This window comes from Thamnophis sirtalis, unplaced genomic scaffold, assembly GCF_051295495.1.
Source record: "Thamnophis sirtalis isolate CommonGarterSnake01/CBP01778 unplaced genomic scaffold, rThaSir2_p1.2 scaffold_2, whole genome shotgun sequence".
Lineage (NCBI taxonomy): Eukaryota > Metazoa > Chordata > Lepidosauria > Squamata > Natricidae > Thamnophis > Thamnophis sirtalis.
The window spans coordinates 93,761,793-94,276,792 of record NW_028261382.1 but is presented as its reverse complement, the minus strand read 5'-3'; the positions used below and the strand labels follow the sequence as shown (position 1 = coordinate 94,276,792).

General features: G+C 44.4%; 7 protein-coding genes across 10 annotated transcripts; 3 read left to right on the top strand and 4 right to left on the bottom strand.

Annotated features, from left to right (window-relative positions):
* Positions 1 to 242,674: 242,674 nt before the first annotated feature.
* B3GAT1 (beta-1,3-glucuronyltransferase 1) lies at positions 242,675 to 305,674 on the top strand. Of its 3 annotated transcripts, none has more exons than XM_087706390.1 (7): positions 242,676 to 243,262; positions 282,595 to 282,723; positions 282,843 to 282,989; positions 291,018 to 291,526; positions 298,945 to 299,241; positions 302,407 to 302,523; positions 305,432 to 305,674. In XM_087706390.1, the coding sequence occupies exons 2-6, from the start codon at positions 282,720 to 282,722 to the stop codon at positions 302,491 to 302,493; spliced, it is 1,044 nt and encodes a 347-aa protein (XP_087562516.1). In that variant the 5' UTR covers positions 242,676 to 243,262; positions 282,595 to 282,719; the 3' UTR covers positions 302,494 to 302,523; positions 305,432 to 305,674. The 3 variants fall into 3 exon arrangements, with proteins under 3 accessions (XP_087562515.1, XP_087562516.1, XP_087562517.1); XM_087706391.1 differs by having other exon boundaries at positions 282,595 to 282,740; XM_087706389.1 differs by having other exon boundaries at positions 242,675 to 243,262; positions 282,595 to 282,989.
* A 2,005-nt stretch (positions 305,675 to 307,679) lies between these two features.
* GLB1L2 (galactosidase beta 1 like 2) lies at positions 307,680 to 355,900 on the bottom strand. Its single transcript, XM_087706388.1, has 19 exons — positions 355,772 to 355,900; positions 344,211 to 344,408; positions 342,768 to 342,836; positions 341,646 to 341,741; positions 334,593 to 334,701; positions 333,499 to 333,591; positions 330,516 to 330,597; positions 324,729 to 324,793; positions 323,113 to 323,197; positions 322,062 to 322,199; positions 321,212 to 321,292; positions 320,192 to 320,295; positions 318,649 to 318,795; positions 317,104 to 317,175; positions 316,186 to 316,264; positions 314,603 to 314,690; positions 313,291 to 313,405; positions 311,309 to 311,425; positions 307,680 to 310,138 (listed from the first exon to the last, which is right to left on the bottom strand). The coding sequence occupies exons 1-19, from the start codon at positions 355,852 to 355,854 to the stop codon at positions 310,052 to 310,054; spliced, it is 1,908 nt and encodes a 635-aa protein (XP_087562514.1). The 5' UTR covers positions 355,855 to 355,900; the 3' UTR covers positions 307,680 to 310,051.
* Positions 355,901 to 358,095: 2,195 nt separating this feature from the next.
* Positions 358,096 to 373,157, bottom strand: ACAD8 (acyl-CoA dehydrogenase family member 8). The gene is made up of 11 exons (XM_087706387.1): positions 373,018 to 373,157; positions 371,287 to 371,387; positions 369,681 to 369,850; positions 368,362 to 368,471; positions 367,027 to 367,103; positions 364,941 to 365,078; positions 364,719 to 364,854; positions 363,908 to 364,005; positions 363,363 to 363,515; positions 361,109 to 361,211; positions 358,096 to 359,143 (listed from the first exon to the last, which is right to left on the bottom strand). Exons 1-11 carry the CDS (start codon positions 373,112 to 373,114, stop codon positions 359,091 to 359,093), a joined length of 1,236 nt encoding a protein of 411 aa, XP_087562513.1. The 5' UTR covers positions 373,115 to 373,157; the 3' UTR covers positions 358,096 to 359,090.
* Positions 373,158 to 373,355: 198 nt separating this feature from the next.
* THYN1 (thymocyte nuclear protein 1) lies at positions 373,356 to 384,178 on the top strand. Of its 2 annotated transcripts, XM_087706385.1 has the most exons (8): positions 373,356 to 373,505; positions 375,084 to 375,156; positions 376,377 to 376,573; positions 377,868 to 377,936; positions 378,384 to 378,476; positions 380,535 to 380,630; positions 381,831 to 381,981; positions 383,990 to 384,177. In XM_087706385.1, the coding sequence occupies exons 2-8, from the start codon at positions 375,114 to 375,116 to the stop codon at positions 384,046 to 384,048; spliced, it is 708 nt and encodes a 235-aa protein (XP_087562511.1). In that variant the 5' UTR covers positions 373,356 to 373,505; positions 375,084 to 375,113; the 3' UTR covers positions 384,049 to 384,177. The 2 variants fall into 2 exon arrangements, with proteins under 2 accessions (XP_087562511.1, XP_087562512.1); XM_087706386.1 differs by lacking the exon at positions 377,868 to 377,936 and having other exon boundaries at positions 383,990 to 384,178.
* A 1,832-nt stretch (positions 384,179 to 386,010) lies between these two features.
* On the bottom strand, positions 386,011 to 399,232 carry VPS26B (VPS26 retromer complex component B). Its single transcript, XM_087706384.1, has 6 exons — positions 398,113 to 399,232; positions 393,811 to 393,967; positions 393,540 to 393,704; positions 392,117 to 392,292; positions 390,502 to 390,644; positions 386,011 to 389,008 (listed from the first exon to the last, which is right to left on the bottom strand). The coding sequence occupies exons 1-6, from the start codon at positions 398,333 to 398,335 to the stop codon at positions 388,862 to 388,864; spliced, it is 1,011 nt and encodes a 336-aa protein (XP_087562510.1). The 5' UTR covers positions 398,336 to 399,232; the 3' UTR covers positions 386,011 to 388,861.
* Positions 399,233 to 399,471: 239 nt separating this feature from the next.
* On the top strand, positions 399,472 to 454,475 carry NCAPD3 (non-SMC condensin II complex subunit D3). The gene is made up of 35 exons (XM_087706383.1): positions 399,472 to 399,579; positions 404,907 to 405,061; positions 406,224 to 406,386; positions 407,749 to 407,921; positions 408,695 to 408,862; positions 409,880 to 409,941; positions 410,123 to 410,210; positions 412,823 to 412,950; positions 413,918 to 413,990; positions 415,931 to 416,056; positions 416,199 to 416,451; positions 417,825 to 417,887; positions 418,916 to 418,999; positions 419,425 to 419,498; positions 421,835 to 421,969; positions 424,084 to 424,304; positions 428,920 to 429,111; positions 430,508 to 430,605; positions 430,744 to 430,859; positions 431,240 to 431,347; positions 432,101 to 432,215; positions 432,316 to 432,423; positions 433,804 to 434,042; positions 435,589 to 435,668; positions 440,592 to 440,729; positions 443,061 to 443,194; positions 445,117 to 445,316; positions 447,139 to 447,249; positions 448,475 to 448,651; positions 449,791 to 449,945; positions 450,124 to 450,251; positions 451,345 to 451,422; positions 451,992 to 452,066; positions 452,173 to 452,233; positions 453,975 to 454,475. The coding sequence occupies exons 1-35, from the start codon at positions 399,501 to 399,503 to the stop codon at positions 454,081 to 454,083; spliced, it is 4,467 nt and encodes a 1,488-aa protein (XP_087562509.1). The 5' UTR covers positions 399,472 to 399,500; the 3' UTR covers positions 454,084 to 454,475.
* A 12,533-nt stretch (positions 454,476 to 467,008) lies between these two features.
* On the bottom strand, positions 467,009 to 507,429 carry JAM3 (junctional adhesion molecule 3). The gene is made up of 9 exons (XM_087706382.1): positions 507,311 to 507,429; positions 484,406 to 484,471; positions 483,003 to 483,116; positions 482,015 to 482,167; positions 477,025 to 477,227; positions 475,818 to 475,917; positions 473,854 to 473,983; positions 471,814 to 471,868; positions 467,009 to 469,620 (listed from the first exon to the last, which is right to left on the bottom strand). Exons 1-9 carry the CDS (start codon positions 507,348 to 507,350, stop codon positions 469,585 to 469,587), a joined length of 897 nt encoding a protein of 298 aa, XP_087562508.1. The 5' UTR covers positions 507,351 to 507,429; the 3' UTR covers positions 467,009 to 469,584.
* Positions 507,430 to 515,000: the final 7,571 nt, after the last annotated feature.

The window sequence follows — 515,000 nt, the reverse complement described above, 5'->3', positions numbered from 1 at the left end:
TTGTATAGAATGGAATGGAAATAAAAATTTAAAATTCAAAAAAAAAAGAATCATAAGGTACAACAATGATAGTCATAGGGTACAAATAAGAAAACAATCAATGTAAATTGTAAGGATACAAGCAACAAAGTTACTGTCCTGCAGTCATAAGTGGGAGGATCTAGGTGATAGGAAAGGTGAGAAGACTAATAGTAATAGTAATGCAGCCTTAATGAATAGTTTGACAGTGGTGAGGGAATTATTTGTTTAACAGAGGGATGGTGTTTGGGAAAACTGTCCTTGTGTCTAATTGTCTTGGTGTGCAGTGCTCTATAGCATCATTTTAAGCATAGGAGTTGAAGTAATTTATGTCCAGGATGCGAAGGGGCTGTAGATATTTTGACAGCCCTCTTTTTGACTCTCAATGGAAGGCAGGTTGGTAGTAATTGTTTTTTCTGCATGCATGCAATTTAGGGATTAACTGCACAGCAGAACCCAAGTGAGGGCATTGGTAGCAAAATCAATCTAGGGAAGAGATCTACATTGCTTGTTTTCAAGATACTTCCCCCGCCTTTAATGGGGTTCTTAAGTTGGATTTTGAACCAGTTATCTTCAAGAGAAAACACTTACTCCCTCTTGTAATCAGATTATAAGACTGAGTTGCAACGGTTTCTGTGGTGCCCTTAATCAGATGCAAATGTGTGTAACTCATTTAGACATTTGCATAATAAAATGTTTCTGTGCGATGCCTTTACTGGCAATTCCCAAATGTTTTGTTATTAATTTTGTTTACAGAATTAAAGGGGAAAAAAGGTCGCCGGGATTAAAAACAAAAAAAGAGCAGCTTTGAATGTTTCCCGTTCTAGGTAATGAAAAAGGAAATCTGATCTGATTTTCACCTGTGATTTGGCATTGTTTTTTGTGTTCAAATGTTTTATTTTCATTTTTCATTTTCATTTCATACAGTCACATATATACTGTGCATGATTGGGGCCATATAACATTGGGCAATAAACACAGCCATCCTTGTACTCCCCAAAATACAAAACCAATATACCACTTCAGTCCTCCATACACCCTTTCTTTCTCCCCCCTCCAACTTTCCTTTCTCCCCTCCAACATTCCCCTCTCCTACTTCCCCTCCCCCTCTATCACTCCTTTCTCCCCCTCCCTTCCATCTCACCCTCCTTCCAATCCTGTCTCCCACCCTCTCTACCCCTCCCTCTTCTTTCCCTCTGCTCCTCACTTCGGTGTATTTCTACTATCTATCGATATATTCAGCTTCTTATTTTTATACTAAAATTTTTAAAAAGCAACAGTATACAAGTGCAATCATGTTACTTTAAAATCTGGCACATACTATATTTCCCCCCTCCCCCCTGTGACCCCACCTCCCTTCCCCCCTCCCGACTTCCCAGAGCCTGATTTGGAATTGTTGAAGGTGAGGGAAGGGAGACTCAAAGGGAAAAGAATTGTCCAAGTTTTCCAAATCTTCCTGGCATGGGAGACACAAACCATGGAGAGTTTTTATTTTATTTTATTTTTGGAAAAGGCCACAGCAATCACATGCATTTCAGCTGAGAGTCTGTAGAGATTCTCAGTCATCCAGGTCAAGGTTGTCCCAAAGGTGGTTTTTTCAGGAGGATTTACAGTCACAGACCTGATCTGGTTTGGAGAGCTGCCAGGTTGATATCTGCAAAACCTGGCAAGGAGTCTCGGAGAGTCACCAACCAATTAAGCAAAGCAATTGTCTCCTGCAAACTCCACTCCCCTTTCGCTCCTCTTTTATTCCCACTGGGAGGGGCCATTCATCGTCCACCTGTGGCCTTACTTCCCTTCGTCTGGCAACTCTGCACATGCGCACACCGGGAACAGGCTCCAGCTGTTCTTCTGCCTCACTGATGTCTACTCTGAAGGCAGCTGATAACTGGCATACGGCACTGGCCCCCTCTCTGCCTCTGACACAGAGCCCTCACCAGAGCCTTCCCCAGACTCCAGGACTGGCCCAGGTTCCTCCCCAACCTCCTCACTGTCCGAATCTGCTGGCCGCTGGTGGGCCACAACAGGAGGCAACTGGACCCTGTTTTTTCTTTTGAAGACGTTTTAAGTCTCAGATTAAAGCTAAGACTTAAGTTATATGTTATTTACCAGATTTTGCTTTCATGGGAAAGAATTTAGTTTAAGGGAATAAAACTAAGGTGCTGCTAAGAAATTAGCCTCTATTTTTTAAAAATTTCTCCCACTTCTTGAGTCTGATGAAAAGAAGGCTACTTTAAGAAGTTCAACTGTCCTGGGACAGAGTGTGGCTTTTAGTTATTAGATGTCCAAGGGGCATGTGTGAATGTCCTATCATTCACTTTATGCTTCATTCTCTAATCCACAGCTTCCTTGAGATATCATCCAGCCTCAAGGGGAAGCATCTTGACACAACTCTTTTTATGTATCTGTGTGTATTTTCCACTACTAAGAGGTAGAGGTGAGAAACAGTGGAAGGGTGTCTCTTTCACTTAGGAAAAAATGCAAAAAGAAAATCCATCCATTTTAGCCATCTATTTTTACTCAGCTATAAAAGGTAGCCAATTGCCCACATAACAGAATAACAGAAGAAGGGACTTTGGAGGTCTTCTAGTCCAACCTCCTGCTCAGGCAGGAAACCCTGTACCATTTCAGACCAAATGGTTGTTGAATATCTTCTAAAAAAAAAAGTGCAACTTCTGGAGGCCAATCATCATACTGATTAATTATTCTCACTGTCAGGAAATTTCGCCTTATTTCCAGATTGAATCTCTCTTTGAGATTAGTTTCCACCCATTGCTTCTTGTCCTGCCTTCAGGTGCTTTGGAAAATAGCTTCAACCCCTCCTCTCTGTGGCAGCCCCTCAAATATTGGGAAACTGCTATCATGCCTTCCTTGGTTCCCCTCTTTTTTGTGGCTATCATGTCAGTGCTTGTCCTTCTTTTCATTCAGCTAAAGGTAAAGGTTCCCTTGCGTATAAGTGCTAATAATTCCTGACTCTAGGAGGTGGTGCTCATCTCCGTTTCTAAGCCGAAGAGCCAGCGGTGTCCGAAGACGTCTCCATGGTCATGTGGCTGGCATGACTCAATGCCGAAGGTGCACGAAAGGCTGTTACCGTCCCACTAAAGGTGGTTCCTATTTTTTCTACGTGCATTTTTATGTGCTTTCGAACTGCTAGGTTGGCAGGGGCTGGGACAAGTAACAGAAGCTCACTCTGTTACGTGGCACTAGGGATTCGAACCGCTGAACTGCTGATCTTTCTGATCAACAAGCTCAACGTCTTAACCACTGGGTCACCGCGCCCCTATTCATTCAGCTGGACATTCCCAATTCCAGCAACTGTCCTTTGTTCCTTTATTCTTTATTTATTTAATTGTTCATGCACGATTGGTTTTTCTGAACTTTTCAGAAATAGCAGACTCACAAACTTGTTAGTAGCAAAAAAAAAAATCAGCAGAGTAGTTATGAAAGGTCCTTGGTGCTCACTGAGCTTGCGTGTTTTCTGGCGGATGTTTCATTAGCCAACTAGGTTACATCATCAGTGCTGGTTGAGTGGTAGCACAGTAAGTTTTCGTCCATGTTTCTGCATGCACAGAAAAGCTTTGGTTCCCTACAGAGGTGGGTTCCTACCAGTTCGCACCTATTCGGTAGAACCGGTTCATCAAATCTACCGAACCGGTTAGAAGAGGTTCCACCAGTGGACCCGGAAAGCAGGCCACACCTACAGAAGAGGTTCCAAATTTTTTTGAAACCCACCACTGGTCCTTGGATATGATTATTCTACACTATCATGCTCATATTTATAAAACTGAGTGCCTCTGTGAAAGGTAAGGATGACTACTGCGTTTGTGGTGCAATCAGAACATTGCGTGTGTTGAAGTTGTTTTAACACAAACCAAAGATGCCTTTTAAAAAACAAGTTTACATCCTATTCTTATGCATGCCAGTGCTGTGTGTGAGGGAATTTAAGGTGGTTCTGACAAGTGTCATCGGCATCTTCATATCCAGTCACATGGGCGGCAAGCCCCTCCCATCTGGTCACATGGGCGGAAAGCCACTCCCACAAAGGAGACCACACCCACAGAGTAGGTTCGAACAATTTTTGAAACCCACCACTGGTTCCCTTGTCAACCATCCGCTTTGTGTGGCGTTTGGAACTGACTGACTCATTGTACAAACCAAATTCCACCGTGATTAACCATCCTCTGTTTCCTCATAAAATTGCTCCCTTCGTTTTGGGCATTTTTAAAAAATTATTATTAGAGCAATTTTGTCGATTAGTGGAAATATTCACTTCTTCCCTGCTTTTCCTGGATCTTGCTAAAACCTGTGTTTCTGCAAGAAATAACTCACAGAAGGACGTGACTTCTAACTCTGTTGCGGGTGGAAGACGCCATCAATAACATTTGTGTATTTATTTTTTTAATCTCCTCGGCCGGGCAGATTGCCAAATCTACCCTCTTGCAGACCTACCTATATTTGAAGTACACCAGGGTCCCTAAATTTATCCTCTGTTTCGCCAGTTTAATTCCGATCATCTTTAAAACTTTTCCACCCAAAGGAAAGTGCGGGCAAAGAACGTTGCAAGCCTTCTCTTCATTTGCATCTATCTTTTCAACATGTTTGTGCTGCCTCCGCTCCTGAACTGCCCCTGAGGACAAAAGGTGAGAAGGTATTAAATATGAATTATCTTCCACCGGCTTATTTGCTTGACATAAAACTCTGGAATTCAGCCAGCTGTTCTCGGAGAGGCAATGCAAAAAGGAAGGGGGAAAAAATATCTGCTATCTGGAGAATAAACCAAAGGAATGAGAAGTTTTCACTTGCTCCCTCTCCATCAGAGGCAGGCAAGATTTTGGCAAGAGAAAGCCATGGATCCAGCGCCATAAAAATTAATGGGCTTAACTGCAGCTGTCCATAAAATTCCAGAATCTGGCTATTATTTCATTATTTCAAAATGTTAAGGAAGGGGTTTCATAAAATTGTGACTTATTAACTCTAGGAAGTTTCAGGTAATCCAGGATCAAAAAAGAACCTTCTGTTGTACTCATGAAGTCCGACAGATTTCATATTTTTCTCCCTGTTCATTTTTTTTAATTATTATTATTAAACATTGTCCGGTAGAATAATGTATGATGAAAAATCAATGGATTTAGGAGGCGTTTTCATTCCATATGCAAATAGAAGATAGGGAAGAAATGGAACGTCGTAATTAGCTGGATTTATACTCTGGGGGAAGAGAGAGAGAATGGAAGATCTGTAGCAGAACCGTAGATTTTTCCATTTGTAATGGTTGACTTCGATTCCACGTTTCACCACCATACCTTCGCCTCATTTTATGTAATGGGAATTGAATTACTCGGCAGTAAAACTGGTCTTAGAGAGGTCGATCAGTGAAGTCCTGGGCCATTTTATTTTTCACAGTGAGATGGATCTGTAATTGTTTTTGAACTTAATGGTCCCCAATCCAGAAATGGTGGGTGACAATTTCACTACAGCACAGAGGAAAGCCCTGATTCATATGCTCATTTACTGTGTGGTGTGTGTGTGTGTGTGTGTGTGTGTGTGTGTGTGTGTGTGTGTGTGTGTGTGTGTGTGAGAGAGAGAGAGAGAGAGAGAGAGAGAGAGAGTGCGTGTGTGTGTGTGTGTTTACACAGATGGTGAAGGAGCATATGAACCGGTGTATATATATATCCATCCATTCCTCCATCCATTCACTTATCCATCCATCCTTCCACCCACCCAGCCACCCACCCACCTATCCATCCATCCATTCACCTACCCACATATCCACCTACCCACCCACCCATCCATCCATCTACCCATCCATCCATCCATCCATCTACCCATCCATGCATCCATTCATCCATCCACCTACCCATTCATCCACCCACCCACCCACCCATCCATCTACCCATCCATCCATCCATCCATCTACCCATCCATCCATCCATCCATCCATCCATCCAGTTATACATACATACATACATACATACATACATACATACATACATACATACATACATACATGCATGCTGTACATACATACATCATCATTCTGGGTAATGTATAACTACATTAGATGTGCATAAAGCATACTCATCAGCTGAGATTTATATATCACTCTATGTCCATTTTTCTTATGAGTAAAATGTTTCACAAATGAATCTAAAATGTTTGGAATACCTTTACCTTGAAAAAGGGTGATTGGGGTTAGAAGAGTTTGAACAAAAAGGATAGGGAGGGAGGGAGGGAGGGAGGGAGGGAGGGAGGAAGGAAGGAAGGAAGGAAGGAAGGAAGGAAGGAAGGAAGGAAGGAAGGAAGGAAGGAAGGAAGGGGAAGGGGAAGGGAATACTAGTAAGAGTTAAAACCAACCAAGCATTGCTGGCATAACAATGCAAGCAAGATAAGTGAATAATTGGCTGAAATGATCTTATATCTTCATAGTTCAAAACTGGATTCTTATAAACATGAATTGTTGACAAAATATCATGATTGTTCACTTCTTGAACGATGGAAGGAAGGAAAGGAGTGAGTGAGTGAGTGAGTGAGTGAGTGAGTGAGCGAGCGAGCGAGCGAGCGAGGGAAGGAAGGAAGGAAGGAAGGAAGGAAGGAAGGAAGGAAGGAAGGAAGGAAGGAAGGAAGGAAGGAATTACAAGCTATCATGTAGAAAGAGAGTATATATATATTCATGGAAGATCAATCCATCAAATAATAACAACATGCCCTAAAATGGAACTATAATGGGGGAGGGAGAACTCAGATTGTGCTTGTGAGCATGCCATGTGTATCCAATTGTCTTTTATAAGCACCAAAGCAAAGATGGACCTTGGACTACTTTGGCAGCATCCATATCAAGTCCACCAGCCTTTCACCATCAGTCAACTTCATCAATGTTCTCCACCATTCTCCACCAATTAATAATAGAAAGCAGCCAGGGATGAATTCATTCTGGAACTTATCTTCCCATAATATACCCCTTTTGTCATTTGGACAGCTGTAAAATGCTAATGTCTGGGGAAATACTGAACTTACTCTGAAGTCTAACCTTGTGCTAAGGAATAATTCAGAGAGATAGATGCAAACAGGGAACATTCTAATTCATAAGCAGAAGAAGACAAGTTAAGAATGGAAAATGGGTATATATCCTATGTGTGTCTGGTGATGGTGTAAATTTTTTTGCCTCTCTAAATGGATACGATTCCTACAAATCATTTTCCATCCTGTGGTCTTTCAAAATCTTGGGTGTAGCTTAACACTCTTCCCCAGGATGATCTAAAAGATGCCACCCAGTTGCGGAGTAGAATTGCATTAATCATAGGAATCCTACTCATGAATATTTAAAATTTTTAATGAAGGAGGGAAGGAAAGGTTAAGCCATGAAACTATAATCAAGGCTCCCCCTGTTTTTATATGCATGATGAGTGCAACACATTAAAAAATTAGCAGAACTTTGATGGGGCCAGGGCCACTGTCTTGGCTTGTCTTGCCATATGCTGTGAAGAAGGAAGGAAGGAAGGAAGGAAGGAAGGAAGGAAGGAAAAGAAGTATAGAAGGAAGGAAAAGGAGGATGGAAGGAAGGAAAAGAAGGAAGGAAAGTGGGAAGGAAGAGGGAGGAAGGAAGGAAAATGTAAGAATGAAAGAACAAAAGAACAAAAGGAGGGAAGGGAGAAAAGAAGAAAGGAAGGAGAGGGGAGGCAAGGGGAGGAGAAAACAAATACATTTGCTATGGCTACTTCATATTTCTTCAATGTGAGGACAGTCAATGCAGGCCACTAATAAACATGACTATTTACGCAAAACGTATTATTGAGCCATGCATATTTAAAACTGTTTATTTAATTATTTATAAATATGTTTAAAACATATTTATTCCAACACTGATTGAGTCAGCAGCCTGGTGCATTTCCTTAAGTGTGCTCATCCCCGTGTACCAGAGCTGGGTTGCGAATTTCTTTACTACTGGTGTGGGCGGAGTCCTGCATGCATGCAAGAAGCGTCCGGGCGAGTGGACGGAACCTCCCACCCACCGCTACTATCGAACCAGCAGCAACCCATCTCTGCCATGTTCACAACAATTGTGAACCAAAATGCAACTTTCTTCCGCAGTTCTCATCAAGGAACCCCTTAATGTATGGGAATCTGACTCCTAACACCTCCGCGGAATTCACTGCAAAATGCTTACACCATACACAGAGGTGAGTTCCTACCAGTTCGCACCTATTCGGTAGAACCGGTTCTCAAATCTACCGAACTGGTTAGAAGAGGTTCCACCAGTGGACCCGGAAAGCAGGCCACACCTACAGAAGGGGTTCCAAAATTGTTTGAAACCCACCACTGGCAAGGATCTTGTAACTTGACAGCTTTAAGACTTGCATGCTTCAATGCCAGAGTTTCTGAATAGCTACTTGGACCGACCTAAGTATTAATTCATAATTTCATATCCGGTCACATGGTTGGCAAGCCACTCCCATCCGGTCACATGGGTGGCAAGCCACTCCCACAAAGGAGGCCACTCCCACAGAATAGGTTCCAACAATTTTTGAAACCCACCACTGACCCTACATCAGTAAACAGTGAAAATAAGGCTATAAAAAGAATGAACCAGTGGGTGAGAGCCCGTGACTGGATCTATATTTTTTTTAAAAAAAGAAATGGGCAATAGTGAAAAACAAAAAACTACAATACCAAGATCATTAATAAGAAAAGATAAATAGTGTTTATATGGTTGGAAATAAAAAACCTTTAGACCTATTATGCTAATGAAAATGTGATTTAAAAGAGTAATTAACAAGAAGAGAGGGAGAAAAGATCCATATAATGTCTATTAGTATCGATGGAACATTAATTCAGTCCATATATTTATCATTATATCTACTCCATATCAAAATATTTTTTCCTCATATTTAAAACAGAAAGACAGGATTTCTTTTTTTGTCACCCTCCAGCACTTAAGTTTGTTAAAGCATTGTTATGAATGAATGAATAAATGAATGAATGAATGAATGAATATTAAAAGGTTAGGGTTATTTTCAAAGACAAATAATTCACTTTTTTTATAAGTCACATATAATCTTATGTGCCTTCTAGCAGAGCAACAAATTAAAGTCTGTTATCCCTTGTTTTCTACTATTTGTGTAAATTATGGACCAGTGGTGGGATTCACTTACCTTCCCTAAAAGATAAAGGTTCCCCTTGCACATGTATGCTAGTCATTCCCGACTCTAGAGGGCAGTGCTCATCTCTGTTTCAAAGCCGAAGAGCCAGCGCTGTCCGAAGATGTCTCCGTGGTCATGTGGCTGGCATGACTCAATGCCAAAGGTGCATGGAATGCTGTTACCTTCCCACCAAAAGTAATTCCTATTTTTCTATTTGCATTTTTACGTGCTTTCGAACTGCTAGGTTGGCAGAAGCTGGGACAGGTCACAGGAGCTCACTCCATTACGCAGCGCTAGGGATTCAAACTGAACTGCCAACCTTTTTGATCGACAATCTCAGCCTCTGAGTCACCGAGCCACCATGCCCACTACCTCCCCTACCAGTTCATAAATGTGAGTGCATGCGCAGAATGCCATGCATTATGTCAGGGCGGGTGTGGGGAGCCTCCCTCAGCCGCCACTAATGGTTCACCCAAACCGAAGGGAACCGGCTGAATCCCACCTTTGTTAGGGATCCTCTCTTTTCACTGGTACTTTAAAGATAACCAGAGAGGACTAGGAAAACTCACCAACGTCAACTCGTTATGGCCAATTTGACCCAGGACAACTCACCATGGGATAAGAGTTACACTAATTAGTTTACTTTAGTTTACTTTATTGTTCATTGCACCTCAGACAAAGAACTTAAATGCCATCTTCGGTGTACATTATAACTATAAAGATAAAATAAGAACAGAGATCCTTCACATTCTATACAAATGAATTGAAAAACCCCTGATATTGCATTAATATTGCACTATACATTAGAGTTCAATATAATTACTGATCTGGGATAGAAGCTGTTTTTCAGCCTCTTTGTCCTTGTTTTTATTCTCCTGTACCGTCTGCCAGATGGTAATAGTTCAAAAAATAAAAAAGGGTGCCCACGATGAGATGGATCTTTAAGAATGTTTTGAACTTTCTTAAAGCAGTGGGAGCTATAGAGCTCTTTCAAGGATGAGAGAGCGCAACCAATGATCCTCTGGGCAATAATGTTAACCCTCTGGAGCACTGTCCTATCTGCCATTGTGCAATTGGCAAGCCAGACAAAGGTGCAGTAAGTTAAAATACTCTCGATGGTACAGCGGTAGTAATATCAAAGAAATGGTGCAATAGAATCATTTTTATCCTGATTGCTTATTTGTACCCTATGACTATCAGAGGTGGGTTCCTACCAGTTCGCACCAGTTCGGTAGAACCGGTTCGTCAAATCTACCGAACCGGTTAGAAGAGGTTCCACCAGTGGACCCGGAAAGCAGGCCACACCTACAGAAGAGGCTCCAACATTTTTTTGAAACCCACCGCTGGTCCTTGGATATGATTATTCTACACTATCATGCTCATATTTATAAAACTCAGTGCCTCTGTGAAAGGTAAGGATGGCTACTGCGTTTGTGGTGCAATCAGAACATTGCGTGTGTTGAAGTTGTTTTAACGCAAACCAAAGATGCCTTTTAAAAAACAAGTTTACATCCTATTCTTATGCATGCCAGTGCTGTGTGTGAGGTAATTTAAGGTGGTTCTGACAAGTGTCGTCGGCATCTTCATATCCGGTCACATGGGCGGCAAGCCACTCCCATCCGGTCACATGGGTGGCAAGCCACTCCCATCTGGTCACATGGGCAGCAAGCCACTCCCACAAAGGAGGCCACACCCACAGAGTAGGTTCGAACAATTCTTGAAACCCACCACTGCCTATGACTATCATGAAGTGTTGTACCTGATGATTCTTGACGAATGTATCTTGTCTTTTTATGCACACTGAGAGCATCTTCACCAAAGAGAAAATTCCCTGTGTGTGTCCAATCACACTTGGCCAATAAAGAATTCTATTTTTAAAAGAAGGGACAAAATGAAACGTGAATTCATCATTTTAAATTGAATGGTTGAATTGTCCCGGCGATTGTCCCGTGGTGAGTTGGCCACGGCGAATTGTGCCATTCCAAGCCAGAGAGCATATAAAATGCTGTCTTACACATTTTGTATTGTATTGTATTGTATTGTATACTTTATTTGTATGCCGCCCTTTTCCCTGAGGGGACTCAGGGCGGCTCACAGTTCAGGGGGAGGGGAAGACAAACAAGTTACAAACATGAAGACAGACATTATTAAAAAAGCACAACAGTCATACCATTCGGGTGGGGTTAAAGTCATTAGCCCCAGGCCTGCTGGGACAGCCAGATTTTGAGGGCAGCGCGGAAGGTCTGGAGGGTGGTGAGGGTCTGGATCTCCATGGGGAGTTCGTTCCAGAGGGTCGGAGCAGCCACCGAGAAGGCTCTCCTCCGGGTAGTTGCCAGTCGACATTGGCTGGCTGATGGAATTCGGAGAAGGCCTAATCTATGCGATCTTATTGGTCTAGTGGAGGTAATTGGCAGTAAGCGGTCTCTCAAGTACCCAGATCCAATACCATGAAGGGCTTTGTAGGTGACAACCAGCACCTTGAAGCGCACCCGGAGATCAACAGGCAGCCAGTGCAGCTCGCGGAGGATAGGTGTTACGTGGGTGAAACGAGGTGCACCCACGATCGCTCACGCGGCCGCATTCTGGACCAGCTGAAGTCGCCGAATGCTGTTCAAGGGCAGCCCCATGTAGAGCACGTTGCAGTACTCCAGCTTAGAGGTCACAAGGGCACGTATTTTGTATTTTGCTTGAAACACTGTACTGAACCTTCTTCCCATCTCACACAATATAACCGCGTTATTTATTTATTTATTCCCCTGCTCCCCCAGGGCTCGTGATAGTGCACGATTAAAATAAAAAGCTATTGCAACAAATCGATAAGCCAATAATTTAAAAAAACTAATAAAATGACAGTTCAGCAAGAGGAGGAGGATTTAGAAAGAAATCAAGTGGAAGGGCATTTCCTCCTATTCCGTTGATTACCAGGAAGGTCCTACTGAGACCTTTTGGGGGGATGAAGGGGAAAAAAATAAGAATGTAGTTATTAACGCAGGCAACTGTACATCCATCATGATTCCATGGATGAAATTCCTGTGGGAAACAGAAATTAAAAGTGGTCCTGAAAATATAGTCTTTGGAAGGTGCTTTCTTACACTGCAATCCATGGTGGCGCAGTGGTTAGAAAGCAGGGTTGCAGGCGAATTCTGCTGACTGATAGCAGTTCGATTCTCACTGGCTCAAGGTTGACTCAGCCTTCCATCCTTCCGAGGTGGGTAAAATGAGGACCCAGATTGTTGGAGGCAAATAGGCTGACTCCGTAAACTGCTTAGAGAGGGCTGCAAAGTACTGTAAGGCGGTATATAAGTCCTATTGCTATTGCAAAGGCGAGACAGGTAAACTTCCAGGTGGCCTCAATGACCCTCTAAAAGGATGCAAATGACCAGCCGCCTGGAAGGAGTATAAATCCTTCCATTCCCCTCCATCCAGTCAGAGCTGAAGAAGCTTCTTGGATGAGATGCGAAACACCTTCAAAGAAAAACCAGAAAGTCCAGTTGCCTCTTGAAAAGCACCATTGGATGTTCACCTAGAACCACCAAGAATTACTGTCATGTGAATTCGGTGTTTAGGGCTACATGTGGTTTGTTTCCCATGATAATCCCCAATAGTTTGCATCACTGAAAACACAAGGTACAGCAGTTGAGTTACCCTACGCAAAAGCCAGCAAACCACGTTATGATATTTTGCTAGGCCAACCCATCCAATGAAACTTTGAAGCAACTTTTTTATTTTCAAACAAACATGCATGGCATATTTCTAGTATTTTCATATGCTATGAAAAAAGTTGGACTATAAGAAAGGCTGAGTGCCAAAGAATGGAGGGCTTTGAACTCTGGTGCTGGAGAAGACTCCCGTGAGTCCCTTGGACTGCAAGGCCATCCAACCGTTCAGTCCTAGAGGAGATCAACCCTGACTGCTCTTTAGAAGGCCAGATCCTGAAGAGGAAACTCAAGTACTTTGGCCACCTGATGAGAAGGAAGGGCCTAATGCTGAGAACGATTGCGGTCAAAAGAAGAAGGGGACAACAGAGAAGGAGGTGGCTGGATGGAGTCACCGAAGCAGTTGGCGTGAGCTTAAATGGACTCCCGGGGATGGTAGAGGACAGGAAGGCCTGGAGGAATGTTGTCCAAGGGGTCGCGATGGGTCAGACATGACTTCGCAACTAACAACAACAACAACATGAAAAAAGTAAATAAACAACTTGGAATGTTGTCCCTTCTATATTCCATAAACCTCTAAGATTTTGGCCCATATAGCTAAAAGGAATAAATTAAAATAAATCTATCTTATCTCTAAACACCTTTGGAAGTACACGTTGCAAACAAGCTGAGGGAATCATTTGCAGGTCTCCCTGAGGTCACAGATCAAATGTTTTTTCTTGTACCACTGACAGATAACATGGGAGAAGAGCATGAACCAAGAAAGGGGACAAGTAGATCTTTTGAAAACTGAGCACCACTCTCCTCCCCTCAATTATATGGTTTTTATTGCTATTACTTCCTACTTTTTTAGGAACTATGGCCTTTAAGTAATTTGATATACTCTACATTTTCTTTGATTTTGCAGTGCTTATATGAAATTAGAATGCATTTTTAAATTTAAGGGGGGGGGGAACTACCAACATGAGATAAATCTTCAGCTAGTCCAGAATGCGGCCGTGCGAGTGATTGTGGGTGCTCCTCGGTTCGCCCACATAACACCTATCCTCCGCGAGCTGCGCTGGCTACCTGTTGATCTCCGGGTGCGCTTCAAGGTGCTACTTACCACCCATAAAGCCCTTCATGGTAGTGGATCTGGGTACTTGAGAGACCGCCTCCTGCCAATTACCTCCTCACAACCTATTAGATCACACAGATTAGGCCTCCTCCAAGTTCCATCTGCAAGCCAGTGCCGACTGGCACCTATGCGGAGGAGAGCCTTTTCAGTAGTAGCTCCGACCCTTTGGAACGACCTCCCCGTAGAGATTCGTACCCTCACCACCCTCCAGACCTTCCGCACAGCCCTTAAGATCTGGCTATCCCGCCAGGCCTGGGGTTAAAGATTGGGATCCGTCCCCACCCGAATGATGAATGAATGTTGCTTCTATTTTTTAATTGTGTATTGTCTGTATATGTCATTACGTGTATCCCCTCCCTATAGGTTGTAAGCCGCCCTGAGTCCCCTCAGGGAAAAGGGCGGCCTATAAATAAAAGCAATCTAAATTTAAATCTAAATCTAATCTAAAATCATTTTCTTGATGCTTTTAGCATTTTTTTTAAACTGTTGCTCCTCTTATTTATTACTGAATGTTCTGGAAATTCAAAAAGTATTTGCTTCTTTCTCTTTCTTCTTCTTCTGGTTAATGATCGTAATAAAGTTATTTGAATTTGAATCATTTTCCAGCATATTTAGATAAAAACAATGAGAGGAAAGGTGATTTAACTGAGTGTTAAATCACTTTTAAACCACTTTTTTATGGATTTTGTTCAGTTCTTCCTATACTTTACAAAATAAATCCACTATTCTTTATATATATACACACACATACATACGTACATATGTACATAAATGTCTGTGTGTGTGTGTGTGTGTGTGTGTGTGTGTGTATGTGTATGTGTTCCAGCATAATTCTGGAACGCCTCGAGCAATTTCAACCAACTTGGTACAGTGAAGACAATTTGCCTTCAGAAATCGTGGGAGCTTCCTCACTGGAGGTTTTTAAGAAGAGACTAGGCAGTCACTTGTCTGAGATGGTATAGGTTCTCCCGCTTGAACAGGAGGCTGGACTAGAAGACCTCCAAGGTCCTTTCCAGCTCTATTCCATTCTATTTCTAACAAGGAAATAGGTCCAGTTGTCATGACTCAACCTTCAGAATAATGTGGCCATTGCACAGTTGAAATCAACTGGTTCTCCTCTCCAAATTCTCCACATTTGATGCTCAACAATCACTAAATATTTACTCGGTATTGAAAGCGTTGCCCCATTTTTGCCAACTGAGTTTCACATCCAGGAACTGTGGGAAGACCAAATGATCAAATACTAAACCCGGAAAGGAATTTGTGATAGTTGATCATTAATTTGGCAGCGGTTTAATAGCTGACATTTGAATCTGCTGAGAACTGCAAAGGATGGTAAAATGATTTGCACAATTGTCAGAGGAGGAAAAAATCCTTCCCAGATCTCTGTTCTTAACAGCATTTCCTTTTATTATTACAGGTACAAAACAGCCTTCCCAAAAGTTAACTATAATGTAGTAATATTAAGAAGAGATTGGATAACCATTTGTCTGAAGTGGTGTAGGATTTCCTGCCTAAGCAGGGGTTGGACTGGAAGACCTCCAAGGTCCCTTCCAACTCTGTTATTCTACTCTAGTCCATTTCATTAATCCTTTTCATTCTTTCTTCAATTCAATTCTGTTCTGTTCTATTCTACTCTACTCTATATTCTCTTCTATTTTCTCTTATCTAATCTATTCTATTCTATTCCATTCCATTCCACTCTTCACGCTACTTTACTCTACTCTATATTCTCTTCTATATTCTCTTCTTTTCCATTCCATTCCATTATTCTTTTTCATTCTATTCTATTCTATTCTACTCTACTCTATTTTCTCTTCTCTTCTCTCTTCCATACCTATTCCTATTCTATTCCATTATTCCTTTTCAGTCTAGTCTAGTCTATTAACAATACATTATAAACTACAACAATAAAGTGGAAATAACAATATGCCCACCAGTAGATGGATGGATGTATCTTTATATCCATTAAAGACTCAAAAATACCCCATCTTTCCCTGTTGCCAAAAACATATATTTATTTATTATAAAAGTTAGCAAAAAAAAAAAAGATCACTGAACATTTTTCCTTGCAGGCTTTCTTTGCACAAAACTTTTCTCAAGCCTCCTTCCTTTAACTAGGAAAAGTGTTTGATCTTAAAAGTTAACCAATCATCAAAAAGAGCCAGAACCTGGTGTTTCTTGTAAAACTATGTGACACCATGTGGGGAGAGAATTTTGTTGCTCCTGTACAATAGAAGGAATAGACTTCTGTTTAGACATCTAGCTTACATGCTAAATAATTCAGTGGGAACAGGAATCATTGATCCTTCTCTCTTTGGGTACATATCGGGGCGGGGGGGGGGGAGGGAGGTGAAACCTGAGGTTGTAATGCCACAACTATGTATTTGAAAATAAAGGCTATTGACTCAATGCACATTTTTTAAAAGATGTGATACATAATATTATGGTTTTAACTCCCACTTCTCTGCAACTGATTCCCTTCAGCATACTGCTAATTTTTTTAACAAAGGTATAACTCAAGGGGCCCAGTGGTTCAGTGGCTAAGATGCTGAGCTTGTCGATCAGAAAGGCTGGTGGTTCGGCGGTTCGAATCCCTCCCAACACGTAACGGAGTGAGCCCCCGTCACTTGTCCCAGCTTCTGCCAACGTAGCAGTTCGAAAGCACGTAAAAATGCAAGTAGAAAAAAATAAGAACCACCTCTGGTGGGAAGGTAACAGCATTTTGTTGCTGTTTATAGGTCGCTTCTGACCTATAACTTTTCATAGACTACAGATAATTGAACAAACCTTGTTGCATTGCATTCATTCTTGATTAAATTATCTTTCCATTCATTTATAATTTTATGGTACTACTCCAAAAAAAGTGTGCCATTAGCCATCAAACCTCAAAATTACACACACACCCAAATGGTTTGTACAATTTTGGCCACTACTGTATGTACACTGAAAGCATATGCACCAAAGACATATTCCTTGTGTGTCCAATCACACTTGGCCAATAAATAATTCTATTCTATTCTATTCTATTCTCTATTCTATTTTATTCTATTCCAGTGTTTCTCAACCTTGGCCACTTGAAGATATCTGGACTTCAACTCCTAGAATTCCCCAGCCAGCATTTGCTGGCTGGGGAATTCTGGGAGTTGAAGTCCAGATATCTTCAAGTAGCCAAGGTTGAGAAACACTGTTCTATTCTATTCTGTTCTGTTCTTCCTTCCTATTTCTATTCCATTCTATTCTATTCTATTCTATTCTATTCACAAGAGACTATGGCTGCCTGCACATAACAGGTTGTTAGCTAAGTTCCCAACTTCTTGTGGTTTCCCAAAACTTTTGTATACAGCTTTCAGAGCCCTTCCCTGAATTATAATGTCCTAACTTGGCAGAAAGGATATATTAAACGCTTGGAGATGAAATGTATTCGTTCTAGCCCATGCATCTAATTTAAATGAAAATTTAGGTTCCCTTCTGACCTTGGCAATTTCTTTATCATAAGTTATATTGGTAGATTTTCTTTTGCACACTAAAAGGATTAAAATACAGAAGAATAGAGAAAGCACACACACACATGTGTGCACACACACACACACACACACTCTTCAGCTCCTGCCCCAGTTTTGCATGCAAGCAGGAAAGCCAACTTGAACAAGATAAATTTAATTACAATGATTAAATTTTTGGGGGGAAACTAATAAGGAACAGTACACACAGCCAAAGATTTAATGAATTCATTAACTATCCATAAATATTCAAGGGAAAACCTTATGCCATTGTAGGAAGGGGAAGCAGCAGATGGAAACTGCTTTGCTCCTTGAGGCAAACATCTCTATCTTGATATCTTGTTTGTATTTCCTCCCTCCACCCCACCCCACCCCAATCCCAGTGAAGATGTCACAGCCGAGGGATCAATCCACCGTACCCATCAAAGAAGGATAACGTTTCAACAATCACCCCATTTAAGTACCGCGGACAGCTCCTTTCTTTCAGCTGGTGTTGTTCTGGAGATCCCCAAGGTAAGATCCCTGCCACGTTGTGAGACAACAATTGATCATTAATCTCAACTCCGTTGTCAGACCCCGTTACAAATCCTCTCCTTTGCTTCTTGTAATCAAACAACTAATTGCATTGTTTGCTTTAGGAGCAAGGGAGCGCAATGACAAATGGATGGGGCTAAGTTGTGTGTCTAGAGCAGTGTTTTTCAACCTTGGCAACTTGAAGATGTCTGGACTTCAACTCCCAGAATTCCCCAGCCAGCATTCGCTGGCTGGGGAATTCTGGGAGTTGTAGTCCAGACATCTTCAAGTTGCCAAGGTTGAAAAACACTGGTCTAGAGCACGTACATTTGCAAACTCTGTGGACCCATTAAAACCGAACCAAGATTTCAACCCTAATGGCTTAAACAAGCCATAATGGCCTGCTTTATATATTATGCTAAGTCGTAAACCGCAGTTAGGAAACCATAGGAGCTAAGTCCAAATAATGGGGCAGATTAAACCTTTCTCCAATGTTTTATGCTTAGGGCAATGCCAGTATGAGTTTGGAGAATATTGGAGTAAGGAAAAACAAATGGCTCCAAATTCTGAATGTTCGCCTTTTGGTTTGTTCCTCTTGAAATGGTTAAGCTCGCCTTTAGAGGTTCTTTTTTGAGTGACTTCATCTTGAAAGTCAGAGTATTATATGAAGAACAGAACTTGTTCAGTAAAAAGAGAGAGTGCAGAGAAGAGCAACAAAGAGGATTAGGGGACTGGAGGTTCAAACAAATGAACAACGGTTGCAGGAACTGGGTATGTCTAGTTTAAGGAAAAGAAGGACTAGGGGAGACATGATAGCAGTCTTCCGATATCTCAGGGGTTGCCACAAAGAAGAAGGCGTCAAACTATTCTCCAAAGCACCTGAGAATTGTACTAGAAGTAATGAGTGGAAACTAATCAAGGAGAGAAGCAACCTAGAACTAAGGAGGAATTTCCTGACAGTGAGAACAACTAATCAGTGGAACAACTTGCCTCCAGAAGTTGTGAATTCTCTAACACTGGAAGTTTTAAAGAAGAGATTGGAGAACCATTGGCCGGCAGATGGAATCCGGAGGAGGCCTAGTCTGTGGGATCTAATAGGTCTTTGGGAGGTGATTGGCAGGAAGCGGTCTCTCAGGTAACCAGGTCCGATACCATGTAGGGCTTTAAAAGTAACGACTACCACCTTGAAGCGTGTCCGGAGACCAATGAGCAGCCAGTGCAGCTCGCGGAGGATAGGTGTAACGTGGGTGTACCGAGGTGCACCCACAATCACTTGCGCGGCTGCATTCTGGACTAGCTGAAGTCTTCGAACACTCTTCAAGGGCAGCCCCATGTAGAGGGTTTTTTTCCCCCTGTTACCTTTCTCCTGCAGCGAAGCTCAGATGTTAATGTTTAAAAAGATAGCTTACCCACCCACGCACCCACACGCTTCCTGAAACGTGAGCAAATGTTCTCTGCAAGACTGCAACTTTTACTCAATAGCATGTCTTTCTTAGTCAGACCTGTTGCAGCATTCCTGAAGGGTCTAGGACATGGGTCGTCAACCTGGTCCCTACCACCCACTAGTGGGCGTTTCAGGATTCCAGGTGGGCGGTAGGGACTTCGGAGGTTGAAACCTCCTTTTGAGCGAGTGGGCAGGCATGAGCGCACACATCAATAAACCAAAGTGCGTGTGCACGCAAACAAGCAAACACGTGGGAAGAGGAAGGGGAGGAGTGGAAACTGATAGCAGGGACAGGCAGAAGCTACCAGATATCTTGTAGAATCAGGCTTTGGTGCTGTTAATCATATTATGAGCAAACAGAGAAACCGTCTGAATATCACCGAAAGGGGAGACCTTCGTTTGTTCCTTACGAAAATCGAACCAGATATCAAATATTTAGTCTCGCAGCATCAGCCTCAAAGATCTCATTAATCACTAGTAAAGCTAATTTCAATTTACTTTATTGCTTTCTAATTAAACTTTATAAAGTTAAAAACATTATAAACACGCATAAAGTAGAAATAAAAAGATAAATGTACGTACATTTTTAAAAAAAAACAACAACAACACCCTCCTTTCTAAAAAATATTCTGCACTTGCGCAAAAACTGGTGGGCGGTAAGGAAATTTTTCCATCAGGAAAGATCCATTAGTGGGCGCTAGTTAGAAAAAGGTTGACTCCCACTGGTCTAGGACTTCAGGCTCGTACCCTTGGCTGCACCTCCTTTTCCAGGCTGTGCCCTGTGGCCAAAGGCCTGAGGATACGACCTCATAGATGACCCTCACTCAGTCAAAGACCTAGCAATACTCATCTGAAACGATCTAAGCCCGAGAGCTCACTGTAACAGTATGTCTCATCTCTCTCTCTCTCCCTCTCTCTCTCTCTCTCTCTCTCTCTCTCTCTCTCTCTCTCTCTCTCACACACACACACACACACACACACACACACCTTCTGACAACTTGACATGAAAGGGCAGGGAAGAATCATGTCGAATTTGCAATGGGACTAGGAAACTAAGCAACATTCAAAATAGTTGCTGCTCTATTATTTGGGTCTCTTATTTCCATCTCCTGGCCTTTCACCTTAATTACTCTTCTTTTCTTCAGACAACTACCCTCCTTCTGATGCGTCACGTTGCACTCAAATCAAGCTTTATTTATTTATTTATTTATTTATTTATTTATTTATTTATTTATTTATTTATTTATTTGACTTCTATACCGCTTAATAGGGCTTTCAGCTCTCTCTAAAGCGGTTTACAATTTTTTTAGCAAATTGAGTCAGCAACTTGCCCCCACAGTCTGGGTCCTCATTTCACCCACCTCGGAAGGATGGAAGGCTGAGTCGAACTTGAGCCGGTGAGATTTGAACCGCTGAACTGCAGATCACAGTCAGCTGAAGTGACCTGCAGTACTTGCACCCTAACCACTGCACCACCTCGGCTCTTAACTTTCACTAAAGTTGGCAATCAGTTATCCCAGTCAGCTGCAACTCCATGACTTTAGAGCGTGCTAATTTCCACGAACATCAATCGGAGAATTAGATTGAAAAGATTCGTGACTTTACCTGCTTGTTTGGTTTGAAACCATTTAGGATTAGCTGTCAGAGCTACGTCAACATGTTTACGTCTTCCCCTTTTCCTTTTAAAGTACTGGATGGGAAACCAGCAAAGGAAGCAATTAGATGACAAGAACCTTTGAAGGATGCCAAACCGGCATATGAATATTGAGGAATGAATTGATTGCTTCTGTCTCTCTGTAGAAGATATGTGTCCATGTACGTAAGCATAGATTCATCTTTTTAAAAAGGCAATCTGAAGAATTGAAGCAAACAGCTGTTATCTACACCTTGTCAACAAGTTAAAAATTAACAAATCGTTATGATTTGATCGGATTCATTAACAGCCATTGAAAAAGTTCAGTATGATAGCTTACCTAACCTAAATTGTTGGTTAAAGTTTATTAAAGCAGGATCTTCAACCACAAATATAAATAAAAGTTGTCTTCAATTGAGCCAGGTTACCATTTGCCTAGGGCAGAGGTCAGCAACCTTTTAACACTCAATAAGCCACAAAAGTCCTAACCGGAACCTCCCCCCCCCCCCATTCAATTCTGAAGCCAGTTGGAAGTCCGGTTCCCCCACCATAGAGTCTCCTCCTAGCGTGGCATCCTCTTTCCTCTACTTGTCCTAACCGCAAGCCCTATCAATTGTGGGGCCGACCGGCAACAGGGAGCCACAGCAGAGGAATGGAAGAACCATATGCGGCTCCAGAGCCGCAGGTTGCTGACCCCTGGCCTAGGGGGAAAATCTATATTTTTTACTACGAAAATTTTTACAACTTTACTACTCAAATTTGAATTTAATTGAAATTTCAGTAATTGAATTTAATGAAATGTGATTGCAGAAAATATGAGTTCAATAACAGAATTGTCAATGCCTGGAATACACTACCAGACAATGTGGGGGTTTTTCCCCCAACCCCCAAAACTTTAACCTTAGACTGTCTCCTGTTGACCTCCCCCCATTCCTAAGAGGTCTGTAAGGGGCGTGCATAAATGCACCAGCGTGCCTACCGTCCCAGTCCTAATGTTCCCTTGTATTTGTATCCATTTGATGTATTCATAATCATGTCTATACTTGTATCTGTTAACTAATTCATGCTTGATGAAATTAATTAATTAATTAATTAATTAATTAAATGTCTATTCTGCAATCTGAAGGAATCAAAGCAAGCTCTCACTCAAATCAGCTTCCTGCCTTAACTGGGTCTGGTTTCGATTTTATGTCCATGTTTAACAATTGTTAGGCATTTTGCTTAATGAAGTTCCATAACATTAGGAGGACTCCTCATTTATTTAAGGTGGGGGGGGGGAATATTTGGCAATTTATTTCTTGAGATATGTACGTATTTACACTATATTGCCAAAAGTATTCGCTCACCTGACTTTCCTCGCGTATGAATTTACTGTAAGTCCCATTCCTAATCCATAGGGTTCAATATGACGTCGGTCCACCCTTTGCAGCTATAACAGCTTCAACTCTTCTGGGAAGGCTGTCCACAAGGTTCAGGAGTGTGTTTGTGGGAATTTGTGACCATTCTTCCAGAAGCGCATTTGTGAGCTCACACACTGAGGTTGGATGAGTTTACATGGCCTACCACTTTGTGGATGAGTTGCTGTCATTCCCAAACACTTCCATGTTCTTGTAATATAGCTGATAGTTGACTGTGGAATATTTGGGAGCGAGGAAATTTCACGACTGGATTTGTTGCACAGGTGGCATCCTATCAACAGTTCCACGCTGGAATTCACTGAGCTCCTTGGAGCAACCCCTTCTTTCACAAATGTTTGTAAAAACAGTCTGCATGCCTAGGTGCTTGATTTTATACACCTGTGGCCACGGAAGTGATTGGAACACCTGATTCTGATTATTTGGGCGGGTGAGCGAATACTTTTGGCAATATAGTGTATTTTAGAAGGGTATGTAGCATTTCTTCTACCTGGAAAAGTATCACAGGATAGAAGCCCCCTGAATTTAATAGCCAATGCCAGAGGGGATTTTGCAATTGTTTGGGGGTCTGCATGTGGCCAATAAAAATAGGGGCTGCTACTCTAAGACTAATGGGTGCTGTCAGAGCTAACAAACTAAACCTATAATGAAGTCATTTGCATTTAATTAAAATTAAGTACAGTCGACAAGTTTCATCGTCTTCCGCACCTGTCACATTAAAAAGTTATAATTTAGTCACAAACTTCAGACAAACTCTTGAGGCTGTACTCAAGAGTTATCAGGAGCTTCACTTTCTATATCTGTCACAAACACAAATCAAATTAATATTTAAAAAAGAGGACTGTGAAACGAAGAGTCTTTAAATCACGGCAAAGGCAGGAGCACAGACCCAAAGATCAGACATTCGGCAATGTGCAAGTCTGTTTATGTTGTGGCCCAGGATATTAAAGTTTCACACCTTCTAATTTGTAGAAGATGGGAAGAAAACAAAACTATCTGAAAAAGGAAAAGGTGGCGCAGTGGTGAGAATGCAGTACTGCAGGCTACTTCTGCTGACTTCCAGCTGAATCTCATCAGGCTCAAGGTTGACTCAGACTTCCCAAGTGGGTAAAATGAGGACCTAGATTGTTGGGGGCAATATGCATCTTTCTTTCTTTCTTTCTTTCTTTCTTTCTTTCTTTCTTTCTTTCTTTCTTTTTCTCTCTCTCTCTCTATCTATCTATCTATCTATCTATCTGTCTATCATCTATCTATCTATCTATCTATCTATCTATCTATCTACTATCTATCTATCTACTATCTATCATCTATCTATCTATCATCTCATCTATCTATATATATTATCTTATCTATCTATCTATCTATCTATCTATCTATCTATCTATCTATCTATCTATCTGTCTATCATCTATCTATCTATCTATCTATCTATCTATCTACTATCTATCTATCTACTATCTTTCTATCATCTATCTATCTATCATCTCATCTATCTATATATATTATCTTATCTATCTATCTATCTATCTATCTATCTATCTATCTATCTATCTATCATCTATCTATCTATCCATCCAGCATCTGTAAACCATTTAGAGAGGGCTGTAAAGCACTGTGAAGCGGTATATAAGTCTAAGTGCTATTGTTAAGTGCTAAAGAAGGAAGGGAGAAAGAGGAAGGAAGGAAGGAAGGAAGGAAGGAAGGAAGGAAGGAAGGAAGGAAGGAAGGAAGGAAGGAAGGAAGGAAGGACTGTGGCAGCAGAGTGGTTAGAATGCAGTATTGCAGGCTAACTCTGCCAACTGCCAGCAGTTTGATCCTGACCAATTCAAGGTTTACTCAGCCTTCCATCTTTCTGAGGTGAATTAAATGAGGACCCAGATTGTTGGGGATAATATGCTGAATCTGTAAACCATTTAGAAAGGACTGTAAAGCACTGTGAAGCGGTATATAAGTCTAAGTGCTATTGTTATTTTGCTTGCAAGCCTATTTTGGATCACTCTGAAATTTTTCAAAAATAATTATAAGTAAATGATGTAAGAAATATATTACAAAGAAGCCATTATTAGTGTTTTAAGCATGGTTGTTATTATTAATATTACTCTCACTGTGAGTTTATTAATACTTTGTATGAACAAATGGATCCATACAATACACTGCTCATTAGGCACTTACGTAACTTAAAGAAGAAAAATGTAGAAATAAACATTTTTTTAAAAAAGAAGTTCATTTAAAATTATATTCACCATCTTAAATATCCAAATGTTGATCGCTTTTATAGTTGTAAGCAGTGGTGGGATTCAGCCAATTTGTACCTGTTCAGGAGAACTGGTTGTTAACTTTCTAAGCAGCTCGGAGAACCAGTTGTTGGAAGAAATCTCATTTTGTTCTTCCCCACTTTACAGGGCTAATCCTGTAAGGAAGGCAGGAAGGAAACATTCTGGTGTTGTTTCTAGCCTAATCTTTGTTGTCCTGCTTACAGAAACTGCCTCTCCGGTTAACCCTTATTACATTGTAACAGCTAAGGTGAAGAATGAGTGACATTAAGTTGGCCACGCCCGCCCAGTCACATGACCACCAACCACCGCCTACCCAGCTGGTCATTAGGGCAGAGAACCAGTTGTTAAATTATTTGAATCCCACCACTGGAGTGACTCATCAAAGCAAAGCTGAGCATAGAAAAGTCATATAATAATAATTTCTTTTCCTGAGTTTCTTTTCCTCTTTTCTACATAGAATCTAACATTTTAGGGAATTTTAAGAAGAGGACATAAGGGTCCAAAAAGCCACAGCTACTGTGAGTGAGATTGGCAGGATCTAAATTCAACAAATAAATAAATGAAAAATAAACACAAATTAATTATACCAACAAAGCTTGTTTTGACATAACACAATAGTCCATTCAAAGTGGATAAATCATGTTTTCCCTCCCTTTTGGGGCAGTTTCTATATTGATTCAGCCATTTCTATTATTTCCCCATTTTACATAAATATTTTCTCCTCTTTTTTGGCAAAATCCAATTTCTCAGTGAATTCAAACTTAGATAACACATTCCCAGTGGTGGGATTCAGCCAGTTCGCACCACTTTGGAAGATTCGGTTATTAACTTTCTAAGCAGTTTAGAGAACCGGTTGTTGGAAGAAATATTTTGTTTTCTTCCACTTACAGGGCTAATCCTGTAAGGAAGGCAGGAAGGAAACATTCTGGTATTGTTTCTAGCCTAATCTTTGTTGCCCTGCTTACAGAAACTGCCTCTCCGGTTAACCCTTATTACATTGTAACAGCTAACGCAAAGCGCCCATCAACATGAGTGATATTGAGTTGACCACGCCCACGCAGTCACAAGACCACCAAGCCACACCTCCCCAGCCGGTCATTAGGGCAGAGAACCAGTTGTTAAATTATTTGAATCCCACCACTGCTTGTAAGCACAATGCAAGTGGTATAAAAATAGCAATACAGCAAATGTGTCATTATATCTGTTCATGTGAAAACTTCCCCAACCAATGGAAAGAAAAATGTTGAACCCCCTGAGGGAATACAATACTCTTATTTTTCCTTTTTATTTAAGAACAGCCTAGACTTTAAAAGTGGGTAGTGAGTTAACACCAGTCTGTTGCTATCATGACAATTCTTAACATTTCTTCTATTCATAACACATTTTCTTCATGTTAACTTCCACTGTGGGAGACTTCTCAAATGTCACACTGCTACTTTGGAAATACTGTGAATTCTTCCAACTTGACTTTCTGCATGTACAATTAGGATTACTGTCTTGGCGGGAAAGCATCTAAATTGACCACTAGGTGGCGGGAAAGAGTTTGAATCAACTGTGTCTCTTTGCTGACATCTAGTGGGGATATGAATTTGGGCAAGCTAGAGATAGTTACCATAGGATAACATCTTTTTGAATGTACAGCCAGCAGGGATAATGGCGGCCAAATTTTCAGTGATTTATTGTCTAATAAATTGAGATGCAAAGGTGGGTCTAAATAATCCCTGCAACATTTAGATGAGTCTCAACCATACTAAACTAAAATATACGAAGAATGGTTGCAGGAATTGGCAATGGCTAGTCTAATGAAGAGAAGGAGAGACATGATAGCAGCGTTCCAATATTTGCAGGGCTGCCACAGAGAGGAGGGGGTTGAGCTATTTTCCAAGGCACCCGAAGGCCAGACAAGGAACAATGGATGGAAACTGAACAAAGAGAGATTCAACCTGGAAATGAGGAGAAATTTTCTGACAGTGAGAGCATTCAACCCATGGAACAGAAGTTGCCTTCAGAGGTAATGGGAGCTTCATCCCTGGAAGCTTTCAAGAGGAGACTGGACTGCCATCTGTCAGAAATGGTGTATGGTCTCCTGCTTGGGCGGGGGGTTGGACTAGATGACCTACAAAGTCCATGTGTGTTTGTGTGTGTGCGCGCGCGCACGCACACATGCATGTGTGCATGCATGCATGCTTGCATACACACACACACACACACACACACCACTTATGTAAATATATACCCTGACAATGCACTGTATTCAAAATATTTATGAATAAAATAATAAAACGGGGGGGGGACTTTGCAGTGTTTATCTACTAATTGTAAAGTGGGTGCCTTAGTGCAGTGAGATTCCTGTCTATTGGCGAGCAGCCATAAAAACTCCATCCTGATCAGCTCTTGTGTTGTTTCTGGTTTCTCTTATCTGACAACTCTGAGAATTCTTTGGGAAGAGCTGCCTTCACTCTCATCCACCCAACCAAACAATCTAAACTCTCTCTCTCTTGCACCTCCTGGGAATCCAGGCTACATTCCACCACACCTGGACACACTTCTTTGGAGCTTTATTGGTCTCAGCTCCCTTCTGGGTAAGTAGGCGCAACATCTGGAATGTGGTGTCAAGCTCTTAAAGGTTGTTGCCACAGCGGCTTTCAATTCTGAGTCATGACACACAGAGGAATGCAATCCTGCTTAAATGTACACAGGAGAACCAGCTGCACATCGGAGGACTCTTCTCCGCAAGCCGTAGAAAACAACCAATCATTGGGCAGTTGACTTTCACATGAATCACGCTGAGAGAAGTCTTGGAAGATCAACATTTTCCTTTCTTGCCTACAGCAGGATTTCCTGATATAGCAAGAAAAATCTATAAGAAGGGAAAGGGGGGGTGAGAAGAGCCTCAACCCCCACCAACACACGACTGATCCTCAATTGTTTAATCACAGCTGCTGCTCTCCCCCTCCCCATCTGTAACTGTGCTAATGTTGTCATGGTAACCACAGCTCCTTTTGTTCGAGTCAATGGGTAGCGTAAGGCCCAAGAGATGTTAGCTGGCTAATTGAGCCTTGTAAGTGAGGGGTCAGACAGAAAAGGGAGGGGACTGGGAAGGAGGTCATAAGGTATTGGACGTTTGGGGTTAGGTATTGTATTTATCCATTCTGAGGGAAGCTGGGAGGTCTTAGATTTCTGGAAAATAGGAAGGGATTAATGAATTAGCTGCTCTTTCTTCCCCATTCCGATTGAGTTTTGCCAGCACTGAAGACCAAGAACATGGAAGGGTTTACATGTTCTTCAGTGTCATATGTTTGGAGCTGCAGACCACTATAAGGCAGGGCAGTAGTCAGAGACTTCCTCTTCTGTTGTGGCCCACCAGCAGCCAGTAGATCTGGCAGCAGATTCGGACAGTGAGGAGGTTGGGGAGGAACATGGGCTAGTCCTGGAGTCTGGGGAAGACTCCGATGAGGGCTCTGCGTCGGAGGCTGTCTGACAATTTTCAGCTGCCTTTGGAATCAGATATCAGCGGGGCAGAAGAACAGTAGGAGCCTATTACCGATGTGTGCATGAGCAGAGCTACCAGGAGAAGGGAACAGCTAAGGAACAAGGGCCAACTTAAAGGCACAGGTGAATGGTGAATGCCCTACCCATAGGAATAAAGAAGAGCGAAAGGGGAGTGGAGTTTGCAGGAGACAATCTGTTCAATTCATTAGGGTGAAGATCTGTTCCTGACTTCTTGCCAAGTAATTGCTACTACAGCGTGGCGTTTGGAAGATATCGGCCTGGCAGCTCTCCAAGCCTGATCAAGGTCTGTAGTTGTGAAATCTCTTGAAAGACAGCTGGCCAGGACTTTGCTGGAGTGGAATTCACTTTAGCCTAAATAAAAGGTGTTTTATCAGGATGAGGAGTCAACTTTGTGCTTTTAGGAAGCCTAGATCAGACCATCCTCCTCCTCTCTCCATGCAGCCCGAGGTACCAAATTCTACCAATCTATGGCAGTGCCAAGGATTTCCCCTCCAATCTCAACACACTAGCTGAGATTTTAGCTCACCTAACATATTTCACACACCCTGGATGGATCATTGTTAACATTCTTCCTCCTCTGTTGCCAAAGAGCTAGTTTGGGGTGATGGTGAAAGCCTCAGGGTAGAAACCACCAAGCACAAAAACCAGGCCGGTAATTTTAAGCCAGTCATGCCGTCTCAGCCCTGGGAAAGAGGCAATGGCAAAGCACTTCCAAAAAGGATGGCAACCTAAATGCAGGGGACCGTTGCTGGACTTGATGAAAGGATTATGCATTTTCCACTCGATAGATTGCCTCCACCACAAACCCTAACCTGATCCTTCAAGGCTTCCAACACTGCATTTTTCACCACCGTATCCATCCACCTTGCTGTCAGTCATGCATGCCCTTCTATTGCCTTCCACCTATCCAAGCATTAGGGTTGTGATGGTGAACCTATGGCACGTCTGCCAGAGATGGGCTGCAGAGTCCTCTCTGAGGGTACGTGCAGCATCGCCAGCTGATCTTCTGGTTTCCGGCGCGCATACGTGCCAGCCAGCTGGTCTTCGCAGGCACTGGAGTGCCGGAAAATGGCCTCACCCTCCTGGTGGGGCCTCCTGGTGGCCAACCAGCCTCTCTGTGCCCTGCTTGGAGTTGGAACCCTCTCCAGGGTCCTCCACATCCTCCAGAGCCGACTCATAGGGCCCCTTGCTGTCAGGGTCTGGTGGTAGCTCCAACGGCTCCTGCTGGACCACAACAGGGACTGAAGAACAAGAATGGACTCACCTCTGCCCAGGGATGGGTTGCTGCCAAAATACCGACTTTTGGCTGTTTTTAGGGCCAAAAACAGTCTGAAAAACTGCCTGAAAAACTGCCAAAAACAGGCATGCACAGATGTTCCAGTTTGGTCACTTGGTGCCAAAAAGGTTCGCCATCACTGCATTAGAGTCTTCTCCAGATCGATCTTCACCTAATGTGTCAGAAGTAGGATAATTTGAGCCTGGTTATTTGCGCTTTGACTGAGAACGCCAAGTTGATTTGTTTGATGATCCATCACTTTTGTTTTACTTGGCTGTCCACGATAGTCTCCGGAGTCTTCTCCGACACAGGAGTTCAAAAACATCAATACTCAAAAATCCAAAACTAGCTTGAAGGCACATATTTTTCTTTCCCCGGTACCTACCGACAGCCAGCAGCTGATGGGCATATTGGCAGCATCAACCTGATTCTACACTTGCTTATAGCTTCCTCGCCTTCTTTGCCAACCCCTCTCGTTATTGTCTGCACCTAGGATGGAGGCTGTTTCCAAACTGTGGTGTTGGAGAAGACTCTTGGGAGTCCCTTGGACCACAAGGAGATCCAGTTGGTCAACCCTAAAGGGAATCAGCTGTGACTGATGCTGGAGCAGAAGTTCACGTACTTTGGCCACCAAATGGGAAGACAGGACTCATTGGAAAAGACCGTGAGGTTGGGAGAGATGGGAAGGCAAAAGGAGAAGGGGACGGCAGAGGGTGAGATGGTTAGATGGTGTCATTCAATTAAATGGACATGGATTTGAGCAAACTCCAAGAGACACTGGGGGACAGGGGGAGGGGGTGTCCATGGGGTTACAAAGAATTGGACACAGCAGAGTGATGAAGAACGGAGTGGTGTGGTGGCCTAGAGGGGGAGCTCATGCCTCACAATCAGGAGGCTGTGAGTTCGATCCTAGGTAGAGGCAGCTATTTCTGTATTTGGGCACACTGAGAATAGATCTGCGGAACAAAATTCCACATTGGCAACATGAAGGGCATCCGGACATTAAAACACTCTGCTAGATCCACCCCTGAGGGATTATGGGGTCATTAAAAGATGATGATGATCCTACACCAAAGCACGCCGAGACAAAGATACTTCAAGGATTTATTAACAGACAGACAGGACCTTGGCAGCAATCCAGCACAGTCCAGGCCTTGGCAGCAATCCAGCACAGACAAGACATTGGCAGCAATCCAGCACAAACTAACCTTGGCAGCAATCCAGCCTGCTAAGCTAGCCATGAAAGTTCTCCAACTTTAGTGAATACATTGACTCCTGCAAAGGGGCGTGTGCACAATCATTCCTTTTATAGTCTTGAGAGGAGCCTAATTACCACCAGCTGAGTGCAATTATCTCCTGTAACTGTGTAACTGTTCTTTAAGCCTATTAGCTCTTCGTTGCCAGGCATCCAGGACCAACTCCCTAGTCTCCTCCCCACTGCTCCAATGCATGACATCCGGATCACATTCCCTTGTCTCCTCCCCACGGGTCCAAGGCTCAGGCGCCTCCTGGTGGCCAACCAGCCTCTCTGCGCCCTGCTCAGAGTCGGAACCCTGTCCAGGGTCCTCCACATCCTCCAGAGCCGAGTCATAGGGCCTCTCGTTGTTGGAGTCTAGTGGCAGCTCCAATGGCTCCTGCTGGGCCACAACAGTGACTGAAGAACAAGAATGGACTCACTTCTGCCCAGGGGTGGGTTGCTGCCAATATTACAGCCAGTTCATTTTCCCATGCATGCCAGCTGCACATTGCCTGTGCATGCACGGTTTCCTGTACATTGTTCTGTGCATGCACAAAACATTAAAAATGACTAAAAAAACATGCCAACAATGGCATGGATGATGGGGAACCAGTTTGGGGGTGTGCCCAGCCTGCCGTCCCTACTGGTTCAGCCACCTAGTCGCAATTTCCACTATCGGTTTTCCCCAAACCAGTGTAAACATGTAGCAACCCACCTCTGCCCCATCCTGGGTATAGACAATTCCCAGGGTTTCCTTTGAAAACTAGAATTAATCAGTGTCCAAAATGCCATTCTTGGCAAAATACAGTCAGCACATTTCTAGCTCAGGTTTTTAATCCAGTCTCTTTCTTTTCTTTTCTTTTTTTCCCCTTCACGGTTAACTTTTGTCTTCCAATTTTAATTTGTTCTTTGACATTTTTTTTTCTTTTTCATCCCTCACTGGCATGTTCTGCCAATGATAAATATATAAATAATGGCAAGGCAGCCAGAATGAAAATTATCCCGAACTGCACGTCTGATGGAGCATTGGAGCTGATGGAGGATTTTTTAAAAAGGAAAGGATGAAAGAAAGAAGGGAGGATCGTGCCATCTGTTTTGCAAAGCAGATCCTCCTTGGGTACGCAGCTTTCAAGGAGGAAATAGTAAAGAACGTGACACCTGCAGTATTGTGCGGCCTAGCAGCAGGAACCAAAGTGAAGGTCGAAGGTTGGGGTCAAACCATGAATAGAATAGAATAGAATAGGATGGAATAGGATGGAATAGGATGGAATAGGATGGAATAGGATGGAATAGGATGGAATAGGATGGAGTAGAGTAGAGTAGAGTAGAGTGGGATGGGGTAGGATAGGGTAAGGTAGAGTAGAGTAGAGTGGGGTGGGATGGGATGGACTAGAGTAGAGTAGGGCAGGGTAGGGTAGGGTGGGTGGGGTGGGGTGGGGTGGGGTGGGGTAGGGTTGGGTAGGGTAGGGAAGGGTAGGGTAGGGTAGGGTAAAATAGAGTAGAGTAGAATAGAATAGAATAGAATGGAATAGGATGGAATAGGATGGAATAGGACGGAGTAGAGTAGAGTGGAGTAGAGTAGAGTAGAGTGGGATGGGGTAGGGTAGGGTAAGGTAGAGTAGAGTAGAGTAGAGTAGAGTGGGGTGGGATGGGATGGGATGGACTAGAGTAGAGTAGGGCAGGGTAGGGTAGGGTAGGGTGGGTGGGGTGGGGTTGGTAGGGTAGGGTAGGGTAGGGTAGGGTAGGGTAGGGTAGGGTAGGCTAAAGTAGAGTAGAGTAGAGTAGAGTAGAATAGAATAGAATAGAATAGAATAGAATAGAATAGAATAGAATAGAATAGAATAGAATAGAATAGAATAGAATAGAATAGAATAGAATAGAATAGAACAGAACTCTTTATTGGCCAAGTGTTATTGGACACACAAGGGATTTGTCCTTGGTGCATAAACTCTCAGTGTGCATAAAAAGATGCATTCGTCAAGAATCATAAGATGCAACTCTTAATGATAGTCACAGGGTACAAATAAGCAATCAGGAAACAATCAATAGCAATATAAATCGTAAGGATACAAGCAACAAAGTTACAGTCCTGCAGTCATAAGTGGGAGGAGATGGGTGATAGGAGCGATGAGAAGACTAATACTAATAGTAATGCAGCCTCAGTGAATAGTTTGACAGCGTTGAGGGAAATATTTGTTTAGCAGAGTGATGGCATTTGGGAAAAAACTGTCCTTGTGTCTAGTTGTCTTGGTGTGCAGTGCTCTATAGCAGCGTTTTGAGGGTAGGAGTTTAAATAATTTATGCCCAAGATGCGAGGGGTTTGTAAATATTTTCGCAGCCCTCTTTTTGACTTGTGCAGTGTACAGATCCTCAATGGAAAGCAGGTTGGTAGTAACTGATTTTTCTGCAGTTGAAAGCAACTGACACAGCTGCACCTTAAGTTCCAACGTGTTTCTACATGCGTCGTGAAACCACACCCATGTACAAAAGGAGGGGAGTTTGTAGCATGATTTCATTGATTCGATTTTTATCCTGTCTTTATTATTCAATATTCCAAGAACGTGAAGTGTTGGGTTATCAGTGTTAGAAGGGACTAAGCCTCAACTCCTTTCCAGCACTCATGATGTTACCGAGTTGGATAATGAAACGTCTGCAAGAAAACAACCAAGTACAGAGAGCACCAAGAAACCTCACAGACCTCCTCTGCTTCTTCCTCCTCCTCCCCACTGCAAACCCTGCTCCCTTCTAGCACTGACGATGGCACCTAGTTGGGTAATGAAACAACGGCAAAGAAACAACCAAGCTCAGAGAACACCAAGAAGCCGACAGTGTAGAATCTCTCAGGGTATATCTATTAGGTTAGAAGGTTATAACTTCAATCTGGCAAGAGTGATGCCAGGCACAAATCCAAAGGCAACACCGAGAAATCCAATTCTTTATTTGCTTATACCTAATGGACAGAATTTTGCCGGCTTCCTAGGCTAACTTGATCCCGTTACCTTACTAGATTGAAAGCAGCCAGATGGAATGAGCTTTCATTTTATATATATATATATATTCCTAAAAAAAGTTAAATTGTCACAGGCAGGGGCTGCAGAAGGGAAGAGGGGGTTGTTTTTAGAGCTAGGCAGCCGATCTAGGTTGTTCTTGTTTAATCATCTTCTTATTGAGCCATCTGCCCACCACTTAATAAAATCTTCTGGCTCTTTCTTTCTCATCTAATTGGCCACACACAGAGACACACAGACACACAGACACACACACAGAGGCACCCAGAGACACATTTTCTTTTTCCAAAGTCAAAGAGCTAGGCGATACCAGCTCCACAAAATTCTACTCTTCTAAAGGTGGGGAAAACAGAAATTGTCTGATATTGCGAATGACCTCAATGAAATATACATAGCTGGGAGTGATGACATGTTTTTGCTACAAACACAAGTGCTGGCACTTAGGACACATTTTCTCAGCGGGAGGAATTGCTCTCCGCTGACTACAAAATACAAAAAGGGACGGATTTTAAACGGCTTTGTTTTAGATGTCCCTCTGCACCCTGATGGGAAGATTGAAGGGATGGTAATTTAAGCCAAGGATGGGGAACATGGTACTCTGGAGTCACAGGCCTCCCAAATCTTCTTTATTCTGCCCCTGGCGCCTCCTCGGAGTACAGTTGTTGAACATTGGTGCCATGCAGTGGTGGGTTCCAGATCCTGTTGCAACCGGTATGGTGCAACGGGGCCGGGTGTCCATTGCAGCCATGCGTGCAGCATGCGCATGCATACTTACCACCCATGACGCTATGCAACGCTCCAGCTGCTCAGCATCACGCAGCCGCTGTACTCTCCATGCGCATGAGCCCTGATCAGCTCAAATACAGGTAAGGAGGGTGGGCAGGCAGGTGGGCCCTCCAGAGCACTGTACTGGAACGGTACTTGATGCTCCCAGCAGGCACCAGTATGCCCGTACCAGGGCGTACCAGTTGTATCCTACCACTGGTGCCATAGTTTGCTGTGATGTGGAGATGGGGAAACACTTGGAATCCTGCATCCTGCATAATGTTGCCATGATGTAAAAAAAGATGTGGAGACTCTAGAAAGAGTGCAGAGAAGATGAAGAGGATTCGGGGACTGGAGGCTAAAACATACGATGAACAGTTGCAGGAACTGGGCATGGCTAGTCTAGTGAAGAGAAGGACCAGGGGAGACAGGATAGCAATCTTCCAATATTTGACGGGTTGCCACACAGAGAGGAGGGAAACAAGCTATTCTGCAAAGCATCTGAAGGCCAGACAAAGAATACATGGATGGAAACTGATCAAGGAGAGAAGCAACTTAGAACTAAGGAGAAATTTCCTGACAGTTAGAACAATTAATCAGTGGAACAACTTTCCTCCAGAAGTTGTGAATGCTCAAACATTGGAAGTTTTAAAGAAGAGATTAGACAACCATTTGTCTGAAGTGGTGTAGGGTTTCCTGCCTAAGCAGGGGATTGGACTAGAAGACCACTGTGCCACCGCGGCTCATAGCCTTTCAAAAGGCCCTCAAGACAGGGTTTTTGCCATGTACAAGGTATTTGGCCATGCCTTTGTTCCATACTTGTACAGGGAAGTTGTGCTTTCCAAAATTTTGGCAAGACTTTTGCTCTGTTACTCTGTTCTGCACAAAATGTACTCATTCTAACAATAGTTGGAGCAGTCCTGGAGATGAAATATCAGAGTGTACAGATGCCAAGAGAAATGGTTTTGTTTTTTTTAAAGAAAGCTTAGAAAACAATAACACCATTTCTCCTGTGGCTCAGCTAGTAAAAAGATGTATTTATCTCATAATATAGTATTGCTCAGAATAAGTGTCCACGTTACAGAAATTGCAAAGGTCTTGAATATTTATGGATTGAATTGAATAGGGGCATGAAAAGCTGCCATGCCTCTCGTTTGGCGCTGTTGTTCCTTTAACTCAGTATGGACTCCTGGAGACTGCATAGATGAGTCCAGGGATCAGCAAGCTGTGGCTCTGGAGCTGCATGTGGCTCTGGAGCTGCACATGGCTCTGGAGCCGCATGTGGCTCTTTCATCCCTCTGCTGCAACTCCCTGTCGCTGGTCGGCTCCACAATTGATAGGGCTTTCGGTTAGGACAGGAAGAGGAAAAAGGACGCTGCGCTAGGAGGAGACTCTATGGTGGGGGAGCGAGACTTCCAGTCGGCAGAGGAAAGAGGACACTGCGCTTGAAGGAGACTACATTGTGGGGAAGCGGACTTCCTGTCAACTTCAGAATTGAATGCGAGGCTTCCTGTTAGGACCTTTGAGTGACTAAGGTTGCTGACCCCAGGACTAGTCCATGAGGTTTTTTTTGGCAAAGTTGTTTTGGAAGTGGCTTGCTATTGGTCTCCTTCCCAGGGCTGTGAGAAAGTAACCAGCTCACAGTCTGTTGGCTTTCATGCCTGTGGAGTAGAACTCACCATCTTCTGATGATTGGTCCAGTCCCCCATTCATGCCTAATGTAAGAGATGACCTTGACACCCAAGGAGAGACTAACACTCACTGTCTCCTGGTGATTGGCCTAAAACTAGCCAGCCAGTTTTCATTCTTAAGGTGGGACACTGGTTTTCTGCCTAAGGTAGGCTTCCAGTTTCTAGCTGGTGCCTTCACCACTTCATCAAACTGACTTTTCTAATATTTATTTTAAAGTTGGGCATTTTTGATTTTCATTGACACCCCCTGAGGTTTTTATTTTCTGCCAGCCCACCTGGAGTTGAAGAGGATAAACAGTTACTTTATAAAAAAAAAACACCTTCCATCAAAGGGACAAACAGAAGACTCATGTCAGGCCACTGGCAAAACTCACAGAAGACACTTTGAAATGAATTTCAAACACTATGGTTTGTTTTTCTTTCTTCCTTCCTTCTTTCTCTCTCTCCTCTTTCTTTCTCTCTCACTTTCTTTCTTTCTTACTTCCTTTGTTCTTTCCCTTTCTCATTCTCATTCTCTTTCTCTTTCTTTCTTTCTTTCTTTCTTTCTTTCCCTTTCTTTCTCTTTTTCTTTTCCTTTCTTTTTCCTTTCTTTCTTTCTGTCCCTTTTTCTCTCTCTCTCTTTTCCTTTCTTTCTTTTTCCTTCCTTCCTGCTTTCTTTTTCTTTCCCTTTCTTTCCTTCCTTCTTTCTTTTTCTTTCCCTTTCTTTCCTTCTTTCTTTCCTTTTCTCTCTCTTTCTCTCTCTCTCTCCCTCTTTCCTTCTTTCTTTCCTTTCCTTCTTTCCTTCTCTTTCTTTCCTTCTTTCTTTCTTTCTCTTTCTTTCTCTTTCTTTCTCTTTCTCTCTTTCTCTTTCTCTCTCTCTTCTCTCTCTCTCTCTCTCTCTCTCTCTCTCTCTTTCTTTCTTTCTTTCTTTCTTTCTTTCTTTCTTTCTTCAACTAGCACTTAAAACCAAGCAGCCCTTGGGGTGTGTGGACCTGCTGAATTGGTAGTTTAAGAGAGAAGGTATTGAGGATTTTCAAAATATGTTGTCCAGGGAGAAGGGAAACCGCTCCACTGCTGTTACTTCCAGGTGGTCTGCCCTCCCTTTCTCCTCTGAAGAGCCTTTAGTAGGACGAAAGAGGGACATTTGTGGTTAAGCTTGATGGATTATGCTGCCCGAGTGGGCCATCTGGCTAGTGTTCCTCCTTTTCTTCTTTAAGACCTGGAACTCTACTTTTGTCTTAAACTATTCTGCTCACACAAACATTTATAAGGAGATATTTACCCTGTCCTGCTGGATGTTGAGCTTCCTTCAATGAGAGGAGAGGGAAACCGGTGATGAGCTCTTTATGTACAGAAAAAGAACCATGAATCTCACAATTGTACTGTATCTACTTCTACATCTATATCTACATCTATCTATCTATCTATCTATCTATCTATCTATCTATCTATCTATCTATCTATCTATCTATCTATGTCTGTGTGTGTGCCTGTGTGTGTGTTCCAGCATAACTCTGGAACACCTCAAGCAATTTCAACCAATCTTGGTACACAGATGACTTACTCTCTGGAAAAAATACCGTGGGGGTAAGACACCCAAAAAAAACCTGGGGGGGGGGTGTGAGATGTTCTGTTAAGATACAATCTGTTGTGCCTTAAAATGGCTTCTACTGTATAGTGCAGTAGAGTTGCCATGGATAACGGCTTCACAGTACTCCACAAGGGGGCTCCCTCTGGTAAGGGAGAAACCCAACATTAGAAATTGTGGCGATGTTCATGGAAGGAGGGATGAGATAAATAAATACATGGGCTGTGCTGGGTTATCAGCTAGTAATACATAATAATCCCGCTTTCTCTCCAATATTGCTCTGTAAAATAAAATTTCCACAAACTGGCACGTGACTCTGGGATGGGAACCGAAAGTCTCAGATTTTAACAGGATCTCAGTCCTGCAGGTTGTAGTTGTCCCAAAGGTGCTTTTTTCCCCAAGAGCCAACTGGACTGTCTGGTTTTTCTTCGAAGACATTTCACTTCTCATCCAAGAAGCTTCTTCACCTCTAGATCCTTTCAGAGAGTCTTAGAGGTGGTCCCGAGGGCACAGATAAAGCTCCAGGTGGCCTCAACGACTCTCTAAAAGGATGCAAACGTCCAGCTGTCTGCAAAAAGTATAAATCCTTCCATTCCCCACCATCCAATCAGAGTTGAAGAAGCTTCTTGGAGAAACCTCTTCAAAGGAAAACCAGAAAGTCCAGTTCCCTCTTGAAATGAAGCACCTCTGGGAGATTTTAACAGGTTTGCAGCTAGGTGAAGACACCCTTCCTCCCTTCTTCTTAATTCAGCAAAGATGACTGGAAAACATGCAGGTTAGCTCAGAATGAGTTCTAAACTTTTAGACCTTTCTTAACATGAAAAGAAATCAAAACTTGTCACTCCTTGAATAACAATGGCCTTCCACGTTGCCACTACAGTCTCCAACTCATTGGAAGGCAGTACAAGAAGACATCCTGATAGCCCCCCACTTATGACTACGATCCGTAGCTCTGCTTTCCCGGCAGTTGGTTTGCCGTATAAGAGGGTCCTTTTTACAACTGCTCCTGCCTATTTCTTGGACAGCAAAGGTGACTAACAAGCAAATGCTGTAGCGCATAACACCAGACATGTCACTAGAAGTCAAAATCACGAAAAATGTGTCTTACTTACTTTGGCCATGTCATGCGAGGGAATTCACCAGAGAAAGCAATTACGTTTGGATGAGTTAGCAGTAAAAGGAAACCAGGTCACCACAGCACACGGTGGCTGGGCACCCTCAAAGCTGTCACCAGCCAGAGCGTAGAAGAACTCCAAAAGTAGCAGTGCAGGATCAGAAGATGTGGAGAGACCTGGCCTTCGGCATGGCCAAAATTTAGACACAACTGAATGGAGAACAGCACCATCATTTTACAATTGAACCCATTGTGGAAACAGAGACGTGGATTGCAGGAGGTGATGTATTCCTTTTCTGAAACAAACCCCAAAGTGCTTTTTCCAGAAGCAACTGGACAGTCTTGTTTTTCCTTGAAGACATTTTGCTTCTCATCCAAGAAGCTTCTTCAGCTCCATGTCAACTCGCAAAGGATCCCTGGCCTGCTCTCGAGTTGCCATAGGAAAGGGGGGGATGGGGAACTGAAGAAACGGTACAGACAGATGCACATTCCAGATTTATCTCTCTCAAGGCTGTTTCCCAAGGTTACTTAAAGCGGCTGGAAGGGAGTGGTATCTACAACATGCAAAATCGCCCCATTGGTGAATGTGATTGATGACACATCCTGGGGGGAGGGCGGGAAACAGGATCATGATTGGGACAGTAAATTAAGTGGGGTCAGAGCTGGCTTCACTTGGATACGTGTCGACATGAAGCTCCTTATAAATCACTGGATTTTTTTGAAGCTTGGCTCAAGGCTCATGATTTAATTAGGGCATCTGTCGGAACCCTGACATTCTGACTGGATGGTGGGGAATGGAAGGATTTATATTCTTTGCAGACAGCTGGTCATTTGCATTCTTTGAGAGTGTCCTTGAGGCCACTTGGAGGTTTATCTGTGTCCTCATGGTCAGCTGAGGAGCGCAATTAGGTGTGGGACCTTCTTGGAACTGCTAGAAAGTATAAGATGAAAGTCTAGATGCCTCTTGAAAAAGCAACTTTTGGACAACCTGGATGGCTGAGAATCTCTGTAGACTTTTATAAAACAACTTTCTCATTTCCCAACGAGCATTGTTTGAAAATCCTCCACCTGTACATGGTTCCATTTGAAGACAAAATTAAGAGTGCAAGGTGCATCAGCATGCTTCATATGATGCGTCTGGTAATAGCAACCTACTTTCTGATTTCAAGAGGCAGAGAATTACAGGTACAATTTCATATCCCCCTCCCCCCAAATGCTTTAAGGGAGTTGGTTTTGCTATCAAATGTAGAAAATGCCTACATTTCAAAAGCCTTCCTCTTTCCTTCTCCCCATACACACACACAAACACACACACCTTTCCCGCAAACTAAACTGACGGAAAGAAGAAGGGATCCGCTCCAGCCCTCCTTTGCATGGAAGAAACAAATGCAGAGATATTTTCCGTTTTCAGCATCTGCGCGGAGTGTGACTGACAGAATGGGAACACAATTCCATATGGAAAAAAAAAAGGTTTGGGGCCATGCAGGAGGCGGTTGGCTGAAGAAAGGGAGGAAAATTCCTTAATATGGGGCAAAAACGGAGATTGCTTGCAACCTCCTGACCTGTATCTGTGGACAAGGAAGTTTTGAGTCTGTTTTCTTTTTTTTTTTAAGAAACAAAAAACAAAATCTAAGTTTTATTTCCCGTGCTTTGAGTCAAGTTATAAATTCAGGCACAATAAATAATAATAATAATAAATAGTGAGCTCCAGCTATAAATCGGTGTTTGTTCCTCATTTGCTATTGTTATGAGGTGTAATCAGGGTCCTCTCCCTCCCCTCCCTTTTTTAACCTGAAAATTCTCTGTTTTACAAGCCTTCATTTTGCAATAATGGGCCCATAAAATACAAGGGCAGCACAGTGTGGAGAGGGCTAAATTAAAACTTAATGGCCCCTGCCACTGTCTGGCTATGGAAAAGACAGGCGGAAGTGTTTCTGATGTCCATGGTGAAGAATACAGCAACACGAGATCTGATAGGAATTCACATGACAGCCTCCATTCAAATGTTGTTCAGAATAACGATTGGAAGGGACCTTGGAAGCAGTGGTGGGATTCAAATTTTTTTTACTACTGGTTCTGTGGGCGTGGCATTGTGGGTGTAGCATTGCTTGGTGGGCGTGGCTCGGTGGGCATGGCAGTGGAAGGATACTGTAAAATCTCCATTCCCTCCCACTCCAGGGGAAGGATACTGCAAAATCTCCCTTTCCTCCAGATCAGCTGTGACTTGGGAGGCAGAGAAGAGAAGGGGGCAGGGCCAGCCAGAAGTGGTATTTACCGGTTGTCTGAGCTACTCAAAATTTCTGTTACCAGTTCTCCGAACTACTCAAAATTTCTGCTACCGGTTTTCTGAACAACTCAAAATTTCTGTTACCAGTTCTCCGAACTACTCAAAATTTCTGCTACCGGTTCTCCAGAACTGGTCAGAACCTGCTGAATACCTCTGCTCATGAGGTTAGAACAGAGGTGGTATTCAGCAGCTTCTGACCACCTCTGGCTGGCCCCGCCCTGTCTATTCTCTGCCTCCCGAGTCTCAGCTGATCTGGAGGGAATGGGGATTTTGCAGTATCCTTCCTTTGCCACACCCACCAAGCCACACCCACCAAGCCATGCCCACAGAACCAGAAGTAAAAAAAATTGAATCTTACCACTGTTCATGAACCTCCATTCTTCTTAATTTAATTAATAATAAATAGACATGGAAGTTAGGGGCGCTTTTGAGAAAGACAAATAGATAGTTCCTCTTGAGATAAATGGTGGGATTTTAATATTTTTTTCCTGAAGGAAAGAACAGCTCATTTAAGGAGATGGCTCTACTAATGGTGACTCCTTATCCTTGGGGAACCATTCTTATAAATGGACGCGAATTCTTCATTCATTAAGAGCAATACATTCTTATGAATGAACCAACCCTTTAACTAGTAACTAGTTGAGCTAGATTTTCCTGGTTATCATGTATGAGATGTGCAAAATCCTCTGTGAATTGGGTTTTTTTTTTGTCTCTATTTCATCTCCTTGACACAATTGTGGAAGCTTTCAGTAAAGAAGGCGCTTCAGCCATTGAAGATAATTAAATATTATTGCCTTTGATTAGCCACAGGATGGAGGTGCAATGGCAATTATCATTGTTGTGTCAAAAAATTCTGATGAGCAAACAACAGGGAGTTTTGTTTATAAGCTGATGGGAAGAATATTTTTGCTTATTTGTTTTCACAGTAGACATGGCAAAATTGCAGATTAGCATGTTTACTCCTGAATAACTTTCAAAGGGACGTGAAGAGCTGCTGGAAATTGTCCATTCTGATTTGCCCTAATGGCATTTTACAACAATGTTTTGTCCAAGGTTTTGCATTCAAACATAATTTGAACATTAGACTGCATATGTGTCACTTGTCATGTATGTCACCAAATATTCGGTGACATATATGACAAGGGAAGACCGGTTTCAGGAACTGGGCATGTCTACTTTGGTGAAAAGAAACTTTGACCCCCACAGTATTTGTTTCCAGAGGGTAAGTCATCTGTGTACCAAGTTTGGTTGAAATTGCTCAAGGCATTCCAGAGTTATGCTGGAACACACACACACAAACACACTTTTGTATATATAGATATATTCTTATAAATTTTGTTGGGGGGGGGGGAATTGTCAATGCCCCAACGAGCAACATTGTACATTCAACTCAAGTTTGCCAATGCTTGCAATTATTTTGTTTTAGAAACTGTGAGTTTCAAGAAAACGCCACTTTCGATGTCTTTGTGTTTTCCCCCCTCCTTATCTCCACAATATTTTTACCAGCTTTATTTCATTTTTTTAAAAAAAGTAGATTTCTTTTCTTTCTGCAACTGCTGAGCAGTTTATTATTGCTGTGTACTTGTTGTTAGCAGTATGTGACAGGTTTCCTGGTATTTCTGTAAGCCCCCGCTGATAGCTATATAATGCTGACTGTCACAATCAGCCCTATAGACTGCAGCGTTTCAAACTGGAATCTGTATGTGAAAAGGTGAAGGATAGAAAAGACTTCCTTGGATATTGCTAGTTGAACATCGGTTCTGTTTTTCGACATACCACAACAATGGATATAGAATGTGGGAAGGAAAATGCATTCGGGTGTTGAGTAATTTACTTTAAAAAAAAAAGTTTCCAAAAAAAATTCCAACTTCTCCAATTCAGGTTTTTGTGTGTATTTATTTTCCTTACGGCTAACAGATGATGAGAGAAGGGAACAAGTAAACAACATCGAACCAAAACATAGCAATCTGCTCAGTGATTGTAAATTGTAAGACTCAACTGATGAGAGGAGGGAGGGAGAGAAGGTGGCAGAAGGAGGAGGAGGAGGAGGAGGAGGAGGAGGAGGAGGAGGAGGAGGAGAAGGAGAAGAAGAAGAAGAAGAAGAAGAAGAAGAAGAAGAAGAAGATGATGATGATATACAAGAATATTCCCTTGTATTTGTATTCATTTCATGTATTCATAATCATGTCTATACTTGTATCTCTAATCTAATTCATACTTGATGAAATAAATAAATTTAAAACATAAAGAGTTCTACCTACAAGACAGACACAGACTTCAGAGGATAATTAGAACTGCAGAAAAAACAATTACCACCAACCTGCCTTCCATTGAAGACCTGTACACTGCATGAGTCAAAAAGAAGGCTGTGAAAATATCTACAGACCCCTCGCATCCTGGACATAAATTGTTTCAACTCCCACCCTCAAAACGACGCTATAGAGCACTGCACCCCAAGACAACTAGACACAAGGACAGTTATTCCTGCATGCCATCACTCTGCTAAACAATTAATTCCCATAACACTGTCAAACTATTTACTAAGTCTGCATTAATATTACTATTTAATCCTCTCATCATTCCTATCACCCATCTCCTCCCACTTATGACTGCAGGACTGTAACTTTGCTGCTTGTATCCTTACAATTTATATTGATATTGTTTCCTGATTGCTTATGTCAGACCCTCTGACTATCATTAAGTGTTGTACCTTATGATTCTTGGCGAATGCATCTTTTCTTTTATGTACACTGAGAGCTTATGCACCAAAGACAAATTCCTTGTGTGTCCAATCACACTTGGCCAATAAAGAGTTCTATTTTTTCTGTTCTGTTCTGTTTCTATTCTAGTCTAGTCTAGTCTAGTCTACAACAGCTAATTTCCTGCCCTTCTGTGAATAAATAGGATGTTAGTGAAGAGGGACATCTGTAGGATGGAGGAGAGATATGGATGGCTGAAATTCTGTCTTCACCAGGACTATTAAAAAGCTGTTTTCTTCCTGAGCACCTGGTCACCTTGTTAATAATGCAGTATTCTTCATTTTTCTCATGTTCAGCGGGCCACCCCGAAGGCCTAATCAAATGAGAGCATTGAGACACCTTCTCGCGCACTGTCAGGCCTGGCTTCAGCTCTCATTATTATCTTAATACATTATAGATTAGAGAATGATTTAATTGGGTTCCGTGTGACAGATTGGAGAGGGGGGGGGTGGGTGCCAGGAGACAAGGAGCGAGGGAAAGTCGTGCAGATAATGGGACCATATCAGCACTCTTCACAAAAGCGTCTGCAGGTTTTGAAGAGTTACAGGGCAAGCACTTTGTGTTCAAATCACCCATCGGGTATGCAACTTGCGGCTTCGTTCTCCAGCAAACAGGGACGTCACAGCATTGAGGAGAAAACTGCATTCTAAGCCGTGCACTGAATCATGACGTGCAATTTAAGTTTGTTGACTTTTAAAAGTAGACAGGGTGTTTTTTTTTTAAGAAGATCACTTTGCCTGAAATGCTAGGTTGCCTCTTTTATTTCCTAGAGCATGATTGCAAATTAGATCCACTGAGCAAATTCACATATCACCCTGAGCCATAGGAAAAGGGAAGTGGTTATCCATGGATTACTTGGACGGTACAAAACTATTGCTTCCGTGATGTGTCGATCCCAGAGCAAATCTGTTAGAGGTTGCAGCAATCCAACCAGCACACAAGTAAATAATTCAGCAGGATTCATTTATGGAAGAAACCTGAGTATATACAATAATATAAAACATGATGCATGTATACAATACCCATGCAGCTCTTGTAACGTGATAGCAAGGACACGGACAAGAAGCAGAACAACCAGAACCCAGAATCAACGAAGCCAAATGCAAGGTGTGTGTGTGTGTGTGTGTGTGTGTGTGTGTGTGTGTGTGTGTGTAAAAGAAGAAACAGACATTGTGATCTCCGGAACTTTAAACTATATTGCTCACTTAGCATTCATTAGCCACTGCTAACATTGTCAGACTATAAAAACCATTAAAGAGATATCTGCCTTTATACACTATTAATCAATTTGGCCATTGCCCGCATAATAGGCCCATCCACCCGCCTCCCACCTGTAATTAGCTTTATTGTTTTTACATCAGGCATGTTAATCGATGCTCCTATTCCTTCCTCCCCTATGGAATACAGCTTGGGCTTCTCCTCCCCAGGAAATGTGTGTATATACACATACAGACCACTTAAGTTAAGCCATGCTCAGGTTCCGAGCCATCTCACATGGCTCACAAAAGATCCTGTTTCCCATTGGCTGACTTGTTGTTATGGCTATCCCAGCTCATAATTTCTTACGCACTGACAAATTTTTTGTCTGTGGTTACAGCAACCCAGACACAACCATCACATTTGATTTGAAAGAATAATTTTGTAGCTTGTCTCTTCAAAGAAACAAAAGGTTCCCACTGAATGTTTTCTAGAGCTTTGTGTGACACATGAATGCAACATTGGACAAAAAGTTTACAAGACATGGTTGAAGCAATATACCATATTTTTTGGAGTATAAGATGCACCACGATTTTGAAGAGGTAAATTTTTAAAAAAAGGTTTTGCAAGCCTCCCAAACTCTCGGCACACCTTGTTTTTTGCCACAAAAAAAAAGGCAGAGTTTTGGGAGGCTTGTAGAGTGCTCCTGGGGGCTGGGGGCAAAAACAGCCCTTTTGTGTTGTTGTTTTTTTTTGCCCTCCCCAGCCCTCAGGAGCACTTTGCATGCCTCCCAAACCCTCTGCACATCCATTTTTGCAAAGGGGGTGGGGTTTCAGTAGGCTAAAAATGCTGTATTCAGTGTAAAAGACGCACCCAGATTTTCACAATCTTTTTTGAGGGAAAAGGGTATGTCTTATACTCCAAAAAATATGGTAAGTAGTACGTTCACCTATGACCTATGGCACGCATGCTGGAAGTGGCACACAGAGCCATCATCCATTGCTCTTCTGGGTTCCATTGGTCGCCGCGTGTGCGGGAGTGGCAGAAACCGGAAGAGAAGCTCAGAAACCAGAAAAGCTGAGCTTCCGGTTTCTGCCATGCCAGTTGCTGTTCACTTGCACATACGCTCCAGAACCGCAAGACCAGGTGACCAGTGCACATGTGCACACAGGAAACCGCTGCTCTTTCAGTTTCTGGTGCTCCCCGTGCGCATGCACACACTCCCATTTCAGCATTCAGCATTCAGTGCCAAAAAGGTTCGCCAGCACTGACCTACTCCAAAGCCGACCTATGTGATGGTGTTTCATTGGCCAACAGGTTTCTTCACAGAAAATCTGGAAAGAAAACATCCATCAATATATCTTCTTCTTGTGCCATGTCCTTCATTGGATGTTGGCGATCATGTTGGCGATCCTATTTTTATCGACAGCCACACAACAAAGTGCTGCTAAGTTTTGTCCAAACCCAGTCCCTTAGATTTTGAAGCCATGATGTTCTTACAATACAATGGCAGAGTTGGAAGGAACCTTGGAGGTCTTCTAGTCCAACCCTTGGCCTAGGCAGGAAACCCTATACCATTTCAGACAGATGGTTATCCAACATCTTCTTAAAGACTTCCAGTGTTGGAACATTCACAACTTCTGTTCAACTGATTATTTGTTCAGGAAATTTCTACTCAGTTCTAAGTTGCTTCTCTCCTTGATTAGTTTCTACCCATTGCTTCTTGTCCTGTCCTCATGTGCTTTGGCGAATAGCTTGACTGCCTCTTCTTTGTGCAACCCCTGTGATATCGGAACACTGCTATCATGTCTCCCCTAGTTCTTATTTTCATTAAACTAGACATCCCCAATTCCTGCAACCGTTCTTCTTCTGTTTTCGCTTCCAGTCCCCTAATCATATTTGTTGCTCTTCTCTGCACTCTTTCTAGAGTCTCCACATCTTTTTCACATCGCGGTGACCAAAACTAGATGCCGTATTCGAAGCGTGGCCTTATCAAGGTGTTATAAAGTGGTATTAACCATTCACATGATCTTGATTCTATCCCTCTGTTTATATAGCCTAGAACTGTGTTGGCTTTTTTGTCAGCTGCTGCACACAACTGGCTCCTATTTAAATGGTTGTCCACTAGGATTCCAAGATCCCTTTCACAGTTACTACTATTGAGCAAGTTACCACCTATACTGTACTGTAGGTCTTATGCCTGGACCTCATTTGCCTTCAATTTTTCTCTGGAGGATTAAGTGAAGTATGGCGTATTTTTCCGGGTGTTGTATCCTATGTCCGAAATATTCTAACCATCAATTTATACAAGGAAGAATTCTGAGAATTCCACTAAGTGAAGCACATTTTGTTCAGCCTTTGAATGCTGCATTGTGTAACAGAATTTCACATTCTGTTCTGTGCTTCAAAGATTAAATAAAAGAGAAGCATCACTGCACTATCATTCATGGTTGCAACTGACATATATAGCCTAACTCAGCTAAAAATATCCCTTTTTCAATAAAGAATGGCATTTTTAACTCCGTAAGGATCATGCATAGCCGATAATTGGAACCAATGTTCCTTGCCACATCATAAAGTGATCTGTATTACTTGATAACAATTAGGCATTTTCCAAAAAAAAGAAAAGAAAACTAAAATGGCAGATGAATTTCAAAGCTATTTTTCTATACAATGAGTTGCTATTTGTGGAGATGCTTTCCTTTTCGGCAAGATATTTCTAATGGATAAATTAATGCTTTTCACTGATCCCTTGCTTAGCTGAAAAGGCCATTTTCCAAGAATTTATAAATAGTCCTTCCTTCATGAAGTCTGAAATAGTGTTATTCCATTCATAGCAGATCACAAAAGTGTAATGGAGAGTGGTAGGGTGGTGAAGAGAGAAGATGGCTGAGAGGCATTGATTCCTATTTATGCTAAGGCACAGATGCAACAGTACTGATAATAAAAGATAATAAAAGAACATTTGCTCCCCATGCTAAAGAGCATGAAGCTTCTAAGCCATGAAATGGGCATGTCTAGTTTAATGAAGAGAAAGACCAGAGATGGCACAATGGCAGACTTTCAATATCCGCGATGGGGCTACTTCTGCTGTCTGTTGGCTGCCTACAATTTGGCAGTTCAATCCTCACTGGCTCAAGGTTATAAATACAATCGAACGAGTCCAGAGATATTTCACGAGAAGAGTCCTCCACTCCTCTGCTCGCAACAGAATCCCTTATACCACCAGACTTGAAATTTTGGGCTTAAACATCTCAGAACTATTGACGCCTTCGGTTTGACCTAAGCGTAGTACATAAAAATATCTCCTACCTGTCAATGACTACTTCAGCTTCAACCACAACAACACACAAGCTCACAATAGATACAAACTTATGGTAAACCTCTCCAAACATGATTGCAGAAAATACGACTTCAGTAACAGAGTGGTCAGTGCCTGGAATGCTCTACCTGACACTGTGGTGTCTTCCCCAAATCCCCAAACCTTTAACCTTAGACTGTCTACTGTCCACCTCATCCCATTCCTAAGAGATCTTTAAGGGGCATGCATAAGGAGACCAACGTGCCTACCATCCCTGCCCTAATATTGTCCTGTGGAACTTCCCTACAATGCCCACCAGAAGTCATGAAGTTGGTAAGTATAAATGGGGAAAGATGACCTCTCCTACTATAGTTCCTCGTATGGTGGCGCAGTGGTTAAAATGCAGCACTGCAGATTACTTCTGCTGACTGCCGGCTGTCTGCAATTTAGCAGATCGAATCTCACCAGGCTTAAGGTTGACTCAGCTTTCCATCCTTCAGAGGTGGATAAAATGAGGACCCAGAATGTTGAGGGGCAAATATGCTGACGCTGTAAACTACTTAGAGAGAGCTGTAAAGCACTGGGAAGCATTATATGTCTAAGTGCTATTGCTGAGTGGGAAGGAAGGAAGGAAGGAAGGAAGGAAGGAAGGAAGGAAGGAAGGAAGGAAGGAAGGAAGGAAGGAAGGAAGGAAGGAAGGAAGGAAGGAAGGAAGGGACTGTGGTGGCACAGTGGTTAGAATGCAGAATTGCAGGCTAACTCTGCCAACTGCCAGCAGTTTGATCCTGACTGACTCAAGGTTGACTCAGCCTTCCATCCTTCTGAGGTGGGTAAAATGAGGACCCAAATTGTTGGGGGCAAAAGGCTGACTCTGTACACTGCTTAGAGAGGGCTGTGAAGCACTGTAAAGCAATATATAAGTCTAAGTGCTATTGCTACTGTAGAAAGCTTTTCTTTAGTAGTCCTTCCACATCAGCAACCCTTTTGGTGAAAAAGCTGATTATTTCAGTCCTAGTTTCTGATTTTTCCAATGAATGTAGCAAGACACCAGTAAGTTTCCATTCTCTTAATAACTTTCCTTTATTGAACTGTTTGGCTTTAAATTAAATTTCTCAAGTGGAACCATCTGAGTACTTGGAATAAAGGACCTTATTCGGCTGATTATTAAGCTAAAAGTTATGCCTTTATATTGAGGCTATGATCTGAATAATTGGTGCTTTATCAGTTTGTTCTCTGTGTCTCTGGTAAATCAGCATATTTTTCCCCTTTCCAATCCTCTCCTGTGCAGCTTAGCTTTTATCAAACCACTGGGCCTGGATTTTTATATCCGTGTGTAATCAGCCAAACTGAAAACAAAAGACAATGCTAATTAATTTTTAAAAATTCAGATTTATTTGTGCCTCTGTGTCATTACTTGTTCTGACCGAGGCTTCCCAAGAGCATGAAGCAAACTCCTTGTCCCAACAAAAAACCCTTTTATTAATTTACTATGAATTCGGCTCATTCACATCCAGCAAAGTCTTTCAATTGAGGATTTACAGTCACAGACCTCATCTGGCTTGGAGAGCTGCCAGGCCGAGATCTGCAAAACCTGGCAAGGAGTCTCGGAGAGTCACGAACCAATTCAGCGAACTAATTTAAGCTCATGCCAACTGCTTTGGTGACTCCATCCAGCGAACTCATTCTCTGCCATCCCCTTCTTCTTTTGCCTTCGGTCTTTCCCAGCATTAGGCTCTTCTCCAGTGAGTCCTTCCTTCTCATCAGGTGGCCAAAGTATTTGAGTTTCCTCTTCCGGATCTGGCCTTCTAAAAAGCAGTCAGGATTGATCTCCTCTAGGACTGACCAGTTGGATAGCCTTGTAGGGACTTGCAGGAGTCTTCTCCAGCACTCTGCCCTGTTCTGCGTTTCAAGCATTCAACAAAGTCAGCTTTTTTGTTTTGCTTGTCTAAGTGAACTAAATGTGCGATATCTGAACTAAACCATTGTGGTTTATAAACAGGGCCTGGAGTTTACAATGATGTATGTATAGTGAGAGCCATAATTGTTTGGTCAACAAGGAACAATTAAAACAATCCATGGTTTAGTGGGAACTGAAAGGTTTCCGGCATGAAGAACCAGGAATGGGATCAAGTTCCAGTTAAGATGATTTATTGCTCATGCCTATGCAAAAAATCTAGTCAATCACAGTTCATGACTAAATTGGCGTTAGATGAGAGTTAACACAATCCAAGAGAGATTGGATTTAGACTGTTTGTGGGAACCTAACGATGCTAGGCTTAATACTCTCTTGGCGCCTCTGCCTGCTCTTCTCCTATATATGGAAACTCTGCTATGTCCTTGTTTAACCAACAATTGTGTTCTTCTTCCCTAGTAAAACAGTACATATTTCATCTTTGTCAGCTAGGAATTTGGATCTCTTCCCATCCTCTCCCAGTTTACAGAAAGAGACAAATATACCTCCTTGTTCTTTCCCCTCGCTTTCCCTGTTGCATCGTTTTCCAAAAAAAAAGAGCGTGTGAGTGAAGAAAGAAAGGAAGTGATGGGATATTTCCATAATTCATGCAAACCGCAGGACCGATACTCTCCTTTTTTTTTCATTTTTAGCAGAATCTGGATCACCCGAGTGCAGTGTTTTAATTGAAATTTGAGTATGCAGTAGCCGCTGATCTGGAACCACCCCCTCTAACTGGCATCCATCAGTAATGCCTTGACATTGGCAGATGGCAATGGGGTGTTTTTTTATTTTTATTTTTACACCAAGGGCCAGTCTCTTCGCATTCCGCCTGCTGAAAACTGTTTTGGAGGAAAGCACACTAAAGAAAGCATTTTACCTGGCATTTTATTTTTTAAGTGCCAGGTAACCCACCTCCGTTCTGTATCATCGCCTCTGCATACAAGCCTTTTGCATAAGGATGCTGACAGGCAAATGGCCTGATCATTCATCTTGAGTTCAAACGCTTGTGTTGTTGTTGCCTTCCCAAATGGTGGGATTTCACATTTCGGGTGGCGCGGGCTCCAAAGCCATCCGTCCGTGCCACAGTGACGCAGAGCAGCCAGACAACTTGGCTGGAGAGAAAAGCCGAAAGGGAATAAAACATGAACCGTTTGCAAAGGAGGAAGGGGAGGGGGAGAGGGACTGGGGAGGGAAATAGGATCCCTGCAGGCTAAACCTTCAACCCTTTTTTAGCCTTTGGTAAGCCTCAGCGCTGAACTCCTTTGCTTTGGGGAGGATCAGTGGTCGATCTCCAGCAAATTGTTAACAGAGGAAAAATCTGGCTCCTTCTACAGAGATGGAGGAGGAGGAGGAGGAGAAGGAGGAAATGGGCTGGACCTGTCCCTTTGCTTTGCAATTGAGCAACTATTTGGAAATGTTTTGCTGAATGACATTTATTCCCTGCCCTCAGGTTACTCTCTCTCCCTCCCTCCCTCTCTCCCCCCCTCTCCTGTCTCTGTTTCCCTCCTTCCCTCTCCTTTCTCCGTCTCTTCTCTGTCGCTTTGTCTCTCTCTATCTCTCTCTCTCTCTCGTCTCTGTCTCTCACTCTGTCTCTCTCCTCTCTCTCCTATCACCCTCTCTCCTTTCTCTCTGCCTCTTTCTCTCTCTCTCCTCTGTCTCTCTCTCTCCTCTCTCTCTCTCCCCTCTCTCTTTCTCTCTCTCTCTCTCTCATCTCTGTCTGTCTCTCCCTCCCTCCCTCTCCTTTCTCCATCTCTCTCTGTCTCTTTGTGTCTCTCTCTCATCTCTCTCTCTCTCTCCTCTCTGTCTCTCTCCTGTCTTTCTTTGTTTCTGTCTCTCACTCTGTCTCTCTCTCTCATCTCTCTCTCCTATCTCTCTCCTATCTCTCTCTCTCTCCTGTTTCTCTCTGTCTCTTTCTCTCTCTCTCCTCTCTCCCTCTCTGTCTCTCTTTCTCCCTGTCTCTCCCCCCTTCTCTCTTTTCAATTAAATCGGACAAATCTCTGCTCTTTTTTTGAGTAAGGTTTTTCAGAAGTGGTTTGCCATTGCCTCCTTCTTGGGCCGATGAAAGCCATTGGCCCAAGGCCACCTAGCCAAGCTTTCACACCTAAGGGCAGGACTAGAACTCCCACTCCCACTTTGTAGCCTGCCTTCGCTACTACTTGTTCTCTCTCATTTGGGCTAGTACATTTTAGTTTTGCAGAAAGTTACCAACTCTTTCCTATAGCTCCAGTCCTTTCCCTAGGCCAGCAGGTAACATAGAGAATCTCTCTGAATGGAGGAGAGCGATATTCAATGTTCTGCCTGCCAATAATTGCATACCCCACAGCACAAAAGATGTGCCAGGAAAAAAAAGGCTAGCATTTAGCAAATGCAATTTATTGGTCACTTTATAATTGAACGCTTACTGTTAACTGCACCCGTATGCTAATTTAACCCAGGAAACTGAGCAAAAAGGGCCAGGGATAATGGCATTCCCAGAGGATCATGAAGGTGGCTTTAAATCTAATCTTTTGATCGGACTCTGATTTCAAAGAGCGAGGGGCTCTCATTTGTGGCGTCTGCGGGTCCCACAATGTAGGACTGCATCGGAATGGGGACGCCTGTCATTTCCATAAATTACACCCAACTTCTTTCCGCCTTCCTTTGACGTTTGATTCAAGGCACGCGACGGGCTTTAGGCGTTTCAAAGGGAGGATTCAATTGGAAAGTGACAGGATCAAATTAGGCCTTTGAATTCAACCTTCCAATCTGCTGGAGGTTGAATTCAATAAAGGGCCTTTGCACGGCTTCCCCAAGATGCGAAGGCAATTTCAGAGATGGGGGGTGGGAATCTCTAGGAAAGTCAACGGGAGTCTCAAAAATGGCCACCACTTTCTTTCCAGATGTGGGCGAAGCTAAAGGCGAAGGATGGAGTGAGATGATGGCTCACAAAGAGGGATAGATAGATAGATAGATAGATAGATAGATAGATAGATAGATAGATAGATAGATAGATAGATAGATAGATAGATAGATAGATAGATAGATAGATAGATAGATAGATAGATAGATAGATAGATAGATAGATAGATAGATAGATATAGACAGACAGACAGACAGACAGACAGATGTAGATAGATAGATAGATGTAAGTAGGTAGATATAGATGAGTGAGAATATAGAGATAGATAGATAGACAGATAGATAGATAGACAGACAGACAGACAGACAGACAGACAGATAGATAGATAGATGGATAGATTAGATAAGATAGATAGATAGATAGCCTATCTATCTATCTATCTATCTATCTATCTATCTATCTATCTATCTATCTATCTATCTATCATCTATATATAATCCATTTATCATTACCACCGAGTTCTGTTCCTATCAGTGGTCAGAGAAACAGTCTCTCAGTCTCCTATCGGAACTTGTTTAGGAATGTTGGAAGAAATATCCGTTTAGTTCACTTCCAAGCTGGGAGGAAGACACTGGAAACATGGAGGCTGATTGGAAAGAGGGTTTCATGCAGGGATGGGAGTGAATTTTTTTAGCAACTGGTTCTCTGCCTGGTTGCTGGGTGGGCATGGCCATAGGGGCATGGCCTAGTCGGTTTCCTGCACCACAGCGGGGGAGGGGGCTTTCCTTGAGCCTCCAGGAGGCCAAAAATGGCTTCCCCAGGCTCCAGAGGCCCTCCAGAGGCTGAAAACGGGCCTATTTCAGGACTTCTAGTACTTCCAGTGGGCCTGTTTTTCACCCTCCCAGAGCCTCCATGCAGGGCCTGCACTCACCTGGCATTCAAAACGGGCTGCGTGGAGACTCCTGGGAGAGGAGGGGCAGGGTGGGTGTCCTTGCAACTACCGGTTGGGTGAACCAGATTAAAATTAACATTGAGTTCGCCCGAACCGGTCTGAACTGGCTGAATCTCACCCATGGTTTCACGGTGAAGCAGAACCGCCAAGGGCATGAGTGGTTCTGGTTCAGATGACCACACGGAGTTGAGAGAGTGGGGGGTATTTATACCATCTCTTGGGCTTTGCACTTAAGCTTCCTGTTCCTGTGCAAGAATGTAACTTTCCAAAAGTTGTAAGAACAGGCTAAAGATTCTCGCGATGGGACTCATCCCCCCAGAGAGCTTAAAAGCAATAGTGACTTTACCTAGGCATTCCTAACTCCAGAAAACCATGGGACATATTTTTCCCCTCTTCATCTTATATTTCATAAGCGTGATTAACCTCCATCATCTCTAATAAATTGGCAGTTGCTTACAGCACTTTGCACCTAAGTGGAATAGTAGCTTTATGGATGCAAATAGTGTCAAAGCCCCGAATTAACATTAAACAGCTAATTAGCAGCCTAATCCTTGGGGTTTGTTTGTTCACTGTGATGTAACTTATTATAATGAAACTTGTGATGACTCAGTAATACATAATTTGAAAATAATTACATTCTAATTGGAAATTTGCCCCTAAATCAAATAAATATTTATTTTCCAGTTTGTAGTCGGGGTCAAAACAGTTTTAGAATATAAATTATTAAAACTAGTATGCATCTCAACTAAGGAATAGTTGTTTTTTCTCTGGGTTGAAGAAGTATTTATTCTTCCTAAAAGGGAAATGAACTTCTGGCTTTGAGGAAATGTTGAAAAATAAGATGGCAGGATTGTTTTCTCTCTCCCTCCTTCTCTCCCTCTCCCTCCCTTTCTCTGATTCATACTTTTATTTCCAGGATGTTGACTGAGAATGTGAATCGTGATGTAACATCAATTGAAAGACTATTCTTGATCAATATCCTGTTCCAGAGTTCACACAAGCCGAAAGGCTATTCACACAGTCTAAGATCAAAAGTCAGAATAGCTATATCAAGTCTCAATCAAAAGTTAACCCGGCTTCTATTCAACTTTCTACTCTTTTCCTAAAAAGAAGACAATAACTTGTCCAAGGGATTGTAGGACGACAAGAAAAGCTGCTACTCCTCCCACCACCAGAACTGAATTCTATAAACTCCTTATAATCATGTTACCATGATCATAAGAATTAGTGAATTAAAAAAAATCAAATCTACGAACTACGCTCAAGATCACGTGAAGTGTTACAACCACTTCATAATGCCCATCCAGTGTAGCTTTCCATAAGTATTTTATCCTCTAATATTTTATCTGCTAATCAATAAATGATTCAGTGTGTTTTCCCATGGCATAGATCTTAGGATGTTTGGTAATGTTGATTGATCTGATTCATTCTATGCCATCAAGTTGTTGTCAAATCGGTCTTAGCAGGAAAGAAAATAATTATTGATTATCTCACATTGCAAAGTTATGGAGAGATCATTATGGAAGAAAATCCATCTATGTGGTTCAGGTACAGTATATGTGGTACCTTGCTCAATAGTAGTAACTGTGAAAAGGATCTTGGAGTCTAGTGGAGAACTATTTAAATACAAGCCATCCATATGCAGCAGCTGCCAAAAAAGCCAACACAGTTCTAGGCTGCCTTAACAGAGGGATAGAATCAAGAGCACAGAAAGTGTTAATACCACTTTACAAGTCCTTGATAAGGCCACACTTGGAATACTGCATTCAGTTTTGGTTGCCACGATGTAGAAAAGATGTGGAGACTCTAGAAAGAGTGCAGAGAGGAGCAACAAAGAGGATTAGGGGACTGCAGGCTATAATATAAAAAACAGTTGCTGGAACTGGGTACGGGTAATTTGATGAAAAGAAGAACTAGGGGAGACATGATAGCAGTCTTCCAATATCTCAGGGGCTGCCACAAAGATGAGGGAGTCAAGCTATTCTCCAAAGCACCTGAAGGCAGAACAAGAAAAAATGGGTGAAAACTAATCAAGGAGAAAAGAAACTTAGAACTAAGGAGAACTTTCCTGACAGTTAGAACAATTAATCAGTGGAACAACTTGCCTCCAGAAGTTGTGAATGCTACAACACTGGAAGTTTTTAAGAAGATGTTAGATGCCCATTTGTCTGAAGTGGTGTAGGGTTTTCTGCCTAGGCAGGGGGATGAATTAGAAGACCTCCAAGGTCCCTTCCAACTCTGCTATTCTATTCTATTTCTTCTTAAAAGCCTCCAGTGATGGCACACCAACAACCTCTGAAGGGAAGCTGTTCCATTAGTTAACAGTTCTCACTGTTAGGAAATTTCTCCTTAGTTTTAGTTTAGTTCTTTCCTTGTTATTTTCCATCCATTGATCTTGTCTGCCTTCTGGTGCTTTGGCAAATAGGTTAACTCCCTCTCCTTTTTTACTAGACTAACCACTTCCAATTCCTGCAACGGTTCTTCATACGTTTTAGTCACCTGGTCTCATAGCCCCAAACAAACCACACAAAGCATTTCTGTTTTCAGATGATAAATACTCCAAAGTCCTCCTTACTCCCTTTCCACCCTTCTTCCATTTGTCTCTGACAGTGTCAGAGGTGGCACAAAGATTCCTGCTCCAATCAAAATCCTTGCTTTGCTCAAAGGAAGACCACACTGGGCTTCTGAAGATACGATACCATAAATCAAAGATAATTAAATGCTGGCTGCTGAGTGTGTTTTGGGTGAAGCCGCTGCTAGGAAAATAGAAGGGAGACGCTGATGCATAGAACAGTTTAGGAAGATGAAAGCCCTGACCTCTACTCACCCAAACTCTACATACACGATTACTAAAGGAGTATGTATTCAACCCGGAAGTCCCTTTGAGTTGTGTAACATTAAGGTAAAGGTAAAGGTTCCTCTCGCACACATGTGCTAATCGTTCCTGACTCTAGGGGGTGGTGCTCATCTCCATTTCAAAGCCGAAGAGCCGGCGCTATCTGAAGACGTCTCCATGGTCAAGTGGCCGGCATGACTAAATGCCAAAGGTGCATGGAACACTGTTCCCTTCCCACCAAAGGTGGTCCCTATTTTTCTATTTGCATTTTTATCTGCTTTCAAACCGCTAGGTTGGCGGAAGCTGGAACAAATAATGGGAGCTCACTCTGTTATGCGGCGCTAGGGATTCGAACCGCTGAACTGCCAACTTTTCTGATCAACAAGCTCAGTGTCTTAGTCACGGAGCCACCACGTCCCTATGTTACGCCATATGCTAATGTATGTTATGCTATATGCTAAATAAATAAATTTGTTCAACAAAGCTTTCATTGGTCACCAGTTCATCCCAGTGGTAATCATTCTTGACCAGAAATCCACATTATGAGGTCGGAATGCATATCTCACCCAACGTCCGTAACTGAATCTTATAAGGCAGAGGTTTCCAAACTTGGCAACTTGAAGACTTGTGGAGTTCAATTCCCAGAATTCCACAGCCCACAAGCCTTCAAATTGCCAAATTTGGAGACCCCTGTCATAAGGTCTCCAAAACCAGCCACCTGTTGTGGCCCGCCAGCAGCCAGCAGAGCTGGGGGCAAACTCAGACAGTGAGGAGGTTGGGGAGGAACATGGGCCAGTACTGGGGAAAGCTTTGATGAGGGCTCTGCATCGGAGGCAGAGATGGGTCCAGGGCCTTCCAACAGTTATCAGCTGCCTTCAGAGTCGGAGATCAGTGAGGCAGAAGAACAGCTGGAGCCTGTTCCCAATGTGTGCATGAGCAGAGCTGCCAGAAGGGAACAGCTAAAGAATAAGGGTCGACTCAGGAGTAAAGGCACAGGTGGACAGTAAATGGCCCCTCCCATGGGGAATAAAGAGGACCGAAAGGGAAGGGGAGTTTGCAAGAGGCAATTAGTTCAATTCATTAGGGTGAAGATCTGTTCCTGACTTCTTGCCAAGTAATTGCTGCTACAGAGTGGCGTTTGGAAGATATCAGCCTGGCAGCTCTCCAAGCATGATAAAGGTCTGTAGTGGTGAAATGCCTTGAAAGACTGTTTCCCGGACCTTTGCTGGAGAAGAATTCACTTTAAACTAAATAAAAGGGGTTTTAGTGGGACGAGGAATTGGCTTTGTGCTTTTGGGAAGCCTAGGTCAGAACACCACCAGGCTGTCAATTCTCACATGATGCTACACATGAGAGCATTAAATCAACTCATTGAAGTCTAATCATTTTTTTCCTTTAAAATGACAATGAAAGCAAATCAGGTTCCATTTCAGTTCTGGCTCTGCCTTCTTCTTCTTTGCTCTCCTCCAAATAGAGCAGTGTTTCTCAACGTTGGCAACTTGAAGATGTCCGGATTTCAACTCCCAGAATTCCCCAGCCAGCATTCGCTGGCTGGGGAATTCTGGGAGTTGAAGTCCGGACATCTTCAAGTTGCCAACGTTGAGAAACACTGAAATAGAGCCTTCAGCCACCTCCCTGCCCCAAGAAGTCCTTCTCCTCCTGTCCTTCACCAGAAGGTCTCCGTTTATGGCTCATCTCTCCTTGTGTTAATCTTTTGGCGTGGCTTTTTCTTTTTTTAAAAAAATTGCGCATTCCATTTCCCATCCCGGCTGCGCAATTTGCACGCACGATTTAGCCGTCAGACAAAATGGCACCCTTGCCCATTAGGGTCTATAAATCTATATTCCTCTCTGCTCTGCAAGCTGCTGGCACTATTTATTAGAGAGATGGAGAGGCCACCGAGCGCTTTGTTTCAAGGAGGCCAGGCAACGCACCTGAACCGAAGCAAACAGGCCTCGTATTTCTTCTTGATGAGGTGCTTCTCATCTCCTGAAGCCTTGGCCACTAATTCCCCAACCCCCCCAAAGAAGGCTGGGGCCGCTGTGTCTATGCAAAAGGCTCTATCTTCATTTCCACCAGCTGCCTGGAAGGTGGAAAAAAGGCACGGGAGCGTCTTCCGACACTTGGAACTGCTGGACCAGGTGGCTTGGCCTTTAAGAAGCGAACCAGATGGCATTCGTTCCTGACGTCACTTCATGTGGACTGTGGAAGCTTCACAAGAAGCTTCCACAAGGCAAAGCAGCCTTTTAAAGCTTTGTAGCCCAGAGACGTATGAATAATGAAGGCAGGAGAGATGGGGTGCCTTATCCCATGTTTTTAAAACTCCACTCCTGCCTTGCAGAAGGCCCTAACAGGAGCCATAACAGGAAGGGAGGGAGGGAGGAATAGACTTGAACAAGGAAGAAGAAAGGAGGGAAGGAGGGAGAGAGAAGGGTGGGAGGGAGGGAGGGAGGAGGGAAATAGAGCATGAACAAGGAAGGAGGAGGGAGGGAGGGAAAGAGGAATAGACATGAATAAGGAAGAAGAAGGGACGAAGGGTGGGAGGGAGGGAAGGAAGAATAGAGCATGAACTAGGAACAAGAAGGAAGGGAGGGAGGGATAGAGAAAGGCGGGAAGGAGGAAGGGAGGGAAGAAATAGAGCATGAACAAAGAAGAAAAGGGAGGGTGAGTGGGATAGGGGAGGGAGAGAGGGAGGGAGGGAGAGAGGGAGGGAGGGAGGGAGGAAGGAAGGAAGGAAGGAAGGAAGGAAGGAAGGAAGGAAGGAAGGAAGGAAGGAAGGAAGGACCACCATAATGCTATCCCTACCTACTCCTGTGCTGTTGTTGCCTCCAAGTCCCCTGTCATCTCAATCAGCAGCTGCCACCAATCTCTTTGTCATCTCCTCAGCCAAGGAATGAATACTGTGGGTGACCTTGTAGGGCTCAGGTCTTCTGATGGTGAGAGGGAGCCAAGGGAGATACCTTCTCCTCCCCTTGCCTCTCCTCTCTGAGAGATCGCAGCCCAGAGGAGGAGCTCGGTTTCTGGACTTCCTTCCCATCAGGAGACCTTATCTGGGAGATTTGCCTTGGGTCCCTCACAGCTTTACTTCCAGAATGGACTATAGTTCTATTCAATCCCCTGATGAAGGATGGTATGATAGAAAACCCTTGGGAAATATCCTTTAGGCTCAGTGACCAAAATGGTCATCTCTTTTGTGGACTTCTAAATCCAGCCACGGAGAAAGATGCCAAGGATTGTACAGAGCATAGAATAATAGCCAATAATGAAGAGCCAAGGTGGCGCAGTGGTTAAATGCAGCACTGCAGGCTACTGCTAGATCAGCAGGTCAGCGGTTCAAATCTCACCGGCTCAGGGTTGACTCAGCCTTCCATCCTTCCGAGGTGGGTAAAATGAGGACCCAGATTGTTGGGGGCAATATGCTGACTCTCTGTAAACCGCTTAGAGAGGCCTGAAAGGCCTATGAAGCGGTATATAAGTCTACTGCTATTGCTATTGCTATAATAGGCTTGGAAGTGACCTCAGAGGTCCTCTAATCCAACCCTCTGCTCAAGGCAGAAGAGCTTGTAGTATCTCAGTCAAATGGTTGTCTAATTCTATTTTGGAAAATCTCCAGTGATGGGAACACCCACAACTGTGGAAGGCAAGCTATTCCACTGATTAATTGTTCTCACTGCCAGAAAATTTCTCCTCCGTTCTAAGTTGCTTCTCTCCTTGATTAGTTTTCACCCATTGCTTCTTGTTTGGCCCTCAGGTGCTTTGGAGAATAAGTTGACTCCCTCTTCTTTGTGGCAACCCCTGAGATATTGGGACGCTGCTATCATGCCTCCATCCAACTAGACATACCCAATTCCTGTAACTGTTCTTTATATGTTTTAGCCTCCAGTCCCCTAATCCTTTTGGTTGCTCTTCTCTGCACTCTTTCTAGAGTCTCCACATCTTTTTTACATCATGGCGACCAAAACTGGATGCAGAATTCCAAGTGTGGCCTTACCAAGGCCTTATAAAGTGGTATTAACTGTGTTGGGTTTTTTGGCAGCTTATCATGTCTCCTCCCCTCCCCCCAATCCTTCTCTTCAATAATCTGGACATACCTATTTCCCTTATCATTTTTATTATTATTATTATTATCATATTTTTGGAGTATAAGATGCACCTTTTCCCTCAAAAAAGAGGGTGAAAATCTGGGTGTGTCTTTTACACCTAATACAGCACTTTTGGCCTCCCAAAACCCTTTGCCAAAATGGCTGTGCATAGCCTTTAGGCGGCTTCTGGAGTGCTCCTGGGTACTGGGGGGGGGGGGGCAAAAAGGAATGGAAAACGGGGTATTTGTTGCTCATTTTGCTCCCCCAGCCCCCAGGAGCACTCTACAAGCCTCCTAAAGGCTATGCATGCCCTTCTTTGTCAAAAAATGGGCCCGTTTTTGCAAAAAAAATGGGCCATTTTTGGGAGGTCTGCAAAGTGCAATTTTTTTTTTTTTAATTTGCCTCTTCAAAATCTTGGTGCGTCTTATACTCCGAAAAATACAGTATTTGAAGAACTGCTTTCAGGCTAAAAATTGTACACAGCCCATTGTAAAGGGTGTGATTTGCCACAGTTCACAATGAAGAGGCCTCCTGGATTAATTGATTATGGAGAGAGCTTTGAGATCACATCATTCCATCTCCCACACCATCTCATTAAGTGGAAACTTTTTATGCATTTATCTGCAAGCTATACATTGCGGAGTAATAAACATTTTAAAACCATGGCACATACCTGCAAGGTGTCTCCCATCATTTATCCCCTTCCCCTAAAGACAGGAATAATTAGGATGCTTACAGTGTTTTCTGCAATTACAGTTACCCATCTCTGAACAAAATGAAGTGAAGCTTTCTCGCTTTTGCAAAAGTTTTAAACATGCCCACATACACTGACACAAGCATACATTAAGCACACATTTTGGCAACAGTTCTCTAAAATTATTCATTTTTAATGCACATTTCTTAATGTACACTTGGCTCAAGCAATTTTCCTGCATAAAATATATTTTTCTACACACGCTCAGTCTGCTTAAAACATGTGAGGAGGGGAACATCACTTTTTTTTTACTGTAGGCATAAATTATATTATACATAGGCTATGGTTTTCCCAGTTGCAATGGATGGCTGTGAAAGTTGGACCATAAAAAAGGCTGAGCGCCAAAGAATGAACCCTGGTGCTGGAGAAGAGTCCCTTGGACTGCAAGGCCATCCAACCGGTCAGTCCTAGAGGAGATCAACCCTGACTGCTCTTTAGAAGGCCAGATCCTGAAGAGGAAACTCAAAGACTTTGGCCACCTAATGAGAAGGAAGGACTCCCTGGAGAAGAGCCTCATGCTGGGAAAGATGGAGGGCAAAAGAAGAAGGAGACGACAGAGTATGAGGTGGCTTGGATGGAGTCACCGAAGCAGCAGGCATGAGCTTAAATGGGCTCCAGAGGATGGTAGAGGACAGGAAGGCCTGGAGGAACGTTGTCCATGGGGTCGTGGTGGTTTGGGCATGACTTCACAACTAACAACAAAATAAATTATACTGCAAAACCCAAAGCAGAATTGACTTCAGAGGACTACAAATTCCGCTCTGCGTTGGGCTTGAGAAGCGGAAATTGGAAAAAGGTCCACATTAAAATACACACTCTATGTGCATTTCACACTGTATACCCATTCCTCAGGTAGGGGCCATTAGAAACCTGCAATTCCAAGTCCAACTGAAATAAATCGAAGTGGATTTATAGGTTGCCAAAAGAATGTTTATTCCATCCCATTTGAGAAACTCATTAGTAGAGAACTAATTTGATGACAATGCTCTTCACTCCGGAGCTGACTTGAGAAGTTGCAGCTCTAAAGCCGTCCATCATCTTCGCTCTGAGATTGCTGCAAAGCTCCCTAAACTGTTTGGCTTGACATCATTTGGAGGGCTGGCTATTTTGCCGGCAATAGATCTCTCCTCCAATTGAAAAACAGGGCATAAATTCTGCCACCGAAGCAAGCATCCTGTCAAAGTGATGTAATCTGCGCCCATAGGAAATATTTATTCGTAAACAAAAGTTCCTGATAGGCTGGAGGAAGATGGATGAAATCCCGGGCAGATAAAACAGGTTGCATTTCTTTCTATCAGTTCACGTTCAGCCGGAGGGAAGAGAATTTGCTTTAAAAAGTCTTTCCAAGGAGGAAGAATTTGGGGGGAACTTTCTCGTGGCTAGAATGCGGTGTCCATGGGAGAGTGACAATGCATGTTGTTCAGAGGTGGTACTCAGCTGGTTCTGACCATTTTGGAGAACAGGTAGCAGAAATTTTGAGTAGTTCAAAGAACCGGTAAATACCACCTCACAGCTGATCCGTGCGATCGTCGGAAGCTTCCCCCCCCCGCCACACTTTTTAAAGCATTTTTTCCTTGCTGGTTCGTGCAAATAAGCAGGAAAAAAAATGCTTTAAAAAGTGGGAGAGGGGGAAGCTTCTGACGATCGTGCAGATTAGCTGTGATCGTGGGAACCCCCCCCCCCCACACACACACAATTTTTAATGCATTTTTTTTCCTGCCTATTTGCCTGAACTTGCAGGGAAAAATGCTTTAAAAATTGAAAAAAAAAGTTGGCCATGCCCACCCAGTCTCATGACACCCCCCTCCCCCACCAAGCCAAAACCAGTGGCAAAAAAATTTAGATTTCACCACTGGTTCAAAGGCCTCCATTCTTTGGCGCTCAGCCTTTCTTATGGTCCAACCTTCACAGCCATTCATTGCAACTGGGAAAACCATCACCTTGACTATACACACTTTTGTTGGCAGGGGGATGGCTCTGCTTTTTAGGATGCTGTCGAGATTTGCCATAGCTTTTCTCCCCAGGAGCAAGCCTCTTTTCATTTCTTGGCTGCAGTCCCCATTATCTATCTGTCTGTCTGTCTGTCTGTCTGTCTGTCTGTCTGATTGTCTGTCTATCTATCTATCTATCTATCTATCTATCTATCTATCTATCTATCTATCCCCATCCCGAGGGATAAATAGATAAGATTAGATCTATCTATCTGTCTGTCTGTCTGTCTGTCTGTCTGTCTGTCTGTCTGTCTGTCTATCTATCATCTATCTATCTATCTATCTATCTATCTATCTATCTATCTATCCCCATCCCCAGGGATAGATAGATAAGATTATATCCATCCATCCATCCATCCATCCATCCATCCAATCTATGTTATCTATCTATCTATCTATCTATCTATCTATCTATCTATCTATCCATCCATCCATCCCCATCCCCAGGGTAGATAGATTAGATCCATCCATCCATCCATCCTATCTATGTTATCTATCTATCTATCTATCTATCTATCTATCTATCTATCTATCTATCTATCTATCTATCTATCCCATCCCCAGGGATAGATAGATAAGATTAGATCCATCCATCCATCCATCCATCCATCCATCCATCCATCCATCCATCCATCCATCCATCTATCTATCTATCTATCTATCTATCTATCTATCTATCTATCTATCTATCTATCTATCTATCTCCATGTTGACAGGCCAGACAAATGTATTGCTGAATGCCATCCCCAATGAACCTTTAATTTATTTTCTGACTGATAACCCACTAAGGGTTTGGGGATAGCGGGCTTGGCTGATTGCTTTCAAGAAGCCAAATGACACATTTTAACTGTGGTCGATTTTGTCAGCTTTTACCTTGAGGTTCTGATGGTAATTGCTCTTAATTGCTCCTGGAGAGAGCCAACCCTGACTATAAGTCTCAACGATGCGTGGTGGAGCAAATACCTTTGACTATTCTCCAAAGCCTGGTGCCCTGTGACCTCCTCAACTGCCCTGCGGGGATTTTTGGCCTCAGCATCCCATCCATTCTCCAAATTAGTTCAGAAATAACTCCTTCCCCTCTGCAGGGGGGTGGGGTGCTTGCCTGCCACTGAGCTTGGGCCGATGAACTAAAAACTTTGGAGTGGAGATGCAAAGATTGCATTGTCAAAGCCTTCAACCTGATTCTTGGCTTTGTCTACGTAAACATGGGTCATCCCTCAGAGACATCCCTGAATGACTCTGCAAGGAAATGTTAAAGGTAAAGGTTCCCCTCGCACATATGTGCTAGTCAGTCCCAACTCTAGGAGACAGTGCTCATCTCCGTTTCAAAGCCAAAGAGCCAGCGCAGTCCGAAGACGTCTCCGTGCTCATGTGGCCGGCATGACTAAGGCTCACGGAACGTTGTTCCCTTCCCACCAAAGGTGGTTTCTATTTTTCTACTTGCATTTTTACATGCTTTCAAACTGCTAGGTTGGCAGAAGCTGGGACAAGTAATGGGAGCTCACTCCATTATGCAGCGCTACTGATTCAAACCGCCAAACTGCCAACTTTTCTGATCGACAAGCTCAAAAAAAAATCACAATTCTGATATACCAACAAAAGTAAACAAAAGCCTGTCAAGTGAAACCCAACTTCTAATAACTTCATAATTGTGATCCCACAGGAGTTGAAAGGCCTTTGCACCAATAATTCAAGCTATCAAGCTCACATTTTGAGCTTGCTGAAATGCACTGTAAGTGGAGCTGCATTTGAAAAAAAAAAAAAAACTACATTTGGCCAAATGCAGAGGCTTGCAAATTAGCAAACCAAAGTCACCACAGTTATTCTTAAATTGTTATTGTTTTGCTGTTTATTATTATTTCTTCACAGGTTTCACAGAAAGGTTGCAAAGCACAAAAACAGAGAAGAGACGTACATGAAAAACTACAGAAACAATCAACCCAATAAAACAACAGAAAAGGGGAAAACTGTCAATATACAGCTGACGGTTGATTAATGAGTGTATACCTGTAGTAAATACCCATTAATCAAATGTCAAATAGATTTTTTAAATCTGTCTTAGCGGTAAAAAATAATTAATGATTATCTCACATTGCAAAGTTGGGGAGAGATCATTACAGAGGAAAAGCCATCTATGCGGTCACTATGATTTAGAATAGAATAGAATAGAATAGAATAGAATAGAATAGAATAGAATAGAATAGGACAGGACAGGACAGGACAGGACAGGACAGGACAGGATAGGATAGGATAGGATAATAAGAGTTGGAAGGGACCTTGGAGGTCTTCTAGTTTAACCCCCTGCCTAGGGGGTTAAGATAAAGGTTTCCCTTGCACATATGTGCTAGTCGTTTCTGACTCTAGGGGGCGGCGCTCATCTCCCTTTCAAAGCCGAAGAGCCAGCGCTGTCTGAAGACGTCTCCATGGTCATGTGGCCAGCATGACTAAATGGTGAAGGAGCACAGAATGCTGTTCCCTTCCCACCAAAGATGGTTCCTATTTTTCTACTTGCATTTTTTACGTGCTTTCAAACTGCTAGGTTGGCAGAAGCTGGGGCAAGTATCGGGAGCTCACTCTGTTAGGCGGCGCTAGGGATTTGAACCGCCGAACTGCCGACCTTTCTGGTTGACAAGCTCAGCGTCTTAACCACAGAGCCACTGCATCCCTTCTATTGTACTGAATTGAATTTGAATTTTAATGGATTTGTATGCCACCCAATCCCGAAGGACTCTGTATTGTATTGTGCAATATTAATGCAATATCAGGGGTTTTCAATTCAACTGCATAGAATGTGAAGGATGTATGTTTTTGTTTTATTTTTTATAGCTTTCATAGGTATAATGTACATTGAAGATGGCATTTAATTTCATTGTACGAGGTGCAATGACAATAAGTAAAGTAAAGTAAATCATTGAATAGATACAGGGGCACAAGAAGATCCAGACATATCCTGAACAAATAGGGCTATCCAGTTGTTACTGTTCTTTGTGATTGTGGTGATGACATGCAGACAACAACACATATGTACACCTGCCCTTTGTGCTCTGATCAATGTAGACACGAGAACCTCACAGCAGTGCACAGAACACAATGAATGTTGCCAGTATCTGGGAAAGATCTCTTTAATTTGTCCACATTTTAATCATATTTGATATTTTAAATTAATGACATATAGTATACCTTATTTTAATTGTGATGCTTCTGACACAAATAAATAAACCAGCAGACAAAACGAACTTTTCAAAATGGATGTCGCACATCTCTTAAATCCAGTGCCTAAGAACATTACTACTTTTTTCCAATTTCTCAACATAATTCTCTTACCCAGGCCCGATACAACAGTAACTCTTCGAAAATAGTACAATGTCTAAAGCTTTGGGGCATAATTTTAACAGATCATCATCTGTAACGCTAAACATTTTCTCCAGAAATGCATTAAAATATTATTCCCAAAAAGGATATTGTTATAGTTATATAATGCAATTGCCATATCTGTCACTTGTAAGTTTCTGAGTGTGATTCAAGATTTTGACCTGGTAGCAAGTAAAGTGAAAGATTTGAAAGAATCCCATGAATTTTGTAAATGAAAATGGTGACAGCGTAGGGTCTCCTGCTTGGGCAGGGGGGTTGGACTAGATGACCTCCAAGGTCCCTTCCAAGTCTGTTATTCTATTATTATTCTGTTATTCAGAAGTTGTGGGAGCTTCATCCCTGGAGGCTTTCAAGAAGAGACTGGACTGCCATCTGTCAGAAATGGTGTAGGGTTTTCTGCTTGACGGGGGTTGGACTAGATGACCTACAAGGTCCCTTCCAACTCTGTTAATCTGTATCTGTAAAGTCTAGCAAGCAATGATTCTCAGTAGTAGCCCTGGGTTACAGATCTCTTTCCTACTTGTGATTAGATTGACATCCTCACTGGGGGTCTTCCAGAAATTGTTAAAGATAACTGAATTGTTCCAAAGGGCCTCAGAGCAATGATTGGTCACCATTGCACTCCTTCTTCTTAATACTTTATATCTTTATTAGCTTGTAGGTCCTTCCTCCGCCTTTATGTTGTAAACTACAGGGAGTCATTTTTATTGAATCCAGTAGTATATGAAGACTATAAATAAATGAATACTCAAAGCCAAAAGCCAAATTTACCATGTTCTAAGCTGTTTGACTTCTCAGTTGTTAACATAGGGATTAGGAGGTGGGGGACAATCATATCCATGGCAACCGAACAGTTGTCACTTCTTAATATAGTTTAATAATAATATCAAGAGTAGAAGGGAGCTGGTACAACTGAGGTACTCCCTTCATAGGAAATCTCTTTTAGAAGATTGGTTTGGAGAAAATTTGCAACTACTTGACAGAGCTGTAAGATTTAGCCAAAGTTTTCATAGGTCTGGAATGTGGCACGGCAATTTATTTGGACCCATAGATGGAGAGTTTGCCACTCGATTCTCATGCTTTCACATCTGGTTTTTTTTTTTAAAAAAGTCAGATGAGTCAAGGAACTTGGTTGGTTGGCATCAAGGGTAGTTGTGTTATATCTGAGCTGTAGGGATTCGGATGACCGCTAGGTGGCAGCAAAACAGTTGCACTTTTCTACCTCTCTCTCTGCTGCCATCTAGTGACTATATGGAGCTCGGCAGCCTTAGTAAACTTTAATAGCCTTAGTGCTCTCTGAGCTTGGCTGTTTTCTTGCAGATTTTTCATTACCCAACTAGGTAACATCATCAGTGCTAATCCAGAAGCCTAGCAAGGATCAAGGAATGTACGAATGGGCAAACCACTATTCATAATCTTTGTCTTAGGACTCAGGATGCATATCATTAAAAAAAATTGGGGGGGGGAATATTCCTTACCTTCTAACTGCAAAGTCATTAGATCTCATTAACACTTTTTGGTTTCGTGGCAGTTTTCCAACATGTATACTTATCAAAGCAATTCTGTCCCAAGGCAAATAATCAACAATTGCTGCTACAGACATATGCCATGGGGTGGGAGGGGGGCTACCTTCGATTCACCCAGATATTTTCAGAGACAAACAAAACAGGAGGAGGTTGTGGATGACTCCTTGATCTGTAGCTGTCTTAATTTATCCCCATCTTAGAATACCTGCCAATTTGGCCAGCCAAAAGAAGAAGAAAGTCATATCTCAAGGTTACGATGTCGTCAGAGAGCTGTATATTTTATATCTTATAGTGGTCTGGCAATAAAGTAAGAAGTGGGGGGAGGGGTTGAGTGGGAAATTACTTTTACTTTCACACAATGTATCCTAGAAAGAATGACATGCTGCAGCGACGCAAATAAATTAACTCCGTCTCCATCATCCTGCCTTCATTCACAGGAACAAAAAAAAAATGGCTTTAGGACATTTGAACGGCGGCTTTTTCTACGGATTTGCGTGTGTGTGTGCCTGCCTCTGTGTTATCAGTTTCTTTTCAGAAATAAACAGATCATGCAAATCAAGGTGGAACCCAAAGAAATATCGAGTCACCGAGAAGATTACATGTCCGTGAAGCTCTCCAATTTTCCTTCTTGCAAGCAATCTTTTTTGGGGGGGTCTGCTTTCTGTTTTTTTTCTTCCTACCATGAAATCTGCCAAGGTTTCCTTTAAGCTCTGAGGCAGGGATATTCCAATCTTGGCCTTTTTAAAACCTGTGGATTTCAACTCCCACAATTCCCCAGCCAGCCACGGTTGGACACACCTGTCCTAAAAAGAAGTTCACCTGGGCGTGTTTCTGAGCTTCTCCTAGCAGACTCACATCTAGGTTTATTATCTTCTTTTTTAAAAAAAGCAAAGCTCTTGTAGATATCTTCAGAATGCATCACCTTGGTCAATCGGGAACTGTGCCACCTGCAGTCCGATCTAAGCATAGTACACAAAATTGTCTGCTACGACGTCCTACCTGTCAATGACGTCTTCAGCTTCAACCTCAATAATACATGGGCAAACAATCGATACACACTCAAGGTAAATGGCTCCAAATTCGATTGCAGAAAATACGACTTCAGCAACAGAACGGTCAACGCCTGGAATGCTCTACCCAACTCTGTTGTTACATCCTCAAACACCCCACAAGTTCAATTTAAATTGTCTACCGTGGACCTCATCCCATTCCTAAGAGGTCTGTAAAAGGGGGCATGTATAAGCGCACCTGTGTACCTACCATCCCTGTCCTACTGTCCCATCTATTTGTATTCATTTCTTTTGTCCATGCCCATCTTTATATTTATGCCTGCTATCTTGTACATGTTTGACAAACTAATGAATACAAATACCTATCTCTTAAAGCAGTGGTCTCCAACCTTGGCAACTTTAAGACCTGTGGACTTCAACTCCCAGAGTTCCTCAGCCAGCAAAGCTGGCTGAGGAACTCTGGAAGTTGAAGTCCACTGGTCTTAAAGTTGCCAAGGTTGGAGACCACTGTCTTAAAGCACACAATAAACCTGAGAGGGACTTACTGCTTTAAGAAAACTCACCACTTAGAAGCTCCGCCTGTTGAAACTTCAAGGGAGGAAATTCGGTTTTAAAGACACAGGAACAGCAATGACTTCTGGGTTGACTGCATTAGTCTGCAGGAAGAAGAGAGACAAGGAAAGCATGCTTCTACAATGTGTTTGTGTTCCATGATCTTCACAACTATAAACAAACTACACCGGCTGAGTTGACATAGCATACTACCCTAAAACAGGGTGGGCTAGTTATTGGAGCATCAATCTTGGAACATCTTAGACATAACAAACATATTGGAACATGTAGCATAATACAGAACAGATGCATTCAATATTATCAAGAAAGAAATTATTATCCTTACAGGTGAGATTAAGCACAAATCTCAAACGATCTAAGCCCCAGAGTTCACTGTAACAGCATTGCAAAAAACACATTAAGAGTTGTTAACCGAATATTGCGAAGCATCTTCTCCTGTAACATTGTACTGCTAACTAGGGCATACAAAACCTTTGCCAGACCAGTCCTTGAATACAGCTCATCTGCCTGGAATCCACACTGTTTATTGGACATTAATACAATTGAAGGAGTCTAGAGTCTTTCACAAGAAGAGTCCTCCACTCCTCCGCTCATAATAGAATCCCTTAAGCCACCAAGCTTGAAATTTTGGGCTTGGACAACCTGGAACTACACCTGCCTACAGTCTGACGTAAGCACAGTACACAAAATTGTCTGCTACAATGCCCTACCTGTCAATGACTACTTCAGCTTCAATTGCAATAATACACTGGCAAACAATAGATACAAACTCAAGGTAAATCGCTCCAAACTAGATTGCAGAAAATACGACTTCAGCAACAGAGTGGTCAACGCCTGGAATGCTCTTCCTGACTTCGTTGTTACATCCTCAACCCCCCCCCCCCAGTTTCATCCTTAAACTGTCTACCATGGACCTCACCCCTTTCCTAAGAGATCCTAAGAGATCTGTAGGGGGCGTGCATAAGCGCACCAGCATGCCTACCGTCCCTGTCCTACTGTCCCCATTTATTCGTACCCATTTCCTGTGTTCATGTCCATGTTTATGCTTATATCTGTTATCTTGTACATGTTTGAATAAATAAATGTTAACTGAGTCAAGTCAATTTATAAACCATGATTGTAAAACCAATGGTTCAGCCAATAACTGCTGAAATAAACAAGTGTGCAAAATCTGCTAAGGTGTGTTAATTGGAATTATTTGTCATAATGTGGTGGAATATAGTCTGGAGTCACAAGAGGGAGGGGTTGTTCCCCAGAAGGCAAAGATACAGCAGAACCTGGAATGTTTGGTAGGCAGGAAGAGAGCAGGACAGACCCTCCCTAGCAGTTCACAGAGTGTATCTATAATTATGCAGGAACTTACTTTAGTCTGGCAAGATTCTGTCTGTAGACAAATGATAAAGGAACTACTCAGAAGTAATTCTGTATGTTGTTCTTTGGGCCTGACACATATTTTTTCCCCATACATGGAAATAGCAATAGCAGTAGACTTATATACCGCTTCATAGGGCTTTCAGCCCTCTCTAAGCGGTTTACAGAGAGTCAGCATATTGCCCCCAACAATCTGGGTCCTCATTTTACCCACCTTGGAAGGATGGAAGGCTGAGTCAACCCTGAGCCGGTGAGATTTGAACCGCTGAACTGCTGATCTAGCAGTAGCCTGCAGTGCTGCATTTAACCACTGCGCCACCTTGGCTCTTAAAGCACTCTTTCTAGGACCCACTTCCAAAAGGGCATTTAAAAATTGTTAAAAGTTCTACGGCTCTTCTTTTTAATTTTGGAAATATATAGTTAGCCTATAATTAAAATGAGAAAAATCTGATTCGGCAAAATTATTTTTAGAAAGAAATATTCTGCAAGAGTGCAGTTCAGCTTCTGGAGGGAGGGGAAACCTCCCAACTTGTGTCCTTGTTCCAGTTTGAACCGTTGAAACTTTCAACTGGTGTGAAATATTCATGCTTCCCATGCCCATTCCCCCCAAAATGGTTTAAATCCTTTCCCAATACACACATTTTAAATTAGTTGATTAAGTTCTCTCTTCCTCTTTTCTTTCTAATACAGTTTGGTCAGTGGTGGGATTTAAATTTTTTTTACTACTGGTTCTGTGGGTGTGGCTTTGTGGGTGTGGCTTTGTGGGCGTGACAGGGGAAGGATACTGCAAAATCCCCATTCCCTCCCCACCCCACTAACCTGCTTTCCAGCTCCATTCTCCTGTTCAGGGCAACAAAAGAAGATCGCCTGGGAGGCAGCAGGGGCGTGGCCAGCCTATTTGCCGGTTCTCCAAACTACTCAAAATCTCCACTACTGGTTTTCCAGAACCTGTCAGAACTGGCTGAATACCACCTTTGAGATTGGTTCCTTCCTTCTTCTTTTCTTCCTAATACTCCTGTTGCATTATTCGCTTCTTCTACTCCATGGCAAATTTAAAACATGTTGAACCACTAACGAAGTAGAGAATGACTCATTCCTTTGATTTTTCTGAAAGCCATCCCATTATCAACCCTTCAGCTCCAACTCACCCATCCGATTGAAAGCTCGATCTGCAAAATAGCACTATTTTCCCCTGCACTATTTTCAGGCTGATAAAGAGTGACCACTTCTGGATAATTACAGCCTCACCTTTAATTAAACCCCCCTCTGTGCTGTGATGCCAGCAGAGCACTTGACACTGATTAAGAAACTCTTATTCTGTCATCTTTTATTTTGCTAAATGTAATGATTGCCTTTCTGTGATCTTTGTTTAATCTGGCTCTTAGCTAAAAATCTCGTTGGGTCACGGATGCTCTGGGCCTCATACATAATCTTCCCTGTCACTCCGGCTAGCAAAAAAATCTCTTGCACGTTTCTACAAAGGCATCTCTGAAGTACTAAGACCTGCCATTTATGGAGCACTTAAGTGGTTATTAATTAGCACTCTACCTTAATATTTCTCTTTTATTTTTAAACCGTTCTCGTTTAGTTCTATGAAAAGATATTCTTTTGATATTTTTCTTTGCTCTCCGAAGCAGAAGAATGGTTCTCTGAAATGTGTGTAGCTAATGTGTGGGTTCTTGCAGTTAGGAGTAAAGATACTCATAAATTGAGCTTGATTCCTCTTGACTGCAGCCATGCAATTTTCTTGGCGGCATCACAAAAGAATTTGCCATTGCTTTCTTTGGGGGACAGCTGGAGAGATTGACGGACAGAGGGCTTTTTAAAACATAAAATAAAACCTAGCTTTCCATAGACAGTCTAAATAAAAAGAGAAGTTTTCTGTAATTACCAAAACAGCGAATGCCTTTTGAAGATTAGCATAGAACATTCTGAGGATCAGGGGGAGTGGTGGGATTCAAATAATTTAACAACTGATTCTCTGCCCTAATAACCAGCTGGGGCTCAGTGGTCATGTGACCGTATGGGCATGGCCAACTCAATGTCACTCAGGTCAATGGGCGCTTTGCCTTAGCTGTTACAATGTCATCAAGTTTAACCGGAGAGGCAGTTTCTGTAAGCAGGGCAATAAAGATCAGGCTAGAAACAACACCCGAATGTTTCCTTCCTGCCTTCCTTACAGGATTAGCCCTGTAAAGTGGGAAAAAAAACCAAAAGGAGATTTCTTCCAACAATCATTTCTCCAAATTGCTTAGAAAGTTAACAACCGTTTCTCCCAAAAAGGTGCGAACTGGCTGAATCCCATCACTGATCAGGGGCCATCACTGACCAGACCAGTTGCAATGTAAGACTGTGAAAATTGGTCCATAAGGAAGGCTGAGTGCCCAAGCCCTTTGAACTCTGGTGCTGGAGAAGACTCCTACAAGTCCCTTAGACTGCAAGGTGATCCAACTGGTCAGTCCTAGAGGAGATCAACTCTGACTGCTCTTTAGAAGGCCAGATCCTGAAGAAGAAACTCAAAGACTTTGGCCACCTAATGAGAAGGAAGGACTCCCTGGAGAAGAGCCTCATGCTGGGAAAGATGGAGGCAAAAGAAGAAGGAGAGGACAGAGAATGAGGTGGCTTGGATGGAGTCACCGAAGCAGCAGGCATGAGCTTAAATGGGCTCCAGAGGATGGTAGAGGACAGGAAGGCCTGGAGGAATGTTGTCCATGGGGTCGTGATGGTTTGGGCATGACTTCACAACTAACAACAAAATAAATTATACTGCAAAACCCAGAGCAGAATCGACTTCAGAGGACTACAAATTCCACTCTGCGTTGGGCTTGAGAAGCGGAAATTGGAAAAAGGTCTTTTGCCTCCATCTTTCCCAGCATGAGGCTGTTCTCCAGGGAGTCCTTCCTTCTCATTAGGTGGCCAAAGTCTTTGAGTTTCCGAGGTGGGTAAAATGAGGACCCAGATTGTTGGGGGGCAAGAGGTTGACTCTGTAAACTGCTTAGAGAGGGCTGTAAAAGCACTATAAAGCTGTATATAAGTCTAAGTGCTATTGCTATTTGGAAAGGCAGGGGGGGAAGAGAGAGAGAAAAAAACCTTTAAAGAATTTTGAATCTATCTTCCTCCTACGCCGAACATCATGAGCAACCCATCGCATCATGTATCATGAGCAAAGGCACTTAACCCTATATGCAAATAAGTAAATAACGACGGGAATTTGGAACAAAGGCAAGTGAAAGGCAGGAAGCAAACACAGGCGGCTGGATGTGAAATAACCCAGCATTGTTGGAAGCCTATTAGCATTGGCTTCTCTTTATCTCAGTCTACCAACAATCCCAGGGAAATGACTGTTCAGAAGCTTCTGTTGGGAAAAAAAAGAAATTGAAATTGGCACAAGCGTTGCCTGCTTTCCGGTATCTGTTATTCACTGTCCAGAGGACAAAACCCAGTATCCACCATTAAATGAGTCTGACCTAAAGGGGATTCTTCAAGTTGAAATGCATCCTGACACTCCTTTGGAGAGAGAGGGGGGAGGGAGGGAGGGTGAGGGAGAGAGAGAGACAGAGGAGAGAGAGAGAGACAAAGAGACAGAGAGAAACAGGAGAGAAAGAGGAGAGAGAGAGAGAGACAGAGTGAGAGACAGAGACAAAGAGAGACAGGAGAGAGAGACAGAGAGACAGGAGAGAAACAGGAGAGAGAGACAGAGACAGAGAGACAGAGAGACAGAGAGACAGAGAGACAGAGAGAGACGGAGAAAGGACAGGGAGGGAGGGAGAGAGAGAGACAGAGACAAAGACACAGGAGAGAGAGACAGAGAGAGAGACAGGAGAGAGACAGGAGAGAACTGAATCTGAATCATCTGAATCATCCTTTTGTCCATGTTCTACCACTTCCCCAAAAAAATTTTTTAATGTTCCTTGTTTGAAAATTGAGGTAGACATCTGAGGGCAACTGCCACAGTTATGTGTAAGGTAAGATAAGGTAAAGGTTCCCCTCACACAAACGTGCTAGTCATCCCCGACTCTAGGGGGCGGTGCTCATCTCCGTTTCAAAGCCAAAGAGCTGTCCAAATATGTCTCCGTGGTCACGTGGCCGGCATGACTAAACGCTGAAACTTTCCCACCAAAGGTGGTCCTTATTTTTCTATTTGCATTTTTACGTGCTTTCGAACTGCTAGGTTGGCAGAAGCTGGGACAAGTAACAGGAGCTCACTCCATTATGTGGCGCTAGGGATTCGAACCGCCGAACTGCCAACCTTTCTGATTGACAAGCTCAGTGTCTTAGCCACTGAGCAACCATGTCTACTTGTGTGTAGAATCCCAGAAATGCAAATATCCTCCCAGGATGAACATTTTCATTTTCTTGCTACACAATCTGAGATTGTGTATAATATGCTGGCTGGGGAATTGTGGGAGTTGAAGTCCATACATTTTTAAATTGTCAAAGTTCTCAGAATACCAGAATAGAGCTGGAAAGACGTTGGAGGTCTTCAAGTCCAGCCCCCTGCTCAAGCAGGAGATCCTATACCATTTCATATTAACCATTAATCAGTGGACCAACTTGCCTCCGGAAGTTGTGAATTCTCCCACACTGAAAAGTTTTTAAGAAGAGCTTGACAACCATTGTCTGAAGCGGTGTTGGGTTTCCTGTCTGAGCAGGGGGTGGACTAGAAGATCTCCAAGATCCTTTCCAACTATTATTACAATAACAATTATTCTATTATATATACAGGTTAAGAAACACTGCTCTAGAAAATGCCAGTGAACCAAATCCTAAGGAGTCTTTAAGGTTCTGTAAGCTTGGTTATACATTTCATTACCCAACTGGGTAACATCATCAGTGGCAGCACATGATCATCCAGCACTAACCTAGTTTGGCTAATGAAACATCTGCAAGAAAACAACCAAGCTCAGAGAGCACCAAGGACCCCTTATTTCAACCCTGAGTTGCAAGTATTCTCCTTTATTGGAACCAAACTCTGCCCTCTTTGTTCTAAACATGTCCTGCTAAGAACTTTCCCCAATCAATTTACCAAAATCTAGCAGGGATTTTTATATATCCAAGGATTATGACCTATCCCATGCTCAAACTCTCAATTTAAGCACAAGGGAAGTAACTAAGCGTAGTACATAAACTTATCTGCTACAACGTCCTACCTCTCAATGACTACTTCAGCTTCAACCACAACAATTCCGCGAGCACACAATAGATACAAACTCAAGGTAAACTGCTCCAAACACGATTGCAGAAAATACGACTTCAGCAACAGAGTGGTCAACGCCTGGAATGCACTACCCGACTCTGTGGTTTCTTCCCAAAAACTCCCCAAACTTTAACCTTAAACTGTCCACTGTCAACCTCACCCCATTCCTAAGAGGCCTGTAAGGGGCCTGTCCTAATGTTCCCTTTCATTGGTATCCATTTCATGTATTCAAAATCATGTGTTATACTTATATATGTTACCTAATACTTGCTTGAAAAAATTAAATAAATAAATAAGTACAAAACAAATAAAGAATAAAATAAAGAATAAAATAAGATAAAAAATAAAACAAGATAAAATAAAACAAGATAAAATAAAATAAAGATAAATAAAGTAAATAAAAACAAACCCAAAACCCAAACCTAAACCAATACAATAAATAACATATAAATCAGAGCCTCCACCTCTACAAGGTCAAAGCTTTGGCTGTCATTTGTAAGTTTTAAAAACAGACTCCTAGAAACACACAAGGGCAAGTTCAAAGTGAGCGAAGCTTGATGGGAAGAGCCCGAGACCATTTGTACCTGTATTGCTTCCATCTTCCATTTCTCTTTTAAAGCTGAATCCAGTTTTTTTTTTTTAATCCAAAGGTCTAACTCAAAACCCTAACAGAAGATAGGAAAAATATTACAGTCCTTGTGCCTGGAGAGTACAAGCAGGAGTAATTCTTGAGTTTAATGTTGTATCCTACTTCATACACAAACTGAAGGGCTAAGGAGGTATGTTGGGTTAAACTTCAGTTGACTATCTTGGTAGACTATCTTCAGTTGACTATCTTGGGAATACAGGCATGGTTTCAGCTGGAAGATTGGCTTCAGCCTCAGCCAATAGCTGTAGCCCATTTCAGTTGACTATCTTGGGAATACAAGCATGGTTTCAGCTGGAAGATTGGCTCCAGCCTCAACCAATAGCTGTGGCCCTCAGAGAAATGAGAGTTTAGCAAAACTAGCATTTGGAGATTCATGGGAAAGCCTTTTTGTGTGTGTGTCTCCCAGATACTATAAAAGTACTTCCTGCCAGACAGGAAATGAGACTGTCTGCTGGAGAGCATTGCTGGTGAGTTTTCCTTTTTTTGGTGTAGGTTGTGTTTGCAGAAGAAGAAGAAAACCCTTTTTTGTAGGAAGATGCTTAATAGAACTGACAAGCATTAAGTAGAATACTAGGCTAAGGGTTATATCTTCCTCTGGAAAGATATTGATTGCAGCAGGGAAGTATGTAGCTATCAATAAAGGTTGCTCTTTTATAGCTTTATGGTATGTAAATTATGCCATTAGCTTGTACAGTCAATGGCAGCCGTTCTATAAAACTAATTGCAAAGAAGGCAACTACATGGTGTGCCTGTGTTTGTCTTCAAGAAGCTGGGGTGTTAATACCAGGCAAGCAAATGTGCTGATACAGCTGCCCTGGGGAAACTGAGGCCCATAATTCTTTTAGCTCTGCGGCTGAGTTCATGCATTCTACTAACTAAGCCATACTGTGGTTAAGCCTGCTTAGTGGGCTTGTCTGAACCCAGTTATGTTGGTTTATAAATGTTCTATACAATAGATCCCTAGTGGCATATAACAGAGCGAGCTCCTGTTACCTGTCCCAGCTTCTGCCAACCTAGCAGTTCAAAAGCATGTAAAAATGTAAGTAGAAAAATAGGGACCACCTTTGGTGGGAAGGGAACAGCGTTCCATGTGCCTTCGGCGTTGAGTCATGCTGGCCACATGACCACGGAGACGTCTTTGGACAGTGCTGGCTCTTTGGCTTAGAAACGGAGATGAGCATCGCCCCCTAGAATCAGGAGCGACTAGCACATATGTGCAAAAGGAACCTTTACCCTATACAATACAATGTTGGTCAAATTTATCCAACGGTAGAGTTTACTCAATAAATCGTGGACTCTTCAGCGACAATGATACAAATCATGAGGCAATATTAAACTAAGCCTTTCACTATGGTTAACTAAAAACGTTTAGCTAGTTTAGATGCTTTAATTTATTGCCTACCTAGGAAATATACAGGGAGCTGGAAGAGACTATTTTATCCTTCACCTCAAACTACAGAATGTCCTCCTATATTAACAAGATTAATCAAGTTGCTATATTGAAGCTGGTTTGCTGCCAGGGGATGTTGACTAAGCCAACACGAGAAAATGGAGATGGGTTTGGCTTCTGAATCCGGTTTTGGTGCCAAAGTTCAATTCTGGTCCTGTAAAACAGGCTTTGTACTTATTCTAGGGCAACTAGTCCACATAAAGCTAAATAGAGAAGGTATCTTCTAGATGGGACCATTGAAGTTCTATCATGGGGATAGAGTATCTGGTGCTCTCTAGCTATTTTGGAATATCTGCTCCTTTGTCTCTGATAATGTTGGCTTAAAGGTAAAGGTTCCCCTCGCACATATGTGCTATTCACTCCCAACTCTAGGGGGCAGTGCTCATCTCTGTTTCTAAGCCAAGAACCACTGTCCGAAGATGTCTCCGTGCTCATGTGGCCGGCATGACTAAATGCCAAAGGTGCATGGAATGCTGTTACCTTCCCACCAAAGGTGGTTCTTATTTTTCTACTTTCATTTTTTACATGCTTTCGAACTGCTAGGTTGGCAGAAGCTGGGGCAGGTAACGGGAGCTCACTCTGTTACAAGGCGCTAGGGATTTGAACTGCCAAACTGTCAACCTTTCTGAGCGATAAGCTCAGCCTCTTAGCCACTGAGCCACCATGTCCCAATGTTGGCTTAAGCTGGGAGAAAACATATTTAAAACATCAGGAGGTACCTGATTATTTGTCCCTGGTGTATTAGGGGTGAGCTGGTCAAAGTTTTTTTTTTTAATCTAGCCATCTTGGAGATCAGGAAACCTATCTTATCCTCTCTGTAACCTTGTGAACATATTTTAGGTATTCTCACAACGTAGCCGCAGAGGTGGCCTGATGTCACAAACACCAGTTTGTTGGGGGATATGAAATTGTTTGTTCCATCCATCCGAGCTTATTTTACTGGTATTTTTTTCTTCCTTCTTCCCCCTGAGAGAGAAATGCAGTTTGGATAAATTACTGGACTGCTTGCCTGTTATTTTCGTTTTCTAAGATTGCCCGCTGGGGCTATGATGCCACAGGCAGATGCTTTCTTTCTTTCTTTCTTTCGACCGCTGTGTATCTGGGAAGAAGAGATTAAGTGTCTGTTGTGTAGTTGATGCACCACAGGTGACTCTGGACCCATTTGTGTCCACCAACCAGTTTCCTGTTCCTGCACTATTGGCTGAAGGCCCTCTGATCCAACATTAGTAACCCTATCACGCTTCCTCTTGAAATCTAATGCCTCTTCTTTTGCACCTAGTAGTTTCAATGAGCAAATTTTTCATTACAGTCGTAATAAAATATCAATAACTCACTGTAGTGTTCTCATCCAGGTGATTTCTCGCTGCAACTTTGCTGCTGCTGCTGCTTGCCATCTCTGTAATAGATCAGTTCCTTGGCTTGTCGTGTCGCTGCCAATTGAGAGATGGGCAATAAGACGAGCAGGTGTGAGTACTCCAGTGTCCAAGAAGAAGGTTCTCGACCACACGGTGATGCTCCTGAAGCCATCCCTGAAGTTCCTCATCCAGAAGGAGGAGAGCTGAATCCTACAGCTGAAGTTCCAGTTGAAATGCCCTACCTAGAATCCGACTCCCCTATGGCCGAAGAAGGAAATGACGTAACGGAGACGGGTGAGGAAGTCAACGTTCCCCCTGAGGAGGATCTACCATCCAACGGACAGCCTCTGCTTCCACCAGCCTCCGGAAATGACCCTAACTAGTTTGCTCTAGATGGCTCTTCTGCCCCAGAAAGATATTAGATTTGCTAAAGAGTTCTTGAAACAACCATTTCCATGTTTATTCCAGACATGATATATTGAGCTTGACTTACTGATCAAGGGACTCTTTCTCCTGCTCCGCTGACTGCTAGAAATGACCACCTACTAGGGTGGATCAGTTTTTCATCTTGTGTTCCAGGAAGTCCTGAAATATATTCCCGGTCAAGTCGTAGGAGGCAAGCGAAGGGCTCCCAAAACACTGAAGTTGATCAGGACTGCTCTTAAATCTGCCTGTCATTCTGTAAAAAAAGTGTAATTTATATATCCTTGACCTTGTCTCTGCTTCGCTCTTCTCAAGTTACCATTGGGCCTAAAACTCTGATATTCCAACGTATGACTACTTCAATGAGTATTAATATTTTTTTCTAATTATTTACGGAGAGGTTTGCTGCATTGTCTGTCTTGATGAAACGTTTTGTGGTTTGCTGCCAATAAAGTGCCATTTTGTAACTGCAACTTGCGAGGTGTTGTTTTTTTTTTGTCTCCCTCAGCAAGAAATGTTCATGTTATTTAAGATGCATGAAGACATTGCTTCCCCACCCCCCACTCTCATAGGTTTAGTAACACTTCACAACACAAAAAGGTGCTGATTCAAAAACTCGGTTCAGAAACTTTGTCTAATTTTTTTTCCTCCAAAGGTGCCTGAACAGAATAGTTTAATAGTTACAACTGTCATTATAATAGAGAATGCAGGGATAGAGGATGAGGGAAGGTAAATTGAAATATTAGAAAGAAAGCCAACAAACAGACTAGATTGTTTTCTGAAAAATTGGTGTTTTGGGGAAACCAGGAAGAAAAATCTCAGACGTTTTTCATAATTCAGCTCAGCTTATCTATCTATCTATCTATCTATCTATCTATCTATCTATCTATCTATCTATCTATCTATCTATCTATCTATCTACCTACCTACCTACCTACCTACCTTCCTTCTATCTATCTATCTATCTATCCGGCCGTGTTTGTGTGTGTGTGTGTGTGTACCAGCATAACTCTGGAATGCCTTGAGCAATTTCAACCAAACTTGGTACTCAGATTACTTACCCTTTGGAAACAAATATTGTGGGGGTAAGACACCCTTGGCACCCCTGGGGGGGGGGGTATTCTATTAAGATATAGCCTGTTGTGTCTTCCAATGGATTCTACCGTACTGCCGTAAAATGGCTTCTACTGTGCAGCGCAGTGGAGTTGCCATGGTAACAGCTTCACTGTACTCCACAAGGGGGAACCCTCTGATAAGGGGGAAAATCCAACATTAGAAATTAAGGTGGTATCACTTTCCTCGATGTTTCTGGGGGCACAGGGATAACATAACTAATTGTCACCGAAATCAGGGCTTTTCCTGTCTAATACAGGATTAGGATAAATAAATACACAGGGCAAGGCCAGGTTATCAGCTAGTGCTGAAAAAAAGCACACGGTCATTTGAACAACAAGCTGCAAACAACTTAATATGTCCAACTCCTTTTAGCCATATTAAACAATAAAAGCAGATTGATTAAATTATCCTGGCAATGTTCCCTTCATTTGAAGGCAGCCACACTGGTAAGCAGTTTTGCTAAATATTCTCTAGGAAAGAGGACTAAATCAGTCTAGATTTTGGGGTGTCCCACCTGAGCAAACTGAAGACTCGTGGACTTCCACTCCCAGAATTCACCAGCCATGCATGCATGGCTGACTGGGGGAATTCTGAGAGTTAGAATAGAATTACAGAGTTGGAAGGGATCTTGGAGGTCTTCTAGTCCAACCCTCTGCTTAGGCAGAAAACCCTACACCTCTTCAGACCAATTGTTATCCAACATCTTCTTAAAACCTTCCAGTGTTGGAACATTCACAACTTCTGGAGGCAAGTTGTTCCACTGATTAATTGTTCTAACTGTCAGGAAATTCTTCCTTAGTTCTAGGTTAATGGGATGGAAGGGAAGGGAAGAGAAGAGTTGGAAGGGACCTTGGAGGTCTTCTAATCCAACCCCCTGTTTAGGCAGAAAACCCTACACCACTTCAGACAAATGGTTATCCAACACCTTCTTAAAACCTTCCAGTGTTGGAGCATTCACAACTTCTGGAAGCAAGTTGTTCCATTGATTAATTGTTGTAACTTGAAGTCAGCAAGTCTTAGAGTTGCCAAGATTGGATGCTCCTACTCTAGAGGTTTCTGCGGCCTTATCAGAGGACACCTGCATGCAAAGAAAATCGTCTGCAAGAAATATAAAAGCCAAGGCATTCATCCCGTTATTTGCTGAGGCAAAGGAGGGAGGGAAGCAAAACGCTTCTTAATTAGACAGAACATGATCGTTCATAATCAGGGTAGCTGGAGGAATTCTATTCCCCTATTAGATTAAAACCTCTGTCAGTGTGTAATGGTTGAGGCAACTGCAAACATGCTGGGACATTTTAAAACATATTTTTAATTGTCCTCCCGAGCACATTCTCCCCAGCAATTAAGGCCATCTCTGACCTTGTTGAAACCGGTACAGTAGAATGCGTAAAACAGCAATGAGTTGACAACTTGCAAATTCTCCCTTGCTGCTCCTCCTGCACTTCTTTGAATCTACGGTTTTTAAATTAAGGTCAACTCGAGTGAGATGTCCCTAAAGTCCTCTTTGGTCAAGGTGAGTAAAACCCATTCTTGAGCATCATGTTTCTTTCCTTTTCTTTCCTTTTTTTTTTTCCTTTTCTTCCTACTGGTTTCTCGAGGCTTCTGAACCGACCGAGCATTTTACACATAATCAAATCAAAGAAGCAAATTAAGTTTCCTTGGAAGCACGAGGGGGAAAACAAGCCAGCCAAATATCTCGGGGCCTATCTTCACTTTTACCATTTCCAATTGCTCATTTGCATGTCTCAGATGAACTGAAATTAATTCCGCAGGATGAGATGAACAATGGAAATCTTGAGCTGGCAATTACGACTCTTGTGTTCTAAACAGCAAACTCTGAAATCAACCCTATGATGAGAGGCTGGGGGATGGAGTACTGGATGGAGTGAGTGCCTTCAAGTCAGTGTCTGTAGATTCTCAGACCTCCAGGTCATGGTTGTCCCAAAGGTGCTTTTTCAGGAGGCAACCAGACTTTGGTGTACTATGGAGAGACCTGAAGGAGTCAGATTGGGGACAGACCTTCTGAGATGGGGTCTCTCTGGTTGGTCGCTAACAGTCACCGACTTGAAGGCTACTGGAACCAGGAGCACCACTCAGGTGACCCTGAGGACACAGATAAACCTCCAGGTGGCCTCAATGACCCTCTAAAAGGATGCAAAGGACCAGCTGTCTGCAAGGAATATAAATCCTTCCATTCCCCACCATCCTGTCAGAGCTGAAGAAGCTTCTTGGATGAGAAGAGAAATATCTTCAAGCGTAACTGCCTTTTGAAAAAGCACCTTTGGGACAACCATGACCTGGATGACTGGGAATCTCCATATATACTTCCTGGATTTCTTCTTGGTGAAGTAACACATAATTGGATTTTAAGTTAGGAATTACTCTTGGGTTGCTCAGGCTTTCTTTCCTAAGTAAACACAGAGTAGGAACAGGATACTAGACAGTTGCTTCATAAGACTGATGTACACAGAGACTGGTACCGTGCTGTAGTTACTGAGTCAAGTCCCACCAGTTTGTAAGTCTGCAACTAAGACTTAGTTGCAAAGGAAGGACATTTGAAGAAGTCTGTGGAACAGTCTCCTGCGTAGGTTGTGTATGTTGCAAAGGTGTCTTGGGAAACAACACAGTGTGACATAGAATTGTGTCAAAAGAAATAAATATACAGAGATAAACAAACCCAGCGACAGATGGAGATTTGATCATTTGTTTATGTTTCCACATCACATAAACTCAGCAGTTACTTATTAATTCCAATGGTGCCAGGGATGTGTTTTCTAAAACAAACCATGGGGGGAATTGCTTCCTTTGTCCTCCCAATATTGGGTCACGTAGAAATTGAAACTTTTGCTGGTTAGTGTCAGGCCTGGGAGCAATCTTTTGCATCGGGCCTTCCGACCTGCCACGTTTAATGCTGTGGAAAATGGGAGAGGGGATTGTAGGGAGTATGGGAGATACTTATATAGTCATAATAACATTTCTTTCTCAGAGAGTCAAGGACATCTTGCCCTACACCTGGAGGGGTGTGACTGGGTGGCATCTCCAGTTGGGATGGTGCCTGATTGTGCCATGTGACGGACATGTGCTGGGCTGGGACTTGAACTTTCATTTGGGTGGGGAAAACCTGGAAGCTTTCAGATTTGGGTTTTCCCAGATGTGCCAATTGGCATTGGCATCCATCAGTCTCAAAAGACGATGGTATCGTGCTCTGGAAAGAGGTCAAAGCTGGAGCATCCTCTCCAGAGCACGAGACCTGGGTAGATTAACATGGAGGATAGACTGTTACCCAAGCAGCAGATCCCCCTCTCCACACCGCTGAAATAGTCCAGTGGAACAGCAGAGCCGATATGATTGGTTCCAGCTGCATCGTAGGAGTTACCTTACTGTGATTGTACACAGTCACGATCTGCTTCCGGGACTTCGGCTACGGATTTTGCCTCGAGGTTGACTCCCGAAGCCTTTTCCAGTAGTGGACAGAACCACAAGGCAGTAGAGGTTTGTAATCAGAGTTTCCCTTCTCCTAGAAGATGGTTCTGGTACTTTATCTGCCGTTGGGGCATAGAGCCCTCTTCTGCCTTCAAAACCATTGACTGTCTTCTCCTGTAACCCTGGAAAGGGGTCCTTACGAGGAGCTCCCAGCCAGGCCAGCAGGACCAAGGTTTTTTTAAGGAGGTGTTACTCCTCCATCATTCACCATTCGTCCTGGCTTGTGACAGGCAGAACCTGCCTTCCCAAATTTTGAGCCCAGGATGGCGGGTTTCATGTGCCAATACATCTCTAATAAAATGGAACTTTGAGGAACTTCAAGCCTCTGAGTCTTCTTTCTTTGGGGGGGGGGGGGTGTTACTTGGAACCCTGATAGCTAGGATGTTAAACCTTAACTTGATTGGGTTTGCTTTGGCTTATCCATGGTGGCTTGCCAGCCGTGATTGATTGGTTGCGAACAACCAATGACCCCTGCTGGCATTCAGCAGTGTGAATGGCTGGATTTTGGCCCTCAACTATGCCAATTTTGTTTTCAAAATCGAAGGTCACCCTTGACCTTGTTTCCTCCTGCTTGCTTTCCAGTTTTTAAAAGTGACAAATCATTTTGATTCCAATCCTTAAAACTACCTCGAAAAGGAAAAGAAAAGGCTTGTAATTGGCTCCAAAGGCAATTTTCAGGATGTTGGGAGGTGAACTGGGACGATAAGCCACCGTCACCCTAAAAACAGGAGGGAAAGGTTAGGTTTAAAAATTTGGCCCAGCTAAACAATCCAAAACATCCTTTAAGGATAGCGATAAGGGACAAACACTTCTCTGCTGCCATCTACTGCGCATTGGTATTTCTGCAGTCCGTTTTCAGGGTTCCAAGTAATAGATCCATTGAAAGCAAAAACTCTGGCGCAGATAGATTGCTCAAGGAATAACCTATTTTTCGGACTATAAGATGCACCGGTGTATAAGATGCACCAAGATTACAAAGAGGTAAGTAAGGAAAAAAAACCTTTTTGCCTTCCCTCATCTCCCAGCAGCACTCTGCAGCCTTCAGCAGGACTGGGGCAAGGCAAAAACGCCTCAGTTTTTGCAAAAAAAAAATGGCCCATTTTTCACAAAAATGGGATGCGGGGGCATGGTTTCGGGTGGCCAAAAATGGCTGTATTCGGTGTATAAGACACACCAACATTTCCACGCTCTTTTAGGGGGGAAAGGTGCATCTTATACTCTGAAAAATATGGTAGCTTTATTGGAAGTATCATATTGGCACAGATTTGGGGAAAACCGACTCTGAAGGCTCCCTCAAGTTTTCACCTAATTAAAAGTAAAAGTTTTCCCTCAACCCCAAACAGTCTGTCACATGGTCCAATCAAGGCACCGTCTGGTTGCCTGGTAACCTCACTCCTCCTTCCTCCAGCCAGGTGTGAGAATGTCCTTGGTCCCCATTATTTTGAGATACACAACCCTGGTATCTCTAATCCCCCCCTCCCTATCCCTCAGTTCCAGTGAAGCTCCAAGATGGCTTCGGCCAGGCCAGCTTCAGGGTTGGCACATTTAATGATAGCAACGAGGTGCAAACACTTCTCTGCTGCCATCTACTGCACATTGGGATTTCTGCAATCCACATAGGGTTAGCCTTACGTGTCAGGCTTGCAGGCATCTTTTCTTTTGGATCTTTGGCCTGCCATATTTTCTATTATTCTATCATGCATTTTCTATTGTGGGAAAGTGGGAGGGGGGATTGTACCGAGCTAGATGATATGTAGCCATAACAAACTTTTTTTCTAGAAAGCCAAGGTCACCCCTTGTCTCTGCACCTCTGCACCTGACCGGAACTGGATGGGTGGAAATGCCAGCATGGCAGTGGGAGATTGGACCATGTGATGGACTTGTGGGTGTGAGAGCAAGATCTTGAAATTTCAACTGGGTGGGGAAACCCAGGAAGCTTTCAGATTTGGGTTTTCCCAGATGTGCCAGCATGGTTCTCTTAATAAATTTGAGGAATTCTTTGCCTCGAACTCTGATTTAATTTTGCATGCTATTTGGAACCCTGACATTATGCTTGCTATTGTAATGATAGTACCCAGTGGTGGTATTCAGCCGGTTTGGACCAGTTCAGGCAAACCGATTGTGGCGACCCGGTGGTAAAATTATGTTAAACCCATCTTTGATAGTACCATATCATCAGGTAGTTTTTTAAAAATACATATTATCAAAAGTTTTTCAAAGAACATAAAAACACACACCAATGAAGAGGAAAAGCAAGGAGCTAAGAAAGGAAAAAAGGCAAAAGTGTAGAAAGAAAGAATAAAAAGCAGCTTCTGATGTCCTTTGTGGCAAATAAAGGCACAATTTGCAAACTCATCTCTTACATTAGAATTACAAAAAAGCTGGGTGTCCCCCACTCATTATCCTTTTTTTTTTTCTTAATTAGGATAACCACAAACGTTAAGTGATTTTTTTCCCCTGTTTCATGGTACAGGTCTGTAAGTCAGGCAGACTTTTAAGGTCTGTAATCCCTGATCAAAAGTTAATTTAGCCACCTCTGCAAGTGCCGTCAGCTTCACCAACCATTTCTCCTTTGTGGGTAGAGGCCTTAACCTAATTTCCAATTTTAGGAAGCTTGACCTTCTTGCTAAACTTATTAAATAACTTTTTTTAAAAAAACACTCTTATTGATTTAGCAGACCTAAACGTTGAAAGTAATCTTTCTATAGGAAACACTTAAGGCTCTTGATATGTAAACCTATGATCACTTTAATAATATATGCCTGGCTTGTGGGAGATGAATTAAGGGAGGTCGTAATTCATTTTGAACTAATTTCTCCCAGGAAACTCTCTTATCTTGACGGATAACGAGACTGGAGCATATCTTATATATGGGAGCTGTGTTTCATAAGAGCCTGTTTGATTGGTTTTCCTTTGAAGTCTTGATCTGGGGAGCTCCTTGAACAATGTTGAACGGAATGGTGAGGCTCATAATAAAAAATCAAGGCAATTCAATTTTCCTCTAACAAGAACAGCCAACTGAACTCCTTAACCTCTGTCAACAGAGGGGATGACGGCTACAATCCTGAACGGAATTAAGCAGCTATAAACTTCTTGGCTTGAAGTGGGACCGTGAGGAGGATGAGGTTTTTCAGAGAGGCTCCAGGTTAGAGTAGAATAACAGCATTGGAAGGGACCTTGGAGGTCTTCTAGTCCAACCCCCTGCTTAGGCAGGAAACCCTACACCACTTCAGAAAAATGGTTACTCAACGTCTTCTTGAAAGCTTCCAGTGATGACTAAGTGACCGTTACTTTTTTCATCACTGAACTTCATTTTGTTAGATAGTGCCCAATGTTCAAGTCTCTTCAGATCCTTCTGTATCTTAAGCCTATCTTCTGGAGTGTTGGCTATTCCTGCCAGCTTGATGTCATCTGCAAATTTGATGAGTTCCACATTTACCCCCTCATCCAAATCATTGATGAAGATGTTGAAGTCTACTGGGCCTACAAAGTCTCCTCCCAAATGTTGGTTTATACGTTGTTGGAAGAAAATACACATCTAGTTCAGTTCCAAGAGGGGGGGAGAAAGACAGTGGAAACATGGAGGTTGGTTGGAAAGAAGGGTTTATTGATGAAGCAGAACCACATGTGATTCTAGTGTAGCTGACAAAATGGAGTTGAGAGTGGGTGGTTTTTTTATACCTTCTTTTGGGATTTGTGTATGAGCTTCCTGTTCCTGTGCAAGAACATGTCCTTTAAAATTCTGTTGGCCATTGTCAGATTCCTATGGGGTCATGTAGGGGTCATGGCTGGCTCTATAAGCAAACGTAAAAGGTAAAGGTTCCCATTACACATATGTGCTAGTCCTGACTCTAGGGAACTGTGCTCATCTCCATTTCAAAGCCGAAGAGCCAACGCTATCCGAAGACATCTTTGTGGTCCCTCCTTCCGAACACAGCTTCATCCTGCCAAAAGTCCCTTTTCTGCCCAGCTATGTAAAAAAAAAATAGAGATCTGGATCACTTGCTGTCTGATCACCTTAAACCTGATGGGATCCTTAGTATGTGGGACAGTGCCCCACAACCCCCTCTTGTTAGAGTTTATGAGAGCTGTAAGCATCCGAGGTCTAAACTCTCTGAAGAACATAAGGTTAGTTAGATTGATCCCAGACCAGCATAAATCTAGGGATTAAACATTTTCAACCATGTATTATGTTGTCATTTTAAAAGACATTCCTCATCAAAAGCTATTGGCCTTAATTACTAGAAAGTACTAGAGCAACATTCACCGAGCCAAAATGGATGTCAGCAATGTTTATCTAGAGTTGATATCTGCAGCCTGTCAGCATTTCAAGTAATGCACCCATTGAAAAAAAAGAAGTCTGAGGCAAGTAGATTCCTCAAAGAATGATTTATTAGATACATCATATTGGCACAACTGGTGAAAAACCGACTCTGAAAGTTCCTGCGGTTTTCATCTAATTAAAAAGTGAAAGTTCCCCCTTCTCCCCAGGTCATTGGTCGCATTGTCCAATAGTGGTGCTGGCAGGTTGTCTGGTTACTCCGCTCCTCCTCTTCTCAGCCACTGTTGTGGCCCGCCAGTGACAGTGAGGAGGTTGGGGAGGACCATGGGCCAGTCCGAGGGGCTGAGTAAAGCTCAGATAAGGGCTCTGTGTTGGAGGCAGAGAGGGAGTTAGACAGCAGTGAGGCAGAGGAACAGCTGGAGCCTATTGTGTGCATGTGCAGAGCTGCCAGAAGACAAGAACAACTAAGAAATCAGGGTCAACTTGGGAGTAAAGCCACACCTTGAAGGTGATTAGCCCCTCCCAGAGGAAACAAAAGAGGAGAGAATGTGGAGGGGGCTTTTGCAGAAAACAATTCATTCATTTCGGTGTGGAAAGTTCTGTTTGGGATTATAAGAGACTCTGTGCCAAGTTTTGCTTTGCTCTGAGTTTGGAAACTAGTTATCTGGCAGTGCTTCAAATGAGATAAGGTTCGTGTGGATAAATATTCCTCTGAAAGTCTGTTTGCTAAAGCTTTGCTGACTGTGAATGAAAGGAATTCACAGTTGTGTAAATAAAAGGGGTTTTGTCGGAACCAAGATTTTGCTTCTTGTTTTCTAAGGAAGCCTGGCTCAGAACAGCCACCTGTTGAACTTTGGTTCCCACAAGGAAACTTTATATTTTGACAGCAAAGCCGAGCTATCAAATTCCCCCCTCCCTTCTTCCCCCTCTGCCTTCTGGCAACCATGAAACTTCAAAGATGGCCTCAGCCAAGTTCGCTTCAGGGTTGACAAAGCCAACTCATTTTCTATCTTATCTGATATTGGGGTAACTTAATCTGATTTTGGCCCAGCGTGTTAACCACTATACCTGAAGTGAGTATAGCATGTGATAACTAGGGCATGGCTAGCAAACCATGCTTAAATCCAATCAAAATTGTGTGCAGACCAAGGTTTGAATCTCGCACTTAAGAGTGGTTCAGAAGTATCATTTTGCTGATAGCAATAGAAACTTTCTGGGTATTTTTTTCTTTAAAGAAATCCCAACATTTCACCCAGATCTACTTATGGAAGAAAGGTTTTGTCATGGTTACAGGGCTGAAAAAGTTCCTCAGCTGCATGGATGCAGAAAACGGAGCAAAGCAATGCGTCAAGGCCATTCCAAAAGGTGCCAATTGCTCGGTGATAAAATCAGCCTAACAATGTCAGGATCCCTGCTTTCGAAAGCAACAGAACTGAAAGACAAATTAGAAATTGGACAGGTAGAAATCCATGGTGTTTCTCTACTTAGAGAAAGGGAGTTTCTTCTCTGCAATCATTATAACGGTTTCCCTTTTAAGAGAAGCAAATTATTGACTCGTCTTCTGCGGCTTGGAAGAGACGTACAGCCAAAGAAAATCAACTGTATCACGATTATCACAGTCATCCAGGACAATGGATCTATGGCAGTTAGTTCCCAATTTACCAGGGAGTTTAAAGATTATTTAGAGGCCAGAACAAATTGCTGTGGGCAGGCAAGTTAATAGGTAAAAGTAAAGGTTCCCCTCGCACATATGTGCTAGTCGTTCCCGACTCTAGGGGGGTGGTGCTCCTCTCCATTTCAAAGCCGAAGAGCCAGCACTCTCCAAAGACATCTCTGTGGTCATATGGAGAGCATGACTAAACACCAAAGGTGCATGGAACACTGTTATCTTCCCACCAAAAGTGGTTCCTATTTTTCTATTTGCATTTTTACATGCTTTTGAACTGCTAGTTTGGCAGAAGCTGGGACAAGTAATGGGAGCTCACTCCATTACGCGGCGCCAGGGATTCAAACAGCCAAATTGCCGACCTTTCTGATCAACAAGCTCAGCATTTTAGCCACTGAGCCACCGTGTCCCCGAAGCAGTTAATAGCCTGGCTTTAATCTTGCACCAACCTGCAACTTCCTTAATCGTGGTTAATCAAATCATCCAGTAGCGACTGGGTTTGTATCATGAACAAAGCCATAAATTGTGGTTTATAAATCAGAAGGGGAAGGCTAATAAATGATGCTAGGCTACATTGTGGTTTTGGCTGAAGAGTAGCGTATGACTCAGAGAACAACACATCAAAAATATGCTATGTCTTGCAGAAAATAAGTAGTCTTGCTTTTAGATTTTCTAATCTCCCAAGCATCAGTCAAAGCCAGTATTTCAATATGATTGGTTTCTAAGCCTTTCTTGAGAGCTGTCTCCTTCCTTCCTTCCTTCCTTCCTTCCTTCCTTCCTTCCTTCCTTCCTTCCTTCCTTCCTTCCTTCCCAGTGGTTAGAATGCAATATTGCAAGCTAACTCTGACCTCAGCCAGCAGTTTGATCCTGACCAGCTCAAGGTTGACTCAAGGTTGACGCAGCCTTCCATCCTTCCGAGGTGGATAAAATGAGGACCCACATTGTTTGGAGGCAAATATGCTGACTTTGTAAACTGCTTAGAGAGGGCTGTAAAGTACTGTGAAGCGGTATATAAGTCTAAGTGCTATTGCCAGCTTCCTTCCTTCCTCTACCAGATTTTCGCTGAACTTGGATTGAACACATCATCCATAGCTCCTATTTTTTTCCTCCTTTGCAAGTCCTATTAACATCTGGGGAAAAATATTTCTTAGAATTGTTCCTTATCTGTATCTGGAACACTAATGGAGGCCATCCTACCTTCTTTCCTTAATTCCAAGATTATATTTCATCTATCAATTCTGATTATTCTAGTACTTTCCTGGAAGGTGAGTGGTAATAAATTCTCATTTTTCTTACTCTTTCCCAGTGCTGCATATTCCAGGCCCAGTTTCATTGGTTCCAATTAATTATCATTGATAAGTATCATCGAATCGACCCTGTTTTCTTAACTGTTCTTGCCTTTTGGCAGTTCTGCGCATGCGCACACTGGGAACAGGCTCCCGCTATTCTTCTGCCTCGCTGATGTCAGACTCCGGAGGCTCCAGAGGGAGCACATAACTATCCGATGACCCTGGACTCCTCTCTGCCTCCGACGCAGAGCCCTCGTCCGAGCCTTCTCCAGACTCCAGGACTAGCCCATGTTCCTCCACAACCTCCTCACTGTCTGACTCCGCAGGCTGTCAGTGATACTCATGTGCTGATTTCTCTTGCACAACAATGATACTCATGTGCTGATTTCTCATTTCCCCCAGTAGGTCCATTTTTCAGAATTAATCCAGTATGCCAGAAAAAGCTTCCAAACCAATTAACCTCACTCTGCCATTCATCAAAGGCTGCATAAATCACGACGGCTGAATCAAGTTCAATGGAGCTGGCGCTACCTGGAAAAGTGATCGTCTCATAGAAAGGGGAAAGAACACATCTCAGGTGGAACAAACCTATTGGAAGTTGGGAAAGATTTCGACTGAGCCCATTGCCTTTTACTTAATGAGAGACTGTATGAAATGGTACGGGACCCAGTGGCTCAGTGGCTAGGACACTGTGCTTGTCAATCAGAAAGGTCATCAGTTTGGCAGTTCGAATCCCTAGCACCGCGTAATGAAGTGAGCTCCCATTACTTTCCCAGCTTCTGGCAATCTAGCAGTTCGAAAGCATGTAGAAATGCAAGTAGAAAAAATAGGAACCACCTTTGGTGGGAAGGTAACACGTTCCGTGCGTCTTCGGTGTTTAGTCATGCTGGCCACATAACCACGGAGACATCTTTGGACAGCGCTGGCTTTTCAGCTTAGAAACAGAGATGAGCACCGCCCCCTAGAGTAGGGAATGATTAGCACGTATGTGCGAGGGGAACCTTTACCTTTAAGGAGGTTCAACAGAAGCAAGCTAACCATATACTGGCTTACTCTAAGTTTGGAAGGTGGGATTTCAAGGGCAGCTTCATCCTTTTTTCAGCAATAAAGGAGAATATTTGTAGCTCAGGCTTAGGAGTGGTGCAGTGGCCTAGGAATGGAGCTCTCACCTCACAATCAGGAGGCTGTGCATTCGATCGTAGGTAGATATTTCTGTCTCTGGCCACGTTGAGTATATATCTGTTGAACAAAACTCCACACTGGTGACAGGAAGAGCATCTGGCCATTAAAACACTGCTAGCTCCATTCAGTTGCCCAGACTCCACCCCACAAGGAGATTTTGGGGTCATTACATGAAGATGATGATTTGTAGCTCAGGGTTGAAATGAGGGGTCCTTGGTGATCCTTTGGCTTGGTGGTTTCCTTGCAGATGTTTCGTTATCCAAAGTAGGTATCTGATGCCATTTATCTGTGCATGCTTGTTTAATATGATGCAGTTTGTGATAGGCCTGGAAAATACATCTCTATCATCAGTTGAGTCAAGAAACACTTAGCATTGTACTCTCTTACGCTGCTGATAAATGGTTCTTAAATATAAATGTGCAGTTATGGCATAACATTTTTCTCTGCAGTCACTAAAACATTCCTTTGGAAGCTTGCAATGTCAGTTCTCACCCATTTCTACCTCGCACATCCAACAATGTAGGCGGATAACAATTGTGAATGCTAAAACGTAACATATTAGAATGTAGAAACATGCATTTTGAGAGTAAGCTAGCGAAAGCAATAAACTGCCTGCCTGCAGGGCTTAAGAAAAGCATGCTTTAAGCCACCACTAAGTAAGTCTAGAAATCACTAAACTGAGTTACAGGTTGCAAGAGCTGGGTTTGTGCAGGCTATTAGAGCCCCAAAAAATCGAACCGTGCTTTGGCTTAACAGGTTTTGCAAATTTAAACACAGTTGTTGAAGCTGGCATTTCAAACTGCCTAGAATTGTGTGGTTTCCCCCGAATAATATCTTTTCTTTCCTTCTGAAAAGCTGTTGAACAAACCCAAGTGAATACATTAAAAGTTAAAATGAGGTGATATTAACTCATACAGTTCTTACAATTCGAGAAAGTCCTTGAATAACAAGCTTCCATTATCAGTGGAAAATGTTCTGACCGAGGCTTCCCAAGAGCCTGAAACAAACGTCTTGTCCCGACAAAAAAACCCTTTTATTAATTTACTGTGAATTCTGCTCATTCACACCCAGCAAAGTCTTTCAAGGGAGGATTTACAGTCACAGACCTTATCTGGCTTGGAGAGCTGACAGGCCGGTATCTGCAAAACTTGGCAAGGAGCCTCGGAGAGTCATGAACCAATTAAGGGAACTAATTGTCTCCTGCAAATCCACTCCCCCTTCGCTCCTCTTTTATTTCCTCTGGGCGGGGCCATTCATCTTCCACCTGTGGCCTTCATCCCAAGTCAACCCCTGTTCTTTATCTGTTCCCTTTGTCTGGCAACTCTGCACATGCGCACACTGGGAACAGGCTCCAGCTGTCCTTCTGCCTCACTGATGTCTGACTCTGAAGGCAGCATAGCTGGCATAGGGCCCTGGCCCCCTCTCTGCCTCTGACACAGAGCCCTCCTCAGAGCCTTCCCCAGACTCCAGGACTGGCCCAAGTTCCTCCCCAACCTCCTCACTGTCCGAATCTGCTGTCAGCTCTACTGGCCACTGCCAGGCCACAACAGAAAAGGAAAGCTACATAAGAAGCAGAGAGTGGACATGAAAAACTGCAACTAGGTTTTGTGGCTGTAGAATTAAGATAAGATTATACAGGTTACAACTGTAATGGAGCCTGAGAATTACAGTTGTAAGTTATGACAGTTATAAGGCAAGTCATGGCATGACTCGGCCTGATTTTACAACATTTTTTTTCATGAGGGTCCTAAAGTGAATGCTGAGGTCATTAAGGGAGCACCTTGTTCATTACGGGCCAGTTTTTGGCAGAAACTGGGAGTATAAACCAGATTTTGGCAAAACAGTTGCAAGTCAATGTCACATGATTCAAGGGCACTGCAAAAGTCCATTATCCCATTAAAGGTAAAGGTTCCCCTCGCACATGTGTGCTAGTCATTCCTGACTCTAGGGGGCAGTTCTCATTTCCCTTTCAAAGCCAAAGAGCCAGCGCTGTCCAAAGACGTCTCCGTGGTCATGTAGCCAGCATGACTAAATGCCAAAGGCGCATGGAACGCTGTTACCTTCCCACCAAAGTGGTCCCTATTTTTCTAGATCAACTGGGAAGCTGGGAGGCAGCAGGGGCATGGCCAGCCTATTTGCCGGTTCTCCGAACTACTCATAATTTCCGCTACCGTTTCTCCAGAACTGATCAGGCCTGGCTGAATACCACCTCTGAAACAGAAGGAAGGAAACATAAGCCTATTTCTGGGGGTGGGTGGGAAATTCTCGAGAAATGATATTAGCTCTCATCAACTGGTCTTCTGTTGTGTCACTAGCCTGCATTTAATCTCCTTATGCCCGGGCTGCAGTGCTTGAAGTAAGATCTGAAGTTTCCTACTGTCTGAGCTTTGCCATCTTTGGGGAGAAGATGTCATTGAAATGATGGATGGCCAAAGCTTAAAATAGGCTGTTGTCAAATAAGCCGCATCCATCACGATTTTATGCTGACATCTCCTGGAGTTTGCAGCACCCATTAAAGAAACCCCCAAGATCTCTTAAAAGTAATCGCCAAACATCCTCACCGGTGGTGGACCGGAGATGTGCGCAAAACACCGGCAAATCCACAGCCAACTCGCCACACTACTCCAAGTGAAACGTCCCTATCAATAAATTCCAGCTGTCGGCTCTGATGAGTGAGACAAATTTCATCTCCAGCTGCCCACCCATTCAATTTATTATACTTTAAAATGCTTGGGTGTGTGGTACTGTAGATCATTGCAGGCTTCATCTCCTGGAAGAGAGAGCACAAAACCATATTCCAGGATCTTACCAGGAGGGGCTTTTGCTTCTTTGAGAAAAGGCCTGGAGGCCGTAGGTTCGAATTGATCCCCCTGGAAGTAAGTCAGAAAGGGCAAATGTAAACGTTGGCTTGATGTTCATCATCGGAAACATTGGAGTCTTTTTTTTCCAGCCCACCAGAGTGGTGAAATTCAATTTTTTTTTACAACCGGTTCTGTGGGTGTGGCTTGGTGGGCATGGCAGGGGAAGGATACTGCAAAATCCCCATTCCCTCCCCACTCCAGGGAAAGGATACTGCAAAATCTCCATTCCCTCCCCACTCCAGGGAAAGGATACTGCAAAATCTCCATTCCCTCCCCACTCCAGGGGAAGGATACTGCAAAATCTCCATTCCTCCCCACTCCAGGGGAAAGATATTGCAAAATCCCCATTCCCTCCCCACTCCAGGGAAAGGATACTGCAAAATCTCCATTCCCTCCCCACTCCAGGGGAAAGATATTGCAAAATCCCCATTCCCTCCCCACTCCAGGGGAAGGATACTGCAAAATATCCATTCCCATCCAACTCTTGGAGGAAGGATATTGCAAAATATCCATTCCCTCCCCACTCTGGGGCGAGCCAGAGGTGGTATTTGCCAGTTCTCCAAACTACTCAAAAATGTCCGCTACCGGTTCTCCAGAACCTGTCAGAACCAGCTGAATTTCATCCCTGGCCCACTAGCTATGGTGAGAAGCACCGTCTTCAGTTGGCTTTGGTGCTTAGTATAAATGAAGGGTAGATTGAGAGGCTCTTTCAGAAAGGTGAGTTCTTTCTGGCACTCTTTGGGGTAAACATAAATATTTAGATAAACACAAATATGTAAGAGATCATCTGGGGAAGGCAGTCAGCGTACGACAGCAATTGGGAGCAGAATCTCCATTGCTAAGTGAGTCTTGGTGGGTGGGTGTGGCTGACTGGGTGGGTGTGGCCAACTGGGTGGGCATGGCCAGCTTCACACCACTCATTGGGCATGGCCGACTGGATGAGTGTAGGCAGCTTGGCACCACTCCCCAAACCACTAGCATGTTTCCACTTTGCACTTTGTAGATCTGGCTGAAGCAACGCAGGTAGACTTGGCCGAAGTGAAACAGGCTGGGCCCTTACATTTTCCAGGATAACCCTGTGGGCCGGATCCAGGTTGCGAACCTTGTGTTTGACACACCTGCGGGAGGACCTGTGTATTGTTGATGTGTGCTGCTTGAGACAACCCAGGTGACAGCCTGCTGGCTTTTCCCAATGTGCAGCTGTCTTGCGCATCTCCACAGCTTCAAAGCGAGATGAAATTAAAGCTATCACTAATTAGCAGCCCCTGCAAATATCCTCTTCTGTTTTTCCCTTTCCTTCCCTTCTATCCACAAAGAGAGAAAAGGCCCTCTGCTCCATCATGCCCATTGTTTTAAATTTCAATCAAGGCATGTGTTTTTTTTTAAAGGGGGTCCACTTATGTCAAGGGACACGGTGGCTCGGTGGCTAAGATGCTGAGCTTGTCGATCAGAAAGGTCAGCAGTTTGGCAGTTTGAAACCCTAGCGTCGCGTAACAGAGTGAGCTCCCGTTATTTGTCCCAGTTTCTGCCAACCTGGCAGTTCAAAAGCATGTAAAAATGCAAGTAGAAAAATAGGAACCACCTTTGGTGGGAAGGTAACAGTGTTCCATGCACCTTTGACATTGAGTCATGCTGGGCACATGACCATGGAGACATCTTTGGACAGCACTGGCTCTTCAGCTTTGAAACAGAGATGAGCACCGCTCCCTAGTGTCGGGAATGACCAGCACATATGTGCGAGGGAAACCTTTACCTTTATCTATTGGAAGCGATTGACACAATACCGAAAAACAGAAAAGATCCATGAAACGTCTATTTTTTTCCCTGTGTTCCGCTAGGTTTTAAGCCCTCTTTAAAACAGGTATTTTCATATTCATGCCATGCCGAAACCTTTTTCCCCCCTCACTTTTGTGCCACTTGCAACAGATGTTTTCGTTATCAAAAGCTTGTGTTGGGAATAAATCTTGCACAACAACATGTTTGATGACAAACACACAGCCTCACTGCAAATCTGGGTTGTCGTTACTTGGTTTAATTATCCCATCCCGTTCTGGTATCAATCTACCTACTGTTCTACATTGATGACAGTAATCCCCTCACCCTGAAACAGAAGGTAGATCCCTGATACGAGAGAGAGAGACAGAGACCAAGAGAGAGAGAGAGAAAGAGAGACAGAGACAGACATACACACACAGAGACAGAGAGAGACAGAGAGAGACACTAGCCCAAAATCACCCAGCTGGCCTTTATGCTTAAGGTGGTACTAGAACTCCCAGTCTCCTAGTGATTGGCCCAGAATCACCCAGCCAGTTTTCATGATTAAGCAGGATTATAGCTTCCAATCTCCTGGTGATTGATCCAACGTTACCCAGCAGGCTTCCATGTCAAAGTGGGACTAGAACTCCCAGTATCCCCAGGGATTAGCTCAAAGTCACCCAACCGGTTTCCCAGCCAAGTTGAGACTAAAACTCACAGTCTCCTGGTTTCCAGCCTGGTGGCTTTAACACTTCACCCAACTGGTTGAATCCGCTTCAAGAGATGCACTGCTAGTAAGAGCCTTCTTGGTACAATTCAAGGTGCTGGTAAACATTTTAAAGACTCAGGACCTGGGTATCTTCCAGACCACTTCCTCTGAGTTGAATCTGCCTATTAGCTAAGATCTTGGAGAGAAGGCTTGCTATGCTTCCCAAACAATAGGAAATATTGCCAGTTGATTCCTCTGTAACTATCCTCTTCGGTGCTAGTGTAACCATTGAGGACTGTCAAACTCAAGGCCTGCGGGCCATGGGGTGCTTAAATCTGACCTGCAGGGCAGCCCTGGAAACAGGGAAGGATGAGCCCGTGATACCCCTGCCAATAAAAATGCCCCCCAGGGCCCCCATTTTCAACCGTGATGGCCTCCTGCAGCCGTCTGCTGGCTAGCAGAATGAACTAAAAACAAACGAAAAGGAGAAATGTTTTCCCCTTTTGCATTTGAGCAGGCAAGAAGAAGGGACAGGAAAGGAGAAAGGGAAAGAAGAAGGACAAAGAAAAAGAAGGGAAGATGGGAAGAGAGCAAGGAAGGCAAAAGAAGGAAAGGGGGGAAGGAAGAAGAAAGGAGAAGGAAGAGGAAAAGAAAGGAAAGGAGGAAGGAAGGAGATTATGACAGGGAGGGAGGGTTTGAGGGATGTCCTGCTTTAGCATTTGGCCACCACAGGTGCCCCCAACATGAGTGATGTTGATTTGGCCATGCCCTCCCCCCCCCCCCACACACACATCCTGAGGGCATTGTGGCCCTCAATGAAATCCAGTTTGACACCCCTGGCATAAAGGAAGCTCATCCTTACTAGCATTCCAGAAGATGATTAAAACCCGTCTCTTCCAGGAAATCCTTGGGGAGCTTGTAAATTTTGATTGCTCCTGAAGAACTGATGTTTGGACATCATTGGGGATTATGTGATTATGGCTAGTCATGTTGTTCTATAACCTACTGTATTTTAATCTTATTGCTACATTAATGCAGTTTAAGCTGCTCAGAGTTGCCTTCATGAATTAAGACATAAATAAATCTGTTAGTGCCAAATACTAAAGGACAAAGATTACTACGGCACTAATTCCACTATGAGCAATTCCCTCCAAGGTCTCTTCCAACCAGGTTATTCTGTTCATTGCCATAAGCATCCATTTGGACTAGTTCTCATACTCATCTCACCATTTTTTGTATCTGAGACCTTTTGCTCTTCTCTCTCTCTTTCATTTTTTTTTTCATTTTTAAAAAAATATTTTTATTGTTTTATATCATACATTTTCTTTTATGTGTTGAGAATTATGTTCTCTAGGCATCCAAGGTGTTAACATACAAACACCATCAACATTACTATATATATATAGAGTGGTTCGGCTGAACCGGAAGTGGAATTCAAGCCTGGGTCACAGAAACAGTAACAATCCCGGCCTGCCACACCCCGGAACCGATTCCCTCGCTGCCGTTTGATCACTGCCATTTTGGATTTTAGTGACTGTGAGTGCACATTCATTGTAAATTGTTCTGCGCATGCACACAGAACAATTTACATTAAACTCTGCATGCACACACAGTGGGCATCTGGCGCACATGCGCTTATTGCAGACGGGTTGAGAACTGGCAACCCATCTCTGACTTGAAGGCAGGACAAGAAGCAATGGGTGGAAACTAATCAAGGAGAGAAGCAACTTAGAACTAAGAAGAAATTTCCTGACAGTGAGAACAATTAATCAGTGGAACGACTTGCCTCCAGAAGTTGTGAATGCTGCAACACTGGAAGTCTTTAAGAAGATGTTGGATAACCATTTGTCTGAAGTGGTGTAGGGTTTCCTGACTAAGCAGGTGGTTGGACTAGAAGACCTCCAAGGTCCCTTCCCTTGTTATTCTATTCTAGATAAAGTCTCCTTGAGGGAAGCCAAGGCTAAAGGGTCATTGTTCTGGCTGTTTTACTTTGGATTCTTACACTGAGAAGAGCCTTATAACAAAGGGTCTTACTGCCCCCTCTTAATTCTTAATGCTACGATTCTATAATTTACGCTGGGCTGTAATCACCCTTCTATTCAGGAATTAAGCTTTTGAAGCATTGATTATTTCACAAAGTCTGACAAAAGCCTGCAGAAACTAATATAGGAGGACAATACCTATTTTGCATAACTTAATTCATTTTGATGTGGAACAGATGAACATGCAAATCTATGTTGCTACAAAGAACAAAGTTGAGTTTTGGAACTGTCAAATGACTATCTTGGACTGCCTCCAGAAAAGAAGACTCTATTATTCCTCGTTAAATCAAACCTGGCTGGTTTTTGTAAAATCTGGGATGAAGTCAAAGCAATAAGGTAAACAACTTGCTTTTGGGTAAAATATGTAATTCAATAATAAAAAATGTTCTGGCAGCTTGTGACTCTGCAAAGAGAGACGAAAGATGCAGGGAAAAGATAGGTAGCAAAGTTAGGATGACACAACTTCAGATTGAAATTCTACCTGGTTTTCTTTTTTTTTTATGTTTCTTGGTTATCTCTACTCCAGCTCCTGTTTTAGGGGAAAAAAATGAAATCGGGATATATATTTTTTACTCCTTGCTTGTTGTGTTCGCTGGCCATTTTTGGGGAAAAAAAAATCACCTTCAAAAAAATCTTACCAGAAAGAGAGAGCAGAAATGGCTAGTTTAACCCTAAAAAATCAAAGGAAAATAATATTCGGATTATTTCATAACATGGGAACTATTCTATAAATCAGTGTTTTTCAACCTTGGCAACTTGAAGATGTCTGGACTTCAACTCCCAGAATTCCCCAGCCAGCATTCGCTGGCTGGGGAATTCTGGGAGTTGAAGTCCAGACATCTTCAAGTTGCCAAGGTTGAAAAACACTGCTATAAATGGTTAAATGGCAGATATTGAGGTTAAGGTAAAGGTTTCCCACGCACATATGTGCTACTCGTTCCTGTCTCTAGGGGGCGGTGGTCATCTCCATTTCAAAGCCGAAGAGCCAGCACTGTCAGAAGACGTCTCCGTGGTCATGTGGCCGGCATGACTCAATGCTACAAGTGCCAGGAACGCTGTTACCTTCCCACCAAAAGTGGTTCCTATTTTTTCTACTTGCACTTTACATGCATTCAAAGTGCTCGGTTGGCAGAAGCTGGGAAAAATAATGGGAGCTCACTCCGTTACGTGGCACTAGAGATTCAAACTGCCAACCCTTCTGATTGACAAAGCTCAGCATCTTGGCCACTGAGCCATCCCTATATCTCGATTCTCTTGAAGAGTCCCTGGCTGGGTTCACACTATCTATTTAAGACTTTTTGCCACTAATGGATTTTTTTTAAACTTTATCGAAGTATAAGATACAAAGGGGGAAAAAACCATGGAAAAGTAAGAAGAGTTGAAGGGGAAAAGAGAGGATATAGTGTAATGGCAGAAAAAAAAGAAAAAGGCTGCAACTGCCAACTCTCATTGGCTCATTCAAAGGTAATAACATTAGACAACTTTTTGCTTTTCCACAATTGTATGTACAAGCCATTTCTGTAGCAATAAATAAGCCTGATTCATTTACAAAAACAGAATCAAGGTTTAATCCGGAAGTGTTTTCAAACCAGAGACCAAATTAAATATAATGTCTTATTTTTTGTGTTTCAACCACACACGGACCCATAAAGTTAGCAAATGGGAAAGATTTGCATAACAACAACCAGTTTGTCTAGTGCTTAAGGCCAGTAGGCTGGAAACCAGAAGACTGTAAATTCTAGTCCCACTTTAGGCATAAAAGATGGCTTGATGACTTCGAAGTCAATCATCATGTGAGAGGGATAGAATCAAGATCACGTGAAGCATTAATACCACTTTATAATGCCTTGGTAAGTCTACGCTTAGAATACTGCATCCAGTTTTGGTCACCACGATGTAGAAAAGATGTGAAGACTCTAGAAAGAGTGCAGAGAAGAGCAACAAAGATGATTAGGGGACTGGAGGCTAAAACATATGAAGAACGGTTGCAGGAACTGAGTATGTTTAGTTTAATGAAAAGAAGGCCCAGGGGAGACATGATAGCAGTGTTCCAATATCTCAGGGGCTGCCACAGAGAGGAGGGGGTCAATCTATTCTCCAAAGCACCTGAGGGCAGGACAAGGATTGAAACTAATCAAGGAGAGAAACAACCTAGAACTAAGGAGACAGTTAGAACAATTAATCAGTGGAACAACTTTCCATTTCCATTCCATTCCAAAGCACCTGAGGGCAGAACAAGAAGCAATGGGTGGAAACTAATCAAGGAGAGAAGCAACTTAGAACTGAGGAGAAATTTCCTGACAGTGAGAACAATGAATCAGTGGAAGAACTTGCCTCCAGAAGTTGTGAATGCTCCAACACTGGAAGTTTTTAAGAAGATGTTGGATAACCATTTGTCTGAAGTGGTGTAGGGTTTCCTACCTAAGCACGGGGTTGGACTAGAAGACCTCCAAGGTCCCTTCCAATTCTGCTATTCTATTCTATTCTATTCTATTCTATTCTATTCTATCAACAAGTCACAATGAAAACCTTGAGTCCTTGCCAATGCCATTACAGAAAGGATCACCAGGAAATAGGAGCAAAAAACCACAATTTAGCTAAAGGGGAGAAAAAATGATCTTTGTGAAGATTAAAATTGAGTTGTGCTTAGTTATGCCACAGGAGTGTCTTACCACCGATGATAAATCATTAACAATGAGATTATGAAATGCCATCCGTGATTGCTGACAGAGGCCCAGGATGCTGAGAATATATTAAACTTTGATGGCTTTAGATTTGCATTATCCCAATGTAGGGCAGCATATCTCTAGCAGTGATTATTCTCCAGACAGATATCCACCAACATGCTATTTTTTTTAATGTTTTATTTATTTTATTTATATTACTTTCCATTTCCACCAAACAGTGTGTGATCTGGGTACAGTTATTTACACAGTCATAACCCACATATTTGTTATTATATTTGTCACAATAATATTAATAATATAACTATATACAGTATCAATATAATTGCAATAATACATAGCATCTTCATTATCAAATTCTCTACACATTAAGATTTCCTCTTTTTTATATCTCCTCCTTTCTAAATTTGGTTTCTATTGTCTGACCATTGGTAAAATACATCCCACGTCACAAAATATTGTTTCCTTTTTATCCTTAATAATAAGTGTTAATCTGTGCATTTCTCTGCATTCACATGCAGCAAAGTTTTTCAGGGGGGTATTTACAGTCACAGACCTTATCTGGCTTGGAGAGCTGCCAGGCCAATATCTGCAAGGAGTCTCGGATAGTCACAAACCAATTAAGCGAACTAATTGTCTCCTGCAAATGCCACTCCCCTTTTGCTCCTCTTTGTGGCTTACTCCCAAGTCGACCCCTGTTCTTTAGCTGTTCCCTTCGTCTGGCAACTCTGTGCATGCGCACACTGGGAACAGGCTCCAGCTGCTCGTCTGCCTCACTGATGTCTGAAGGCAGCTGATAACTGTCAGACGGCCCTGGCCCCATCTCTGCTTCCGATGCAAAGCCCTCATCAGAGCCTTCGCCAGACTCCAGGACTGGCCCATGTTCCTCCCCAACCTCCTCACTGTTTGAATCTGCTGCCAGCTCTGCTGGCTGCTGGTGGGCCACAGCAGGACACTCGTTTTCAAAATTACAGGAGGGATAGAACTTCGCGCAAGCTGGATCGTCCCCACCGTCGGTGGCATTTCTACACAGAAGACATTTCCTTCAGCAAATGCTGAGGTGCTCAAAATTACATGAATAATGATTGCTCGTTATGGTTCCAACTCTCTCGTTTCAAGCCACTCAGCAGAACGATGCCTGGCTACTGACTAACCTATCTTTGCTCAGTTTTTCTTTTTTTAAAGAAATAGAGGTTTTCCCTTGCCAAGACCTTTTTTCTCTAGCATTTGCTCAGCTGCACTTCCTGATGCTTAAATAACATGACATTGTTGTTTTAAAGTTTAAAAAGTGCCTCTGCGTTCATCATTTTTTATAGCCATGGAAAGCCAGGCTTGATTGAATGATAATGAAAGCCTTTCTTTTTAAAATAATAATAATAGGACTGAAAATGCAAAAGAACCGGCTTAAGGCTTGTTCTCTTTTTTATTACCTGGACCTTTTGAAGTTCTAAATTTGCCAGAATACTCAATAAAAAGTGACGATATCTTTTGAGTTATAGAGCAACCAACCAACAATGAAACAGGAAATAATCACCATATAATGGGACCACCAAAACACTCCCAGCAATCCTGAAAGAGCAAGTCACATGTATATAAACAAACTCCACTCGCTTCTCTCCTAGTACTGATGAGGTTACATAGTTGGATAGTGAAATGTCTGCAAAAAAAACCCCACCTAGCTCAGAGAGCAACAAACACCCCCAAACTGTCCATCTATTTGTTCTGCCTGCCTTTCTGATGCTGACTTATGTAAAATACACATTTCATGGCCTCTGGTTCTAAAATTCCTCTCCACAACCTCCTATTTGAGAAAAACAAAGGAATAGACAGGAGAAGAGGCAAATAATTCATTAAGGGAAGTAGCCTCTTTTCCTGTATTCCAAGATAATAAGAACATGCTCAAGGTTAACATGCTCAAAAGAGATGTGGTGGCTCAGTGGCTAAGGCGCTGAGCTTATCTATTAGAAAGGTCGACAAGTCGGTGGTTTGAATCCCTAGTGCCATGTAACAGAGTGAGCTCCCGTAACTTGTCCCAGCTTCTGCCAACCTAGCAGTTCAAAAAGCACGTAAAAAATTCAATTAGAAAAATAGGAACCACCTTTGGTGGGAAGGTAATAATGTTCCATGTGCCTTCAGCGTTGAGTCATGCCGGACACGTGACCACGGAGACATCTTGGGACAATGCTGGCAGTTCAGCTTTGAAACAGAGATGAGCACCGCCTCCTAGAGTCGGGAACGACTGGCAAATATGTGCAAGGGAGACCTTTACCTTTACCTTAAGGTTGAGAAGAAGGAAATGGTTGGTTTTCAAGGGCCCACTGAGCAATGCCAACTTTCAAGAACTTTTTCTTTGACTTCTTCTGTTCCCCCACAGCAGACCTTTGAGGTGGGTAGAGTTGAGAGGGAGTGACTGGTTCAAAATCACCAAGCTAGCTTTTCTGACTGAGATAGGACCACAACTGAGAGAGTACAGGTGATTGGCCCCAAAGTCACCCAGCAGACTTTCACACCTAGGAAGGACTAGAACTCTCTGTTTCCTGGTTTCCGTCAGGATCTAGACCACCTTGCTCTTACTCTTAAAGTCCAGCAAAAATGTGACATCGGAAGCAGAATCTCAACAGCTAAGACAGAGGTACATTGCCTAAGAGACTAAGGATGTTTTGCAGTAGGGAAGACTGGTAAAATTGGGGTTTACGTGGGGAACTTAAACATGCAGATAAGGTAAACAGCCTGAATGTTGTCTTGCTGTTTTCTGGGGAGGGGGGAAGGGAGGGAGGAAAAGGAAGAAAAGAAAAGAAAATGGGAGGAAAAATGGGAGGGAGGGAGGAAAAAATGAGAGGAAGGGAGGGAGAACAAAGTATGAGGAAGGGAAGAAGGAAGGAAAACAAAAAGGAAAAGAAGAAAAGAAAATGGAAGGGAGGAAAAATAGGAGGGAGGGAGGAAAGTAATAACAAGAAAGAGCTTTGTGTCCCTCCCTCTACTTTTATTCTCACAATAGCTAGATATTTACCACAAAGGTATACTTCTAGAAGAGATAATATCAATAAGCAGGCCAAGAAAATAGCTGCAGTTATACAATTAATTCCCAGTTTAATGTTAAGATGCATTTTGATTGCAGGTGTTGATTGGTGGAATCTGAATGTGTCCTTTAATTGCTGCAAAATCAATATGAGTTTGCAGAGATATAAAGCCTGTCTTGAAATCAATGTCCTGCAGGCCTTAATTGTCCATTTAGACTTTACGAGTGTACTCAAGCCTCCTGGGGAAATTTGGCACTGTAGCCAATCTTTTCTTGAAGGTTCTTGGCAAAGGGACAATATAGGCTATGGTGCAATAAACACCAATTTGTGAGCAAAAAAGGGGGGGAGCAGATGAAAGGACCCTCATTTTGCAACGTTTTCTTGAGTATGATTACCCAGACATTCATTTAAAGTTTTTAAACCCATCATAGGTGATCAAGGGCATTGGGTCAAAATAGAAATGTACTGTACATACAGAAATAAATTGTACCAAACAAAGGAATATTTATAGCTCAGGTTCGAACTGTGAAGCTCTTGGTACTCTCTTGAGTATTTTCTTGCAGACATTTCATTATCGAACTAGGCACCACCATCAGCGCGAGGAGGGTGATGATGATGTTACTTAGGTGGATAATGAAACATCTGCAACAAATTCAAACAGACCTGGGAAAGTGGAAGAATCTGCAATTATCTTTGGTAGGAAGAGTAGCAACAATCAAAATGAATATATTGCCAAGATTATTGTATTTATTCCAAACAATTCCGATAAAACTGGAAAAAAATACTTTGAGGAACTTAATAAAATGATACATAATTATATATGTCAAGGGGGGGAGCAAGAATTGGCCTGAAAATGATGCTAGACACAAAAAGGAGAGGAGGCTTTGGGTTACCAAACTAGGAATTGTATTATCAGGCTTCCGTATTAACATGGATGAAAGAGTGGATTGTAATGAGGAATATCAGATTATTAACTCTGGAAGGACAAGATTTACAATTGGGGCAGCATTCCTTTTTGTGGCATGGGAAAAATAAGATGCATGCAACATCTGCAAGAAAGCAACCAAACTCTCATAGAGCACCACAGAAATACATGAATTGAATCCTTTAGATAAGACTAGATCTCATCCTAATTATGTGTGTAATTTTGAAGTCTTTCTTGACCCTGAACTCCCAGTCTTGGCACCCGCATCTGGCACGGGTGGGCAAAAGTTGAGTTCCTCCAACCTTGAGGCCTTAATAAGGCAATTAATGGCATCCATTAAAAATTCTGGCTAGAACGTTAATGAAAACTGCTGAGCGAAGCGGCCACCACAGCCAATAATCTCTTACTATTGGAAAATACGTGATGGGAAGAAGTTTGGTTGTTTAGCAGGAAAACGGCAAAGCCTAGAGCTGGGTTAACGCCAAAAAAGCTGTATTATTTTTGTTTAACCAGTTATCACTCATTTTAAGATTGAAAATATTTGAAGTCAAAATATTTACAGACCCCTCATATCCTGGACATAAATTGTTTGAACCCCTACCCTCCAAACAATACTATGGAGCATTGCACACCAAGACAACTAGACACAAGGACAGTTTTTTCCCCCAAACGCCATCACTCTGCTAAACAACTAATTTCCTCAACACTGTCATACCAAAGGCTTCATTACTATTACTATTAGTCTTCTCATCGGTCCTATCACCCATCTCCTCTCACTTATGACTTCAGGACCGTAACTTTGTTTCTTGTATCCTTACAATTTATATTGATTGTTACCTAGTATGATTTTATTGTTTATTTGTACCCTATGACTATCATTAAGTGTTATATCTTATGATTCGTGACAAATGTATCTTTTCTTTTATGTATACTGAGAGCATCTGCACCAAAGACAAATTCCTTGTTTGTTCAATCACACTTGGTCAATAAAGAATCCTATTTCTATTCTATTCTATTCTATTGAAAGAAAATTCTCTCCAAAGGGAAGGAGAATATCAGGGAAAGGTTTTGGGGGGTGAATGTGGTCTTGTGTTTGTCTAGTAGTGAGATAAGCAAAGTGTAGCTTGTGTGTAACCATCCCATTTCCCACCTCCTTGGCTTTCCATGCTTCTACTGAATTCCGTGGGAAGACACAAAAAGAGAAATCAGTCCATGGGGCTTTTTCAAAGTGGGGAAATGGGAAGCAGGCAAGGATACTTCAAAGAGAATGAAAGATACATTCCCTAACCAGTATTCTCTACTACCTCTAACCACCAAGCTCAGAAAACTTTCAAGTATCTTTGAGAGTTCCAAGTAACACCCCCAACAGAATTAAAACTCCAAGGCAGACATTTTCCATTTCATTAGAGATGTGTCATATCGGCACGTCTGGGAAACCCCGAATCTGAAAGTCCCCGGGGTTTTCCCCACCCAAAAGAAAGTCAAAGCCCCTTCCCCTGCACCCACATGTCCATCACGTGGCCCAATCAAACCACCGCCCCAACTGGAGATGTCTCCCAGTTACACATATTTAGGTGCAGACTGAACGTCCTTGACTCTCAGAGAAAAGAATGTTGTTATGGCTATATTAGGTGGCTCAGTGGCTAAGATGCTGAGCTTGTCGATCAGAAACGTCGGCAGTGGTTCAAATCCCTAGTGCCGCATAATAGAGTGAGCTCCCATTATTTGTCCCAGCTTCTGCCAAACTAGCAGTTCGAAAGCATGTAAAAATGCAAGTGGAAAAATAGGAACCACCTTGGGTGGGAAGGCAACAATGTTCTGTGCGGTTTCAGTGTTTAGTCATGTAGCCACATGACCACGGAGAAGTCTTTGGACAGCGCTGGCTCTTCGGCTTTGAAATGGAGATGAGCACTGCCCCCTAGAGGGTCAGGAACAACTAGCACATATGTGGGAGGGGAACCTTTACCTTTGGAAGATCCAAAGTAAAAAATATCTTCCAGGGCTGACAGTATCCTATATTTAATATTGCATGTATTAACAGCAGCAAGGATTGTATTTTGCACAGCATTGGAAAAATGAAGAAGTACTACTGGATGGAGAGATAATTAAGGAAATATTGGACTGTGCAGAAATGGGCAGATTTACCTTGAAGATTAAACAGAAAGAAGGTTATACAGAATGCTACCAAACATGGAATTTATTTTATCAATGGTTGAAAAAAAGGGGTAAAGATTCAGAAGATAATTTGTATTGTTAAGCAAACAAAATAATCCTGACAACACGATGTTTATTAAGCAGTAATTTAATGCCACAGTAGAAAATTAACAAAACTTTATTAAAAAAGAAAATACTCAAGTATCTTGAGAATGAAACAAAAAAGCAGGAGGCCCTTTCGCAAGAGAAGAAAACACCTGAGATTTCGGCAGGGAGAACATTTCCACTCAACCTTAACTATAGGTCAGTCTCTGCTGTTTTCCTTTGCTACTGAAGGACAGTAGAATGAGGGTTGGTCTTCTTCTTCTTCTTCTTCTTCTTCTTCTTCTTCTTCTTCTTCTTCTTCTTCTTCTTCTTCTTCTTCTTCTCCTCCTCCTCCTCCTCCTCCTCCTCCTCCTCCTTCTCCTTCTTCTTCCTCCTCATCCTCATCCTCCATGTCCTCCTCCTCCTCCTCCTCCCCCTTCTTCTTCTTCTTCTTCTTCTTCTTCTTCTTCTTCTTCTTCTTCTTCTTCTTCTTCTTCTTCTTCTTCTTCTTCCTCCTCCTCCTCCTCCTCTTCTTCTTCTTCTTCCTCCTCCCCCCTCCTCCTCCTCCTCTTCTTCTTCTTCTTCTTCCTCCTCCCCCCCTCCTCCTCCTTCTTCCTCCTCCTCCTCCTCCTCCACTTCCTCCTCTTCTATCTATTTATCACCATCTTCATCTTCTATCTTTTATCATCTGTCTGTCTGTCTTTCTATCTAAAAAGACTATATGTATGTACTGTATGTTCCAGCATAACTCTGGAACGCCTTGAGTAATTTCAACCAGACTTGGTATACAGATGACTTACCCTCTGGAAACAAATACTGTGGGGGTAAGACATCCCTGGTGTGTCTGTGTGTGTGCGCGCATGTGTGTGTGTTCCAGCATAATTCTGGAACACCCGGGCCATTAAGGAGAGCAAATGCGGTGTCCCAGAGCGGCAACTGTTTGTGATGTCATGGGATGGGGAAGGGAGAGCCTGGGGGATTAAGGAGAGTGAGCGCGGCGTCTAGAGCAGCAATTGTTTGTGATGTCAGTTCCTTTGCAGCTTCCTCTGGAAAGCCAGCCGTGACGTTCACCCTCCAATGGACCAATGGGGAAGAGCCTGATGGATTTAGGGCAAAGTGCCAGGATTGTAGACAGGGTGGGAAAGAAGAGCATGTGGGAGGGGGAAGGGAGAGGGCAGGGATGATGGGCATGGGAGTAGGGGGAAGAAAAGCCCTTCTCAATGGCTCCCTGTCAGACAAACGTTTTGACATCTATAAATACTCGGGCAATGCTGCGTTATCAGCTAGTGTTTGAATAAAAGTATTTTCAGCCCCTTGGAATCTGATGTCTCTCTAGAAATCCATTCCAGTGAAATCTCTCCCTTTTTTAAAATAAGAGGGCTTGAATGCTTGTTCAGTGACTCATGCTTTTATCTGCCTTTGTGTTTGTACTTGGTCTCTTGGATCCCATCCAACTCTTTAAATTGACCAATGTAGGCCATCTGGGATTATTCTTGAAAGCTTCTTAGCACGACTCCCTTTTTCTTAACTCCAGGTCGGCAAAATCCTACCCTTCCTTTCAGACTTGGAGTTTTGTGTCTTATTTCACCAGCTAAAGGCTTGGTCAGCTTGTGGTAGAGTTGGTAGTTGACATCACCTCCCTGGCTTCAGATTGGTTGCTGACTAAGCCAACCCGGAGGACTTTAGTCCAAAAAGAAGAACCTAGCAAAAGACCTGTGGGACCAAAATAAAACCTGTCTTGGTTCAATGTCTTGTGTCTTGCAATAGTCAAGTTTCTGAGTGTTTGCAAATAGGAGGTGGGAGAGAGAGAGAGAGACAGACAGACAGACAGACAGACAGACAGACAGACAGACAGACAGACAGACATGAAGAGAGAGACAGAGAGGGAGAAAGTGAGACATGAAGAGAGACAGAAAGAAAGAGAGAGGGAGAGAGAGAGAAAAGTGACATGGAGAGAGAGACATGAAGAGAGAAAGAGACACGGAGAGAGAGAGAGAAAGAGAGAGACAGGGATAAAGAGAAAGAGAGGAAGAAAGTGAGAGACATGAATAGAGACAGAAAAAGAGAGAAAGAGAAAGAGAGAGTGTGTGACATGGAGAGAGAGACAGAGAGCCAGAGAGAAAGAGACAGACAGAGAGAGAGAGAGATGAAGAGAGGGAGAGGGAGAGGGAGAGAGAGATACCTTTTCTTGTATTCTCCTTTGATGGCTCTCTTTTTTCCCCAAGCTAAGGACTCCTAAACTTTCTTAGCAAAACCGAAAGAAATATAAGTGTGTTTACCCCAGATATCCTGAATATGGCACACTCCAGATGAATTACAACTACCACTCCTTCCACAGTTACTCTTTCACTGGCCTACAGCTTTCACATGCTGTTGGAAAGTGGCCTCTTTAAAAGTGTGCTTCGAGGCAATCCTGGGAAACCAATCTAAGAATCTTTGATGGAATTACAGAGATGATGCTGTTTAGACACACACACTTCTTTCATTCAGAGGGCTTTCCAGGGTTCTTTTGAGAACCAGACCTTCCGGTGAAATATCCTATCAAACAACTCATAGTATTTATTACTCCAGGGACAGCCGAGGTGTTGCATTTTTCTCATAAAGCAATAACACAAGTGAATATATAACAACAAAGGCAATGGATTCTCTTTGGAGAGAAATGAAATGTGCACCTTTCATCTCTGATTGGTGCAGTTAATAAAGAATTGATTACTTTTTAATCAAAAAAAGTATCTAATCAAAAAAGAAATTCCTCTCCTCCCCTCCTTTGGCTGTATTTGGTCCTGTCAGACAGGAGTCCCCAACCACGGGTCTGTGGATGGGCACTGGGCTGCAGCAGGCCAGAAACTGGGCCACTCAAACAAGCGATGCCCCATCTGTGGGATGCAGGCAGCATGCAACACCATGCCCTTTCTGGTCCACGGGAAAAAACCTCTCTCCATGGAACCAGTCCTTGGTGCCAGTCCCGGGGACCACTGCTGTTGGATACCCAGTCCTTGGCACACCATTGGTAACCTGCTTTAGGTGTATCTTTGCATGGAGCATATGCTTAACAGTTGGAATATGTTGGCATACATTATACCAGATGATATATGGCAAGGGTGTCAAACTCAAGGACCGTGGTCTGTATATGGCCCGTGGGGTGCTTAGTTCTGGCCCACAGTGTCTCTGCCAATTTCGTTATATTTAAGTACAATGACAATAAAGATTACACTTATAAAAAGGAGCTCGTGGGGGCTCCGTGCGGCCCGGCTGAGCTCTGTTTTGTTCCGGCAAAGGTTTGCAAGAGCAGATGAAACAGGGCTCGGGAGCCCATTTTCACTGACAGAGCCCTCGGGCCAACCCAGGGACCCCTGACACAAGTCACGTCAAACTGGCCATGCTCAACCTGGCCACGCCCATCCCAGCCCCCCGAACCAGGTCAAACACAACCCTGATGCAGCTCTCAGTGAAATCGAGTTGGACACCCCTGCTGTATGAGGTTTTTTTTAAATGAAACACTTACCTACAGATAGATTTCTAGCCTATTAGAAGCAATTATCAAAAGAGCAACCGAGATAATTAAGAGATAGGAGACTAAAAAATATGATGAACAGTTGTACGGACTACGCATGGCTAGTCTAGTGAAGAGCAGGGAAGACATGAGAGAATATTCCAATATTTGGAGGGGCTGCCGCAGAGAGGAGGGGTTAAGCTATTTCCCAAAGCATCCGAAGGTCAGGCAAGGAATAATGGTTGGAAACTGAACAAGGAGAGATTCAACCTGGAAATAAGGAGAAAGTTTCTGACAGCAAGAGCAATCAATCAATGGAACAGAAGTTGCCTTTGGACATTGTGGGAGCTTCCAACCTGGAGGATTTCAAGAAGAGACTGGACGGCAATCTGTCAGGAAATGGTGTAGGGTTTCCTGCTTGGGCAGGAGGTTGGACTAGATGACCTACAAGGTCCCTTCCAACTCTGTTAATCTGTAAAGTAAAGAAATCAAATGGGAAGCTCAAACCGAGGGGAAAGTGGTAGAAAGAATCTTGCTTGATCTGCCACAATGGCTCAAACTAGACATCTAAGAGAAGATCATAAAAAGGATCTTACAAGCAATAACTATTCTCCACCCGTCTCTCTGCAGAGAGTGATAATTTAGAGGTATGCACTTCATGGCTCCATAAAGCTATCATGGCAAATTGCCAATAATGGATTTCTGTTCTGCCATGAATTTGTTTAAACTAGAGGTATTTTTTTCCATTTCAACTAAGCTCAATCGACTGAGCATCTGTGGCTGCGTTGGCTGGGGAAATAGATTTGGGGAGTCTTCGTTGGAGAAAAAAACAAGGTGTTGCTTCCTGGAGTAACTAGGTCCTTTAAGAGAGCAACATATCTCTAGCTATCAGGAGATCTTGACCCCCATAACTTTGGATTTCTCAAACATTTGTGATTTGGGGATCTGGTCCAAAGATAACAGGAACATGTAGAAAAGGTTGTCAGAGTTTGTTGCAGAAAAATCAAATCCAGAAAGCACACATAGATAACTGATTCAGCTGGATTCCTTAGCTTCTTTATATACCTAAAAACAGATGAATAAATGTACAATACCAATAGTAGATTATTTCAACGTGGTAGAAGTTACAAGCAGAACACAAGCAGGAGGGAACAGTTTCATCTTAGAGTTCAGAGCAGACAAATTATTTTCAGTTTTGATTCTCAGCACAGACTCAGATCTGTGTAAGCTCCCATTGGCTGACTTAGTTGCTATGCCTATTCATTGGCTGACCTTGTTACCATGTCTCTCCCAATCATGAATATTCTAACAAAGGTTACTGTATAGGAAAATTCCCATACCTCAAAAGGGGTCTACGATAGATACATTGTGGTTCCTATAAGTGAGCCATTTCAAGGCCCCCTGAAAAATGTACAGTTAGAATTAAAATTGTAATTCAATTTAGAATTGTAAGTTGTCAGAGTCACTCAGTTGAGTGGGTGGCTATAGAAATTGAATGAATGAATGAATGAATGAATGAATGAATGAATGAATGAATGAATGAATGAATGAATGAATATGTCAACTCATAAAGTTCCCATGGTGAGGAAATGAGGGGGGGGGTGATCATTCCACACATACCTTCGCTTAGAGTCAGATCTCAGATTACTACAGCAGGCTTGTGTGGGGGTATCTCATTGGAGAATGAGATTTATGACACAGACAAGACAAGGAACACGGGTAAAATTCAACCATAATTCAAATGAAGCTTAGATGTGACTGCATTAGAGTATTGCCGAAATGGTGCTTTTAATAAATGACTGGTTTTCTTTTGAAACTTGGCTCGAGGCTCATGAATCAGTTAGGGCATCTTTCGGAAACCTGACAGAATGAATGAACCAACCAATCAATCAATCATCAATCAATCAATCAATCAATCAATCATCAATCAATCAATGAAAAATTGGGCCTTCCTATTTGTAGATCAGCCATTAAACCTGGTTGTGTGTGTGTGTGTGTGTGTGTGTGTGTGTGTGTGCGCGCGCGCGTTTGAGAGAGAAAGAACTGTTGTGAGTCACCTCCAGTGTCAGTAGGAGCAGACTAGTTTCTGGTTAAAGTTACCTTATCCGGATGCAAGAACTTTGCAAACCACAAACAGCCATATAGAGTGATTTTTTTTTTCTAGCCCAAATGAGTCAGCCTGAAAATAAAGAACTGTTCTGGTGTTCATTCTAACTCTGACTCTGGGTTTACATCTTCATAAAACTGAAGACCAGGACATGCCTGATGCCAAGTTACATGTGCAAAGATCCTTTCGAAGTGGCATCTAGCCAATCTATCCTGCCATACTGAGCATTTTAATTATCTTCATTCCTGACCATCTCTGTTTGAAGTTAACATGGATTTCGCCCCCTTCTTCGGTTTAGAGAAATCTTCTGATCAAATGACTCTTTTTGCCTTCCCGAATGGGTTTCACAGTGTGAATGACACTTAACGCTGGATCATCTGAATTACACGGTCGCCATGGCAACCACCCATTTATGAAGCCTGGAGGTTGAGACACACAGGTGTAGATGGAGAATTTGATTTCATTCCGGCTTCGGTTTTATTTTATTTTTTTAGATCTTCCCCCCCACCCCAACAAATTGGGGGCCAGGCTAAAAGTCGACGCTGAATGACAGGTTCATTTTGCCATACCCTGTGGTGTCATGTTGCTGAGTGGGTAATTAACAAGCCTGCCCTGAATTCACAAATACCTACAATGGATTTGAGCTCTACTCAAAGATCAAGGGAAGCGAAAGGAAGCCGATTGATCGGCAAAGCCGAGAGCTGAGGTTTTGCACTATTTATTCCCTTTAAAAGCCCAGCGCTGGGTATCTGCAGGCACCGGAGAAAGAAGAAAAGCTGCTAAATGAAAGAGAGTCATCTGCCTAGGAAGAGGTCCACTCTGCCATCTCATTCCTTTGAATGGTAAACTTGGATGGGGGAAACCAGGAACCCAGAAATGAAAACGCAGGACAGGATTCTGGCATTGTCAGGCACAAAGGAACAGGACCATGAGTTAGCAAAAGCACTGAGACTTATAGTGCTTTTACAGCCCTCCCTAAGTGGTTTACAGAGTCAGCCTCTTGCCCCCAACAATCTGGGTCCTCCTTTTACCCACCTCAGAAAGATGGAAGGCTGAGTCAACCTTGAGCCTGGTGAGATTCGAACTGCCAAATTGCAGCTAGCAATCAGCTGAAGTAGCCTACAGTACTGCACTCTAACCAAGTGGTGGGATTCAAAAAATTTTTTACTATCGGTTCTGTGGGTGTCGTTTTGAGTGTGTGGTGTGGCTTTGTGGGCGGGAAAAGGATACTGCAAAATCCCCATTCCCTCCGCACTCCTGGGGCAAGGTTATTGCAAAATCCCCATTCCTGGGGGAAGGATACTGCAAAATCCCCATTCCTTCCCCACTCCTGGGGCAAGGTTATTGCAAAATCCCCATTCCCGCCCCACTCCTGGGGGAAGGTTATTGCAAAATCCCCATTCCTTCCCCACTCCTGGGGCAAGGTTACTGCAAAATCCCCATTCCCTCCCCACTCAAGGGAAGGATACTGTAAAATCTCCATTCCCTCTCAACTCCTGGGGGAAGGATACTGCAAAATCCCCATTCCTTCCCCACTCCTGGCGCAAGGTTATTGCAAAATCCCCATTCCCTCCCAACTCCTGGGGGAAGGATACTGCAAAATCCCCATTCCTTCCCCACCTGTCTAACCTGCTTTCCAGCTCCGTTCTCCTGTTCAGGGCAACAAAAGAAGATCAGCTGGGAGGCATAGGGGCAGGGCCAGCCTATTTGTCGATTCTCCGAACTACTCAAAATTTCCTCTACTGGTTCTCCATAACCTGTCAGAACTGGATGAATACCACCTCTGCTCTAACCACTGCGCCACCTCTGTGTGTGTGAGGGGGGGGGGGTAATTTAACAACCAGTACATCCAGGGTCAGGTTGGCCATTGCGGGAGAATTGTCCCACATGTGTGGTGGAACTGGAGGACAGTTGGATGGGCCACACTTCCTAAAATGGCCAACCTGACCCTGGACGAACCGGTTATTAAATTGTTTGAATCCCACCCTTGGGTTAATCTCTTCTTCAGAATAAAGGGGACAGTTCTGTGTGACTGTTCCCAATTAGCACATCCTCTTTTATGATTCCAACATATTGGATGATCTCAAGCATTTGCCCAGTGGGCAGAAGTGCCTACGGCTTGCACAAGTACTTTGAGAGATAGAAAAGAGCATGGCAGGCAGGTTCATGCACTTGTGAAGACCCTACGCATCTCCACCTTGCCTAACAATTCAGCTTAATTGCTTCCAATTATAAGCCAGAAAGATGCAAAATGTTAATTGAAAGTTTTGAGGTGTGTTGGGTAGAATTTGTGCACTCGTCTGGTTAATAGGGAAAGCACTGCATTTTCTAGACCATTGATTTACCATCATTAAGGAACCAAAAACAGCGTTCCAATAAACCAGGGACCAGGAATATATTTCTTCTCGCTCCCATCCATCGCCTCTGCAGTCTGCCCACAATTGCCTTTAGCGATGGAAGCGTTAAGCGGAATTGCTTTCCATTTTTTATGATATTTATCCCTCGCTTGGTCTTTGACCCCTTTTGTGACACCAGTAGAGGGAAAGGTTAGAGATTTTGTCTCCCAGTTCCCATCCAAATTAAATTGGTGGCTTTAATCATTTGCAGAGGGAGGGAAAGGAGGAGGAAGAAGGAGGAGGAGGAAGAGAAGAAGGAAAGAGGAGGGGGAGAAAGGAGGAAGAAGGAAGGAAAAGAAAGAGAAGGGAGGAACGAGGAGGAAGGAAGGAGAAAGGAAACAGGAGGAGGAGGAAGAAGAAGAAGAAAGGAGGAGGAGAGAGAAGAAGAAGGGAGGAGGAGGGAGAAAAGAGAAAGAAGGAGAAAGAAGGAAGAAGGGAGGAGGAGGGAGGGAGAAGGAAGGAGGAGGAGGGAGGGAGGTGGAGGAAGAAGGGAGGAAGAGGAGGAAGAGGAGGGAGAAGGAGGAGATGGAGGAGGAGGGAGAGAAGGAGGAGGGAGGAGAAGGAGGAGGGAGAAAGAGGGAGGAGGAAGAAGAAGAGGGAGGGAGGAGAAGGGAGTAAGAAGGAAATAGGAGGAGGTAAGAAAAGAAGGGAGGAAGAAGGAAATCGGAGGAGGAGAGGGCCTCCTCACAGATTGTCCTTTCTAAGCCATATTAGCACCAGCCCAGCTCTGATTAATGGCCTAGAGAGCATCTGTACTAATGATTGCAAAATCCCTTCCAGGGCAGAGCAGGCAAGAATTTAAGCATCTTCACTCATCTAAGGCCCTGTCACAAAATCCAGTGACAATCTACTCTTGGAGTCCTGTAGCTATAAAACAACCCTCTTCCTGCTTGACACTTCACTTCCTTGCGGTGAGCTCATTCGGGTAGTGTCACAGTTGCAACCCAGCGCAAAAGCTGAGACAAGAGTGCCAAAACGGGTGGATTTAGGAGCTCAAAAGAGTAGATCGCATGACATTTTCAAATGGATGATGGGAATTTGTATGATTGATAGACCTTTTATTCCGGAGAATAGGCTTAATGCTATATGATCAATTCCTCGCATAGCTCAATTTTATTCAGTGGCCTTCAACGAGCTACAATATTTTAAACTTGCTTTAATATTAGCCTCCATTCCATCTTAGGAGGCGCAGAAGGGTTTTAGATCGGGCTGAATAATAAATCTCAGCCATCATAGCTAAAAAGACCATCGGTGAAGGCTGGGCTCTACTTCACAAATTTCTAAAAAGGAACAGAATTTCTCTCTGTCCACCGACCCTTAGAAATAAAGATTAGAACTCTGTGAGTAAGGATCTGCTTCTTATGAGTTTGGCTAGTCTAGACAAAAGAAGAACTAGGGGCAGTGGTGGGATTCAAATTTTTTTACTACTGGTTCTGTGGGCGTGGCATGGTGGGCATGGCATAGTGGAGGTGGCGTGGTGGGCATGGCAGAAAAAAGATACTGCAAAAATCCCCACTCCCTCCCCACCCCACTAACCTGCTTTCCAGCTCCATTCTCCTGTGCAGGGCAACAAAAGAAGACCCAGCCTATCAGCAGCTGGGACTTGAGAGGCAGCAAATAGATTAGGGGCGGGGCCAGCCAGAGATGGTATTTGCCGGTTCTCCAAACTACTCAAAATTTGTGCTACCAATTCGCCAGAACCAGCTGAATACCATCTCTGACTAGGGGTGACATGATAGCAGTCTTCCAATATCTGAGGGGCTGCCATAAAGAAGAGGGGGGTCAAGCTATTTTCCAAAGCATTGAAGGCAGACAAGGAATAATGGATTCTGTGAGTTGAAGTCCACACAGCTTACAGTTGTCCAGGCTGAGAAAAAAAACAACACTTCTCTATAGTCCCATTTCCATTTAAAAGGTGTTTCATGTCCCCTGTTTTATGCTTATGTTCTGTTTTCCAATATTATTATTGCAGCACTAATAACATCCATCTCGCCACCTACCCCGCTATTAGGTTGATTTGAATTTTATTACTGCTTTACTTGATTTAATATATTATCTCCAGTGCCTATTAACCAACTAGACTGTTCATAAATATATTAAATTAACAACAAATCAATAACCACTCCCCCCCCCCCCGTTTTTTTGTGGTGGCAGAATAAAACTCTGTATTTCTCCCAAGCAATGTAAGTTGGTTCTGGTTGTTATTTATAATATGTTTAGGTTTTAATCCTTGTATGCCACCTAGAATCTCTGTATTGTGTGTTTGGGTGGCTATATAAATTGAATACATATATACATCTTAACCTGGGTTTAAAATTCAGTTATTATTGTTGTTGGTATTAGTTGTGAAGTCATGACCGACCATGGCAACCCCATGGACAACCTTCCTCCAGGGCTTCCTGTCCTCTACCATCCCCTGGAGTCCATTTAAGGTCACACTGACTGCTTCAGTGACTCCATCCAGCCACCTCCTTCTCTGTCGTCCCTTCTTCTTTTGCCCTCAATCTTTCCCAGCATGAGGCTCTTCTCACGTGAGTCCTTCCTTCTCATTAAGTGGCCAAAGTCTTTGAGTTTCCTCTTCAGGATCTGGCCTTCTGAAGAGCAGTCAGGGTTGATCTCCTCTAGGACTGACCGGTTGGATGGCCTTGCAGTCCAAGGGATTCGCAGGAGTCTTCTCCAGCACCAGAGTTCAAAGGCCTCCATTCTTTGGCGCTCAGTCTTCCTTATGGTCCAACCTTCAGGGGTGAAATGATAGCCATGTTCCAATATTGGAGAGGCTACCACAAAGAAGGGAGAGTCAATCTGTTCTCCAAAGCACTTGAGGGTAGGACAAGAAGCAATGGATGGAAACTAATCAAGGAGAAAAGCAACCTAGAATTAAGGAAAAGATTCCTGACAGTGGGAACAATCAATTAATGGAATGCCTTGCCTTTAAAAGTTGTGGGTGCTCCATCACTAGAGACATTTTTTTTAAAAAAAAGACTGGACAATCACTGACAGTTGCTTGAGCAGGGGGTTGGACTAGAAGACCTCCAAGGTCCCTTCCAACTCCATTATTCTGTTCTGTTACGCTGTCAAGTTGCCTCCTGAGGCCAACGCAAAATGCCAAACCTTATCCCGAAAAAGAGGAGCCATGCTTCTGACAGCCAGCCAGCAGATGGACTGGGATAATACACAAAAGCCCATTTGCTAAACACCACTTTAAAAATCATAGGCAGCATAATTGACTTTTCTGCAGCTCGGATAATGTAGGTCACTGCTTCAACGTAACAGGGAAATTAATGTATGTCACAATGAAAGGCAGAAGGGAACTAATTAACCAATAGTAATTGAACAATCATCAGATAACAAGTGTAAGAATAAGCATTGCTTTGGTGGATAGGAAAGAAAATGTGGAGGGGGGGGGAAGTAGTTATTTAAATGCGCTGTGGCACTTCTTGTTTTCAATATAGCCTTTTCATCCATCTGGAATGGATGGTCCGTCTGATGATGCTCTGCACACATAGCAACTTCCAGCAAGGAGCTGACTGAGTGGATAAAGGCTGCTGACTGGTTAACAGGCAGAAAACATTGTACAGGTAGTGGTCGCCTCACAAGCATTTTAGTGACCATTCAGACATAGGAAGAAATATAAATTATTCAGTAGGAAGTTGGACTAGATAACCTGGTAACGCTATACTGCTAACTAGGGCCTACAAAACCTTTGCCAGACCTATCCTTGAATACTGCTCACCTGCCTGGAACCCTCACTGCATTTTGGACATTCAAACCTTAGAGAGGGTCCAGAGGTATTTTACAAGAAGAGGACTCCACACCTCCGCTCGTAATAAAATTCCATATACCACCAGGGTTGAAATTTTAGGCCTGGATAATCTTGAACTACGCCGTCTACGTTCCGACCTGAGCTTAGTTGCACAAGATAATCTGCCATAATGCCCTACCTGTTAATGGCTACTTTGACTTCAACTGCAAGAACACAAGGGCTATCAGCAGACACAAATACATTCTAATCTTGATTGCAGGAAAAACGATGTCAGCAAGAGAGTAGTAAATGTGTGGAAGACCCTACCCGATCCTGTTGTTAGTTCCTCTAACCCCCATACCTTTGACCTTAAACTGGACTGTACGCATTTCTTAATAGGTCCATAAAGAAGGCATGCATAAGCGCACCAACATGCCTACCATCCCTGTCCTACTGTCCCCATTGATATGTACTCTTTTTATGTGTTTATGGCTATGTTTTGCTTATTTATTTCCATTTATTTGTGCCATTTTTTCATGTGTTTTCATACTTGTTTCCTTCTACTTGTTGACAAATATATATATATATAAATAAATAAATAAATAAATAAATAAATAAATCAATCAATCAATCAATCAATCTACAATGTCCCTTCCAACTCTTTTCTCTTCTCTTCTCTTCTTTTCTCTTCTACTCTACTCTACTCTACCCAACCCTACCCTATCCCACCCCACCCCACCCCACCCTACCCTACCCTACTCTACTCTTTCCTTCAGTATCTGATTTAAAATATATATATAAATGTTGTTGGGCTTCCATGATTAGATAGCCTTGACATTGCTTTTGAACAAAGATCTTTTTAACATGTGCATTTTATTGTGATCACTAATCTAGGTGAAATGTTCATACATGTTGCTCATCCATGTATGATATGCCATACACTAAATACATTAATGACCATCCAAAGTTATAATGACACTGAAAAAGGTGACATGACAATTCCTTGGACTTGCAACCAGCATCCCCACCATCATGGGATCAAAACTGGGGCAACTAGTATGTATTTATGATGGCTGCCATACCCAAGGGTCATGTGATTGCCGCTGTGATCTTTGTGGACAAGCAAAGTCAACAGGGCAAGCCAACTAGTCTCTCTCTCTCTCAGTTCAACCCACCTCAGTATTATGGGGGAAATAGGAGAAGGGAGGTGTGTTGGATATTTTTCTCATCTTATTTATAAAAATAATAAAGATGGGATGTAAATAGACAAGCAAACAAATACCCCTAGCTGCTTGGAGAGTGAGGAACGAGGAAAGAGGAACCACGCTGATGACATTGAGAAAGTTACTTGAAGATGCACGTAACAGTTGTGTGACAACAATGGCAACGATTCGCTTAACAACAATGGCAAGAAAAGGGAGCATCCAATCAGGCACGGCTCAGTTAAACAATTGCCTTGCATAGGAACCCAAATTCTGATTGTACGCTGAGGACTAGACATGTTCAATCGCTTTGACTCCTGAATCCGCTTGAAGATTCCCATTGATGATGCTGTTTGACTTTCCCATTCAGTTTGAAGCTCCAACCCATAATTGCTTTGGAAATCAAAGCTTTGCGGAGTCTAATAAGAAACCCTGTTGCATCTCCTGGGTCTGATCCCCCCCCCCCCAAAAAAGGCAATGACTAATCACTCTCGTTCAGCCCAACTCACCTCTAAGGAATATTGATGTGAGGATGAAATGGAGGATAGATTTGTACACTGCTCTAAGCTCTGGGGGAAATTCCTATAATGTACTAAGGCTATAACTATAACCTGCAAATCTTGATAAATACTCCAGGGATTGTAGGGCTAAGTAAATTCCATCCAGCTCAGCATGGTGATTATGAGTTTTCTCTGCAAGTGTTCTATGTAAAAAAATTATATATATTTTTTTTGCCCATCAGACTTCTCCCAGCTTGCATCCTTCCAAATCTATGCATGGATCACAGTGATGGACAGATGCTATATGGATGTACATTCTTAAAAGTCCTGAGAAATCGTCGGCAGGAAAAATGCCTTTTGCCCTGTCTATTTGTGAATTGCACTTCATTATCCCTATATATGGGGTCCAGTTTGGTCTAGTGGTTAAGATATCAGGCTAGAAACTAGGAGATTGTAAATTCTAGTCTCACCTCAAGCACGAATGCTAGCTGGGTAACTTTGAGCCAATCACCAAGAGACTGCGAGTTCTAGTCCCACTTTAGGCAGGAAAGCTAGCTGGGTGACTTAATTCTAGTCCCGCCTTAGGGATGTAAGCTGGCTGAGTAACTGTGGGCCAATCATCAAGAGACTGGGCGTTCTAGTCCCACTTTTAGGCCAGAAAACTGGCTGGGTAACTGTGAGCCAATCACCAGGAGACTGGAAGGTCTAGTCCCACTTTTGGCAGAAAATCCAGCTGGGTGACTTAGTTCTAGTCCCACCTTAGGCATGCAAGCTGGTTGGGTGACCTTGGGCCAATCATCAGGAGACTGGGAATTCTAGTCCTGTGTTAGATATGAAAACTGGCTAGGTAACTGAGCCAATCACCGTGAGACTGGGAGTTCTAGTCTCACCTTAGGCACAAAATCCAGCTGGGTACCTAGTTCTCGTCCCATCTTAGATATGAAAGCTGGCTGAATAAGTGTGAGTTGATCACCAGGAGACTGGGAGTTCTACTCCTGCCTTAGCTATGAAAGCTGGCTGGGTGACTTTGGCCCATTCCCCAGGAGACGGTGAGTTCTAGTTCCACCTTAGTCATGACAGCCAGCTGGGTGACTTTGAGCCAACCATTGTCTCTCTCAGCTCAACCCACTTCAGTGTTATTGTTGTGGGCAAAATAGGAGGAGGAAGAGGTGACATTTTTGCCATCTTGACTAATTTATAAAAATAATAAAGGTAAATAAACAAATTTCCCTAGCTGCTCTGAGAGTGAGGGACGAGAAAAGAGGAATCATGCTGATGACATTGAGAAAGCTACTGAAGATCTGGCTACTCTCCCAGTCCCTGGGGGTAGGTTGAGGGTTGAGTTTTTGTCGATAGGTTTGCTTCAGGATACTAATTAATCTTTTAGGGCTCTGCGCTCTCTTCTTTTTAACTATAAGTCATTGGAAAGATCAAGAATCAGCTGGCCTCCAAACAGCCTAAATAAATACATCAATGACCCTAAATTGGAGTACTCATCTCAAACAATCTAAGTGCCGGAGCTCATTGTAACAGCATTGCCAAAAAGGCATTAAGAGTTGTCAACTTAATCTTGTGAAGCTTCTTCTCCGGTAATATTGTACCGCAAACTAGGGCACACAAAACCTTTGCCAGACCAATTCTCGAATACAGCTCATCTGCCTGGAATCCATGCTGTATATCAGATATTAATAGAGTTGAGAGAGTCCAGAGGTATTTCATGAGAAGAGTACTCCACTCCTCTACTCACAACAGAATATCCTATGCCAACAGGCTTAAAATTTTGGGCTTGGAGAACCTAGAACTTTGGTCAGACCTAAGCATAATACACAAAACTATCCACTACAGCATCCTACCTGTCAATGACTACTTCAGCTTCAACCCCAATAATGCACAAGCAAATAATAGATACAAACTCAAGGTAAACCGCTCCAAACTTGACTACAGAAAATACAACTTCAGCAACAGAGCGGTCAATGCCTGGAATGCTCTACCTGACTCTGTGGTTTCTTCCCCAAACCCCCCTAACTTTAACCTTAGATTGTCTCCTGTTGACCTCACCCCATTCCTAAGAGGTCCGTAAAGGGGGCGTGCATAAGTGCACCAATGTGCCTATCATGCTACTTTCTCCATTTATTCGTATCCATTTCCTGTGTTTATGCCCATGTTCATACTTATACCTGTTAGCTTGTACATGTTTGACAGAACAAACAAACAAACAAATGTCAATTTAGTCAAGTCAATTTATAAAGCATGATTGTAAAACCAATGGTGCAACCAATATCTGCTGAAATAAGTAAGTCTGTGCAAAAGCTGCTAAGGTGTGTTATTTGGAATTTTTTGCCATATTATGGTGGAATTTAGTCTGGCGTCACAAGAGGGAGGGGCTGTTCCCCAAAAGGCAAAGGGACAGCAGAACTTGGAATGTCTGGTAGGCAGGAAGAGAGCAGGAAAGACCCTCCCTAGCAGTTCAGAGTGTATCTATAATCATGCAAAAAGTTGCTTTAGTCTGGCAAGATTCTGTCTATGGACAAATGATAAAGGAACTACTCAGAAGTAATTCATATTTTTTACTGTGTTCATATTTATGTTTATACTTACACCTGTTATCTTTTACATGTTTGACAAACTAAATAAATAAAATAAATCATAATGCAGCCCAAAGTGATGAAGCTTATATATGCGTCAAATCTGGGCATCACCAATTACAGCTGCATCAGTTGGCTTCAGCTATAACAGCAAAGAAAGGATGACTTGGGCAGATTGAAGAGCAAGATTTTGCCTCTTCTTTCCTTCCCTCACCTCTTGGTTACTTAAAATATTACCCCTAGATTCATTTGATCTATTCTCTCTTCTGTAATTGACCTGTTCAAAATCGGTCCCAAAAGCACAACCCTCTTAATTTTTGACGGATTCGGGTTATTTTGACCTTTCCAAATAGCTTAATTCTCCGATGTTCTTAAATCATCCTCTGAGCTGCCAGCTCTTTCATTGACGCTCTTTTGTTCTTTACACAATCAGCACAAAAGGCCTTTGTGCATATTTTCCACAGAGAGCTAAGCTTTCTTATTGGCCTGTAATCATGGCTTCTATTGTATGATATCGGAGGTCTTTGTGAATCTCAGAACTGGACTTGCTTTCCAGACATTTTCTCATATTCTTCTGGAAAAGAACTTTTCTTTGGGATGGCAGACAGGGGAATGAACCCATTCCACTAGCTAGGAACTTCTTGGGTACTTTATTCCATTATTTGAAATGTGTGTCTCCTACCCACTTTCAGAGTGCAGTAAGCACTCTATGCAGTAGCAGAGAAACTCAACAGCAGACACAGAAAGAACTAAAAATATCTAATATCTAAGAGGGAGGGAGGGAGGGAAGGAGGGAGGAAAAGAGGATGGGATGGATGGATGGATCTTGGTCTACACTTGCTTTAAGAACAATTCCAAAGTAGAGAAATTTATAAGCGTGATTAAGACAATGATGCTCATTCACTGTATTCAAATAGGACCTTAACATCTGGGATGTCCTTGCACGTGAATTGGATGAAAGGGAGGGAGAGGTGCGCAGAGTCAGCCTCAATCTCTCTTCCCAGATTCCATCTTGTTCCAATAGCAGGACAAGAGTTGAGACAGTTGGAGATGGGATGGGCGCAGTGGTTGACCAGGGCATTTTTTGTGTCTTGCTGTGTTCTTAGTGTACTACATCACTTGCTCCTGGGGAGGAAGGCTATGGGAAATCTAGACAGCATACTAAAAAGCAGAGACATCACCCTGACAACAAAAGGGGGTATACTCAAGGCTATGGTTTTTCCAGTGCAATGGATGGCTGTGAAGGTTGAACCATAAGGAAGACTGAGCGCCAAAGAATGGAGGCATTTGAACTCCCGTGCTGGAGAAGACTCCTCTGAGTCCCTTGGACTGCAAGGCAATCAAACCGGTCAATCCTAGAGATCAACCCTGCTCTTCAGAAGGCCAGATCCTGAAGAAGAAACTCAAATCCTTTGGCCACCTAATGAGAAGGAAGGACTTACTGGAGAAGAGCCTCATGCTGGGAAGGATGGAGGGCAGAAGAAGAAAGGGACGACAGAGAATGAGGTGGCTGGAAGGAGTCACTGAAGCAGTCAAGTGTGAGCTTAAATGGACCCCAGGGGATGGTAGAGGACAGGAAGGCCTGGAGGAATGTTGTCCACGGGGTCACGGTGTGTCGGACATGACTTCACAACTAACAACAACAACAAGATCCAAAACTCAGGAGATATATCGCCAAGGAGAGAATAGGTCCAGGAAAAAGATTAGCAGATCAAACCAGCTACAGCAGTCAATTAAAGGCTAATATGCCAACCAATCACAGATGAAATACCCTGCAATTAAATGCATCCACAAACGGGCAACATGCATTTGCATCCTATTAACAGGGCAGCATGCACAATGCTGGCATGAAAATTAAGTAATTAGACACAATTATCGTATCTGAAACTGGAACAGGGGACGGGGGGAGAAAGTGGGATTTTTCTTTTGGTACACTAAAACTCATTTTCTTCTTAATTAGTATTGTTAGAGACGGTTTGATGTTTTTAATGCTTTGTAGAAACTTCTGTAGGTGTAAGAAATAATTTGGGGGTACACCATTTTCTCTCTTCATTCCATTCCATTCCATTTGAATAAGAGCCAGGGTGGTGCAGTGGTTGGAGTGCAGTACTGCAGGCTACTTCTGCTGACTGCTGGGTGCCTGCAGTTTGGCAGTTCAAATTTCACCAGGCTCAAGGTTTACTCAGCCTCCCATCTTTCCGAGGTGGGTAAAATGAGGACCCAAATTGTTGGGGGCAAGAGGCTGACTTTGTAAACTGCTTAGAGAGGGCTTGAAAGCTCTGTGAAGTGGTATATAAGTCTAAGTGCTATAGCTGTTCCTTCCTTCCTTCCTTCCTTCCTTCCTTCCTTCCATCCATCCATCCATCCATCCATCCATCCATCCATCCATCCATCCATGGTGGCATAGTGGCTAGTATGCAGTATTGTGGGCTGACTTTGCCCACTGCCAGGAGTTCGATCCTGACCAGTCTTCCATCCTCCCGAGGTAGGTAAAATGATGACCCAGATTGTTGGGGGCAAGAAGCTGACTCTGCAAACCAGTTAGAATCTGGGTCCTCATTTGACCCACCTCGGAAGGATGGAAGGATGACTCAACCTCAGAATCTGACAATCTCTTACCATCGAGTACATCATAGACTCATAGAGCTGGAAGGGACTTGGAGATCTTCTAGTACAACCCCATGGCCAAGGCAGGAATCCTTAATCCATCCTGGATTCCACCCATTTCTTCTTGCCATACCCTCAGATATATGAAGAATAAATTGACCCCTTCTTCCCTGTGGCAGCCCTTCAAGTATTGGATGACTTCTATCATCAACTCATAAAAGTTTATGCATTAATTTGCTTGTGGGGAGAAAAGTAGGACCTTGCAATGTTTGATCAATGCATTAGAACCATGTTGGCGAACCTATGGCATGCGTGCCAGAGGTGGCATGCAGAGCCCTCTCTGTGGGCATGTGCATCGTTGCCAGATGCTCTTCTAGGTTCTGTTGCACGCATGCGCACTGGCCAGCTGCTCTCTTCCAGATTCCGGCATGCCAGCATGCCAGTTTCGGAATTCGGTGCCAAAAAGGTTAGCCATCACTGCATTAGAAGATCCCTGACTTCTTCTGATTGGTCTTGGCCTTTTTTCTTTAGCATCCATCAAGCTTCTTTCAACATCTTCCCACAAGCCAAGTAATATCTGGGCACTTACTTTGAGAGTCTCTGAGCAAGAACATTGGAGAATGAAGAGGATCAAGAATGACTTCGTTTCTTTGGCACCTATGCTCTCATTCAGTTGCCATATTATTCAGACAACTGTAAAGGTAATTGCCACATCTAAGGGTTGAGGGCAAAACTTTTCTCAGAGGTTGTCAGTAACAACCAATCATACAACCCTACAAAATAAAGAGAAGTGACAAGAAAGGAAATAATTTAGCCTTTCATTGACACGCTCTCCAGTTAAAATCCGTTTACCTTCTGCTGCTCCACATGTCATTGTTCATTTCTGTTTTGAAGTGACATAGTCTTGAATACTCTTAACAGGCTTGTTCTAAAGGGGAAAATGGAAAAAAAAATGTAGGGATCCAGAAGGTAGGAAGTTGATGAAGGGAACAAAATCTTTGTTTATGGCTTAGTGTGAAACTGGAATAAACTTTGTTTTAAGTGAAGAAACGCTTAAGTGGTATTCCCCATGATGGACTTTCCTAACATCCTTCCAATTCAGTTTTTAGTGTAGAATGTCCTTGCCGGAAATTGTGAACTTAGTTGGCAGGAAGCTGTAGTGTTATAATGTTTGTATCAATGTATACAAACATGTCAATGCATCAGTAATGTAGAGGGGGACAAACACAAATTATCTGGGGGGAAAAGAATTACATCCAATCCCAAGATTCATTTCAGAAATTGTCATGGTTGACTCATAACCAGACAACAATAATGGGAGGGGGAGGGGAAGGCATTGGTGTGTAAGGGAGGTTTGGGAAGGAACTTTGGAATTCAAGTGTGCCACCTCGGAAGCGTGAGAGAGAACGTCCGAGGCAGATAGGCTGTTTCCAAAGTAAAGCAAGTCCAACTGATTGATAGACAATGATTAATGGGGGGTCCAGTTCCTATGCTGTTTGCATGCAAAAATGTCAGACCTGGCTTTTCTACTACTGTACCCATATGGCTTTTCAGTAAAGTGATAGTCTTAGAGAGAGAGAGAGAAATGTCCCAGGAGTTTCTTTTGCTATTTAATACAGTGGGACGGTTGAAAGAAATGTTCTGGGTTAAATCCAGAGTGAAAAACAAAGCCAATACAAACAATGAATTTTTGTTTAGCCCTGCAACTTTCATTATCTTGAGACAAAAAGCATCTAGATCGTGGGAATAAATAGTATCACTACAGGCCACATTGATGAGTCCACATTTGGAATACTGTGTCCAGTTCTGGTCATTAAGATGAAAAAATAACAGATGCTAAGTCCCTAGAATAAGAGAGGTGGTGGCTCAATGGTTAAAACACTGAGCTTGTCTATTAGAAAGGTTGGCGGTTCGGCAGTTTGAATCCCTAGTGCTGCATAACGGAGTGAGCTCCCATTACTTGTCCCAGCTTCTGCCAACCTAGCAGTTCAAAATCATGTAAAAAATGCAAGTAGAAAAATAGGAACCACCTTTGGAGGGAAGGGAACAGTGTTCTGTGCGCCACATAACCACGGAGACGTCTTTGAACAGCGCTGGCTCTTCACCTTAGAAACGGAGATGAGCACTGCCTCCTAGAGTCGGGAACGACTAGCACATACGTGTAAGGGGAATCTTTACCTTTACCTTAAGTCTCTAGAAAGAGTGCTGAGAAGAGCAAGAAACATGATAAAGGGGCTAGAGGTTAACCCCTATGATGAATGGCTAAAGGAACTAGTTATATTTAGTCTAATTAACAGGAGGGTTAGGAGAGACGTAATAGCATCTTCCAATACTTCAAGGACTGTCACAGGGAAAGGTGGTGTTGATTTATTTTCCATAGCACCTGAGGGCAGGATAAGAAGCAATGGGTGGAAGTTTATCAGCAGGAGATCCAACCTGGAAATAAAGAGGAATTTCCTGATAGTGAGAACAATTAATTAATGGAACAGCTTGCCCCTCGGAGTTGTGGATGCTCCATCACTGGAGGTTTTCAAGAAAAAAAATTGGACAACCATTTGTCTGGGATGGTATAAATACACTTACTTTAGCAGGAAGTTGGACTGGAAGACCTCCAAGGTCCCTTCTAGCCCTGTGAGTCTATGATTCCACACAGGCTGTCAAAGCCACACTTCAAAATTGGGTACAACAAAGAACTCTTTTGCTAAAAGGGTTGAAAGTATTGAAGAGTTGCATCTTTTGGAGACAACCCGTTAAAGCATCCGCCAAGCTTAAGGCTGCCAACTCTGTTGTTCTGTTCTGTTCAAATTTCTAGATTCTATCATATCTCAAGATCTAAAATGGACACCTAACATCGAAAACGTCATCAAAAAAGCACAACAAAGAATGTTCTTTCTGCGCCAACTCAGGAAGCTCAAAATGCCCGAAGAGCCGCTGATTCTGTTCGACAGAGGAATTATTGAGTCTGTCATCTGCATCTCCATAACTGTCTGGTTTGGCTCTGCAACCCAACAAGAAAGACACAGACTTCAGAGGATAATTAGAACAGCAGAAATAACAATTACAGCCAACCTGCCTTCCACTGCGGACCTGGATACTGCATGAGTCAAAAAGAGGGCTGTCAAAATATCTACAGACCCCTCGCATCCTGGACATAAATTATTTCAATTTCTACTCTCAAACGACACTATAGAGCACTGCACACGAAGACAACTAGACACAAGGACAGTTTTCCCCCGAACGCCATCACTCTGCTAAACAAATAATTCCCTCAGCACTCTCAAACTATTTACTAAGTCTGCATTACTATTACTATTAGTCTTCTCATCCTTCCTATCACCCATCTCCTCCCACTTATGACTGCAGGAATGTAACTTTGTTGCTTGTAGCCTTATGATTTATATTGATGTTGATTGTTTCCTGATTGCTTATTTCTACCCAATGACTATCATTAAGTGTTGTACCTTATGATTCTTGATGAATGTATCTTGTCTTTTTATGTATACTGAGAGCATCTGCACCAAAGACAAATTCCTTGTGTGTCCAATCACACTTGGCCAATAAAGAATTCTATTCTATTCTATTCTATTCTATTCTATTCTATTCTATTCTATTCTATTCTACATTATTCTATTCTACTCTATTCTACATTATTCTATTCTACTCTACTCTACTCTACATTATTCTATTCTACTTCCCTATTAAAGCCTCCTTCCGCTTCCAGAGATGGAAACAAATTAAAGACCACTTCTTATTTTCAGCCATTCTGAATATCCCAAAAGAGAGCAAAGGCCAAAACTCATATAGTCCCCAACCACATTATATTGCCTATACTATAGGCCCTAGAGGAATAACAAAGTTCCAGAAACAATTGGTTCGCAGTGTCAAACTGAGAAATGAACGTGCAATCGCCATTCTGTGCCACCAACAACTACCTTTTCATCCCCCAGAAAGAAGAATATGATACATCCCAGTTAATTGAATTCAGAGTTGCCCTTTTCTCAGATCCATTGAGATGACAGATTAATTTGCATCTGTTGAATCTGCAGCCCGGCTAATAATGGAAAACAATATTTATGTTAATGAAAGGAACTGCAGAAGAGCTTTGCAAATGAAGCATTCTTTGTTAACTAGCCAAGATGTAGCTGATCAGGAAAGACCCGTTTGATTGATAGCTCGGTCCATTTGTTGGGGGGTGATCTCCCCAATTTCACTTTTCTTATGGCTTGCTTTCTCTTTTTCAACTTCTGCATTTAGGGAATGTCCTTCTTTGTATTGTATGGATGTTATGTCTTTTTTTTTAAAGTAGAGAAAACGTCCTCTTGAATATTACCCCATTGAGTGGAGAGGACATCACTTCCAGAAAAGGGGACAAGGCTTTAGCTGTGGTGGGTTTATTAGAATCTCATCAATGTAACTTTAATTTCCACCCAGCTGAGCATCCTGTTCCATCTCCCAGCCCCTATCTATATCTCAAGTTTGACCCACTATAATTTTGGGGGAGGGCAGTTGGTAGAAAGGGAAGTTTTACTCATGGGGCAAAAAAGTGAGGATGAACCAGAGAGCCATCAAGGACTCTTAATTTTCCAAATGAAAGGGGTTAGGTCCTCAATCAAAAATTTAAGTTTCTAAATTCCTCTTGTTTAATTCTGTCTTATACTTCCAGTTGGAAAGAAGAGATGAAGCCAAAGACCAGACACTTCAGAAAGTTTGTGAAGGACCAGGTTAGCCATCACGAAAGACAGAATGATGGAATGACATTGAAATTGGAGACTTGGAATTTAGAATAGAATAATAGAGCTGGAAGGGACCTTGGTGGGCTTCTAGTCCAGACTCCTGCTCAAGAGAGAAGAACCTATAATGTTTCAGACAGTTATACTGTCCAGTCTCCTCTTTAAAACCTCCAGTGATGAAGTATCCATGATTTCTGAAGGCAACTTCTGTTCCACTGGTTAATTGTCCTTATTGTCAGGAAGTATCTCCTTAATTCCACATTGCTTCTCTCCTTGATTAGGTTTCAGGTTGCTTCTCTCCTTGATTAGTTTCCATATATTGTTTTTTGTCCTGCCCTATGATACTTTGTAGAATAACTTGACCTCCTCTTCTTTGCGGCAGCCCCTCAAATACTGGAAGTAGGAATAAGGATGTCAATTATTCATTTGGGTTCAAACCACTTTGATCAGTATTCACCCAGCAGATCATCCAGAGTTTTCTCTATACTCTACTAATTCTTCATTTAAAAAAAAATCCACATAAATATTCAACGTGTGACTTCTTTCTTTGTAAATATGTGCATCCGTGTGCCCTGAGAAAGTATCACATAAAACATCTGAGAAATGCCAAAGCCAATTATTTCCCAGTTCACACGTCAGTCCGGGAAGTAATATCTAATTTATTTCATTTTGGCATTTGCAAAAGTTCATGTTTGCAGAAATTGTCCCTTGCCAACAGATTCTGTGTACCATCACATCGTTCAGTGAGCTTTTTGGTGTATAAGTAAGGCCTTGGCTAAACTCAGGGACTCCAGCTGAGAATCAGCACTAACACAGGCACAAGAGGGTCCCAGTAGCAAAAATCATGGCCTAAGATGGGACTACAACTCACAGTCTCCTGCTGATTGTTGTTGAGACTCTAGAAAGAGTGCAAAGAAGAGCAACCAGAATGATTAGGGGACCGGAGTCTAAAACATACAATGGATGGTTGCAAGAACTGGATATGTTTAGTTTGATGAAAAGAAGGACCAGGGGAGACATGATAGCAGTCTTCCAATATCTCAGGGGCTGCCACAAAGAGGAGGGAGTCAAACTATTCTCCAAAGCACCTGAGGGCAGGACAAGAAGCAATGGGTGGAAATTCATCAAGCAGAAACACAACTTAAAACTAAGGAGAAATTTCCTGACAGTTAGAACAATTAATCAGTGGAACATCTTGCCTCCAGAAGTTGTGAATGCTCCAACACTGGAAGCTTTTAAGATGATGTTGGATAACCATTTGTCTGAAGTGGTGTAGGGTTTCCTGCCTAGGCAGGAGTTGGACTAGAAGACCTCCAAGGTGCCTTCCAATTCTGTTATTCTATTCTATTCTATTCATTTCCTCCTCTCCTCTATATTCTATTCTATTCTATTTCTATTCTATTCTAAACGCATGGAGTCAGTGAAACAGGCTACGACTGACTATAAAAAGAAAATGCAGCTTTGCTTTAAATCCCTTCCTCCTTTGAGGCAGTTGCAGCTTTGCAAACTTTGGGTGTGATCCCTAGTTCTTATTCCCCCCAAATTTATGTCGTTGTAATCCATAACGTGGGAAATAACCATTTAAGCTGTAATTAATTAAAATGGAATCACATGTAGGCTTCCTCTCCCCCCCCCCCTAATACTTTGAATGTAGGTACCCCTTTTCTGACGGATCCTTGGCCTCACAAAAGTTGTGTGCTTCTGTTTTAGACAGAGTAAGTTCAAAAGTTAAAAAAAAGGAACACGGGAGAAATCACAGGCGTGTCAAATGTGTGGAGTGCAAAGCCAAGCCACAAATAGTGAATTCTGTCACATCACTGGAGGATCCAGCTGGATGTAAGCCAGTGGAGATGAGTGAGCACCAATCAGATCGATCACAAAATATACATTTAAAGATAATTCTTTGGGGTGGATGTCACAGAATAGATTCTAGAAGACAGACAGCGGGTACATTGTTAATGCCTTCAATAAAAGCTGGAAAAAGCATGCTATTAAGAGATTGGCCATAAGGGTGTTTATTTTTTTTTTTAAGTACAATAGTGTATTGCTCATTAGTGGCTTTCTAAAATTAACTCCATTACCGTGTTTGCTTTCATTGCAAACTTCCTATTTAATTCCAATTACTATTCAACTGCAAAGATAGACACCTGAGCTGAGCTACCAGAGGGTCTATGAGACATAAAGTGAATGTAGCTGAAAGCAGCAGATGCCGCTTCTAAATATTATCTCACTGGAGACCTAAATGCCTCATTCAGATGATTTTCCAGACCCCTTTCATCCAGGGTTTTCAGTTATTTGATAAAACACTGGGACTGTTTTGGTTGCCTTGGCAGATGACATAAACCAGAAGATTATACTTTGAAGGACGATTTGACCTTCTAATTTCTCCAGGTTTTCTTAGCAGTTTGGGATTTCGTAAACTTTCCTGGACTATTTGAGGGGACTGGTCTATGGCACACAGACCAGTGTGTGGTCTTTCCTCTTTCTCTTTTCCCTTTTCTGTCCCTTCTTCCATGCTCAAATGCAAAAGGGAAAACATTTCTCCTTTTGTTTTGTTTTTAGTTTGTTCTGATAGCCCTCTGCCAGCGAAAATGGAGCCCACACCCCGTTTTCGGTTGTGACGGCCTCCTGCAGCCCTCTGCCAGCAAAAATGGAGCTCCGTTTTGGTTGGCAAAAGGCACCGCGGGCTGGTCCTTTGCTGTTTCCAGACCAGCTCTGAGGGCCGGATCTAAGCACCTTGTGGGTTGGATTCGGCCCCTGGGCCTTGAGTTTGACACCCCTGCCCTAGACCGTTGCTATGTTGTGTCCCTCAAAAAAGGAAAGTTGGGACTGAATCCCTATAAAGATTTGGGAGATGCAGAGCTCTTAGGTGATGATAAGTGTCTGAGATGATATGTGGATGAGTAATAGTTGATAATGGCATAATACCAAAGTTATTATCTAAACAATCTTAGCCAATGTAGCTTTGAGGAAGTTCTCAGGGTCCTTTTGCAACCACATCCTCTCCAGCAAGATGAGACACCGAGTGCAAATTGCTGCTCTTGAGGAAATAGCATACCAAGTCTTTGGATTCTCCTCCTTTGTCTGATCTAACCAGCTTAATATGTTCCAACGTGTTTTGAAAAATGTCCTAGTTTTCATCTAATAGGCAATTTTCTCCCTTCTCCTGCATAATTTGCAGAACAAGCACATATATACACACACACACATAAATGCTATTATGTACCAGCTGCAATTTGCTCTCATTAGAAAGTGGAAGAGGCAGTTTCTTCCTCCTCTTCTCCTCCTCCTCAGATCTAGGATGAGTAGAGAGAGAGGGAGAGAGAGGAGAGTCTATGGTACTTGTATCTTTCCAGAAGGAGGAATATTAGCATAATCTGTATGTTTTTTCCCCTTGCTCCGGGATTCTGAACGGTATCTTAGATATCTTCCTTGACAGGCTGATAAAAAAGCTAAAAGACACAGATAAACCTCCAAGTGCTTCAATGACCCTCTAGGTGTCTCCAAGGAATATAAATCCTTCCATTCCCCACTATCCTGTCAGAAATGGCTTTCTTGTTTTGTTTTGTTTTTCATTTGAAGATGTTTAGCTTCTCATCCAAGAAGCTTCTTCAGCTCTGACAGGATTGTGGGGGGTGGTTAATCCTGTCAGAGCTGAAGGATCTCCTTGAATGAGAAGCGAAATGTCTTCAGAAAAAAACCAGAAAGTCCAGTTGCCTCCAGAAAAAGCCCTTTTGGGACAACTATGACCTGGACGACTGAGAATCTTTGCAGACTTTAAGTTGGGCTGTTGTTTACTCTTTAATTGTTTATCTGAGTTGTTAGTTCCTTGATTGGGGTACTGCTTACTGTTTGATTGTTGGCCAGGTATTAATCCTGGTCTAATCTCTGCTTATCTGGTTGCTGATTGCTGGCTAGGAGTTGTTTTGTCAGCCCAATCAAGGAACCAGCAAAAAGAAAACCACACCAATTCACCAATTCTGAACAGGGGAAGCCATTTTGTATAGAAGCCAAATATAAGCAAAGCAAACCTGACTTCTTTCTAGCATGGATGAGGTTACCTAGTTGGGTAATGAAATGTCTTCTTGACAGAGGGGCAATATAGGTTACAGTGCAATAAAATTTTTAAAAAGCAGATGGAAAGACCCTCATTTTGCAACACTTCCTTGGATCTGATTACCTGCAAATTCACTTAAATTCATCATAGGTGTTCAAGGGCATCAAATATCTTATCTACTGCATGACAGGAATGTATATAAAGGAATTAATGTTACCAATAGAAGAGAATATTTAAAGCACGTGGTCGAACGGGGTGTGGGTTCCTTGTTATTTTGCAAACCCCACTCCCTTCTAATATTGATGATACTACATAGTTGGATAATGAGACGTCTGCAAGTAAACAACCAAGTTTAGAGAGCACTCAGGACCCCACAGTTCAACAATGAGCTTTACATATTCTGTTGGTACAAGTCCTTTGTTAACCCATCAATCTCCACCAATAAGGATTGAGAGTGGGTATTTCAATTCATTGCTTCAACCGGTTTGTTTTCAGACAATAAGTCTATCAAGGACCTTGGAGTACTCGTCTCAAACCAATGGTGGGTTTCAAAAAATTTTGGAACCTCTTCTGTAGGTGTGGCCCGCTTTCTGGGTCCACTGGTGGAACCTCTTCTAACCTGTTCGGTAGATTTGACGAACCGGTTCTAACGAATAGGTGCGAACTGGTAGGAACCCACCTCTGTCTCAAATGATCTAAGCGCCAGAGCTGACTGTAACAGCATTGTCAAAAAGGCATTAAGAGTTGTTAACCTAATCTTGTGAAGCTTCTTCTCCGGTAATATTGTACTGCAAACTAGGACATACAAAACCTTTGCCAGACCAATTCTCGAATACAGCTCGTCCTCCTGGAATCCACACTGTATAATACGGGCATTAATACAATTGAGTAAGTCCAGAGATATTTCACGAGAAGAGTCCTCCACTCCTCTGCTCACAATAGAATCCTTTACGCCACCAGGCTCATAATTTTGGGCTTGGACAACCTGGAACTACGCTGCCTACGGGCTGACCTAAGCAAACAATAGATGCAAACTCAAGGTAAACCGCTCCAAACTCGATTGCAGAAAATATGACTTCAGCAACAGAGTGGTCAACGCCTGGAATGCTGACCTGACTCTGTTGTTATATCCTCAAACCCTCAGAGCTTCAACCTCAAACCGTCTACCGTGGACCCAGTGGTGAAATTCAATTTTTTTACTACTGGTTCTGTGGGCGTGGCCTGGTGGGCATGACATGGCTTGGTGGGCGTGGCTTGGTAGGCATGGCAGGGGAAGGATGCTGCAAAATCTCCATTCCCACCCTACTCTGGGGCCAGCCAGAGGTGGCATTTGCCGGTTCTGTGAACTACTCAAACTTTCCGCTACTGGTTTTCCAGAACCTGTCAGAACCTGCTGAATTTCACCGCTGCCTGGACCTCACCCCATTCCTAAGAGGTCCGTAAAGGGGGCGTGCATAAGCACACCAGCGTGCCTACCATTCCTGTCCTACTGTCCCCATTTATTTGTACTCATTTCCTTTCTCCATGTCCATGTTTATACATATACCTGCTATCTTGTACATGTTTGACAAACTAAATAAATAAATAAAGTAACAGTCCAAAGAAATCAGAAAGAAGGGAGGGATCTTGGCAAGAAAGATAAGGAAAAAAAAATTCCAGCTTGCAATTTTCCAAACGGAATTCAAACTCAAAGAACCATACGTTGTGTGCAGGGGTGAAATGCTACCGGTTCAGGCTGGTTCACAGAACCGGTAGTAAAAAATATTTTAAAAAGTTTTTCTTAAAAAGTTCCAACAATCGCACATCGCACAGCTGATCTTTGGAACTTTTTTTTTTACTTTTTACGTATTTTTTTACTACAGGTTCTCCAGAAACGCGGGGATGGGGGGGTCCTTTTTTTCCCCCAGCAGGCTTCCCTGGCCACGCCCACCCAGTCACATGACCCCCACCACTAAGCCTCGCCCACCAAGCCTCGCCCACAGAACCGGTAGTAAAATAATGAGATTTCACCACTGGTTGTGTGTCCCTCACAAAGACTTCATTAATCTGCCTGGAACAGACTGTTCTCAAGAGCCTCCATGATAACTGAGGAGACTACAAAACCTTTGGCAAAATAACTGAGGCGGGCTAGGCTTGAGTTAAAACCCAACCCACAGAATGCGCCAAAAGATGTGCTTTCTTTCCACCGCAAATGAATTAGCATCACAATGGGCCAGACTCTAGATCGGTAGCTAAGCCTTTTTGCTCCTCTTGGTAAGAGTCCTTGAAAATTAAGGAGACTTAGACTCCGAGAAACAGCGTCCCTTGTTCTAAAAGAGGTGAATGAGAAAGAAGGATGCCAGCTGCAAGATTTTGCATCACTAAAAAAGGTGGGCGGAGGGGGAGTACATGGGGAGAGATGATGCCCACAGAGGGAGAAGCTGCTGTGTTGGACTATGATGGAGCGACAAGTTTCCCAGGAAAGAGGGAACACATCCCAGAAAGGGAAAGCAGACAAGAGGCAGCACAGCCCGGAACTGGATAAGGGGCAGGGGAAGAGAGAAAGAAGAGCCAGTCCCAAGAATCTCCCAGGGTATATCCACAAGTTACGAGTAATAGGGGTTTAATTTGGCAGGTTTCTGTCTAGATCAGGGGTGTCAAACTCAAGGCCTGTGGGCCAGATCCGGCCCACGGAGTGCTTAAATCCGGGATGCAGGGCCTGGAAATATCAAAGAACCAGCCTGGGGTGCCTCTAGTGGCTAAAATGGGCTGCGTGCATTCCCCCCACCCCACCCCGCCCGCGTGCCTCATTTTCACCCTCCATGACCTCCTGCAGCACTCTAATAGAGCCGAGGTGGCGCAGTGGTTAAATGCAGCACTGCAGGCTACTTCAGCTGACTGCAGTTCAGCAGTTCGGCTGTTCAAATCTCACCGGCTCAGGGTTGACTCAGCCTTCCATCCTTCCAAGGTGGGTAAAATGAGGACCCGGATTGTTGTTGGGGGCAATATGCTGACTCTGTAAACCGCTTAGAGAGGGCTGAAAGCCCTATGAAGCGGTATATAAGTCTAACTGCTATTGCTATTGCTATTGCTATTGCTATTGCTAAAGTGGGCCCCAAAACAGCCAGCAGTGCTGTAGGAGACCACGGAGGGTGAAAATGAGGCACGGGGGGCCACACACGGACCCTCACTCCCCATTTTGGCTGACAGGGTGCTGCAGGAGGCATCTGTTCCGGCGCTGTTGCCCCCCACTGCCATTCCCCCACCAGCCCACAGAGGAAAACTACAATGCTGATCTGGCATTTAAAGAAATCCAGTTTGACACCCCTCGTCTGTACGAAACAGAGACATGTCTCAATGCTTAAGCGAAAATCCGTGAGTTCAAGTCCTGCTTTAGCCATAAAAGCTAATTGAGTGACCTTGGCCAAAGCACCAGGAGAATGTGAGTTCTAGTCCCGCCCTAGCCATGAATGCCACCTGGGGGACTTTGGGCCGGTCATTCTCAGCTCACCTCACCTCAGAGGGTCATTGTGGTGGGCAAAATTGGGTAGGATGTGTTCACCACCTAATCTTGAGTTATTTGTGACAATAACAAAGGCAGGCTATAAAAAAATTAAATAAAATAATAATATAAAATATAGAAAGAAAGAAAGAAAGAAAGAAAGAAAGAAAGAAAGAAAGAAAGAAAGAAAGAAAGAAAGAAAGAAAGAAGCAAGCAAGCAAGCAAGCAAACAAACAAACAAACAAACAGAGGGATAGAAAGAAAGAAGGGAAAAGAAGGAAGAAGAAAGGAAAGAAGGAAAGAGAAATGAAGGAAAAGAGAGAGGAAGGAAGGAAGGGAGGGAAAGGAAGAAGAATGGAAGGAAAGAGAAAGAGAGAAAGGAAGGAAAGGAAAGGAAAGGAAGAAAGGAAGAAAAAGAAAGAAGGAAGGAAGAAAAGAGAGAAAGGAAGGAAGGAAGAAGGAAAGAAAGGGGAATGAAGGAAGGGAGAAAGGGAAAGGAAGGAAGGAAGGAAGGAAGGAAGGAAGGAAGGAAGGAAGGAAGGAAGAAAGAAAGAAAGAAAGAAAGAAAGAAAGAAAGAAAGAAAGAAAGAAAGAAAGAAAGAAAGAAAGAAAGTGAACTGAGTGAATTGCTTTTTATCATCCCTGGTCTTAGCCTGCCAGAAATAGACTCAAAACTGGCTGCAACCCAGAATAATTTCTTTTTTGGCAGCCTGCATTCTATTGAACTTGAAGCATCTCCTAAAAACCTCACATTTTGCAAGTGACCCATCAGATTCACTCCCCCCCCCCCCGCTCTCTCTCTCTCTCTCACTAATGAGGCAGCACCGACTTCTGAACCTTCTCTCTTCTGGGCCCTGGAACAGGATCTCGTGAAGATACAGATTGCTCCCATCCTCAGTTCTTTTCGAAAACATGACTTTCTCCCACATCTCAGACTAGAGTGGTCACTGAACCCCAGCAATCCTTGCTGTGGTTTTGAGTATGTGGTGTGTGTGGTTTTTTTTCCTGAATATGAATGGTTCTTTTCTCTACTGTCTTTTTTTCCCTTGAGATGCAACACCCCTCCCAACCCCTAGAGCTAAGTAAAGCAGGCAACCTCCAAAGACAATGAAATGGTGTCCAAATTGCATCAAGGGGAGGAAAGGAGCCTAACCAGGGATGAGATTCAGCCGGTTCGGACCAGTTTGGGCGAACCAGATGCTCATTTTGCATCAGGTTTCCCGAACCGGTAGTTGGAAGGAGTGGCTGGCTCTGCCCAACTCGCACCCGTCCCTCCCAGGAGTCTCCATGCGGCCCATTCATCATGCCAAGTAAGGACCCACACGGAGGCTCTGGGAGGGCAAAAAATGGGCCTCCCGGAAGTTCTGAGTTTGGAAACGGGGCTGTTTCCGGCCTCTGGAGAGCCTCCAGAGCCATGGGAAGGCCGTTTTCAACCTCCCGGAGGCTTAAGAAAAGCCGCCAAAACCTGGGGAGGCTGAAAATGACCCCCCCAAAGGTACAGAAGGACAAGTTGGCCAGGCCCCCCATGGCCACATACACCGCCCCCCAGCAACCGGGCAGTGAACCGGTTGCTAATTTTTTTCAATCCCACCCCTGAGCCTAACCCAGACCCTAAATGGGACAAAAAGACCAGTGTATGTGCATGAGGACCACAGGAGGTGCTACTAGAAAATTCATAGAACCTGCCACAATTTTGGTTCAGCGCACACATTCCCTGGATTAACACACTAAAATCCTCCTGTAGTCCTTTTGGGTTACTCCAAAGGATTCTGTAAGAAATTTTGCAAAATGACTGCAGCGTGCATAGCGCACTGGGGAGGGGGTTGCAGGTGAATAGTGAGAAGAAGGGATAAATAATGTGACCGAATTTGGAGGGGCTTGGTGCCCCAATCTGATGCACTTTCTGTTTCTCCTGCATCCCCTCACAGATACGCCATTTTATTTTCCCTACAGCAAATGTTAATTATACATGAAGGTTTGCCACAGCAGAAGGGATTATAATTAATTTACATTTGAACTATAATAGATTTCACTACAAACTGCATTTCATTCCATCAAAGAGTATTATGGCTCTCACTTTGCTGCCAACTATTTACATAAGCCAACCACAAAATGTCCTGTCCATTAATCCTGCAGTATGGAAGAATACAAGGCAGTGCAGTCCATTTAGGGGAGGGAGGGAGGGAAGGAAGGAAGGAAGGAAGGAAGGAAGGAAGGAAGGAAGGAAGGAAGGAAGGAAGGAAGGAAGGAAGGAAGGAAGGAAGGAAGGAAGGAAGGAAAATGAGAGGAAGGACGGAAAAATGAGAAGAAGGAAGAAAGGAAAAATTAGAGGAAGGAGGGAAGGAAGGAAGGAAGGAGAGGAAGGAAAAATGAGAGGAAGGAAAATGAGAGGAAGGAAGGAAAAATGAGAGGGAGGAGGAAAGGAAGGAAGGAGAGGAAGGAAAAATGAGATGAAGGAAAATAAGAAGAAGGAAGGAAAGAAAATGAGAGGAAGGGTGGAAAAATGAGAGGAAGGAGAGAAGGAAGGAAGGAGAGGAAGGAAAAATGAGAGGAAGGAAGGAAGGAAGGAAGGAAGGAAGGAAGGAAGGAAGGAAGGAAGGAAGGAAGGAAGGAAGGAAAATGAGAGGAAGGACGGAAAAATGAGAAGAAGGAAGAAAGGAAAAATTAGAGGAAGGAGGGAAGGAAGGAAGGAAGGAGAGGAAGGAAAAATGAGAGGAAGGAAAATGAGAGGAAGGAAGGAAAAATGAGAGGGAGGAGGAAAGGAAGGAAGGAGAGGAAGGAAAAATGAGGAAGGAAAATAAGAAGAAGGAAGGAAAGAAAATGAGAGGAAGGGTGGAAAAATGAGAGGAAGGAGAGAAGGAAGGAAGGAGAGGAAGGAAAAATGAGAGGAAGGAAGGAAGGAAGGAAGGAAGGAAGGAAGGAAGGAAGGAAGGAAGGAAGGAAGGAAGGAAGGAAGGAAGGAAGGAAGGAAGGGACATTTCTCAATTACAGATCTGAGTTACCTGAAATTTATTGAACTTAGGTCTGCGAAGAAATTCATAATTCATAGAAGAAAACTAAATTGGAATTTTTAAAAAGGGGAGTGTAAATTAACATTTACAAAACTAATAGAAAGTTAGCCATTTTCTGCTTACGTATTTCCCATCTGAATGGTGAAAGGTGTTTTCAGGCACAATCTGCATTCATATCTATCCCATATTCTCCATATGGCATATCTGAAAAAAATGATATATTTTTTTTAAAAAAATCTACATTAACCTTAGCTTTGCCACTACCTAAATATCCATGCCACCCAAATCTCAAGTCATGTTCTTCTAGATCCCACGGCCTTCTATTTCTCAGCAATGTGTCCTCTTTCATCCAAACTAAACGGCAAGCTGCCAACCATAATTACAATTTAACTTTTCTCACCCTTCTCTTCCTTTCTCTTTCGTGTGCCAAATAACCCAGTAATCTCTTCAAAAGTTTGCAGGGAGAACATCTGTTACCAAGGCAGCAGTTTCAAGTAGAAATGTAGAAATGCTTCGTTTATAGGAAGAGTAGAGGAAGCCTGAACTTTTAGATCTATAAAGGGACAGTGTGGGTCAATTTCTCCCCCATAAGATCATGAAGACCACTGATTGCATCAATTTCAATTCCATAGAATACTAATGGATAACCCAGCGTCGCCTGGATATTTATTTATAGGGGGGGAAATGTCCTGACCAAATGTAGTTCCTAATGTTGGCTTTTCCCCCTTACCAGAGGGAGGCCCCTTGTGGAGTATTGTGAAGCCGTTACCATGGCAACTCCACAGCAAGCAGTGTATAGTAGAAGCCATTTTACGGCAGTACAGTAGAAGCCATTTTATGGCAGTACAGTAGAAGCCATTTTAAGGCACAACAGGCTGTATCCTAACGGAACACACACCCCGAGAGGTCTTAGGGGTGTCTTACCCCCACAGTATTTATGTCCAGAGGGTAAATCATCTGTGTTCCAAGTTTGATTGAAATTGCACGAGGCATTCCAGAGTTATGCTGGAACACACAAACACACAAAGCTATTTTTATATACATATATAGATAGAAGAAAAAGATGGAAAAGGAGAAAGTGATTTTGAATTCAAACTTGCCTCAAGGGGAATAAAGCCTCAGTAAGGTCAATGAGATACTGTCCATAGAAAATTGGGCATTCATGTGACTCCCGAGGGTGCTTTTCCAAAAGGAAAGTGGACTTTTTATTTCTTTGAAAATGCTTCGCTTCTTCATCCGAGACGCTTCTTCAGTTCTGAAGAACTGAACTGAAAAAACGAACTGAAGTATGTCTAGTTTCATGAAAAGAAGGACTAGGGGTGACATGATAGCAGCGTTCCAATATCTCAGGGCCTGCCACAAAGAAGAGGGAGTCAAGCTATTCTCCAAGCATCAGAAGGCAGGACAAGAAGAAACAAATGGAAACTAATCAAGGAGAGAAGCAACTTAGACCTAAGCAGAAATTTCCTGATAGTGAGAACAATTAATCAGTAGAACTGCTTGCCTCCAGAAGTTGTGAATGCTCCATCACTGAAGTTTTTTAAGAAGAGATTGGCCAAACATTTTTCTAAAATGGTATAAGGCCTCCTGCCCGAGCAGGGGGTTGGATTAGAAGACTTCCAAAGTCCTTTCTAACTCTGTTATTCTCCTATTCTGTTATTCATTGTCTTTTGGGAAAGCATTGGGACAACAATGACTTCGATGATGTCACCCATGTGAGTGAAGCCAGAGAGTCACCGTAGACATGTCCCTACTTAGGAAGTAATTATAGGCCATTGCTAGACTTTCTCTCTGATTTCCAACTTTTTATGAAGGAGACATCATCAGTCTGGACCTAACGCCAATCTCTTAGTAGCTTGTAGCCATATCTCCATCTATCATATTTATGGGTTAAAGAGTCAGAAGTCTTACAAATCAAGAAAATGAAAGAAGAGGAGGAGGAAACTCATCATGCAGGAGGAGAATGGGGACAAGCTTGAGGGGGTTGTGAGATTTTGATATTGATCATTTACTCTGGCAGTCCAGGCAAATGGAGAAAGTATTAAAGATATTTCATTTTTTTCCTATCATTTTTCTAAATTGATAAGTGGGAATTAAAAAGCCAGCTTTAAGCTGAAGCAGGAAGGCCTGTAGAAATCTCCTCCTTCTTCTTCTCCTCCTCCTCCTTTTTTTCTTCTTCTTTCTTTCTTCTTCTTCTTCTTCTTCTTCTTCTTCTTCTTCTTCTTCTTCTTCCTCCTCCTCTTCTTCTCCTCCTCCTCTTCCTCCTTTCTCTTCTTTCTCTTTTATTTTCTCTTCTTCTTTCTCTTCTTCTTCTTCTCCTCCTCCTCCTCCTCCTCCTCCTCCTCCTCCTCCTCTCCTCCAAACTCCCTCTCCCCTCTCCCTCTGCATAAAAAATAATAATCTGTGGACAGCATATTAAACATTTATTGCATTTACATCCTGCGATTTTGACTCAATAAACTTCAAGGTGGCTTCAGATTTAAAAAATCAATAGCAATATTGAGAAGCATATCCACAAAACCAGTTAATTAAACACCAGAATAAACAAAGGATCTGCTTTTCTTGCTCGCCAAAGCTTAACTTGCTAAAGAAAGGAAAGTTGACTGCTTGTCTAAAGCTTTAATGCAGGTCAATAGGCTTCTGCTATTTGAGGTATGAGTAACATAGTAGAGGGGTCCTTCTTCTACCATAGCTACAGGAGATGTGGGCTAGACAAAGAAGAACTTCTACATAGGCAGGAAGAGTAATTTGAAAATAGGTTATCCTGAGCACTTTTATAAAGGGAAGGCCAGAAATTACAAGCATCCTCTTTCAAGGATTATAACCCTCTCTCCAGTTGTGCGAAACTGAACCCCGGTGGTGCAGTAGTTAGAGTGCAGTACTGCAGGCTATGTCTGCTCACTGCTGGCTGACTGCAATTTGGCAGTTCAAATCTCACCAGGCTAAAGGTTGACTCAGCCTTCCATAGCAATAGCAATCGTACTTAGACTTATCTACCGCTTTACAGTAGTTTACAGTCCTCTCTCAGCAGTTTACAGAGTCAGGCTCAGCATTTTGCTCCCAACAATTTGGGTCCTCATTTTACCCACCTCGGAAGGATGGATGAGCCACGATGGTGCAGTGGTTAGAGTGCAGTACTGCAGGCTACTTCTATTGACTGCTGGCTGGCTGCAATTTGGCAGTTCAAATCTCACTTTTTAGGTTGTATATCTAACTTTGACCCATTCTTCCATCCTTCTAAGGTGGGTAAAATGAGGATACAGATTGTTGGGAGCAAGATGCTGACTCTGTAAACCGCTTAGAAAGGGCTGTAAAAGCACTGTGAAGTGGTATATAAGTCTAAGTGCTATTCCTTCCTTCCTTCTTTCCCTTCCTCTTTCTCCCTTCCTTCTTTAGCACTTAGTAATAGCACTTGCTTAAGAAGGATGGATGGATGGATGGATGGATGGATGGATGGATGGATGGATGGATGGGTGGGTGGGTGGGTGGATGGATGGAAGGAAGGAAGGAAGGAAGGAAGGAAGGAAGGAAGGAAGGAAGGAAGGAAGGAAGGAAGGACCGTGGTGACGCAGTGGTTACAATACACTATTGCAGACTAACTCATTGCCCGCTGCCTGCAGTTTGATTCTCACCAGCTCAAGGTTGACTCAGCCTTCCATCCTTCTGAGGTGGGTAAAATGAGGATCCAGGTTGTTGGGGGAAAGGTGCTGACTCTATAAACCGCTTAGAGAGGGCTGTAAAAGCACTGTAAAGCGGTATATAAGTCTAAGTGCTATTGCTAGTGCTGAACTGGTCTCATGACCATAGCAAGGCCATGAAGTTATGGTGCCAGGTTTTCATTAAAAAATGTGGTGGTGGTGGGGTTTGTTTGTTGGGTACTTCTGCATGGAATATTGGTAGCACTGGGCATTGTGGAAACTGGCCACAATAAGCTATTGTTATTGCTTGATTTTCCAGTTGAAAATGATCCTTTTTTAAAATCTAAAAGGTTTATGCTGCCACAGTCTTAAGTGTGACTGGTCCCCCCACCTTCTGAGTGCACGGAGCATCCCTTCCACTTTTTCACAAAGCCAAAGGATTATTTTAGTGAAATTACCAGAGACGTAGAAACTCTGCCTTTGCAGAAAAAAACAATTTCACAGAAGACTACACTGAATTAGAACATGAAGCAGAGATGCCAATGAGAAAAAGAAGAAGAGAAAGAAACAATTGATGCACCAAGAAGAAGAGGTGATTGAACCCAAGTATAAAGGAAACTGACCCCTGCGAGTCTCTTGGACCACAAGGCGATCCAACTGGTCAGTCCTAGAGGAGATCAACCCTGACTGCTCTTCAGAAGGCCAGATCCTGAAGAGGAAACTCAAGTACTTTGTCCACCTAATGCGAAGGAAGGACTCCCTGGAGAAGAGCCTCATGCTGGGAATGATGGAAGCAAAAGAAGAAGAAGGGAACGGCAGAGAATGAGGTGGCTGGATGGAGTCACTGAAGCGGTCAGTGTGAGCTTAAATGGACTCCAGGGGATGGTAGAGGACAGGAAGGCCTGGAGGAATGTTGTCCATGGGGTTGCGATGGGTTGGACACGACTTCGCAACTAACAACAACACAAAGGGGACTGCCCTCTGAAATATCCATTTTAGTTCAAAAAGGTTGATAAACCAGGCAGATTACAAAGCAAGATGGTTTTGTAGAGCTTCCTTTGTCAGTTTGATTCCCAGCAAGTTTTCAACTGCTCAGATTGGCTCCTGATGTTGCGCTTTAGGATCTCTGGGATAGACTGTAACACCATTAAGCAAGGGTCCTGCTGTCCACCATGAAATCCTGTCCCAGACATTAAAAAAACACCACAATAACAATTTTGACCTCTTTGTTGAAGTGAAAATCTTGGGCACTCCCACCTTCTTATGAAAAGTATCAAAAAGAGAGAAAGAAAAGATAGCAGGGGGTTGGACTAGAAGACCTCCAAGGACCCTCTCAACACTGTTACACCTGTTAATATTGAATTTACTGCACCAGAAAAAATGGAAGTCACTGCTTTTCCCTCTTTCATTCTTCCTTCCTTCCCTCCCTTTCCCTCTCTCTCTTTCTCTCACTCTTCCTTCCTTCCCTTGCTTTCTCTTTCTCTCTCTCACTTTCTCTTTTTTCTTTCTTCCCTCCCTTTCCCTTTCTCTCTCTCTCTTTCTCTCACTCTTCCTTCCTTCCCTTGCTTTCTCTTTCTCCCTCCCTCCCCCTCTCTCTCTCTGCCTCTTTCTTTCTACTTTTCCTTTTCCCTTTCCCTTTTTCCCCATTGTCTTTATTTTCATTTCTATGTTATAGTCAGATTTCTTTTTTTTAAAAAAGAAACCACTGAAAATTTGCTCTGCTTTGTCTTTGTAAAGTTAGAAATCTGTTTGTGGGGCCCATTTGTGAAGCCACCATATTAACTGCTTGTGCATTTGTGGCAAGAGAAAGCAGATTGCCATTTTAGCAACGGTAGCCCCCACGGAGCTAAGCCCGAAGCCCTGATGACTTGAAAGCAAGTTGCAAATGGAGAGAAATATATGATATCCAAAGAAGGCAGGGATTCCAGCTCCAAATTATATTTAGAAGATGAAATCGAAAACCCAATTGCAGGTGGCAATGTAATATTTAACGGCAACACAGGGAAAGTCTTATTTTGTTGAGTCTAGACGGGAATGTTTGTAATTTGTTTTCCACATTGTTTTGTTTCAATATTATGCGGCTTATCAGAGAAACTCACGGTTATTGAATAACGTTTTACATTAAGAATCTCAGAGTCTTATTGAATTCAGGCTGCAGGTGCAGTTCCACGTTGGTGTTTTGGTGCAACGTAGTTAAGATTCAGGTTGGCTTTGCAAAAAAACAACAATTCCACTTTTTTTCTGGTTTCAGAGCAAAAAGTGATGGTTTTAATCCCGCTTGATCAAGAATAATGCTGACAATGTGAAAACGGGGTGGGTAAACTGGGAGGGGGGATTATTTACTTATTAACTACCCTGCCTTTATTATTTTTAGAAATAACTCAAGGCAAGGAGCATACCTAACAATCTTTCCTCCCCACAGAAACAAGGTGGGTTGGGCTGAGAGAAACGGATTGGCCCCAAAGTCACACTTCTGTCTTTTATGCCTAGAACTCCCTGTCTCCTGGTGATTGGCCCAAAGTCACCAGCTGACTTTCATGTATGTATGTATGTATGTATGTATGTATGTATGTATGTATGTATGTATTCATGCATAAACTTTATTGTCATTGTACATATATACACAGTATACACATACAACAAAATTCACAGAGAGCAGGCCCAACACACATGACAATCCCCAAACACACACACACACCAAAAAAATCCCCATCCCTAAACTACCGAAGCATCCACACAACAGCTGCTCTGTCCAACAGCTCACTGATGGTGTCCCTTTAGTTCATTGTTGAGTGCAATTATAGCTCATGTCTAAGGCAGGACTAGAACTCACTGTCTCCTAGTGATTGATCCAAAGTCACCAGCTGACTTTCATGCTTATGGGAAAACTAGAACTCACTGTCTCCTGGCCCAAAGTCACCTGGCCGACTTTCATGCCTAAGGCAGGACTAGAACTCACTGTCTCCTGGTGATTGATCCAAAGTCACCAGCTGACTTTCATGCTTATGGGAAAACTAGAACTCACTGTCTCCTGGCCCAAAGTCACCTAGCCGACTTTCATTCCTAAGGCAAGACTAGAATTCACTGTCTCCTGATGATTGGCTCAAAGTCACCTAGCCAACTTTCATTCCTAAGGCAGGACTAGAACTCACTGTCTCCTGATGATTGACCCAAAGTCACCCAGCCGACTTTCATGCGTAAGGTGGTAAGGTTAGAACTCACTGTCTCCTAGTTTCTAGCCCGGTATTTTTAGGCCAGACTCTCAGAAAGGGAGATATTGCATCCCTCCACTTAAATTAGGTAATATTCATACTCGTTACATTCCTTTCAAACCTGGTGACTCTGCACTTCTTCTTAATAAAGGAGGAGAAACAGCCCCGCCAGGTCATTTCTTGAAAAAGCAAGAGAAGCTCTCCTGATGATAGGATGGATGTTGGAGAACTGAAATGACTCAGCAGTTCTTTTGCTCCTTCAACCGTTTCAGTTCTGCTTAATACCAAAGAAAACCTCCCGCGCAAGGAGTCACAAAGCATCAGGCAGCGATAAACAGCACTCTTTGTCTTTGCAAGGAGCTGCTTTATCAATACAGGTTGATGGCCTGAAGCTTCGACTAATAGGACCTTCCGGGGAAGAGGGAAGACGAAGTGCGGCTTTCATTCTGCAGGGTGGGACGTTTCCTAGAATAAACAGGTCTGTTAAGTCAGTGTTTCTCAACCTTGGCAACTTGAAGATGTCCGGACTTCAACTCCCAGAATTCCCCAGCCAGCGAATGCTGGCTGGGGAATTCTGGGAGTTGAAGTCCGGACATCTTCAAGTTGCCAAGGTTGAGAAACACTGTGTTAAGTTTCCTAGAAGAAGGAGGAGGACAAAACAAGAGAGACGGCTTTTGTAATAAGGGTTATATAGTTGTCTGGATAGGGACGTGGTGGCTCAGGGGCTAAGATACTGAGCTTTTCGATCAGAAAGGTCGGCAGTTTGGTGGTTCGAATCCCTAGCGCCGCGTAACAGAGTGAGCTCCCGTTACTTGTCCCAGCGTCTGCCAACCTAGCAGTTTGAAAGCATATAAAAAATGCAAGTAGAAGGTAACAACGTTCTGCGCGCCTTCAGCGTTGAGTCATGCCGGCCACATGACCACAGAGATGTCTTCGGAGAGTGCTGGATCTTCGGCTTTGAAAGGGAGATGAGCACTGCCCCCTAGAGCCAGGAACGACTAGCACATATTACCTTTAGTTGTCTGGAGTCCATTGAGCTTTGCAGAAGAATGGATATGAAGAAGATGGAGAAGGAGGGAGGGAGGGAGGGAGGGAGGGAGGAAGAGGGGGAATTATGGCCCATTCATTGGCTACACAACAGACAGTGAACAGAGTTATGTTGGTCTGTGATTGTAATAAACATTGAACGGTTAACTGAGAATATGGAGATTAATTAAGCATATAATTAAGGGTCCAATCTTCCCCAATGAAATCTGCCATCAACTTCCTGTTATTTATATAGCATTTCTTTTTTGTTTTTAACTATTTACTTATATATCCCACCTTTAGCACACTTGTGTGAGGGGAACCTTTATCTTTAACTTTACCCCTCACTTGAACCTTACAGTGGAAGTAGGTTTTGAAATAAAAAAAGTAGTGTAGCTAGGAAGTCACTCAGAAAGTTCTCAAATTCAAGGACGCTTGGAGTAACCTTATCCAGTTTGTTTTTGCACTTCTCTTAAATAGCACCGTTTTGATTGAGTATAATACTCACCATAATGTTAAAGTAAGCTACAGTATTCCCTTGTTAGGTTTTACTAAAAGAGCAGACTTTTTTTGAAAAATTGTTTTCTACCTGTCTGATGTGATTACTTATATAACATTCAGAGCCACCACATTTCTGCAGGGAGCCAAAGACTGAAATAATATTAAAATCTTTCCTCTTTTTTTGTTTAGGGGAGTTACTGGCTTGAATTCCCATAGAGTTTTCTAGCCCAAAGGCTAGATGGTAGCCAAGAATGAAAAGCACCATTCTTCTTGGTTGCCATCTAAGTCATCTGTAATCCCAACCTGGTGGGAAAACTCCTGTTTCAGACTGTATGACATATAACATCATACTATTCCAGTGAAAATGGTTAACGGACTGAGTAACAGGTGTCCTTGCTTCCTGGATGACCTCTGGAGACGCTGGTTAAAAGCAGAAAGAAGTAAGGATCGGGGGAGGATCAGAGGTGGGATTCAGCAGATTCTGACCAGTTCTGGAGAACCGGTAGTGGAAATTTTGGGTAGTTTGGAGAATTGGTAAATACCATCTCTGACTCACCCTGCCTCCATCTATTCTCTGCCTCCCGAGTCCCAGCTGATTGGGAGGGAACGGGGATTTTGCAGTAACCTTCCCCTGCCACACACACCAAGCAATGCCCACCAAGCCACGTCATGCCCACAGAACCGGTAGTAAAAAATTTTGAATCCCGCCACTGGAAGGGATCTCTGACTCATGCCTAAAACCTTGGTGGTAGAGAAAGACCTCCTTTTCCTCCTCCTCTTCTCCTCCTCCTCCCTCCTCCTTCTCTTCCTCCTCTTCTTCTTCTCCTCCTCCTCCTTTTCCTTTTCTTCCTCTTCTTCTTCTCCTCCTCCTCCTCCTTTTCCTTTTCCTTCTCTTCCTCCTCCTCTTCTCCTCCTCCTCCTCTTCTTCTCTTCCTCCTCCTTTTCCTTCTCCTCCTCCTCTTCTTCTCCTCTTCTTCTTCTCCTCCTCTTCTTCTCCTCCTCTCCTCCTCCCTCACCAGAACAAAAAGCTGACAATGATTAATTATATATTTGAGAACTTCCTATGTTCCTCTTGATTAAGTGCAGAACTGTGACATGGTTTTGTTCTTGTTGTCTAAATAGTTTGAAGTAGCAGGATCAATTGCTTTTAGAGCCACTTACAGACACTTTTAGGGTTTGGACTTGTTGTCGTATTGCCATATTTTGGACTAAAATCCAGAGAAGATCAATGCAACATTATAATGATTGGTGTTTTATGAGGCTTCACTATTTCAGTAGAATTTGAAATCTATCAAGACACCAAGAATTATAGATTCTTTGTGCTGGAAAGAAAAGATGTATTACCTAGAAACATTAGCCAGAAAGATTGAAATGACACACCTGATTTGCCGCCTTATGGACTGTTGATGTATATTGTCTCTCAACATTTAGATTACGATCTATTTGGTTTTTATTTTTACTTTTTTTTGACAATGGGACAACAACTAGAAATTTCCCATAATTTCGGAGCTCTTTTCAATAATTTCAAGCATGCACAAATGTGAGAGTTGGTTGAAGAAAGCACAAAAGCAGTTTACTGGTTGAGATTGGCTGCCAACTTTTATCCAAATAGCATAAAAATAGAATAGAATGAAATTAGGAAAGAATAGAATAGAATAGAATAGAATAGAATAGAATAGAATAGAATAGAATAGAATAGAATAGAATAGAATAGAATAGAATAGAATAGAATAGAATAGAATAGAATAGAATAGAATAGAATAGAATAATAAAGTTGGAAGGGACTTTGGAGATCTTTTAGTCCAACCGCCTGCACCACTTCAGACAAATGGTTATCCAATCTATTCTTTGTGTGAATAATTTCTTTATTTTTCTTTAAAAAAAAAAACACAAATATGTCATCATTTGTCAATCATTAAAACATTGAAGTACAATTTTTTTTTGTGTGTATACCCCTCCCTCCCTCCACCCCCCCACCTCCCCTCCTCCTTCCCCCCCCCCGACTTCCCAGAACCCGTACACGGTATAGAATTTTAACTAACACAGTCTAAAATCTATTGAGAAAAAAGAAATAAAGAAATTAATAACATTCTAGATTGACCTTAGCTTCTTCTTACTGAACTAACTTTAAACAATTTAAATCATTTCTGATCTTAAGCATAGGCTAACTGGAATTTCTTAGTCCCGTATTTATTTTGTATATAGTCAATCCATTTTTTCCAGTCTCGTTTATATCTCTCATTTGAATGATCTTTGAGATATGCCGATATTTTAGCCATTTCAGCTAAGTTTGTTACTTTCAATGTCCATTCTTGAATTGTAGGCAAGTCTTCCTTCTTCCAATATTGCGCCACCAACAGTCTTGCTGCAGTTATCAGGTGCAGAGTCAAATTGGTCTCTACCACTGTAAAGTCAGTACATATACCTAGTAAAAATAACTGAGGACTAAACTTTATCCTTCTTTTAAAAACATTTTGCATGACCCACCATATTTTTATCCAAAATGCTTTAACCTTTTGGCAGGTCCACCATATATGATAATATGTAGCATCGAGAGAACCACATCTCCAACATTTAGGCTGTACATTCGGATACATAGAAGCCAACTTTTTAGGATCTAAATGCCATCTATAGAACATCTTGTAAAAATTTTCTCTCAGATTTTGAGCTTGTGTAAATTTCACATTTCTTACCCAGATTCTTTCCCATGTATCCAACATTATTGGTTCCTCAATATTTTGAGCCCATTTTATCATACAATCTTTAACTAATTCTGTTTCCGAATCCATCTGTATTAATACATTATATATCCTCTTTATATGCATTAAGCTTTGATCTCTTATTTGTTTAAACAGATTATCCTCAACTTGAATAAAACCAATTTTTTGATCTATTTTCCACCTAGCCTGTAATTGCCCATACTGGAACCATGTTTGAATTACCTTCTCCTCTTTTAATACCTCTAAAGATTTTAATTGTAATACCCCCCTTTCCGAGGTAAGAAGCTGTCTGTAAGTAAATCTGTCCTGTTTTTGTGCTGTATTCATATTTTCAATTGCATGTCTAGGAATTGCCCACATGGGTATCTTGTCATTTAATTTATATTGGTATTTCTTCCAAACCCGCAATAAAGCATTTCTTAAAATATGACTTTTAAAGTTCTTATCCAATTTTTTGTTGAATAACAGGTAAGCGTGCCAACCAAATACCAGATCGTGTCCCTCAATGTTCAATATTCTATCATTGGTTAAATGAATCCAATCACTAATTACAGATAATACCACTGCATCATAATATAGTTTTAAATTAGGTAGTTTCAGTCCTCCTCTCTCACGTACATCTTGCATTATTTTCATCTTTACCCTCGGCTTCTTTCCTGCCCACACAAATTTGTTGATACCCTTCTGCCATTCTAAAAGGTTCGCATCTTTTTTAAGTATAGGTAACATTTGGAAAAGAAATAAAAATTTTGGTAAAATGTTCATTTTCACTGCCGCTATCCTGCCCAGCAAAGATAAGTGCAATTTCTCCCATTTTTTCATCTCTGTCTGTATGCTATGCCAAAGTGGTTCATAATTATGCTTATATAACTTCCCATTTGAAGTTAAAATGTTAACTCCAAGATATTTGACTTTTTTAACTACCTCACATCCTAGCATCACTCCTAATTCTTCCTTTTGTTTAATATTCATATTTATAGCTAATGTTTTGGTTTTTCCTAAGTTTATTTTAAAGCCAGACACTTGACCATATTGATTAATCGTATTCATTAAAACCCTACTGGATTCCTGCGGTTGTTCCAATATTATGACCAAATCATCCGCAAAAGCGCGGACTCTATATTCTTGCTGCCTAATCTTGATCCCTTTTAAACCATCCAAGCCCCGTATTTTATTCAACAATACTTCCAAAGTTATAATAAACAATAATGGGGACAAAGGACAACCCTGTCTTGTACCTTTTCCAATTTGAATAGAGTCTGTTAAACTTCCATTGACTATGATTTGTGCTGTTTGCTGTTGGTATATTGCTTTAATTGACTGTAAAAAATTATCTCCTATCTGCATTTTTTGCAATATCTTCAACAGAAATTGCCAGTTAACTCGATCAAAGGCCTTCTCAGCATCCAAAAATATAAACGCAGCAGGGATCTGGTTGTTCTTTCCCAAATATTCTAATGCATTAATAATTAATCTGACATTACTTTTCATCTGTCTCCCTTGTATAAAACCTGTTTGGTCCGTATGTATCAATTGTTGAATGACCAACATTAACCTATTTGCTAATATTTTAGTAAAAATTTTATAATCTACATTCAGTAATGAAATGGGTCTATAATTTTTGGGTTGAGTAGTATCTTGATCTTCTTTGGGTATCAAAGATATAAACGCTGTCTTCCAAGATGGAGGGACTTTACCTTCCGTTTGAATCATATTAAATAATTCTCTAAGAGGTTCTACCATTTCTAACTGTAAGTTTTTATAGTAAACCGCTGTCAAGCCATCTGTACCTGGTGCTTTCCCTGGCTTTAATTGCTTAATTACCTGCAGGATTTCCCCCGAGGTTATTGGTTGATTCAATTTTTGCCTGTGTTCTTCTCTAACTGAAGGTATTTTCTCCTTGTCTAAATATTTGTCTATGTCTAAACCATTAATTTTATCCCCTTTATACAGTTCTGTAAAAAATTCCCAGAAAGCCTTTTGAATCTCTTCCTGTTGGAACACCTCCTTCCCTCTGTAAATCATTTTAGATATATTTCGAGTTTTCCTTTTTTTCCTAATCTGATAAGCTAACCATCTGCCAGGTTTGTTTGCATTACAAAAAGTATTGTGTTTTGCATATAATAAATTAGTAGCTACCTGGTCAGAGATCAACATGTCAAATTGAGATTTTAATATGTTAATAGTTTCCTTAACCTTTGTATCGTCTGGTTTCCTTGTTAACTCCAGCTCTTTTCTCTTAATTTCCTCTTCCAGTTCTGTTCGTTTTAACCCTTGCTTATTTCTATGTGTTTTATTTATATTCATCAAAACTCCTCTCATATACGCTTTGCTTGCATCCCATACAAATTCCATAGATGTACCCTTATTCATATTCAAAACAAAATATTCAGATAGTAATTTTTTACAATCATTAATATAGTTTTCATATCTAAATAAATTTTCATTCAGTCTCCAAAACCTTCTTGCCTGCACTACCCTTCCCAACTCCATCCAAACTGGGTTATGGTCCGAAAGGACTCTAGCTGCAATCTTTGTTTTCTTGACCCTAGAAAGCAAATCATTAGTAGTTAGAATAAAATCAATCCTTGAAAGGGATTGATGCCTGTCCGAGAAGAAAGTGAAGTCATATTCCTCTGCATTTCTTTCTCGCCAGATATCTCTCAATTCAAAATCATCCATAATGTCAAAGAAGGATTTGGGTAACTTTGCTCGCATCTTGGTATTTAGGCGGGAAATCTTCTTATCTCTCTTAGTGTCTATCACTCCATTCCAGTCACCCAATAGTATACAGGAACTATAGTCCCACTGTACTAATTTAGCATGAAGATTTCTATAGAATCTATCTTGCTGTTGATTGGGTGCATAAATTCCCAAAAGTAATGTCTTTTTCCCTTCTAAGATCAAGTCTAAAGCAATATATCTTCCGAAGGGATCTGCTTCTATTAATTCAGCTTTCATATCTTTTCTTAAGTATACAACTATACCATTCTTCTTTTCCATAGCAGAAGCTGCAAAATGTTGACCAAGTTTTGAGTTGATCAGATATTTTTGATCAGTTGACTTGATATGAGTTTCTTGCAAACAAATTACATCGTTCTTAAACTGTTTAAGATAATGAAATATTTTCTTCCTCTTCTGTGGAGAGTTCAGTCCGTTGACATTCCATGTTAAAATCTTAGTTGTCATCTTTGGTTGGTTGAAGCATTTTTAGAGCTTCCTGCACGGCCTGTTTAACCTTAGGTTTAGCTCCTCCCACTGCTTCCAGATTTGTTGTTGTAGTTCCTTGATCGATGGCCGATAATTGTTGATACTGTTGCTTCTTAGCTTGTTTCTCCATACGTCTAGTAGTCATGCGGCTAGGTCTTGGTTCCATAGCACCTTGCACTTCTAGAGAAGAGAGATGCTCCATCTTGTCTGGTGGTTGTGTAGTTTGCTGTCTATCCTGTCCTTCTTGTGGTCTTTCTCTAGGTCCATATGGTGCAGGGTGTCCAGCCTTCAATATATTATAATAAAAATCTCGGGCTTTCCATACAGAGTTGAGGCGGTACCTTTGCTTATCAAATGTAAATATGATGCCGAATGGTGCATCCCATCTATACTGTATCTGACGGTTTCTGAGTTCTTCGACCAAAAAAGCGTAGTCTCTTCTGGCTCTTAACATTTGAGGTGGTATCTCTTTCAAAACAGCCAGGTCTTGACCGCCAATTTGAAGCTTAGTGTTATAAGACGCTTGCAGTACCATATTTCTGAACTCTCTTGTAGTAAAATATATAACGATGTCTCGAGGAAGCTGCTTCTGCTTTGCCAGCCAGGAGTTAACGCGGTAAGCTTTGTCAATTTGCCAGCCTTGGTTGGTCCCTGGTCTTCCCATCAGGCGGTCAAAAGCTTCCGATAGGATCTGTTTCAGGTTCTCCTGTTTCTCCTCACGCAGCCCCCTTACTCTTAATGCAAGCTCCATTTGTCGGTACTGTATCATAATAATTTCTTTTTCAGCATTTTCCACTTTTTGTTCCACCACCTCTGTTTTCAATGTCAAGTTAGCATTGGCATCATTAAGAACCTCTAGAGTATCTTCCACTCCAGAAATATGTTCTGTTAATACAGTTACAAGACTCAGCATGTCGTCTCTAATTTTATCAACCTTAGCCTCAAATTTCTCATACAACTCCTGTTTAAGTCCTTTTATTTCACTTTTAATTTCACTTTTAATTTCTTCTTTCATTTCTTTTATTTCCTCTTTTCTCTCCTCTCTATTATCTCTAAATTTATCTTCCATTTTAATTGTCTGTGCATTAAGAGCCTCGTTTAGATTACTCAGAAAAAATTCTTTCGTTAATACATCCCCAGCAGGGGGCGTAGGAAGCGGAGGCTGCAGCTTTGTGCCAGGCACTGAGGGTGTACCCCTGGAAGTAGAGGGTGAAGACTTCAAGTTAATATTTGGTTTTGAGGCCATTTCAAAATTTGTCTGCCTGCAGTTAATAAAGCTGTATCGCCTAAATATGCAGCTTTAAGTAAAGAGGCTTTTATTTTGAAGTTTTAGGCTTGGCAAAACTTTCAGTGAGTAAACATTGTAACAAGACCGTTCAACAGATTCATCACCATTTAACTTCCAAATAACAAAGTTAATGAAGGAGTAAAATTCTTCTATTGTGAAACCAAAACATTTGATAAGCTATCTCTTTTGTTTTGAATTCTTTTGAAGTCTTTTGAGGATTAGCAAAAAGTGTTCGTTATTACCGGAGAAACCAGCCTGCTCGGCGCCATTTTAAAAGCCTCTGAGTAAATAATTTTTCGGAGGAGAAAAAGAGAAGAAACTAAAATGTTGATAAGCAATTATTGTCCTCGCAGTAAACGGATTCAGCTCGTGATAAGATTAAATCAAACAAAACTTAGAGCAGAGTGGGAGAGACCTACTTTGTCCTGCACAAGGCAGTTTGAAATTCCCAGCACGGACAGCCGTTCTGCCTTGGGCTCGCCCCCCTTTCCTTGCAAGCACAAAAGCTGCAAAAATCGAAGAGCATTTGCCAGCAAAACAGTTTCTTCTTTCCCTCTTGCCTGAAGGATAAGAAAACCTGATAAGACGTCAGATGGAAGATCCTCTAAACAGGTACGTAGCCAGGAATTCGGAGGCAGCTGATTTTTTGCTGCCTTCACCAGTAGGCTCCTCCCAGGAAGTCCGTTATCCAATCTATTCTTACAAACGTCCACTGTTGGAGAATTCACAACTTCTAAAGGCAAGTCATTCCATTGGTTAATTGTTCTCTGTCATGAAATTCCTCCTTAGTTCTAGGTTGGTTCTCTCCTTGATGAGTTTTCATCCATTGCTTCTTGTCCTTCCCTCAGGTGCTTTGGAGAATAGCTTGACTCCCTCTTCTATGTGGCAGCCCCTGAGATATTCGAGCACTGCTATCATGTCTCCCCTGGTCCTCCTTTTCATTAAACTAGACATGCCCAGTTCCTGCAACCCTTCTTCATATGTTTTAGCCTCCAGTCCCCTAATCATCTTTGTTGCTCTTCTCTGCACTCTTTCTAGATTCTCTACATCTTTTTACATTGGGGTGACCAAAACTGAATGCAATATTCCAAATGTGGCCTTACTTCTAACCAAGGCCTAACCAATAAACTGGTATTAAATGTTTTCCAACTATTTAACCAAGGCGCCACATTTGTGATTGGGAGCTAGATTATTCGATTTTGGATAAGATGCTCTGCTATTTCACTACCCTGATTGTGGCATCTCCCCTACCAGGGAGGGGGTGGCGCAGTGGCTTCATGGCTCAAGAACTGCCAGCCAGAAATGGACTGCACTCCAACTCTATAAGCCAAGGTGGCGCAGTGGTTAAATGCAGCACTGCAGGCTACTGCTAGATCAGCAGTTCAGCGGTTCTAATCTCACCGGCTCAGGGTTGACTCAGCCTTCCATCCTTCCGAGGTGGGTAAAATGAGGACCCAGATTGTTGGGGGCAATATGCTGACTCTCTGTAAACCGCTTAGAGAGGGCTGAAAGCCCTATGAAGCGGTATATAAGTCTACTGCTATTGCTATAAGATGGAGTGAGCTCCCGAAGCCTGCTCCCTTACTCCTGCCAAACTACCAGTTCAAAAAAGATGCAATATTGTGAGCAGATAAATCGGTACCACTTCAGTGGGAAATACTTCACCTATCCCTGAGCGCAGAGAGTGGAAGTCAGAGCTTGATTTGGCCAAATGTGAGGCACTGCGACACAAGGCAAGGTGAGACTGGTGGATGAGCTTTTCTTCACATAATATGACCTTTGCGATCATATCATAAGCAATTGCGTTCTCTTCGCTGACAATGTAAAGCTATTCAACACCACCGGCAATGTTGCTGCCCTACAAAGAGACCTTGACTATATGTCAGAATGGCCAAACAATTGTCAACTCCAAATCTCAACCAACAAATGTTCTGTCTTACACATTGGCAAAAAAAAAATCAGAACACCAAATATAAGCTGGGCGGATATGACCTCCTGGATGCCCCCACTCTGTCAAGGACCTGGGAGTACTCATTTCTAAGTCTACGTCTCTTTGAATCAATTTCATTGTAAAATAGCAGAGCTAAAATTCCCCCAAAAAAAGTTTCATTAAGTTCTTCTTCTACAATGCAAAGCATTCTTGTAGCCTGACATCTTTTAATCCACTCAACAAAGCAAGAGTGATCGGGCCACACCTTACAGCCATTTTGCAAATGGCACTGTCAAAAATTAATAACCACAACCCGCATCTCCTGCATTCATTTCCTTGCTGATTATCTTCCCTCTACCTCCACCACCAATGTGGGTGCCAATAATGTCTTTGCTCAGAATAATATCTTATCTGTTGGATGAAGTGGCAGTAGTCCATAAATCATAGAATCACTTGGTTGCAAAGGGCCATTTAAGCCATGAAGTCTAACCCATCTGCTTAAGGTAAAAATTCAAAATAAAGTGTCTTAGGGACAGGGTGGCTCAGGGGCTAAGACACTGAGCTTGCTGATCAGAAGGTCAGCAGTTCGGTGGTTCGAATCCCTAGCGCCACGTAATGGAGTGAGCTCCCGTTACTTGTCCCAGCTTCTGCCAACCTAGCAGTTCGAAAGCACGTAAAAATGCAAATAGAAAAATAGGGATCACCTTTGGTGGGAAGGTAACAGCATTCCCTGCACCTTTGGCATTTATTCATGCTGGCCACATGACCACGGAGACGTCTTCGGACAGCACTGGCTCTTCTGCTTTGAAACAGATGAGTCGGGAATGATGACCATATATGTGTGAGGGGAATCTTTACCTTTACCTAAGGATTTAGGGAAGCTTATTCCTTCTCTGGGTCTTTGGGGCCACTGTCAAATTGCTATTAGGAAATTATTTCTAACGTTCGGTTGTAAACCTACCCTCCAATAAATTAAAAGCTGATCATAAACTGATTAAAGTCTTCAAGATGCCCTGTGTCTCATTGTTCTTTTGTCTGAAGCTGACATAGTTGTCCTCTAGAACAGGAGTCTCAAACTCAATTTCATTGAGGGCATCATCAGAGCTGTGGTAGACCTCAGGGGGGGGGGAGTTGGGGGTGCATGGCTGACTGGGTGGGCATGACCAACTGGGTGGGCGTGGGCAGCTTGATGCCATTCTCCAAACTGTTGGCAGGTTTCCTCAGGGGAAACCTCCCCACTCCAGGGGAAGGATACTGTAAAATCTCCATTCCCTCCCCACTCCAGGGGAAGGATACTGCAAAATTCCCATTCCCTCCCCACTCCAGGGGAAGGATACTGCAAAATTCCCATTCCTTCCCCACTCCAGGGGAAAGATACTGCAAAATTCCCATTCCCTCCCCACTCCAGGGGAAGGATACTGCAAAATTCCCATTCCCTCCCCACTCCAGGGGAAGGATACTGCAAAATTCCCATTCCTTCCCCACTCCAGGGGAAGGATACTGCAAAATCTTCATTCCCTCCCCACTCCAGGGGAAGAATATTGCAAAATCTCCATTCCCTCCCCACTCCAGGGGAAGGATACTGCAAAATTCCCATTCCCTCCCCACTCCAGGGGAAGGATACTGCAAAATTCCCATTCCTTCCCCACTCCAGGGGAAAGATACTGCAAAATTCCCATTCCTTCCCCACTCCAGGGGAAAGATACTGCAAAATTCCCATTTCCCCCCCCCCCCACTCCAGGGGAAGGATACTGCAAAATTCCCATTCCCTCCCCACTCTGAGGCCAGCCAGAGGTGGTATTTGCCAGTTTTCCGAACTACTCAAAATTTCAGCTACCAGTTCTCCAGAAACTGTCAGAAAATGCTGAATTTCATTCCATGTGAAAAACTGCAATTCAAGAATTGTTCAACAGAGCAACCCAAACATTTCATCCAGGATACAGTGAGATAATGAACTGATGCCAGGATAAAAGCCACCCAACGTTCAAGGCAGCCATGCTTTCAACCTTGAAAAATCTTTGCCTACTTGGCAGAGGAGCTTCCCATTAGCTAACCTAGTTCTCATCAACATCTTTCCAGGTCAAAAAATGATTGCATTTGTCTTTATGATTCTCAGGGGGGTGCCTGTATGGATTGCTACATATGGCTGGTTAGATTAAATTGAATTAGATCAGATTAGTTCGACTGGCAGAGACGGAGAGGCAGAGGCAGAGAAGTGGTAAATAGAGATGATTTCTTTATTAGGCTGGCTTGGCGGCAGAAACGTGTCCGAAAACGTGCGAAGTAGGATGCTCTCACCTGGTTATACGCTGATCTGATTTAACTAGTCATGTGCCGTATTTGAAGAAACAGCAGAACGGCTAATGTAGCAGATGAGAAGTTAAGATCCAGTTTTGCTCAGCACACTATAAAAAAGATGTTGTGCCTCTAGAAAGAGTACCAAGAGGAGCAACAAAGATGATGAGGGCCAGTGGTGGGTTTCAAATTTTTTTAGAACCTCTTCTGTAGCCTGCTTTGTGGGAGTGGCTTGCCAGCCATGTGACTGGGTAGGCGTAGCCAACTTGTAAAATGTGGTGAAACTCACTTAACAACGCTCTTGCTTAGCAACCAAAATGTTGGATCAGAAACTTTGATATTTGACGCACGCAAGTCTTAAAGCTGTCAAGTTACAAGACCCTTGCACCCCTAATCCTTTAGAAAAAAAACCTCAAGAGTGTTCAAACTTGAAAGCTTTAAGACTTGTGGACTTCAACTCCCGGAATTCCTCCTCTCGCTCTTCATCTTGATGATGTGCAGACTATCAGGGGGAGGGAGCTGGAACCGGTTCTAAATGGCACTGTAGATTTGTGGCACCTCTTCTATAGAAGAGGTTAGAACTGGCAGGAACCCACCCCTGATGAGGGCACTGGAGGCTAAAACATATGAGGAAGGGCTGCAGGAACGGGGTATGTCTAGTTTAATGAAAAGAAGGACTAGGGGAGACATGATAGCAGTGATCCAATATCTCAGGGACAAAGAAGACACCTGAAGGCCAGATAAAGAATAAAAGATGGAAAGATAGAAAGTTGGAAGGGGGCGGAAGAAAGAGGTGTATGGAGAGTGGAAGAGGTATATTGGGTTTCTATTTTGGGGGGTATTGTTGACAAGAGGAATTGCTGTGATTATTGTTTAATGTTGTATGGCCCCGGCTATGCACAGTATATATGTGAGTGTATGAAAATGAAAAATGGAAAATAAAAACATTTTAATGCAAAAAAAAAAAAGAATAAAAGATGGAAACTGGTCAAGGAAAGATTCAACTTGGAAATAAGGAGAAATTTTCTGACAGTGAAAGCCATCAACCAATGGAACAGAAGTTGCCTTCAGAGGTTGTGGGAGCTTCTTCCCTGGAAGTTTTCAAGAAGAGATTGGACTGCCCTTTGTCAGGTGTAGGGTCTCCTGCTTGGGCGATGGGTTGGACTAGATATCTATAAGGTCCCTAATCTGTTAGAATGGGCATTAGTAGACTCACCTCTACTTAGGAGACATATTTAAAAATGAAGCAAACTGTTCTCAGGACTAGACATATGAAACACTTCCTAGCTTTGCTAGGAGATATTCTTTGCCTCAGATTATTCTTCAGTGGCTCTAAAGCAGTGGCATTTCCCTGAGCACCTGTCCTTCTTAGAATACATTGTTCAACTACCCCTCTGGAATATGTCATGAATGCTATTTTGGAAGTTTTTGAGAAGGGGGGATAAAAATTTTTGGGAGAAGCTCTCACAGATACATCCAAGCTTATTGTGAATTCTCCAGGCTTTACGGCTTCAAAAAATGTACTCCAGGAGAAATGGGCTCCAGGAGGGCAGAGATGATCAGCCAAGTATAATTCTGGATTCGTTTAATTCAGGGTCAGCAAATTGTGGCTCTGGAGCTGCATGTGGCTCTTTCATCCCTCTGCTGTGGCTCCCTGTCGCCTGCCACCATTGATAGGGCTTTAAGTTAGGAGAAGTAGAGGAAAAAGGATGCCACGCTAGGGGGAGACTCTATGGTGGGTGGGAACCAGACTTCTAGTCAGCAGAGGAAAAAGGATGCCACGCTAGAAGGAGACTCTATGGTGGGGGAACCGGACTTCCGGTCAGCTCTAGAATTGAAGGGGGGGCTTCTATTTAGGACCTTTGTGGCTCTTTGAGGTTTTAAGGTTACCGGTCCCTGGTATGAGGAATGATGGTATTTCTTGGCTACCCAAAAATAAAAGCTTTCCCAGACGTGCTCACCAACTATTTTAAGGAGATGTAGAAAACAACTTGCTTTTGGAGTTTCCAGACATGCTTGGTGGGGTTGGCACGAAGGATATCTAAATATGCAAAGCGCTGTGCTGATTCAGATTAAACACACTAATCCCAGAGTGGCAATTTTGCCCTGCAGCCTAAGCTGCTTGTCTGCCAGGCTGCTCCTGGCTGCGCTTTAAGCCAGCTTCAGACATTCTGGTCCAGATTGCAGGGATGGTTGGCGGAGAGCCAGGCTGGCACTCAACCTGGACTACAGCCACTGCATGCCACTGATTGGTCATTCCTCTGCTTTTGGCTCTTGCGCATCCCTGTAGGGAAGGTGAGCCTGACTTCCTGGCAACTGTGTGGGTTAATGTTAGCAGAATCTGCTTTTTAAAATGGGAGGTTGTTCCTTCGTCATGAGTATCATTCGCGCAACATCCCTAAAAGAATAATTGAATAACAGAGTCAGAAGGGATCTCTAGAGGTCTTCTTGTCCAACCCCCTGCAGGACACTCTAGTCTATACCATTTCAGACAAATGGCTGTGCAATCTCTTCTTACAAACCTCCAGTGTTGGAGCACCCACAATTTTTGGAGGCAAGTCCCTTCATTTCTGCTCCTCCTATTATCTAAGATAAACAGACTCCTCCTCCTGCTGGAACAACTTGCCTCCAGAAGTTGTGAATGCTCCAACACTGGAATCTTTTAAGGAGAGATTGGACAACCACTTGTCTGAAGTGGTGTAGGGTTTCCTGCCTAAACAGAGGGTTGGACTAGAAAACCTCCATGGTCCCTTCCAACTCTGTCATTCTATTCTATTCTACATTTCAATATCTGTTCTGTTTGTTCTGTTCTATTTTCTATTCTATTCCACTCTATTTCTCCTCCTCCTCCTGCCATCATTAAAGCAATATGGATCAGATTATTATTATTCTTTTCATTCCTAGATCCTTCAGTAAGTCAATGGCAAGGTGAGCAAAGAATAGCAATTGTGACCAGCAGAGAACATAGGTGTCTGGTATCCCAGGATGAAATGACTGCACAGCATAGACATCAGCTGCTGGAGGGACATGGCCAAGCCAGGCCTTGCAGCCAACAAAAGCTAGGCTGCTACTAGAGCAGAATGACATGCTGAAGACTAACTGCTCTGGAGAGCTGGACCTGGCTCAGAGTGAAATGCCAGCAGTTTTGAATCGAAGCTAGAAAACACAGGGTGGATTTGCAATGGGCTGGGAGTGGGAGGAAGACAAGGTTATCCACTGCATACTCAAGAGATGGTCAACCAAGCAGGAAGGGCAAAGATCCGCCCGTTGATAGCATCCTTTAACTCAGTTTCCCTAGCAAACTGCTTTCAGTATCGGGGACTTAACCAGTGGTGGGATTCAAGTGTAACAACCGATTCACTGAGTGTGTGCATGCTTCTGGTAGGCCCATTTTTCACCCTCTCCAGGCTCTGGAGGTTTACATCGAGCCTCCTGGAGGGCAAAAACGGCCTCCCCAGGCTCCAGAGGCCAGGAATACCCCCATTTCCAGACTTCCAGGAAGTCCGTTTTTCGCCCTCCCAGAGTCTCCAAACACTTGATGCATTAATCTGACATCAAAAACTGGCCACATGGAGGCTTCTGGGAAGGGCGGGGAGGAGTGAGTAGATTCAGCCACTCCTTGCAACTACTCGTTCAGCAAACCAGATTAAAATTAACATCCAGTTCACCCAAACTAGTCCGAACTGGCTGAATCCCACCCCTGGACTTAACCATCTGTTGTATTCATGCTTGCATGTGTATCAACACAGAGAAGGGAGTTATTAAGAGACCGGCCCGCTCTGGAAGAGCCATTGCTGATTCTTCCCCTGCCCTTCTGCAAGCTTGCATCTTCTGGGTGATGGAAACGTGGTGAATAATGAAGTGTCATGTTTGTCTAATGGATTTATCGCTCATTGCAAATGCAGCTTCATCAACAAAAGTAGGTAAAAATCAATCAAGAGACACAAAAGCAAAAGCCTCGACTTGGCGCTTATCCACTGCCTCTGCGTATTGGATTTTTTGGATCTCCAAAGAAAGCTCAGAGCGAAATTTTTCTGCCTTGTAACTTTTGGGCAGCTCTTGGCTGAATATGTGGCAATGAGAAGGTCAACTGATACCAAGACTTGGCCTGCTGTTTTAGGCCCCCTTTCAAGCCTCTGCTTTCACCAGCTGCAAAGCAGGGATAACCACCTCCTGAGAGGTATTTGATTGGAAAAGATGAAATTGTTGTCCAACTCCTTAACATCCATCTCAAATACTTCTTTACAGAGTCAGCAGGAGGAATAGCATCGTCATGCTAAGGGTTGTACAAGGTAGGCCTGGTTGACTAAAGGTGACCCTGTATCTCCTGATCGCATCGGTGATCAAGAAAGATGAATAACAGAATAACAAGAGTTGGAAGGGACCTTGGAAGTCTTCTAGCCCAACCCTCTGCTCAAGCAGGAGACCCTATACCATTTCAAACAATGGTTGTCCAAACTTTTCTTTTAAAATATCCAGTTTTGGAGCACCCACAACTTCTAAAGGAAAGTCATTCTATTGGTTAATTGTTCCCACTGTCAGGAAATTTCTCCTTAACTCTAGGTTGCTTCTCTCCTTGATTCATTTCCACCCATTAATTCTTGTCCTGCCCTCAGGTGCTTTGGAAGAGAAGAGAAGAGAATGTAGAGGAGAATAGAATAGAGAACGAAAGAATAGAACAGAACAGAATAGAATAGGAATCTTTGTTGAGAAGAGAATATAACAGAACAGGAATCTTTATTGAGAAGAGAAGAGAAGAGAAGAGAAGAGAAGAGAAGAGAAGAGAAGAGAAGAATGAACTCCCCGCGGAGATTCAGACCCTCACCTCCCTCCAGGCTTTCCGTAAAGCCGTGAAAACCTGGCTGTTCCGGCAGGCCTGGGGTTGACGAATTCTCTTCCCCCCCTCAAATTGTGTGACTGTTGATTGTTTTTAATTTTTCTCTGTATCTTGTTTGTTGTGTTACCTGTTTGTACCCCCCACTCCTGGGTTTGTTAGCCGCCCTGAGTCCCTTCGGGGAATAGGGCGGCATATAAATGCAATAAACCTTCAACTTCCAACCTTCAAGAGAAGAGAAGATGAATCTTTATTGAGAAGAGAAGGGAAGGGAAGACCTTGGAAGTTTTCTAATCCAACCTCCTGCTAGGCAGGAAACCCTATGTCATTGTACACAATGTTATCCAATCTTTTCTTTAAAACTTCCAGTGTTGGAGCATTCACAACTTCCGAAGGAAAGTCATTCCATTGATTAATTGTTCTCACTATCAGGAAATTCCTCCTTAGTTCTCAGTTGGTTCTCTCCTTGATTGGTTTCCTCCTCCTCCTCCTCTTCTTCTTCTTCTTCTTCTTCTTCTTCTTCTTCTTCTTCTTCTTCTTCTTCTTCTTCTTCTTCTTCTTCTTCTTCTTCTTCTTCTTCTTCTTCTTCCTTCAGGTGCTTTGGAGAACAGATTGACCCCTCTTCTCTGCGGCATCCCCTTAGAACCTGCTATCGTGTCACCCCAACCCTTTTTTTTTTCATTAAACTAAACACACCCAATTCCAGAAATTGTTCTTTGTATATGATGATCACTGGATATATTTGACACCAGGTGTGAGATGCTGCACAGCCTCAAGGCAAGTCAGCAAATGATGTGGCTTTCCATCAAATCAAACAGAGCAGTATGTGAGAACAGTGATTCTGTTAGTCCAGGATGGCAAAACAGTATCAGAAAAAGTCAGATTAGCACCTTTTCTGATTCATAAAATTTTATGCACAGGCATATGCTTTTCATCACAAAGATGAAATACCGATGGATAAAATTGGTTAGTTGGAAAAGTGCTACCAGACTCCTGGTTTGGTAGGGAAGACTATGGAAAGAGACAAGTGATAACAATTTACTGTCCATCAATAACTGAACTAAGTGGCCAGAGGCAGAGTTCAACCATTTAAAGCCATTTATGGGCTCATTAGGATTCCTGTCAGCCCCATAGTTCTAAGATGAGATGTCTAAATACTTCAGCGATCAACAAAACATACGAGAAGCTTTGAAAAGTCCCATTGATCTTTTTACTTCTTCCCTTTGACATCCGTGAATGGAATGGAATCAATGGTAGTGGTGGCAGAGGGAGGTTCTGCCCACGCACCTAGATGTCATCACGTCCCGTTTTTGATGCTCGGTGCATGCGCACACTCACATTTGCAAACCGGTAGCAAAGGTTAAGTTGATTTCACCTTGGAGTGGAGTGGAGTGGGGTAGGGTAGGGTAGGGTAGGGTAGGGTAGGGTGGGGTAGAATAGAGTAGAGTAGAGTAGAGTAGAGTAGAGTAGAGTAGAGTAGAGTAGAATAGAATAGAATAGAATAGAATATAGAGCAGAGCAGAGGATTGGAGTGGAGTGGAGTAGTGTAGCATGGAGTAGTGTAGAATAGAATAATATAGAGTATAGTATAGCAGAGCAGAGCAGAGTGGAGTGGAGCGGAGTGGCAGGTTGTGGGGTGGCATAGAATAGAATAGAATAGAATAGAATAGAATAGAATAGAATAGAATAGAATAGAATAGAATAGAATAGAATAGAATAGAATAGAATAGAATAGAATAGAATATAGAGCAGAGCAGAGGATTGGAGTGGAGTGGAGTAGTGTAGCATGGAGTAGTGTAGAATAGAATAATATAGAGTATAGTATAGCAGAGCAGAGCAGAGTGGAGTGGAGTGGAGCGGAGTGGCAGGTTGTGGGGTGGCATAGAATAGAATAGAATAGAATAGAATATAGAGCAGAGCAGAGGATTGGAGTGGAGTGGAGTAGCGTAGCATGGCATAGCATAGAATAGAATAGAATAGAATAATGTAGAGTAGAGTAGAGTGGAGTGGAGTGGAGTGGTGTAGAATAGAATAGAATAGAATAGAATAGAATAGAATAGAATAGAATAGAATAGAATAGAATAGAATAGAATAGAATAGAATAGAATAGAATAGAATAGAATAGAATTACTATGTAATGGGTCTAGTGATGTTTGTGATGGGACCCCTCACACGACCCTCATCGATTGTGACCCTCCCATCACAAGTCTTAATGACCACATGAAGCCCTTATAAGCAGAACATCAATGCTGACATTCCCTAAATTCCACTGAAGATGTTACACAGCCTTGTACAAAATGTTCCAAAACCAACCCACAATTTCGGAGAACGAAACTCTACCATCACCCTTCTGTTTACTTGAGGGAACACGGCCATTCAATTTGTTTTTTTTTCCCTCTGCAACCAAATGCTCATTTGATATCATTGGCAGTGCCTCCAGACCTTAGCCAAAGAACCTGGTGCCTGTTTCCTTCCAAAAAAGCTGGCAGTTCTTAGATATTTGTAACAAGGAACAAAACAAACTGAATTACCCTGAGTCTTGTTTGCAATGCACTTTGGCTGCTTATTAGTGAATGGCAATCCTCCATGATGTCCTGGTTTGTTAATGGAATTGGATAAGAGGCAATTAAAGTTTATTTTTAAGAGATAATACTGATTTGCACAAGGAATACTTCCTTGCAGCCTCAAGTTCTGGAAAGTTACAGACGTTGCAGAGATAAATTGGAGAAGCGAATCCTTTTTCGTTGTGAAATTATGTTGCGGCTAAGCTAGCATATGGGAATTTTGCGCAGAGCGGAGATGCTCGCCTTCGCTCACCCAGAAAAACACAAAAGTCAGCTACATTTCTGGTAGCATCTGGTAAAAGTGGAGATGAAAACTAGTGGAGGTCCAACTGATTATCACCTCCGTTGGAACAATATTTCAACCAGTCACAGAAAAAGTTAGATTAGCTCCATCAGTCATGGTGCAGAGGAGTGGTGGGTTCCGGATCCCGTTGTAACTGATACGGTGCAATGAGGCCCGGCGTCCACCACATAAACACGGGCAGCGCGTGCATGCAACCTTACCTCCCACGATCCTCCGTGACACCTCCGCGACACTCTAGCTGCTCGGCGGAGCGTCACACAGGCGCCGTACACTCTGTGCAAGTGTCAAAGAGCTCAAATACAGGTAAGGAGAGCGGGCAGATGGATCGACCCTCCGGAGCACTGTACCAGAATGGTATCCGGTGCTCCGGGCAGGCATCGGTATGCCCGTACCGAGGCGTACGACCTGCAACCCACCACTGGTGCAGAGATCAAAACTAACCTCTCTAAGCCTCTTAATACCCTGGACTGGAGGAACTCTTGATATACATTCCGTCTACGTTCTGACCTGAGCTTAGTTGCACAAGATAATCTGGCATAACCTCCTCCCTGTTAATGACTACTTTTACTTCAGCTGCAAGAACACAAGGGCTATCAGCAGACACAAACTAAATGTAATCCGTTCTAATCTTGATTTCAGGAAAAACGATTTCAGCAATAGAGTAGTAAATGTGTGGAACACCCTACCCAATCCTGTTGTTAGTTCCTCTAACCCTGCTACCTTTGACCTTAAACTGGACCTTACACATTTCTTAAGAGGTCCCTAAGGGGGCATGCATAAGCACACCAGCGTGCCTACCATCCCTGTCCTACTGTCCCCATTGATTTGTACTCTTTTTATGTGTTTGTGGCTGTTTTTCGCTTACTTATATCCATTTATTTGTGCCATTTTTTCATGTGTTTTCATACTTGTTTCTTTGTATTTGTTGACAAACAAGCAAACAAACAAACACTTTTCAGGTCTCAAGGAAGCCCTCTATAAAAAAACTGCAATTGAAGGGAAGAAGAGAGAGGGGATCCAGAGGTGGTATTCTACCGTTTCACCCGAACCAGTAGCGGAAATCACTGTTGGCCCCGCCCACCTGCCTCAGCTCTACGGCATCCCATTTAGGCCACTTTTAAGCGAAGAGCAATCTCTTCTCTTTCTTCTGGTTTTCGCTGGCAGAGCGCAGGGGCCCCCAACACGAGCCATGTCGAGCTGGCCATGCCCATCCTGCCCATGCCCCCCCCAGCCACCCCCGAGGTCAATCACAACGCTGGTGCCACCCTCAATGAAATCGAGTTTGAAACCCCTGCCCTAGATCGTCTCCTATTGAATGTAGTTCTGTTTTTTCTGGACTCCCAGAAGTGGAGATAGAGTTTAGGGCTTCAGATCTACCTAAATCAGTAATTTCAAATCCCTTCTGTAGCCCTGAATGGGGAGATCTGCCCCCTTTAGCTGATGGTCTTTGAGGCCTTTCCAACATCTGACTGGAGCCCATAAAATGCTGGCATCTCTTAACAACTCTGAAGCTTCCTATTGATTCTGGCTGCCCAGCACATTGAACTGAGCATCATGCGCCCAGGTCTCCCGGCCACATCAAGCTGCCAAATCCGTTGCTCTTCTGAGCCTGGCACTCTATTGATCTTTGAATGTTATGCCATATGAATGATGGATTATCGCATATCAAACTTTGCAGTGTTCATTTAACACTGCTGAATAAAACATTACTCACAGATTAACTGAGCAGTTTTTAAGTGAACAACCATTTTCATCTGTTTTAAATTTTCATGGCTACTTTTCTGGAGAACAAGTACATGCTTAATAATTGAGTGGTATGAGGGCTGCTAATCTCGTTGTATTTTAATGAGGCCTCTGCTGCAGCTTGGTCATTTAGGAAAACCGGGGCGTTTTATAAGAATTCATGACTCCCTCCCTCCTTTTGTTCTTCTCCAAAATTACTCCTGTTACCCTTGCACCCGTGGAATAAACTGCTTGTGAAACAGCAAAAAAGGGGGGAAACGGCTGTGAGCTCAGAAAATGAAATATTAGATCAGCTGGAAAGTACGGGAAGAAGGGGCTGCTTTATCAAAGACAAGGAGAGAAAAATGTCAGGCATTCAAACAGCCGACAGAAACGGGAAGGAAAAATAAAGGTTTCCAAACATCCGTTCTCAAAAAGGGACCCACACAGTCCATTTGATTATTAAATAAATAGATTTCCACATCAGGGAATATTTGTTTAAATTGCTGGAAGAAATGTCCATCTGGGTTCCGTTCCAAGTGGGGAAAGAAACACTGGATTCATGGAAGGGAGGCTTTAATGGGCAGGACCACATGGTTTGAGGTCCAGGGGAAAAGAGGGAATCACATACTTCGAAGATGTTGAAGAAAAAAAGGCTGAGATGCCGAGAGTCCCTGGGTTTTACACCCTCTCCTGGGCCCCACTTCCTGTTCCTGTCCTTGTGTAAGAAATGTACTCTGATTGGTTGTCAGATTCCCAGGGGCGGAGGTGGTGGTCTTAGTTAACTTTGTAGGCTGTCCTGAGACCCAATCTTGTTTGTCTTGCTGGCTGATGTAATCTTCCCAGGTGCCATTGGTAAAAAGGGTGGAGGGTTAATCCTACCTTTGTTATGTAGAATAGACTTGCTCAGGCCTTAATCGCCCATTGACCGGGGGGGGGGGCAGGAAACTGCAGGGAGCTACTTAGTCTTTAAAAACATGTTTCTCCCTTTTCTCATCCAGGGAAATAAATATTCTGCCTTTTTAATATTTCCTAGAATATTTCCTTCTGGGAGAGGGGTTCCTTCAATAACTTCCTTCAATATCATATAGCATTTTTGTTAAATACAGACGGGAGGGCTTATAACTATTTGTAGACCCATTACGTAAGGGGAGGGGAATATATGAAATTGTTATGCATTTTTCAGCATTCAGACGGTGCATGGGGTTTTTTATGTGTAATGTTAGATGTATTTGATATTTTGGGAGGGGATGTACACATAAGGTTTTTATCAGTGTTGAAAATTTGATAGGTCTGCTTTTTTTTAATTTGATATTTGGTGATAGAAGAATTTTAAAAAAGAGGGGGGGGACCATGCAATAGAAGAAATAGTTTTAATTCTAGAACACCCCACAGAATTTTTTTTTTAGACTAAAAGTGAATGAAGCCAAAACCGTTAGAATTAAGCTTATCTTGAGCTGCCCCACTTCAGACTGATGATGGCAAATCACGTGGCACACATAGGCAATGCCCCTTTTTATTTAGTAACTTAAGCATGTAGCATCTAGCTCTGATTTTCTTTTTATAGGAAGACAAATCACAAGATGGCTTCCAATTCTGAAAGCAAAACAGAATGTACAATGGGATCGCAGGCAGCCGCGTGCCTAAAGCAGAGCAATAAAACAGGAAAAAGCAGCAGGATGTTAATGCATTAAAAAAAATCCCTGTAGCAATAGCTTGAAAAACGCTAGGAAATCTCCTAATGACCCTGCAAATAAAGCATGTGGCAAAACGTTGATCCCGTGCTTGGTTGACGCAAGGTGCACTCTAGAGATTGGAAGGAGGGAAGATAATTAATCACATTTGTATTATTATATTGTAAATTTTGCTTTCTGGTGGTTCGCCACCCAAAGTCATTTGCTTCACATGAGCACCAGTGGGAGATGCTGAGTTCTAATCCCATCTTAGATACGAAAGACAGCTGGGTGACTTTGGGCCAATCACCAGGACACTGTGAGTTCTAGTCCTGCCTTTAGGCATGAAAGCCAGTTGGATGGCTTTGGGCCAATCGCCAGGAGACTGTGAATTCTAGTCTCACCTTTAGGCATGAAAGCCAGCTGGGTGGGCCAATCACACCACAAAGCAGTGAGTTCTAGTTCTCATTTTGTGTTTTTTCCCACTTTACAGGGCTAATCCTGTAAGGAAGGCAGGAAGGAAACATCCTGGAGTTGTTTCTAGCCTAATCTTTATTGCCCTGCTTACAGAAACTGGCTCTCTGGTTAACCCTTATGACATTGTAACAGCTAAGGCAAAGCGTCCATCAACGTGAGTGATGTTGAGTTGGCCACACCCACCCAGTCACATGACCATAGAGCCACGCCTACCCAGCTGGTCATTTAACCGGTTGTTAAATTATTTGAATCCCACCACTGCTTCCAAGGGCTCTCGACATTCATGCTGAATATTTCAAGTTTCTTTTGTAAGTTAGCAATTAGTTGAGTTTTCAAACGGATTTGGTGATAAGGAAAACATTTCTGACCAGCTGCTGTTATTATTCTTCCAGTGAGAAGGTGGTTATTTCTCCTGATTGCCGTCATTTCTTCACTTGATTCATTTTTCTTTTTTTTTCCTTCTTTTTCCCAAATTAGCCATAGATCAGTCCAACCAATTAGGGGGCATAGAGAGAAAGAGCAGAGTTCTTTGCTCTCCTTCCCTTCTTAGTTGAAAACAAATTATTAGATGTATAATGATGCCGAAATCATGCTATGAAAAGGACCAATCTTCCTTTGAAACAGATACCAGTTTCAGGCCACTTTTTCCGATGTTGCTTCTCAGAGAGATGTTATTGCAAGTTGACAACACTGGGAACCAATTCAAGCTGCAAGTAAATACGGACAAACAAATGACTTTTATTTGTCTATATCCCTCCTTTATTATTTTTACAAATAATTCAAAGCAGCGAAGGTATCCAATACACTTCTTCCTCCCTCTGTGTGCTGGGTTTTTGCTGAGACTTGTTCAAAATCACACAAATGGCTTTAATAACTAAGGTGGACCTAGATTTCACCAACACCTGGTGATTGGTTCACAGTCAACCAACTGACTTTCATGCTTAAGGCAGGACTAGAACTTACCTTCTCCTAGTAGTTGGCCTGAAGTCACCTAGACAGTTTTCCTGCCTAAGGCAGGACTAGAACTCACAAAAAGCGAGCTTTCATGGCTAATATATGGGACTGGAACTCCCAGGCGCCTTTGATTGGCCCAAAGTCGCCCAGCTGGCTTTCATACCTAAGGCAGGACTAAAACGTATCGTTTCCTGGTTTCTAGGCCAGCACCTTACCCACTACTCCGAGAGCCTCGGTAGTACAGTGGTTAGAATGCAGTACTTCTGCTGCCTGCTGGCTGCCTGCTATTTGGCAGTTCAAATCCCACCAGGCTCAAGGTCGACTCAGCCTTTCATCCTTCCGAGGTGGGTAAAATGAGGAGCCAGCTTGTTGGGGGCAAGAGGCTGACTTTGCAAACTGCTTAGAGAGGGCTTGAAAGCTTCGTGAAGTGGTATATAAATCTAAGTGCTATAGCTGTTCCTTCCTTCCTTCCTTCCTTCCTTTCTTCCTTCCTTCCATGGTGGCATAGTGACTAGTATGCAGTATTGCGGGCTGACTCTGCCCACTGCCAGGAGTTCGATCCTGACCAGCTCAAGGTTGACTCAGCCTTCCATCCTTCTAAGGGAGATAAAATGAGGACCCAGATTGTTGGGGGCAATAGGCGGGCTCTGTAAACTGCTTAGAAAGGGCTGTAAAGCACTGTGAAGCAGCATATAAGTCTATTGCTATTGCTACTCCAGTCTGGCTCTGACAAAACCATTTTTTTAATCATAAAACCTGATAAAATGTGACTGGTAGTAATATGACTGGAAATCTATCCAGACTGTGTTTAAAAATATCTATCCCAAATTAAAGTCTTGAAGCACATGCATTTTTTTAACCACTAAAATTGACACGGCTCCTATGGGTTTAACTCTGGCTGACTTATGCTCCCTGTTTCATTAATACCTATTACTAAACTATCACAAACCAATGCAAAGTCATAAAATACATGGAATTAATCGGACAAAAAATTAAACTCAGCCATTGTGCGCGTTTAATTTGAAATATGCGTAGCTTTTGTTCTTCCAGCACCAAATTTCCTTGCAATAAATTTCAGATTAACCCTAATGGGATAAGCACATTCATTTCAGAATGAGTAAATATAGTGATAGAATGTGGGAGGTTGATTTAGACACGCGTTATTACTATTAACTTCCACGGAAGCGGGAAAAGGGCATTGATGTTAGAAGGAAATTTGCAGGATTAGCCTGCCTCGTTTGCTTTTCCCTTTGAAGTGAGATGAAAGCAAAGCAATGAGTAGGACATGGTTCTTGATTTGGAACTTGAAAAGGAGAAATGCAAAATTCACATTGCCACCCTCCAATCTTGCCAGGAGCTCCCTAAGCAAATAGGACTATGTTGGATGGCCGAGAAGGAGAAGTCTATTTGATTTGGAGAGTCAGACTCTGGGGCAGGGGAAGATGGAGAGCATAGCTCAATTGTTGTAAGCAAATCAGGTTCAGCCTAAGCTCAGACCACGGGGCATTCCAGAAACAGCTGTCAATGCTGGCAGATTCAAAGCTCATTTAGTCCAAAGCCAATTGCATGAAGATCAACCCAATTTGAGCTGTGGGTTTGGGTTTAGAAGGATTCTGAATGACCTCACTTGTCCTTCCTTATGTCTTATTCATATTTATATATTATTTGTTATTTATATTTGTGTTTCCTTGTGTTCCTTCCAATATTTGAGGGGCTGCCAGAGAGAAGAAAGTGGGGAGGTGTCAACCAATTCTCAAAAGCACCTGAAGGCAGGACAAGAAGTAATGGATGGAAGATTATTAAACAGAGATCCAACCTAGAACTAAGGAGACATTTCTTTAAATTAGAAGAATTAATCAGTGGAACAGCTTGCTTAAGAAAGTTATGGATGCTCCATCACTGGAGGTTTTTAAGAAGAGATTGAGCAGTCATTTGTCCAGAATGGTGTAGAGTCTTCTGATGGAGCAGGAGGTTGGACTACAAGATCTCCAAGGTTCCCTTCCAGCTCTGTTGTTCCATTATCCCTCCAAAGGTTGCACACAGTGGTGAGAGTCAAATAATTTAACAACCGGTTCTTTGCCCAAATGACCAGCTCAGTAGGAGGGGCTTAGTGGTCATGTGACCAGGTGGGCGTGGCCAACTCGATGTCACTTACGTCGATGGGCGCTTCGTCTTAGCTGTTACAATGTAATGAGGGTTAACCGGAGAGACAGTTTCTGTAAGCAGAGCAATAAAGATTCGGCTAGAAACAACACCAGAATGTTTCCTCCCTGCCTTCCTTACAGGATTAGCCCTGTAAAGTGGGAAAAAAACAAAGTGAGATATCTTCCAACAACCGGTTCTCCGAACTACTTAGAAAGTTAACAACCGGTTCTCCCAGATAGGTGCGAACTGGCTGAATCCCACCACTGGTTATACAATTACTATTTCCTATGATTTGTTAGTTCAATTATCCTGCCTTTCCCAGGAGCTCAAACTGTTGTACAGAAGATTCATACTTCTCCTTTAACAGTACATCAAGGTAGGTTAGGATGGGATTGTGTGATTGCCCCCCCCCCCCAAAACACCAAGAGACTTTTCACAGCTAGGGCGGATGAGAACTTGAACTTTCCTAGTCTTAGCCTTCTACTCTAACCACTGCACCACATTCTCCAGTTGTAAGCGAGCCAGTATCTCCCTTTCCTCTGATCACAAATAAAATTGTCAAATCATTCAGTGCACTGTGGAAAATGCATCACAGGATGATACTTGAATAGCTTAGTACTCGTCTCCAGCTTGGTTTTAGAGAAGAAATGCTATTATCTAACCTTTATTGTATTGTGAATGGCCTAATTTTTTTAAAAAAGTAGAGGGATTTGTATTCTCATGCCAACCTTTGAAGTGGCAGCATGGAGCTGCAGAGGAGATAGAGCTGATAGGATTTACGTCTGACATTTGGGATAGAGGAGAATAATACGGTAAAAAGCTTGCAAGTGAGCACAGCAATAAGTATCAGCCCTCCAGACACTCAAATCCATATTCGGTCACAGCAGAAACTTCTGAAAATTAGCACAGCTTGGTAGAATCCTTTATTGCAATAAAGGATTCCTTATATCTGTAAATAAAGCAGTCCTATTAAGAGAGAAGATCAGAGCACCAGAACTGAAAGGCAGAGAAAACAAGAGAAAAGAGAGCTACCCAGGCCTAAGCATTTTTACTCCTGCCCTTTTGAGTTGGTGGGCTTTTGGCTATTCTTTTACTAGTCCTGGGAGTCAAAGACATCCATTCCTTACTTACATAATAGTTCTAGCTTCACCAGCTTCATCCCTTACACAAGTGAGCAAATTCCCTTCAACATTGCAAAAGTCAACAGAATTAGTTTGGGACTTTCTGTTCTCCACTTCAACTTTCCATTTTTCTTCTTCTCCCCACCCCTGTTATTATGTAAGGGCTTCCTTATTGTTACAACTTTCCAAATTGTCCATAAGCAGATTTTTTTAATCATCATCATCATCATCATCATCATCATCATCATCATCATCATCATCATCGACAAACACAGTCCGAGTATTCAGCACCGATATTTCAATGCAGTTTGGCATGGAAAAATGCGCCACTGTATCCATAAAAAGGGGCAAAATCACTGCATGTGAGGGAATTGAAATGCCCAATGGCCAATTAATTAAATGCAAAGAAAATGAAGCCTATAAATACTTAGGCATTCTGCAGTTGGATAACATCAAGCATGGAGAAGTAAAAACTGTTGTCAGGTGAGAGTACACCAACAGAGTTAGGAAAATTTTGAAATCTAAATTGAATGGTGGAAATACAATCAAGGCCATAAATACCTGGGCAATACCAGTTATAAGATACACAGCTGGTATAGTTAACTGGACACAAGCTGATTTGGACATTTTGGATCGAAAAACCAGGAAACTAATGACAATGCACTACAGTTTACATCCACGTGGTGATACTGATAGACTCTACCTGCCCTGAAAATCAGGTGGCAGAGGATTATTACAAGTGAAGCAAACAGTTGAAGAAGAAAAACATGCACTGGCTGATTATTTAAAAGAAAGTCAAGAACTGTACTTGGGAAGCCTCGGTCGGAACACCGTAGTACTACTTCATTTACTACTCTACCTCCCTGGCTCTTCCTCCCTTTTTTCTTCTCAGGTCTTCTTCTAACTCCTCAAGCCTTGAGCACTAAAATTGTTCTTTTAACCACTGAGATCTGAGCAAACTGCAGCAGAGAAGTGAGGTGAGATGGTCCATAAACAGGGGCCTCTGGATTTTCTCTTCCTTCTCCCCCTTTCACTTTCCAGGCAAGATAGAATGTCCATTTCTGCAAAATAACACCATGTTGCAGTTCAACGGAGGCTTCAGCAGTTCAAACATTTCGCCTTCCATGCTGGGAAAAAGCAAATCATAGAGTGTGTTGAGTCATGCATCGCTCATGCGTGAGCTTGCAATTCAGGACATTAGAAAGATGCTCCAACAGTGAAGACATCTGTTCAGCCCTTCATTCCCTATTTCCAGCAGAAATTGGGGCAACGCAACATCTTTCCTTCTGTAGAAAGTTGCCACCCACCCTTCTCCTAGAAGAATGAAATATTTTAGGAAATGTTTAAAAAGCAGAATATTACATTTCCCTAAAGGAGGAATGGAGAAACATGCTCTTGGAGACAGAAAGCAGCCCCCAGCTTTCTTAATAGCCCTCAGCAGATGTCAGAACTTAAGAGATAAAGAGCTTATTGAAAGAAACCAAGTATCTAGGTAGCTCTATTCATAGGCAAACATTCCTGGCAGCAAGGTAGGATTAGCCCTTAGCCACAATAGGAATTGCCCAACGCCCCTTCATTGCATCAGCAGTCCAAACTTCAACCGAACTTAGCTCAGACAAACATGACTCCATGGGAGTCTGATAACAGCCAATAGAATACATGTTCTTGCACAGGAACAGGAGGCTCAAGTGCAAAGCCCAAGATAAGTTATAAAAACCCCTTACTCTCAACTCCACGTGGTCAACTGCACCAGAACCCATGTGGTTCTGATCATCATTAAACCATCTTTCCAATCAGCCTCCATGTTTCCAGTGTCTTTCTCCCAGTTTGGAACTGAACCAGATGGATATTTCTTCCAACACTTCCATTTTGTATTTCAGGGATCTAAGAATCAAAACTGGAGTCTGTATTTAGTGAGTGTGGTTCCTTACATGAAAAGGTAACACATATTCATAACAAGAAATTAGTTTCTATCAACACATCTTGTGGCATTGCTATAAAGGAATTATATCAGGATAGACAACCTGCAATTCTTGGTCCAACTTCTTTGAGCTATCAACCTACTTCGCTTGAAAATATCTGAAATCTCTGGAAATTGAACAGAGAAATTGAATAATGGATGGAAGGAGGAAAGGATAGAGAGATGATGAGATGGAGGATGGAGAGAGGAATGGCGGGGAGGATGGAGGGAGGCATGAATTCATGGTGAACAGATAAGAAAGCTCAGGAAATACAGTATATTTACTCCTCCGCCTGCAACTAAGTGGCACACCAAAAGATGTTTGTCTTCTTTTTTTCTAAGCAATTTGTCCTCTATTCTTTTTCTCCTTGTTGATGATCCACCCCTCACTGTCCCCAGGATGAACTTTTAAATTCTGAGTTTTTTCAAGCAGTTTCCTAGGTTCAGATGCTGAGCTGTGCCAAAATTCAGGTCTCAAATTTGTTTTCATTCACCTCTGGTCCTCGCATTCCGCTGGCCCCTATATTGTGCACCGCACTTAATAGCTTTCAAGAACATTATTGTTGTCAAGAACTTTCTTGATGCATCACAGTGCTACCACCGAGGTGGGTATTGCAAATGCATTCTCCAGCATACCTCTTTGCCCCAGTGTTAATCCTCTCGCAAGGTAGCATAAAGTCAGCTTTGGCTTCGAGGAGTGGTCCAATAAATATGAAAACTGCTCCCACCGGACCCAAATATTCGCTAGACAAGCAGAAAGAAAGACTCAATAATATAGCATGTAAGCTTCCCGGTTTTATTAGCTCTGCTTCCTTCCTCTCCCCTTTGTAAAGCATTGCTGTACACTTATATTAATCTTTACTCCAAAGCAAATTAAACTGAGGGAACAGTTGTCAGAGCAATATTAAGAACTGCCATTAATTAAGCCTCCTTTTGTATCAATTTGCGAAGGGGAGAAAAAAATAACACTCCTTTGTTTGGTTGTATATGTGCTTCTCTCGGTTTCTCAGTAGTCCTCATTTTCCTGTTTATAGAGAAATGCTGCTAAATCCCCCAAAATGAGTATGTCCTGAAGACTGGGGGTAGTAAAGCTGCACTTATTTCTTACGTGTGTCCTATGTGGCAAGTCATCTTGCCTGAATTGATCCAGGAAGTTATAATTCCATAACGTTTTGTGAAGGGCAGATGGACTTAGCAAAGGCGGACACACTACAGGTAGGCCCTCGACTTACAACGGGTTGTTTAGCAACTGTTCAAAGTTACAACCAACCTGAGAAAGGGGACTTATGGACCTGGATATGATGTTCCAATGGTCTCTCTCTCTCACTCAATCACTCCCTCTCCCTCTCCCTCCCTCCCTCTCGCATGCACACATACACAGAGTCTCTTGACTACAATTCAAGCACTCAGTAACATTTATGACCACTTTAACACATTTAACAGATTAACAGAGTTGGGAGGTACCTTGTAGGTCTAGTCCAACCCCCCCCCCCCCAGTTTAAGCAGGAGACCCTACACTAGTGGTAGTCAACCTGGTCCCTACCGCCCACTAGTGGGCATTCCAGCTTTCATGGTGGGTGGTAGGGGCTTGCTGTAACTCTGCTTTATAAATTTTATAAAGTAAAGTTACTTTCCTACTTTATAAATCACCATTACTGTGGAACTGGTGGGCGGTTAGAAAATTTTACTACTAATAGAGATATAAAAATGGGCGGTTGGTATAAAAAGGTTGACTACCCCTGTCCTACAACATTTCTGACAAATGGCAATCCAGTCTCTTCTTGAAAGTCTCAAGTGTTGAAGCTCCCACAACTTCCGAGGGCAACTCCTGTTCCATGGGTGGATTGTTCTCACGGTCAGAAAGTTCCTCCTTGTTTCCAGGTTGAATCTCTCCTTGTTCAGTTTCCATCCATTATTCCTTGTCTGGCCTTCAGGTGGCTTGGAGAACCTCTTCTGTAGGTGTGGCTTGCTTCCCGGGTCCACTGGTGGAACCTCTTCTAACCCATCAGATAGATTTGATGAAAAGGTTCTACCGAATAGGTGCGAACTGGTAGGAACCCACCTCTGCTATATGGGAACTAGAGCACTCTTATGGGAGAACCCAGCCCAATTCACATCCAATTTTTGAAGTGAGGTTCTGTAGAAGGAGTGACCGAACCTGGGGTTGGAATCAAAAGAGCGATCAGCCTAGTATCCCTATGTAGCCACAATTGAACTAAATTCAACCTTACTTGATTTCCCTTGACCTTTATCTAGCTCCAAGCAGGTACTAACCATTAGTTGAGAATATTCCTCTGCATATGCATGCTAGCAATAAATCAGTTTACTTGGACATTCATGTGTGGACTTGATATTTTGTGCCTGACAGATCCCAGCTCAGAACCCCAATTCTAGAAGGAGAAAGAGGGGCCAAGAAGAGAAGCAGAGTCCAAATGTATATCCAAGACACAAAATTCAACAAGCAGAAATACAGCTCTGTAGGCTTTGCTAAATAAAGATCTCAGATTGTTCATATTTGCGTAAAACTGGCTAGATCAAAAGGGTTCCTCCTTCTTATCAATCATAATCGCAAGGGTTAATGAGGTGTACCTATTCCATTACAGGTTTAGAAAGCTCAGTGATTCAATTGTATGCTTTATTTTTGGGGGCTTGGAAATTCCATCTCCAGGTTACTTTTAATGCTGAGAAAAAATGTCTAGAAGGTTATCCACTTACATTCCTCCTACAACATCTTCTGTACCTCCTCCTGCTTGCTCATACAGCATCCTTTAAATCAGTTCCCAGGTAAACTCTGAATTATCCAGGGTTAAGCTGCTCGACTTTATTTAAGTTTTTATCTTTGGAAACTTCAAAGCAATTTTCAGCCAATGTTGGTTGACGGTGACTGCTTCCCAGGTGTGATGCCGTCAGATTCAATGTACACAATTGATCCCAGTGAAGGGGAGATTTACTTGACCTCTGATAGACTTTAAGGCTTGATTCTACAAATTCCATGGTGGTGTTGAAGGCACAATCAAGGTCTCAAGAGTTTCAAATCTATGGTCAAGGTTCAAAGTTACGGTCAACCTCTCGACCTGTAATCAAGGCTGTAAATCTATCTATTGTCCATATTCACAAATAGGAGATGATAGATAGATAGATAGATAGATAGATAGATAGATAGATAGATAGATAGATAGATAGATAGATAGATAGATAGATAGATAGATAGATAGATATTAATCAATTGATTGAGTGATTGATTCTGGGAAGCTCTTTGCCACTTTAAGGAGCTTTTGCTAAACAGTTTGGTAACTCAAGAACCTGTATTACATGCAGAAAGCCCCAGCTTCTAAATCTTAAAGAAAGACTCAAAAGATTTGATAATTTAAAAGGCACATGTGTATGGAAGATACCAGACAACTACTATGTATCAGAGTGCAGAATTGGATTGCAAAACTTCAGACAACGACAAGAGGGCAGCAAAGAGTCAGAAGTCTGTATATCTCTGTTGCAATTTCCCAGTTGCAATGGATGGCTGTGAAAGTTGGACCATAAGAAAGGCTGAGCGCCAAAGAATGGAGGCCTTTGAACTATGATGTTGGAGGAGATCCCTTGGACTTCAAGGTGAACAAACTGGTCAGTTCCTAGAAGAGATCAACCCTGACTGCCCTTTAGAAGGCCGGATCCTGAAGAGGAAACTCAAATACTTGGCCACCGGATGAGAAGAAAGGACTCACTGGAGAAGATGGGAACGATGGAGGGCAAAAGAAGAAGGGGACGGCAGAGAATGAAGTGGCTGGATGGAGTCACTGAAGCAGTCGGCGTGAGCTTAAATAGACTCCGGGGGATGGTAGAGGACAGGAAAGCCTGGAGGAACGTCATCCATGGGTCGCGATGGGTCAGACACCACTTTGCAACTAACAACCACCACAATATCTCTGCTAACATTTGGTGGTCAACTGGAGCATTTTGGAGTTAACCAAAAGAGATCCATTGGAGCAAATCAGTGCTTTGGTCTAACTTTCTTTCCTCTAAACATGAGTAAACTTTCCATTCCACCTTTACATGCAACAGCATTATCTCGCTCACCTGACCATCAAATCCTTGCCAAAAAAAATATCTCAATGGACCTGCACAATAGTTCCTGGAGAATATGCTTTTCACTTCTTTGTCTCCTGCGCTGTTGGCTGATTACATTATGATGTGCTATTTACCTCCGCCAGGGAAAGAAGGCCTTTACCCAGCCGCCCTTGTCAGAAATGTATCACACAAATCACTAATTCAAAATGGGGTTCAGCAGAGTTCACTGCCTGGATGAATGGCTAGCAATCACTCCAAGAATAATGCGGAGATAGTAGAAGGTTAAATGCATCCATGTCAACGGTCTAAGATGGTAACCACTGCCATAATACATAGAGGAGAAAGGGGGGGGGATGTTTAATAGCTGTGGTAATAAATAGACACAGGAAGAGGAGGAAGTTGGGGTCTCATTTGAGCAAAGGGAGCAACCCACAGAATAACGATTGCCTTCTGGTCTCCAATTTTTTTTATTAAGTTATAAGGAAAAGGTAAAGGTCCCCCTTGCACATATGTGCTAGTTGTTCCTGACTCTAGGGGGCGGTGCTCATCTCCGTTTCAAAGCCAAAGAGCCAGCGCTGTCCAAAGATGTCTCCATGGTACATTTGGCCGGCATGACTAAGTGCCGAAGGTGCACAGAACGCTGTTCCCTTCCCACCAAAGGTGCTTCCTATTTTTCTACTTGCATTTTTTACATGCTTTCGAACTGCTAAATTGGCAGAAGCTGGGACAAGTAATGGGAGCTCACTCTGTTACGCAGCGCTAGGGATTCGAACCATCGAACTGCCAACCTTTCTGATAGACAAGCTCAGTGTCTTAGCCACCGAGCCACCACGTATTAAGTTATAGAGTATTATAAAATACAAAGTTCAAAAGTAAATAGAAGAACAGTAGGAAGGGAGGGGGGGAAGTGAAGTGAGGAAAGATAAGGGGGGAGGGAGAAGCATTGACTTCTGACTCTCTCTATTACAGTAAAATAAGGCATTTACATCAAATCACAGCTTTTTGCTTTTCCATAATAGTATAAACACGTCATTTCTGTAAAGAGCCATTAATCTAATCTGTAAAACCCAAAGTTAGATTTACATTCTTTTCCACATCATGCACAAAGTTCAGCAGCGGTTTCCAGTGGAAACCAAAGTTCTTTTCTTTAATCAAAGTAGTCTGTTTTTCCATTTCTGCCAACTTCATCAACTTCTGCAACCATTCTTCCATGCCAGGAATCCAAGTGTCCTTCCATTTTTGCCCATACAATGGTCTTGCTACTGTCAACATATATAGTAACAAAGTTGCATTTTTTTTCTCCAGTTCTTTTTCCATGAGACCCAACAGGAAAACTTCTGGTTTCATTTTTATCTCCATTTTCGGAATTTTCTGTATTAAAATATGAATCATGCTTCAAAAAAAATTTTTTTGGCTTTATCAGATGTCCACCATAAATGGTAAAAAGTCACTTCCTTATTTTTATACTTCCTACATTTATTTGACATGCCTTTATACATCTAGGATAATTTATCTGATGTTAAGTACCGATGATACGCCATCTTATAGAAATTCTCTTTTAAATTATAATTTAATGTAAGTTTTTAAACCTTTCGTCCACATATTTTCCCATTGCTCAAGCATCCCGTTATAGCCAAATTCCTTGCCCACTGAATAACAATTGCCTTCGGATGTGCTGGAGAGTAGAAGGCGCGATGTGCACCACATGGATGGAAGTGAACCTGACAGCATCAAGAAAGGAGAATATCGAGATGATTGAATGGATTATCAACTTTAAACCACAGGCATTGCGCTCTTTCCTTGCATTAACCAAAAAACAAAACAGAAGTTGAAAGTAGACAGGCAGGAAGCCAGCAGTTAGAACATCCATGCTGTTAAGCTGTCATTGGTTCTTTTTTAAATTGCAGTGACTCCTTTCCTTCCTTAAAGTTAGGCTGAAATGACCCAACAGTTTTGTGCTAGGGACAGACGTGAGCTGTGAACGTGTCCTAAGTCCCTTTCCAATAATATCTTCACAATGTTGTGGCCTGCCAGCGGCCAGCAGAGCTGGCAGCAGATTCGGACAGTGAGGAGGTTAGGGAGGAAGATGGCCCAGTCCTGGAGTCTGGGGAAGGCTCTGATGAGGGCTCTGCATCAGAGGCAGAGAGGGGGCCAGGGCCCTCTGACATTTATCAGCTGCATTCAGAATCAGACATCACTGAGGCAGATGAACAGCTGGAGCCTCTTCCCAGTGTGCGCATGTGCAGAGTTGCCATACGCAGGGAACAACTAAAGAACAAGGGTTGACTTGGGAGGTGGACGATGAATGGCCCCTCCCAAAAGAAATAAAAGAGGATTGAAAGGGGAGTGGAGTTTGCAGGAGACAATTAGTTCCCTAATTGGTTCGTGACTCTCCGAGACTCCTTGCCAAATTCTGCAGATATCGACCTATCAGCTCTCCAAGCTAGATAAGGTCTGTGACCGTAAATCCTCCTTTGAAAGATTTTGCCAGCTGTGAATGAGCAGAATTCACAGTAAATTATTAAAAGGGTTTTTTGTTGGGACAAGGAGTTTGCTTCATGCTCTTGGGAAGCCTCGGTCAGAACACCCAACTTCCTATTCAGTTGGTGCACATTTTAAAAAAGGGAGCAGTATTGATAGAATTTATTCAGTTCCAGTATTTATTCATTCATTCGGGCCCTGACAGATTAATTCCAGCCTTGCTTATCATTGCTTCCATTATAGGTTTTCTAGATTTTCAGGACCCTGGATTTGCAGAAGATGGGGTCTCAAGATGGCACTGGTGATATCATGTTCTTCTGGGATCATTCTAGAAGGTGCAGATAAATTCCTGGAAAGTATCTGGATGAAGGCAGCTTTTCTCACATCAGATACTTCCACTTGGGCTGAAGGGCGCTGAAGATGTTTCAATTGGGAACTTCATCTGGTGGTATCTTTGGAAGGAAGACATCAACATCACCCTGGGAACTTCATTTGGTGGTATCTTTGGAAGGAGGACATCAACTTCATCCTGAGAACTTCAGTCCAATGATCTCTGGAAAGAGAACATCAATTTCATCAATCTCTACAAGAGATTGTTTTAAGGATGTAACTCAGAATGGCCACGTAAACCCATTTTGCTGCTCACAAAATGCCAACTATATCCAAAGCTGCATAGTTACATTCCACCTCTTATCTGTGAAACCCAACAATCGTGCATTTTTTTTTCTCTTCAATGAAAAGATTAGGTGGACCCAGAGAGCACCAGATAGGAAGACCAGTTTATGGAGGACAATCCTAGGCTGTAGAAATTCAGTTTGTAATGTGGGACCTTGTTCCTGACAGCCCCATTTTTTTCCTGGAGACATCCTATTACATGTCAGCTTTTTTCTTCAAATTGAATTCCCATATTTATGCATGCTTCAGTGCTGGAGTAGCAGTTTAGGGTGTTAAAAATTTCTCACTGAAGTAGCTCCATTTTTTTTTTTTTAGCCATGGGGCTTCCTCATTCTTTAATACCAGACCCTTCAAGCTATTGATTCCAGATGCCTGGGGCATACAACCATTAGAAGCTTTAAATAACATTTGGCCATTAGGGGATTGCAAAGAGTGGTAAGTGCTGTATTAAAGCTTTGCCATTAACCTTTTTGTTCCATTATTATAGGCTGGAAATACTAATGTGCAGGACCAGGTGAGTAAAAGTTATAGCGTGATCAGGGCTGCCATGAAAATGCAAGGATAATTAATGGATTTGGAGGCTAGTTCAGGACCGTAGGAAGGAAAAATGCAATCCAAATTTCTTGGGATGGGGGTAGGGTGTGATCCTATCCAGTTTAATGCCCAAATTTGGAAAGAGAATTTGAAAAGCTGAGCACTGTTTAGCCATCTCTACCATGGGAAAATAAGATAGTTACGATGTTGTATTAGGTAAAGGTAAAGGTTCCCCCACGCATGCATGCTAGTCGTTCCCAACTCTAGGGGGCGGTGATCATCTCCGTTTCAAAGCCGAAGAGCCAGCGCTGTCCAAAGACGTCTCCGTGGTCATGTGGCTGGCAAGACTCAATGCTGAAGGTGCACAAAACGCTGTTACCTTCCCACCAAAGGTTGTCCCTATTTTTCTACTTGCATTTTTACATGTTTTCAAACTGCCAGATTGGCAGAAGCTGGAACAAGTCACAGGTTCTCACTCTTCTGACCTGATCAACAAGCTCAGCGTCTTAGCCACTGAGCCACCGTATCCCTGATGTTTTATTAGAATTTATTTATTTATTAAGGAAATTTATATGGGTGCCCAACTCACTCATGGTGACACCAGGCAGCTTACAGTAATAAAGACTCCAAGACGTCTCCATCCCTCTGGAGAATGGAGTGAGGTTGCCCATGTGTACACCTGAATAACAAAGAGTCACAGAGGTTTCAAGGTATAGTTCTTGAAAAATGGAATGCTTCTGCCATCATTTTCACACAGAATGTGTAGAAACTGCACTGATTAACCCCTGCGGTAGAGACCAACAGTATAAAAGTTTAGAGAGAAAGCTTCATTGATTGATGGAGAGATTGGTTATATGCCGTCAAGTCCAATGGTGGGATTCAATTTTTTTTACTACCGGTTCTGTGGGTGTGGCTTGGTGGGCGTGGCTTGGTTGGCATGGCAGGGGAAGAATACTGTAAAATTCCCATTTCCTCCAAATCAGCTGGGACTCAGGAGGCAAGAATAGATGGGGGCCGGGGCCAGTCAAAGATGGTATTTACCGGTTTTCCGAACTACTCAAAATTTTCGCTACTGATTCTCCAGAACTGGTCAGAACCTGCTGAATATCTCCTCTGGTCATGTCATCATGAACTCTTAACTACCACATAAATGGAGTTTCTCTGTGATGATCTGTCCCTAACGTGGTCCTTTAGGTCTTTCAAAAGCTCTACCCTTTGGGAGAAATCTTAGGAAGAAAAGCGGAGGAAAGCTGCTGTGCCGAATCCTTTGCCTTTTGCTGCTAATGGCAGTAGATCATAATGAATCAGAGAGATGAACGGCATGACTCAACCCAAGACAAATAATACTGAACTAAATGGACAAATAAGTCTGCTCCGAAGCCATTTCCTAGGAAGGAAGATGCTAAAGATAAATTTCAGCTGTCCTCTTGGATGGTACCAGGTAAACAATTTATAATATATTGGTCTGGAATTCAAGAAGCTTCTCTGCTCTACATATTTAGCTATGAATCCTAGAGCGAGGAGTGGATTGCTTGGTCTTGCCAAGTGCAACATTTCTAGAGGAAAAGTCTGTCACACATCCTGATGCCATCTGCCACTGCAGAAGGCTTGGAAAGGATCTGAAGACTGAAAGGAAACACTTTTCATGGACACCTGCATGGAAAAGAAGGACAAAGGGTGACATGATAACAGTCTTCCAATATCTAAGAGGCTGCCACAAAGAAGAGGGGGTCAAACTATTCTCCAAAGCACCTGAAGGCAGAACAAGAAGCAGTGGATGGAAACTAATCAAGGAGAGAACCACACTGTAATTAAGGAGAATTTTTCGGACAATTAGAACAATTAATCAGTGGAACAGCTTGCCTCAGAGGTTCTGGGTGCTCAATGACTGGAGGTTTTCAAGAAGAGATTGGACAAGAGATTGAATGGTAGAAGGCTTCCTGTTTGAGCAAGAGGTTGGACTAGAAGAACTCCTAGGTCCCTTCTGTTGTTCTGTTATTCTTTCTTTTACCACTTGCTTCTACTATTCTGCCTCATCAATATTGTGGTGACTTGATTTCCTTCAGCAGAAGATACTGTTAAACAGAAAACAGTCTTGAAACCTGCACAAAAAGCAGGATGCATCAGATGTCTACAGAAAAGGGATTTGCCATCTGAAAGCCCAATATTTTTTGAGGGGGGTGGGTAGTTTTCAGATTTCCAGAAGCTGTCGCCACAATTGTAATTCTTAGTGTGACAGAGGGGGCCAACTATTAATCACAAGAGAGCAATTAGATGAATTATCATGAATAGCCGAGTGCAAATCGGTTAAGATCCAATTTGTAATTCCATTCAGAGTCAATTCAGCTCCGGTTTGAAATGTATAGAGAACAGTCCTCTTGGAAGTCATTTTGCATTTGATTTGATCAAAATGAACACGCAGTAAAAATCCATCACCTCTTTAAATCAACTGGGAAGCCTCCTGATTTGACGTGATGGATCAGCGCGTTTCTGTGATTCAATCTGGATGTTTGGTATAAAGAAGTGAATTAATAAAAATCAGAGCTTCGGATCAAAGCTTCAGATCAACATTTCAAACAACCTCTTAACCAATCTTGGCTAAGTTTAAATGTAAAGCTGAATTGAAATTAAAAGGAATGAAATCAATGTTTAATTTATTTAATACAAATCCACCCTAACCCAAATTCTCAGTGCAATGACCACAAACTGAGTGAATTAAATGAAAATTAAGCATGCTTTGGGCCATCATGTGTTGTCCAGCTCCAAAAATCAAAATTTTGGTTACCAGGTTGAGACTCTAGAACAGGGGTATGAAACTCTATTTCATTGAGGGCTGCATCATTGTTAGGTTTGACCTTGTGAGGCCAGGGTGGGTGTGGCCAGGGTGGGCATGGCCAGCTCGACCTCACTTGTGATGGGAGTGCTTGTGGAACCCCTGTTGTAGAAAGAGTACAGAGAAGAGCAACCAGGATGATTAGGGGACTGGAGGCTAAAACATATGAAGAACGATTACAGGAACTGGGCATGGCTAGTCTAGTGAAGAGAAGGAGCAAGGGAGACATGATAGCAGTCTTCCAATATTTGAGAGGCTGCCACAGAGAGGAGGAAGTGAAGTTATTTTGTAAAGCCCGTGAAGACCAGACAAGAAATAATGGATGGAAACTGACCAAGGAGAGATTCAACCTGGAAATAAGGATAAATTTTCTAAGAGGGAGAACAATCAATCCATGGAACAGAAGTTGCCTTCTGAAGTTTTGGGAGCTTCATCCCTGGAGGCTTTCAAGAAGAGACTGGACTGCCATTTGTCAGAAATGGTGTAGGGTCTCCTGCATGGGTGTGGGGTTGGACTAGAAGACCTACAAGATCCTTTCCAACTCTGTTAATCTGTACAACCTATTACAGAGGAGAAATCTTCACCTTCTTTCTCTCACACAAACTATCTAAACTTCTTTATATCTTGGCTTCTCTGGAATGCAGCCCATACCTCTTGGGAATCCAGACTACATTCCATCTCATATGCAGGGGTTCATCAATGTTCCTTTTGATTGCAAAATTCTACATTCATGAGTTGAGTGAATTCCCATTAAAAACTGAGCAAAAGATCTTCTTTTCCATCTATACTCAGTAAATGTCTTCAGAAAGCCAGATCCCATTGGGATGCTGTAATAGACAAATCACTGTTGAAAAAGGGTCTGAAAATTGGATTATTGAGGGTAACAAGAATCTACTTACAATCAGCAGAGATCACAAAGAGTGCCTTTGCATTTTCAGAAAGACTCTTCTGGGAAATGGGGAAGTTGCCAAATAAACAAAAGTTGGAAGGATTAAAAGTCATCTGCTATCATCTGTTTAAAGGTCAGGAAGACAAGAAGGATGGATGCTAGTTATCTCCAGGATATGTGGAAACACCTCCTGCTAAATCTACATGGTTGCCTCTGCTGTGATATGTTCATATGGAGAAGGAGAATTGCAAAAATATAATGAATGTAAAATCTTGTAATGATGAAATTCAGTACCTCATAATAAGGAAAAAGCAGCAAAATCACACACAAAGAATACATTTTCTTGGAGCGAAAGAAAAAGATAGGGAGGGGAAGAGGAAGCAAAGAAAGCAATGCTAAAAAGAAATCTTACTTCCTCCCCCCAGTGCTTCTCACTTAGCCACTACACAAAAAAGCAATTATTGTTGGGGTGACATTGGATTTCTGCACAGTAATTCTCCCTTATGAGTCAAGCTAATTAGTTTAGAGAATTTCTTTTCCCCCATATGAGTTACACAGGCTGGAGTAATAATCCAACTGAGATTGGGAATGAGACTCAAGCATCTTGCTGACCTGTGTAAATTGGCCTTGGGAAATCATTCCAATAGCTTGTGATTTCCAGGTAGGAAGGTTAATCTTTTTCATGAGAAGGCACCAATTTGTCATGGTCCCAACTTTGAGCAGCAAACTAGGATGTGGATACCAAGGGTGGGGAATGAGTTCTAATTTAAAAAAAAAACACAGCTGAGGTTCAGTGACTATGAATCCTAAAGCCAGGACCAGAGTATCAAACAGGTCCTTAAAGACCAAAGTATTTCTGAAATGGGATCCTCAAATGTATATATCTTCCTGGTCTAGATACTTCTGAGAAGCATCTTGTTAAGCCATTGTCAGGCAAAGCAGAAGACTGGAGTAATTCTGAGATCTCAGAAGTTATGAGATGTCAACCAGAGTATTACCAGCTGCCAGCTGGTTGCCATTTGGCAGATCGAAAATCACCAGGCTCAAGGTTGACTCAGTCTTCCATCCTTCAAAGGTCGGTAAAATGAAGACCCACATTGTTGAGGGCAATAGGCTGACTCTGTAAACAGCTTGGAATGAAGAATGAAGATTTCCTGTTGAGTTCAGAGACTGCTTGGAGCTCTCCAGGGTGCTGTAACTCCAGCCTGAATCTGAATCTCTTTCAGGAATGCTTCACTGCCAATGTTCTCTTTGATGGAGAGGGTAACAGAAGATGCAAGTTTTGCAAGATAATAATAATCTTTATTGTCAGTGCACAACATATGTACAATGAGATTGGTTGAGTTCCCTCAGTGTACAGCTCAACACAATACAACTCACAGTGAAGACAACAAAAGAAGAAGAAGAAAATATCCCTAACCCAATACATCATATTAACAAACACACTACAAAATGTGAGATCTTGCAGATCAGTTCATCCCTCATTAAGAACAAAGGCTTGGGCCAGTCTTTTAATTTTCTAAAGGCACAAAATACTTCTTAAAAAAGTGACTGCACAGACAACACTAGATAAACCTTTCCAACTTTAAATCCAGCTTCTTCTGTTGATTTTCTGTCTGCAACCTCAGCCAAGCCTCTATTAGCACACCATGCCCAGAGATCAATAGCCTGAAAAGGAAGACTGCTTAGTTTCCCATTACTGTAGTTCAGAAGTTCTCCAATCTCGCAAAGTGATCCAACACAGTAATAACACTAAATTAATATTCACTGTTAATTTCTTTCCCCTCTTTGCTGTGGCAGATTTTGCTTTGTGACTTCTTTCAGTGCGACCTCCCTTCTGATTGAAACATCGATGACTTACAAGCTCTCAGATAAAGTTTTATCTCTAATTGCCTGCCAGGATCAAACTCTCCTCCAGATTTTCAACAGGCAGTCATGATTATTATACTTTCTTAAAAGCCTGGCTGTGGTTAAGCCAACGACAGATCTGAAGAATGTTTGTGCTTTCATGAATAGGAGTTCTGTAAAGCCACTCTGGGAGAGGAGGCCAATTTATAAACAACGCCTGCTAATTAAGATGCACACAAAGACTTATCAAAGCTAAGACATATGCATCATGGCTGCTGCATCCCTGTGATAATAAATACATTTTGTATCTTAGAAAGGTGTAACGATAGCTCGGAGCTGGAGCCTGGAATTTTCGGGAGCCATATTTCCATTGTCATTAGACCACAGATATGGTTGTTTCAAAAGGAGGATGAGGGGGGGAAGATGAAAGAGAAGGTGGATGAGAAGAAAAAAGCAGAAGGAGAAGATGGAGAAGGAGGATGAGAAGAAAAATGAAGGAGGATGAGAAAAGAAGGAGGAGGAGGAGGAGGAGGAGGAGGAGGAAATCTCCATAGCTACTGCTCCAACTGATATATAAACCATCTTTCACCAAAGGGTAGTTTCTATCCAGGAAGATGTTTAATGGCTGAAGTTTCTGGTTTCTCTTTGGTCCACTATATTTTGCCAATTTCATTGCCTTTCAGCACAATCTCAAGCACAAGCTCTTCCTCACAGCATTTGTCCTTCCAACAGCTTTGGGTGAAATACAGATAGTCCTCAATTTATGACCACCGTGGAGCCCCAAATTTCTGTTGCTAAGTCAGACAGTGGATAAGTGAATTTTGTCTCAGTAAAGGAGAATATTCGTAGCTCAGGGTGACACTGTAGGATCCTTGGTGCTCTTGGTAGGATCCTTGGTGCTCTTGATAGGATCCTTGGTGCTCTTGGTAGGATTCTTGGTGCTCTTGGTAGGATCCTTGGTGCTCTTGGTAGGATCCTTGGTGCTCTTGATAGGATCCTTGGTGCTCTTGGTAGGATCCTTGGTGCTCTTGGTAGGATCCTTGGCGCTCTTGGTAGGATCTTTGGTGCCTGAGCTTGGTTGTTTTTTTGCAGACGTTTCATTACTCAAACTAGATATCATCAGTACTAGATGCTAATACTAGTATTGATGATGTTACTTAGTTTGGATAATAAAAGATCTGCAAGAAAACAAACATCCTTAGAGAGCACCAAGGGCCCTCTAATTTTGCCGCATTTTATGACCTTTCTTGCCATCCTTCTTAGGTGAACCACTGCAGTTGTTAAGCTATTAACATAGTTGTTAAGTGAATCTGGCTTCCTCAATGATTTTGCTGGTCAGAACGTCACAAAAGGGGATCATATGAACCCGGGGACAATGCAACCGTCATAAATATGAGTCAGCTGCCAAGTGTCTGAATTTTGATCATGTCACCATAGAGATGCCGCAACGATTATACGTGTGAAAAACGATCCTAAGCCACTTTTTTTTTCCAGTGAAATTGTAACTTTGAACGGTCACTCCATGAACTGTTTTAAGTCAAAGGACTATCTTTACTCCCTCGCTTTGTTCCTCTGCTGCCTTCCTTTCCAGTAGATATTTTGCTATAGGTGAAACTGAGGTGATTAATAAAATGCCAGATTCTGCTTAGTGTGCTGGAAGAATTTTGTGCAAGTGGCAATGGATATCTGGCCAAGGAGCATCAATCCTCTGGCCAGGAAAGTGAAGCAATTCATCCAAACTGTCTACTCAAGAAAAAACAAGTTTGGAAAACTCTATCTGACAATCCTGAGCCTAATAGAAAACTGTCAGTTAAAAGTGGCTCCTCTTAAGGCAACACTTACATTGAGAAAAGCACAAGCTTTCCCTTAATACGTTTACAGGGTGTATATGCATTTGATGATTTACAACCGTATCATCAATGTGGTTCTATTGACAATCCTAAAATTGACTGATGTATTATGATTTGTTAAACAAATGTATAGAGCTGCCCAAGTCACACACGGGTGAGTCCAGGCAGCTGATGACACTGGGGGGAAAAAATCCACCATATAATAAAACCCATTAAAAAAACCCTCCCCTCACCCTCATGGCAGCAACAACCCAATGAAATCAGCCAGATCAAGAGATTGAAAGAACTGACCTTCACTGGCTGGCACAGGACTCTGAGATGGGAATTAAAAGTCTGAGATTTCCACTGCAAAAAGAAAAAACTCAGCAGCTGCATGAAGATACCTCCCCTTCTCTTGAGGGAAACAACAGTAACAAAACCAAGCAGGTTAGCTGAGAAAGACCTCTAGACTTTTCTTAACATGACTGAGAAATCGAAATATGTCGATAAACTCAGAATAACAATGGTCTCCTGCACTGTCACCACCCACGTGCATTGAAAAAACCCACTCAGGAGGCTGAATGATGTTGGTATTTGGTCATAAGAAGTCAGTAAAAGACTTAACGTATGTATGACATACTAACTTTGGTTGTCACTTTTATGTTTTAGGATGGATAAATCTACCTGGGTTTGATTAGTTTACGACTCAAAGCAAAACCAAGAAATTCTTCGCAGCCGGAGATTCATTGAATATTCCTAAGGCAGTGTGTGGAATTAGTTTCCAATTTTAACCATGACGAAGAATTTTGATCATGGAACTGGTATTCGGAATGGGTGGGACACCCAGTTTGGTAGAGCAGATCTATACAATCCGTGGTCACCAGCATAATTTTCTGCACATTGCTCTGTAACCTATCAGGTGCATTTGAACGACCTCTGATGTAACTTCCAGGAGATGCATCTCAAAATTGTAGTCATTACACGACCCAAGGAGAAAAACCTGGCTCAAATGTAATATGTAATATCATGACATTTCAAGGCCTTACAAGTCTGCCATAATGTGAGCATGCAGCTTTCTCAAACCCAGAGGAGATATATTTAGGGATCGCTGTGAGACAGAGGTAGCCTGCCTCTGGAGATCCGATTCATGTGTCTTTGCAAACCAATAGGAAATGAATGGCTTGTGCAGCTTCACTGGATACCAACCTGCACATGGCAAAACTGGAATGAGTTTTATTAATGTCTTTCAATTGGCTAATCCATCATCTTCTCAACAATGCATTTCTGACAGTTAATTAGGTGCCACACAGTGGAATAATTCACACCGTGTTTAGAATAGTAATCCTTTATTCAACAACAGACCACATTGTGAGCCATCTTGCCAGCATGAGACCTTGGACATCTTAAATGTTTTTTTATCCCAGAAGTCTGTTTAATCATGTTGGGTAAATATTTCTGTCGCATGTTTGCAAATGGCTTCATTAGTATTGAAGGGCTGGACCTGGTGCACTGGAAGACTTCCAGGAGTCATTAACTCGTTCAACTTGCTTCCAAAAAATGTGGCAAAAGCTACTGGCTAAGTGAGCTTTTAAAAAGAGATTGAACACCTTCACGGGGGACAGATCTGTCACCAAATATTAGCCAGGGTTGATATAAGTTTCTTTGTTCAGAAGCAGTAAACCTCAGGGCCACCAGATATTAAGGATCTCAGCTTCCTATTCTTCTCTAAATCCTGAACAGTCATCCAGGTGGTTTCTGTAAGGAAGTAGAGTAGGTAGAAGGAATAACTCTGAGGAACAGGGGGAAGGGAGGGGTACAACCAAGACAAGAGTTGGCTAAGGGAAATCTGAGACCAGATCAGACTCAAAGCAAAGCTTAATACATTTATTACCTTAGAGCTGAAGTTGGTCAAGGAACCAGTGAAGAAACCACCTCAGATTTTTTTTCATATTTATAAAGGAGTAGGATAGTACCATATCAACTTTGATGAAGGAGAATGAAAGGAAGGGTGGATTTTCCCTGGAGTAGCTGGCATTTAAAGTTACTGTTTAAAAGTTATATCTTTAATATGTGGCAAAGGACAAAGGAAGTCCCATTTAAAATAGGCATTAAGCATTATTCTCTCACTCCTAGTACCTCATCATGGTTATGGAATGTTGCTTTGCTTCTACCTTTGCTGAAGAGCTGTCAAAACCACCTCACCAGTAATCACCATCCCGATAGAAATTAACATCAGGATTAATAACAGACCTATAATCAAGTTGTAAAAAATAGCCCAATCAAGGAGAAAGGAGAACCAAGAAGAAAACACTCCCACCAACATTGGCAGGGCAGATCCCTTGTATATAAACAAAGAGCAAACCCTACTTCCTTCTAGCACTGATTACGTTACCTATTGTGGTAATGAAATGTCTGCAAGCAAACAGAGAGCACCAAGGACTTCACATTTATCAATCCATTCTCCATCTCTGGAATTAGAATTTCCCCCTTTTTTTAAAAAAAAAGTGAGAAATCCTCTTCCTCCCTCTGAAAGGAATGCCATTCATGGTGGCCTACTTTATTTTACTTAGCCAAGACCCAAACATACCTTCCTCTCACATGTGGCTAAGTTAATTATTTAATGAAAGTTCCTTCCTGATGGGTTTGCATGCCTAGAGCAATGTGGCAAAATCTTTCTCCTCTTAAAGATGCTTCCCTCCGCTCTCCCCCTCTGCAACACACTCCTTTCTAGGAAATGTTGTGGCATGCATCAAAAGAGGAGGGGGAAGTGTGATGCAAAATGTTTGCTCAGAGAGAGTCAAGAATAAAACTAGAAGAAACATATGTGATTGTTTGTTTGTTTGTTTCTCCCTGCTAAATCCCTTAGAGATGTTTTCCTTTTCATCACTTTTATTAGCCTCACTTGTGAATAATCTTCACAAACCCCCTTCCCCCAACATCTGATTGGGCTGCTAGGAGAAAGAAAAAAAAGATTGTTAGCTTCATATTTGCCCATTAAGAAAATGAAGCAAATTAATGAATCTGTATCCAGACTCAGCATTTCAACTTGATTACAAAGACTTGGATTTAGGATTTCAGTTCTAAGGTGGTTTTGAAACAATTGAAGGGTTTTCTAACAAGTACCTTGCTGCTGATTATTAGGATATTTCAAATGAATATTATTACTGACAAAGAAGTAGTGTTGGATCAGAAGATGTGAAGAGACTAGCCCATAGAATTGCCAAGAGTCAGACACAACTGAATGGAAACATCATTATTCCTACTCAGAGCTCAGCCCTGCTTAAGGTTTCTGGGTTTTCCATTTTAATGTTTGCCTTTTTGTTTCTTTTTCAGCCCATCCTGTTCTCCTTACATTCCCATTTGGTTCTAAAAACTTTAAGAACTCAATACATTGCTACATAAAATGGGAAAAAGAAAAAAAGAAAGTCTAGGACAATTCACTTTCCCTTCTTTTGCTCCAGGTCTATGCAAGAGTATTTGATTTTATCTACAGAGGAAGTCTTCTTTAGAACCCAGATTTAACACCTGGAAAGTTATGGCGTAGACAAATGAGGCCAGCTACAAAAGGAAGCATCTTCAAAGAAAGAAAAACTGCTTAAAAAAGAGATAATTGTTCTGTAACTATTGCTGCTAGTTCGTGAATCAAAGCAAGGAACTTAGTCATTATTATTAAGTGTGAAGCAGATGTCCTCAAAGAGAATACAAGCTAAAACTGTCAGGGAAATTGGGATTTGCTCAAAAGCCATATTTCCATATGCCACAGCACAAAAGTGAAATACATTTAACTATTGACAATGAAGTAATTTGGACAAGATAGATTTTGTCACTTAGCTTCCCCGGTGATTACTTTCTTTTCACCACACTAACAGATCCTCTTTGTTGTTGCCATTATTATTATTATTGCTGTTCATTAGTAGTGAAACAAGTAGGACCACCAGAAAAAGAGTGCATTTCTCCGCTCTGTTCCAGGCAGCCACAGATGGCTTCCCGTGATATTCACTTTTTCTAAACCCAGAATGGGACAATTGATCTCAGCGACATTTTCATGCCCACTTCAGCCCAAGCCCTCACTAGCCAACCTTGTTCAGACATTCACTCTCAGAAAACATCCACATCTAGCATTAAAAGGGACCATTGAGGTCTTCTTTCTGGTTCTAAGAACCATCGCCATGGTCAAAATGACACCATGCAAGTATTCTATACAATCTCTTCTCCCTCAACAGCCACATCTAGCATTAAAAAGGGCCGTTGAGGTCTTCTTTCTGGTTTGAACCATTGTCAGTGCTAAAATTAACCTGGTAAGGAAGGTAAAAAAATCTATTACCCATGATTTGTCCTATGAGTAATCTGAATACACAGTAAAAACTCTTTATTTTCACAACATATTGACAGTTTACCATAGTTTGAATTTGTTTGCAAATTAAAAAAATTGGCCTGTCTGACAAGTTAGTCATCAATAGATACATAGGCATAAACACTGTGTACATCTGTGCACATGATACAATCATTAAGCCCAAAATGCAGTTATATAATCTTCAAGATTAACATCAGGCTAATAAATCGTGGAATGAACAATACACGAATCAAGGAAATGGCAAACAAGTTAACAACCGGAGAACCTCAAAGACCAGTTCTATCAACACTGAATTGACAAGCCACTAGAACGTAGGTTGAGAGCAACTCTCTCCTAGCAGTGATATCCCCTAATTTGGTAATGAAACATCTACAAGGAAACCACCAATCTCATAAAGCACCAAGGATCCTTCATTTCAACCATGACGCACAAATTGTTATTTGTATACAGCATCGCCAGCCGAGGTGGCGCAGTGGTTAAATGCAGCACTGCAGGCTACTTCAGCTGACTGCTAGATCAGCAGTTCAGCGGTTCAAATCTCACCGGCTCAGGGTTGACTCAGCCTTCCATCCTTCCGAGGTGGGTAAAATGAGGAGCCGGATTGTTGTTGGGGGCGATATGCTGACTCTGTAAACCGCTTAGAGAGGGCTGAAAGCCCTATGAAGCGGTATATAAGTCTACTGCTATTGCTATTGCTATTTACTTTCAGTTCTAAGAAGTCTGACTGGGACTGGCATTCCTTTGAAGAGAGTAAAGGTGGGAGGGAGGTGATCCAAAAGGATTCCCTTCCAGTAGGAGTACTGAGAGGGTCCTCAGGGACTGGAGGAGGCTTGCAGCTGAGCGCTCTTGACTCCTCCAGATTGATTCGCCCTCCAGTGCTCACTCAGGAACTGAAAGGATCATCCAGTGGAACCCCAGAGAGGCCATACAGTGTGAGTCTCCCAGAGTGTGTGCTCAGGGATTGAATGAGATAGGCAGCGGCCAAATACCAGGCTCATTCAGTTTCATGGGGCTCTCTCTAGTTCTACCACAGCCCATGGCTAAAATTATCTCACATCAGAAATTGTTTATACATTTTAGATACATTTGTCACAAGTATGTCTATTGTTTTGCCATCATTCCTTTTTTTTCAAAACTTTGCTAAGGCATGCCTTAGAGTAAGCTTTAGCAAGGCACAAAGGTTTTTGCAGTAATGAACCACATGTTGCCAACAGTACCTGTCAGGCTTCTTGGTTAAATGCAGCACTGAATAGTTAATGAAACTGACTTACCTTTGATGTCTTCAGTTTTGACTCATTTTGTGTAGTGAATGCCTTTGAAATAAATAAAAAAAACAACACAACATCACCAAATGTTCCCCTGATGTTTGGAGACTAGAAAACCAATTCAGCAATTTTACAAAGGGGTTTTTATGTGTTTTACCCTTGAAAAAAAGAAGCAAGATACAATGAATTGGAATGTTGTGCCCTTGAGAATACCTCAAACCACAGGTTTTTACTGTTCCCAAAGATATGACCTCCAGCCCGTTCTCTTATTCTCCAGGAACAGGAAGACGTCCCTAAAATTGCTTCAGGCCCTGAGAGTTTACCTTCCTGCAATAAAGTCACAGTCAGCTCCTGGATCTGAAGTAATTGTAGTTAATTTTTCTTTTTTCTTTTGCCTTTAGTTCCCTGAAGTAGCTAGTCCTCTACATTATTTTGCTTCTGTTAAATATTTGAGCTTGGCTAGAATTATCTTAGGTTCCAAGAACTGACTTTATTTCTAAGAGCAAGGTCAGTTTCAGGACTTGAAATAATGTTAGTTAAATTTTCCTTAGCTGAAGTAACTAGTCCTTTACATGTTTTGCTTGTAGAGAAGAGAAGGGGAGTAGAATAGAGCAGGGGGAAGGAAGGGGTAGAGGGGAATATAATATAAAATAAAGATAACAGAATAGAGAAAATAGAATAAAGATAACAGAATAGAGAATAAAGAATAAAGAAAATAGAATAAAGAATAGAGAAAATAGAATAAAGAATAGAGAAAATAGAATAAAGAATAGAGAAAATAGAATAGAGATTAGAGAATAAAGAAAATAGAATAGAATAAAGTAATAGAAAATAGAATAGAATAGAATAGAATATGGAGAATAAAATATAGAGAATACAATAGATTTATTTGGCCAAGGAATTTAAGGATTTGAGCCTTGCCTAAAATTACCTCAGGTACGAATTCACTTTATTCCTGAGTGCAAGGTCAGTTCCTGAAGTGGTTTTTTAAAAAACTTTAAAGCTATTTTTAATTTTGACTCAAACTGGGGTAGTTTGGTCCTTTCAACAGGACATGGCTGGGATTACCTGAGGTTCCACCAATATTTTACTAAAAGAACTTAAGCTTTGGCTACAATTACCTCAGGCCTCAAGAGCTGATTTTATTTCAAGAAAGTCATATTCCTGGACCTGAAAGTAATTTCAGTTAACTTTTTGCCTTGAGTTACTAGAAGTAGCTAGTCCAATACATCTTTTTGTTTCTTTTAAGAACTTGAACCTTGGCTAAAATTTCTTTAGGTTCCAGGAATTCACTTTATTCAAGAAATAGGGATCAACTTCCATGGACTGAAGGACTTTTGACTTTAAGCTAATTTTAACTCTTATTCACCTGTGGTCCTTTAGCCCTTTTCATTGTACATGGCTAAAATTGCCTCAGCTTTATTTCTCTTCAGCCAATTTTAACTCTTATTCATCTATGGTTAGTTTGGTCTTTTTTTTTTACCGGACAGCTGAGATTACCTCAGATTCTAACAAATTTTTACTTCCAAGATCTGGAGTCTTGGCTAAAATTATCCAGGACGCAAAAATTTGCTTTATTCCCTGAGAGAAACCACTTCGTGGAACCGAGGTAATTCACCACAGGTGAATTAGGGATCAACTTCACCACAGGTGAAATTAGGGATCAACTTTCAGCACGGGTGAAATAGGGATCAACTTCCACGGACTGAAGAACTTTTTGACTTTTCCCTGAGAGAAACCACTTCGTGGGACTGAGGTAATTCACCACAGGTGAGCTGTGGTATAGGAGTCCCTTAAAATAAGACGACTTTGAGACATTACCTCAGCCACCAGTGGCGTTTTAATCCTAAAAATATATTCTGTGGTTAAAAAATAATAATATCACAGGTGCTTTCCTTACGCCCCGAGGCTATTAATGATCTCCCCTTCATATCTCACAACCTCAGCTAGAATTACTTCAGAACGCAAGAGGCCACGTATCGGTGTAAGGCACGAAGTCTTCGGCTGCGGGGGTGCAATTGGGAGAGGTTTGGGGGGTTTTTTTCCCCTCTCCCGCTCCGCAGCAGCGTCTCTTTCGAGGAACGAGAGGCACTAAGGCGGCGGCGCCCGCTGCTTCGGCAGCGCGCTCGCTCTTTTACCTCCACCTGAGGAGCCCGCCGACTTTTTAAACTGTCCCCCCACCTTCGGAGTAGGGAGGGGGAGAGAAAGAGAGGTCGCTCAACCAATCCGAAGGGACGGGTTCTTCCCCAGCAGCCAATCACAGCCGAGATGGGTGTGGAGAAGAAGCGGGTACGAAAAGCGCTAGGCGGGAAAGTCGGGCGCACACGCACCAGCTGTTTCCACCTCAGCCGCCCCGCGGTTGCCATGGAGACGGCGGGGAGCGGCCTGTGAGGCGACTCATCGCAGCCAGTGTGTGCCGCGGCGGCACAGGTGAGGGCGATTCTATTTATTCTATTTATTATTCTATTTATTAAATTTATAGGCCGCCCAATCCCGAAGGACTCTGGAGGCAGTCTGTGCGCGCGCCTGTGTTTGAGGGTGTAATGCCTTCTCCTCCAGGCTTCGCCACACCTGGGAATCCAATGGACTACAAATCCCATCCGCCAGCCAGGGACCTGTCCCTTTTGCATGAGAGGCCGAGGTAGCTTTAGCTCCCCTCTCCACCACCACCCCCGCCTTCCAAAAGGTCCAGTTTTAGAATGCAATGCAATGCAATAGAATTTGGAATGGAATGATATCGAATTTGGAATAGAATCGAATTTGGAATAGAATAGAATAGAATTAGAATAAAATAGAATTTGGAATGGAATAGAAACTAATAAGAATAAAATAGAATAGAAATTAATAAGAATAGAATTAAAATAGAAATTAATAAGAATAGAATAGAATTAGAATAAAATAGAATTTGGAATAGAATAGAAATTAATAAGAATAAAATAGAATAGAAATTAATAAGAATAAAATAGAATAGAAATTAATAAGAATAGAATTAAAATAGAAATTAATAAGAATAGAATAGAATTAGAATAAAATAGAATTTGGAATAGAATAGAAATTAACAAGAATAAAATAGAATAGAAATTAATAAGAATGGAATAAAATTAGAATTGAAATGAATTGAATTATTTATTGGCCAAGTGTGATTGGACACACAAGGAATTTGTCTTTGGTGCATAAGTTCTCAGTGTACATAAGGAGAATAAAATACATTCCTCAAGAATAAAAAGATATAACACTTAGTGATAATCATAGGTTACTAATAAGCTATCAAATCGTTCTAGGAAACAAAAACAATACAAAAGATACAAGCAACATGGTTATAGTCATAAGTGGGGAAAGATAGATACTAGGGAGGTAGATACTAGGAAATTATCTGTATTATCTTTGCAGAGTTGCGTTGAGGACTGAGAGATCAGAGGGAGACTTGGGTTTATACTAGGGATGCTTTGGATAACAAGTCCCATCAGCCACTTCTAGGGTGGGGGTGTTGATATGGACCGTCCTTTCTTGCAACAGAGTGCAAGAAGTTGAACAGGTTGCCCCCCCCCTTAAAATACTCATTGTTTAAAGAAAACCTGAACATTTAATTAAAAAATAAAGTTATGATTATATGTGAATGTGTGCATATTTGTGTGTGTGTGTATGTACACACACATACATTGTATATGTATATACACACACATACATGTATATATATTTAGTGTCACAACCCCTGGTAAGCCCCAATTATGGGAGGAAGCTAACAGCTTCCATTATCTGTCAATCGGCTCGTCACAAGAATCCATCACAACAGAAACCCAATATTTTTACTGTTGCCTTTGTTACACATTTTGTGTTATATTTTGTATACACACATACAATGTACACACACACCCACACCTGTAAATGTATATAGATAGACACACATAGTATAGGAGATGCTTTGGACTACAAGTCCCATCCCTTTGCAGGGTGGGGACTGATGGGGATTAGCTCTCTTGCAATAGAGTGCTTCTCTAGTTATTGGATCCTCCCTACCTAAAATTCAAGCCCCTTTGTTCTGTTTTTTTGAGTTTTGCTTGCATTTTCTCCACAATGGTACAATCTTGCCAAGCAGCGTTTTATTTACTTGTGCAGAAACTGAATTTGTTACTGTTTCCAGTTTATTTTTAAGGGGGAAAAAATTCCAGGATTGCTTTGCTTTGCTTTCTAAGAATTGTACTTAAATGTTACAAATGGAGAAGTTTTTGATATATGATGTCTTAACTCCCTGAAAGTGGAAAAAAAATATGATCCAAATTTGAAATTATTTTCTTCTTTCTCTATTACAGAACTCTTCTCTCCATTCCACCCCAGTTAAAATGTTTTCAAAGTAGTGCTTGTCCAAAAGTGCAAAATAATAAATGGCTATCTTGGTTGGGTTCCTTTATTCATGGTTTAATTGTGGTTTATGGAACTAGCCAGATTTTCTGGCCGTGGTGAATTGTCCTAGACCTCTCAAAATCACTTCTGCTAAATATCCTTAAACTGGTGGGCTATCCCCCACCCCCCACCCCCCGCAAATCGGCTCATGAACCCAATGTACATATTCTGTCAATGAGCTGCGTTTGGAGTTCCTTTGGTTGCTTTCTCCTAAACATGATGAGAATGATGCCAATATATATTTTATTGTTGTTTTTGTTGTCTTGCAGTGAGGAACATCCAGGAACAAAGCTGCCAAGGGAGAGATTGAAACGCTCCCAAGTCATGCAGAGCAATCCCCATAGAGATCAGGACCCAACATCTTCCCCTAATTAAAATAGATTGGCAAAGTCGTTTCTGTGCTACATAAGTACTGCCATTTGTAATTAATGATCCAGAAATGCCCACTCTCAATTCATCTCCTAGAATGGAACGGGAGGCAGGATGGAACTGGGCTGCTTTGGAAAAATGGAGCCCAGACTCCAATCTTCTCAGCCTAACTTCAACCTTCACTGAACCCTGCTCTCAAGGAGCCTCAGCTGGAAGTCGGGGGGGGGGGGCAGGGGGGGAGGGAACGGAGTTTACTAAGTTGGAGGAGGGGTGTTGGATTTTACGGTATTATGATTGTACATGTATGCTGCTATTTTTTCTTTTTTATGTATATTGAAATGGAATTATAAATACCATCAACACAAAAGGGAGTTTGCTCAGAAGCTGAAATACACCAAGTGAATTAGAAGAGTGGGAAGCAGAGGAGAGAAGAAAGATAGGAAGAGAGGGACAGGAGAGAGGGTTAGGGGGGATGATGAGGTGTATAAGGAGGAGTGGTAAGGGGAGAGAGGAGAAGGAGAATGGAAGGGGAAGTAAAGTAGAAAATGATGGAGGGAAGAAAGGATGTAGAAAGGGGGAGGAGAGAGGGGGAAGAAAGTGTCGGATAAGGTATAAATATGGTGTATGGAGAGCAGAAGAGCCAACAACTGGTTTTTTTGGGGGGTATAGTTGATGGCAAGATGAATTGATGTAATTACTTAATAATACAACATGATATTGACTATGTAATAGTATACATGTGATTATATGCTATGAAAATGGAAAATAAAAAAAAAATATGCAAAAAAAAAGGAGCCCCAGCTTGAGAACCAAACAATATGTTGACACTCCATTAAAAGAAAAGAAAAAAGAAAAACTAGCATAAGAAAACTCATAATTTTCTCCCTGTGCAGATAAATCTCAATCAGATATTTGCAAAACAAAATTTCTTAAGGATTCAATTTAGCTTCTCTCAAGTTTCTCATCAGCATTCATTATGCAGGCAATGATTGTAGACAAAGAAACATTTCACATTTATGAACATCTTCAAAACATCATCCCTTATTTTGTTAAAGATTCAGCTAATAAAATTAGTCTATTCACACACAATTCAGAGAGAGAGAAAGAGAGAGACTTACAGTATGAATGCACAATCATTTATTTACTCATTCCTAGCCTCATTTCGCTGTGTTATTTGAGGGATTTCTTTCCTTTTTCTTAATTGAGCGCAATCAAAAATGTAGAAAGGACAAATAAGATACTCTCAGTTACCCATAACAAAATAAATTGCTTAGCAATGATTGGACAGAATGCTCTGATGTCATGACAACCACCATTGGCTAAAGCCGAGGTCTCCAACCATGGCATCTTTAAGCCTGGGAGACTTCAACTCCCAGAATTCCTCAGCCAAAGCTGACTGGGGATTTCTGGGAGTTGAAGTCCACCAGTCATGACATCAGAGCATTTTGTCCAATCATGGCTAAGCAATTTATTTTGTTATGGGTAACAGAGTATCCCATTTGTCCTTTCTACATTTATAATGTAGACTAAAGGATTTACCATAAATTCTAGAGCAGAACAGCCACGAAGATGTGAGAGAATTTCTCTTAACCTTCTTTTGTGTTGTTTTTGTGTTTTTCTATTGATACTTTTAAATGTTTTTAACAATTTGTTAAATCACTTAGAGTCACTGGGAGATAGCCAGCTTCTAAACATAAACTGTTATGGTTGGTCATATGGTCAGCCAGATGTTTAGACTGCATTTGGCATTGTTATCCACTTATCAAGTCCTTCCATGGACCAGGGTTAGGCAGATTGTTGTTTGATGTTGTTAATCTGCAGGATGTAGGCTGTTCTGAATAAAGCTGCCCTTTGCAATTAACTAGTGTTGATTTTGTCAATTCTGATGGTATTCAAGCGGTGCTCCAGATGTTTTAGAATTGCACCCAAGGTGCCTATCATTATTGGTACTATCTTTGCTTTCTTTTGCCATAGTCATTCTACTTCTATTTGCAGATTCTTGTATTTTGTTATCTTCTCCAATTCTTTCTCTTCTATTCTTCTATCTCCAGGTACTGCATTATTATTACGATTATAGGTAACAGAGCTCACATTACCTGCATCAAGGTAATCTCTGTTACTTATTACAGCAAGGCCTAACATGGACAACTTCTAAAAACATTGTCATGTTTCTATCAATACCTGTGTTGTAAAAATATCCCTATCTAAAAAACAAAAGAGAAACCACAAGCAATAAATCTTACTTTAAGATCAGAGTTTATTGTTTCATGAGCAATTTAGAACATGAACAGCCAACATAGCAGTGCAATTGCAGAAACTTATATTTTAAATTTCCATTGCAATGGGTTCCTTTATAGCAAATAGCAATTCCTACAAGGATTGTTATCTGGCAAAGGACATCATTCCCATCTCAAGCCACATTACTTATACCTTATTTTTTACTGACCTATGCATTCCATAGTTTCACTTGTTCTTTCTTACTTTCTTAACTGACCGTCACTGACCATCACTCTCTGCTAACACCCATGTACATTTGAAGTTCTCAAACACTTGCTTCCTTCAGTTCCTCATTTCCCACCCTCTCATTCTTCCTGCTCTAAATATATCCATACAAGTACAAACATTGCAAGAAAAGCAGCACAACAGTCAGACACTATTCAGCACATTTGAAATATGTCTGGTACATTTTGCAACTATGTTAGATTAAAACTTTGGTTCAGTGAGGCCTGCAAGCTCGCTCCTAGGCCTATTACCTGCAACTTTCCAATGAATATTTTCTTCCCTCACACCTGTGTCTTGCAGAAACCAGATGATGCCATCTTCTCTTCATTAATTGTTTCAAGGTTTGGAGATTGGTTCCCTATTTTGTACTTTATTGAACTGCGACAATAAATAAGTCAAAATAACTTTCCTTGTATTCTTACATTGCAGTGTTTTTCGGCACACCATAGGCAAAATCATCATGAAATACACTGACAAAACATAATGCCTTTGATAACACAATAGACTGAGCAACAGGGAACGACCAATTCTTACATGCCTCTTTCGGAGAAGCAGTGATTCATAATTCATCAGACTAGCGTCTGCCTATGATATTCTTTTCAATAATTATCTAGGAAGTAATACATCTTGAAAGGACAGGGATGACCCTCTCAAAAATGGCAGCTCTTTGGAGTTGACCCAAGGTCAGCACGCGGTTGAGTTTAATTCCTCTTTTATTTGTACCGCAATCTCTTTAATTGCAGCTTTTCCGTATTATTCATCAGCTCAGACTTCCCGCTGGAGAGTCCCACTAATAAGGCAAGCTATTGATAGGAGCATCTTCCCAGAGCCAAAAGTGCTGGGGATTAAAAATGAATGGAGTGTTTACCTGTAGATCATTTTAATGGGCAGCAAAATCCATTCTCATGATAGAGCCATAAATGTCACTTTCAGTCAGCCCCAGCAAAATACATGTGTAATGGATGACGTGCTATGGTTATGCTCAACCAGAGGTTTTTCAAGGAAACCTGACTTGCATCTCTCAAGCTGATAAGCCAAATGAGGAATTTAGATCAGCTGATGGAAGGAGAGAAGGGAAATGGTCTTCTAACTCAGTGTTTCTCAACCTTGACTACTTGAAAATGGGTGGACTTCAACTTCCACAGTTCCCCAGACAACATGGTGATGATGTGTAGGGACTCCGCTTCAGAGGTGGTATTCATAAGGTCCTGACCAGTAGGGGAAATTTTGAGTAGTTCAGAGAACCAGTAAATACCACCAAGCCTCCTTCTATTTTCTGCATCCTGAGTTCCAGCTGATCGGGAGGAAATGGGGATTTTGCAGTAACCTTCCCCTGCCACGCCCACCAAGCCATGCCACACACACCAAGCCACACCCACAAAAGCAGTAGCAAAAAAAAATGGATCTCACCACTGCTCCGCTTCCAAAAAGAGAGAAATTCATAGAATCAGTGAAAAACAATAGAGATAGTCCTCGACTTACAATAGTTCATGTAGTGACCATTCAAAGTTTCAACATCCCTGAAAAAAGGGGCTTAGGACCAGTTTTCACACTTAAGATCACCGCAGCATCTTCATGGTTATATTGATTTGATTTGATTTATTGATTTAAGTTTATTTATAGGCCGCCCTTTTCCCTGAGGGGACTCAGGGCGGCTTACAACTTATGGGGTAGGGAATACACACAATGACATATAAAACAATACATAATTAAAAATAGAAGCAACATTCATCATTCGGGTGGGGACGGATTATAATCTTTAACCCCAGGCCTGACGGGATAGCCAGATCTTGAGGGCTGTGCGGAAGGTCTGGAGGGTGGTGAGGATACGAATCTCCATGGGGAGATCGTTCCAAAGGGTCGGAGCTGCTACTGAAAAGGCTCTCCTCCGCGTAGTTGCCAGTCGACACTGACTGGCGGATGGAACTCGGATGGATATGACCAAGATTTGGATCCTTGGCAACTGGTTCATATTTATGACACTTGCAGTGTCCCCAGATCATGTCAACACCTTTTGCGACCTAACAGGCAAAGTCAACGAGGGAAGCCAGATTCACTTAACAACCGGGTTATTAACTTAACAACTACAATGATTCACTTAACAACTGTGGCAAGAGAAGTCACAACAAATGTCTCACTTAGCAACATAAACTTTGGGCTCACTTATGGTTTCAAGTCGAGGACTATTTGTATGAGGGCATTTCGGACTGTTGCAAAAAACGAAACAATTCAGCACACTCCAAAGGGGGACCAAGGAAGGAAAGGAACAAAATGCAAGAAAACATTACCAACCAACCTAGAACAAAGGAAACATTTCCTGACAGTGAGAACAATTACTCAGTGGAACGACTTGCCTCCAGATGTTGTGGATGCTCCAACACTGGAAGTTTTTAAGAAGAGATTGGACAACCATTTGTCTGAAGTGGTGTAGGGTTTCCTGCCTAAGCAGGGGGTTGGATTAGAAGACCTCCAAGGTCCCTTCCAATTCTTGTTAGTCTTATTATTTTGATGATGTGGTGGAATGCAGTCTGGATTCCCAGAAGGGAGGCTCTGCATATCAGAGGACCAAGAGACAGAGAAGGTTAGATAGCTTGGTTGGTTGAAAAAGAGTTAAGAACGCTCCTCCTTAGGGATTTTTAATGTATATCTTTAGTGATGCAAACAGTTGCTTTAGTTTGGTGAGATTTCTGCCTGCAGGTGAGAAAGAATAAAGAAAACTGCTCAGAATTAATTCTACATGTCTTTCTTGCTTCTTTGGGCCCGATACATACATAGCAGTTGCTGGAATGCTTTGTTTATAGCTTCTATTTTCCTTCGATAAATATTTATTTGAAGTCCTTGGATATCTTGTGAGCATTTCTACATAATTCATTCCTGGCTGCCATGTGAATCCTGACACATGCATTCCCAGAGAATTTCCGGAGTTGCAATGCTACCAGCATAACAGGTGGAAAGAACGTCGCTTTGTATTCAAATATTAACGAACAGGCAGATGGCCTATTGCCCAGGACACTATCTCCGCTCTCATTTGTGGAAAATAAATTCGGATGGCTTGGGAAGTGGGGGAGGAAGGCGAGAGAAATGCCTAAATTATCAGCGTGCAAACTAATTTAAGAAAGGGATCCATATTAGTCACTCCATAAATAGTAGTAGAACCCCAGAGGAGTTTTTACAAGATTACAGTTATTAACCTTCTTCAGCCGACTAATTGCTTATTATCTCATCCAAATTCAGTTGGCACCTTCCCATCTTTGTCTTTCTGCCTTGGTGTCACCATTTTAATAGTGGGGAGGGGAGCGGCTGGGAGAAGACGATAGACCCAAAGTCAACAATTCAGATTGCAGGCATCTTGTGCAGCTCCTGAACTGAGACCCATCTGTCCAAAAGGCTAACCCTTGAAGAGGATTTCCGAGTGTGGCAGCCTTGGGGAAAGCTACTTTTGAAGACAGACAACACACACAATTTGCAGAGGCTTTTGTTTAATGCCAGTTTTTCAGACTCTGGAATAGATCTCCCCATTTAAAAAAAAAAAAACAATCCCAGCTCTTAACGTTCATTTGGTAGGCTTCTGCCTTCAGAACATAAGTTATAACTGTGGAGTCTTTGCCTATGGTTGTTTACGAGTTTACGAGTTTAATATATATATTTTTTCAGTGAGAACAATTTTTTTTAATTTTAATTTTATCAATTTCATATATACATTCACAATTATATGATCTCATAACTGTTATTAATAATATGTATTTATAACAATTTTTCCCTACTGTTGACAATATACTTGAAGATTGCTTTTTTAACATCCCATAGATCCATCTTATCTTACAACGGTCCTACTTCTTCTTCCCTCCCTCCCTCTTTCCTTCCCTCGTTTCTTCTCTCCTACTCTCCTTCCCTCCCTCCTTCCCCTTCCCTCCTTCTCTCCTTCCCTCCTTCCTTCCCTCCTTCCTTCCCTCCTTTCTTTTCTCCTTCTCTCCTTCCTTTCCCCCTTCCTTTCCTCCTTCCTTCCCCCCTTCCTTCTCTCCTACATTCCCTCCTTCCTTCCCTCCTTTCTTCTCTCTTTCTCTCCTTCCTTCCCTCCTTCCTTCCCTCCTTGCTTCCCTCCCTCCTTCCTACCCCCCTTTCTTCTCTTTCTTCTCTCCTTCCTTCCTTCCTCCTCTCCTTTCCCTTCTCTCCTTCCCCTTCCTCCCCTTTATCCTTCCCCTCTTCTTCCCATTCCTCCCCTCTTTCCTACTCTTACATTCCCTCCCTCAAGTTTAATAAAATTTGTATGCCGCCCACTCCCATTGGGACTGATGGTTATGGTTTCCCCAGTTGCAATGGATGGCTGTGAAGGTTGGACCATAAGGAAGGATGAGCGCCAAAGAATGGAGGCCTTTGAACTCTGGTGCTGGAGAAGATTCCTATGAGTCCCTTGGACTGCAAGGCCATCAAACAGGTCAGTCCTAGAGGAGATCAACCCTGACTGCTCTTTAAAAGGCCAGATCCTGAAGATGAGACTCAAATACTTTGGCCACCTAATGAGAAGGGAGGATTCACTAGAGAAGAGCCTGATGCTGGGAAAGACTGAGGGCAAAAGAAGAAAGGGACGGCAGAGAATGAGGTGGCTGGATGGAGTCACCGAAGCAGTCGGCGTGAGCTTAAATGGACTCCAGAGGATAGTAGAGGACAGGAAGGCCTGGAGGAGCATTGTCCATGGGGTCACGATGGGTCAGACACGACTGTGTAACTAACAACCACAACAACAACAGCAGCAGCAACAACAACAACAACAACAAAGTCTTATCCATGTTACCGCTTTTCAAAAAAAAATGAAGAGCCTTTAATCAATCCAGAATTAGTCTGGTTATTAGTGGGTTTGTAGAATCATGCTTCTCATTCAAATTTTGAGAACATCTATTGCTTCAGGAGATGCCAGGGGTGGATTAGAGCATACGGTAATCAATGAACTCCTTGGTGGAGATAATTCTGTCTGAAGGTATTCTGCTTTTGCTTCTGTTTTCTTGAAACGTTGCACTGAAGCTTTTAATCCTCTTGTTCTCCCCTCTGACCGGTTCTCTCTGCAATTGTTGTCGGAGAAAAATGATAATCCTTGTAACCCTGTTATACACCCTTGTTATATACTCTTGAAAGCTGAAATCATAGAAGTGAAGAGTGTATGCACTGTATAGTATAGCCTTTATTGTCATTGTGCATCATATATACAACAAAATTGGTTTTAGCCTCACTAGTGCCATCCATGACAACAAATACAAACAACTTAAATAGTATAAAGAATAATCCCTATGCAAATAATTAGGGGGAAAGAAAAAAGAAAGAACAAGAAAAACTAGTCATATGTTTCAAAGTGTGCGTGGAGTGATTGTGGCTGTGTTTAAGAGTCTGACAGCCCAAGGATAGAAATTATTTTTTAACCTATTTGTTCAGATGGCTATCCTTCGATGTCTTCTGCCCGATGGTAGAAGTGCGAAAAGACACTGACCAGGGTGTGAATCATCTCTGAGTATCTTCCTTACTCTGCTAAAGTAGACACCTGGTGGTGTCATCCAGTGGTGTTAGAGGGCAACCAATGGTTTCTTGTGCCAAATTGATCACTCTCTGTAGTGCCACAGCAGTTAAACCAGCGTACCATACTGTGATGCAGTATGTGAGGAAACTTTCTATCGTGGACTGATAGAATGTATGCACTCATATTAGGCAATAATCCTGCTAGGTAATATCATAAAGGTAAAGTAAAGGTAAAGGTTCCCCTAGAACATATATGCTAGTCGTTCCTGACTCTAGGGGGTGGTGCTCATCTCCGTTTCAAAGCCGAAGAACCAGCGCTGTCCGAAGACATCTCCGTGGTCATGTGGCTGGCATGACTAGACCCCAAAGACACATGGAATGCTGTAATCTTCCCACCAAAGGTGGTTCCAAGGTTGGTGGCGCAGTGGTTAAATGCAGCACTGCAGGCTGACTGCTAGATCAGCAGTTCAGCGGTTCAAATCTCACCGGCTCAGGGTTGACTCAGCCTTCCATCCTTCCGAGGTGGGTAAAATGAGGACCCAGATTGTTGTTGGGGGCAATATGCTGACTCTGTAAAACCGCTTAGAGGGGGCTGAAAGCCCTATGAAGCGGTATATAAGTCTACTGTTATTGCTATTATTATTCCTATTTTTTCTACTTGCATTTTGGTGTGCTTTCGAAATGCTAGTTTGGCAGAAGCTGGGAGCTCACTCTGTTACGCAGCACTAGGGATTCGAACCGCCAAACTGCCAACCTTTTCTGATTGACAAGCTCAGCGTCTTAGCCACTGAGCCACCGCGTAATCATAAGGTTGCCCTAATACAAGAAGCTTTCTGATTTATAGAGCGGAGCTGGACTTTTTATGAAGAGAGCGCCGGTGGTTTATATTAATCACTGTTTTCTCTCTTGCCCTTGAAATCCTTAACCAGACCTTGTAAACAGCACTTCTGGGAAGCCCGACATCCCTGCATGAAAAGTGCCACCTGCCAGGTACAAGAGCTTCTTCCCAACCAGCCTCTAGATCCCACACCTTCCTATATATCAGAACACAGCAGTTATGAGACCTAATAATACGAGGTTTTCAGGGGGGGAAAAAAACAGAAGACATAAAGGTTGCTATCAGTTCCAGCTATGCTCAATGCAAGTTCTGTCTAATTTCTGGACTCCTCTGCAAGGAACATTTCGTGCATACGTTGTTTGCAAGCAGAAATGTGTCAGTGGGGATGGGATAGTCTGCTAGTTTTCCCTTCCTAAGCTGCTCGCTGAAATTGGAACAGGACCAACTGCATTTTTTTGGGGGGGGGAGATGCATTATTGTTGTTTAAGCAAAGCCCAAGATGGGCCCCACCATGATTTTCTTATAGTAACCAAGCTTATGGAACTCAGTTAAAGGGAGAGAAGAGGAAAACTAATCATCACTTAGCAGAGCCTTCTTCCTCCCTCCCTCCCTCCCCTCCTTCCTTCACTCCTTCTTATTCCCATCTTCCTTCCTTCTTCCTTCCTTCCCTCCTTCTCATTCCCATCTTCCTTCCTCCCTCCCCTTCTCCCCTCCTTCTCATTCCCATCTTCCTTATTTCCTTCCTTCCTTCCCTCCTTCTCATTCCCATCTTCCTTCCTTCCTTCTTTCTCATTCCCATCTTCCTTCATTCCTCCCTTCCTCCCCTCCTTCCTTCCCTGCCTTCCTTCTTCTCATTCCTATCTTCCTTCCTTCCTTCCCTCCTTCTAATTCTCATCTTTCTTCCTTCTTCCTTCCCTCCTTCTCATTCCCATCTTCCTTCCTTCCTTCTCATTCCCATCTTCCTTCATTCCTCCCTTCCTCCCCTCCTTCCTTCTCTGTCTTCCTGCTTCTCATTCCCATCTTCCTTCCTTCCTTCCTTCCTTCCTTCCTTCCTTCCTTCCTTCCTTCCTTCCTTCCTTCTCCTCCAAAATGAAAAACGTGTCTGCACAGACTCTGTAAAGGCCAATTTTGGTTCCTCATAAGAAGAACCACTGGCGTGTGCCTCTGAGGCTTTCCGCCTGCCTGCCTCCAACTGTTTAAAGAACTTTCTGAAACAAACTTGACAGAGTAGAACCTCGTGATCCCAAGAATGCAGAACTGAGAGGGAGCCACACTCTTAATAGGCAATAAAACTACGACAAGAACATTCATCAAGTACCAAATTAATTACACATATAGTGTGCAAAAGGAAGAACCTACACACAGCAGCAGCTGCTCAAAGGACGTCCACATTTTTGTGAGCAACTGGTAGGGGACCTTTGCTGGAATACAGTAAGATAAAGTTGGTTGGTTTCTGTGATCTCTAACATGGCGCCTTCTCTCTGGAACAACATCCCCCTAGAGGTTCTGACTGCCCAGACCTTGCAAATCCTTAGATCATCTTTAAAAACTTGGATTTTCCCCTCAAGCCCTGAGATAAATCAGTGCTACACCCATTTGATGTATAGTGTACCTTTTGAGGTTGTTGCTCCTGATGTTTGGCTCTATTTCATGTTGCCTTGTTTGGCTTTTGGGTAATTTATATAGCTGCCCATCTCACAAAAAGTTACACTGGGTGGCAAACAACAAAGATATAAAAATGGTAAACATACTTTTAATTTTATGCCACCCAGAATCTATGCTGGGCTGGGCAGCGATAGACAGAGAGGCTCTTTAGTTCCTCTTCACCTTCCGCCTTTAGAGTGGCATCATCTGCATATCTGAGGTTGTTGATATTTCTCCCGGCAACCTTAATTCTGACTTTTGATTCATATAGCCCCGCCTTTCTCATGATGGGCTCTGCATATAAGTTAAATAGGCAGGGTGACAGTATACAGCCTGGCTGGACTCCTTTCCCAATTTTAAACCAATCAGTGGTTGTGTGTCCAGTTCTCACCAGTCAGTCCTAGAGGAGATCAAACCTGACTGCCCTTTAGAAGGCCAGATCCTGAAGATGAAACTCAAATATTTTGGCCACCTAATGAGAAGGAAGGACTCCCTGGAGAAGAGCCTCATGCTGGAAAAGACTGAGGGAAAAAGAAGGGGACGACAGAGAATGTGGTGGCTGGATGGAATCACTGAAGCAGTCGGCGTGAACTTAAATGGACTCCAGAGGATGGTAGAGAACAGGAAGGCCTGGAGGAACGTTGTCCATGGAGCCGTGATGGTTTGGACAGGACTTCGCAACTAACAATAACAAGACAGACAGGAAGGCAGACTGACTCACTCAATCACTGATTGATTGATTGATTGATTTTTGGATATAGCGACTGGATGGATGGATGGATGGATGGATGGATGGATGGATGGATGGATAAATGAATGGACATCTTGGACAGACAGTAAAAATGCTGTCTGTGTGTGTGTGTGTGTGTGTGTGTGTGTGTGTGTGTGTGTGTGATAGATAGATAGATAGATAGATAGATAGATAGATAGATAGATAGATAGATAGATAGATAGATAGATTAGAGATAGAGATAGAGATAGAGATAGAGATAGAGATAGAGATAGAGATAGAGATAGAGATAGAGATAGAGATAGATATGTTGTGTTTGTGCTGATAAATAAATAAATGGTCTCTTATGAGCCGATGGACAGAGAATGGAAGTAGTGACCTTCCTCTATATATATTTATCAGCACAAATAAAAAAAACACAAATATAACAAAGGCAACAGGAAAAATATTGGGTTTCTGTCGTGATGGACTCTTGTGACGAGCCGATTGACAGATGATGGAAGCAGTTGGCTTCCTCCCATAATTGGGACTTACCAGGGTTTGTGACACTAAATATATACCTTCTTCCCTGGCTGATAAGGAGGAGACCTGTGGCTTAATGGCTAAGACGTTTGCCTAAGATGCAATACAGCATAGGTTCGAATCCCAGTAAGGGTATGGCTAGCTGATGAGAGCTAAATAGCTTGAAATAGATCTATACTAGTCTCCCTTTATTTATTTATCAGCACAAATAAACACACACACATACATACATACATACATACATACATACATACATACATACATATTCCCCTGAAAAGGAAGGAGGGAGGGAGGGAGGGAAAGGAGAGAGACAGAGAGAGAGAGAAAACACATTTATATACTTTTTTACTGCAAAGGATCTTTGATTTCTTCTTTAGAAGAATGGCTAACCTATTTGTATGTGTTTGCTTTATTATTCAGAACTTCATATCTAAAAGTAAATCTATTGCAAAACTACATTCTAATTGGAAATCATTTCTGGACTATAATTTAATACACACATTTGTTCCAGACTCAAAACTTGGCATTTCTACATTTAGATTCTTTTAACTCAATTTTATGGAAAATTAGATTTCTAGCACTGACCTAATTTATTGCAGCTTATAGTCCTACTTAGTGACGTCTCTTGGGTGAGCAGGGATTCTCAACGTCTTCAAAAAGGGATAGGATTTATTTTGCGACTTCGTAACGAAGGAACATTGAAAAATTGTAATGATGACAAATTAGATCTTGCACATTCACTTATCTGCATTCTGCTATCTCTGCCCTGCTCTTTAATTCATTTCATGTATCTTTTTTCCCCTCCTTCTTATACATCTTTCTTTAAAGTGTTTAATTAAGAAGGAGAATTGTCCAATGGCCTTTGAAGGCTACAAATATTTCCACATGACAAAGGAAATACATTTTTAATCCTTTGAGCCTAATGTTGTGGCCCACCAGTGGCCAGCAGAGCTGAGAGCAGATTCAGACAGTGAGGAAATTGGGAAGGAACATAGGCCAATCCTTGAGGCTGGGGAAGGCTCGAACTAGGGCTCTCTGTCAGAGGCAGAGAGGGGGCCACAGCCATATGCCACTTATCAGCAGCCTTCAGAGTCAGACATCAGTGAGGCAGAGGAACAGCTGGAGCCTGTTCCCAGTGTGCGCATGTGCAGAGTTGCCAGACAAAATGAACAGCTAAAGAAAAGGGGTTGTCTTGGGAGTAAGGCCACAGGTAGACGATGAATGGCCCCGCCCAGAGGAAATAAAAGAGGAGCGAAAGGGGAGTGGAGTTTGCAGGAGACAATTAGTTCGCTTAATTGGTTCGTGACTCTCCTAGGCTCCTTGCCAAGTTTTGCAGATATCGGCCTGGCAGCTCTCCAAGCCAGATAAGGTCTGTGACCGTAAATCCTCCCTTGAAAGACTTTGCCAGCTGTGAATGAGCAGAATTCACAGCAAATTTATAAAGGTGTTTTTTGTCGGGACAAGGAGTTTGCTTCGTGCTCTTGGGAAGCCTCGGTCAGAACATCTATAAAGAAGTTCCTGCTCTATTTCAAAGGAAAAACCGACTGAACTGCTGCTATCTTTTTCCTTTTCAGAATCTGAAAACTAGACAAGGTCACTCTGTCAACATTTGGGTCACTAAGGCACGGATGCAGAAGCTAGTTCAAACATTAGCAACCCAGCAGAAATGATTACTGGGCCCTTTGATGTTTAAAATTGCGTCATGTTCCCATCATATATTTTCCCTAAGTTTTCTTTGTCCTCCAAATTGAGGACAAAAGCAATTGAGGTTTTCAGGGCACCAAGTTCCTTCCAAGCCAAGCCCAGAATGCCATCCTTGAGTTGATTACTCAGCTCAATTCCCGACAAAGGAAAATATAATTTATCCCAGAGGAAAAATTCACATACAAAACGCGAATTTACACACCAGCGGCCCTCCGAGATCCTGTCCTATTTCATTCCTCCTCGCGGACTGCTTCCCAAATATTGGTTTAGAGGTGGGGGAGCAATGAATGATTAATACTTAAGTGCTCTTGCACTTTTTAACAGTTGGGGTTTTTTTTTTTAAAGAGGGGGAATGGGGAGCGAAAAGCTTTTCAGGAGAAACGACGTATGCATATTTCATGAAATAATTTCCCTGTCTGGTTAATTGTGAGCTTTCTTTCCTAGTCTCTGAGGTGCTAACTGCTCCTCATTAAGTAATTTGAGCTGATGAACAGGGAGGTGACTATCAGTGCTCTTTTATTTTTAGGTGTTTTTTTTTAAAAAAATAATTCCAACTTTTCTTGGCTTCAGTGGCTGAAGCTCAGAGGTTAGACTTATATGCCGCTTCATAGGGCTTTCAGCCCTCTCTAAGCGGTTTACAGAGTCAGCATATTGCCCACAACAACAATCCGGGTCCTCATTTTACCCACCTCGGAAGGATGGAAGGCTGAGTCAACCCTGAGCCGGTGAGATTTGAACAGCCGAACTGCAGAACTGCAGTCAGCTGAAGTAGCCTGCAGTGCTGCATTTAACCACTGCGCCACCTCGGCTCTTCGGGGCTATGGGATTATAAAAAGCCCCATTGCTTTCAGTGGTACAGATAAGAAATAATGGATGGAAACTGACCAAGGAGAGATTCAACCTAGAAATAAGGAGAAATTTTCTTACAGTGAGGACAATCAACCCATGGAACAGAAATTGTAGGAGCTTCATCACTTGAACCTTTCAAGAAGAGACTGGACTGCCATCTGTCAAAAATGGGGTAGGGTCTCCTGCTTGGGCAGGGGGTTGGACTAGATGACCTACAAGATCCCTTCCAACTCTGATAATGTAAAAAATCTCTAAAAACCAAAGCTGTACAAGGCTGACTTCAAGGGTTGAGTGTTTCCACAGTTCCTCCTAGTTTGCAATTAAAAGCCTAAAGGAGCAGCTTAAAGTAAGAAAATTACAGATTTTGGGGGGTTTTGACTGTCATCTTGGGAATTCTGCTGTAACAGGGTCAGGATAAAGCTAAATTTGCTCTAAGTTTAACACCCAGGTAAACTTAATTAAATCTAATTCTTTTCAAGGCTTTGGATAGGATTACTCCCTAAGGGTTTCGTAATCCTGTCTGTTTTGACCGAGGCTTTCCCAAAAAGCACAAGGCAGAGTCCCTGGTCCTGACAAAACCCCTTTTATTAAACAAATGTGAATTCCTCTCATTCACTTCAGCAAGGGCCTGGCAAACAATCTTTCAAAGGAATATTTATGACCACAGACCTTATCTACCTTGGAAAGCTGCCATGTAAATAGTTTCCAAATGCAGTGCGGTGCAAGGAAAGACTTGGCACAGAGTCTCTGAGATTCACGGACAGATCTTCACACTCCTGAAATGAATCTAATGACCGAATGAACAAACAAATTGTTTCCTGCAAAAGCCCACTCCCCTTTCGCTCCTCTTTTATTTCCTGTGGGAGGGGCCAATCACCTTCCACCTGTGACTTTACTCCCAAGTCGACCCTGATTTCTGAGTTGTTCTTGTCTTCTGGCAGTTCTGCGCATGCGCACACTGGGAACAGGCTCCAGCTGTTCCTCTGCCTCACTGCTCTATAGTTCCGTAGGCACCTGATCACTGCCAGAAGGCCTCAGATGCATCTCTGCCTCTGATGCATAGCCTTCATCTGAGCCTTTCCCAGCCTCCAGGACTTGCCCCCCGTTCCTCCCCAACCTCCTCACTGTCTGACTCTGCTGCCAGCTCCACTGGTCGCTGGCAGGCCACGACACTGTCCCTTTAAGTAATATTTTTGTTTTGGAATGTGACAAGGTTTGGGTACAGTTGACCAAGGATTTTGTGTCTCAAGCTACGTAGCCCTCTTTTAAACCATCTGAAGTGAAAATATAGGCATCTTGCAACCTACCTGCAAGACTCAGCTAACTGTTTAATTAAAACCTGGTTGGCAAATCGAAGTCTTGAGGGCCCATTTAAAACAGACAGCCCGAGCTGCGAATTCCTATCACCGTTGTGCCCACAGTCTCTCAGGAATTTCTGATGGTGTGAGTTTTCATAGATAACAGGGCTCTAAATGCAATGTGCTGTAGATTTCCATGGTAGCGACGTGATGCAATCTGCTAAAACAGATCAAGGCACGAAATACATCAACCGAGTTGAACGGCGGCGAAGAGTAAGACTGTCAGTTTGCAAAGTAGAGATAAACTAATATGTCAACTCTGATTTCGCTTCGATTCCCCTTTCCCAGCTCTTTCCGTTGGGTTGATCTCCTTTTCACGTTGCGCTCAGAAGCAATTCCTAAATTAAAACATCCCCATGAAAAATGTGTATCATGCGCCTTCGTCCCCACCCTTCTCGCTTTTGTGTAACAGCTTCTCTAATGTATGCATTCAGCCAGAATTCATCCTACATAATAGAGTTGACATTTCGTTTTAAGCATTACCATATTTTTTTTGTTCGTTTCCTCAATGGGCCCATTGAGATGTACATTCCTTGTTTGCTAAATTTTAAAAAAACAAGCACATTTTCAAAGGACAAAGGTGTCACATTTGTGTGGTGGGTCACCAGCAGTCATCAGAGCTGGCAGCAGATTCGGACAGTGAGGAGGTTGGGGAGGAACATGGAGTCTGGGGAAGGCTCGGATGAGGGCTCTGTGTCGGAGGCAGAGAGGGGGCCAGGGCTGTCTGACAGTTATCAGCTGCCTTCAGAGTCAGACATCAGTGAGGCAGAAGAACAGCTGGGGCCTATTCCCAGAACAACTTCTGGCAGCTCTGCGCATGCACACTCTGGGAACAGGCTCCAGCTGTTCCTCTGCCTCGCTGCTGTTTAGCTCCCTCTCCGCCTCCGACGTAGAGCCCTCTTCTGAGCTTTCCTCAACCCCCAAGACTGGCCCATGTTCCTCCCCAACCTCCTCACTGTCTGATTTTGCTGCCAGCTTGCCCAGCTGCCGGCAGATCACAACAAAACTAACCACCACAATTCTGTCAAGATGAATAAAGACAATGACATTTTCTTTCATTCATTGTTTAACTATTTAAACATATTAAATGGCCTACGTTTAGAATATTGCCATTTTTCAATGGCCTATGTTGTTCTGGGAACAGGCTCCAGCTGTTTGTCTGCTTCACTGATGTCTGACTCTGAAGGCAGCTGATAACTGGCATACGGCTCTGACCCCCCTCTCTGCCTCTGACACAGAGCCCTCCTCAGAGCCTTCCCCAGACTCTAGAACTGGCCCATGTTCCTCCCCAACCTCCTCACTGTCCGAATCTGCTGCCAGCTCTGATGACTGCTGGTGACCCACCTTAAACATATTAAATGGCCTACATTTAGAATATTGCCATTTTCCAATGGCCTATGATACTTTTTGCAATGATCCGAGGTGGCGCAGTGGTTAGAGTGCAGTACTGCAGGCCACTTCAGCTGACTGCTAGTTCTGCAGCTCGGCGGTTCAAATCTCACCGGCTCAGGGTTGACTCAGCCTTCCATCCTCCCAAGGTGGGTGAAATGAGGACCCAGACTGTGGGGGCAATATGCTGACTCTGTAAACCGCTTAGAGAGGGCTGAAAGCCCTATAAAGTGGTATATAAGTCTAACTGCTATTGCTATTGCTATTCCAACCTGAGAAATATATTCCCATTATTGGCAAGGATCAGAATAATGATTAAGAGCAAAAAGAGAGAGAGGGAGCGGAAGGAGGGAGAGAAAGAGAGAGATAATATCCTTCAATATCTGAGATAATGTCCTTTTATATCATCCTGGGCTTAAAAACGTTTAAACCTCCCTAGTCCAAGCAAGCATATGTACCACACCCTCAGGATCTTCTTATCCTTGAATTCCTCTGTAAGGGTAAAGCCTCCATTATCCAGGATATGGGTTCTTCAGAGCAAAAGATTAAAATATAGAACGCTTGAAATGACCATTGGCCTGCAGAGTAAGAGCCTATGAATTATAATTGACACGGTTGTTTTATTTCCCTCTTTCTCCTTTCATCCTTTTCCTGAAATAAAGTTAAATTTATGGTCGGCAGTAGAATTTTTTCCCCGACTTATACTTTATTTTGGGATCAGTGTGAAATGGGTCACTCTGTATAGAATGTGTGGGAGCTTATGTTTGGGGGAAAAAAAAGACTTCTAAAATAGGAATTCTCCATCCAGCAATAGATTTCAGTGCTGCGGTTAGAAGATTATTATCCCACTATTTGAAAATAGAGAATGAGGTTTCCTTGCTTTCGCCACTTAATTTTAAACTCCTACAGAGACCTACCACCGTTAATAATACACACGAGCCTAGTCTTCTGCCCCAAATGTATTGGTGTAAATCAGTTACGATATGACAGCGGTCTGAAAATAAAATAATGTTTCTCCTCTTTTGTGTTACTGACTCCCCCCCCCTTCTGTTTTCTTTTTCATTTCCTTGTGTCTTCACCTTGAGGTTAATCTGTGAATCTGATGCATTGCAGACAAGAGTTTGAAAGGTTTTATATAAGCAGGACGGGGGGGGGGGGGATAGGTATTCCCGGTCCTAAAATTTCCAAAAGGCCACACTGGACAAGAAAGAGTAGATAGAGGATAAGAAGCAATGGATGGAAGCTAATCAAGGAGAAATCCAAACTAGAACTATTGAGAAATTTCGTGACAGTGAGAACGATTAACCAATGGAATGCCTTGCTTTCAGAAGTTGTGGGTGCTCCAACTCTGAGGTTTTTAAGAAGAGATTGGACAACCATTTGTCTGAAATGATATAAAGTTTGCTGCTTGAGCAGGGGGGTGGAATAGAACATCTCCAAGGTTCCTTCCAGCCCTCCTCCTCCTCCTTTTCTTTCTTTCTTTCTTTCTTTCTTTCTTTCTTTCTTTCTTTCTTTCTTTCTTTCTTTCTTCTTCTTCTTCTTCTTCTTCTTCTTCTTCTTCTTCTTTTCTCTCTCTCTCCCCCCCTTCTCTCTCTCTCTTTCTGCAAACCCTACTTCCTTATAGGACTGATGATGTTATCTAGTTGGGTAATGAAACATCTGCAAGTCGACAGCCAAGATCAGGAGTGCCAAAGATCCCACAGTCATTGTCCTTATCCTCCACTACCACCATCTCCTCTTTTCTGCAAACCAGACTCCCTTATAGGGCTGATGATGTTATCTAGTTGGGTAATGAAATGTCTGCAAGAAAACAACCAAGCTCAGAGAGTACCAAGGACCCTACAGTCCTTCTATTCCTCCTCCTCATTTCTACAATCCCCATTCCTTTCTAGCCCTGATGAAGTTATCTAGTTGGGTAATGAAATGTCTGCAAGAAAACAACCAAGCTCAGAGAGTACCAAGGACCCCATAATCCTTCTATTCCTCCTCCTCCTCCTCATTTCTACAATCCCCATTCCTTTCTAGCCCTGATGAAGTTATCTAGTTTGGTAATGAAATGTCTGCAAGAAAACAACGAAACTCAGAGAGCACCAAGGGCCCCATAATCCTTCTATTCCTCCTCCTCCTCCTCATTTCTACAATCCCCATTCCTTTCTAGCCCTGATGAAGTTATCTAGTTGGGTAATGAAATGTCTGCAAGAAAACAACAAAGCTCAGAGAGCACCAAGGACCCCATAATCCTTCTATTCCTCCTCCTCCTCCTCATTTCTACAATCCCCATTCCTTTCTAGCCCTGATGAAGTTATCTAGTTGGGTAATGAAATGTCTGCAAGAAAACAACCAAGCTCAGAGAGTACCAAGGACCCTATAATCGTTCTATTCCTCCTCCTCCTCCTCCTCATTTCTACAATCCCCATTCCTTTCTAGCCCTGATGAAGTTATCTAGTTGGGTAATGAAATGTCTGCAAGAAAACAACCAAGCTCAGAGAGCACCAAGGATCCCATAATCCTTCCATTCCTCCTCCTCTTCTTATTCTCCTCCTGCTGCTCCTCCTCCTCCTTCTATTTCACAAAACGGTGGGAAGCGCTGGCTGATGTTGTTTTTTCCTTTGACCATTGGAGAGATGGACACAGAGATTGGGGAATTCTCTTCCTGAGCAATTGTTTCAGCAGCAATGGTGGTTGGCTATTAACCAGAGCTGCTCCGAGGGTCAAATTCCTGAAATTACCTGTGTAGGGTTTCTAAAATCCTTCCTAATGCTGTGAGTCCCCCTGTCTCTCTTCAGTACTGCTTTAGCTTGATCCACTCAGTGGCATCCAGCCGAGTGTTAAAAGCGCAGGGCAAAAGTTTTCAAAAAGTTAAGCCGGATCTCCCACAACTTCTTACGGTTCTAAATACAATTCTTGGCAGAAGATGAATAGGATTGAAGCTCAAGGGGGGGTTGGAAAATCTCTTTGTGTGCAGAGATAGATCAAGGTTGAAGGGGCAACAAACCTGTGGATGTAATGCCATTTTCAAACTGCTATTCAGTTAGTTAGTTAGTTTGTCAAACATGTACGAGATAACAGGTATAAGTATAAATATGGACATGGACCTAGGAAATGAGTACAAATAAATGGGGACAGTAGGACAGGGACGATAGGCAATATTGGTGCGCTTATGCACGCCCCCTTTACCGACCTCTTAGGAATGGGGTGAGGTCCACAGTAGACAATTTAAAGTTGAAGCTGTGGGGGGTTTGAGGATGTAACAACAGAGTTCAGGTAGAGCATTCCAGGCGTTGACCACTCTGTAGCTGAAGTCGTATTTTCTGCAATCGAGTTTGGATTGTTTGCCCTTGTATTATTGTGATTGAAGCTGAAGACGGAGGGAGGAAAGGAAAGAAGGGAGGGAGGAAAGGCAAAGGGAGGCAAGGTAGGAGGGAGGGAAGGAAGGAAGGAAAGAAAGAAGGGAGTGAGGAAAGCAAGAGGGAGGGAGGGAGAGAGGGAGGGAAGGAAGGAAGGAAGGAAGGAAGGAAGGAAGGAAGGAAGGAAGGAAGGAAGGAAGGAAGGAAGGGCATTATTATTCCATTACTTATGAACTAACTTTATTGCTACTCTTTTCAAAGATCTCAGAACAAGCAAATTCTTCGGTCAAACACATTTTCATTTGTTTACTTTGAGTTTGTATCAATTGTTTGCCTGTGTATTATTGTGGTTGAAGCTGAGGATGGAGGGAGGAAAGGAAGAGGGAGGAGAGGCAGAGGGAGGGAGGGTAGGAGTGAGGGAGAGAAGGAAAGGAAAGGAAAGGAAAGGAAAGGAAGGAAGGAAGAAAGAAAGAAAGAAAGAAAGAAAGAAAGAAAGAAAGAAAGAAAGAAAGAAAGAAAGAAAGAAAAAGGAAAGAAAAGAAATGGAGGGAGGGAGGTAAGGAGGAAAGGAAGAGGGAGGGAAGGAAAGAAGGAAGGAAGGGAGGAAGGAAGGAAAGGAGGGAGGGAAAGAAGGAAAGGAGGGAGGGAAGGAAGGGAAAGAAGGAAGGAAGGGATTTATTATTCCATTACTTGTGAACTGACTTTATTGCTACTCTTTTCGAAGATCAGAATCTCAGAACAAGCAAATTCTTCTGTCACATTTTCATTTGTATTCGTGTGAAACATATTGGCAATGCAGAACCTTCATCCAAAGTGCTATTGTGTCACTCAAGCTTGTTTTGACAAACCAAAGCGTGCCGGAGATATTGCACCGGGTTAAGATCTAAGCTTAACCCTAATTTATCCTCCCTGCAATAATGAAGATAAAATTGTTCTCAGACTGTCCCCACTGATTAATGTTAGGCGAGTCAATGAACAATGCAATTTCCCCGTGGCGGGTGGAATAATCGTGCACTGGCAAAGTTTTAAAAAACATTCCGATTATATTGTAAAGATTTCTCAGCTGCGCTCCAGAAAGAGGGGAAAAATTCCATCCCACATGCCTGACAACCCACTAGAAAAACAGCTAATTTGGTGCCATAAAAACTGCATTAAAAGTGCATTAAAATTCCATAAAAATTAATAAGAGCATTTAAATATGACAAAGTAATAAACACAGAAGGAGCAAAAAAAATAACACGTGATAACAAAGCACTGTCCAAAACCAAGGAAAAAAATAACTTCTGGACACCTCCGAGAAGAAACGAAGAAATGGTCACATAGAGGGAAGTATTCAATCACCTGCAATCTGCAACGTTACAATCCAGTTTCCCCTGGCCCCTTTCTTGATTGACAGGCCTCTGTTTGAAGGCATTGTTTCATCCAGTCTAGTCTACTTTAAACTTCAAGGAGAGTCATTGAAAAAAAAACTAAGCAGGCATTTCTGTCCCTTCGCAATGCTAATTTTCATTGTTTCTCCTCCCCGAATAAGTATGTCATTCAGAAATATTATATAGAAGATTGAAATGATAGAAGATTATAGATAGATTAAATAGAGATGATAGAGATGCTATAGAGACGATAGCTAGGTAAAGATAACTAGATAGGAGATAGATAGATAGATAGATAGATAGATAGATAGATGGATGGATGGATGGATGGATGGATGGATGGATGGATGGATGGATGGATGGATGGATGGATGGATGGATGGATGGATGGATGGATGGATGGATGGATGGATGGATAGCTGGATAGCTGGATGGATGGATGGATGGATGGATGGATGGATGGATAGATAGCTGGATAGATGGATAGATAGATGGATGGATGGATGGATGGATGGGTGGGTGGGTGGGTGGATGGATAGATAGATAGCTGGATAGATAGATAGCTGGATAGATAGATAGATAGATAGATAGATAAATAGATAGATAGATAGATAGATAGATAGATAGGTGGGTGGGTGGGTGGGTGGGTGGGTGGGTGGGTGGGTGGGTGGGTGGGTGGGTGGGTTGGTGGATGGATGGATGGATGGATGGATGGATGATGGATGATGGATGGATGGATGGATGGATGGATGGATGGATGGATGGATAGATAGATAGCTGGATAGATGGATAGATAGATGGATGGATGGATGGATGGATAGCTGGATAGATGGATAGATGGATAGATGGATAGATGGATAGATAGATGGATGGATGGATGGATGGATAGCTGGATAGATAGCTGGATAGCTGGATAGATAGATGGATGGATGGATGGAGGGAGGGATGGATGGATAGATAGATAGCTGGATAGATAGATAGATAGATAGATAGATAGGTAGGTAGGTAGGTAGGTAGGTAGGTAGGTAGGTAGGTAGGTAGATAGATAGATAGATAGATAGATAGATAGATAGATAGATAGATAGATAGATAGATAGATAGATAGATAGATAGATAGATAGATAGATATGAGAGGGCGGGGAGAGAGGGAGGGAGAGGGAGAGGAGAGAGAGAGGGGGGGAGAGGGAGAGAGAGAGAGCATTCTGCATTAGCCATGAAAACCAGCTGAGTGACTTTGGGCCACTCTCTGTGGCCCGAAGTGTTCAGTGCAGGAGTGATTGTAAAAAGGGAGTTTGTTCTCACCATCTACTGCGCATGCTGCCGATAGAGGAGTTGCCGCCAAGGCCAACTGTCCCGGCATTCCAGCCTGATGATGCTTTTTGAAGTTGTCTCCCACATGACACCTGTGGGGTGTATGAATTGGACTATGGGTTGGGGTTGCCAAGGGGAGGGGGTTGGGTCACATATTGATATCTATGATTACGCACGCTTTTGCCTCAGGTCTTGCTTTGCTTAGCTGCTATCTACTCATGACCAGTAAAAGTACTCTTAATTCTGCAAGATGGCGTTGAGTGGTTTCTTTCTTGGTTACTGAGGGAGGCCACCGTGACACTCACACTCACTCTCTCTCTCTCTCTCTCTCACTCTCTCTCTCTCTCTCTCTCTCTCTCTCTCTCCCTCCCTCCCTCCCTCCCTCCCTCCCTCTCCCTCTCTCTAATGCTGAGGGTTGCCATTGTGGGGAAAATAGGGGGAAGATGGAATACTATGCACATTTGCTGCCTTGAATTACGCATAATGTAATAAAGGCAAGATAAAAATCAAATCAATAATGTAGAAGTTCTGGACTCAGAGGACGGAGCTACAGAGGGAAAAAATGCAATGGCAAAGGTGATGAATACTGAACGCCTGTAATGAATAATAGAATAACAGAATAACATGGTTGGAAGGGACCTTGGAGGTCTTCTAGTCCAATCCCTGCTAAAAGCAGGAAACTCTAACATTTCAGACAAATGATTGTCCAGTCTCTTCTTAAAAAACCTCCAGTGTTGGAGGATCCACAACTCTGGAGTCAAGCCGTTCCACTGATCAATTATTCTCACTGTCAGGAAATTCCTTCTTAGTTCTAAGTTGCTTCTCTCCCTGTTTAGTTTCCATCCATTCCTTCTTCTCCTGCCTTCAGGTGCTTTGGAGAATAGGCTGACCCCCTCTTCTTTGTGGCAGCCCTTCAAATATTGGAACGCTGCTATTTTCATGAGAATGCAGCAGTGGTGGGTTTCAAAAAAAATTTCCAACCTACCCTGTGGGTGTGGCCTCCTTTGTGGGAGTGGCTTGCCGGCCATGTGACCTGGTGGGAGTGGCTTGCTGGCCATGTGTTTTATTTCTCTTTCACTCTCTCTCTCTTTCCTTCCTTTTTTCTCTCTGTCCCTTTTTTCTTTTTTTCTTTCATCTCTCACTCTTTTTCTTTGTTTTTTCATTTATTTATTTATTTATTTGTTTGTTTGTTTATTTCTTCCTTTCTTTCTCTTTCTCTCTGTGAGAGTCTGTGGGGGGGGCAGTGGGGGGGTTTCAAAAAATTTTGGAACCTTTTCTGTAGGTGTGGCCTGCTTTCTGGGTCCACTTGTGGAACCTCTTCTAACCGGTATGGTAGATTTGATGAACCGGTTCTACCGAACTGGTGCGAACTGGTAGGAACCCACCCCTGAAATGCAGATGGTGTAAATTGTGGGGACAAACTTTTCTTTCCATACATTCTCCAGATTTTTTCTTTTTAAAAAAAACAGACTGTTTATTACAATCAAGGGATTGACTTCAGAAACGGCGGTAAGAAGCTTGGTACAGATTTATTTTATATCAAAATGTGCATGCTTCCCCCAAAATGGGTTCCAATAAGACACGGATAAATTTGCTGCAGTCTTTTGTCTTCTTGCTGGAAAGCATTCATAAAAAAAGCCAGCATGCCTTTAAGGAAGGTTATATAAAATTCAGCATATATTGTGGAAAGCTGGTTTTTTTTTTTATTAAAAAAAAGAAAGAAAGAAAGAAAAAATCAAGAAAAGCACATTAAAGCAGAATTGTGTTTTAAACACAGCAAGTATTAGGAAAGTCATTAGAGAAAAGCCTATATGGAAGGGAGCTGCAGAGCCAAAATAGGTGCAGTATTGGGACTGTCACATAAATCGTAAAGGAAAGTATGTAAATTGGAGAATAAATGCATAGAAAATGTGCACAAAAGCAGCTGCAGATTTACATAGTTGTTAGCAGAATAAACAATTGGTAGCAGAAACCTGGAAGGAAAAAAAGAAAGGAAGAAAAGAAGACCACCCTTAATGGGACATTTGCATGGTAGAAAAACAAAGCTAATGACAAGGGACCCCTCCTGTTTCTGACAACTTGAAGAAAATGCAGAAATCTACAATCTGGTGCAATCTCACAACTTCTCCAACGATTGCCCCTGAATCGTAATTTTAAATCTTCAGCAAGGTGCAGTGATTATCTCTTTTTGTTGTTGTTGTCCTGGTTCTTACTCATTTCATTTATTTTTAATTTTTATTTATTTGTCACATCGGGGGAAATAAGTCCCAGAGTTCCACTCCAACCACAGAAGCAACCTCTGCACCAAAATATATTACCTCCTCAATTCTAATATCAAGCATCTGGAACAGGGGTGAAATGCTCTGAGGTCTGCTCCTAGTTTGCTTTGCGCGCCGTTCACCTGAACCGGTAGTAAAAAAAATACTACTGGTTCAGACGAACCGGTAGTTCCGACGATCAGCTGTGTGACAATCAGCTGTGCCGCATGATTTCTAGTCAGCTGATTGTTGCACAGCTGATCGTCGGAACTACCAGTTCGGGCACTGTTGACTTGCAGACATTTCATTACCCAACTAGATAACATCATGAGCCCTATAAGGGAGTAGGGTTTGCAGAAAAGAGGAGGAGTTGGTGGTGGTGATGAAGAAAGAAGAAGAAGAGGAGGAGAACTGTGGGGTCTTTGGTGCTCTTTGATACTTGCTGTTGTCTTCCAGATGTTTCATTACCCAATTAGATAACATCATCAGTCCTAGAAAGAAAGAAAGAAAGAAAGAAAGAAAGAAAGAGAGAGAGAGAGAGAGAGAAAGAAAGAAAAGGAGGAGGAGGAGGAGGAGGAGGAGGAGGAGGAGGAGGAGGAGGAGGAGGAGGAGGATTGTATGATCCTTGGTGATCTCTCATTTTGCTATTGACGCAAATGTTTCATTACTCAACTAGATAACATCATCAGTCCTATAAGGGAGTAGGGTTTGCAGAAAGAAAGGAAGGAAGGAAGAGAGAGAGAGACAGAGAAAAAAAGAAGAAAGAAAGAAACAAACAAACAAACAAACAGAGGAGGATTGTATGATCTTTGGTGATCTCTCATTTTGCTATTGACTTGCAAATGTTTCATTACTCAACTAGATAACATCATCAGCGCTAGGACAGATGCTAGCATTGACGATATTTCCTAGTCAGGTTAAAAAAAAAACACCTGCGAGAAAACAACCAAACTCAGAAAGCACTAAGAACTCCATGGATAGGAATGTGTAGATTTGCAGAGAGGTGAATTGTCAATCCTGGACCATACCTGGAACCCATTTGCTCTTCACACAATCCATTCCTCTGGACACCCAGCCTGGGAAAACTTGCTTCCCATCCTACTTCTGTAACTCTCCTGTTTTTGGATCGAATCCCGCGAGTCTGAAGCTTTTCTAACACCAAACACTTTTATCTGTTGCTCGGCAGACTCTTTTCTGAGTTGGCTGTTGAAACCCAGCACATTGGCGGTGGACTCTGTCTTGCCAAGACTTTGCAATCTTATCGGAACAGAGGGAAGTGGGGCTCTTCGGCTTTCTTCTTCACTTCTCACGCTGGTGCCAGGTCTTCCCACCTGTGCCGAAGCCTAGCGTGGAAATATTTTCTCGCTCAGGGAGGTCCAAGTTATGACAGATAGGCTTGTCTTCCCGGTCCACAACTGGAGAGAAAGAGGAGAGATTGGAAGACGGTAATAAAAATAGCAGCAGAATGGCCGAGCTGATGATGCAAGCCTGCCTATTAAGATAACGTGGATGATTGCTAAGATTATTTGGCGTTTCAGGAAAAAAATAAATCTCACCAGCCACTTTCTCGGAGATAAAAGTTCATAATCAGCAAATGCAGGCTGTGGCATTTTCAGCATCCCTAAGGGAGCAAAGTCAAGAGGAAGGATGATGGAAACACATCTGGAAGATCCCAGGTTTCCGATCCTGGTTTTCGGTTTCAGTCTCATAGGAACTCCCTTTGATGGCTAAAAGTCAAATCTGGACTCAATCTAGGATTTGCATTACATCGTTAGAAGAGAGGTGTGTTCCCACCCCCCCAAGAGAAAATACAAAGCATGGAACTAGGAAAATGTCAACATCTGTGAATGGATTAAGGGAGTAGGGAGAGGACCAGATTTTACGACTGTAAACAGCATTTTATTTCCATTTTTTTAAAACATCTGAGGGCCATAAAAACTATGGTTGTGGTGTGTGATGTCAAATAAAGGGCAGAACTCCCAAAATATGGGATCATACCCTCCCTCCCTCCCTCCCTTCCCTCCTCTTTCTCATCTTCCTTTCGTTCCTTCCTCTTTCTCCTTCCCTTCCCTTCCATCCTTTCTCATTTTCCTTCCTTCCTTCTTTCTTTCCTCCCTCCCTTTTTTCTTTCTCATCTTCCTTCCTTCCTTCCCTTCCCTCCTCTTTCTCATCTTCCTTTCTTGTTTCCCTCCTCTTTCTCATCTTCTTTCCTTCTTTCCTTCCTTCTCTTCCATCTTTTCTCATTTTCCTTCCTTCTTTCTTTCCTCCCGTCCCCATTCTCTTCTTTTTCTCTCATCCTCCTTTCTTGTTTCCCTCCTCTTTCTCCTCTTCCTTACTTCCTTCTTCCCTTCCTTCCCTTCCATCCTTTCTCATTTTCCTTCTTTCCTTCTTTCTTTCCTCCCTCCCTTCCCTTTTTTCTTTCTCATCTTCCTTCCTTCCTTCCCTTCCCTTCCCTCCTCTTTCTCAACTTCCATTCTTGTTTCCCTCATCTTTCTCATCTTCTTTCTTTCTTTCCTTCCTTCCCGTCCATCTTTTCTCATTTTCCTTCCTTCTTTCTTTCTTTCCTCCCCCATTCCCTTCTTTTCTTTCTCATCTTCCTTCCTTCTTTCTTTCCCTCCTCTTTCTCATCTTCCTTTCTTGTTTCCCTCCTCTTTCTCATCTTCTTTCCTTCTTCCCTTCCCTTCCACCCTTCCTCATTTTCCTTCCTTCTTTCTTTCTTCCGTCCCCCCATTCCCTTATCATTTTCTTTCTCATCTTCCTTCCTTCCTTCCCTTCCTCTTTCCCACAGATAATCAAAGTGCTCTTATTTGATGAGCACTTTGGGGCATGGGGGGTTGCATAGTTAAGGGAGTCACAGCTTGACCCCTCCTGGGGTAAAGGCCCAGCATCACTCGATATCAGCCAAATTGTGCAATCCTTCCACCCGGAGAAGCGAAAAAGAAGAAACCATTTTGGCTTGTTTTCATGGCAACTTTGTTGTTAAAACAAAAATAGAGAGCTTAGCGTAATTAAAGACTGAACAGACAAAGGTGTTTGCTAAGGAACTGCGGAGCTGCTGAATCCACATGGGGCACAATTAACTGATAAGAGTAAACTAATTGTTATTCATATTAAATTACTGTCCCATATGTTGGGTGTTATTTTTGTTTTTTGTTTTTGTTTTGCTTTGTTTAATTTTTCTCTCTCTTTTTCCCCATGGCAGATTAAAGCTCTTCCAGCCTGTTCCAAATCTCAGGTTGTAAAACTAGGTGCCTATGGGAAGACACCCTTTTTAATAATGGTGTTTAAAAAAACTATAAAGTAGCTGTAAGAGGATTTAATCTGTCATTATTGCATATGAGTTCTCTTATTATTAACTACTGGGAGTTATTTTTTTATTATTTTATTATTTTATTTTTATTACTGCTAGGTTGGCAGAAGCTGGGGCACGTAATGGGAGCTCACTCTGTTACGCAGCACTAGGGATTCGAATCACCAAACTGCCGACCTTTCTGATTGACAAGCTCAGCATCTTAGCCACTGAGCCACCGTAACCTTCGAGTAGAGATAGATAGCCAAATTAACATTCCTTTCCCTGGGAGCCAAGGACGTTCGGCCTGCACCTGGAGAGGTGTGACTGGGAAACACCTCCAGTTGGGACAGTAGATTGATTGGACCATGTGATGGATTTGTGGGTGCAGGGGAAGGGACTTTGATTTTTTGGGGGGTAGGGAAAACCCAGGGTGCTTTCAACTCCTGGGGAAAGTTGCTTGCATTAACATCAGTTAGAGCAGGGGGTCACCAACCTTTCGGACCTCAGGAACCACTAAATCCATAATTTTAAATCCTGCGGATCACTAATATGATCTGCCTAATGATCAGCTGGGTGGGTGTGGCTAGGGGGTCATGTGACTGGGTGGGCAGGGCCAACTCAATGTCACTCATGTCGAGGGGTGCCCCAAAGACCTCTACTTATCCCTCCCTACCCAGCCACTCCTTGCCTGCCTGCCCGGGCTCCTTATAGGAAGTAGTTGCTGGAGCTAAGCAGCCACCAGGAGAAGGAGTTGGCAAAACAGCTCAGTTCAAATTGGATCTGACCGAGAAGGAGGCTCAGCAGAAGCACCTCACTGAGGACTACGAGCATAGGCTTTCCAAGCAGAGGGAAGACCTGTGGGAGTGCAAGGCCAGGTACCGCCACCTGGAGGCTCAGTGGGCTGAGATAATCAGCCACTTCCAAGCCATGACGCAGTCCCACCAGAACGAGGCCCTCCGACTCTTTGCCATCAGCGGTGCTTCCTTCCAGCCTTCAGCCAAAGGAGCACCAGGAGGCCTAAGCAGACCCCAAGTTGGAATTTCTGCTCCCCTCCGACCTGCACAAAAAGACCCCAAAGGGGGAGACTTCCTGCAGCAACACAAGCATTCATTTCACCTATCCGCCCCAGGGGGTGTAGTTTGAGGACCTCTGATTGAGTACAATATAAAAAATGCAAATAATTTTTCTGTGGACCACCAAATTTTTCTCAGCTGGTGACCCCTGAGTTAGAGAGATGCTGTTGTAGGGAAGTGTTTTATGCGCAAAGGTTCCATGCTCACTTTGAGAGAGATGCAGGAAACCTTCTGAGGATGTGGAGACATTGAAGGGAGAACTGTGATACCTCCTGTTCCTTTTCTATTTGGGAAGGGAGGGCTGAAGATCAGAATTTGGATGGTTCTGCTCCTATTCCAACTCTCCAGCCCTCCCTAACATTAAACCTTAGTCTACTCTCTGCAGCTAATTGACTCTTCCTGGACTTCTGAATGTCAAGGAATGTCAGCACGTTCGAAGGATTTAGTCCGTGATGAGAAGCAACAGTAAATAAACAGCCCAGTGTGGCACTGGGGGAAAAAAAAATGAAGAGCTTTGGTGAGTTGTTCCATTTAATCCTCTGTAGTTCTTCTGCGAATCTTGTTTAAAATATATATTTAGGCATTGGTGAACTGCTCTCCTCAAGGCTGCTTTAAGCAGTGTTCAAAAGCCACAGCTACAATCGATGAGACAATCAATCATGGTTACAATCAATGGGAGGGCTCTGCTTGCAGTTATTCGTGCCCTTAACACCCCTCGTCTGGGCTACTCTAATGGGCTCTACATGGGGCTGCCCTTGAAGAGTATCCAGAAGCTGCAACTGGTGCAAAAGGTGGCATGATAGCTGTGGGTGCCCCTAAGAAGACACAAGCAACACCTACCATATTGTTACTGTAAGACACACCAGTGTATAAGACGCACCAAGATTTTGAAGAGGTAAGTAAGGAAAAAAGGTTTTTGCCCTCCCCAGCCCCCAGCAACACTCTGCAGGCTTCAGCAGGGCTGGGGGAAGGCAAAAACGCTCCCATTTTTGACAGAAAGCCGAATTAACTTAAGGTAAAGGTTAGGTTTAAGGTTAGGGTTAGGGTTAGGGTTAGGATTAGGGTTAGGGTTAGGGTCTGAAATGGTATAGGGTTTCCTGCCTAGGCAGGGGGTTGGACTAGAAGACCTCCAAGGTCCCTTCCAACTCTGCCATTGTATTGTACTGTATTGGTAGAAACCGCATTGCAAATGTGAACACAGCCTTCCTATCTATCCATTGCAACCCAGATAATCCTTCTTCTTCTTCTTCTTTTTTCTTTGTAAAATAAGATTGGTTGCCTTGGTCCATCAACAAGATTGCAGCTCAAAAATCTTTGAACGTGGCCTGGGGAAAAACATCGATTCGGGCTAAACTACTGAATGCATTTATTATGCATGGACGGATACCAGCTCAGAGTTACCTTCATCCATTGGGAGCTCATGATCTATGGCTACCTGAGCCAATACTGGCAAACGTCTGCAAACAAGGAGTTTGCTAAGCCACGGAAAGCCAGTAGGAGTGATTCAGTAACCGCCGGACGCGTCATCCCCCGCCATCGCTTCTCTCCGATCACTACCTTGGCTAAAGGCCAAAGTGGAGATTGTTTGGGGACTAATGTCTCCCGGGGAGCAGTAAATCACATGCCTTTATAAAGTGTCCTCCATAGGATTTTAATTCAGTGCCAAGCCAGACTCCCCAAATCAACCCACAAGCAAAAGAAAACAAGAAAACAATACTCTGTCTTAGTCTGTGGTGTGCTCTAGCCAAAAAAATAAAAACAAAACGTGTAACCTACGGGTATGTCATTTCCTGGACTTGGAGGGCTTCAGGCATGTTATACTAATCAACTGCCAAGCCGAGAGAGAATAACGAGGCTGTTCACACCGAAAATTGGAATGTCAGAAGTAAAAAAAGCGAAACAAAAGAAAGCTAGCATCCTATCAAGCTAGAACACCTGTTTTGCACAGCAAAGTGGCTGCCAAGGAGCTATTCCCAGGACCTCCAGCAAGGGATTGTTGTTGTTGTTGTTAGTTGCAAAGTCATGTCTGACCCATTGCGATCCCATGGACAACCTTCCTCCAGGTCTTCTTGTCCTCTACCATCCTCTGGAGTCCATTTAAGCTCACGCCTGCTGCTTTGGTGACTCCATCCAGCCACCTCATTTTCTGCCGTCCCCTTCTTCTTTTACCTTCCATCATTCCCAGCATGAGGCTCTTCTCCAGGGAGTCCTTCCTTCTCATTAAGTGGCCAAAGTCTTTGAGTTTCCTCTTCAGAATCTGGCCTTCTAAAGAGCAGTCAGGGTTGATCTCCTCTAGGACTGACCGGTTTGATTGCCTTGTGGTCCAAGGGACTCGCAGGAGTCTTCTCCAGCACCAGAGTTCAAGGGCCTCCATTCTTTGGCGCACAGCCTTCCTTGTGGTCCAACCTTCACAGCCATCCATTGCAACTGGGAATACCATAACCTTGACTATGCGCACTTTTGTTGGCAGGGTGATATCTCCGCTTTTTAGTATGCTGTCTAGATTTGCCATCGCTTTCCTCCCCAGGAGCAAGCGTCTTTTGATTTCTTGGCTGCAGTCTCCATCTGCAGTGATCTTGGAGCCCAGGAAAATAAAATCTGTCACCACCTCCATTTCTTCCCCATTTCCAAGAATTGAGAGAGCTGGATGCCACGATCTTAGTTTTCTTAATGTTGAGTTTCGAACAAGGGATTATCCTAGACTAAATGATCCAAAGCTTTAAAGACTACTCACTATCTTTCTGATGGGTCCATTTGTCGTGCATGGAGAGATGCATTTGTAGGAGAGTCCCATTCACATCTCATCTTCTCCATCCCTCTGTGGGCCAGTTGAGTTAAACAGGTGTCCATAAAGTAAAAAAACATCTATTTTAATCTTTCTGGGAAAAGGGACTAATGGTGATGGAGCAATAAAGAGATGTGAGAGAGAAAAATGAGATGTTGTGAATATTTATTTTCACTATTTAGAGCAGAAGGCATTCTGGGACATCTCTGAAGTCAAGAAGCTATGTGATGGACATGCAAAAAAAGCAAAATAATTTGGCAAGGCATCTCTATGTGGTTGGAAGAAATGATTGGACAAAGGAGCCGAGGTAGCGCAGTGGTTAGGGTGCAGTACTGCAGGCCACTTCAGCTGACTGTTATCTGCAGTTCAGCGGTTCAAATCTCACCGGCTCAAGGTTGACTCAGCCTTCCATCCTTCCGAGGTGGGTGAAATGAGGACCCAGACTGTGGGGGCAATTTGCTGACTCAATTTGCTAAAAATCTGTAAACCGCTTAGAGAGGGCTGAAAGCCCTTTGAAGCGGTATATAAGTCTAATAAATAAATAAATAAATAAATAAATAAATAAATAAATAAATAAATAAATAAATAAATAAATAAATAAATAAATAAATAAGGTTAGAATTTAAACCGGAGTTATTCTTATTAGGAATCATAACAGAAGATTATAGTAAAGGGTCTATATATTTAATATCACATATAACATAATGACAGCGAGAATGGTATACGCCCCAAAATGAAAATAAAAATAAAAATATACCTTTAGGTAGGAGACCCTATACCACTTCAGACAAATGGTTATCCAACATCTTCTTAAATACTTCCAGTGTTGGGGCATTCACAACTTGTGGAGGCAAGTTGTTCCATTGATTAATTGTTCTAATTGTCATGAAATTTCTCCTTAGTTCCAAGTTGCTTCTCTCCTTGATTAGTTTCCATCTGTTGCATCCTGTCCTTCCCTCAGGTGCTTTGGAGAATAGCTTGACTCCCTCTTCTTTGTGGCAGCCCCTGAGATATTGGAACTCTGCTATCCTGTCTCCCCTAGTCCTTCTTTTTCTTAAACGAGACATACCCAGTTCCTGCAACCGTTCTTCATATGTTTCAGCCTCCAGTCCCCTAATCCTCTTTGTTGCTCTTCTCTGCACTCTTTCTAGAGTCTCAGCATCCTTTTTGCATCGTGGCGACCAAAACTGGATGCCGTATTCCAAGTGTGGCCTTACCAAGGTCTTATAAAGTGGTATTAACACTTCACCTGATCTTCAAACTTCTTCCCTAACTTGTGTTCCACTCTCAACACTTAGAAACCTACTCTTCGGCTCCACCTTCTGGTTCCCGGATTCCAAATATGGAAGGCAAAATAGGGGGATTCAAAACCCAACCAATTATCGTCTTATCCACCAGGAAGATTAAGAAATCATCCTGGAAGAGCTGTCAATTGTCACCGTTGACCTTGGGGATCAGCGTTAGGGAAGGAAAGACCATCCTTTTATTTCAAAGGCGGAGTTCGAAGTTTGGGGAGTGGCGGGGGGAGAAATCCTAAATGGGGAATTATCTATGGACTCCAAGAATCGTTATTCAATCCTGATTAAGCCAATGGAAGAAGCGGGTTGGGTGCTTCTCAAGAGTCGATGTCTGAAGCATCAACCATGTGCCAGCCTAGACCATTTGCCAGTGCTGAACTTCGGTAGCCACAGGGAGTCTTCTAAGGTGGCCTCCAACCTCATCCTTCCCCCTGTTTCTCCCAAACCCAGGGTTTCCCCCTACCCTTTCCTCCTTGCACTTAGTTGCCACTGCTCCTTAGCCTAGGGTTCCCCCTACCCCCTTGCGCCTAGTTGTCACTACTCCCGAGCCCAGGGTTCCCCTCTACCCCTTCCTCCCTTGCACCTAGTTGCCACTGCTCCTGAGCCCAGCATTTCCCCCTACCCCTTCCTCCCTTGCACCTAGTTCCCACTGCTTCCCAGCCCATCATTTCCCCCTACCCCTTCCTCCCTTGCACCTAGTTGCCACTGCTCCCGAACCCAGGGTTTCCCCCTATCCCTTTCTCCCTTGCACCTAGTTGCCACTGCTCCCGAACCCAGGGTTTCCCCCTACCCCTTTCTCCCTTGCACCTAGTTGCCACTGCTCCTTAGCCTAGGGTTCCCCCTACCCCCTTGCGCCTAGTTGTCACTACTCCCGAGCCCAGGGTTCCCCTCTACCCCTTCCTCCCTTGCACCTAGTTGCCACTGCTTCCCAGCCCATCATTTCCCCCTACCCCTTCCTCCTTGCACCTAGTTGCCACTGCTCCCGAACCCAGGGTTTCCCCCTACCCCTTTCTCCCTTGCACCTAGTTGCCACTGCTCCTTAGCCTAGGGTTCCCCCTACCCCCTTGCGCCTAGTTGCCACTACTCCCGAGCCCAGGGTTCCCCTTCCTCCCTTGCACCTAGTTGCCACTGCTCCTGAGCCCAGGGTTCCCCCTACCCCTTCCTCCCTTGCACCTATTTTCCATTGCTCCCGAGCCCAGTGTTTCCCCCTACCCCTTCCTCCTTGCACCTAGTTGCCACTACTCCCAAGCCCAGGGTTCCCCCTACCCCTTTCTCATTGCACCTAGTTGCCACTGCTCCTGAGCCCAGCGTTTCCCCCTACCCCTTTCTCATTGCACCTAGTTGCCACTGCTCCTTAGCCCAGGGTTCCCCCTACCCCTTCCTCCATGCACCTAGTTGCCACTACTCCCGAGCCCAGGGTTCCCCTCTACCCCTTCCTCCCTTGCACCTAGTTGCCACTACTCCCAAGCCCAGTGTTTCCCCCTTCCTCCTTGAACCTAGTTCCCACTGCTCCCGAGCCTAGGATTTCACCCTGCCCCCTCCTCTCTCTTGCACCTAGTTGCCAACTGCCCTCCTTGTTCCTAGGGTGTTCCTGGTGTTAGCATTTCCAGCAGCAATAAGGTCAGCGGGAGACGCTATGACAAATCGGCCAGCAGAAACCAATTTGACGAGGGGACCTCGGGGAGGCTGGCGTGGCTTGCCTTCCCTTCGCGAGGAGAACTGCCCCCCCTGCTTAAGTGCAATAAATTGGTACAGGCCATTATCAGCATCAGGAGCCCTCTGATTCTCCAAGGGGGTGGGGGCCGGGGCTTACGGGGAGCAAAGCCCATCAGGCACAAATGTGAATCCAGACTCAGCCTCTTTCCTCCCCCCACCCCCAACCCCCTGCTCCCTCCCATTGCCCTTTCCCTCCCCTTCCTTGCTCGTTCTCTCTTCCTCTCCTCCTCAAGGCTCTCTTCCTCCTTCCTCCCTTCTTTCCTTTCTCTTCGAAGCCGCTCCTATTATTTATTTATTTCCCCCCCCTCCCTTCCGAGGCAAGCCAGCGCCAAGCCAGGGGTCTTTACAAGAAGACAGCGAAGCAGGAAGGGGAGAAGAACTGGTGGTGCTGTGCTGTATATATATATATAGATATATATAGAGAGAGAGAGAGAGAAAGAAAGAGAGAGATACATTATTTTAATCCTCCTCCTGATTATTGCTCGGAGGTGGGAAAGGGAAACGGAGGGGGAGATCTCTTGGGATTTTGTCTCCCCCCCCTCCCGAAAAAAAATAAAACCAACACCCCAACCGCAACCAACCCCCAAAAGGCAAGCAAGCGAGCAATGGGAAGCAGCGGTTGGGAAGAACCTCGTGCGAGGCGATGTTTTGAATTGCGCCTCTGTTCCCCAGGATTAAAGGATGAATAGGCACGGCTGCGATGAAGAGAGAAGGCGATTCAGGATCCCCGAATAAGGTACTTCTCTCTTTCCCTCCTCTCCTACTCCCCCCCCACTCCAACCCTTCCCTCCCCCCCCCCCCCAACCCTTATTTCTTTTGCAGAACTAGACACAGATCCTTTATGCTCTGGGAATCCGTCTCTGGGGTGGGGTGAGGGGTGCAAGGGGCGAAGAGAAGCAGGAGCAGAAAATAGGCTGGTCTTCGGTTGAAAGGATGCCATGGGTAGCCAGCGACCCAGGCTTCGGGGAAAGCGGGCGGGAGGTTCGAGGGTGCTGCTGTTGAGCTCGCTGAGCTATGGAGTTGCTAGAGAAGGCGGGGATGAAGCCAACGGGGATCTTCATTGTTGAGTTAAGACCCCTTGCTATGTGGAACCAGGCGGAGTATGTATCTCCCCCTTCCTCCATCCTTTCTCTCTGCCTTGGACTCGGGTGTTCTTTCCCTTTGACCACACCACGTTGCTGGTCTTCCTTCTCTCCCCCCCCCAGCTCCCCCCAAATGGTCTCGTGGTGGACCACCGTTACAGATGTGTGCCATGGACAAAGCACTGCAGCCTTCTGGCACCCCAACCGCCCCCACCCCGCCAAGCACCCGCGCGGCACACACGCAATCACAGGTCAACGCAGGCATGACATTCTCAACGGCAAGGGGGAAAGGAAGAGGGGGCTTTGGTTGTTCTCCTCCCTCAGCCCCCCCCCCCACGGTTTCTTCCTTGGGGTGGGTGGGAGGGGAAAGAAAGGTTTCCTTCTGGCGTTTCTTCTTGGTCTTGCTACCTCCCTGCCTTGTCTCTCACCCAACTCCTGGGCCAACTGAAAGGGGGAAGCTAATCTTTTTAGGAAGTGGAGGCAGAAAGAATTCTTGATGGGCTGGGGGAGGTATGGAATGAGACTTTCTCATGTTGCAAATCCTACTTTTGTGGTTGGGTCTCTTTAGGGGTTTTCTCCGGGAATCTGGGGTCTCAGAAAGAACGGATAACTTGACCGGGGAAGATTAACGGGGAGCATTGGATTCCGAGCCAGATTTGAAGGAATGAATGACCAAGTCTCTTTTATTGATGAAGCTTCCACCATCCAGGGTCCAGTATGTCAGCCAATGTCTGAGGTCTCTCCAATCAGTGGAATAGCCAAGTTACTCTATGTGTGTTGTTCATGTGTTGGGAAACTCAACCCTTTGACTTTTGGAAAAATAAAAGGTGTAATTTCTCAGTCCAGGAGAAGCAACGACTGCAGCTGTCACGTTGGGGAGGGGGGCAATCCCCAATGGACAGGATCCACCCCGCTAATGAACCGAGAGGTCTTTGCCTCTGGATCCTATTTACTTGAACTTTCCTAAGCTGTCAATCAGGGGAAGATATCAAAACAGCTAAAGCCAAGGCACTAATTGTGCTTTTTGGGGAGAACTTCCATATCATTTAGATGGTCGGGTGTGGGGAAACGCAGGGAAATTGTACGTGGACATCTGGGCTGTAATGGAATTTGGTAGGATTATTAATTTTAGCACATGTGTGGGGCTGTTTGTGCCAAAGGATGCTAGTTCAATCTTCGGCATTTTCAGAGTGAGCCTTAAAAAGAAAAGGAAAAAAGAAAAAAGAAAATTGATTGGAACTCAAGTAGAGAAGACCATCTTGAGTTAGATAACCTAAGTTCTGATTTAATCCTTAACGTTGTTTCCTTTCTTTGAAAGAATGAGTGGCTTCAGGTTTTTTTTTTCTTCTCAGAACTGAATCCATCCAATAAGTAACATCTTAACCACATTGCTCTTTAAAGACGGATAGCTATAAAGCCAATAAACGCTACTGTCTTCTATAGGAGTGGCTTTTGGAAGAAGAGTAGTAGGGAGGATTGCTCATTGCCCAAGGTATTCATTAGATGAAATCTTGGTCGTTCACAGTGAAGACAACGAAAAATGTGGATTTCTGGAAACCAGAGATGATGTAGATAAATGAACCGAAGATGGAGGTACAGAGGCCATATAGGGTATCTGGAAATCTAAGCAACCAATCTTGCAAAAAAATAAATAAAAATCAATTGGTCTTCCAAGGCCCAGCACCTAGATAGAAGCATCAACATCCCCCACTATATGTTTGGGGTATTTTCAAACATAAATGAAGGTACTTAATTCTAGGTTCACTCAATGACACATCTGTATTGTGGGCTTCAGTATCACTGCCCAGGTTCAAAATCCCTGGAATGGACCAGCTGAGTGTGACTTTGATTGCCAAGATCTCACAACGCAAGCAAAGGCAACAGCTATTCAATCGTTCTGATGGGATTGTGTTGTGTGCTTCTGTGGAGGGGGGACACACGCACACAAACAGGATTTCTGAATTGAAAGGGGGGGAAATGCTTGAAAATGAGAGGAGGAGAAAGAGGATGGGTGTGCTGGTGAAAACTCTCACCGTGGCTGCAAGCTTTGGCCTGTGGCCAAATTACAGCATCTCCTAAAAATAGGAATTCTTCTAATTAAATGCTTCCGGCCTGTTCAGCATCATAGCCAAGAAGTTTTCCAAAGATCAGAGATTTCTGACCCGGAGATTTCTGGGATGGATCAATCAGTCTGTGATCTCTAGGTATCCCGTCCCAGCTACTAACTTTTGGGTAGAGGAAACCATTTGGGAAACAATTATGAAACACCACTCTGGATGCATCAACTGTCTGTTGGGCATGGCTTAGGATGACTAGGTTTTACTATTGGAATTTGGGAGACAGCAGTTTCCCCCTGCGAGATTGGTTCCTTCAGATGGGTTGGACTTTAGCTACCTTGATGTTCAACCTTCATGGCCTTTTGGCTATCTTGGATGAGAATCTGAGGGCTTTGGGATAGGAAGCCCTCTAGAAGTCAATGTTCATACACGTGATTGCATAATACCGCCTTTCCCCCAAAATAAGACAGGGTCTTATTTTCTTTTGACCCCCCCCCCTGAAATAAGCTCTTGGCCTTATTTCTGGGGAGGTCTTATTATTTTTGAGGTGTAGGAGGCAGTGAGCATGGTCACCTTATGGCTGCTGCTGTGTTGCAATATTTTCAGGGAGGGCTTATTTTTTGGGGAGGGATTATTTTAGCACATGCACTCAGAAGCACGATTGGGCTTATTATCCGGGGAGGTCTTATTTTTGGAGAAACAGGGTATATAGCAAGATATCCCTGCTTTGTTCTTAGCAATGGATAGCAATAGCAATAGCAATAGCGGTTAGACTTATATACCGCTTCATAGGGCTTTCAGCCCTCTCTAAGCAGTTTACAGAGTCAGCATATCGCCCCCAACAATCTCGGTCCTCATTTCACCCACCTTGGAAGGATGGACGGCTGAGTCAACCTTGAGCCAGTGAGATTTGAACTGCTGAACTGCAGATAACAGTCAGCTGAAGTGGCCTGCAGTCAGCTGAAGTGGCCTGCAGTACTGCACCCTAACCACTGCGCCACCTCGGTCCCCCCAGCTGGCCATCTACAATGGACATCTGGGGGGGTGCATAAGCGCCCCAGCATGCCTACCATCCCTGTCCTACTGTCCCCATTTAATGGTATTCATTTCTTTTGTTCATTTCCATGTTTATAGTTATACCTGCTCTCTTGTACATGTTTGACAAACTAATAAATACAAATGATCTGAACTTTATTCGGCTTTATACAAATTCTGCCACTTGACCTGCACCTCCCTCTCCCCCTTCTCTGTAATATCTCGGAAGGGTCATTGTGAACTGTTTGAGTAGGGAGTAGAGGTCATAAAATTCAGCTTCTATCAATAAGACTTAAAGGGGACATGAGATTTGGTAGCAAATCAAGCTGAACAGGCCAGGTTCCCATCTAGGGTGAACTATATGGAGATTCTTGATCTCTCTTTTTTCATTTCAAACTTTTTCTCTGTAAATGTGTTTTATTTTCCATTTTCATTTTCGTAATGTCACACATATACTGTACAGAACCGGGGCCATATAACATTAAACAATAAACACAGCCATTCCTCTTGTCAATAATACCCCACAAAATAGAAACCCAATGTACCTCTTTGACCCTCCATACACCCTTTCTTTCGCCCCCCCTCCAACTTTCCATCTTCCCTCCATCATTCCCCTCTACCCTACTTCCCCTCCCCCTCTACCACACCTCTCTCCCGATACACTCCCTCCCTTCCTTCTCACCCTCCCTCCAATCCTCTCTCCCACCCTCTCTACCCCTCTTTCTTCTTGATCTCTCTTAAAAGGAAAAGGTGGAATTAACTTATCTAAGAGTGGCTTCGGATATTGCATAAATTGGGGGGAAAAACAACCCCATTACCACACAGGGGTTGCAGAATTTTACTCAGAAAAATCTGTAGAATTCTGAAGGAAAGGTAATAGCTTTACGCATGGGATTTAAACACTTTTTTTCACACTATAGGGAATTTGTGGGTGGGGGGAAATGGAAGACAACCTGTTTTTTTTTTTTAATGAAAATAGATTTTAAACAATGGAGGGACTTTGATGGTTTTCCTATTAATCTTTGGCAGCTAACATACCAAAAGACAACCACTCTTTCTCCGGGTGGCAGCCCCAAAGAAATTTCTGGAAGGCTGAACCCGAAAGTGATCTGTTGGCCCTTGAACATTTCCCACAACCCTGTAAAGAAACATGGTGTTTTGTCATTATTTAATGGTGCCTGCACAGTGTACAGGGGTGGCTCAGTGGCTAAGACGCTGAGCTTGTCGATCAGAAAGGTCGGAAGTTCAGCGGTTCGAATCCCTAGCGCTGCGTAACGGAGTGAGCTCCCGTTACTTGTCCCACCTTCTGCCAATCTAGCAGTTCGAAAGCATGTAAAAAATGCAAGTAGAAAAATAGGGACCACCGTTGGAGGGAAGGTAACAGCGTTCTGTGCGCCTTCGGCATTTAGTCATGCCAGCCACATGACCATGGAGACGTCTTCAGACACTACTGGCTCTTCGACTTTGAAATGAAGATGAGCACTGCTCCCTAGTGTTGGGAATGACTAGCATATATGTCCGAGAGGAACCTTTACCATTTACCTTTAATGGTGCCTGCAATCCTATCATCTCAGGTAACCAGGTCTCTTTAGCGTAGAGCAAGCTCAGCCTTGTGGAAGAGTTGAGTGGTTGGTCAAGAGCTCAAGAAAATCTGCTTTCCATTTGAGGAACAAGGAACTCTAGTTATCTGAAGAGTCCACAAGCAGTTAAACCCATAGAACCAATTTACTATTTCAATTCATGCAGAAGAAAAAACGTATCATTTTAACTAGCAGGTGGTAATCGTAGTAAAGCCATACAAGGAAGGAGGCAACTGTCTCCCAGAGTTTGCCCAAATTCAGGTTCATTGCATTGATGACACTATCTCCCCCTTTGCTGTCTCCTTCTCCTTCTACCTTCCATCTTTCCCAAGAGCAGATGATAGATAGATAGATAGATGAGAGAGAGAGAAGTAAAGAAGTAGATAGAGAAGTAGAGAAATAGAAAGAGATGATAGAGAGAGATAAAGGGAGAAGTAGAGAAATAGAGACAGAGAGAGACAGACAGAGACAGAGAGAGACAGATAGAGAGACACAGACAGACAGACATGATAAAAATAGATAGATAAGGGGGAAAGGTAGAGAAGTAGCTAAAGGGATAGAGAAAGAGAAAGAACAGAAAGAAAAGAAAGAAAAGAAAGAAAACAGAAAGACACACACCCATAAACAAACAAGCATTCCCCACCGTTGCTGCCAAGGTCACGTCCACTAGATCTATGCTCCAACAGTTTTCCCAAGCTGATCTAGAGATTCCCAACCCAGATTAAGATAGAGATCCTGCCCTCCTCCCCGCTATTCTATGGTAGACTGCCTCTGCAATTAGCCTGGTTAACCAATCGATCTTCCCTAATTTATTCCCTCTCCTTTAAAATCTTTTAAACCAATCGGTACTCCTACCCAATTTAATAGTGTTCAGGTCCAGCAGCATCTAGCCGACTTAAAGGGGGAGAAAAAATCAACTCTTAGGAGAGGCCAACCTTCAGAAACTCCACCGCGTGTATTGATTACTGATGTTTTCCTTCCGAAAATAAAAGAAAGGGGACCAGGATTTTGGAAGAGAGGGAAGAGTTGAGGCTTCTGTCCCAGGGTCCTATTTGCTTTTCTGTTCCATCCCTGGTGATTGGTGACTTTCTACCCAGGAGCCTGGAATTGCTTCATCTCTGCCTTCAATTGAGTTTCAAGGAAATGAACCGTAACCTGGCGTTGAGCAGAAGAGCGATTAATTCTAAATGGATAAGAATCACATCTGTCTCCTTAAGCCAATAGGAAAGGAGTGAACAGTCTACTCTGAGAATCAGCTAAATATTCCCTTCTTTACGCTGTAAACCGGGGCACCCTGGCTGGCTGGGGAATTACAGAATACAGATTAACAGAGTTGGAAGGGGCCTTGTAGGTCATCTCGTCCAACCCCCTGCTCAAGCAGGAGACCCTACACCATTACTGACAAATGGCAGTCCAATCTCTTCTTGAAAGTCTCAAATGATGAAGCTCCTACAACTTCTGAAGGCAACTTCTGTTCCATGGGTGAATTGTTCTCACTGTCAAAAAATATCGCCTTATTTCCAGGTTGAATCTCTCCTTGGTCAGTTTCCATCCATTATTCCTTGTCCGGCCTTCAGGTGCCTTGGAAAATAGCTTGACCTCCCTCCTCTCTGTGGCAACCCCTCAAATATTGGAAGCCTGCTCTCCTGTCTCCCCTGGTTCTTCTCTTCACTAGACTAGCCATGCCCAGTTCCTGCAACCGTTCTTCATATGTTTTAGCCTCCAGTCCCCTAATCATCCTGGTTGCTCTTCTCTGCACTCTTTCTAGAGTCTCAATGTCTTTTTTATAGCGTGGTGACCAAAATGGGATGCAGTACTCTAGATGTTGTCTTACTAAGGCTTTATTTATAGAGTGGTATTAGTACCTCCCTTCATCTTGATTGTATCCCTCTGTTAATGCAATTTAGGATTACATTAGCTTTTTTGGCTGCCGCTGCACACTGTTGACTCATATTTATCTGGTTGTCCACTAAGACTCCAAGATCCCTCTCCCAGTCACTGCTATGAAGCCTTTTTTCACCCAGTCTATATGTGTCCTTTTGGTTTTTCTTGCCTTAGTTTAAGACTTTACTTTTCTCTGCATTGAATCATTTTGTTAAATAGGGCCCAGGGTTCAAATCTGTCAAGATCCATCTGGTGTCAGTGTTCCAAGTATCATGCAGAATTAAATCAGAATCCAAGGCAAAATGATCCTTTTTGTTCCAATTTAATAACACAGACATCTTAGGCACAGACTCCATAGGAAAGATTTCTCTCCGCTTTTCAGCTTCTCTTCCAGTAAGGTAAAGATCCCACTCACACATACGTGCTAGTCGTTCCCAACTCTAGGGGGCGGTGCTTGTCTCTGTTTCAAAGCCGAAGAGCCAGCGCTGTCCGAAGACGTCTCCATGGTCATGTGGCCGGCATGACTCAACACCGAAGGCACACAGAACACTGTCACCTACCCACCAAAGGTGTTTCCTATTTTTCTACTTGCATTTTTTTACATGCTTTTGAATTGCTAATTGGTAGAAGCTGGGAGAAGTAACGGGATACAGCTCACTCTATCACCCGGCGCTAGGGATTTGAACCGCCAAACTGCCGACTTTTCTGTGTCTTAGCTACTGAGCCACCATGTCCCTTTCTTCCAGGACAACATAGTTAATATTCTGCATACACCTACAATTGGAAAGAAGCCCACAAACGGACAACTTTTGTTGGCAACAGCCTGGATGCCTTTTCTCCCTCAGTGGTCAATAATCCATCTAAATTTCCCAATTTTGCACCCAGAAAGCGGGGAGTCAAATGTCTGTCGAACCTCCTCTGATGGTCAGATGCAAACACAGGTGACTGAACCGTGGTTAGCCCAGGAACTGCCTTTCCTTAAAGCAAAACCCAACGTTCATCACGTAACGAAAAGGATTCCAAAAAAAAAACCCTGCAAGCCGCAGCAGATGTTCGTGGAAAACTGGCAACCGTCCCAAACCTTCCTGAGCGATAGATTCTGATAATGCAATTTGCATGGGCTGTTGATATTTAATGACTGGGCACCTGGAAAAAGCTGGCATGGAATTTCCCTGGATGCTTGGAACGAGGAGGGAGGCATTGGGTCATCTCAGGTTAGCGAGACAAAAGGGATCTTGGAAAATAAAATTTAAAAAAAATCAGAAGCAGCAGGCAACTGAAAATAGAATCTCACAACTTTGGACTTCAGTGCCAGCTGGGGTTGCATCATCAATCGTCCGGGAGATGCATGCAAAACTCACGTACTCCAACAGTCGAGCTCTTGCAAAGCAAGGGTGGAAACCCCTAGGACGTCTCTGGTTTTTGATGTGGTCCTCAGATCCTTCCCGAAAGCCACTGCTGAACTGTTGTATTTCAACAGAGAGGAAGGCTACATCGTGAAGGACGCGGGGAGTGATTCATTAAACCCAGGACCTTTGGTTTGGTTACATCAAAAAGGGGATGAAACCCAATTCAGTTTCATCCTTGTCCTGCCTGGTTTTGAGGACAGGGACCTGAGGCAGACCTCCTCAAAAGTCAAGCGTGGTTCTTCACCTGGAAAAGAGTCCAAAAATCTTCAATATATAGGGAGAATTCACCTTCTCTCTCCAGCCAATTGAAATTGAGGTTCTAAACGGGAAGAAAGTCTGCACAAGCCCAGGAATTATCTCCTTTTGAAGACCCCATAATCCCTTGCGGAGTCTTGGGCAACTGAATGGAGCTGTGTGTTTACTGGCCGGATGCCTTTAATGTCACCAGTGCGGAGTTATATTCAGCAGATATATTCTCAACGTTCCCAGAGAGAGAAATGTCTGCCTCTACCTAGGATTGAACTCACAAGCCTCCTGGTTGTGGGGCAAGAACTCCACCTCGAGGCCACCGCACCTCTTCTGTAGGTGTGGCCTGCTTTCTGGGTCCACTGGTGGAAGCTCTTCTAACCGGTTCGATAGATTTGACGAATAGGTGCGAACTGGTAGGAACCCACCTCTGCCGTGGGTGCCGGGCGCATGTGCAGGGGGATGCTAACACCGCATTTTGGGGGTTGGGTCCTGCACACGTACATTTGCACAGGCACACGCCTTGTGCACTTGGCATCAAAAATGTTAACCATCCCAGGTGTAGTGTATAAGTTGGAAGTGCCTGGTGTAGTACTTTAGGGCTCATTCATCAGCCAAATGGGTTCATTGAGAAAACAGGGTTGTATGAACTCTGAAATCAAAACGGCCCGGCTTTTGTTTGTATCTCTCTGATTGCTTCCTTCAAGCACTGTGTGCACAATCAAGAGAGTCTAATAAAGTACTCAGGTGGCATTGTTCAGATCTCGTTTTGGGATGCGGTTTGGTTTTAATTCTAGGTTTGTTTGTTTCGTTCTTCCAGCCGTAAGAATCTAATATGTAGAAACTGGGCTGTGATCAGTGGTGGGTTTCAAAAAATGTTGGAACCTACTCTGTGGGTGTGGCCTCCTTTGTGGGAGTGGCTTGCCGGCCATATGTTTTCTTTCTCTCTCTCTCTGTCTCTGTCTCTCTCTGTCTCTCTTTCCTTCCTTTTGTCTCTCTGTCCCTTTTTTCTTTTTTTCTTTCATCTCACTCTCACTCTTTTTCTTTCTTTTTTCTTTCTTTCTTTCTTTCTCTTTCTCTCTCTGTGTGTGTCAGTCAGTCTGTCTGTCTGTCTGTCTGTCTGTCTGTCTGTCTGTCTGTCTCTCTCTCTCTCTCTCTCTCTCTCTGTGGCAGTGGTGGGTTTCAAAAATTTTTGGAACCTCTTCTGCAGGTGTGGCCTGCTTTCCGGGTCCACTGGTGGAACCTCTTCTAACCGGTTCAGTAGATTTGACGTACCGGTTCTACCGAATAGGTGCAAACTGGTAGGAACCCACCTCTGGCTGTGATGGACTAGCTTCCTGCAAGAAAGGAGATGGTTAGATTAATATAGACGATGTTTTCCACCTGGAGTTGGAAATGAGATGCACCTCCTGTCTCCAAAAAAGCTATGTGCATGGTTTTCTTGTTCCACTGTACAATGCAGCTCACATGCGTGGTGTTTTACACCTATTGGTTTGGGGGCACCTTTGCTCCATTCGTGTCAGGTTGGTTCATTCAGAACTTAGCCACAAGGGGAATGTCATCTTCCGCCATCTTTTCTTTTGGATCTTTGGCCTGCCGCTCTTTCTATTATTCTGCTATGCATTTTCTATTGTGGGGAAATGGGAGGAGGGGATGGTACGGAGTTAGATGATATGTAGCCATAATAACATTCTTTCCAGAGAGCCAAGGTCATCCTTCGTCTTTGAACCCCTGCACCTGACCGGAATTGGATGGTGGAAGCTGCCAGCATGGCAGTGGGAGATTGGACCATTCTGATGGACTTGAGGGTGTGGGGGCAAGATCTTGAACTTTCAACCAGGTGGGGGAAACCAGGAAGCTTTCAGATTCGGGTTTCCCTAGATGTGCCAACATGGCTCTCTTCATAAATTGGAACTTTGAGCAATACTTTGCCTCGGACTCCGATTTACTTTTGGGTGCTATTTGGAACCCTGAGAGTGAAGCTTTTATCCTTCGGGCGGGACTAGAACTCACCAACTCCTGGTGATTGGCCCAAAGTCATCCAGCCACCTTTCATGCTTAAGGCGGGACTGGAACACACTGTCTCCTGCTGTCTGGCACTGGTTTTTTTTTAAAGTTTTTTTATTTTTTATGAACATGTCAAATCAATGTGTGGACAGTGTGGCACCTGGGCCAATCCGTACATTCCAATCCAATTGAAGCTAATCAAATTAAACATAGTTGTTATATTCGATCAACTTATGTGCAGTGTTTCCCCAAAATAAGCGCTTGGCCTAATTTTTTTTGGGGGGGGGGGTCTTATGGTGCAGGAGGCCCCTTAACCTCAGCCCATGGCATCCGGAGAGGGCCGGAAGTTCTGTCTCTGTTTCTGGTCGCTGGGCCTGCCTCTCTTTTTGCAGTCGCCAGTAAGAGAAGGGGCGTGGTAGTTAAGGTCTGTGGGAGTGGCCTCGGTGAGGCTGTTCTGCATAGATGGGAGGTGCATGTGGGGTGCGTGGGCCATTGTCGCCCCTCCCCCCACAGGAAATGGCAGGGCCTAGCTGTGTGTGTGTTTAAATATTAAGTGGGGCTTATTTTCAGGGGAGGGCTTATTTTAGCACATGTGCTCAAAAGCCCGATTGGATTTATTATCTGGGGAGGTCTTATTTTCAGGGGAACAGGTTATTTCTAATAACAATGCACATTTATATTACATTGCAATCTGTTAGAGGTATCTCTGTTGTAGACAGAAAGTAGTGCAGCGGAATGTACAGCTAGAGAGAAAGAATGTTGCTAGTAGAAACACACGAATAGCATTTCAGACACTGCTAGTGAAAACAAGTAGCTTTACTACCGATAATTGCTTCACAAGCAGTGATAGTAGATAGTAGATATTAGTCCAAACACAATTCAAAGAACAAACAATAGCTTACAATCGCAGTTCACATTCATCAAGCATAGGACAGGCAGAGAGAGAGAGAGAGTGAGCTCTCTTAACTCCTTCTTATAGTAAAGTTAATTACAGTTGTTAAGTACATCCACTCATTTAAAGCAACAACGACCATTTGTTGTTGTATGTATGTATGTATGTATGTATGTATGTATCTATCTGTCTATCTATCTATCTATCTATCTATCTATCTATATATACACACACACACACACACACACACACACACACACACACACACACACACACACACACACATATATATATATATATATATATATATATATATATATATATATATATATATATATATAGCCTACCCAACACTAGGAGTATACTCCCAACACAATCTATCATTATTCAATTATTCCACATTTTCTCATTATTACTTTCATTTTATAAGGTAGAAGCATATACATTAATATTCCCCTTATTCCAATCATTTATTCCAGCTTTTAATCATGTCACCTTTGATTGAGAAACTTTTTTTCTCTCCTATCTAACTTCTAATCATGTCACCTGCCTAAGATAAAAAGTGGGGGAACTGAAATAAAACAACAAAAAAGAGCAATCATCCATATCATCTCTTGGATTGGCCCAAAGTTAATCGGCTGACTTTCATATCTGAGGCAGGCTCACCGTGTCCTGGTTTCCATGCCTGACGCCTTAACCCTTACGCCGATATTGATGCTCCCCTCCCATCCATAGGGATGGCGGCGCAGTGGTTAGAGTGCAGTACTGCAGTCTACTTCTGCTGACTGCCAACTGCCTGCAATTTGGCAGTTCAGATCTCACTAGGCTCAAGGTTTACCCACTGTTCCGAGGTGGGTAAAAATGAGGAGACAGATTGTTGGGGGCAAGAGGCTGACTCTGTAAACTGCTTAGAGAGGGCTGTGAAGAATTGTGCAACAGTATATAAGTGTAAGTGATCTTCCTTCCATCCTTCCCTCCCTCCCCCCAGTGGTTAGAATGCAGTATTGCAAACTAACTCTGCTGATTGCCAGTGGTTCGATCCTGATTGGCTCAAGGTTGACTCAGCCTTCCATACTTCCAAGGTGGGTAAAATGAGGACCCCGACTGTTGGGGGCAAAGATGCTGACTTTATAAACTGCTTAGGGCTGTAAAGCACTGTAAAGCAGTATATAACTCTAAGTGCTATTGCTATAGATGTAGGAATTGAAGACAGAGATAGCAGAATTTCTCTAAAGTACGACCCTTTTCCCATCGGCATTCCATTCCTAAAGTGATAACCAGTTTTGGGAAGCTGGTGGGGGTCTCATTCCTCATTCTCCTGTCCTTACCATCCATCCATCCACAGTACAGGTAGGTATTTCCAGACGTCATTAATAAAAGTCTCTGACGGGCGCATGATTAATTTAATAATTCGCTTGATATATCTGTGAGAGGATTAGCAATTCTGACTGGCTGTTGTTTGCCATCCAGGTTGATAATCTCGGAAAGTTAAGTCTTTCTTCTCCTCCGCTTGTCAGGTGAAACAACTGGAATTCCAGTTGACGTGCCTGCCTGCAGTTGTCCATTTAATGATCCATGAAAACATACAGGAAAAACACGAGAGCCACGCTTGTAATTGAACGCAGGGCAACAAAACATCTTGTAAACCCCGTGCAATGCCACTCATTTGTAATTCAAGGCCTGTTCGCACAATTGGCACAACGGCAGGGGCGACGTTTTCTTTTGATTGCAAAAGAAAAGGTGACAGCTCTGAGCTGGAAAGTTCAAATATTGCTTCTTCTACCAAAGCAATAAAATGTACCCAAACACAATATTAATTCCAAGATTTTTTCCCCCCTGACTGATGGACATGAGTTGTTTCTTATTTGGAGAAACACTGAAAGGGTAATAGAGTATAATGCGGGAGAAGAGCAGGCAGAGCTGAGAGGGCAGAGTTAAGTGACTCATCAGCTTAGAATTGCTGTGTTCCCACAAACGACCTAAGCCCAACCTCTCTTGAATTCTGGTGCCAATTTAATACTGAATTTTAATTGGCTAGATTCTTGGATACAGGCTTCAGCTTTTACTCTTCTAAACTGCCATCTCCCGCATCATCATCATCATCATCATCATCATCATCATCATCATCATCATCATCATCATCATCATCATCATCATCATCATCTCCTTTTAAAGACCCCGTAATCCCTTGCACAGTGGAGTCTTGGGCAACTTGAGTGCAGCTGAGCATTTACTGGCCAGACGCCTTCCCATCGCCAATGTGGAGGTTTTTTCCCAGCAGATATATTCTCAGTGTGCCCAGAGAAAGAAATATCTGCGTCTACCCAGGATCGAAATCAGAGCCTCCTGATTGTGAGGCGAGGGCTCCAACTGTAGGCCACCATAACACTCAACTGCCGTCTCCCGCATGGTCTGATTTTCTGCTCCTGACACAACCCAATTCAAGCTTTGCTGCACTTTTAAGGTGCTTAAAAGTTCTGTGTGTATCATATGTGGTGTGAAGGTTCTGCGTGTATCTTATGTGTAATGTCATGGCTTCTGGGAAAGACCTTGGGAGACCAGAGGCAGAGCTACTGGCTGGACAACCCGTGGGGAAATATATCTCAAACTAGAGAAGGAGAAGGGGTGTGAGAAACATTTCAGAAGAGGTCTTAGCTGCTGTGGCCTGCTGGCAGCCAGCAAAGCTGGCAGCGGAGTCGGACAGTGAGGAGGTTGGGGAGGAACATGGGCCAGTCCTGGGGCCTGAGGGAAGCTCAGACGAGGGCTCTGCGTCAGAGGCAGAGAGGAGTTAGACAGCAGTGAGGCAGAAGAACAGCTGGAGCCTGTTCCCAGTGTGTGCATGTGCAGAGCTGCCAGAAGACAAGAAAGCAGGATCAACTTAAAAAGTAAAGTCACATCTCGGAGGTGATTGTCTCCACATCTTTTCTACATCATGGCGACCAAAATTAGATGCAGTATTCCAAGTGTGGCCTTATAAAGTGGTATTAACCCTTCACGTGATCTTGATTCTATCCCTCTGTTTATGCAGCCTAGAACTATGTTGGCTTTGGGGGGGGGGGGGTCAAAAGAAAATAAGACCCTGTCTTATTTTCAGGGAAACACGGTAGATGGACATGAGGCTGGTCAGAATCATATCATCCGGTTTGAGGATCAGAGCATTTTAATTCCATCTTTTAACGGGACCAATTTGGGGATTGTCTTCATTTCCCCCCCACTACCAAATTGTGCCAGGCCGAAGCAGAATGGGAAGCCTTGGCTGTAACAAATGGACTCCATAAATGTTTAATAGCCTTGGCCTCTGGCAGTGTTAAAATAGAATTTGCAGCTTCAGATTTTTTTTTAATTGGGGAACTTTCTCCATTATAGGTCAAGCATCTTTGCGGAGAAAGGTGGATTTGCAAAGGCTAAGCTCTCCGTTAAAACAGACACATTTTAACGCTCTCCAGCTTCTCTCTGGAAAACCAGATGTGGTAGCGGCTCAGGCCCCAGGTGGCTTCGCCTAGGGCTGGGCTAAAAATATCAGGCTAATGTTGGAGCACTGGAGCTGAAATTCTTGATGATTTCCTCGGTTGCCCTCTCTTTCCGGCATAAGCTTTTCTCCAGCAAACCCTGGAGGAGAAGAGAAGTCCCCGGAAAGTGTAAGTGACACTCGGAGAGAAAGTGAGGTTGGCAGCTGAGTCTCCTTCATATGACGGAAGGAAGATTTTTGCTCTTGGGGGCAAAATGGAGTTTTAGGAGCCTCTGTGATTCATTTCGTACCATCTTTGGCTCAAACCAGCAATCTTTATAACAATGAAGGAGAGGACCGTTTTTCTCTGTTATGATGAGGGGAAAAAAGCCCATGAAAGCTAAAATTATGGCTTACAGAGGGGAGTAGAAGAAACACACAATATGTATTTTGAGTATGCGAAGTTGAATATCTCCTTGCTGTCGTCTTCCAAAGGGGCTAAGATATATAGCAATATGCTAGTTTCCTGATAAGCATATCTTTGCTGCTTTGTTTCTTCTTCTTCTTCTTCTTCTTCTTCTTCTTCTTCTTCTTCTTCTTCTTCTTCTTCTTCTTCTTCTTCTTCTTCTTCTTCTTCTTCTCCTCCTCCTTCTCCTTCTCCTCCTCTTTCTCCCCCTCCCCTTCCCCTCCTCCTCCTCCTCCTCCTCCTCTTCTTCTTCTTCTCCTCCTCCTCCTTCTCCTTCTCCTCCTCCTTCTCCTCCTCTTTCTCCCCCTCCCCTCCTCCTCCTCTTCTTCTTCTTCTCCTCCTCCTCCTCTTCTTCCTCTTCCTCCTTATTCCTCTCCTTCTCCTTCCTCTCCTTTTCCTTCTCCTTCTCGTTCCTCTCCTCCTCCTCCTCCTCCTCCTCCTCTTTCTCCCCCTCCACTTCCCCTCCCCTTCTTCTTCTTCTTCTTCTTCTTCTTCTTCTTCTTCTTCTTCTTCTCCTCCTCCTCCTCCTCCTCCTCCTCCTCCTCCTCCTCCTCTTCTTCCTCTTCCTCCTTATTCCTCTCCTTCTCCTTCCTCTCCTTTTCCTTCTCCTTCTCATTCCTCTCCTCCTCCTCCTCCTCCTCCTCCTCCTCCTCCTCCTCCTCCTCCTCCTCCTCCTCTCTCTCTCTCTCTCTCTCTCTCTCTCTCTCTCTCCTCCTTTTGCCTCCTTTTTTCACTCCTAGCTCCAAGGAAGTCCGTATCACATCTTTTATGCCCATTTCTGAGAGAGAGGTCCTAGAAGGGGAATGCTACTTCCACAGCCTTGCAGCTCCTCCCCAGTAACCAGTGGGGGGGGGAAACCTGGGCTAAAATTCACCAGCGTTTTCGCACTTTAGCAGAGTGGGGAATCTTGGCTAGTTTCCCTTCTTCCTTTCTATTTTGCATGGAACAGAGTTAGGCACATTTTTTGCCACTGCAATCAAATTTGGCTAGGGCACAAGGACAGATCCAGACAAATTCCAATTCTGAACCCAAAGAATTGCACTCGGAGAGCTTGCACTCGGAGAGCTTTTCCCAAGTAACTGTCCCAGCTCCATAGAGAGATCCTCACATGACTGCACATTAAACATCAGCATGCCAGTTTTGATCACCACGCTGTAAAAAAGATTTTGAGACTCTAGAAAGAGTGCAGAAAAGAGCAACCAGGATGATGAGGGGACTGGAGGCTAAAACACACAATGTTTTAGGTTGCAGGAACTGGGCATGGCTAGTCTAGGGAAGAGAAGGACCAGGGGAGACATGAGAGCAGCCTTCCAATATGTGAGGGGCTGCCACAGAGAGGAGGGGGATCAAGCTATTTTCCAAAGCACCTGAAGGCCAGACAAGGAATAATGGATGGAAACTGATCAAGGAGAGATTCAACCTGGAAATAAGGATAAATTTTCTGACAGTGAGAGCAATCCACCCATGGAACCAAAATTGCCTTCAGAAGTTGTGGGAGCTTCATCACTGGAAGCTTTCGAGAAGAGACTAGACTGCCATCTGTCAGAAATGATGTCCGGGTATCCTGCTTGGGTGGGGGGTTGGGCTAGATGACCTACAAAGTCCCTTCCAACTCTTAATCTGTATCCCTTGCCTTTTCTGACCAACAGCTGTCCGGCTTTCCTGAAGGGCCTGCACGCAGCTGTAGGAATGTTGTTCTTTTGTGAGCTCTCATCTTTCTTCTTCATCTCCCAGCGTAAGAGAACGTGAAGAGCTGCAGCTAAGCCAAGCCAAACCAAACGTAATGCAGGATTTTTTTGGGGGGGAAGGAGGGGGGGCATGTGAGTAACCAGAGAAGTGCTTCCGTGCAGACTATTATTCAGGCACATTAACTAGATGATAAGGTTGAGATTTGCAGGGGTTATTAATTCACATCCATCATCATAACAGACCTGTAAAATGAGCCATTAATATTGGAACCTCAGTAAAGGGAATGCCACCAAGTGATCAGCAAAAAGAATAGCAGGATTTTGGGATCCACCCAAAGGGAAAAAAAAGCAGCTGAAGGGTTTTTTTTGTTTTTTTTTATAATAACACCTTTTGCCAAGTTAAAGATTTACTGTAGAGATACTGCGTGCTAAACCTGGCTAAGAATAGCTTGAGCCAAGCTATCAATTAGTCTGTGCTTCAGTGCATTAGGCAAACGCCGAAAACAGGCCCATCAAGGATCCATCAAATAAATTGTGGGAAGACAGCCATAATATATGAAGAAGGGTTGCAGGAGTTGGGTTTGGCTAGTCTAGAGAAAAGAAGGACCAGAGGGAGGGCATGATAGCAGTCTTCCTATATTTGAGGGGCTGCCACAAAGAAGAGGGGGTCAAGTTATTCTCCAAAGCACCAGAAGGCAGGACAAGAAACAATGGATGGGAACTAATCAAGGAGAGAAGCAACCTGGAATTAAGGAGGAGTTTCCTGAGTTAGAACAATTAACCAGTGGAACAGAAGTTGCCTTCAGAACTTGTGGGTGGAAAAATCACTGGAGGTTTTAAAGACTGGCCAGCCATGTATTCAGAATGTATAGGTTCTTCTATTTGAGCAGGGGGTTGGACTAGAAGACCTCCAAGGTTCCTTCCATCTTCTATTCTGTTCTGTTCTGTTCTACTCTACTCTACTCTACTCTACTCTACTCTACTCTACTCTACATTCCAGTATCTATTCTACTCTACTCTACATCCCAATATCTACTCTACTCTACATTACAATATCTATTCTACTCTACTCTACTCTATATCCCAATATCTATTCTATTGTATTCTCTTCTACTCTATATTCCAATATCTATTCTATTCTATTCTATTCTACTCTACTCTACTCTACATCCCAATATCTATTCTATTGTATTCTCTTCTACTCTATATTCCAGTATCTATTCTACTCTACTCTACTCTACATCCCAATATCTACTCTACTCTACTCTACATTACAATATCTATTCTACTCTACTCTACTCTACTCTACTCTATATCCCAATATCTATTCTATTGTATTCTCTTCTACTCTATATTCCAGTATCTATTCTACTCTACTCTACTCTACATCCCAATATCTACTCTACTCTACTCTACATTACAATATCTATTCTACTCTACTCTACTCTACTCTACTCTATATCCCAATATCTATTCTATTGTATTCTCTTCTACTCTATATTCCAATATCTATTCTATTCTATTCTATTCTATTCTACTCTACTCTACTCTACATCCCAATATCTATTCTATTGTATTCTCTTCTACTCTATATTCCAATATCTATTCTATTCTATTCTATTCTACTCTACTCTACTCTACATCCCAATATCTATTCTATTGTATTCTCTTCTACTCTATATTCCAATATCTATTCTATTCTATTCTATTCTATTCTATTCTATTCTATTCTACTCTACTCTACTCTACTCTACATCCCAATATCTATTCTATTGTATTCTCTTCTACTCTATATTCCAATATCTATTCTATTCTATTCTATTCTATTCTACTCTACTCTACTCTACTCTACATCCCAATATCTATTCTATTGTATTCTCTTCTACTCTATATTCCAGTATCTATTCTACTCTACTCTACTCTACATCCCAATATCTACTCTACTCTACTCTACATTACAATATCTATTCTACTCTACTCTACTCTACTCTACTCTATATCCCAATATCTATTCTATTGTATTCTCTTCTACTCTATATTCCAATATCTATTCTATTCTATTCTATTCTACTCTACTCTACTCTACTCTACATCCCAATATCTATTCTATTGTATTCTCTTCTACTCTATATTCCAATATCTATTCTATTCTATTCTATTCTATTCTATTCTATTCTACTCTACTCTACTCTACTCTACTCTACTCTACTCGTGCAGCACCAAAGTTATTTGGAAGCCCTTCTCACCTCCCAGTACCACAATCAATTTCATGTGCCTCTCTATCATAGAGATGGATAAATCCATATTTTTTTCAGTTGCTTCAGTTGCTTCTATTACAGCTTTACATCGTTCCATTTCTGCATCTGTGGCAAAAGTTCCTTTAAAAAAATTCAAGTGCAGACTCACAGGCATTTACACGTTTTTTACAAGCAGGTTTTTACAACACAAAGCCCTTTTAATGCCATTTTCCCCAAGTTATGTTTTTTACGTAACATTTCCCTAATGGATCTATTTTTCTATGCCCAATTTAATGGAAGAACTGCACTACAAAATATGGAGAACTGTGAACCTCGGAATGTTTAGTTTATTTGTAAATCGTATTACCCTTTAAAAAAAAAACTTTGAACTTGGGGATTGCAAAATAGATTAGCATTCATTAACATGCAAAATGGATCCATTCTAATTCAGGAAGTGCTTTCTTTGTCTTGAGATTTCAAAACATTTGGGCGTGCACGATGGCTTGAACTGAGCATCTGATAAACCCATTCCTTTCGGGAGACTAATGGTAATCTTTTATTCAAACCTGCCTCAGAATCCCACAAGTCTGGTCTTTTATGATTCTTGCATATTCTGGGAGTGAAGCTGAGAAAAAATCTGTAGTGGAAAAACCATTTTCAGCCAAAGCAAAGAAATCTGTCAGGCATGAAAGATCAGGTGAAGGTCCAATTAAACTGCTTTATTGTTAAAGATTTAGGAATAGAATAGAATAGAATAGAATAGGGTAGGGTAGGGTAGGGTAGCCTAGGTTAGGGTAGCATAGGGTAGCATAGGGTGGGATAGGGTAGGGTAGAGTAGGATAGGATGGAAAGGAATCAAATTAAATAGAATATAGTAGTGTAGGGTAGGGTAGCATAGGGTAGGGTGGGATGGAATGGAGTAGAGTACAGTACAATACAATACAATACAATACAATACAATACAATACAATACAATACAATACAATACAATACAATACAATAGGGTTGGGTAGGGTAGGGTGGGGTGGGATGGAATGGAATGGAATGGAATACAATACAATAGTGTAGGGTAGGGTAGGATAGCATAGGGTTGGGTAGAGTAGGTTGGGATGGGATTGGATGGGATGGAAAGGAATAGAATAGAATAGAATTTGGAATGTAGAATAGAATAGAATAGATATTGGAATGTAGAATAGAATAGAATAGAATAGAATAGAATAGATATTGGAATGTAGAATAGAATAGATATTGGAATGTAGAATAGAATAGAATAGAATAGAATAACAGAGTTGGAAGGTACCTTGGAGGTCTTCTAGTCCAACCCCCTGCTTAGGCAGGAAACCCTACACCACTTCAGACAAATAGTTATCCAATCTCTTTTTAAAAACTTCCAGTGTTGGGAGCATTCACAACTTCTGGAGGCAAGTTGTTCCGCTGGCTAATTGTCCTCACTCTCAGGAACTTTCTTCTATGTTGCATCTCTCCTTGATGAGTTTCCACCCATTGCTTCTTGTCCTGCCCTCAGGTGTTTTGGAGGATCTACTCAACTAACAGTTAGAGCTTGCCTGGAGTTAGAGACACGTAAACAGAATTCAAAGGAGAATTCAAAGGAGGTTGGACTTAGTTTGCTTGTGGCTACTACGCAGGGATTCTAGGCTAATCCCTCTTTTAACCCCACCTCCATGTTCTGTCCCTGCAGTCCTTTTTTCTACAAAATTAGAATTCAAACAAACATGCTTAACTAGGTCCGTTGCAAATGTGGACGCTTCAGTCACTCAACATGCTCTGGCCAATGTTAAGCTCATTTGGTTTTGTGTCTGCGTCAGAGGTAGATTGCTGCTGGTTTCAGCCGGATTGGCCCCGAACCAGTTCCCTCCTGCTGCTTGGGTGCCACCATTTTGAATTTTAGTGACTGTGCATGCGCAGTTCACTGTAAATTGTTCTGCGCATGCATGCAGAACAATTTACATTGAATGGTGTACGTGCACGCCGCGAGCTTCTGGTGTGTGGGTTGCAAACCAGCAGTAACGCTGACAGCAACCCACGCCTGGTCTGCATGTGTATAAAAAGAGCCGAGGTGGCGCAGTGGTTAGGGCACAGTACTGCAGGCCACTTCAGCTGACTGTGATCTGCAGTTCAGCGGTTCTAATCTCACCGGCTCAAGGTTGACTCAGCCTTCCATCCTTCCGAGGTGGGTGAAATGAGGACCCAGACTGTGGGGGCGATATGCTGACTCTGTAAACCTCTTAGAGAGGGCTGAAAGCCCTATGAAGCGGTATATAAGTCTAACTGCTATTGCTATTGCTAACTTGTTAGTTTCTGATGTAATATGCTTTGCAAATTCAGGATGTAATTTGGTACCCAAGTTTTAGTGCACTTATAAACTCAGCCAACATATACTAGCTTAAAGAAGATCTGGATATTATTCATCTGTGATGGAAAGGTCCTTGATTTCTCACCAAAGTCATAGGTTTCGTTTCTTGCCCTGTTGTTACATCCTTCCTCTGGCCTGAGCTGCCAGCCACAGAGCCCTGGCGGAGCCTGGGTTTGTTACAACATTCCCAAGCCTTCAACCCATTTAACCTCAACAATTTATCTTTTAATAACCCTGCCAAGATTATTTCTCATCTCTGCTTCGTGCACGGTGTTCTCAGCTCACACTTCGCTCATCAATCCCTTTCTTGTCTCACCACCTTATTCTCATGACAACACCATAATAGAAGGAGACACTCTGCGTGGCAATTATTTCACTGATGGTGGAGGCTGGAAAGATCCTTGATTCGTGCAAAAGGTACAAAACATTTGGTAGACTTGGCTCTGTCCCAAGAGCCTGAATATAGAATAGAATAGAATAGAATAGAATAGAATAGAATAGAATAGAATAACAGAGTTGGAAGGGACCTTGGAGGTCTTCTAGTCAACCCCCTGCCAAGGCAGGAAACCCTACACTACTTCAGACAAATGGTTATCCAACATCTTCTTAAAAACTTCCAGTGTTGGAGCATTCACAACTTCTGGAGGCAAGTTGTTCCACTGATTAATTGTTCTCACTGTCAGGAAATTTCTCCTTAGTTCTAAGTTGCTTCTCTCCTTGATTAGTTTCCACTCATTGCTTCTTGTCCTGCCCTCAGGTGCTTTGGGGAATAGCTTGACTCCTTCTTCTTTGTGGCAACCCCTGAGATATCGGAAGGCTGCTGTCATGTCTCCCCTGGTCCTTCTTTTCATTAAACTAGACATACCCAGTTTCTGCAACCGTTCTTCCTATGTTTTCCAGTTCCCTAATCATATTCGTTGCTCTTCCCTGCACTCTTTCTAGAGTTTCCACATCTTTTTTACATCGTGGTGACCAAAACTGAATGCAGGATTCCAAGTGTGGCCTTACCAAGGCCTTATGAAGTGGTATTAACCCTTCATGTGATCTTGATTCTATCCCTCTGTTGATGCAGCCTAGAACTGTGTTGGCTTTTTTGGCAGTTGCTGCACACGGCTGGCTCCTATTTAAATGGTTGTCAACTAGGACTCCAAGATCCCCCTCGCAGTTACTACTATTCAGCAAGGTAGCACATATTGCAATTTCCTTTTTCTTGCCTAAATATAGAACCTTACTTTTTTCACCATTGAATTTCATATTGTTAGATGTTTGTCAGGTAGCGGAGGGTTGGTTTTTTTTTAGATAGAACTTCTTTTGTTTCTATCAACATCATGAAGTTACTTTTTTTAAAGTGGGAGACTTCAAACTGATTTCAACCTTAAATCTCGGGAGGACCTGAAAGCTTCTGCAGACCAACTGCTCGCCAACTTTGCCCCTCAGAAATTCTACACCCAGTTCAGGTTTCCCATCAGCTGCACTCAACGTCTCCATAAAAAAAAAAAAAACATATTAGTTAAGACACAGTTGAGATGATGAATGAGTTGGAGACACATGGGTTTTCTCACCAAGGCTTCCGAAGAGCATGAAGCGAACTCCTTGTCCCTTTTATTAATTTACTGTGAATTCTGCTCATTCACAGCCAGTAAAGTCTTAGGAGTTACAGTCACAGACCTTATCTGGCTTGGAGAGCTGCCAGGCCAAGATCTGCAGAACTTGGCAAGGAGTCTCGGAGAGTCACGAACCAATTAAGCAAACGAATTGACTCCTGCAAACTCCACTCCCCTTTCGCTCGTCTTTTATTTCCTCTGGGAGGGGCCATTCATTGTCTGGCCTTACTCCCAAGCCGACCCCTGTTTTTTAGCTGTTCCCTTCGCCTGGCAACTCTGGGCATGCGCACACTGGGAACAGGCTCCAGCTGTTCTTCTGCCTCACTGATGTCTGATTCCGAAGGCAGCTGATAACTGTCAGAGGGCCCTGTCCCCCTCTCTGTCTCTGACACAGAGCCCTCATCCGAGCCGTCCCCAGCCTCCAGGACTGGCCCTTATTCCTCCCCAACCTCCTCACTGTCTGAATCTGCTGCCAGCTCAGCTGGCAGGCCACAACAATGGGCAAGACGTCTCAAGTAGGCTGAGGAGCAGATAGGCAGGGACAGAAGAAAGATTGCATTTCCACTTAAAGCATTTGGCATGTCTGGCTTCAAAAGACCTGATATGTGTTCATTGGACTGTGAAATTAGTTAACTTTCTTCGGGTTATGGACTCCGTTGACAATTGTTAGGATAGTACTACAGTTTAAAGATAACATGTGGCTGGGTAATTGAAGATCTGGAGCACTGGTGGGACAATAAGAAACACATGATCTAATCTTTGGAAAAGCACATCAGTGTTGTGGCCCACAGGCGGGCAGCAGAGCTGGCAGCAAAGTCGGACAGTGAGGAGGTTGGGGAGGAACCTGGGCCAGTCTTGGGGACTGTGGGAAGCTCGGACAAGGGCTCTGCATCGGAAGCAGAGAGGGAGTTAGACAGCAGTGAGGCAGAAGAACAGCTGGAGCCTGTTCCCAGTGTGCGCATGCTCAGAACTGCCAGAAGACAAGAACAACTAAGAAAGCAGGGTGGACTTGAGAATAAAGCCACACCTTGGAGGTGATTGGCCCCTCCCATAGGAAACAAAAGAGGAGCGAATGGGGAGGGGGCTTTTGCAGGAAACAATTCATTCTTTCTGTCGGTTCAAGAGTGGAAAGTTCTGTTTGTGACTTTAACAGACTCTGTGTTTGGAAACCAGTTATTTGGAAGAACTCCAAACGAGATAAGGTGCGTGTGGATAAACATTCCTCTGAAAGACTGTTTACTAAGCCTTGCTGACTGTGAATGAAAGGAATTCAGAGTTGTGTAAATAAAAAAAAAGGTTTTGCATGGACCAAGTCTTTGCTTCTTGCTTTCTAAGGAAGCCTGGCTCAGAACACTATTTTTCCAGAGAATAAGCAGAGGAGGAGGAATACTTGCAGAATTATATTAATGTAACCTTATAATACCTTATACACACTGGGAACAGGCTCCAGCTGTTCATCTGCCTCAGTGATATCTGACTCAGAAGGCAGCTGATAACTGGCATACGGCCCTGGCCACCATTCTGCCTCCGACACAGAGCCCTCATCAGAGCCTTCCCAGACTCCAGGACTGGCCCATGTTCCTCCCCAACCTCCTCACTGTCCAAATCTGCTGACACCTCCTATGGCTGCTGGCGGGCCACAACAGGGAGATATTTCTTTCTCTGGGCACAATGAGAACATATCTGCTGAACAAGACTCTGCATTGGTGACAGGAAGGGCATCCAGCCATTAAAACACTCTGCTAACTCTATTAAATTGCCCAGACTCCAACCCACATGGGATTATGGGGTCGTTGCACAGAGATGTTATGACTATCATTCATATTTCCACAAACCCATCCGTAAGGATCAGAAGACCCCAGGAGAGGAGGAAAAATCCAGGAACGATTTCTGATTTTCATTTCACAGCAGTAAAATGGGTGCATTTGCAACTAAGAATAAATACCTTTGGGGTTGCAATGTCTCTGAGGCAAGAAAAAAAAATTAAAGCACTTAATGCTCGCTGCGCAATTACTGGAAAGATGAAGGGGGTGGCAAGAATGTTGTTTATGTACCTGTCTGAAATAATGATGACTTGCTACTCCTTCAAAGAGTTGGTTAAGTGCCTTTACCAAGCAGAAAACAATATTTCATTTTTCTCTCCAGAGATGCGAGAATGGAGGAGGGTCAGGCTGGGCCACCGAAGGTCAAGGAAACTGGGTAGCTTCCCAGGGTAGGAATCCTAACATGGACATCTGTGACAGATGGCTCCCCCACCTGGGTTTGAAAGCTTTGACAGAACCATCGCTCACCATTGCTCTGGGTCATTGGTTCTGATGTGAAGCAATAGCCCTTAGACTTATATACCGCTTCACAGTGCTTTCCAGCCCTCTCTAAGCAGTTGACAGAGTCAGCCTCTTGCCCCCAACAATCTGGGTCCTCATTTTACCCGCCTTGGAAGGATGGAAGGCTGAGTCACTCTTGAGCTGCTGAGAATTGGACTACTGGCAGTTGGCAGAATTAGTCTGCAACTCTGCATTTTAGCCACTGTGCCACCATGGCAAGGAAGGAAGGAAGGAAGGGAGGGAGGGAGGGAGGGAGGGAGGGAGGAAGGAAGGAAAGAAAGAAGGAAGGATGGATTGAATGAATAGCAGTAAAACTTAGACTTACATACTGCTTCATAGTCTTTTACAGCCTTTCTAAGCAGTTTACAGAGTTAGCATCTTTGCCCCCAACAATCTGGGTCCTCATTTTACCCACCTCGGAAGGATGGAAGGCTGAGTCAACCTTGAGCCGGTCAGAATTGAACTCCTGGCTGTGGGCAGAGTTAGCCTGCCACACTTCATCCTAACTAGTGTGACACCCCAGAAAGAGGGAGAGAAGGGAGGGAGGAGCAGCAATAGCGCTTAGACTTATATACCGCTTCACGTAGTTGACGTAGTAACTCTGCATGAGTCCTTATCTCAACTGGGACACTTGCTCTCCAACAGAGATGGATTCAAGTAAACCAAGTTGGGGGAAGTTTACTTCGGGGAGGGGGCTTCTCTGTTCCAAACCTGGTGTCCTTTCAAATATTTTCAACCCCCCCTGATAATAAACGCATCCATCATGGAAGATGTAGCCCCACACAATGGGAATGGATGCTGAACCGACCGTCTCCTGCAGACGGCCTCTCTTGATGCTTATGTAATGACCCGTCTTCTTTGCCTGCTAGAACAGTAGTGACAGCTGTAATAATAGCAATAAAATTTGCCGGGTTGATTTGAGCTGCGCTGTAATTACTGCATGATTACCGTATTCTTACCGCAGCCCATACCAACGAAAACAACAACTACAATCCCTCATTGGCAGCTCACCGTGAGGGCTTGTCTCGTGCGTGCTCTATGCCCCCTTCAGGCCCTTGCCTGCATCGGCGCTGAAGGCTTTCAAGCTGCCGATGATATCCATCATGAGAAGACGGGATGATGTCCATCAGAGACAGATTCTGAATTGCTCCTGGATGCCACAGAATGTGACTCGTGGCTTCAGCACACACAAAGCAGATTGTTTACAAAAAAAAAGATGTTGAGACTCTTGAAAAAGTTCAGAGAAGAGCAACCAGGATGATTAGGAGACTGGAGGCTAAAACATACGAAGAACGGTTGCAGGAACTGGGCATGGCCAGTCTAGCGAAGAGAAGGACCAGGGGAGACAGGAGAGCATCTTCCAATATTTGAGGAGCTGCCACAGAGAGGAGGGGGATCAAGCTATTTTCCAAAGTTCCTGAATGCCAAACAAGGAATAATGGATGGAAACTGAACAAGGAAAGATTCAACCTAGAAATAAGGAGAAATTTTCTGACAGAGAGAACAATTCACCCATGGAACAGAAGTTGCCTTCGGAAGTTATGGGAGCTTCATCACTGGAGGCTTTCAAGAAGAGACTGGACTGCCATCCGTCAGAAATGGTGTAGTAAGGTCTCCTGCTTGGGCAGGGGGGAATTGGACTAGATTTATTTATTTATTTATTTATTTATTAGACTTATATACCGCTTCATAGGGATTTCAGCCCTCTCTAAGCGGTTTACAGATTTTTAGCAAATTGAGTCAGCAAATTGCCCCCACAGTCTGGGTCCTCATTTCACCCACCTCGGAAGGATGGAAGGCTGAGTCAACCTTGAGCCGGTGAGATTTGAACCGCTGAACTGCAGATAACAGTCAGCTGAAGTGGCCTGCAGTACTGCACCCTAACCACTGCGCCACCTCGGCTCTAGATGACCTACAAAGTCCCATCCAACTCTGTGAACCTGTTAAAGAAACCTGGTCCCAAGTCCCCTTTAAAAAAAATTGAATGTTCCTTCCGTTTAACAAATCAAAGGTAGAAATGAAGATATCTACTGCCTAAGACTGCCGCGCTCACAGTATTCCCAGTTGGAAAGTATTTGCTTTATGAATAAGCAATTTACCTTCATTGTTCATTATGTCAGAGTACAATTAACAACCTCAACTCTGCCATGTTCTCAGATACCTGACAACTGATATTAATTTTGGTGGTTTCCAAAGTTACTCGGTGAAATCTGCAAAATTCCAATTAGAGGCCAGTTGTTCAACAACAGGAGAGAGCACATCAAACAGAGGGAATTTACATTTACAGTGACAATATAAACCAATTTGGAATCTGCTTAGTTGATTTCACAAAACCAATAGATTTTTTTTTTGTTCAAATTCTTTGAAAGGGACACGCGCTTACATGGTTGGTTGGTTTGGTTCCCTTTGCACATACATGTGAGTCGTTCCCAACTCTAGGGGGCAGTGCTCATCTCTGATTCAAAGCCAAAGAGCCAGCACTGTCCGAAGATGTCTCCATGGTCATGTGGCTGGCATGACTAAACCCCGAAGGTGCACGGAACGCTGTTACCTTCCCACCAAAGGTGGTCCCTATTTTTCTACTTGCATTTTTACATGCTTTCGAACTGCTAGGGTGGCAGAAGCTGGGACAAGTAACGGGAGCTCACTCCATTACACGGCACTAGGGATTCGAACGGCTGACCTGCCGACCTTTCTGATTGACAAGCTCAGCGTCTTACCCACTGAGCCACTGTGTCCCCATTACAAGGGAACAGTTCAATCGGACGCATGCTAAAAGGAAGCCAAAGGCATTGGGTGGTCATTATGCTCCAAATAAGTGTATATAAAAATTTAAAAATAGAGATGGCAAATCTCCAGTGGCTTCGTGGGGACATAAAACCTATCTGAGCTTTTTAATTAACTTCAGTGCAATTCAGGGCAAATGATAGGCCTGGGAAGCTTCGCGCTTTCAAAGACCACAAGAAGAAGCACGTGTGTGTGTGTGTGTGTGTGTGTGTGTGTGTGTGTGTGTGTATGCTGCATTTGTGGAGAGAAGCTTTACAACCTGGAAAAGACACAACTGTTGTAGAGAGCTGCCAACATGAAGGACTGGATGGGATCCCTGATCAGGATTTAGAACAGTGTTTCTCCACCTTGGCGACTTTAAGCCCTGCGGACTTCAACTCCCAGAATCCCAGCTGGCTGGGGGATTCTGGGAGTTGAAGTCCACAGGACTTAAAAGTCGCCAAGGTGGAGAAACGCTGATTTAGAAGAAAACCATAGGTGGATTTAATCTTGAACAAAATTCCCCAGAAACCTGGCAGACACAATTCAGCTAAATAAGAGTCTGTCATCTGCGCCTCTAAAACTGTCTGGTTTGGCTCTGCAACCCAACAAGACAGAGACTTCAACGGATAATCAGAACTGCAGAAAAAACAATGGCTGCCAACCTGTCATCCACTGAGAACCTGCACACTGCACGAGTCAAAAAGAGGGCTGTGAAAATATCTACAGACCCCTCACATCCTGGACATAAACTGTTTCAACTCCTACCCTCAAAATGACGCTATAGGGCACTGCACACCAAGACAGCTAGACACAAGGACAGTTTTTTTCCCAAATGCCATCACTCTGCTAAACAAATATTTCCCTCAACACTGTCAAACTATTCACTGAGGCTGCATTACTATTAGTATTAGTCTTCTCATCGCTCCTATCACCCATCTCCTCCCACTTATGACTGCAGGACTGTAACTTTATTGCTTGTATCCTTACGATTTATATCGATATTGATTGTTTCCTGATTGCTTATTTCTACCCGATGACTATCATTAAGTATTGTACCTTATGATTCTTGACGGATGCATCTTGTCTTTTTATGTACACTGAGAGCATCGGCACCAAAGACAAATTCCTTGTGTGTCCAATCACACTTGGCCAATCAAGAATTCCATAAAGAATTCTATTCTATTCTTAGCACTAAATCTATAGCTTATAGATGCCTTACTTAGAAGTAAGTCCCATTGCAGTCAAAAGGGTTTCATCCCAGCTGATTTTGGTCCTAAAAGAAGAGAGGATTTGTAGCTGAGGGTTGAACTCCGGGGGGTCCTTGATTCTCTTTGAACTTAGTTGTTTTCTTGCAGATGTTTCATTCTGCAGGGTTGACTCAGCCTTCCATCCTTCCGAGGTGGGTAAAATGAGGACCCAGATTGTTGGGGGCAATATGCTGACTCTCTGTAAACCGCTTAGAGAGGCCTGAAAGGCCTATGAAGCGGTATATAAGTCTACTGCTATTGCTATACCCAAGGAGGTAACATCTTCACTGCTAGAAAGGGTTTGCTCTCTATTTATATATCAATCGCATCTCCTGTCAGTAATTATTTATTTATTTATTTATTTATTAGACTTATATACCGCTTCATAGGGCTTTCAGCCCTCTCTAAGCGGTTTACAGAGTCAGCATATCGCCCCCACAGTCTGGGTCCTCATTTCACCCACCTCGGAAGGATGGAAGGCTGAGTCGACCTTGAGCCGGTGAGATTTGAACCGCTGAACTGCAAATCACAGTCAGCTGAAGTGGCCTGCAGTATTGCACCCTAACCACTGCGCCACCTCGGCTCATGAGGGGAAGTGCTGTTTCCTTCTGGATAGTTCCATATTGGGGGATTGTTTACTGCGTGAATGTTGGGACTGGTATTAATCCTGGTGTAAATCTATGCTTGAGACGCGGTGGCAGTGGCTAAGATGGTTTGGTTTAGGTTTGGTTTATTAGCATTTGTAGGCCGCCCTTTTCCCTGAGGGGACTCAGGGCGGCTCACAGGAAACCAGGGAGGGGGGAATACAACATTAAGACAACAACATATAATAAAATAGTAAACAACATGCATTCATCATTCGGGCAGATGCTGAGCTTGTTGATCAGAAAGGTCAGCAGTTCGGCGGTTTGAACCCCTAGCACCATGTAATGGAGTGAGCTCCCATTACCTGGTCCCAGCTTCTACCAACCTAGCAGTTTGAAAGCACGTAATGTTATGCGGCGCTAAGGATTCGAACCGCCAAACTGCCAACCTTTCTGATATTCGAGCTCAGTGTCTTAGCCACTGAGCCGCCGCATCCCTAAGTCCTCCTTAAGGTACCCATTTATCTACTCGCAGTCGCTGACGTTCGAACTGCTGGGTGAGCAGGAGCGGGAGCGTGTGACAGGAGCTCACCCTGTCCCGTGGCAGCAACAAGGTCTCAAACGCGAGCCTGCCAATCGTCAGCCCAGCGTCCTAACCTCGTGAGCCGCTGCGTTTCTCAAGGCATTTATGCGGAACTCCTGCCACATAAAGTAATTGGAAAAATGAAGAGTGGATGATATGCTCCCACGTACCAATCCCCAATCTTGTCCTCAAGAACAAAACCCAAAGTCCATGTCATTTAGCTCCAGTTCTCCCAGGGGATTGGTGCCCTGGTTTTGCGTGAAATGAAGCCTCCTGGCTAAAGAAAGGTTAATCACAAGCCCTGTTAGCTTTCTAAGCGATGTCTCAGCTGAGCACATTGAGTGGACAGAATGAGGCACGTCAAAAAAATATTGCTGCCTTTCCTTCCTCCGCCGCCTTCTCCTTCTGAGATATTCAAGGAAATGCCAAATCACAGAATTAAAAAGAACTTCTGGTTATTATTCCTGGCCGTTCTCTTTTTAGACTTTCAACGCGCCGTCAGCTCCCCCCGGCAATATTCTGGGAACATCGCCCTGCGTGGTGTTATTTTTATTTACTTATTTATTTATTTTCCTTTCGGATCTCTGAATTTGCAGGCTCTTCTATCAGGCTTAAGTCCCTGCAACTCCATTTCCTTTTCCAATTTTCCCAGCTCCCGGTTTCGCCCCGAGGAATCCTGATGCATTAAACCGGGAGCCGCCCTATTAGAAAGGCTGATTGCCACTTAGCGGGGAATGGAGTTCTGCCAGTTACTGGAATTGGCTGAAGGGTTTTTAAGAATAAATTCAGCGGCGGCGTTTCTTCTTAAAAGAAAACAAAAACTCTTTTTTTCTCTCCTCCCGCCCCCGTCAAACAGCCTGAGAGAAGCATATACTGAAAACCACCAGGAAAATCTGGTAATAAGCTAAGGTTTTACCAAGCCAAAATGCAAAGTCGGTGTCTCTTGGCTTGGTTTGTGGCGTGAAGCTAATTATTTCGGTATATAAAGTATGGTTTGAGGCTCAGTCTTAGGTATGAATCGGGACACTGTAATTAGCTCAACAAATCATGGCTGAAACCAATCCATGACTTAGCACAAAATATGCTGGTTTGGTCTAGGGCTGTGATAGTAAGCCAATGGCACGCATTGCCCTCTCTGCGGGCACGCAAGCCGTTGCCCCAGCTCAGCTCCGTTGAGAATGCGCATGGGCCGCCCATCAACCAGCAGATTTTAAAACTGCCACGCATGCATGGAAACGTGTGTGCATTTGCAGAGAGCACTGGGGGCAAGTGAGGGATGTGGGGGGAAAACCCCCCCATGGCCCCTTTTCGCTCCCAGGAGGCTGCAGGGAGGCCTACTAGGCTCAAAGCAGGGCGCAGTGGGTCGTGCATGAATGCACAGGGGGAAGAGGGAACACAGGGGGGTTGCACCAGGGATGGGTTCCTGCCAGTTCTAACCTCTTCTATAGAAGAGGTTCCACAAATCTTCAGTGCCGTTTGGAACCGGTTCCAGCTCCCTCCCCCCGCCTGTCCGAACATCATCAAGATGAAGAACAAGAAGAGGAATTCTGGGAGTTGAAGTCCACAAGTCTTAAAGCTGTCAAGTTTGAACACCCCTGGGGTTTTTTTCTAAATGGTTAGGGGTGCAAAGGTCTTGTAACTTGACAGCTTTAAGACTTGCGTGCTTCAAATGCCAGAGTCTCTGAGCCAACATTTTGGTTGCTAAGCAAGAGCGTCGTTAAGTGAGTTTCACCACATTTTACAAGTTGGCCACGCCCACTCAGTCACGTGGCTGGCAAGCCACTGCCACCAGGTCACATGGCCGGAAAGCCACTCCCACAAAGCAGGCCACCCTACAGAAGAGGTTCCCCCACCATAGAGTCTCCTCCGAGCGCGGCATCCTTTTTCCTCTACCTGTCCTAACCGAAACCCTATCAATGGTGGAGCCGATCCGTGACAGGGAGCCGCAGCAGAGGGGCGAAAGAGCCACATGCGGCTCCAGAGCCACAGAGGTTGCTGACTCCTGATTTAAGGTTACATGCAGATCAAGCCACTGACTCCGGAAGCTAAATAGTTGCTTCAACTCTTCTTAGCTGCTTCTCCGAGTTTTATGTAGCAAAATATAGAGAAGGCAAATGCAATTTCAGCTTGACACTCGCTCCTTGTTTTCGCATTACATAAACTTACATTTGTTATTACACAAAGTTCTTAATAAACATTTAAAAGACACCAAGATAAATTGTGCATGTACCCATCCCCCCCCCGAGCATTTGTGAAGTTTCCATAATTAAAAATAAACCTTGACGGCTAGGAATAACACTCTGCGTGCAGGAGAATGTGAAGGCGTTCAGGTGACCTCCTGGGAGGCAGTAAGAAGGATTTTCCATAGGAGAAAAATTCAGGAGCTGTGAGTTCTAATTCTGCCTTAGGCATGAAAGCCAGCTGCGTGGCTTTGGGCCAATCACCAAGAGAGGGTGAGTTCTAGTCCTGCTTTAGGCATGAAAGCCAGATGGGAGACTTTGAGCCAATAACCAGGAGATTGTGAGTTTTTAGCTGGTTCCGACCAGTTCTGGAGAACCGGTAGTGGAAATTTTGAATAGTTCGGAGAACCAGCAAATACCACCACTGGCTGGCCCCGCCCCCATCTATTCTCTGCCTCCCGAGTCCCAGCTGATCGGGAGGGAATGGGGATTTTGCAGTATCCTTCCCCTGGAGTGGGAAGGGAATGGAGATTTTATAGCATCCTTCGCCTGCCATGCCCACCAAGCCACACCACGCCCACCAAGCCATGCCAAACCATGCGGAGCCACACCCACCAAGACACGCCCACAGAACCAATAGTAAAAAAGTTTTGAATCCCACCACTGGGTGGGGGGCTTCCCACAGGTCATTGGGAGAGCATTTTTTTTAAAAAAATACCTGAAGATAGTGGTCAAGATTGCAAAATGGACACCCCCCAAAAAGAGGGAAGGATTGGCCTGTCTTCTTTTTTTCCTGCCTCTGATGTTCTCCTGACCTCCGACAGTCCTCGGACGCGGAATTAAGTAGAAATGATGCAGCCTGGAGTTGAACTGTATGATTTCTAGCTCCTTTAGCTATTCTTAGCATTTATAGGCAGGCTGCTGGAGGCTAAAACCATGGAAAGGCTCCACATCCTAACCCACTAAGTGATTTGTTTGGGCTCCGCAAGTCGTGCGTTTTAAATCATGGTTCGCGGTTAGCACATTTTTTTATGAATCCAGCCAGTTATAGTTTATTCAATAACTCACGCTTATGGGAGCCATTTAGCAGAGGCTGTGAGGGAAATCCATACTTTTGAATGGGATAAAGTTGAAATGGAGGACGGTGGATCGCAAATAGGAAACGGCCTTTCCGAAAGTGACTCCAGCCAAGGAATAAAATAGAAATCCAGGATCCAGAGTGAAAATGTTCTAGCTTAGTTCTTTGCTTGTCCTGCTATTTTTCTATTGGCGGGGAATTATGCGTATAAAACTGTACACAAGACTGTGAGTTCTAGTCCTGTTTTAGGAATGAAAGCTGGTTGGGTAACTTTGGACCAATCACCACGAGACTGTGAGTTCTAGTCCTGCCTTAGGCACGAAAGCTGGTTGGGCAAATGTGGACCAATCACCAAGGAGACTGTGAGTTCTAGTCCTGCCTTAGGCATGAAAGCTGGTTGGGTAACTGTGGACCAATCACCACGAGACTGTGAGTTCTAGTCCTGCCTTAGGCATGAAAGCTGGTTGGGTAACTGTGGACCAACCACCAAGGAGACTGTGAGTTCTAGTCCTGCCTTACGCATGAAAGCTGGTTGGGTAACTTTGGACCCTGGAGTGTGAGTAACTTTGGACCAAGGAGAGTGTGAGTTCTAGTCCTGCCTTAGGCATGAAAGCTAGTTGGGTAACTGTGGACCAATCACCAAAGAGACTGTGTGTTCTAGTCCTGCCTTACGCATGAAAGCTGGTTGGGTAACTTTGGACCCTGGAGTGTGAGTAACTTTGGACCAAGGAGACTGTGTGTTCTAGTCCTGCCTTAGGCATGAAAGCTAGTTGGGTAACTGTGGACCAATCACCAAAGAGACTGTGTGTTCTAGTCCTGCCTTACGCATGAAAGCTGGTTGGGTAACTTTGGACCCTGGAGTGTGAGTAACTTTGGACCAAGGAGAGTGTGAGTTCTAGTCCTGCTTTAGGCTTGAATGCTCCAACACTGGAAGGCTTTAAGAAGATGTTGGATAACCATTTGTCTGAAGTTGTGTAGGGTTTCCTGCCTAGGCAGGGGGTTGGACTAGAAGACCTCCAAGGTCCCTTCCAACTCTGCTATTGTATTGTATTGTATTGTATTGTATTGCATTGCATTGTATTGTATTGTATTGTATTGTATTGTATTGTATTGTATTGTATTGTATTGTATTGAAAGTTGGCTTGGTGACTTTGGGCCAATCCCTAGGAGACAATGAGTTCTAGTCCCGCCTTAGGCATGAAAGCTGACAGCGTGAATTTGGGCCAGTCCTTCTTTCTCAGCCCTACCTACCTCACAGGGTTATTGTTGTGGGGAAAATAGGAAAAGATATTAAGTGTGTTTGCCACTTTTGAGTTGCTTTAAAAAAAATAAAGGTGGGATATAAAATAACTAACTAATAACTAACCAACTAATTAGCTCTCCTCCTGCAGCGTCTTCAACCACTGTAGTCACCTAACACTTAATTTTGCTGGAAGGCAGAGCAAGTGCCACGAAGGAGAGGGGAGATGGGAGGAGAAAACATCCTCTAAAGTTGGATTTGGAAGGAGGGAGGGGCATTCATTGGACGGAACAGCAGCGACGAAGGAATCCCAGAAGACCTGAAAGGTGGTCTTCAAGCCTCCTTTCTGTGGTTGGACGAGAGCAGAATTCAGCCAGACAGAAAAATAATTATTGGGGGCTGGGGGTGTGTGGAGTTGATTGGGTGCCCCCCCCCCACCACTTTCTTCTCTATAATAACTGCACAGTAATTAGTTTCACAATTTTGCTTCTATACTTTATAATAGCCTCCATTAAAGTTATGGGTTTTTTTTTAAAGGCAGTAATGGCTTACAGAGTAATTAATGAGAACTTTATTGCTACTTTTATTGGATGGGGGGGTTTGCCTGTTCTTCTCTCTTTCTCTCTCTCTCTCTTTCTGTTTCTTTCTTTCCCCCTCTCTGCTTCTCTCTTCCTCTTTCTCTCTCTTTTTCTTTCCCCCTCTTTCTCTCTCCCTTTCTCTCTGTTTCTTTTCCACTCTGTTTCTCTCTCCCTTTCTCTCTTTCTCTGTTTCTTTCTTTCCCCCTCTGTTTCTCTCCCCCTTTCTCTTTCTCTCTGTTTCTTTCTTTCCCCCTCTCTGTTTCTCTCTCCCTCTTTCTCTCTCTGTTTCTTTCCCCTCTTTCTCTCTCCCTTTCTCTCTTTCTTTGTTTCCCCCTCTGTTTCTCTCTCCCTTTCTCTCTCTCTGTTTCTTTCATTCCCCCTCTGTTTCTCTCCCCATTTCTCTTCTTCTCTGTTTCTTTCTTTCCCCCCTTTCTGTTTCTCTCTTCCTCTTTCTCTCTCTTTTTCTTTCCCCCTCTTTCTCTCTCCCTTTCTCTCTGTTTCTTTTCCACTCTGTTTCTCTCTCCCTTTCTCTCTTTCTCTGTTTCTTTCTTTCCCCCTCTGTTTCTCTCCCCCTTTCTCTTTCTCTCTGTTTCTTTCTTTCCCCCTCTCTGTTTCTCTCTCCCTCTTTCTCTCTCTGTTTCTTTCCCCTCTTTCTCTCTCCCTTTCTCTCTCTCTGTTTCTTTCATTCCCCCTCTGTTTCTCTCCCCATTTCTCTTCTTCTCTGTTTCTTTCTTTCCCCCCTTTCTGTTTCTCTCTTCCTCTTTCTCTCTCTTTTTCTTTCCCCCTCTTTCTCTCTCCCTTTCTCTCTGTTTCTTTTCCACTCTGTTTCTCTCTCCCTTTCTCTCTTTCTCTGTTTCTTTCTTTCCCCCTCTGTTTCTCTCCCCCTTTCTCTTTCTCTCTGTTTCTTTTTTTCCCCCTTTTCTGTTTCTCTCTCCCTCTTTCTTTCTGTTCTGGGAGTTGAAGTCCGCTAGGCTTAAAGTTGCAAGGTTGGAGACCCCTGCCCTAGTGGATGCTTTTTCATTGTTTCCCCTTCCCACAGCAAAGGGCAACACCTGGGTTGATCTCAGAAGCTAAGCAGGCATAGACTAGGGAATACCGGATTGGTTGAATGATTGATTGATTATCCCATTTTGATCAGTTTTATAAATAACTCAAGGTGACAAAAATACCACCCCACTCCTTCCTCGTCCTATTGTCCCTACAGCAACCATCCTGTGTGGGATAGAGGGAGAGGGAGAGGGAGAGGGAGAGGGAGAGAGAGAGAGAGGGAGGGAGGGAGGGAAGGAGGGAGGGAGGGAGGGAGGGAGAGAGAGAGAGAGAGAGAGAGAGAGAGACTGGTCCAATGTCCCTCAGCTGACTTTCATGCTTGAGATGGCACTAGAACTCACAGTCTCCTGGCGATTCACCCCCAAATCACCCAGCCAGCTTTCATGCCTTAAATGGGACTAGAACTCACAATCTCCTAGCAATTGACACAATCACCCAGCCAGCTTTCATGCCTCAGGCACAGGAACTAGAATCCCCAGTTTTCTGGTGATTGTCCCAGAGTAATTTAGTCAGCTCTCATGCCCAAGGTGTTGCAGAGTGTGCCCATTGTGACTACTATTTTGAGACAACCCAGGAGCAAAATACGGGGTACAGAGGTTTTGTTCTTCAAACAATGGTTTATATACAAGACTTCTATATACGCCTATAGAAGTGTTAGGCAAATAATAGGCAATCAATCTACATGGAGAACTAAAATGCAGATAGAAACAGGAGGAGAGAGAGATGTCCTTACATGGCCTCCCTTATATATATACAGCTTCTTAAAGTGGCAGTAACCCTGCTAGAACGCATAGTGTCCTGGCTTCTAGGCTGGTGCCCTCCCCTTTAAGATTGGAAGACCGTTTAAATGAAAAAAGAACCCCGGAAGAACTGCAGGAAACTATTTAGATATTATTGCCAGGAAAACCACATGGATGGCTTAACTAGAAACAGAGCTTGAATTTTCCATCCATCCTTGCCATTTTTTTTCCATGGAAACCAAAGCCATCCCTGATGTGGTTTCCTGGCCTCTGGACACTATCACAATGTTGTCATACTCGCTGTCCCCTTGAGTGTGAATACAACAACAACAATGTATTATTACAGTCTTAGCGATCGCATGAGGACACACACATGTCTCCAATTACTGTTTCCTGCATTATCAATTGCCTGTCGATGTCTCTTTCTTGGTCTCCCGTGATCCAGCCCAACCTGTCTCTCAGATCTGCAAATTATCCACTCCGGGCCTTGGCACTGAAGTGATGTACGCCGCTCGCCAAGATAACGCCCTTGATAAAATACGGCCTGCTTAAATCTTCCCTGAGCTAAATCTTTGTGTCAGCTTAATATACTCCCAGCTTTTAACTTCTTTTGGCTGGACAAAGCAGTGGAACGAGATGGCACGCAATCTGGAGACAGTCTAAGGTTTCTCCTGGTGGAAATCTAACAGGACAAGTTAGATAGAGCCGAGGTGGCGCAGTGGTTAAATGCAGCACTGCAGGCTACTTCAGCTGACTGCAGTTCTGCAGTTCGGCGGTTCAAATCTCACCGGCTCAGGGTTGACTCAGCCTTCCATCCTTCCGAGGTGGGTAAAATGAGGACCCGGATTGTTGTTGGGGGCGATATGCTGACTCTGTAAACCGTTTAGAGAGGGCTGAAAGACCTATGAAGCAGTATATAAGTCTAACTGCTAACTGCTAACTGCTATTGCTAGGAGAAGATGGCTGCTGCATTTAGGAAGGAATGGGACACTCTAATGGTGTAGAGCAGGGGTGTCAAGTTCAATTTCATTGAGGGCTGCATCAGGTTTGGGTTTGAACCAGAGGTGGGTTCTATCCTCGGTGTCGCCATCTTGATTTTCTGTTTCTGCACATGCGCAGAACAATCTTCGTTGAAAAAAAATGTATTTTTTTTCCTTTTGTAATGTTGTGCGCATACGCAGACTGTTTTAGGTGCAAATGTGCACACGCAAAAAAAATTATTTGCACGCCAAGCCAGTAGTAATGCAGGCAGGAACCCACCCCTAGTTTGACCTTGGGGAGTGGGCATGGCCAGCTCGATGTCACTCGTGTCAGGGACCCCTGTGGTGGCCCGAGCCCTCTGCCAGTGAAAATGATCTCCCGAGCTCCGTTTTCAGCTTCAACAGCCTCCGGCAACCCTTTGCCAGAGAAAATGGAGCTCACAGAAGCATTGCGGGCCAGTCCTTAGCTGTTTCTAGGCGGCCCCACGGATCAGATCTAAGCACCCCGTGGGCCAGGTCCGGCCCGTGGACCTTGAGTTTGACACCCCTGGTATAGAGTCTCATGCTTGAGCAGGGGGCTGGACTAGAAGACCTCCAGGGCCCCTTCCAACTCTATTCTTCTGTTCTTCCCTGTAGTACAATGTGGAATGGACACCGGGCCATTCCATCCTTTGGTGTTCTACCCCTTTCTTTTTGCTTTGCTTCGCAGACCTCCTTCCAGAAGGGATCCTGACATCCTGGCCAGCGACATCACCCAGAGAAGCATCTTCCCTGCTGGGAACAACCTGGCCTCCCCTTGGTGGCAGCCGCTGCCTCTGCAAACCTGCTTGTGCAATGGGTGGGTTGTGAGCGCTGGTAAGACTTGTGAGCCTGGCGGCCTTTGAACTGCCTTCTGATCCCTTCTTGCTTTGATCTCCATGTGGTCTCCTGTTCTGTCTCTGGGGTTTCTGCTGTCAGGTAATGAGGAGCTGTGGGTCCCATCAGCCTTGGAGATGCCGAAGCGACGAGACATCTTGGCGATTGTGCTGATTGTGCTTCCTTGGACGCTGCTTATCACCGTCTGGCATCAGAGCGCCATTGCTCCCCTGCTCGCAGTGCATAAGGGTGAGGAGAAAGCCCAGGCCAGCTCTGACCATCACTGGCCATCCACAACCACCGTCACCACAACTTCATCCTCAACCTTCCCACCATTGTATTCATTCCATCACACGGTCTCCCATATGTTCCTTCCAAGATTCTGATCCCAAAACATCTTAGAGATCTTGAACCTTGTTTCTTTTGTGGCCCAACAGTGTCCAGCGGAGCTGGTAGCCAATTCGGACAGTGAGGAGGTTGGGGAGGAACATGGGTCAGTCCTAGCGTCTGGAGAAGGCTCTGATGAGGGCTCTGTGTCAGAGGCAGAGAGGGGGCAAGGGCCGTCTGACAGTTATCAGCTGCCTTCGGAATCAGACATCAATGAGGCAGAAGAACAGCTGGAGCCTGTTCCCAGTGTGCACATATACAGAGCTGCCAGACAAAGGGAAAAACTAAGGAACAGGGGTCGACTTGGGAGTAAGGCCACAGGTGGATGATGAATGGCCCCTCCCAGAGGAAATAAAAGAGGAGGAAAGGGGGAGTGGAGTTTGCAGGAGACAATTAGTTTGCTTAATTGGTTCGTAACTCTTGGAGACTCCTTGCCAAGTTTTGCAGATATCGGCCTGGCAGCTCTCCAAGCCAGATAAGGTTTCTGACTGTAAATCCTCCTTTGAAAGACTTTGCTGGATGTGAATGAGCAGAATTCATTGTGAATTAATAAAAGGCTTTTTTGTCAGGACAAGGACTTTCCCTCATGCTCTTGGGAAGCCTCGGTCAGAACAGTTTTTATTTAGTTTACAGATAGGAAAATCCACAGCGAATGCTGAAGTTTCCTTATTGGCCATGAACAAAAATCCATCTTGCCCACCAGTCTGTAACTGATGAAGACGGTTCAGAACAAGCTCAGTAGGCATTCAGCTACGGTTCTTCAAGAATTAAGCTGAATGGAAGGCCACCTTCCCATTCCATATCGCCTGGAAGGATGGAGGTCAGCAGAGAAAGAACTCTCTCTTCTCAAATAGCCTTTCAAAATAAATTTATTTGATGGTGATAATAATAATAAGAATAAATTTCAATATGCTACTTCAATATAGAAGATTTCATATTTCCTTCATGAGTTCTGAGATGATTTCTTGCCCAGAAGAAGAGATACGACTTGATTAAAATGTCCAACTAGCTATCTGTAACTTATGAAAACTCATAAAATTATTGTGCTACCTATTTCTTTGTTCATTTTACAATGCCCAACACATGTTCAAACATACACCACCCCTTTCCATAAAGATCCCAAGGTTATTATTTTCCCTAAATCAGCTTATTGGGGAATCCAGTATTCTGTTTCCTATCATGGCTAAACTTGCAAGCTTTAGCATCCTTTAAGGCTCATGCCTTGATCCTCTTGTTACTATGTTGTATCCCTATATGGTCCTCTTGCTTACAAGCTATGGATAGGCTGGGTTTACACATTGTGCTAAGCAGAATATGGCTTGTTTAGTGAGATGTGTGAATACAGCCAATCGTAGCTTATTCAACCAACCGTAGCACAACACAGGCTTACAATGTCATGCATGGCATTGGTCAAGCACATTTTCTTCCCCACAACCTCTTCCCTCTCTACTATCTTATGAGATAGTGGTGCATGGTGGCGCAGTGGTTAGAGTGCAATACTGCTGCCTACTTCTGCTGACTGATGGCTGCCTGCAATTTAGCAGTTCGAATCTCACCAGGTTCAAGGATGATTTCAGCCTTCCACCCTGCCGAGGTGGGTAAAATGAGGACCCCAATTGTTGGGGGCAAGAGGCTGACTCTGTAAACCAATTAGAGAGGGCTGGAAAGCAGTGTATATGTCTAAGAGCTATTGCTGTTGCTATCAGGGCTAGAGTTCCAATTTGCCTACCGTTGCTTTTCAAACTACTATATAAATTTGGACCAACAAAATATAAAAATAATACCTTCTTTCCTCTTGTGCTTTAAGCTCTGAGAGTTAGAGATTCAGAACCTACTCAGTAATCTATCTCTATCTCTATCTCTATCTCTCTATCATCTATCTATCTATCATCTATCTATCTATCTATCTATCTATCTATCTATCTACACACACACACACACACACACACACACACACAACACACACACACACACACACGTGTATGTGTGTGTGTGTTCCAGCATAACTCTGGAATGCCTTGAGCAATTTCAACCAAACTTGATACACAGATGATGTACCCTCTGGAGAAAAATATTGTGGGGGTAAGATACCCCTAAAACCCCTTGGGGTGTGTGTTTTGTTAAGATACAGCCTGTTGTGCTTTAAAATAGCTTCTACTGTACTGCTGTAAAATGGCTTCTACTGTGCAGCACAGTGGAGTTGCCACAGTAACAGCTTCACAGTACACCACAAGGGGGCTCCCTCTGCTAAGGGGAAAAATCCAACATTAGAAATTATGTTTCGTCCGGACATTTCCTCCCCTATAAATAAATACCTGGGCAATGCTGGGTTATCGTCTAGTCTTCCATAAAGGACAACAGGATTGACTTTGTTCTCTCAATTCCTGAGCCAACACCTTAACAAGGAATGAAGAAGGTAGCAGTTTATCCCCAAAAGCCTTAAATCCATTCCTTACAGTATGGAAAAATTTGCACAGAAGCAGGTGAAGCTTGGCCGATAAATCCCAAGGAAGCAATAATGTTTTAAGTGCAAAATTGTTTTTCTGGAACCCCAAGGAGCAATATCTTGGTCTTTCTTGATTACGTTGAATCAAAAATCGGTAGGTTTACTAACGTTCAGATCAAAAGAGTTTCATGAATCATTTCATCATTTCTGTTACGTACGTGGGTAGGAATAAACGGACTTTCTGCGTGTGCTTTTTAAAATTCCTTTTGACCTTTACAAAAATGAACGGTTTTATTTATACATGGGTCTTTTACCAGCAACCTTTCATTTGGGGTATGTCCCACATTGGCTAATTCTTTGCAACTGCAAAGCTGTTCCAATTTGATTATTCTTTCATTTCTTCCTTGATGGTGATGATATCGATGTTGTATCTATTAAATGCAATATAAACAACAACTGAATGAAAAACTGCTGGTGGCCTTCTACTGCTGCACCATAGAGAATATTTTAACTTACTGATCTGTGTCTGGTTTGACAATTGCACAGTGGCAGATAGGACAGAGCTCCAGAGGGTCAACGTCATTGCCCAGAGGATGATTGGCTGTTCTCTCCCCTCTTTGGAAGAGCTTTATAGCTCCCACTGCCTTAAGAAAGTTCAAAACATTGTTAAAGATCCATCTCATCCTGGGCACCCCTTTTTTTTTTGAACTATTACCATCTGGCAGACAGTACAGGATAATAAAAAAAGGACAAATAGGCTGAAAAACAGCTTCTATTCCAGGGCAGTAACCATATTGAATTCTATGGCAGAGTGCAATATTGGGTTTTCAACTTCAATTATAAAGAAGGTAAAGAATGTATGGTTGTGTTTTTATTTTTATAATTATGGTGTACACTGAAGATGGCATTTAATTTCGTTGTACCATGTTCAATGACACTAAGCTAAGCTAAGCTAAGCTGAACTGAACTGAACTGAACTGAACTAAACTAAACTAAACTAAACTAAACTAAACTAAACTAAACTAAACTAAACTAAACTAAACTAAACTAAACTAAACTAAACTAAACTAAACTAAACAACTAAACTAAAACTAAAACTAAAACTAAAACTAAAACTAAAACTAAAACTAAAACTAAAACTAAACTAAACTAAACTAAACTAAACTAAACACCATAAAGGTAAAGGCAAATTTCCACACTTAGGATATTGCTGTCCATGGTCCTGAAGTCAAAAATATCTAATACTGCTGTCCATGGTCCTGAAGTCAAAGTCTCCAACCTTGGCACAAGAACGTTTCTATTTCATTTCTCCAAGGCCTGTTTCAACCAGCTGCCTCTTTTTAATCGAGAGAGAGGGGGGAGGGAGGGAGGGAGAGGGAGAGGGAGAGGGAGAGAGAGAGAGAGAGAGAGAGAGAGAAGCACATTCTCATTGAGTCCCCTTCGGGGGAAAAGGGCAGCATATAAATATAATAAAATCAAAATCAAATTAAAATCAATTCTCTTTTTCCAATCCATATCAGGTGGATATCAACGCCAGCAGACAAGCTCTCCACTCGCACCTGTTTCCCCAGCCTTCTTTATTTTTCATTCTTTCAGTTCCCCAGGCAGCTGGTTTGCAAATTGTTGGTTTCCTCTTGCAGTAGACGGGTAGATTTTTATGCAGTTAGAGGATTAGGGGAGTCAGGTGGCTGGGAGAGATGAGCTGACTGCTTTGCTTCGGATCACAGTAGAGAGAGAGAAAAAAAATAGGCAACGTTCCTTTTGCAGACACAGGCCATGTTTTTGAGTCCATATAATACTCAGCGAGTGCCACTGGGCTGTGTTTCTGATAGCTTTGGATTATTCTCATCTCCCTAAAGAATTGTGAGAAGTATAATAATAATAAGGGAGTCGCTCTTGAGCTGACCCCTACATCACATCCTAGTCAAATGACAGTCGCCGAGATTTCCTGGTAGGAAAGAACAACTCCATTTCTGGAGTTTTATTGTCTTGAGAAAAAGATGCCCAACTGATTTCGGACCGCAACGAAGAAGAAGCAGAGTGAGATTTCCATTCAATTCATTAGCTTTAATTAGAATTGCATTTGATTGCTAAAATACACTTAATATGATTATTCCCTGGTCGTGCATGACTTGCTTATGGAATTAACAAGTTTTCTACAATACTCTGACTCATAAACTAATCAGACTACATATACAAAACAGGATGAACCACCCCAAAATTAAATCTAATCAGCTTCAGTAACGTTAGATGAATGAAGTCACGAAATTTATATAATATGGTGATGTTTGCTATGTGAATGCAATTCACACACGGATGCTGCCACATCCCCATTCCATCATACAGACAGTCCTTGACTTATGACCACGATTGAGCCTCAAATTTCTGTTGCTAAGTGAGACATTTGTTAAGTGAGTTTTGCCCCATTTTACGACCTGTCTTGCCACAGCTGTTAAGCGAATGACTGCAGTTCTTAAGAAACATACTGTAGTTGTTAAGGGAATCTGGCTTCGCCATTGACTTTGCTTGTCAAAAGGTCGCAAAAGGTGATCCCATGACTCCGAGATCCTGCAGCCGTCATAAATATGAGTCAGTTGCCAAGCATCTGAATTTTGATCACATGACCACCGGGATGCTGCAACTGTTGTAAATGGGAAAACCGATCATAAGTCACTTTTTTTCAGTGCTGTTGTAACTTTGAACTGTCACTAAGTGAATTGTTGTAAATTGAACATCACCTGTATTAAATATTGTTAATTATTTTGGGAAGAAACGCCCAGGGCTACTTATAATCTTGTTATGTTGCACTTCTCATCTAGTAGACCAACATTAGCAATGGAAATTTAATGCCAGTGTTCATTTTTGTTTCTTTTTACAACCCTGTAATCCCTTGGATTTGGAGTGGATGAAGCTGGGTATTTGCTAGCTGGATGCCCTTCCTGACACCTATGTGGAGTTCACAGCAGATAATTTCTTTCTTGCCCTGATAGAGAAACATTTGCCGCTGCCTAGGATTGAACTATCCACCTTCCAAGTGGGAGGCAAGAGACTTCACCACTACGCCATCCTGTTGCTCTAATGCCACTATTCATTAAGCCCCTTTAGATACCTGAATGCTATCCTGGTGCATTTGTGTTTTCCCCGTTCTTCATTCACCTAGGTGTTACTGCCCATTTGCTACCCTTAGTTCAAGATGAACAGTGCTTGCCTACTTCTATTTCTTTATAAAAATATAGTAAGTAGGACCAAAGGATTGTTAGCTGAAAAGAATTGTGCGGATGAAGTTGTTTTGCCCCTTTCAAAAGGCAGCTTTTCAATCTCATGAAGTATCTGGTGAAATAATTATATTTTGCAACCCTCCACGCCAAAAGCTTGATTATTTTCTAATAGACCCAAAAGGTAACTTAACGTTGAATTTTTTCCCCCAGGGGTGGTGGGGGAAGAGATGTGAGCCGGAGGGGAACCCGGAGTTGAAGTATAAAATGTACGCTTATATAATCTGATGTAATCCCAGTCACGTTCAGGATTTCAAGTAAACAAGCTGGAGAATCAATAAAACGAATCAATGAAACAAAATAAGGGTAGAGCGATTTCGCAAACTGCTTTCTCCTGAAATTACTTTGTCAGTTTTACAGAACTGGGGCTGAATTACTCACACTGGCACAGTCCATACACCGGCTGCAGTGCACCCTCATTTTGGGCTGTGCCTAGCTGGAACTTCTAGTACCTTTGGATCTTACAAAACTGTCTTCACTGACCAAAAGGACCTCCCTTAAAATGCTATGAAAGCCAATATAATGTAGTAGTTAACTGGCCTAGAAACCAGGAGACGGTGAATTCTACTCTTGTTTTATGTAAGAAAGCCAGCTGGGTGACTTTGACCCAGGAAATTGGGAATTCTAGTCCTGCCTTAGGCATGACAGCTGGCTGGGTGACTTTGAGCCAATCACCAGGAGACTGGGAATTCTAGCCCCACCTTAGGCATGAAAGCTGGCTGGGTAACTTTGAGCCAATCACCAGGAGACTGGGAATTCTAGCCACATCTAAGGCATGAAAGTTAGCTTGGTGACTTTGACCCAGGAAATTGGGAATTCTAGTCCTGCCTTAGGCATGAAAGCTGGCTGGGTAACTTTGAGCCAATCACCAGGAGACTGGGAATTCTAGCCCCACCTTAGGCATGAAAGCTGGCTGGGTGATTTTGAGCCAATCACCAGGAGACTGGGAATTGTAGTCCCGCCTTAGGCATGAAAACTTTGACTTTAGCAGGAAGGTTAGCTGGGTGACTTTGACCCAATCACCAGGAGACTGGGAATTCTAGCCCCACCTTAGGCATGAAAGCCGGCTGGGTGACTTTGAGCCAATCACCAGGAGACTGGGAATTGTAGTCTCACCTTAGGCATGAAAGCCGGCTGGGTGACTTTGACTCAATCACCAGGAAATTGGGAATTCTAGCCCCGCCTTAGGCATGAAAGCTGGCTGGATGACTTTGACTCAATCACGAGGAGACTGGGAATTGTAGTCCGGCCTTAGGCATGAAAGCCGGCTGGGTGACTCTAGTCCTGTCTCTTACTTTCAGTCCAACTCACCTCACAGGGTTGTTGTTGCAAGGAAAATAGGAGGAGGGAAAAGTAGTAGATATGTTCCCTCCCTTGAACTATTTATTTAAAAAAAATAAAATGGGAAAAATCTCACACACACACACACACACACACACACACACACACACACACACACACACACACCAGATATCTCCAAAGGCCATGTTTCTTAGGGAAGAAACACCACCTTATAGTTCTGAATCGTTACCCTATGCAGGAACAACCAACCAGTATCTTCAAAATTCAATTTGGTGCCCTTCAAATGTTTTCAGGTTCAACTCTCACCAGCTTCAGTTTTCAAGACCAACCATTCCAAATTCAAATTATTTGGAATTGCACCAAAGGTTCTCCATCCTTCCAGCAACCATTTCATCCCGATTCATTTGATTCCATTCAGCTTCACCATTGTTTCCTCAGCCAGTTGACTTGATTATTATAGTTTTCTCCCACATCATTAATATTTTTTTTGCTCCAAATACAAATGATGTATGATGATGGATGATGATGATGATGACAATTATTTATAGAGATGCATCAGCATCTACAATCAGAAGGCAGATTGTCTAAAGAACTGATTGATGATACAAGGAAATGAAGGAGAACCAAGAAGCTTCAGGATTAGAAGATGCTTTGAGTCTTAATATCCAATGCAGACTTGAGGGTGACTTAGGACATAGGGGAAGACGGTATGCAATCAAATATGATCTGCCCACTTTCCATCCCATACACCTGATGGCTTCTGCTCTTCTGCTTGTTTTCTTTTCCTCCTTCCTGACCCCTGCCAAAAGGAGACTTTTACCTATTTGCTGCTTCACCTCTTCTTCTCTTGTTTGTTCTCTACTACAGAGGATGGTGGGGACACTCGTCGCGACTTCTCTCAAGGATCGGACTCTAAGGAGTATTGCTTATCTGACCGCGACATTGTGGAGGTGGTTAGGACAGAATACGTCTACACCCGCCCACCTCCTTGGTCGGACGCCTTGCCCACTATCCACGTGGTCACTCCTACTTACAGCCGGCCGGTCCAAAAGGCGGAGTTGACACGGTTGTCCAATACTTTTTTGCACGTCCCAAACTTGCACTGGATCTTGGTGGAAGACTCCCAACGTCGGACTGCTCTGGTCACTCGGCTTTTGCGAGACACCGGGCTGAACTACACCCACCTCAACGTGGAGACCCCACGCAACTACAAGCTGAGAGGGGACATGCGGGACCCCCGGATTCCTCGGGGAACCATGCAAAGGAACCTGGCCTTACGGTGGCTGAGGGAGACATTTAATAGAAACAACAGCCAACCGGGGGTTGTCTATTTTGCGGATGATGATAATACCTATAGCCTGGAACTTTTTGAGGAGGTAAGATGCTCGCGGGCCACTCAGCCAACTGGGTTAAGTTGCTAATGCTGGCCTGCAACGGATCATGTCCCTCTGTTAGGAGGCCTTGGTGGACCTTCTCCACCAACATGAGATGGTGCAGAAGAGATGGAAGGTAAGTGAAAAATACCACACTCAGTTCCGGGATCTTTAGTTTTATGCCAGGCTGTTTGTACAGATGAAGGCTTGACTTTAATCTACAGACATCGCCTTCTTTTCTATTCCCTTCTGGAATTCTGAGGTTCTTCATGAGCTGCGGTGGCACAGTGGTTAGAGTGCAGTACTGCAGGCTACTTCTGCTGGCTGCTGGCTGCCGGCTGCCGGCTGCCTGCAATTTGGCAGTTCAAATCCCACCAGTCTCAAGGTTGACTCAGCCTTCCATCCTTCCGAGGTGGGTAAAATGAGGACCCGGATTGTTGTGGGGCAATAGGCTGACTCTGTAAACTGCTTAGAGAGGGCTGTAAAAGCACTGTGAAGTGGTATATGAGTCTAAGGGCTATTGCTAAATACTAAAGAAAGAGGAACAAAGGAAGGAAGGAAGGAAGGAAGGAAGGAAGGAAGGAAGGAAGGAAGGAAGGAAGGAAGGAAGGAAGGAAGGAAGGAAGGGCCACATTGGTGCAGAGTTAGAATGCAGTATTGCATGCTAATTCTGCTGACTGACAGCAGTTCGATCCTGACTGTTCCAGATTGACTCATCCTTCCATCCTTCTGAGGTGTGTAAAATGGGGACCCAGATTATTGGGGGCAGTAGGCTGACTGTAAACCGCTTAGAGAGGGCTGTAAAGCGCTGTGAAACAGTATATAAGTCTGTGCTATTGCTATTGCTATGAATCTACAGAAATCGCCTCGTCTTCTATTCCCTTCTGAAATTCTGAGGTTCTTCAAGTCCATTTATGGTGGGTGAGACAGTGGTCCTTTAACCCAGTTTCCCACCATAGCCAGATGCACTAAAGACCTTGCAGATGGATTGAGACAAGGATAGTTTTGCTCTCTTTTTGACCCCCCCCATGAGACAATTATTGTTTACTGTTTCCGTACCAAAGAGGGGAGGATGTAAGAAAGATGGAAGAGATGAGATCGGCAGAAGTTGCCTTATTTCACAAGCCATACCGTTGTGCCTTGTTAAATTGTGTTTTGGGATGTTGGAAAATGAAGTCCAGTAGATACGAAGGCCAATTACTGCTCCGATCTTAGTGGCCATGGCAGTCAGCAATGGCTAGTTATTCATCAATTGATCTTCTCAAATCAAGCACCTCCACCTTTTAGGCAAAGGAAATACGCGATCGGCAAGTTAGCTCACATCTTATGAAGAATGGATGCAGGATTTAGGTTTGGCTAGTCTGAAGAAAAGAAAGACTAGGGGGTGACATGATAGCAGTCTTCCAGTATTGAAGGGACTGCCACAAAGAAGAGGGAGTCAAGCTATCCTCCAAAGCACCAGAGGGCAGGACAAAAAGTGATGGATGGATACTAATCAAGGAGAGAAGCAAACCAGAATTAAGGAGAAACTTCCTAACAGTGAGGACAATTAACTAGTGGAACAGAAGTTGCCTTCAGAAGTTGTAGGTGTTCCATCACTGGAGGTTTTTAAGAGGAGACTAGGCAGTTACTTGTCTGAAATGGTATAAGATCTCCAGCTTGAGCAGAGGGCTGGACTAGAAGACCTCCAAGGTCCCTTCCAATTCTATCCTATCGTATGCTATCCTATACCATCCCATCCCGTCCTATTCTTTCTATTCTATTTTCCTATTCCTATTCTCTAAATTGATCCCTTATACCAGTGTTTCTCAACCTTGGCAACTTGAAGATGTCTGGACTTCAAGTCCCAGAATTCCCCAGCCAGCGAATGCTGGCTGGGGAATTCTGGGAGTTGAAGTCCAGACATCTTCAAGTTGCCAAGGTTGGGAAACACTGCCTTATACCAAGAAGGTTTGGAAATAGATACTGATAATACGGGGAATGAAAGAGAGAAGGAAGCCAATTCTTTAGGAAGGGCTCATAGATGAGAAAATAGTCCAAGCAGCAAAGGAGAAAGAGCTGTGATTTATAGGGGCATGTACTCCACATGTGAGATTTGAAAGAAATCTTTTAACAGGTTTCAATCTCTGCTACGGATGTGCCCAGCGCTAAAAAATAAATAAATCTCCATTTAGCTGCCTGCAACAGTTCGGATGGAATTCATTTTTGACACGTGTTTTTTTCTACAGATAATAATTTCATAACTGTCTATATTTACAGTGCCTCATTACGTATCGTGATTTCCCTATTATCGTCTCCTAATTGGCAAACTGTTTCTATAAATTGTCCACGGATTTTTTTTTTTAAAAAAATTGCAAATCACCCTGCTTTCCTTCATTGAAAGGATTGAATTGTGAATTCCCCGGATGTAGACTGTTTTTTTTTAAAAAAAAAAAAACATGCTACTGTCATTACTGATGCAGAATTTCTAGGGCTATGTATACATAGACCTCGCTTAACAACAAATTGCTTAGCAAACATTCCTAGTTATGATGGACCTCACCGGAACTACCCGATTTCGAAGTTTTAGCAACGACTTACACACAAACACACATATACACAAATTATAATCTAGAGTCTTGATACCTTGTAATCCAGTTATTTATCGGGAGCTTCACATCACATTCCCAAGTGAAGCCAGCTCTGACCCTACATAATTTACGGCCCCAATCATGTTTTCCCCCTCCCCCCAGGGTGTGTCATCAATCACATTCGTTCAAGGGGGCAACTTTGCAGGTTGCAGAGATCACTCCCCTCCGGCTGTTGCAAGTAACCCTGGGAAACAGCCTTGAGAGAGATAAGTCTGGAATGTGCATCTGTCTTTTGCTGCCCTGGTTCCCATCCCCCCTTTTTTTGATGGCAACTCAAGAGCAGGCCAGGGATGCTTTGCGAGTTCACAACCAGTGGCCAAGCATCCAAATTTTGATTCTGTGACCATGTGGATGCTGCAACGGTCATAAGTGTAAAAATGGTCATAGGTCTCCTTTTTCAGTGCTGTTGTAACTTCAAAAAGTCACTAAGGGAATTGTACGTTGAAGATTACCTACAGCACCCCCGTGAAAGAGACCATACTTTGGCACAAAACCTATGGGGGGGGGGGGCTACATCTTGGTTGTACTTCTGTATGAGAGGGGGAGGGGTTGAGCTTTATTTCCTGGCTGCATGCAGAAATGAGCTTTCTTCAAGAGGGCATCTTCGGGAAAGGATGTAAGATAAATGTTCTGACCTAGGCTTCCCCAAAAAGTATGAAGCAAATCCCTGATCCCGACAAAACCCCTTTTATTAAACAAATGTGAATTCCTCTCATTCACATTCAGCAAAGGCCTGGCAAACAGTCTTTCAAAGGAGTAATCATGACCACAGACCTTATCTACCTTGGAAAGCTGCCATGTAAATATTTTCCAAACTCAGTGCTGTGCAAGGAAAGACTCGGCACAAAGTCTCTGAGATTCACAGACAGATCTTCACACTCCTGAAACAAATGAATAAATGAAGAAATTATTTCCTGCAAAATCCCACTCCTCTTTTGCTCCTCGTTTATGTCCTATGGGAGGGGCCATTCACCATCCACCAGTGGCTTTACTCCCAAGCCGACCCTGATTTCTTAGCTGTTCTTTTCTTCATGCGCACACTGGGAACAGGCTCCAGCTGTTCCTCTGCCTCACTGCTCTCTAGCTCCGAAGGCAACTGAGAACTGCCAGATGGCCTCGGCCCCATCTCTGCCTCCGACACAGAACCCTCGTCTGAGCCTTCCCCAGACTCCAGAACTGGCCCATGTTCCTCCCCAACCTTCTCATTGTCCGACTCTGATGCCAGCTCCACAGACCATTGACGGGCCACAACAGTATGGGGTGGGGGGGGGAATTAAGCTTTCTTTCTGGCTGCATACAGAAATGAGCTTTCTTCAAGAGGGCATCATGGGGAAAGGATGTGAGATAAAAGTGGGGAGACATAAAGGAATCTTTTATCAATACTCACCATTCAAATTCTGCACGGCCTTAAAAATTGCCTAAATGTGAGTTTGTGTTTCTGGGTGGGGGGGGGAGGTTTAAGTCTTCTGGGAGGCCCATAAAACGACGCCCACCCCCTCCTTTCCAATAACCGCTTATTTACATATTCCTGCTATTAAAGAACACTAACTCTGATTCACGGCCAGCGGCGTGAAGCGGTTTTTGGAGACCAGAGCGCATGACGCATTCCTTTCCCCTCGGGATTTTTATAAATTAAGTCATTTTCAACCACGCTTGTAAAGTTAATTAATTTAAATGCAGGCAAATGAAATGTTGCCTGTTGTCAAAGTGGGGAGTCCACGGCTGAATCTTTTCCTTTTATTTTTGTTTATTTTTCTTTTCCAAAAAAAAAAATTTGCCCTAAAACAGCAGTCTGAAAACGAGAGAAAAAAACGGGGGGGGGGAGCCGAGAAGGAGACCAGTTCGAAATCGGCAGGGAAACATGGGCCAGGTTTAACGACTTGAAATAAGGCCACTTATTCAGAGTACACAAAAATGTAAGAGATAAAAATACAAAATCTAAAAATATTATAAGCCAATGGTCCCTAACTATTTGGGCATCAGGAACCGATTCCCTGGAGAGAGGTTTTCCCCACAGACTGGAAGGGTCTTGGTTTTGTCTCCATGGTCATGTGGCCAGCATGACTAAATGCCAAAGGAGCAGGGAACACTGTTACCTTCCCACCAAAGGTGGTTCCTATTTTTCTACTTGCATTTTATGTGCTGCTACGTTGGCTGGGACAAGGAACGGGAGCTCACTCCGTTACGCGGCGCTAGGGATTCGAACCACTGAACTGCTGACCTTTCTGATCGACAAGCTCAGCGTCTTAGCCACTGAGCTGCTGCGCCCCAATTCGGATAGCCATTAATGAAGGGCAAAATTTGGACTTAGAGTTTGGATCTGGTTTTCCAGATTAACAATAATTTGATCAATAAATTATTATTTAAGTCGAAAGGTATATTGATTTAAATAGTTTTTGCCCTACGTCAGAAAGCTCTCATGGTTATCATCATGATCACCATCCAGTATCAAGGATGTTGTTGATGGAAGCTGTCAGCTGAATGGATGGTTGTGTATCTAAGATCCATTTTCAAACCTTTGGGGTTGGCGTCAGTTCTTGCCTGCTAGAGGGACGAAAGAAGGCAGTTTCACTTGTCTCTATTTCTTCTTCTTTCCACCATTGGACTTCCTCAAGAGGTGCTGGCCCAGAAACCAAGAGACTGTGAATTCTAGTCCTGTCTTAAGCAGAAAAGTCTCCTGGGTGACTGGGCCAATGAGCAGAGAGGGTGAATTCTAGTCCTGCCTTAGGCATGAAAGCTGGCTGGGTGGCTTTGGGCCAATCACCAGGAGACTGAGAGTTCTAGTCCTGCCTTAGGCACAAAAGCTGGCTGGGTGGCTTTGGGCCAATCACTAGGAGACTGAGAGTTCTAGTCTCCCTTTAAGCATGAAAGCAGCCTGCCTGTAGAGTGGCTTTATTCATCTCTGTCCTTCGCCCCCCCCCCCTGAGTAGCGAGGGCTCTTAGTAAGTGCTTTTATGCAAGAGGGCAAGTACTACAAGCTCATTTGGTTTCCCTTGTAGTAATTAATAACGCTGCAAGGCAGGTGAAGAGGGAAGAGGAGCATAGAAGATGCAGCACCAGCAAAAGCTTCGTTGGAGAAAGAGCAAACTGGAGAGCAAGCTCTCTGTAGAGATTCTGAATGAGAAATTCTGTTGAAGGGGTGTAGAACAGCTGGGTGCTATTCAGTGGTGGGTTTCAAAAATTTTTGAACCTACTCTGTGGGTGTGGCCTCCTTTGTGGGAGTGGCTTGCCAGCCATGTGACCTGGTGGGAGTGGCTTGTTGGCCATGGATTTTATTTATTTCTTTCTTTCACTCTCTCTGTCTCTCACTCTCTCTCTTTCCTTCCTTTTGTCTCTCTGTCCCTTTTTCCTTTTTTTCTTTCATCTCTCTTTTTCTTTCTTTTTTTCTTTTTTAATTTCTTTCTTCGTTTCTTTCTCTTTCTCTCTGTGTGAGTGAGTGTGTGTGTGTGTGTGTGTGTGTGTGTGTGTCAGTGGTGGGTTTCAAAAATTTTTGGAACTTCTTCTGTAGGTGTGGCCTGCTTTCCGGGTCCACTGGTGGAACCTCTTCTAACCGGTTCGGTAGATTTGACGAACCGGTTCTACCGAATAGGTGCGAACTGGTAGGAACCCACCTCTGGTGCTATTCCCATGCCACGCCCCTGAACCTTTCTTTTTTTCGTATATTTTTAGGATTCAATTCTGAGTATCTTTCTTTTTCTTTCTTTCTTTTTTCTTTCTTTTTTTCTTTCTTTCTTTTTTCTTTTTTTCTTTCTTTCTTTCTTTCTTCCTTCCTTCCTTCCTTCTTTCCTTCCTCCTTTCCTCCCCTCCCTCCCAGGGGTGGGATTCTACTGGTTTAACAATCTGTTTGCTGCGCGCATGTGCACAGTTTACAGAGAAATCACGGGGCCATTTCCAGATTTCCGGGAGGCCCATGTTTCACCACTTTGGGAGAACCGGTTGTTAACTTTCTGAGCAGTTTGGTGAACTGGTTTTTGGAAGAAATCATTAGGGCAGAGAACCTGTTGTTAAATTATTTCAATCCCACCATTGATCCTCAGACTCACCTTGTGAACCACTACACACAACTCTACTTCCAACTCTCATATTCTGGGACAGTAAACTCAACTCAAGGGATGTGATTTTCCTTCTTACCCAAGTCATGTGCAAGCATCTAAGGTGGCTTCAGCCAGGTTTCCCCCACCCTGGTGTCCAGCAAGCCCAACTATTGTGTTGTCTGGGGATAATGGGACTTGGAACCGTCTTGAGAAAAATCACCTTGGAGAAGAACTTGTGCTCAGCTGTCAGGAAGATCAGAGAGACAGAGATGTTAATCAGTTGCCCGACTATGGACACAATGGCATGCTCTTCCATCGAGCCAATCCAAGGGATATTCGGTCATTCTTGTCAGAATATTCATGAACTGGAATAGAACACAGCAAAAGGTCAACCATTGGGGACTGGCTGGAATAGGACATGGTAACAAGGTCAGCCAATGTATAGGCATGGTGACTGGGTCAACCAATGGGAACTATTTGGTGACTGAGAGGCATGCCAGACGGCTCGGAGCCTGGGTGTGGCTTACCTATGTAGCTCTGAGTCTGTGCAAGAGAACTAAGCTAGTCTGCCTCTCTGAACTGAAACCGATCTCCCCTTTCTACCACGTTGGAAGAATCTGCTGTTGGTATTGTACATTTATCCATGTTGTTATTATGTAGTATATAAAGCAGTTAATGAATCCTGCTAAATCTCTGAGTGCTTTCGGGATTTGATTTTTTTGAAACAAACTCTAATTGTTCGCCTCTTGTTTTCCAGATGCGGACCACCCGCAGGGTCTCCGTCTGGCCGGTGGCCTTTGTGGGAGGCTTGCGGTACGAGTCCCCCAAAGTCAACGCTGCTGGGAAGGTGTATGGATGGAAAACCGTCTTCGACCCCCACCGGCCGTTTGCAATCGACATGGCAGGCTTTGCTGTCAACCTCAGGCTAATCCTTCAGCGACCTCAGGCTTACTTCAAACTGCGCGGGGTCAAAGGGGGCTATCAGGAGAGCAGCCTGCTCCGGGAGCTGGTGACCTTGAATGACCTCGAGCCCAAAGCTGCCAATTGCACTAAGGTACGGCTGCCGTTGACATTCCAAGCGGAGGGGCGGCTTAGACAGACGCTGGCTTCTCTGGAGAACATCCACTGGAAAAAACATGAACATTCAGACCAGGGTGGGATTCAGCCGGTTCACACCGGTTCAGACAAACTGGTTGTTGCAAGGACCCGCTTACCCCGCCCCTCCTAGGAGTCTCTACATGGCCCATTCATCATGCCAGGTAAATTCAGGGCCCACACGGAGGCTCTGGGAGGGCGAAAAATGGACCGCCCGGAAGCCTGGAAACTGGCCTGTTTCCTCCCTCCGGAAGATGGGGGAGGCAATTTTAGCCCTCCTGGAGGCTCGGGGAAAGCTTTTGTAGCCTGGGAGGGTGAAAACACCTCCCCCTTCATCGCCATGGTGTAGGAGGCTCAGTAGGCCATGCCCACCATGGCCACACTCACCCAGCAACTGGGCAGAGAACCGTTTGCTGACGTTTTTCAATCCCACCACTGCTCCAGACCCAGCCTGAAGAAGTTTGACCTGAAGGCTTGTTTGGGTAGAGCAGCTTCTGAGTCCCCGTAGAAAACCATCTTTGTAACCTTTGCTTAGAAAAGGGCTGTAAAAGACTATGAAGCAGTATATAAGTTTAAGTTTTACTGCTATTCCTTCCTTCCTTCCTTCCTTCCTTCCTTCCTTCCTTCCTTCCTTCCTTCCTGCCTGCCTGCCTGCCTGCCTGCCTGCCTGCCTGCCTGCCTGCCTCCCTGCCAGCCTTACCATGGTGGCACAGTGGCTAAAGTTGCAGGCTAATTCTGCTGACTGCCAGCAGTTCCATTCTCAGCAACTCAAGGTTGACTCAGCCTCTCATCCTTCCGAGGTGGGTAAAACGAGGACCCAGATTGTTGGGGGCGATAGGCTGACTCTGTAAACCACTTAGAAAGGGCTGTAAAGCACTGTGAAGCGGTATATAAGTCTAAGTGCTATTGCTAGGGCTATTCTTATTTCCAAGGGCCAAAGATACTCTAGGCTTCTGCAAACAAGGAGGGCAACTTCTGAAGCTTTTCCCTGGCTGGTATCTCACTTCTCCATAAAGCGAGAGACGCCTGCCTTCCCTTCTACAGCTGCTTGGGTACCCTATAATCCTCTTATAGATTAACTCCTTGGGTTGCCACTTGAAACATGAGAGGGGTGGTGGGAACCGAAGCTCTTCTTAAAGACTTGCAGTGTTGGGGCATTCACAACTTCTGGAGGCAAGCTGTTCCACTGATTAATTGTTCTAACTGTCAGGAAATTTCTCCTTAGTTCTAAGTTGCTTTTCTCCTTGATTAGTTCCCACCCACTCATGTCAGGGGGCACCTGTGGTGGCCAAGTGCCTCAGACCTCCCTCAGGGTCTCAGACCCTCCCTCCCTCTCATTATAATCTTCCTTCCTTCCTTCCTTCCTTCCTTTTCTTCTTCTTCCTTCCCTCCTCCTTCCCCTTTCTTCTTCCTTCCCCTTTCCTTATTTTTCCTTCCTTGCTCTCTTCTCACCTTTCCTTCTTTTTCTTTGCCTTTCCTCTTTCCCTTTCTCCTTTCCCGTCTCTTCTTGCATGCTCAAATGCAAAAGGAGAAACATTTCTTCTTCTTGCTTTGCTTGTAGCTTGTTTTCTTAGCCCTCGGCCAGCGAACACGGAGCCCGGAGGGGACGGTTTCCACTCCCAGAGGCACCCTGGGCTGGTCCTTTGCTGTTTCCAGGGTGGTCCCATCAGCCAGATCTAAGCACCCTGTGGGCCGGATCCGGCCTGCGGGTCTCGTATTTGACACCCCCTACCCTACACCACCACAAATGGCAGTCCAGTCTCTTCTTGGAAGCTTCCAGCAATTTTGATTCACCCCTCCCTCTTTTTTAAAAAAAAACCGAGTTCATTTTGTTTCCCCCTGATTTCGGTAGCCTGAAACAGATTTAGACGTGGCAGCCGGTTGGAGAGCTGACAATTATCCTCCTCCTGTTTTAATAACGAAGATAATGGTTTTGACGGTTCCTATAATTGGAGATGCAGAGTGAGATGCCGGAGAAACCGTAGGTTTGAGTGTAATTAAAAAAGCAGTAGGGACTAATCACGAGTGCTTCAGGTGTAAGAGGCGTTGGTGCAGCGTGGCATGGTCCTTTTTTTCCCTGGTCTTTTCGTAGCTGGCTGTCTGGAGCATTCTGGGAGTTGAAGTCTGCAAGTTACCAAGCTTGTAAGCAGCTAGGAAGCTGAGAGAATCACCTTTAGGAGATGCACCGGCTTTGTGGGTTCACAATTTACCAATCATTTTATATCCAACCCAGAGGTGGTATTCAGCAGGTTCTGATCAGTTCCGGAGAACCGGTAGCAGAAATTTTGAGTAGTTCGGAAAACCGGCAAATGTCACCTGTGGCTGGCCTCGCCCCCATCTATTCTCTGCCTCCCGAGTCCCAGCTAATTGGGAGGAAAGAGGGATTTTGTAGTAACTTTCTCCGGATTGGAGAGGGAATGGGGACTTTACAGTATCCCTCCCCTGCCACGCCCACCAAGACATGCCCACAGAACCAATAGTAAAAATCTTTGGAATCCCACCACCGATCCAACCTTGAGTTAGAAATATTCTCTTCTGTCAGGATGAAAGCGAACCAGGAACAAGCAAGGAAGCACCCTACATCGCTGTGTTTGCAATGCCTAGTCACCATTAGTAAATATGAACTCAGGCAATACGTTGAAAGGAAACCAAATGTAGCTAAGTGGTTTTCTTGGGAGATGTGCTTGGAACGTGGTTTGGAAACCACGTTGGAAGGACAGCTGAATAGGCCTGAGAAAGCCACTGAGATGATTTGCTAGTCTCCTGGTGACGGCAATATTTTTATGCCCCCCTCTTACTCTGGTAATTGTTGTGGCCCGCCAGCAGCCAACAAAGCCATTTACAGAGTCAGCCTATTCCCCGCCCCCCACCCCAACAATCTGGGTCCTCATTTTACCGACCTCAGAAGGATGAAAGGCTGAGTCAATCTGGAGCCTGGTGAGATTCGAACTGCCGAACTGCAGCTAGCAGTCAGCTTAAGTAGCCTGCAGTACTGCACTATAACCACTGCGCCACCTCGGCTCTTATATACCTAGCTATGCCCTTAGTTTAATAAGGCAACATATGTTGCATGCATGCAAGAAGACCCTGGAACTGACCTTCTAATCCTTCTTCTTTGATCCAGATTCTCGTCTGGCACACAAGAACCGAGAAACCCGTGTTGGTGAACGAGGGAAAGAAAGGCTTCACAGATCCCAACGTGGAAATCTGACCTCGGGCTGCAAAGGGAAGACGCCAGCAGGTACGGCCCCAGGGCATGACTACTAAATCACAGCGCTTGGCATGTTGGCATTTGGTCCTACGGAGGCCCCTCTTCACAGTTGGGACTAAAGAGGGAGAATGGGAATCTGCGCCAAATTTGTGGCAGCTGCTCGAAAGAGTAATCACCCATCTCTTTCACTTCTGAAGGCTTGAGCATGATCCTAACCTGTGAAAGAGTCCAATTGGGAGGGAGAGGAATGCCATGTTTAGCTCTGTTCCAAGACACCTGGAGTCCAGACAAGGAATAATGGATGGAAACTGACCAAGGAGAGATTCAAGATAGAAATAAGGAGGAATTTTTTTCCTCCTTTGGCCTTCAGAGGTTGTGGGAGCTTCATCACTGGAAGCTTTCAAGAAGAGACTGGACTGCCATCTGTCGGAAATGGTGTGGGAATGGTCTCCTGTTTGGGTGGGTGACCTACAAGGTCCCTTCCAGCTCTGTTCATCTGAATCTAAGACTATCTGACTGGAGGCTAAAACATACGATGAACGATTGCAGGAACTGGGCATGGCTAGTCTAGTGAAGAGAAGGACCAGGAGAGACCAGATAGCAGTCTTCCAATATCTCAGGGGCTGCCACAGAGAGGAGGGGGTCAAGCTGTTTTCCAAAGCACCCGAAGGCCAGACAAGGAAGAATGCATGAAAACTGACCAAGGAGAGATTCAACCTAGAAAGGAGGAGAGATTTTCTGACAGTGAGAACAATCAACCAATGGAACAGAAGTTGCCTTCAGAAGTTGTGAGAGCTTCATCACTGGAAGCTTTCAAGAAGAGACTGGACTGCCACATGTCGGAAATGGTATGGGGTCTCCTGCTTGGGTGGAGGGTTGGACTAGATGACCTACAATGTCCCTCCCAACTTTATTAACCTAATCTAATGCCATGTTAAGTTATGTTGTACTAAGCATAGCAGCAGGAGAGGAGAGAATAAGGCAGGTGGGGACAATTTCCAAGGGCTGCCATGTGCTTCCTTTAACAAGTAGCACTGGCTGGAGGCAGAGTCAGATTACAGAATAACAGAGTTGGAAGGGACGGTTCCACCACAAATGCGCGAACGACAAAAGCGTGCCTGACTAAACCGCGGTGACAAAACCGCGCCGACGAATGAGCGCTGAAGCGCGCCGACAACAGCGCACCGACAGAAGCGCGCTGTAACCTAACCCTAAAAATAACCCTAAACCTAACCCTAAACCTAACCCTAAACCTAACCCTAAAGCTTACCTTAACTTAAATCGCGCTTCTGTCGGTGCCCTGTTGTCGGCGCCCTGTTGTAGGCGCGCTTTTGACATCGCGGTTTTAGCGCCGCGGTTTTGTCGGCGCGCTTTTGACGTTCGCGCTTGTCAGGTCACGGGAAGGGACCCTGGAGGTCTTCTAGTCCAACCCTCTGCTCAGACAGGAAACCCTACACCACTTCAGACAAGTGGCTGTCCAGCTTCTTCTTAAAAAACCTCTAATGATGGAGCCACCCACAACCTCTGAGGGGAAATTGTTTCCCTGGTTAACTGTTCTGTCTGAAAATTTCTGCTTAGTTCCATGTTGCTTCCCTCAAATTATTTATTATTTTTATTATTATTTATAAAATTTATATGCCGCCCAATCCTGAAGGACTCCGGGCGGCTTACAAAAAAGAGAGAGAGAGAAAAGACACATAACGAACACATAACGAGAGAAAAAAAACGGTTTAAAATCGCAACACCTCATGCATTCATTCTAATCGGGGCTGGACCTCAACAGTGAGGTCAACAGCCCCAGGCCTGCCGGAACAGCCAGGTTTTAACAGCTTTCCTGAAGGCCATGAGAGTGGGTAAGGTCCGGATCTCTGGGGGTAGCTGATTCCAAAGAGTCGGAGCAGCCACAGAGAAGGCTCTCCTCCGGGGGCCCGCCAGCCGACACTGTCTGGCTGACGGCATCTGAAGGAGGCCCAATCTGTGGGATCTTACTGGCCGCTGGGAGGTATGTGGCAGTAGGCGGTCTCGCAGGCACGCTGGCCCTAAGCCATGTAGGGCTTTAAAGGTAATAACCAACACCTTGAAATCAAACCTTTTATTGTCAATGCACAGTATGTGTACAATGAAATTGAATGAAATGTCCCTGATTAATTTCCATCCCAGTTCTCGTTCTGTCTTCAAGTGCTTTGGTGAATAGCTTGACCCCCTCTTCTTTGGGGCAGGCAAGAAATTAAATGTATTTGTATTTGTATTTGGTTTATTTGTATGCCGCCCTTCTCCAGGAGGGACTCAGGGCAGCGAACAACTCAGGGGGGAAAGGGAACATAAACAACAGTACACATAATTAAAATACACGAAAATCACACAGCCATACCAGTCGAGAGGGGAGGGGAACTCATCAACCCCAGGCCTGCCGGCACAGCCAGGTTTTGACGGCTTTCCGGAAGGCCTGGAGAGAGGTGAGGGTCCGGATATCCGCGGGGAGTTCATTCCAAAGGGCCGGAGCTGCTACAGAGAAGGCCCTCCCCCGGGTAGTAGCCAGATGGCATTGGCTGGTGGATGGAACCCGGAGGAGGCTGACCCTGTGAGATCTGACGGGTCTTTGGGAGGTAATTGGCAGCAGGCGGTCTCTCAAGTACCCAGATCCAATACCATGAAGGGCTTTATAAGTTACGACTAGCACTTTGAAGCGTATCCGGAGACCGATCGGTAGCCAGTGCAGCTCGCGGAGGATAGGTGTAACGTGGGTGTACCGAGGTGCACCCACAATCGCTCGCGCGGCTGCATTCTGGACGAGTTGAAGTCTCCGAATACTCTTCAAAGGCTGCCCCATGTAGAGCGCATGTAAATCAGGGTTTGCTTTGAGAACAGAAGTAAGCATTCTACTGCTGAACTGCAGCGAAAGTGTGACACTAAAGCCCATTTCCCCCCCTATTTGCAGTTCATTCCTACTCCAGGCACCAAACACCCCCGAATTCCAGACTCAAACTAAGACCTTGGTCAACCAGAGGAAAACCACCGAGTGGAGTTGCTCCATAAACCAGAGACCAGCTTCGGTTCTTGAGCAGAGGAAGAAAAAAAAAAGATCAATAAATTAATAAATCAGTATTTAAAAAAACAACAACAGCTCGCTTATGCCTGACCTCCTGGAAACGATCCAATAAAGTAAAATGAAACAACAGCAGCTTAAGAAGCAGAGTGATGGAGATTCGGGATTCGCCCTGGGCCATTGGTGAAATGCGAGCAATGCAAAAAATCAACAAAGAGGGCAAAAGTGTCCGTTTTATTGATTGGTCGGATTCGTCAATCATCTGCCATAGATATCAGAACAGGACAATTAGAAGGGAAATTGACACGGGCTATAAACACTCTAGGGCTGTCTGTCTGAAGCATGCTGGCTAGGGAATTCTGGGAATCGAAGTTCACTCTTCTAAAAAAATGCCTAATGCTTAGCCTAATGTTTCTCAACTTTTAAGAGAACAGTATGTGGAGTTGAGGTCCCAGAATTCTGGGAGTTGAAGTCCCTGCAGCTCAAAATTGCCAGATTGAGGAACTGTACTCTGCCTAGACTGAATCATCTTCTTTTAATGAGCCCATAATCCCTTGCGGGGTGGAGTCTGGGCAATTGAATGGAGCTGAGGGTTTACTGGCCAGATGCTTTTCCTGTCACCAATGCAGAGTTTTGTTTCAGCAGATAACATTCTCATTATGCCCAGGGAGATAAATATCTGCCTCTACCTAGGATCGAACTCGCAGCCTCCTTGATTGTGAGGCGAGAGCTCCACCTCTAGGCCACCAAACCACTCAGTGCCCTAGACTGAATAAGGTGTCAAAGCCTGTCACTTAGAGATTATTATAACTGCCTATGTAATACAGCCCAGGTTCGATTCCCAGTAAGGGTATGGCTAGCTGATGAGAGCTAAATTATATATAAGTCACAACCCCTGGTATGCCCAAATATGGGAGGAAGTTCACTGCTTCCACCATCCAGACAGAAACCCAATATTTTTACTGTTGCCTTTGTTACATTTGTGTTGTATTTGTGCTGATAAATAAATAAAGGGAAACTAGTATACTATTTCAAGCTATTTAGCTCTCATCAGCTAGCCATACCCTTACTGGGTATGCACAGGATTGATTCCCAGTAAGGGTATGGCTAGCTGATGAGAGCTAAATAGCTTGAAATAGTATACTAGTCTCCCTTTATTTATTTATCAGCACAAATACAACGCATATGTGTGTGTGTGTGTGTGTGTATGTGTGTGTGTTGTATTTGTGCTGATAAATATTGGGCTTCTGTCTGGATGGTCTCTTATGATGAGCCGATGGACAGAGAATAGAAGCAGTGAACTTCCTCCCATATTTGGGCATACCAGGGGTTGTGACTTTAAATATATATATGTGTATGTATGTATGTATGTATGTATGTATGTATACATACATACACATACATACATATATATATGAATGAAATCCTCATTCCCCTACATCCCAGGAAGATGCATTTAAAACTGAATCAGTTTATAATCGAAAAGCGGGCTCGAAATTTAAGAGATCTCCCCTGCAGCTTATTCTGAGCGAAAGGCAAAAGTGATGCATGGAAAAGAGGATACAGAAGAGTGTGGGGGATAGCAGAACAGGATGTCCTACTACACACCCTGGCCTATTCACAAGGTCTATTTTTCCTGGTACATGCTGAAGTTACGTGGATATAAAGATTTGGGGGGAGGGGGGTTGTTGCATAATGAGGGGCATACATGAACTTGCTGGTAAGAATGGCGGTAACCATCTTTGGATTGTATCCGGCTCTGGAATGATGGTCAAAACTTCAGCGGCACAAAAAAGGAAGAGAGGGCCGAGGTGGCGCAGTGGTTAAATGCAGCACTGCAGGCTACTTCAGGCTTATTTTTTTAATCTCTAAACTGAGTGACTTAAGATGCTTAAGGCCGTGTGGCTCAAATCGTGACACAGCCCTCTCGCGATAAGAGAACGCGACGGTGGTGCCAATAAATAATAAGAGACAAATTTCCTTTCTTTTCTTTTCCTTCATTTATTACAAATATCTAGCAAACCAGTCACAGGGGTGGGTGGGGAAAAAAAATCCCAAACCAACAAACCAACTAGGCCTTAATACAACTTTATGAAAAAAAAAATAATTCAAAACCTCTGTCGCTGTCGGTGGTGGTGGGAAACAGCATTTTGAGTTAAATTCACATCAAAACGTTACGGAAATTTAATCCACGGGCTTTCCGAACAAAACCACCTGCCCAAACTTTTGATTAAAGGGGAAACGAGAGATGATGCTTTTTCTTTTTTTAAAAAAAAGGAAATTCGGTTTTCTCAGTGAAGCACGTCTTTCCGATCGCCATTCCTTCTGCTGGTGTGTGTGTGTGTCTCTCTCTCTTCATTTTATAAGTGTAACTCTGCCAGGCGGGTAGCAAATCGCAGACCAAAAAAGGAGAAAATTGCTATGATTCATCCCAATTTTCCTCCCTTTTTTTTTTTTGCAAAGGAGCACGTGGTAGAACAAGGCAGGCGGGGATCTGTTCCACAGGCATCCTAATCTTTGCCATCGGGGTGCTGGTGAATTGCAGAGCAGGTGGAAGGGGTGCTGCTTCCCCCCCCCTTTTGCCTTCTGTTTTTTATAGCTGTACTTTTCTTACGTTTTCAATTGTAACTGTGGTTTCATAAACAGAATGAAAGATGGCCTCCAACAGCCAGAAAACACCAAAACGTCACTTGGGCCTAGCCATGGCTAGAGAAAGGCTGCCCAATTTTGGCAACCTTAAGGCCCGTGGACTTCAACTCCCAGAATCCCCCAATTCTGGGAGTTGAAGTCCACGAGTCTTGAAGTTGCCAAGGTTGGGCACTCCTGTTTCCAATCCCTTCACCTGTAAAGGGGGAAGCCGGGAAAACCAAGCGCCAAAATTTATTTGGGGATGCGGTCGCGTGTTTGGATGGGTGGCCTGCAACCCACAACGGCAGGTGGCAAGACAATGGACACCGATTGTGCCCACGGTTATTACAACACTTGGCTCCAACGGGGAAACTGAGATCTCGGTTAAGGACGGAAGGAGGAAGAGACAGCAGGATGTAAAGATCGGACGTTTATGGCTTAAAAGTGGCTTTTTCCCAACCAGTTTAGGGATACAAGATCCATCATGCGCTGGCTACCTGGGTTTGCCATAGGTTGTGCCTCAAAGCACTGGAGCGGGTCACACTAGGGAAATGTAATCATGTTGCCTTGCCTCTTAAAAAACAGATCCAATTCCTCTTTTGACTAATTATTCAGGAATGCCCTCCTCAAAGCATCCGTCCAGGCTGAAATCTCCAATCCTTCAGACCCTGCCTCGGAGGCAGGAGACGAGGTCACGTCTCGACGCAACCCGTCATCATCCGAGGGTTATCTCTGAAAGCGGAGCTGTGTTCGGGGATTGGGACTTCGGATGCTCCTTTAGGAGATCCAGTCCAGAAAGCTAAAACAGCTGCGGACACATCGAGAGTTGCCAAGTCCCATTTTGCTGAGGGAGGGGCGCCTGTGGTGAACAACGGCTGAAGCGCGCTACACAAAATTGCAACCCGGGGGAGGGGGGGTGTTGTGTGATCTTTTGCCGGGAGTCTCTATTTTTCTGAAACATCACCGTTTTCGGCTGGAGGAGCGGGGGGGGGGGGGGAGTCTCTCTACACTTAGGTTGGAGCTTCCTCCTGGCTCAAAGGGGCGCTATGAGAGTTTAGCGGCAGGTGAGTATATGTGAAAGTCTTGGTGCGAAGGTACATCCCGATGCCACCCGCCCACCCTTTGTGATTGGTGATCTCCAGAACCTGTGGTCCAGCTGGGAGGAGTTGCGAGGGGCGCGTGGCGAGGGGCTTGAGATGTTACAGGCGCTCTGTGTAGAAGCCAAATTCCCACCCAACCACCCCCAAAATCCATCAACATGTCACCGAAATGCAATTCCCGCTGGCTTTGCATGGAAGTCGCCATCGACGGCTGGCATTTTATACGCCTGGAAACGTAGCGTTGCTTCCTCTTAAGATTTGGGTGGGAACGAACAAACGAACGCAAAGCTGTTTAAAAAATAACATCCCTTCACAGCCTGCCCAAAGGACCAACTCAGGTGCCTGAGACTGGCAGCTTTGAGGGTCTGTGGACTGTGGAAAAATGTTCCTTTTCCAGCCCTGACCTAAAGGAAGTCCCACCGCTGCCGATCGGCTGTTTCAATTCATTGGATCTTGAACGGCGGTTCCTTTTCGACAGGTCCTTAGCGTCCAGTGCTACAGGTCACGAGAACTTGCGGTAAAGTTTGGGTTTCCCTTTTTTTTAGGAGAACGTTCCTAACTATCTGGGCATCTTTCTTTTTTCAAGTAGTCTTAGTAAACCTCCTCACCGGGCGGGCCTTCCTCGGCCAAACTCCACCCATAACTAGAAATTATAAGGATTTGGGGCACGGTTTTTCACAACGGGAGGGAGGGAGGCCTGCAGCCAGACTCTCTTACCTCCCACCGTCAGTTAAGAACCTTAACCAGGACTACCAGTAGAGGGTGGGGCAACCGGGAAGAAAGCTCAGGTCACGTACTGGACCCTCCCCAAGAATGCCAGGTCCGTGGAATGGATGATGCGGCCGCCAAGACGCTCCTCAAATATAACGATCTGGAGAAGGAAGGAGAAGAGAAGGGACGACCCAGTTCAGAGAAAAGAGCGGTTCTCTTTCGGATAACTGTGCCCACATTCCTTCTTCCCATTTCCCCCATGACAATCAACCCCGTGAGGTGAGTTGGGCTGAGAGAGAGAGAGAGGGACTGGCACAAAATCACCCAGCCGGCTTTCACGCCTAAGGCAGGACTAGAACTCCCAGTCTCCTGGTGAATGGCCCAAAGTCACCTAGCTGGCTTTCGTGCCTAAGGTGAGACTAGAACTCCTAGTCTCCTGGTGATTGGCCCAAGTCACCCAGCCGGCTTTCATGCCTAAGATGAGACTAGAACTCCCAGTCTCCTGGTGATTGGCCCAAAGTCACCCAGCCAGCTTTCGTGCCTAAGGTAAGACTAGAACTCCCAGTCTCCTGGTGATTGGCTCAAAGTCACCCAGCCGGCTTTCATGCCTAAGGCGAGACTAGAACTCCCAGTCTCCTGGTGATTGGCCCAAAGTCACCCAGCCGGCTTTCGTGCCTAAGGTGAGACTAGAACTCCTAGTCTCCTGGTGATTGGCCCAAGTCACCCAGCCGGCTTTCATGCCTAAGATGAGACTAGAACTCCCAGTCTCCTGGTGATTGGCTCAAAGTCATCCAGCCGGCTTTCACGCCTAAGGCGAGACTAGAACTCCCAGTCTCCTGGTGATTGGTTCAAAGTCACCCAGCCGGCTTTCATGCCTAAGGTGAGACTAGAACTCCCAGTCTCCTGGTGAATGGCCCAAAGTCATCCAGCCGCCTTTCATGCCTAAGGCGGGACTAGAACTCCCAGTCTCCTTCTGATTGGCTCAAAGTAACCCAGCCGGCTTTCATGCCTAAGGCGGGACTAGAACTCCCAGTCTCCTGGTGATTGGCCCAAAGTCACCCAGCCGGCTTTCATGCCTAAGGCGAGACTAGAACTCCCAGTCTCCTGGTGAATGGCCCAAAGTCACCCAGCTGGCTTTCATGCCTAAGGCGAGACTAGAACTCCCAGTCTCCTGGTGATTGGCACAAAGTCACCCAGCCGGCTTTCATGTCTAAGGTGGGACTAGTCTCCTGGATTATAACCTGGTACCTTTACCACTGGATCAATCTGGTCCTGGGTCTATAGACAGAGGTGAAAAGAAAGAGAACCAGATTCAAATCAAGCAACTCACTTCGTTGTATCCCTGTTGGAGCCAGGTTCCCGGGAGGTAGAGTGTTTCCTGAGGGCCAATTTTCCAGTAGCGACCGAGGTTCTGCCCGTTGACAAAGACGACTCCCTTTTCCCAGCCCTGGAAACACAAAAAGGGGACCCCACTAAAGATGGGTCGAGGTATTCGTCTTCTCTGATGGGCCTGGTGCCCTTACAGGTGGCAAGTGTCAGCTCAGCGATGAAATGTCTGAGAATCACACCCAATAGGTCAGGGGTCACCAAACTTTCGGACCTCAAGGGACCACTAAGTTCATAATTTTAAATCCCGCGGACCACTAATATGATCTGCCTAATGACTCGCTGGGTGGGCGTGGCTAGGTGGTCATGTGACTGGGGTGGGCGTGGCCAACTCAATGTCACTCATGTCGAGGGGCACCTCGCTGGCCTCTACTTGCCCCTCCCAGCCACTCCTCGCCTGCCTGCCCGGGCTCCTTAGGGCCCCAACAGGCCGCTAGGAGAAAGAGTTGGCAAAACAGCTCAGTTCAAATTGGATCTGACTGAGAAGGAGGCTCAGCAGAAGCTCCTCACTGAGGACTAGGAGCATAGGCTTTCCAAGCAGAGGGAAGACCTGCGGGAGTGCAAGACCAGGTACCGGCGCCTGGAGGCTCAGTGGGCTGAGATGGTCAGCCAGTTCCAGGCCGTGATGCAGTCCCACTGGAACGAGGCCCTTTGGCTCTTCGCACCCCAGCGGTGCTTCCCTCCGGCTTTCCCCCAAAGCCCCCCACCAGGAGGCTGAAGCAGACCCCAAGTCAGAATTTCTGCCCCCCTCCGACCCACCCAAAAAGACCCCAAAGGGGGAGACTCTCTGCAGCAACGCAAGCATTCATTGCACGTATCCGTCCCAGGGGCTGAAGTTTGAGGACCCCTGATTTAGTGCAATATAAAAAAAAATGCAAATAATTTTTCTGCGGACCACCAAAATTTTCTCACAGACCCCCAATTGGTGACCGCTGCAATAAGCCACGTTTAAGAAACTACTGCAGTGGTGCCAGAAGTGCTACACATATTTTTTCTAGCTCCTACTGCAAATAACAAAAAAGAAAGGAGATAAATGCATATTCATCATTACAAATTAAGTATTCTGAGCAAAAGCTCACCTTTTCAGACCATTGTTAACACCTTGTATCTAACAAAACAGGAGGCCAATCCCAACTGCGTGGAAAGAATACTAACTGAAAATATACAATTGGCCGTCCAATTGTTTCCTTTCCCTTCCAGTGTTTTACCACCACGAGATGCCCCTGGGCCACCACGGACTGAGGCACGATGAAGGCCATTGTCAGGCCTGCAATGGTTCCTTTAACAGTGTTTCTCAACCTTGGCCACTTGAAGATGTCTGGACTTCAACTCCCAGAATTCCCCAGCCAGCATTCGCTGGCTGGGGAATTCTGGGAGTTGAAGTCCAGACATCTTCAAGTGGCCAAGGTTGAGAAACACTGCTTTAAGAATCTTTGGCCTGCCACACTCTCATTAAGGGGGTGGGGGGGGGAATAGCAAGGGGTAGAATGTGTTGTTTTCAAAATAAAAAAAAATTCCTTTCTAGAAGCTCAAGGTTATTCTTTGTCTCCGCACCTTTGCACCTGACCGGAACCAGCTGGGTGGAAATGCCAGTGGGGAAGAAGAGGTTTGTACCCTGTGATGGATTTGTGGGTGTGGGGACAAGATTGTGAACTTTAAACTGGGGTAGAATCCCAGGGAGTTTCAGAATTGGGATTACATAGCATGATGCCAACATGTCTGTTTTATTGAATTGGAACTTTAAGAATAGCTCTGCCTTGGACTCTGATTTAATTCTGCATGATATTTGGAACACTGATATTATCCCAATTCACAGCCATTTCATCTAGGAAGCAGGCTCAGGTAAATCCAAACCGAACTGATCTACATTCATCCTACACCTGTACATCTCTTCTTACGGCTCTGGTGAACCTGTCAACAACTTACCTCGAGCTTCAGGAAGGTATCCTGGGGCACAAACTGTACTTGGAGTGTCCCTCGGAAGAAGGCGGGGCCCACCGCGCTGTCCGGGATGGCACTCCAAGGAGATGTTCCACGCAGACTAGGGGAGAAAGAAAGGGCTGTTTCTTCCAAGGGGTCAGCAGGAGGAGGACTGCGGGGTCCTTAGTGCTCTCTGATCTCGGCTGTTTTTTCTTGCAGATGTTTCATTACCCAAACTAGGTAACATCATCAGTGCTAGAAGGGAGGAAAGGGGGAAGGGGAGGAGGAGGAGGAGGAGGAGGACTGTGGGGCCCTTAGTCTCTCTGAGCTTGGTGGTTTTCTTGCAGATATTTCTTTACCCAAATTAGGTAACATCAGTCCTAGAAGGGCGTCAGGTTTGCAGAAAAGAGGAGATGGTGGTGGTAGTAGAGGAGGAGGAGAAGGAAGAGGAGGACAATGACTGTGAGATCTTTGGTGCTCTCTGATATTGGCTAGCAGAAGTTTCATCACCCAACTAGATAACATCATCAGTCCTGTAAGGAAGTAGGGAAGGAAGGAAGGAAGGAAAAGAAAGAAAGAAAGAAAGAAAGAAAGAAAGAGGAAGGAAGGAAGGAAAAGAAAGAAAGCAAGAAAGCAAGAAAGCAAGAGGAAGGAAGGAAGGAAGGAAGGAAGGAAGGAAGGAAGGAAGGAAGGAAGGAAGGAAGGAAGGACGGACTGTGGGGCTCTTGGAGGAGGAACTAGAAATCACAATCTCCTGGTGGCTGACCCAATGTCACCCACCCTAAGGAGGAACTAGAACTCACCACCTCTTGGTGATTGATCCAAAGTAACCCAACCTAAAGAAGAGCTAGAACTCACCATCTCCTGGTGACTGGCCCAAAGTCACCCACCCTAAGGAAGAACTAGAACTCACCATCTCCTAATGACTGAGTCATCCAGCTGGTTTTAATGCCTAGGCTGGACCTAGAACTCTCTGTCTCCTGCTTCCTAGCCTGAGGATTCTAGCTTTATCTACCAAACCATTTTATCAGTCCTGGCAGTGCCGGTTGGCATGGGAGTGAGAAAACCGGATTGAAAAATGGGCATGGCTGAGAAAGGCCGCTGCACGGCTCTGCGGGTTTGAGAGCGACCGGCCCCAATTCTTTGCCAGATGCCAGATTGCTGGCAGGTGGAGCTGCTAACTAGGATTTGGAGCCGGGCCAAGCACAATTCCAGTAAACAAAGGGGAAACAAATCAACAGAACAGGAAAAAAAAAGGGGGGAGGGGGGTTGAGAGTGGGGGAGGGGGCTGCTGTTGCTGAGATTCAACTACGCAAACCTTTCCATGAAGCTGGGTTTCATTTCAAGGCTGTAAATCTTGAAGTTTCTCAAGGAGGTTTTGTTCAAAACAATGTCGCCAATTAAGCCTGCAAGAGAGAACGAGAGCAGAGACGAGGCTGATGAATCACCTTTCAAAGAGGAGGCCTGGCCGGCTGCCAGGAGAGGCAGCCTCCACCGCCACCCTCCGTATTTTGGGGGGGGGGGAGTGTCCCCGCCCAATTCTGAATCGGAGCACAGCTGGAAGGGGCCTTGGAGGTCTTCTAGCCCAACCCCCTGCAGGAGGCTCTATTCGCTTCAGGTGCCAAAAGCATGCCTGGGCGCTATTGCACGCATGAGTGCCAACCCCCATAATTTAATGCCCCGCCCCATGCCGTGTCCCCTGCGCATATGTGCATGATCACCCCTACCACACTGCCCTGCGCATGCGCGCACGACTTTCTTGGAGCCTGGGGAAGAGCGAAAACAGCCCCCCCCTCCCCCCCAGGCGGCCGGAAATGGCCTGTTTTCCGACTTCTGGTGGGCCCAGCAGGTCTGTTTTTCGACCCGCTTTCTAGGAGCCTGGGGAGGGCGGAAACTGGCCCAACACGCAAACCGGAAGTTCGGGGATGGACTTCCGGGTTGCCCGTTGGGCCATTTTTCTCCCCTCCCCTGAAGCCTCCGGAGGGTGAAAAATGGCCGAAAATCAGGGACGGAAATCAGTTGGCCAGAGCGTGCATGCGCGCTGGAGCTGACAGGTGCCCCTCAGAAATGGCACCCCCAATGTCCGGTGGCAAGCTGTTCCACTGGTTAATTGTCCTCCCTGTTAGGAAGTTTCTCCTTTAATTCCAGGCAGCTTCTCTCCTTGATTGGTTTCCATCCGTTGTTTCTTGTCCTGTGCTCAGGGGCTTTGGAGAATAATTTGGCCCCTCTCCACTTTGTGGCAGCCCCTCAATGAGCAATAGCACTTAAGAGTTATATACCACTTCAGTGCTTATACAGCCCTCTCTAGGCTTTTACAAGAGGCAACTTTCCGGTTTTTTTCTGAAGTTCTTTCGCTTCTCATTCAAGAAGCTTCTTCAGCTCTGGAGGAGAAAGGAAGGATTTAGACTCCTTGCAGACAGCTGGTCATTTGCATCCTTTTAGAGAGTTTTTGAGGCCACCTGGAGGTTTATCAAAGAAGCCATCTATGACAAAGTTGAACAGCCCTCTCTCAACAGAGGGGGAGGGATGCGACATCATCTATCTCTAGCCTACAATGAGTCCTTTCAACAGTTCCACACCAATTTGTATCACTCAGGTGACCCTGAGGACAGAGATAAACCTCCAAGTGGCCTCAACGACTCTCTAAAAAGGATGTAAATGACCAGCCGCCTGCAAGGAGTATAAATCCTTCCATTCCCCACCATCCAGTCACAGCTTCTTGGATAAGAAGCGAAACGCCTTCAAAGAAAAACCAGTTGCCTCTTGAAAAAGCACCTTTGGGACCTCTTTCTGGGTACAGAACTTCAACGTTGTTGCTTTAAAGCAAGGAGCATACAATCCAGGCAAAACTTTCTTTTAATTACAATTAAAGTCACGAGAACAGAAAACAGCCTGACTTGCCTTTCCGCTGGTTGTTCAGATTAAGTCCATAGTTGACTCTCCCGGAGTTCTCGACTAAGATTTGCAGCTGCCTATATCCCTGCAAGGAATAAGAAAGAAAGAAAAAACAGATAGTCCTTGATTTACGACCACAGTGGAGCCCAACATTTACGTTGCTAAGCGAGAAATTTTGCTAAGTGAGCCTTGCCCCATTTTACGGCTTTCCTTGCCACCTTTGTTAAACGAATCCCTGCATTTGTTAAATCAGTAAGACCGTCGTTAATTGAATCTGGCCTCCCCGCGGATTTGTGCTTGTCAGAAGGTCGCAAAAAGCGATCGCGGGACTCAGGGACATTGCAACCATCATAAATGTGAATCAGCTGTCAAGCATTCTAAATATAAATCACATGTAAATGATCAGGCTGCATACGTGTGGAAAACGGTCGTAAGTCACTCTTTTCAGTGCCGTTGTAACTTTGAACGGTCACTAAACGATGCCAACTCCTAAAGTTGCCATAAGGAGAGAAGGGGGGTGTGTGTCGCATTCCACACATACTTTCGGCTAAAGTCGGATCTCAGATTACTGCAGCAGGTTTGGGAGGGGTGCACCTCATTGGTGAATGTGATTTATGACACAGACTGAGAGGAGGGAAGGAACAGGGGCAAAGTTCAGCTATAATTCAAACGAGGCTCAGAACTGACTGCAAAGAGGCCTTGCCAAATGGTTCTCCTAATAAATGACTAGTTTTGCATTGAAACTTGGCTCGATACTCAGGAATCAATTAGGGCATTTTTAGGAAACCTGACAAGCGAACTGTTGTTAAGCCGGGGACTACCTGTACCTGAATCTTTGAAAGAAAAGGAAGCAGGGATGCAAGGCAGAAATCTGGAGTATGTAAGGAAGATCTGGGAATCCAGCTGCTTTTTCTCACTGCTCACCTGTAGGTTAGGAATGGAGAGTTCCTGCACATTGTAATCAAGCTGACCGATGTATCGAGTATTAATGAACACCTGCAAGAAAAGAAAAAAAACAACAAGGTGTTTTCATTGTCTTTTAATTTTCACAAAAGTCAGGAGATGAGAGGAGGATTTATAGACCTTTAACACCAGGAGACTGGGAGCCCTGGGTGAGAATTCCAGCTGTGGGAATCTGATCCAAGCACCCAATTGTAGCCGTGTTACAATGAGAATCATTTAAACAGATTATAGAAACGAACGGAATGAGGGGAAATTAATTAACCAAGCCTAGATTTTTCAGCTTCAGTAAGTTACAATTTAGCAGGTTATGGCCATGCAGCTGCTCCACAAAAATGGGGAAAAAAAAAAAAGATATTTTCTGCTTTTAATGGCGTTCTGTAAATTGGGACATGGGGACGCGGTGGCTCAGTGGCTAAGACGCTGAGCTTGTCAATTAAAAAGGTCGGCAGTTTTGGGGTTCGAATCCCTATTGACGCATGACGACGTACCTTTTCCCCTCAAAAAAAGAGGCTGAAAATCTGGGTGCGTCTTATACACTGAATACAGCATTTTTGGCCTCCCGAAACACCGCCCCTTTTACCAAAATTGGCTGTTTTTTGCTCAATCCCACCCCCAAACCCTAGGAGTACTCTATTAGCCTCCTAAAGGCTATGCATGTCCTTTTTTTTGACAAAAAACAGGCCTGTTTTCGCGAAATACGGGCCGTTTTTTGGGAGTTCTGCAGAGTGCAAAAACTTTTTTAAAAAATTTGCCTCTTCAAAATCCTGGTGCGTCTTATACTCTGAAAAATATTGGTAGATTTAAGATGGGTTGGCATTCTATCACATAGCACACCAGTGAGTTCTCACCAATGCATCCAGGCTGCGTTCACCCTTGCTCGCACCTCACCATTGATCCTCCGTAGCTACCACCTGCATTTCTGAACTGTGACAACTTTTAAGACTTGTGGACTTCAACTCACTTAGAAAGGGCTGCAAAGCACTGTAAAGCAGTATATAAGTCTAAGTGCTATTGCTAGAGTTAACTAAGATCTACCCAGCTTTTCCCTCCCAGAAGAAGGTACCGTATTTTTTGGAGTATAAGACGCACCCAGATTTTGAAGAGGGAAATTAAAAAAAAAAAAGTTTTTGCATTCTTCAGACCTCCCCAAAACAGTCCTTTTCCCCCCCGCAAAAACGGCCCTATTTTTTGTCAAAAAGAGGGCACGCATAGCCTTTAGGAGGCTTATAAAGTGCTCTTGCGGGCTGCAGGGGCAAAAATAAGCAAAAAATGCCCCGTTGTTTGCTCATGTCTACCCTCTCCAGCCCCCAAGAGCTCTCTGAAAACCCCCATAAGGCTATGCTCGGCCATTTTGGTGAAGGGGGTGGGGCTTCGGGAGGCAAAAAAAATAATGCTGTATTTAGTGTATAAGACGCACCCAGATTTTCAGCCTCTTTTTTTTTGAGGGAAAAAGGTGCATCTTATACTCCAAAAAATACAATAGTAATCTCGCACACCCATCCTCACCTGTGCTCGGTCCCGGATGTAATCATGTGAATTCAGGGTCCCTCCACCAAGGATGACGGTCTCGTAGAGGGTGTAGCCAAACGCCTGTCCATTGCCATTATTTATTGGCAGGTTCTCCATGTTAATGGGGTATTCTGACTTCACAATCTGCAGAAAAGAAAGCAGAACGGGATGCTAACAGCGACTGCTAAGAAATAACGTGGGGTTTTTTTCCCCCTTTCCCTCAACGGCTTCATGACATGGCTCCATAATAAGCTAACGCCTTGGTGATAATAAGGAGAGAGGAAAAATAGGTGTAGAGTTTGCTTTGAAGGTCCTTGTTTTTTTGTTTTTTTTAACTTAGTTGTTTTCTGGTAGACGTTTCATTACCCAAGCTAGGTAACATCATCAGTGCTAGAAGGGAGTGGAATTTGCTCTCTGTTTCCATACAAGTCCCTTCTAGCACCGATGAAGTTACCTAGTTTGGGTAATGAAACGTTTCCCAAGGTAATGGCTATGGAGAGTCTCCGTCATCCAAGTCGTGGTTGTGCCAAAGGTGATTTTTTTTCCCCCAAGAGACAACTGGACTTTCTGGTTTTATTTTGAAGACCTTTCTCTTCTCATCCAAGAAGCTTCTTCAGCACTGTCTGGATGGTGGGGAATGGAAGGATTTATATTCCTTGCAGACAGCTAGTCATTTGCATCCTTTCTAGACCTCCGGTCAGCAGAGGAAAAAGGACGCCACACTAGGAGCAGACTCTATGATGGGGGGAACCGGACTTCCAGTCAGCAGAGGAAAAAGGTATGCCGCACTAGGAGCGGACTCTATGGTGGTGGGAACCGGACTTCCGGTCAGTTCCAGAATTGAACAAGGGGGCTTCCGGTTAGGACGTTTGTGGCTCTTTTAGTGTTTAAGGTTGCCAACCCCTGATTTAAACCAACAAAGATCCAATCATATCAAAGACCTGGCTAATGCCTGCTTACAACCAGAACGTGACTTAATCCCTTGTCACTTGGGAATCTGTGATCGATTTGGATAGGCAAGCATTATGTAGGCGCCAAGCAAAGCATCAAAATGCTTGTTTGCATGAACTAAATCAAGAAAACATATTTTATTTTATTTTTCTTATGAAACCTTCAGCTGAGAGGCAAAGGGTTTGTGGCACGTTGAATGTTGCAGAATTTAGACAACCAGGCTAAGTTCCACCCCCACCCCACAAAATGCCACACAAAATCATCTCTCGGAGATGCAGAATTGCTCTCCTGCTTGCTCCAAAAGGAGAGATGAAATAACAGACCTGAATGAGAGGATTGGGGACTCCTTCAGACATGCATCTTTAACCTTGCAAATGACTCTTCAAGCAACTTAAGATCCACGGGCCGCTCGCTCTATTTGCATATCAATACGACGATTCCATTTTAAGGGTGCATCTTATCCCACCATCTCGCACCAGCGATATCCAAACACTTGAGATTTATTTCTGAGTTCTTTTAATGGGTGGGTTTGTTTCCATTCCCATCATCTGGCCAATTTGAACACCTTCCTCCCTGGAGGATGACTTACCTCCATTCCCGACAATAGTTCCCACAGTGAGATGTACTGCTGCATCAGGATGGCCCCGTAGGATGCTTTATGCGAAATTATCGGAGGCGGAGGGAGAGGAGTCTCTTTGGAGGAGGAAGAGAAAGGACCTGGTTTAATTCAAGCATTGGATCGGTGGGAGAAATGACTGAAATTTCTTTTGGCTTGAGAAGAGCTTAGTCAGTCCTTGACTTACGAACACAACCTATCTTGCTAAGACCGATGTCACAATTTATCTTGCTAAGACTGATGTCACCAATGCCCTAATTAAATCATGAGCCTCGAGCCAAGCGTAAAAAACAAAACAAAAAAAACAGTTATTTATTAGCAGCTTCATGTTGGACACGTTCCAAGTGAAGCCAGCACTGACCCCACTTAATTTACGCCCTGGCTTTGACCCTGTTTCCCTCCGCTGCCTCCAAGGTGTGTCATCAGTCACATTCTCCAACGAAGCAATTTCTCGGGTTGTACAGATCACTCCCCTCTGGCCACTATGGGTAACCCTGGAGACGGCCTTGACAGAGATACGGCTGGAATGTGCTTTTGTTTTGACTGACTGTGCTGCCTCGCTGCGGCTTCCTCCCTCCCTCCCTTCCTCCCTATTCCTTCCTTTTCCTTCCTATTCCTCCCTCTCTCCTTATTCCTTCCTCCCTATTCTTTCCTTCCTCCCTCCCTCCCCTTCCTCCTCTGACCTCACCCCTCTCCTCTTTCCAATCAACATTTGCTTTACGTCCAGCCATGTTGTTATACAAAGACTCACCCTTCCTTACAGCCTCGGAAGTCACCTTCCAAAGGGAAGGTGACTCAGAACAAACCTCCCCTCTCCCCCTCCCCCCCTCTCCAGAAAGCAGCCCCTGGCTGATCAATGGGATGAAGCTACACCGGAAACAGCTGGGGGTCCCACACGCCCATGGGGTTGGGCCAGTTTTCAAGCTGGGCTCTTCTCGCCCACACTGGCCTCCAGAGAAGACAGGGACGCTGCTCCTTCGTTCATGCAATTACCTATCATGCTGGAAAAAAGCTTGCGTAGTTTGAAGTACTTGGCGGTGTAATCCCCAGCCTCTGTCAGCACAGCATCATAATCTGGAAAAAAAACACCCCAAAGTAGAGCAAATAGGGGGTGGGGGGGACCTAGTTTACCTTACTTACAGGTGCAAGTCATGTAAATCACAAGAATGTAACACAAACACACACATACACATACCCTGGATTCACACAACGCTCTTAAATCAGATTAGGAACAATCCCAGCGTTTACTTTCTCACAATAGACTAAGTTTGGATAGCACTGCTTACTAGCACTGATGATGTTACCTAGTTTGGCAATGAGACGTCTGCAAGAAAAGAACCACGCTCAAGAGTAGCACGGACCTTTCACTTCAACCCCGAGCTACAAATATTCTCCTCTATTGGCACACTTGGATAGTTTTGTTGTTGTTAGTTGCAAAGTCATGTCCGACCCATCGCGACCCCATGGACAGCGTTCTCCCAGGCCTTCCTGCCCTTTACCATCCTCTGGAGTCCATGCAATAGTACTCCACAAGGGAGCTCCCTCTGGTAAGGTGCAAAATCCAACATTGGAAATTATGTTTGGTTCGGACATTTCCCCCCTGTAAATAAATATTCGGACGACGCCGGGTTATCAGCACTAGTTATGCATATGAAATCTATAAAAATAAAACAAAAACACACATCCTTCACGTCCCATGCCATTGGATTGAAAAACCCTGTTATTGCATTAATATTGCACTACAGAATAGAATTCAATATAGCTGGGAACTAACTGGCTGCTTCTGCCTTCACCTCCCGAGCATTCTTGGCAAGCCGGGCCTGATGGGCCAAGGGAACCTTACCGTAGCTGGTGATGGTGGCCTTGTAGTCGTTAAAATGCAGAGCGCCGTTCATGAATCCAAAATTGGTCCCTCCGTGGAACATGTACAGATTGATGGAGGCTCCTTGCCGGAGGACATCCTCAACCCTTTCCAGCATCTCTGCAGAGAGAAAGAAAACTTCTAGCACTAAGAGCCGAGGTGGCGCAGTGGTTAGAGTGCAGTACTGCAGGCTACTTCAGCTGACTGCTAGCTGCAGTTCGATCCTGACTGGCTCAAGGTTGGAACTCAGCCTTCTTCCATCCTTCTGAGGTGGGTAAAACGAGGACCCCGATTGTCGGGGGCAATCGGCTGCCTGTCAGGTTTGGAAGCCATATTTGAGAAACATGCCTGTCTCGGAGTTTTTAATTGGAGTTGGGTTTTTCTGGAACGCTAACATTGTAAACCGCTTAGAGAGGGCTGAAAAGCACTGTGAAACGGTATATAAGTCTAAGTGCTATTGCTATTTTCCTTCCTTCTTTCTTTCCTTCCTTCCCAGTGGTTAGAATGCAGTATTGCAAGCTAACTCTGCCGATTCCCAGCGGCGCGATCCAGATTGGCTCAAGGTTGACTCAGCCTTGCCCCATAGCAAACAATGGATTAGCTTAACAGTTGCCAATTCTTTTAACAACCATGGTGATTAGCTCAAATCATCATCATCATCATCATCATCATCATCATCATCATCATCATCATCATCATCATCATCATCATCATCTTTTAACAACCCCATAATCCCTTGCGGGGTGGAGTCTGTGCAGCTGAATGGAGTGGAGTGTTTACAGGCCGGATGCCCTACTTGTCGCCAATGAGGAGTTCTGTTCAGGAGATATACCGTATTTTTCAGACTATAAGACGCAACATGATTTGAAGAGGTATTTTTTTTTTTTTTAAGTATTTTCACTCTGCAGGTCTCCCAAACCCTCTACATCTACATCTGCTTCTGCTATTGTTTGGAGCAATAATTAGAAGAAAGGAGGAGGGCAGAGGGTTGGGAAGTCAGACGGAGAAGGAACTGAGCCAGCAAACAACTTACCATCTGCGTCAAAGACGTTGTGAGTTCCTCCCCAGCTATCAAACCAACCAGTCCAGTACTCCATCACCATCAATGGCATGTCACGCTGTAAAAGGAAAACACATCAGGCGAATGCATGGCCTTGTTTGGAGTTGATGAATACGTCTTCACTCGGCAATCATTTAACTCTGAACGCAGAAATGTTTAAGGCTAGAACTCACCATCTCTTGGTGATTGTCCCAAAGACACCAGCCGACTTTCATGCTTAAGGTGGGACTAGTATTCCCAGTCTCCTGGTGATTGGCCCAAAATCACCTAGCCAGTTTTCATGCCAAAGGCAAGACTAGAACTCACCTCTCCTGGTGATTGGCCCAAAGTGACCCAGCTGGCATTAATGCTCAAGACAGAATTGAACTCACTGTCTCCTGGTGACTGGCCCAAAGTCACTCAACCAGCTTTCTTACCTAAGGGAAGACTAGAATTCAGTCTCCGGGGCTGTAATACCATTGTGATACATTAACTAATCCTTGATTTTTCTATTTCTTCCCCTCTCTTCTTTTCCCCGTCTCTTTTTCCTTGAATGCCGCACTTTTTAGAATTTGAGCCTACAGGCCAAGAACTATCTAGCGTTTCTGAGATATAAGCCATTTTTAAAAGGCCTCCTGGGTGAAGATCAGAGAGCGAATGCCTCTTTTTAAAAATAAAACGAACACCGAGCGCGAGGGGAGGATTCAATGAAAACGGAAATGACTTTTGTTCTCTTCTTCACATCCAGATCCTGCACCAACCGAGGAATCAATGAGCTTCTCAGTGGGTTATTTACCGATTGTTGACAAGAAGGATAAAGGCAATCTTCCTCCAGCACATCAAGTAAATACATTTCCCCGAAAGCCAGCTCTGTCTGGGTATAAATTCTTTGGGGCTCGATTGAGCAGCGACCAATTATGGGTCTCTAATGAACATTTGGGCTGCAGAAAATGAACCCCAAGTAACCCTGGGGAAGAATGTACATTTGAAAAGCCATCTATCTATTGTCCTCTTCTTCTTCCTCTTCTTCTTCCTCCTCCTCCTTTTCTCTTTTTCCTTCCTTCCTTCCTTCCTTCCTTCCTTCCTTCCTTCCTTCCTTCCTTCCTTCCTTCCTTCCTTCCTTCCTTCCTTCCTATATAAAAATGGCTGTGTGTGTGTATGTTCCAGAATAACTCTGGAATGCCTCGAACAATTTCAACCAAACTTGGTACACAGATGACTTACTCTCTGGAAAAAAAACACTGTGGGGGTAAGACACCCCTATCGCCCCTTGGGGAGGGGTGTTCTGTTAGGATATAGCCTGTTGTGCCTTACAATGGCTTCTATTGTGCAGCGCAGTGGACTTGCCATGGCAACGGCTTCACAGTACTCCACAAGGGGGCTCCGTCTTGTAAGGGGGAAAATCCAACATTAGAAATTAAGTTTGGCCTGGACATTTTCCCCCTATAAATAAATACCCGGATTATCGGCTGGTTATGAATAAATACAGATCCAGGAATTGAAAACATCGGCATTTTTTTGCACATGGCGCCCTCCAAGCTCTCCGATCATATAACGCACCCCAAGGGCATGAGAAGGTGAGGTCTCACCTCGGGAAGCGTCTTCCTTACCTGCAGTTTGCTGAGGGAGGACAGGAGTCCAGGCTCCATCTTCTGAAAGTTGATCGTGGCCAAAGCTGTTAAGAAAAGAGGGAAAATGGGCAGAACAAGGAAAGATTTCAATCAGGCCGCAACAGCAGGGAATCCACAGGGAATCCTCCGACTTATGACTGTAACTGGGACCAGAATTTCGGTCGCTAAGTAAGGAAACTGTTAATTGTACAACTTTGTTTTGCTGTGGTTCTTAAGGGGAAGGGAAGGACCAGGGGTAACAGGATAGCAGTCTTCCAATTTTTTTTTTATAAAAGTTTTTTTATTTTCATTCTCTTATATATAGGTATACAATCACAGTTACTGTTCTTATTTATCTTTATCACTTTTACATATTTGTTTTTCCATCTAAAAGGTTAAAATATACATTCTGAGTTGCTTTGCTAACCATCCCACACACCTATTTTGTATTATTACCACCCTATTTTTTTCTTTCCGTTTCACCCTCCCTCCCTTCTTTACTTTCTTCCTTCCTCCTCTCCTTTCCCTTTCCTTCTTCCCTTGCCTCTCCCCTACTCCTCTCCTTCTCTTCCCCCTCCTACCCATTCTCCTTCTTTTTCTATCCCTTCCCTCCTTCCTTTCCTTTCCTCTTTGGAATATTGGAAGCAGACTTCCAATGCTTGAGTGGCTGCCACAGAGAGGAAGGGGTCAAGCTATTTCCCAAAGCACCAGAAGGCCAGACGAAGAACAATGGATGGAAACTTGTTGTGAGTCAGCAGAAGTTTGCTGTGAGTTGAGTCGGGATGCAAGATTAACAATGCAGCTGGGGCTCGTTAGTGTGGTCTTCTGGAGATAAAAGGACGGATGGTGCCACGCCCTGGTTGCAGAAGTCAACGTTTATCATTCATCGGTCGTGGTTTGTTTGTGAGAGACACTTGGATAAATGCTTTGCTTTCTGTAACCCTTATTCAAGGAGACACTTGGAGAAGTGATTTGTTTTGTAAGAGAACTTGGTTTTTGCATTCTGTTATCTTCTTGCCAGAGACTTTACTTATGTTTATTTTTGGGCTCGCAGCCAGCGTGAGCCGAGGCTGATAAAGTTCTTTCCTTTTAAGTCTGTCTGCCTGTCGTCTTTGAACGAGCGGAGAAGGGGGGGTCAGAACAGAAACTGATCAAGGAGAGAAGCAACTTGGAACTAAAGGGAGATTTCCTGACAGCTAGACCAATCAACCCATGGAATAGAAGCTGCCTTCAGAAGTTGTGGGAGTTTTATCACTGGAGGCTTTCAAGAAGAGACTGGACAGAAATGATACGGGGGTCTCCTGTTTGAGCAGGGGGCTAGACTAGAAAACCTCCAAGGTCCCTTCCAGCTCTATTCTATTCTAAATTCCAAAGAGACTGTGAGAATCTTAATTTGAGGCACACATTCATTTTTGTTCCAGGTAGCTGCAGAAGAACATGATTATACAGGTAGTCCTCGACTTACGGCCACAATTGAGCCCCAAACTTAGGTTACTAAGCGAAACGTTTTTTCAGTGAAGTTTGCCCCATTTTACGACTTTTCTGGCGGCCGTTGTTAAGTGAAGCGCTGCCGTTATTAAATCAGCGACACGGCTGTTAAGTGAATCTGGCTCCCCCCGTTGACTTGGCTTGTCAGAAGGTTGCAAAAAGCGGATCACGTGATCCCAGGACACTGCAACCGTCGTAAATACGAATCAGTTTCCAAGCATTTGAATTTTGATGCTGCAACGGTCATTAAGTATGAAAAACGGCCGTAAGCCACTTTTTTCAGTGCCGTTGCAACTTGGAACGGTCCCTAATTGAACTGTTGTTAAGTCAAGGACCACCTGTAGCGCCTATCCAGGGCAACAACAATTGCAACACATATAATGCTTTATTAACAAACCAGAGGGACTAGCAGCTTAGTTCTTTCCAAAACGAAGACCCATGGCAGCATAGATAGAAAATCCGGAGTGCAAAACTGGTCTGCAACTTGACAGTTAATTGGTCAGGCAGAGAGAGAGAAAGAGAGAGAGACAGAGAGAGAGACACACACACAGAGAGACAGAGAGATACACAGACCTACAGAGAGTGAGAGAAAGAGTGAGTGAGAGGGAGAGAGAAAGACAGAGAGAGACAGAGGGAGTGAGAGAGGAAGAGGGAGAGAGGGAAAGAGAGAGACAGAAAGAAAGAGAGTGAGAGAGACAGAGTCACAGAGAGATACACAGACCTACAGAGTGAGTGAGAGAGAGGGAGTGAGTGAGAGGGAGAGAATGAGTGAGTGAGAGGGAGAGAGAAAGACAGAGATAGAGAGTAAGTGAGAGAGTGGAAGAGGGAGAGAGAAAGAGAGAGAGAAAGAGAGAGAAAGAGAGAATCACAGAGATACACAGACCTACAGAGAGAGAAAGAGAGACAGAGAATGAGTGAGTGAGAGGGAGAGAGAAAGACAGAGATAGAGAGTGAGTGAGAGAGTGGAAGAGGGAGAGAGAAAGAGAGAATCACAGAAAGATACATAGACCTACAGAGAGAGAAAGAGTGAGAGACAGAGAATGAGTGAGTGAGAGGGAGAGAGAAAGACAGAGATAGAGAGTGAGTGAGAGAGAAAGACAGAGAGAGTGAGAGTGGAAGAGGGAGAGAGAGAGAAAGAGAGAGAGAGAATCATAGAGAGATACACAGACCTACAGAGAGAGAAAGAGTGAGAGAGAGAGAGAGAAATAATGAGTGAGAGGGAGAGAGAAAGAGACAGAGAGAGAGAGTGAGAGTGAAAAACAGAGAGACAAAGAGGGAGTGAGAGTTGAAGAGTGAGAGAGAAAGAGAGAGACAGACAGAACTGCACCTAAACCATCCAGGAAGGCATTTTCTCTCGAGGGAAGAAAACACTTCCTTTCTTCTCCTTTTTTCTTCCAGCCTGCTTTCTAATGCGCACTTTGTGTATTCTCACAGCCGCCTCTTCCGAGGTTGTCATCGTGGCATCACTCAGGGCCCTCATTATAAAACATTCCTGATTAACGTGACATGTTGACTCCAATGAGCAGATTGTTGTGACATCTGAAGCAGGGGCTGGGATCCAGGCGCAGGAGCCTGCCTGGACGCACAACTCCCAGCCAGAGGATGAATGAGCGAGCGAGAGAGCGAGCAAGAAAACACTCAAAGGCAGTCAACACATTTGCGCAAAAGCACAGAACCGCCAGGCTCAAAGCTCTCTTCCCCCTCCCTCCGTTCTCCCTGGCACTCGAAGGGAGAGAGCGACTCCTCGTGGACGAAGAAGGGAACGGCTGCCACTTACGGGGAGGAGAAATATTTACACCGGATGGGATAGACCAAATGGGCAGCCTGCTGGACAGTCCCCTGGGCTGGGGGCTTCAAAAGGGCAAAGGCCAACAAGGAGTGGCCATGTGGGCACTGCAGGTGCTTGGCTCTGCTTCAAAGCCAGCAAAGAGAACCTCCACATTAAGACTGGGCAAAGGATCCTTCGAGAAAACGACATGATTTGAACTGAGCCCCTGATGGCAAACCTATGGCACGCCTGACCCAAGCGGCACACGCAGCCATCTCGCCTGGCCCCGTGTGGTGTTGCCCGTTCCTCTTCGTGGTTTCTGGCATGCATGAGTGCATGGCCATCAGCTGGGATTTGCGTGTGCCGCAGGGCCGGGAACTGGAAGAGCCGGTCTTCTGTTTTCCGGCCTGAGCATGGGACGCTGGCCAACAGATCGTCGTGCGCACATGCGCACCAGTAACCAGAATATTAAGTGGCTGGCGCCAGGGGTGGGTTGCTACCGGCATTACGGCCGGTTCGGTGCAAACAAATTCCTGCGCATGTACACCAGAAAAAGTCTGTGCATGCACAGAACATTAAAAAAGGAGGGGGGGGGAAGTACATTTCTGCAACGGAGATGGTTCTGCTCATGCGCGGAACCAGAAATCAAGATGGCGCCGCCAACAATAGAACCAGTTTGGGTGCCTGGAGGGCCGAGTTACTACCTACTCAGCCAAAACGGTAGGAACCCACCTCTGGCTGGCGCGCATGCACACACTGGAAGCCGGAAGTTAATTTTCTGGCACATTCATGCCCCCTAGGCAGCTCCTCTTCCGGGTTGCACGCATTCCCTTTTCGGCACTTGGTGGGGTTTAGCCGAAGATTCATCATCGACCCAGGTGGGGTTTATTCACAGAGTCAGAGAGTTGGAAGGGACCTTGGAGATCTTCCAGTCCAACCCCCTTGCTGAAGCAGGAGATTTTATACCACTTTGGACAGGGAGATGCCCAGTCTCATCTTCAAAACCTCCAGGCATGGAGCCCCCACAACATCGGGGGGCAAGCCGTCCAATGGGCTAATTGTCCTCACCATCAGGGAATTTCTCCATAGTTCTAGGTTCTTAGTTCTAGGACTTATCCCTTTGATAAGTCTCCATCCGTTGCTTTTTGCCCTGCGCTCTTGTCCTTTGGAGACTCCGCTGACCCTCTCCTCTTTGTGACAGGGCCTCCAATATTGGAAGACAGCTCTCCAGTTGTCCCTAGTCTTTCTCTTCATTAGAATACCTAGTTTGCATTCATTCATTCATTCATTCATTCATTCATTCTGGCCTCTGGTTTGGCCATCTCTCCGTGAATTTGCAGAGAAGGGCAAACTCTTAATTTTGAGCCAGAGCGTTGCGATCTGTCATCATGAAGATCATCTTATCATTTTGATTAGGTTTAGGAAAGTTCTTTCTGCATATCTGATTGGGTGACTTGCCTGGAGCATACTAATGGGACAGAAATAAGTTTTAATAAATTAGCAGGCAAACAGATACATCCACACACACAGACAGATTTCTGGAAGCCGACCGTATAAATTACGCACTCATCCTTCGCATGCAGGACGCATAAAATAAGGAAAATTGGACGTAGCAACGGGGTGTCAGAAGCCATGGCCAAAAGCAGACAAGAATAGCAATTTTAAGCATTATATACACCCAAATTCTTTCTTATTAGCCTCACAAATCTGTCCCACTACCAGAAGGATTAGAGGCTTTATTGGCAAAGCAAAATGAGGGGGGTGGGGGGGTGGGAAGAATGAAGTTATTTACATTCTAAGCAATCAACCATATTTTTAATCAATTGGTGGTAACTCTTCTTGTTTTTCCCAGTATTGCTGAAACTGCTAGATGAATGGTTACAAGCCCAGCATTACCCATACACTCTGAGCTTTAAATAGAGGAGGGGTTCCCAGCGTGGGGATGCGTAGGTGGGGCATGAAAGGACGCTGTGGCTCAGCGGCTAAGATGCTGAGCTTGTCGATCAGAAAGGTCGGCAGTTCAGTGGTTCGAATCCCCAGCGCCACATAATGGAGTGAGCTCCCGTTACTTGTCCCAGCTTCTGCCAACCTAGCAGTTCGAAAGCATGTAAAAAATGCAAGTAGAAAAATAGGGACCAACTTTGGTGGGAAGGTAAGAGCGTTCCGTGCACCTTTGGCATTGAGTCATGCCGGCCACATGACCACGGAGACGTCTTTGGAGAGCATTGGCTCTTCGGCTTTAAAATGGAGATGAGCACCGCCCCCTAGAGTCGGGAACGACTAACACATATGTGCAAGGGGAACCTTTACCTTAAGCATGATTAAAGCAGATGGACCTTAATAGAGGAATGATTTCAAAAGCTTTCTAAGGTCCATACAAATATTTTGCAGTGCTGCTGGTTCCTCACATGCGTTTACACAAAAAGCACCACGTTGCCCTTTTGCAAAATTGTAGCAGATAGGTGTACAATGGCACACTTTTTATAAAAAAAAACTCAGTCACAACTTTGCTCCAGAATCACACAACTGACCTCCTTCTACGGTGCCTTCTTTCAAACCATCCTTATTATCCGAGGTCACCAATAACTCCACCACCTTCCTGCTCAACAAGGCCTGTGAGGAAAAAAAGGATGACCATGCTGAAGTTCCAGAAGAAGCCAGGATCAAGGAACAAACCAGGGTTTGAAGGGAGTTACTCTTTCCGGGATCAACGCCATTTTAACCCAGATGTCCCAAAGGGGCATCTCCAAAAGACAACGTGGACTTTCTTGGTTTTTTGTTTTTTTCCTGTGAAAACATTTTGTTTCTCATTCAAGAAGCTTCTTCAGTTCTAACTGAGGTTAAACCAAGAAAAAGTCCAGTTGCCTTTGGGCCAATCTCTCTCTCGGAATCCAACCTCCCTCATCAGATAGTTGTAACGGGAAAAGTAAAATAAAAAAGGTGCATTAGATAAATTCACTACCTTGAAATAACTTATAAATGTTGTGGCCCACCAGCTGCCAGTGGAGCTGGCAGCAGAGTCGGTCAGGGAGGAGGTTGGGGAGGAACATGGGCCAGTCCTGGGGGCTGAGGAAAGCTTAGACGAGGGCTCTGAGTGGGAGGCGGAGAGGGAGCTCGACAGCAGTGAGGCAGAGGAACAGCTGGAGCCTGTTCCCAGTGTGCGCATGCGCAGAGCTGCCAGATGAAGGGAACAGCTAAGGAACAGGGGTCGACTTGGGAGTAAAGCCACAGGTGGATGGTGAATGGCCCCTCCCATAGGGAACAAAGAGGAGCGAAAGGGGAGTGGGCTTTTGCAGGAAACAATTTGTTTCTTCATTTGTTAGATTCATTTCAGGAGTGTGAAGATCTGTCCGTGAATCTCAGAGACTCTTTTTTGCACAGCACCTCATTTGGAAAATATTTACATGGCAGCTTTTCAAGACAGATAAGGTCTGTGGTCCTAAAATCTCCTTTGAAAGACTGTTTGCCAGGCCTTTGCTGAATGTGAATGAGAGGAATTCGTTTAATAAAAGGGGGTTTTGTCGGGACCAGGAATCTGCTTCGTACTTTTTGGGGAAGCCTCGATCAGAACACCAGGTAAGCCTGGCATCAGCAAGAATTGTCACCAAGTAAGGGATGAGGGTGCAGCTCCGGGAAGATTTGCCAAGCTAAAACTGATAATCTCCCAGCACCTGCCTGCCCGGGACACAGGTGGGAACTTGCCAAGTTCTCTTTGCTGGGTGAGATGACAGCAGGGGACCTTAATCAAATTAGCCGTCCTTCTGCCTTAGCCCCAGATTACCGGGGTTTTGCAAGGCAGCTTCGGTTTGCTTTTCAAAAATAATCTACGGCAATGGAGGCTCTGTGTCTTTTACTACGGGGCCAAAGGTTTGTTTTGCGATTGACAAACTATTTGCTTTGGAAGAGCAGGAAGATCTCTCTCCTTTTGCAAGAAAGCTCAGGGATCTCTTTCACAAGAGGAATCCCAATTGAAATGGGCCTGATGGATGGATGTCTAACCTTCGCATGTCTTAACAGAATAACAGAGTTGGAAGGGACCTTGGAGGTCTTCTAGTCCAACCCACTGCCTAGGCAGGAAACCCTGCACCACTTCAGACAATTGGCTGTCCAGTCTCTTCTTAAAAGCCTCCAGTGTTGGAGCATCTACAACTTCTGGAGGCAGGCAGTTCCACTGGTAAATTGTTCTCACTGTCAGGAAATTTCTCGTTAGTTCTAAGTTGCTTCTCTCCTTAATTAGTTTCCCTCTGTTGCTTTTTGTTCTGCCTTCAGACACTTTGGAGAATAGCTTGACTCCCTCCTCTCTGTGGCAGCCCCTGAGATATTGGAAGACACTATCATGTCTCCCCTGGTCCTTCTTTTCATTAAACATACCCAGTTCCTGCAACTGTTCTTCATATGTTTCAGCCTCCAGTCCCTTAATCCTCCTTGTTGCTGTTCTCTGCCCTCTTTCTAGAGTCTCCACATCCTTTTTACATCATGGCGACCAAAACGTCTTCTAAAAACTGGCTCTGTTGCTCTTAGGAGCTTCAGAGATCGGCAGCCAATACGTTTAAAAAATAGTAAAATAAAACGAATGAAATAAAACCATCTTACTCTTTAACCAGCAGTTCTCCACTCCCCCAGTAACTTTCATATTACTATATTACTCCTGTCCCCAAAGGTGCTTTTTTCAAGAGGCAACTGGACTTTCTGTTTTTGCTTTCTTTGAAGACGTTTCGTTTCTTACCCCAGAAGCTTCTTTAGTCAGAGCTGAAGAAGCTTCTTGAATGAGAACTGAAATGTCTTCCAAGAAAAAGCAGAAAGTACGGTTGTCTCTTGAAAAAGCACCTTTGGGACAACCATTGTATTGTATTGTATTTTATTATTTGTATGCCGCCCTTCTCCGGGAGGACTCAGGGCGGCGAACAATTCAAGGGGGGAAAAGGGGAACATAAAAGACAAAATACAAATAATAAAAGTAGACAACAGTCGCACAACCATACATGTCGAGAGGGGAGGGAACTCATCACCCCCAGGCCTGCCGGCAAAGCCAGGTTTTGACGGCTTTTCGGAAGGCCTGGAGAGAGGTGAGGGTCCGAATCCCTGCGGGAAGTTCGTTCCAAAGGGCCGGAGCTGCCACAGAGAAGGCCCTACCCCGGGTAATAGCCAGGTGGCATTGGCTGGTAGACGGAACCCGGAGGAGGCCGACCCTGTGAGATCTAATGGGTCTGTGGGAGGTAATTGGCAGCAGGCGGTCTCTCATGACCTGAATCTCCATAGACGTTATCCTGTCGATTATCAAACGTTGCTGGACAGTGAGATGGACGGTGCATAAATCTAAGGAATTAATAAACATTACTCCGTCTCCTGTCCCGTGAGATCAATCAGATCAATTCTAGGATGTATCAACTCTTTGTGTGTGCATGTGCACTTGTCAGTGGGTGTGTGTGTGTTTGTTTGTGCGTGCTTGTTTTGCTTTTGTGTAACCTTCAGCATTTCATTTTCAGTTCCAAAGAGGTGGAGAGATCGTTTTACCTGTTTTATGTAGGCCATGTAATTCTGGTCTTGGGCATAGGAGCCGTATTCGTTCTCCACCTGCACGGCTATAATTGGCCCTCCGTTCTTGTACTGGGAAGAGAAGAAGGAAAACGTAAGCAAATTGAGTGGTGCAGTTGGAGGATATAATTACTGTGTTTGGGATAAGATTTATGGAGGTGGATTCTGTACAGTTTTTGCCTTGCTTCTCCACGGCTTGGTCCGGAGTTCCGTTTTAAAAGAGAAACCAAAGGTCCCCTCTGGCTCAAGAATACTTCCAGGAGGCAGAGATGGAGTAAATCACAAAGTGCCTGCTGTACCCTCTCCTTACCACCAATAAGAAAGAAAGAAAGAAAGAGAAAGAAGGAAGAAAGAAAGAGAGGGAGAGAGGAGAAAGAAAGAAAGAAAGAAAAGGAAGGAAAGAAAGGGAGGAAGAAATGAAGAAGAAAAGGAAGAAAGGAAGAAAGATAAAGAAAGAGAAGGAGGGAGGAGAAAAAAGAAAAAGAAGGAAGAAAGGAAAGAAAGAAAGAAAGAAAGGGGAAGAAAGAAAAAGGAGGAAAGAAGGAATAAAGAAAGAGGAGGGAGGAGAAAAAGAAAAAGAAGGAAGAAAGGAAAGCAGGAAAGAAAGAAAGAAAGAAAGAAAAGGAAGGAATAAAGAAAGAAAGATTAAGAGAAGGAGGGAGGAGAAAGAAAGAAAAAGAAGGCAAGAAAGAAAGAAAGAAAGAGGGGAAGAAAAAAAAGGAGGAAGGAAGGAAAGCAGGAAAGAAAGAAAGAGGGGAAGAAAGAAAAAGGAGGAAGGAAAGAATAAAGAAAGAAAGAGGAGGGAGGAGAAAAAGAAAAAGAAGGAAGGAAGAAGGGAAGCAGGAAAGAAAGAAAGAAAGAAAGAAAGAAAGAAAGAAAGAAAGATGCTCAGGATACATTTGAACATTTAATAGCATCCCAGGAAGGTTTAGAAAATTAATCTTGGGGGTGTTTGGACATGATAGGATCTACCTGGTTTTTAATTCTGGTGAGACAAAGATCGAATGATTTAAAGAAAAGAAAAGAAAAAGAAACCCTAGGAATAAGTAAATAAATGGTGTGATTTTATTTACCTGAAGATGGACCACCTGGGGTATTAGGTTGTCAAAGTAAGAATCGACAGCCTCGGTGAAACCCTTGTAGGTTGTCCTCAGTTGCATTTCAGGATCCTGAAGCAACCAGCTAGGAAAGAAGACAATCAATTAAAAAAAGGAGAAGATGAAATAAACAAGAAATCCTTGTGACCACTGACAGTTTTTGCTCACCCTCCTTTAATTCTGGACTGGACATTCAGCTTGGTTTTAAATCATTTTTAAATGTTTGAAGAAGTTCTTTAAAATATTTATACACAGACACCTGCACGCACATACACATCTTAAGAAAAGTGGGTAGAAAAAAGCTTACACTGCACAGTTAGGTAGATAGGTAGGAAGGAAAGAAGGAAGGAAGGAAGGAAGGAAGGAAGGAAGGAAGGAAGGAAGGAAGGAAGGAAGGAAGGAAGGAAGGAAGGAAGGAAGGGGCAAGCAAAGGGGGGGGAGAAAAAGAGAGAGGGAAAGAGGGAGAGAGAGAAAGAAAAAAGGAAGGACAGAAAGAAAGAAAGAAGAAATAAAGAAGCAAAGGAGAGCTAGAGAGAGAAAGAAAAATGAAAGAGAGAGAGAGAGAGAAAGAAGCAAAGGGGAGAGAGGAGGAAAGAAAAAATGACAGAAAGAAGCGAAGGGGAGCTGGAGAGAAAAATTGAAAGAGAGAGAGAGAAAAGAAAGAAGGAAGGAAGCAAAGAAGCAAAGAGAAGAGAGGGAAAGAAAAAATGACAGAAAGAAGCAAAGGGGAGGGAAGGAGGAATCTTGGATAGTTCTAACATGTGCAATATAATATTTTTTCTATCCATTTTACCTATGCATTTTCTAAACCTTTTCTAATGCAACACGCTTTCATGTGGCATTTTTCCTAGAGAAATGACAGCACTTTTTCTTAATATCTATATGCATTTCAGGATTTTTTTGAATTTAAAAAAGGGGAGATTGTTTTGCATAAGACTGCATTGGCCTTGAATACAAGTTAAAATTAGGTTAAGTTTGTCCTAGAATGCCAACCACATTGTTGTTCAGTTAGGTTTTTTTGCCCTTTCTAAACTTGCCTCAAATTGCACGTTTAAATAACTGAAAACATTTTAAAAATGCAACGGCGTGGAATTGGAGAAAACCAACTCAAAGTCAGCTCCCTTCTTGAAAAGAAGGTGGGGAAGGTTCAAAGAGAGAGGCAGAAAGTCTCTTTGAGCCAAGATTCTCTGGGGACACTCAATCTCTGGTGGCAAAGACAAGTGGAAAAAAAATAAAAAATAAGCAGGACTGGTGAGTGTCGGTGACTCCCTTGGGACCCGGTAACTAGGAAGGATTTTCAGAGATGACGTCGGACGCATCAAGAGTATTGCTTTAGGGCCTGACATCCAGAGATTATCCCCCGAGGGAAGAAATAAAACCAAGTGAAGGAAAATAAAAAAAGGAACCCAGCTGAGGAAGTCAGCTGTTCCTTCCAGTCACTAGAAAGGAAGATGGAGGTCATCTGAAGAATCAGCCAAAAATGCAGGCCAAATCAGGTTAAATTCCCAGTCTGACTAAGGGCAACTTCTGTGGAATTTTGCACAGGGCAAGAAGCAGGGATGAAATCCAGCAGGTTCTGACAGGTTCTGGAGAAGCGGTAGCGGAAATTTTGAGTAGTTCGAAGAACCGGCAAATACCACCTCTGGCTGGCCCCAGAGTGGGGTGGGAATGGAGATTTTACATTATTCTTTCCCTGGAGTGGGGAGGGAATGGAGATTTTGCAGTATCCTTCCCCTGGAGTGGGGAGGGAGTGGAGATTTTGCAGGATCCTTTCCCTGGAATGGGGAAGGAATGGAGATTTTGCAGTATCCTTCCCCTGGAGTGGGGCGGGAATGGAGATTTTACATTATCCTTTCCCTGGAGTGGGGCGGGAATGGAGATTTTACATTATCCTTCCCCTGGAGTGGGGAGGGAATGGGGATTTTGCAGTATCCTTCCCCTGGAGTGGGGAGGGAATGGGAATTTTGCAGTATCCTTCTCCTGGAGTGGGGAGGGAATGGAGATTTTACATTATCCTTCCCCTGGAGTGGAGTGGGAATGGAGATTTTACATTATCCTTCCCCTGGAGTGGGGCGGGAATGGAGATTTTACATTATCCTTTCCCTGGAGTGGGGCGGGAATGGAGATTTTACATTATCCTTCCCCTGGAGTGGGGAGGGAATGGGGATTTTGCAGTATCCTTCTCCTGGAGTGGGCTGGGAATGGGGATTTTGCAGTATCCTTCCCCTGGAATGGGGAGGGAATGGGAATTTTGCAGTATCCTTCTCCTGGAGTGGGGCGGGAATGGAGATTTTACATTATCCTTCCCCTGGAGTGGAGTGGGAATGGAGATTTTGCAGTATCCTTCTCCTGGAGTGGGCTGGGAATGGGGATTTTGCAGTATCCTTTCCCTGGAGTGGGGAGGGAATGGAGATTTTGCAGTATCCTTTCCCTGGAGTGGGCTGGGAATGGGGATTTTGCAGTATCCTTTCCCTGGAGTGGGGAGGGAATGGAGATTTTGCAGTATCCTTCTCCTGGAGTGGGCTGGGAATGGGGATTTTGCAGTATCCTTTCCCTGGAGTGGGGAGGGAATGGAGATTTTGCAGTATCCTTCCCCTGTCATGCCCAGCAAGCCACGCTCACAGAACCGGTAGTAAAAAAATGAATTTCACCACTGGCAAGAAGTCACCTGTCACCTGTAGCTAGATGATCAGAATCAAAGACCAAAACTCTTTAATTACAGGTGTTGCCTTTTGCGGAGTTGAGTCCTTTATCACATTTGGAATGAACCAAGATAGTAATGTTCACACACACACACACACACAAACACACACACACACGGTGTTTCACAGCAGAGATGTCAACCATGGCAACTTGGAAGACCTGTGGACTTCAACTCCCAGAATTCCCCAGCCAGCCATGACCGAAAGGACGGGAGTAAATTCAGAAGGCTTCCCCTAGGGATGATTTATGACTTAGAACTCAGAACAACTTTATTGTCACTTTGAATGTACACTAAACAGCATACATTAAAATGAAATTTCGCTGCATGCAGCTCTCAAAGGGTCACCGTCTCCAATATACACTACATAAACATGACTAAATAAATTAATGGCCAGATGCCTTTCCAGTCGCCAAAGCGGAGTTTTGTTCGGCAGATACATTCTCAGTGCGCCCAGAGAGAGAAATATCTGCCTCTACCTAGGATTGAACTCACAGCCTTCTGATTGTGAGATGAAGGCTCCGCCTCTAGGCCACCGCACCACTCGCCCACAGTTCCACCTCAGCCACAAATATTCTACTTGCCCCCTCTGGTCTGAAAAGACAGCCAGAAGAGACTTTGGCATGAACACTACTTTCCGTGGATGAGCCAACATGGCCTACTTATGCTCTCCGCCATTATGGATCCCCAAATCGTTCTCTTGAAAAATGTTATCCGCTGCTTTTATGTGAAATGGGCGTGAAGGGAGGGAGCGAATGGAAGGAAGGCAGAAATTGCTTTTATGCTGAATAATTGAATGCAGAAGGAACAAATGGTGCTTTTATTCTGGGTGGGAAGGAAAACACTCCGGCATCGGGCAAGTTCTCACCCACGTCACCCTGCATAAGCTGGCCTATTGTTCCCTTTCCCCCCCCTCTTCCTTCTCCATCTCCATAGCTTTGATGACAGGGCTCCAAATTCCTGAGATAGCTTGTCCTTCTCCATTCTTCAGGCCATCCTCTCCCCGCTCCTCCCGCCCCCGTTCTGCTTTTAAGTCACTGGACTGCAGGGTCAAAATATCGCTTGTCCACGCCTCCAAAGTCTGTCGAGAGAGGATTTCAACAGAAGGCCAGGCTTCGCTGATGCACTTTCTGTTAACAATCTAAACTGAGAAACGGGGAAGTTAGAATAGAATAGCAGAGTCGGAAGGGACCTTGGAGGTCTTCTAGTCCAACCCCCTGCCTAGGCAGGAAACCCTACACCACTTCAGACAAATGGATATCCAACATCTTCTTAAAGACTTCCAGTGTTGGAGCATTCACAACTTCTGGAGGCAAGCTGTTCTACTGATTAATTGTTCTAACGGTCAGGAAATTTCTCCTTAGTTCTAAGTTGCTTCTTTCCTTGATTAGTTTCCACCCATTGCTTCTTGTTCTACCCTCAGGTACTTTGGATAAAAGTTTGACTCCCTCTTCTTTGTGGCAGCCCCTGAGATAGTGGAAGACTTCTATCATGTCTCCCCTAGTCTTTCTTTTCATCAAACTAGAGATACCCAGTTTCTGCAACCGTTCTTTATATGTTTTAGCCTCCAGTCCCCAAATCATCTCTGTTGCTCTTCTTTGCACTCTTTCTAGAGTCTCCACATTTTTTTATATATTGTGGTGACCAAAACTGAATGCCGTATTCCAAGCATGGCCTTACCAAGGCCTTATAAAATGGTATTAACACTTCACGTGAACTTGAGTCTATCCTTCTGTTTAATTGCTTTTCACAAAATGGCTGATTTTTTTTCTTCCTATTTTTGGGGAGAAATGTTTCTGCGGAGAATTTTGCCTCGACTTCTGACCCAAAAGAGCAGTCAGTGTGTGTGGCAGAAGAACTCAGAACAGCCGTTTTGAAGCGGAGAGGCATTTCCTAACACCCTTTGCACAGGGTTCCTGGAGAGGGAAGGGCAGGAAAGCAGAAGCCTTTCCAAATCCTTGTCATTTTTCATTCCCATCATGCCTTTTAACCCAGCTGAGTTTTGTAGTACAGGTAGGCCCGTGAGGGCAAGCCTATGGCATGCGTGCCCAAAGTGGCACACCAAGCCATGTCAGCTGGTGCGCGTGGTGTCGCCCATTTCTCTTTTCGGGTTTCTGGCATGAATGCACGCATGACAACTGGCTGTCCTTCGCGTCTGTGGCAGTGCTGGAAACTGGAAGAACTGGTCTATGCGCGCCAGCCAGCTGATCTTTGCGTGCGCATGTGCGCCAGTAACTAGAAGTTAATTTCCCGGTGTGCGCATGCCCAGTGGGCAGCTTCTCTTCCAGGTCACGTCCACCAAACTGCGCACTCCCTTTTGGGCACTTGGTGCCAAAAAGGTTCTCCATCACTGATATAGGCTAAGTGTGACTATTGGCTATCCCAAAGTTGCTTTTTCTGAAAGGCACCTGGAGTTTCTCATTTTTTTTCCCTCTTGAAAACGTTTCCCTTCTCATCCAAGAAGCTTCTTCAGTTCTTGGATGAGAAGCGAGTTTTCAAAGGAAAAAAACACCCCCCAAGAAAGTCCATTTCCCTTTAAAAAAAAGTACTTTAGGGACAACCATGACCGGAAGGATTGAGAATCTCCATAAGCATTTGACCACTGGCTCCTTTTAGAGTATCTCGGTGGTTTTCACAAGGAAGAGGGAGAATAACATTTTGATAAGCTTGTAATGGGGGGAAAAAAATAAACAAAAGTTAAGTCTATGGAGAATTCTCCGTCATCCAGGTCATGGTTGTCCCAAAGGTGCTTTTTTTTAAAAGAGAAAATTGGACTTTCTGGTTTTTCTTTGAAGACGTTTTGCTTCTCATCCAAGAAGCTTCTTCAGCTCTGAAGAAGAAGAGCGGAAGGATTTATACTTCTTGCAGAGAGCTGGTCATTTTCATCCTTTTAGAGAGTCTTTGAGGCCACCTGGAGGTTTATCTGTGTCAACAGAGGGTAGGGGGAGGGATACGATACCATCTATCTCCAGTCTACAAGACAGTCCTTCCAACAGTTCCAAGAAGGTTCCACACACCCATTTGCGCCACTCAGGTGACCCTGAGGACAGAGATAAATCTCCTGGTGGCCTCAACGACTCCCTAAAAGGATGCAAATGACCAGACAGCTGTCTGCAAGGAGTATAAATCCTTCCATTCCCCACCATCCAGTCAGAACCGAAGAAGCTTCTTGGATGAGAAGTGAAACGTCTTTAAGGAAAAAAAACAACAAGGAAGTCCAGTTGCCTCTTGAAAAAGCGCCTTGAAAAAGAAAGGAAGAAGTTGACATCCCAATACTGCAATACTTTAATCTGCAGGAAAATTTCCTTCTGCCTTTTTTGTTTCCTGTTTAAAGAGGCTTCTCCAGTTTAGGAGTTGCAACTTAAGACTTCGAAGCAGCAACATCTAGAATGTTAGGAAGGTGAAAGGGTGAGGAAATATTACTCTGAACCAAAAGAAATTATCAGTTGGAAGGACAGCTCCGTGGAACACGCCCAGCAGAAAGCTTGCTGCTAACAGGAAACCAAATCAGTTCTACGCAGACCGGATACATTTCATTTGGGAAGGAAGAGCCTATTATGTAGAATATTTAAAATAAAATAATATGTGATAAACAAGGCTCACTGCAAAGGAATGACCGCTGAGTTTGTCTGGAGCATTAGGTCTATTTGGCTATAGCAGTAGCAATAGCACTTAGACTTATATACCGCTTCATAGTGCTTTATAGCCCTTTCTGAGTGGTTGACAGAGTCAGCATATTTGCCCCCAGCAATGTGGGTCCTCATTTTACCGACCTCGGAAGGACAGAAAGCTAAGTCAACCTTGAGTCGGCCAGGATTGAACTTCTGGCTCTGAGCAAAGTTATCCTGCAATATTGTATTCTAACCACTGGGAAGGAAACGGAAGAGAGGGGAAGGGAACGGAAGGGAAGGGAGGGAAGGAGGAAGGAAGGAAGGAAGGAAGGAAGGAAGGAAGGAAGGAAGGAAGGAAGGAAGGAAGGAAGGAAAAAAATTGCAATAGCACTTGGACATATACTACTTCATAGTGCTTCACAGCCCTCTCTAAGCAGTTTACAGAGTCTGCATTTTGCCCCCAACAATCTGGGTCCTCATTTTACCGAACTCGGAAGGCTGAGTCAACCTGAAGGCTGGAGAGATTCGAACTGCTAAATTGCATGCATCCGGCAGTCAGCAGAAGTAGCCTGCAATACTGCACTCTAACTACTGCGCCACCATGGCTCTTATTTATCTAATTATCAGATTTCTTTTCCTTAAAATTAGACCCATGAAAGCTGAAGACAGAGTTAAGGAGTAACGTTTTGCACAGAAGTCAAAATCATTCAGACTTACCTGGGCAGGCCACCGAGGTCCCACTCTGAGCATATATATGGTCCAGGACGCAGTATCACCCATAGTCCTACTTCTTCTGCTGTCCTAAGAAAAGCCCTGGAGAAGCAAAGGAGAAATGGCAACAGCACTGCAAGGGCAGAGCGCACTCAAATTTAGCAAACGAAGCTCAAAATAGCAATAGCAATAGCACTTAAAACTTAATATACAGCTTCACAGTTCTTCGTATCCCACTCTAATGTGGTTTACAGAGTCAGCATTTTGCCCCCAATAATCTGGGTCCTCATTTTACCGACATCGAAAGGATGGAAGGCTGAGTCAACCTTGAGCTGGTCAGGATCGAACGCCTGGCCGTCGGCAGAATTAGTCTGCAATGCTGTATTCTAAACACTGCGCCACCATGGCGCAAAAACTGACTTTATCTAAAAACCTAATTATAGAATGTAGGGATTATTAAAAGGGACTGGTGAAATTTTCCTGCCAACTAAATTCTGCTGATAGTTTTACAGAGTTTGCAAAAGTTATAGCTATCAAGGCTCAAATGTAGTTTTTTCTCTCTCTCCCTCCCTCCCTCTCATCTTTCTCGCTTTCTCTCATCTCTTTCTCTCTCATCTCTCTCTCCTCTCTTTCTCTCATCTCTTTCTCATTTCTTTCTCTCTCGTCTCTCTCTTTCTCATCTCTTTCTCTCTCATCTCTCTCTCTCCTCTCTTTCTCTCATCTTTCTCTCTCTCTCTCGTCTCTCTTTCTCATCTTTCTCTCTCATCTCTCTCTTTCATCTCTCTCTCTCTCATCTCTCTCTCTCTCATCCCAGCCCCAAATCACCATCTTATGCTGATACTCATATAGAGATTCTATTGAAATTCTACTTTTATTTATACGTCTCAAATCTGTGTACATAATGCCCAATCGTTTTTATTACGATCAACAGCACAAGAACCTCCTGTATTTCTGATTTCCAACTCAAAACTATCTCTCCACCTTTTTACTTCTAAAATCACCCCTCTGCCTCCTAGGACTGCATAGGAATGATAAATTCAGCATATGTACATTTGATATCAGATGAAAACGGATGTTTAGATCGCTAGATTTGTTTCATAAAGAAAAGGGAAATTGCCCGATACGTACTGCAGATCCAAGTTTCCGCTGAAATCAAAGTTCCCTCTGACGGCCTCGTGAAGATTCCACGGGACATACCTGGAACATGCAGTGAATAAACATCTCCTAAGTACAGGCACGTGACCAATCTGATTTTACGACTTTTGCCACACACGTTCACCAAATCGCCATGGCCGTTAGGTGAATGTCACAGTTGTTACGGGAACCAATGGTTCACCACGAGTGTGGATTTGTGGCCAATCGAGAAATAAATGCTAGGATTTATTAGCTAGCACAGGAGTCAGCAAGCCACGGCTCTGGAGCTGCATGTGGCTCTTTCATCCTTCTGCTGCGGCTCCCTGTCACTCAAAATATACGTCACAGTTGCCAGTGTGCCACACCCGCCAGGACTAGATTTATTGAGCTTTTCCAAACCCCTGTGAGCCAACCATGGATAAATCCAAGAAAATAAATGGTTCAGAAGAAAACAGAACATTTATTTCAACTACATATGCTAGTTCTGTGGCCGCTCAGGAAATAGTCAGGCACGGGAAAGGTTTTGTGGCTCCCAATGTTTTCTTTTTTTTATGGGAAACGGGTCCACGTCTCTTTGAGCGTTTAAGGTTGCCGACCACAGAGTTAGCAGGATGCTGCCAACAGCCATTAAGGCAACCTAGGTGCTAAGCACCCCATGACTGTGGGGTTCCCCCAACCATCGAAACTACCGAATCTGGGTTGTAAGTAACCCCCAGGTGTGTGCGTCAGAACTGAATGGCTACTAAGTTATAGGCCATAAGTCAAGGACTACCCGTATTCCAGGGAAATCAGCAATTACATTGCTGATTGTTGTGGCCCGCTGGCGGCCGGTGAAGTTGGCAGCAGAGTCGGACAGTGAGGAGGTTGGGGAGGAACATGGGCCAGTCCTGGGGGCTGAGAAAAGCTCAGACAAGGGCTCTGCATCAGTGACAGAGAGGGAGTTAGACAGCAGTGAGGCAGAGGAACAGCTGGAGCCTGTTCCCAGTGTGCGCATGCGCAGAGCTGCCAGAAGACAAGAACAACTAAGAAAGCAGGGTCGACTTGGGAGTAAAGCCACACCTTGGAGGTGATTGGCCCCTCCCAGAGGAAACAAAAGAGGAGTGAATGGGGAGGGGGCTTTTGCAGGAAACAATTTGTTCCTTCGGTTGTTTCAATAGTGGAAAGTTCTCTTTGTGACTATAAGAGACTCTGTGCCAAGTTTTGCCTTGCCCTGCCTTTGGAAACTAGTTATCTGGCAGCTCTCCAAACGAGATAAGGTGCGTGTGGATAAACATTCCTCTGAAAGACTGTTTGCTAAGCCTTGCCGACTGTGAATGAAAGGAATTCACAGTCGTGCAAATAAAAGGAGTTTTGCAGGGACCAAGGCTTTGCTTCTTGCTTTCTAAGGAATCCTGGGTCAGAACACTGAGGGGGCCATGAAGAGGAGACCAGCCTTACGTTGTGAGGGTGTTCAGGCCGCAGGCCTTCATCTTGACCAAGCGGTCCCTCCAATATTCCCGGGGGATGCGGAAGTAGTGCATTGAGCCGCCAAGGATGCGAAAGGGCTTCTCCTCCAGCAGGAACTGTGAGTGCTTCGCCTGCAAGCCCAGCACTCGACCCCAGAACCGCATGGGAATGATGTTCGTCAAGTTAAACCTGAACAGGAAAGAAAGCAAAGGGTAAGAACAGCAGAGGCAGTTCGAGAGTCGGTTTAATCTAGCGGTTAAGGCGCCAAGCCAGAAAGTGGGAGACCGTGAGCTCTAGTCCTGGGGTAGGCATGAAAGCCAGCTGGTTGATTTTGGGTAATCATCGGCTTTCATGCCTAAAGGAGGACTAGAACTCCCAGTCCCCTGGTGATTAGCCAAAGGACACCCAGCCAGTTTTCATGCCGAAGGTGCGACTAGAACTCCCAATCTCCTGACGTCTGGCCAAAGGACACACAGCTGGCTTTTATGCCCAAAGTGTGACTAGAACTCACAGTCACCTAGTGGTTGGTCAAAGGACACCCAGTCGGCTTCTATGGCCAAGATGTGACTAGAATCCCAATCTCCTGATAATTGGCCAAAGGCCACCCAGTCGGATTCATGCCCAAGGTTTCACTAGAACTCACAGTCACCTAATGATTGGCCAAAAGACACCCAGCTGGTTTTCATGCCCAATGTGTGACTAGAACTCCCAATCTCCTGATAATTGGCCAAAGGCCACCCAGTCGGATTCATGCCCAAGATGTGACTAGAACTCACAGTCATCTAGTGATTGGACAAAAGACACCCACCTGGTTTTCATGCCCAAAGTGTGACTAGAACTCCCAATTCCTGTTAATTGGCCAAAGGACACCCAGCTGGCTTTCATGCAAAAGGTGTGACCAGAACTCCCAATCTCCTGATAATTGGCAAAATGATACCGTGGGATTCATGCCCAAGATGTGACTAGAACTCACAGTCACCTAGTGATTGGCCCAAAGTCACACAGCCAGCCAGATTACATGCCTCTTCTCTCCTGTATTTAACCCATTTCATGGGGTCGTGCTATAACCTCTCTCTTTCTACCTCTCTTTGCCCTTTCCCAAGGTCATCCTTTCAAAGAATCTTTCTATTTCCCTTCAGCATTCATGATTTGAAAATTCTCCTTCACTTCATCAATTTGCGTTATCCTGGATCTCGGGGTGGGGGGAGAGAGGGGGGAGAAGGAAAAAGGAATCACAGTTTTCAGGAGGAAATCTTCAACCCAGACTCGAAAACTCCGAACAAGGAAACTAGCAGAGTGTCGAAAACGGGAAGCTGCAAAATGATGGGTCTCTGCAGGTGTGCGAACACAGATCCCGTTTTCAGACACAAATGTTTAAAACGTTCCCAACAATTTTGCAGCGGTATTCTGGCAGCACCAAGCTGCGTTGTCAAACAAGAAGCAGATATAAAGAGGCGCAGAGAATCCAGAATTCTGCAATGCTCTATTTCCTTAAGCAACAAAACATTTTGCTTCCCACCCACCCCAATGTTTCACGACGCAAAACCAGCGAACCAGAAGAAAAAGAATATATCTCCGATACCTGCCTATTTACAATAACTGAATAAAAATGGCCACAATCCAGTGGACTTCATCCAGACTGTGGGTTTTTGTGTTCTTCAAACCGCTTGTGTTCAACGTATTATCTCAAATCACTGTAGAAACTCTAGGAACGGGGAATGCCAGCTTGTCTATGTACTGGTGTGATGGAGACAGGATTTAGCAAGGACTTGATGCCTTCTTATAAGCTGGTGGACGCAATACTCACCAGAACTATTAAACAGAAGTTGAACTGTGCCCTGTTCTTAATTTTGCAAGGCTTCTTCTCCGACAACACTGCACTGCTAACTAGGGCATACAAAACCTTTGCTAGACCAATTCTCGAGTACAGCTCGTCTGCCTCGAATCCACATTGTATATTGGACATTGATACAATTGAACAAGTCCAGAGGTATTTCATGAGAAGTGTCCTCCATTCCTCTGCTCACAATAGAATATCTTATGCCACCCGGCTCGAAATTTTGGGCTAGGACAACCTGGAACTTCGCCGCCTACGGTCTGACCTGAGTGTACTACACAAAATTGTCTGCTACAATGTCCTACCTGTCAATGACTACTTCAGCTTCAACCTCAATAATATACGGACAAACAATAGATACAAACTCAAGGTAAATCACTCCAAACCCAACTGCAGAAAATACGACTTTAGCAACAGAGTGGTCAACACCTGGAATGCTCTACCTGACTCCGTTGTTACGTCCTCAAACACCCAAAACTTTAACCTTAAACTGTCTAGTGTGGACCTCATCCCATTCCTAAGAGGTCCATAAAGGGGGCGTGCATAAGCGCACCAGTGTGCCTACTATCCATGTCCTACTGTCCCCATTTATTTGTACTCATTGCCTTTGTCAGCTCCGGCCCTCTGAAATGAACTCCCCGCAGGGATTCGGACCCTCACCTCTCTCCAGGCCTTCCGAAAAGCCGTCAAAACCTGGCTTTGCCGGCAGGCCTGGGGGTGATGAGTTCCCTCCCCTCTCGACATGTATGGTTGTGCGACTGTTGTCTACTTTTATTATTTGTATTTTGTTTTTTATGTTCCCCTTTTTACCCCCTTGAATTGTTCGCCGCCCTGAGTCCTCCCGGAGAAGGGCGGCATACAAATAATAAAATTCTATTCTATTCTATTCTTGGTCCATGTCCATGTTTATACTTACACCTGTTATCTTGTACATATTTGACAAAAAAACTAACTAACTAACTAACTAACTAAATAAAAGATATTTCTGCCATTAATGTCTTATTCCTCTACTAGAGGACCAGTTATCCAGGGGAAAACAATGTGCAAATTGATCATGAGAAAGAAGTGAAAAACAAGGTGACTTTTTTTTTTTTAAAAAAAGAGGAAATCTCACGTGTTGGCAGAATTGCCAGAGGAAGGGAACAGCTAAAGAACAGGGGTCGACTTGGGAGTAAGGCCACAGGTGGGCAATGAATGGCCCCTCCCAGAGGAAATAAAAGAGGAGCGAAAGGGGAGTGGAGTTTGCAGGAGATTATTAGTTCGCTTAATTGGTTCGTGACTCTCCGAGACTCCTTGCCAAGTTTTGCAGAGATCGGCCTGGCAGCTCTCCAAGCCAGATAAGGTCTGTGACCGTAAATCCTCCCTTGAAAGACTTTGCTGGATGTGAATGAGCAGAATTCACAGTCAATAAATAAAAGGGTTTTTTGTCGGGACCAGGAGTTTGCTTCAGGCTCTTGGGAAGCCTTGGTCAGAACAGTAACCAAGGTCACCTGAGCATCTGTTAGCCCAACACGGAACTGATTTACATCAGCAGCAATAAGTCTTCCTTTGTCCATTACTTTTTATGATAGGCAAGGAATGGCTTCCTTATTTGCCCCCCTTATTTAAAGTCTCTAAACCATAGCCAGCTTGACGTGGCATTGCTCTCTGCCCTCCTTTCTGTATTTGATGATCTGCCAGGGAAATTCTTCCCTAGGGACTAACAGATTCGGCAGGGGAGACAGAGACGCATACACACAACTGTACACCCCCCCCCCCCCCAGGCACCCCAGTGTTCCCAATTTCAGTTTTTCCAAATGAAATGCCGCACGCCCAAGTGCACGCTCCCACCATCGGCCCAAATATGTCAATTTGTGGGCTTTATTTCCCCCCCCCTTCTCCAGTCATATTTGATCTTCCTCCACATTCAATTTGCATCATTTGCTCGGCTTAATCTAACGAGAACATCTATTTTTCCCCCTTTCTTTTGCAGAAGTAATAACCCAGCTCACAAACCAAGCATATGAAAGAAAGTGTATGTATGTATGTATGTATGTATGTATGTATGTATGTATGTGTATATATATATATATATATATATATATATATATATATATATATATATATATATATATATATATATATGTTGTATTTGTGCTGATAAATAAATAAAGGGAGACTAGTATAGATCTATTTCAAGCTATTTAGCTCTCATCAGCTAGCCATACCCTTACTGGGATTCGAACAAAGGCAACAGTAAAAATAATGGCTTTCTGTCTGGATGGTCTCTTGTGATGAGCCGATAGACAGAGAAAGAAGCAGTCTGCTTCCTCCCATATTTGGTCATACCAGGGGTTGTGACACAATACATACATACATACATACATACATACATACATACATACATACATACGTGTATGTGTGTGTGTATTGTGATACAACCCCTGGTATGCCCAAATGTGGGAGGGAGCATACTGCTTCCCTTTTCTGTCTATCTGCTCACTCTGGGAGCCATCCAGGTAGAAAACCATTTTTTTTTAACATTGCCTTTGTTACATTTGTGTTGCAATTGTGCTCTCAGAGTGAGCCGAAAGACAGAAAAGGGAAGCAGTATGCTCCCTCCCATATTTGGGCATACCAGGGGTTGTGACACAATACATACCTATTTCCCTGGCTTAGCTGATAAAGGAGGAGAGCCTGTGGCTTAGTGGCTAATATAACTGCCTAATATGTAATGCAGTCCATGCTCGATTTCCAGTATGGGTATGGCTAGCTGATGAGAGCTAAATAGCTTGAAATCTATATTAGTCTTCCTTTATTTATTTATCAGCACAATTGCAACACACAAACACACACACACACACAAATCCTGTCCGTAAAAATATATTATAAAAAGACAATGTTAATAAGGGTTTAGGTTTTTTTTTTTTTTTACACATTAATGAATATTGCCCGGTTGTGTACATAAATTGTAGCCAAACCAAACAGAAGGACATAGTTGTGTAAATTTGTTTGAACTTCCATTCTGGGGAAAAAAAAATATTCAGTCCGCTTTAACCAGTTGCAGACTAGTGTTAAATCTGCAATTTGGAAAACGCCTCTTTCGAATCAAATCCTAAACTAAGCACTATACAGATAATTCACTTAGTGACAGTTTGAAGTTACAACGGCATTGAAAAAAACTTTAGTTTTTATATATAATGTACACTGAGGATGGAATTTAATTTCACTGTAGGAGGTGCAATGACAATAAAGTAAACTAAACTAAATTAAAGTCGTAAAATAGGGCAAAATTCACTTAACAAATGTCTCACTTCGCAACAGAAATATTGGGCCCAATTGTGGTTGTGAGTCAGGGACTACCTGCAATCTACTGTTTTGGAGAAGTCACTACTTACAAGGGCTAAATGTGACCTTAATTTTTTAATTCCGCCCTAGAGGAGCTTAACTCAATATACCTTCCAATAAGAGGGCTTCTAAAAACCCTTTGCTCCACTAACCTGAAGATTTACTCGTTATCCAGCTTTAACAGAGGAGGCAGCTAAGTAGTAGGCCATGACTTTAGAAGGGCATTCGTCCTAAGAAGAGGATACACCAGCCAGCAGAAACACAAAGGAGTTTGGAAGGCAACCGGAGGAATGCAGAAAGAATTTTAAAAGTACTTTTTCACACATGCAGGACTTAAATCATCCTGATTCAAACCCAGGGATATGCGTGCAGGTATCACTAGAAGGGAAAGGAACTAGGAGGGGGAAAAAATAATTTAGTTTATTGGGTTTGTACGCCGCCCACTCCCGGAGGACTCCGGGCGGCTTACAATAAAAAGGGGAGGGGGATAAATAAGACAAAACAACAATTTAAAATACAACAACATACACAATTAAAGTGGGGCTGGATACTTCAACAGCCCCAGGCCTGCCGGAGCAGCCAGGACTTAGTAGCTTTACGGAAGGCCGGGAGGGTAGTAAGGGTCCGGATCTCCACGGGGAGATCGTTCCAGAGGGCCTTTTCGAAAAATAAAAACCACTTTCGATACAACTATGATAGGGATGTCCCAGAGATGGTTTTTCAAGAGGCAACTGGACTTTCTGGTTTTATTTTGAAGGCGTTTCGCTTCTCATCCAAGAAGCTTCTTCAGCTCTGGCAGGATGGAAGGGGATGGAAGGGTTTATACTCCTTGCAGACAGCTGGTCATTTGCATCCTTTTAGAGAGTTGTTGAGACCACCTGGAGGTTTATCAAAGAGGCCATCTATGACAAAGTTGAACAGCCCTCTCTCAACAGAGGGGAAGGGATGCAACATCATCTATCTCCAGCCTACAACACAGTCCTTTCAACAGTTCCACACCCATTTGTATCACTCAGGTGACCCTGAGGACAGAGATAAACCTCCAAGTGGCCTCAACGACTCCCTAAAAAGGATGCAAATGACCAGCTATCTGCAAGGAATATAAATCCTTTCATTCCCCACCATCCAGTCAGAGCTGAAGAAGCTTCTTGGATGAGAAGCGAAACGTCTTTAAAGAAAACGCCGAAAGTCCAGTTGCCTCTTGGAAAAAAAAGCATCTTTGGGACAATTATGACCTGGATGACGGAGAATCTTCATAAACATAAAGTTGTATAGTTTTTGAATTCTCCCAAATGAATGCATTTCCCCCACTAATGATCTGATCAACTACTGGACCCTTGATAGGAATATTTTTGTACGTGTCTATCATGAATTGAGGCTGGAAGATAAGACATTCTTTTCATACAAATAACTTTTTGTTTGTGGTTCCAAAGAGACCAGACCATTCTTCTGTGTTTCTTGCACATTTTTTAAAGAAGGAAACACATATATTCCAACATGGAAGTGTCAACATGAAAAAACTTAATTAGGGGTTAAAGAGAAGAGTTTGAGTATTATAAAATTTGGAGTAGACTGAACAAGTGGCTAGAGAACAGAATCCAAAACAAGAAATAAAAGTTTTAAAAACTACTGATTATACCATGAAGAAAAATGTATATATGTAAAATTTGATCATGTGCACTATACTACTATATTACAATATAATTTTTACATTAGCACTAGAATTGTTAAAAACCACGAGAAGACAATAATTGAACAGTAAACTACAAAAGCAGAATATATATGCTGATAGGGAAGCTGTAAAATATTATATTATTATGTGGTTTGTTTGTGGTTTTTATCCGTTTTGTATTTGTTTTTGTATTTTTCTTGTTTTTTTTTTCTTTGTTCCTTTTTTTTACTTGCGGTTTTCAAACTTGAAAATGTTGAATAAAAACTTTTTTTTTTTAAAAAAAGAAAGAAGTTAACTAGGGGTGAAACTAATTTGACAACAAATTAAGAATAACTTCTGCTACGAGAGGGAGGGAGAGAGGAATGGAAGGAGGGTGAGATGGAAGGGAGGGGGAGAAAGGAGTGTTAGCGGGGGAGGGGAAGTAGGAGAGGGGAGTGTTGGAGGGGAGAAAGGAAAGTTGGAGGGGGGAGAAAGAAAGGGTGTATGGAGGGTTGAAGTGCTATATTGGTTTTGTATTTTGGGGAATACAAGGAGGGCTGTGTCTATTGCTCAATGTTATATGGCCTCAATCATGCACAGTATATATGTGACTGTATGAAATGAAAATGAAAAATGAAATAAAACATTTGAAATCAAGAATAACTTCTGCTAGGCTCTTGATTTCATGATGGATGACCTGTTTCTGTCTCCCTCTATTTGGCCAGAGAAGGAAATAATTAAAACATTATTTAAAATACACACATCTGCTGTTCAGCCCTACAAAAGAATTGCATTCAATCTTATAGAGCTTGAAAAAAAATCATCAGAGTGGCAGCCTTCAAAATTAATCTTTTGACAACTTGCAAGCTAAGGAATAGGCTCAATCACTTCTTCCTTCCTTGCTCAAAGCAAATCAATTTTTATTATAGCCGTAGATCGTCCTAAGGGGGTAGGATACGGCCCTTAAAAGGAAGCCAGTATAAAGGATATAAAAACTGTGAATTTAAATGAGTTATTAAAAAAAAGAAATAAGGTATAAAAGATGCACAAATTGAATTGATGGAACAAAAGGTTTAACAAGTGAGAAAGGAGCATAAAAAGTTAGCAAGCGGGAAAACTATCTGCATTAAGTTTCGGAGCGCCGTCGTGCAATAAGCCAGGCGCACACGGAAATCTAGTTTATACTGTTAAGCCCCAAGTGTAAGCTAGAAGCCATCCTGTGATGAATTGAGGAGTGCTGCTGCAGATAATCTGGTAATATTATATGTTGCAGCAGGGGTGGCATCTGAAATCAACAGGATGGTGTAAAATTACCTGGTGTGCCTTGTATATTTATGTAGTAGTAGTAAGATGAGACCGGTATGAATGTTGCTACAGTACAAACATCAGATAAGAACATGTGTTCTGATTCACCAACGTCTTTCCTTTACCAACAGAAAACCACCATGGGGTTAATTCCCAGGTGACGGAGGTTTCCCTTGTTTTGCAAACAATATGAGATTTTCTTTTTCTTAATTTCTCAGCAAAGTGCATGAAATTATTTATAAAACAACACTGGGTTTGTCTAAGTAAACAGCTGATGAGGCAGGCAGTGCTGCCCATCCAATAGAAGGACATGAAGAAATGGGGGAAACTGGACACGGCAACCTGAGCCAGGCATCCTTGGCCAGTCTGATCTACCTCACATGGATGTTGTGAGGAAAAATAGAGGGCAATCCTATGTTAGGCTTGCTGCCTTGAGTTATGTATAAAAATGAAAGGCAGTTTGGTGATAATCCTAGCTTAGAAACCAGGAGGCTGAGAGTTCTAGTTCCACCTCAGGCATGAAAGATGGCTGAGTGTCTTTGGGCCAATCACCAGGAGACACTAAGTTCTAGTTCCACCTCAGGCATGTAAGCCGGCTGGGCCAATCACAAGGAGACAGTGAGTTCTAGTTCCACCTCAGACATGAAAGCCGGCTGGGAGACTTTGGACCATTCACCAGGAGACAGTGAGTTCTAGTCTCACTTTAGGCATGAAAACTGGCTAGGTGACTTCAGGCCAATCACCAGGAGACAATAAGTTCTAGTTCCACCTCAGACATGAAAGCCGGCTGGGCCAATCACAAGGAGATAGTGAGTTCTAGTTCCACCTCAGGCATGAAAGCCGGCTGGGTGACTTCAGCCAATCACAAGGAGACAGTGAGTTCTAGTTCCACCTCAGACATGAAAGCTGGCTGGGTGACTTCAGGCCAATCACAAGGAGACAGTGAGTTCTAGTTCCACCTCAGGCATGAAAGCCGGCTGGGCCAATCACAAGGAGATAGTGAGTTCTAGTTCCACCTCAGGCATGAAAGCCGGCTGGGTGACTTTGGGCCAATCACCAGGAGACAATAAGTTCTAGTTCCACCTCAGGCATGAAAGCCGGCTGGGTGACTTTGGGCCAATCACCAGGAGACAATAAGTTCTAGTTCCACCTCAGGCATGAAAGCCGGCTGGGTGACTTCGGGCCAATCACCAGGAGGCTGAGAGTTCTAGTTCCACCTCAGACATGAAAGCCGGCTGGGTGACTTCAGGCCAATCACAAGGAGACAGTGAGTTCTAGTTCCACCTCAGGCATGAAAGCCGGCTGGGTGACTTTGGGCCAATCACTTGCTCTCTGCCTCAGAGGGTTGTTGTGTGGGGAAAATAGGAGGAAGTATTAAGAATATTTTCTGCCTTGAGCTACTTATAAAGTCATACAGGAGGGATAAACATCTAGTACAGTGTTTCTCAACGTTGGCAACTTGAAGATGTCCGGACTTCAACTCCCAGAATTCCCCAGCCAGCGAATGCTGGCTGGGGAATTCTGGGAGTTGAAGTCCGGACATCTTCAAGTTGCCAACGTTGAGAAACACTGATCTAGTAGGTAGGTAGGTAGATAGATATGATGCAAATGTATTATTGTAGTTGTTGTTGTTGTTGTTGTTGTTATTTCTTAAAGAGGCAGATTATGCACTAACTTGTCCAATTTCCTCTTGATTCAACCTTCGCTTACTTCTGTTAGGAAATGCATTTCCTTTGCAACCACAGGGCAACAGAAAACGAACAACTCTTTAACTGCCAAGGAGGAACTAAGGCATTATCTGGGCAAAGGCAGTTGGTAGGCTTACCAACAGATCTGGGAGTCTTTCTGTAAAACACCAGGCGCAAGGATGAGAATGAGAGGGGTGGGGTGGGGGTGGGAGTCTATCCAAAATAGCCAGATGACCCAGGATGGATGGGGACGGGTCCTCTCTTTCTGACATGTCTCCCCCTGGTATCTGAGGCTGGCATCCCAAAATCCTTGCCAACTTTGCAATGGGCGCCCTTCAACACACTGCGGATGGGAAGGGGTGCAAAAGCAAGTTTGAAAGATGCTTGCAAAGAAGGAGAGGGGGGGAATAAACTTTTTTTGGGAGGGGGAAGAGATTAGATTGACAGAGTTGGAAGGGACCTTGTAGGCCCAAGCAGTAGACCCTCCACCATTTCTGACAGATGGCAGTCCAGTCTCTTCTTGAAAGCCTCCAGTGATAAAGCTCCCACAACTTCCGAAGGCAACTTCTGCTCCATTTGTCAGAAAATTTCTCCTTATTTCTAGTTTGAATCTCTCCTTGGCCAGTTTCCATCCATTATTCCTTGTTTGGCCTTCGGGTGCTTTGGAAAACAGCTTGATCCCCCTCCTCTCTGTGGCAGCCTCTCACATATTGGAAGATGCTCTCCTGTCTCCCCTGGTCCTTCTCTTCACTAGACTAGCCATGCCCAGTTTCTGCCACTGTCCATCGTATGTTTTAGCCTCCAGTCCCCTAATCATCCTGGTTGCTCTTCTCTGAACTTTTTCAAGAGTCTCAGCATCTTGGAAGGAGGCAATCTGCCTTTAAAGCATAGCTGTGCACCTTCGGTGTGCGTGTTTGTGTGCGTGTGTGCGTGCAATTTCCTTTGCAAAGCGAATTGCACACACACTTTTGCAGAAATTATATTCCTGCAAAGTCTGGACCGAGCAAAAAATGTTGGGAGATGGAGGTGTCCCATTTTCCATATGGGGAGGAGGGGGGGGGTCTCCTGGAGTAGCATGTGGCTCTTTCATCCCTCTGCTGCGGCTCCGTCCCTCAAAATATGTGAAACAACTGCCAATGTGCGACACCCGTCAGCACGCAATTTATTGAGCTTTTCGTCCCCTGGTTGGTTTTGTCTCTCCTGGTGTTTTCTTTTCTGTGGGAAATGGGTCCAAAGGGCTCTTCGAGTGTTTAAGGTTGCCGGCCCCTGTCCTAAGGGGATTACCGATTAACAGAGTTGGAAGGGATCTTGTAGGTCATCTAGTCCAACCCCCACCCAAGCCAGAGACTCTACACCATTTGGGGTGCGATGGAATGCATTGGGATGGGGGGTGGACAGGTGGCTTTTATCCCGCCCCCCCTTGTTATCTTCCAGCCCCTGGCTGTGGATGATGGGTCTGGTGGTCGTCAGGTGGAGCAAGGGGCGGCTGGGGATGATGAGGGCGGTATCCATTTGGGGGGGGGGTGGAAAAACACCAGCCTTAAGAGCAACTGCATGGAGGGAGGGAAGGAAGGTCACCTCTGTCTGGGGATGATGGGTAGGGGAACCCCTGGGAAGATGGGCTGGGGAGTGGCCTGGGGAGGGGAGGAGGAAGGGTGGTGGTCCCACCGAGGGGGGTGGGGTCAGGGGGCGGGGCATCGAAGCCACGCCCCCTCCTTCTCTCCCTCCCTCTCATATGCCTCACCTGCGGATGGCGACGGCGGCCAGCAGCAGCACGAAGAGGCCCGCCAGCAGCCGGCGACGGCGGCGCCCCGCGCAGCTCCACATGGCCGACGACCGACGACCACACTCGGGCCCCGTCCAGCCCCGCTCCGGCCGCTCTGGCTCCCACGCACGGGCGCCCCGTTAACGGGCGGAGGCGCCTCCCATTGGAGGAGGGCGGGCCAGGCACCGCCACGCCATTGGCTGTGGGCTCGGGGAGGCGGGCGCTCGGGCGCGCGAGGCCCCACGCGACCCCTCGCGTCCATTGGACGCCGCGCCCGTCGCTCTTTCGCCCCGCCCAACGCCGGCTCACCTGTGGCCCGGCGGAGCGCGCTCTGTACGTGGTCAGGAGCCCTCTTGCCACCCGCTGACGGTCTCTGGTCGGTCTGCCTGATAACACGAAAAAAAACCTTTCCCATCATACCCCCCCCCCGATTCACACACAACCCCCCCCGAAAAAAAACCAAAGGAGGCGAACCCATGCAATGCTTAACGTGTGAACGCGGCCAAGGAGCGTGTCCCGCTCAGACACGTGTTGGAGCTGGGCTGTTAAATGTTCTGCTCTTGAAGATGTGAAAGAGAATGAAAAAAAGAAGGGTGGAAATTACAAAACAAATGACTTCCCATTGTCATTAAAGCTGTTTACAATTGCACCGAATAGAGATTACATCCTATCTCCCTCATGGTATCATACATCTAATCCCTCCTATCAAGTCGTCAAAAGTATAAATCATTTCTCTGCAATTTACTTTCCTGCACTCTCCTTTGATTTTATTTTCCTCTTATTTTAATAGTAACAGAGTTGGAAGGGACCTTGGAGGTCATCTAGCCCAACCCCCTGCTCAGGCAGGAGACCTATACTAGGGATTCAAACTGCTAAACTGGTCATTGATTCACCTTTATGACTGTTTCGGTATCCCAGGGTCACACAATCCCCTTTTGCCCCCTCCTGACAAGCAAAGTCAACAGGGAAGTCGGATTCACTTAAAAAACTGTATCACTACGGCAGTGATTCACTTAACAACTGTGGCAAAAAAGATCGTAAAATGGGGCATAACTCACTTCAATGAATGTCTCACTTAAAAAAAGGTTGGGCTCAGTCGTGGTCGTTAACCCGAGGACTATCCTGTATTGATTTATTTTCTCCCGGGGAACATTTTCTCTCTCTCTGTTTGGGTTCGACTCAAGCAACTCATTGACTCATTGAAATGAAATGCTGAAAAGGCAAGAAAAAGATGCAAAAGACAAGAAATCACGAGACGTTTATTGATTCCAACATCCAGAAGGAAATAATCCCCAATTTGCAGTTCACTCTGAGCGAGATTCGTTTTAGCTTGTACAGATTTTAATCTTGTGATTTTATAGTTTCAACTGTTTGTGGCACACAGTGCGTCTTATTTTAATTGCGATGCTTCTGATGCAAAGAAAGAAACAAGTCCATTGTTGGCTTTTCTGTGGTCTAACACAATGGCAAAAACATTTTCTTATTTTTTTTCTTCCAAGACGTTTCGCTTCTCATCCAAGAAGCTTCTTCAGCTCTGACAGGATAGTGGGGAATGGAAGGATTTATATTCCATGCAGACACTTGCTGGTTATTTGCATCCTTTTTGATGGTCCTTGAAGCACGAAAGAGAAATGGATTTCCAGAGGGGAAAAAAATGCAGACTGCAGGAACCATTAGTACTATTCAAGTGACCCCCGAAGACACAGGTAAGCCTCCAAGAGGCATCAACGACCCTCTTAAACAGGGGTCTGCAACCTGCGGCTCTGGAGCCACATGTGGCTCTTTCATCCCTCTGCTGTGGCTCCCTGTCGCTCAAAATATGCGTCACAACTGCCAATGTGCAATATCTGCTGGCACGCAATTTATTGAGGTTTTCAACCCGTCGTTTTTTTTTTTCTTCCGGAGTTGAAAATGGTTTTGTTGCATGCAGAAATAAATTTAAAAAAATGTTTTCTCCGTAGCAGTTCATTGGTTTCATAAATGCAACACACTATAGTTTTTAATACCTAGCAGAAAGGTTATATGTATGTATGTATGTATGTATGTATGTATATGTATATATGTATGTGTGTGTATGTATATGTATATATGTATATGTATATGTATATGTGTGTATGTATGTATGTATGTATGTGTGTGTGTGTATATATGTGTATATGTATGTGTATATGTGTGTGTATATATATGTGTATGTATACGTATATATATGTGTATGTATACATATATATATATATATATATATATATATATATATATATGTATATGTATATGTATATGTATATGTATATGTATATGTATATGTATATGTATATGTATATGTGTGTGGTTTTTTTTTACAACCCCCGATATGCCCAAATATGGGAGGAAGATCACGACTTCCATTCTCTGTCCTTCGGCTCGTCACAAGAGACCATCCAGGCAGAAACCCAATACTTTTACTGTTGCCTTTTGTTACATTTTGTTGTATTTGTGCTGATAAATTTATTTATTTATCAGCACAAATACAACAATATACATACATACATACATACATACATACATACATACATACATACATACATACATACATACATAGTTGCTGACCCCTGTTCTAAAAGAACGCAAAGGACCAGCTGTCTGCCAGGAGTCTAAATCCTTCCATTCTCCACCATCCAAGTCAGAGCTGAAGAAGCTTCTTGGATGAGAAGTGAAACGGCTTCAAGGAAGAAAAAAGAAGGAAATCCAGTTGCCTCCTGAAAAAGCACCTTTGGGACAACCATGACCTGGAGGACTGAGAATCTCCAGACGATGGCAAAAAGTTAGGGGGGAAAAAAATCAGGTTCCTACCATCACAATTATCGAGAGCATGGCAGGACTTTCTCTCCATGTTAAAGATTGAGGGGGGGAAAATGAGATATTTGGCAAACAACTCCCTCTTTTTTCTGGAGAGAAAAAATGAGCAGGTTTCCCAGCCTAAGCTAAATCCAAAATGGATCCAGTTCTTCCCAGGAAATGCTGCTGGGATGCGGGAACCCATTGGTGATGGAGGGCCGATGCGGAACTCCCACACGGAGGAATTTCAACCAGCCGTGGGAAGCAGATGTTCAGCGTTGGCACTTGGTGGACAAAAGGATCCATTGAGACCAGCCCGCCTTTGTCCTGCCTTCCCAGCTCTACCAGGCGGTGCCTGTTAGCAAAATCTGGAGTTTAGGTCAGGGGGACGTCTGAGAAAAAAATGCATCGCCTTCTCCTCTTCCCAGCCGGGTGTCCCCCCCAAAGCAGCTCGTAGTACACTCAGGCCGATGACCAGCTCCGACACTCACGCCTGTAACAGAGTCCTGGCGATGATCATCTTCATGATTTCATTGGTCCCTGCAGCCCACAAAGAGGAAAACAAGAGACGTGTGTGTTAAGTTAGCAAACTGCAGAATGGCCTGGGTGCAGAAGCGGTGCTGTGGCCCGCCTGCAGAGCTGGCAGCAGATTCGGACAGTGAGGAGGTTGGGGAGGAAGATGAGCCAGTCCTGGAGTCTGGGGAAGACTCGGATGAGGGCTCTGTGTTGGAGGCAGAGAGGGGACTAGGGCCATCTGACAGTTATCAGCTGCCTTCAGAATCAGACATCCTTGAGGCAGACAAACAGCTGGAGCCTGTTCCCAGTGTGACCATGCACAGAGTTGCCAGTCGAAGGAAACAGCTAAGGAAAAGGGATCAACTTGGGAGTAAGGCCACAGGTGGACGGTGAATGGCCCCACCTATAGGGAATAAAAGAGGAGCGAAAGGGGAGTGGAGTTTGCAGGAGACAATTAGTTCATTCCTGCATTCTTGCCAAGTGTGGTGACGTCTGAAAGATATCGGCCTGGCCACTCTCCAAGCCTGATAAAGATTGGTAATTGTGAATTTTCGCAATGAGGTACCGAACAGAAGGAATCCCAAGGATCCTAAGAAATGGAGCTTGCCAGATCCTGACATGTAGTTCCTCGACTTATGGCAGTAATTGAGCCTGGCAATTATGGACGTAGGTTGTAAAGTGGGTTGCCATGTGACCGGAACCTGCTTTTACAATCTTTTTTTGCCATAGTGGTGAAGCAAATACATTGTTTTAGCAAAAATGGCATAAATCAGGATCGTGGGATTTCGAGATGCTGCAAATGGCTGTGAGTGAGTGACAGGCGCCCAGAGCCCAAAATGTGGTCATGTGACCAGAGAGGAAAGAGCAATGTTGGAAGTTCAAAACTGAGTCATAAGCCCCCTTTGGGGGGGGGGGGTCCATTGTAACTTTGACGGGTTGCTAAAAGGACCATGTTCCAATTTTCTTCTAAACTGTCCCTCACTTGACCTACAGGTAAGAACCGAAGTGGCAAAGTCCTAAGTACAGGTAAACCAAAAATAGTAAGTCTTTAAATACAGTAAATTCCCAAATGCAGTTCCCTTTTCTCTAATGTTCACAGACTAGTGGGAGATCATGGCGTCAGAATTTGTGAACATTAGAGAAAACATTATTGCATTTGGGTGTTTACTACAGTTAGGAATTTACTATTTTTACTTTACTTTTTGTTTTATTCTGTGTGATTGGTCTATTGGCCTGGCTTTTGGCCCCCCTCTCTCTCTCTTCCTGTCTCCTCTCTCTCTTTCTTTTTTCCTTTCTCTCTTTCTTTCTTTCTCTCTCTCTGCCTTTCTCTTTCTCTCTCTTTCTCTCACTCTCTCGGTCTTTCTCTCTGTCTTTCTCTTTTTTCCCTTTCCCTTTTTCTTTCTCTCTGTCTTTCTCTCACTCTCTGTCTTTCTGTGTCTTTCTTTTTTCCTTTCTCTCTTTCTCTCTCTCTCTATCTGCCTTTCTCTTTCTCTCTCTCTCACTCTCTCTGTCTTCCTCTCTCTGTCTCTTTTTTTCCCTTTCTCTCTCTCTCTCTCTTTTTCTTTTTCTCTCTGTCTTTCTTCACTTTGTCTTTCTCTCTCCTCTCTCTCTGTCTTCCTCTCTCTTTTTCTTTTTTCCTTTCTCTTTCTCTCTCTTCCTCTCTCTGTCTTTCTCTCTCTCTTTCTCCCTCTCTTTCTCCCTCTCTGTCTTTCTTCTCTTTGTCTTTCTCTCTCTCCTCTCTGTTTTAACTAGCAGCAGCAGTTTTAAAGCACATTTTCTCAAGTCCCATAAAACAACTATTATGTCAAGGACTTGATCGAGAACCATCAGTCCAATATATGACTCCGGTTGTATTTAACTGGACTCGGGATGCATCAAGATGTCAACAGCAGGCAATAGTGGCCGAAGTTGTGTCAGTCCAACCCACAGCAAGTGTGTGTGTGTGTGAACAGCAAGGGCCAAGTTCCTAGGAACTGCCCGACAACCCACCTTCCAAAATCTGGTGCACCCTGATATCCCGCACAAACTGTTGCACAGCATAATCCTTTAAGTAGCCATAACCTCCATGCATCTGCAGGGCTTGATTGCAGATCTACGAGGAAGAGGAGAAAACTCAGGAGCATGGAAAACCCCTGGCCTTTCCGAGAAGAGCACGCCAGGGTCTAGAAACTTAGGAAGAAACTCAGCAACAGAGTGCTCAATGCCTGGAATGCACTTCCTGATTCTGTGGCTTCTTCCCCCAAACCTCCAAAACTTTAACCTTAAACTGTCTACTGTTGACCTCGCCCCATTCCTAAGACGTCCATAATGGGGCGTGAATAAGAGCACCAATGTGCCTACCGTCCCTCTCTTATTGTCTCCATTTATTCATACCCATTTCATGTATTCCTAATGCATGTACTTATATCTATTATCTTATACCCGTTTGACAAACCAAATAAATAAAATAAATAAAAGAAAAACAATTTTCAGGACTTCTGAATTGGGATTTATAGTTTACCATGTCCAGAGAACACAGCTTGATTTTGTGCATTTCTCAACGAAAGGGCAAAACTGCCCTCTAGTGGCCGAATGAAGAACTTTGTAAGCTAACGGAGAATCCCACAGGGCTGGGGAGGTACTTCAGAGGTCTTCTAGTCCAACCCCCTGCACAAGCCAGGAAACCTTATACCAATCTTGGTCAAAGGGTTCTCCTGTCTATTTTTTTGAAACTTCCAGGGGGTGGAGCACCCACAATCCCAGGAGGCAAGCTATTCCACGTATTAATTAATCTTGCAATTAACATTAATAACAAATTAAATATTAATTAATGAAATTAATAATGGGGGAAGCGGCTTTCGGGGAGGCGCACTGCATTTCTTATGAAAGGGAAGCACAAGAGAAAAAACTTCAGAATGCTCATCCTTGATGGAGAATCTTAAAATCCAACTTGTAAGGTTTTACTAAGGAGAGAGAGAGAGAGAAGAAGATTCTAAAGTGACACAGTGCCCCAGAGATCGGAATGCAGTATTGCAGGCTACTTCTGCTGACTGCCGGCTGCCTGGAATTTGGCAGTTTGATTCTCACCCGGCTCAAGGTTGACTCAGCCTTCCATCCTCCCGAGGTGGGTAAAACGAGGACCCAGATTGTTGGGGGCAAATATGTTGACTCTGTAAACCACTTAGAGAAGGTTGCAAAGCACTGTGAAGCGGTATATAAATCTAAGTGCTATTGCTATTTTTTTCCTTCCTTCCTTCCTTCCTTCCTTCCTTCCTTCCTTCCTTCCTTCCTTCCTTCCTTCCTTCCTTCCTTCCTTCCTTCCTTCCTTTCCTTCCTTCCTTCCTTCCTTCCTTCCTTCCTTCCCTCCCTCCCTCCCTCCCTCCCTCCCTCCCTCCCTCCGGTTAGAATGCAGTATTGGAGGATAATTCTCCCAATTGCCAGGAATTTGATTCTGACTGGCTCAAGGTTGATTCAGCCTTCTACCCTTCCAAAGTCGGACAAACGAGGACCCAGATTGTTGGAGGCAAATATGTTGACTCTGTAAACCGCTTAGAGAGGGCTGTAAAGTACTGTGAAGTGGTATATAAATCTAAGTGCTATTGCTATAAATCTAAGTGCTATTGCTATTTTTTCCTTCCTTCCTTCCTTCCTTCCTTCCTTCCTTCCTTCCTTCCTTCCTTCCTTCCTTCCTTCCTTCCTTCCCTCCCTCCCTCCCTCCCTCCCTCCCTCCTCCCTCCCTCCCTCCCTCCGGTTAGAATGCAGTATTGGAGGATAATTCTCCCAATTGCCAGGAATTTGATTCTGACTGGCTCAAGGTTGATTCAGCCTTCTACCCTTCCAAAGTCGGACAAATGAGGATCCAGATTGTTGGGGACAATACAGTAAACCACTTAAGAGAGGACTGCAAAGGACTGTGAAGTAGTATATAAGTCTAAGTGCTATTGCTAAGGGAGGGAGGGAGGGAGGGAGGGAGGGAGGGAGGGAGGGAGGGAGGGAGGGAGGAAGGAAGGAAGGATGGATCATGGTGGCACAATGGTTAGAATAAAGTTTTGCAGGCTAATTCTGCCAACTGCCAGCAGTTCGATCCTGACCAACTCAAGGTTGACTCAGCCTTCCATCCTTCCGAGGTGGGTATAATGAGGACTCAGATTGTTGGGAGCAATAAGCTGACTCTGTAAACAGCTTAGAGAGTGCAGTAAAGTACTGTGAAGTGGTATCTAAGACTAAGTGCTAGTGCTATTCTCCACAGAGGATTTTCACTTACCGCAAAGCACTCGTCGGTGGCAAAGAGCTTGGCCATGGAGCACAGAGCGACAGCGTCATTCCGCTGCTCCTGCAGAGCTCGGGCGGCGTTGCGCACCATCAGACGAGCTGCCACCAACCGGGTCGCCATCTGAGCCAGCTGGAACTGGAGATACTGACAAGGAGTAAAAGGAAGCAGTTAAACCTTCACCCGTCCCACAAAATTGTGAGTCAATAATGCTTGGTTGAGCTGGCTGGCCTCGCCCACTATCCTAAGAGCCTGAGTGGCACAGTGGTCAAAATGCAGTACTGCAAGCTACTTCTGCTGCCTGCTGGCTGCCTGCAATTTGGCAGTTGGAATCTCACCAGGCTCATTTAAACATAGATAACATTTCTTTTTGCCCTATACTTCTTATCCCCTGCTAAATAATGTCAGTTAATAGTTTTTTAAAAAATTACTCATTATTCCACAATCACTTCAATGTCCCGAATGGCACTTTAAAAACTTGTGGACTTCAACTCCCAGTATCCCCCAGGCAGAAGTTTAAGGATCCCACAGAAACCCACCTGATTGGTGGCCAAGACCTCCCCGAATTGCCTGCGGACATTAAGATGCTCTCGAGCCAGGAGAACCGATGCGTGGGCGGCCCCCAAGGAACAGGACGCTGGAGAAGAAGAATTAATCAGTGGAACAGAAGTTGCCTCCAGAGGTTGTGGATGCCCCAACACTGAAGTCTTTAAGAAGAGGTTGGATAGCCATTTGTCTGAAACGGTATAAGGTTTCCTGCCTAGTCAGGGGGTTGGACTAGAAGACCTCCAAGGTCCCTTCCAACTCTGCTATTGTATTGTATTGTATTGTGGTGTATTGTGTACTGTGGTGTATTGTGTATTGTGGTGTATTGTGTATTGTATTGTTGTATTGTATTATTGTATTTATTATTGTATTGTGTGTTGTGGTGTATTGTGTATTGTGGTGTATTGTGTATTGTGGTGTATTGTGTATTGTGGTGTATTGTATTATTGTATTGTATTATTGTATTGTGTATTATGGTCTATTGTGTATTGTGGTGTATTGTATTATTGTATTATTGTATTGTGTATTGTGGTCTATTGTGTATTGTGGTCTATTGTGTATTGTGGTCTATTGTGTAATATTGTGGTGTATTGTGGTGTATTGTGTATTGTATTATTGTATTGTATTGTTGTGTTGTATTGTTATGTTGTTGTGTTGTATTGTTGTCTTGTCTTGTCTTGTATGAAACCGAAGACAGCCTCTGAAAACCCCAGATTCCATCCAACTCTGGTCGATACCCCATAACATTTTCCTTCTTCTTGTGCCATATCCCTCATCGGATGTTGCCGATCCTATTTTCCTTACCGATATTAATTCTCCCTCCGTTGAGGCCCTGCATGGCGATGTTGAACCCGTGGCCTTCCCCTCCTAGCCGGTTGGCCACCGGAACGGCGCAGTCTTCGAAGATGACCGCCCGGGTCGGTTGCGAATTCCAACCCACCTGCAGGAAAACAGGCACCCTTCTTTGATGCTCCAGGTGGCCTCACCAAACCCGGGGGACAAGGGAGACAACCCAGCGGCTCTTACTTTCTTCTCCTTTTTGCCAAAACTCAAGCCGGGACTTCCTTTCTCCAGCACCAGGCAGGAGATGCCCTTGGGACCTGCCCCGCCCGTGCGGCACATCACCACGTAAAGGTCAGCGTCGCCACCACCGCTGATGAAAGCCTGGGAGAAGAGAAGCAGAAGTTAACAGATCAGTAGAGTTGGAAGGGACCTTATAGGTCATCTTCCAAGAGCCAAGGTGGTGCAGTGGTTAAATGCAGCACTGCAGGCTACTGCTAGATCAGCAGGTCAGCGGTTCAAATCTCACCGGCTCAGGGTTGACTCAGCCTTCCATCCTTCCGAGGTGGGTAAAATGAGGACCCAGATTGTTGGGGGAAATATGCTGACTCTCTGTAAACCGCTTAGAGAGGGCTGAAAGCCCTATGAAGCGGTATATAAGTCTACTGCTATTGCTACTGCTATCTAGTCCAACCCCCCGCCCAAGCAGGAGAGCCTCCACCATTTCTGACAGATGGCAGTCCAGTCTCTTCTTGAAGGTTCCACCACAAAACCGCGGTAGACTAAAGCGCGCTCGACGAAAGCGCGTACGTGACGTCATCACAGCGCGACGAAAACATCGCGCTGTGAGCGGTAAATTTAAAATTAAAGCGAAAACCTTACCCTAACCCCCCCAAACCTAACCCTAAACCTAACCCTAAACCTAACCCTTAACCTAACCCTAAACCTAACCCTTAACCTAACGCTAAACCTAACGCTAACCCTTAACCTAACCCTAACCCTAACGTTTAACGTAACCTAAACCTAACCTTAACCCTAACCCTTAACCTAACCCTAACCCTAACCCTAACCCTAACCCTAACCCTAACCCTTACCTTTATGTGAATCGGCTTGCTTTAATTTTATTTTAATTTAATTTATTTTTAATTTTTTTTGTCGCGCTGCTGATGACGTCAGGTACGCGCTTTAATCGGGCGCGCTTTAGTGGACCGCGGTTTTGACAGGTCACGTTCTTGAAAGCCTCCAGTGATGAAGCCACCACAACTTCTGAAGGCAACTTCTGTTCCACTGGTTGATTTGTTCTCACTGTCAGAAAAAGTTCTCCTTATTTCCAGGTTGAATCTCTCCTTGTTCAGTTTCCATCCATGATTCCTTGTCTGGCCTTTGGGTGCTTTGGGAAATAGCTTAATTCCCCCTCCTCTCTGTGGCAGCATCTCAAATGTTCGAAGACTGCTATCCTGTCTTCCCTGGTCCTTCTCTTCCCTAGACTAGCCATGCTGTAGGGTTTTTACAGTGAATCATCTGGATGGTCCTTGGAACTGAGGTTACATGTGTAAGCAAAAACTGCAGCAATCTGCAGAAAATATTTGCCTGTCAGCTATTCTTTGCTTGCAGTGTGTTCCCAGGCATGGTTCGAGGGCACAGGATGAAACAAACTAATAACCTGCAACATTTTATTCACTTATTTGATAACACTTGATTTATTCAGCTATAACAACATGCAAGTTCTCACGAACACCAATGATGTAAGGACTAACCAATTGTTGTGCCTTGGAGACTTGTTAGCCAATAATGATATAACACGTAAAGTAGGAAGAGCTCAAAGAAGCTGAAAACACTATAAGAATGATGTTTCATGATTAATAATTTTGCTGTTGATTCTCATGTCAATTCTGGTTGCTCAATAAACTTCTGTGGATTGGATTATTTTTCATCTTCAGCCTCGGGACCCTAAATGCTACACCATGCCCTATTCCTGCAACCATTCACCGTTATGTTTTAATCTCCATGTTGCGCCAACATGGATCCTTTAATAAATGGGAACTTTGAGGAACCTCTTGCCTCGGAACTCTGATTTTATCTCGTATGCTATTTGGAACCCTGACATACAGCACGCTTCACTTAATGCTCCAGGGAAAGATTGAAGGCAAACGAGATCCAGGTGGGAGAACAATATCATGGCTTCAAAATCTAAGGGACTGGTTTGGATAAAACTCCACAGCACTTTTTGGTGCAGCTGTTGATGAAAATAGGATCGCCAATAAGATCGCCAGTGCCCGATGATGGATATGGCACAAGAAGAAGAGGTCCAGTCAGAGAGGGAAAGAGTTACCTTGGAGCCATTGAGAATATACACGTCGCCGCGTTTCTTGGCCAAAGTTAGCAACGAAGCCGCATCACTTCCGCTTCCTAACGAGAAATTGATAATTCAGAATATTTCCATTAGGAAACTCCTGCTCTGGTTCGCCTTTTTCCCTCTGATCGCCCATAAATTCAAAGCAGGAGAGCCTCCCTCATCCTCAGTTCCTTGGGTCCCCAACCGTTCGGTCCACTAAATTCCTAATTTTAAATCCCGCGGACCACTAATATGATCTGCCTAATGACCGGCTGGGTGGGCGTGGCTAAGTGGTCGTGTGACTGGGTGGGCGTGGCCAATTCAATGTCACTCACACCGAGAGGCACATTGTCAGCCTCTACTCGCCCCTCCCGGCCACTCCTCGCCTGCCCGCCCGGGCTCCTTAGGGCCGAATAGGAAGCAGTTGTTGGAGCTAAATAGCCACCACGAGAAAGAGTTGGCAAAACAACTCAAATTGGATCTGACCGAGAAGGAGACTCAGCAGAAGCTCCTCATTGAGGACTAGGAGCATAGGCTTTCCAAGCAGAGGGAAGACCTGTGGGAGTGCAAGGCCAGGGACCAGCACCTGGAGGCTCAGTGGGCTGAGATGGTCAGCCAGTTCCAGGCCATGATGCAGTCCCACTGGACCAAGGCCCTCTGGCTCTTCGCCACCAGCGGTGCTTCCCCCCAGCCTTGGCCCAAAGCCCCTCATCAGGAGTCTGAAGCAGACCCCAAGTCGGAATTTCTGCCCCCCTCTGACCCACACAAAAAGACCCCAAAGGGGGAGACCCTCTGCAGCAACGCAAACATTCATTGCACCTATCCGTCCCAGGGGCCGTAGTTTGAGGACCCCTGATTGAGTGCAATATAAAACATGCAAACAATTTTTCTGCAGACCACCAAAATTTTCTCGCGGACCCCCAGCTGGTGACTGCTGCTTAGTTCCATCATCTCCATCACCTTTCATCTGAAAGAGCCGAGGTGGCGCAGTGGTTAGGGTGCAGTACTGCAGGCCACTTCAGCTGACTGTTATCTGCAGCTCGGCGGTTCAAATCTCACCGGCTCAAGGTTGACTCAGCCTTCCATCCTTCCGAGGTGGGTAAAATGAGGACCCGGATTGTTGGGGGCGATATGCTGACTCTGTAAACCGCTTAGAGAGGGCTGAAAGCCCTATGAAGTGGTATATAAGTCTAACTGCTATTGCTATTGGAAAGATCACCTCTGGATTTGAACCCAGATCTTTATGATTGGACCCCCAAAAATCCCGGCATGCGTCTACAGCACTGTTATGATGTTGGCCGCAAGGGGTTTTTCAAGACACACGATTCTCACCCGGCTCTGTCAAGCAGTAAGAGGCAAATTTTTCCATGCTGCAAAGGGAAGGGCAGAATTTCAGCCTCTGTTCCTCGTTCCCAAAGGTGTCAATCATCCAAGCACACATGCTGAAGCCGAGGGGGAGAAAACGAGCCATCAATTACAGAGCCAGTTAGGGGTTAAAGCATCAAGTTAGAAACCTGGAGACGGGGAGTTCTAGTCTCACCTTAGGCATAAAAGCCGGCTGGGTGATTTGGGGCCAATCACCAGGAGACTGGGAGTTCTAGTCTCACCTTAGGCATGAAAGACGGCTAGGTGACTTTTGGCCAATCACCAGGAGACTGGGAGTTCTAGTTTCACCTTAGGCATGAGAACTGACTATGTGACTTTGATCCAATCACAAGGAAGCTATGAGTTCTAGTGCAGCCTTAGGCATGAAAGACATCTGGGGCCTTTGGGTCAATCCCTCTCTCTGAATCCAACCTACCACACAAGATTGTTGTAACGAGGAAAATAGAATTTTAAAAAAGGCGTATTAGATAAATTCACTGCCTTGAATAATTTATAAATGTTGTGCCCCTCCAGCGGCCAGCAGAGCTGGCAGCAGAGTCGGACAGTGAGAAGGTTGGGGGGTAATATGGGGCAGTCCTGGGGGGCTGAGGAAAGCTCAGACGAGGGCTCTGTGTTGGAGGCAGAGAGGGAGATAGACAGCAATGAAGCAGAGGAACAGCTGGAGCCTGTTCCCAGTGTGCGCACTCACAGAGCTGCCAGAAGACAAGAATAACTAAGAAAGCAAGGTAGACTTAATAGTAAAGCCACACCTTGGTGGTGATTGGCCCCTCCCAGAAGAAACAAAAGAGGAGCGAATGGGGAGGGGGCTTTTGCAGGAAACAATTTGTTCCTTCGGTCGTTTCAATAGTGGAAAGTTCTATTTGTGACTATAACAGATTCTGTGCCAAGTTTTGCCTTGCCCTGCGTTTGAAAACTAGTTATCTTGCAGCTCTCCAAACGAGATAAGGTGCGTGTGGATAAACATTCCTCTGAAAGGCTGTTTGCCAAGCCTTGCTGACTGTGAATGAAAGGAATTCACAGTCGTGCAAATAAAGGGAAATTTGCAGGGACCAAGACTTTGCTTCTTGCTTTCTAAACCTGGCTCAGAACAATAAAGTCATAAAGGCAGGCTAAAAAAAAAAAGAAATCTAATAAACAAATAAAATAAAAGCAGATTATAAATTTATAACCCCCTCCATACCTTCCACTGGGCAATCTTGGGATGCTGGACCCACCCAGGAGGCCCCATTGTGGTGGTGGTGGGGGGACCCACAACAGAAACTCACTTGTGGATGCTGATGTAAGCTGTGGTGCTCACACAGCCCGTCGACAGAGCCTCGAAGATGACGGAGGTGTCAAGTCGAGAGAGTCCAGAGCCTCCCACATCTGGCTTCACATAGATGCCCCCAAATCCCAGCTGAGCTGCTTTCCGGAGTGTTTCCACAGGGAATATTTCCTGTCCGTAACAAAAGACAGGAGGGAAATGGAATTGATCCCACTGCAAGGGCTTAATCGGGCTCCCATCGCTTTTGCAACCTTGTGCGTGCTGCTTAAAAGCGTCAGGGAACAAATATTTGAATTGAAACCGTGAATTGTTTATTGGAAGAGTTTCCTGACAGTTTTCATCCCAGGGAAGGGAAAGCCTCTATTAAAAAACAAAAGTTTTCCTGGCGTGGCAAGAGTTGTAAATAAGAGCAATATTGGGACCGTAAAGCAATTTCTCCCTTGCCCAGTTCCTGCAACCGTTCATCGTATGTTTTAGCCTCCAGTCCCCTAATCCTCTTTTTTAAAATAAAAATTTTCTATTGTTTTTATTAAACAAAAAAACACAAAAACAAAAGAATCATCTTTCATTACATCTTGTAGAAAGAGTGTCCATTGGTTACAGATACGTTTTGTGCGTTCTTCCACAATTATTACATATATTTCATTTAGGTTAAGTTGCACATTTTAGAATTTATGTATTTTACTATCATTGTACCACAATTTTCATTTAATTACAGTTATTTAGACGTGTTTTTTTTCCCCCCTAAGATCATTTATATTTGAAGACACAACCACCTACTGGCATACTTTCACAATCTCAATGAATCTGCCATAACTTTACATCTTTATATCATATTCTAAAAGAGAGTCAGTTAGGAGGATATCCAACATTCCCTCTCCTCCTTTTTCACCCCAATCTCAGAGATTAACACTTCTGTCCATTTAACTTTTACTGGTATATAACTCTAATCCTCTTTGTTCTTCTTCTCTGCACACTTTCTAGAGTCTCAACATCTTTTTTTATAGCATAGACCAGATAGCTGTTCTGGGCAGGCAGCCATTCTCCAAGATTTATTTAAAATCTATTTTTCAGTTCTTAGTGTTGTCAACCCCAAAAAGCTGAGGATTATTTTCATACAAAGCAAAGTGTAACGGTAAAGGTTTCCCTGTACATATGTGCTAGTCGTTCCTGACTCTAGGGGGCGTTGCTCATCTCCGTTTCAAATCCAAAGAGCCAGGGCTGTCCGAAGACGTCTCCGTGGTCATGTGGCTGGCATGACTAAATGCACGGAACGCTGTTCCCTTCCCACCAAAGGTGGTTCCTATTTTTCTACTTGCATTTTTTATGTGCTTTCGAACTGCTAGGTTGGCAGAAGCTGGGACAAGTCACGGGAGCTCACTCCGTTACGCAGCACTAGGGATTCGAACCGCTGAACTGCCGACCTTTCTGCTCGACAAGCTCAGGGTCTTAGCCAGCAAAGTGTACTAATATTCAAACACATCTCAAAGTGTTCCTTTTTCTGAACAAACTGGCTCAAGAAAAGAATCTCTGGTTGGTTAACCTTGGCAGAGAACGCAGGAGACTCGATTGGTGCCAATCACCAGCCTGATTCCCTAAATACCAACCTTTTCGTCCCACTCAGCCATGTGCGGCGCCATCTCCTTGGCAGCAAAGTCGAAAGCCACTTTTTGAAACTCTTGCTGCTCTTCCGTCAGGCCCATGGCAGCTGGGGAGGCCAGGAGAGAATCAGCTCTCAAAAGGCGGAAAAGCAGAGGGGGGGGGGAATGTGGGGGTGGGAGAAGAGGGGGGAGGGAAGAGAAAACCCAACTCTGAGAATGGAGGGAAACGTCTTGGATGAGAAGCAAAACGTTTTGAAAGAAAACACCCAGGGGGTTTTGGAAGACAAAACTCCTTTGGGACAACCGTCACTTGGATGATTGAGAATCTCCATAGAGACCCCCAAATTCTCTTTTGGTCTTTCACCCCCATCCCTCCCTCCCTCCTGCTCGCTTATCAAGAGACATTTTGGCCTCAGTTGTGTTCATAACTCAAGGACTACTTGTAGATAAGATTTGCAGATGTTTCATGACCCAACTAGCTAATATCATTACCCTTCCTTTCTCCCTCCCTCTCTCCATACTCTATTCCTTCCTTCCTTCCTTCCTTCCTCCCTCTTTCCCTCCTTTCCCCCATTCCTTCCTCATGTGCTATTCCTTCCTCCATCCCTTCCTTCCTCCCTCCTTTCTCAAGCTTCCTTCCCTCATTCATTCCCTTTTTCATACTCTATTCCTTCCTCCCCCCCTTTCCCTCCTTCCTTCCTCATGCTCTATTCTTTCATTCCTCCCTCCTTCCTCCTGCCCTATTACTTCCTCTTTCTTTCTTTCTTTCTTCCTTCCTTTCTTCCTTCCTTCCTTCCTCTCTCTCTCTCTCCTCCCTCTTCTTTCTTTTTCTTTCTTTCTTCTTTCTTTTCTTTCTTCTTCTTTCCTTCCTTCCTTCCTTTCTTCCTTCCTTCTTTCTTTTCTCATTCCTTCCTTCCCCCATCCCTCCACCAAGGGGCAGTTACTTTGAGCTTCTTTCTCCCCCCCCTTTTTTTTTCTTTTTACAGAGCAGGCAATCTTTGGTGCAAGTTGCCCCTTAACAGTTTGCCCCAACCTTCCCCTAATCTTCTGTCCTCTGTCCCTTTACAAATTCAACCTGGCTTTGGGGACCAGATCTGGAGGTCTCTCCTGAAACGAGGACAGCCTTCCCAGCCGAAACTCAACAGGTGAAGCAGACTGCCCCTCCCCAAGAGAGGCAAAATTGCCCCTCCCCCGCTAACTTTCCCCATAGGTTTGAAGTGGGCAGAAGTGCCTGAAAGAACCACCGGGGTCTCTTCCTACTAAGGCTTCCGTCCATCCCTGGGCTAACAGCTGTCAAACCTGGGTGCTCTCCCCAGCCGGGCACATTCAGAATAACCAAGTGGGAAGGGACCTTGCAGGTCATCTAGTCCAACCCCCTGCCCTAGCAGGAGACCCTACAACCAAGAGTGCCTTCCTCCCAGCCCAACGATCGACCCTTCTCCAACCTGACCCCTCCCCTCCCACCTTGGGGTTACCAATGCCATTAGGGCAGTCTGGGGATGATGGGAACTGTAGTCCAACTTCACCAAGAGGGCTTCGGGTTAGAGAAAAGGCTGCAGCGGGGGAACTCCTGCCCAGGCGAAAGCACGACCTGTTGGATGTCCGCCTGCAGCGCTAAGCAAGCCAACTTTGCAATAGTTCTGCAATAGGCAAGGAAGGTGGAGGGGGGTGTCCTTTCTGCTCCCCCCCCCCTCCACAATTCACTCCATCTTCTCGCCCCGCGCCCCAGAGGCTTACGGTCTATGCAGGAGGCAACCCCTCTGCGCCCCCAGGCTCGCTTCGGGGCAGAGCCGCCTAGCCGGAGCCCCAAACTCAAACAGCCCCTCCAAGCCATTGCAAAGCGGCTTCGCCAGTCCTCTACGGCTGCGGCTAAGGGCGGCCGCATGGCCTTGTGGGTGTCGTAGTCCCCGCCCCTCCAGCAGCCTCTCCAGCCTCTACCGGGGAAGCCCTTCCCGGAGGACTACCAATCCCGAAAGCGCTCGCGGCGGAGCGGCTGGGTTTACGGGTGTGGGCGTCTCCGGATCGGGGCTTTCGGATTGGTTGAAGGGAAGGGGGCTGGTCTTAAAGGCACAGCGGCGCTTTTGCAAGGAAGGACTTTTTGCAAGGACTCTTCCAGTTGGTGCTGGGGACGGAGAGCTGAGAAGGTCGTAGGCGCATTTCCCCCTTCTTCCGGGCGATTGTTTCTGCAGCATTCACGTACACGGGAAGCCTCTTCTCAAACGAAGGCATGCAGCTTTGCTCCCCTTCTCCCTCCCCTTCTCTTCCTCATCCTTCCTTCCTTCCTTCCTTCCTTCCTTCCTTCCTTCCTTCCTTCCTTCCTTCTTTCCTTCCTTCCTTCCTTCCTTCCTTCCTTCCTTCCTTCCTTCCTTCCTTCCTTCCTTCCTTCCTTCCTTCTATCCATCCATCCATCCATCCATCCAGCCAGCCAGCCATCAGAACAATTAGCCAACGTGGAACGAAGTTATGGGTGCCTCCATCGCTGGAGGTTTTTAAGAAGATGCAGATTAACAGAGTTGGAAGGGACCTTGTGGGTCATCTAGTCCCCCCCCACTCCCCCCCCCCGCCCCAAGCAGGAGACCCTACATCTGCCTCTACCTAGGATGGAACTCACAACCTCCTGATTGTGAGGAGACAGCTCCACCTCTAGGCCACAGCAGACGCCCAAGAAGAGCCTAGACAGCCACTTGTCTGGAATGGTACAGGGCAGAGGTGGGTTGCCTCCCGGTTTCACCCGGTTCGGCTGAACCAGTAGTGGCGGTGGCGGGAGGCTCTGCCCACCCACCCGGACGATTCTGCGCATGCGCAGAAGTGTTGCGCATACGAGTGAGCATGAGCGAACCAGTAGTAAACTGGTTAGCAACCCACCAGTGGTACAGGGCTTTTTGCTTCAGCAGGGGGTTGGACTAGAAGACCTTTAAGGTCCCTTCCAACTCTGTTGTCCTTCCGCTTCTTTCCTTCTCTTTTTTCCTCCCTCCCTCCTTCCTACCTACCTACCTGTGAGAACAATTGAAACAAGTGGAACAACTTGCCTTCAGAAGTTTTGGATGCCCCATCACTGGAGGTTTTTGAGAAGAGACTGGATAGAAATTTGTCCAGAATAGTATTTAGGGCCTCCTGCTCGAGCAGGAGGTTGAACTAGAAGACCTCCAAGGTCTCTTCCCACTGCTATACCCTTCCTTCCTTCCTTCCTTCCTTCCTTCCTTCCTTCCTTCCTTCCGTCCGTCCGTCCGTCCGTGATAAACTATGTTTTCAGTGCAGTCATCTTTATGCAATGTTATTAAAAATTATGCACAATAGTTTGAAAGTTTTAACTATTGAAGAGAGAAAAAGGGAAAGGTGAAAATTCTATCAGTATCCGTTGCTGTTTAGGACGTCAGTATTACACGCATAAGAATGTTTGACTTTTTGTCCAAAATATAACATAAAAGAGAACCACTGCAATCCATTCGAAGTGTTCGTTGTACAATGAAACCTGACCTAATTGTTTAATATTAAGTTTCTCCATTGTATTGTCACTTACTGTAACACGCACTGTCTCCTGGACTCCGCATTTCTAGTCGGTGGGGTCTCTTACCTCCAGGCAGATCTGTCTCCCGAGCCTTGAGGAGTAGCAACATGAAAAGGAAATGAAACCTGAACTTTCACTAGAAATTAAACCGGCTGCTCAGGGACCCACACTGGGTGTTCATTTATTGATTTAAAACCTCTTTATAACCACCCATCTTCCACCAAACTGGACAGCTGCCAATCAGAGAAGGTTTCCACTGATTCACGGGTGAAATCTTTTTTTTTTTTTTTTACAGGTACCCAATCTACTCCTTGGCAGCAAAAGAATGCCCACCCGTGGCAAGAAAAGAGGGCGGCCAGCTTTGACGGGTCAGTGGATATTTCCCCTTAATGCACATTCTCTATGTTTCCTGTTTAAAATATATGCTTCTCCTTCAACCATGCCTATATTCCAATTTGCAGTAAGATGTAACAGCTCAGTATGGTTTTTCTAATGTTTCCAGTGTGTTCGTTTTCCCACACAGAAGAGGGGTAGTTGATCGTCCATACTGTCTTCTTCTTCTTCTTCTTCTTCTCCTCCTCCTCCTCCTCCTCCTCCTCCTCCTTCCTCTTCCTCCATCCTCTCCTCCTTCTATTCTTCTTCCTATTCCTCTTCCTCCTCTTCTCCTTCTCCTCTGCCTCTTTCCCCTTCCTCTTCTCCTCCTTCCCATTCCCCTTCTCCTCCTTCCCCTTCTCCTCCTCCTCCCTTTGCCTCCACTTCTTCCTAGCATATTCCCGCAGCTGCAGGGTCTGCTTTTCAGATCATTGAGCACCATTCCTCCTCCTCCTCCTTCCCCTTCTCTTCCTTCCCCTTCTTTTCCTTCTTCCTCCTTCCCCTTCTTCCCCTTCCTCCTCCTTCCTTCTCTTCCTCTTCTTCCTCGCGTATTCTCTGGTGTGCTTCCAAAAAAACCAAGAATATATGTGGTAGTTTTCCAGACAAGCCTTTTTTTTTAACTTCTTCGTCCTTTGCTTCATTTAAGATCCATGTTCCCAGACTTAATAAAACCTACTCAAAGGTGCTTTTTCAGGAGGCAAGTGGACTTCCTTGTTTTTTTCTTTTGCAGACATTTCGTTTCTCATCCAAGAAACTTATTGAACTCTAACAGGATGGTGGAGAATGGAAGGATTTATATTCCTTGCAGACAGCTGGGCATTTGCATCCTTTTAGAGGGTCATTGAGGCCACCTGGAGATTTATCTCTGTCCTCAGGGTCACCTGAGTGGCCCTCTTGGTTCCTGTCATCTGCAATTTTTGCTCCTGGTTCCTACTACACTACTACTCCTCAGGTGACTCTGAGGGCACAGATAAATCTCCTCAACAGCCATCTAAAAGGATGCAAATGACCAGCTGTCTGCCAGGAGTATAAATCCTTCCATTCCCCACCACCCAGTCAGAGCTGAAGAAGCTTCTTGGATGAAAAGTGAAATGTCTTCAAAAGGAAAAAATAAAACAAGAAAGTCCACGTGCCTCCTGAAAAAAAGCATATTTGGGACAATTTGGATGACTAAGAATCTCTACAAAATCCCGTGTTCTGATTTTGTCGCCTCAAGCTACCAAGCAGCCCAAATTGGCTAAAACTGAGATCCAGAAGACGGAGGGATCCAAACGGCCCAGTTCTGGGTTGAGAGGAACTGGGACAAGCTCGAAAGAAGATGCTGGGATTGAGGACAAAAGCAAGACAGGTTATACTCACTGGCTTATGAAATCTGAGCCGGAGAGCAGGTTTCAAAAAGGAGTTGATATGAAGGTGAGCAGGTTATTTTACCTTTTAATTCTATGAGTTGGTAGAGATGGAGGCTTGAAACAATAGAAGTAAAACAGAAACAAAAACAGCCCCTTAAATCAGCAGAATACACTATTATTATACAATTGTATCACAGCGGCCAGTTGTTTCGCCGGATTTGGCATTGGTTACTAGTCGGGCCCCACCCAGGGGCCTAGGACGTCGTAACGTATTTTCGTAATATGCGTGCAGATCCAAGCAGTGCGGCTTTTTGCATTTGACTGATGGTGATTTTGTCAATTTTTAACTGTTTTAAATGTAATTCCAGTGCTTTTGGAATAGCACCCAGTGTGCCAATTACCACTGGAATTACCACTGCTGGTTTGTGCCATAGTCGTTGAATTTCGATTTTTAAGTCCTGGTATCTTTCATGTTCCTTCTCGGCGACCCTGCTATCACCTGGTATTGCGATGTCTATGATTGTGACCTTATTTTTCTCAACCAGTGTGATGTCTGGTGTATTATGCGCCAGTATTTTGTCGGTTTGTATACGGAAATCCCACAAGATCTTGACCATCTGATTTTCGGTGACTTTTTCAGGCTGATGTTCCCACCAGTTTGTTGCTGTTTTAATATTATAATTTTTGCACAAATTCCAATGGATCATTTGTGCTACTGAATTGTAATCAGTCTGCGCGATTTTTTTACAGCAGCTGAGTATGTGATCAACAGTTTCATCAGCTTCTTTGCAAAGACTGCATTTGGCATCATCAGAGGATTTTTCGATTTTGGCCTTAATGGCATTTGTGCGGATAGCTTGTTCTTGCGCAGCCAGGATAGTGACTCTGTTTCTTTCTTTAATGTACCTGTTGTTAACCATAACCAAGTTTGTTCACTGTCCACTTTATCTTTTATTTTTTCCAGCAATTGGCCATGCAGTGCTTTGTTCTGCCAACTCTCCATTCTTGATTTTATCACATCTTTTCTGTATTCTTGTTTCGTCTGTTGGGCCTTCAATAGCTTTTTGTTCTTTACTTCGATTAATAGATGTTCTTGTTGTTGTTATTATTATTATTATTATTATTATTATTATTCAGCAGAATACATTCTTATTTACAAGTGATTTATGTTACACAGACAGATTGTTGTCTGAGGCATTTCTAGATACCTCGCTTATTCATTTATATTTCACTGTTTATTCTCCCTTGCCTTCTTTTCTCAGTTTGATATATCATGTTCAATTTAAAATATTTAAATGTTTTATGGAAGAAAATAGCAGGGCTTTGAGTAATGGGATGTTTGCGGTTTCGTTCACCAGTTTGGCATTGAAGACTTGAAAGCTCAGCCTAATGAAACGGCTTGCTGGGATGGAGTCAGGAATTATCAGGTAAAACGGTGGTGGAATGTGTGTGTGTGTGTGTGTGTGTGTGTTGCATTTGTGCTGATAAATAAATAAAGGGAGACTAGTATAGATCTATTTCAAGCTATTTAGCCCACATCAGCTAGCCATACCCTTACTGGGAATCGAACCTGAGCTTATTTATCAGCACAATTGCAACCCAAATGTAACAAAGGCAATAGTAAAAATAATGGCTTTCTGTCTGGATGGTCTCTTGTGTTGAGCTGATAGAATGTTGTAGGGTCTCCTGCTTGGACAGAGAGGGGTTGGGCTAGATGACCTACAAGGTCCCTTCCACCTCTGTTAATATGATTTTTTTTTTACTTCTAAAACTGGAGCAATATAGATGGCCGTGGGGCTTATATAAAAGTGTGCGAGCTGCGGCTTGTTTCCTGCACATAACAAAAGCTGGAAACCCCTCTTCTCCCTTGGCAGGCACGGAATTTCCTGCGGGAGATGAAAGTTGGTGAAGAAGCCTTTTTCTACCACAGCAATTGCAAGGAACCTGGGATTGCAGGTATCATCAAGGTGAGTGCAGAGTTGGAAAGGCGTGCACAATTCTGGGAAAGCACCACAACACCAACAGGCTGAACATTGGCTTCATGTGCGAAAGGCAAGATTGAATGTTGGCCTTAATGATGACTATGATCATGATTTATCATTTATATCTTTTATGTACCTGAGAGCTTATGCACCAAATTCCTTGTGTGTCCAATCACACTTGGCCAATGAAGAATACTCTTCTCTACTCTTTTCTACTCCTCTATTCTACTCCTACTCTATTCCAACTCTAATTTTATTCCATTCCTACCCTACATTCTATTCCATTCCTACTCTACATTCTATTCCTACTCTATTCTTACTCTATTCCTACTCTATTCTGTTCCTACTCTACTCTATATATTCTATTCTATACCTACTCTACATTCTATTCCTACTTTATTCTTACTCTATTCCTACTCTACTCCTACTCTATTCTAATCCTACTCTACTCTATTCCTACTCTATATTCTATTTTATTCCTACTCTACGATCTATTCCTACTCTACTCTATTCCTACTCCATTCCTAATCTATTCTATTCCTACTCTACATTCTATTCCTACTTTATTCTTACTCTATTCCTACTCTACTCTATTCCTACTCTATTCTAATCCTACTCTACTCTATTCCTACTCTATATTCTATTTTATTCCTACTCTACGATCTATTCCTACTCTACTCTATTCCTACTCTACTCTATTCCTACTCCATTCCTATTCTATTCTATTCCTACTCTACATTCTATTCCTACTTTATTCTTACTCTATTCCTACTCTACTCTATTCCTACTCTATTCTAATCCTACTCTACTCTATTCCTACTCTATATTCTATTTTATTCCTACTCTACGATCTATTCCTACTCTACTCTATTCCTACTCTACTCTATTCCTACTCCATTCCTAATCTATTCTATTCCTACTCTACTCTATATTCTATTCTATTCCTACTCTACATTCTATTTCTACTCTATTATTGACTCTATTCCTACTCTGCTCTATTCCTACTCTATTTTATTCTATTTGTAAAATGTGTGAATTGTAGATGGGTCTTGTAGGTTTATTTATATTTCCTATTTCTTAACTGCCCAGGTAATCCTCAACTTACAACAGCCCATTTAGTGACTGTTCAAAGCAACAACGGTATTGAATGAACGGAGTTACGACCACTTTTAAGACTTACAATTGTTGCAGCATCCCTGTTGCCACGTGATCAAAATTCGGAAGCTCGGCAACCGTTTCGTATTTACGACGGTGGCAGTCTCCCAGGGTCACATGATCCCCTTTTGCGACAAGCCCATTCGATGGGCAAGCCGGGTTCACTTAACAACCGTGCGACTCGCTTATCAACTGCAGTGATTCGCTTAACAACCGTGGCAAGGAAGGTTATAAAAATGGGGCAAAGCTCGCTGAACCACCGCCTTGCTTCGCCATAGAAATTTTGGGCTCCGTGGGGGTTATACGTCGAGGACTACCTGTACAATCAATAACATTAAGATCAGAATGTTGGATTGTGAGGCACTGCCGAGGTGGTGCAGTGGGTAGGGTGCAGTACTGCAGGCCACTTCAACTTACTGCTATCTGCAGTTCGGCGGTTCAAATCTCACTGGCTCAAGGTTGACTCAGCCTTCCATCCTTCCGAGGTGGGTGAAATGAGGACCCAGACTGTGGGGGCGACATGCTGTCTTAGAGAGGGCTGAAAGCCCTATGAAGCGGTATATAAGTCTAACTGCTATTGCTATTATTGCCTCTTTGAACCACGAAGGATGTTTTTGCAGTGGTGAAATTCAAATTTTTTTTTACTACCAGTTCTGTGGACGTGGTGTGGCGTGGTAAGTGTGGCTTGGTGAGCATGGCAGGGGAAGGATACTGCAAAATCCCCACTCCCGCCCCACTGTGGGGCCAGCCAGCATTTGCTGGTTCTCTGAACGACTCAAAATTCCTGCTACCGATTCTCCAGAACCTGCTGGATTTCACCCGTGTATATTGGTCCTTATGGCTATGTGGCTGTAGTAACTGGGATCTCCTCTCCCCTTTCCTTCCTAGGTTGTTAAAGAGGCTTACCCTGATCACACCCAGTTTGAAAAGAGTAATCCGCATTACGATGCTTCCAGCACAAAGGAAGATCCCAAATGGTCCATGGTAAGATGGATTTCATCTGGGCCTTGTGGTTTGCTAAGGTCCTTTAACATGTGAAGTGTTAATACCACTTTATAATACCTTGGTAAGGCCACACTGCATCCAGTTTTGGTCACTACGATGTAAAAAGAATGTGGAGACTCTAGTAAGGGTGCAGAGAAGACCATCAAAGATGATTTGGGGACTGGAGGCTAAAACCTATGAAGAACGGTTGCAGGAACTGGGTATGTCTAGTTTAATGAAAAGAAGGACCAGGGGAGACATGATAGCAGTCTTCCAATATCTCAAGGGGGCCACAAAGAAGAGGGAGTCAAGCTATTCTCCAAAGCACCTGAGGGCAGGACAAGAAGCAATGGGTGGAAACTAATCTAGGAGAGAAGCAACTTAGAACTGAGGAGAAACTTCCTGACAGTTAGAACAATTAATCAGTGGAAGAACTTGCCTCCAGAAATTGTGAATGCTCCAATACTGGACATTTTAAAGAAGATGTTGGATTTCCATTTCTCTGAAGTGGTGTAGGGTTTCCTGCCTAGGCAGGGGGTTGGACTAGAAGACCTCCAAGGTCCCTTCCAACTCTGCTATTGTATTGTATAACAGATTAACGGAGTTGGAAGGGACCTTATAAGTCCGTGATGGTGAATCTATGGCACGCCTGCCTCAGATGGCACCCAGAGCCATATTTACTGGCACGCAAGCAGTCAGCTCCGGCGTGCATTCAAGTGCCGGCCAACTGAATTTCGGCCTTCCGGAGGGTTGGGGGTGGCCGTTTTTGCCCTCCCCAGGCTTCAGGAAAGCCTCCAGAGGCTGGAGAGGGCGAAAAAGACGCCCAGCGGGATAACTGGAAGTTTGGAAATGATGCGTTTCCGGAAGAGGGCCAGGCAAGGCCGTCTTTTCTCTCCCCAGGCTTCAGGAAAGCCTCCGGAGCCTAGGGAGTGGTTGTGCATGCATGCACTGGGTGGGGGGTGGGTGGTTTTACGCACACATGGGCAAGTGGGTAGGGGGGATTGAATTGGTGTGGGCATGCGCGCGCACAAACAATTTTGTCACACCGTAAGAAAAAGGTTCGCCATTGCCGTTATAGGTCATCTAGTCCAACCCCCTGCTCAAGCAGGAGACCCTGGGCTATTTCTGACAAACGGCGCTCCCATCTCTTCTCAAAAGCCTCCAGCAACGAAGCTCCCACCCCCTTTTTTGCTTTCGCAGGTCGATGTCCAGTTTGTGCGAATGACTCGACGGTTCATCCCTCTGGCTGAGCTCAAAGCCCATCGTCAAGCCCACCAGAGGTCCGGAGGCCCCCTGAAAGAGATGGCTCTCTTCACGAGGCCGAGGCTGTCCGTCCAGCCTGTCACGGATGGTAAGGCCTTGAGAGAACCCGAGGCTGCGTTTGCGCCTCCCGATTAGCTCCGCTGTGCACATACAGAGAGTCCCTGAGTTACGACAATCTGTTCAGCGGATTTTCAAAGCTACGACGGCGCTGAACGAAAGGATTTACAACAGCAGTCACATGAACAAAATTTGGAAACTGGGCAAGCTGCTTGCAGTTGCAACCATTTATAGGAGTCTTTTGCCATTAGGGCTGCTCTTAATCTTATTAACCCATGTAGTTTGACTGTGGTATTATTATTTTTTTCTTCCTTATTGCATTTTTTTTACTCAGTGGTGCGGTGGGCTAGAGGTGGAGCTCTCGCCTCACAATCAGGAGGCTGTGAGTTCAATCCTAGGTAGAGGCAGATATTTCTCTGTCTGGGCACAATGAGGATGCATCTCCTGAACAAAACTCCGCATTGGTGATAGGAAGGGCATCCGGCCAGTAAACACCTCCATTAAGTTGGCCAAACAAAGCATTCAATTCATGTTTGACCATCCCTGCCCACTTTACACGAGCGAAGTCCAGTGGGGAAGGTCAGAGGCAGTGTGATTCACTTAGTAACCACAACAAGAGTCATCAAACGGGCCATGGCTCACTTAACAACTGCCTTGCTTAGCAATAGATGTTCAAGTCCCAACTGTGATCATAAATCGAACATCACCTAGAAGTAAATGCCATCTTGGAATGGGATAGATTTGAAATTAATCAAGTTTCTGGATCATTTGCTTTGGGGATCAAAATCCGTTAAGGGAGCAGTTAGGGTCTGCTTTTAATACTCCACGGATTTCCATTTCTCGCAGTTTACTTCTGAGTAAACCACAATCAGTTCAGTTTGGGCCAAGGTAAAGCCAAACCAATGCACAAGGATAAGTCAACCCCGGATATTTGTTGCTTACTAAACAAACTGTGGTTAGCCTCAATAAGTCACAGGTCACCCCAATAGGTCTCCCCCACACCTCCTTCTTCACTCAGACCTCCTCCTCCCTTTGCACACTTACACCCACCAGTGTGATCTCTTTCTCCAACCTGTCTGCACCTATATATATACACACACAAACACACAGTCTTTCCCTAGCCTCCAAGCTTGTACCACACTTTGACAGCACTCCCAACCCTTCTGCGGCGTGGGCCAGCCCTCCGCCACCCTTATGGACTTCTTACCTGGGTATTCTTTTGTGGTCTGCCAATGGCCAGCGGATATGGCAGCAGATTCGGACAGTGAGGAGGTTGGGGAGGAAGATGGGCCAGTCCTGGAGTCTGGGGAAGGCTCTGAGGAGGGCTCTGTGTCGGAGGCAGAGAGGGAGCCAGAGCTGTATTCCAGTTATCAGTTGCCTTCAGAGTCAGACATCAGTGAGGCAGATGAACAGCTGGAGCCTGTTCCCAGTGTGTGCATGCGTAGAGTTGCCAGATGAAGGGAACAGCTAAGGAAAAGGGATCAACTTGGGAGTAAGGCCACAGGTGGACGATGAATGGGCCCTCCCAGAGGAAATAAGAGGAGCGAAAGGGGAGTGGAGTTTGCAGGAGACAATTAGTTGGCTTCATTGGTTCGTAACTCTCTGAAACTCCTTGCCATGTTTTGCAGATATGGGCCTGGCAGCTCTCCAAGACAGATAAGGTCTGTGATTGTAAATCCTCCCTTGAAAGACTTTGCTGGATGTGAATGAGCAGAATTCACAGGGAATTAATAAAAGGGTTTTTTTTGTCGGGACAAGGAATTTGTTTCATGCTCTTGTGGAAGTCTAGATCAGAACACTCTCCGCTTCCCCCTTAACAAAACGTCTTGTGTTTACGTCAGTTAATCAGAACTGCCTGGATTGCTGTCGCTAAGCGATGAAGTCACATAATGCTGTGCTTTATAAACTTTGCCTTGCTCAATGATGGCATCTCGATCTCATTTGTCATCGTTGAGGACTCTGTTAAGCCAGGGGTTAAGAAAAGGTAAATAGAGCAGGATGCACCTTAACTGACTGCCTTTTCTCTTTTTCTTTTCAAGAGGAATTTGAATTCATTTTGAGCCTTGAGAAAGGGACGAGAAAGACTCACGAGAACTGATTTTAAAACCATTTCCTTTCAAAGCCAACCGACAGCAAAGCGCACGAGAGTTTACCGTTCAAGTTGTTCTAGTTCCTGTTTGATTGTGGTGCAACCTTTTCTAAATAAATCTTTTTTTTTTTTTTTAGTAATGATTTATTTTAAATTTTCAAGGGAGGGAAAACCATGTTCTTCAGGCCTCGAATTAGCTTGCACTTAAAAGAGACCGATTTAACAATTAGCTGGTTTGCGTTTGCTAAAATCAAAAGGCCGTAATTATCTGCCTTCCCACTACTGCAGGTTTCCCAATGAAACTCTGTGAGGTTATGTGCAAAAAATTTCCACTGCGCCACCTCGGCTCTTATAAGTATGCTCAGAAAAGGCTTGTATACAGGTAGCCGTTGACTTACAACAGTCCATTTAGTGACCATTCGAATTCAACAATGGAAAAAAAATGAGACCGTTTTTTCATACCACCATTGTAATAGCATCCTCATGGTCACAGGACCAAAATCCAGACACTTGGCCACCGACTTGTACTTGTGACGGTTGCTGTGTGATGATCCCCTTTGGGGACCTTCTGACCAGCTAAGTCAATGGGAAGCCAGATTCACTTAACGACAATGCTGTCACTAACTGAACCATGGCAGCGATTCGTTTAACAACAGTGGCAAGAAAGGCCGTGAAACGGGGCAAAAATCACATTTAACTGCCTCGCTTAGCCACAGAAATTTATTGGCTCCGCTGTGGTAGTATGTGGGGGCCAGAACAAAGACTGGTGGGACCAGGATAAAAATATATATATATATATACACACATTTTTTTAAAATAGAATAAAATTAAGTTATATACAGTTAGTAAGCTTGTTCCTCAAATAATTGATCCTCCTCCCTCTTCTTCCCATCTCAATCGAGTAACAACTTTTGAAAGTATTCTGGATTCCCAAAGCTTCAGATAGTCCATACTTAAGAAGTCTAAACCATGGTTTAAGTTTATTTTAATTAAGGTCCATCTGCTTTAACCATGCTTAAGGTAAAGGTTTCCCTGTACATATGTGTTAGTCGTTCCCAACTCTAGGGGGCGGTGCTCATCTCCGTTTCAAAGCAAAAGAGCCAGCACTGTCCGAAGACGTCTCCGTGGTCATGTGGCCGGCATGACTCAACGCCGAAGGCGCACGGAATGCTGTTACGTGCCCACCAAAGGTGGTTCCTATTTTTCTACTTGCATTTTTTACATGCTTTCGAACTGCTAGGTGGGCAGAAGCTGGGACAAGTAACGGGAGCTCACTCCGTTACGCGGCGCTAGGGATTCAAACCGCCAACCTTTCTGATTGACGAGCTCAGCGTCTTAGCCACTGCGCCACTGCATCCCTTACCTAACCATGCTTAGTACCATCTATTAGCCATGGTCAATATAATTAGGCTATAATGGCTCAATTAACACGTAATGCTAATTCATTAACTAAGATTTACAAGGCACCAGAGCCAGTTTTGCACAGTGCTCAAAGTCATAATGTGATTGGCTTGATGTTGCCTCATTGCAAAAGATGAACTTGGACCCTGTGATTTAAACCTGGTTTAGCCTCCTTTCTCTGGGTCAACAAACCACCTTTAAACTAAACTGCCTTATAACAATAACCCCTACTGAACGAAGTCAAACCTTTTGGACAATACCTTCTCTTTCTCTTCTGAATATAAAAATGAGCGCTTTCAATCATTCTGAAAATGTTCCGAGTTCAAAATAGTATCCTATACCCAGAAGACGCCAGTTGCAAACAGCTTCGAGGTACTTTCCCACATTGGCCTGCAGGCAAAGGGGCGCCCCAGAGCACCCCAATTTCTCATGTTTCTGCCCAACCGAGTCATTTTTCTAGCCAAGAGGAAAGAACCGCACTTACACACCCCTGGAAAATTTCCATGGCGAAATGGCTACTTCTGAAATCTGAACAGGGTGCGACCCACAAACTTCAGATGCCGACATCCATGAGGACTAGAAACCTGGCTTTATTGCAAAAACAAAAAGTGAGGCTGTTGGCATCTTTCCATGTTTCCGCAGACACTTCTATGAAGGGTGAGATCCAGGAATAAAATTGGTCCAGAATTCGTAAAACCGCTAGCTACTTTCCTTTTACTTATTTATTCGATTTATATTCAAATCCGTTTACTACAAGTAGTTTATAAATAGTATAGCGAGTAGAACCGTAATTTCTACTTCTTTGCTAGAGGAAGAGGTTCACAATTCTAATTTCTCACCCCGTATGGCAGAATCAGGCAACTATTTTAGACACAATTATTTTTTAAAAAAACAAACGAAAGGCAATTGAGACGCCAAGTCAATTTATCAGCAGCCTTAACCCACTGGTTCATTTTGTCTTCTTTCCCCAAATTTGGTGGGGGGAAAAACCACACCTTTGCTGCTGAACTATGGTGATGCAAACACCAGGAATTGAAGCCTTCCAAAAGTCCCCGGACAATCCACCCCGGTTTAAGAGCACACGCAATGTAAAATGTAAAATAAAATAAAAATTAAAATACGAGGGGAATCCTAAAAGTGCTGAAGTCCCAAAATGGACCAAGACAAGTACTGACCATGCTGCTATATGAGAGTGAACATGGATTGATTTCACACACACTCTTGAGAAACATTTGCCAAAAAATAACCCATGGTTTCAATCCACCTTTTAGGCCAGAAAGTGCTTACTTTTATCACACAACGGAGCCAGGGAATAAGAATCAGACAAGACTGGCCACAATTGTCCTTAATTTGTCTGAAATGGCAACAGGTTTCCTGCTTGAGCAGTGGGTTGGACTAGAAGACCTCCAAAGGTCCTTTCCAACTCTGTTATCCTCTTCTGTTATTATTAATTCATTTTGAAGGGGAGGGGGGAAATCCAAGAAAATTCAGCTTGCACTCTATCAGGGGTCGGCAAACTTAAAACACTTAAGCCACAAAAGTCCCCCGTTCAATTCTGGAGCTGACCGGAAGTCTGGTTCCCCACACCAGAGTCTCTTCCTAGCGCAGCGTCCTTTTTCCTAACTGGAAGTCCTATCAATTGTGGAGCTGACCGGCGACAGGGAGCTGCAGCAGAGGAATGAAAGAGCCACATGCGGCTCCGGAGCCGCAGGTTGCTAACCCCTGCACTATACTAAGATGCACTTGGCTCGTTCCGTACGCTGACATCTTCAGGTAGAGTTGAAAATGTGCTTTCTCTGCATGGAAAGGTGGAAGATCTCTTGAGCCATGGAGCGTTCATCTTTCTAGCCTTGAATGAGCTCAGAAAGCAAAGTAGGAAGCAGAAGGAGAGTGATCACCAGTGTGGCAACATGGCTAAGTTAGGTGGCTGATGGCTCACTGTTCATCTAAGATATTCGTGGCGGTGATCACCTCTTTTGGCTGTGTTCCTCCAAAAGAAGGTTTTCTGTACAAGAACAGCTGGATGATCCCAGCAGGAAGTAAATCCAGGACAGTGTATCAGGCAGCGATGCAGCAGAGAAACTCCTGAGATGAGGGTAGGCGATTCTTCCATTTTCTCAACACACCCAAGCTCAGACTTCACGAACCCCAAGAGTAAGAAGTAACAGAATTCTTGGGAATCTGGAGAAAGGAAGTAAGTTGGGCTTACAGCAGGGGTGGGGGAACGATGGGCCTTTTTGTGACTTGTGGACTTCCCCTCCCAGAATTCCTTGCTGGCTCAGGAATTCTGGGAATTGAAGTCCACAAGTCACAAAAGGGCCATTGTTTCCCCCTCCCCTCCTCTGGCTTGAAAGGATAATTTTGACAGAAGCCAGGACGGTGTGTTTTTAAGTCAGCGTTTAAGCAAAACTCTTTTGGGTTTCCGGGTTTGCTCTCTCTCCCTCGGCAAAAATGAGCCCCGGGGGAAGCTGCTAGGAAGAACGGTTTTCACTCAATACTGCGCACAAACCTGAAAACGTTAAGACGGATGCTTGCCGAGTCTGTGTCAGAATCAACGACAAGAAAAACTGCTCCCCGTTGTCTCCCTGAATGCTCCCATCTCTTTCTTTTCAGACGTAGTGGTTTGTCCATCACAACGCTCGATTATTTTTCCCGTTCAGGAGGTGCTTTCAGAACAGAGACTCATGCAGAAACATAGCGGTCGTTCTCTCTAAAGGCAAGTCCTCCTTTTCAAGGGATAAAACCTACAGCGGTACAATCCTTAGGAGCAAAGTGTTGTTTTTAACCCTCTTCCGAAATACAAAGGAACTTCTTGGCATCCAAGAACAGGCCGCGATGACGTCGGGCACGACATGATGTGCCCAATGTGCAAAGGCCGGGCATTAAGAAAGCGGCTTCGTTTGGGTGACGACGTGACGAACGGGTGCTGCTTTTGTACGCAGAGACGCACAACCTGTGATTGCCTGCGCATCTCAGCCATCCAAAGTCTGGTGAACGTTTTGGTTCAGGGTATATTCACAGCTGATTGTTAAATGTGGGGTAGAAGCTTCCCTGGCCGCAGTCATGTTCCAACAGAGAGACAAATGGGACACTCTTAAAATACAAAATATTCTTCCACAGTCCTCTTCCAGCACAGGGTCCAAAACTCCCATCTGTCCTGGCCCCTTTAGCTTATCCACAAATACTGAACGTAAATAGAAACGGCTGTATTCACTTTCTTTTTTTTGTTTTGTTGCGCCAACCCCTTTCCCCAGTCCTGTTAAGTTGCTAGTCCTCAAGATAAAAGACGAAACACACACACACACATATACAAAGACAGACAGACAACCTGACAAGATAATTTTGCGTTTGCAAGTTTCTGGCGGGAGGGCCGTTCTCTCCATGCTCCTCCCTCCGTTTCACGGTTCCTCTTCCTGGGCCCTCACTGCCGCCCGTTGTTCTCTGAAGCCTGGCTGGGGGTCCTGCTCTCCGTCTGGGACGAGGTGCCTTCGAAGCGCTGGGCGGCGATGGCGGCCTGGTGGGACATGCTTTTCCTCACAATGTCACCTTTGCGCCACAACACCACCTCCTGCAGCCCACAGCCCCCCAAAAAGAAGGAAAAGAGAACCTCAAATGCGCTGCACCAAGCTGATCAAGAAGAGGAACATTGGGGGGGGGAGGGGGGAGGACCAGGTGCTCAGGACTACATCTCCCATCGTTCTGGACCCCGGCTGTTCTGAAAAAGTCTAGGGCCAGAGGGCCTTCTCTGCATTGAACAGGGATACGCTAGAGCAGCGATGGTGAACCTTTTTCAGCTTACGTGCCAAAAGCGGGGGGGGGGGGAGCGCAGGGGAGCTGTGCGACACCCATAATGCTATGCGCATGATCCCAGTGCGCATGTGTGCACAACCAACACTCCCCCCCCCCATTTTTGGCGTGGTTTTTTTGCCCTCCCCAGGCTCCAGGGGCTTTATAGGAGCCTGGGGAGGGCGAAAACACCCCCGCCGGCTCCTCAGAGGCTTCAGGAGCATCCCTGAAGTCTCCGGAGCGGGAAAAAACGGCTTACGGGCAAACCGGAAGTTCGGGAACTGACTTCCGGTTTGCTGATAGGTTCATTTTTTTGTTCTCCAGAGCCTTTAGGGACCTTCAGGATTCCCTGAAGGCTCTGGAGGGCTAAAACCGGCCCTATAAGCAAACCGGAAGTCTGTTCCTGAATCTCCGGTTTGCCCGTAGGGCCATTTTTTCGCACTCCAGAGGCTTCCTGAAGCCTCCGGAGGGCGAAAAATGGCCTCAAAACAAGGCCGAAGTCAGCTGGCCATGCGCACACTGGTAAGCTGACTTCGGCCTTATTTTGAGGCCACCTGACAGGGCAACGTCTCGCACACCCTGAGAAATGGCAGGTGGCACGCGTGCCATAGGTTCGCCATCACGGCGCTAGAGAGTACCGTATTTTTCAGAGTATAAGATGCTCTGGAGTATAAGCCGCACATTAGTTTTTGGGGAGGAAAATAAGAAAAAGAAATTCTGCCTCAGCCTACCAGCCTCCATCGGTATTCATCTAGCTAAAGGTTCCCCTCGCACATATGTGCTAGTTGTTCCTGACTCTAGGGGGCGGTGCTCATCTCTGTTCCCGATGTGCGCAGGCACAGAACTGCCAGAAGAAGGGAACAGCTAAGGAACAAGGGGTGACTCGGGAGTAAAGGCACAGGTGGACAGTGAATGGCCCCTCCCATTGAGAATAAAGAGGAGTAAAAGGGGAGTGGAGTTTGCAGGAGACAATCTGTTCAATTCATTAGGGTGAAGATCTGTTCCTGACTTCTTGCCAAGTAATTGCGGCTACAGAGTGGTGTTTGGAAGATATCGGCCTGGCAACTCTCCAAGCCTGATAAAGGCCTGTAGTTGTGAAATCTCTTAAAAGGCTGTTGGCCGGGACTTTGCTGGAGAGGAATTCCCTCTAAATAAAAGAGGTTTTATCGGGACAAGGAGTCGGCTTCATGCTTTTGGGAAGCCTAGGCCAGAACACCTCCTGCCTCAGGATTTCACTCCTGTCCCAAATCCCGACAGATAATTCGGTTTTCTCACCTGCTGTTTAAAATAACGCCTCTCCTCCTCATCAATTAGCACCAGATTGAGGTAATAGCGCACCGAGAACTTCTTATTGATGTCTCTCATGGTGGGAGTCAGTTCATAACCAGCCAGGAAGAGCCGAATTGGGATGGACTCTCCTGTAAAGGAAGGGAGAAGGCAGTTAGTCAACCGAGTATTATTATGATGCTTTTATCCTTCTTTTATATATTTGAGGGGTCCTTGGTTCCCTCCGGGTTTTGTTGTTTTCTTGCAGACGTTTCATTATCAAACTAGGTAACAACATCACTGCTAGGAGGGAGTGGCAATGTGCTGTCTGTTTATAAACCCCACTCCCTCCCAGCATTGATGATGTTACTTAGTTTGGTAATGAAATGTCTGCAACAAAACAACCAAACTTAGAGAGCACCAGGGACTTTACAATCCCGAGCTACAAATATTCTACAAATACACCCAGATACACACTCACACTCATTCACACACACACACACACACACAAAATGCTGGTCTATGACAAAATAAAAATACACACACACACACAAAATCAATTATTTTAATTATTTAATTTTAGTATTTATTATTACTGTTTTATTTATTGGTATCATTATCATTGTATTATTCAACATTGCTATTTTATTTTTATTGGCTCCATTTTGATTTTTGATTTTTTTTTAACATGCAACTTTGCCGAGGGTTTTTGAGTGCAATATCAAAATATGTTTTTCATTATATATATATATATATATATATATATATATATATATATATATATATATATATATATATATATATATATATATATATATATATATATATATATATATATATATATATATATATATATATATAATTTACGCATCACTGTGCTTTGGTTCTTACATTGACTTTACATTTTACCAGATGTAGGTGATATTCTATAGTGATATGGAATTTTTTTTTTAAAAAAAATTATATAAGTGCAGGCGGTGCACATACCTACCGTATTTTTCAGAGTATAAGATGCTCCGAAGTATAAGACGCACTTAGCTTTTGGGGAAGAAAACAAGGGGGAAATTTTTTTGCCTCTGCCTCCCAGCAATTTGCCTTCTTGCAGCAAACAGCAAAGAGCCTGTTTCAGTTTCAGCACAGCAGCTGATTGTCAGTTGGATCGGCCTCCCCACAATCAGCTGTTTCAGTCTGCAGGGATTGCCATAGCCTATTGCCGCCTCCGCGTGCCCCATTTTCAGCCTCCGCATCATGTTTTTGGCCTCTGCGTGCCCCATTTTCCACCCATTCTGTGTGGCGGGAATTGGAATGGGCAGAAAATGGGGTGTGCGGAGGCAGCAATAGGCCAGAAGCCTGAAACAGCTGATGGTCGGGAGGCCAATTCAACCAACAATCAGCTGCAATCAGACTGTGCTGAAGTTGAAACTGAAACAGGCTGTTTGCTGCAAGGAGGCAAAAGTGTATCTTATACTCTGAGAAATACGGTAATATCCCTACCTCCTGTAATTCTGGCATATGCCACAAAGAGGACATTAGGATGGACAGAAGTGAGGAAAAGGGGGGTTGGATTTCTCTGTCCCCTCCACTGGCCATAAAGCCCACCATGGGGATGGCTCTTCCACCTGACCTCTCACGGGGGCTCCATCCATGATCTCATATTTGGCAATGGTATCGTTTTCGTGGTAGACGTTGGGCCCCGTGCCAGTGGTTTCCCTCTTGATGATGTCAATCTCCATGTGTTTGATCTTGATCCGGACGAGAAGGAAGTAGATCTTCCCTACAATCACGTCTTTTAAGTGGTACCTGAAAGATATGTGGTGGACATGCCCCATCACAAGGAAATACTGGTGCAAAATTCGGAAATGGAAGAAATTATGGCGCAAAAAAACAGAACTGAAACCAGAAGCTTTCTTATTAATCTAGTAGATAAAAAAATGGATAAACAACTTCGATACATGCTCACTGCAGCTAGGATTGCTTTCGCACAAAACTGGGGCGGCCGGGGGGGGGGGGGAAATCAATACACCCGCAGATAATTTGAAAAGTACTCGAATGTGCAGAGATGGACAAAATGACAATAGAACTAAAAGAAAGAGGAAGAATCGGATTTCTATGAAATGGGGAGTAGAATTTGCAAGTGCCTAGAAAACAGAAGCCAAAACATAAAAATAGAGAATGTAAATATAATGGTGATAGAAATGATTCATATTATTATAAGTGTTACTACTACTGTTGTTATATTGTGGGACAAAGTCAAAGCAACAGGAAGGCAAGGGGGGAACTAGAAGGGGGGAACTAGAAAGGCTAAATATGAAAGCCGATACAGAAGGCTGCATAATTGCGTTACATTGCTATGTAGGTTTTGTGTTTTGCTTTTTCTTGTTATGTTTCTCTTTCTGTTTTTAAAGATTAAAATGCTCAATAAAAACTATTTATAGTTTTTTGTCACTTATAAAGCCCTTCATGGTATTGGACCTGGGTACTTGAGAGACTGCCTGCTGCCAATTACCTCCAATAGACTGATTAGATCCCACAGATTAGGCCTCCTCCGAATTCCATCCGCCGGCCAATGCCGACTGGCGACTACCCGGAGGAGAGCCTTCTCTGTGGCTGCTCCGACCCTCTGGAACGAACTCCCCGTGGAGATTCGCACCCTCATCACCCTCCAGGCTTTCCGCAAAGCCCTTAAAACCTGGCTGTTCCGACAGGCCTGGGGCTGATGAGTTCCTGTCCCCGCTCGAATGGTGTGTCTGTTGAGTTGCTTTTAAATTGTGGTATTGTCTGTCCATGTCTTTTCGCCCTACCTGTATCCCCTACCCCCCCCCCCCTGACTTGAGTTGTGAGCCGCCCTGAGTCCCCTCAGGGAAAAGGGCGGCATAGAAATATAATAAATTTAATTCAATTCAATTTAGAAAAACAAAAGAAAGATATGGTAGATCAAGAGGGAATGAGGCCGGTGGATCAGAATAACCTTTTCTCTTCACAGATCTCATGCTACCATCCCTCACAGGTTACTTGGATTCTAAGAAGTGCACCACAAGCCCACTTACTTGGATTTATTGTACTCAAACTCAATGTGGAGGCAATCTTCAATCCCCACCTCCATCTTAATGGAGGAGTTGAGCTCCGGATAGGTGCTAAGGGTGTGCACCACAATGTCCATTTCTTTCACCACGTCATTCAATCTGCGGCTCACGGTGGCCCGGAGGAAGTACCTGTGAAAGGAGGAAAAGGTGGATTAAGATTATTCTAACCAGGTTTATCTCCCGGGGGGGGGGGGAAGAGGAAACAGAGAAACCCACTTGTGGGAATGGAACTCACCTCAGCTTCACGTTTTGCCCAGTGTAGGACTCGTACGGTTTCTCCACATGAGTGAATTCAAAGTCGAAAGTTTGTGATTGGGTGAATTCACCAGGACGGGCCAAATCTTTTACCAGAGACACAAATTCGTGGTGGTTTCCTCGGTCGTAGTATAATTCTAGGAAGGATAGACGCTCGATTAAAAAGGATACTTCCATATTAAACAAAATTAAAATAGCAAACTTCAATAGCAAGACTTATATATCACTTCACAGTAATTTACAGCCCTCTCTAAGCAGTTTACAGAGTCAGCATCTTGCCCTCAATAATTTGGGTCCTCATTTTACTGACTTGGAAGGATGGGAGGCTGTGTCAACCTTGAGCTGGTCAGGATCGAACTCCTGGCAGTGAGCAGTGATGCCTGAAACACTGCATTCTAACCAATGTGCTACCACAGTCCATCTTCCTTCCTTCCTTCCTTCCTTCCTTCCTTCCTTCCTTCCTTCCTTCCTTCCTCTTTCTCCCTTCCTTCTTTAGCATATAGCAATAGCACAGACTTATATTCCACCCCACAATGCTTTATTGCCCTTTCTGAGTGATTTACAGAGTCAGCGTATCGCCCTCAACAATCCAGGTCCTCATTTTACTGACCTCGGAAGGATGGAAGGCTGAGCCCAACCTTGAGCCGGTGAGAATTGAACTCCTGGCAGTGGGCAGAGTTACGCCTGCAATACCGCATTCTAACCACTGTGCTACCACGGCTCTGAGGACACCCAGATATCATCGTGGGTGACCCCATTGAGAAACAATGTGGGGTAGGGGGAAAAACCCACTGATGTCCGTTCCCCCCCCCCCCCGGTTTAGTTTTAGGTAATGAACATCAAATCAGTTACTAGTGCAAGAAGCAATTACAAATTAGGTCAAGCAAATGGATGCAGTTCTGAGCTATTATATAGAAATGGCCCCCTCAGCTCCCCCCCCCCAAAAAACCCCCAACAGCAGACATTTTGATTTAAGGCGTTGCAAACAGTTTTTTCTCTGGGAATCCCGTGTGCTGCGTAAATAATTGAACGAAATTCAAAGGCAACCGAGCGGCCGTATATTAAATTACGCAGCATTTTTATAAAAAAAAGCTTTACGTAAAAGGTTGCTCGCCCGTTTATATCAAGCCCGGTGTAGTTCATTGATTGGAGCAGCTCAAGGAGTTGTTAGTTACTGATTTTTTAAAAAAAGAATTACTACTGTTCCACCTATCTCGATCAACCTGAATGAATAACCACTTTGGAAGCTTATATCAGATTTCTTTCCTATCACCTTTCTTTTTTAATTTGGGCCGAGAGGAGTTGAATCCTGAACTTTGAAAACACATGCTCTGTTCTTCAGTGATGGCTTCCCCCCTCCCTCAAACCCCCCCCCCCATATATCCATCATCTAAGCCCAGGGGGTCTCCAAACTTGGCAACTTTATGTTTTGACCTAGGTTTCTCAAGAGCCTGAAGCAGACTCCTCGTCCCAACAAAAAACCCTTTTATTAATTTGCTGTGAATTCTGCTCATTCACATCCAGCAGTCTTTCAAGGGAGGATTTACAGTCACAGACCTTATCTGGCTTGGAGAGCTGCCAGGCCGATATCTGCAAAACTTGGCAAGGAGTCTCGGAGAGTCACAAACCAATGAAGCAAACTAACTGTCTCCTGCAAACTCCACTCCCCTTTTGCTCCTCTTTTATTTCCTCTGGCAGGGGCCATTCATCGTCCACCTGTGGCTTTACTCCCAAGTCGACCCCTGTTCTTTAGCTCTTCCCTTTGTCTGGCAACTCTGTGCGTGCGCACACTGGGAACAGGCTCCAGCTGTCTGTCTGCCTCACTGTTGTCTGACTCTGAAGGCAGCTGATAACTGGCATACAGCCCTGGTTCCCTCTCTGCCTCCGACACAGAGCCTTCCCCAGACTCCAGGACTGGCCCATGTTCCTCCCCAACCTCCTCACTGTCTGAATCTGCTGCCAGCTCTGCTGGCAGGCCACAACACTTTAAGCCTTGTGGACTTCAACTCCCAGAATTCCTCATCCAACTGGCTGGGGAATTCTGGAAGTTGAAGTCCACAAGGCTTAAAGTTGTCAGGTTTACAGACCTCCTGCTCTCAGCCATTGGCAGCTATTTACTGTTGCCCAGTTAAAATGCTGCGATATTCTATCAGGTAAGAGTGAAATAGAATCAACCAAGGACTCTGGTGCATTCAGGTTCTCCTTGATTAAAACAACAACAACAACGAAAGTTTACTGGGAAAAATGTTCAGTAAATTTGCGCTGAGGGTATGCGTAACTTTCAAAATTGCTAGTTGACATTTTCAAGATAATTGATAGGTACTCGGGATAAACTCTCAGATCTGAGTTTTGTTTTTTTAAAGAAATGTGTAGCACACACTGGTGGAGCTTCAAAAATGGATACAGGATATTATCATTCCACGAAATATAAAATAAAAACCTCACCCCGACATGTTATTTATTTTTCACATTTTTGAACCGTCCATCTCCTTTAGGGAGGAGTTTAGAAAGTTTATGTTCTTATTTAAATTTAAGGGTATAATTCAACAAAGTCTAAAATTAATACAACTGGGGGAAAAACGGTGGTTTAGCTTAAAGTGTTATCTCAAAAAGCAATATCCATTGTAAGATGACGTTAAGATAACCACAAATAGTAAAAACTCATCCTGCAGCTAAATCTCATACGAAATTTAATTTACAGACTTCAAGGAAGGCGAGCCGTCACCTGACCTTAAAAGAAATGGTTTTTCTTTAAAACCAAGCCACCTCTGTATCCTAACAAAAATTTAAGACTACCAGTAATCATAAAAACACTGAAAACGCATCCATTCCTTGAAAGATCAATTTAGACCTGGAGCAATCCTACTCTAATCCAATAGAAAAGCATTTATCTTACCTAAACTACTCAGAAAGTGATGGTCACCTTAATAGGATTACTCCCAGTAACCATAAAAAGTTTCCTTAAAGCTAACCCAATCCCAAATTGAAGCAGTTAACAAGGATGTCAAACTCTAAACGTGGTAATGATGTCCAACATGGACAACTTTTAAGACCAGGTTTAGAGTTTGACATCCTTGTTAACTGGTTCAATTTGGGATTGGGTTAGCTTTAAGGTAACTTTTTATGGCTACTGGGAGTAATCCTAGCTGGGGAATTCTGGGAGTCAAAGTTCACAAGCCTTAAAAGTTGCCAAGGTTGATTGATACCCACAGCTCTAAGGCAAAGTATTGTTTGCTGCAAAGCAATTCAGCAAATTACCCTTTCTGTAGCGAGAATTTTTTTAAAAAAACTACCATCATCATAAAAATACACTCCAAACCTCAAACTTCTGTTTGAATTTTATCCCAAACACAAAAGAGATTTTCCATCTTCAGAGTTACCTACTCTTCTCTCTGACTGTCAAAACTTTTACCATGTTTAAGTGATGTCCTTTGTTGGTATGCCAGAACATCAAAAGCTGGCTCAGAAGTATCATCATGGTTTTTTTTATGGGTAGTCCTCATTTAGCGGCAATTGGGACCCACAACTTGGTCCTTAAGCAAAGCGACAGCTATGTGAAATTGCCACTGGGCTTACGGCCTGACTTCAGCTTTCGTTTGTTCTGCAGACCTTGCTTTACCTTGGCAGTAAAGTTACCTTTCAACCCTTGTCATAACAACAATTGGTCACTAAACAGGTCAGTTGCTAAATAGGCACTCCCTGTACTTGCACCTGGCTTAAGGGACTATTGAAATAAAATATGGTGAATGCAGTTTCTGCTTATCACAGGCATCTGTAAAAGATAAAAGTTCCCCTTGGACATATGTGCTAGTCATTCCCGACTCTAGGGGGAGATAATCATTTGTTTCAAAGCTGAAGAGCCAGCACAGTCTGAAGATGTATCCGTGGTTATGTGGCTGGCATGAATAAACACCAAAGGCACAATGAACACTGTTATCTTCCCACCAAAGGTAGTTCCTATTTTTCTACTTGCATTTTTTACGTGCTTTCGAACTGCTAGGTTGGCAGAAGCTGGGACAAGTAACGGGAGCTCACTCCATTACGTGGTGCTAGGGATTCGAACCGCCGACCTTTCTGATCAACAAGCTCAGCGTTTTAGCCACTGAGTCACTGTGTCCCTGAATACAGGCAGGGACACTACAACCTGTAGCAAGGGGCAAATGGAACCAGGATTCATTCCCTTCCTCCCGTCAGGTCAACTAGCCAGGATGGGGCAAAGGGAACCAGGATTCATTCCCTTCCCACCGTCACGCCAAACTAGCCAGGATTTAGTCCATCTTACCAATTTGCCCAATGAATTCCACCTTGATGCCTTGGTGTTCCAGGCGTTTGTTGGGGTGCTTGAGGGTTAAGACGACCCTCCCGGACACGGTCTCGCCGTCATAAAAAAGGAAATATTTCTCCTTCTTGCCTTCCTCTGTCTTATGTTCCGCTCGGCGCCTGCTCTCGGCATCGCTCAGGACCAGTTCCAATTCAGCGCTCTGTCCAAAGCCGAAGAAGCTCATCTCGGAGGCCTGGGCAGAGGGACCGGGCACCCCCCCTTTCCAAGAAGCTCCAACAGGACCCAGGCCCAAGCCAGGGAAAGCGTGGGGGCTGCCTTAGAGATGCCCAAGGCTGAGAAAGATGCTGAACCCACCTTAGAAGCAACCTGGCCTTTGCTGGACCATCAAGCCATAGATGGGGATGCTGAGCAAAGGGGATGCAGGATGGGGGATGCAGGTGACGAAGCTTTTACTGCTGGGAAAGGCTCAGGGCCAGAAGGGACCCCCGCCGGCCGATGGAGCCAAGGCAGACCCGAACATAAGGGAGCCTAAAAACGGGGGGAACACAAGGGGGACCCCCAGATGCAGATGCCAGCTGCCAAGGAGAGGGAGGCGCCCGGGAGCAGGAGCTGCGACCCAGGGAGTCAAGGCAAGGCGGGTGGGCGTGCGAGGGGAAGAAGGCTCAGCTTGCAAGCCTGGAGGAAGAAGGTGCAAAGCCGGGGTGGGGGGGAAAGGGGGCTCCCCGGGAAAAGCGTGCAAAGGAGAGGCATGCAAAAGAAGCAGCCGGGGAAAAGAAGCAGGAGATCCGGGCTCCCTCTCCCTTTTTTTTTTTTTTTTGCACGTCTTCCAAAGACGCTGCTGCAAGGGGATGCTTTGCACGGCGGAGCAAGGGGAAATGGGTGTTGCACGGGGGCGTTGCTGCTCCTTGCCAGGAAGGCCGCAAAGCAGAGGGGTCCAAAATGCAAGGCGCCGCCTCGTCCCCAGCAGCCGGGCCGGCTTCCTTCCAAGCGGTGACAGCAGGCCGTCGCTGCGGCAGCCGCCCGCCGCCGCCGCCGCCGCCTCCCTCTTCCTCCTCCGCTTGGGCTGCGCCGGCTTTGCAAAGGCTTTGCAAGAGAGCTCGCGCCGCGTCCCGGACTTAGGGATCGGGCACCGCGCATGCGCCAGTCCCGGGTGGGGAGGAGGAAAAAAAGGAAAAGTGGGAGGCGGCTGTTCGAGTAGCACCTCGCCACGGCGCATGCGGGCTTCCCGCCTCGGGACTCGCCCGCCCGGGAACGCCCCTTCTTGGCCCTCTTTCTCGTCGCGCAGGCGCGCCCCGCGCGAGGCGGCCGTCCCGGCGTCCCCAGGCCGGTGAGGATTGGCTGGCGGGCGGCGAGCGCGGCGATTGGTCGGTTCGAAGCTGCGGCGGTGGATGGAGCCGCGCGCGATGGCGGCGAGGGAGTGCTTGGAGGACGCGGTGGATCGCTGGGGGTTCCGGGATGTCGACCGAGGTGAGCTTTGGGGGTGGGCGGGGGAAAGGGAGAATTCGAGCTTCTGGGGTGGGAGGCGTGGGAAAAAAATCGCTTCCAATGATTGGCAGGGGGTGGGACGTTGCTCTTCTATGGATGGGGGACCACCAAGCGATCGCAGAGCGGGAATTAGCTCCGAGATGGGAGCCCACAAGGAGATAATATAGCCTTTATTGTCATTGTACAAAATAAATACAACGAAATTGGTTAACTGACATCACAGGGCAGGAAGGAGCCTGCCAGTTCTGGACTCAGATTATTAGCCCCAGGATGGGGGACCATCAATAGCAATAGCAATAGCAGTAGACTTATATACCGCTTCATAGGCCTTTCAGGCCTCTCTAAGCGGTTTACAGAGAGTCAGCATATTGCCCCCAACAACAATCCGGGTCCTCATTTTACCCACCTCGGAAGGATGGAAGGCTGAGTCAACCCTGAGCCGGTGAGATTTGAACCGCTGACCTGCTGATCTAGCAGTAGCCTGCAGTGCAAGAGATCACATTGAGGGAGCCTTCCGATTCTGGACTCAGAGTCTTGGCCTTGGGATGGGGGACCACCAGGAGATCAATCCTGGCAGCAGAGACGAGAAAAAGGGGCGGCCAACCACTTCCAAACAACTTCAACAGTCACAAACCTGCCTGGTGGGTTGACAATCTGAGTATTCGAAGACCAATTTGCAGAAGATACAAGTAGTCCTCGGTTTGCAACAGCTCATTTAGCAACCGAAGTTACAACAGCACTGAAAAAAGTGGCTTATGACCGTTTTTCACACTTAAGGACTGTTGCATTATCTCCATGGTCATGTAATGAAATTCAGTTGCTTGGCTACGGACTCATATTTATGACGGTTCCAGCATCCTGGAGTCATGTGATCTGCTTTTTGTAACCTTCCGACAAGCAAAATCAATGGGGAAGCCCAATTCACTTAACAACCGGGTTATTAATTTAATGCCTGCAGTGATTCACTTAACAACTTCGGGGTGTTTCTGTTGCAGAAAATGACAGGAAAAGTTTATGTGGCAGCCAGGTTCAGAAAGCTAGCCCATGGCTAGCATTGCAAGTTCTGAACAACCTTCATTATTGAAGCACGCGTTCTTATACATTCTCAAAAGCATTGCAACACGGAAATACTTAACACATTTCTTAGTGGTTACCTTGGACTTTTGACATAGGTTTTGACATAGGCTTTTGACATAGGGACATCTTGTGGTTAGGCATTTGCTTTGTGTTCTTTTGCAAGCTGCAACTCTGCCTATGTGGCTTTAATATAGAAGTAAAGGGGCTCTAAGAGGCTGTCCAGCCTGACCCAGTAAGTTTCACACTTAATGTCCACATCTCACTTTACGTCCTGCTTTAATTCCATGCCAAGTGGTCTGGAAGGGGGGGGGGCTGCTCAACCATCACGGATTTCGATGAAATTTTGTGCGAACATGCACACATGTCCCCCCCTCCCCAATGAACATTGATGAAGTATGCCAATGCAATTCTTGCGGAAATATAGTCACTTGTTTGACCTCATACCGCAGCCTTTGACTTTGAGGTTTCAGCAATTTTGAGACATAATATCTCCAGAAATATTTTGTTGAGAGAAGCAAAACTTGGCCATCTTGTACAACTCGTTGTGCTCTGTTAAACAAAATAACAAAAAACATTCTCATGAGCGATTTCCATCTAGATCATTTGGAGGAAAGTTGGCTGAAAATGTTGTGGCTTTAAAAGGTTAAAATTTGGCTTTTTATATCTCTGGAAGGAAAGGTATGATAAACGTGAAACTTTGTGTGTAATAACTTAGCAACAGCAAGGTTGTCGAATATAAAATTGCATTCTCCTACTGCTTTCCAATAGTTCCTCAAATTGAGTGTAAAGTTGACATTTTTTTGTAAAAACACCAAAAATAGGGTATTTTCAGCCCGTTTTTACGAAAAAAAAATCTTCTGGAAACTGTTAAATCATTTTCATTAGAAAGAGCATGTTTCAAACCCCCTAAAAAAGTAGGGTTGGTTTTTCACCGCTGACATATAAAGCCCTAAAAATAGGGACAAAGTTGAGGACGTCACATGCATTTTATTATTTTTTTTGTCTTGCTTTGTTTTATATAGACATCATTGCTACTATTATATTGTGTTGGACCATGATGACATTGTCACTAGCAATAGCAATAGCAGTTAGACTTATTTACCGCTTCATAGGGCTTTCAGCCCTCTCTAAGCGGTTTACAGAGTCAGCATATTGCCCCCAACAACAATCCGGGTCCTCATTTTACCCACCTCGGAAGGATGGAAGGCTGAGTCAACCCTGAGCCGGTGAGATTTGAACAGCCGAACTGCAGAACTGCAGTCAGCTGAAGTAGCCTGCAGTGCTGCATTTAACCACTGCGCCACCTCGGCTCTACCATGCCCGCTAGCCGTGCAGTGCCAGCCACGGTTGGGCTTCTTGGTTCAAGATCCCAAGCCTGTAGTTTGGCTTCTTCCTCGAGGTTCCAAAGCCTTGTGGGGGTATCTGTCCGGTTCCCATGCTGAAAATTAGGCAGCTTATCCTAGGTTCCCTAGCCTGAAACGGCTACTTGGGCCCCATTTGGACATTGTTACTTAGGGGTGTACTCACCTTTGTTGCCAGCAGTTTAGACATTAATGGCTGTGTGTTGCGTTATTTTGAGGGGACAGCACATTTACACTGTTATACAAGCTGTGTACTCACTACTTTGCATTGTAACCAGAGGTCATTTCTTCAATGCTGTCATATGAAAAGATATACTTAAATATTTACAAAATGTGAAGGGGTGTACTCACTTCTGTGATATTATCTGTCTATATCTATCTATCTATCTATCTTCCATCTATATCTATCTATCTATCTATCTATCTATCTATCTATCTATCTATCTATCTATCTATCTATCTATCTTCCGTCTATCTATCTATATCTATTTATATCTTCCATTTATTTATCTTCCATCTATATCTATCTTCCATCTCTCTATATCTATTTATCTCTGTATCTTATAACTATCTCTTTTCCATCTACCTTCCATCTCTCTCTCTCTCTTCCATCCATCCATCCATCCATCTATCTATCTATCTATCTATCTATCTATCTATCTATCTATCTATCTATCTATCATCTCTATCTATCTATCTTCCATCCATCTATCTATATCTATTTATCTCTATATCTTCCATTTATTTCTTCCATCTATCTCTAAATCTATCTTCCATCTATCTATATCTATTTATCTCTACATCTTATATCTCTCTCTCTATCTCTTTTCCATCTATCTACCTTCCATCTCTCTCTTCCATCTATCCATCCATCCATCCATCTATGTCTATATCTATATCTATCTATATATATCTATCTATCTATCTATCTATCTATCTATCTATCTATCTATCTATCTATCTATCTATCTATCTAGATCTATGTCTATATCTATATCTATCATCTATCTATCTATCTATCTATCTATCTAATTATCTATCTATCTATCTATCTATCTATCTATCTATCTATCTATCTATCTATCTATCCTTCTTGTGCCAAATCCGTCATCGGACATTGGCAATCATGTTGGCGATCTTATTTTTATCAACAGCCACACGGAAAAGTGCTGTTGAGTTTTGTCCAAACCCAATCCCTTGGATTTTGAAGCCATGTACAGACATACACACAAGAGTTAGTCTTACTGAACAAAGCATGAATTATGAGGTTCTCTGAAATTACCAATTATTTTTTTATGCCTGGAGCAAAAGTATGACAGATTTGGCAACATTTAAATTCTGTTTGGTGTTCTTTTAAATCCTCATGATTTACCGACACCTTAAAATGATGGAGAAAGCTAAGTTACAATTGCCTCCTGAATCCATTTCATGCAATATCCTGCTTGGTTGATTGAATTGCATCTTAAAAGAGGAGGATTATTTTTCTTGGTGCTGGCAATTTATAACTAGAGACCTGTTTCAATATTTACCCTGGAATTGCAAAAGGGGCTATATGATCATTAGTTTTAATAAGACATTCTAATTTATGCTCCAGCCTTTTTTCTTCTTGCAATTCCATAGACGTTTAAAAAGATAATGACATAGAGAAGGGTGGTAATTTCCCCCCCTCTGAATTACTAGTGAGTCACAAATTTAATCTCATTTAGAGGAGATGGGATTGGTTTTTTTTTTTTTTTTGCTTTGTTTTGTTTTTAAAAACAAGCGTTACTGTTTATTATTTTAAAATTTTATATATACCTCTTCTAATTATAACAAAGCAGATTATATCATAGCTACCAAAGCAAAATGCAAGCAGCAAAAGAAAAATGTGTAAACAATTAAATCCTCTTTAGACATCACGGGCCAAATGTCTTGGAAGAAACAAAGGCTCAGCTGTAAGGTTATATTTTGAGTTAAAAAAAAAAAGGAAGGGTAGTAAGTATTTTATTTTCATTTCATTTTATTTTGTTCTGTATTCTATTCTGTTCTAGTCTAGTCCAGTCCAGTCCATTCATGTTCTGTTCTATTCTATTCTTTTCTTTTCTAAACTCTACTCTACTATACCATTCCATTCCATTCATTGTCCTATTCTATTTCATTCCATTCCATTCCTTGTCCTGTCCTGTCCTATTCTGTTGCATTAAGGTCCCGAGGCTGAAGATGAATAAAAGTAAACCAATCCACGGATAGTTGAACCAACAGAAGTGTATTGAGCATCCAGAATCAACAAAAGAATCAACAGCATTAAGCATTCCATGGAGAGCAGAATCAACAGCAACTTATTAATCATCAGACATCATTTTTATAGCTTCTTAGTTTCTTAGTCCTCACCTACTTTACGTGTTATTACAATAATTGGTTAGTCATTACATCATTGGTGTTCGTGAGAATGTGCATGTTCTCACACACTAAATGAATCAAATGTTATACATTCAAATGAGTAAATGTTACAGGTTATACTTTGTATCATCCCGTGTCCTTGTTCATGCCTGGGAACACGGAAACAGCAAAGAATTGCTGACAGTTTGCAAACACGTGTCACCACAGTTCTAAGAACCATCCAGATGATTTACTGTAATAACCCTACACTATTCCATTCCTTTTCCTGTCCTGTCCTATTCCATTCCATTCCACTTATCCTACGCTATCCTATCCTCCCAATGCTATCCTATTCATTGGCTGCCCATCTCCCTTACAATTAAAACCATAAGTACTGCACAGAAAATATTAAATAGCATGGCCTTTTGTACCTTGGCAGTCTTTTTATTTTATTATCGATGGGAGCCTGCCCGCTTGCTGTATTTTAAACATTTCCACATTTCCTCCTTTCAGCCTGGGTTGACACTGTGTGGGAACTGGACTTCACCGAGACGGAGCCTTTGGATTCCCGGACCGAGGGCTTGATAACCGATGACGGCTTGGAGGCTTTTGTTCGGCTTTATAAGGCGCTCTTTCCATTTAGTGCAGATGACCACGAGACCACAGAAGTAAGGAACGGTCCTTTTCCCCTAGCATCAATTTAGCCGGCTTTATAGCATCTGCGATTTTAAACCCTGATTACTTAGGCAGCAGAAAAAGGAGAAGATATTTAACTGCCGTATTTTTCGGCATATAAGACGCACCTTTTTCCCCTCAAAAAAGGGCTGAAAATCTGGGTGCGTATTATACACTGAATACAGCATTTTGTGCCTCCCCAAACCCCAGCCCCTTCACCAAAATGGCTGTGCGTTGCCTTTAGGAGGCTTCCAGGGTGCTCCTGGGGGCTGGGGAGGGCAGAAATGAGCAAAAAACGGGCCGATTTTTGCTCAAATTCCCCCCCCCTGCCTCCAGGAGCACTCTACAAGGCTCCTAAAGGCTATTCATGCCCTTGTTTGGGGGGGGGGGATGGGCCCGTTTTCGTGAAAAACGCCATTTTTGGGAGATCTGCAGAGTCCAAAAGCTTTTTTTTTAAAATTTGCCTCTGCAAAATCTTGGTGCGTCTTATACTCCAAAAAACACTGTAACACATTTAGATTTTTTTAAAATTACGTTTTTTTAATCCTTATTTTCTCCACAACCACCACCCTAGGAGGTGAGTTGGGCTGAAAGAGAGCGTGACTGGCCAAAAGTCACCTGCTGACATTCATGGTTAAGAGGAGATTATAACTCACAGTCTCCTGGTGATTGGCCCAAAGTCACCCAGCTGGCTTTCATACCTGCTATCTTAACCACTTGTTCTGACTGAGGCTTCCAAAGAGCATGAAGCAAACTCCTGGTCCCGTAAAAAAAACCCTTTTATTACTTTGCTGTGAATTCTGCTCGTTCACATCCCGCAAAGTCTTTCCAGGGAGGATTTGTTGCTGACACAGCAAATACAGTTTGTTTCCAAACAGCCCTCAACTCTCTCACATACTGACAGGACGCTGACAAGCCAGATGAATACCATGGATGCTGGCAGGCAGAGGCAGAATATATTTTTTTTCTTATTTTCCTCCCCAAAAACTACGGTGCGTCTTACAGTCCGAAAAATACGGTAAATCGAGTCGATTTAAATCAAGCCTTTTTAACAGTGATTTCAAATCAACTTGATTTAAAGCAAATCCACCCTGCAGACACCAAAAATGACTTTAGGTGAGCCTGCTGTCCAGCTTGTTCTCTTTTCCTTTTCAGAGCATCTGGCCTCTTTTGGTGGAAAGCAACCTCTGCCCTAAAGCCGTGGTCGCTGTGTTGCATCACTTTGTCCAGGAGGCCCAGAACAGGAAGGCCAACACACAACAACGCCTGTTTGCCCTCCACGCGGCTGGATTGTATTTTTTGTTAGTTGAAATTCCTGGTAGGTCCGTGGACCGTTTTGTGTTGTGTGGTGCTTCGACCCACGTTTGGCATGGACATCTCAACAAGGTCGTCATTGAAACATAGCTCCGTGGATGGTTGCAGTACCTCCGTTCTGTGAGGGTTAGGAATGAACTTCAAGCAATGCACCGTGGCAGCACGTACAGGAATGGGGTTTCTCCTCCCTCTCTTCTGGCCTGTCCTCAGGACCCACAAATCTGATTTAGGCCAGGGATTCTCAATCTGGTTTAGGTTTAGGCCAACAGTTCCCAACCGTAGCAACTTGGAAGATGTGTTGATTCCCGACAAGTTGCTCAGGGTGACAAACATTGGATTTAGACCCATGTGGAGTGTGTAGTCCAGTCTTAGAAAAGTGAAATCTGACTAGCAATATGTGAACTTTATAAAACTTCCTTAATTCATACATTCACTAGGATTAGAAGCGAAGAACAAGCTCAGCCATGTAAGGCAGAGAGAGACTGTAGCAAGGATAACAACGGTGTTGTAACACCATCACACCAAGGGAAAGTTGTACTCAGATTCCCATTAATCTATAGCCAATCATCTCGTCTCATCCTCAATTACCAAACTGTTCTGACCGAGGCTTCCCAAGAGCATGAAACAAACTCGTGGTCCCGACAAAAACCTCTTTTATTAATTGACTGTGAATTCTGCTCATTCACACCCAGCAAAGTCTTTCAAGGGAGGATTTACAGTCACAGACCTTATCAGGCTTGGAGATCTGCCATGCCGAGATCTGCAAAATTTGGCCAGGGGTCTCGGAGAGTCACGAACCAATTAAGCGAACTAATTCTCTCCTGTAAACTCCACTCCCCTTTCGCTCCTCTTTTATGTCCTCTGGGAGGGGCCATTCACTGTCCATTGTCCACCTGTGGCTTTACTCCCAAGTCAACCCCTGTTCTTTAGTTGCTCCCTTTGGCACATCGGAGACACGCTCCAGCTGTTCTTCTGCCCCACTGATATCTGACTCTGAAGGCAGCTGATAACTGTCAGAGGGCCCTGGCCCCCTCTCTGCCTCCGACACAGAGCCCTCATCCGAGCCTTCCCTGGATTCCAGGACTGGCCCATGTTCCTCCCCAACCTCCTCACTGCCCGAATCTGCTGCCAGCTCTGCTTGGCGGGCCACAACACCAAACAATATTTGTGGAAAATAAGAGGTATGGAAGAAAGAGATTTGGGGAAGGAGAGGAGATGGCTAGAAAGATAAGAAATCAAATAGAGGTATCTAGGTTCTTAGGGAGGTAATTTCGTGTTATCAGTTATGTTTTTTGGGCTCTGTTAGCTGCAGGTGGTGTGGTATAAAACTAGTTTACGGTTAACATGCAAATGGTCTTTTTGGCAGGCAGCATAGCCAACCAGCTATTGCACCCGGTGATGTTCGAGAAATGCCTTCAAACCTTGTCCAAATGTTGGCCGGAGGAGTTAGATTTGCCCAGGAAAAGGAAAAAAAAACAAGGCAAAAACTTGATGGGCGAGAGGAAGAAAGGGAAGCCAGCAAGAAATGAAAACGCCCCGGTAAAAAAAACATTTTAATATTCCTTATCAAAAGCATTCTATTTTGTCTGTTTTCCCGCTGCTTGGTTCATTCATTCTTTTGGTGTTTTCCAGCATTCAATAGAGCAGTTGAAGGCCAGGCCTTCTAGATCAGGGGGGGTCAAACTCCATTTCATTGAGGGCCGCATTAGGGTTGTGTTTGATATTGGGGGGGGGGAGATGAGTGTGACCTGGGTGGGTGTGGTGAGCTCGATGTAACTCGTGTTGAGGGCACTTGTGGTGGCCAAGTGCTAAGGCAGAACTTTCCTCCGAACCTCTAATAATCTTCCTTTCCCTTCCTTTCCTTCCTTTCCTTTTCATTTCCCTTTCTCTTCCTTTTCATTTCCCTTTCCCTTCATTTCCTTCCCCTTCCTTTTACCTTCCCTTCCTTTTCATTTCCCTTCCCCTTCCTTTTACCTTCCCTTCCTTTTCCTTTCCTCTTCATTCTTTTCTTCTTCCTTCCCCGTTTTCCTTATTTTTCCTCCCTCGCTCACCTTCCCTTTTTCTTCCCTCTCTCCCTTTCTCCCTTCTTGCCTACTCGAATGCAAAAGGGGAAACATTTCTCTCTTTTTTTTTAGTTTGGTTTGCTAGCCCTCTGCCAGCGGAAACGGAGCATTGTTTTTGCTGGCAGAGCCAGCGTGGGCCAGTCCTTTGCTGTTTCCATGCCAGCCCCGCGGGCCAGCACTGGAATATCAGGAAGCTGCAATTTCTGAATCTTGCTTAACTGATCTGTGGTCCTTTCCCTGCCATTCTAGATGGATGACATCTTTGAAGAGGAAGACGTTCAAGAAGAGATTTACTTCTCCACCCGGGAGCTGCTTGAAATCCGCGAAGCCCTCTTCCTCCTGCTGAAAAACCTCCTGAGGCTGTTTTCCAAGTTTTCCTTGAAGGAGAGGCCCCAGTGCGTTCAGACCTGTATTCAGGTGACTGTTATCTCTTCGCTAAAGTGGCAGGATGCCTCCTATGCACTAGTACGGCTGGCCCCCGACATACGACCAAAATTGGGATCAGGATTTCCATTCCTGAGCAAGGTGGTTGTTAAGGGTAGACCTGATTTTAGGACCTCGCTGTCAGGGTTCCCACAGATGCCCTAATTAAATCATGAGCCTCAAGCCAAACTTCAAAAGAAATCCAGTTATTTATTAGGAGCTTCGTGCCAGCATGTTCCTAGTGAAGCCAACTCTGACCCTTGTTTTCCCCCCTCCCCCAAGGTGTGTCATCAGTCACCTTCTCCAAAGAAGCAATTTTGTAGGTTGTTAGAGATCACTCCACTCCGGGCGTTGTGGGTAACCCCGGAAATGGCCTTGACAGAGATATGGCTGGAATGTGCTTTCATTTTGACTGCTGTGCTGCCTCGCCGCAGCTGCAGACTTCGTTCTCCCATTCCCCCTTGCCTATGGCAACTCGAGAGCAGGCCAAGGATGCTCTGTGAGTAGACACTCTTGCCACGCTCTCTTAAGCAAATCACTGCCGTTGTTAAGCGAATCAAGAGGTTGTTAAGCGAACCTGGCTTCCCTGCTCACTTTGCTTGGGACTGGGGAGGACACCAATGGTGATCACCTGACCCCAGGATGCCGCAACCGTTGTAAATACCTGTTGCCAAACACCTGAATTTTGATCACATGCCAGCAGGGAGGCCAATCATGGTGAACGAGTGGGGGGGGGGGGCGAAGTGCATGCACAAGGCGCAGGCGTGTATTGCATTATGGGGCGGGCACGCGTATACACTGTGGCATGCGCATGCGTTTTTGGCGCACGATGACAAAAAGGTTAGCCATTTCTGTCCTATAATATTTTTCATGATAAGGGAGCATCAGTGTGACAATTTCCCTCTTCTGTTTGACAATAGAAATGGAACGAATGAATGAATCAAATTCTGCTCTGCTCTGCTCTGTTATTCTGTTATAAATAAAAAGGTATTTTGGCTTCCTTTCTCACAGATCTTCGTTAAGCTGACGAGTCTAGAGCCCTGCGCGCTGGACTTCAAGCCTTTGGACGTGACGTGAGTTTTTGCTCCGGAATCTCAAGGTGGCATTGTGGGTTTGTGGAGCCCAAGGGGTGTTGAGGGCATGGAATCGAGCGCAACGAAATGTTCTTTCCCTGAAGATAATAGACTTGACTCTGCAAACATTTACTCTGCATCACGAAATAGACCCAACAGAGAACTTTTCCTTTGGCTACAGGACTATTTCCAGAGCCAAGTATGTCTCGGAGCTTGCCTACTTCGGCCTGCGACTGCTGTGTTCCCCCCTTCATAGCCCAGGAGACAAGGTAAAGGCTGCATTCATCATACATATTGTTCTTTCTTGGATTCTGAATGCATGGATCTATAAAAGGATCCTTTCTGTGGAAGCGGCCAAGGACTGGCCAGCTGTCTCTTAGCAGGAGATGATTCTTCTCCTTCTTCCTCTTCTTTTTCTTCTTCTCCTCCTCCTCCTTCTTCTCTTTCTCCTCTTCTTCTTCCCCTTCTCCCTCTCCTTCCTCTCCTTCATTCTCCTCTTCTTCTCCTTCCTCTTCTCTTCTTCCTCCTTTTCCTTCCTCTCCTTCATCTTCTTCTCCTCCTTTTCCTTCTCCTTCCTCTTTCTCCTCTTCTTCTCCTTCCTCTTTCTCCTCCTCTTCTTCTCCCTCTCCTTCCTCTCCTTCCCCCTCCTCTTCTCCTCCTTCCTCTTCTCCTCCTCCTCCTCTTCTATTCCTCCTTTTCCTTCTCCTTCCTCTCCTTCCTCTTCCTCTTCTCCTCCTCCTCCTTTTCCTTCCTCTCCTCCTCCTTTTCCTTCTTCCTCTTTTTCTTCTTCCCCCTTTTTTCTTCTTCCTCTTCCTCTTCTTCTTCCCATTCTTCTTCCCCCTCCCCTACTTCTACTTCTCCTCCTCCTTCCTCCTCCTCCTCCTCCAGATCAGATTTCAATTGGCAGAATGAAGTCACCTTCTTGGCTTTATTGTTGACCAAAAATAACTAATTATTGGTAGTAGATGACATGCCAGCAAATGGGCCAGGCTCTGCGTGTCTCTCCATTTGAGCATATGGGTCTTACACTTTGGTGCTTCAACTCTCAACTAGGGTCCTCCTAGTAGCATAAAGGAGGTTGGATTGCAATAGCAATCTTATCTGCCAGCTAATCCTTTCCATGTTAGATGGAACCTGGGAACCTGGGTGCTGATTTAAAAGCAAGTTATCATTGCCTGAAAGGAGACCCAGTAGAGATAACCCTACTAAATCTGAAGAGAGTTTGTTTGATTTTGGACCTCCTGCCCTCCATCTATCCCCCCCCCCCCCCAAAAAAATCTGATGTCTGGGATTATCAGGAAGCAGGTACTGTATTTTTCAGAGTATAAGACGCACCTTTTTCTCTTAAGAAAGAGGATGAAAATCTGGGTGCATCTTATACACCGAATACAGCATTTTTGGCCTCCCAAAACCCCTCCCCCTTTGCAAAAATGGCCGTGCATAGCCTTTAGGAGGCTTGTAGAGTGCTCCTGGGGGCTGGGGAGGGCAGAAATGAGCAAAAAAGGGCTGTTTTTTGCTCCCCCCCCCCGCCTCCAGGAACACTCTACAAGCCTTCTAAAGGCCATGCGTGCTCTCTTTTTTTAACAACAACAAAAAAAAAAACCCGGGCCAGTTTTCGTGAAAAATGGGCCAGTTTTGGGAGGTCTGCAGAGTGCAAAAGCTTTTTTTTTTTTTTAATTTGACTCTTCAAAATCTTGGTGAGTCTTATTACTCCGAAAAATGCGGTATGTGGAAATGATTTTATTTATTTTTTTTGCCAATTTTTTTCAGTCTCTTTCCAAGCCAAAACTCCTACCAACAATTCTTCGGTTTCCCTGCTAGATGGAGCTTTAATACTGCTGCACATACTTGGCTCGTGGGTGTTTTTTACAAACAGGGAAATGGTGCTGATTTTCCAGAGGCATTTGTTTTTTTGTGTGTGATCTTTTGACTTAAGCAAACCTTCCCAAAATTCTTTCCTGGGATTTCCCGCACAAATCCCATCCACCCCTGCAAGGCAGAAATGCTGAAATAAATGCTTTCTTTTGAAAAATGTTCCCTTTATAAAAGATTGCTTTGGAACGGGGAGAACATTGGTTTAGGAATGGGGACATTGAACAAGAACAGGGCTAGAAATAATTGTGTTTTTCATTTTTTCTCCCTGTTTTTTTTTTTTTGCTCAAAAAGTGAAAGAGGCATAGCATGCCAGCTGAAATCTGTTATACAGAGCTTTCTGAAATAGGCTAAAGAAAACAGATAGTGTTTTTTTGTCCTCGCTCTGTAGGTCAAAAAAGTCTCAATCATTCGGGCCAAAAGTGTCTAAATGTAGAAGGTGACTCTGGTAGCAAAGCTGCTAATTTAACTGAGATAAGTGGGACTTTCGTTATTAGTTGCGAAGTCATGTCCAACCCATTGTTACCCAATGGATAACATTCCTCCAGGCCTTCCTGTCCTCTACCATCCTCTGGAGTCCATTTAAGCTCATGCCTGCTGCTTCGGTGACTCCATCTAGCCACCTCGTTCTCTGTTGTCGTCCCCTTCTTCTTTTGCCCTCAATCGTTCCCAGCAAGAGGCTCTTCTCCAGGAAGTCCTTCCTTCTCATCAGGTGGCCAAAATATTTGAGTTTCCTCTTCAGGATCTGGCCTTCTAAAGAGCAGTCAGGGTTGATCTCCTCTAGGACTGACCGGTTTGATCACCTTGCAGTCCAAGGGACTCGCAGGAGTCTTCTTCAGCACCAGAGTTCAAAAGACCTCCATTCTTTGGCGCTCAGCCTTCCTTATGTTCCAACCTTCACAGCCATCCATTGCAACTGGGGAAACCATCGCCTTGACTAGACGCACTTCTGTTACCTTTGTACCAAGAACTCCGGCTGACCGTATTCCCATTTCTTTTCCTTCCCTAGGCTTTGCGTCAAGTGTTCTATCAGCTTCTCAGGGTCATCCTGATGCTGCCAGGGAAAGAAGGGGGCGTCTTGCTTCCCATCCCTTCTCAGATCATCGATGCAAGGAAATTGGCCCTCAAGTTCCTCAGGTAAAACCTCACCTGCCTGTTTTCACTTCTTCTGCATCTCTGCAGGGCCCCTTCTGGGGTATGGTCGCTATCCCACCCACCCCATCCCTTACTTACTTTACTTTATTGTCATTGTATGTATGTACACAGTATACGCATACAACGAAATTCACATGACACCCAGAGACCAGGCATAACACACATAACAATCCTCTAACCCCCACCCACCCACCCAAAAATTCCCTGCCCCTAAACCACCCAAGCATCCACACAACAGACCGAGTAGTGCTGTCCAACAGCTCACTAATGGTGGCCCTTGAGTTCATTGTTGAGTGCGATGATAGCTGTTCTGACCCCCCTCGTCCTACACCAAAGCACGTCGAGACAAAGATACTTCAAGGACTTTTAACAGATAGGCCCTTGGCAGCAATCCAGCACAGACTAATAGCAAAAGCAATAGCAGTTAGACTTATATACCGCTTCATAGGGCTTTCAGCCCTCTCTAAGCGGTTTACAGAGTCAGCATATCGCCCCCACAGTCTGGGTCCTCATTTCACCCACCTTGGAAAGATGGAAGGCTGAGTCAACCTTGAGCCGGTGAGATTAGAACCACTGAACTGCAGATAACAGTCAGCTGAAGTGGCCTGCAGTACTGCACTCTAACCACTGCGCCACCTCGGCTCTTAGTGCGTCGTTGAGTTTGTTAAGTCAGCAACACGGTTGTTAAGTGAATCTGTCTTCCCCATTGACTTGTCGGAAGGTCGCAAAGGGGGGGGGAATCACATGACCCCGGGGACGCCGCAACCGTCATAAATATGAACAGTTGCCAAGCCTCTGAATGTCGAGCACGTGACCACCAGGAAGGCTGCAAGGGACGTGCGAAAAGCATCCATAAGTCACTTTTTTCAGTGTCATCATAACTTTGGGCAGTCACTAAATGAACTGTCGTAAGTCGAGGACTGCCTCTATTTGCATATTTTCTATTTAGCTCGCTGACTGAAGACCTGAAAGAAGCTGCCTTCCCTGTACTGAGGATCTTGCTACAGCATATTTGTGTCAAGGTAAGGTGTGTTTTTTACCTTTCTATGAACCGGTCCGTTTGGTTGGCGGGGGGGGAGGGGATGGAGATGAATTTTCCTAACGACGGCCGTCAACTGAGAACTGATGACTTGGAGCAGGGACAGTGAACCTTTTTCTTATAGCATTAGCAATAGCAGTGAGACTTATATACCGCTTCATAGGGCTTTCAGCCCTCTCTAAGTGGTGTACAGAGTCAGCATATTGCCCCCAACAACAATCTGGGTCCTCATTTTACCCACCTCGGAAGGATGGAAGGCTGAGTCAACCTTGAGCCGGTGAGATTTGAACAGCCGAACTGCCGAACTAGCAGTCAGTTGAAGTAGCCTGTAGTACAGCACTCTAACCACTACGCCACCTCGGCTCCTGTAGCGTGCCAAAATTCCCCCCGCGTGCGCCCACACAATCTCCTCCCACTGAACTGAGCGTGCACCCTCCCCAGGTTCTGGAGGCTTTCCTGGAGCCTGGGCAAGGTGAAAAATGGCCCCAACCAGAGCAGACGGCTGGCGTGCCACCGAATACGCGTCCGCGTGCCGCCTGCGGCACCCGCCGCACCATCGTTTCGCCATCAGGGACTTGGAGTAAATGTTGGAGACATTTGAAGATTTTCCTTGGACATTTTTCAAGTTTTGCTCCTGGCTCTCTTCGCTTCCTGAACTTGGGTCTTGATTTTAAAGTTGCCCCTTAATATATGTGAGGCAACAAACTCTCCCAAAATGGCTCAAAACAGTTCTCTGGTATTCAACATTTCAATTAGTAGGTCTTTTGATTAAAAAAAAACCTCTGTCCCATCACCCCTTTTATCATTCTGGCTCTGCTATTTGCATGGTTCGCCTTTTCTCCACTGTAGTAATCAGGGTTTCAGCGTTCCAAATATCATGTAGAATTAAATCAAAGTCCAAGGCAAAACGATCCTTAAAGTTCCAATTTAATAAATCAGACATCTTAGCACATTGCTGTGGAATCTCAAGTCTGGAAATTACATCAGAATCCCACCCAGTTAAAAGTTCATGATCTTATCCCCACACCCACAATCCATCACAGAGCCAAGGTGGCGCAGTGGTTAGGGTGCAGTACTGCAGGCCACTTCAGCTGACTGTTATCTGCAGTTCAGTGGTTCTAATCTCACCGGCTCAAGGTTGACTCAGCCTTCCATCCTTCCGAGGTGGGTGAAATGAGGGCTCAGACTGTGGGGGCAACATGCTGACTCTGTAAACCGCTTAGAGAGGGCTGAAAGCCCTATGAAGCGGTATATAAGTCTAACTGCTATTGCTATTCCACGCTGTCATCTCCACCCAGCTGCTTCCGGTCTTCTAGAAAAGAATGACAACAATACATTCCACAATCCTACTCCTTTCTATTCCCCACTCCCAACTACCATACTAATGAAACAACATAATGAAATAAGAGAAAGTATGGCAGGCCAAATTTCTAAAAGGAATATAATTGCAGGCCTGACACAGGGTTTAGCATTAAAATTATTTTAATCATCTTCTTTTAAAAGCTCCATAATTCCTTGCGGGGTGGAGTTTGGGGCAACTGAATGGAGCTGAGTGTTTACTGGCCGGATGCCCTTCCGTGTCGCCAATGCGGAGTTTTGTTCGGCAGATCTATTCTCATTTTGCCCAGAGAGAGAAAAATATCTGCCTCTACTTAGGATCGAACTCACAACCTCCTGATTGTGAGGCGAGAACTCCCCCTCTAGGCCACCGCACCACTCATTAAAACTATTTTAATAATTACATTAAAATATTAATTAGCATGAAAACGTTCATTTGAGGTGGCCATCTCACTGGTGTCCTCTTCCGTGAATCGGTTGCAGCAGAAAGCCAGGTGCCAACATCCCGTAACCAGCTCTGCCTTGAGGTCCCTGCGATGGAACATCAGGCTTCAGCTAAATTTGATCGCTTCCTTTTCATTCCAGGTTCCAGATAAATCCGAATATCGGACCTACGCGGCATTGTCTTTGTCGCAGTTGCTCTACAAACTCCCTTGCGCTGAGCATGCCCGATTCATTGCTTGGCTGTATGGATACTCGCGCAATAACAAGGTGAGGAAATGAACACATTTTGGCATTCCCAACCCCATCCGAGACAGTCAAAACGTCACCAGAGTGGATTCGGCAAGCGACAGAATTTATCCTTGAACTGATTGGCCGTTGCTAATATACCTCTCATTTCCTTGCATAACAGATTTCCTACAGGGTATTTGCACTTGATGTGGCCTTGGCTTTGTTAGAAATTCCAGAGCGGGTTCAGGACGTCGTTTTGACCGAAGAGGAGCAGGTGTTTCTGAAACACAAATTCCTGGTTCAGGTCATGATCTTCCGCCGCTGTTCGGACAAAGTGCCCACCGTTCGCAGCAAAGCCCTGTCAAGCTTCGCTCAGTGCCTGGAAAACAAAGTTGTGGCAGACGTACAGGATATTCAAGAGCTGCTGCATGGAAGTAAGTGTCAGCTCTCGAAAGATCTCCGTTATACAGATAGCAGTAGCACTTAGACTTGTATACCGCTTCACTGTGCTTTACAGCCTGATCTAAACGGTTTACAGAGTCAGCCTCTTTCCCCCAACAATCTGGGTCCTCATTTTACCGAACCTCGGAAGGACGGAAGGCTGAGTCAACTTGGAGCCAGTCAGAATTGAGTAGAGTCAGCCTGCAGTACTGCATTCTAAATACTGGGAAGGGAAGGGAAGGGAAGGGAGGGAGGGAAGGAAGGAAAGAAGATGAGGAAAAGAGGAAAGAAGGAGTGAGAGCTAGGAAAGGAGGAAGAAAGGAAGGAGAGTGAAGAAAAAAGGAGTTAGGGAAGGAAGGAAAGAAGGTGAGGAAAGGAGGAAAGAAGGAGAGCTAGGAAAGGAGGAAGAAAGGAAAGAGAGTGAAGAAAGAAGGAGGGAGGGAAGGAAGGAAAGAAGGTGAGGAAAGGAGGAAAGAAGGAATGAGAGCTAGGAAAGGAGGAAGAAAGGAAGGGGAGTGAAAAAAGAAGGAGGGAGGGAAGAAGGAAAGAAGGTGAGGAAAGGAGGAAAGAAGGAATGGGAGCTAGGAAAGGAGGAAGAAAGGAAGGAGAGTGAAGAAAGAAGGAGGGAGGGAAGGGAGTTAGGGAAGGAAGGAAGGAAAGTAGGTAAGGAAAGGAGTGAGAGTTAGGAAAGGAGGAAGAAAGGAAGAATGAAGAAAGAAGGAGGGAAGGAAGTTAGGAAAGGAAGGAGGGAGGGAAGGAAGGAAAATAGCAATAGCACTTACACTTATATACCACTTCACGGTGCTTTACAGCCCTCTCTAAGCAGTTTATAGAGTCAGCCTCTTTCCCTCAACAATCCTGGTCCTCGTTTTACCAACTTTGGAAGAATGGAAGGCTGAGTCGACCTTGAGCCTGGGGAGATTTGAACTGCCAAATTGCAGGCAGCCGGCAGTACTGCATTATAACCACTGCGCCCCCAGGGCTCTTATACCCACCTGCACACACATACATGACACAGAGAAACATTCCGGCCTCGTTCGGATGTAGACATATACATGGCGAAAAAAAGAATGATCACATGACCGCAACCATCATACATACATACATACATACATACATACGTATGTACGTACGTACCAGTTGCCAAGCATCTGAATTTTGATCCTCTGCACTGTTGTACAATCATAAGTCACCTTTTTTTTTGGTGCTGATGTAATTTTGAAGCACCACTGAATGCATGGTTGTAAGTCAAGGACTAGCTGTACAATTCCCTGCCATGAAGGGCTTTGAGGTTTTTTGCTGCTCGGGCGTGAAATTCACAAGTAAAAAAGAGTAACTCATCCTTTTCATTTCTTTTCCTCTGCAGCCGCTTGTTCTTCGGTCATGGATTCAAACATCCCTGCTGAAACATTCCTAACCAATGTGGAAAGTAAGTAGTCTAGACCACGGGTCTAGCTAAGTTTTGCAGATCTCGGCCTAGCAGCTCTCCAAGCCAGATTAGGTCTGTGACTGTAAATCCTCCCAAGCCAGATTAGGTCTGTGACTTTAAATCCTCCCAAGACAGATGAGGTCTATGACTGTAAATCCTCTCAAGACAGATAAGGTCTGTGACTGTAAATCCTCCCAAGCCAGATAAGGTCTGTGACTGTAAATCCTCCCAAGCCAGATAAGGTCTGTGACTGTAAATCCTCCCAAGACAGATAAGGTCTGTGACTAAATCCTCCCAAACCAGATAAGGTCTGTGACTGTAAATCCTCCCAAGCCAGATAAGGTCTGTGACTGTAAATCCTCCCAAATCAGATAAGGTCTGTGACTAAATCCTCCCAAACCAGATTAGGTCTGTGACTGTAAATCCTCCCAAGGCAGATAAGGTCTGTGACTGTAAATCCTCCCAAGCCGGATAAGGTCTGTGACTGTAAATCCTCCAAAGACAGATAAGGTCTGTGACTGTAAATCCTCCCAAACCAGATTAGGTCTGTGACTGTAAATCCTCCCAAGCCAGATTAGGTCTGTGACTGTAAATCCTCCCAAGCCATGTAAGGTCTGTGACTGTAAATTTTTCCAAGCCAGGTAAGGTCTATGACTGTAAATCCTCCCAAGCCAAATTAGGTCTGTGACTGTAAATCCTCCCAAACCAGATAAGGTCAGTGACTGTAAATCTTCCCTTGAAAGACTTTGCTGGATGTGAATGAGCAGAATTCACAGGAAATTAATAAAAGGAGCTTCTGTCGGGACAAGAAGTCTGCTTCAGGCTCTTGAGAAGCCTAGGTCAGAACAACAGTGGAATAAACACAACATTGGTTGTCTTTCTGAGGCTGCGGACTCATATTTGTTCCTACACCTTTTTGAGAATTTCCCCCAGTTGGGTAATCCCTGCCTACTCCTGTGAGCAATAAAACTCCTTGCCTCGATTCCGCGGTTTTCTGAAATAACTTACTGAGGGGGCTTCTTTTAAAGGTCGGACCAGCCATCAGCTGAAGACATTCCCCACCTTCAAAACCATCGAAGTGACCCACGAACGGGACTCCCCCGAGTTTGACGGTACGCCGGTTTTAAAATGGGGGATGAAAGGGTGGGGGAGCGCATCCCACACATATCTTCAACTAGAGCCGGATCTCAGATTTCTACAGCAGGCTTGTGAGACGTGCCCCTAGTTGGAGAATGTGATTTATGACACAGACCGAGGGGAGGGAAGAAACAGGGTCAAAGTTCAGCCATAATTAAAACGAGGTCAGATCTCACTGCCGAAATGCTGTTCCTAATAAATGACTGGGTTTCTTTTGAAACTTGGGTTGAGGCTCATGAATCAATTAGGGCATCTTTCGGAAACCTGAAAATTGGGTTTCAGGGCTGGAAGTCGCCCGCACTGTCTGAGAAAACGTTAAATGCTTCTGATGCTCAGTTGAGTACCTGGCAGTTTTGAGACATCTCCATTCTCTTCCCCCCCACTTCCCCCCATTCAACAGGAAAAGAAATCATGGCCATCCTGAGGCAGAGAGCGATAGACGAGAAGACCAATGTGAGGAAATCGGCCCTCCAGGTAAGTATCTCACCTCTTCTGCTCTTCTCCAGGCGGATCAGGGTTCTTTAAAAGGAACTTCATATAACAGAACATAAAAACCTGCAAGAGGGTACAATTTTTCTCTGGTTTAACAGCAGCCATTGTGGCAGAGGCAAAATAAATGGAATAGAATAGGAATAGGAATAGAATTTAGAATGGAATAGAATGGAATGGAATAGAATAGAATATAGTAAATAGAGAAGAGAAGGGAATGGAATAGAGAATGGAATAGCAATAGCAATAGCAGTTAGACTTATATGCCGCTTCATAGGGCTTTCAGCCCTCTCTAAGCGGTTTACAGAGTCAGCATATTGCCCCCAACAATCCGGGTCCTCATTTCACCCACCTCGGAAGGATGGAAGGCTGAGTCAACCCTGAGCCGGTGAGATTTGAACAGCCGAACTGCAGAACTGCAGCCAGCTGAAGTAGCTGCACTCTAACCACTGCACCACCTCGGCTCTCGGCAAAAGAATATAACAGAACAGAACAATGAATGGAATGGAATACAATAGAATAAATATAGTAAATAGAGAAGAGAATTGAATGGAACAGAACAGAATAGAAATCTTTATTGACCAAGTGTGATTGGACACACAAGGATGGGGTTGGTTTGCTCAACCCAACCCACTGCGCCATCATAGCTACAATTTTTCATTGATTCCTGCCTAAGGGTGGGACTAGAATTCCCCGTCTCCTGCTCTCTGGGCCATCACTGTCCCATTACAGCTACAATTTTTCATTGATTTTACTAGCCACCTATCTCTTTGTGCTCCCTTGGTCCATCAATTGGAGGCAAGTATCTCAGTTCAGTGGTTGTGATGCCACTCCTTTATTTTTTTACCCCTGCAGTATTCTGGCTTCAGCTGCCGTTGAGCAGAGTTAATGGCTAACATTTGAATCCTGCTGTTCCATCACCTGCTAGAGAATAAATCTGGAATCTCTGCAAAATGCAGATGTTCATTACTTTCATTACTGCCATCCTTCTTCCCTCTGCCTCCTCTTCATTTACTCCTTAATTTGCAACTAAATGTGTATAAATTCATAACCGCCGTTCCTCATGGGCCATATGTCTAAATCAGCCCAATTGTTCTCTATATCGAAAATTCCCCTCCCTGAATGTGGCAGTGAGTGAAAAACGATGGGCAGGAGGGGGAGGGGGGGGGAAACGTGACCTTAACTTAGGCAAGTACTTGTTCTCCTGCCGAGAGATTTATTACTAGGTAATGAAAAACGTAAGCTTGAATAAATCACTTTTCAACATTTTAAACCCACCCCGTGTTTGGAATATTTATAGGGGCATAATTAATTTGGATGGCGAGGTAATGAATCAGCACCCATCTGAATGCAAAACAAAATGGCACAAAATCCTGTTTTCCATGAATATTGTAGATTTCGGTAGTTTATTTATGGTCTGGATGCAGCCCTCCCCACAATTGGCAAGAAAGAGAGGTGGCCTTTATAACGGCTACAGAATTATATATCAGCAAGAGCTTTATAACGGCTACAGAATTATATATCAGCAAGCCCCCTTTTGGAGTACTGTGGAGCCATTACCATGGAAACTTCTCTGCACTGTACAGTAAAAGCTATTTTACGGCAAAAGCTATTTTACGGCAGTACAGTAGAAGCCGTTTTAAGGCACAACAGGCTATATCTTAACAGAACACCCCCCCCCCCAAGGGGGTTAGGGGTGTCACCCCCACAGTGTTTTTTTCCAGAGAGTAAGTCATCTGTGTACCAAGTTTGGTTGAAATTGCTCGAGGCATTCCAGAGTTATGCTGGAACACACAAACACACGCACCCACAGAGAGCCATTTTTAGATAGATGATAGATAGATAGATAGATAGATAGATAGATAGATAGATAGATAGATAGATAGATAGATAGATAGATAGATAGATAGATGATAGATAGATAGATGATAGATAGATAGATAGATAGATGATAGATAGATAGATAGATAGATAGATAGATAGATAGATAGATAGATATGGATGGATGGATAGATAGATAGATAGATAGATAGATAGATAGGAGATAGATAGATAGATAGATAGATAGATAGATAGATAGATAGATAGATAGATAGGAGATAGATAGATGATAGATGATAGATAGATAGATAGATAGATAGATAGATAGATAGATAGATAGATAGATAGATAGAAGATGGATGGATAGATAGATAGATGATAGACAATAGACAGACTGACTGACTGACTAGATAGATAGATGGATAGATAGATGGCTACAACTGGGGAAAACCTATCTCTTTCCCATCACCACCTCTTTCCCTCTGTTGTTGGATGGCCAGGTGTTGACCAGCATTTTGAAGCACATGGTGGTCCCATCCACCTCAGAAGACCTGTCCACCATCCAGGATCGTTGTCGTGATCCAGCGATCTCCGTGAGAAAGTTAGCGCTGCAGTCTATTACGGAGCTCCTACAGGTAACGTGGCACCTTTTGACCCCCTTCTTAGCCTTCCCTTCCCCCAAATCCTAGGAAATTATACTAAATCCTTGGGATTTGAGGCCCAAGGTGTTTTAATGGAGCCCCTTTCCTAGCTATATTGAAGGCGCCTGAAGTTTCTTCAGCTACTGTGCGTTTTTACTTTTTTTACGTGTTTCGTATTTAAACTTTATTTTGAAGTTTTGCCCTACCCAAGATCATAGATACGAAGTGGGCAGCCTTTTAGAACATAGAATCTGGGTTGGAAGGGACATCAGAGGTCCTCTAGCCCAACCCTCTGCTCAAGGCAGGAGACCTTATACCATCCCTGTTGTGGCTCGGCAGGAGCTGTTGGAGCTGCCACCAGACTCCGACAGTGAGGGGTCTTATGAGTCGGCCCTGGAGGATGCGGAGGACCCTGGATAGGGTTCCGACTCCGAGCAGGGCGCAGAGAGACTGGTTGGTCACCAGGTGGCACCTGAGCCTTGGATCAGTGGGGAGGAGACAAAAGAGAATGATCCAGAAACAACAGTGAGTTGTTCCGGGATGCACGCCATCGAAGGGCTACTCGGCGTCAAGAACAACTACGTAATTATAGGAGGTAATTACGCTCAGCTGTTGCTCATTAAGATCCTCTCCTGATTATAAAAGAGACTGCTTGTGCCATGCCCTTCTTGCAGAAGTCAACGTTAGGGGCTAACGAGAAACAAACTTGGCAAGCTGGATTGCTGCCAGAGTTTGTTTGCTTTGCTGCCAAGATTTGTAGGACTTGCTGCCAGAGTGCTTATCTCTTTGTTTATTTTGGGCTTGCAGCCAACGAGAGTCTGGACTGATTAAAAAACATTCTCATTTACGTTTGTCTTGGCTTTCGTTCCTGGACGGAGGAGGGGAGTCAGAACACATCCCTATCAAGTATAAATTGAAGGAATGAATCGATCCGTTAATCCATACTCTTGATCACCTCTGTTTCTAATGGTTCTGACTCCCAGAGATGTATGACTCAGCACTGGTTTAAGAAGACACACTTTCTGCTGTAGTTCTGTGAGCTTCTGGTTTGTCAATTAGAGGAGCCCTTGGACGGGTCCATCGTGGCTATCAAGAACAGTGGTGTGCTGAAGACCCACAATGGAATGCACCCCTCCACCTGCGCATGCATGCGTGACACACAGACACACCCGTGTGCGGGGAAGCCTGGGAAGGGCAAAAACGGTCTCCTCTGGCCCTCTGGAAGGCCGAAAATCAGCTGGCTGGCGCATGCATGCGCACCATAGCTGAGGGCTGGTGTGCCGGCAAATATGGCTCTGCGTGCCACCTGTGGCACACATGCCATGGGTTCGCCATCACGGCTCTAGAAAGAGTGCAGAGAAGAGCAACCAGGATGATTATGGGACTGGAGGCTAAAACATACGATGAACGGTTGCAATAGCAATAGCAGTAGACTTATATACCGCTTCATAGGCCTTTCAGGCCTCTCTAAGCGGTTTACAGAGAGTCAGCATATTGCCCCCAACAATCTGGGTCCTCATTTTACCCACCTCGGAAGGATGGAAGGCTGAGTCAACCCTGAGCCGGTGAGATTTGAACCGCTGACCTGCTGATCTAGCAGTAGCCTGCAGTGCTGCACTTAACCACTGCGCCACCTTGCAGGAACTGGACATGGCTAGTCTAGTGAAGACAAGGACCAGAGGAGACAGGAGAGCATCTTCCAATATTTGATGGGCTGCCATAGAGAGGGGGTCACCCTGTTTTCCAAAGCACCCGAAGGCCAGATAAGGAGTAATGGATGGAAACTGAACAAGGAGAGATTCAACCTAGAAATAAGGAGGAATTTTCTGACAGTGAGAGCAATCAATGCATGGAACAGAAGTTGCCTTTGGAAGTTGTGGGAGCTTCATCACTGGAAGCTTTCAAGAGGAGACTGGACTGCCATCTGTCAGAAATAGTGTAGGATCTCCTGCTTGGGTGGGGGGATGAACTAGATGGCCTTCAAGGTTCCTTCCAACTCAGGTAATTTGTTAAATCTCAGCATGAGTCGCCATGCGCGGCCATATAAATTTCCTAACATCAAAACAAACTAAATCGAGCTTTCTAACCAACGTCTCTTCCTCTTACAGTCGCAACCGAAGAACCTGCTGATGCAGAAGGCCTGGCTGATGGGAGTCATCCCCGTCGTTATGGACTGCGAGACCTCTGTGCAGGAGAAAGTCCTAGAGTGCGTGGATCACCTCTTGCTCCAGCAAATGAAGCCTTGCCATAAATTCACCCATCAAGACAAGGGCCAAGTGCTGGCCTGGGATCTCCTTACGTTGCTCACAAAAGAGAGTCAGGAGCTGAGGTAGGTTTTCTTCCGACTGCCTGCGCCGAGAACCCTCCCCTCTAATCTTACGCACCATGTCCCGAAGGTGCTTTTGTTAAAAAAATATTTTTTTAAAAAAATGATTTTCTATTAAATACATTTCTTAGTGATTTTGTTTTGAAAAGTTTTTCATTTTATTTTTCCATCACTTCTCTTACATCATTAATCTTACAGTGTGTCATCTGGGTACAGTTTTTGTGTCATATTTAACAGTCACAGCCGAGGTGGCGCAGTGGTTAGGGTGCAGTACTGCAGGCCACTTCAGCTGACTGTTATCTGCAGTTCAGCGGTTCAAATCTCATCGGCTCAAGGTTGACTCAGCTTTCCATCCTTCCGAGGTGGGTGAAATGAGGACCCAGACTGTGGGGGTGATATGCTGACTCTGTAAACCGCTTAGAGAGGGCTGAAAGCCTTATGAAGCGGTATATAAGTCTAACTGCTATTGCTATCATTTTAATGTATTTTATCTTGCCTTTACATTTACCTTTCAATGACCTTTTAATTCCATTCCTTCCCCCATAGTTCTACACCCCCCCTAATTATTCAGTTTTCTATTTCTTTTTGCCTATATTCATTTTCTATCCAATGATAAAAGTATCCCCGTATCTTATAATACTCTGATTCTTCCTTCTCTTTAACTGCCAATTTTAATCTATTCATTTCTGCACAGTCTTACATTTTTTTTAATTACCTCTCCCTCTGAGGAATTTTTTCCCATTTTCCAATTTCTTAGTGCTGAATAAACATCGTGTTGCCTGGGTGTATAATTTGCTTAACAATACAAATTTACAATACAAAATAAAAAAAATGGCAAATAGCAAATCTAGACAGCATACTAAAAAGCAGAGACATCACCCTGCCAACAAAAGTGTGTATAGACAAGGCTCTGGTTTTCCCAGTTGCAATGGATGGCTGTGAAGGTTGGACCGTAAGAAACGCTGAGTGCCAAAGAATGGAGGCCTTTGAACTCTGGTGCTGGAGAAGACTCCTGCATTGAGTCCCTTGGACTGCAAGTCCATCAAACCGGCCAGTCTTAGAGGAGATCAACCCTGACTGCTCTTTAGAGGGCCAGATCCTGAAGAGGAAACACAAATACTTTGGCCACCTAATGAGAAGGAAGGATTCCCTGGAGAAGAGCCTCATGCTGGAACGATGGAGGGCAAAAGAAGAAGAAGGGGACGACAGAGAAGGAGGTGGCTGGATGGAGTCACTGCTGGTGTGAGCTTAAATGGACTCCAGAGGATGGTAGAGGACAGGAAGGCCTGGAGGAACGTTGTCCATGTGGTTGCAATGGATCGGACACGACTTCGCAACTAACAACAACAACAATTTTACATTCTTATTCTCGGCTCCTTTTTTCCAACCATTGGTCAAATAGATTCCATGTTTGATAATATTCTATATCTTCTTTCTGTTTCATTTTCAGTCTATCCATTTCTGCACAATCTAGTATCTTTCTGACTATCTCTTCATCTTGCGGTGCATCTTCATTTTCCCATTATTGTGCGAATGTAATGCTCGCTGCCGAAACCCCTCTCCTCTAATGTTAACGCACAATGTCTCAAAGGGGCTTTTTCAAGAGGCAGCCGGACTCCCTTTGTTTTTTCTTCCGCCGTGCCTCATTCCTGTAGTATCTTCCTACTTAATGACAAAACCGAAGGCAAAAAACCCTCTACGTCTTGATAAAGAAAGAGAGTAGAGAGTTTCAGCATCAGAAGCTGAAGGTTGGGAGAGGGTCAGAGTTAAGTCTTCAAGACTGCTATTGGCCTGTCCTTGTTTTTTTTAATATTTATTAAGTTATAGAGTATTATAAAATACAGTATACAAAAGTAAATAGAAGAGCAGTGAGTGGGGAGGGGAAAAGGGGAAGAGAAGTGAGGAAAGAGGGTGTTATGGCTCAGCGCAGCTGACAGAAGAGTCGGACTGTGAGAAGGTTGGGGAGGAACATGGCCCAGTCTTGGGGGCTGAGGAAAGCTCAGACGAGGGCTCTGCGTCAAAGGCAGAGAGGGAGCGAGACAACAGTGAGGCAGAAGAACAGCTGGAGCCTGTTCCCAGTGTGTGCATGCGCAGAGCTGCCAGAAGACAAGAACAACTAAGAAAACAGGATAGACTTAATAGTAAAGCCACACCTTGGTGGTGATTGGCCCCTCCCATAGGAAACAAAAGAGGAGCGAATGGGGAGGGGGCTTTTGCAAGAAACAATTTGTTCCTTCAGTTGTTTCAAGAGTGGAAAGTTCTGTGTGTGACTTTAAGAGACTCTGTGCCAAGTTTTGCCTTGCCCTGCGTTCAGAAACTAGTTATCTGGCAGCGCTCCAAACGAGATAAGGTGCGTGTGGATAAACATTCCTCTGAAAGACTGTTTGCTAAGCCTTGCTGACTGTGAATGAAAGGAATTCACAGCCGTGTGAATAAAAGAGGTGTTGCAGGGACCAAGACTTTGCTTCTTGCTTTCTAAGGAAACCTGGCTCAGAACAGAGGGGGTGGGGGAGAAGCATTGACATCTGACTCCCTCTCTTACAGTAAGATAAGGCGTTAACATAAAATCACAGCTTTTTACTTTTCCATAATAGTATAAACAAGTCATTTCTGTAAAGATCTATCTAACCGGTAAAACCCAAAATCGGAGTTTCATTCTTTTCCACACCAAGCACGAAGTTCAGAAGTGGTTTCCATGTGGAAACAAGTACTTAAGTTCTTTCCTTTAATCAAAGAGGTCAGTTTTGCCATTTCCACAAACTCCATCCGCTTCTAAAACTGTTCTTCCACGCTAGGAATCGAAGTGTCCTTCCATTTTTGCACAGACCCTTGTTTTCTTAATGAACAAAGATGGCTGAAGGCTCATTGGAAATTTCCCTTCCCTCCTTCGGAGAATATTCATCATCACGACCACTCAGCTTGTTTCTCTGCCTGCAATTACGAGCATTTATTCCATCGTCTCTCTCTCTCTCTTTCTCTTTTTCCTTCTTCAGATTTTACAGGAAGCAAAATAAGGGGCGAGGTGCCACTTCTGGAATGACAGGAACATATGCTGAATCCAAAACAGCATCTGTTTATTAGTCAATAGCGTGTAACAGCTTCTGAAATAGAACATGTTGTGTTAGGATGGATGATACCATCACCAGTCCTAATTTTGGCCCGTGGATGAGACACTTGGAATTTTTACATTGCTTGGAAGGTTTCTGAATCATTTTCATATTTTTCGTCCTATTTTGAGACAAGTGGAAATGTATGCGGGAGGAAGACAGGTTTTCGGCACGGAGGAATAGACACTTTTGAAGATGAAAGGGTCACAGGTGACACATGAGAAAGATGAAGGAACTAAATCCAGATAGTGCTTAGTCATTTAAAAAAAAAGTGTAGAAAACTTCTGATGTCGTTGCGGCTCGCCAGCAGAGCTGGCAGCCGATTCGGACAGTGAGGAGGGTTGGGGAGGAAGATGGGCCAGTCCTGGAGTCTGGGGAAGGCTCGGATGAGGGCTCTGTGTCGGAGGCAGAGGGGGAGCCAGAGCCGTACACCAGTTATCAGCTGCCTTCAGAGTCAGACATCAGCGAGGCAGACAAACAGCTGAAGCCTCTAGTTTGTGAACCCTAAACTTTGGATACTATGCATTAGCAATAGCACTAAGGCTTATATGGCACTTTACAATAGCAATAACAGTTAGACTTATATACCGCTTCATAGGGCTTTCAGCCCTCTCTAAGCGGTTTACAGAGTCAGCATATCGCCCCCACAGTCTGGGTCCTCATTTCACCCACCTCGGAAGGATGGAAGGCTGAGTCAACCTTGAGCCGGTGAGATTAGAACCGCTGAACTGCAGATAACAGTCAACTGAAGTGGCCTGCAGTACTGCACCCTAACCACTGCGCCACCTCGGCTCTACAACCCTCTCTGAGTGGTTTACAAAATCAGCATCTTTCCCGTCTGCCCCTCAAACAACAACAACAACCTGAGTCCTCATTTTCCCGACCTCGAAAAGATGGAAGGCTGAGTTAACCTTGAGCCCATCAGATTCAAATGAAGTTTGAGTTGCAATACTACATTCTAAGGAACGCGGTGGCACAGGGGCTAAGACGCTGAGCTTTGTTGATCAGAAAGGTCGGCAGTTCGGCGGTTCGAATCCCTAGTGCCGTGTAACGGAGTGAGCTCCCGTTACTTGTCCCAGCTCCCGCCAACCTAGCAGTTTGAAAGCACGTAAAAAATGCAAGTAGAAAAATAGGCACCACCTTTGGTGGGAAGGGAACAGCGTTCCGTGTGTCTTCGGCGTTTAGTCATGCCGGCCACATGACCAGACCGTGCTGGCTCTTTGGTTTGAAATGGAGATGAGCATCGCCCCCTAGAGTCGGAAATGGCTAGTACTTATGTGCAAGAGGATTTATTAAAATAAGCTTGCTTCATTAATCAACCTCTTTTCATGCATCTTAATTTTTTTTAAAAAAGGTTGCAGTTTCTCTGGACAAAACGAACAGCCAGCTAATGGAGTTTGGCTTTCTTGCAACAGCAAAATTCAATGTCGTTCAATCCACCAAATCAAAAAAAGTCCCCTTCACCCCCTTATGATTGATTGTTCTCTCTCCCCCCCCCCTCTCTCTCTCAGCCGCTATTTAAGCAAAGCTTTCCACATTTTGGCTCAGAAGAACAAATTCTCCTCTTCGTTCATTAACGGCATCATCTCCCATACCGAAACCGAGCGTGCCGCAGCTGCTTGGATGTTATTGGCAAAAGTGGCTGGTTCCTCGCCCAAGTTGGACTATTCCAAAATCATTGACGCCTGGGACAGCATCAGCAGGTGAGCGAAATCTGGCACAAAAGTGGGGAGTGAGCATACAGCTGGAGTTCAAGTACTTCTTCTGGTTTTGCCCTAGCACTGGGATCTGTTGGAAGAAATCTCCATCTGGTTCAGTTCCATGTGGGGAGAAAGACACTGGAAACATGGTGGCAGGATGGAAGGATGGTTTATAGATGAACGGGACTACATGGACTTGAGGTCCTGGGCAGCTGAGCACATGGAGTGGAGAAGGAGGGTTATTTATAGCCTCTCTTGGGCTTTGCCCTTGAGCTTCCTGTTCCTGTGGCAAGGGCATGTATTCTATTGGTTGCTGTCAGACTCCCATGGAGCTATGCAGGGATTAGAGCTGATTTTGTAGGTTATCTGACTCAAGCTTGGTTGAAACTTGGGCTGATGCAATGCAGTTCCTATTGTGGCTGAATGGCTTTGCCCTGAAGAATAATCCCACCACCCTAGATCTGAAGATCTTTTGTTTCGTAGATAAACTGGCCCAATCCTTCTCCATGGACACCAGATATATGCTGGGGAGTAGGGAGCTGAGGTTTCTGTCTTTAGAAACATGTTTCTCCTTTAGGGAAAATATAATATTCCGCTTTTTTTATCTATCTATCTATCTATCTATCTATCTATCTATCTATATCTATCTATATATCTATATATCTATAGATTAAAAAAGCGGAATATTATATACATACATACATACATACATACATACATACATACATACATACATACATATATATATATATATATATATATATATATATGGCTCCCTCTGTGTGGGTTTATGTTCCAGCATAACTCTGGAATGCCTCGAGCAATTTCAACCAAACATGGCATCCGGGTGACTTACTCTCTGAAAAAAAATACTGTGGAGGCAATACACCCCTAACACCCCTCAGTGTGTGTGTGTGTTCTGTTAAGATACAGCCTGTTGTGCCTTACAATGGCTTCTACCGTACTGCCGTAAAATGGCTTTTACTTACTCCACAAGGGGGCTCCCTCTGGTAAGGAGGAAAATCCAACATTAGAAATTACGTTTGGTCTGGATATTTCCCCCCCTCTCCCCCTATAAATAGATACCAGGGCAACGCCAGGTTATCAGCACTAGTATTTCCTAAAATAGTTCATTCTTCTAAGAGAGGTGGTTGCTAACTTTACAGGTCTTTAAGACTTGTGGACCAACTCCCAGAATTCCTAAGCCCGGCTGAAGAATTCTGGGAGTTGAAGTTCACAAATCCTGAAGTTTGGGGAACCCTGGCCTAGCATGTTGACCCCAGCCATTGGTTTACGGCCCAGGATCAAATGAGCCATGGCGCAACATGTGAATCCAGTTGCTTTCATTCATGGGTGAGAAGTGGGGCCAATCATCACTTCCTTCTTCTCCATTTCCCAGGCAGCCCGAAGCCAACCTGGAGACCATGGTGCACATCCTCAGCGTGATTGGAAGTGTTGCCAGACACCTGCCCAGCAGCACCCAGAGCAGGCTAATGAGTGAGGGCTCACTGGACAGTCATTTGGGGAGGGGGAAGCGACGGTCTCTCTTATGCCGTCTTCTTTGTGGTGAGAGGGAAGGACTGTTTATGCGCCCCAACACCCATTTACTCCGGGGGGTCTGGCCTTCTTTTGCAGATGATCTCAACTGTTGGCTGCAGGACTTCCAGTGTCCTTTGGAGGTGATCAGTTCCGCTATCGAGACTCTGCAGAAGCTTAGCCAGGCCATCACAGATGCCCCAAAGGAGATGCAGGTGAGACACAATGCGTCTTCTTCAAAACCATGGATTTTATCTCCCAAGGCTGCTTTTCTCAGGAAGCAACTGGGCTTCGTTGTTTTTTCTTTCGAAGATGTTTCGCCTCTCATCCAAGAAGCTTCTTCAGCTCTGACAGGATGGTGGGGAATGGAAGGATTTATATTCCTTGCAGGCAGTTGGTCCTTTGCATCCTTTTAAAGGGTATGCCAGTCAGGTGGAGGTAGATCTCCCAAGACTGAGGCTGGATAACTTAATCTGCCCTAGACACAGCCATCCTCCTAGCCACAAAGAAGTGGGATCCTGGGGAAGGTTGCTGTGTTAACTCGGCAAACATTTACTCAACTTCCCCCCCCCCCCCCCGTGTCATGTTTAAACAGGAACTGCTGAACAACCTATGCGGAGATCTTTTAGCTGCCTGTGAGCAATATATCTCAAAGATCGTCCTCCAAGAATTTGGCACGGAACAGCTGCAAGAGGATATCTTGGTAAATAAAACCAGCGTGGTTGCGAGTGGTTATACTCTGAATATCAAATTTTGGGGTTCAGTCAGCCCACCGAGGGAAGCCTTAATAAAAAAGATTTGTCAAGGCAAATCCTTCTCTCCATTAGCTTTGGAGCCGCATGTGGCTCTTTCATTCCTCTGCTGCAGCTCAAAATATGTGTCACAACCGCCAATGTTTGACACCCCCTGACATACAATTCATTGAGCTTTTGGGACCCCCGTTAGGTTTTGTGGCTGCCGGTGTTTTCTTTTCTGTGGGAAACGGATCCAAAGGATTCTTTGAGTGTTTAAGGTTGCCGGCCCCTGAGCTAGACTTTCACCCAATCATCATCATCATTTAACGACTCCATAATCTCTTGCGGGGTGGAGTCTGGGCAACTGAATGGAGCTATCAGAGCGTTTTAATGGCCAGATGCTCTTCCTGACGCCAATGCGGAGTTTTGTTCGGCAGATATATTCTCATTTTGCCCAGAGAGAAATATCTGCCTCTACCCAGGATCGAACTCACAGCCTCCTGGTTGAGAGGTGAGAGTCCCACCTCTAGGCTATCACTCCGTTCTTCAGTCACTATGTTGTGCCCAATTCTTTGTGACCTCATGGACACCCCCTCCCCCTCGTCCTCCAGTGTCTCTTGGAGTTTGCTCAAATCCATGTTCACGTTAGGCTTTCGCCAAATAGTATTTTAATACCAATTTAGGATTCTCTTTCTAGTTTATGGCGTTGTTTCGTTTGGCAGGTGAGGCACCTCTTCACCTTGGGTGAGATTGCACAGCTCTGTCCGGCCAAAGTGGACAAGCGCATCTTCTTGTTGATCCAATCCCTCTTGGCTAGTCCTGACAACATGGAACAGTGTAAGCTCTTCTTCCTCCTTTGGATGTCCACCTTGCAGAGGGGACTGTCTCCTGCTTCAAAGCCCTTTCTTAATTGGGGTGTGTGTGTGTTGTTTTCTAGTGTCCAGCTCTGCGGAGAACGAGGACCTCCCAGCATCTCAACCCTTGTCACAATTCCAAGGGTCCATGATGCCTTCTACTGTCCGAGCACATGCATTCATTACTCTGGGTAGGCATGGTGCGGTGGGGTGGGGGAGAGGGGAGAAGACTTGCCATATTCCCTACTTTTCCCCCCACCCTTAGCAACCATTGACACAGCATGTTGGCCTATCTTAAAATTTTATTCTCTGTGTTTCCATTTCATTTGAGTCTATGATGAAATGAAGACAATAGAAGTAAGACAATAGGAATTGACATTCCGAGTTTGGTGTCTCTTCTCTCCTCTCCTTATCTTCCCTTCTCCTTCCTTCTCCTTTCCTCTCCTCTCTTTCCTTTTCCTCTCTCCTCTCCTTATCTTCCCCTCTCCTTGCCTTCCCTCTCCTTCCTTCTCCTCTTCTTATCTTCCTCTTACCTTCCTTTTCCTATCTCCTTCCTTCTCCTCTCTCCTCTCCTTCCTTCTTCTCTCTCCTCTCCTTATCTTCCCCTCCCTTTCCCTCGCCTTCCTTCTCTCCTTATCTTTCCCTCACCTTCCTTTTCCTATCTCCTTCCTTCTCCTCTCCTCTCTCCTCTCCTTCCTTCTTCTCTCTCCTCTCCTTATCTTCCCCTCCCTTCCCCTCTCCTTCCTTCTCACCTTATCTTCCCCTCTCCTCCTCTTTCCTCTCCTCTCCTTCCTTCTCCTGTCTCCTCTTCTTATCTTTCCCGCTCCTTCCCTTCCCTCTCCTTCCTTCTCCTCTCTCCTCTCCCTCTCCTCCCTTCTCCTCTCTCCTGTCCTTATCTTCTCCTCTCCTTCCCTCTCCTCCCTTCTCCTCTCTCCTCTCCTTATCTTCCCCTCCCTTTCCCTCTCCTTCCTTCTCTTCTTATCTTACCCTCTCCTTCTCTTTCCTCTCTCCTCTCCTCTCCTTCCTTCTCCTGTCTCCTCTCCTTCTCCTCTCCTTCCCTCTCAACAGTAATGCAATCCATAGTGACATATCTAAATTTACATTCAGTGCTCTAATTTCTCTAAACACCATGTCCCATATTTTTTGTGCACTATCACAATCCCACCACATATGTTTACATGTTCCAACCTCTTTCTTGCACCTCCAACAAATATTTGTATATTTACCATCTATTTGATTTAATTTGCGTGGTGTTAGGTATCACCTCCACATCACTTTATATCGATTTTCCTTAACTCTAACCAACATATTCTTATACACTCTTCTATCCCAAATATTTTCCAATCTTTAGCATTTATTTCTCCTACATCTAATTCCCAAATTAATTTTGAACGTTTTGCCTGCTCTTCTTTCAGTTAATATTCTATATATTTTTCCCAATTCTTCCTTTACTTATATATTCTCCATTCACCTCACATTCTTTTATAATCATTCAAATTTTGTTAACTGTCTATCTTTCTCCTCGAATCTTTCTTCCACTTTTATCCGTTTCTGCTTCCTTTTTATGACAGGAAAGCTTTGCCTGCAGCACGAGGACCTGGCGAAGAAGTGCATCGCGGCCTTGGCTCGCGAGCTGGAGGTGTCCAAGGACGTGGCCGTCCGCAACAATGTGGTGATTGTGATGTGTGACCTCTGCGTCCGCTACACCACCATGGTGGACAGGTATATTCCCGACATTGCGATATGCCTGAAGGATCCGGAGCCATTCATACGGAAACAGACGCTCATCCTCCTTACGAATCTCTTGCAGGTGAGGGGGAAGCAGGAGGGTGGAATTTAAGCTTCTTCATTGTCTAGACCGGGCGCGCTCAGCTTTCAGGGAAATGTAGCACAGGGTGTTGAATTTATATTTGGCGACAAAGAAACAAAGGGAGACTAGTATACATCTATTTCAAGCTATTCAGCTCTCGTCAGCTAGCCATACCCTTACTGGGATTCCAACCCGGGCTACTTACTGTACATATTAGGTAGATGTATTAACCTCTAAGCCACCGTCTTTCCTCCCTTTGTCAGCTGCACCAAGGGAAAGAACGTGTTTTTTGTCAGGGCAACCTGGTCTACCCAATTATGGACAGAGCATACTGCTTTCGCCTTTCAGCTCCAATCCAGGAGCCTTTGCAGACAGTCACTTTCGCAACAAACCATTTTTGTGTCGCATTTATGTTTTACTGACAAAGAAATAAAGAGAGACTGGAATAAATCTATTTCAAGCTATTTAGCGCTCACCAGCTAGCCATACCCTTCTGGGATTCGAAGCCAGCTGCTTACAAATTAGGTAGATGTATTAACCTCATCACTTTGTCAGCTATATGTTTTGTCGACTATCCGCCACGGCATACTGTACTGCAGGCTATTTCTGCTGGCTGCCGGCTGCCTGCAATTTGGCAGTTCGAATCTCACCAGGCTCAAGGTTGACTCAGCCTTCCATCCTTCCGAGGTCGGTAAAATGAAGACCCAGATGGTTTGGAGCAAATATGCTGACTCTGCAAAACTTCTTAGAGAGGGCTGTAAAGCACTGCAAAGTGGTATATAAATCTAAGTGCTATTGCTGTTCCTTTCTTCCGTGGTGGCACAGTGGTTAGTACGCAGTATTGCGGGCTAACTGCCCACTGCCAGGAGTTCGATCCTGACCAGCTCAAGGGTGACTCAGCCTGCCATCTTTCCAAGGTGGGTAAAATGAGGACCCAGATTGTTGGGAGGCAATAGGCTGACTCTGTAAAGCACTTAGAGAGGGCTGTAAAACACTGTAAAGCAGTATATAAGTCTAAGTGCTTTTGCTATTGCTATAATGTGAGCAGAGATTAAGTGTACCCAAATATGGGACGGAGCATACTGCTTCCTCTTTTGCCTTTCAGCCCCAATCACAGGGTACGACATTTTCATTAAGAACAAAAACGTGGAACTCACCTGTCCTGGCATGGACTCAGGAGGACCGTCGTCCAGTTAATTCAAAGAGGCCATCTTTGAAAACCTAAAAAGAACTTCAGGAAAAGGAAAGATGCAGGGGTTTAGGGAAATGTGTGTGTGTGTGTGTGTGTGTGTGTGTGTGTGTGTGTGTGTGTGTGTGTTTTATTTATGCTGATAAATAAATAAAGGGAGACTAGTATAGATCTATTTCAAGCTATTTAGCTCTCATCAGCTAGCCATACCCTTACTGGGATTTGAACCTGGCCTATGTTACATACTAGGCAGACATCTTAGCCATTAGGCCACAGGCTCTTATCCGTTATATATAGGGAGATGGTATCCATGTTTTCTATCCAAAGGGGCTAATTGTGCTGTTTTGGTTTGATTAGGAAGAATTTGTGAAATGGAAAGGCTCGCTCTTCTTCAGGTTCGTCAGCGTTCTGGTGGATCCCAATCCAGAAATTGCCAGGTAAGGAAGATCTTTCGGACGTTGGTAGAGTTTGAAACTTGGTGGTGTCTCCATTCCTTCTGAAAATCTGGGAGAAGATTCCATCTAAGCCTTTTGTCCTTCAGGCAGTTTTATAATATAGGCCTTTATTTTCCCCTTCCTTTCTTCCTCCTTTCCTTTCCCTCCCTTTCTTCTCATCTTTCCTTCCTTCTTTCCTTCTTTCCTTCTTTCCTTCAATTTTCTTAAATCTTACATGCATTGGGATGCAAGAGAAATCAGACACTCTCTTATTAAATCAAGTCAAATATCTATTACAGTCATAAACCTGTATAACTCCCCTTCCTTTCTGCTTCCCCTTCCCCATTCTCTCCTCCCTCCTCTCTTCCCTTCTCCTCCCTCCCCCCTTCCCCTTTCCTACTCCTCTCCTTCCCCTTCCCTCCCCTCCCCACTCCTCTCCTAACAAGAATTCTTAAGCCTTCTTCTCTAGAGTGATTAGTGAGACTGGGAAGCTTTTCAAGGAGCAAACAATTTTTTTAAAAGGATGGCAATACAGGGAGCCAACTAAATATTGCTTTCTCCACAGTGTCTGAATTCTAGGATGATATTGTCCCATATCTTTCCAGCAGGGGGAAGTACAGTGTTACATCGTTCGCCTTCGCACGGCTGAAATCTAGTTTAGATTGGCGGTGTTTGCTTAAAAAGCAGAAGGCGTTGATAACCCGCTGCTTTATTTATGCTCAGGATTGTTCTTTAAACAAACAGTAGGCAACTTACTCGTAGGGCTTTTCAGTACATTGTGTAAACTTGCATCAGAGTACAGTAAAAAAGAAAAACAACGATGGTTCCGGAGTCCTTGCGGGATTCTGTGTACAGAAAGAGGAGAAGAATGCATTTTCCACCGTGGCACGTGCCAGTACTTTTAAAAGAATGCCCAAGTATGAAGAACGATTGCAGGAACTGGGCATGGCCAGTCTAGTGAAGAGAAGGACCAGGAGAGACAGGATAGCAGGCTTCCAATATTTGAGGGGCTGCCACAGAGAGGAGGAAGGGTCAAGCTATTTTCAAAGGCACCAGAAGGCCAGACAAGGAATAATGGATGGAAACTGAACGAGAGATTCAACCTGGAAATGAGGAGAAATTTTCTGACACTGAGAATAAAATCAACCAACAGAACAGAAGTTGCCTTCGGAAGTTGTGAGAGCTTCATCCCTGGAAGCTTTCAAGAAGAGACTGGACTGCCACCTGTCAGGAATGGTATATGGCCATGATGGCAAACCTATGGCACACGTGCCACAGGTGGCACACAGAGCCCTCTCTGCGGGCACTTGAGCTCTTGTCCAGCTGAGCTCCACCGCACAATGTGCATGCGGCTCCCACTGGCCAGCTGATTTTCAAGTCTCTGCTGTGCATGTGGGAGGCGCGGGGGGGGGTGTCCCCCCCTCCCTCAAGCCTCAGTTTTGGTTTCAGGAAGCTTCAGGCGGAACTGCTAGGCCCAAAATGGGGTGCATGTGCCAGGGGGGCACATGCGCAGGGCCTATCACGGGGTGATAGGGGGTTGTGCACCCCTATGCAGGGGGTGGGGTACATTGTATTGCGGGTGTGGGCATGCATGCATTCTCACACACACACAATTTCGGCACATGAGGACCAAAAGGTTAGTCATCAGTGGTGTAGGGTCTTCTGCTTTGGCAGCGGGTTGGACTAGATGACCTACAAGGTCCCTCCCAACTCTGTTAATGTGTTTAATTCCACCTCCTCATTCAGAAGTCTTATCTATATAATTGCCATATTTTTACGAGTATAAGACGCAGTTTCTCTCCCCTAAAAGAGGGTGAAAATTTGGGTGCGTCTTATACTCCGAATGTAGTCCCGCCTACTCACCAGCTCCCACACTTCGGCCTCTGTGTGTCCCGTTTCACAGCTGTTCCAGGCTGCAGGGATTGCCACAGACCAGCCCCCTCCTCCGTGGCTTGCGTGTTTAGCTCTGCGCCTCGCATTTTCAGCCTTGGAACGCTCCGTTTGATACCCTTTCAAGGCTGCGGGGATCGCCAGAGCACATCGCCGCCAATCTCTGCCTCCATGCATTGCATTTTGGGTTTTTGGCCTCTGCGCGTTGCATTACCGGGCGGTGATTGGCGGTGATGTGCTTTTGCGATCCCCGCAGCCTTGAATGGGTCTCAAATGGAGCATTGGGAAGCTGAAAACGCGTGGCGCAGAGGCCAAAATGGCAACCCGGAACAGCCGCTGCCTTGTCTCACCGCTTCGTGTGCTTTACTCCCTTGAGCTCCGTCCAACGATCAGCTATGCTTTTGAAGCTGCGTATCAGCCCCAACGAGGCGCATCCGAGCGAAGCGACTCTCTCCCCCCCCCCCCCCCCCCCCCGTGCGCGCTCACAACCAGGAAACTTATGTGCCACGCTGCTTTCTAAGGACGCTAGCTGGTAGGCAGAGGTGGAATTTTTTTCTTTCTTATTTTCCTCCCCAAAAACGAAGGTGTGTCTTATACTCCAGGGCGTTACATACTCTGAAAAATACAGTAGGTTAAATTCTGTAGCCATGAACTTCTCCTGTGAGCAACTTACCTGTGCTTTATCTAAAACCTACCCAGGTGGGAATGGGAATATTTTTTAAATCAAAGTCCACATATTGGGCTGGGGGCAGGGGGGGGAAATATTCATTTTCTTTTTTTTAAAAGAGACCCTAAATATTGAGGTTCTGAGTTTAGACTCAAGGCAAGCAGACTCGTTCTTAATAAGATTTAGTTATCGTGAGCGACTAGTTAATTACCTCAAACATTGTAATTACCGACGGTGTTTACGGTTCTATGGAGTTATTTCTCCCTTTAATTATGCTGGATTATAATTAGAAGGAAAATTGTAGGATGAGCCCTGAAAGCTTTTGCTAAAGAGAGCTGGCTAAGGGAAGGGCACCGAAACAAGCTGTATGGTGTGTTTTTTTTTAAAAAAGACATTTTAAACAAGGCGATCATTGGAAGAGACTCTGAACGGGGAGAGGAGAGGCCTCGGGTTTCCACCCAGCTCTGGTTTTGTTCCTTCGGTGGCACTCAACTGGGTGGCATCCCCTGTTAGCCTTGGGCCGGCATCCTTAAGATAGAGAAGGGTCTGTGACTTGATTGATGTTTCGTGGGAAAAATTAAGAGGCTGCTACTCTAGCAAACTAGGTTTAAATGTATATATATATCAGGATTTCACATCCAAATGTCCAGTAATGTTGGATTCCAGTGTATTCTCTGATATCTCATAGGGTTCAGATGGAGCAAATTTGCGCAGTGAAATAGAACAAAACAGAAAATGGAATGGAATGAGGAAAGAAGGAATGGAATGGAATAGAATAATGAAAGAATAGAATAGGACATGGAGTGGAATGGAATAGAAAGAGGAAAGAATGAATAGAATAGAATAGGGAAAGAATAAAGTAATAGAATAGAATAGGGAAAGAATAAAATAATGAAAGAATAGAATAGGAAGTGGAGTGGAATAAAATAGAAAGAGGAAAGAATGAATAGAATAGGGAAAAAATAAAGTAATTGAATAGAATAGAATAGGGAAAGAATAGAATAATGAAAGAATAGAATAGGATGTGGAGTGGAATAGAATAGAAAGAGGAAAGAATGAATAGAATAGGGAAAGAATAAAGTAATAGAATAGAGAAAGAATAAAATAATGAAAGAATAGAATAGGACGTGGAGTGGAATAGAATAGAAAGGAAAGAATGAATAGAATAGGGAAAGAATAAAGTAATAGAATAGAGAAAGAATAAAATAATGAAAGAATAGAATAGGACGTGGAGTGGAATAGAATAGAAAGGAAAGAATGAATAGAATAGGGAAAGAATAAAGTAGTTGAATAGAATAGAATAGGGAAAGAATAAAATAATGAAAGAATACAATAGAATATCGGAATAAAGGATAGAATAGAATAAGTCCTCAACTTACAGCAGTACTTTTAATGACCTTTCAAAGTTACAACGGTGGCACTGAAGAAAGGTACTTATGACCATTTTTCACAGTTATGACCTTTGGGGGCATCCTTGTGATCATGTGGTCAAAATCTGGACCCATGGCAACCGACTCGTACTTATGACGGTTGCTTTGTCCTGAGGTCATGCGATCCCCTTTGGCGACCTTCCGACAAGCAGAGCCAATGGAGAAGCCAGATTCACTTAACAACCAAGCTACAAACTTTATCAATGGCAGTGATTCACTTTTACAACCGAGGCAAGAAATGTCGTAAAATGGGGCAAACCCCACTTAACAAATGTCTCACTTAGCAAGAGAGATTTTGGTCTCGACTGTGGACATAAGTCAAGGACTGCCTATAATAGGGCGGGAGCCCTAAGGAGCCTGGACGGTCAGGCGAGGAGTGGCTGGGAGGGGAGGGGCGAGTAGAAGTTGGCGAGGGGACCCTCGACGTGAATGACATCAAGTTGGCCACACCCACCCAGTCACATGACCCTCTAGCCACGCCCACCCAGCCAGTCATTAGGCAGATCATATGCGCGATTTAGAGTTATGAATTTAGTGATCCCTGAGATCCGAAAGATCGGTGACCCCTGGTCCAGGGTATTTAAATCCCATGTCTCAGGCATGATGGGCCTGTCCCACTCTCTTCAGTGGGAAGAGGCTTTCTTCCAGATCCCATCTGCCAAAGGATTTCAGATGGTGGGATCTAGGAGCCTTTTTCTGCTGTTTTTTCAGACTTCGGATCTTTTGCCCCTTTGTGGCTGGGATCTTTTTCTTAAAACAAAACCCAAAGCTGGGATTTTTCAGGACCCTCTTCGATTTGCACCTTGGAGAGCATCGTCGTTGCTTAACCTCTCTGGTTTTTAAGGAGAAGGCGGTGATGCCCGCAAGGGCATTTCCTTCAGCGCTGTTGTGTTCTTGGCCTCCCTCCCTCCCTCCCTCCCTCCCTCCCTCCCTCTGCAGCTTTGTCAGGTTCTGCTTGGTGCACCTCCTGCTCAAGAGGAATCCCGCCATGTTTTCTCAGCACTTCGTCGAATGCATTTTCCATTTCAACGGCTACGAGAGGCACGAGACGTACAACAAGTTCCTCCAGAGCGAAAGGTCGGTGAAGGTTGTTTATTTGCGCCCTGCCGTTCTTTTACAAACAACTCGAGGTGGTGAACATACTTTCCTCTTCCTATTTCCCCCCCCCCACACGACAACCCTGTGAGGTGGGTTGGGCCAAAGTCACCCAATTGACTTTCCTGGCTATGGAGGGTCTAGAACAGTGTTTCTTAACCTTGGTGACATTAAGTCCTGTGGACTTCAACTCCCAGAATTCCCCAGCCAGCTACGCTGGCTGGGGGATTCTGGGAGTTGAAGTCCACAGGACTTAAAGTCGCCAAGGTTGAGAAACACTGGTCTAGAACACACGGTCTTCTGGTGATTGGACCAAAGCCAGCCAATTGTCTTTCATAGCTAAGGCAGGACTAGCACTCACAAGCTCCTGGTGATTGGCCCAAAGTCACCCAATTGTCTTTCATAGCTAAGCCAGGACTAGAACTCACAATCTCCTGGTGATTGGCCCAAAGTCACCCAATTGGATATCTTAGGTAAGGCAGGACTATAATTCACAGGCTCCTGGTGATTGGCCCAAAGTCACCCAATTGGCTTTCATAGCTAAGGCAGGACTATAATTCACAGGCTCCTGGTGATTGGCCCAAAGTCACCCAATTGGATATCTTAGGTAAGGCAGGACTATAATTCACAGGCTCCTGGTGATTGGCCCAAAGTCACCCAGTTGGTTTTCAAAACTAAGACAGGACTAGAACTCACAATCTCCTGTTAATTGGCTCAAAGTCACCCAGCCAGCATTCATGCCTAAGGCCGGACTAGAACTCACAGCCTCCCACTCTCTAACCCGATGTCTTAATCACATAGACCAACCTGTCTTGAACCCCACTTAGTTGCTAGCAGGAGAAGAGGGAAATGTGGCCAGGAGTGGCCAGTGGAGCTGAAAGCAGAGTCGGACAGTGAGGAGGTTGGGGAGGAACATGGGCCAGTCCTGGAGTCTGGGAAGGCTCTGATGAGGGCTCTGTGTCGGAGGCAGAGAGGGGGCCACAGCCGTATGCCAGTTATCAGCTGCCTTTGGACCTAGACAGCAGTGAGGCAGAGGAACAGCTGGAGCCTGTTCCCAGTCTGTCCATGTGCAGAGCCGCCAGAAGAAATCAGGGTAGACTTGGGAGTAAAGTCACAGGTGGAATGTGATTGGCCCCTCCCATAGGAAATAAAAGAGAAGCGAAAGAGGAGTGGGCTTTTGCAGGAAACAATTCATTCGTTAGTTTGTTTCAGGAGTGTAAAGATCTGTCCGTGAATCTCAGAGACTCTGTGCCAAGTCTTTCCTTGCACAGCACCTCATTTGGAAAATATTTACACGGCAGCTTTCCAAGATAGATAAGGTCTGGAGTCATAAATACTCCTTTGAAAGACTTGTCTGCCAGGCCTTTGCTGAATAAGAATGAGAGGAATTCACATTCGATTAATAAAAGGGGTTTTGTCGGGACCAGGAATCTGCCTCGTGCTTTTTGGGGAAGCCTAGGTCAGAACAGGAAATGAATGTGGACCATCCGTGAAAGTTGCTGAAGCTGGTGATAGATGAGAAGACCAGGAAGGAGACATTGCCTGCTTCTAGAGAAGAGGGCTTTTGAGGTTGCTCAGGGAGCACAGTCCTTTTTCCCTGAGAATCAGGGTTGGGTCTTCGCATGGGGAGTCCCCAGCCTCAGGCCACGCTCTTAAGAACTGGTGGGACCAGGATGAAACCTTCAGCTGAATTGAAATGGAATTTAACACGCTGAATACGTTCCCTCCCCGTGCATTTAATTATTCTCTCCGGCCGTCCTGTGAACAATTACAAGGGCTGGTTCCTTCAGTAAAATTGCACTGGAGGAAGCCTCGGGTGCAATTGTCAAGCTGTCAGGTGCCTTTTCCCCACGACTCCACCTTAACAATCCTCAGGGGCCTCTTTCCAACCATGGGTGAACGCAGGGAGCGTCATCTTTGTGCGTGGCACGACAAAACCGCGAAGCCCTTATCCGCGGAGACATAAGCGCGTCGCTAAAGCCGCGACGTCATCGTGCGTCATCACCGCCGTGGCAACAGAAGGGCGCTTTAAAACGGCGCCGCGGCAGAAAGCCGATTTCAATTAAGGTAAGGGTTAGGATTAGGTTTAGGGGTTTGTTTTAGGGTTAGGTTTAGAGTTAGGTTTAGGGTACTGAGTGCTTGGGAATGCGCGGATTTGCCCTCCGCGATTATGTCATCGCGGTAAGATCGCGTTTTTCCTTAGCGCTTCGAATGGCGCGAATTAGTCTTCGCGCTTATGTCTCCGCGGATAAGGGCTTCGCGGATTTGTGGTGGAACCATGGTCAACTCTTGGATTTTGTTCTCTTGCAACAGGGAGAAGAATCTCTTTTCCCTGAAGGGCAGAGCCAACCAAGGGTCCCGGATGCAGATCTACAAGTTCCTCCTGGAGCATTTTACCGACGAACAGCGATTCAACATCACCTCCAAAATTAGCCTAAACGTCCTGGGTACGGCTGAAATTTTAGAGCAGGGGTCCCCGACACCCCCCCCCCCCGGGGCGTGGCCTATTTGCAACCGGGCCACGGGACGGCACATACGCACTTGCAGCCGAGCTGTGTGTGCATACGCACCCGGGCCGGTTCGTGCTGCCCAGTTCCCCTCCCCAGTGGTGGGATTCAACCTGCGTAACAACAGGTCCCCGCGTACGCGCAGTGCGTTTTAAAGCAGCTCAAAAAGTTACTTTCTATTGCAGCCCCCATGAGTAAAACAGCTGAGGCATGGCAATCAGCTGTTTTACTCACTGGGTATCAGCTGGGCTTCAAATCAGTGGGGAAATTCAAAAATGTTTACTACCGGTTCTGAGGGTGTGGCTGGTGGGCGTGGCAGGGGAAGGATATTGCAAAATCCCCTTCCCACCCCACTCCAGGGGAAGGATACTGTAAAATCCCCATTCCCTCTCCACTCCAGGGAAAGGATACTGCAAAATCCTCGTTCCCACCCCACTCCAAGGGAAGGATACTGCAAAATCCCCATTTCCTCCCCACTCCAGGGGAAGGTTACTGCAAAATCCCTGTTCCCACCCCATAATTAATCAATTAATTAATTCCATGGGAAGGATACTGCAAAATCACCATTCCCTCCCCATTCTGGGGCCAGCCAGAGGTGGTATTTGCCGGTTCTCCGGACTATTCAAAGTTTCTGCTACCGGTTCTCCAGAATCTGTTGAATTTCATCCCTGCTTCAAACAAAGAAAATACAGGTCAATATAGCACAGGGGCGGGCGGGCTCACCTGAGCGAACCGGTTCGCTCTCAGCTGATCGTTGGAGCTATCGGTTCGCCCGAACAGGTCCGAACTGGCTGAATCCTACTCCTTCCCTCCAGCTAGGCTGCCAACCTGCAAAAGATGGGGACCGCTGCTTTAGTGGAGTTAAACCCAAAGATACCTGTGTAAAAATAAGAGGGCCTATTCAAAGCTGCCCTGCTCTGCAGATAGGAACTGTGCCTAGCTGCAGGTTTCTTGCCGTTTTTCTTCAAAGGAATTGCGGTTTACAGAGTCAGCATATTTGTCGTCGTTCGTCCCCCGTCCCCCTCCCAACAACCTGGGTCCTCATTTTACCGACTTCGGAAGGGAGGAAGGCTGAGTCAGATCTGAGCCGGTCAGGATCGAACTGCTGGCGGTAGGCAGAGCCAGCCTGCAATACTGCATTCTCACCACTGCGCCACCACGGTTCTTAATATATAAGGTCAGGGGTGGGTTTCAACCAGTTTGCGGCGGTCCCCGCGAACCGGTTGGTCGTCGAATCCGGAAGTAAGTAACTTCCGGGAACGGCGAAGGGCCCACCCGTCCGCCCGCGTTCCTTACCCGGTTTTGTTGAGTTCTGCGCTTCCACGCATGCGCAGGATGCATACAGCGCATGTGCAGGACGCATACAGCGCATGTACAGGACGCATACAGTGCATGCGCAGGACGCATACAGCGCATGCGCAGGACGCATACAGCGCATGCGCAGGACGCATACAGTGCATGCGCAGGACGCATACAGCGCATGCGCGATCCTCCAGGAGCAGCTGGAGCATCGCACAGACGCTAGTACGCATGCGTGCGCTGCGCGTGTGCACGAGGACGCTGCTGGCCCTGTTCCAACCGAACCGGTTGGAACGGGGCGAGAAACCCACCCCTGTATAAGGTGGTTGGAAAGCAGTACTGCAGGCTACCTTTGCTGTCCCCCTGCAGTAGGGCAGTTCAAATCTCACCACGCTCAGGATTGACTCCGTCTTCCATCCATCTGGGCCTTGAGTTGGACACCTGATCTAGATCAGGGTTGTCCAAAGGTGCTTTTTCAAGAGGCAACTGGACTTATTATTTCTTCTCGTCCAAGACGCTCCTCCGCGTTTCACGCTCTCCCTTTCTCCGAAATCCGCTTGCAGCCTCCTTTGTGGACGGCGTCCTGCCGCTCAATATGGAAGCCAGCCAGCTGCTCTCGGATACCTTTGAGATCTTGAGCTGCAAGGAGATCAAACTCTCGGCCATGAGATCCAGACCAGAAGAAGACATCCAGCCGGAAGAAGATGAATTAGCCATGGCCAACGCCGTCATGCAGGTGGCCCAGAAGAAGCTGATTTCACAGGTGAGTCTTACAAAACGGTGCCACCCGGAGTAGCCAGTTCCTTTTTACTTGCCCCAGAACAAAATAATTGGCAGTTGGTTTCAGTGGGAAGAGACGCCTCACTTCCCATCTTGCTCGTCATGCTACAAGTCACCATTCCTGGAAACGTTTTCATTTTTCAATTTTTTTTCATTAGTTTACTAGTTGATAACCGGGCGTTTATCCCAGTCCTGTATCAGACAAGAAAATGAATGAATTATATGCATAGTGTCAAATCAAAGTAATTTTATTTACAGGCGATTAGAATAATCAAAGCCTTGTTGAAAATGTCCAGATTTTCTAATGTTGGATTTCCCCCCCCCCTTACCAGAGGGAGCCCCCTTGTGGAGTACTGCGAAACTGTTGCCATGTCAACTCCACTGCGCTGCACAGTAGAAGCCATTTTAGAGCAGTACAGTAGAAGCCATTTTAAGGCACAACAGGCTGTATCTTAACAGAACACACACCCTGGGGAGTTTTAGGAGTGTGTTACCCCCCACAGTATTTGTTTCCAGAGAGTAAGTCATCTGTGTATCAAGTTTGGTTGGAATTGCTTGAGGCGTTCCAGAGTTATGCTGGAACATACACACACACACAGCCATTTTTATACACATAGATAAAGATAATAATATAATAATGATAAAGATAATAGATAATAATAATATAGAATACAACAAAAATACAAAAGAATATAGTGGGGAAACGGTAGGGGAAAGTGGGGGAAAGCAAGAGGGGGGAAAGGAATTGACTTCCGACTCCCTTGGGTGCAGCAGAATAAGACATGAACATCTTACCTCAGCTTTTTACTGTGGCATAATAGTATAAACTAGCCATTTCTATAAAAAACAAATCTCTCTAATTGGTAAAACCCAAAATCAAAGCTTCATTTTTTTCCCCACCTGGAGCACAAAGTCCAGAAGTGGTTTCCAAGTCAAATTTCCAGTGGAAATGTTCTCAAATACCCAAAGTTGATCCCATCTCTACAAAGGGGGGCATTTGCCCAGGTTCGCCTGGTGCACCAGTTGCGCCCCTACCTGAACCAGGAGGCTCTCACAACAGTCACTCGTGCCCTTGTGACCTCTAGGCTGGAGTACTGCAATGTGCTCTACATGGGGCTGCCCTTGAAGAGTATTCGGCGACTTCAGCTAGTCCAGAATGCGGCCGCGCGAGCGATTGTGGGTGCACCTCGCTTCACCCACATAACACCTATCCTCCGCGAGCTGCACTGGCTACCAGTCGATCTCCGGGTACGCTTCAAGGTGCTACTTGTCACCTACAAAGCCCTTCATGGTAGTGGATCTGGGTACTTGAGAGACCGCCTACTGCCAATTACCTCCACCCGACCAATTAGATCCCATAGATTAGGCCTCCTCCGAGTCCCATCTGCCGGTCAATGTCGACTGGCAACTACGCGGAGGAGAGCTTTCTCGGTGGCAGCTCCGACCCTATGGAACGATCTCCCCGTGGAGATTCGTACCCTCACCACCCTCCAGACCTTCCGCACAGCCCTCAAAATCTGGCTATCCCGTCAGGCCTGGGGTTAAAGACTGTAACCCACCCGAATAATATGAATGTTGTGCTTTTAATGATGTACTGTCTTATGTGTTAATTGTTTGTTTCCCTCCCCTTCGAGTTGTAAGCCGCCCTGAGTCCCCCCAGGGAAAAGGGCGGCATATAAATAAATTACTCTAAACTCTCTCTCTCTCTCTCTAAAGGCTTTCCTCAGTGTGTGCTCTCTCCGTTGTTTAGGGTAGACAGCCCTCTTCACCTAAACGTATCTCTCTGTGCTCCATCCGAATTCTAGGTCCAAAAGAAGAATTTCATCGAAAACATCATCCCCATCATCACGTCGCTGAAGAGCTTGTTGGAGCAAAGCAAACTCCCAGTCTTGAAGGACCTCATGAATTACCTCCGGGTAATCTTTCTCAGCCAGTGATACGCCATTAAAATTTGAGTCAGGGGGCAGTACGTTCCTGAAGGTAGTGGGATGTTTCACGTTCCATCAGTTTAATTTAGCTAAGACGAATACTTTATTTATTGGCGCAGTGCTTAGAATGCAGGCTAATTCTGCCAACTGCCAGCAGTTCGATTCTCAACAGGGTCAAGGTTGACTCAGCCTTCTAGCCTTCCGAGGTCGGTAAAATGAGGACTTAAGATTGTTCCGGGCAAATAGGCTGACTCTGTAAACCGCTTAAAGTGAGCTGTAAAAGAACTGTGAAGTGGTATATAAGTCTAAGTGCTATGGCTACTTCCTTCCCTTTTCTTATGGCAGGCTAACTCTGCCCATAGCCATGAGTTCGACCCTGATCGGCTCAAGGTTGACTCAGCCTTCCATCCTTCTGAGGTGGATAAAATGAGGACCCAAATTGTTGGGGGCAAATATGCTGACTCTGTAAAGAGGTAAAACACACTGTAGGTGTGGGTAAAACACACTGTAAAGCGGTATTTAAGTCTAAGAGCTATTGCTATAGAAGTGTTTTCAACTTTAGCAACTTGAAGGTATGTGGACTTCAATTCCCAGAATTCCCTAGTCACCTCACAGGGTTGTTGGGGGGGGGGGGAGAATAGAAGGAAGGAGGAGTCTTAGATATGCCCGCCACCTTGAATTGTTCATCAAAATAATAAAGGCAGGATATCTAGAGCCGAGGTGGCGCAGTGGTTAAATGCAGCACTGCAGGCTACTTCAACTGACTGCAGTTCAGCTGTTCAAATCTCACCGGCTCAGGGTTGACTCAGCCTTCCATCCTTCCGAGGTCGGTAAAATGAAGACCCAAATTGTTGGGAGCAAATATGCTGACTCTGTAAAACTGCTTAGGGAGGGCTGTAAAGCACTGTGAAGTGGTATATAAATCTAAGTGCTATTGCCGTTCCTTCCTTCCGTGGTGGCACAGTGGTTAGTATGCAGTATTGCGGCCTAACTGAGGACCTGGATTGTTGTTGGGGGCAATATGCTGACTCTGTAAACCGCTTATAGAGGGCTGAAAGCCCTATGAAGCGGTATATAAGTCTAACTGCTATTGCTATTGCTATATAAACTAAGCAAATAAATGAATCGTCTCAAATCCGTCCAGAAAACCCCACCGGCCAATCCCCTTCCTGCCCCCCCCAACCCTTTTGCTTTCACTTTCGCTTTCCTCTAGGAGGTGATGCAAGACTATCGCAACGAAATCAAGGAATTCTTCGCCCTGGACAAGCAGCTGGCGGCTGAGCTGGAGTACGACATGAAGAAGTACGAGGAGCAGCTGGAGAGGGAGGCTGAGCAAGACCAGGAGCTGAACGCGGATCACGAAGGCCACAACACCCTGATGGCCAGGGCGGTACGGATCTCTCGTTCGGCTGCGGTTCAAGTCCCAGCGATCTCACTCTGAAGCCGTTCGAACTCGGCTGCTGGAAAGTGGGGAGAGGGACAATATACCGTTGTCCTCAACCTACCACCGCAGTTGGCCCCGTAATTTATGTTGCTAAGTGTGTCCGTTGCAAAGTGAGTTTTGCCCCGTTTTGTGACCTTCCTTGCCACGGTTGTTAAGTGAGTCCCCGCAGTTGTGAAGTTAGTAACCCCGGTTGTTAAGTGAATCTGGCTTCCCCGTGGACTTTGCTTCTCATGACCCCGGGACACGGCGACCGTCATAAATATGAGTCGATTTCCAAACATCCGAATTTTGATTATGCGACCATGGGGGATGTGGCAATGGTTACAAGTGTGAAAAATGGTCGTAAGTCACATTTTTTTCAATGCCATTGAAACTTCCCATGGCCATTAAATCAATCCTTGTAAGTTAAGGACAGCGGGACGCGGTGGCTCGGTAGTTTCTGAGCTTGTCGATCAGAAGGTCGGCAGTTCAGTGGTTCGAATCCCCTTGACTTCAGTTGTCAGAAGGTCACAAAACCCCGGGACACGGACAATGCAGCTGTCATAAATGTGAACCAGTTGCCAAGCATCCAAATTTTTATCACATAACCATGGAAATGCGGCAGTGGCCGTAAAGTGTAAAAAACGGTCATTAATCACTTTTTTCAGTGCAAGTTGAAACTGAACGGTCGTTAAATGAAGGTCTGTAAGTCCGCCAGAGCGGGTCGTCGGGGGCAGAAAGCAGCTGTGCAGAGGCTATGGCATCTGGATTTGGCACATCTGGTTATAGCAGCTTTAGATTTACTCCCTCCCCCCCCCCTTCCTCCCCAATGTATTGGATTTGTTAAAAATTGTAACGCACGTCGGGAACCGGTGACCATGGGATGCCGCAGTCATAAATGCTAGCCGATTGCCGAGCACCTCAAATGCGACTGTGTGATGGTCAGAACGTTGAACCTAGGCATCAAGTGAGGATCACCTCCCGGGATTTCTAGGAAGAGCTCTCGAGGGTTGAGGGGGGAATAATGACGCTAAGCGTGGCTTCCTCTGCAGAGATGTGACGGATGGTCCTTTAGCCCCTTTCTGTTCTCTCCTTTAAATAAACAGACTCCTACCTTGGAGAGGACTTCACATCCTCGGAATCAGATGGGCGAGGCCTCCCCGCGTACCCAAAGCAATTCTTCACCACCTCTGCGATCTCCTCTCTCGGCCCTTGCAATGTTTCCCGTTCCCGGGCCGGGACCTACGAAGCCCCAACACAGGTACCCTTCCGGATCTCTCCCCTGCCTTTTCAGCACCCGTGGCACGAAAATGTGCTTAATCTGTTTACAACGGAGCGTTTTAATACCGTGTCCGCCACTCGGCAAGGGAATGCTTGAAGCTCCTAGGGTTGGGACGACCAAAGGGCCAGCCGTATGCGCTGTTTCGTTCTCGTCGTAGGAATTTATCCCTGAGTACTTCGTCCATCCTCAACTCTGCTAAGCGAGCCGCCGAGGCTGTGGAGACGAAGCGCGGCAGGAGCATGGGGAGCAGGCTGGAATCTCTGAGGAGCAGACAAAGCGATAAAGGTAGGCTGTTCCCCAACCAGTTTGGCCTAGTGGTTAAGGCGCCAGGCTGGAAAGTGGGAGACAGAGAGTTCTAGTCCTCACTTAGCCATGAAAGTCGGCTGGGTAACTTTGAGCTAATCACCAAGTTGCCAGTGTGTTCTAGTTTTGCCTTAGGCATGAAAGCCAGCTGAGTGTCCTTCAGCTAATCACCAGGAACTGGTGAATTCTAGTCCCACCTCAGTCATGAAAGCCAGTTGGGTGACTTTGAGCCAATCACCAGGAGCCAGGGAATTCTAATCCCGCCTTAGACATGAAAGCCAATTGGGTGACTTTGAGCCAATCACCAGGAGCCAGGGAATTCTAGCTCCTCCTTAGGCATGAAAGCCAATTGGGTGACTTTGAGCCAATCACCAGGAGCCCAGGGAATTCTAGTTCCACCTTAGGTATGAAAGCCAGTTGGGTGACTTTGAGCTAATCAACAGGAGCCAGGGAATTCTAGCTCCTCCTTAGGCATGAAAGCCAGTTGGGTGACTTTGAGCCAATCACCAGGAGCCAGGGAATTCTAGTCCCGCCTCAGGCATGAAAGCCAGTTGGGTGACTTTGAGCCAATCACCAGGAGCCAGGGAATTCTAGTCCCTCCTTAGGCATGAAAGCCAATTGGGTGACTTTGAGCCAATCACCAGGAGCCAGGGAATTCCAGTCCCGCCTTAGGCATGAAAGCCAGTTGGGTGACTTTGCGCCAAATATTCTCAGCTGAACTCACATTGTTGTTTTTGTTGGGGAAATATTGGGTGGAAGATATGTTGCATATGTTTCCCGCCTTGAGTTATTTGTAGAAATAATAAAGGCGGGATACAAATCAATAAACATCGAGTAAATAGAGGAGTGTTTCTCAACCTTGGCAACTTGAAGATGTCTGGACTTCAAGTCCCAGAATTCCCCAGCCAGCGAATGCTGGCTGGGGAATTCTGGGAGTTGAAGTCCAGACATCTTCAAGTTGCCAAGGTTGAGAAACACTGAAATAGAGGGTAGAAAGTGAGGCAAGTAGGCTAATGTACTACAGATATTTTCTGTGGCTAACATTACCCCTTTCTCCCCCCCCCTTCCTTCTTAGCTTCCTTTTGCAGCCTCAACCGACCATCTTCCCTTACCAAAGGACCCTTGGAAGGCCGCGCGATCAGTACTCCTGAACGTAAGTGTCTTTTAAAAAACCCTCTTTTTGTTTGAAAGTCTCCCTGCTTGGAGGAAGGGCAGCTGGACTGCTCCGGAGGGAGTCTTAATTCGAACATTGCCTTCCAAAACATACATCTCAATGCCATTGACACCCAGTTCAACAAGGACAAGGAAGGTAGATATTGGCAGCGCCACGCATGGATGCCCTTACTGGGTGCCTTTTCAATTAGCATTGTTTATAGTCACACTTTAAAAGTAAAGGTTCCCCTCGCACATATGTGCTAGTCGTTCCTGACTCTAAGTGGCTTACAGAATCAGCATCTTGCCCCCGACAGTCTGGGTCCTCGTTTTACCGACTTTGGAAAGGAGGGAAGCTCAGTCACACTTGAGCCGGTCAGGATCGAACTGCCGAACTGCTGGCAGACTTAGCCCTGCAGTCCTGCGTTCTAACCACTGCACCACCATGGCTGGCTAGCTGATTAAGCGACATTCCTTGGTGAAAAAGGCCAGGTATAAATTGTAATAAAACATTTGAGTTTTTCCCCGTCAGCGTGCGCTCAAGGTGGTGCATTTTTTTTGTTTTTCCAGAGTCCATTAACAACGTGACCTTCGGAGCCGGAGTCAGCCGAATTATACTGAGCCTCACATCACCTTCTTGTAAAGGCAGGTGGAATCCCAAATTTCGGGATTGTCTCTTTTAAAAAACAAAACCCTAAGCTTGGAAAAAAGAGGCAACTTCACTATAATATCTCTTCTGTTCATCCTGCAGTCAAAGAGGAACCAGAAACTCCGCAGGAGCAGGTGATTTGCTTGACCTCACCAGATAAATTGTGAGTATAAACGAATCAGTGTGTGTGTGTGTGTGTGTGTGTGTGTGTGTGTGTGTGTGTGTGTGTGTGTCTAAGGGTGGGTTTCACTTTAAAAAGTTAAACTAACTAGACTTCCCCTTTCTCATAATTCCTATTAACCCCAATTTGTGTTCGGAGACTACTAATTGGTCCAGAATGCAGCCGCGCGAGCGATACTGGGTGTACCAAGGCACACCCACACTACACCTATCCTCCGCGAGCTTCACTGGCTCCCTATTGGTCTCCGAGCACGATTCAAGGTGCTGGTTATTACCTTTAAAGCCCTACATGGCCTAGGACCCTGATATCTACAAGACCGTCTTCTGTCGCACACCTCCCTAAGACCGATAAGATCGCACAGGATGGGCCTTCTCCAGGTGCCGTCAGCTAGACCAGTGTTTCTCAACCTTGGCAACTTGAAGATGTCTGGACTTCAACTCTCAGAATTCCCCAGCCAGCGAACGCTGGCTGGGGAATTCTGGGAGTTGAAGTCCAGACATCTTCAAGTTGCCAAGGTTGAGAAACACTGAGCTAGACAATGTCGGCTGGCGATACCTCGGAGTAGGGCCTTCTCTGTTGCTGCTCCGGCCTTATGGAATGAGCTACCCCCAGAGATCCGGACTCTACCCACTCTCATGGCCTTCCAAAAAGCTATCAAAACCTGGCTATTCCGGTGGGCCTGGGGCTGTTGACCTCTTGATTGAGGTCCAGCCCCGCTTAGACTGGGTGCATGTTGTGTTTCTTTTAATCTGCTGTGTTTTATTTGTTTTTAATCTTTTCTTAATATTTTTATTTCTGTAAGCCACTCGGAGTCCTCCGGGATTGGGCGGCCTATAAATTTATTAAATAGAAATAGAAATAGAAATTTATATTTCTTTTAGCTATGCAGTCATCTTATCACCTAGTTTTAGAGTATAATAGCAATAGCACTTAAGATTTATATACCGGTTCACAGTTCTTTTACAGCCCTCTCTAAGCGGTTTACAGAGTCAGCATATTTTCCCCCAACAATCTCGGTCCTCATTTTACCGACCTTGGAAGGACGGAAGGCTAAATCAACCATGAGCCGGTCAGGGTTGAACTCCTGGCTCTGGGCAAAATTATCCTGCAATACTGTATTGTAACCACTGGGAGGGAAGGAAGGAAGGCAGGCAGGAATATAGCAATAGCACTTAAACATATATTGCTTCGCGGTGTTTCTCAGATCTCGCTAAGCAATTTACAGAGTCAGCACATTTGCCCCCAACAATCTGGGTCCTCATTTTACCGACCCCAGAAGGATGAATCAACCTTGAGCCGGTCAGGATTGAACTCCTGACTGTGAGCAGAGTTAGCCTGCAATATTGTATTCTAACCACTGGGAGGAAGGGAGGGAGGAAAGAAGGAAGACAGCATTAGAGCGCTTAGACTTATATACCGCTTCACAGTGCTTTACAGCCCTCTCTAAGCGCTTTACTAACAGCATATTTGCCCCCAACAATCTGGGTCCTCATTTTACCGACTTCAGAAGGATGGAAGGCGGAGTCAACCTTGAGCCTGGTGAGATTCGAACTGCCAAATTGCAGGCAGCCGGCAGTCAGCAGAAGTAGCCTGCACAAACGCCCTCTAAACCACTGTGCCACAGCGGCTCACGATGGGCCTCCGCTGCTTCTCCAAGGATCCTGGATGGGCGTTCTTCTTTTTCTTTTCTTTTTTTAACTTCTTTTCTGCCTTGTCTTTGTAGGTTGCCCCAGCCTCCACAATGGAGGGTGAATTCTCCAAGAAGCAGCAGTCGATCCAGTTTAAGGCTGCTGAGACCGCGCTCTAAAATGGCCCGGCAACCAAAGAAATGACTGTGTTTTTCTTCCCAGCAAGAATGCGTCTTGCCTACAAGCAGAATCATGTTTCAAGCACTCTCTGCACCTTTTGGAAGATCATCGATCGATGCCTCCTAACTCATATTTTTATTCTCCCCGTGTCAGTCTTGCTTGCTTTTATAATCGGTGTGCTATAAATAATCTGTTTAGTAGCACTGCAACTGGAAATAGCCAACTGCTGCGTGGCTAGGCAAGGGCCCCTCCTCCTACCTTTTTTTTCATACGTGGATTACGTCCTCTCGAGTAATTTGACTTGATTGGGGTCCATGAAGCACTTTTAGGGCTGAGACCAGCTTTGGCGATTGACACGTACCACGATGTTCTAAGTCAGCGATGGGGAACCTTTTCTGCACCAAATGCCGAACAGGTTATGCGGAAATCTTGCACGCACGCACTCGTAAGGGCTGCGCTCCGGAAACATCTGGGTTCCAGTGCATATGTTCAGCCGACGATCAGCTGGCCGGCACATATGCGCACACCTGTTTTCGGCACTGCCGTATGCGCAAAGGGATCGCGCTCCAGAACAGTCAAACCTCCAGGTTCTGGCGTGCATAACACATTTGACAGTCAGCTGGCTGGCGCACATGCACACTGGTTTTTTCAGCACTGCCGCATATATAGACAGCTGATGGTTGCGTGCACATGCGTGCCAGAAACCCGCAAGACAAACAGGCAAGGCCGCGCGCACCAGGCAAAACGGTTTTCTGTGCCACTTTGTGGTGCGTGTGTCATAGATTCCCCATCACAGTTCTAAGTCTTTCCCTCAGCTCTCACTAAGCTTAATTTTACATCCTTGCTTTGCATCGGTCGAGGGATGGTGAATCTAAGGTCGCATGGAAGACGTGATTCCATACGGCGGGGCCTCTGCTCTAGGCCAGACCCTGCAAACATGGGGAGAAGCCTGGGGTGTGGGGGATGAGTCTCCTGGAAGAATTGTGTGTTGAAATTTCACCCTGTAATTCCTCCCCTGTGAAAATGATCGCACAGGCCAAAGGGAGAGACGGAGAGAGGCAGATTCTATTGCAACCTCATAAATCTTCTTGAAACGGAATCCGTATTTTCTCCCGCAGAGAAAAGAATGGCTGGGTCTCCCTTACAGCAGTGTTGCTGAACCTTTTCGGCACCGAGCGCCAAAACAGGAGTGCACCCGTGCGCTGGGAAGATGATCCGGTTGCCGGCACACTCATGCGCATCGTCAGCTGGTCTTCGCCTGCACATGTGCGCCAGAAACCGGAAGACCAAGTGGCCGCTGCGCATGGGCGTGTCAGAAACTGGAAGAGCAGCCACTCGGCATGTGCATGCAACCGGAGCACCTGCTCTTCTGGTTTCCAGTGCTCCCGCGTGCATGAAGACCAGCTGGCTGGTGTGACGGAACAGCAACGGGCGACGGTTCGCGTGCCCGGAGAGATGGCTCTGCGTGCCATTTTCGGCACGTGTGCCATAAGTTCGCCATCACGGCCCAAGAGACTCCCTATCCCCTGACAAAGTTGAATCAAACAGATTTCAGGAGGGAGAGGGACCCACCTGTTCTTGTAAAGACCGTTTAACCTAAATCAGGAATCTCCAAACGTGGCCATTTTAAGTCTTGTGGACTTCCAACTCCCAGAAATCCTGAGGAATTCTGGGAGTTGAAGTCCCACAAGTCTTAAAAGTTGCCAAGTGTGGCGACCCCTGGCTAACCCATCATGACATGTCAGGGACGATATGACTAGATAACCCCAGTCGGAGGATTATTTATTACCTCCATACCATGTTCTTAATTTTACCACAAACAGAATAAATACTTTTGCAAACTCCAAATGCCACCCCTTGCTTTGAGTCAAAACCTCATGTCGCCTTTCATTCTTTTCTTAATCTCACTGGGAAAGAGATTAAGGTCTGACTGTCCTGATTTAGGCTTCCTGAGACAGTAAAAAGCACACACTTAGTCCCAAGAACCCTCTCTTTATTTCAGCAGCTGTGAATTATGTTCATTCATCGCCCGTAATGAGCCCCAAAGTTTGTCAAGAGTCCGACAGAAGTCTGCCAAAATCTTTCGGGAGAAGGCTGATAAGCACCCACCTCTATCTCCTTTGAAACGCTGCCAAAGACCTAATTGCCAATTAGCTTGGCAAGGCCACAAGGAGCAAAGAGTCAAAACGGGGCTTCAGATCTTAAACCAACCAGAACGAACTAAGTTGCTTCCTGCAAAGGCTCACGTCTAGAGAAGGCTCTGTGTTGCAGGCAGAGACGGGGCTAAGGCCGTCTGACAGTTATCAGCTGCCTTCGGAGTTGTACATCATTGGGGTAGAAGAACAGCTGGAGCCTGTTCCCAGTGTGCACATGCACAGAGCTGCCAGGGGAAAGGAACAGCTAAGGAACAAGAGTCACCTTGGGAGTAAAGGCACAGGTGAACGATGAATGGCCCCTCCCAGAGAGAATAAAGAGGAGCGAAAGGGGAGTGGAGTTTGCAGGAGACAATTAGTTCAATTCATTAGGGTGAAGATCTGTTCCTGACTTCTTGCCAAGTAATTGCTACTACAGTGTGGCGTTTGGAAGATATCGGCTTGGCAGCTCTCCAAGCCTGATCAAGGTCTAGTTGTGAAATCTCTTGAAAGACTGTTGGCTGGGACTTTGCTGGAGAGGAATTCACTTTATCCTAAATAAAAGGGGTTTTATCGGGACAAGGAGTCGGCTTTGTGCTTTTGGGAAGCCTAGGTCAGGACATTGATACATCCTGTATATTTAAAGCAGGAAAATTTTGCAACCATCTTTTGGAAACCTTTTCAAATTCTTTGTAAGAACCACCAAAGATTTGGTGGAAATCTCTTGGGTGGATTGATTTACTCTTTGTCGAGCCTTCCCTGGTGAAAGAGGATCATATATGGAGGTTGGAGAAATGATCATGAGTTCATTGGCTGGGATATATTGCTTAAAGGAGCAAACTGCCTTCACCACCTCCACATGCTTTTAACGGATCCGATGTCTCAATGTTTCAGTTGTTTTATAGAGTTCTTTTGTGAAAATTTAGCTGGAGACAGTTCTTAAATCTTTGCTTTTCCTCTTTTAAAAGCAATTCAGCCAGACGCAAAAAAAATAAGACTCTTGTCAACCATAGTTCTTACTTATAAGGGAACAAAATGGGCTTCGAAGAGCAATCTACACATTTCACCCCAAAGCCTTAACAATTTCTCCTTTGCACTCTAGCTTGATCAGTTGGTAATGAACGAGATAGTTTCTTTCATCCATCCACCCACATCAACCCATAACTGTGCTCTGTCCATTCTCCAGTGCACTGCTCAGAGAGCCCAAATGCTGGGTTAACACAGCCTATCTGCCCTTGGACTGAGTGATGATTTTCTTGACCACGCCTCCCTTTGCCTGCACATGCTCAATTCGAAAACTCAGTCCGCCCGAGTTAGGGCTGTTTTGGGAGAGCTCCAGTCTAAGAGCAGAAAGGCTGGAAAAAGTTTCCCAATTTGGACCATGTTTAAATTCTCAGATAGAGGAAATCACGCTTCTACATCAGGTCTGTCTATTTGCCTCCAGTGAGGCTTCCGTCGCTTTAAGAGAAGGGCTGCCGGGTTTTTCCCTGCTGTTGCTAATTGCAAGCACTGCAGGGGGTTGAAAAGGCTTGCACAGCGGGGGCTGGCTAGCAAGGGAGCAGTTAGTGGGATAAACCAAGTTCCCTGTTGGAACAGGGGCGTCCCAGGGGGAGGAAAAATCCAGCAAGGCTCTGAGAAGGCTCTAAAGCAGGTGAGCCGGATTGCTAGGATTCCCTCGCCTGCTCCATTTTGCCCGGCAACAGCAGCGACGGCTGGAGTCTTCGCACACCTTCAGGGCTGGAAAGAGCGGGAAGCGGCTGCGTGCGCACCCCCCGCCATTTTGGATCGCTCCGACTCACTCCGACTCACTTTGGACTGCAAAGGCCAGCGCGTGCCCATCCCAACTCCAGCTATCTCCCAGGCCTCGTGGGGACCTGAAATGGCTGAGGAATGCAGGGAGGCCTTAGGGGATCAGGTGGGGCCCTCCAGCAAGCGCTGCAAGCTGGATCCCTCTGTAAATAAAGGCAAAGGGCACAAAGGCTCACTTGAAAGGTCTTCTCCAAGAGCCACAGTGGATCCCAGGGAGGTTTCAAGGCCCCTTCAGCCAGAACCTAGCCCAGACCGTCGCAGCAGGGAGTCAGCTTCCCCTGATCGTGAGGCCCAATCCCCCGGGGACAGTGAATTCTTGTCTGGGGATAACTATGCATCCAGGGATCCATCTCCTGAAGCATCTTGGGGGTACCCCGACTCCCCTAGCTCCTCCATCGGAGAGGAACGAGATTCTGTCCAGAATTCCCCCCTTGGGAAGGGTGGATCCAGCTCAGGCAGGCCTAGCCAGCGCAGGCCCAGTAAGCAAAAGAAAAAAAGGGGGAAAAGTTCTGCTCTCTCGGATGAAATGAGGGAGGTAATTGCCTTAGCCATCTCCCAAGGGATAGCTGAAGGCATTAAGCGCAAGGGCTCTAGCAAGGGCAAGGCCCCAAAGGAGAAACGCAAACCTAGGGCCTCCACCTCTAAGGAGCCTGTATCCTCCTCCCCATCTTCAAGCCCCTCTCACTCTGGGTTATCAAGTTCTGAGCAGGAAGAAGGGGAGATTTTCGCCCTTTCTGAAGACGAAAACCCCACCCCTGACAAGCCAAAATTCTCTGGCCTGTTTCAACCGTCATTATTCAAGTCTATCTTGCACAAAGCCATGATGGCCACAGAGTTAGGCCCCACTTCCAGACCTGAGGCCTCTCAGGCTTCCACTTCCAAGGATCTTAAGCATGGGTTGTTCAAAGAGACAGTAGAAACCCCTGAGGTTATTCCTGTGCCAGACCTATTTATGGACGCGGTACAGCGCCAGTGGCTACAGCCAGGCACCCTGACCAACCCCAGTGGGGGGGATAGAACTCTATATGCAGTAGAAGATAAAATGGAGGAAATCCTCAAATTCCCAGAAGTAGATGCCCCAGTCGTGTCTCTAACTTCCAATTCCAACCTGCCAGCTGAGCTCCTAGAGGGACTTAAGGCAGAAGATAAGAGGTCAGAAAAGGCATGTCAGAAAACACACATGGCGTCTGCCTGGGCCATCAAGGCATCCACCTCTGCCTCCTTTTTTATTAGGGCCACCCTATTCTGGCTGCGCCAACTCAGGTCCAGACCCCCGCCCAGGAAATCTAGGTGGCGCCATGAGCTAACCAAGATTATTACCGCTGTCGAGTATTCGGCGGATGCCACCTTGACAGCAGCAAAATTCTCTTCCAGAGCTCTAGCTTCCAATATCACCTCCCGCCGCCTCCTATGGCTCAGGCACTGGCAGGCCGAAATGAAGGCTAAATGGAAGCTGGCATCGGCCCCATTTAAAGGGGGCTTTCTGTTTGGAGAGGCCCTGGACAAGTTTGTCACCGAAACCAAGGACAAACGCAAGATCCTTCCGGCAACCTTTAAAAGGGGTGACCGGAAAGGGGCGGGGTCCTTTCGTAAGAGACCCTACAGGAGCCAGGAAACAGGGCAATCTTCTCACCCTTCCTCCTATCAGAGGCCCTTTCAGGCAGGGGGGGATAGGCACCAAGACAGATCCTTCGGGGCTCGTGCCAACCAATCCCAGTCTTCCTTTCGGAGACCATTCCGAGGAGGAGGAAACAACAGTGGTGGATCCCGGCCCTTTCGTAAGGGAAAGTGACGGTCACAGGGATCCCCCCATCGGGGGTCGGCTACGGCTGTATGCCGACAGGTGGGAGGAGATAACATCGGACAAGTGGGTCCTCAACACCATTCGCAAGGGCCTTCTCCTGGACTTCCTATCCTTTCCCCAAAGAAAGTTTATCCGCTGTCCTACCCCCAGGAACCCAGAAAAGAGGGAACGCATGAGGGCAGAAATCTGCCATCTCCTAGCGATAGAGGCGATAGAGCCAGTCCCCAGGGATCAGCAGGGGAGGGGCTTCTATTCGATCCTCTTCCTAGTGCCCAAAAGTTCAGGGGGGTGGAGGGCCATCTTGGACCTCAAGAGCCTAAATCAGCATCTGGCTTACAAGAGGTTCAAGATGCAGTCACTCCACTCCATCCTGGGCTGTGTGAGGGAGGGGGACCTATTGACATCAATAGATCTCAAAGAGGCCTACCTGCATGTCCCCATCCATGTGGCCCACAGGCGGTTCCTGAGGTTCTACGCGGAAGGGAAGCATTTCCAGTACAGGGCTCTTCCCTTCGGGCTATCATCTGCGCCCAGAACATTCACCAAAATTCTGGCAGTGCTAGCGGCTCATCTCCGCAACCATCCGGTTCGTCTGGAATGTTATTTAGACGACATAATCATTCACTCTCTCACCACCAAGCAGGCACACCGCGATGTTTCTCTAACTGTGCAGACCCTGCAGTACCATGGCTTCTCTGTCAACATGGAGAAGAGCCAGTTCCGACCATCCACCTGTATACAGCACCTGGGTGCGGTCATCAACTCCACCTCCTGCCAGGTATTTCTTTCGCCAGACCGGCTGTCGAACCTGAGACGCAGAGTGAAGCACTGCAGCCTTGCCAGGTCGGTACCCATCATTCAGCTGTCCCAGCTCCTAGGGATAATGATCTCGTGCCTGGGGGTGGTTCCCTGGGCTCGCCTTCACGCCAGGGAGCTGCAGTGGTTTCTGCTGCCAGTGCAGAGGGCCAGGAACAGCAACTCACTCAGGCGGGTTCGGCTCCCACGAAAGGTGATCCGGTCTCTGGCATGGTGGAGGTCCAAGGCAGTCAGGAAGGGCTGCCTGTTCAAGGAGCCGGAGAGACTAGTTGTCACCACGGATGCCAGCCTCCTGGGGTGGGGCGCCCACTGTCAGGGCCACCTAGCCCAAGGCCGATGGACTCAGAGGGAGGCCGCCCACAGCATCAATTGGCTGGAACTGAGGGCAGCTCGCCTAGCGCTGAGAAAGTTCGCATCTCTAGTAAGAGGGGCTCATGTACTGTTGATGACAGACAATGTGGCGACAAAAGCGCACATAAACCGGCAAGGGGGCACTCGATCAAAGGCCCTCATGCTCGAGGCAGAAGCGCTGGGCAGGTGGGCGGAACGTCATCTGGCTTCTCTCAGTGCAGATCACATCTCCGGCGTAAGCAACCGGGAAGCAGACTGGCTGAGCCGCCAACGCATCGACCACTCGGAGTGGCGCCTGCACCCGGACCTGTTCCAGCAGATCGTGAGGAGGTTCGGCAAGCCACAGGTAGACCTGTTTGCCACACACAACAACACACAGCTCCCACGCTTCTTCAGTCGCTACCACTCGCCCCAGGCGGAGGGAACAAATGCTCTGAGGTCAGCGTGGCCTCAGGGACTTCTGTATGCCTTCCCTCCACTTCCGCTCATCCCTCAAGTGGTGAACAAGCTCCTGACCGAAAAGGCAGACCTCATTCTGGTGGCTCCCTCCTGGCCCAGAAGGCCCTGGTACGCAGACCTGGTCAGCCTCTCAGTTCAAAGACCTTGGAGAATCCCCCGGGACAAGATTGCCCTCAGCCAGGGGGCCATCACCCATCCGGAGCCCCAGTGGCTGCAGCTAGCCGTTTGGCACTTGAAGGGGAGCTCCTGAGGAAGCAAAAATTCTCTGACCAGGTCATTCAAACAATCCAAGCGTCCAGGAAGCCCTCTACGACTAGAATCTACGATGCCACCTGGGCCGCCTTCTCACGGTGGTGCAAGACTAGGAACATAGAGGCCTCCTCAGCCTCGATCCCTCAGACCCTAGACTTTTTGCAAGAGGGTCTGGATAAGGGCCTTGCAGTCAGCACCCTCAGACGCCAGGTTGCAGCGTTGTCTACCATCCTGGCAAAGGGCTCCTCTCGCTCGCTGAGTCAGCTTCCCCAGATCAAGAGCTTTCTCAAGGGAGCAGCGAACATCAGCCCTCCAACTGTTCACCGGTATCCGTCATGGGATCTTCCATTTGTGCTTAAGGCCCTGACCAAAGCCCCATTTGAGCCTTTGAAAAAGACCAGTCTGCGCTACCTCACCATCAAAACCGCTTTCCTGGTGGCCATTACATCCGCTCGCAGGGTAGCCGAGCTTGCTGCGCTCTCTGTCAGGGAGGATTTGTGCGTAGTTCACCCGGACAGAGTAATATTGAGACTTGATCCGTCATTTGCTCCGAAAATTAACTCCCTGTTTCACAGGACTCAAGAACTTATTTTGCCCAACTTCTGTCCCCATCCTTCTCACCCTAAGGAGCGTGAGTGGCACAAGCTGGACGTGAGACGGGCCGTGCGCACGTATGTAAAGAGAACAAAGGACTACCGCCGGTCAGAGGCTTTCTTTGTCTCCTTCCTCCCTGCGTCCCTGGGCCGCAAGGTCTCCTCTCACACTGTGGGACGTTGGCTACGTGCTTGCATCAAACTGGCATATGAGCACCAGGGCAAGACGGCTCCGAGAAGAATCACCGCTCACTCCACCAGGAGCACTGCAACGTCTGCAGCCTGGGCAACCCAGGCCTCTATCCTAGACATTTGTAGAGCGGCCACCTGGGCTTCCCCCACGGCCTTTATTAGAAACTATAAGATTGACACCTTTGCCTCAGCCGAAGCCTCCTTTGGCAGAAGAGTATTACAAAGAGTGGCTGAAATGCCAGAGGCTTCGGCGCTTCCCCACCCTGGGACTCAATAGCTTGGGCATGTCCCAGCATTTGGGCTCTCTGAGCAGTGCACTGGAGAAAGACCGTTGGCTTACCTGAACGGTCGTTCTCGGGGCACTGCGAAGAGAGCCCAAACCCACCCGGGTGTTTGTATTTGAACGATGTGGCTGTATTGACTGTAATTGATTACAGGACGGTTCCTTCGTTTTCGAATTGAGCATGTGCAGGCAAAGGGAGGCGTGGTCAAGAAAATCATCACTCAGTCCAAGGGCAGATAGGCTGTGTTAACCCAGCATTTGGGCTCTCTTCGCAGTGCCCCGAGAACGACCGTTCAGGTAAGCCAACGGTCTTTACATATTGTTCACTGTATCATTAGAGAACAGGAGAAGGCATGTGAAGATACACCAGACCAACATCCACCTAGATCCCATTTGCCGATGGAAGCATTTTTAAATTTTTATTTTAACGACCTTGGAAATCCCTTGGAGAAGAGTGGAGCGGAGTCAGGGCAATTGAATGGAGCTGAGCATTTGCTAGCCGGATGCCTTTCCTGACACCTATGTGGGTTCACAGCAGATATTTTCACTTTGCGCTCAGAGAGAGAAATATCTGCCGCTACTTAGGATTGAACTCGCAGCCTCCTGATTGTGAGGCGAGAATTCCACCTCTAGGCTAGCACACTGCCCCAGCTGATGGAACCAATGACCAAGGTAAAACAGAACCAAGTTTGTGATGTGATATTCATCTAAAGGTACACCAGTAACAAAATGAAGTCTTACTCTTGGGCAAGAAAACCAAAAATACACATATAAACTGTGTAACACCAGGCTTAATGGCAGTAGCCGTGAGAGGGATTTTGGAGTCTTAGTAGTGGACAACCAATTAAATATGAGCCAGCAGTGTGTGGCGGCAGCCAAAAAAGCTGATGCAGTCCTAAGTTGCATTAACAGAGGGATACAATCGAGATAAGTGAGGTACTAACACCACTCTATAAAACCTTAGTAAGGCCACACCTAGAGTACTGCATCCAGTTTTGGGCACAACACTCTTAAAAAAGATGTTGAGACTCTAGAAAGAGTGCAGAGAAGAGCAACCAGGATGATTAGGGGACCAGAGGCTAAAACATACGATGAACAGTTGCAGGCTAGTCTAGTGAAGAGAAGGACCAGGGTGGACAGGAGAGCATCTTCCAATATTTGAGGGGCTGCCACAGAGGGGATCAAGCTATTTCCCAAAGCACACGAAGGCCAGACGAGGAATAATGGATGGAAACTGAACAAGGAGAGATTCAATCTGGAAATAAGGAGACATTTCCTGGCAGAGAGAACCACCAACCCATGGAACAGAAGTTGCCTTCGGAAGTTGTGGGAGCTTCATCAATGGAGGCTTTCCAGAAGAGATTGGACTGCCATCCGTCAGAAATGGTGTAGGGTCTCCTGCTTGGGTGGGTGGGATGAACTAGATGACCTACAAAGTCCCTCCCAACTCTGTCAATCTGTATCTCTTCCATCAGAGGTAGAGCCGAGGTGGCGCAGTGGTTAGGGTGCAGTACTGCAGGCCACTTCAGCTGACTGTTATCTGCAGTTCAGCGGTTCTAATCTCACCGGCTCAAGGTTGACTCAGCCTTCCATCCTTCCGAGGTGGGTGAAATGAGGACCCAGACTGTGAGGGCGATATGCTGACTCTGTAAACCGCTTAGAGAGGGCTGAAAGGGCCGATGAAGCGGTATATAAGTCTAACTGCTATTGCTCTGTGCTTCAGCTTTAGCGTCCCCCTGTATGACACAATCAAAACCAATACGCCAGGACAGAGATGGAAATAAGATGACGTTGTGAATGATTTTTCCTTAGGGGTGTGTTGGTGTGTTTGTCAATCTGCCTTCAAAGTCCTTGTAAGACCTGGTTCTCACCCAAAGAAGGATTGGGAATAAACACTTGATCATTCTTAACTACCGTTCAGGAGCTTGTGCTAAAGATAAGGAGAAGAATGTAACCACAGGTAGTCCTCATCTTACAACCATTCACTTAATGGCTGTTGGATGTTACGACAGCACTGAGAAAGTGGCGTATGGCCAGTCCTCGCACATACGACTCTCACCACCTCCCCAAAGTCATATGGTCAAAATTCAGGTGCTTGGCAACTGGCAGTACAGGTATTCCTCAATTTATGACCTCAATGGAGCCCAAAATTGAGGCTGCTAAGTGAGAAATTCGTTAAGCGAGTTTCATCCCATTTTACGACTCTTCTTGCCACATTTGTTAAGGGAATCGCTGCCATTCTTAAATTAGTCACACGGCTGTTAAACAGATCTGGCTTCCCCATTGACTTTGCGTGTCGGAAGGTCGCAAAAGGGGACGACATCACTCCAGGACACTGCAACCGTCATAAATGTGAGTCAGTTGTCAAGTAGTCTGAATGTATATCATGTGACAGGTGCAACAGTTGTATGTGTGAAAAACAGGCATGTTGCCTTTTTCGGTGCCATTTGAACTTTCACTAAATGAAGTTTTGTAAGTCAAGGACTTAATCACCACAAAAGGTCATAAAATCAAGCGTGACTCACTTAAACCTCCTCGCTTAAGAGCCAAAATTCTGTTTGTGGTCATAAGTTGAGGATTAAGTCAAGGTTGACCCAGCCTTACATCTTTCCGCAGTGGGTAAAATGAGGACCCAGACTTTAAACAGCTTAGAGAGGGGTAGAAAGCACTGTAAAGCGGTATATAAGTGCCATTGCTATCTTCCTTCCTTCCCTCCCAGTGGTTAGAATGCAGTATTGCAGGCTAATTCTTCCAATTGCCAGGAGTTCGATCCTGACCAGCTCATGGTTGACTCAGCCTTCCATCCTTACGAGGTCGGTAAAATGAGGACCCAGATTGTTGGGGGGGGGGCAAGATGCTGACTCTGTAAACCACTTAGAGAGGGTCTGTAAAAGCCTTATGAAGCGATATATAAGTCTAAGTGATATTGCTCTGTGCTTCAGCTTTAGCGTCCCCCTGTATGACACAATCAAAACCAATACGCCAGGACAGAGATGGAAATAAGATGACGTTGTGAATGATTTTTCCTTAGGGGTGTGTTGGTGTGTTTGTCAATCTGCCTTCAAAGTCCTTGTAAGACCTGGTTCTCACCCAAAGAAGGATTGGGAATAAACACTTGATCATTCTTAACTACCGTTCAGGAGCTTGTGCTAAAGATAAGGAGAAGAATGTAACCACAGGTAGTCCTCATCTTACAACCATTCACTTAATGGCTGTTGGATGTTACGACAGCACTGAGAAAGTGGCGTATGGCCAGTCCTCGCACATACGACTCTCACCACCTCCCCAAAGTCATATGGTCAAAATTCAGGTGCTTGGCAACTGGCAGTACAGGTATTCCTCAATTTATGACCTCAATGGAGCCCAAAATTGAGGCTGCTAAGTGAGAAATTCGTTAAGCGAGTTTCATCCCATTTTACGACTCTTCTTGCCACATTTGTTAAGGGAATCGCTGCCATTCTTAAATTAGTCACACGGCTGTTAAACAGATCTGGCTTCCCCATTGACTTTGCGTGTCGGAAGGTCGCAAAAGGGGACGACATCACTCCAGGACACTGCAACCGTCATAAATGTGAGTCAGTTGTCAAGTAGTCTGAATGTATATCATGTGACAGGTGCAACAGTTGTATGTGTGAAAAACAGGCATGTTGCCTTTTTCGGTGCCATTTGAACTTTCACTAAATGAAGTTTTGTAAGTCAAGGACTTAATCACCACAAAAGGTCATAAAATCAAGCGTGACTCACTTAAACCTCCTCGCTTAAGAGCCAAAATTCTGTTTGTGGTCATAAGTTGAGGATTAAGTCAAGGTTGACCCAGCCTTACATCTTTCCGCAGTGGGTAAAATGAGGACCCAGACTTTAAACAGCTTAGAGAGGGGTAGAAAGCACTGTAAAGCGGTATATAAGTGCCATTGCTATCTTCCTTCCTTCCCTCCCAGTGGTTAGAATGCAGTATTGCAGGCTAATTCTTCCAATTGCCAGGAGTTCGATCCTGACCAGCTCATGGTTGACTCAGCCTTCCATCCTTACGAGGTCGGTAAAATGAGGACCCAGATTGTTGGGGGGGGGGCAAGATGCTGACTCTGTAAACCACTTAGAGAGGGTCTGTAAAAGCCTTATGAAGCGATATATAAGTCTAAGTGATATTGCAACTAAGCAGCTGCAGGAATAATTAAACTTCATCCATGCACAATGCACTACCGTACCCCCTTGAAGGGGTCCTCACCATCAGCATGAAAATTGTCCAGAATGACAACTTTATATATATAGATATATTTATGTAAAACATTCTCAGCAAAGTTATATGCAATAACATTAGTACAAACCGATTTTAAGTATTTACAATGTGTTTTGCGGAGACCTGTTTGTTGAAAGAGAATCCACCGGTGCATTTTTGAGACCCAAAAGACTTTCTGACCAGCATAAGACAACCGTTTGTCACCAAGTCATTTTGGAAGGTCATGACTGGCTGGGGGAATTCTGGGAGTTGAAGTCCACAAGTCTTAAAAAATGGCCAAGGCTGGAGACCTCTGGCTTAGACTTAATCCCAAAGACAAAGAGATATCGATTCTTCGTTCCCCACTAAATATTCAAGGATTTTCTTCTTACTTTTGGGTGTCAGAGAGGCAGCACTGGGGGGCGGGGGGGAGAAAGGATCAGTGAACACACTAAGGCAGAAGAGGGGAGCCATTTTGATCCAGAAGGCAACCTTAGAAGTTGACAGGGAGAAGGAAACGCATGTTGGCAGTGGATGAAACACTTTTGCTTTGGTCGAATGCCGAGGTAGCCACGGTTAAAAATCAAACCACGTTAGCTGGATTGGGGCACCTTGTGAAAGCTTCCCCGCCCCTAACTTGAGTGCCACTTTACCCTGGGAATTTAATACTGTTGAAAAGAAATGAAATACACCAAAGTCTTCTCAACTTCCTTTAAAAAAAGAGAGAGAGAGAAAGCAAACGACCCAGTATGTTGGATATTCTAAGGCAGATTAATACAGATCAACAAACCCGGCCCTACATCTTTGTAGGTAATTTAAAAAAAAAAACAATAATACTGTCTCCGTTCAAAATTAAGACTATGAATTTGGAGGCTGAAAAAAGTCATCCCTAAAAAATAGACCATGTTTTGGGAAGGGGAAAAAAAAAGACCCTTTCCCCCATCACAGCAAATCCTATGATCCTTGGATACTTTGAGGGGCATCCAAACATGGCGACTTTTAAGACCTGTGGACTTCAACTCCCAGAATTCCCCAGCCCAGCCATTGCATGGGTGGCTGGGGAATTCTGGGAATTGAAGTCCAGAAGTCTTAAAAAGTCGCCAAGGTGAAATACTGCAGCTGTAGATCAGAGGTGGCCATAGCTGCTGTGGGAATGGCTAGGAGTTGCTTGCTTGCTTATAAGTCAGAAAAGATTGCATCTCCCATGCTTACCTGAACAGTAAAGTTAGAGAATTGTGGATTTTCTATTCCCTCGCCCCTCTTTGTCTCCAATGGACAAGCGTTTTCACAAATGGGACGTTCGAAAAGGTGAGACAAGGCATAAGGTCAGAGTCTCCCTCCATTTTTAGCTGGCTAAAAATTACGGAGCTTCATTTGAAAACCACTGCACGGTTTAGCTTTCCCAAGACCTAAAATGCCCATCCAAAATTTAGAACTCCCCAAGATTTGGGAGTTTCTCTTTTGGGCAACTTGTCGTATCCCAAGTTCCCTTCCGCTTACGAAACAATTCAAAACACATTCAGTGTTTTTCCCTTTATGTTCTTGCTACTCCTAAGCCTTTCGACCGTGCTGTATTTTTCTGCAGGGGGGGAAAGAAAAATAAATCTTCAATTACCTACCCCCGTGAAAGGAAATTTAAGTGTTTTGCCACACTGCACTTTCGGTTAACACTGATACGGCTGTTATCAGTAGTGGAAAGCATAAATTGGAAACCCTGTAAAAAGTTCACTACATTATTACAATTAACACCATTTGGCCTACCAACCTATTTACATTTTAAATTAAAAACAACAAAAAAAGGACTTTAAAAAAGAAAGTAATCAAAATACATCTTTGCCCCCCCCCAGAAGAAAATAACCCACCAACCAACAACAACAAAAAAAATAGAGAGAAAAATAATTAGACTGCAGAATTCAACAAACGAAAGAAGAAGAAAAAAAATTCGGTCCCGGGAACCAGATCGAAAAGTCCGAAAGTTTGGCTTTTTTGTTGCGTTGCTGTTGTTGTTGTTGTACATTGTTGTTGTCTGTTGTTGCTTAGCAACCCGAAGAGATGCTCGGCACGTGGAACCAGGCCTTCCAAAGGGGATCAAAGTCTGCCTAAAGGAGCCGAGAGTGATTAGACGGGTGTAAAAGTTTGCTTGTGACGCTACGTTGGCGTAATACAGTTAGTAGAAGAGGCAGCTCTGCAACCTTGATCGCGTCCTGCGAGGGATTCCCCGGAGATTTTAATCGAAGCGTTTTTTCTCCTGCCAAAGATTGAAGAGATGCTCTCCTTGCCCCCCCCCCCCCCCCCGAGAGAGAGAGAGCGAGAGGCTTGTGGTGTTGGCATCGGTCGCTTCTGGAGTGGAAGGCGGCAGTTTGGCAGTTAAAAAAACCGGGGTTTGACTTTGGCAACAACACACACACAAAAAAAAGAGTTTGTTTGTTTGTTTTTAAAAAGAAAGAAAAACCAACCACGGGCCACTGTGCCCGGGTGCCTGTAAATGGTTTAGAAAGGAGTAAAAAAAAAAGGGACACGTTCACACACACATCGGCGATCGGCCCCTTGGAGGGGAAGGTTTTTTTCCCTGCCCTCTGCTCTCGCCGCCAGGCCAAATCCAAGTGTCTCTGCTGTTTTCATATCACAAAGGAGGACTTGTGTCTAAAATCGCCCTGCAGCAAAAGACACAGCACAGGCTTGTTAAGATTTGGGAGGGGAGGGGGGCAGGGTGTTGCGTTGTTGCGTACCTCCAGGGGTGGGCTGCTGGGGGTTTGCAGCGGTTCGGGAGAACCTCTAGCTAAGATTCTGTGCAGTTTGGAGAATCCCCAAATCCCACTACTGGCTGGCCTCGCCCTTCCCAGGAGTCTCCATGCGGCCCATTTTGGATGCAGGTCAGAGGTGGGTTCCTACCAGTTCACACCAGTTCGGTAAAACCGGTTCGTCAAATCTACCGAACCAGTTAGAAGAGGTTCCACCAGTGGACCCGGAAAGCAGGACACACCTACAGAAGAGGTTCCAAAAATTTTTGAAACCCACCACTGACACACACACACACACACACACACACACACACACACACAGACAGACAGACTCACACAGAGAGAGAAAGAGAAAGGAAGGAAGAAAGAAATAAAGAAAAAAGAAAGAAAAAGTGAGAGAGATATGAAAGAAAAAAGAAAAAAGGGACAGAGAGACAAAAGGAAGGAAAGAGAGAGAGAGAGAGAAAGAAAGAAAGAAAGAAAGACAGAAAGAAAGAAAGAAAGAAAACACATGGCCGGCAAGCCACTCCTACCAGGTCACAAGGCCGGCAAGCCACTCCCACAAAGGAGGCCACACCCACAGAGTAGGTTCGAAAATTTTTTCAAACCCACCACTGATGCAGGTAAATGCAAGGCGTGCGTGGAGGCTCGAGGAGAGCGAAAAATGGCCCTATCGGAAATTCACGAAGGCCAGAAATGGGCTCGTTTCCTGCTTCCGGAGCCTGGGGGAGGCCGTTTTTGCCCTCCCAAAAGCTTGAGGAAAGCCTTCAGAGCCCAGGGAGGGCAAAAATTCCTCCCCCGCTGTGGTGCAGGATTCCAACTAGGCCATGCCCGCCATGGCCACGCCCGCCATGGCCACGCCCACCCAGTAACTAGGCAGAGAACCCCTTGCTAAAATTTTTGAAGCACCCCCACCCATCCACCCCCGCTCCTCCGCTTTACCCAAATTAAACCAAAGTCTCCTGGAAACGAAAAGGAATTCAAGAGCTGTTGGGAGACGTAGTTCGTTTTGGCCGATGGCCAAGGAGGCTAAAGGAGGCTTCGGTTTTTCCAGCACCTGGAGGATTTCCAAATAATTTTTGGTAGGTTCTGGCTGGGGTTGACCCACTGCCCAGGCCTTCTCAAATAGATTTGATTTTAGTTTTTGACAGTTTTGTGTGGAAAAATCAAGTCCCCGGTTTTTTGTAAATAGCAAGAGCTCAATCTGGCCCCTTCTTGTGATGCTCTCTGAGCTTGGCTACCTTATTGCAGACGTTTGGTGATCCAACTAGGTAACATCATCAGTGCTAGATGTGAGTGGGGTTTCAGGAGTGGAAAATGAGGGTGGGGGGAAGGAAGAGGAGGACTGTGGGGTCTTTGGTACTCTCTGAACTTGCTTTCTTGCAGACGCTTCATGACCCAGCTCGGTACTATCACCCGTGCTAGGAGGGACTTGTATATAAACAGAGAGCAAACCTCCCCTCCTAGCACTGATGATGTTACCTAGTTGGGTGATGAAAACGTCTGCAAGAAAACAACCAAACTTATAGAGCACCAATGTTCAACCTTGAGCTATAAATATTCTTTTCCATCGAAAGTGGCTTTTTTATTTGGGCATCTATGGTTAAGCAAACCAAGATTAACCCATGTTTGAACCCAACCATGGTCTCTGCCCTTGTTCCTTCCTTGGGCACTCCTAGATTCTACTTCCCTTGGACTCAGAACAGAGGAGGGGGTTTAATTAGCAATTTAGGATAGGAATAGTGAGTCCATCATGAATCTTCCCAGGAAAGCTGCCTTCTTAGTTAAGCTGAGCAATGCTTTGGATTTGATTTCCCAAAAGATATTTTTGGGGAAGGGGACACATGGACGCAGCAACTGTCTGCCACTTGTTAAAGCAGCTGCATCTTCTGCCTCTTTTTATTTTTGAGAATTACAGAGAGTTCCTCTGCAGAAAGGGACACACAAGCACAGCATGCTCCAAAACACAATTGGGTAATCAAATCCAAGGTCCTGTCCAACGAAATTGCAGTATCTGGGCTCTGGCATGGTTCTTTTATCTATTTTTTTCTTGGGATGGGCAGGAGAAGACAGTCATTGTCCATTGGCCTAAGAAGACCCCCTTACCTCCTCATCTGTGTGAATATAGTTCACGCCATCTGGCTTTGTCGGAGTCTTGTAGCTGGGAAGAGAAGGCAATGTTTAATTGGACCACATCAGTTAAACACGACACCTCTAATCTCCTCTTTTGTAGGAGAAGGACAGGCAGAGCCAAGAGGGGGTGGAGTCAAGGGAGGAACCAGCCCAGAGTCCTTACGTTCCCACCAATGATCTAAACCCGATGAATTCTGTTAACTCCAGTGGTGGGATTCAGCCAGTTCGCACCTATTCGGGAGAACCGGTTGTTAACTTTCTAAGCAGTTTGGAGAACCGGTTGTTGGAAGAAATCTCCTTTTGATTTTTCCCCCCACTTTACAGGGCTAATGGCACAGTGGGTAGGGTGCAGTACTGCAGGCCACTTCAGCTGACTGTTATCTGCAGTTCAGCGGTTCTAATCTCACCGGCTCAAGGTTGACTCAGCCTTCCATCCTTCCGAGGTGGGTAAAATGAGGACCCGGATTGTTGTTGGGGGCAATATGCTGACTCTGCAAACCGCTTAGAGAGGGCTGAAAGCCCTATGAAGCGGTGTATAAGTCTAACTGCTATTGCTATTGCTATTGCTGTAAGGAAGGCAGGCAGGAAGGAAACATTCTGGTGTTGCTTCTAGTCGAAACTTTATTGCCCTACTTACAGAAACTGCCTCTCCGCTTAACTCTTATTATATTGTCACAGCTAAGGCGAAGCGCCCATCGACGTGTTACAAAGACAATCCAAAAGGGAAATCCTTGCAATTTCATTTTTTTTCCCTAGAGAAGACGGAAGATCACAGAGAGTCACTAGCTTCAAAGCCTGAGTCAACTGAATAATTTAAAAAAAGAACAGCTATCGCTCTTCACTGGCGTTGGCATGTTTTTCCTCTTCCTGGTGTCTTATTTCCTGTTAGGGCTAATTCTGAAGCCATCTGTTGCTTCGGATTTGGTACTTAAGACTGGTCCAACAGGCAAGTCTCATTTCCTTTCATCCAACAGAGAGATCCAAGGAAAGAGACGATTTGAGGATCCAGGTTGCTTATCCAATTCAAGTAAATTCAAATTGATTGATTGATTGATAGATTGATTGATTGATTGAACCTGCCCTAACATTGCTAAAGTGCCATGGTCAAGATTTTTTCTCGGCTTTCTATCATCCTCCCTAACATGGCTTCATTTGTTCATTCATTCATTCATTTGCAAGGGACAACATTTAAATCTATCTCCGCATTGCTAAAGTGACATAAAAACCTTGGTCAAGATTTTTTCTCGGCTCTCTATCATCCTCCCTAAACTGGCTTCTTTCTTTTCTTTTCTTTCTTTCTTTTTCCTTTCTTTTTTTCCTTCTTTTTCTTTTGCAAGGGCCAACATTTAAACTTTACATTGCTAAAGTGACATAAAAACCAGGGATGAAATTCAGCAGGTTCTGACAGGTTCCGGAGAACCAGTGACGGAAATTTTGAGTAGTTCGGAGAACCGGTGAATGCCACCTCTTGCCGGCCCCAGAGTGGGGAGGAAAGAATGGGGATTTTGCAGTATCCTTCCCCTGCCATGCCCACCAACCCACGCCCACAAAACTGGTAGTTAAAAAATAAAATTGAATTTCACCGCTGATAAAAACCCTGGCCAAGAATCGTTCTCGGTTCTCTATTCTCCTTCCTAAACTGTCTACAGAAATGCAGGATTAATGACATCCAATCTTGGGGTTTTTTTTGGCATCTTTCCAGACTGAATTTCTTTCTCTAAGTTGCATTTCTAGTCACTTCCGTACAGCACCCAGTGCTTTTCTACCAAAGGAGGATGGGGGGAAAAAAAGGAAAAATAAAACTTGTTCAGGAAGGGAAGATTCTGAGCAACGTCGTCAACAGTTTTGGAGTGCTTCTGTTCATAACATGATTTGCCACTGGCCATGTTTCTTCTTCTTTCTGTCCCCTTTTCCTTCTTATTATGAGTAGCACAAAAGAAATATTACACCCGGCTATGTGAGCACGTATTTCCTTTTTGTTCATGAGCCCAGCGCTCGACAATTAAGTTGTACCTGTTTCCGTTTTGTTTGTTGTGGACAAAGAAACCGTTTCTGTAGGCACAGCAGATCCCCACAGTAGTCAGGGACAGAACAGCCAGCACCACCAATACTCCGATCACGATCCCAACAATATTGAGGTCATCTGCAGAGGGAAAAGGAGCATTAATTGACCTGTCCCCGTTTCCTAAGTGCCCTACTCTAGAGTATTCTGGCTCTGGATCCCCTCTACCCAGCAAAGCATCTGTCGCCAGTAGAAAGTCTCAGCTACCCAAAGTCATTGGATACAAGATGGGTGAGAAAGGAAAGAAGGGAAGGGAAGGAAAAAAGAAAGAGGGAGGGAGGGAAGGAGGAAAGAAAGGAAGGTAGGGAGGAAGAAAAAAAAAGTAAGTAGGTAGGTAGGTAGGTAGGAAGGAAGGAAGGAAGGAAGGAAGGAAGGAAGGAAAGAAAGCGGGCAGGCAGGCAGATGAAAGAAAGGAAAAGAAAGCAAAAAGAAAGAAGAAAGGAGGGGGAGAGAAGAAAGGAGGAAAGAAAGAAAAAGAAAGAAAGAATGAAAGAAGGCAGGAAGGAAGGGGGAGGGAGGGAAGGTGGAAAGAAAGAAAGAAAAAAGCAAAGGAAGGAAGGAAGGAAGAAAGAAAAAGAAAAGTAGATAGGTAGGTAGGAAGGAAGGAAAGCAGGCAGGCAGGAAGGAAAGAAGACAAAAGAAAGAAAAGAAAGAAGAGAAAGAATAAAGGGGAAGGGAGAGAATGAAGGAGGAAAGAGAGAAAGAAAGAAAGAAAGCGGGAAGGAAGGAAGAAGACAGGAAGGAAGGAAGGAAGGAAGGAAGGAAGGAAGGAAGGAAGGAAGGAAGGAAGGAAGGAAGGAAGGAAAGGGGAGGATGGGAGGGAAGGTGGAAAGAGAGAGAGAAAGAAGGAAGGAAGGAAAGAAAAGAAAGTAAGAAAGAAAGAACAAAAAGAAAGAACAAGAAAGAAAGAAAGAGAAAGAAAGAAAGAAAGAAAGAAAGAAAGAAAGAAAGAAAGAAAGAAAGAAGAAGAAAGGCTGTTTACTATTTGGTTTGCTCAGCAATTCCTTGAGTGGGATATTGCTTACTTAATTGTTGGTCTGATGTTAAACTTGGGAGTTAGTGCATGCTCATCTGGGTGCTGACTATCGGTGGGGAGGTGTTTTGGTGTTCCCTTTGTGTTCCCTTTTTGGCTTCTTCATGCTCCCTTTTGCATAGTATGCATAGGTATTGTTTACGTCCATGTAGTTTATTGATGGCTAATTTGTCAGAGTGCCAGGCCTCTAGGAATTCCCTAGCATTTTTGGACTCGGCTTGGTCTACGGTGGTCAGTTTCCCAATTGCAACTATGGTTGAGTCTGTCCCTAGGTTGTGTGAAACGAGGGAGTTTTCATTGGGTCTTCTGACTACTAGCTGGTGGATCCATTCTGCCAGTCTTCTGCCTGTTTGTCTCATGGGCTGAAGTTTTGTCTTACGTAGAGATGAGGCTGAGATAAGGGAGGAGGAGAGTTGATATGAATGACAAGGCAGGAGAAGGCCGGTTGTCCTTGCTTACTGACCTCAACCATGGCTATCAAACCTGTCGTTGCTTAGTCACACAAGGTTTGGCTTTGGGAACTGCTTCCGCGGTGGGTTCCTACCGGTTTGGGTAGGTAGTAACTCGGCCGGACACGCGCCCGAACTGGTTCTATGCTCGGCGGCGCCATCTTGATTTTCTCTTCTGCACATGCGCAGAACAATCTTCCTTGGAAAAATGTATTTCTATGGAAAAGGTGCATGCGCTGGCCTTTTAAAGTGCAAATGCACATGTGTGTAGAGGATGTGCCTGGCATGCGCGCGAGCGATGGTAATGCTGGCAGGAACCCACCCCTGGGTTCTGAAGCCGATTCACGTCGTACAGCGGGGACTACGGGGAGGAGCTGACTCTAACCCCGCCCACGCCCATCTTCTGACGCGGGAACGTTGCCCTGCTACTCACAAACTTCCATCTCTATCCCTTCGCACCAGGCTTCTCCCACAAGGTTCATGGCTCTGCAGTTGTAGCGCCCCGTGTCCCCTTTCTGGACTTCTTCGAAGGCCTGTGTGGAGGAGAATCAGGGTGAGTGTCCCCCTGAGCTTGGAGGGAATTTCAAGTCCCCAAAGCAGCAGCCCCCCCCCCCCCCATCTCCCACCTGCAGGAAACCCGTGCCGTTCTGAATCACGGCTTGGGAAGGAAGCGTGTGTGCTGCATGTATGCAAGCTTCCTGCCTTTACAAAAGGGGAAAAAAAGGAAGGAAGGAAAGAAGGGAATGAAACAGCCCTGCTCGTAGAAAAAGAAACAAAACGAAAGAAGTCTTAATTTCTTTCTTTTTCTTTTATTGCCGATGCCTAGATTTCCATATGTTTCCTACCAAGGCAGCCGTCTCTTCTTCCTTCCCTGCCTTTTTTTTTTTTTTTTTTTTGATTCCCTGCTGAATCGAAAGACTATTAAAATTAGGCTTTTGATTCACTGGGCAGAGTCATAGATATAAACCAATCCTGGACATAATATCCTTCCCCCTGCGGAATTGCAAAGTCCTTTTATCCCAGAGGTGGTTTTTCTACTCTCCCCATTCGGATTGGTTAGAAACTTAAAGAAGAGCTATAACCGAACCTAACCGTTTTTATCAATAAAGGGGAATATTGGTAGCTCAGGGTTCAAATGAGGCGTCCTCTCGGGGCTTGGTTGTTTTCTTGCCGACGTTTCACTGTCTGACTAGGTAACGTCATCCAGTGCTAGGAGGGAGTGTGGGTGTGGAGCAGTGGTGGGTTTCAACTTTTTTTAGAACCTCTTCTGTAGGTGTGGCCTGCTTTGTGGGAGTGGCTTGCTGGCCATGTGACCAGGTGGGAGTGGCTTGCCAGCCATGTGACTGGGTGGGCGTGGCCAACTTGTAAAATGTGGTGAAACTCACTTAACCACGCTCTTGCTTAGCAACCAAATTGTTGACTCAGAAACTCTGGCATTTGAAGCACGCAAATCTTAAAGCTGTCAAGGACCAAGGACCCCACATTAACAAAAACTAATTTTTTAAAAAAAACATGTATGCCCTCCACCCTGAATAGAAGAAAGCTCAGCTGAATGATAAAAGTCACCTCTTCCAAATCCTTCTCCAAGCAAGGACGTTTCCCCCCCCCCCCGTTTCTCTTTGTCTTCACCCCAGACTTACCAAGATGCCAGTTTTGGGGTTCACTGTAAAGGAAGAATTCTGGAACTTGGTGCTGGCTTTGGAATCGAGGGGCAACGTCTCGTCGTTACGGTACCAGCTGTAGGTGGGCTCCGGAAAGCCTTCCTTTTCTTGGCAGTAGAGCGTGGCTGGCTTTCCCACGGGGACAGAAGGGGGCACCCGGCATTTGGGGGCTACCGGTTTCACTGCGGGGGAAATGGCAGGAGAAGAATGTCGCTTAATGTCCGGTCATTGGGAGTTACGACAGAGCCCAAAGTGACTGCGGCACAAAAGGTCGTAAAAACGGGTCCAGTCGTGTGGATGCTTCGTGTTCTGACCCAGCTCCCCAAGCATGACAAACCTTCTGAAGTCAACTCAAAAGATTCCTTTAATTAGGAACGCCGGCAGCCCCGGCAAAAAGTTTCTGTCACTCCAGGCTAAGAAGTCCGTCTGTCTGGAAGATGAATAGTTGTCTGCCACATCTATTCATCTCCACCCACTGCCTTTTATCCCCAGAGATAGGGTGGGACTTCACTAGCAGCAGTGGCTCTTCCGTCCCAAGGACCAGCCCATAGATTTCCACTGCTCTCCTCTCCTCTGCCATATCTATTCATCTCTGCCCTCTGCCTTTTATCCCCCGAGCTAGGGTGAGACTTCGCTAGCAGCGGTGGCTCCTCCGTCCCAAGGGTCAGCCCATAGATTTCCACTGCTCTCCTCTCCTCTGCCACATCTATTCATCTCCACCCACTGCCTTTTATCCCCAGAGATAGGGTGGGACTTCACTAGCAGCAGTGGCTCTTCCGTCCCAAGGGCCAGCCCATAGATTTCCACTGCTCTCCTCTCCTCTGCCACATCTATTCATCTCCACCCACTGCCTTTTATCCCCAGAGATAGGGTGGGACTTCACTAGCAGCAGTGGCTCTTCCGTCCCAAGGACCAGCCCATAGATTTCCACTGCTCTCCTCTCCTCTGCCACATCTATTCACCTCTGCCTTCTGCTTTTTATCCCCAGAGCTAGGGTGAGGCTTCACTAGCAGCGTGGCTCTTCCGTCCCAAGGACCAGCCCATAGATTTCCACTGCTCTCCTCTCCTCTGCCACATCTATTCACCTCTGCCCTCTGCCTTTTATCCCCAGAGCTAGGGTGAGGCTTCACTAGCAGCGTGGCTCTTCCGTCCCAAGGACCAGCCCATAGATTTCCACTGCTCTCCTCTCCTCTGCCACATCTATTCACCTCTGCCCTCTGCCTTTTATCCCCAGAGCTAGGGTGAGGCTTCACTAGCAGCGTGGCTCTTCTGTCCCAAGGACCAGCCCATAGATTTCCACTGCTCTCCTCTCCTCTGCCTGCTGCGCATCTGTGCATCAGGCACTGCGCCCAACTGTTCCTCCTCTTCCTCATCAGCCACCTCCAGACCTGGGGGCTGTTGGCTCTCCATCTGAGGGTTGATGGACAGCCCAGGCTCCACCTCTGTCTCTCTCTCTCTCTCTGTCCCTGCTAGCTCCACTCCCTCTTCCCCCTTGGAGCTCTCAGGTTGCCTTGATGCTGACTCTGACTCCCATGCCTCCTCCTCCTCCTCTGATTTGTCTGCTGGAGGCCAACAGGCCACAACACTTCGACTTATGAAAGAAGGTGAAAAAAGGAGGAAAGGAGGAGTGAGAGGTAGGAAAGGAGGAAGAAAGGAAGGAGAGTGAAGAAAAATGGAGGGAGGGAGTTAGGGAGGGAAAGAAGGAAAAGGTGAGGAAAGGAAAGAAGGAGTGAGAGGTAGGAAAGGAGGAAGAAAGGCAGGAGAATGAAGAAAAAAGGAGGGAGGGAGGGAAGGGAATTAGGGAGGGAAGGAAGGAAAAGGTGAGAAAAGGAAAGAAGGAGTGAGAGGTAAGAAAGGAGGAAGAAAGGAAGGAGAGTGAAGAAAAATGGAGGGAGGGAGTTAGGGAGGGAAAGAAGGAAAGGTGAGGAAAGGAAAGAAGGAGCGAGAGGTAGGAAAGGAGGAAGAAAGGAAGGAGAGTGAAGAAAAAAGGAGGGAGGGAGGGAAGGGAATTAGGGAGGGAAGGAAGGAAAAGGTGAGAAAAGGAAAGAAGGAGTGAGAGTTAGGAAAGGAGGAAGAAAGGAAGGAGAGTGAAGAAAGGACGTACGACAGAAATTCTAGGCGCCTTTACAGTCATAACTCAAGGACCACTGTATTTCTGAGCCAGCTTTGGAAAAGGGCATTTGGGAAAAGTCAGAAAACCAACTGGAACAATAAAGACATGCTGCGGAATAGGTAGAAGCAGATTTGCATCTTTTGTTTCTTGGGAGCTCCATCAAAGCTGCGTATATCTCACCCTGAGCAATGAACCAGAGATCGTTATCGAGATGGCCCTCAAAGCAGGTGATCTAGTGGATTTATCAACTGCGAGGTGTGAGCGTTGGCCCCCCAGGTTGCTAAGAAGCATGCTCTTCCCACATTCAGCCTGCCGGACCTATCCGCACATCCCGTTAAACCATGGTTTAATGCAAGAGATACAAGCAGCGAGAAATGGGTGCTGAATCAGCCCTGCGATTAACATGCTACATTCTCCCATCTCCTCTATTTCAGCCAGGATCCCCCCGGGAAGCATCGAATTCCATTTTCTCCATCTTTGGACAGATGTGAGATTGTGGTTTGCAGCCAACTCCAGTGCCGGGCTCCAAAAACAGGCCAATGTCAAACCGTAGCTTTAACTCTCAAGCTGGGTGAAAACAAGAGTTCGTCGCAAACCCACAATCGTGGTCCCAGATGCCATGAAGGAGAGCAACGTTTGGAGAAAGCAGAATCACACCCTGCCCAAAATCTTTCAGGCGTACAGGACAGTATCTGGGCTGAAGATCCTTGGCGGCTTCTCTTTTGCTCATGCAAATCAACCCAACCGTGATTTCAGCGGATACAGAACCACATCCATACCTTCATGAAAATTTCCTATTCAACAGTCTGCCATCATAGGAAAGAAAAACCAAGAAAATAAATTACTCTTAGCCAGGGGGGAAATTAGAACGCTCTTCATACAAAGAGTGGAATATCCATTATGTTGCGGTCCTCTGGCAGCCTGCGAAGCTGGAAACAGATTCGGACAGGGAGGAGGTTGGGGAGGAGCACTGGGCCAGTCCTGGAGCCCAGGGAAGGCTGCGTTGGAGGCCTAGAGGGGGGTCAGTGCCATCTGGCAGTTACGTGCTGCCTCTGGAGCCTCCGGAGTCTGACACCAGCGAGGCAGAAGAACAGTGTGAGCCTGTTCCCAGTGTGCGCATGCGCAGAGCTGCCAGAAGGCAAGAAGAGTTAAGACAAAAGGGGCGACTTGGGAGTAAGGCTTGGAGATGATTGCCCCCCCCCCACCCCATAGGACATAAAAGAGGAGCAAATGGGAGGTGAGCCTTTGCAGGAAGCAATTAGTTCATCCTGTCGGTTTCAAGCTCTGAGAAGTCCTGTTTGACTCTGTGTTCTGTTTGGCCTTGCAAAACTAAACGGCAATTAGATCCCTGGCAGCGTTTCAAGGGAGATAAAGGTGGGCGCTTATCAACATTACACTGAAAGACTGTGGCAGACGCCCGCAGGACTCTTCAGAGACTGACTGTGAAACATCCGGGGTTGGGAATGACCACAATTCACAGCCGTTTAAATAAAAAGAGGGTTTTGGGGACTAAGGTGGTGATTTATGCTAACTCGGGAAGCCTAGAAGATGTTATTACTCCTCATTCATAGCCTGAAAGTTAAAGTCTTCCAGCTGAACGGATAAAGGATTTACAGGACAAGCTTAGCTGTATAATATTAATCTCACGGGGCCACCAGTTGGTCAAGTTATTAATCTGGTTCAATCGGAAAAGCTGAACAATACAAAGAACACACACACACACACACCCCTTTCGAAAGTCCATGAATCCAGCTAAGGGGTGGGATCCACACACACCCCAACCAGACCTTCTCTGATGTTGGGGAGGGTCTGCTACTGAAGAGCAGGGGGCATTGAGCACAACAGAAGGCCTGGGTTTGCCCGAAGGAACTGTGTGGACTTATTCACCTGTTCTTTGTGTGAGGACCAGGTAACATTCTGGCAAGTACGTGTGTGTGTGTGTATACAAATACAAAACAAGGGAAAGAAAGAGCGTAAGGTCAAGATATTGGGATGCTAATGAAGTATTTAATTATAGTTCACCTTGTTAGAAAACTGCTTTGTGGTAGGAACACACTATGTTATAGTCAAGACATTCTGCCCTCCCCTTTTCTCTCCCTCTCTATCTCATTCTCTTTCTCTCTTCCTCTCTCTCCTCTTGTCTTCCTCCCTCTCCCTCTCTTTTTTCTCTATCTTTCTCCCTCTTTCTTTCTTCCTTTGTCCATCTCTTTCTCTATCTCTTTCTCTCTCCCCCTCTCATTCGTTCTCTCTTCTTTTTCTCTCTCCCTCTGTCTTTCTTCTTTCTCTTTCTTCCTTTCTCCATTTCTTTCTCTCTCCCTCTTTCTCTCTCCCTCTTCCCCCTCTCTCATTCTTTCTCTCTTCCTCTCTCTTTCTCCCTCCCACACTTTCTCTCCCTCTTTCTTCCTTTCTCTTTCTTCCTTCCTTCCTTTCTTCCTTCCTTTCTCCATCTCTCTCTATTTCTCTCCCTCTCCCCCTCTCATTCTTTCTCTCTTCCTCTTTCTCCCTCTTCCCCCTCTCATTCTTTCTCTCTTCCTCTCTCTCCCTCCCACCCTTTCTCCCCCTCTTTCTTCCTTTTCCTTCCTTCTTTCTCTTCTTTCTCTTCCTTCCTTTCTCCATCTCTATTTCTCTCTCCCTCTCTCATTCTTTCTCTCTTTCTCCTCTCTCTCTTTCTTTTTCTCTCCTTTCCTCTCCCTTCCTTCCATCCTTCCTTTCTCCGTCTCTTTCTCTTTTTCTTCCTCTTTCACACACAAACACACACCCGCACACACTTAAAAACTTGCTTTCCAGTCTAGATTCCTACGCAAGGGAAACAGGCGTGGCCCATGAAGCTTACTCTAGGTTTATCGTGAAACATACCGTGAACTGTCAGGTTAACGTTGATTTCTGCGCCGAGATTGGCATCGTCGGGAGCTACGACCTCACACCGGTAAATCCCCTTATCAGCTCTGGTGACGTTGTAAATGGTCAGAGACGTCCTGCTGCTGAGCTGGGCCCGGTTCGCCCATTCTCCTAAGGGTGGGGGAGGAGAAGCAGAGGAGATAGGCAGCCTGAAGACCCCAGTATACAGGTGGTCCTCGACTTACGACCATAACCGAGCCCAAACATTTCCATAGCTACCATATTTTCGGAGTATAAGACGCACCTTTTTCCCTCAAAAAAGAGGGTGAAAATCTGGGTGCATCTTATACACTGAATACAGCATTTTTTGCCTCCCAAAACCCCGCCCCCTTCATCAAAATGACCATGCAGAGCCTTTAGGAGGCTTCCAGAGTGTTCCTGGGGGCTAGGGAAGGCCAGAAATGAATCGCTGCGATTGTTAAGATGGTCACTGTTAGGGATGTCTTACCCCCACAGTATTTGTCTCCAGAGAGTAAGTCATCTGTGTACCAAGTTTGGTTGAAATTGCTCAAGGCATTCCAGAGTTATGCTGGGACATACATACACACAGCCATTTTTATATAGAGAGATTGATTGATGGATTGGGTCAGCGTCTTCATTTTTAATACTCAGCAAAACAGCCCTCCATGGCTGTCAATTCTTATTTTGGGTTATTCTATTTAATTTTTTAATATTTCTATTTTATTTATTTTTTAACTTTTGTATTATGTGTTTCTTTTAATGTTGTACGCCGCCCTGAGTCCTTGGGAGAAGGGCGGCATATAAAATCTAATAAACCTAAACCTTCTGGATGTCCCTTACAAAGCTCAAGTGATTTGGGGGTGGGGGGGGGGCAGAAACTCAGCAGGGGTCCCCATCAGCACCCCCTTCTAAAAATTGCTCCCAATTCTTGGGCGCCCCCAGCACAAATGACACAGCAGAGAGCGCCCGCCAAAAAGCTTTCTACCTTGCACCTTGCCGTCGAAATACACGTAGGTTGTCCCTTGGCTGCCGATCTTCTTCCATTCGATCCTAGGGTTCGCTGTTTTGGTGGCAGCAATAATGCAGGAGAGTTCGGCTTCTGCAAAGACACACACACACACACACACACACAAAACAGGCATCACAAGGCGATGCGGAGATAGATGCCAGGCAGGGGTGGGGATCCTACCAATTTAACAACCAGTTTGCGGAGCAGGCGCTTTGCGCGCGCACCAATGGTGGGTTTCCAAAATTTTTGGAACCTACTCTGTGGGTGTGGCCTTCTTTGTGGGAGTGGCTTGCCGGCCATGTGTTTTCTTTCTTCCTCTTTCTCTCTCTCTCTCTCCCTCTCTCTCTTTCCTTCCTTTTGTCTCTCTGTCCCTTTTTTCTTTTTTTCTTTCATCTCTCACTCTTTTTCTTTCTTTCTTCCTTCCTTCCTTCCTTCCTTCCTTCCTTCCTTCCTTCCTTCCTTCCTTCCTTCCTTCCTTCCTTCCTTTCTCTTTCTCTCTCTCTCTGTGTCAGTCTGCCTGTCTGTGTGTGTGTGTGTGTGTGTGTGTGTGTATGTGTGGCAGTGGTGGGTTTCAAAAAAATTTTGGAACCTACTCTGTGGGTGTGGCCTTCTTTGTGGGAGTGGCTTGCCGGCCATGTGTTTTCTTTCTTCCTCTTTCTCTCTCTCTCTCTCTCTCCCTCTCTCTCTCTCTTTCCTTCCTTTTGTCTCTCTGTCTCTTTTTTCTTTTTTTCTTTCATCTCTCACTCTTTTTCTTTCTTTCTTTCTTTCTTTCTTTCTTTCTTTCTTTCTTCCTTCCTTCCTTCCTTCTTTCTTTCTTTCTTCCTTCCTTCCTTCCTTCCTTCCTTCCTTCCTTCCTTCCTTCCTCTTTCTCTCTCTCTCTGTGTCAGTCTGCCTGTCTGTTTGTGTGTGTGTGTATGTGTGGCAGTGGTGGGTTTCAAAAAAAATTTGGAACCTCTTCTGTAGGTGTGGCCTGCTTTCCGGGTCCACTGGTGGAACCTCTTCTAACCGGTTCGGTAGATTTGACGAACCGGTTCTACCGAATAGTTGCGAACTGGTAGCAACCCACCTCTGGCGTGCACGCCACCTGACCTCCCTGCCACACAGGAAAACAGCTGAGGCGCAGCAATCCATCAGCTGGGCCAAAAAAACCCCCAAGGAAATATAGTTGGGTGAAGCCCAGGAGCGGGCTGATCTTCGGAGCTACCAGCCCGCACGAACCGGCCGAAGCCTCCCCCTGATGCCAAGTCAAGGCTGAACAAAGTTGTGTCTTCCCGAGACAACTGGATTTTTCCGTGGCTTCCGGCCAATGTGGCTGTGGGCTGGTAAAGAGGGTGACAAGCCAGGATATGGTCGTGCTCTTTCGCTCGCCCCATACTTACGTCGAAATTCTTCCACCACCGGATTGATATTTTTCGAGATCAGCTCTATAGCCAGGACTCTGTAGCCTAGGAAGCAAACGAGAGGCAGGTGAAGAAACATGAAAGGCTTCTCGAACATGTTTAAACCAAATTGGGGCAGGTTAGGGTGCTAGACTGGGCATAATAATAATAGGACATGAGTGGAAAGTATACCACTTGGTGGGAAACAAAGCTCCATTTAATAAGAAATGAGTGGAAAGTATACCACCCGGTGATTGTTTTTGTCCTTACTGAATGTTCTTACTTAAATTGGTGAGAACTGCATCACTTTGACATAATATGGCCACTGTGATACAGTGGTTAGAATGCAGTATTGAAGGCTGCCTGCTGGCTGCCTGCAGTTCATCAGTTCGATTCCCACTGGCTCAAGGTTGACTCAGCCTTCCATGTTCCTGAGGTCAGTAAAAATGAGGGTCCAGATTGTTGTGGGCAATATGCAAAAAATGTGGACACTGTAAACCAGCCAGAAAATTTATTTATTGGTCAAGTGTGATTGGACACACAAGGAATTTGTCTTTGGTGGATAAGCTCTCAGTGTACATAAAAAAATACATTCATCAAGAATCATAAGATACAACACTTAGTGATAGTTATAGGATACTAAATAAGCAATCAAACTCATACTAGGAAATGAAATAAAACAATATAAATCATAAAGGTACAAGCAACAAAGTTATAGTCATAAGTGGGAGGAGATAGGTAATAGAAAGGATAAGAAGAAGAATAGTAATACAATCTTAGTAATTAGTTCGACTGTTGTGGAAATTATTTGTTTAGCAGAGTAATGGCATGCGGGGAAAAACTGTCTTTGTGCTTAGTTGTTTGGATAATTTGGACATAGATGGTCTCTTGGTGCCCGTCTTTCAAACCAGCGATCCTCTCTGTCCAAAATATGGGCTTTGTTATCTTGCAAAAGAGTGGCCTGTGTCTTTTAAACCAGGGTTTTGCAGGATGAGTCAGCCTTGCTGCTACAGAGTTCTTCTACCATCCTCTAAAATTAGATAACCTGTGAGTCCCCACCACACACACACACACACACTCAGCTGCAGAAGGTGCCATTGTTAATCAGGATAATCGCCAGGGTGTAACCTTGGCTGTCTGGAGGCACACAGGTAACAACGCTGGGTAAACAGCTTGTGTTATACTCTTGCGGCTGTGGCTCTCTTTAAGCCGAAAGAAGAAGATCAGCAATTTGCAGCATCTTAATTTCTTTTTTTTTTCCTGTTGGCTTCTTTCTGGCAGAGTCTCAGTCCTCCTGCCCTCCTTCCTCCCCCCCCCCCCCCACCTCCCCGAACTCTGACAGAGCTCCTGGCAGAAGCCAGGAAAGACGGAGCAGATGGCAAAGATTAGGGACAGGAAATTCAGCCATCGGAACAGACAAAGGGCTTTTCCGGGTGTTTCCCTGTGTGTTTGTGTGCGCGAGAGTGTGCAGTTCGATATGAACACATCATTTCTCTGCTCTTTCTTTGGGATACGCTCTGGATGGAATGGGACAACTTGCTGCAGCCAACTCGCTGTGGCCAACTCGCCATGGGCTATTGGCCAGAGGACAATTGATCAATTCAATTTCATCATTTAGAATAAATTTTAAAAAAATGTTTTAATTTCTTGTCCCTCCTTTGGCATCTTTTCTTTAATGATTCTATTCCACCATTTCTTGGATATCAGTGTTAACTCTTGTCCCGCAGGGAGTTGGCCATGGCAAATTGACCCTTGCGACTTGGCCATGACAAATTGGCCATGGTGAATTGATCCTTGTGAATTGGCTGTGGCGAATTGGCTATGGTGAACTGACTGTTGGCCATGGCGAATTGACCATTGTGAGTTGGCCATTGTGAGTTCTCCATTGTGAGTTGACTGTTGTTGAGTTGGCTGGGTCAAATTGACCATTATAAGTTGTCCATGGCGAATTGACTGTTGTTGAATTGGCTGGGTCGAATTGACCATTGTGAGTTGGCTATGGCGAATTGGCTATGGTGAACTGACTGTTGTTGAGTTGGCTGGGTCGAATTGACCATTGTGAGTTGGCTATGGTGAATTGGTTATGGTGAACTGACTGTTGTGAGTTGGCCATGAAGAGTTGGCCATGGTGAATTGACCATTTTGAGTTGGCCAAGGCAAATTGACCGTTGTTGAGTTGGCTGTGGAGAATTGGCTTTGGTGAACTGACTGGCAAATTGACCATGGCGAATTGACCATTGTGAGTTGGCCATGGCGAATTGACTGTTGTTGAGTTGGCTGGGTCAAATTGACCATTGTAGTTGGCCATGGCGAATTGACTGTTGTTGAGTTGGCCATGACGAATTGACCATTGTGAGTTGGCCAAGGCAAATTGACTGTTGTTGAGTTGGCTGTGGAGAATTGGCTTTGGTGAACTGACTGTTGGCAACTGACTCGCACTTATGACAGTTGCCTTGTCCCACAGGTCATGAGATTGACCTTTTGCGACTTTCTGACAAGCAAAATCAATGGGGAAACCTGATTTGCTTAACAACCACATTGCTCACTTAACTATGGCAGCACTTCATTTAACGACAATCGCAAGAGAGGTCGTAAAAGGGAGGAAATTCAAATCTCTCTCTTAGCAACGTAAATTTTGGGCTCAATTGTGTGGTCATAACTTGAGGAAACCATCCATATTTCCCAGGTTATAGAATGTATTTCATTCATCGTCATCCCCGCCCCCTCCTCAACACTTGGGTAAATCCACAAAGAGATATTTCTTTTACTTTTGTGCCGAAAATCAAATTCATTTCACAACTGTCTCGCATAGCAACAGATACTGTGGGTTCAGTTGTGGTTGTAAGTTAAGGACTTCCTGTAGGTTCTTATAGGTAGTCCTTGACTTACAACCGTAACTGAGCCCACACTCTTGGTCATAAGTCGTGATAGTTGTAAAGCAGGTCACCCTATGGCCGGATCCGATTTTATGATCTTTTTTTTCGCATCAATCACTTTTCTCCCTCTTTCTGCTCTTCTAACTCCAAACAGCCACTAAACAAAAGGGTTGTAAGTCGAAGGTTACCTGTATAGGGGTGAATCTGAATCTATTTCTGGCTTCTCTCCGCTGGGAACGAGTCCAAAAGAATGCTATTTGTGTATTATTTGACTCCGGAGGGTCAAAAGCATTGGAAGTTTTAACTGGCACCTTCCAGGGCTAAATAAATTCTCCAATATGCCAAGTGCAAGAAAGGAAGAACTTTTGGTCCAAGAACAATAATGGTCAGCATTTAGCAATTTAGCAAGTCAAGGCGATGGTTTTCCCAGTTGCAATGTATGGCTGTGAAGGTTGGACCATAAGGAAGGCTGAGCGCCAAAGAATGGAGGCCTTTGAACTCTGGTGCAGGAGAAGATTCCTGCGAGTCCCTTGGACTGCAAGGCCATCCAACTGGTCAGTCCTAGAGGAGATCAACCCTCACTGCTCTTTAGAAGGCCAGATCCTGAAGATGAAACTCAAATACTTTGGCCACCTAATGAGAAGGAAGGAGTCCCTGGAGAAGAGCCTGATGCTGGGAAAGACTGAGGGCAAAAGAAGAAGAGGACAGCAGAGAATGAGGTGGCTGGATGGAGTCACCAAAGCGGAAGGCGTGAGCTTCAATGGACTCCAGAGGATGGTAGAGGACAGGAAGGCCTGGAGGAATGTTGTCCATGGGGTCGCGCTGGGTCGGATACGACTTCGCAACTAACAATGAAAATAACTTAATTTAAAAAGTTTTTTTTAAAAAAAAGCCTGAGCCTAGAAGAAACTGTAAACCAAAAGATGGAAAGCTCAAAAGAACTTGATTTTTCCCCCCGCCCTTCCCTCCTTGGCCAAAATTCTTGGTTAAAACCTCTCCCTGGGCTGGAGTGCATTCTTTGACTGAACCAAATAAAGGAACAAAGGCAGATGAAGCCATTCCCAAATATTTTTTTCCAGGGGTGGGACGGGGGATAAGAAAAACAGCATATCTGTGCCAGAAATAAATATATCCCCCGAAAGAATCAGCAATGGGGGGGGGGGAGAAGCAGAGAGAGGGCAGAGAGAGAGAGAGAAAGAGAGAGAAAGAGAGAGAGAGAGAGAAAGAGTGCAGAGAGGGAGAGAAAAAGAGAGAGAGAGAAAGGAAGGAAGGAAGGAAGGAAGGAAGGAAGGAAGGAAGGAAGGAAGGGCAGAGAGAGAGAAGGGGGGGGGGCAAAATGAGGTGGGGTTGTTTAGACATTCTTAAGAGGGAAGAAAAATAAAAAAACCCAGTTCCCAAACGCTGAAATAACTTCAGAAGATGGAAGAATTTCTTATCAGAGAGGCTGTTCATCCTCCTTTCCTTAAAATAGCAAAAAAAAAGAGTCTGGTGACTATTTTTTTGGGGGGCAGGGGAAGAGTTAAAAATAGCCTCCCCTAAAGGGGAGTCAAACCCCAGAAGCCTTTAGCTAAGAAGGCAGATTCTTTTAATCCTGGAGCCATTTCTTCCCCCCGCCTCTATTTTTAGACAGCTATTTTCCCCCCCAAAATATGTGACAAAGATTCCCTCCGATAGATCCGCGTTCCAGGACTTGTGGCTCGTGGTCCGTCTGGATCCTGACACCAAACGTGGAACGTCACACTGACTCCCCCCCCCCACTCCCCCCCCCAAAATTGGTGTTTCAGTTTTGGATTAAAACTCCAATTAAAGTCTTCTCCCAGTTATGCTCAACTCTTGCTTTTCTTGGCAGTAATACAATGCCCCCGGCCCCTTTCCCAAGCAGGAGACCCTACACATTCCTGAGAAATGGTTGTCCAATCTCTTCTTTAAAACTTCCAGGTTTTGGAGCATCCACAACTTCTAGTGGCAAGCTGTTCCACTGGCTAATTGTTCTCCCGGTCAGGAAATTTCCTCTTAGTTCTAGCTTGCTTCTCTCCTTGACTAATTTCCATCTGTCGCTTGTAAAGGGGCATAGCAGTTATAGCAGTTAGACTTATATACCGCTTCATAGGGATTTCAGCACTCTCTAAGTGGTTTACAGAGTCAGCATATTGCCCCCAACAACAATCCGGGTCCTCATTTTACCCACCTCGGAAGGATGGAAGGCTGAGTCAACCTTGAGCCGGTGAGATTTGAACCGCCGAACTGCAGAACTAGCAGTCAGCTGAAGTGGCTGCAGTACTGCACCCTAACCACTGCGCCACCTCGTCTCTGAGCATCACTTGAGCCCGGGACACATCAAGGGTCGTAGGTATGAACCCTTTGCCAAGCACCCGTTATGTAAACCACCTGACCCCCGGGGATGCTGCAAAGGTTGTCAAGTGTGAAAAATGGTCGCAAGTCACATCTTTCAGTGCTGTTGTCACTTTAGTCACTAAATGAACTGCATTTAAAAGTTATTATTGAAGCTTACATTTTTAAATTTTAAAAGTTATGATTTAAATCGAGTTGATTTAAATCAAACCTTTTACTAGTGATTTAAATTGTGATTTAAATTGACTTGATTTAAATTGTGATTTAAATTGTGATTTAAATCGTGATTTACATCATAATTTCAATTGATTTAAATCATAACTTAAATCATGATTTAAATCATAATTTAAAATGTGATTTAAATTGTGATTTGAATCGTGATTTGAATCATAATTTAAATTGTGATTTAAATTGACTTGATTTAAATTGTGATTTAAATTGTGATTTAAATGTGATTTAAATGTGATTTAAATTGTGATTTAAATCGTGATTTAAATTGTGATTTAAATAGACTTGATTTAAATTGTGATTTAAATCGTGATTTAAATAGACTTGATTTAAATTGTGATTTAAATCGTGATTTAAATTGTGATTTAAATCGACTTGATTTAAATCGACTTGATTTAAATCAAATCCACCCTGGTTAAAAATAGACAAAAGCAAGCAATACAATCAATAGGCTCACAGCCCCACTAAAAATGACCCACAGACAGAAGGCCCTCACTTAAGCCTTGATCTCTGCCCCATCTAATCTTCCTAATCAGATTCATGGCCAAGAATGTCCCCACCCTCTACGTTTACCAGCTACCAATCTCAGCATCTGCTCTCAGCCAGCTCCAGCAATTTATTAAAGCTTTCAAAGCTTTCTGAAATTCATCCAAAAGATCCTCGCAGCCAAATGATGAATTCGGACCCAGTTTGGAAAGGCCGAAGCACTGAAGGAACGAAAACGTGCATTGCGCCAACAAACTGCTCTCTGAAAACGCAACAGCACAAAAACTTTTTAAAAACATGTTAGAGAAAGAGGAACTTTGGCCAAGAATTGCCTTTTTATATATATAAAAATGGCTCTCTGTGTGTGTATGCGTGTGTGTGTTCCAGCCTTACTCTGGAATGCCTGGAGCAATTTCAATCAAACTTGGTACACAGATGACTTACTCTCTGGAAACAAATACTGTGGGGGTAAGACACCCCTAACAGCCTTTGGGCTGTGTGTTCTGTTAAGATACAGCCTGTTGTGCCTTCAACTGGCTTCTACTGTACAAGCTCGCTATGGAGTTGCCATGGCGACGGCTTCACAGTACTCCACAAGCTAAGGAGGGAAATCCAACATTAGAAATTAGGTTTGGTCCGGACATTTCCCCCCTATAAATAAATATCCGGGCAACGGCGCGTTATCAGCTAGTGTTTTATAAACTTCTCCACTGCTGAGAAGGGTCCACTCAAGAATACAAGACCAAGGCGAACTCTTCTGGAGATAAACAGAAAAAGCAGAATCAGGCACTCCTTGACTTACAACCTTTCATTTAGTGACCATTCAAAGTTACAGCAGCACTGGGGGAAAAAGTGACTTAGAGTGGTTTATAAAAATAATAAACTCAGGATTAAAATTAAATGAAATAAGGAAGGGAGGGAGGGAGGGAAGAGAGAGAAGAAGGAAGGAAGGAGGAGGGAAGGAATAAAGGAGGGAGGGAAGGTGGGAGAGAAGAAGGAAGGAAGGAGGAGGGAAGGAATAAAGGAGGGAGGGAGGGAGGTGGGAGAGAAAAATGAAGGAAGGAGAAGGGAAGGAAGGAAGGAAGAAGGGAGGGAGGGAAGTTGGGAGAGAAGAAGGAAGGAGAAGAGAAGGAAGGAAGCAAGAAGGGAGGGAAGGTGGGAGAGAAGAAGGGAGGAAGGAAGAAGAGAGGGAAGGTGGGAGGGAAGAAGGGAGGGAAGGTGGGAGAGAAGAAGGGAGGAAGGAGGAGGGAAGGAACAAAGGAGGGAGGGAGGGAAGGTGGGAGAGAAGAAGGAAGGAAGGAGAAGGGAAAGAAGGAAGGAAGAAAGGAGTGGGGAAAGTGGGAAGGAAGAAGGAAAGAGGAAGGGAAGGAAGGCGAAAGAGAAGGAAGGAAGGAGAAGGGAAGGAATAAAGGAGGGAGGGAGGAAGGAGGGAGGGAGAGAAGAAGGGAGGATGGGGAATGAAAACAAATTTAGTAAGAGGGAAACCAAACAAACAAACACACAATCATAAGGTCAGGTTTGAACCTCACTTTTGCCCGAGATTGGCATTTCTGAACTCAGTTGACCTTGGGAAGACTCTTATATATTTCTTTTTAAATTATCCCATGACATTATTATAATATATTACATAATATATTATTATATTTTTATCTGTCTCCCTTTAAAAAAAATCTATCTAACATTCAGCATACCTAACACTCCTTCCTGCCTCCTATTTTCAATGCAAACCCAAGAGGATCTCTCCTCCACCCATGAGGGACTGGACAGCTGGACACACACACACACACAAATACACACACACACACACACCTCTCTCAATCCCTAACCCCATCCTCCTCCTTTTAATGCTGTCATCTTCTGAAGGCTCCTGGCCTGGGCAGACTCTTGCCAGAGGCCATCGGCAAGAACATCCCCTTACAGAACAGGGAGTTAATGCAACTTGACCTCCCCTTAAGGTAAATCGTGATCGCTCCCAACACAATCAGGGCTCGCTCAGAATTGCGACTCCGTGGCTCAAACCGACCCCGAGTAAACCTGGCGGAAAACTGAACGCGCTCCAGACGATTTTCTTGATTCGCAACTTTTCCGTTTTTATAGAAAGAGCAAAGCAAATCAAACTTTATACAGATTTCATTGCAGTCCTCTGGGCCTGCCTTGTGTCGAATGCAACAAATTCCCCAGGTGATGTTTTAAAAGAAATGTTTTGATTTGATTTGGGTTGGTAATGTCTTGGTTAGGTAAGGTCACACTTGGAATACTGCATCCAGTTTTGTTCACCACGATGTAGAAAAGATGTGGAGACTCTAGAAAGAGTGCAGAGAAGAGCAACGAAGAGGATTAGAGGACTGGAGGCTAAAACATATGAAGAACAGTTGCAGGAACTGGGTATGTCTAGTTTAATGGAAAGAAGGACTAGGTGACACATGATAGCAGTCTTCCAATAACTCAGGGGCTGCCACAAAGAAGAGGGAGTCAAGCTATTCTCCAAAGCACCTGAGGGTAGAAGAAGAAGCAATAGGTGGAAACTAATCAAGGAGAGAAGCAACTTAGGACTAAGGAGAAATTTCCTGACAGTTAGAACAATTAATCAGTGGAACAGCTTACCTCCAGGGGTTGTGAATCCTCCAACACTGGAATTTTTTAAGAAAAAGATTGGATAACCATTTGTCTGAAACGGTATAGGGTTTCCTCTCTGATCCTCTCTGAGAAGAAGGTTGTCAAGGTTCCAAATAGCATCCAAAAGTAAATCAGAGTCTTAGGCAAAGTATTGCTCAAAGTTCCAATTTATTAAGAGAGCCATGTTGGCACATCTGGGAAAAGCCGAATCTGAAAGCTTCCTGGTTTTCCCCACCTAGCTGAAAGTTCAAGATCTTGCCCTCCCACCCACAAGTCCATCACATGGTTCAATTTCCCACTTCCATGCGGGCAGTTCCACCCATCCAGTTCCGGTCAAGTGCAGAGGTGCAAAGACAAAGGATGACCTTGGCTTTCTAGAAAGAATGTTGTTATGGCTACATAGCATCTAACTCCGCACAATCCTGCCCTCCCATTTTCCCACAATAGAAAATGCATAGTAGAATAATAGAAAGTGTGGCAGGCCAAAGATCCAAAAGAAAAGATGGCGGCAGGCCTGATAGAGGTTGGACTAGAAGACCTCCAAGGTCCCTTCCAACTCTGTTATTCTGCTATCCTTCCCTCCTCCCTCCCTCCCTCCCTTCCTTCCTATCACTGGAAATTTTTAAGAAGAAATTGGAGAACCATTCATCTGAAATGGAATAGGGTCTCTTGCTTGAGCAGGAGGTTGGACTAGAAGACCTCCAAGGTCCCTCCCACCTTTGTTATTCTATGTCATTTTTTCATCTGCTTTTTGGGGGGGAGGGGTAGTAACTGTTCTTGCAGTGAGTGGCTGATATTTACCGCAAAGACAGGCTGTGCACTGAATATATCTTCTGACTGCAGACGTTCAGGAGAGGGCTGAAAGGAGAAGGGATGTGTTGCAGAAAGACGAAAACGGCATTTCATGAATTCGTCCACAAAGAAACTCAAGAGTTTAAGCTGATTTAAAACTGCGAGAGTCCTGCCGTGGGAAGCTGAAAAAGCACATTATTGCTGGATTCACTGCCAAGGTCTGGCAAAGCACAACGTATGTTCTGAAGCCCGATTGGCTGCAGCCATCAAACCCCGCCTTCCCGTGCAAGCCTGGCCAACAGGGAGGCTTGTGACATGACGAAGCCTTGCCAATACTTGCCAAGAACAAGGAATCATGGGATACTAGGCATTATTTAAAGCAGTGCCTTTCAAACTTTCTGCTCTTCTCTTCCCACTTTTAAAAATCTTCTTCCTTCCCCTCTTTCCTTAGGTTTCCTTCCTTGCTCTCTTCCCATCTTCCCTTCTTTTCCTTTCTCTTTCCCTTCCTCCTTTCCTGTCCCTTCTTCTTGCCTGCTCAAATGCAAAAGGGGAAACATTTGTCCGTTTGATTTGTTTTTAGTTTGTTTTGATAGCCCTCCACCAGCGGAAACAGGGCCGCATGTGTCCCCCCCCCCCCGCCAGCTCCATTTTGGCTGGCAAGAGGGCTGCAGGAGGACATTGCGGCTGAAAACAAGCCCGGGACAGCTGTGCGTAGGCCTCCCGAGCTCCATTTTCACTGGCGGGAGCACTGTGGGCTGGTCCTTTGCTGTTCCCAGGGCGGCCTCGAGGGGCAGATCTAAGCACCCTGCGGGCTGAATCCAGCCCGCAGGCTGTGAGTTTGACACCCCTGCTTGACTTTCCGGCGCAAATTAGCCTTTGCATCTTTTTGGCGGCAAGGAAGCTGCTTCTCCAAATCTTTTTCCTTCTCACCTGATGCTTCTGAGCGGGGTAGGAGCAATTGCTGAGTTTCTGCTCAGCTGCCTGTGCCGAGCAAGCATTTTTTCCCCCTCACTTTGTAATTATCTTTAGCCCAAACAGTGGCATATATTCTTAAAACAACTCTTTGGGATCAACTCCTCGTCTTCCTAAGGTGAAGGACCCAATTACCAACTCTTTCCCAGGCTAATCTCTCTCCGAAATCTACAGACGCAGCAACAATTTGTTTTAAAATACCTGCTTAAGCCCAGAGGCCAGAAGCTTCGAAGAAGAACAGAAGACAAGGGTTTGCCCTGCCAACAACCCATCACAATCAGCCATATTATTATTATTATTTTTGCACGACGGGTTGAAACGCAGAGATTAAGAATTTAAGAAACCGCCGTGGCTGCTTTAGGCCACACGCAGCATCTAAAGAGAGCGAACCCCTTTTTCTGTTTCTCTCTCGGAAACCCCCAGGGACCGGCATGTGCAAACACCTTCCTGACGGGTGATTTCCCCTTAAGAGTCAGCCCCTTGCAGGTAGAGTGTTCCTGCATTTGGAAGTTCTACTCCCTCTGAGCGGAACTATCCCCCCCCCCCCAAAAAAAAGGAGCATCAAAAGAGAAACGTTTGAGAAATGTTTCCCCAAATCCTTTGGATCTGGAGGAAAACAGCGGGGAGGTCGTAATTATCTGCTTCTGGAGGTTTGCCGAAGATAAAAATAGCGTGTGTGGGGGGGGAGAGTTTATTATGAAATGCTAATTTTAACTGTGGTTTGAGCTGTCCAGTTTTATTTTCTTCATTCCCACCCTACTCTGGGGCCAGCCAGAGGTGGCATTTGCCGGTTCTCTGAACTATTCAAAATTTCTGCTACCGGTTCTCCAAATTACTCAAAATTTCTGCTACCGGTTCTCCAAATTACTCAAAGTTTCTGCTACCGGTTCTCCAAATTACTCAAAGTTTCTGCTACCGGTTCTCCAAATTACTCAAAGTTTCTGCTACCGGTTCTCCAAATTACTCAAAGTTTCTGCTACCGGTTCTCCAAATTACTCAAAGTTTCTGCTACCAGTTCTCCAAATTACTCAAAGTTTCTGCTACCGGTTCTCCAAATTACTCAAAGTTTCTGCTACCGGTTCTCCAAATTACTCAAAGTTTCTGCTACCGGTTCTCCAAATTACTCAAAGTTTCTGCTACCGGTTCTCCAAATTACTCAAAGTTTCTGCTACCGGTTCTCCAAATTACTCAAAGTTTCTACTACCGGTTCTACAAATTACTCAAAGTTTCTGCTACCGGTTCTCCAAATTACTCAAAGTTTCTGCTACCGGTTCTCCAAATTACTCAAAGTTTCTGCTACCGGTTCTCCAAATTACTCAAGGTTTCCACTACCGGTTCTCCAAATTACTTAAAATTTCCACTACCGGTTCTCCAAATTACTCAAAGTTTCTGCTACCGGTTCTCCAAATTACTTAAAGTTTCTGCTACCGGTTCTCCAAATTACTTAAAATTTCTGCTACCAGTTCTCCAAATTACTCAAAGTTTCTGCTACCGGTTCTCCAAATTACTCAAGGTTTCTGCTACCGGTTCTCCAAATTACTCAAGGTTTCTGCTACCGGTTCTTCAAATTACTCAAAGTTTCTGCTACCGGTTCTCCAAATTACTCAAAGTTTCTGCTACCGGTTCTCCAAATTACTCAAAGTTTCTGCTACCGGTTCTCCAAATTACTCAAAGTTTCTGCTACCGATTCTCCAAATTACTCAAGGTTTCCACTACCGGTTCTCCAAATTACTTAAAATTTCCACTACCGGTTCTCCAAATTACTCAAAGTTTCTGCTACCGGTTCTCCAAATTACTTAAAGTTTCTGCTACCGGTTCTCCAAATTACTTAAAATTTCTGCTACCGGTTCTCCAAATTACTCAAAGTTTCTGCTACTGGTTCTCCAAATTACTCAAAGTTTCTGCTACCGGTTCTCCAAATTACTCAAAATTTCCACTACCGGTTCTTCAAATTACTCAAAGTTTCTGCTACCGGTTCTTCAAATTACTCAAAGTTTCTGCTACCGGTTCTTCAAATTACTCAAAGTTTCTGCTACCGGTTCTCCAAATTACTCAAAGTTTCTGCTACCGGTTCTTCAAATTACTCAAAGTTTCTGCTACTGGTTCTCCAAATTACTCAAAATACCGGTTCTCCAAATTACTCAAAGTTTCTGCTACCGGTTCTTCAAATTACTCAAAATTTCCGCTACCGGTTCTCCAGAACCTGCTGGATTTCACCCCTGCATCTGTCCCATCTCCCCCTCCCCCCGCACCGCCCCTGCGGCTGGCCCACGGAGGAGAACAACAATGCTGAGAAGAAATCCAGTTTGATGCCCCTGATCTAAATCTTTCGCTTTATTCCTGGGGCAAGGGAGTGATGACACAAATCTATTTAGGATTTTAGGGAATAGCGGTCCTAGATCATCTGGGACAATTGAAAAGGAAGCGGCTTTTTAACTTTCTCTATTCTGAGTCTATGGAAGCCTCTTCCTCTTAAACAAGTAGTTAAAGCAGGTCATTTAGTGATTGTCTAAAGTTACAAAAGCACTGAAAAAAATGGCCCATTTTTATTTTATTTTATCCTTGCGCAACCCAGGCCTGAATGAAACCCCAAACTCTGACAGGGAGTTTAAAAAATTTGGCAAGGCACGTTGAATATTTGCCAGAATGGGAAGGACAAGCACCATTTAAATAAATTTAAACTTAAGTGACTGAAATAACCTTGGAGAAGATTTTTGGAACCACTTACTTTTATTAGAAGAATAAAAACATTTTATTGATTCCCCCCCCAAAAAAAAATTTGGCTGCAGCGGCAGCCAAAAAAGCCAATGCAATCCTAAGTTGCAGTAACAGAGGGATACAATCAAGATCAAGTAAGGTACTAATACCACACTATAAAGCCTTAGTAAGACCACACCGAGAACAGTGCATCCAGTTTTGGTCAACACATTATAAAAAAGATGTGGAGACTCTAGAAAGAGTGCAGAGAAGAGCAACCAGGATGATTAGGGGACTGGAGGCTCAAACATATGATGAACAGTTGCAGGAACTGGGCATGGCTAGTCTAGGGAAGAGAAGGACCAGGGGAGACATGAGAGCAATCTTCCAATATTTGAGGGGCTGCCACAGAGAGGAAGAGGTCAAGCTATTTTCCAAAGTACCCGAAGGCCAGACAGGGAATTATGGATGGGAACTGAGCAAGGAGAGATTCAACCTTTTGACAGTGAGAACAATCAACCCATGGAACAGAAGTTGCCTTCATCACTTGAGGCTTTCAAGAAGAGACTGGACTGCCATTTGTCAGAAATGGTGTATAGTCTCCTGCCTGAGTGGGGGCGGACTAGATGACCTACAAGGTCCCTTCCAACTCTGTTAATCTGAAATCGGGGGGGGGAGGGGGGAGGAAGGGTTGGGGGAGAGGAATGGGACTTATTTCTAAACGTAGCACCATCGCCTAATTCTCTGGGAGGGAAGAATCAGGAAGCTGGGCAAATAAACTAATCTCCCATGAAATCTATATGCAAAGAAAGCATTGTTTCCATGAGCATTGAGTAAAAGGAGGCCCTTATCTTTTAGATTATTTTTTCCTTCCCCTTTTTTTTGGGAAGCCTTGAAATAGGGTCTGTCCAGCAATGCAAATGTGGCGGCCGAGGTGGGGGGGAGACTTTAAAATGCATACGATACAGGAATGCATTTTTAAGACGCCCTTCCGAGGGTATAATCTAAATATATTTGCAATCCTGCGAGAAACATTAATTTGGTAATATTGCATGATGGCCTGGGGCCCTTCTGCTATGGAATCAGGCAGGTCATTATTTTTATTTACTTTTAGTAGGATGATCTGAGAATTAATGGATGTCCATCCAGATTTATTTCTGTAGGACCATCTGGGAGCCACTTCCTATATCTGTAAAAAGCATTGCCATCACTCATACTTTCTCGTTACGGGGTCTCCTAAGGCCAATGGGGGGACTGGTTAGGATGCTGGACTACCACTGCAGAGACCCAATTCACTCTTAAGTTACTCTTAAGAAGACAACATGTAAAAATTGCCTAAGGTGGGACTAGAACTCACCATCTCCTGGTGATTGGCTTAAAGCCCTTAAGTAGCTTTCATGTCTGATGTAGGACTAGAACTCACAGTCTCCTGGTTTTATGCCTAAGGCAGGACTAGAACTCACAGTCTCCTTGGTGATTGGTTCACAGTTACCCAACTAGCTTTCATGCCTAAGACAGGACTATAACTCACAGTCTCCTGGTGATTGGTCCAAAGTCACCCAGCCAGCTTTCATGCTTAAGATAAGACTAGAACTCACAGTCTCCTGGTGATTGGCCCAAAGTCCCCAGTTGGTTTTTGAAGCCTAAGGCAGGACTATAACTCACAGTCTCCTGGTGATTGGTCCAAAGTCACCCAGCAAGCTTTCATGCTTAAGATAGGACTAGAGCTCACAGTCTCCTGGTGATTGGCCCAAAGTCCCCAGTTGGTTTTCAAGCCTAAGGCAGGACTATAACTCACAGTCTCCTGGTGATTGGCCCAAAGTCACCCAGCCAGCTTTCATGCCTAAATCAGGACTATAACTCACAGTCTCCTAGTGATTGGCCCCAAGTCATAAATTAGGTTTTCAAGCCCAAGACAGGATTAGAATTCACCATCTCTGGGGATTGGCCCCAAGTCGTTTGGCTACCTTTCATGAGTGAGGTGGGACTAGAACTCCCAGTCTCCTGATTTCTAGACCGGCACTTTAACCACTACACAATACTGGCTCTCCAATACCATTCCAGAGATTGTTGAGTGTTTAAAATACAAAGGGATCTCTTTGTCCTCAACCTTTCTACAACCCAGGGGATTTATTATTATTATTTTGGAACAGCAAAGCCCAGGAAAGGCATTCTGAATCAGAGCTTATCCCACTCTCTGCCCTGGGCTGCAACTCAGCCGAGCTTTAGAAAATGTTTGAATGCATTCCTAGCCGGACACGAGTGCAATCAGCTGTGAAACGGGACTTTTGAATTTAAACACCCATTTCTGCCTCAGCACACCCACACACAGGACTAAATTGTAGGAAAGCCAGCCGGGTAAGGGGGTGGGGGGTGGGACGGGGGTGGGTGGGAGTGATGACAAAGGATGCCAAGAGAAGAGGCAGATTTGTTAGGAAGCAAAACTTTCTCCAAACTCCCTCGTGGATGTAAGCTCCCATTGTTTGTCTGTTGGTTTTTCTCCCAAACTTTGTTGCAGGGGAATTTAGCAACTTAGGGGGCAGTTACTGGAGGGAAGGCGAATAAACCTGGATTGCTTGCATTTTGTTTAAAACGCAAAGAATGTGGTGGTCCATGAGAACATTTTGGTGGTCCGCAGAAAATTTATTTCTATTTTTTATATTGCACTAAATCGGGAGTCCTCAAACTACGGCCCCTGGGTCGGATACGTGCAATGAACACTTGTGTTCCTCCTTCGAGATCTTTCTGTGAGGGTCGGGGGGGGGGCAGAAATTCTGACTTGGGGTCTGCTTCAGCCACCTGGTGGGGGGCTTTGGGGGAAGGCTGGAGGGAAGCACCGCTGGTGGTGAAGAGCCGGAGGGCCTCGTTCCAGTGGGACTGCATCATAGCCTGGAACTGGCTGACCATCTCAGCTCACTGAGCCTCCAGGCACCGGTACCTGGCCTTGTACACCCGCAGGTCTTGCTAGGTGGGAAGGATGGTCGGTGTAGTCCAGTTTTTCCGCAAAGCACCCGAAGGCCCGACAAGGAATAATGGATGGAAACTGACCAAGGAGAGATTCAACCTGGAAATAAGGAGAATTTTCTGACAGAAAATGAACAAATCAACCAATGGAACAGAAGTTGCCTTCGGAAGTTGCGGGAGCTTCCTCCCTGGAAGCTTTCAAGAAGAGACTTGACTGCCATCTGTCAGAAATGGTAGAGGATCTCCTGCTTGGGTGGAGGGTTGGACTAGGTGACCTACAAGGTCCCTTCCGATTCTCTTAATCTATAATCTGTAAATTCTCAGGCCGAACCTCTTCACCACGTCAACCCTTATTCGTCATGGACATCCGAAGCCGTGTGGCACTGTCGAGAAGGTGTGCAATTGTGAGAAGGACCCGCAACAGCCACCGTTTGGGAGGGATAGAGGGAGAAGACACAGTCGGGTGAAAGAAAGCCGAATAATTCCGAGGATGGCTCTTCTGACTTCGCTTCTCGATGGACAAAGACTCGGCACAAATGTGCACGCAATTCTCCGTGAACTCAAAGCCATTTACATAATAAACAACGCGGCTTGGAGAAGATGTCCAAAGACAGCTTGCTAATATCACACATTCTTGGCCAGAGCTAGAAAACGCGTGGGGAAAAAACCAATTCTTACAACGCGACAAGCCTAGAGTTGTTTACAACTCTAGGAGAAACTTCGGAATGTACTTAAAACAACAATTCCAAGCAATCCATTTGGGCCTTATTTTTTAATCAACGGTGACGCAGCTTGGGGCCCTCCATCAGGAGGTCAAATCCACTAGGCTAGAAAAAAGCCAAAAAGGACCGAACACAAGCGTGGACAGCTGGTTTGCACCACTTGCTTCCTTGAAGGACAGCTGGATCTCTGTAAAAAGAGGGGATTGTCTCGGGACATTCTGATCAGAATGCTACAAAAAGAAGGCTTTTGTGGGCACAAAACCTATTTGGGTCTTCGGAGAATCCCAAAACTCTCAGCTATTTGAGGGGGCACACGACCCACAGAGAATCTGCAGGAGCAGGTGAAGTTCTCAAGAAGTTAAGGCTGGTCGTGAAAGAGTGCGTGGATGGATTTCACCAGGCGGGAAAAAGGGTTAAAAAAAATAAGAACTTTTAAAGATAAAAAGATGTCTTTACATACGTGTTTGTGCTATAGTTGTCTTGGCAACACAACGGAAGCAGTTTCTTTTGCCTTTTTCTGGGATGTTCTTTGCTTGCCTACATGTCAGGAATTCCTACTAGTGGTTCCCACGTAAACAGATTTGACCCTGCTTAGCTCCGGAGGCCAGAGGAATTTCCCTAAATAAATTATTTATTCCTTTATTAAATTTGTATAAGGTGACCCAGTGACCCTGGGTCGTTCATAAAATGGGGGGGGGGAGGGAGAACCACACAGAAAAAAAAAAGTCATAATTTTAAAAAATGAAACCATAAAATGGGTGGTAAGAAGCAATGGGGGGAAACTAATAAAGGAGAGAAGCAACTTAGAACTAAGGAGGAATTTCCTGACAGTTAGAACAATTAACCAGTGGAACAACTTGCCTCCAGAAGTTGGGAATGCTCCAACACTGGAAGTTTTTAAGAAGATGTTGGATAACCATTTGTCTGAAGTGGTGTAGGGTTTCCTGCCTAAGCAGGGGGTTGGACTAGGAGACCTCCAAGGTCCCTTCCAACTCTTCTCTTCCATTCCATTAACCTAGAACTAAGGAAGAATTTCCTGACAGTTAGAACAATTAAACAGTGGAACAGAAGTTGCCTGCAGAAGTTGTGAATGCTCCAACACTGGAAGTTTTTAAGAAGATGTTGGATAGCCATTTGCCTGAAGTGGTGTAGGGTTTCCTGCCTAAGCAGGGGGTTGGACTAGAAGACCTCCAAGGCCCCTTCCAACACTGTTATTCTAACTGGACACCCACAAAACCGTAACACCCATTTACTCGGATGCAATACCTGAACCAAAAGCCTGCTTGAATTAAGACTGCAAACTACAGCTCCAGCGATGATGATGATGATGATGATGATGATAATAATAATAATAATCATCGCGAAGGGTTAGAACTTTAAGAGACCGAAAGTCAGAAATAATTTTCAGCAAGGAGATTCCAAACCTTAACTTGGTTCCCTCCGTTTTTAATCAACTTTTGGTCTCACGTTTTCATCGCAACAAGACTCTTTCACAGTCAATTGATTTAAAAGAACGATGGGGAGACCGGTTAAGAATTATTTCCCATAACTCAGCAAGCCAAAAAGCAGATTTGTCATGCCTGAAACAAATTCTTGTATCGGTCTTGTTTTTTTGTCCCTGTTTTATCAGCCTACAAATAGAGTTGTCGTCTATACGTCCCATTGATTTTTATTACCATAAAGCGCTTTTTGGGGGGAAGTAGCAGGGGAGAAAAACCAGCATAAACAAACCTCAATTAATTTTTAATTGCTTGTACCAAAGCTTTTTCTCTCTCTATCTCTCCCCTGATCACATCCAAACAACATTTGCTCTGTTTTAAAAACCAGAGATGCCTCGCCTTATCGCCAGACTGGGTGTTTGAGCAGCTAACAGCACAGTTAAAACAAGCCTAAAATATCACATAAAAGGCTAAGCCAATAATAACAGCAGACAAGCAGCAGCAGTGAATTTAATAAGCAAGATCTTTATGCCTTGACATCAAAGGCCCGGGAGATTAGCAAAGTTTTAACCCGTTGCCCAAAGGATTGTGATTATTTGGGGCAAGACTAAGGTCTCTGGGAAGGGATCCCACACAACTCAAAACTGGATTTTCAGGAACTGTGGTGAAGGGGGAAATCAAGGGATTTCTTATTTGTGGTGGCTTTAAATCCCAGACCGCTTCGTGGGTGGGGACTGAAACCAGCCCTGCAAATTTTGCAAAGGAAGAAATTAGAATTTGGAAACCATCCGTCCCGACAAAATATATTGGATGGGTCGGTTAGGAAACTAGGGCGCAATTCAAAACTCAGAACTGGACGGTAAGTCCGCTCGAAAATTTGTTCTAATGATTGGCCTGCTGGAGAAATTAAAAAAAAGAAGAAGGAAAAAAACATTTCCCTAGTCCACAGGATTTTTGCCATCATACCAGGGGTGAAATCAACTTACCTTCGCTACCGGTTCACAAATGTGAGCGCACGCGCCAACTACACGCATGCGCAGAGCTTTAAAAACGGGGCGTGATGATGTCCGGGTGGGTGGGCGGAGCCTCTTGCCGTCACCGCTACCGGTTCACCCAAACCAGATAGAACCGCCTGAATTGTACCACTGCATCATACCTTTGCTCTCTGACTCAGGTGATGCGTTGGGACTATCTTAGAATAGCCTGGCAAATCAGGATTGCTTAAAGAGAAGCAAGGACTGGAAATCAACATTTCAATATTTCATCATTGGATATCAGAGGGCCGCTTCCTTCTGTCCTGGTCTTCTTTTTAATTTAATTTAAAAAAAAATTTGTAAACAGAGAGCCGTTCAGAGTCCCTGTGGATTCGGATGGCCAAAGAACTGAATAAATATGTAAGGGGTTGAAATGTATTTGAAAATAAGTAGTTCAGGTTGGTAGTTGGGCCGTTGGTCTTGGCTCCGAGCAATTTGCAATTGGGTGGCAAACGTTTTTGTCACCATTCGAGGAGACGTTATCAGTGAGCTTTGAATTGTGCTCGTCGGCCCAAGCCCTGGTATTTTGATGTGATGCAAATTACATATTATTCTTCTCTTCCTTCCTAGTGCCTATCTCTTTCCACTTATGACTATAACCACGTTGCTTGCATCTTTAAAATTTATAGTTGTCAGACCTGCAGCGGTTCCTTTAAGAATCTTTGGCCTGCCACAATCTTATTAAGGGGGGGGGGGGATTTAGCAAAGGGTAGAATGTGTTGTTTTCAAAATAAAAAATTCCTTCCTAGAAGTTCAAGGTCATCTTTTGTCTCCCAAACCTTTACACCTGATTGGAAGCAGTTAGGCATAGACGCCAGCATGGAAGAAGAAGATTGGACCATGTGATGGACTGTGGGTGTGGGGGCAAGATCATGAACTTTTAACTGGGTGGGATTCTGATGTAACTTCCAGAGTCGGAATCCCATAGCACTATGCCAACATGCCTGCTTTATTAAATTGGAACTTTAAGCATAGTTTTGGCTTCGACTCTGATTTAATTTTACATGGTATTTGGAAAGCTAACAATAGTGTTCTATTTGTTTGTTAGTATAATTTGACTGTTTATTAGTAACCTATGACTTATCACTAAATGTTGTATCTTATGATTCTTGATGAAAGTATTCTATTTTAATTTTCTTTATGTAGACTGAGAGCTTATGCACCAAAGACAAATTTCTTGTGTGTCCAATCATACTCGGTCAATAAAGAATTCTATTCTATTCTGTTCTGTTCTGCTCTATTACATCCACGCTAATTTGGTACTAAAGGTATTGAAAGATCAGCGCTCTGACAGACGGAGCACAATTTGAAGCGCACGGACGACATCTCCTCGAATGGTGACAAAATGTTTGCCACCAAATTGCAAAACTGCTCATAGCTCAGCCCAACTATGTAAGTAAATAAATAAAATTTATCCCCCATTCTGCCCAAAACATCATGTTAGCAAGGAAGCTGTGTGAGATTGTGATCAGCCACTCATACAGTTCTCTGTATATTTTGCAAGGAAATATGTGTGGTCCCTGGAAGTGACCATCAGGAAGTCTGTGCTATTTCCTTAATGCACTCATTTTCTCAATAAGAATCGGCAAATTCCAAACCACTCCGCTAATCTCATCTATTTGTTATATTTTACCCAGGGGCATCTACCCTCTGAGATAGAAAGTATGTATGTTAGCTGAACATTCCCCTAGAACAAAACCCACCCCAAGCTGCCCTATCTGGCCCTTTATTTTTAGCCTAAACCCCAAGCAAGCCCTAACTAATTCATGAATGGAATTAGCAAATGTTTTTGCAATTAAAGCTGCAAGCATTTGCAAACGGGGCCCCCCCACAGAACAATGAGTCTCTCTGTTGCCAAGTGAAGATGGATCTAATATCAGCTACTACTCTGAGCTGGTCAAGCTGCACATTCCTAAATCTCTCCTCCTCAAGATAAGCCCAGAAACACTTAGAAGATTTTGGGGAGGGAGGGGAGACGAGGAAATTCATGTTTTTGTATAACGGGACAGGAGTAAAAATTGTCTCCTGCAAAGATGATAAAGAACGCAAACCATCGGGAGGGGCAAAATACCATCCACACACACACACACACATATAGCACCACTGTGTGTCTTCCACAAGTGTTAAATATGTGTACATTCGAAATGGTGTACAGATGGAGGAAGCGTGGCTCAGTTCGAAGTAAAACTTTCCACTCGTGTTGTTTTTTCTGGCTTTGCTTTATCCAACTCCCCAAAATAGTTTTGAGCAAAGCAAATGAAGCAAATGTGCCAGCTGTTCTTTAAAAAAAAGAAAAAGAAACTGATATATTTTTTATGAGACTTGTTGAAGAATAAAATACAAATGAAAATGAAGAGAGAGCAAAAATGAGGGAGGGAAAAGAGGAAAGAAAGACGTGTAGGGTTAAGAGGGGGAAAAAACAAAAGAAAAGCACTGACTCTTTTTAGCACAGTAGAACCTCACAGTAACATTACAACCTCAACTTTTAATTTTTTTTTACATATTTCAAATGTACAGGTAGTCCTCAACTCACGACCGCAACTGAGCCACAAATTTCTGTTTCTGTTAAGTGAGACAAAAAGGCCTATCAGCAAACTTCCCACCTTCCTTCCTTCCTTCCCTCTCTCCCTCCTTCCCTCCCTTTTCCTCCCTCCTTCCCCCCGTTTCTTTCTTTCTTTCTCTTTCTTTCTCTTTCTTTCTCTTTCTTTCTTTCTTTCTCTTTCTTCCTTCCTTCCTTCCTTCCTTTCTTTCTTTCTTTCCTTCTTTCCTTCTTTCTTTCTTTCCCAATATACATGATAAATATTATTTTATTTCTTATTCTTTTTTTGCATATTCCAAAGTATTTGTACCAACCACAATCTCCAGTAACGGAGCACCCACAGCTCCAGGAAAAAATCCATCCTTCCTTCCTTCCTTCCTTCCTTCCTTCCTTCCTTCCTTCCTTCCTTCCTTCCTTCCTTCCTTCCTCCCTCCCTCCCTCCCTCCCTCCCTCCCTTCCCTTCCCTTCCCTTCCCTTCCTAAGAATATACATTTTGTACTAACTCAGGAGAAGCTCACCAGGACAACATCCAACGGGTATAGTTGAACGAACAACTACAGAGGAGGGTGTGTGGGTGTGTAGGTCTGACAGCTACTTAGGAGATACTTCTGAGCCAGGCAGCCGCCAAATATTATTGCATTCAGCGCCTTTGTTTTGTGGAGAATCCTACAATCTCCCAACTCACAAATCTTTTGGTTTAGGCCTTGAAAAGAGCAAAAAAACAAAACAAAACTTTTTCCCCTCCCCCAAGCAGTTACAACTCCTTTCCCTTTGTCCCAGATGCTGGAGTGGAGGAAAGTTTTCCTCCCCCTTGTAAGGCACACAACCAACCCTTGGGGAAAGCACGCCTAGGGCCTATTGTTTCAGGAACTCTCTGCCCAAGGATGATGGGTTAGGGAGACAAACTCCCCAAAGACCCCCCCTTACCACCCCCTCAATCCCCCAACCCTGCATCGCCTAACTTTGCAACTGGCGGATGCTGGAAACAATGGGACCTCGGAGAGGAGAAAAGGAGGCTGTGAAGACCGGGAAAGAATGATTCCCCCCCCACCCTTTCCCGGTTTCCTTCCCTCCCGCTTGGAAAGACCCCGCCCGGGTTCTCCTTTGGGTCCGGCTCGCCTCCTCTCCCTCCACCGAGGGATCCCCGTTCCCCGCATACACACACACGACCAACCGGGCGAGACTCACGGAGCAGGAGGAGCAGCAGCGCCGGCCGCCAAAGCGCCATGATGCCGAGGGACTCGGGGCGTCCGTTCTGGCCGGGCCGAGCTTGCGCATTCCCCGCCTGGCTTGATCCCAGCGCCGGGTGGGAGGAGAGACGGGGAGAGAGAGAGAGAGGAGAGGAGAGAGAAAGAGGGACGGCGCGGAGCAGGCGGGGAAAGGAAGCCGGGGAGAGCCGGTTGCTAGGCGACCCGAGATGCTGGGCTCTGTTGCCAGGGCAACCGCATCCCCGGCCTGCGCGGCTGGGATGGGACCGCCGGGAAAGGATGCGGGGAGGGAGAGAGGGCGGCGCGGGACCCAGCGCAATTTAAAAGCTCGATTAAGGAAGGAAGGAAGGAAGGAAGGAAGGAAGGAAGGAAGGAAGGAAGGAAGGAAGGGAGGGAGGGAGGGAGGGAGGGAGGGAGGGAGGGAGGGAGGGAGGGAGGGAGGGAGGGAGGGGTGGGGCGGGAATCTGTTCTATTTGGGATCTCATCTTGGTTCCACCACCCCTCCTACCAAAAATGGACATGAAGCTTAATAATGTTGTTGTTGTTGTTGATGATGATGATGATGATAATAATAATGATAATAATGATGATAATAATGATAATAATGATAATAATAATGATAATAATGATAATAATAATTAACAGACTGATTATAAATTGTGGCACAATTCAGTAGCACAAATGATCCATTGGAATTTGTGCAAAAATTATAATATTAAAACAGCAACAAACTGGTGGGAACATCAGCCTGAAAAAGTCACCGAAAATCAGATGGTCAAGATCTTGTGGGATTTCCGTTCAAAATACACCAGACATCACACTGGTTGAGAAAAATAAGGTCACAATCATAGACATCGCAATACCAGGTGATAGCAGGGTCGCCGAGAAGGAACATGAAAAAATCGCAAAATACCAGGACTTAAAAATCGAAATTCAACGACTGTGGCACAAACCAGCAGTGGTAATTCCAGTGGTAATTGGCACACTGGGTGCTATTCCAAAAGCACTGGAATTACATTTAAAACAGTTAAAAATTGACAAAATCACCATCAGTCAAATGCAAAAAGCCGCACTGCTTGGATCTGCACGCATATTACGAAAATACGTTACGATGTCTTAGGCCCCTGGGTGGGGCCCGACTAGTAACCAATGCCAAATCCGGCGAAACAACTGGCCTCTGTGATACAATTGTATAATAATAATAATAATTGGAGCCCTTGGAGTAATACATAAATGGCTACCTCGCTATTTGGAAAGTCTAAATTTATCGGACTTGAACATTCTGATTCTACAAAAAAAAAACCACCCTATTTGAAACAGCTTATATCCTCCGACGTTAGCTTAACAGTTCCTAGGTCCTTGGTTGGTATTCGAGCTGTTGAGCTACCAACTAGCCCCAAAGGTATAAACAAGTGTAGTCCTTGGATTGAAAATAGCTCTTCACCATTGTTCTAAAAATACATAAAGACTGTCTGTGGGAGTTGTGTGATACATAAGCCAGAAGCTCCTTAAATGGCTCCTGTTGATTATTTATCAATGGTGGGAAGCTAAGGGACTATAAACAGAAGTCAAAGGTTAAGAGCTCTGCATTAATTCAAGGGACAGCTCCTGAGATCCAGTCGCCTTACAACAGGGCTTACGGTTGCAAACCACCCAGGATATGTGTGAGTCTGATAGATACTCAAAGCAGGGCAAAATAAACACATTAGATCTGGATGTTTACATGAGTAAGATCTAACAGAATAGCTGAGAATTTTCACTAACAACACTCCTGGGTTTTGTCACTGCGCAAATAAATCTAGCATGAATAAAGCATGAATAAAGGGGGTGAGGGGTAGAAGGGAAGCCTCACAGACTGGACTTATTGATTATATTGTCAGACAGATGTTTTGGAAGAGTTCCTGGTAAACTTCAGAACAAGGATACTAAGATATAGTGTATGTTCTTCGGTCCTCTCTCTGCTAAACAACTAATTCTCACAGAGCTACCTAATGTTTGCAAATACTTACCCGACGTGTAGTATGGCTGTAGCATTCTTATTTATTCTCATTATCTTCTTTATTCACACTTTTTCATTATTGGTATTCTGTTGGTTTGCATGTATACTGAGAGCTTCTGTACTGGAGACAAATTCCTTGTGTGTCTAATCACACTTGGACAAATGAAGTATTTAGTTCAATTTCTCTCTCCCTCTCCCTCTCCCTCCCTCCCTCTCTCTCCCCCCCACCTCTCCATCCATCCCCCATAGTTCCCACCATTTAGTAAGCTAGCCCCTTGGTTCAAAAATTGTTCTCTACTCCTTTCAATTTCCCTCAATCGAAGTCTACAAATCAACGGATACGACGCTTTTTAGTAATATATTGAAATGTTCCTCGGTCAGTCATTATCTTCCACATTGTCAGAATAGCAGAACCCACAGGGGGACAAAATAAACATTTGGCAGCGGTATCCATACAGGATGATCAAAACAGTCAAGATGGCACCCATGATGCTATGATGAAAACATCGTCCAATTTTGTATACTGTACTGTAGAAAAGCTTGCTAGTACATTCCATGTTTTTTTTTTTTTTTACATTGCTGAATTTTATTGAGACGAACTAAACTCGCTGTTGTCTTTGCTTATCTATGTTCTAAAAAACAGACATCTCATTTCTCCAATGAACGGAATGACAGTAGCTGGAGTTATCTGGATGAAAGGGCCGGCAAAGATGCTTTAATAATGGTCTGAGATATCCCATCACCGGTCTTTCCCGATCTGTCACAGACTCTATAATAGTGATGCTGAACCTTTTCAGCACTCGGGAGCGCGCATCCACTCATCAGGCCCGCAACAGGGAATGGGAGCTCCCCAGGGCACATACACATGCCCAAAAATGCACTTCCAGTTTCTGGCACGCACGGTGCGCCAGCCAGCTATTTCTTCCAGTTACTGGCACGCATGCATGCGTGATAATCAGCTGGCTGGCACGCATGCTGACGCAGGAAAACGGAAGAACAGCTCTTCCAGTTTCCGGCACTGTTGCACAAATGAAGGGCAGCTAATTGTCATGTCTACATGTGCGCCAGAAACCCGGAAGAGGAATAGGCGAGGCCACATGTGCCAGCCGACATGCCACTTCGGGCACGTGTGCCATAATTTCACCATCACGGCTCTGTAGGAAACTGTACCGCAGTGGCCACGATAATTGGGAATTCTGCATCTTGTAATCCTGCGTAATGAGTTATTTGACCCCAGTGGACAAAATGGGGTCAGTAAGAAAATACATCCTCCCACCCACCCATCCCCCCGGGCTTCGAATTCTTGGCATTTTTCTCCAAAATATTTCACAGCAAATGTGATTAAAAAAAACCCCACAACATCCCAGAAATATGGCACCAATGAAAGAGACGGGTGAACTATCTCAGCTGTTACGTCTCTGTTAAGTGAAGGAAATAGACAGGTTGAGTTTCATTTCTTCAATTTGCCACAAAGTAAGCCCCCACGTGCAAAATTCTCCAGCCGTTTCTTGGACAATTACATGCTCTGCTTTGATAAGAAAACGGCTTTGCAGGCATCCTGTGCCTTTCAGCAAAGCCCCTTGAAGGCTTGTTGTTGTTAGTTGTGAAGTCATGTCCGACCCATCGTGAGCCCATGGACAACGTTCCTCCAGGCCTTCCTGTCCTCTACCATCCCTAGGAGTCCATTTAAGCTCACGCCGACTGCTTTGGTGACTCCATCCATCCCCCTCATTCTCTGTCGTCCCCTTCTTCTTTTACCTTCCATCATTCCCAGCATGAGGCTCTTCTCCAGGGAGTCCTTCCTTCTCATTAGGTGGCCAAAGTCTTTGAGTTTCCTCTTCAGGATCTGGCCTTCTAAAGAGCAGTCAGGGTTGATCTCCTCTAGGACTGACCAGTTGGATGGCCTTGCAGTCCAAGGGAGTCGCAGGAATCTTCTCCAGCACCAGAGTTCAAAGGCCTCCATTCTTTGGTGCTCAGCCTTCCTTATGGTCCAATCTTCACAGCCATACATTGCAACTAGGAAAACCATAGCCTTGATTATACGCACTTTTGTTGGCAGGGTGATGCCTCTGCTTTTTATGCTGTCTAGATTTGCCATAGCTTTCCTCCCCAGGAGCAAGTGCCTTAATTTCTTGGCTGCTGTCCCCATCTGCGGTGATCTTGGAGCCCAGGAAAATAAAATCTGTCATTATCTCCATTTCTTCCCTATCTATTGGCCAGGAGTTGAGAGGGCCGGATGCCATGATCTTAGTTTTCTTAATGTTGAGTTTCAAGCCACTTCATGACAGATTCAAATTTGAAACTGGAGTGATGAGAGGCCCAAGATTAAAAGATATACTGCAACTCATTTGTTTTTTTTTTAATTTTATCTTCATTTTATTACAAAGATCTTAAGCTGCCTGAGTCATCGGAGAAAATATTGTTTAGTGTTGTGTATCTGTTCAGATCCCAGGAAGAAATACCTCTCTTTATGCATCCCTCAGATAAGTAAGAAAAGAAGAAAAGGGATCATAGATTTTGTTTAAAAAAACAACTGAAAAGTGAAACTTTCTAGGAAGCAAAAATGGTGGACTACACTACCAGTAATCCAACTGGGTGCGAATTTTAGGTGTTGCCATCTAGCATATTATTCCAACCCTTTCCATGAGTTGGCTACATGTTCTGATGCAGGCTTCCTTAAGAAGCAAGAAGCAAAGTCTTGGTCCCTGCAAAACCTCTATTAATTACACGACTGTGAATTCCTTTCATTCACAGTCAGCAAGGCTTTAACAAACAGTCTTTTAGAGGAATGTTTATCCACACGCACCTTATCTCATTTGGCGAGCTGCCAGATAACTAGTTTCCAAAGGCAGGGCAAGGCAAACCTTGGCACAGAGTCTCTTATAGTCACAAACAGAACTTTCCACTCTTGAAACGACCGAAGGAACAAATTGTTTCCTGAAAAAGCCCCCTCCCCATTCGCTCCTCTTTTGTTTCCTCTGGGAGGGGCCAATCACCTCCAAGGTGTGGCTTTACTCCCAAGTCAACACTGTTTTCTTAGTTGTTCTTGTTTTCTGCAGCTCTGCGCATGCGCACACTGGAAACAGGCTCCAGCTGTTCCTCTGCCTCACTGCTGTCGAACTTCCTCCCTGCCTCTGGCGCAGAGCCCTCTTCTGAGCTTTCCTCAGGCCGCAGGACTGGCCCATGTTCCTCCCCAACCTTCTCCCAGTCCGAATCTGCTGCCAACTACGGTGGCCGCCAGCGGGCCACAACACAATCCGGCTTAGGATTTGTTTGTTGGTGGATTTAGACAGATAGTCCTCAATTTACGACTGCCATTGAGCCAGAAATTTCTGTTGCTAAGCGAGACAATTGTTAAGGGAAATTCGCCCCATTTTGCAACCTGTGAACCACTGCAGTTGTTAACTTAGTCACTCCGTTGTTAAGTGAATCAATCTGGCTTCCCCATTGACTTTGCTCATCAGAAGGTGGCCAAAGGGGATGACATGACCCCTGGGACAACCGTCATAAATATGAGTCAGTAGCCAAGCGGCTGAATTTCAACCACGTGACCAGGGGGATGTTGCGACTATCGTAAGCGTGAAAAAACAGTTGTAAGTCGCCTTTTTCAGTGCCGTTGTAAGTGTGAATCGGTTCTTATGCCGTGAAGCTTTGAAGACAATGCTGGCCAGACCGTTCAGGGCCCAGTTTAATTTATTCCCTGAAGATAAGAGGGTTGGACTAGAGGACCTTTGTGTTCCCTCCAGCTCCACAATGGTGTCACTCTGTGAGTAGATCAGAGTCTTACTACAACATCTCAGCCTTCTCAGCACATTTCAGGGTATCTGTCAGCCTCAATGCTCCCCCATGTGGCCACCTCTTTCTCTTGTCATTCATGTTCTGCTCCGAAGCACTGATGCTCCTTCTTTCCTTCCTCTCAATGGAAGGATGATGACCCTGAACTATTTTGGATCTTTGGCCTGCCACACTTTCTATTATTCTACTATGTTGTTTCTATTGTGGCGAATCGGGAGGGGGGGATGGCACGGAGTGAAATGCTACGTAGCCAAAATGAAATTCCTTTCTAGAATCCAAGGTCATCCTTTGTCTCTACATTACAGTAAAGTCCTGGTGGGCACAGAATGGGCTCAGGGCTCCCTTCTGTACAGTAGGAGCCAGGACAGTGGTGGGTTTCAAAAAAATTTCGAACCTACTCTGTGGGTGTGGCCTCCTTTGTGGGAGTGGCTTGCCGGCCATGTGACCTGGTGGGAGTGGCTTGCTGGCCATGTGTTTTCTTTCTCTCTCTCTCTCTGTTTCCTTCCTTTTGTCTCTCTTTCCTTTTTTTCTTTCATCTCTCTCTCACTTTTTCTTACTTTTTTCTTTTTTTTCTTTTTTTCTTTCTTCCTTTCTTTCTCTTTCTCTTTCTCTGTGTGAGTCTGTGTGTGTGTGTGTGTGTGTGTGTGTGTGTGTGTGTGTGTGAGTGGTGGGTTTCAAAAAATTTTGGAACCCCTTCTGTAGGTGTTGCCTGCTTTCTGGTGGAACCTCTTCTAACCGGTTCGGTAGATTTGACGAACCGGTTCTACCGAACTGGTGCGAACTGGTAGGAACCCACCTCTGAGCCCAGGATAACGTTTTGCCCCTGTGGCTGTTCCTGGACAAAGACAGTGGCCATTGGTGTCATTAGCCGAGGTGGCGCAGTGGTTAGAGTGCAGTACTGCAACCACTTCAGCTGACTGCTATCTGCAGTTCGGCGGTTCAAATCTCACCGGCTCAAGGTTGACTCAGCCTTCCATCCTTCCGAGGTGGGTAAAATGAGGACCCAGACTGTGGGGGCGATATGCTGACTCTGTAAACCGCTTAGAGAGGGCTGAAAGCCCTATGAAGCGGTATATAAGTCTAACTGCTATTGCTATTGCTATTATCAAGATCAAAGGGTTGAGGGGTCCAAGCAGCTGAAATGCAGGACCAGCCCTGTAAGAGAAATAAGGAAAAGACAAAGAAAGGGTAGATTGCATTATGGGCAACTAATCCTCAATGAGCACAGCCCAAACTCTTCGCCAGGCCTTTCCGTAATGATGCTGACACAGGTGGGAGAGAGAAGAAAGGAAGAGCTGTGCACATATCAGCAGGTGGACCTCTTTCCTCCCACCCACTTCAGACCCAGAAGCAAATTACCACCTCGAATTGGCACGAGGGGTTGTGTCCATCACCCTCCATCAGGATCCCTGAGTGATGTTTTCCATGACAGCTTCATTCAGCTTAATTATGGCATCTCTTTCTTCCCTTGTCAGCTCCGATTCCGGGTGTGTTTATCACTATGTCATTGTCAAACTCATAGGAGCAGCTGCCTGGGATGGTTTCCTCCATCGACTGACAAAAATTACTTTCTCTTGCCCTCCTGTTGCTCAGATGGCCTTCCTCTCGGGCCACGTTCTAGAACATGGATTGGGCAATTCATTTCCCCAAGGGGTCACATAAGAAACGGAGGCTTTTATAAGATGCTTTATAGATGGCATTTAGATCCTAAAAAACTGGCCTGTATGTATCCGAATTTACAACCCAAATGCTGGAGATGTGATTGTTGATGCTACATATTGCCATATATGGTGGCCTTGTAAAAAGGTTAAAGCATTTTGGATAAAAATATGGTGGATTATGCAAAATGTTCTTTAAAAAAGGATAAAGTTTACCC

Coding starts and splice junctions, on each gene's coding strand:
- B3GAT1 (XM_087706389.1), top strand. CDS start 282,803: ATGTGGTCTCCTGTTCTGTCTCTGGGGTTTCTGCTGTCAGGTAATGAG. Junction 291,527..298,944: donor GCCTGGAACTTTTTGAGGAG/GTAAGATGCTCG, acceptor CTTGTTTTCCAG/ATGCGGACCACCCGCAGGGT. Junction 299,242..302,406: donor AAGCTGCCAATTGCACTAAG/GTACGGCTGCCG, acceptor TCTTTGATCCAG/ATTCTCGTCTGGCACACAAG.
- THYN1 (XM_087706385.1), top strand. CDS start 375,114: ATGCCCACCCGTGGCAAGAAAAGAGGGCGGCCAGCTTTGACGG. Junction 375,157..376,376: donor AGGGCGGCCAGCTTTGACGG/GTCAGTGGATAT, acceptor TGTCGCCTCAAG/CTACCAAGCAGCCCAAATTG. Junction 378,477..380,534: donor GGATTGCAGGTATCATCAAG/GTGAGTGCAGAG, acceptor TTTCCTTCCTAG/GTTGTTAAAGAGGCTTACCC.
- JAM3 (XM_087706382.1), bottom strand. CDS start 507,350: ATGGCGCTTTGGCGGCCGGCGCTGCTGCTCCTCCTGCTCC. Junction 482,168..483,002: donor TTTCGACGGCAAGGTGCAAG/GTAGAAAGCTTT, acceptor CCCCACCCTTAG/GAGAATGGGCGAACCGGGCC. Junction 469,621..471,813: donor ATATTCACACAGATGAGGAG/GTAAGGGGGTCT, acceptor CTTTTGCTGCAG/GGCGATTTTAGACACAAGTC.
- GLB1L2 (XM_087706388.1), bottom strand. CDS start 355,854: ATGTGGAGCTGCGCGGGGCGCCGCCGTCGCCGGCTGCTGGCGGGCCTC. Junction 322,200..323,112: donor CAACGTCTTTGACGCAGATG/GTAAGTTGTTTG, acceptor TTCTCTCTGCAG/AGATGCTGGAAAGGGTTGAG. Junction 311,426..313,290: donor ATACCTTCCTGAAGCTCGAG/GTAAGTTGTTGA, acceptor TTGTGTTTCCAG/GGCTGGGAAAAGGGAGTCGT.
- VPS26B (XM_087706384.1), bottom strand. CDS start 398,335: ATGAGCTTCTTCGGCTTTGGACAGAGCGCTGAATTGGAACTGGTCCTG. Junction 393,705..393,810: donor GGGCAAAACGTGAAGCTGAG/GTGAGTTCCATT, acceptor CTCCTTTCACAG/GTACTTCCTCCGGGCCACCG. Junction 392,293..393,539: donor TTTGAGTACAATAAATCCAA/GTAAGTGGGCTT, acceptor CATATCTTTCAG/GTACCACTTAAAAGACGTGA.
- NCAPD3 (XM_087706383.1), top strand. CDS start 399,501: ATGGAGCCGCGCGCGATGGCGGCGAGGGAGTGCTTGGAGGACGCGGTG. Junction 429,112..430,507: donor GCCTGGGACAGCATCAGCAG/GTGAGCGAAATC, acceptor TCCATTTCCCAG/GCAGCCCGAAGCCAACCTGG. Junction 451,423..451,991: donor CGCGATCAGTACTCCTGAAC/GTAAGTGTCTTT, acceptor TTGTTTTTCCAG/AGTCCATTAACAACGTGACC.
- ACAD8 (XM_087706387.1), bottom strand. CDS start 373,114: ATGGCTTGGAGGGGCTGTTTGAGTTTGGGGCTCCGGCTAGGCGGCTCT. Junction 369,851..371,286: donor TGGCTGAGTGGGACGAAAAG/GTTGGTATTTAG, acceptor TGTTACGGACAG/GAAATATTCCCTGTGGAAAC. Junction 359,144..361,108: donor GGTGCACCAGATTTTGGAAG/GTGGGTTGTCGG, acceptor TGTGGGCTGCAG/GGACCAATGAAATCATGAAG.